This window comes from Colias eurytheme, chromosome 23 (genome assembly GCF_061535395.1).
Source record: "Colias eurytheme isolate Ceu_HAF_F1 chromosome 23, ilColEury1 Martin Lab GWU primary, whole genome shotgun sequence".
In the NCBI taxonomy this organism is placed as follows: domain Eukaryota; kingdom Metazoa; phylum Arthropoda; class Insecta; order Lepidoptera; family Pieridae; genus Colias; species Colias eurytheme.
The window spans coordinates 7,380,614-7,933,010 of record NC_143002.1 but is presented as its reverse complement, the minus strand read 5'-3'; the positions used below and the strand labels follow the sequence as shown (position 1 = coordinate 7,933,010).

Genomic DNA, 552,397 nt, shown 5'->3' with positions numbered 1-552,397 from the left:
GTACCCTTCTGGTACACGAGCTTTTTGGTCACTTGCCAAAGCCATTCAGGGGAACTTTTGTAAATCGTCCTTCCCACCACTAAGCAGAGATAACGATACTTTGGCTCACACCGCTAAAGAGAAAGCCGATACACTGGCTTCCCTCTTTGCGTCGAATTCGACTTTGGACGATGAAGGAAGGGCACCACCTACTATCCCACGCTGCAAGAACACCATGCCTGATGTTAAATTTACCCAACGTGCCGTGCGTAAAGCCCTTTCTTCCCTTGACGTAAACAAGTCGAATGGGCCCGATGGGATCCCTGCTGTTGTTCTTAAAACTTGTGCTCCTGAGTTGGCTCCAGTTTTAACGCGCTTGTTCCGGTGTTCTTATACCTCAAGCAAAGTCCCAGGCTCTTGGAAGACTGCCTTAATACACCCAATACCTAAGAAAGGCTTACGCTCTGACCCAAAGAACTACAGGCCGATTGCTGTTACCTCCTTATTCTCAAAAGTGATGGAATCTATCATCAACTGCCAGATGTTGCGGTACCTAGAAGATCATCAGCTGTTAAGTGACCATCAATACGGATTTCGTCACAGCCGCTCAGCTGGTGATCTTTTAGTTTACCTAACACATCGATGGGCGTCAGCAATTGAGAGTAAGGGGGAAGCCATGGCAGTTAGTTTGGATGTAGCGAAAGCGTTTGACAGGGTGTGGCACAAGGGGCTTCTCTCCAAGTTGCCTTCGTACGGCCTTCCTGAGAGACTTTGTAACTGGATCGCCAGTTTCCTCACAGCGCGAAGCATCAAGGTCGTTGTCGACGGATCATGCTCAGTACCCATGCCTGTGAATGCTGGTGTTCCACAGGGCTGCGTGTTGTCGCCGACGCTATTCCTCTTGCACATCAATGATATGTTGCAAATACGTGATATACATTGTTATGCGGACGATAGCACGGGCGATGCCGCTTATACCGGCGTTGCAAATATCTCTCAGGAGCAAGTGGACCAACACCGGAAAGAACTTGTGTCCAAAATTGAGAAATCTCTCGACGAAATCTCAACATGGGGGCATAATAATTTAGTTGAGTTCAACCCCTCTAAAACACAAGTTTGCGCTTTTACTGCTAAAAAGAAGCCTTTTGTCATCACGCCTAAATTCCAGAACACTCTTCTCAAGGCCACGCCTAGTATCGGAATCCTCGGGGTCGACATTGCGAGCGACGTTCAGTTCAGGGGTCATCTGGAAGATAAGGCTAAATTAGCCTCAAAGAAGCTAGGGGTGCTCGCTAGAGCGAAACAGTACTTCACGCCAGCTCATCGCCTTCAACTTTACAAGGCCCAAGTTAGGCCACATATGGAGTACTGTTCTCACCTCTGGGCTGGAGCACCCCAATACCAGCTACTTCCTTTTGACCGCCTTCAACGTCGAGCCACTCGAATCGTCGACCGACCCGAGCTCACCGATCGGCTGGATCCGCTCGCGCTGCGACGTGACGTTGCATCGCTGTGCGTATTTTACCGTATTTACAATGGGGAGTGTTCTGATGAACTATTTAAATTAATACCCTCCGCGCAATTCCACAACCGCACTGCACGACACAAATTAAAATACCATCCACACCACCTGGATGCATGGCGTTCGTCTACTGTGCGTTTCCGTAGACATTTCCTGCCAAGAACTACGCAGTTGTGGAATAAATTACCAGCTTCAGTGTTTCCTAATTATTACGACATGAGCACCTTCAAGAAGAAAGCCTATTCCTCTCTTAAAAACCAGCAAAAAGCTTGTAGTAGAGTCCCTGACACTGCGAACGCTCATGGGCGGCGACAACCTCGCAGAAGGTGAGTCGTCTGCTCTTTTGCTGGATTTGACATAAAAAAAAAAAAAAAAAAAAAAAAAAAAACTTGCTCTGTGGTTCAGATTTGTTGATGAAATAATATCAATCCTAAAAAGTAAAACCAAAACTTTTTTAAAGTAGGGTGCAGTAATTGTGTTAAAAGATGGCAAAAGTGAAAAGTAAGCGAAACGCTGGATTAGCGGATAGAGTACATGAGAAAAAAGCTGATCCAACTAAGAAAATTAAATCCATTCGAAGTTCACATTAACAGAGAGAAAATTAAAGTTTTGGGTAAAAAATCAAAACATGATCGTGGCTTACCGGGAGTTTCTCGCGCTAAAGCCATCCTAAAGGTAAATTTAGTTACCTAATTGTTTTTATAGAAAGTTAAAAGTACATTGCTGTAATAACGACATGTGTTTTCAATTGAAATAAACTTGCTGATATTAATTATTGTTTGTTCGTTTGAACGCGCTAATCTCGCGAACTACTGGTCCGATTTTAAATTTCAGTTTTAGATAGCCCATTCATCGAAGAAGGCTATAGGCTATATATCATCTCACTTAGAACAACAGGAGCAAGCACTGCGGGTAAAACCGCGCACAGCAGTTAGTATTAATTAAAATTAGGATACTTAGGAAAAAAAAAAAGAAAATGTTAAGAGTAAACAGTATATTTATTTGGTTTATAAATGGCAAAATAGTATATTTAACAACAATAAAAATCTTCTTACTTATCTACTAAATTGCAATATTTGGCAGTTTTTATGGTAAGGCACACTAAGACATCATCATTTTGCATAACTCCCTCCTTTTCTACAAACGTTAAAAACAAGTTTTAAAATATTGAATATAAAACTGCATAATATAAAATATAAATATTATATTGAATAGAAAAAAAACTTGTATTTATAAATGTTATCTTACATTGAAATCAGTCTTAGATAGGACCCTTTTATTGTGCTATAAGTATATTATTTAATCTTTTGAGGTAGTGTGAAATATTGTTGTCATTTAAAACTACATAAGAATACATCACCAACATTTTGTACTCAACAGTTTATCTTAAAAATAGCTACCTACTTTGTTTGTATAACAAAAAAGTATATTTTAAATATATTTGATCATAATATAATATATATAAGATGTAAGAATACTTGCAGAAATGGTGAATCACTACATAGTATAAAACAAAGTCGCTTTCTCTGTCCCTATGTCCCTTTGTATGCTTAAATCTTTAAAACTACGCAACGGATTTTGATGCGGTTTGTTTTTAATAGAAAGAGTGATTCAAGAGGAAGGTTTTAGTATATAATTTATTAGGTTTTAGACAAAGCGGGCGAAGCCGCGGGCGGTAAGCTAGTATAATATATTTTGTTCATATATTTAAAGTAGCATCCTACTTTATTTGATTTACAAAATCAATTACATAATTAAACTATTTTAATTTAATTCATTTGAGAATTTATAAAACTATTGTAAAAAAATCTATCAGTTACAAAATGCTTTCATTGGTTTAATAATAGTATGTATTATTCGACCAAGCCAACTAGACGCTCGGGTGGAATGCGGCCTCCCCGCCCGCTTACCGCCTCAGGTACCGCGTTCGCCTTAGTACGGTTCGCAGCATCGACGCATTCGTACGTTTCGCATCGCTAGTTATTTCTGTACTTTTTATTATTAATCGTTAAAGCTTGTTGTTGACTGTTAAGTTTTTCGTTGTTATTTGTTTAAGTTTTTACTGTGTTGTTATTCATAGACAGCCCTCGAAATGGGGAAAAATAAGACTATTCATAGCGGAGAGCGAACAGTGATATTATTAATATTTTTTTTTTGCTATCCTTACCCGAGACATGGGCGGGTGACGTCACAGTTGAAAAGGGTCTAGTTGGCTTGGTCACGTAGTACATACAATTTTTTTCGATATGGCAAGACTATTATAATAATTATAGACATGTTTATATAATATTGACTTGCAAAATAAATGGTATTTGCAGGTTTTTTAGATTAAAAAATCACAATTATTTCAATACGACGTCCCACTTTTGATTTAAAACTACGACTTTATTAGTATGAAAAAAAATTGGTAAGTACATACTGACTAAATGAAAAAAATATGAAACATAGGAACAAAAAAATTAAGTATATAAATCACCTAATATTTAGCTGCTTAAAACTAATATTACCGAGAAAATGCTTTCATTACATTTACACGTAATTATGTATTTACATAGCTGTTACATTTAATTCACTTTTTTAAAAATAAAAAATAGCTATGCGATATTTTTTACCCGTGCCAAAGTCAAAACTTAAATTCGTGCATTGTAAAAAAAAAAATCTATAAAAGAAATTCGGTATTTCATAGTATAAAAACTACTTTTTTTAATGTATTTAGTACCTAATGGTACATTCTAAGTTTCAAACGTTTTATTATAAATCGATAGATAGCGTCTATCATGATATTGATAATTAATTAAAAATATTTATGTTTTAAATTCCTAAATTAGTGCTTATAGCATAAAACCTAGTCCAGCTAAGGCCCTGCGCAGACGGCACACTTTTTGTGCGATCGAGTCTGCGGCGCACAAAAAGTCTGCATGGCACGCAAAAAGTCGGTCGCGGATTTTTCACAGACTCAACGCACACGACGCACATCTTCGATCATTTTGTCGGCAGAGCTGTAGGGACGTAGACGCTATGGAAATCGTGTAAAGTGTGCGCCGTCTGCGTTAGCGCGCGTTGAAGCAAACGTTCTATTCTTTTCACACACTTTTGTGCGGAGCGGCGCGGTGCGGTCTGCCCGAATTACACGGATTTTTTGTGCGCCGGACTTTTTGCGCGTCGTGTGCGTTACTGCATATAATTTCATAGGTTCTATTTTCACAGACTAAAAAGTGCGTCACGGATAGTCTGTCGTCTGCGCAGGGCCTAATTCACAGTGGCTCGCATCCAAAGCGGACACGACTTTTACGTTACGACTTTACAAAACTGTCAAATTCAAATTTACATTTTTTTTTTTTCGATTGCGATCAAGGCATGGGAATGACAGTAAACTTGGCTGTCAATGACACCTTTTTAAATTTATTTTCTGTTAAAATACACGTACCTTCCGGTTCCGTTTCATTAAAATAGGAAAATATGGTACTTTTATACCAAAGATCATCAAAATAAACTATTTTGTGTGTAACCAAAATGCTATATGTATAACATGTAGGTACTATAATATTATACTTTTAATGTCAAGTTCACATTTAAAAACTTACAAACCACGCCCCTACATATTTACTGTCACACCCACTTCCCCGCTTAATCCAAAAAGTGTGCCTTCAAGTACTTCATCATGCCAAACGTCCTAAAGCGTTTAGTACCAATCACCTTAAACAGGGCGTCATCACATATCGCAAATTGTTTATTATTGGGGTCATATAGATTCTTCTCCTTGACGATGGCCCACACTCGCTTAACAACTTCGTGTCTGGGCATTTGCTCTTGTCCCATGAGTTCAGCGAGGGCCGGTGACAGTTTGCATGCCCGTGTGTACCCCCCGCCCTTGCCTCGCCCGCCGGCAGCAGCCTGTAAATAATAACATGATATACCTAGTAAGAAAAAAACACGCTTTAATTCATTAAGTTTTTTGTGTTGTCTGGGATCCTTGATAAGTTTTAAATATTGTTTGAATTAAATCTGTCCGTTTAATGTGGGTTAAAATCGACTCGTTACTAATGAACTCGTTACAAGAAAACATAATGTCGAGACAATAATATATAATATACTAGCTTAACGCCCGCGGCTTCGCCCGCTTTGTCTAAAACCTAATAAATTATATACTAAAACCTTCCTCTTGAATCACTCTATCTATTAAAAAAAAACCGCATCAAAATCCGTTGCGTAGTTTTAAAGATTTAAGCATACAAAGGGACATAGGGACAGAGAAAGCGACTTTGTTTTATGTTATGTAGTGAAACATACAGATGAAGCTTGTAAATTCGTGTAAAAATACATTAGTACACAAAATTAATAAATGAACTATCAATTCGTTTATCTGTAATTCAAGTATGACATTTTGAGAAATAAATTTTAAAACTCTTTAACCATAATATACATGAAAATAATCTAAATGTATGTGTCGTGGCCATATCGTAGATTTGCTCATTTCATGAATTGGCCAACATAGTTTGATCAGATCGTTAAATCGTCAACGTTTCACGATTTGGTCATCGACATTTGGCCAGATCGTCAACGTTTCACGATTTGGTCATCGACATTTGGCCAGATCGGCCATAAAACATTAAAAAATTCAGAATATTTTAAGAACTTGTTTATTGTCATTTAAGTTAGTGCCGCGGTAGCGCCGGCGAATACCAGAAGCGAATGGTTTTTTCAATAGAAAACAGTTAGATTAGGTTAGGTTATCCTTTAATAAACAACGCATGAGCCGAGCGAGCAAAGCGAGCGTGCCGCGGCAGCGGCCGGCGAGTGCCAGGAGCGAATCGCTTTTTAAAGAAACAAAAATGGTCGCATTTCGTGAAATGGCCATCCACGTTTGGCCAGATCGACGATCTGACCAAATGTGGATGACCAAATCGTGAAACGTTGACGATTTAACGATCTGGCCAAACTAAATTGGCCATTTCATGAAATGAGCAAATCTACGATATGGCCAGGACATATGTACATGTAAAACATAAACTTAAAATGTAATAAAACTAACCTTTTTCTTGCCTTTCTCGACGTCTGAACCCTTCTTCTTCTTGCCTTTCTTGGCTGCTGGCTTCTTCTTTTCCTAAAAATCATTTTAATTGTATAAAATTAAACGTAATTCACTAAAAAATTAATCAATAACTAATCAGCGATGACTTTGAGCTTGCTTTGAGCCATAAGGCCGCCATTTGTACATTATAAATAGTTTTGTTTTAACTTTATTTTATAAGACTGTTGTACATTAAAGAGTAAATAAATGTACAGTAGTTCCTGAGATTAGCGCGTTCAAACAAACATGATCTTCAGCTTTATAAGTAGTATAGATTAAATCATTAAATTATTCAATAATCACCTCTTCCGATTCGCTATCAGCCGAACCGTCCTCTTCATCAGAGGAGTCCAACTCGGGGGCATATCTTTTCGGTGGTCTCATGGGCTCATCAAGTTCGGCCATACTTACCAACTCAGTGGAGACACGTCGTTTGATATATATCATAGTATCCTTAAAACATAAATGGCACGAAAATGTTAATTTTACAGTACGGCCGTTTTAAGATTTTTTAAAAATTGAATGGGTTATATGGAACTAAAAAAATACAAATATAGATTTGTGATCGGATTCTAACGCTGTTTCAGTATCCAGTGGCAAACAATAAAATTATTGATTATTTATTAATGGAGAAGCATTTTAAAAAAATGTCTAGTATTGTGTCGGTTATTAGTTTTCTAGTTATTCAAAACTTTTTGCTTAATGACCTCTAAATTGTTATTTTCCCTACATTGTAATAATAACAAAGAGAGAAATAAAACAATAGAATTACTAAAATAATTTGGAAAATCCAAAAGTGCACGCCTCATAATTTTTTTTTAATAAATATTTATTAATTATTATTTTTGTTTATTTAATAACAATTAAACCACATCGAATCAGACCCTGAAAAATGAAATGAATTCCTGAGCATACTCAAGCGTAAGAGAAAAAAAAAGACTCGATTAGTAAAGTATTTCGGTCGCTATCGTGTTAACAAGAAAAAGGATCCGCACATACAGACACACGGACGTCCAAGACAGAATTTTTTTAACTAGTTTAAATAACAAAAATGACATCAAAAATATCATGAACGTTAAAAATAGTGTTTTTTCTTAATATGTATGTGTATGTTTTATCTTACAAGTGCAATGTATGATACATAAAGACATTTTAAGTTTGAAAAATCAGATGTTTTGCGCGAAGTGACAGTAGTACCCACCTCAACGCTTCGCTTATGAGGCGTGCAATAATAAAGAATTATATTTATTTGGCACATGCTCACAGTTTTCGGTCAAAATTACCACACATATTCATAATTATATTAACAAGTCTGTTTGAATCTAGATAAAAGTATTATCATAAATAACATTAACATTAAAGTAGTAATACCTATACTTACTAATCAGTACAGTTATTAAAGGTATTTCAATTTATCTGCTAAGGTTAAAAGTCTTTTGAAGTAGCAACTGTAAAAGTTACGTAAAAATCAGCGTATTAAAGGTTTAATTATCATGAGTCAGCAAAAATCTTGCTGTAACTTAAAGAATAGTTTTTCACAAAAAAACAGTAAGTAATTATAAAAATATTGTATCAAAATCTTGTAAAAACTTAATTACTTAAAAACCAGCAAAGCCTTTTAGCAATTTAGTCGTTAAGCTTAGTTCTAGAACCGTGAAAAATATTAATAAACAAAATAACAGTAACTTAAAAACATTTTCGCACATAAATCACAAAACAAACTTATCCGCTTTTTTCTCCTTCTAAAATACGTGTTGATGTATTTTTCTTCTCTACCACGTTGATTAGGTAATAAGAGGTAATCTTTATAATAAAAATGAAACGCTAAATTTGTTGATAAGCGCAAATCTCGAGAACAGCAGAACCAATTTTGTTAATTCTTATTTATAATATTACTTGAAGTACGAGGATGGTTCTTATGTGGAAAAAACGTAAACAAGTTCCACGGGCGAAGCCGGAGCGGACCACTAGTAGATAGTATAAAGCTTACCTCATCAGAGTCACTTGAGGTCTCATCATAACTGTATTTGCGTTTCTTTCGCTTCGCCGGTTTTTTGTCTTCTTCACTCTGAAATTTAAGTTTTCATTCATGTGATCTAAATTTTTTAGGTTTTAGATACAGCGAAGGGAAGCCACGGGTGGAAAGCTAGTTAGTTTATAAGGCAAGTTATTATATATTGAACGAAAAAGACAAGAAAATGTACAATAATTGAAACAAGACAAACAGAAAATTAATGACAATTTACAGTAGTAAGTAATTTACAGTAGTAGTAAAATTTGCAGTAGTTAATCAACTTTTTTTATTACTCAACTCTTTTTTATTAGGTTTTAGTAAAGATTTACTTACTTCCTCTGAACCCTCAGATTCAGATTCCTCCGATTCCTTGCCGTTCACATGGTTCATAATAAGTTTATATAAGATCTTCTTTTTTTCAGTCAAGTCTGTACCAAATACCTTCTCCAATTTCTGTATGACCTTCTTAGTTGATATTTTCTTGAGTTTCGGAGTTTGAAGGATTTCTAAAATATTTTTTATAGAATTAGAAATTTACTTAAATAGTTTTCTGTTAATGGTTTTCATTCAGATATCTTTGGAATGTATTGGAAGTTGGAACCAAATCAAATATAAAAGTAATAAAATACCCTAAATTTGGGGAAAATTTAATAGATTGATTGTTATACGTCATATTCCATATGCTCTCAGTTGTGCGCAGAAAAATATTCGAGTCGGTTGTCAGCTGTCAAACCTTTTTTCCCCTATTTATTCACTAACTAGATTTCCGCCCGCGGCTTCGCCCGCGTTTGCAAAGGAAAACCCGCATAGTTCCCGTTCCCGTGGGATTTCCGGGATAAAAACTATCCTATGTGTTAATCCAAGTTACCCTCTATATGTGTGCTAAATTTCATTGTAATCGGTTCAGAAGTTTTTACGTGAAAGAGTAACAAACATCCATACATCCATACATCCTTACAAACTTTCGCCTTTATAATATATATTAGAATATTAGATTAGGACGTGTTGTTCGGTATTAGAGTGCAAAAATGATAGCAGACGAAATAATATCAGCAATAGAGGCATTTCATACCATCGGTAAGTCTTATTTTTATTTATTTTACATATAGGTATGTATTTTATGTTATAACTTTGCTTGTCGTAATTTGTTAACATTGTATACAAATATCTAGTCAAAATGAACCTTAATCCTGAAATTAGTACTATGTAGATTGAACAGCAAACAAGACTTTCTGGAATATTATTGCAATAAACAAACGAATGTCGGTTTAGTGATGGTTGTGGCGCATATCGACAGTATCGATACTTTAGAAAATACAAAGATTATAAATATTAAATTTTATTTTATTTTTCCTTAGCTTTCATTTGTCCAATTTATTTATAGATTTCCCAAAGAGGCTAGTTTAAAAGAGAAATGGATAAATGCAACATGACGAGTTAATTGGATGCCGAACAGCACTAAGCAGTCTAACAAAGGCCACCGATACATCAAACCTACGGCAGTTCCAAGATTTAAAATAATGCATATTTTCTGTTTGTATTTTGTAAATATAGATTAATACTATTCTATTCCGTTTTTTATTTAATAATAATAATATGAAAAAAACGTACTTAGTATGTAGTAATAAACATACTCCAAAATGTGACACATTATACTATACTCATATAATATAAAGAAAAAAAAATGCACAAAAAAATATTTATTTGTGAATTATCGATAACAAGGCTAACATCCCTTAGGGCATAGCATCAGGTTAATATCAAGTTAATATTGTCATTAATGTAGAGTGACACGAATTTCAACCTTATCTCTATGTAGTGAGGCTCAAAGTTATATCTATCGAAAATTAACGCCCTCTGTTGTGGAATAGCTGAATGTTTTCGAATTTGGAATTTCTGAGCAACGAGAAACAAAACAGCTGTGTCTGTGGAGCGCGCTCCAGAGCGCGGTGTCAAAAGTATCGCATCTGTGGAGTCCGCTCCTGGAGATTGATTATACCGTGACGTACCCTCTGACGTATTTTTTACAATTGTTTATCGTAAACTATATATCTTTACTACTCTAATTCAACACAAAATATCAAGAGAAGAACAAGGATGGCATACATTCACATGTTTACATAACAAAAACACTTTGCACAGTCTCGATTACGCGCGCATCGACGAGAAGGTCATTGGGTTTAGTTATCGATTTTAGAAATGTTTTACAAAGGCATAATGTCTTTTATTGTGTTGATCGATTTGTAATTATCATTCAATTGTAGAATATCTATTTTTATTTCAAATAAATGCAACAGAATTCATCCTGTTTCAAGTGCTTTTTTTTGTTGTTTCATTTCTCGTAAAATAAACACTTCCTACGATGCTTCCTACAGTTAAAACTCTTTGTTAGTCAAGTATGTGAACCAAACTATAATATAAGTTAATAACCTAAGCCACTTGGATTGAAGAATAATTAACGGTCCCTATTTTTTGCCCGGCGCTCGGACCGCTCGGAATGGCTAATGTATATTTTGTAAGCCTTGTATTGTAAAAGAATGTAAAGGAATGAATGTTTTTTTTTTATTTAATGTGTTTGTATATTTATTATTGTAAATTCAATAAAACCTTATATGAATAATTATTTATTTATTTATTTTTAACGATTTTTGTACAATGAACTAAAAAAAATTGCTCACCCTGATTTCAAGCTAGAATTGCACGCCTCATAAGCGAAGCGTTGAGGTGGGTACTACTGTCACTTCGCGCAAAACATCTGATTTTTCAAACTTAAAATGTCTTTATGTATCATACATTGCACTTGTAAGATAATACATTCACACACATATTAAGAAAAAACACTATTTTTAACGTTCATGATATTTTTGATGTCATTTTTGTTATTTAAACTAGTTAAAAAACAGTTTAAAAAAGTTCTGTCTTGGACGTCCGTGTGTCTGTATGTGCGGATCCTTTTTCTTGTTAACACGATAGCGACCGAAATACTTTACTAATCGAGTCTTTTTTTTTCTCTTACGCTTGAGTATGCTCAGGAATAGAACCCTTTCATTTTTCAGGGTCTGATTCGATGTGGTTTAATTGTTATTAAATAAACAAAAATAATAATTAATAAATATTTATTAAAAAAAATTATGAGGCGTGCACTTTTGGATTTTCCAAATTATTATTTATTTATTGCAAAGTAATTTATGACTAAGATATTTTTTATATACATATTAGCTTGTTTCATAACGATTCGAACGATATTAGTTATACAAAGTAGCTCCCTACAAAATTTTTGGTCTAAGATGCGAATATAGGTCGACCTTCACCGGCGTGATAATAGAATGAGACCAATTTTATACCTAATAAATGTAGTCTATTAAAAAATCTATTATAAATGGGTGGACTGAAAAAATCCTGGACAGGATATTTTTAGTTAATTATTAAAAAAATATTTTTATTTTTTTAATTGTGCAGTGTTGAGACAATAAACAATTTTGTTATAAAACAGCGCTCATGCTGATATATATTTTTTTTCTATCATCCCATCAAGTGAAAGTAACTGGTACGGACATGCCTGTTTATACCTGCCTACCTAGCAGTTTGTCCAGGTAAATATTAGAAAACCCTATGACTGCACATTCTGTAGGTTTCATACTTCAAGTCTATTATATATTTTTTTATTATCTTGATAAGTACTGCAATTAACCCTTAACTAGAGTCGTGGGTCCAATGGACCCAGGTTGAGTTTTTAAAGTCTCGTTTACTCCACGGCACTTACCGCAGAACCTCCCACTGCTCAGTACCTTCCTATAGTACGCCGGAGCGTATCCTGTGAGACAGACGTGTTCGGCTCGGTACTCCTTAGGTAGGTACTGACCTTTACAGGGGTCCACTGGACCCACGACTATAGATACGTATCTTTTTTATTTTCGTTATTAAATTTATTATTGTATTTTTATTTCGTTTATCGCTATGTAGAATCCCAGAAGTGTATGTGTTGATAACGAAGAGATGTTAGAACAATGGTTAAATGAAGAATTGTTAAGAAATGATGAAGACTCCGATGAAAACTCAACACCTACTCGTATTGCAGAAATTAAATCAGATAATGAGTTTTCCGATGATGATGTAGATTTTGTTGTTAGATAGAAATAAAAGGAAGCGATGTTCATTCTGTTTGCCTGGCAAAAGAGCAAAAACTGTACATTTGTGCACTAAATGCAGGGAGCCCATATGCATGACTTGTGCAAATATAATTTGTAAATCTTGCACGTAATTAGGGATTGCTATTTTTTTATATGTAAGAGTTTTTAGTTTGTTTTTGTTTTTTCTAGGAAGCAACATACTTTTTTTAGTTAGATAAAAAAAAAATGATTCAAAAAAAATAAAAATTTTGTTGAGATTTTTAATTTTTGTAAGACGCCTTTTTGTTGTATAAGAAAACAACGACTGATTTTATAAGTGAAATTATGTTAAGTAAATAAAAGTTCTAATTGTTGATTTTTATAATATATATTCTTCATAAACTAAAATATCATATTTTATTTAAATTTACATAAATAAATGCATAAATAAGTAATTATGACCATTTAAAAATACATGGGTCTAATGGACCCACGACTATACACACGTAACAATTGTTCACGACTCTAGTTAAGGGTTAATTAAAAAAAAATATTTTTTAAAAATTAATTAAAATGTCCTGTCCAGGATTTTTTCAGTCAACCCATCTTTAATAGACTTTTTAATAGACTACATTTATTATAAAATTGGTCTCATTCTATTATCACGCCGGTGAAGGTCGACCTATATTCGGATCTTAGACCATTTAGAGATATCGTCATTTTAATAACTCGCGCCGTTCTCGCGCGGACCACCCAGAATGGCCTCCACAGCCGAAAGGTTAAACTTAGTGATTTTATACTAAAATAAACAGTAACATGGTGCGTTAGGTATTGAAATGCTGAATTTATAACCTAAGTCAGTTATTACTCAAATTAAGCTGTCCAATCAAAGGCATAGTTTAGGTACTTGTAGTGTACTGTATACATAACTATCGGTTTAAATGTGTGGGTTTGGCGACACTGGTTTTCATACTAATTATGACATTATAGCACTTCTATTAATTGTTTTTACTGTTCTGTGGGTAACACTTATTCTATCTGAGACAGAATGCAAACAATATGGCGGCTTCATGAAAATTGACAAAACAATTTGTTGGAAAAGGCAAATATTATAATCTGTATTTTGGTTATTGTATAGTCTGTATGGTATCACTGTAAACTGCAATTGTCTTTGCCTTCCTCTCTGTCTCTGTGGTTCGTGGTGCGCACAATGTAGTTTGTAATAAAGTATAAAAAATAATAAAGATAATTTATAAAGATCCACAAATTGTGTTTAATATACAATTATTTCAACATGGTAGCAGAGCGTGGTTGATAAATTATGAAAAAATATCAACATCACGAGAAGATTATGAAGATACGTAAAAGTACAAGTTACACAAGTAAATTGAATATAAAAGGAAAGGTTGAAAATTGATCAAGATTATTAGAAATATTGAAACAATGGCTAAGCAAGCCCGGATTGAAGATATTACGATACCTATTTTTGATGGTGCAAATTATTCAAGTTGGAAATTGAGGTTAATGACCTTGTTGGAGTATAAGGAATGTCACGAGCCCGCCACGACACGTGTTCCGGTAAAAGATGAAAATGTTATGAAGAAAAAAGATTTAAAAGCAAGGACTATTATAATGAGCACAATTTCAGATCGTCAACTAGAATATATTAGTGAATGTAAAACAGCTTACGAAATTATTAGAAAATTTGACAGGATGTACCTAACCCAGTCTACTGCAATGCAAATGTTATCCAGAGCAAACATAGAAGAAGTAAAGTTGAATAATTATAATACAGTAGAAGATTTTTTTGTCGCTTTTGAAAAAACAATCAACACTTTTAAAGAAGCCGGAGGAAAGATTGATGAAACAGAAAAGTTGAGATATCTTCTCAAAGCGCTCCCACCAAGTTATAGTTATATTGGAGATTTCCTTGATGTAATACCAGAAGAACAAAGGACTGTTGATTATGTGAGGACTAAAATTAAAGAGAAAAATATTACTTCATGCAATTCAGAAGGTAGAAATAATGTGAGTACATTTAATATTAAAACAAAACTTCAATGTTTTATTTGTGGAAAGACTGGCCATTTCAAGAAGGACTGTTGGCAGAGAAAGAATATAAATCAACAACATAAGGAACCAGGCAGATATCAAACACATTACAATCATCGAGGACATTTTAGAGCAACCTACAGAGGTCAAAGCCGAGGCAGAGGTCGAGGTCATGCCAGAGATGACACTTCAAACAATTTTTCACCGCAGTCATGGACAACTCAAGTATTAAACCCGGAAGTAAAACAGGTATATTTTGATAACAATAAGAATAAAGAATGTATGTATAATAATGAAATAAATTTTCTTTTAGATAGTGGATGTACGGATCACATAGTAAATAACGATACATATTTTTATAAATGTGAAGATTTAAAAATTCCAGTCAATGTAAAATTACCAGACGGCAAAATATTAAGTGCGACCAAGGTAGGCGATATTCAAATTTGTTTTGAAAACTTTTATAGTAAACAATATGTAGATTTAAAGAATGTTTATTTTGTAAAAGGTATTAATCAAAATTTGTTGAGTTTTGCTAAAATAACTAAGTCTTCCACAATAGTAGCTAAAGGTGACAATGCAAAAATATATAATCAGTCTCGTGAATTAATAACTGTTGCTCATAAAATTAACAATTTATATTATATGAAAGGTTTTGCATTTAACAACTTGAAAAATGATGTGTATACTCATTCTGTAAAATTGACTTATAAAGAGAAATGGCATAGGGCACTTGGACATGTGAATTTTCAATATTTAAATAAACTAGTTAATGATAAATTAGTTGATGGTTTGCCGGATAGGATTGAAAGTGTAGACATGAAATGTTCAAATTGTATACAAAGTAAAATGGCTAATGTTCCTTTTGAAAATAATAGAACTAAAACTAAAGAGATTTTAGAATTGATTCATACTGATTTAAACGGTCCACATAATACAACTGGTTATGGTGGAGAAAAATATTTCTTGACATTTATTGATGATTATAGCAAGTGTACTAGAATATTTTGTATTAAAAGTAAAGCTGAAACTGCTAATTGTTTTATAGAATTTGTAAACTTAGTAGAAAATAAATTTAACAAAAGAATTAAGAAATTACAGTGTGATAATGGGAAAGAATATTTAAATAAGGATATTATTAATTTTATTAAACAGAAAGGTATAGAGTTATTACCATGTCCACCATATGTTCACGAATTGAACGGAGTAGCTGAAAGATATAATAGATCCGCTATGGATATAGGTAGGTGTTTATTGAGGGAAGCTAATATTCACAGAAGATATTGGCCAGAAGTTATTAAAACGGCAGCTTATTTAAAAAATCGAACTATCGCTAATACTTTAGAAAATAAAACTCCTTATGAGATATTTTTTGGAATAAAACCAGATGTAGAACATTTAAAAATTTATGGAAGTAGAGTTTTTGTAAGAGTTCCTGAAGTTTTAAGAAAAAGTAAATGGGATGATAAAGCTAAATTAGGAATATTAGTGGGGTATAATGAAAATAGCTACAGAGTTCTTTTGAATAATAGGATAGTTAATGCTAGGCATGTTCAGGTAGTCGAAGAAAATACTAAATTAATTTGCTTAGAAAAACAACATGATCAAATAGTTAAAGATAATTATTTAGAATCTGATACAACATTGAATGTTTCAAATAAATTATGTAATACTGAATATGAAAATGATACAAACATAGATGAGAATTATAAAAATACTACGGAACACCTTGTAAACAATGATAATCTTGATGACGATGAGAATAACGAATGTGTAGGAGTAGGAAAACTTAAAAGAAAGCGAATTCCAGTTTCTAGATATGGTAATCCAGTTTCACACTTTATATATGTAAATTATACTGATGCAAATGTACCAAATACTTATGAGGAAGCAATGAGCTCAATTGATCATGAACTATGGCAAAGAGCAATGGACTCTGAAGTAAATAGCTTAAATAAAAACAATACTTGGCAAATTGTTGATAGGCCCAAAGACAAAAAAGTTATTGATGTTAAGTGGATTTTTAAAAAGAAAAGTAATAATGTTTACAAAGCAAGATTAGTTGTAAGAGGATTTCAGCAAAATGATTATATTGAAAATGTTTATTCACCAGTAGGAAGAATGCAAACATTAAAAATTTTATTGTCATACAGTTGTAAAAATAGTTTATTTATTGAACAGATGGATGTTGAGACTGCATTTTTAAATGGTTGTGTTAAGTCAGAAGTATATATAAATCAACCGAAAGGTTTTGTAATAGGAGACAATAAAGTTTGTAAATTGCAAAAAGCCCTCTACGGTCTCAAAGAAAGTCCTAGAGTATGGTATGATTGTTTTGATAGGTTTATAAAAGGATTAGATTTTGTAAGAAGTAACTATGATTATTGTTTATATGTAAACAGAGCGAGCAAAGATCCAATATATATATTACTGTTTGTTGATGATCTTTTAATTTGTTGTAAAAGTAAAAATAAAATTGAAGAAGTAAAAATTAGCTTGATGAAAAGGTTTGCAATGAAAGATTTGGGTAAAATTAAAAGTTATATTGGTATAGATATAGATTATAGTAATGATAGAAATATATTGTCTTTAAATCAAACAAAATATATTGAATCTTTGGCTGCAAAATATAATTTAGAAAATTCTAAGTTATATGATACTCCAATGGAAACTAATTTAAGATTAGAACAAGCTAAGGAAATTGATGAAGGTATTCACTACAGAAATTTAATAGGTGAATTATTGTACATTAGTAACGGCACTAGGCCAGATGTAGCGTATAGTATTAATTATTTGAGTAGGTTTCAGAATTGTTACAGTCAAACACACTATAAATATGCAATAAGAGTATTAAAATATTTGTTAAAGACTAAGGATTTAAAGTTAACATACTATGGAAATGTAGACACTGAAATATTAGATTGTATGGTAGATTCTGACTATGCTGGAGATAATGTAGATCGGAAATCAACGTCAGGTTTTGTTATTAGATTGTTTGGAAACTTAATTTTTTGGAAAACACATAAACAAAATGTGGTTACTAAATGTTCAACTTTTGCAGAGTATATTGCTATGTCAGAGGCAGTGTCAGAAGTACTTTTTATTAGAAACTTGTTAAGTGATTCATTTGATTTAGAATTTTGTAAACCGGTAAAATTGTATGAAGATAATTCAGGTGCGATTGCAATAGCTAAATATGGTAATTTTACAAAAAATTCAAAACACATTGAAGTGCAGTATCATTATATAAATGAGAATTATGAAAGAGGAATTATTGATATTGTTAAAATTGATTCAAAATGTAACTTAGCAGACATGTTAACTAAAAGTCTAGATAAGACAAAATTTTTGAAAAACAGATTAGAATTAAAATTAATTTAGTACAGTTTACATCTAAGTTCAAGTTATAATATTGTATAAGTAAAAGTTCAAGTTCAAGTTATAATAGTGTATAAGTAAAAGTTAATTAGATTATAAATTGGGTGGAGGTATTATATTGTGTTTTTAAGCATTGTAAGTAAAGGTAATATTGTTAAAGAAAATAAAGATTATAAATTTGAGGAGGCGTGTTGGAAAAGGCAAATATTATAATCTGTATTTTGGTTATTGTATAGTCTGTATGGTATCACTGTAAACTGCAATTGTCTTTGCCTTCCTCTCTGTCTCTGTGGTTCGTGGTGCGCACAATGTAGTTTGTAATAAAGTATAAAAAATAATAAAGATAATTTATAAAGATCCACAAATTGTGTTTAATATACAATTATTTCAACACAATTAATTCAATGAAAGAAATTTAGTTTATGAATACAAATACTGTTCAGCCGAAATGTTTCAGATAATAATTGTTCCAATATAAAGTGCGCGTTAATACGCATCAGAAACATTAAATAAAAATTCCGCCATTTCACCGTATCATACGTGGAGCATTGATGTTACAAGCAACGCATTGCATAAAAATAAACCTAAAACCACCAGTAGGCAGACCTAAATAGGATATAAGAAATAAAGGAGCTAGCCGAATAAAATCCGCACTACTATAGTACCTAATAAATAATAATATGTTCCTAGGGCAGGCAGTAATTCGTACAATGAACTAACAGGGGTAACCAACCTTTTTGTAACCTGAGAACATTATTAAAGGGTGAAAGTGAAAGTGAAAATCTTTATTTCAGTAACCTACATTACATAACACTTTGAATTTGACTTGATTGTATCTAACTTACTTTGCAGTAAGCTGTAGGTATGACACAATTTACAACAAAAAAAAATGTTAGACCACTTCTGCTCTTAGGTTCTAACTTCTAAGTGTTTTATAATAAAAATAATACCGTCATATCCTCCAACATTGCCCGCTTTTCACAGTGTTTTGATTATATACAAGAAAAAACAAAATATGGACAGAATTGATGCTGTTATTTGAGTAGGGAATTGAATTTAGAATGAATAGATATACTTGAAATAATCATATTCTTAATAGTTTCTCTAAAAATAAAGAAGAAAGAGGTGGGCGAAATTAGGTGGAAAAGTATACAACTTTGCCCACCTTTAATATTTCAGCCATTTTAAGACTTACGTAGCTGTTTTTAAGAGACAGAGTACAAGACAAGGCAAAGATGCCGAATCTCTTACAAAAAATGATCCAAAATAAGTAGATCTTCATTAAATTGCATGGGCAAAGTTAGGTGTAATTTTCTCACAATCTTCATACAAAAATTTTTAGGGTTTAGGGTTGTCACGAAAAAATCAACTAGGTAAAGGATTAAAAAATTAAATTTAATAAAATATGTAGGAGGGTAACAAGAAATAGGTAGGTACACATGCAATAATATTGCATTCGTACTGTTTCTAGGTATATCTTTAAAATGAAACTTAAATTATGAATATTTATGTAACTATACGTAACTTCTACTAAACATTTAAAAAGTACCTAGGTAGGCATACATACTCGTACAATCCTACCTAGGTACCTAAAAGAAAAAACATGCTGTGTACTTAATTTATACCTAAAAAAAATACCTTGCTACCTATTTGAGAAATCTGTTAAAAATGTGTCAGCCCTAGCACCTCAAAACGGTTGGGCAATGTTGGGATAGGTCACACTACGTTTATTAACCTAACATTGCCCAGCGACAAAACTCCTATAATACTACGTATTTTTGCTTGGAAATAACAAATAACCTCCTCTTTTATTTTCTAGTTTAATAAATAATAAGAAATATTCACGTATTCTAATTGATTCCCAGTGATCAGAGAAAAGTTTTTTTAGAAAAATTTGGCACCACCAAAACACCTCCTTCTTTGTCGACATGTAGCAGCAGACTGATTGACGTTATACATGTGCTATGTAGTCAGTGTTGCGAGAAAAGACTTTAATTTTCTACCAAAAAACAAAACAAGTCTTAAATGTCATGCTACTCCACATAAACACTCGGGAAAGTTAAAATTTCTATTTGGGCAAAGATAGGCTGGAAAGGCAATGTTGGAGGATATGACGGTAATAAATATTTTACTTAGTAACATCTTATGAAATTAGTGAATTATTTACTTTTAGCTTTTAGGTACGTATGTATTACTATTTCAGCATTGTGTTAATTGTTCCAATTTGCTATATTTTAGAATCTACATTTTTTATTAAAATAAAAGCAAATTAATTAATAATACTTGTATATTTATATAATTTGAACATTTGAACATGTCAAAACAAGTTTGTTATCTCTGAAGTCTGAACGACCGCGTCGCTCACCTCTGACCTCACCTTGTACCATGAAAAGCGGTACGCTGCGTAAACGTTATAGTAGTGTATGAAGAGCGATAGATATCGTTTTATTTTGATGATAAAAATTGGCAATGACACGAAGTTATATTTATTATTACTTCGTGTCATTGTACGAATTTCCGCCTGTCCTAGGAATATACTTTAAGTGTAACAACTTTGAGATTACTTGAAATTTGAATTGATTTACTTACTTATAATTTCCTTTTTTAAATCTTCTTTACTAACGTCTGCCATTTTCTTAGAACAAGTATAATCGAAGGAAGTACAAGCCACACAATAATATACCTACGCGCTAGCCGCTAGAATCTAGATGCTACACAGTACACGGCGCGGCGCGCGGTGTCTTCACGAAATTTAACGACATCGCAGTCGTCGAAAATCGAAATTCGGCGGCATTTACTCCACCAATGAAATCGAAGCGCACAAATTCAAATAATGCGTTCTCATTTAAATATCAATAATTCTTTAATTTTAATATTAAATATTTCTCAATAATCATTGAGATAATAATGATTGAAAACTTCTTTTCTAATCAATTATCATAATTCTTTACTTGTTTTGTAAGGTTTAATTCACCGTTATTTAATAAATATCGAAACATCGTAAGTGATCTTTGAACGAATTCTTAATGGAGACGAGTCCGAACTCCGACTTCCGAGTGTCAATTTTGTAGTTGGCATTTGTCAAAACCATGTGTTGATTTGGTTGATATGTTCGGATTTGTTGATTAAAGAATAACCTCAATCCTAAAAAGTAAAACCAAAAATTTATTAACAAGTAGGGTGCAGTAATTGTGTTTAAAGATGGCAAAAGTGAAAAATAAGCGAAACGCTGGATTAGCGGATAGAGTACATAAGAAAAAAGCTGATCCAACTAAGAAAAAGTTAAATCCATTCGAAGTTCACATTAACAGAGAGAAAATTAAAGTTTTGGGTAAAAAATCAAAACATGATCGTGGCTTACCGGGAGTTTCTCGCGCCAAAGCCATCCAAAAGGTAAATTTAGTCACCTAATTGTTTTTATTGAAATTTAAAAGTACATTGCTGTAATAACGACATGTGTTTTCAATTGAAATAAACTTGCTGATATTAACTATCATGTAATTTTATTTAATTTTTCGAGTCTATACCTAATTCAATAAATTTACAAGCAAAATACTATAGTAATAATAAAAATAACGAAACCTAATCCTGATCTTATTTACTTAGCGTAAAGAAACTCTAGGTACCGAAATGAAGTTAATCAACAAAACGAACACATTCATTGACCGTCGTATTGGAGAAAAGAGTATCAACCTATCAGCTGAAGATCGTATGATAGCTAGGTTCGCTGCGGAAAGGGCTAAACAACATACCAAGAAGAGTATTTATAATTTGGCTGATGATGAGGTTTTGACACATAGGTTAGTTATTTTTGCAACTTAACATTCTACCTGGTTTGTATTTATAGTGGAAAATGTATTTTTAATTTTATTCATCAAAGTTGAAAAGTTTTAAACTAAAATCATGTATACCTATAGTACGACATAAAAGAGATGAAATTAATTATTTTGGAACTAATTCGTTTTTCATTACCTGGCAACCCTGAATTGGCAATGTAGCTGTCAAGTTGAATAAAAATTTGTTGTTTTTTTCGTGATGTGGACAATTATTGAGATAAAATTGTTATTTAGAACAAGAAATTTAAATAAAAAAGGAGACATCATGAAGAAGGTTAAACGTAGCGGTGTCCGTGATGTGGTGTATAAAGTTTTTATTCGGTGTTTGTCCGAATTTCAAGCTGGAAATTTATTGACTGATTTGGAAAACGTTTACAAACGTACAGCAGAATATACCGGTGAGATTCCATTTATTTTTGCTCAGTACTACGTAAAATAGAATATTCCATTAGTGACGAGTGTTTAATGTATGTATGTATGGCGATTATTACATTTTCGCAATTTAATTTGAGGTTATTTGTATGTAAACAAAAACTAATTTTTATAGTGCGACCAGCACAATTTGAGTCAAGAAGTTATATCCAATCCAACCAGCCTCAAATAAAGTACCTAGTTTAGATTTTACTACATAGTATAGTGATAACTGTTTTCATACAGCTATCTATCTAATAATCAATCAAACCATAAGAAAAAATCATATTTACTGTATCATATTTACAGATACTGAAGATGCCCCGTACCCTCTTGCCAGTACTTCGAAACAGAGTGATGATCAGTCCTTTGAAGGAGTAGAATATTTAGATTTTGATGAATTATATTAATGTACAAAATTTATCTACAAAAAAAATAAAAATATGTGGTTTTCAAATCGCCTTGTTTTTTTCTACCCGACGGACCCAGAAAGAGGGTAATGTGTTTGAGCTGCATGTATGCTTGTTTGTTTGTATGTTTGATTCTATGTGCGCCTCTGCAGTCTAAGCACTTGACCGATTTTTATAAAATAACTAATTCCAAATACATTTATGTAAAATTTGACCTAGATAGGTCAATTAAAATACTAATGTATTTTTGTCTTAAATTTACACTATTGCTACAATGAAACAATTATAACGGTTTAAATCGCGGTATTTATTTTAGATTATATATATATAGATTTTTGGATTTTTATTCTATAGTATCAAGATCGCTTGCGTCGCAGTATCAGTGTTGCTATATGAGCGACGGTGGCGCCCTCATTTATTTTCATCTCTTTTGTGTCGCACTGTAGTACATTTTATATACAAAAACATGTTATCCCTACATATGTTAGTTAAATTACTACTTATCTTATATATAAAAATGAATCGCAAAATGTGTTGGTAAGCGCATAACGCGAGAACGGCTGAACCGATTTCGATAATTCTTTTTTTATTATATTCCTTGAAGTACTAGGATGGTTTTTATGTAGAGAAAACGTAAACATGTACCACGGGCGAAGCATGGGCGGACCGCTAGTTTACAATATTTTTCTGTAAATACCTGCCAAAGAAAGGGGTAGAACTAAATTTAATTTCTTGTAATTTTTGATTATTTAGTAATTTTGCACTGTAGAACAAGTAGTCTGCATTTATGGTTAGTTTATTTATTACTCTACATTTTTAAATCTATGTTAAATTTGCAGAGGTCAAACGTTAGAACAAATTGAAAAGTTTGATGACCCCAGATCTGATGAGGAAGATGACGAAGATAAACCATTTGGAGGTTTAGACAGTAAGTGTAATAAGGCTGAAAGAGATATAACCAAAGAAATTAAATAAATTTAACTATTATTATACTCAGTTTTATGTGTCTAAGGGACACTATGCGCCATCTATTGAGATAATAAACATCTATCTCAACCAATACGAAACATTATTTCAATGATTACAGTATTGTAACGATGGCACACAACATTTTTTGTTGAATTTGGTTTTATGGCATTGAAATGCTATTAAAAGCTAAATAAATTCATAATTTGTAATATATAATTTCTCTATTCTTTATTAATTTATAAACTTTTTTGTTATTCAATGTTTATCTCATTAATTAATCGTCTAAAAGTAGATTATGTACCTATTAACATTTGAAATAATGTTTTTCAGACGATTTTGTGTCAGAAGGCCATTTTGGTGGAGGCATTCTATCGAAAACAGAATCAAGAGACGGCGCCAAGTCGCACAAAGATTTAATAGAACAACTGATAGCGGAATCCAAGAAGAGAAAAGCAGAGAAACAGAAGGAGAAAGAACAGACCCTGGATTTGACGGAGAAATTGGATAGCGAGTGGAAAGATTTACAACCAGTTGTGTTTAAGAAGATAAAAGAAGACTCGTTGATTGATAAGTTGCTGAGTAAAGCAGATGCCGGACAGGATTACGATAAAATGATGAGAGAGTTGAAGTTTGATAGACGGGGAACTGTGAGTTTGTACTTTATATGTTCATTAGCTTTCCGCCCGCGGCTTCGCCCGCTTTGTCTAAAACCTAATCAATTATATACTAAAACCTTCCTCTTGAATCACTCTATCAATTAAAAACACCGTATCAAAATCCATTGCGTAATTTTAAAGATTTAAGCAAACATAGGGACAGAGAAAGCGACTTTGTTTTATACTATGTAGTGATAGTACTTAAGATCTGTAGATTCATGTCATGAACTGTGATAGGAAGACAGTGAATTTTCACAGATGATGAATTTATGTTGCCGCCATTATAACAAATAATAAAATTAAATAAATAATTGATTTTAAGCAATGGTTGGTACAGTCCTAGATTTTGTTTGTGACCAATATTTTTTTCAGTGTTAGATCTTAAGCTTATTTGTACGCACCACCCAAATTAAACTCGCGCCTGATCAATTTTTCAAATCTGATAATAACATGGCTAATAGAATTAGACAGAAAAAAGTACTATAAAAACCATTTCATAATTTAGTCTTAAATGTTAAAGATGTAGCGACACCTCGCTCTGAATGAAATGTTCGCTAAAGAGCATAATATATGCAACTTTCAAACTCAAACTCAAACATTTATTTATTCAATTAGACTTCTTCGAGAAGCACTTTTGAAACGTCAATACATATTTTTTACATTTACCACCGATTCGGAAAGCAGTATCTATGGAGAAGAACCGACAAGAAACTCCATAGTTGCTCTTTTAAAACATATCAGTATTACAATTTAATTTTACAAAGTATGTAACTGTATATTATCATAATTTCCGACATCATTCATGGGCCTTAACGGCCGGCCAGTCTAGTAGACTGGTCGAGGATCCTCCCTTTTTCGATGGAATTCCATTCCTTCCTCCATAAAAGAAAGAAGTACTCTATCTATTTAGAACACACACACACACAATTAAACTATTTGTGATATGTGTATATGTATGTGTATTATGTATAAACGATTATTTGTTGTATAATATATTATATAAATATTTATATTCGTTCAGGCTATATTGACTGGCAGTCGTGCTCTGTTATTTGAGCCGCAAGTCCTATTACTGGTCCTCACTGAAAACCAGTGTTGCAGAAACACTCTGTAACTTTTGCTGACGTGGGGACCCTTTTGGCATCACACTAACTTTATTTATTTTTTTAATTTTAATTTTATTTTGTACTAGGTTTCCGCCCGCGGCTTCGCCCGCGCTGTCAAAGAAAAACCCGCATAGTTCCCGTTCCCGTGGGATTTCCGGGAATGCGTCATTTTCCCGGGATACAGATTAGCCTATGTCCTTTCTCGGGTATCACAATATCTCCATATCAAATTTCATGAAAATTGGTTCAGTAGTTTAGGCGTGATTGAGTAACAGACAGACAGACAGAGTTACTTTCGCATTTATAATATTAAGTATGGATTTCTTCCTTTTGTTCATTTTTTTATTTAATTGCATTATTTTTGTAAAAATTGGTGCCAAATAAATGAGTTTGAGTTTGAGTTTAATCAATAATTTCAGCCATCCGACGCCTTAAAAAGTACAGAGAAGCAAAAAGAAGAAGAAAGAAAGAAACTAGAAGAGCTTGAGAAGCAGAGACAAGCGCGGATGTTGCCAGAGGATGAGGCTCAGCAGAAACGGATGCAACCAACCGTAAAGCATAGGTTTGTTTTATACAGGGTGTAATCGTTAAGCGTGCACAGGCGGTTGTTCCGTAACTATTACAGATATCAAAAAACTTTAAACTGATATAGAAAGTACTTAACCTAATGAGTAAAATGTCCATAATAAATTTTTTAAAATAAAACGAAAACGAAAAATAAAACAGACTACAAGACGTTAATATTTGGAAATTCTAATACAGTGTGAAATCGATGAAACTATTTTATTTATTGAATAAAAATGCTGGATAAAAAAGTATTTAAATATTTAATGGTATTTACAGGTCAGCTGATGATTTGGATGATAATTTTGAGTTAGACGACGAAAAAGAAATTATGTTGGCTTATGACAAGGATGGGAAACCTTTAGTGCCTGAACATATACTTAAAGATTATAATGGTAAGTTAAATTTATTTCTATACTTAATAATTATATTCTGTGTGTATTGTGTACTAATAATAACAGTTGAAGTTTTTTGTTGTTCATATACAAGTAAAAATCTTAGTTATGTCAACAATATGAAATAATAACTAACTAAGTACATAGTAAATTATCAAGTGAAAGATTGTCCAATTTATATTCTTAAAAAATAATATTTCTTACAGTACCAAAAGCAAGAAATACATTTGATGATGGTGTGTCCGATACATCATCTGAAGATGAAAATGATGAAGATGGTGAAGAAAATGTATCAGATGATGAAGAAAATAAAGTTAATGGTAATGTTAGTGAAAGTGAAGAACAAAGTGGTGAGGAAAATGATGAAGATAAAGAAAACAGTGAAAAAAGTGACAAAGAAGATGAAGAAAGTTCCGATGACGATGAAGAAACAACTATTACACCTATAAAGGAGAACATTAAAAGCATAGAACACAAAGAAGAACTTAATCGTAAAAGAAAAATGTCAAACAGTGATACAGTTACGAAAAAAGCCAAAAGTGATGAGCCACCAGTTGAAATTATTGAAAATCATATAAATGAGAATTATGAGAATCGCAAGAAAGAAAGTACTACTATTATTGGGGATGAGTCGGATGAAAGTGATGAAAAGGAAAAAAGTGATGAAGATAAAAAAAGTGGTAAAAGTGATGTTAAAAGTGATGAAGATGGTGAAAGCGATAATGATGATGATGACGATGATGATGAAAGTGATGGTGATAGTGGTGAAGATGATAAAGGTGAAAAAAGTGACGAGGGTGAAGAAAATTCGGATGATGAAAAATTCGGTTCAGTATTTGAATTGAAGTCGGCGGAAGGTGATAAATTAAGGGTATGTTGATTATATGTTTGGAAATCTTGTTAAATGTGAAAGTATTATTTTTTTAATGAATGAAGCGTAATGTTTCGTTCGGAAACAGTAAACGAATTGATGAATAACTAACAAACAATCCTTTGTTTGCAGGAACTATTAACTGGAAAAACGCCATCACAGCAATCGACAGCCTTACAAAAATTGATAAAAAGTTATGATCCCAGTTTATCAGAAAATAACAAAGAGATCCTCAGTCGACTTTTCGCTCATTTACTTCAATATGTTAACGACTTATTCACAAATCTCAAGGAGGAAGGCGATATAATAAAGGCTTTCCTAATTTTCGACAAACTCGCTCCATATTTCTATGATTTAATACACATAAATAAAGTGTCGACAAAGAAATTCATTGCCGAGTTATTGAAAGAAAAGTACGACGCCTACAAAAAGAATCCCAGGAAAATGCCCGATTTAGACACTTTGATATTTTTCAAATTAATTTCGTTATTATACCCGACATCTGACTTCCGGCATCCGGTCACGACGCCATCTTTAGTTTTCATGACCAACATTTTAGCTGAATGCAGATTCAAAGACGCGTATTCGGTTTCTCGAGGTCTATTTATTGTAGCTTTAATTTTAGAATACACAGTTTTGTCGAAACGATTCGTTCCTACCGCGGTTAACTTTTTAAGAGGCATTTTTTATCTGTGCGCCAATACGTCAGTATTGAATCCCATTCAAGTTGTACCTCCTTTTAGATTACATAAAGATGTCAAAATTTTAAATTTGGATCAGGATTGCGCCAAAATGAACGTCAATGAGAAAATGGCGGCAAAAGATTTGGTCGCACAGGAGATAGACGATAGTTTTAGGATAAAATGTTTGTCGACTTCCATATTAATGCTAAGGGAATTTTTCGATAATTACATAGAAATGGAGGCTTTAAAGGCTATTTTCGAGCCGCATATGCAGTTGTTAGGTCGTATTGATTTAGAAATGTATCCTAAGAAAGTTGCCAGTATTGTAACAAAGGTTTTGCAACACATGAAGGAAACTTTAGAGACAAAGACGTATACACTAATGGCGAAAGAAAAAGTGAGGCCCAAAGCGCTGAGGTTATATGAACCGGATATCCAGGAAGTGTAAGTTTTTTTACTACTTTACAACCGAGGGATTTATTTGATACTAAAATAAAATCGCCTAAATAGTGGCTTTAATTTCAAATGAATAAACAGTTGATTGCCTACATAGCACATTTAAACGTACTATTTATTTTAATTCATACAATATTTAAGTTTTTTTATTCTATTAAATTATTTGAAAGTTGGTAAAAATATTTAAAATTCACAAAATAATAATGTATTTATTCAACAGTTTCACTGGCAGCAAGTCGTCAAAATTATCACGTGAAAACGCAGAAAGGGCTCGATTACAGACTAAATATAAGCGGGAAATGAAAGGAGCACTTAGAGAAATTAGGAGGGATAAGGCGTATATAGCGTCTGTGAAGATACGACAGAAGATTCAGAGGTGAGTTACCTATATATGGGATTAGGTCAGGGGTTTTCAATCTTTTTCAGCTCGCGACGCAGTTTCATGAATGTTTTTGTCACGGCGCCCTACCCACAAAATCTAACTATTTTAAAAGGAAACAGCCGATATAGGTACCTACAACAAAAGAAATTTACTCACGGCGCCCCTCTAACTTTCTACGCCGCGGCGCATAGTTTGGGAATCCCTGGATTAGGTTATAAATATAGGATTTTAAAAAAAATCGTGTTTTAATCGTGATTGGTTTTTGGTGTTTATCATTCGAATATAGAATATTTTTTGTATAAATAGCGCTAGAGTTCCGTGCCGCTACATATGTTTAAAAAAATTAAACGCACACATGATTAGACACATACGGCATACCTTATATACCTATATGATAGTATTTTTTCATTCTTAAACATTAAAATAAAATATTATATATTTATTTTTATTCAAACCAAAAATGAGAAACGCATAAATGCATTAATATTTATAGTTTGTACAAAAATCTATGTAAACCATTGAGGTATTATTACTACGTATAGAGAGGACACCACGAACAAAATCTGTGCGACAATAGCGGCGGTGCGGGGCGCGCGTGGGGCGGCTAGTTAGTCATAGATATAAGCGATGTTTGAGACGCTTGGCTCTAACTCGTGTTACAAATAGTGTAGTACCCTCTCTAGAACGTAGTACATAGTAACTCAATGATGTAAACGTTACATTTTTCGAAATAAATATTAAAAAATTTGAAAAATCAGATGTTTTGCGCGAAGTGACAGCAGTACCCACCTCAACGCTTCGCTTATGAGGCGTGCAATACAAGTGAATCATGATTTTTTGTCTCATTTCAGCGACAACGTAAGGAAAGAGAAGGTGAAACAGATCTACAAAGATGCTGCGATACAACAGGGAGAATTGAATAAATTGAAACGAATGAAATAATGTTTGCAAATATGGATGAGTGAAAATAAAATTATTATTAAAAAATATGTTTTATTTTAACCAGTGTTTGAGAATATTATTCAGCTATTCGTTTGATAGAAGGCATTCTTGGAAACTATAAACAAAAATTCTTTATTGTGCACTAAATGACAAAAAAAGAACCTAACTGTTAGGTTAGCACTCAGTACAAACCTAAACCTAACTGTTAGGTTAGTATTACTACATAGTATAAAGCGATGCCGCGGGCGGTAAGCTAGTATAATATATGCAACCAACACATATTTTAGTATTCCTTGGACTGAGAAATACACCTTCATATAAACAGAAACAGCAAAGCAGATATTACTTAAATGACATAACTAAAGGCCACAGATATTACAATACACGAAAAACATTTTGTGTTATCCCGTTTTTCTATAGTGACATCTATATTCCATTGAAATAATTTAAATTTTCATATGCTGCAAGCGATCTCAACTATCTTTATATGTATAAGACTAGCTGCTCCGCGCGGTTTCACCCCCATGGCTCCACTCCTGTTGGTCTTAGCGTGATGAAATATATATACTATAACCTTCCTCGATAAATGGGCTATCTAACACCGAAAGAATTTTTCAAATCGGACCAGTAGTTCCCGAGATTAGTGCGTTCAAACGAACAAACAAACAAACTCTTCAGCTTTATAATATTAGTATAGATCGGCCGTACACGGACTGCTCGAGCGGTCGGCGTCAACTGCTCGAGCCGTCGGTTGTTGACCGCTCGAGCGGTTGATTTATCTGACTAGTCGAGTCATTGATTTTCAGGGGGAGGGAGCTTGAAGCGGTCGCGACGGCTCGAGCAGTCATGTTTAAATATGTTTACGGCAGTAAATTTATTTATTTTATTTATTTTTATTTATTTCAGATAAATTTAATATCCATATAATTGTTAGTAAAATGGCCTTAAAAAACTATGTTAGTATGTATTATAATTCTATCTAATATTAAAAACAATCTTATATCAATTATCACAAATGCTTGAGACATGGATTTTGACCCAATGTCTCAAGACATTAGTAAATGAATGTCCATAGGTAGTTCACCGCGCGGTCAAGGCATTAATCATTGAAATACAATTCAATGATAAAAAAATCGGTCTGGTTTCATATTTATTAAAAGTAATTAGCAAGAAAAAAAAAACAAATGTTAAGAGTAAATATGTATATTTATTTGGTTTATAATTGGTAAACATTTATATAATGAACATCAATAAAAATCTTCTTATCTACTAAATTGCAGTATTTGGCAGTTTTTATGGTAAGGCACACTAAGACATCATAATAAAGACAGATTTATACATTTTGCAAACTCCGTCCTTTTCTACAAATCGTTAAAAATTAGTTTTAAAATTGAATATAAAACTGCTTATATAAATATATTGAATAGAAAAAAACGTGTAAGTATTTATAAATGTTATCTTACATTGAAATCAGTCTTAGTTAAAACCCTTTTATTGTGCTATAAGTATATTTAATCTTTTGAGGTAAGTATTGTAAAATATTGTTCAACATACTTGTTAGTTAAAAATATATGTGAATACTTCACAAACATTTTGTACTCAACGTTTCATCTTAAAAATAGATACTTTGTTTGTATAACAAAAGTGTATTTTTAAAATGTAATAACATGTAAAAATACTTGCAGAAATGGTGAATATATATTTTTTCATATATTAAGAGTAGCATCCTACTTTATTGGATGATGTTACAAAATCAATTACATAATTAAAATATTTTAATTCATTCGAGAATTGGAAACTAATCTCTTTATGAAAATAAAGAAGAAATTGCCTTGCATTACTTTCGCAAAATCTCAAAATAAATAACAGATTTAAATTTCTTATATAAGATTCAAATAACGAAAAATTAAGTACTGTTACATATTGTTATATAACATGATTCTAAAAATGTATATTTTTAACCCTATTTACCATTTCTGCAACCACTACAAATAAAAGTTACTCTTAAAAAATCAGTCAATCTTTCTTAACAGTTTGCGGTTCGTTTGAATTCAATTTCCAAATGGAATAGTTCAAACATGTGGCGAATGTCAACCAACAGAGATAAGGAGCCATGAGATATAGCGTCTTCTTGTTAACTTTGAAGAAACTTATGGTACAAGCCCCCGCAGCTATGTCGAGAGCAAACATGTGGATTAAGGCCTGAAAATTTTAATTAATAAATAAATGATAATATTTATAATGTGTCAAGCGAAATTTATAGGATAAAATGTCAAAAAAAAATATAAGGAAAATAATGGATGATTTAAAAAGTAATAAAAAGATATATTAAGGGCCAACACAGATATGGCGAAGCGCAGCGCAGCGCATTTTTCGTTGTCAAACTAAATAAATTGTTGTTATTTGATTTTGAATATAGTAGTTTGACAATGACTATTGGACAATAAAATGCCAAAAAGATAAGCAGAAAACAACTTTTCTGTTAATAATTTCAATCAGGATCAAATACAAAAATGTGTACTTTTTTGCAATATGGAACCTCCTATTGGCTATTACGCAAAAATCTGTCTTATACCTAGCTATTTCTGAATCATAAAAGTATTATCTCAAAAACATAAGAGAGTGATATAAGTATAGGTTAATAAAATTACCAATCCAATTTGATGATATTTGAAGAAAACGGGCGACCATGTCCAGTTGAAGATAAGCTGTGTGCCAAACAGACTCAAAGGAATGAGTGAGTCCTCTGCAAGTTAAAAAAATACATCGCTTATACTATTATATCAATAATAAAGCCTAGTATTTAGTAGTTGGCTTTAATGTTTATTTTAGGAAACCAAAAGAAATTATTTTTATTACTAAATTATTTTAGTTTTTTATTTTATTTTATAGTTAAGAATATTATTAACAATATTCCACTTGAGGTGACATGAAATATTTCGATAAAAGCTATTTCATTTGCAATCTGAAGCATGTACTTTGGATCCTAGACAACAGGTAAACATTATAATTTTTTTGTTGCAAATATATATACAAGTACTACCTCTCATATTCGCATTTCGCACACATGGAAATTAGCAAACACATGCTAATTTATTCTAATGTAATTTCATCTATTTTATTCATAAATTACTACTAGTTTTTTAATAGAATTGGTAAATAATTTAAATTTATCAATATAATAACAATGACACACTGGTAGTTCATCATTACATTGCCTACCAAATAAATAAATTTGTAGTTCTATTACAAAGTGAATATGAAATTACCTGTAAAACCACCACAGTCTTCATACACCATGTAAGAAGCATACCCCATGCCAGTGTATAGCGCAGTCCAAGCTGGTCCAAATACCCATTTTGGTGGATTCCATGAGGGTTTGTTCAGATCGTCATACCAGGCCTTGCCTGTTGGGGACCTGACCTGACCGGCCATTGTCAGTGCTCCTAACCACCCTCCCACATTGGGAAGAGCCAAGGCAGCAATTAGTCGCCAATTCACCATTTTAAATTAAATTCTGTAAAAAAAATACTTTATCTCAGACCAATAAAAAATATGAGTTCAATTTACGATATACATATTTCTGTTGCGAAGGGAATCTAAATTTAGAATGTTTCACGATAGTTGAAATGCTTGTAGAGTTGATAAGGAAAAGGACAAGTCAATGATCTTATAAGATTACTGATTAGATTTATCCAATTCTTATTACCTAGTTACTTTTTAGAACTTAAAAGTTTTTTCTTTATTTAAAATGACATCATTGCTAACAAAGCAATAGGTACTTCTTGGAATTCTTCAAAGTTTGATGTTAAATAAACAATCCATACGATCGATAAAATTCTGTAAGTAATTACCTAAGGTTATTACATATTAGTACCTTACCCTGTGTAGGTAACAACAAATGTTAATATTTAGATACACTTATTAATCAAAATCAACTCGGTTTATCCTATTCCTATTAAATAATAAATTCCTTAAAATCTATACCCACCTGCCGCACCGGTGATCTTTAACCACTATAACAATAATTGACTGTGACAAGTGACAACTGAAATTGACAAATGTCTTCATAACACCTTCGTTCCAAATTTCCCTGAAACAAACTCAGAACAAAGAATCCTATGGAACTGCCGTAATTGTTCAATTTGACGCGGAAATAATAATGATATACCCATCTCTTTCTCACAACAGTGGTTTTACCTTAGAAAAAGCATCTACACTCTTTTTATTAGCGCCCTCTTCATTGGCATCGATATCCTTTGCTGCCACGGACGCCATCTTAGTATACGGTTTTGTTTACATGTGAGAAGATGTCATTGTGAAATTTTTATGATTTTCCAGTGTTTTTCGACCATAATCGAGTGTAATAAGTATAATTGAAAATAATAATAGGTACCATGAAGTGTTGTGTGTTATGCCAAAGCAAAAACAGGCCAATCTAACCTTTCAACGGTAAGTGGCTAACATTTTGTTAAATTGTTGCTCATATTAAAGTGTATTTATTATCAAGTGTATAGAAATCTTTTAATCATTTTACATTTAATCATCTTAGTTATTATGAGCTGTAGAAACCCGCAATATTCTCCTTATTTCATTTGCATCGAAAACATAAACATGAGTGCTAGTGTCGAACATCATCGCATAAACACCTTATCGATAAATTATTAATTTGTTTATTAATTACGTGCGAAGTTATATATTGTTGTATATTTTCTCGTTTTAGTTTACCAAGTAACGAATCCCGGCGAAAGGCATGGTTGGAAAAGATTGGCATAGAAAATATCCGGCCAGGAACTAAAAACATTAATGTGTGCTCATTGCACTTTGAAGAGAGCGCATTTAATAAGACTTTAAACATTGTTTGATTGAGAGATGATGCTATCCCAACAGTATTTGCAAAGGTAAATAATTCATCAATCTTTTTATTAAACAACAACTTTGATTGTGTATGCACAAAAAGACCTCAAAACTACTGGTCCAATTTTTTTAATTCTTTCGTTGTTGGAAAGCTACACTTTCCATAAGTATATAATACACTATGTTTGTTCAATAAATTATTTTAATAAAAAAAATACTAAAAGTTTTACAATTTACCAAACATTGAGTCCATGTTTCTGTAGCAATCTATTTATTATTACTTGGGACCATATCTAATGTAACATTTTTATCTCTTTCAGGCAGACCATCCATCTCAATTTGCTTTAATTGACATATCAAATACTACTGATCAACCATCATGCTCAGGTTATCCACATCCACAAGATGCCAAGGATCTTGAATTGGTAAGAGCAGTTCTTGAATAAAACCTATATGAAATAATTCTTGTTTAAAAAAAAGGGAACTTCAATACGTAACTTTTTCATAGTCTTAGTCATACATGCTGAGATTCATGTGTATAATTATGAGAACTGTTATCAATAATTAAAATTTATTTAATGTTTTAGGCTTCAACACTCGAATAATTAAAAAAATAGGAGAAAAAGTGGAGAAACAGAAAAAGAAAATTAAATGTTTAAATGAAGTGGTCCATCAACAAATTTCCACACTGTATATGGCCAAGCTCATTTGCAGCATCTGTGACTACTGTCGCATGTACCTAAACATATATAGTAACCACTATAACTTAAATAAATTATTTTATGAAAAAATTGTGTTTGTTATTTAACTATACTTGCCCTTGACATCTGCTTGAGTCACTCACATGTATTTTAGCCAGCGGCTCTGCTCTTTTTTATTTTCGGACATGCGAACGAAGTCGCGGGTAAAGAATGCTCTTATGATCGAATGGGTTGCTTGGAAGAAAATGCTTGGAGCAATAAAGCCGCCTTTTGACTAAATATGTCCTATTAAGTAAAATTTGTATTTTCTGTTTGTGTGCAATAAAGCTTATAAATAAATAAATAAAGTACCCTATGGATGGCTCCATGGTCAAATAAAACCCGATGTTAAATTTCATCAAAATTGGCTTGTCCGTTTTAGCGTGAAAACGGAATATACATACATACACACTTTCGCATTTATAATATTATAAAACCTATCTTATGTGTTAATTCAAGTTACCCTCAATATGTGTGCTAAATTTCATTGTGATCGGTTCAGTAGTATTAACGTGAAAGAGTAACAAACTTACACATCCATCTTCACAAACTTTCGCATTTATAATATTAGTAGGAAGTATGATAGGATAGGATTAGTGAGGATACATAGGTATATAAAAAAACCCTGTCAATCGCGAAAAAAATCGGCTGTTTCATATAAAACTGCAGAACGAAAATATCAAAATGTATTGATTACACACTACAGCTATCCCTAGTAGGTAGGTACAATTGCAAAATGGTTAATCCGAATCACGAATTACCGAGTAACGATTGCCCGATAGAAGTAGTTATCTTTTTTTATTTTGTTGAAAGAAGTACCTCTTACTAGGTAAGCACCTACTGCATACTTATCATTCAAAAAGACAAAATTCTTATTACCTGAATTACCCATTCTTAACTCTATCATCAATCGATACAATATTATCGACTAGACGAACAAGTGAACGTCCCTAGCCCGCCATGTTTGTACCCCGATTTGTTTACTTAGGTATGCAGGAAAAGTACATGCATATGGCAGTTCCATATGATCGTTGTTCAGAGGAAACAAAGCAGTTTTGCACGCCTCTTAAGCGAAGCGTTGAGGTGGGTACTACTGTCACTTCGCGCAAAACATCTGATTTTTCAAACTTAAAATGTCTTTATGTATCATACATTGCACTTGTAAGATAATACATACACACACATATTAAGAAAAAACACTATTTTTAACGTTCATGATATTTTTGATGTCATTTTTGTTATTTAAACTAGTTAAAAAACAGTTTAAAAAAGTTCTGTCTTGGACGTCCGTGTGTCTGTATGTGCGGATCCTTTTTCTTGTTAACACGATAGCGACCGAAATACTTTACTAATCGAGTCTTTTTTTTTCTCTTACGCTTGAGTATGCTCAGGAATAGAACCCTTTCATTTTTCAGGGTCTGATTCGATGTGGTTTAATTGTTATTAAATAAACAAAAATAATAATTAATAAATATTTATTAAAAAAAAATTATGAGGCGTGCACTTTTGGATTTTCCAAATTATTTTTACCTTCGGTTGTATACGTAGTATATTATTATTAGTCTGTGCCTTCGGCAAACTTGTTGCTCTACAATTGATAGAAGGCTGTTCACATTAAGACTTGAATAAAGTTAATCTGTCCCTATTTCCCTATGTCCCTTTGAATGCTTAAATCTTTAAACCTACGCAACGGATTTTGATGCGGTTTTTTTAATAAATAGAGTGATTCAAGAGGAAGGGTTAGTACATATATAATTTATTAGGTTTTAGACAAAGCGGGTGAAGCCGCGGGCGGTAAGCTAGTAATATTATATTTTACGGCTATATATTATATGAATTATATTTCTAGAAACAAGTTTGTATTCATTGACCTAAATGTTTTAATCAAAGAATTAATCATTAAAAACGATCTAAGTTAACCTAAGTAATTTTATCAGCTAAACAGTCGTGGGGTGAATGGGATACAATGTACAAGAATGTGACAAGGATAGTGTCTGATGTCATGTTGACGATTGATCAGTCATCAGTGATCAGTGTGGATTAACCGACTAAATTGAGAAGGCCCTATTTTGTATTAACCTAGTATGAAATTCAGCTACTCTTATTTTGTATTCGTCTAATAAAGTAATAAGTATACAAATGATTTCATCGCAGTAAAATTTTCCGAATTTTCCCAAGTTTTTTATATAAACAACTGTGAAAATCAGACCGTGAGAATATTTTCTCGGAATCAGACTAATTTCTAATGTAAGTTGGCTTCATGTTTTGTTTTAAGGCTTGTTCTTTCTGTTGTAACTAGTGTAAAATCTAGAAAAGGAGGTAGGTAAACAAAAAATTGCATAATTTAATTGAATAAAATGTAAGATCGGCGTTTGTGCGCGTGACCTATGTACAAATGGTACTTTAAAATTCTAATACTTACATCATCGTTTAAAAATTTGAACTGCTTAGTTTTTGTCTAGGAAGGAAAAGTTCGATACATTTGTATTTCACTGAAGGTATGTGATTGGCTATATAATTAGTGGCGTCATATTATTATCGTAATTTATTCTGATATCTAATTCATTTGACCATTAATCGCTTAATAAGTTATTTATCATTAGTTCTTAGTGAATTTTGATAGTAATAAGTACTCTGTGTATTAATTCTATTTAATAATGGAGGTTCTACAAAGACATATTGAGTATACTAGGTAAAGGATTAGTAATTGATAGTAATTAGTAACATTCTGATCATAAATCACTAATTGTCTAGTCATTATCATAAATGTTGTTATGTTAATTAGATTATTCAATAAATAAAAATTGACACAGATATTGGAATTGATAAATCACATTCAAAATCTCAGTTCCCTTGTTACATATCTATATGTAAATAATATTAATTTTATTCAACCTACTTTTAATTAGGAAATAACCCTGACATTGTAAAACAACCTTCATTTGAAGCCAACAAAGAAACATGTATAATTACATTATTTAAACGCACCTGTAGTAACTATATTGGTCAGTGTTCCTTGAAATTGACGGCTAACCTACAAACTCAAACTCAAACATTTATTTATTCAATTAGACTTCTTCTAGAAGCACTTTTGAAACGTCATTAGGTACATATTTTTAACATTTACCACCGATTCGGAAAGCAGTATCTACGGAGAAGAATCGGCAAGAAATTGCTCTTTTTAATCATGTCAGTTTTACAATAATTTTTCCATTTACATAATAGTAAATTATTGTTTAGATTCTACAGTGAAGACATGGCAAACTGGGCAGCACTAGGCTCCGTAATTCTTCCCAATGTAGGTGGTTGGGCAAACGGCCTGTACTTTGCGGGGCAGATTCGTAAAGACGAGAAAAAGGCGTGGTATGATGACTTGAAGAAGCCATGGTGGAACCCGCCCAAGTGGGTGTTTGGGCCTGCATGGACTACTCTGTACTGCGGCATGGGCTACGCTTCGTATCTAGTGTATGAAGAGTGCGGAGGATTCACGGGTAAGATTTTTTGCTTGGTAATCATGGAGTATAGTAGTAAATTAAATAAATTGATTGAAATAATTTAAGTGTCACAGGTCAAGTGAAACGGGTTTTGCATAATTTTAATGGTGCAAAAAGCATTTACAATTTTCAAGTGATAATTTGATATGAATTTAGATAAAAAAAGTTGATAAATCTTTATAATTGGAATACTAATCTTTAAATATTTTAAATAGATTGTACCTCTAACTGATATTAAAAGAAAAAAAACTAACAAAAAAGTACTTATTGTTTACTTTGACCTCTGTTTATGCAAATTCCACATTACAGTACTACAAACAGTATGTATTTGGTATCTGCTTTATCGAAATATTAATCTATATTATCTGTCTGTTAATAAAATAAAATTATTATATATTTCATGCACTATTTTGTTCTGTCGGGCTTAAGGTAACAGATAAAATGTGTTATATAATGTAGAACAAATAAGTAGATTAGATATAATATAGTTATCAATCATATTTATCATGCAGCTGAGAGTTTAGGTATATTATTGTTGTTCTTAGTATTTTCAATCTTATAATTGAATAAAATGCTTCGAGACAGCATTGTTTATCAAATTTCAAGATTTAGGGAAAAATACTGAATAAAATAATCCCATAGATGTTATGATATTTGTTGAGAATCAAAACAAGCAGTTTGATCAATTAATAAAACAAATCTATTATGTTAAAATCATATGTCATTTATATGTAAATTTTATAACATAGGTATGTGATGATTTCCTACTACATTGATTGTTATAAAATTTACCTGTTTGTTGTTATTATCCTTCATGCTCAATGCTCATTGTTTATATATTATATTCTCAATAACAAAGACTTTATGATTAAGCTCTAATTAGCAGAATTGGTTGAGCCGTTCTTGAGTTTTATGCATAACACATTAAGCGATTCATTTTCATTATAGAACTAGTATTCCGTCCGCGGTTTCGCCCGATTTGTCTAAAACCTAATAAATTATATACTTAAACCTTCCTCTTGAATCAGTCTCTATAAAAAAGGCATCAAAATCCGTTGCATAGTTTTAAATATTTAATCTTAAATAGGGATATTGGGACAGACAAAACCGACTTTGTTTTATACTATGTATTGATTTATATATTTTCAGAAGAAGCAGTGCTCCCCCTGTCCCTGTATGGTGGTCAATTATTGTTGAACTGGGCGTGGACACCTATTTTCTTCGGCATGAAAGATTTTAAATTGGTGAGTATTGTAGCAAGTTTTTTTGGAAATTAATGGTTATTGTAATTTGGAGCAAGATAAAAAAAAGTGTCTATTTATTTTCTTTGTTTATGGAAATCCATCATGTAATTAGTACTTTAGAATGAATGTTTTCGTTCCTTTTGACCATTCACGTTATCACATTTATTACTTAAAAGATGAGTTGATTTTTGCATTTATTAAGTTTTGTCGATGTTGAGTTGAGTCGATGTTTATAATTTACTAGCTGTGCCCCGCGGTTTTACCCGCAGTGCTCCGCTCCTGTTGGTCTTAGCGTGATGATATAATTTAGCCTTCCTCGTAAATCTATCTAACACCGAAAGAATTTTTAAAATCTGATTAGCATTTTCAAACAAACTCTTCAGCTTTATAATATACTAGCTTTCCGCTTGCGGCTTCGCCCGCGTTTTCAAAGAAAAACCCGCATAGTTCCCGTTCCCGTCGGATTTCCTAGATAAAACCTAGCCTATGTTGCTCAGTGAAGGTGCAGCTTTCTAATGGTGAAAGAATTTTTGAAATCGGTCCAGTAGTTTATGTGTGAAAACCATACATACATAATTACAAACCTTTCCTCTTTATAATATTAGTATAGAAATATATTATATTAATTAATTATAGACTGTATAGATTTCATACAAAAGTAACGATGGGTTGATTTTGGCGTTTATACACAGGCGTTCATCGAAATCTGCGTTCTCGGAGGCGCGGCTACAGCCACTACAGTTACCTTCACTCAAGTGAACAAAACAGCTGGCCTGTTAATGTTGCCCTACTTAGCTTGGTTGGCATATGCTAGCTCCCTCAGTTATTACATATGGAGGAACAACCCGAAAACTCCCAAGATCGAGGATGCTAAGGCGCAGTGATTGTGAGTAGACAAAAAAAAAATGAAAAAAAATAATAATTTTTTTTGAAGTGAAACTTTTTACGCGTTGAGAGCAAAATTATAAGGTCACGTCATGGAGTAAGGCGACTTGGTATTTTTCAACCTTGCCAAAAAAATTCCACTTCTATGTGCTCGGCACACACGCTCTTTTTTTTTAGAAAAAATGACAACTGTCAAATAATAAAAATAATCGACTATTGAAATGTCAAACCGAGCTATTAACGATTAATTGAAATTATTTCAATCGCTACAAAATCCTGCCTTATATAGTGGGCAGAGTTTGGCTTCGGACTATTTTTGAACGTGATTCCGTATTGCATATAATATGTAAAATGTAATCAATGAAAGTTGAATAAAAAAATGAATAAACTAATACCACGTGATTTAAACAATATGACTTTGCAATTTAAAATTGTATTATAGTAGTAGATAATAATAATTGTGATCACTTATTTACAACTAGCTGCGCTCCGCGGTTTCACCCGTGTGGCTCCGCTTCTGTTTGTCTTAGCGTGATGATATACTATAGCCTTCCTCGATAAATGGGCTATCAAACACCGAAATAATTTTTCAAATCGGACCAGTATTTCTTGAGATTAGCGCGTTCAAACAAACAAACTCTTCAACTTTATAATATAGAAGAAGAAGATAGTATAGATATAGATTATTTTAGGTATATGTGAGACTACTAATATATTTTATATTTTTCAGATCCAGAAATAAATACACACGCAAGCAGTTTAAGTGTTTATAGGCTAAGAGTCAACAAACACTACATAAAATATAATCACTTTCTGTATCGGGAACAAATTGCTTTCGACTGACTTTATATTACTTTAATCGCACGCAAATCATTTTTTTACAAACGGCCTTTTTAAATGTTTACTTTTTTGCTATAGGTAAAGCCTGTACCTGTCATAAAATGAACACTATTATTTTAAAGAAAGTTGATCGCGCACGGAAGCAATAAATTTGCCTTTTTGTATTAAATAAATCAGTAAGTACGTAAAAATATTGAATTCGAAGTATTAAACATAATATGACATAAGTTGTATTAATGTGAAAAAATAACTATGTAATAATATTTGTGTCTTAAATATTTATTAGCATAAGTTTCAAGTGTTCTTATTCCAATATTGCATTTAAAAGTATTCAGCATCTCTTGGTCTAAGCTTAATTATTTTTGACTCGTTGTTTTGTGAAATTTTATTTTCGAACTAGCTGTTGCCCGCGACTTCGTCCGCGATTACGTCGTTTTTCGTCATTCGTCGTTTAAAAAAAATACGTGACACTTTATTTTTGAATGTTCTTAATTGTCTCTTATAAAAATTAACTACATTAAAATTGAATACTCTGATAAGAAAATCTTAAAATCGGAGGACATCGAAAATCTGAGGAAAACATGAGTGAATTTGATTTAAATTCTACATTACTTAGTAATTCAAATAATAATCTAAATTAAATGTAGATTAACAGTTTGAGCGCATCATTATATAATATGTACCTAAGTATTAAATTACGTTAGTTTACATAGTAATTTTACTAAAAACACGATGACTTTCTTTCGCGCTCGGTACAACAAACTAAGCATGTTTGTGGTACGTGGCCCGCGTCACTCGACCCCCCGTGAGTTCCCCTCCGTTACTATGCGAAAATACATTCGTTGCCCTACTGTAGGAAAAATTGTAATATTTTAAATTCGAGAAATATTGATTTCTTGTATTCGACTATTCGTTGTAGTCGAATACAAAATATATTTGAAGAAACTTAGGTTGGCCTTCAGGCAAAAGGGATCCTATCAAATTATAAACTTGACCTTGTATCTTAAAAGTAAGCATGAAAGGATCCTCTGATAATTGTTGAGCACCAAAGGATCATTTAAAACGCACTACTATAAGAGCGAATATTGTCTAAGAACTGTTTAGATTGCACATGTTCCTCTAAAAGTAGTGATTTCAAAGGTTCTGGTGTATCTTCAAACGAAAGCCGACTCCTTACTCCTCTTTAAAGCATTACAAAAAGAACATACTACGTTAATATCGCCTATACAGAAGATGATCTGTAATCAATTGTGAGGTTATAAGCAAACCCACTTTTATATTTGTCGGACCACACCACCGAACTCGTAGATTGATCTTCTATGTTTACCTCTAAGTCATTAAGACTGTCGAAATCTGTCTACAGTAAGACGGGCCTCTCGTTATTCGTCCGTTTCAAGAGACCAAATAGTTTTAATTCTTAATCTTTCATTAAACAAACTTATTAATCGTAACTACTTGTCTCAAATAATGGTAATATTCGCGTCCCTACTCTAGTCATTGCTTATGCTCATGTTCATCTTCAAGAGATCGAATAATATTATGGTGCACCCTATCATTTGTCAAACGGTCTTCATATTGAGTAAAAGTTTCAGATTATCGAGATAAAATATGCCATTTGCGATCAGCTGTGAGACGTTATACCCTCTCAGTGAAGGTTTCGGTCTCACAGGATAGTATATGCCGTTCGCGGTCAGCTGTGAGCCGCAATTCTCGTTGTGAAGCGGTTTCAGGTTCTCGGCATAACACATGTTGTTTTCGGTCAATAGTAAGCCTCTAACGATCCTTGAGAACTCTTATTTCTCATTTTCTTAGCTTTGCTCGAATTTCGATATAAAGATTTTTTAGGTGGCACTGATGCGAGTGAATAAAAATTAAGTTAAAACGGACTGAGAGTGTTATAATCATCAATCATCATCATCATCAATACATATAATAAAATTGTGGAAAAGCGATGTCTGTACAATGAAAATATGTAGAAAAAAATTAGCAGGTGTTATTATTAAATCGATCTTGAACCCAAAACTGTAGTTAAAAAATTTTTTGTCTGTTTGTCTGTATGTTTGTGCACGCTAATCTCAGAAACGGCTTATCCGATTTAGATGCGATTTTCACTAATGTATTGTGGTAATTTTCATTTAACATTTAGTGTTTAATTCATGTCAATCGGTTCATAAATAAAAAAGTTATGACAATTTATAAGTAATCACGGCGAACATTTGCTAAGGCATTCTATTGTACACTGTACAGTGTACGATAAAACGCAATTTATCTGTTATACGCTACAGTTATTCCTTTACATGTCCAGATGATCATATCAAAATTCCCCAAGGGTTTGGGGGTAAGCTGAGGTAGTAGGGGGGGGGGCGGGGTCAAATTAACATTATGGTTACTTCTAATAGGTAAATTTTCCACATAAAATGTCCTTTAAATTATGTCGTATTATATTTTTAACCCCCGACGCAAAAAGACGGGTGTTATGTGTTTGACTGCTATGTATTTATGTGTGTGTGTGTGTGTCTGTCTATGGCACCGTAGCTGGCTAACAGGTAAACCGAATTAGATGCGGCTTTTTTTTTGTTAGGCAGCATATTTTCCGACGCTGGTTCTTAGATAAATTGTATCAAAATCGGTTCATCCACTTATTATACCTACATAGGGGTAAAAGTGGGAATGAAAAAAATGATATAATAATTTATTTTTAAAGATCGTCGGGAAGTTTATGAAATTATTTATTCCTTTTTCTATACACTTTTCTTCGTCTAAACGGTTTAGTTACGTGCTCCCTCTCTCTCTCTTCAGCCTTTAGTTACGTGCGTGAGACAGGAAACATCTAATTTGGATTTGTTCCTGGATTTGATAAAAATTGAGTATCGATTAAGCTGATCAGTGGCTACACCATACATTATTAAAAACATCCATTTAAGAAAGGAAGGAAATAGAATTTGCTCCTCTCCCCCCCTGGTTCCTAAAAAATAATATGACATAATTTAAAAGAAATTTTACGTAGAATTAGTTTTTTTTGATTTTCGATATTATATACTAATCATAATTTTTAATTACAATATTATGTAGTAACTATTTGGTATAGGTTAGGCATTTCATTTCTTGATTTTCTTTAATAAGTTGGTACGTAAGTTTTTTAGCTCAGTTTAGTAAGAAATTTTAATAACAATTCTTTTAATTATTTATGGTAGTACGTATTTACTCAATAATTGTATGTTAAGTAGTAATTCAGCATGGGCGTAGCCACGGTGGGGCTGGGTGGGGCGCTTACCCTGGCTTTGATCTGGTAGGTACCAATTGTGAAGGGGAGTGGGCGTGGGCGTTGGCGTGGGCCTGGGAGTGGGCGTGGGAGTGGAAGCATGAAAATAAAAACAATTATTGTTGCCCCACCCTGAGCCCATGGTCATAGGTCCCATAGTCACTATTCCACGCGGACGAAGTCGCGGGCACAGCTAGTAGACAAATATAATCAGAAAGCTTTGAACTCCTAAGCTCAACCATAAAAGATAGACATTTATGATGTCGGGAGATATTTTTTATATAATATGGAGAACATTTCTTTCATACTTGATTTCTGTGTAGCTTTAACCCTTAAGGTTGCACACGCGACGAAAGCTTAAAAATGGAGTTACTGCTCTGCTCACGAATATGAAAAATAATTGTACCAAGTTTCGTTTAAATCCGTCGAGTAGTTTTTGTTTCTATAACGGTTATACAGACAGACAGACGGACAAAAATTTTTGGCGTCAATGTCGATCCCTAATCACCTCGTGATAGTTATTTAGGAAATATATTTCATGTACAGAATTGACCTCTACAGATTTAATATAAGTATATAAGTATACATATAATTAGATTCCAATTTCCATGTAACGTTAAATTCGACTATACAATAACTAACAGACAACGCAGGTTACTCTCGTTTCCGTAAGTTGAGGCGGCTACATATTCGGTCCTCATAACTTCACTTTTTGTGAACGAAACGACAGCGCGGTTTAATTCGATGCCAACACTATCAAAAAAAAGGAAATATTTTTAATTGTGAAAAAATATTATGATTTACACTATTAATACTATTTAAACATTAACACAAAATATAAGACTGTTAACATCTATGTATACCATGTTTTTTGGCAAATAAATTAATTTGAATTTGAATTTGAATTTGAGTGTGTAAAAATAAATCCAGCTAGTTTCACATCAAACTTATGTTTTTAATTAGCTATACGACATGAAAATATTATATTAATTACCAAGCAATAATCATACAGGTAAATACTGAACAAAAGTATTAACAGTCAAAGTATATTTTTACTTACAACATGTAAATGATGAAGGAATAATAATTATCAACGAACTAACCTTTTTGTATTATAAAGAATAGATAAAATTCGATCACTAAAGAATGCTGGTTCGAGTCCCGCCTCGTTATCGAATTTTTAAAACACGAAGATTTTTAAAAATGTAACCAATGAACACAATCAATATTAGATTAACTGAAATGGTGTCTAGTTTGACTTAAAATAATAAACATCTACCCTCACTTTTAAAAATGTAGTATATTCACACGAATTATAAGCGCACCTTATAGGGAAGGGAAGATATGGGTTAAAGAGTTAAATAAATAAATAACATAATTATATTTAAATTATTAATTTTTAACATTGTGTTCAGTAGTGTTAACATGTAAATTGATTTGATTTTTACGAAATCTCATAGATGGCGCTGTTTCAAATTTGTATACTAATAAATTCATTAAACTGATTCTCTGCCCAAATTACGTAAATGACATAGTTTTTATTGTGTAAAGCTAGATAATAGCATGGCTTACCCGAAACCAACATTTAAACATGAGTCTTTAGATTGTACGCTGTCGTAATACACGGAATACGTAAGAAAAAAAAAGGTTCACAGCTCCTCCCCCGGAGGTGATAGCATGATAATATGTTTAAAAAAGCCTCACCCGACCTGTTAGTAATATTCATGCAAAATTTGAAGTCAATCTATGCAGTACTTTTCGAGATTAGCCTGGACAAACATACAGACAAACAGACAAACAGACAAACAGACAAACAGACAAACAGACAAAAATTCTAAAAACTATGTTTTTGGCTTCTATATCGATTATAGATCATGGATTATGTATTCTTTTAAAAAAATATTCAATGTACAGTTTTGACTTTCCTACGATTTTATTATATGTATAGATATGTTTATTGTTTATGTTAGATAATAAATACTTATTTAGAATAATTCGTCGTTTTATTTATAAACCTACATCCATACTAATATTATAAATGCGAAAGTAACTCTGTCTGTCTGTCTGTTACTCAATCACGCCTAAACTACTGAACCAATTTGCATGAAATTTGGTATGGAGATATTTTGATACCCGAGAAAGGACATAGGCTACTTTTTATAGCGAGATATGTACCACGGGCGAAGCCGGGGCGGACCGCTAGTTTTAAATAATAATAATAATAAGTTATCATTATTTATTATGATAATAAATGGAGACAACCAAAAACTACTCGAATGATATGGCGTAATTTCGTATGGAAATTATTCCTACTTCGTACCTCTGCTAATATTATTTTATTGTTTTAAAATAGAACTGGGTTTCAAGTCAATATAGATTATTATAATTCGTTAGTAGTAATTTCCTAAATGGCTAATTATCAAATTTAAAACGTTTATTAATTTTTAAAACATACTGATACGATGTGGTATTCCGTAATCCATAAAAGCATTTAATCATACCCTACCGAAATACCTAACTAAAGTAACGAAGGAACTCAAGAAAGTAGAATGTTAAATATAAGTTAAAATTTGAGTTCATGCATGAAACTTAGTCGATTTAACTTGTGAATTATGTTGCTGTAAGTTCTATGTGACAAGTTTAAAAGCTTGATGTTATCTTTAATTAAATATTGATTTAATTGATAATGTGGTTGAAGTTATTTATCTACTTATGACATGTTGTCTTGGGCTTAAGAGTTCAAACTATTCTAGAACAAACATTGATTCTGTTTTTAACCGACTTCAAAAAAAAGGAGGAGGTTATCAATTCGGCCGGTATGTTTTTTTTTTCTTATGTATGTACACCGATTACTCCGTGGTTTCTGAACCGATTTACGTGATTCTTTTTTTGTTCGATGCGGGATGGGGTCGAATTGGTCCCATAAAAATTTTATTCGGATAGGCCCAGTGGTTTTTATTTTATGAGCATTTTTGTCTGTATTTGTAAATGTTGCAAGTGCAAGTTTGAAGTCGGTTGTTTTCAGTATAGTGTGATTTTATCATAAAATATGGTGTTTTATAATTTATTATACTTACTTAGGTAGTTAGTAGAAAAAATATGCCTATTTTACATTTACCAAAATTACTTATTAATTACCTAATTAAGTAGTTACTTAAGTCAATATAAAAAAAATATTTATAATTTTTTTCGTCCATATACGTACCTCCAGATACAGATTATATATAAAAATTTAAACGAACCTTTAAAATGGATGAAAATACTAGACTGATGGCAAACAGACAAATGAAAATGAACGTTAATTTCTGACACTCAAGGCAGGTAATCGATTGTCAAACAAATGAAAACTCTCTGAGACTCATTAAATACTACCGATATCCATTGCATCTTCAGTTGAAAGCTTCACGATTTGTACTTTAATATGGCAGTTTTATAATTTTTTCAATCGACTGCATGAATTATACATATTTAGGGTGCACTCACACACATCAGTCACCGTCACGGCACGTCACCGGACAGGATTAAAAAAAAATATGTATCAATAGTTCTAGTATGACTCTGTTCCCACACGACAGTCGCCGGCACGAAATCTATCAGTGACGTCACCGGTCAGGCACGTCAAATAATCTTTCCATACATGTATCATACTTTTATCCCCACTCACCCGGTGCCGTCACGTCTCAGTTCAGTCAGCGTCGTGCTTCCGTCAATTGCTACATGTTCTCTAGCGTGACACACGTCTAATCACTGACTAACCTGATGTATGTGTTCAATGATTCAGTCAAACCGGCGACGTGACTGACGGACAACATGACGGTGACTGGTGTTTGTGGATACGTACACGAACCGTCACCGATCAGTCATCGGTGACTTGACGGTGACTGATGTGTGTGAGTGCACCCTTAAACTGACAACGAGTAAGTAAAATTATTGAAAACATCATTGATATTATAATTTTAATAACCTTTATGTTTTACCTATACTAAAAATTCAAATTTAAAAAAAAAATGTGTCGATTTAACTACTACCACGTCACATCCAAAAACGATTTGAGTAATAAGTTCATGTTTTGACTCCGAAATTAGATAAACAGTTCATTTGATTAATTTTTCCTTTACCTCAGGAATAGAGATAATATTCAGGAAATAGCCATAAGGCTACTATAAAGTAAGTACCTAAGTGACTTGCAATATATTAACATACCGCTTGCGGTTTGGCTAAACATACTAACAAACACACTACATGATGATATATGTGATGTACCTACTTAAATAACTCGTATCAACGTTGTTCGGGTAAATAACAAATAGTAATTAAAAATAATAACCCCTTAAATCAATAAGTACAATATTTAATATTTTGTTTCATACCATTTAAGCGATAATTAATAAAAAGAAAAACCTCGATCAGAGGCGGGATTCGAACTCACGTTTTTTTGCCTAACTAGCAACGCCTTCCCTCTCAGCCACCAGAATCCAACTCAGCAAACAAAATAAAATAAAAAGTTCAATAGTTTTAGGTCCTTATTATCTACAATAATACATACAAACTGCCTTATACCCAAACTTAACCTCTTTATATTAAAGACTAGCTGCTCCGCGCGGTTTCACCCCCGTGGCTCCACCCCTGTTGGACGTAGCGTGATGATATATAGCCTATAACCTTCCTCGATAAATGGGCTATCTAACACCGAAAGAATTTTTCAAATCGCACCAGTAGTTCCTGAGATTAGCGCGTTCAAACAAACAAACAAACAAACAAACTCTTCAGCTTTATAATATAATATAAAATATAATATTATATTAAAGATAATCTACCTATCTCTTTACAATTATTATAACAGTCCTCTGCGTGATTGACCAAACCCAAAAATTATAACCCGATACCTGAATATACTAATATAATGGGCTGGGCACGTAGCGAGGCTAAAGGACGAGAGATGGACCAGCAGGGTAACAACGTGGAAAGGCCCTATCGGCAAACGTCTCAAAGGCAGACCCTACACAAGGTGGGCAGACGATTTGATAAAAACAGCTGGCACCTGCTGGCCACAAATAGCTCAAGACAGAGATACATGGAATTCTTTAGAGGAGACCTTCACCCTCACTTGAGGAGGGGTTCATGTAAACAACTTTTGCACAAATTTATATACTTACATTATTTAATATTTTTTTTTCCATTACTTTACATGAAATAAAAGGTTTTTATTTTATTTTATATTTATTTATTTATTACCTGAATATACATATAGCGACAAGAAATAATAAATAAGTAATACTAATAATCTATACTAATATTATAAAGAGGAAAGGTTTGTATGTATGTATGTATGTATGTATGGTTTTCACGCATAAACTACTGGGCCGATTTTGATGAAATTTGGCACAGACAATCTTTAGACCCTGAGAAAGAACATAGGCTACCTTTTATTGCGAAATATGTACCACGGGCGAAGCCGGGGCGGACCGCTAGTACATAATATACCTACTTCTATAAGTTAAAATAGTTCCTAATGTGGAAACTTCCTATAATAATAGCACAAGTTGGAAAAGTCTAGATACTCCTATTACAAGGAAAAGTTTTGATTGTATGCTTGCTACATATTGTCAGAAAATAAGGTCTAGGTATATTTCATTGTTATAGAGTTGAGTTGACCACATGTAGGTATAGTAGCTATATCTATAGTAGGTACCTACTTAATAAAATGAAGATAACATTTCAACACCAATACTATTCTTCGTTTTATCTATATCTATAACTAGCGGTCCGCCCCGGCTTCGCCCGTGGTACCTACATGTTTACGTTTTTTTTTCATAAGAACCATCCTCGTACTTCAAGGAATAGATTCCGCAGCGCACGCGATGACTGAATTTTTATTAAGGAATTTTTTACACCTTGGGTTACATTATTGCATTTTTGGTAAGGATCTCTAATTTTTTTGAAAATGCAATATAGCCTATGTTGCTCAGTGAAGATGCAGCTTTCTAATGGTGAAAGAATTTTTGAAATCGGTCCAGTAGTTTATGCGTGAAAACCATACATACATACATACTGTATACATAATTACAAACCTTTCCTCTTTATGATATTAGTATAGATCTAATACATATAATACCTATATTAATTTCCTTTAACGCGTAGAAAAATAAATACCTACCCATATAGTTCCCTTCCCCATGGAAATTCCACGATAAAAAAAATGTAATAATAAAAATAAAAATTTCATTCAAATCGGTTCAAAGGTTTAGGCGTGAAGAAGAGAGAAACAGACAGACCCACACGGTTCCTTTCGCACTTATAATAATATAAGTGGCAAAATATAGGATAATTAATTTTGCAATTATATAGTGTCATAGAAGTAGATATTTATAAGTATTACAACATGATATAGAAAGATCTAGAACAAAAGTATTCTCTAACTCGAAGAATCGTAAAACAAAGTATCGAATTAGAAAGATACTTAAGTAAATTAAAGTTATTAACAGAAAGCTGTAGTAGTGAAATTCTTAGATTGCGTCAGTTATTAGGTTAAGATCCGTAATGGTCGTGATTTCATTTATTAAAATTGATATCCTTTATTAAAATTTATATTCTTTGGCGCAATTTCCCTTTTAGGAGTTTAGATAACTAGAAAATTGGGAATTTGGGTGTTTTCTTGAATTCAGTTTCTATGGGTTGTTTACCAAAATATTCAATCGTTTCTTTTGACCCATCTATTATGAATTACAAGAAAAAATAAAATAAGAAGTACGTAACTACCTTACTGATGATACCTACTGATTATATAATTTATATTTTTATCGTTCACTAGCTGTTGCCCGCGACTTCGTCCGCGATTACGTCGTTTTTCGTCATTCGTCGTTTAAAAAAAATACGTGACACTTTATTTTTGAATGTTCTTAATTGTCTCTTATAAAAATTAACTACATTAAAATTGAATACTCTGATAAGAAAATCTTAAAATCGGAGGACATCGAAAATCTGAGGAAAACATGAGTGAATTTGATTTAAATTCTACATTACTTAGTAATTCAAATAATAATCTAAATTAAATGTAGATTAACAGTTTGAGCGCATCATTATATAATATGTACCTAAGTATTAAATTACGTTAGTTTACATAGTAATTTTACTAAAAACACGATGACTTTCTTTCGCGCTCGGTACAACAAACTAAGCATGTTTGTGGTACGTGGCCCGCGTCACTCGACCCCCCGTGAGTTCCCCTCCGTTACTATGCGAAAATACATTCGTTGCCCTACTGTAGGAAAAATTGTAATATTTTAAATTCGAGAAATATTGATTTCTTGTATTCGACTATTCGTTGTAGTCGAATACAAAATATATTTGAAGAAACTTAGGTTGGCCTTCAGGCAAAAGGGATCCTATCAAATTATAAACTTGACCTTGTATCTTAAAAGTAAGCATGAAAGGATCCTCTGATAATTGTTGAGCACCAAAGGATCATTTAAAACGCACTACTATAAGAGCGAATATTGTCTAAGAACTGTTTAGATTGCACATGTTCCTCTAAAAGTAGTGATTTCAAAGGTTCTGGTGTATCTTCAAACGAAAGCCGACTCCTTACTCCTCTTTAAAGCATTACAAAAAGAACATACTACGTTAATATCGCCTATACAGAAGATGATCTGTAATCAATTGTGAGGTTATAAGCAAACCCACTTTTATATTTGTCGGACCACACCACCGAACTCGTAGATTGATCTTCTATGTTTACCTCTAAGTCATTAAGACTGTCGAAATCTGTCTACAGTAAGACGGGCCTCTCGTTATTCGTCCGTTTCAAGAGACCAAATAGTTTTAATTCTTAATCTTTCATTAAACAAACTTATTAATCGTAACTACTTGTCTCAAATAATGGTAATATTCGCGTCCCTACTCTAGTCATTGCTTATGCTCATGTTCATCTTCAAGAGATCGAATAATATTATGGTGCACCCTATCATTTGTCAAACGGTCTTCATATTGAGTAAAAGTTTCAGATTATCGAGATAAAATATGCCATTTGCGATCAGCTGTGAGACGTTATACCCTCTCAGTGAAGGTTTCGGTCTCACAGGATAGTATATGCCGTTCGCGGTCAGCTGTGAGCCGCAATTCTCGTTGTGAAGCGGTTTCAGGTTCTCGGCATAACACATGTTGTTTTCGGTCAATAGTAAGCCTCTAACGATCCTTGAGAACTCTTATTTCTCATTTTCTTAGCTTTGCTCGAATTTCGATATAAAGATTTTTTAGGTGGCACTGATGCGAGTGAATAAAAATTAAGTTAAAACGGACTGAGAGTGTTATAATCATCAATCATCATCATCATCAATACATATAATAAAATTGTGGAAAAGCGATGTCTGTACAATGAAAATATGTAGAAAAAAATTAGCAGGTGTTATTATTAAATCGATCTTGAACCCAAAACTGTAGTTAAAAAATTTTTTGTCTGTTTGTCTGTATGTTTGTGCACGCTAATCTCAGAAACGGCTTATCCGATTTAGATGCGATTTTCACTAATGTATTGTGGTAATTTTCATTTAACATTTAGTGTTTAATTCATGTCAATCGGTTCATAAATAAAAAAGTTATGACAATTTATAAGTAATCACGGCGAACATTTGCTAAGGCATTCTATTGTACACTGTACAGTGTACGATAAAACGCAATTTATCTGTTATACGCTACAGTTATTCCTTTACATGTCCAGATGATCATATCAAAATTCCCCAAGGGTTTGGGGGTAAGCTGAGGTAGTAGGGGGGGGGGCGGGGTCAAATTAACATTATGGTTACTTCTAATAGGTAAATTTTCCACATAAAATGTCCTTTAAATTATGTCGTATTATATTTTTAACCCCCGACGCAAAAAGACGGGTGTTATGTGTTTGACTGCTATGTATTTATGTGTGTGTGTGTGTGTCTGTCTATGGCACCGTAGCTGGCTAACAGGTAAACCGAATTAGATGCGGCTTTTTTTTTGTTAGGCAGCATATTTTCCGACGCTGGTTCTTAGATAAATTGTATCAAAATCGGTTCATCCACTTATTATACCTACATAGGGGTAAAAGTGGGAATGAAAAAAATGATATAATAATTTATTTTTAAAGATCGTCGGGAAGTTTATGAAATTATTTATTCCTTTTTCTATACACTTTTCTTCGTCTAAACGGTTTAGTTACGTGCTCCCTCTCTCTCTCTTCAGCCTTTAGTTACGTGCGTGAGACAGGAAACATCTAATTTGGATTTGTTCCTGGATTTGATAAAAATTGAGTATCGATTAAGCTGATCAGTGGCTACACCATACATTATTAAAAACATCCATTTAAGAAAGGAAGGAAATAGAATTTGCTCCTCTCCCCCCCTGGTTCCTAAAAAATAATATGACATAATTTAAAAGAAATTTTACGTAGAATTAGTTTTTTTTGATTTTCGATATTATATACTAATCATAATTTTTAATTACAATATTATGTAGTAACTATTTGGTATAGGTTAGGCATTTCATTTCTTGATTTTCTTTAATAAGTTGGTACGTAAGTTTTTTAGCTCAGTTTAGTAAGAAATTTTAATAACAATTCTTTTAATTATTTATGGTAGTACGTATTTACTCAATAATTGTATGTTAAGTAGTAATTCAGCATGGGCGTAGCCACGGTGGGGCTGGGTGGGGCGCTTACCCTGGCTTTGATCTGGTAGGTACCAATTGTGAAGGGGAGTGGGCGTGGGCGTTGGCGTGGGCCTGGGAGTGGGCGTGGGAGTGGAAGCATGAAAATAAAAACAATTATTGTTGCCCCACCCTGAGCCCATGGTCATAGGTCCCATAGTCACTATTCCACGCGGACGAAGTCGCGGGCACAGCTAGTAGACAAATATAATCAGAAAGCTTTGAACTCCTAAGCTCAACCATAAAAGATAGACATTTATGATGTCGGGAGATATTTTTTATATAATATGGAGAACATTTCTTTCATACTTGATTTCTGTGTAGCTTTAACCCTTAAGGTTGCACACGCGACGAAAGCTTAAAAATGGAGTTACTGCTCTGCTCACGAATATGAAAAATAATTGTACCAAGTTTCGTTTAAATCCGTCGAGTAGTTTTTGTTTCTATAACGGTTATACAGACAGACAGACGGACAAAAATTTTTGGCGTCAATGTCGATCCCTAATCACCTCGTGATAGTTATTTAGGAAATATATTTCATGTACAGAATTGACCTCTACAGATTTAATATAAGTATATAAGTATACATATAATTAGATTCCAATTTCCATGTAACGTTAAATTCGACTATACAATAACTAACAGACAACGCAGGTTACTCTCGTTTCCGTAAGTTGAGGCGGCTACATATTCGGTCCTCATAACTTCACTTTTTGTGAACGAAACGACAGCGCGGTTTAATTCGATGCCAACACTATCAAAAAAAAGGAAATATTTTTAATTGTGAAAAAATATTATGATTTACACTATTAATACTATTTAAACATTAACACAAAATATAAGACTGTTAACATCTATGTATACCATGTTTTTTGGCAAATAAATTAATTTGAATTTGAATTTGAATTTGAGTGTGTAAAAATAAATCCAGCTAGTTTCACATCAAACTTATGTTTTTAATTAGCTATACGACATGAAAATATTATATTAATTACCAAGCAATAATCATACAGGTAAATACTGAACAAAAGTATTAACAGTCAAAGTATATTTTTACTTACAACATGTAAATGATGAAGGAATAATAATTATCAACGAACTAACCTTTTTGTATTATAAAGAATAGATAAAATTCGATCACTAAAGAATGCTGGTTCGAGTCCCGCCTCGTTATCGAATTTTTAAAACACGAAGATTTTTAAAAATGTAACCAATGAACACAATCAATATTAGATTAACTGAAATGGTGTCTAGTTTGACTTAAAATAATAAACATCTACCCTCACTTTTAAAAATGTAGTATATTCACACGAATTATAAGCGCACCTTATAGGGAAGGGAAGATATGGGTTAAAGAGTTAAATAAATAAATAACATAATTATATTTAAATTATTAATTTTTAACATTGTGTTCAGTAGTGTTAACATGTAAATTGATTTGATTTTTACGAAATCTCATAGATGGCGCTGTTTCAAATTTGTATACTAATAAATTCATTAAACTGATTCTCTGCCCAAATTACGTAAATGACATAGTTTTTATTGTGTAAAGCTAGATAATAGCATGGCTTACCCGAAACCAACATTTAAACATGAGTCTTTAGATTGTACGCTGTCGTAATACACGGAATACGTAAGAAAAAAAAAGGTTCACAGCTCCTCCCCCGGAGGTGATAGCATGATAATATGTTTAAAAAAGCCTCACCCGACCTGTTAGTAATATTCATGCAAAATTTGAAGTCAATCTATGCAGTACTTTTCGAGATTAGCCTGGACAAACATACAGACAAACAGACAAACAGACAAACAGACAAACAGACAAACAGACAAAAATTCTAAAAACTATGTTTTTGGCTTCTATATCGATTATAGATCATGGATTATGTATTCTTTTAAAAAAATATTCAATGTACAGTTTTGACTTTCCTACGATTTTATTATATGTATAGATATGTTTATTGTTTATGTTAGATAATAAATACTTATTTAGAATAATTCGTCGTTTTATTTATAAACCTACATCCATACTAATATTATAAATGCGAAAGTAACTCTGTCTGTCTGTCTGTTACTCAATCACGCCTAAACTACTGAACCAATTTGCATGAAATTTGGTATGGAGATATTTTGATACCCGAGAAAGGACATAGGCTACTTTTTATAGCGAGATATGTACCACGGGCGAAGCCGGGGCGGACCGCTAGTTTTAAATAATAATAATAATAAGTTATCATTATTTATTATGATAATAAATGGAGACAACCAAAAACTACTCGAATGATATGGCGTAATTTCGTATGGAAATTATTCCTACTTCGTACCTCTGCTAATATTATTTTATTGTTTTAAAATAGAACTGGGTTTCAAGTCAATATAGATTATTATAATTCGTTAGTAGTAATTTCCTAAATGGCTAATTATCAAATTTAAAACGTTTATTAATTTTTAAAACATACTGATACGATGTGGTATTCCGTAATCCATAAAAGCATTTAATCATACCCTACCGAAATACCTAACTAAAGTAACGAAGGAACTCAAGAAAGTAGAATGTTAAATATAAGTTAAAATTTGAGTTCATGCATGAAACTTAGTCGATTTAACTTGTGAATTATGTTGCTGTAAGTTCTATGTGACAAGTTTAAAAGCTTGATGTTATCTTTAATTAAATATTGATTTAATTGATAATGTGGTTGAAGTTATTTATCTACTTATGACATGTTGTCTTGGGCTTAAGAGTTCAAACTATTCTAGAACAAACATTGATTCTGTTTTTAACCGACTTCAAAAAAAAGGAGGAGGTTATCAATTCGGCCGGTATGTTTTTTTTTTCTTATGTATGTACACCGATTACTCCGTGGTTTCTGAACCGATTTACGTGATTCTTTTTTTGTTCGATGCGGGATGGGGTCGAATTGGTCCCATAAAAATTTTATTCGGATAGGCCCAGTGGTTTTTATTTTATGAGCATTTTTGTCTGTATTTGTAAATGTTGCAAGTGCAAGTTTGAAGTCGGTTGTTTTCAGTATAGTGTGATTTTATCATAAAATATGGTGTTTTATAATTTATTATACTTACTTAGGTAGTTAGTAGAAAAAATATGCCTATTTTACATTTACCAAAATTACTTATTAATTACCTAATTAAGTAGTTACTTAAGTCAATATAAAAAAAATATTTATAATTTTTTTCGTCCATATACGTACCTCCAGATACAGATTATATATAAAAATTTAAACGAACCTTTAAAATGGATGAAAATACTAGACTGATGGCAAACAGACAAATGAAAATGAACGTTAATTTCTGACACTCAAGGCAGGTAATCGATTGTCAAACAAATGAAAACTCTCTGAGACTCATTAAATACTACCGATATCCATTGCATCTTCAGTTGAAAGCTTCACGATTTGTACTTTAATATGGCAGTTTTATAATTTTTTCAATCGACTGCATGAATTATACATATTTAGGGTGCACTCACACACATCAGTCACCGTCACGGCACGTCACCGGACAGGATTAAAAAAAAATATGTATCAATAGTTCTAGTATGACTCTGTTCCCACACGACAGTCGCCGGCACGAAATCTATCAGTGACGTCACCGGTCAGGCACGTCAAATAATCTTTCCATACATGTATCATACTTTTATCCCCACTCACCCGGTGCCGTCACGTCTCAGTTCAGTCAGCGTCGTGCTTCCGTCAATTGCTACATGTTCTCTAGCGTGACACACGTCTAATCACTGACTAACCTGATGTATGTGTTCAATGATTCAGTCAAACCGGCGACGTGACTGACGGACAACATGACGGTGACTGGTGTTTGTGGATACGTACACGAACCGTCACCGATCAGTCATCGGTGACTTGACGGTGACTGATGTGTGTGAGTGCACCCTTAAACTGACAACGAGTAAGTAAAATTATTGAAAACATCATTGATATTATAATTTTAATAACCTTTATGTTTTACCTATACTAAAAATTCAAATTTAAAAAAAAAATGTGTCGATTTAACTACTACCACGTCACATCCAAAAACGATTTGAGTAATAAGTTCATGTTTTGACTCCGAAATTAGATAAACAGTTCATTTGATTAATTTTTCCTTTACCTCAGGAATAGAGATAATATTCAGGAAATAGCCATAAGGCTACTATAAAGTAAGTACCTAAGTGACTTGCAATATATTAACATACCGCTTGCGGTTTGGCTAAACATACTAACAAACACACTACATGATGATATATGTGATGTACCTACTTAAATAACTCGTATCAACGTTGTTCGGGTAAATAACAAATAGTAATTAAAAATAATAACCCCTTAAATCAATAAGTACAATATTTAATATTTTGTTTCATACCATTTAAGCGATAATTAATAAAAAGAAAAACCTCGATCAGAGGCGGGATTCGAACTCACGTTTTTTTGCCTAACTAGCAACGCCTTCCCTCTCAGCCACCAGAATCCAACTCAGCAAACAAAATAAAATAAAAAGTTCAATAGTTTTAGGTCCTTATTATCTACAATAATACATACAAACTGCCTTATACCCAAACTTAACCTCTTTATATTAAAGACTAGCTGCTCCGCGCGGTTTCACCCCCGTGGCTCCACCCCTGTTGGACGTAGCGTGATGATATATAGCCTATAACCTTCCTCGATAAATGGGCTATCTAACACCGAAAGAATTTTTCAAATCGCACCAGTAGTTCCTGAGATTAGCTGACAGACTAGACTGACAGATTCTTCGTTCGTGATGGCCCATCACGAACGAAGAATCTGTCAGTCTCAAAAATTTAAAATGGCCGGAATTCAAAATGGCGACCCAATTCCGACGAATAGAGGAAAATATCCATCAATAAACATTAAGCTAATTTAATTATTCGCAAATTACATTTATAACGTTACGCAAAACGAGCCGAGGCCCGAGAGGTCACTTATCATAACATTTTAGGGACGAAAACTTTCGTTCTTACCTAACTCTAAGTGGGTCCTCTGTTTTAAGTGTCTCGGATTGTCTAATATATTTTTTATTGGTTTTTATTAATTCAACATTATGATCGAGCTGTTACAAACGCTTTCGCTCCGGTTGTCAAATTAAATTAACAGATACCTAGTGCTATTAAAAGTACATAATTATCTCTAATCCCAAAAAATAACCCCAGTGCTTTGTAAGAGATATACATACTAGCTATTTCTATGCACATTTATAATATGTAAAACTCAATCTCAAACATTTATTTACTCAACTAGCGACCCGCCCCGGCTTCGCACGGGTGCAATGCTGATACTAAATACACTACAGAAAAATAGTGAACGTTGTATAGGTATAAAATAGGTATAGCGGCCCGCTCCGGCCTCCGGCATCGCACGGGTATAAAATACATAGCCGGGCGGCCGCAAACGCTACGTCCTGCAATTTTTAAATCTGTAATATCTTCGAAAATATTCACTTAAATCATACGGTGTAAAGGGCCATATAGATCTATATTAAATGAACAATGTATCCATGGTATTTAATTGGTTAAGGATTAATGCTGTATTGGTTAAAATCGCTTCGAAAATTAGCCTTTATTTGTCGTAAAAAGTAAATGACAAAAAAAAGTTATTGTGGGTTATCCATAAGAGATAGACATATACCATCGCGGACTTTTCTGTAGACCTTTTCAATGTGTATAATACTTAGTACATTATTTTGATAAAACTCGTAGGGTTCAGCCTGCGTTTGCAATGTAAGCGGAATAAATGTAATTTTTTACGACATCACATTAGAAACCTCAAAAATAACAGTACTTCTCCACTACTTAATGGATCTTATTATACATATAAACCTTCCTCTTGAATCACTCTATCTATTAAAAAAAACCGCATCAAAATCCGTCGCGTAGTTTCAAAGATTTAAGCGTACAAAGGGACATAGGGACATAGGGACATAGGGACAGGGAAAGCGACTTTGTTTTATACTATGTAGTGATTAGACTTCTTCTAGAAGCACTTTTGAATCGTCATAACATATTTTAACATTTACCACCGAAAGCAGTATATAGAAGAACCGGCAAGCTTTTAATAACTCTAAGACAAAAATAATTTAAACATGAAATTAATAAAAGATCCCAAATTATCCAAAATCGCGAACACCCTTTCGACAAGTACCCTCAAAGAAATTAAGATTAAAAAAGTTAGTGCACCGTCATAGTGACAATACATTTTAGGGATTACGAAGCAATTCCTAGTTGACCTAATTGTTAATTAGACGCAGCTGCTCTAAAAACTGTTTATGTTTAGTCTGTAGGTACTTAGTGTACCTGTCTTCATTGGCCACCTGTACCCTACTTTATAAGCTAAAAATGTTAAAAATATGTGCAATAAATTATAACGGCCTGAACGGGTGAGAGCGTAGATTTATACCTACTCTTACAATGTAAGGCAAAATAATAACTTCCAAGTACTTGATAAAGCAAGACAGAAGACTGTTTAGTTATAACTCTTATGCCTTAACAGTAACCAATAATGATTTGCATTATACTGTAAGTATTCAAAAACCTACCTAGTAGTAAATTTATTGACCTATGTTGTTGACTGTACAAGATTTCATGCATTGTCTGCTGTAAAAGTAAATCATTAAACTTGTGTTGCAGTGTATTGTGTTACTGTTTATAAGTATATATATAATAAATTATAATATATAAAAAGTTAATAATATAAGTTTCCAAGCATATTTGTACAGAATATTGTACCGCGAATATTGCACATCCTATTAATAACGCGTAAAAAATGTCATCTTTCGTGGCGCGTTTTAAATCAGTGCTACGTTGCTGACTGTACATAACTTAAAAACTCAGTCCCATTGTACAATCGCGTTCAAAATTAACTCATTCAAGTGACTTGAACTTTAATTATGCGTTTCCAACTATCTGCATAATCCATTCTATCATGTGCCGTGAAATGTCTTATCCAATTGCCGACTTCTTGGCGAACTCGTTTTTCGAGTTAAAGTAATTGGGTGTCTTGTGCACTATTTTATTAATCTTTATTGCTTGGAAGTTACAATTTTAGTGAATTTCTTAGTCGCGCTCGCTCTTGCTTTCGAGGTGTTAACTGCAAAATTAATAGGGTCTTTGTAGCTTAAGTTTTAGAGAGATTATATTCGAAATGTATGTTATTTTATTTATGTTGTAACGTTGTAGTTGTTTATTATGTTTATGTTATAGGATATATCAAATATTTTCAATTGATTATCTATTATTAACGATTCCGAATAAGGTTATTAATGTTAACGTATTGTAGGTACTTACCTACTTACTAGTATTTTACAGCACTTAAAAATCGATTCAGATTTCCATACATTTACAAATCATAAAATTATCCCATAGAACAGAGGATTTTCTTAAAATTAATTCAAAAGTATGTTTAAAAATCCAAGACCATAACGCCAAAGAAGCTCCTACCCTTTAATATAATACGGTAGCTAAAGTTCAGGGCAATTATCATCCTTTCGAGTAAAAACTCGAAAATCAACAAAATAACTTTGAAACGAGTTACCTCCCTTGTCCCGGACTGCCTCAGGGGGTATTTAAATTGGACCATGTATGTGAAGGATCCCAGAAGGTATGTTCATGGAATTTGATTTGCCCCGGATTATTAAAAAACTTCTGACGAGTTGCAAGACAATTGTTTTTGGTTGACAGTTTATGAATTGTTGGCATTTGTTAAAGTTATATTAATAATTATACGTTTGTTATTATTTAAAGGAAGGCCGTTATATATTCTAATGGTCTAATTATTAATTAAAAAAAAATGTTTTTTTTTTTAAATTCATTAAAAATGTCCAGGATTTTCCCAGTCAACCCATTTTTAATACATTTTTTAATACACTAAATTTATTATAAAATTGGTCTCATTCTATTATCACGCCGTTGCATTTCGACTTATTCGGATTTTAGACCATAATATATAAATTAAAAAATGTTATTACATTCTTACATTCTTCTTCTTCGTGTTTAAGTCTGGTTTAACTGTGGACCTGTGTGTCACCAATCTTATTCATCAATGCATAAGCGTAGCATTGGTGGAAACAGTCACATTTTCATAGCATGCAGTAGCACATTTCTGGTGGGAATGCACCCTAGCTATAAGACTTCTTCTTCAGGTATGTATACTAATACAGTAAAACACATATATTAAACTGGAGATATAAATGTAGAAACTACATAGGTATATATATAAAAATGAATCGCAAAATGTGTTGGTAAGCGCATAACTCGAGAACGGCTGAACCGATTTCGATAATTCTTTTTTTATTATATTCCTTGAAGTACGAGGATGGTTTTTACGTAGAGAAAACGTAAATATGTACCACGGGCGAAGCCGGGGCGGACCGCTAGTAGGTATATAAAATACGCCTACAGTCTACACATTGTATTAAAACAGACCACATTACGATTTACTCGTATAACTATGACGAGCTAATCAAACCACTATTTCAATAATCAGAACCATTATCCGCAAATCTAATAAATTCTACAATCTAGGAATAGGTAACACATATTTTGAATTAATCAATACAAGCTAATTACACGGTTGCGGTCGTTACTATATTGGCCATTTGCGCGGGATAAATCGAAACTATTTGCGGTTTTCTTTAAATATTCAATGTACAATATGTTCGGAGAAAAATTGTTTAACATATGTACGTGGTTAATAGTAATTACATGGTAAATAATTCGTTTTAGATATTTTCAGTTCATGTGTTTAATCCATACTAATATTATAAATGCGAAAGTAACTCTGTCTGTCTGTCTGTTACTCAATCACGCCTAAACTACTGAACCAAATTGCATGAAAGGTATGGAGATATTTTGATACCCGAGAAAGGACATAGGCTACCTTTTATTGCGAAATATGTACCACGGGCGAAGCCGGGGCGGACCACTAGTGTGTATATAAAACTTTAACCACAGAATACATAATAGTACTACGCTTTAACTCATATAACTGATTTTTGGTGTGCTTATGAATAGGCATTTTTTGTAATAATGGTATGGGGTATGTTGAAATATCAAATTACATTTATTTTCGCAAGTCCAGCATTTAAAAACACGGAAAGAATTATAGAGCCATGTAGAGACAAAGCTGACATGTACATTGTACAGTGGGCATAAGTCCTTTAAAATACTCCTAGAGGTAGATACTTATTGAGTTATTACAATATACAAGATGAAGGCAATAGCATAACTTACTATCTATCACTACATAGTATAAAACAAAGCCCCTTTGTATGCTTAAATCTTCAAAACTACGCAACGGATTTTGATGCGATTTTTATTAATAGATAGAGTGATTCAAGAGGAAGGTTTTAGTATATAATTTATTAGGTTTTAGATAAAGCGGGCGAAGCCGCGGGCGGAAAGCTAGTCATCTATATTTACTGTCACATATTGAGTATTTTGACCAGATATTTTAGTGCTTTTCATAGATTTCTCTCTCAGGCTTTAAAATGGCGATTTTTATTAACTGTACAAAGATTTACAACAAAATGAACGTACCTGAACTTGATATAAGCCAACCCTGACCTTTATCATCTAATAAATAACTGGACGCGTGTCCACACTACGAAGTACTACAATATATAGCTAGATATATAGAAGATATATAGCTTTAACCTTAATTATGTCGATGGCCGTGAAATAAAAGGTACAGAGGTTAGGTTCCTTTTAGAATGTTCGAGACATTGGGATAAAACGAATTCAAGAATTGGCATTCGTGCAATGTATAAAGCTTGCATTTCCTTTTTGTATTAGGATTGCCTGATAGAGATCGCTAGCTAGCGATAAGCCCGCTATTCTCAAATTTTTAAGTTTTGGTAAGTGCTTTTTTATTATGCAAGAAAGATTTTTCGTTCTTTGTTTCAAAAAGGCAAATATGTAGGAATTGCGAGAATGCATGCAAATATTAGGAAGGTAATTAATAATTATTATATTTAAAAGAGCAATTATGATGCTTCTTGTAGTTGACTCTATGCGTATTATTAAAGTTTATATTGATGCAAAAGATTGAGTTTAAATTATTTATTATATTTAAGGAATAATTTAAATAATAATTTCATAACTTATTTTAGCTAAAATGTGTTTAAGTTGCTAACAAGCTATGTAGCAACTGTATTGTTCTAATGAAATAGCCAACTGCATATTGTTTATGTTTTAACTGTTTTATGTTTCTGTAATCGAATTACAACCCTTATCAATTGTTTTAAGATAGATAATCGCTTGCAATATTATATAGGTTACTATAACGTTCTTTATCATGGAAAAATATTACATTGTTCTTCAATAAGTATTTAATGGTCGATTTATTCTTTGTATCAAAGCAGAGAGCTCTTAAGCATTGAATGGACTAGTGGTTGTAGATAGCATCTCGACTTAAAGAAAGCGGTCGTACGGAAAAATATGTGCATTTTTCCGTTCAATAGATGTTACTAGCGTGAAATATTGTGTTAAACAGTAAAAATGAATTAGTTGAATATAGAGCATATGCGAGATTTTCGATACTTACTAATAAGGATGGATTTTTGGGTTGGTTTATACCGTTTGCGGGTTTGAAAATTATATCAACAGTAGCAAGTTACCTAAATAAAATAAATGTGTTTACAGATCAACGCGGCCGGTTCTGAAGCAACAAGCTAGTATTTAAATTAATACCTAGTACTATCATAATTTTAAAGTATTTTCATAATTAGTTGCTATTAAAAAATTAAACGTCAGCATCAGACGGGGATATTATAACCTGAAATTTCTTCTATGTAACTTCCACCTATGTATAACATTGTACATTACCAAATATCTACAGAAATAGTTTTAAAAAGTTCAATGTCATAAAACAGAATTCAGACACGTACATTTGAATAAGAAGAAATGGAATATTTCTTATTTCCATCGGTTTCTGTTGTAATGTTAATAAGAAATGAGTTATTTTACAACATTTCTGCAACAAGCGCGCCATCTATCAATATTTTTGTAATGTAAATAGCTAAATGGCTGCCTGCGCAAACAAATGGGCGCTAGAGGTAAGCGGAGCGATTTTATGTCATTTATTTAAAAACTAAGCATTTGCATATATATTTTTAAAAGCATGTAAACCCTGTAAAATATTATGCTAATTTAATAGTGTGTATATTGTATAGTTATTTGTAAGAATATATAAGAAAATAACGCAATTCAATTAAACTATTATCACCTACTTCAAATTTGATTAATATTTTGGCAACCTTTGTAAATTTTTATGACATACACAATAAACGTTTTTGTGACAATAATTGTAATAAATTACTAAATTACGAGCAATTAAATTATCAAAACCATTAAAAATTGATTTTTTTTAATCTATTTATCAATCTTTGCTATCCTGATAAATTTGCCTTAAAACATACAACAACATAATACCTATATTACAACAGCTGGTAAAAAAACATTCAGCAGTTATCATTTTCTCCGCTTATCGCTTTCCATATCGCTTCGCTACTCGCTTCGCTCATCACTGGTTTCCTACGGAAGTAGTCGCGCGATGTCTACGGGATATCCGCTTCGCACGACGCTCCCATTAGCTGTGCCAACTTTTGTATTTAACATTATTTGAGCTTTTAAATTCTATGTTAGACCTTGTTCGTATGTAATGGTGGTATGTGAATAATTCTTAGCAGTGTAGATAGATTTTGACGAGGGTGTTATAAGATAAGTGTGTATAGGAATGTACGTAGGTACATATTAAAAAAAAATTGTTTCACGTTTATTTTTAGTTTACTTTTCTTCTTCTTTTGAAGTCAAACTTCTATAGGCGCGTTGAGAGTAAAATTTCAAGGTCGAGTCATGATTATACCGTCACGTCATAGAGTAAGGCGACGATATTGGTATCTTTGAATCTTGCAATAGAAGTTTCGCTTCTGACACGTGTGCTCGGGACACAATATGCTCTTTTTTGTATTGTATACATATATATTGTGGTCTTGTGACACATGTGACATGACATAAATTGTTCTACAATGTGTAAAAATGTTTAATTTGGAAAACAAACTTAACAATTCAAACTTTTAATCGATACGACTATGCTTCTATAAATAACTATAACATAAACTAGATAAATAAAACCATGAGAGCTCAGTTAAGCCTCCGGGAATAAAAATAATCGCGCTAACTGTACGGATATTCGAGCGAATATTTTTGTTGCATCGGTTAAGTTAGCGCATTCGTCAATCAATCTATGACGATATTGTTTTACTCGTATTTTTACATAAATAAAAGGATGGAATTTGGAAATAATTTATAACTTATTAAATATATTTTATTCTACTTCTATTTTATCGTTTCATTTTAATTTATACAGATGCCTAAGATTTTTATGTATATGAGGGCCGATTTTTCAATACTTGGATAAAACTTATCCTCACGTAAACTGACAAATACGGGCAATTAGAATACGTTTTTAAAATGGTAGTTTTATACATTATTCGACGAATAAGTTTTATCCAAGCATTGAAAAATCGGCCCTAAGTAACATTATGAAATTAGTTTTCATTCGATTAAGAAGGCTTTTTCTCATAAACTCTATGTATCTTGACACTAGATAGGATATAGACAGACTGTTTTATCTGAATACAAAATATTTTCAAAGCAAAAAAAAAGAAAAGACTTTAAAGATCTCAAGTTACATATGATTACAAACAGATTTAGTTTTTACTGAGAATCATGAAAAACTGATCGTTAGTTATGTAGACCGCTATTTAAAAACTAAATAAAAAACCACACACGTAAACATAATGGCAACATAAATTAAGTTTAGTTCAAATAATTGACGAACTTTACCTTTTAAACTCAAAAGGAGCGTTCATATATAAACTGGAAGCTAGAACAAAGCAAAGACTTGTTACAATTTGACAAAGCTGCTGCCTTTTAAATCTACACCAGGGGGAATGCGTCATTGTTTTTTTTTTTTATTTTTTTACTTCGCAAACACTGCTAGTTGTTAACTATACTGTTGAAATGTTCCTAAAAGTTTACTTTACAGTCGCCGTTTTGCGTTGTGTAGGTGATTTTAGTTTTTTGTGAAAATGTGTCTGATTGTTACCGTGTGCTTGGTGGAAATGTGTTGCTTTGTAAACGAATTTTCTAAAATGCAATGGTTGGTTTCAGTTTAAACTTTACTTTTTCTTGTCTGAAAACAGGAGGAATAATTGGGTCATGTGAATTGCCAAAATATGAATTATTATATTTCATCTTTTAAAATGAATTTACCATCGATTCGTTAAAAGCGGTTGCGAAATAAAACACACAATTAGCAACAAAATATTTATTTCCAATAAAAACATTACGTATAACAATCAAAATATAGTAGGTAATCATCATTGCTATAAAAAATTAATTGCCCTGTATATCTCACAGAATCTAAAAGTAAATAGTGATTATTCATACATCGCTATATACCGCCTCACCATTTTGAAAAAAAAAACATCCTGTATTACAATCAAAAGCTTTGCCATCTAGTCTAGTAGTCTAATTCTGCATATACCGCCTAGCCAAGATAACCCTACTCTGCGGCACTCGGCATTCCGTCAACTGGTGTACACGGTCACTTCTCTCGAAGGCTGGGTCCTCACATAGGTTCCTGAGGGCGTCTAGTACTTGGGTATCGTTGAACGGTTGTTCTAGGGTATCTGTGACGCGGGAGAGCCAGCGGGCTTCTATGCAACTGTGAGGAAAATTATGTTTAGAAGTAAGAAGGAATGTATTTGTAGTGGTAAATGGTTAAATCTATGCTTAATCGATTCGAAAGTGCTTCTAGAAGAAGTTTAATTTAATAGATAAATGTTTAAATTCAAAATAGAGCAAATATAATATCTAATATTCTAATATATCTAATATATATATTATAAAGGCGAAAGTTTGTAAGGATGTATGGATGTTTGTTACTCTTTCACGTAAAAACTACTGAACCGATTACAATGAAATTTAGCACACATATAGAGGGTAACTTGGATTAACACATAGAATAGTTTTTATCCCGGAAATCTCACGGGAACGGGAACTATGCGGGTTTTCCTTTGCAAACGCGGGCGAAGCCGCGGGCGGAAATCTAGTTATAGCTATATTTGGGCAAATTATTCTATATATCTATAGTAGTAGGATATTAGTATTACACGCTATACTATATCAATTATCAAGTAGTAGGATAATATAATATATTACGCAGGACAAGGGTTAGCTGGAACCAATAAGTTGATGGGGGTCGCAGACCAACAAATCGGGGGTTGGGGGTGGATAGTATAGTTCTTTAGCCGAGAAGCACTTTTGTCACCTCTCTTCGTCATGTGACGTTCCTGTAATAATTGTTTATTTGCTTTTATGTGATGTTTTGATGATTAGGTAATAGTAAATAGGCTGCAAATGGCATTCACATTTAAAACTATTGAAAGAAAATAATTTATAAAAATAAAGACTTCTATTTATTTACAGGAGGTTGTAAAAATTTTATTTGATTTCGAATTTCCTTGTAATTTCATAAATAATTGATTCGTAGTAGAAAGAAAGACATACTATATAAATATAACATTTAAATTTTAAAGAAACGAAAATGCCTAGTTTCACTGCCTTTTTACTTTTTCAAGTGCAAGTTTCATCAAAAACTGTTTAGTAGTTAAATAAAAGAAAGACCTGTTAAATATTTATATACCTTTAGTTACTCGTATGTAACAAATTTATTTTATTGGGGCGTAAAGGAATGTAATTTGAGACGTTAGGTTCCTAATTTGTAGGGCAAGTGGTCAATTAAACCCAATCTCTAAATGTATCGTTTATTCTAATCCTATTATCTTACTTTTTATACATTATTTATTATGATATATATATCATATCATATCCCCTTCAAAATGATCCAATCTTCCTCCCAACCCCCTCCAAGCAATACTACCGAACATCTCCTTATAGAAGTCCAACTTCCTCATTCCAAAATTCTCCTCGGCGTCTTCTATAGTCCTTCTTTGACCAATAACTATTTCTCTTCCTTTGACCTTCTCCTTGATGACCTTACTCCTGAGTATAATCATCTTATTCTCATGGGCGACTTTAATACATGCTTACTTAAGAATGACCACCGAAGTAAGAAATTATACTCTCTCCTAAATTCACATAATCTCCATATACTGCCGCTTAATCCTACACATTTTTCTCCTGGCTGCTCCCCTTCCCTTCTTGATCTCATCATTGTCTCCTCTCCCCTTTCCGTATCCAAACATGGTCAGTGCTCTGCTGATGAATTTTCCTATCACGACCTCATCTTCTTATCCTATAAACTCCGTCCTCCTAAGCTCAAACCTTCATCTATCCTGCTGCGTAATTTTGCCGGTATGGATCACGACCAACTTCGACTTGATGCTTCTGAGTGTGATTGGCAAACAGTTTTTGACGCAGATACAATGGATCTCAAAGTGAACTTATTCAACGATATTATGCTCGCACTGTATGATAAACATGCTCCTTTAAGACCTGTTAGGAAAAAACACACACCTGCTCCGTGGCTGTCTCCAGAAATAAAATCCCTTCTTAGTAAAAAACATCGTGCTAAGACCAAACTGAAGATGGCCAAATCCACTGAGATGCAGGATAAATATAAAACTATACGTAATCGTTGCAACGTATTGTGTAGGGATGCACAAAGACGTCATATTCACAAGTCGGTCGAGAACGGCGACCCTGTTAAAATATGGAAATTTTTAAAATCTCTAGGAGTTGGTAAATCTTCCCATACCTTCCCTTCATGTAACATCAACCTGGATAATTTAAATTCTCACTTTGCTTCTTCATCTTCACTTAACGCCACTGTAAAAATTAACTCTACCCTTAATAATCTTTCTACCGCTTCTACTCCTGATTTTCCTCCGTTTATTTTTAAACAAAGTTCTGTTGATGAAGTTAAGAGGGCTACCCTGTCCATATCGTCGAATGCCATCGGTACTGATCTTATCAGTCGTAATATGATCATTCCTATCCTTGATATCATTATTCCCGTCATTACCCATATCCTAAATTTTTCAATCATCTCCGGAACTTTTCCTAGCTCCTGGAAGGATGCTCACATCATTCCCCTCCCCAAAAAACCTAATCCATCAAACTTATCCGATTTCCGTCCTATTTCCATCCTACCATTTTTGTCCAAAGTACTCGAGCGCCTTATCCATTCCCAGCTTAGCACTTTCCTTAACATTAATAATATCCTTAGTCCTTATCAGTCTGGTTTCCGTCCTGGTCATAGTACGACCACTGCACTTGTTAAAGTTACAGATGACATTCGTTACGGTATGGATAGCAAGCAACTCACAGTTTTAGCACTTCTTGATTTTAGCAATGCCTTCAACATGGTAAATCATGATATTCTGCTGAGTTTGCTTCGTCTCATTAACTTTTCATCGACAGTTCTTGATTGGTTTTCAAGTTACCTGGGCGATCGGCGGCAGCGTGTTTTGTTGGATGAAAAACAGTCAACTTGGTGCGCAGTTTCCGCCGGTGTGCCTCAGGGTGGCGTCTTGTCACCTCTTTTCTTCGCCATTTTCATAAATAATCTCACTTCTCAATTAACTTCTCCCTACCATATGTTTGCTGACGACTTACAAATTTATACCCATTCTACGCTCGATGAACTACCAAATGCTGTTCATTTTATTAACAATGAACTGGCTAAAATTGTCATTTGGTGCGATCAATTCGGCCTTAAGATCAACCCCGCAAAAAGCCAGGTTATTGTAGTTGGTAGTCCTTACCAAATATCTGAGGTTGACTGGGGTATATTGCCTGCTGTACATATTAACGGTGTTATAATACCTTTTAGTAAGCATGTTAAAAACTTAGGTATTCACTTAGATCAAACTTTTTCTTGGTCTCACCAGATTCAAGAACTTGGTCGGAAATTTTACGCCGCGTCTAGTTCTCTACGACGTCTGCGTAACTTCTTACCCATACCGACAAAAATTATGTTAGCACAGTCCCTACTCCTTCCCATTATTGATTACGCTGATGCATGCTTTCCTGATTTAACAGTTGAGCAACTAGACAAACTTGAGCGACTTCAGAATTACGGTATTCGGTTCGTATTTGGTCTCCGTAAATACGACCACGTCTCCTCTTTCCGCAAGAAACTCAAGTGGCTCCCAATTCGTCTTCGCCGGAATGTGCATTATTTGCTTCTCCTGTACCGTATCCTTTTTGACCCTAAGACCCCCTCCTATCTTAAAACGAAATTCAACTTCCTGCATTGTGAAAGCTATTCTCTTCGTTCGGTCGATAGGCTTGTTCTGTCTACTCCTTTTCGTCGCACTCATTACTTTGGTAATTCCTTTACAGTCACTGCTATAAACCTATGGAATGAACTGCCGATAAACATCAGACAAGCCCAATCCCTTGCTTGTTTTAAAAATCTCGTCCGAAATCACTATTTAAATTTGGCTTTTGACTCGGTATAGCATATTTAGCTCATTATATGTATTATAATATGTATATTATTTCTTTAATGACTCCTTGTCCTTTGTCTTTTATTATTTTATATGTATATGTATTCATATGTATGTAAATGTATATATATATATATATATATATAGGTATATATTTTTTTACTTATGTTATGTTTATTTTTGTTTATGTATGTGTTTATTTTATAGTGTTTAGTTTATCTATAATCTTTATTTAATAGTATTTTGTTATCTTTGTATAACATTATTATTTATTTATCTTTGCGTATACTTTCTACCTACCTACCTCCTATTTCTAGTTTATTATTTATCCTTTCTATCAGTTGGTTGCCTGGAAGAGATCACTCTTAAGTGATAAGGCCGCCTTCTGTGCTGTTTTTCTCTTAGAATAAGTTTTGTTTGTATTTTATGTATTTTGGCAGCACAATAAAGAGTATAAATAAATATAAATAAATAAATAAATATTTAGTATTTATAAAAGCAATGTAGACAAGCAAGAGATTTTATGTCAAATTTTAACTCAAGTGTATGTGAGAAGTTTAATTCAGATTTTAGAGACACATAAATAAGTAAATAAATATTTCAGGACAATTTTCCCACACGGCACGATCTGATCCCATACTAAGCTTTCGCTTGTGTTATGGAAACCAAATGGCTGATAAAAATACAAGTAAAATTTTAAATATGTAAATACTTATAAAGATAACATAATGCAATTGTTCCACTTTTATTTACTTTTATTATATAAACTAAAAACGACTGGTTTCGTTAAAAAGGGGACCAATGAATCGTGTCTTTCTTTAAAAAATCTAAATGATAAAATGCTGATCTATCAAGAGGTGACAATACAAAGTATAAATTATATATATGTATTAATGTTTGTAATAAAAATGTATGTAATCACTAACATAGTAGTATGTAATTTGGATATATTCCCGTATCTTCTCAGCAATGAGGCGGAAGGTCAGGTCGAGCTGGTGTAGTGAAGGCTGCTTATCACCAAGGAGGTTCGCGAAGGGTTCCATGCTGCAGTCCAGGGTCCTGCAAAGGATTTATAGTGAAGTAGTTTTTTAGAGATAAGAGATTTAACATGATTAAAAGAGCAACTATGCAGTTTCTTGGCTCTTCTCTATTTGAAACTGTTTTCTGAACTGGTGGTAAATCTATGTTATGAAATGTTAGAGCTCGTGTTTGAGAAAGGAAAGATGTACACGCTAAATTTAGGGAGACTGTTAATTATATTATGGTTATGGCATATAAATGGCATTTTTACTTAGCTTATTCCATTATACAAGAATAACATATATAGATATAAGACATTATTACTTTTTAAACTCTTGAGGTGCTTCTTCTTAAAAGTGGATATTAAAGTTTTAAGGTATCGTATCTCATGAGATAGAAAAAAGATATGACGTGAAGCGGAAGTGAAAAATTATATTACGAAGTTTTATTGTGCTATGTCATCTTAATTATATTAAGGGCTGATTTTTCAATCCTTGGTTAAAACTTATTCGTCGAATAATGTATAAAACTACCATTTTAAAAACGTATTCTAATTGCCCGTATTTGACAGTTTACGTGACATTTTAATATTATCGTGTCTTTATTGGACGGATAAGTTTTATCCAAGCATTGAAAATTCGGCCCTAAATCCTTCAAACCGGCCACATTTGAAATCAAGTTTATATTATTAACAATGGAAAAATAGTTTTTCTGCTACACGTGTTAAAGATGGTAAACTAAGCTCAAAATGTATTCTGGAATGAAAATAGTTTTCAAATAGATTTACTGATTCCGCTGTTGTAAGCCAAGTAACGCCCCTCAGTTGATTTCAAAGGAATTTCAAGTTGATTTATTTCTTGAACGGATTTCAATTATTATTTCGTTTAAAATAAATAAAATTATGTAAGCTTTAATCTATTTAAGCTGTGCAGTTTCTGGTCTATTTAGGTTTGTGTTTTAATTCGTTAATTGTTAAAATTTTAAATAATAACTTTTTTTATCTTGTAAGCTTTATAAGTCATTTAATGCTTAAGTTCTGCAAAAGGCTCATATTACGGTTTAATACCCACCCCCTCACTCAACCTAACAATTCATTAACTCAACCTACCCACTCACTCAAACTACCCACTCACTCAACCTAATCACTCATTCTACCCATCCACACATTCTACCCACTCACTCATTCTACCCACCCACTCACTCTACCCATCCACTCATACTACCCACCCACTCATTCTACCCACTCACTCATTCTACCCACTCACACATTCTACCCACTCACTCACTCTACCCACCCACTCACTCTACCCACCCACTCACTCTACCCATCCACTCATACTACCCACCCACTCATTCTACCCACCCACTCATTCTACCCACTCACACATTCTACCCACTCACTCACTCTACCCACCCATTCACTCTACCCATCCACTCATAGTACCCACCCACTCATTCTACCCTCCCACTCATTCTACCCACCCACTCATTCTAAGCACTCACTCATTCTACCCACTCAATCATTCTACCCACTCACACATTCTACCCACTCACTCATTCTACCCACCCACTCACTCTACCCATCCACTCATACTACCCACCCACTCACTACCCACCCACTCACTACCCACCCACTTACTACCCACCCACTCACTACCCACCCACTCACTACCCACCCACTCACTACCCACCCACTTACTACCCACCCACTCACTGCCCACCCACTCACTGCCCACCCACTCACTGCCCACCCACTCACTGCCCACCCACTCGAACTACCCACTCACTCAGCCTACTCACTCACTCAACCACCCACCCACTCAACCCACCAACTCACCCTACCCACCCACCAATACCGCCCACCCACTCATTCTACCTACCCACCCACCAATACCACCCACCCACTCATTCTATCTACCCACTCATTCTACCCACTCACTTGAACTACCCACTCACTCAACCCACCCACTCACTCAACCTACTCACTCACTCAACCCACCCACTCACTCAACCTACTTACCTACCCACTCACTCAACCTACCCACTTATGCTAAATCCACGTTGTTAGAAGTCTCATATTGACTGCTTACATTGAGCAATTATTACTATTTACTACGTATTAGCTCAATGACCTATTTCATGAAAAATTTCAAACACCGCACGATCTGATCCCATACTAAGCTTTCGGTGTTATGGAGACGGCTGATAAACATGCATATTTACTTAATTTTAAATAAATACTTATATAGATAATTTTTTTTTTTTTTTTTTTTTTTTTTTTATTCTTTATTTTTCAAGGGACTATATAGATAATTAACACGTCTGGGTGTACACAGAGCAAATATCAATGTTCATCACACAATTATATGTTAGAGCGTATTTGTATCACGTAACTAATTTTTAAATTATTTCTTAGACATCTTGACTCGACCAAAGTCGGTACAAGAATGACTCGCAACTGCAAAGTGCAGACGACCGTTATATTATATAGGACGATCAAAACAACTATCGAGTGGGGTGACTGTGTGAGTCAGCGCAGGTGTTATTTGTGTTGTTTTGATCGTTATTTTGAATATGACATGTAATATTATTATTATTTGATAATTAAATGATTATTAATACTTTTATCCATTTAATTATTATTAAAATAAATTATTTTTGACGTGACAACGTCTTAAATTAGGTTGCGACTGGGAGTCACTTATGAAAAAGTGTAACGCTCGGTAACGTTACGATGAGTCACCGAACGAGAGAGAGGCCCGCCGAATGCCTTGCGTCTCTTTCCCACTCAACTATGATCGAGAAAAAGACGTTGTCACGTAAAATCTTCGCCCGTAAAACCGACTTTACAGGCAACCATTTTTTTTACTTTTAAACTATAATTTTATCGTTAAATTAAACGCGCTAACATATACATATATCTATGTTCATCACCCCTGGGTGGGAATCGAATCCACAACCTCTGGCTTGGAAGGCAGGGACCAACCGAGCCAACCGATCAGTCAAAACTCGATAAGTACCTTAAATTTTTTGAAGTCGAAAGCTTTGACCACTAAGCTATTCCCTATGAATCGATAAAAATCACTTAATTCAACATAATTGCAGCTTTGATTGGCACATCATTGCAGCCGTCACCCGGCGTCATCAAGACAACATTACGTGTGTCACTCAGCGCTGACGTCACATCACAACTATTAATTATAACATCTCATTAATTGGATTGAATTATAATTGAATTGTGAACGTGACGGATAGTGTGCGATATGCTATGCCAGGGGGTAAACATGATGTCTTAAAGCAGGATTGTTGTCAGTGTGGGAAAGTGATGAACTTATATAGCGCTGTCATTTTTCCACACTGGAATTAAAACTGCTTTTAGATTTTTATAAGGAATACATTTTTGAGAGCTGTTATTTTTTACGTGATTATTAATAGAAGGTAATTAATAATTTTTGAAAGTATGTTTCCTTTATAATTTTGTGTTATGTTTCTTAACCTTATAGTATACTGCCCCGCGTTATTATATGTACATATTTAGTATTTGAGTTAATATTTAGAGGTTACTAAATGTGTAATTTTTTAAAATATTTTCACATCTCTACATGATTGTGAAATCTGGGGCATCTGTCATATGCGCTTTAATCACTATATAATAAATAATTAATACGGTTACGGATAACAATTAATTTACTTTTTCAATAAAAATTAGCACTTTACCTAAATATTTCACTAACACTATCCATAGTGTTGTTAAGCAATTCTTCTCTTTCCTTGTAAATTCTTCTTTTCTCTTCTGTTTTCATCTTCTGTTCTTCTAATTTATTTCTTAAAACTCGCAGTTTATTTTGCCGCTTTTCTTCCATCATTTCATTCCAGTCTCTTCTGTCCTCTAAATTATAAATATATTGAAAGTTATAATATAAATAAATTAATAATGTGGTAAAAAAGAAGAGAAAAATAATTAAAAATGGTAAGAGCACACTTTAACAACCCTATTGAACATTAAGTAAAAAGTTTTTCTGAAATAAGTATCGTAAACAGTAAAAATCCTACGTATGCTGCACCATCTTTTTTCGTAATAGTCATAATCTGATAGTTCTATGTTCTATCTATCATAGAGCACACTAATCTAGTTACTATTACAAATGAAACAAGACACAAACCAATTTCTCTTCGTAGTCTCTTCAAGTCTCTGCTTAGAACTTCGTTTTCAGCACAGTAGTCCGTCAACAGTGTGTAAATGGAGAAATTCTCTTGTTCCAATCGATTGAATTCATCTATTATTTTATTAATGTTGTCTTCTTTTGCATAGTCCTATATATTAACAATAATATCTTAAATAATTTAGGCAAAAACGTAACGTTCTTTAAAACAAAAATACCTCTTACAAACATTTACATCGAACATAGAGCTACAGCAAGAGCATTCTTTCGTGATCTTGTGAAAACAAAAACTTGTGTTCAGTGTTGTTCAGTATTAGAACATTGCATAGAATCTTTTTGAATGCACTAAGAATAACGAAATAATGCTCTACGCCTGTTTACACTAAAATAATTTGACATAGTGGGGTTAGAATGAGCATTTGCGCATTTGATGTAAATGCACAGTTATTATATATATATATATATATATATATATATATATATATATATATATATTTTTAACATTTCATTTTGCATATTTACATTTTGAAATTTTCATATGTTCTCATATTATATGCTATTCGGGTTGTAGAATATATGAAACAAATGAAAGTTATCAAAATTAGTCGAGACCTTTTATTTATTCCAAAGCCATGTGAATGAAATGTATTTATAATTTAATTGTTAAATAAAAAGTTTAATTTTGACTAGCTTGTGGACGTCATAAATATTGTTCCATATTTACAAATTAATTTATCTGTTAAAAAATTAATCGTTTCGAAATGGACAAAAAGAATTATCTTTTTTAACGTTTATGCGAACGGGGAGATTAAAAAATTAATTTATAGCTTTAATTTCGGAGGGAAGATTCAAATGTGTTGCCATTTTCCACAAAATTGTAGGATCGTATATCTAAATTAACAAAGACAGGGGACACGAAAAACGTATAGATTTTTTTATATAGAAGCTCCTGTTATTAACCCGTTTTGACGTAGTAGAAAGTTAAAGGATTTTTGTACCGGTGTCAAAAATATGAGGGGGCGTCCATAAATTACGTGAGGTGTTATTTCAACTTTTTGACACGTTATTTATGGTCGCCCCATAGATGAGATTTAAATATGTTTTAATTGTTGTACTTTTACTTCTGATAAAAGTTTATTTAGAGAGAACAGAATGCCTTATAACTTTATAAAAGATGTGAAGTCATAGTATCTTATTGGATTTAAAATAGTAGATTACTTATAATATTCGCCCCTTTATTCAAGTCCTTACTTTCAAGAAAATGTCGTATTTATAATTAAAAAATGCATATGAAGCGATATAGTATCCTATGGCATTCAAAATAGGTAGATTACTCATATTATTAAATCCAATTCGTATTTAGTATCAAGATAGGGTCTTCTAATTAAAATGTGCAAAGAAACCTAATTCCCTATTTATTTAAATCTCACCGTTACTTCATTAATGATTTTAACGTGATGGTCAAACTCTTTCTTTATATCTTCTTCTTCTTTTATCTTCTCTGCTATTTCTCTCTCTTCTTGCTTCCTATTGATGCGCATGACTCCCTTTCTGGCGAGAAAGTGGTACAGTTTCATCTCGTGGTCGAACGCTTTTTGTAGATCACGCATTTCCTGAAAATAATAATTATTAATATACATTTTTGCAGAAATGGAGGTGGGCGGGACATATCTGCAGACTAAGTGACAACAGGTGGACCAATAAAATTCTAGAATGGCGTCCTTGGACCGGACGAAGAAAGGCTGGCCGTCAGCCTGATAGATGGGTTGACGACATAGTGAAGATCTTGGGAAGGAAGTGGATGCGGGTGGCGACGAACAGAAAGGAATGGCGTGCACATGAAGAGGCCTATACTCAACTATGGGTTAAACCGGGCTGAAAGAAGAAAAGAAGAAGATACATTTTATGTTTTATATCTTAATCTTAATATTCTATACTAATATTATAAAGCTGAAGAGTTTGTTTGTTTGAATATTCTAAGCATATGTAAAACACAACATTGCAAATAGTAATAACGAGGTGCTAGAATCTCTTCGAAAGGACATATAGAATTAAAATATTTATGATTCAGAATTAAAAAAAGAAATTTAACAAATGACCCAAACAAAGTTTCTTTGTATTACGATGTTTTCTCCGAACATTATTAAGTTTTTTGTAAGCTTTGTGAATGGTAACATATGAAATAAATTTGCATTCTAAAGTACAACATTGTAATGGCTAATAGACAAAGGCTAGTTTAATTATCCTGTTGTAAATTTAACAGCTTTATACATCATTCATGCATTTATAACGTGTAGGAAACAGGTCCGTATTCAGTAATTATAAGACTAGATGGTTATGAAAATTTATTTGAAACTAGCGGTCCGCCCCGGCTTCGCCCGTGGTACATGTTTACGTTTCTACATCTCTACATAAGAACCATCCTCGTACTTCAAGGAATATAATAAAAAAAGAATTATCGAAATCGGTACAGCCGTTCTCGAGTTATGCGCTTACCAACACATTTTGGGATTCATTTTTATATTATAGATTGTGCGTGTATTAAGCTATTGCATACTGCATAGCTTCTATCGCGGGCCTTGAGCGCGGGGACCGAATCCAGAAATTTTGTAACGAAAAACCTCACGCTCCCCACTACGACGGGCGCGGAGGTGTGGCTTGAAGGCATAGCATACAATAGCTTTACCGCGGCAGTCCCCGAGTGCCACACGTCTTTTTTTTCATGTTTTATGATTCTGAAAATTGGTATAGTCCGTAATAACTTTGAAGATTGGTTTTGTTAGGAATCTGGTGTAGAATTTTGATATTTATTTTGTAAGAACTAATATAAACAACAAGCTATGCTGCGCGGTTTCACCTTCGGACAAATTCGCAAAAGCAAGTTTTCTATTGCTTATTCTGTTAGTCTGGTACTTGGTCTGGTATATAAACTTCGTAAAAGTCATTGCCAAATTTAAAAAAAAATCAGTCGTTTTCGCGTGAAAGAGCAACATATATACAAACATTCTTACGAACTTTCGCGTTTATACTATTAGTAGGATTTTAAATAGTTATACGCTGTTCGCTATTGGATAGTAATGCTAATCTTATTCGGCGTTTTAAGTGATTTTCGCTTAATCATAGACACTGTCAAACTACCATTTTTGTCTTATCTAGATGAACGTATATTCACTGGTGTAAAAATGTGTTTCTGTATAAAATACTAGAAGTAGAGAATTTAAGGCAATAAACTCTTAATGGTGTCATCAAAATTGATTGACAATACAGATAAGAATAGTAAATTAACCCACATGAGCGGTAAAATATTTAAAAATTCTTGATTGACTGTGGCACGGGAATTATAAGCTTTAGTTTTAACGACCGTGTTTTAGAAATGTGAAAAAAATGTATTAAAAGTAACTGAAGTGTAACAGACATTCTAAAAAATGCCTAATATAATTTTTAGGTGACTAATTTGACTAAACAGATTTTGTCAGTTTTAAATATTAGTAATTGAAGTATGACACTTATAATTACTATTTGTTTTTTAAGCTTTATATGTGTTTATATCCTAGAAGATAGTTTAATTAATAAAACCACTTAATTAATTATGTTCGTTTACTATTTTTCGAAAACTCTACAATAGAAAATAGCATTAAAAACTTTGCCTTAAATTTAAGTTAATTTTATTTAACTGTTTCATTATAAATTATTCACAAAATTTCCAATCTGTTTATGCAAGTATAATATGGACTAGTTTACGATCATTGGAAAGTGGCTGTTATCAGCTTAACTGTAATAATTTGCTAGCTAAAACCAACAACGTTTTCGCCGCTTTAGTTCATCTGACTTGTTTATTTGCTTAATATTTGTAGCACCCATATTACCAATAACATAAATACAAAGAAAATTTGCTTTTCACATTGTCTTAAATATCTATACTATAATATTATAAAGCTGAAGAGTTTGTTTGTTTGAACGCGCTAATCTCGGGAACTAGTGCTCCGATTTGAAAAATCCTTTCGGTGTTAGATAGCCCATTCATCGAGGAAGGCTAGATATATCATCTTGTTAAGAACAACAGGAGTGGAGCACTGCGGGTAAAACTGCGGAGCACACAAACAAACAAACTCTTCAGCTTTATAATATAAGTATAGATTTCACACCTGGACTTGCACCATCTGATCCAGGTTCCCCTTTTCCTGCACAGACCGCAGCTTGGCACACCACTCGTCACGCTGGTCGTACGCCAGCGTGGAAGACTCGAAGAGGTCTGTTAAGAACTTCTTGCCTTTCTTGAGAGCGTTCAGCATTTTCGACCAGGCTTCGTTGAATATTGCCCTACATAATGTTTATATATTAATTGTAAATTTATATTTTTTGGTTTTGTAAAATATCTTTACTTAGATTGCAAGATTTACTCTATTTACATCTAAAGATTTTCGGTGATACACTAGTGACTAGATAGACAATTCAAAGATATGTTTAATATAGTTAAATATGTTCCAATAACAAGTATGGTAGTGTGTTATTTTTATTGAATTTATTTTTCGTTTGTTTATATTGAAATAAACGTGCATTGGTACGTCAAAATCTATTTAAGCATTAAACCGAATTGTTAGTAATTTTGCTTCAAAGAACAACCTAATCTAAACATCCATGAAAATTTAAATTTACATTTCTAATAATTTAAATATAATTAAGACCATTAAATAGGACATAACTTGGACAATGATGGTTGTTGTAAGCTCACAGAAAAGATACAATTAGTCGACGTTTCGCTTTAATAAAGTTCAAAAAGACTTTTATGGGTCAAGATATTCGTTTTCATAGTAGAATTCCTTGTAATGTAACTAGGTTAAGTGCGAAAAAATTCAACATTGGGTAAATTGACTTAAAAACCTAGATTATATAATTCAAAAAGAGTCTATCGGATTTCTTGATAATTCATCTGGATAAAAACTGCTTGTTTCAGGAAGGATTGTAATTTAAAATAGTTTGGAAAATCCAAAAGTGCACGCCTCATAATTTTTTTAATAATTATTCCCTCAGTCCCGGAATCACAGACACAATAGAAAATCTATTGTGTCGCGGCCCGATCGGGCCGCTCGGTGGTCAATGGGTTATTTATTAATTATTATTTTTGTTTATTTAATAACAATTAAACCACATCGAATCAGACCCTGAAAAATGAAAGGGTTCTATTCCTGAGCATACTCAAGCGTAAGAGAAAAAAAAGACTCGATTAGTAAAGTATTTCGGTCGCTATCGTGTTAACAAGAAAATCCTCCGCACATACACAGACACACGGACGTCCAAGACAGAACTTTTTTAAACTGTTTTTTAACTAGTTTAAATAACAAAAATGACATCAAAAACATCATGAATGTTAAAAATAGTGTTTTTTCTTAATATGTGTGTGTATGTATTATCTTACAAGTGCAATGTATGATACATAAAGACATTTTAAGTTTGAAAAATCAGATGTTTTGCGCGAAGTGACAGTAGTACCCACCTCAACGCTTCGCTTATGAGGCGTGCAAAACAAATTGTGTCGTAATTAAGCTTTGATAAAAGTTTACATGCGGTAAAAATTAGCCTATATCAAACTCTAATGTAACTATCTCTAGACACAAAAATTATTTATGAAATCGCCCCATTGCAACGTGAAAGAAAGACAAAAAGGAAACATACTGTCGCGTTTATAATTTTACGAGGTTTCGGCTTACTAGGTACTTTGCCCGCGTTGCAGTTGTCTAAATCTTAACAAATTACATTCCAAAACCTTGCTCGAGAACCACTCTCTATCTATAAAAAAAAAACCGCATCAAAATCCGAGATTTAAGCATACATAGGGACCACAGTTTACCTGTCATTCAGCATATGTTCGATTTCTTCTCGAATCTTCTTATTTTCACACTGGACTGCATTAAATCTCAACATGGCGGCTTCTAATTTATTTTCCGTTGAAGCTAGTCGGTTCTCACTGAGCAGGCGACGTTCTTCCAACTGTAAAATCTTTGTTTATTAATAAAAATAACACATTTATAGTTTATTCTTTTTCAATTAACTGCTTATAAATATGTACTTATATAATTTTTGACTTCGTATTATGTCAATAAAATACATCATTACACACAATATATGTATAAACAAAGATTTATTTTAGTTTTTATAAATGAATAATTAATTAATTATTATAGACTCATAGCAAAGTGATAGAAGTTTCGCAAAGATATGAAATCCTTATTTTAATTTATTTCTTGCCCACATTACATTATATTTTCACATATTAAAACTTAAAACAGGTTAACACTGCAATAAATGTTGTAGTGCTTTAAATAATTTAAAAACTGCTAACATGTGATTTTTGAAGTGACGCTTGAAAGTAAAATTTCAAGATCGCGTAATAGCAATACCACAAGCAATACCATCACGACATGGTAAGGCGACGATTTTGGTACATTTGAATCTTGCCAAAAAAGTTTCACTCTGACACGTGTGCTTGGCACACACGATCTTTTTCAGCCGATGTCACGAACAACAACTAGTGACATAAAACGATGATATATTGTAATCTCAACTCAAGGGACCGAAACACTCGTCATAAAGGGGAATTATATCCGGTGTAAAGTTTTTGATGGATTAACTTTTATCAATCGATTCTGGTTGTTTCCGAACGTATATGTTCGAATATTTGATACTCTTTGTTCGTTTTATAGCTTGATGTATGGCTTTGAATGCTTTAAGATATATGAGTTTTTTAGTGAAGTTATGAACTGATTATATGTGAGGTTTTAATAATATAATTACCACAGTTATACTAATTTAATTAGAAATGTATATAAAGAATATATGTATGTATTTGTATTATATTATGTAATAATTGATATTTTTCTGTGTGTCGGGATTTAAGTTTTAAAAATTATGCTTTTAAACTCAAAAATCCAGCTCAATCTTGTTGCTAATTAAGAGTATATTTAGGGCCGATTTTTCAATGCTTGGTTAAAACTTATCCGTCCAATAAAGTATTACACGATAATATTAAAATGTCAAGTAAACTGTCAAATACGGGCAATTAGAATACGTTTTTAAAATTGTAGTTTTATACCTTATTCGACCAATAAGTTTTAACCAAGGATTGAAAAATCAGCCCTTAATCGAATTAATCACACCCTTATAAGAAATTGACGAAACAAAAAAATGGAGTATGGACTATAGATAATAAACTACTAGGTACTTTAGTAATAATAATCATAGAGTACATAAATTTCTCTACAATTCTTGATTACAAATTTATTCCCACTGTACAAATCCAAAATTAAAGCTTTGTTGCGACAATCGACTGCGATTGTACTGAATCACGGAATGATAAATCATAGCTCGGTTTTACAGTTGTTTTGCAATTGCTTCACTGTTCCAGCATCGGGTATAAACATTTTAATTACAACGCTCTCTTATGACGCGAGAGTTTTGAGTTCGGGGTTTAACAGCGAGCGAAGCGATAAGCGGAGCGGTAAGCGGAAAGAAAACATACTAAGTATTTCAGTAAATCTTACTATACTGATGTTTATTTTTTTATTTATTTATACTTTATTGTACATATATACCAGACAGTGAATAACAAGATAGGTACCTGGTACAATAATTAAAAAAAGAGATGATGTTTGCTGTTATTTAAATTTATCGGAAAGAAGAGAAAACATAATAAATAATCAGTCAACAAACAATAGTGCTTTAGCAGTATTACTTTAATATGTAATAGATATTACTATATCAGATCTTAAAATCTGAAGGTAAGTGATTTTGAGTTAACATCATAATACGGGCGACGGATAGACAATAATTTTTGAATGTATGATGACATGCACTATTTATTTTTGAATAAAAACTTGAAAGACAATGATCTTGAATAAATATTGGAATCTGTGTACGGGGAACGGTTATCACGCTGTAACGTTATTGCAAATTTATAAAGAAAAGCAGTTGGAAAACTGAGAAAGCACGGTGCAATATTTTTACTGATCAGGCATACAAACAAATGAATTTTTGATTTATGAACGAAGAAACCTTTCTTCGAGCGTAGGTATAGTTTTAAGCTAGATTCCGCGTATGCCATTTATGAAACACCAACCTTACGTTTATTGTATTTTTAGGGTTTCATACTTTATAAAGAGGAATGTTTATGGGGTCGTTTTGTTTGGTTGACAGTTAAGACTTTCTCCTGTTCTGTAATTTCCGTACATTCCAACTGTGCAATTATTTTTTATGTGTTATTTGTTTTATGGTGTTAAGAAACATTGTCTAAGTAATTCAGGTATTCAGTATCGTATTATAAATAAAAAAATAAAAAATACACGGTGTTTGTTCATTAATTGTTGTTGTAATAATATTTTTTCTTTCTTTCAGATATGCACTTTTCAGCTAGAGGTGTTCCCGAACAACTACGATATTGGTGCGTTCAAAAAATGAACAAAAGGCCGGCAAAGTACCTGTATGCTGTACTATTAGTTTTACAAGTGTTTATGGACGCAGTGTGATCACATGATGTTATGCTTGTGTTTAAATGCTGAAGAGTTTGTTTGTTTGAACGTGCTAATCTCGGGAACTACTGGTCCGATTTGAAAAATTCTTTCGGTGTTAGATAGCCCATTTATCAAGGAAGGCTATAGGCTATATATCATTACGCTAAGACCAACAGGAGCGGAGCCACGCGGGTGAAACCTTCGGGGTTTAGCGCAGCTAGTCATTAATATAAGTCTACCTGGCTCTCCTGCCTCTCTTCTTGATAAGACTTCTCAATTTTTATGTAAAGAAATCAGTAAAATAATAATAGTAATATTTTATCTTTTTTATTCCTCAAGCAACTGTCTCACAACCCCAATTGAGAATAAGAAAAAGTTCAAAGTGCCTGCAAAGTTGTCTTGTATTACAGAAAAATAATTTTAGTTTCAAATTCACGTTGGAGGCTGAAACTTTGTGGTTTAATTAAAACCCGCTAATATCTATAGAAATAAATAAGATTGTAGAGGCTGTTTGAAATGCAAAAATGTTAAGTTTTCTTATGTATACATATAGAACAGTTTTAGAAGGTAATGGTTAAAATTTAATATGAAATAATTTCATATTTTTGTTGATTTGTTTTTGGCTTAAAATTAAAGCAATTCGTTAGGTACTATTTGTCTTCGAGAAGGTTTACTTCTAAATTTTACCTAATAAATATATATTTACCTGTCCATTATTGGCGTTTACGATCTTTTTTAACTGTAGCATCCGTTTATTTTTTCTTTGAACCAATTCGTCCATTTGTGACATCATAGTTATTCCCTCTGTAATATTTGTATTGAATTAAATAGGAAATAGGATAGTAGGCAAATGTGAGGCTTTATTTACTAGTTCAAACTATCTTTGTGCCAAATTTCATACAAATCGGTTTAGTGGTTTATGCGTGAAGATGAGACAAACAGAGTTTAATTCGCATTCATAATGTGAACTTACACGATAATTTATCTGTGATGATAATCACTATGATGTATAGAACAGATTCACTTAGAACTCACAAAAATATATAAAGTCATATATGGAAGTCATTTGGCTTACGGTCAGTACTAAAATCAAGATTTTTTCCTTATTTTTAGAAGAAATACCTCTTGCTATATCTCTCTTGTGTTTGATACTAATATTATTTTAAAGCTGAACAGTTTGTTTGATCGCGCTAATCTCAGAAATTACTGGTCCGATTTGAAAAATTCTTTCGGTGTTAGAAAGCCCATTTATCGAGGAAGGCTATAGGCTATATATCATCACGCTTCGACCAAAAACAGCGGAGCCACGTGGGCGAAACCGCGGCGCACAGCTATAGTGTTATATATTTGTAATATTGATATTGGTATTGGTATTATTATATCTTAATTACCGTCACACTCAAATCCAGTCTTTGTGTAGAGCAATAATGATCTTTGTAGCTCGTTCCTCATTCTTTTGGTATTCTTTTTATGGGCACCAGATCTTGCTATCTGTACATACAGACACATGAACTTATATATTTATGAAGATATTATCATCAATCGCAATAAAAAAAGTCTTCTATGCTAAATTTTGTATTGATATTATGACTTTCAGGAGATTCGAAGGATGTTTTAGGCGTAAAAGAAAATACGCGATACAATAACCTCGTGCTTGTAGTTTTTATATAATTTATTGGTAAAATTAACAATCAAAAAAAAAACAAGTATTTACAAAACAAGAGTTTTCGATATTACTAAATGATAGCTCTACATTTCTTATTCCTCGTTATTAATTTCAGATTTAACATACAATGGACTATATGTTATATCTGAAATTAATAACGAGGAATAACATAAAATGACTATATTATAAGAAAAAAAGATGCGAAGTTAGTTAAATATTAGTTTGAACGTAATAAGAATGTACTGCGATTCTACACAGCTACCTAATTGATGTAGGTAGTTGATAACAAAACTACTATAATATCTGAAATTAATAACGAGGAATAACATAAAATGACTATATTATAAGAAAAAAAGATGCGAAGTTAGTTAAATATTAGTTTGAACGTAATAAGAATGTACTGCGATTCTACACAGCTACCTAATTGATGTAGGTAGTTGATAACAAAACGCAGCTAGTCAACGACTATTAGTAAAGTGAAGGTAGTTGGGTCGAACGTCGTATAAACAACGTCTGAGCACCATGGCACGACACTCTATATTGACAACTACTCATCCACAAAAATATTAAATCAAAAGTTACGTCTAACAATGTGTTATATCTGAAATTAATAACGAGGAATAAGAAATTTAGAGCTAGCATGCGTAGCTGTATTGGCTCAGTATCTCTGATCCATATTTATGCATGCATTTTTTTGTAAAATGATTGTTTTTTCTATTAATTGTAACAGTGTTTAATAAAGTTTTCATTATATAATAAAATTTATGTTATTTACTTTCAAATCAGTTCGTATATTGATGTACTCCTTCTTCAGAGTGCGTAGCAGCTGATCCTGTCTCCTGAATTGAGGATGCACTCCCATGTTACGGTTTTGTCTGTCTGCTTGTACCATTCGAAACTGGAAGCATAATAATGTATGGGAGACATGCATAGAGTATCTGGGGGCACGGTAGTGGCCCCGCCAAGACGAGCCAAGCGAGGCGCACGGGCACTACCTACCTTTTCTCGAAGCGCTTCGACGTTTTTTTGAACCCTCATAACTTGGGTTTGGATTATGCTAGATCAACAAAATTTTCGGGATATATTGTCAATAGCGGACTTATTGAACATATTAAGTTTTAATTACATTAGCTTTTATACTTCAGATTTTATTTATTTCTAAAAAACGCTAATTTCGTCACTGACTCACTGATGATCATCAAAATTCTTAATGTATTTCCTAATGTCCTAGAAAGCTGAAATTTTGTATGTAAGCTAGTATTAGCACACAAACAACAAAAAAATTATAAAACTTGTAACTTTCATCCCCCAACCCCTTAAACTAGGGGATGGGAGTTTGTATGAGACCTGTAATTTTAAATTAAATTTTGAGGACGCTAGAGGTCTAATCTAATAATCTAAAACTTGGTTCCCCTAGATATATATATATATGTATAGGTACTCCTTGTTAAAAAAAAAATTTGTTACAAACAACCTACAAAAAGAAATGAAATCCCACCAAAAACATTTTCATGTAAAATGTTGCCAAGACGAGCCCATATGACTCGCACTGTCAAAAAGTTATCAGATCTCATGTAGAGCCAAGCTTCTAACACTACACGCCCTAACTCTACAAGGCCTAACTTCACAAACTCTACACCTTAGTCAAAATATGTGGCTTGGCCGTTCGTTACTACAAGAACTATTGTATAACACAAAAGTAATGAACAGTGAATTAATTTTTCACCTTACGCCGATGTGAATGTAGCGAAATGGCCAAGCCACATATTTTGACTAAGGTGTAGAGTTTGTGAAGTTAGGCCTTGTAGAGTTAGGGCGTGTAGTGTTAGAAGCTTGGCTCTACATGAGATCTGATAACTTTTTGACAGTGCGAGTCATATGGGCTCGTCTTGGCAACATTTTACATGAAAATGTTTTTGGTGGGATATATATATCATATTGTGTACAAGCCGGCGCATTCTTTTTCTTAATCAGAGCGCATTCTAAATTTCAATCTCAATTAGAATTCTGATTAGTTTTGTTTTTGGTCGATTTTTTGTATAAATACGGGAACTGTGTACAAATAAAATCATTACAATCTGAAATGTCTTTGAGTTAACAACCCCTCTACAGTTCTCTACAATTGGTGACCCCGACGGAGCAAAAAGAAAACATGGAAGAAAAAGACGAACAACAATATGAAGAAAAGCACTGCGAGCTGGCCCCCGTCTCCATCCAGTCCAGGCTGCTACCATTTTGGCGCGAAATTTACAAATAAAATTAAATAAATTAATAAATTAAAAAATAAAATAAAATAAAATAAAATTAATAAATTTACAATCTGAAATGTTTTTGAGTTAACAACCCCTCTACAGTTCTCTACAAATGTATAAGCTTCTCAGTATTGTTATAGGTAATTTTGATATGAAATTAAGGCTATATTTTTGTATCATTGGTCATTTTGGTATAAAATAGAAGTAACATATTTTTTCAATAGAAGTGTAGTTATTTTTGCACATGAAAGAGGAATTCTTCTCTATACAGGGTGTAATCGTTAAGTGTGCACAAGCGATTATTCCGTAACTATAACAGATATCAAAAAACTTTAAACTGATATCGAAAGTACTTAACCTAATGAGTAAAATGGCCGTAATGGTTTCAAGTTAATTTTTTAGACATTTCTTGTTTTATTTTTATAAATTTATTATGGCCATTTTACGTACTTTCGATATCAGTATAAAGTTTTTTGATATCTGTAATAGTTAAGGAATAATCGCCTGTGCACACTTAACGATTACACCCTGTATAAAGGTAAGAGAGGTAAGAGTTTGAGTTTATTTTGTTGAATGTTCTAATATCAGGAACCACTGGTTCGATTTGATTTTTTTCTGTTAAATAGTCATTTTATAGCAGAAGGCTCTCGACCAATAGGGAAGGAGTAGTAATGAAAAATGTTGTAAAATGAAATGAAATGGAATGTTATTCGTTTATTTTTATACTAATAATATGAAGAAGCAAAGTAAAGTATCTTTTGTAGGTCAGCTAGTTATTTATGGTCATAAATATGAAATCACCTGTCTCTGAAGACGTAGATGTTCGTCCTCCATTTTCTTTATAACTTCCAAATCGTTACTGTGTTCAGATGTTCCGTCCATTTTTAGTAGAATTTTGTAAAATTGTTACAAATATTTGACTTGTAAATGATTACTTGACCTACTCGATTACTCCTTTTACACAATAATATTATTGTAATTAAGGTTATCAATATTTTAGGTTTTATGAAGTTTTAAATAAATAGTGCAAGTTTGCAACCAGATTAATTATTCTTAATGTTTGGTTGAGTGTTCATTTACATTTGTTTGTGTATCTTTTTTACATAGATAGATATATTATAAACGAATAAAGTACATGCTAGATGCAATTAATCTGTTTTACTATTCACTTTTTGCAATCATTCTAGTTTTTCGCCAAGTAATTTTTGTACCAAATTTCATACAAATCGGTTCAGTGATTGCGGCGTGCAGAACATACAGACACCAGACAAACAGACAGACAGAGTTATTTCCGCATTTATTATATTAGTTAAGATTTGATCCCGGCAGGCACCCCTTGGTTCGAAAAGGTAACGTTTAACGAGATATTGAAATAAATCCCGCTTTAAAACCGTTTTAAGTCGTTCGTCTTAAATTGGCCTATTCATGACAATCTCGTAATAAATGCAATAAACTTTCAATGCATTTCACAAACGCGCTGAGGAGACGATTCAGTCCATTCATAGCATGAACATTTTCATTAGGCTTCAGCGGCCGTCTATCACACCGTGGTGTAATATTGTAATGTGTCTAGAAATCTATTTTTAATAACTTGAGACGGTTGAACTGTATGTGATGATGATGGTGAAAGTAAATGTTAAATAGAGATAAATATTTTTGGTTCAAATTAAACATTTGCTTTTATTTATTACAAATTATGGGGTTTACGCTTCAGCTAAATTTTTTTAATAATATTCATCTTGCCTAAATCAATGATAAAATAAATGTAAAATAAAAAGTTAGACTGAAATTCGAGTAAACAAAAAGAAAATAAGTACATTAATGTTTTGTTAGCTTTAAATATTACACTTGAATATGTTTTATTTGATAATTAGACCATGAAATATTCATGAAATGTAAATCTATAACTGACCGTACCAAAACCGTTTAATACCTTACACAGCTAATAACGTAAAAACTCCGCGGTTAAAAAATTAAAAAACAAAGCTTATGCGTCGTTAGTAAAAGATAAACAGTGTTTTAAAATTACCCACAATTACCTTTTAACCTCATTCCGCACCAAGTAGTACAATTACTGTAATAAAATACACCGACAATTTGCTGTTATAATTGCTGGCTTTCATGTTTAATGAAATTTACACAGCTAATTATGTATTACAATTTTAGCGGGAAAAATTGTATGTTTAATTCGCTCATTAAGACGTTATTGTTTAAGTGAAGTAACGTTCTTAATCTTTGGGAATAAGGTTGATGTTTCAATAAATAATTTAAACGTTAAATTATTTTTCAGTTAGATTAGCATAATGTTCAATATATGATTTTATTAATAAACAAAGTAAAAAATGTCGATTCTTCTTGTTTTGCTTGATTTTTTGGTAAATGCGGATTATTAATTTAGAATTATTTATTCAGCCATTTTACTATAATTTATAAATAGATAAAAATCGTGTTTCATTTGATAAAATAATAAAAATCGCAAACGAATAAATCGTCGCAATTTAGGTTATATTGTATCATTATCGTATTCAATTTTCCCAAAAAGAGGAGTTTTACACTTCCTTATAATGATATTTGTTTACCCTGCGACTTCTATTTACGCACTATTACACCAATTACGCAACGGTGTGAGTGTCAGCCACATTTTTTCCCTCGAAAATGTTCCTCTCAATACTTTCCCGCGTTTTCCTTTGAACAAGTAACGTCGCTGCGAATTTTCTTTTGCAAATTTATGTCACTCTGTGGAACTTAAAGTGAATTTGTTTGGAGTTAGGACTTGCTATGTTCTAGTTTTTTGTCTATTTCGTAATATATTTTTTATAGTATTCTCTGTGGCTATTTGAATATTGTGATGAGTTTCTGTAGTTTAATGGTATTAGTTATTGTTTGCTGTAGTTTTTCACTATAATATTTATTAAGTTTATAGGACATTAAGTTATTAAGTATATTTTTCATTTAAAATGTGTTACGGTGACGAATTAATTAGAATTAAGCTTATTTTTTAAGATTGCGCGTAAATTTCATTAGTTCATTGTATTTTTCCGCTAAGGCTTTCACAAAAACACACTAATAAGTTATAACATCTGCTTTTTGTAAGTAAAAGTCCCGTGTTTTTTGTTGTGCTTTTGGAATTTAGAAAATATTACAATTTTAATAGTAATTGTATACTGTATAGCTACATAATATTATGTAACACACAATTTTGCACGCCTCATAAGCGAAGCGTTGAGATGGGTACTACTGTCACTTCGCGCAAAACATCTGATTTTACAAACTTAAAATGTCTTTATGTATCATACATTGCACTTGTAAGATAATACATACACACACATATTAAGAAAAAACACTATTTTTAACGTTCATGATATTTTTGATGTCATTTTTGTTATTTAAACTAGTTAAAAAACAGTTTAAAAAAGTTCTGTCTTGGACGTCCGTGTGTCTGTATGTGCGGATCCTTTTTCTTGTTAACACGATAGCGACCGAAATACTTTACTAATCGAGTCTTTTTTTTCTCTTACGCTTGAGTATGCTCAGGAATAGAACCCTTTCATTTTTCAGGGTCTGATTCGATGTGGTTTAATTGTTATTAAATAAACAAAAATAATAATTAATAAATATTTATTAAAAAAAAATTATGAGGCGTGCACTTTTGGATTTTCCAAATTATTTCTTATATTAAGTCATATGTTATATTCTTCTCTATATATTTATAGCTATAAACACAACAAAGATATTCTTTATAAAATAATATAAGATATCAACTTCGCTACAGTTCGTGAAAACTTAGGGGAGGTGCAGTGTCAGCGATGTCGGCACAACTTTGTTATCTCACGTCAGTTAAGTTACACATAAGTGACTAACTTGTGCAACTTAGATTATGAATGCAGTGGGTCATGTTAATCGTGTGTCAAGTTGAGATCTGTGATAAGAGTTATTGTTGGATTTTAGTTGGAGGTACATTTATTTTGTGTTATACTCGGATCAGTTAACAAAAATTTAATTGTTTATTTTGGAGCCATTTTACAGGACTTTTTAAATATATGGCTCGGTATATTTGTTCTTTGTATACACCGTTATACAATACAGAAATCTATACTAATATTATAAAGCTGAAGAGTTTGTTTTTTTAACGCGCTAATCTCAGGAACTGCTGGTTTGATTTGAAAAATTATTTTGGTGTTAGATAGCTCATTTATCGAGGAAGGCTATAGGCTATATAAAATCACGCTAAGACCAACAGGAGTGGAGCCACGCGGGTGAAACCGCGATGCGTATTCAACTATAGGTACAATAAGTAAAAATCAGTTGTAAAGTCATTTCATAATAATTTCAAAGCATTGTAACTTTTCCTGTCTCCGAATTACTCTTGATTATGGTATTTACCTCCGTCTTTATGTAACTACTCATGTTAAATATTAATTATTATCAAGTAGGTATGTTTTCCTTGTCTCTCCTACTGCTGGGTGTTGGCAAAAATAATATATAATGTTCACAGTGAAAACACCATAAGGAGACATTTTCATGTATCTTTAGTTAATAAGATCTGTTTTGTTATATATATCTCTGTCTTTGTCTCTGTATGTTTTCCAATAAAGAAAAATAAAAAATAAAATGATTAAAAATGTTCGTTCAAAGTACGCATCAACAACACTTACTAACACCACTTAAACTAATTCCAAAATTTATTATAACTTAACATTACAAACAACTATCAAAGTCAGTCACATTATGCATACATGCTAAAGTTTGTACATTATCATATTTAAAACGGAAACTTAATCAAACGAATTATAATATAAATTAAACTAACACAGCTTCAAAGCTCATCTTGATATTATGTATAAATACTTCGTTAACTAGTGAATATCTATAGTTTGTAACTTACTAGTTGATTGTCCTGGTTTCATCCGGGTTAGAGCAGGACGAACATAAAAAATAGGCTATGGAATTTGGGAATAAAAAAGCCTTCTGATGGATAAATAATTTTGTAATTCGCGATGTAGCTTTTACTCGTAAATATCTGCACTTATAAGAGAAAATATCTATTTATATTGGATAGTCTCAAAAAGTACTGGACCGATTTTAATGATCTTTCCACTCATAGAAAGTCTCAATTATAAGAAGTAACAAGGGCTATATTTTATATCGTTTATATCCTGGGTCTGGTATATAATATAATGTAAGGTAAACGTTTAAAAAACTTGACACATCAGTCTCTATAAATCTATACTACTAATATTATAAAGCTGAAGAGTTTGTTTGTTTGTTTGTTTGGACGCGCTAATCTCGGGAACTACTGGTCCGATTTGAAAAATTATTTCGGTGTTATCGAGGAAGGTTTTAGGCTATATATCATCACGCTAAGACCAACAGGAGTGGGGTCACGTGGGTGAAACCGCGCGGCACAGCTAGTTAGTAATATATTTATACCAATACAACGACAAGAACACTGCAACATTTTCTAATCAAACAGTCGTATGAAAAACCAATTATTACTTTCCCTATAAAAACGTAAATATGCAAATTGTTTTTGACCGCAACTTGTAAAGTTATGTTCTCGGATCTGTAGCAAGAAAGTTAGTTTGTTAGTTTCCAACTACCGTCTTACGTTATTTAACTCATCACAAAGGAATAATTCATAAATACAAATCAGCATTGCTATAAGCCTGTATCTTGGCTTCAAACTTCCTGTATATTTAAAGTTTAAACTAGCTTTCCACCTGCGGCTTCGCCCGCTTTGTCTAAAACCTAATAAATGATATACTAAAACCTTACTCGAGAACCACTCTATCTATAAAAAAAGAGCCTTTGTATGCCGAGCACACGTGTCAGAAGTAAACTTCTTTGGCAATATTCAAACATACAAAAATCGTTGCCCTCCATGACGTGACGCTATTGGCATGACAAGACCTTAAAATTATACTCTCAACACGCCTAAAGGAGTTTCACTTCAAAAACCGTATCAAAATCCGTTGCGTAGTTTTAAAGATTTATAAGCATGCAAAGGGACATAGGGATATAGGGACAGAGAAAGTGACAATTTATACTATGTAGTAAAGCATTCGTGGTTCAGTGGTAAGAGTCGCATTTCAATCAAAAACTTGAATTAACTGTCACCTATTTTCCCCTGCACGTATCACGATGAAAAATCATTTCACAAAGCTACGCTGTAATAAAAATATACTATACATTATATCATCACGATACGTGGAATGAAAACTGTAAGTCGAGACGACGCGCGCGACGGCTGACTGCGGAAATCTATACTGATAAAGCTGAAGAGTTTGTTTGTTTGTTTGAACGCGCTAATCTCGGGAATTGCTGGTCCGATTTGAGAAATTTCGGTGTTAGATAGCCCATTTATCGAGGAAGGCTATAGGCATATATGTCATCTCGCTGAGACCAACAGGAGCGGAGCACTATTTGTAAAACCGCAGAGCACAGCTAGTATATTGATATACAAGTATATATTTAATCTAAAGTCTATAGTTAAAGACTTTAGATTCAATATAATCTTACTTCCCTTTAATAATATAAAAGTATTTTTTTAAGAATGTACGACAGTTTCATGTGTGATATTTTTTCCAGAGTATTTACCAGATTCACACATAATAGTTCCTCTGCGGGTGAAACCGCGCTGCACAGCTAGTTGAAGAACTTATATTTTTATTAATTTATTAGCTTATTAATTTTTTAAGCTATTGCATTGCTTCTATCGTGGCGACCGAATGTAAAAATTCCGTAACGAAAAAACCTAACACCCCCCACTCCAACCGGCACAGCGATGCGATGCTATGCAATAGCTTTACCGCGGCAGTCCTGGAGTGCCACACGTATTTTTTCTTATGTGAATACGAGCTATATCGAAACACTAAAACGGTACGCATAAAGTTTTTTGTTCAATATTTTACGCTAAGCCAAAAAAGTTTGTGAAATACGTGTTCTATGAAAACAATCTATGCTACGCTTTTGTAGGGGCAGCAAAAATGTATAATAGCTGGCTTGTACATAACGATCCCTTTGTATTGGTTTATTGTGTTGTTGTAAAAGTTTAATAGTGTTATCTAATATATTATCTAATATTCTAATATATATATATATAATATTATAAAGGCCAAAGTTTGTAAGGATGTATGGATGTATGGATGTATAGATGTTTGTTACTCTTTCACGTAAAAACTACTGAACCGATTACAATGAAATTTAGCACACATATAGAGGGTAACTTGGACTAACACATAGGATAGTTTTTATCCCGGAAATCCCACGGGAACGGGAACTATGCGGGTTTTCCTTTGCAAACGCGGGCAAAGCCGCGGGCGGAAATCTAGTATTCAATAGTAACTAAACTAATGTATGTACTATGTCTAATAAATGACTTCCTGTTAATTTTTATTTTTTTATTTTTTTATTTATTTATTTATATTTTAGGAGAATCTACAGCTGTATCCTTAAAGATAGTCACATAATATAATACTTACAATAAGCCATTTACAGATTCTCACGGCTAGAATAATGTTAGTATATAACAATTACAAATGTGAGCGATTACGTACACGAATCAAATGCTTAAAAGTTAAAACCAATGCTATTGTAACACTAATCAAATTACATATCAACTTGACCACCAAACTGACGGAAGAACTCATTAGCTAACTGACGCTTAATGGAGTAAGAACTGCTGCAGAATAAGTCAAAGTCGAACTGTTTTGATAGCTTGTTAAAATTATTGCTTACGCGTAGAATAAACGAGTTTTGACGATAGTTAGTGTTGACTGCGGAAGTAAAGATAGGATTATATTTACGAGATAAAATTGAGGGTGTGTATAAAGAAATTTTGGCTAGTAGTTCTGGGCAGTCTATTTTATTGGATGTAATGCCTAAAAGTAATAAAATATCAGAAATCTCCCGGCGATATGTTAGGGGTAGGAAGTGAAATTTGCTGCAGACCTCGTAATAATCCTCAGATTTGTACGGGACGTGTAATCGGTAACATAGGAATTTCAAAAATTTCATCTGTATTCGTTCAATTCTAGTTATATATTTATCGTATCGCGGATTCCATATTGGCGACGCATATTCTAGAATGCTACGTACGTAAGCACAAAACAGAATTTTAAACGTTTTCGCCTTTTTAAAATCTGACGAAATTCTCATTATAAAGCCTAAAGCTTTAGAAGCTTTAGCTAGAATATAATCGATATGTTTATCAAACATGAGTTTTGGGTCATGTATCACTCCTAGATCTCTTATGTCAGGGCTAGTTCCAAGATCTTGATTTTTTATTCGATAGTTGAAACGCAGTGTTTGTTTTTTACGACTAAATGAGACGACTGTGCATTTACCAGGGTTGAGATCTAATTTATTTTGAGTACAATAGTAGTCTAATTTATTAAGGTCATCTTGAAGCATAGCAGCATCAGCAGAAGATTTAATAGTCCTAAATATCTTCATGTCATCAGCAAAGCAAAGAAGATTTGAGTGTGTGAAGCAATTTGGAATATCATTTATAAATACGCAAAACATAAGAGGACCCAAAAGGGAGCCCTGAGGTACTCCACTTGGTATTACCACCCAACTTGATATATAGTTACTTATTACAACTGCTTGAGATCTATTGTTGATATACGAGGAAAACCATCTGAGTAAGTTACCTCTAATGCCCATTATGTATAATTTATGCAAGAGAATCTTGTGATCTATGCGGTCAAAACATTTACTGTAGTCCGTGTAGATTACATCGACCTGATGGCCTGTCTCCATAGCATCAGTAATGTAATCATTCAGAAGCACCAGGTTAGTCACGGTTGATCGACCTTTAAGAAATCCATGCTGATAACTCATGAATGTGTTTTTAAATACTGCATAAACCTGGTCGTATACTATTCTTTCGAAGACTTTGGCTATGATACACAATTTAGATATAGGTCTATAATTATTGACAACTTCCAACTTAGAACCTTTTTTGTGGACAGGTGTAACAAATGCCCTCTTCCACATTGAGGGGAATTCCATAAGAGTAAGTGATTTCTTAAATAAATAGGCTAGTGGAATGGCTATTGAGTCGGCACATTTTATAAGAAACAGTGGACTGATTTCATCAGGACCTGCAGATTTCGAAGGATCTAGTTGGGATAATGCCTTTTTTATCGTATTCAAGTCAATGTTTATCGAACAAAGGTCAAAATTTGATTCAAAATTACTTAATTCCAGTTCAGATACATAATTTGATAAATTTGTGTCAGTTTTGTCTAGGAATGTAGAATAAAAATATTCTGAGAATGCATTACAAATATTGTTTCCGGATGTGAGTAAATTGTTATTGTATTTAATATTGCTAGGTAAGCCTTTAGATTTCGATCTACATTTGAAAAAGGACCAGAAGTATTTAGGATTCTGTTCAATGGAATTTTCAACAGAATTTATATATTTTTGGTAACAGTCATTTTCTACATTCTTAACTCTATCCCTTAAGAGTTTGTATGATTCTAAGCTACTTAGGTTTTTGTAAATCTTGTATTTGCGAAAATGTTTAAATTTTTCTTTAATAATCTTTTTTAAAGCTGGTGAATACCAAATAGGAAACTTATTGTCGACCACGGTTTTGCTTGGGATGTAAGTGTGTATTAGATTATTAACAATCGAATAAAAATAATTCACACATTCTTCAATGGAATGAGTCCTGTCAAACTCTTGTGACCAATTAATTTTAAACAATTCTGCATTTATTCCCTCGTAATCCCCTTTGTTGTATAATATTTTCTTCCTAGTATTCGATTTTAAATACGATATGTGAACAAATTCTACATCAATTATGAGTGCTTTATGGTAAGGGTCGATCGGTAAAAGCGGACGGACACATTCATACACAACAATAGAATCGTTCGATAACACTAAGTCGAGTATTCGGTTGCTAGCGTTATGTATGAATTTGTACTGCTGCAAACCGTGAGTGTATAATTCGTCAATAAACAAACATTCATCACCATTCGAATAGTTTGAAGGAAGAAGTAGACCTTCAGAATTTAAATTCCAGGATATATTACTCATGTTAAAGTCGCCCGCAATAATTATTTTATCCGAGGGGTGATTGAGAATTATATTATTTAGTGCTTCTAGAAAGTTATGCAATTGTTGAGAAAATGATCTGCCTAAGTTTTGTTTACAAAGATATAATACACATATGTGAATATTAATAAGTTCGTTATGATATTTAACACGTATAGTCAACCAGAGGTCTTCGGCAGATGATTGAAATTGCTCCTGTGACGTCACGATTAATTCCTTTCGGGTTGCGACAAGCACGCCCCCTCCCCGAGATTGTCCTGTCGCCTCATAATTCCGATCCCTACGCCACACTACATAACGATCATCAAAAAATTCCGAGTCCGATATACCATCCACAAGCCATGTCTCCGTTAACAGTATAATATCATACGAGGTTAAACATAAATTACGAAAAAATAATAAGGACTTTGTCCTTAATCCTCTAACGTTTTGATAGTAAATTGATAATTTTGTATTTTCATTAGCCATTTCGTTTTGATACAATCAATAAACGTTTAGATGTCACGTTATAATCGAATAGAACCATTAACGATTTAACCTTACGTACGTACGTATATTTGCAAGTTATAATAATTATTAGAATGATAGTTACTAGAACGTATAAAAGTAAGATAATTGATAGACTTGTGTCAAATACAACACGATGTTCCAAACGCTGCATTATCACATTCAAACCACTATTAAATAAGTACTTATAATATATATCATTTCTACAAAATAATGTTTCTAACATTTTAACCGAGATTAAATCAAAATAGTATTTAATAAAATATAGCGATTCCATAAGTTTATTAATAATATTCACGAGAGCTTGAGTGCGTATTAAAACCATTAGAACGTTAACGACATTAATTCTAATCATATAAGTGCGACAGAGAAAAGTGCAAATACTAAATTGCACGAGTTTGTACGGAATAGCAATAATCGGTAAAGAATAAGTATTCGGAGCATCTTTGCAACAAGCGACACAAAAGAAAAATACATCCACCCGCATTAGTAGAGAATAAACCGGTTCGACTACGGTTGAGGCATGGCTACAAAACACTTGGTATTTTGAACGAAAATTATAACATTTTAAAATAAATTGAAAACATAATATAGACAAATTTAAGCGTGATAATATTAATTGTTCGACTTTGATTTTATAAAATAAGCATTTGAATCGTTCACAATTTAGTTGTTTAACAAGAAAGAATGATACGGAATGGATACATATTATGACAATTTGTTTAAATCTGACTTTTTGGTAATTATTATAACAGGAGATAAATTATTTTTACGTACATGTATTTTACCGAATTTGACCCAGACGTAATCGTAGTGCTTATCCTTGGCAGTTAATTTGCAGCTATTCAGTAGGTTCTTCATTTCAGGGCTTAAATGGTCATTCACAAAGATGCGATTGTTAGAGTCTCCATATCCGATATCACGAGCTAGCAATTCCTTCGATGCTCGAGCCGCAGCAACAAAATCCTCCTTAACGTATCTGTTCAGGAAACTAATTATGATGGGTTTATCTTTTGTCTTCTGAGACGGAACACGATATAGGTAGTTGATGTGTTCCTTTTTAATACTGAAGCTAACTTTCTGACAGATATTGTCCACAACAGAATATAGGTTTTCATTTTTCTTTATAGGAACGCCCTTGATCTCGACATTATTTAATCTTGATCTTGTGTCGTTAGCTGCCAACTGAGCCTTTAGACAGGATACCTCCTGGTCAAGACTGGAGATTTTGTGATCAAGGCTTTCGAGTTCAACCAATCTAGCGTCCATAGTTGATATTTTATTTGCAAAATCATCAATCTTGCCACCTAAAAATTCGCAGCTTGATTTGATCTCACATAGCTCTTTTTTCAATTCATTCAACCCATTTAGTAGACTTGGCATTCCGGTGAGTTTGTTTTTCACATCTCGCAATTCTTTCATTATAGACTCGAGGGATATAGTGTCTGATGCTGGGGGTTGGTTTATATTTGATGAGTTCTTGCAATTGGTACACCTCCAGGCAGCTCGTCTCTCCACACCCAGTTTTCTCCAACCTTGTTCCGTTATTTGTGCACAGCCAAAATCGAAGTGTTTGTTGCATATGCAACATTGCACTCCTTCTTTAAATGTTGAATTGCATAACGCACACTCCATTGTTAATACTTGGATTAGAGAAAAGGTTTTGCACACCTGATAGAACGGGGCAACTACACTGACGTGTGTTTTGTATCGCGTCTCACAGATGACTGATAATCTAACAATGTTTCCTAGATAAAATGATCATGTTTAATTTAAAAATAAAAGTAAATAAATAAACACTCGAATGTAAAAATGTATACACAATAGGTACACATACATCTGTGTTTCTTAATCTTTGACATAAAAACAGCTGATTGGTTAAGGTACCTACAAAGATATTTTTTTAGTAAAAAGGTAAATTAATCTTGACATATAGAGTACGTTACTTATAGATTTTTTGTGCATGAAAACATGTATATCTATTAGGGTGGAGTGATAATGTATGAAAGAATTTTTTTTTGTTTTTTTCAAACGGCATAGCGACAGAAAGGTGCCTTTTAATGAGTGAATTCAGCATACAAAATATTGTTTACCTGTCTTGATGTTTTGAGGTGCCCCAACCCAATTGAAAATTAGAAAAATATGATTTTTTCGCAAACTTTGGTTTATTTTTTAATCACAGTATTTTTATGGCCGTCAAGTCTATTATATAACAAACTTCTTTGTGATACACTAAATAATAGCCTGATTAGTTGTTTTAACGTATTTCATTAATGAAAATGATATTATAGAGGTATGAAAATATCAGAAATAAGTAATTATTTAGTACTAGCTGCGCTCGCGGTTGCCTCGCGCTTTCACCCGCGTGGATCCGCTCCTGTTAATCTAAGCGTAATGATATGTAACCTATAGCCTTCCTCGATAAATGGGCTATCTAACACCGAAAGAACTTTTCAAATCGGACCAGTAGTTCTTGAGATTAACGCGTTCAAACAAACAATATCTTCAGCTTTATAATATTAGTATAGATTATAATATTAGTATAGATAACGCTGTTTTTTTTTACAAAATTAGGCATTAGCAGTCGTGATACTGATGATCTTGCCATTATAAAATCATTTTGTTTACTTTTTCAGCAAACTGCACTTGAAGCTTATGTCACCAATTTGATAATATGCTTTACGGCCTGGGCAAGGCATAGAAAATCTTTGATATTCTGAAACGTAGTCAAACCGCTTTTCACGATGTCTTTTAAGGTTTCTTCAGATAAATTAGAAGACAGAGGCTCAGTTTTCTTACATTCTTGCCACATAGTTAAGTCGGTATAATCTTTTGAGCAAGTACAAGAGAGTTAAAAAAAATGGCATTTGCAACTTCAAATATCAAATAACCTTTGGTACTGAGTGACAAAATACTTCAGTTATCTTTTCTTGTTCTTTTTTGTTAGTTTGTCGGTCTTGATAAGGTTTTAATAAGCGTCTATATTCATCGAATATGGTGTGTCGAATAAGTTGTAGTACTCTATTAAAGCTAATAGTGGGAAGCGATGCTTTTCGCCACACATCAAACATTTCCGTAGCTAATCTTTCGGATAAATCATGAATTTTGTTATTTTATCAGGTTTAAATTCATATCTAATAAATAAGTAATAGTTTCTTAGCATCAGTACAAGTTGGTAATTGAGACACTGGGTACTTCTCTGGCAAACAAAATACAGGACAACATGTCGTTTGTCGTATTTTGACTTGCAACACTTTACTGTAACAAAGCCAAATTATAGATAGAACTCACATCAAAAATATTAAATTATGATCTTAATTGTATTTACGTGTAAAATGTTATTAAGAAATATTACTAACATTAGTGTTATTTCCTTAACGAATCAACGTTTCCTACAATAAGAGTCGGCGCAAACGGGCCACCGACCAGAGCCACTGGTAGCCAGCGATAGCCACTTTTTTATATATTGAAATATTATGTATTCTGTGTCTTCCTGTTGGCAACCAACAAGATAACATAGAATCTGATTTAGCGTTAATTTGTCAAAATTAAACTTTACTGATTTTCGACTAAATTTTTTGAATTTCTGAAAGTTCATGATGTTGGGGGCACCTCTAAATGTATCATCTGCAAAGTATAATTTTGCATGTGTATTTATGAGCAATAATGACATCTTTTTACAGGTATGCCGAAACGAAAATGAAAAAAATATTTTTCACTCCACCCTAATATCTATTTTGTTTTTTAGTTAATATTATATACCCGAAGAGAAACCCAGCTTAATCAGCCAAGTAAATAAATAAATAAATAAATATTTCAGGACAATTTTCACACACGGCACAATCCGATCCCATACTAAGCTCTCGCTTGTTTTATGGAAACCAGATGGCTGATAAACATACATATAATTTTTTTAAATAAATACTTATATAGATAATTAACACCCAGACACAGAGCAAACATCTATGTTCATCACACAAATATTTGCCCCGGGTGGGAATCGAACCCACGACTTCTGGCTTGGAAGGCAGGGCCACTACCTACCAAGCCAACCGGTCAGTCAAAAGTAAAGTTACTTCAAGCTTTTATATATGAATTCTTTTCAATTAATTTAAAGGGACTATAACATTTACGGAACATTAGTGGAATAAATTAGATGGAAGATTAACATTTAACATCCTAAACTACGTAAACAACTTTATATTGTAAATAAATATGCCTTATCATCAGAGGAGCGAGTAAGTATCACAGCTTCCTGGGTTTAAACTCTCTGGTTAACTTTCGTGTATGTACCTGCAGCATCATTCTGTAAATGAATGTTACCATTAATTAGTTTAATTTTCCAAAAAAATGGTTGCCTGTAAAGTCGGTTTTACGGGCGAAGATTTTACGTGACAACGTCTTTTTCTCGATCATAGTTGAGTGGGAGAGAGACGCAAGGCATTCGGCGGGCCTCTCTCTCGTTCGGTGACTCATCGTAACGTTACCGAGCGTTACACTTTTTCATAAGTGACTCCCAGTCGCAACCTATTTAAGACGTTGTCACGTCAAAATATCAAAGTACTGAAATATAGGAAATTTTATATTCATTAAATAAAAGACGTGTGGCACTCGGGGACTGCCGCGGTAAAGCTATTGCATAGCATGCCTTCGAGCCACACCTCCGAGCCCGTCGGAGTGGGGAGCGTGAGGTTTTTTCGTTACGGAATTTCTCGATTCGGTCCCCGCGCTCAAGGCCCGCGATAGAAGCTATGCAATAGCTTAAAAACCTTTCATACAATATAATAAATGCAAATAATACAATAGTAAATTCGTTTTAATAATTTTTTGCTAACCTTACTTGTTTTCGCCTCATAAGTTTGACGGATGTTTATTTTATATTATTTATGTCGACAAAAACACACTTATAACACTTTTAAACCAGTCTAACCCATTTTAAGTTTTTCAAAGCACAGCTGTATGTTTAAAAGCTTTTTCATTGCTTATTTTCTCGTTATATTTGATAGAATATATAATTATTTTTATTAATATAAGATAAAAAAATGTTATATGGATAATAGTAAATAATAAATAGGTACATACTAAAAATTGTTATTTACTATATCTCACATAATCCTACTAATATTATAAATGCGAAAGTTTTTGAGGATGGATGTATAATATGTATGTGTAGGTGTGTACATGTTTGTTGCTCTTTCACGAAAAAACTACTGAACCAATTACAATGGAATTTAGCACACATAACTTGAATTAACACATATTATGGGTTTTATCTCGGAAATCCCACGAGAACGGGAACTATGCGGGTTTTTCTTTGAAATCGCGGGAGAAGCCGCGGGCGGAAAGCTAGTATATTATAATCACTCAAATAAAATACAACGAAATACGGATACAATATATTTCCGGAATTTTCGGAATACATTTCTATAACTTTTATTATTAATATGCGAAATTACCATGGGTTTTGCGCGGCAGTAGCAATATACATTTAATATTTTGCCGGATATTATATGTAATAACTTTTGTTTTAGAAATTAATATGCAATATTACTCAAAGGCTTTGTGGATATCTATACTAATATTATAAAGCTGAAGAGTTTGTTTGTTTGAAAGCGCTAATCTCAGGAACTACTGGTCCGATTAGAAAAATTATTTCGGTGTTAAAACCAATTTATCGAAGAAGGCTAATATCATCACGCTAAAACCAACAGAAGCGGAGCAATGCGGGTAAATCCGCGGGGCACAGCTTTTGTAAAAAAATGTATGCTAAAATATTTTATTTATCCGTACGAAAAAAGAATATCAATAGCTAATGCATAAATCCATACCAATATTATAAATGCGAAAGTAACTCTGTCTGTCTGTTACTCAACCACGCCTTAACTACTGAACCAATTTGCATGAAATTTGGTATAGAGATATTTTGATACCCGAGAAAGGACATAGGATAGGTTTTATCCCGGAAATCCTACGGGAACAGGTTTTTCTTTGAAAACGTGGGCGAAGCCGCGGGCGGAAAGCTAGTACTAAATAAACTATAGATATACATTATATCAAGTATTCTAAAATTTTCTAGTAAAAATCTAAAAATTCACGTTCAAATAATTCAGAATTTAACAGAGGAAATAGTTAAACCTGATGCTATGATATAGAGCTATCTCTATATAGAAGAGCTATAATAGACTGCGCTCGCTATGAAGAAAAATCAAATTAGAAAAACTAAAGTTAAAATCGGATTTTGAATCAGTTTAAAAATAGATGTGTGATAGATTTGACTGAGTAGTCTAAAAATTGTATGAATACATATGTAGTTGTTTAAAAAATCTGACTAATAACAACATATTTATCGATCTTATTTTTTATCGATAATTGAATTTAAAATTATTATGTTAAACATAATAAAAAACAAATTGATATCTTTTGATAGAGTCAAAAGAAGAGAACAAGAAGGTTGTATTTGTTATAAACATATAATACAAAAGGTCTTTGACGGGCTTTTCTCAGGCAAATAACTAAGTATAGAAAAAGTTACTACTTAGGTTACTGTTATTTACACAGTTTCCCTTTAAAAATTCTTTAGCGCACAAAGTCACTTTCTCGAAAGCTTATAAATAATATTAACAAACTATAAATCATAAAAGAAAGCGTAGAGCCATAATTTTGTAAAAACTCGTAGCATCACATCGACTTTGATTATGCAAAGTATAATATATTATCGTAGCTGTGTGCTACGAAGTAATGGAACAGGTTCTCTTGACACGATCGGCTACGACAACTTTGTAGAGCCAACGTAGCCGCATCTGCTACGAGACACCGACCCTCGCTCTACAATGGCTACGACATATTTGTAGAGTCATTTTTGAAATTGAGTAAATTAATTTATGGGCTTAAATCTTTGTAAAGAAGGGAAAATTTATTGTATATTCGTGTGTTTGTAACGGAAAATTTAAAGAACTTTAGAATTTTTTGTTTTATAAATTCATTTATATTTTAATATCAGTGTAGTTGCTTAGTTGATTTGGATTAATAATACTGGATTAACCGTAGAGCACACCTAATTTAAATGCAGTCACTAATTAAATAAGTTCTAATTTTTAAATACATAAATTATAACTTATTAGATATTAAATTTTTATTGAAATACCTTCTTGATGTCGTAATAAGAAACCGCTTTAATAAGGTTTGAATATAAATTGATGGCTAGATTTCCACAACATTATGGTTTAATATAAAAAAAAATATTAGTTAACGTTAAAGTTAGACTGACTACGAGAAATTATTAAAGTTTTAAATGTTAAATATACTTCAGTAAAACCCTTTTTGTTATCTACAATTTTGTTATCTTTCACACAAAAAACTACTGCAGTATTTAGGCTGAAAGTTCGTATGCAAATAGATACAGAAATAACATGTAGGCAGTTTTTGTTACAGCGTGCGTAGGGAAAACCACATGTGAAACTAAAAACTATATTATACTAGCGGTCCGCGCGGCTTCGCCCGTGGTACCTACATGTTTAAACTATCCTATCTCTCAAGTTGGATCGAACTGCACATGGTGTGCGAATTTTATTATAATCAGTTAAGTGGTTTAGGAGTCCATTAAGGATAAACATTGTGACACGAGATCTATATATATTGAGATTATACATGGAGATATATCCTACTAATATTATAAAAGAAACAGTTTGTGAGGATGGATGTTTGTTCTCTTTCACGCAAATACTACTGAACCGATTACAATGAAATTTAATAAGTAGGTATGTAGTTGAAGACCCAGAATAAGACATCCTTTTTGTCCCGGAAATCCCACAGGAACGGAAACTATGCGGATTTTTCTTTGAAAACGCAGGCGAAGTCGCGGGTGGAAATCTAGTTTTAAATATATTATTCAAACCTTATTCTATCACTTAAAATATTTATTTAGAAATAACATTGAATGAGGCTATGTTTGATGAAGCAGATTTGGCTCTTGTAACTCTAGATTCGCATTTATGTAATTTAATAGTATTTCTTATTGAAAATAACTATTTTGTGTGCTGATAATTGATAGAGCGATCTAAATTCCAGATTAATTCCTCACATCTAATTTAATCTATATATATAAAACTCAAAGGTGACTGATATAGTGATCTATCAACGCACAGCCCAAACCACTGGACGTATCGGGCTGAAATTTGGCATGCAGGTAGATGTTAAGACGTAGGCATCCGCTAAGAAAGCATTTCCCGAAATTCTTGCGGGAACGGGGAAAAACGGGGATGCACGTACAAAGTCGTGGGCGGAAGCTAGTTGTTATTATAAAAATCTATACAAAACTCTATCTAAATATAAAAGTTATGTTTTGTGTTCTTTGAATAGTTAGAACTAGTAAATACTGTGTATTATACCACTCTGTACCATCCTTACCACTCAGCTGATCTGCCCTCTATCAAAACAAACGAAAAATCCTCGTAACTTAACTCTAGTTCTATCCCACATCTTATTTATACACATAATAGTGTTTATACCAAATTGCCAAAACTAAAACAACTAATAGACCATTAAGAACGGCAAGAAGAAATAAAAAACAACATATGCAACGTGCAAGCTTAATTCGTCACGTCGATTGGCGGTAAGTTTTCGTCGCCGGGACGGGGGTGGGGGGAGGGGTCCACGCAGGCGCCATTTCCCGCCATTTTCTCGGGAGCGGGTTGCTTGGTGCGAAAATCTCCTGAATTGTGTGGAAATCGGGATGTAGAGACTTTTGTGAAGAAATTATTGCGAGTACAGTTGCAACATTATTAATTTATTATATTGACTTTGTTTGCGAACAACGTAATTTGTGGATGCTTAGCTATTTTCATGTATCAGGAGTATAATAAAAAATGAGACGAAATAAAATAGAGCATAAAAATGTAGAGTCGTATCAGTAACTCTCTACAGCACTTCATTAGATCACTTTTGGATGTGTCACTTTATATTAATATTTAATTAACATTTAAAAGCTGTAGAACTTTTAGAACAGTAGAAAGAACTGTAGAACAGCCAACTCAATTCACAGTTATCACAAAGCTCTACATTCGTAGCACTAGTAGAGTTGATCTCGCTAACAAAACAAATTAATATCCCCGATTTCCACAGAAATGGTAATTTTTTCTCAGAACAGGGTGTTCCCGTTTTTGCGAGAGCAACTTGGACGTCCCGTAGTCGAGCTAGTATCATCTTTGCCGCCGCCCGGGACGCACGGCACACGCGCGCGCCGATCTATCGTCATTTTAAATATTCAAAATAAAATCACATAATACATCGTGATATTAAGTGGATATGCTTGTGGTGATATTCAGTGCCAATGTGTGCTTTGTGTTCGAGTGACAAAAATCGTAAGTACATGCTTGCTACGGAATGTGATTGATGAATTTTTGCAGTTTTGTCCAAATGGTTATAAATAACGTTGTTATTTGGATCCACTTGGGATTGGAGAATTACAAATCAGGGTTTTTGTAGGTAGTTCTATGGGAGAGAGATTATAAGGGACACATATAACCTCTGTGTCCGCAGTCGTTAAATAAACAGGACTTAATATAACTCTTCATTTGAATCGACGTCTGTTTTGTGAGCTTAGGATGGGATATGAATTTTTATTGTGCTTTAAAGTGTATAATATATAGGGTTTAGTGATAATATGTGGATGTTTGGTTTATCATCAATTTTACAAATGATTTAAAAAAATACTCAGTTTTATTTTCATAGTATCTATAATTATACTACAAATAAATATTAGGCCGAATAGTTTTACAATATGTAATCATTTAAATTAAAATGAAAATTCCGATGAATTTAAAAACCCTCAAATCAAATTTCATATGAAATTTTTTTGTATACGTATTTTTGAAAAAAAAAACGGTATAATTTTCTCACTCATATTTTGTGCGACTCTAGCTTTAAATTCTCGCATAGATGCTTCATATTTTATTGCCCTATTCTTACAGATTTACTTTAACATTGCTCTACGTTTAAAATATATTATTTTATTATTATATATTATTTTCTGGCCAGAAATTTAAGGCATTCCTTTGTCCTTTACAGAGATAAGTTACGCATCAAATAATACGTTGCGTTATAATGAAGCTTTTGTTTTCTTTTTATAACTGAAAAAATAGTACAAAAGTATTAATTTTCCGAAAAATAGAATACTTAAGTGTAATATAACTTAAGAATTAATTTTCGAGCTTATTTATTAGGAGTATTTGATATTATATTATAGTTATAAATAATACTTTAAATAAGGATGTATATCAAACTTGAAATATGAAGCGACCACTTCAAACTCAAACTCAAACATTCATTTATTCAATTAGACTACTATTTAGTAGCACTTTCGAATCGTCATTACATAGTTTTTTAACATTTACCACCGATTCGGAAAGCAGTATCTATGGAGAAGAATCGGCAAGAAACTCCATAGTTGCTCTTTTAAATAATGTCAATAAATTTACATAATGTGTAACTTATATCTACCTAACTACATAATATGCCAAAGAACTGTCCTGTGGTTTTTACGCGACAACCCTCCATGGGTCTTTATCGTCCATATATTCCTGAATACTGTAGTACGCTCTCTGAACTAGTACATTTTTTATGTAAGTTTTAAATTTAGAACTACTAAACTCTTTAATATTGTGAGGAATTCTATTGTATAAGCGTATACCTTGACCCATAAATGAATTTTTAACTTTAGCTAATCGGAAAAATGGCATTTCAATTCTATTCTTGTTCCTTGTGCCATAATCGTGTCTATCTCCTACTCTTGTGTGTAAGTCAGAGCTTTTGTGTACATGCAAAATATTATTAAATATATACTGTGATGGTACAGTAAGGATACCAGTATTCTTAAAATGATCTCTTAGTGAGTCCCGAGCACGTAAATTATATATAGAGCGAATGGCTCTTTTCTGTAAGATAAATATAGTTTCTATATCTGCAGCCCTGCCCCACAGTAGAATTCCATAGGACATAATGCTATGAAAGTAGCTGAAATAAACCAATCTAGCCGTATCTTCATCGGTGAGATGCCTTATTTTTCGGACTGCATATGCAGCAGAACTGAGCTTACCTGCAGCGGTGTTGACATGGGCTCCCCACTGTAGTTTCTCGTCCAATGTTAACCCTAGAAATACAGTAGACTCAGTAGGATGCAATACCTCCCCGTTCAAGGTAATATCTCTGTTCAACTTTTTTACATTAGGAAGTAAAAATTCAACACAAGTGGTTTTTTTGGCATTTAATAATAAATTATTGGCAGTAAACCATTCAGATATGTGTAAAAGAGCACTGTTCACTTCGTCAACATTTGGGTCATGCCTATCCACATTAAAAATTAATGAGGTATCATCTGCAAACAGAACTATTTCACACCTATCCTGCAAATAATAGGGAAGATCATTGATATATACCAAGAACAAGAAGGGACCTAAAATTGACCCCTGTGGAACACCAATGTTAATTGACGCACCGCTAGAACGTTCTCCATTAACAACTACAGTCTGTATCCTATCATGCAGGTATGACGCTATGAGGTTCTGGGCTTTTCCTTTAATTCCATAGTGATTAAGTTTACGTAACAAAGTACAATGTTCAACGCAGTCAAATGCCTTGGAGAGGTCACAAAAAATCCCTAGAGCATTTTTTGAGTTTTCCCATGCCTTATATATATGTGTTAGAAGTGCAACTCCAGCATCTGTGGTTGAGCGCCCCTTTGTGAAACCAAACTGTTTGGTGTGCAGTAAATTATTAGATGCAAAATGACTACTCAATTGGTTTAATATTAACTTCTCGAATACCTTTCTTAATGTTGGTAAAATAGAGATAGGTCTATAATTGTTACAGTCTTCTTGATCGCCCTTCTTAAATAAAGGTATAACTTTACTAAGCTTTAGTAAATTAGGAAATGTACCATAGTCACAACACTTATTAAATATGGAAGCTAAATTTTTCGCAATATTTTCTATTATATTATTAACTAAATTTACGGACATTCCCCAAAGATCACAAGTATTTTTAAGATTAAGCGTCTTAAAGGCAGTAACAATATCATTAGCAGTTACGTGTCGTAATTCAAATAATGTACTGCACTCCGCAACATGGTCCCTCAAAAAGGTCTCTGCAAGTGCTGAAGACGAATTTAAACTATTAGTAATAGTAGCAGGGACACTACTGAAGAATTCTTCAAAAGCAAGCGCAACATCAGCACTTTTGTCAATAACCCTGTCATTATTTACAAGTTTTATGGTATTACTTGATTTGCTTTTACCCATTTCACCATTAATAATTGACCAAACTGTTTTAACTTTATTATCAGAGTCGCGTATTTTTTCTTTGATATACTTTACTTAGTAATATTACACCAATTTGTAGTGAAGATAAAAACGTAGGATAAGACTGCTCAATAAAACATTTCTGAAAATGTCTTGAGATATCTTATATCACATATTTTTACCTCAAAATAATTTTTATTTATTAATATAAAATTCTTATTTTTTGTAAGTATTTACGTTGTAGTTATTTGAACAATTTTCGACATCATCCATGAAAAAAAGGAGTTTTATTATTATTACAATAACTAATTTGTCATTCCCTAACCCTTAAATTAAAAATATATTTACCTTTATCATTTCATTAAATTCCTATTTTTTTAATTTAAAACAACCATCAATTTAGAAAATAATCAATCATGATTTCTACAAAACACCATTCCTTCTGCGAAAAAAATATTTATTTTATGTGTCATGAAACGTTTTTAATCGTGATATTTAAATTTACTACCATCAAGTATATAAATAAATGTCAACCAGGTGGTTAATGTTATAAATAGGAAATTTATTTTTGTCTTTAGATTAATTAATTCCATATTTTATTTATTCTGGGTCAACCCGGGCGAAGACGGGAAAAATGACTTGTTATATAATCCATACTAATATTATAAATGCGAAAGTAACTCTGTCTGTCTGTCTGTTACTCAATCACGCCTTAACTACTGAACCAATTTGCATGAAATTTGGTATAGAGATATTTTGAAACCCGAGAAAGGACATAGGATAGGTTTTATCCCGGAAATCTAAAAATCTAATAAATTTATTGAAAACACGGGCGAAGCCGCGGGCGGAAAGCTAGTAATTTATAAATAACTAGTGTTGTTCATGATTCCTACATTGTAACACGTTCTACAAATCGGTTCATTAGTTCTTGCGTGATTGAGAAACAAACAAACGTTTACAAATTAATAATTCTATTTTTAGTAAAGGAAGTTACGATTTAGTAGAATTACGAAGACTTTACTAGAATATTAAGTGATATAAAACGCATAATTTTCAAACAGGAATGGTTTTAATTATAGTCCGGGATACATCGCCCATTTTTGCAAGTGATTACTATCAAGCTAATTTTTCGAGAGTAGCTTTATTTTGATGAGATGCCCAATAATTTCATGTACGAAACTCTCGATTGTGGTAGCTTACAGAGGTAACAAGGATAAAAATTTTTGATTTGACGGTTCTCAAATATTTATTACGCAATTTGTAGGACAATATGTCTGTTGAATTACTTAAGTATTAAATAAGTGAAAATAAAAAAATCAGCTGGTTAGTAATCATTTATGATGACTTCGTTATCGATACACATTGGAAAGGGGGACTCTTCGATCAAACCATAGATTTTGTAGGACAAATATTTTTTCGAATAATTTAGATCATTATCTTGAGATTGAACAAAAAAAAACATTCAGTTAGTAATTAATATTTGAGAACCATCAAATCAAAATATTTTATCCTTGTTTCCTCTGGTAGCTACCACAATCGAGAGTTTTGTACATGAAATTATTGGGCATCTCATCAAAATAAAGCTACTCACGAAAAATTAGCTTGATAGTAATCACTTGCAAAAATGGGCGATGTATCCCGGACTATTATTTGATGACATTATTTTTAACAAAAGAAATATAATAACATTGAAATCGTAATTTAAAGATTATGTTAAATCTAATAAAATTTCAGCTTAATTCTTCAAGTCTTTTCAATTTATTGTATTTAAATCTGACGCAATTGGTTAAACTTTTTTTTGTATATTTTTAAAAATAAAATACGCAATTTAATTGTGATAAATAATAAAATCGTGTGAGCAAAAGGAGGCCGATGTCTCAACTCTGAACCATAAAAGGCATGTAATTACATACTTAACCATAATATTCTCCATAAAAATATATGGCATTTTAATATGACGTTCCCTTGTAAGTTGTACGTGCTGAATCGGAATTTTATTCAGTTTTTAATCATTTTAAGATATAGGTTATGTTATTTGATTTTGAAACAATGCTGATAGTAAGATAAGACATGTAGTTAAGGAATGAAGTAATTTTCATTGTATTTAGAAACTTCTTTCTTTTTATATTTAGTAGCTGCACTTCGCGGTTTCACCCGCGTAGCTCCGCCTTCCTCGATAAATGGCTTATCTAGCAACGAAATTTTTTTTCAAATCGGACCAGTAGTTCCCGAGATTAGCATGTTCAAACTAACAAACAAACTCTTCAGCTTTGTAACATTAGTACAGATTAACATACTGTTTTTATTTTAAGTACAATTTTGCTCTATATTTTCTTTACTCCTAACTTCGATAATTCTGCAATGTTTCATTAGTATTATTTGAAAAAGTTTTGAATGTCGAAGTACAGATGTATGTTTTTTGAAGAAAAATATAGTCTTAGTAGCTTTGGAAAAAACATTGAAATAAAACACATAATTAAATGTAAGTACGTAAAGTTTCTTGTTCGAATGTTCGAAAGAAAGTAACGAGGCAAAGTGCAGTGACTCTTGGAGTAGGAAGTTATAAATTGACTTACAATACAGTCGGTCGAAGCGTTTGTAACAATCTATACTAATATTATAAAGCTGTAGAGTTTTTTTGTTTGTTTGAACGCGCTAATCTCAGGAACTACTGATCCGATTTGAAAAATTATTTTGGTGTTAGATAGCCCATTTATCGAGGAAGCTTATAGGCTATATATCATCACGCTAAGACCAACAGGAGCGGAGAAATGCGAGTAAAACCGCGCGGCACAGCTAGTAGTTGATATGTCGTAAATAAAGAATATGGGGGAACGCGATTTATTTAGTATATTTTTTATTAATATTTTAAGTAAGTAATTTTAATAAAGTATGTAATTATTTAGGCTATATGTCATCACGCTAAGAACAACAGGAGCGGAGCAATGCGAGTGAAACCGCGCGGCGCAGTTAGTAGTTGATATATGTATCGTAAATAAAGAATATGGGGGTACCCGATTTATTTAGCATATTTTTTATTAATATTTTAAGTAAGTAATTTTAATAATGTATGTAAATTTGAACACGCTTCCTGTAGTATTTCAATATAAGATGCTCTATTTATTAATATTTTAAGTAAGTAATTTTAATAAAGTATATAAATTTGAACACGCTTCCTGTAGTATTTCAATATAAGATGCTCTTTTAAAATCATGTCAATACCATTATAATTATAATACGAGTATTATAATAAGACTATCTAAAACGTGAAGGATTCCGCATTCCAAAACTAGTCACAAATAACGATAAATATCTCACCTCGTTATACCATCAAACATATAATATATATCCCCCCATATTGACCTTTCAACGCATTAAATTTATATTACGGGCGAAACATTCATTAGTTTAAATCAATCAGATCAATTACCTGAAATAGATGTCGATAATTATCACTAGATGATCAATCTATCGAGTTTTATATTATCTATATTTCTAAATATAAGCGTATGAAGGAAAATTTAATTACGACTGATATATTATTTTCCTGCCTGATTTTACGCGAGTAGATTAGAAAATTAAGACTTATCTGATTAAAGGCGAAATATTTAATGTATGAATCGCGTTTAAAATCCGTTAAATTTTTTTTATTTCTAACTGACTTATATATCAACACGTAGCCCAAATTACGTATCCACTATCCAACTATAAGATTATAAGGTTTAAATATTATAGTATAGTATTGTCTATACTATCTATACCTACTTAAAATTATAAAGCTGAAGAGTTTGTTTGTTTGAACGCGCTTATCTCAAGAACTACTGGTCCGATTTTAAAAATTCTTTCGGTGTTGGATAGCCCATTAATGGAGGAAGGCTATAGACTTTATATCATTACGCTAAGACCAACAGAAGCGGAGCCACGCGGGTGAAACCGCGGAGCGCAGCTAGTATTTCATTAATACATCGCGTTTAAAATCCATTAAAAAGTTTTTCATTTTTCCTGACTTCTATATCAACGCGTAGCCCAAATTAGGGATTACCTATAGGATTAGTATTAAATATTTTTATATACTACCTATACTACCTATAGTATTATCTTGTCTGTGTAGTATTATATTATCCGAGAAGGATGAGCATTAAGAAAGAATTTCTCGAAATTTGAGGCGGGAAATCGAGCTCGTATATTTTAAAAGAATTTTCTTTTTCTCGTAGCAAAACAGTAATGTTTTCGCCTGGTTCTTGGAACGACTAAAAAGGGAAGGAAAGGAAAGAAAAGAAATATATCAAGACCTGGCGAATAGTTTTTGAGATTTTTCTATATAATGCGAGTTTAATAAACTGATAGCGGATATAAATCCGGGTAAAATTTATGGAAATTCTGTGTTTCATAGGATGAAATATGTGTTAATTGCTAGGTGTATATAGGTTTTTTACTTCAACATATATCATTACTAGTGGTCCGCCCCAGCTTCGCCCGTGGTACATATTTCGCAATAAAAGGTAGCCTATGTCCTTTCTCGGGTATCAAAATATCTCCATACAAAATTTCATGCAAATTGGTTCAGTAGTTTAGGCGTAATTGAGTAACAGACAGACAGAGTTACTTTCGCATTTATAATATTAGTATTATAATAGGTATCATTAATAGACAATAGACATACATATTTTAAATATATGATTTTACGTAACAGTGATTTTATAGGAAGCATAATTAAATATTTCTTTGATGGAGTATGAGTTTGGTATCCTGAGAGAGGATATGGGCAAATATCAACAAAGAACCAGCTTAAAAGAGGGGATAAATGTTTGAGTGTGATTGTCTGTGACCTAATTTCTACATAGTCATTAGTCTTGTCATATGTCTTGTTTCATTCATGATTTGCCTTGCTATATTTTATTACCTTGGTAACAGGTTAAAAATAGTCTACCTATATCACGAATTGAATTAGCTAATCTATACATATAATGCTAATCCAGACTAGGTATATCTCAGTGTTGAAAGAAACAATCATACCTTTTTTTTCATTTATATAATAGTTGAAGGATTAATATATAATATTTATCTGCACCAAAAAGAGCAATTAAGATAATATGTATTCGTGAAACTGTTTCAGAAAAACTTTTTCACATATCACAACCACAGTACTCACATTTTAAAATTTAATTAAATGATTATTCCTAACATCTAGCCTTATCTATGTCTAGTAATTCTAGACAGACAGATTACGACCTGAACCAGGCTTCCAATTTTAACCTTAAAAGCGCCGAGCAAAATAAAACGGCGCGAAATACGAGACCGTTTAGAAAATGCAAATACCACGTTCTAAATAAAACTTAATAGCCATTGAAATAAAGGCCAATATTGCTTTTTCAAATTGACACATTACATATGTATCTACACGGGAATTAGCAGTTCGCACTTCCAATTTGAATGTGCAAATATTCGAGCCTTGGAGCCAAATATTTAAGGATTGTCAATAATGTTTTGTAATGAATGTTTCCTATTTTCACCTGATATGGACAAAAGGAAGATTGAAACGCAACCCACGTTTTTAGCCTATGTTTGAAGATGATAATTACGAAATGACTCATGATAATTGGATAGATTTTCCGTTTCATTGATATGTCATGTCACAAATTTAATATGGTGCCCTTTAGGACATTTCATACATTCTTGAAGTTAAAAAAATGTTGTCAAAAACCTTTCGTCCTATGTATGGTCCTATGCTAAGGTTTTTATTCATAGAATTCATAAATAACAATTATTTTTTTATTTAAAAAGTAACAAAAAAAGATCACCGTCTTCCTTTCTCAATGCAAACCGTTTCAATTAAATTTAATAATAAATTAACATTAATTTAGTGCATGAATCAAGTATTGAATCCGTTAATAATTTCTAACAGAGATAGTCTAAGCTCTATATAAAATTTTCTCAATCTAGAGTCGAATCCCAAACCTTTCCACGTACCTATAAACCAGTAAACAAAACACACTAACTCAAACTCAAACTATTCTACAAAAATACCAAAAATAGACATTAATCTTATATATAAAAATGAATCGCAAAATGTGTTGGTAAGCGTACTCGAGAACGGCTGAACCGATTTCGATAATTCTTTTTTTATTATATTCCTTGAAGTACGAGGATGGTTCTTATGTAGAGAAAACGTAAACATGTACCACGGGCGAAGCCGGGGCGGACCGCTAGTACCTAATATAGATTATACAAAGTCTATAAATAAAGTTAAATACGGGTTAAATGAAACACACTGGAGTCTAAACAAAAGTTTATTTAGCATATAAATAATTCTTCTTAAATGCTTTGCGAGTTCTCACAGAAAACTTCTGTTTTCAATATAAATACACAGGGAGTTAACACATTTATTATAATTATAATTATAATTAAGTATAATATATTATAAAGGCGAAAGTTTGTAAGGATGTATGGATGTATGGATGTATGGATGTTTGTTACTCTTTCACGTAAAAACTACTGAACCGATTACAATGAAATTTAGCACACATATAGAGGGTAACTTGGATTAACACATCTAGGATAGTTTTTATCCCGGAAATCCCACGGAAACGGGAACTATGCGGGTTTTCCTTTGCAAACGCGGGCGAAGCCGCGGGCGGAAATCTAGTTTATTATAATAGCATTTTCTTGTGTAGGTAATTCCCTGCGATTATTAAATTCAGCTTTATAAGACTAAGATGGATTTACGGTTGAATAATACGATGAATCTGGCATTTAAATACAGTATTGTGTTTAATTTTTATTTATGAATGTTAAATAGAAATGAACTTTAATATTTATTGGTAAAATATTTTTGTTTTTCTTCTTTAAAATTCTTTAGGCGCGTTGAGAGTAAAATTTAAGGTCGCGTCATGGCAATATCATCACGTCATGGAGTAAGGCGACGATTTTGGTATTTTTGAATCTTGCCAGACACGTTTCACTTCTGACACGAGTGCTCGGCACACACGCTCTTTTTTATTTTTTGTTATATACGAGCACAATACTAGTTTAATAGTTAATAAATTTTTCAATGTTGCGTGTGTTCTCGACAACTTATTCACGTGATTTAGCACTCTATACACTCTGTTCAAATATTGTAAATCTACCCATCAAAACGCTGTCTACAACGACGTTGCTTAACCATCTTATCTGAACCGATACAAACCTCAAGGGGATTTCGTGTTTCCATTATTTATTCACGTTTTCTCAACAAACTGGATTAAACGGTATTTCCTGTTTAATTCTCTATTGCTATAGATCGGTAAATATTTTGACATAAATACTACTGAGTGAAGTTAGGTGCGAATCAGGTTATACCAAATATTAGGGCGTATGTCAATCTAATCGATAAACAATATGCTACTCTGTTTATAATAGCGTACGGTAGGTTATTGATTGAATTTAAATTCGAGTTAATACGCATTTTTGGATTGGAACAATTAGTTAAGGATGCCAATGTTGAGTGAGATTGGAGATTAAGATGGGATTAGGATAGTAGATGGGTGGGATATCCTTAATCCTTTTATCCCATCTTATGGTATGAAACCTCATGGCTGAAATATCGTTAAAACCTCTACGAGATTAAATTGAGTGGTTGCCTCGTTAGGGTTTTGCTAATTATATAATAGTTTAAATAAAACATACATTTTTAATATTAAATAAACATTTTATGTTTTTATATAACTAAGCTTATAACTGGAAAGTTATTGATTTTCCGTTTTGAATGATAATATTATTATGTTGTACATAGAACATAACATACATGATACTTACTAAGAAGAAAGTGTTTTTTATCAGTTTCGTTTCAGAATAGCTAATTTATTTCGTAAACAAATTTAAATTTGTACAATAAATTAACCTACAAACGTTATGATTATTTTATATCAAGCTAAATAGCAATATTTCACCATTCTACATTGATACGGGGAACAGAGAAATGCCAAACAAAGGATTGGAAACGCTGCAAAAGTTTCAAATGCAAATGAACTCGGAACTTTTCGTTCGAAACAAACGCGGACAGATGTGTGTAGTCCCTCGTTACCACACAAAGACTGCGCAACGCAAGAAAGTTGTTTTCTATGGTTCTTCAATGTGTGTACGCTGTCCAAGATAATGTATACTGTAGAATCTACAGTACAACTTTAGATGTAACATCTACATCTAAAGTTTCTGTTTTTTTTTCGACTAATCTTATATATAAAATTCTCGTGTCACAATGTTAGTCTGCATACTCCTCCGAAACGGGTGGACCGATTCTCATGAAATTTTCTGTGCATATCGGGTAAGTCTGAGAATCGGCCAACATCTATTTTTCATATGTACCACGGGCGAAGCCGGGGCGGACCGCTAGTAATATATAACAGTTTCGACATACAATCTATTACGGTTTTTGCTTTTAAGCAATAAGGCCGCCTTTTAGTATGTAGATATGTGCCTTTGTGTTTTTTCTTAATTATTGTTTCGTTTTTCTATGTCTGGTATATATGTACAATAAATTATCAAATAAATAAATATATTATTGTAAGTTTAAAAAAAGCAGTGCTCTATGCAAAAATATATAAAATTTTAGGTAATGTTACACGGGTAAGTATCGAATGCTATAGAATTCGGAAATACTAGCTGGAACTAAATGCGAATGTATGTATGTTGTCCCTCGTTTTCAAACAAAGACTCGACGTGAATAGAAGAAAGTTTGCACGGTGCTTTCTATGGTTTTGAATGGGTATAAAATTGATTTTATTGCTTTTGAATAAAATGAATTTTGCACAGGAGTTTTGGCAGGAGCTTAAAATTTAACTAATTCAATTCAAATAATATTTCGTATACGAAAGACGAAGTATATTTTATTTTCCAGTATATATACTGGAAAATAAATAAACACGCAAAGTCTTACATATATAAGTTTATAGTGACTGAAATACTGAATTTTTCTCAATGCAAGTGAAATATTACAAAAGCACGAATGAATATTAAACCGAAATATAAAAAGTACGTCAAGCGTGCGCCTACTTTTTCCCTGTCATTGTATATCAAAGACGAAAATTATTTTTTTAATACGGGTCTTTTTAAATAATTACGGATAGATATGTTTCAAACAATGCGGTTAGATGTGTCGAGTCCCCGAACGAACGTAAGTGCAAATTACAGGAGAGGGAAGGAGTAATTCTATCCTAGAATTCCTAGGATTCCTAGAACGTTGTTAGCTCTTTGTGGCAATACTATTGGGAACTGAAATAGGAATGTATTATTGGACGAAATAATTGGAAACTAACCAATAACTTTATAGAGATAATAATCTTCTGCTTTGTATAGAATATAGAGAATTGGTTTAGTTCGATTGTTGATTTCTGCAATATTTTCTTAAGATTTCAAAATAACAGTTAATATTCAGTACAATCTATTAGTTAGCATTTATATGTAGATATTTTATTTTGATGTTACTGTATTGTGGTGCTAAATAAACTCTTCTTTCTTCTTTTTATTTATTTAATTAGTAATTTTTTGTAATTTCCCCTTGATCCGATCATTAAGATATTTTCCGATAAATACGTGGGAAAATAATGAATATTCCAAATCGTTATAGGTATTTTATTTAAAGAAAAATATTGGATAAAACTCTTATTGCAAGCATAAAGAATTTCCGTAACAAAACTGAAAGAACGGTCGACAAATTGAAATCCTACATTTTCCCTCCTTAACCGTGACCCGAAAATTCTTTTTTTAAACTTTAAATAATTCTAAATTTAAAACCTCCGTCTACCTAAAAATTCTTTCTTCGAAGCAACGGTTTGCTAATTCTTTTTTCAAACGCTTCGCTATTCTGTTTTTTAAAATTGCGACTTGGTAATTCTTTTTTCAAAAGAGTGATGAATGCTCTTTTTGTAATGCAGATGTCTCTTTTCAAATTATGAAATCTTTAACACTGCAGTACGAATAAATAGTGTTTTATTTTGCCACTATCCATATATTTTGCTATCTATCAAGGTTTACTATTAAAATTCTTCCATATATTGAAATCTATAGTTTGGTATTATTTACCTATTTTTACTTAGTGTGCCTACTTTTAAATATAAATAAAAGAAAGTCGTGTTAGTTGCACTAATTATATCTTTCAATGTTTTTTATTAGTAAAATTCGTCTCTACTGGGATTATTAGATAATAACTAAAAAAAAAAAAAATGTCAAACCATGAAATAGACCCAGGCGGAGCCAGGGCGAATATTTTTAAACATTCCATCTATCGATACGTAATTTTTATTTAATAGGTACTAGCTGCGCTCCGCGTTTTTTCCGCAGTGCTACGCTACCACAACGCTACTGTTGGTCTTAGCGAGATGATAATAATATTAGCACAGTATTACAATATTATTTCCTATGGTAATACTGTGATATTACTTATTAGCCTATAGCCTGAACCAGTAGTTCCTGAGATTAGCGCGTTCAAACAAACAAACTCTTCAGCTTCATAATATTAAGTATAGGTACGATAGTAAAGCGGAACGCATTTATAAATTAAATTAACATTTCCTTAATTATATCGTAAGGTGAACTTCCTAAGGCTGTAATTATTTATCGTTATCGTGTCGTACCCGGATACGTCCCGTATCGTCTCCGGTTATCACGACATTCTCTGACGCATTTTGTATTTTTGTTAGATAAATATTATTTTGCGGTGTGGTATTTTTAATGTGATAATATATTATTATGATAATTAAAAATGTGTCAAACCGTGCGTTGTTTAGTTATAGGTAACTAGCTTTCCGCCCGCGGCTTCGCCCGGGTTTTCAAAGAAAAACCCGTTCCCGTAGGATTTCCGGGATAAAACCTATCCTATGTCCTTTCTCGGGTATTAAAATATCTCTATACCAAATTTCATGCAAATTGGTTCAGTAGTTAAGGCGTGATTGAGTAACAGACAGACAGACAGAGTTACTTTCGCATTTATAATATTAAGTATGGATTGTAATAAAATTAAATAATATTTATTCATTTAAATATTTAAGAATTTTCATATTATAATAACTAGCCCGTGACTTCTTCTGCATTATAATATATTATGTATCTAATAAATAAGTAGAATCAATTCTCTATCAAATGTCCGTAGCTGCTACTTACGTACAAAAATTGGTAGAGCTGTTTGGTACAATACTAGAAAGACGGATAAACATTTTCATAATTGTAAATTTTAGGCGTCGAATTATCTGAAACTGCAATATATACGTTACATCTGTATTCAGAAGGCAGTTGAATGTTATTTATTAGTGAAAAATAGGTCACGAATTCCGATACTGTAGTAGTCTAGGTTTCATAGACTTAGTATTTAGTGTAAAATTTTTAACTAGATGGCGTTGCAAGATATGTCTGAAATAAGTTCTTTATTTACTATGTTTCTGAATAAGTATTTTTAGAAATTAAACCCTTACAATATTTGCTACCTATTTATATTGTATTAGCTTTCCGCCCGCGGCTTTGCCCGCGTTTTTAAGCAAAACCCGCACAGTTGCCGTTCCCGTGGGATTTCCGGGATAACACCTATCTTTGTGTTAATCAAACTCACCCTCTATATGTGTGATACATTTCATTGTAATCGGTTCACTAGTATTTGCGTGAAAGAGTAACAATCATACATACATATCTACACACATCCTCACAAACTTTCGCATTTATAATATTAGTAGAATAGGATAGGATTATTCGATTTAGTAGGTACCTTTAAAATAGTCGAAAAAATAAATGTTTGAATTCGAACATTTTTTATCTGTTTATTTAGTTTCAGAACTGTAATAAAAGAAAGCTTATCAACGGCAAATTAGAATCACATTAAAACCAATGTTTGCGTGTAACGAATTATCTATGTTAAATGTTTGGGCGAAGTTTTTATTTTTCTTTTCGAGGTTTTTCTTAATCGAGAAAAACTATGAACTGATATTGGGGTTGTTTCAGTTTTTATTGGTGGTGTAGAGTTGATTTATTAGTAGGTAATTCGTCTCAATAATGGTTTTTGTTTAGTGGTTAGTGTCTAGCTTTGTGTCTGTGAGGAATGCGTGTTCAATCCAGGTTGAAATTAAGGATGAGAAAATCATAAACTTGCATATAGCATTGTTTTTAGTGCATATTTTTACAGTTGAAATGATTTTTAATATGTATTTTTAGTTTAATTATTAAATAAATTTATTAATTTAATTTAATTGTATAATTGATGAAAAATGAGCTTATTAGTCATAAACTATATTTTTAATAAGCAAGCGTGCATCGATTTTATTCGTCTATTGAAACTCTGTTATCTTGATGAAAACATATGATAATTTATTGATGTATACAGTGTGTCCGGACATGACATACCGATATTTGAAGGGGCTATTCTCCAGGTATTTTTATCGACAATTCAACCCCTCTACAGTCCCCTACCTCACCCCCCTCAAAATGGCAAACCTATCAATTCGGATAGTGAATTTATGAAAATTGTAATAACTTCGAAAGTGAGTGTCACTAAATACTAAATTTGGTTTTATTTGAACAATAACAAGTTATTCTAGGGACCACTAAACAAATTTAATTGATAAGAGTGATGAAACATACTTTAAAAAATTCGAATGCCATTTTGAGGGGGGTGAGGTAGGGGACTGTAGAGGGGTTGAATTGTCGATAAAAATACCTGGAGAATAGCCCCTTCAAATATCGATATGTCATGTCCGGACACACTGTATTTAAATTGTTAATGTGTTCATTACAAACAGAAGTACATACAATCTATAGAAAAGGACCATATTAATTGTATTGTGATAGTCATCAATATTGATTCACTATATTTATACACAATTTTTTATTTTGTATTCTGGATTAATTAATGTATAATATCTTATGTATGTGTATGTATAAATGTGCATTTACATCAAACGAGCGAATGCTTATACTAACCGCACTATGTCAAATTCTTTTAGTGTGAATAGGCGTAGAGTTGTAGCGAGGCGTAGCGTTCGAAAAGATTCTACGCAATGTTCTAATCTATATACATATAATAAATCTGTAGAAGGGTCAATTCTGTACATTGAAAATATTGAAAAAATAATTTGGAAAATCCAAAAGTGCACGCCTCATAATTTTTTTTTAATAAATATTTATTAATTATTATTTTTGTTTATTTAATTACAATTAAACCACATCGAATCAGACCCTGAAAAATGAAAGGGTTCTATTCCTGAGCATACTCAAGCGTAAGAGAAAAAAAAAGACTCGATTAGTAAAGTATTTCGGTCGCTATCGTGTTAACAAGAAAAAGGATCCGCACATACAGACACACGGACGTCCAAGACAGAACTTTTTTAAACTGTTTTTTAACTAGTTTAAATAACAAAAATGACATCAAAAATATCATGAACGTTAAAAATAGTGTTTTTTCTTAATATGTGTGTGTATGTATTATCTTACAAGTGCAATGTATGATACATAAAGACATTTTAAGTTTGAAAAATCAGATGTTTTGCGCGAAGTGACAGTAGTACCCACCTCAACGCTTCGCTTATGAGGCCTGCAATAAATAGCAGGGGGTGTTACTGGATCGATACCAAACCCAAATATGTGATTAAAAAAATTTTTGTCTGTCTGTCTGTCTGTCTGTCTGTATGTGAAGACATCACGTGAAAAGTAACGGTTCGATTTCGATGAAACTTGGTATAATTATACCTTATTATCCTAGGCGTAAAATAGGATACTTTTTATCCTGAAAAAATACGAAGAAAAAAAATAATCTTAATTTTTCAGTTTTATCCATAGACGTTGTTCTGTAGAACAGCGAACACACGTTGGGTATTATTATAGGCCTAGCCGTATTTGGGTCCAATAGATATTTATAAGATGTTATTGTGAGAGTTACTCAAAATGGAGAAATAAACCATCCACGCGAAGACCGACATCCGCGCGGACGGAGTCGCGGGCGGAAGCTAGTACTGAATAACACTGAATGCGAGTTTTTGTTTAGACTAAAGATTACGAAATAATTCTCTTACTCTAGCTCTAGCTCTATGTCCGTTTGATGCAAATGCACCGTTATAGAAACTATAAAAACTGACTATAAATGTTTTTAGTCAATAAACAATAAATATCGGGATTTACCTTTTTATATTAAACTAGCGGTCCGCCCCGGCTTCGCCCGTGGTACATGTTTACGTTTTCTCTACATAAGAACCATCCTCGTACTTCAAGGAATATAATAAAAAAAGAATTATTGAAATCGGTTCAGCCGTTCTCGAGTTATGCGCTTACCAACACATTTTGCGATTCATTTTTATATATAGGAAAGATGAATGTTTAAAATATGTAAAGAGCACACCTTTAATATTAATAAACCATTTGTTGAAATGTAATGAAGTAGGCAGTGACAAATTATCAAAATTTAACCATTTTTTGTGGAGCAACGTAACAAACTTCGACCCTTGTAACACCCAACTTGTTAAACTTTAGGGATATGTGAAGGATTTTAGTGATGTGCGCAGATTTTATCGATACATACTACCTTTTAACTTTATAATAGCAAATAGGGAATGAAATTTGTGTTGGAATAAATTTTCAGTGAAGCATTGTGTTGTTTTTGGATCAGTACCGTATTTTATTAGGTTAATATTTTTATTTATTTAACGGTAAACTTTATTTAATAAGAGCAAACTGACAAACAGGTACCAATAAGCTGCTTTGTACCCACGTTTTTGATTAAAATGTTAGATCGAATATCGTTCTACAATGTAACTTACCATTAATAATGATAATTAAACAAATTATCGATAATAAATTCATCGACACCACACATCACTAGCTGTGTACGTTACATAACGTTACCCAGTACTTTGTCCCAATTACCTGTAATAACTTCGATGTTTCAACTTAGGTAATACACGTAATATTAATGTTCTATAATTTACCCCGTTTTAATGTTTTCGCTGATTATTAACTCGGTTATTTTAGCAACAAGTTTGTATCATTTACAAATGAATACTGTTAAAAAATGGTTGCCTGTAAAGTCGGTTTTACGGGCGAAGATTTTACGTGACAACGTCTTTTTCTCGATCATAGTTGAGTGGGAGAGAGACGCAAGGCATTCGGCGGGCCTCTCTCTCGTTCGGTGACTCATCGTAACGTTACCGAGCGTTACACTTTTTCATAAGTGACTCCCAGTCGCAACCTAATTTAAGACGTTGTCACGTCAAAATAATTGTTGAAATGGATAACTGTTTTGTATTCTTGTAACGACATGTTATATGTAGTGTATATTTATAGTATACCTACTAGCTTTCCGCCCGCGGCTTCACCCGCGTTTTTAAACAAAAACTCGCATAGTTCCCGTGGGATTTCCGGGATAAAACCTATCCTATGTGCAAATCCAAAATACCCTCTATATGTGTGCTAAATTTCATTATAATCGGATTGGTATTTGCGTGAAAAAGTATCAAACATCCTCACAAACTTTCGTATTTATAATATTAGTAGGATAGGATAGGATTTGTTTAGTACTTTTGATTAAAATAATTATTCGTAAGAAAGAGAAGAATTACTTTTACATCTACATGAAATGTGTTACATATAAGGATTTGATGATTTTGGTAAATAAACTCAATATTTTTTATATTTTGTTTATTAAAAAAGGTTCATCAACATAGAGCAGGTTCCAAGGAGATGTTCGTTTGCAAAAATAGCGGACCTAAATCTGACTTCTGATATTATATTGTATAGATCCCAGACATCCTATAGACAGATGTTGCCAACCAGTTTTGTGCTTTCTGTGACAAAAGCTATATTTTTATTTTTATTCCCATCTGGATCGTGTTAATGATAATCCTGAATATTTTTCATACGTCTTGTAAGTTTCGCCGATCACCCATCAACACACTGACCGCGCCATCCGTCGCTTAACCTGTAAAACATATACCGTTAATTGTAAACGCTTCAAGAAGACGGTAAATCTTCTTAAGTTCAGAAATCCCTGTGGATAGATAAAAGCGAGAATATTGAAGGATTTCCGAACGGTTTAACTTGTTTACAAGTTTATGAATTCCTGTACGCGTAATAAATTATAAAGATAAGTTTATATTGAGTGTATGAAAATTTTGATTTTGTGTTTTATTGACTAAATTAGTGAATAAATATTTAGTTCATATTATTTATTAAAGTACCCGGGTATATTTTTAAACGTTTTTATCTAAGTGTGAGCGTTATTTTCCTGTGTAAAAGTTTCAGAACGAGTCGCCATTTTTGGAAACCATTCGTATGTCTGTAAATTTTTTTTAATGTTAAAAATTTGTGAATAATTTCCTTATTTATTATTGAAATATATCACAATTTAAATGAATGAAACTATGATTACGTTCCATTTTTTTAATCTTTCCTTTACGTACATTTTCAGAAGTTTCTTTGTACATGTGACATGGCACCATTTTAAAAAGTTGTTTGTGAAATCATCCGGATATATTTTGCAAGTTAATATGTGTTTTATGCGTTATCTTTACAGAAAGATTAAAAAAAATACTGGTATTTAACCACCCGGATATATTTTTCGACACCTGTTTTATGCGTGTATCTATATCTACATCTTGACATAAAAAATACGAGTTGGCCATTTTGAAAAATACCCGGTTAAAATCACCCGGTTATATTTTTCAACGTCCACACAGTGAACTGTAGTCATTAGTAAAGATGTGGCGGTATCTCATGCACTTAGTCTAATCCAGATTTATTTGGCCCACGGTCATTCATTTTGACCGTAAGGGCTTTATCCACTGATGGGATCGGCTAATGCGATAAATGGCTTTGTAACCGCTTGAGATGTTGGGTAATATGTTTTGAGTGGAGTTTATTGTAGCTTTTTTGTTGACTATTCTATTATTTAGAGTTGGAGACTTCTAGTGAACACATAAATGAATCAAAGACAGTCTGCGGCTAATATTACAGATATTTTAAACGCTGGGAATGAACTGAACTGTTGACAAGGTTTTATACAAGCTTTTTCGTCTATTTAATCAAATGGCAAAAATTGAAACGTTTAAATTCATTTTTTTATGTATAAGTCGGCGTCTTGCGCGTCAACGTACAGAAAGCGATAATTGGCGCCGTCCATGAACAACTATATTGTGGTTGCGTTGCTGGCATTTGGATGATGACGTTCATTATAAGGATTCAGAGGCTGCATACAGAATTTCATTACATAATTAAATCTAAATAAACAAGAAACAACAGTCAACAGCTAATACAGTGTAGAGAATAGATAGATTTACCTCTACGTACGATCTTACACGACAAAAATTTCATGAATTCGAAACAAAAAAATAGAACTTATGTTGTGGTATTTCTGTGTGATAGTACTATAACAATCCCTGTTACTATCCTATAATCTACTTTAAAGCTTCACATAGCATAGGTTTTATTTGTGTGTGTGGTAGTACTATACCGAAACCAGCAACTATTCTAAGAATATAGCATTCACATCGCATAATAAATCTATCTATTACTATGAGTTTACAGCAATCAAATTTCATAGCTTCGCATAGTATAGCACACACTGGTGTACACTAACCCGTATGACCGGTGACCCGGGCAACAGGGCTCATTATTCTGTATCGTTATATTTAAGCCGGGTAAGACTCAGTCGGATCTGGATTTTTGCGACGTTTTGTTCAAATCAGCCGATCGTTTGAAGGTATTTAAAATGATTCGGATTGTAAGGTTTATTTATTGAAAGAATCGTTGTTTATGTGGCATTGTTATGCGAAATACGGGTAATCTGTTCTTAAGTATAATTATTGGTATGATGTGTCCATCTTTATTTATATGGAGTATACTCTACACTGTACAGATTCATAAAGTCCTTTAGGATCCTAATTTCATGGGAATGCTCTACAGCCTAGTTATTCTTTGTTATGTTTTTTATTGTGAAGTCGTGAAGTGAGATATATAATGATTGCGTATTACATGTACGAAGCGTACAATTATTGTAACAATTTTAAATTGCTACAATAGTCAATTCGAAATAAAACATACAAGTTATGGTTAGTAAGAAGTTCTCAACTTAAAGAAGGTCTCTTAAAAGTAAAATTTCTAACGGAATAAGACGGAGTAAGACGAAAAATTTTCGTTCATGAAAATATTACATGTGTACTTTAATATAAATTTTTGATAGCATGTCAATCTGAGAAGAAATGAACTAGCAGAAAAAATAAATAACACTTGCTTTTTTTTATTGAAAACTAAACGAAAATTCGTTTATATAATATGCTATCCTTATTTTCAAAATAGGTCCAATTTTTGAAGTGAAACTTCTTTAGGCGCGTTGAGAGTATTTCAAGGTCGCGTCATGGCAATACCGTCACGTCAATCTTGCCAAAGAAGTTTCACTTCTGACACGTGTCGGCACACACTTTTTTGTGAAAATAACTCAATCATATTCAATTCATTTAGTTAGTACATTGTTCATTAGGGCTTACAGAATCACCTAGGTATTAGCTAAGATGTACTTGTAAACAGGTTTAGCATAACGCTAATGTTTAGAATATTATATATGTAGAACATTCTGGAATCTTATATATAAAATTCTCGTGTCACAATGTTAGTCTGCATACTCCTCCGAAACGGGTGGACCGATTCTCATGAAATTTTCTGTGCATATCGGGTAAGTCTGAGAATCGGCCAACATCTATTTTTCATATGTACCACGGGCGAAGCCGGGGCGGACCGCTAGTATTAAGACGATACACAAAAAAAAAATCCACTGCTTGGCGGGCGGAGTCTAATAGCTTGCTATCGCGAACGCGGGTGTGCGCGAAGTCATTCTTGCATACTCGCCGCGCTGCCGCTGGCCGACTCGGGACAAACATGTATGGAGTCGTCATACAGTTATAATATTGTTATACATATATTTAATTGTTGATTTATTGGTTTTATTTTCTTAGACATTATTAATAATTATTATTATTTCGTAATGTTTACTTTATTACAAAATAATACAGGTTATAAATAATCTTTAAACTAACAAAAAATATTGTTACTCTGAAAAAATGAAATGGTACTCAATAACGCGGACTACTGAATTGATTTAGATAGAATTTGATGCTGACGTAGATATTACATCATGCCCAGAAATGAAAGGTAAGTACTACTTCTGAAAGAAGTTATAAACCCTAATTCTTCTCAGTCAAAGTCAAGAGTGGAAGATATCACTAATACAGTAAAACTGATGCGAAACTTTGGATGTTAATTTGTATATTTTTTTGTTAGTTGTTACTTAATCACACCAATACATTACCAATTTTGATAAAATATAGCTAATTGCCTGGATTTACACATAGGATACTTTTTATCCGAACTGAACACTTCTGTGGGATAAAACAGGATTCACGATATAACCTAATTCCACGCGGGCAAAGCCGCGGTCGGAATGATATTTTTTTAAATAAAAAAATTGTTTAAAAAAAAACACAAAATATATTGACGCATGTATTTATTTTTTGCACTCTATTATAATAATTCTAATTATTCATTACAAATAATCAAAATAAAATAGCCAGAACAAAGTTAGGCCCTGGTAGGGTAGGTAGGCAGGTACAGCAATGTGCGGCGAACACTGGCTTATTTATACCAATAATAATGTATTATAAACATTAAATTAAGTTTACTTTCTAACAACAAAAATACATAATATTAGCTAATGTGAAAACGAATCAACCATTCATCCCACAACAATGAAATGTGCACACAAATATTCATCCAAATCGGTTCATGTGATTAGGAGGAGTGACTGCAGCGCCATCTTCCGGGCCCAATTGTGTTTCCTGATCACCCAGGAACTCAATTTAATATACTTACACAAAATTTTTCGAAATGAAAACTCACATTACTATGTAAATATGAATATAAACCTGTTTTAGTACTAAGCAATTTCCCGCACAGGTGTAGTAAGTATAAATGAAATAAATATCAACATCAAATTCTTTATACAACATACTTATCTACCACCTAATAAGAAATGTACTTAATTCTTGAAATTTTTCCGTATTTTTTTAAATATAATACTACTCCAATGAGCTCCTGTTCCATATTACGTCCGCCATACTTCCACTAAGTTCACCATGATTTTTTATTTCTTTGCACTTTGTTGCTTTTTGTTAAAAATGGAATCATGCGATAAAACCTGTAGAGCGTTGATAACATACATTTTTGACTGAATAAAGGTACTTACGAAGGAGTGGGTTCACATTGTGAACAACCAGTGGGTTTATTTTCCTTCTGGATTCCGGATTTCTGAAAAGATTATCTATGCTATAAATGAAAAAATCTTACACATTCGTTATGTACTTAAAACAGGGGTACATATCAAACATCGTCTATAATACAATTATCATCAAATTTAAAATAAAACCAACTTACTTCATTAATTTGTTCCAGTTGTAAGCATTCTTTTTCCTCCAACCTTTATGTTTCTTCTTCTTATTTTCTTTATTGTCCCCATTTGTCTCATTTTGTCTTATCGTGTTGTCACCCTTTTTTACGATTGCGCGAGCGACACAAGTTCCCCGTGTGACGGCCGTAGCGGGAATGACTCGTGCAGCGATCGGGGTAGGAAGGTACAGGGCGGCTCTCGCTATATTGGCTGGTCGCGCGCTAATTTCAAGTATTTCTTGTTTATTTCAAAACCATCGCATATTTCAAAATTCTAACACGGTAGACGTATAGGTTGTATATTTTATAGTTAATATCCAAAAAGTCGTAACTTTACGTTTGTTATTTTGAAGATGCCAGAGATTAAAAAAAAATAACAATGAGAATGTTGTATTTTTTTTCTATCGAGAAAATATCATGGAATCATGTTTCTAAAACGGTAGACGTATTGTGTTACTATTGAACTTTCTTGTGAAGAATTTTCATCACGACAACTTTAATAATATAAAAATTACGAAGGTTTAAAAAGGGCCGTAAATGTTAGAAAAATTAATTCATCACCTTAATATAATATTTAGCGGTATTAGTTCGAGTGGTTTCAACGTTATACTCCTCAGATGCAGAATATCTCGATTGCAGATAATCTTCGTATTAATATACAAGATGTATGCCCTGGTTCGTGTGTTGAACTGTTATAATAAGTAGAATTGGTGAATAATTTAAAATCGTATAAGATAGAAAAAAAAATAGAAATAATAGAGATAGAAATAAAAGTAGTAGGTAGTTTCGTGTAAAAAATTGTAAGTATATTATTTACTAGCTGCTCCGCGCGGTTTCACCCCCGTGGCTCCACTCCTGTTGGTCGTAGCGTGATGATAGTCTCTAGCCTTCCTCGATAAATGAGCTATCTAAGACCGAAAGAATTTTTCAAATCGGACCAGTAGTCCCCGAGATTAGCGCGTTCAAACAAACCAACAAACAAACAAACAAACAAACTCTTCAGCTTTATAATATTAGTATAGATTTCTAGCGTAACTAGTATTTTCGTCCTAAAGGGCTTGCTTTGAAAAGGCAAAATAAATTTTCAGCAAAACAACTGTATTAAAAAATTTGTTATCCTTTACTCCTGTTAAGTTATATACTCCTGACAGAGTCTATCTTCTCTATCTATAAAAAACCGGCCAAGTGCGAGTCGGACTCGCGCATGAATGGTTCCGTACTATTAATATTTTTTTCTTTTAATTTTTAGTATTTGTTATTATAGCGGCAACGGAAATACATCATTAGTGAAAATTTCAGCTTTCTAGATATAGCCTGGAAACAGACAGACAACGAAGTCTTAATAATAGGGTCCTATTTTACCCTTTAGTTACGGAACCCTAAAAATTGAGTTAACATTTTCTCCACATCCATAAAGACAACCGCTAATGACGTATCAAACTATACAAACAGACAATCCTACTGATAAAATTAGCGTAGATTTACAGATTTACAGGCCTGTTTAATAACAGAGACACGAAAAACCCTCATCGTCTACAAGAGCACTTATAAATTGGAAACAAAGCCGCCGTTATGCAAAAATAGACCGCCTCTGCAAATGTTAAATAATTTATTTTGAATACTGAATGACCATTGGCTTTTAGATATTAAGAACAGTAATTACTTAAGCAGAATATGCTTGTTTGTGATCTGGTTGAAGCTGGAACGAGTGAGCTGTTTGGGAATTCATATTTTTTGTAATTTTTCGTAGTGCTTGAAGTGAGGGTTTTTTGAAGTGAATCTTTCGGCGCGTTGACAGTAATATTTAATGATCGCGTCATGGCAATACCGTCACGTTATAGAGTAAGGCGACGATTTTGATATCTTTGAAGCTTGTCAAAAATGTTTCACTTCTGACACCACGCTCTTTTTAAATTTATGTTTTAAAAGTAGGTAAAGTGTGTACATATTTACAATTATGACATACTAGTGGTCCGCCCCGGCCTCGCCCGTGGTACATATTTCGCAATAAAAGGTAGCCTATGTCCTTTCTCGGGTATCAAAATATCTCCATAACAAATTTCATGCAAATTGGTTCAGTAGTTTAGGCGTGATTGAGTAACAGACAGACAGACAGAGTTACTTTCGCATTTATAATATTAGTATTATTTTATTATTATTAGGATTTATAATTGAGAGAGTATCTATTTATCTCTATCTTTAAGGAATGTCGTGTTAGTTGTACCACTTATAACTCAAGAATGGCTGAACATTGGTTCATGTGATTTGTATCCGATTGTATAATGTATTATTATAAAATTAATAAAAAAATATATAAATTATAAATGTATTAGATATAGATGGTATTCGTATAATAATTTTATCTTATTAAATATCAGTCTGTTTCCTTCTAAGTATATATTTATTTATGTATATTATATAATATGTAATTGGTATGTATATCCGTTTATTTTATATATATGTATATGTATAGTATATGTGATATTGTATATGGACTTGTATTATTTAAGGTAGATATATATGTATTCTTAGTATGTATTATTATTTTTTGTTTTCTTGCTATTAATTATTCTTTTTCTGTTCTCGTCCCGCCAATTAGTGATCATTTTGCTTGTTTACCTTTTACCGTGGTTGCCCGGAAGAGATCACTATTAAGTGATAAGGCCGCCTCTTTCTATGTGTAAGTAGTTCTAAGGCTTCTGTACAACTGTTCTGTACAACTATTAAAGAGTTAAATAAAATAAAATAAATAATCAAACACTTTACTAGGTGATACTGGACAGATGTTTACTATAATTAATACCTGCTCTGCGAAATTTCTAGAACATTTATCATAATTAGACAAAATAGTAGTTATTACAACTATTTTACATCTGTTAATAGGCCACATATCGTCACTCTAAATTCAAAATGGCGGACGATTGCTCTTATAACCCTATAGAGGCTTTTATTATATTACTATCTGACTCAGCAAACGTTGTTCTGTTATGACACCCTTGCCATTTAGGGGTTATAAAAAATAGTTTATGACCTATTCTTAGACTTAGCGAATATATACGAAAAACTTAATAAAAATCGGTCAAGCCGTTTCAATGGAGTTTGTTAACATACACCTTGACACGAGATTCAATATTTAACTATTTCAGCCCGCGGCTTCGCCCGCGTTTAAAAACAAAACTCGTATAGTAACCGTTCCTGTGGAATTTCCGGGATAAAAAGTAGCCTATCTTTTATTCTGGGTGTTCACCTGCATACCAAATTTCATTGTAATCGGTTCAGTAGTATTTGCGGGAAAAAGTAACAAAAATCCATCCATTGCATCGTCACAAACTTTCGCACTTATAATATTAGTAGGATAGATGTCGAAAATATTTAACTATAAGTATTTAAAATTATGTACAGTTTCAGTATCTGTAGGTACATCACTACATAGAAACAAAGTCGCTTTCTCTGTCCCTATGTCTATTTTGTTGCTTAAATCTTTAAAACTACGCAACAGTTTTTGATGCGGTTTTTTTAATAGATAGAGTGAAATAAGAGGAAGGTTTTAATATATAATTTATTAGGTAAATATAAAAACAAAATGATAAACAAATACCTACTTAATAATTGGCATTATCTTACGATGCATTTATTCCCGCGATAAATCGGGAATGAAATAAATCATTGCAACTTTTACGGAGGGATCAGTTTTTTCTAATTATAAAACTCCTAGCAAAAGTTTTAATAATGTCGCAATCTTCTCTGTAATTATAACAACTTCTACGTAGGTTCTAGCACTTTCCTAATTAAAATTGTTTTAGGGAATTGAAAATGATTAAAAATAATAATCGCGGACTTGAGTTTTTATTATTTGTGTGTGGGTTTTTGAGGGTTAATAATTTAAAAGTTAGGGGTATTTTTAGCTCGTTTTTTACGTTGTTGCAGTCCTGTGGACTTGTGGTTTTATTATTATCTTCATAAATACGAAGGTAAAAGATAAATTTTACTTTTATATTTTGTATGTTTGTGCGTTATGTTTGTAACTGCTAAGCTTCTCAAGAGTTTGAAAGAGCAGTATTAAGTTCTTATCTATGATGAAAATTAAAACCATTATATGTTTTCCGTCTAATCTCCGAAACGGTAGAACACATTTTTCAAGATGTGTATTAGTTTAGCACACATTTATTAATCTAAACTATTGAACCCATATCGATGAATTTTGTACACTTAGAGGACATAGCCTACACTTGTTGTTAAAAAATACTTTATTAGATATGTAAAATAGTAAAGAAAATATTTCTACTTCGCAATAACGTGAAGTCAAGGAGAGCCGCAAGCCATAACTAGTTTACAAATAAATTGTTTACACGTGCCAACACTAATTTAAGGTAATTAAGATTAATAAACAATATGTTACTTTAATGGAATACCACTAATTGTTCTAGTGTTTTCTACACGCGTAGCACTTTCATTGTTTCAAAGTAAAATAACTTTAAATAAAATTAATACTTTTAGTGTGAAAGTTTATTAAGATAGATGTATATTTATTAGGTGTGTTGTATCTTGTTGAAATTCTATGTAGATATTATTATATTAAAACGAAATAACACATATTAATCAACATAACACATAGTCTAGAGCCGAAAATCTATAATATAAAAATGAATCCCAAAATGTGTTGGTAAGCGCATAACTTGAGAACGGCTGAACCGATTTCGATAATTCTTTTTTTATTATATTGAAGTACGAGGATGGTTCTTATGTAGAGAAAACGTAAATATGTGCCACGGGCGAAGCCGGGGCGGACCGCTAGTAGTACATAAATATCTTGAGTATAAAATGATTTTTCGAGCATGTGTTCCTGTCATCATAGCTCTGAAATAGTTGAACCGATTAAAGTATTATTTTAATTGATTGTTAATTTAAAATTACTTGTCTTGCTACAGACATAGATCTCAGGCATCACGTACAGTGAAATAATTGAAACTGGTCCATTAGTTACTGAGATGAGCGCGTTCAAACATACTCTTTTGATTTATATTATAAGAATAGATAATCCTTCACACACGAATAACTTTCACACTCTTATCAGGAATTTTTGAAATAAATATTACCTGTTTTATTACAAATTTGTCGATTCCATCTTTTCCTCCACCTGATAATCTAAAAATGAAAAAAGGGAATCACGATTTAAAATAATATTTGACGTCATAAATGCTACAAAGCCACTAGAGACAAAGGAAAGAAAATAAAAGATATATTTTTAATCATTTGAGAGTTTTCTCGACTTTTAAGTAATTAATTAAATGATCTACATATATTCAATGTCTATGCTAAGTCAACTTTGAATGAAGAAGATATGAAAAATAAGACAAAGGGACGGGACAGGGAGGTATTGAGAAGAAAAAGGTAGGTATTTAAATCGCAAAGTATAGGAAGGTATGTTTTTTTATTATGACTAATTGTTTGATTTGATCGCTACGGCAAAGAGAAAGGTGCGTGTTCGAATTCAGCTCTACGATTAATTTTTTCAAATATTTTTATGTAAAATTATAAAATTTCCATTTAATATTTTGATTAAAATTCCATTTATTTGCTTTATTAAATAAAATTAGTTGGCTGTTACTGCAAAATTATCCCCAGATTTAAGCTAAGTATAATTTTGAACTCATGACATTTGTCATGAGAGATGTTATGTTTTAAGTCTAATTTTTAACACTATTCTCTTACAATTAAAACAAAGTTTCTTTTCTACAGAATCCGTCCCTGTAACAAAAACTTCCGAGCCATTCTTTCTTCGAGCGAATTTCAATTGGAATCAGTACACTGGCGGAAGACCAGTAATTAATAAAAAAGTTTTATCTTCACTTGTTTGCGATCTCGGAATTCAACGTTAAATGGATTTAAATTTGGATTCTGTTTACTTTAGTTATTGGACGATGTTACAGTCATTTTGTTATATTATATTAAATTGAACGTCTTTTCAATTTTGTAGGATTAAGAGAAATAAGAAGAATTGGAATCTGAAATATCAATGTAGATTCTTCATGAGATAGAATATTATGGTTATTTATTGTCATTGAATTTTTTCTTAATTGTCTTATTTCTGGCAATGGTAATGGTATATTTCTACCATTTTATATTAGAAAAATAAATATCAACATTAAGTATTGTTAGCGTTACCTACTATTAAGAATTCTGTGGTATTGTTCTAAAATCTCAAATACACTGTTCTTTCAAAAATAATATTTCCTAAATAATTGTCCTAATATTAGGCAATAAAAATATTGTTTATTGAATTAGGTATTATGAAAAATATTTTTCAGAAAATGACCATTATAGCCCATGTAAAAATGGCCAAAAAAGTGAATTTCACACAACCAATAGGTTATAAATTAAAACCTGTAATAAACCCGTCATAAACGAGTTCCCGATAAATGAAGCTAATAAAATAAGTCAAACATTTATTGGAAAAAAACTGATTTTTCCACAAAATGGAGCTTGATAGCATTTATTTTGCTGATGTTTGGTAATCAAGGTTTTTCAGAAATCATGTTTATTGCAATATTTTTATTAATTTACTAGTGGTCCGCCCCGGCTTCGCCCGTGGTACCTACATGTTTGAACTATCCTATCTCTCAAGTTGGATCGAACTGCACATGGTGTGCAAATTTTATTATAATCGGTTAAGTGGTTTAGGAGTCCATTGAGGACAAACATTGTGACACGAGATTTATATATATTAAGATTTAGTTTGCGTACTCAATTTAGAACACACTCATCGAAATTTAAATTAAACTGGAGGTATACATTTACTCTATAGATATATACTCTATATAAAGAGAGATATTTTTGTATGTTTGTATAAATTAAAATGAAAAAGCGGGACTAAGTTTTTAAATCGTTGTTTAATAATTATTTCACTATTAACGCTTAAAGTACATAACTTTAACATTATTACTTAGTAATACAGGCTTGAGGCTACATTTTTGGCTTATATTAGGTAATCTAAGTGAAACTCTATCTTAGAAAAAAGTGTTTTATACACACCAAATACAATTTAATATAACAATATTTAAAAGGAAGCTACGTGTAGGCTAAAATATTTCGTGTCAAATTCCAATACCTTTTAGGACAAGAAAGTATACATATTTCAAACTCAAACTAAAACATTTATTTATTCAAACATATTTCTTTTAGAAGCACTTTTGAATCGTCATTACATAGTTTTACCATTTACCACCGGTTCGGAAAGCAGTTCTTAGAAAAAGAGCCGGTTTAAAAATTTTAAAGAAATGTAAAAATTTAAGCTTTCTAAAGAACAAGATAATTCGTCACGGTATTTGTGAACCCCGAAATCGAACAATGGATTTTTCCAAAAGCATGGGAGAATTGCAATCCAAATAATATGTCACCCGCTCACAAAAGATGATGGATATCTGAGGTTTTTCCTATTATTATTCGAAAACTCGTATTATTGTGACGTCTGGGATAAAAGGAGGATTTCATTATTGAGGAAAGTAAGGGATTTGTGTTTTTTTATGGAGCAATTAAAGCAATTGTGACAGTTATTGATTTTTGTGTTCCTACTGCTGTTAATACTATTATGCTGTTAATAATATTCAAGAGGAGAGTGCACAGGTACATTCTAGGGAAGCGCGCTCCATCTTAGGCCACATCTTAGCTTACCATCAGGCGAGATCGTGGTCAAGCGCTTCCCTATTGAAGCGTAAAAAAAAAAATACGTGTCTTTCTTGCGTTTTTTAAATTATAGTGACGATATTTCTTTGAAGGTAATTATTATAATTGGTAACAACATAATGTAGAGGATATATTATCCAAATCGAAATTTGCAATGTTTCCTAGATTCATAAAAGAAAATGTTTTTTTTTTAGAATCTTTAATTTCTAAATGGTCATAATAATAGGTAGAGTGCGTTTCACGAAAGAGTTCCCCTGCCGTTATGTTGGCATACCTGACTGTCAAAAACGAAAATATTTTTTTTTAATCAAAAATGACAGAGAAAATATTCTCCTTTCTTCCTAGCCTTATCCCGTATCTTACGGGGTAGGCTGCCTAGAAAGGAGAATATTTTCTCTGTCATTTTTGATTAAAAAAAAATATTTTCGTTTTTGACAGTCAGGTAAGCCAACATAACGGCAGAGGAACTCTTTCGTGAAACGCACTCTAATACTCGACTCGCGTAAAATCAAACACAATGATATACCTACTAAAAATGTTAATGTAAGTTCGGCTCTATAGTATATTGTGTTAGTAGAATGGTACCAATAGGACACAAGCTTATAACTACATTTATACAAATTTAAAAATTGGTTTTATGTATTTATCATATCTGTATATAAAACGTGTTTTTATTTCTTTCTTTATTAAATTTTCTTTATGTTAACAATAATGTTCGACTATTACTCTAAAATTCAATGCGTATACAAAATGTATACTTTTAAAATTGTGATATAAATAATATAAGATAAAGTTCCTTATAGCTCTTCTAGTTTATGAGAAAATTGCTCTAGGATAGGATTGCGACGCATGAGCGGGTTCACACTGTTTTGCTGACCGTACATAATATCGTAATATGTTCTTATGGTACAATGGTTAATAACCGCATGGGTTACGGGTTCAATCTGAGTAATAAAATTCAATCATCTTTAGAGATGTAGTTTTAGAATTAATAAAAGTAAAAGGCCATTATTATACTCAAAAATTAAATAAATAGCAATATTTTTGTTAAAACTATTTATAACATTATTATAGTATAGGTAATTAACAAAAATATCAAACTATTTCGTAGAACATAGTTAAAGCTTCGAAAAAGAGCGAGTGTGCCGAGTACACGTGTCAGAAGTACGTCCTTTGGCAGGATTCAAAGATACCAAAATCGTCAGCTTACTCCATGACGTGACGGTATTGCCATGACGCGACCTTGAGATTTTACTCTCAACGCGCCTAAAGAAGTTTCACTTCAAAACAGTATTTTATTTCTTGGATTCAAAGAAAAAGCAGTCTATGCCTACTTTTAAAATAATTACTGTTAAAATAACACTCAATAGTTCTTTGAAACCAAAAACTATTTTTACAGAAAGCAAAAATACGAAAAACAACATTTATCCAGTAACGACATAGGTCGAAACCAGCATACAATATTTCAAAGGACTATGTATGTATGTACCATTGTATATACGGAATGAATGAACTGCCGACGATGGGACCGGCGAAGCGAGACGACCGCCCGCACAAATTGACTTTTGTCGTTAAATACAATACTATCTATTTTTAAAAACAGTTAATTGAACTTAGCAGGTTTTAACGTATTATATTTTTACTTATATACATTTATTTAATACTAGCAGTCCGCCCCGGCTTCGCCCGTGGTACATATTTACGTTTTCTCTACATAAAAACCATCCTCGTACTTCAAGGAATATTATTAAAAAAAGAATTATCGAAATCGGTTCAGCCGTTCACACGTGATGCCGTGACAACGAGAAACGGGTTTCATATATATATATATATAGATTTACGTACGATTGTATCGAATTATTATTAATTACTAACTGAAAGCAGTGATTTGTCAGAGTTAAATATAAATGTCGTAATAAAATAAACTATCGGTAGTTAAAGTTACATAAGAATCAGTCGAGTCGTTGCAGATAATTTAGTCGCGACAAACAGACGGACAGTAAAATCTACTAAATCTTAGTAGTGAAAAAAGCTCTAGGTTAAAAAGGTTCTATGTCATGTATACTTTGTATTCTTTATTTCTTCCCATTCAAGTTATAAAGAAAGGCAGGAAAATAACACAGAACTTGGTGGTATCGGATGATATTGCTACAATAAACATTATCTCATTTTCAAAAGAAAAACACTAAACACAAATAAAATCGATACAGATACAAGCTTTAAAAATCATCACATCGTGTGTATTCAATAAATCTTTACTGTAACGTCAGCATAAAAGGACCCTATTTCAATAAAAAGGGGGTTTATGTTGCGCTGAGTAAGGTCTGCAACAAAAGAAATAAGTGACGTTTGTTGTACGCGTCCCGCTTTGTGGAGATTTTTATCTAATGAATCGTGTTTTTGGGGTCCCCTGTAGAATACGTTCAGCGCGGCTTTTATTTTTGACGTCAAAGTACGGTGTGCAAAAAATTGTTTTTTGGTTGGAGTGTCAACAAATTATTGAGCAAATGTAGTAGTCAATTTGAACAAGAATCAGAATTAAAATTAAAAGGATAATCAGGTAAATAAAACATGGCAGAGATTTTTGTTATGTTGTTCAAAATAAAATCTGTAATAATGAATCATATTTTGATATAAGCATTCATGTTTATCATGTACATTGTACAAACTAAAAGGGAACATACAATCTATTCACTAAGGCAAATCCATACTAATATTATAAATGCGAAAGTAACTGTCTGTCTGTCTGTTACTCAATCACGCCTTAACTACTGAACCAATTTGCATGAAATTTGGTATAGAGATATTTTGATACCCGGGAAAGGACATAAGCTACTTTTTATCCCGGAAAAATAGGATAGGTTTTATCCCGGAAATCCCACGGGAACGGGAACTATGCGGGTTTTTCTTTGACTGCGCGGGCGAAGCTGCGGGTGGAAAGCTAGTTTATTATATTATAGCGTATTAAATATTGTTATAGTTTCCTTCCTAGAAGCCTTGTGAGATTAATTATTAGGATTACTTCAATTAACATATCACTACATAGTATAAAACAAAGTCGCTTTCTCTGTCCGTATGTCCAATACTTAAATATTTAAAACTACGCAACGGATTTTGATGCGGTTTTTTTAATAGATAGAAGAATGTTTTAGTATATAGTGTATTAGGTTTTAGATAGAGCGGGCGAAGCCGCGGGCAGAAAACTAGTAATAATATATACAGCAGCTCGTTAAGCTGAATCGGAAATCTGTTATTACACGCTTTATTATTACACGCTTTATATTAGCTTCACCTGTATGTTTGTATGTTTGTAACCGACTTCTTTGGGCGCGATTTTGACCCACTTTAAACGGCCAGATTTTGTTCAAACTTTTTAGATTTATTGAGGACCGATGACAATACACTAATTTGATAAAAAAATTCTATTTTTTAGTTCGGTTTTCTATAAAAAGCGTGTTTTTTAGTTTTTTTTAACTATTATTATTTATATTATTTTATTTAATAAGTTAAAGTAAATGCGTAAATAAAATACGATATGATTAAAATTTTCATTTCATATCTGAGTGCATAATTTACTCGCATTTAATATTTAAAATGATAATAAATATTACCGTTAAATGGAAAATAAGAAATGCATTTTAGAATTGAGAAAATACGTTTTTGAGAATGTTTTAAAATATTATTAATGTCTGGTAAAAAGGTAAATTGCTCTGCTAAGAGATTCCAGTTTATAAGAGGAAGAATATTTCTAACCAGAGGCGGCTCGCCCTAAGGAGCGCTGGTGCAGTGAACTCCCATAAATAATTATAATAAAATCATACTCCTTAATTTAATTATTAACATTAATTATTACTATTTAAAATCAATCGTAATCTTTAAAACTACTGTTAATACCAATGAATATATCCATCATTCCATCATCCCATACACCTGTATAATACCTACTGTATTATGTAACGCGCGAAGCGGTGCGCTCACGATTGCGCTCCAATGAAAAAAGATTTAGTACATTTCCTAATACGAAATCCAATAGGAGTGAAAGAGAGGGTTTTGCCAGAGCCCTGCGCGTGAAACAAAAGATTTTCTATGGAAAAGTAGCAAAATTCGGTGCGCCGCACCCGCAAACGTTGCCGGTTCGTTTTTACCGCCCGGCAGGACAGCGATTGCGACGTTGCCAGTTGCTACGTCTATAATATAAACAAACACTCGACTCTCGAGTCAACTTCAATGCACGCGCGCGATTCATGCAATTTTCTAATTAAAATTATAAAATATGTGTTGAAATAGCCTGTACTTATCAGTATTACTTGTGAGTGTTAAAATGAACAATAATTATAATGTGGCGTTCATTAAAAAGTGTGATAAAACGTTACAAATTCGGCTTGAATGTAAAGCTAAGGGACCGCCACGGCCTGAACTCGATCTTACGCAAAAATGTACGACAAAAACGAAAACATATACGCGTGTGTTTAAATCTGAACAATATGTAAAAAAAACCGTGGTTGTGTGGTTGTGATGAAAGCAACAACAGATATTTACGAATGTCTTGTCGCTTTAAGTTATAGATATTTTTGCACACCAAAAAGAAAGACGTATGTAGGTATTTCCTTTATAAGTAATTTTTTTGATAAATGTACTGCTTTACACCATGTATTTTCAGTGTTTTATTTCAAGTGAACACCCATAAAATTTTGTCACGAGCCGCCTCTGTTTCTAACAACAAGATATTGTAAGACTGACTGATTTGAAGAAAGATGTTAAAGTGGCTAAGTATTTAATTCACGTAGTCACGTAGTCACTTATATCAATGGTAATCCCTACTTAATATTATAAATGCGAAAGTAACTCTGTCTGACTGTCTGTTACGCTTTACCTCTCAACCGATTTTAATGAAATTTGGCACTGACAATCTTTAGATCCTGAGAAATAACATAGGTTACCTTTTATTGCGAAATATGTACCACGGGCGAAGCCGGGGCGGACCGCTAGTTTCTTATAAAAAGATATACTTCTTCTCTTATATATAAAAATGAATCGAAAAATGTGTTGGTAAGCGCATAACTCGAGAACGGCTGAACCGATTTCGATAATTCTTTTTTTATTATATTCCTTGAAGTACGAGGATGGTTCTTATGTAGAGAAAACGTAAACATGTACCACGGGCGAAGCCGGGGCGGACCGCTAGTATTATTATAAAAATAAAAATCCTACTGTAAATTTTACTATTAATTACTTATTATGAGGCCATTTTTTCAAATATTTATGTATCCAATGTCACACAATACTTAGACGAATCGATTGATCAATTACCGTACCTAAAATACTACAAGCTATTTAGGCTCTAGGACGTACCAACGAAATATACATACATACACTCGAAAAACATAACCTTCCTGTCGCAGTCGGGTAAACTTACTAACAAGCAGGGGAACATAGAACTTGTCTTATAAATAAATGATACAGTGCAGGGCAGGGACAAGCTTACCCTGCGAATTTCTACCATAGCAGATTTATGGCTCCCGAAAACCCGTATGTCAAAATATTCATTCATTTCGTGTGCAATATACTGTAGAATTGTAGACCTTTATGTTTCGGCCATTTTATTGGAGGGATCCTGTAGTAAATACGTCTGGTACATGATTATGTATGGACTATGGTCCTATGGATGGATGTAATGGATTCAAATAGATGCTTCTAGATCGTTCTGGAACTTTTTGTATTGTTTTTCAAAGTTGATAAGAATGCATTTAAAGATAGACAATATTAATGCAACTACGACAACATACTAGCAACATATTGATTTATTCGATACTAATAATTTTAACAATATAGCAGATTGTAATACGCTCATTAAAATTATTGCTTGTATTCATAATAATTATTGATTACTATACGTATAATTAATAGTTTCCGGCAGTTCTACGCTTATGGCAAATTATTATGGTTTTATTTCTCTTAAACTTTTTCTATTTTTCATCTATGGTAACGTTAACATTTTCTGAGTTAAAATGATTAAATTGAATTGCAAAATCATACAAAAGGCGATTAATTAATCAAATCTTACTCCGACTCAATCAAATAGTACTTAATCGATCAAGAGAAATTTGGCAACGGCTGCACGTTAAAGAGCAAAGCAAAATGGAGTTAACTTCTCAAGCAAAAGTAAACGAGACTATTATTTATATAATAACACTAGCTTCCGCCCACGACTTTGTTCGTGCATCCCCGTTTTTCCCAGTTCCCGCAAGAATTTCGGGAAATCCTTTCTTAGCGGATGCCTACGTCCTAACATCTACCTGCATGCCAAATTTCAGCCCGATACGTCCAGTGGTTTGGGCAGTGCGTTGATAGATCACTATATCAGTCACCTTTGAGTTTTATATATTATATAGATTAATTGATATATTTTATCTTTATAGTAAGAAGAGAGTTGAATAAATATCGGTAGAAAAACGTTTTATATATTCTTCTATAATATCCAATTTTATTAACATTTTTTTCTTAAGCTTAAGAATAGCTTAAGAACCTTGTGCCTTAAAAAATTCAGAATTGGAGCCGTTCTCGAGTTTTACGATTATTAAACAAATTTTTCATGTTGTTTTATTTATATTAATTAAGATAAATATTTATTTAAATTACCTTTCATATTTACTGCCGATTCCAAATCTTGCATTTGTCTTCCGTTACCTAATTTTATTAAAAACATCCGTCTCTTTTGTTTTACAGTCGTTAGAGCAGGATAAACTTCAAACAGAATATAAGGACATTCAAAATAGCGAATAATAATTGTACTCCTTTATGTCAAAGGCTTGACAAAATGGGATCATTATTGTTAAATGCCCTTCGATAGAGTTTTTCGTTGTTTAATGATTTCTATGATATTTTTCAGGCAAATATTCTATTATTATGAATGAAGGATAAAAATAAAAGAAATTTTATTATTAAGTTATGCTTCATACAATTTATATTGTAAATATATGTATTTGTAAGCTATTAGATCAGAAAAAGTGTGTTTTTAGATTAATTTTTTTTGTTGTATTGTAGACTGTAGTTCATAGTAAGGTATATACTCAAGCAATTGCTATTTCAGAGTGAGCTAAGATATTAAATTAGTAATGAAAAACAATAAGCAATCCGGTCATTAATAATAATATCACCACACTAGCTGCGCCCCGCGGTTTGGCTGTGTGGCTCCGCTCCTGTTGGTCTTAGCGTGAAGATATATAGCCTATAGCATTCCTCGATAAATGGGCTATCTAACATCGAGAGAATTTTTCAAATCGGACCAGAAGTTCCTGATATTAGCGTGTTCAAACAAACAAACAAACAAACTCTTCAGCTTTATAATAATATTAGTATAGATGAAAATGGATAGCATTATGCAATCAGTATCTCGCATACCATTAATTTTATTTACTCCTCCAATAAAATAGGCAATATTAAAACAACTCAATTGTTCTACTAATATAATAGAGAAATATAAACCCTATTCCAATAGCATTAATGACCATAATGACGCTTTGCATCAATCAACCCTTCACAATCGGGTTTTATTTAAATAGTTTTGTTTGAAATCTCAACTTCTTAAGTGGACATTCTTCAGCCACACGGACAGACGGAGACAAATCGTTGTAAGAAATGGCCGTTTATTTTGGCGTCGAATTAATGCTCTCTAACGGTGCATTCACATTAAACGAGCGAAAGCTCTAACCCCACTATGTCAAATTATCTTATGCCGGCTACTCACGTATCTGCCGCAGGGGCAATATTGGAATTGCACCCTTAATTGGCTCCTTAATTGTGATGTGTATAGGCGAGCAGGGGCAATTTAGAAAACAACCGAGATTGTTCAAATATTGCCCCTGCACGTGAATAACCGGCTTAAGTGTAAACAGGCGTAGAACATTCTTCCGTTGTTCTAAGTGCGTTCGAAAAGATTCTATGCAATGTTCTAATACTGAACAACGCTGAATACGAGTTTTCGTTACACTAAAAGATCACGAAAGAATGCTCTAGCTCTAGCTCTATGTTCGTTTGATGTTAATGCGCCGTTAGCCTTATCGGTGACGTCAACTTCGCTATAGTTTTAAAGCATTGTTCCAAAGTTAACCTTTCTGGAGTTGAAGGAAGAAATAGCGAGTGCAGTTTGTAATGGATTGTTGAAAGCTATTTAAATATTTTAATCTTTTATAAGGTGAAGTCACGTTGACTTTGAATGGTAAGTACTGTTATTCTTCAAGTTGTAACTGTTGGAAATCAAAGTTCGGAATATTTCAGATTAATGGTAAATAAATGTAGTTCGGAATATCTATTTGGAAAATATACCACCTAGATCATTTGTATTTTAATAATCTATCATACTACACAGTTACGAGTAGGCTATCCCATTGTACCTATATTCTTTAATTATATTTTATAAATTCTAATTTTATTTCCAAAATTTTATTTACTAAATATTTCGCTTTTTTACCGCTTGGTTGCCTGGCAGAGATCACTGCTTAGTGATAAGGCCGCCGATTGTACTACATCTTTCTTGTACCATATTTTATTTTTATTGTTTCCTATTTTTAAGTGATTGTATTACAATAAAGTGTAATAAATAATAAATAAATAAATAAATTCTTTTGGTTCGTTCGTTCGTTCGTTTCAGCCGTGGGACGTCCACTGCTTAACAAAGGCCTCCCTCAAGGATTTCCAGTACGACCGGTCACCAGTCCGGACCGGTTATATTCTTTTAAATAATTCTAATTATGCTCTCAATGCAACTTACTAAAATTATTTTTTTTTTATTATTTCAACTCTTATAAAGCGTTTACATCATGCATTAGATCAGTTAATATACCAATTCTATAAAATGCCGATTTTTCGTAATCCAAAAATACTCATGTCAAAATAAAAAAGTGTATTTTTTCATTATATTGCTTGCTACTTGTCCAACCCACATCATTATAACGGTCAACCGGTAGTGTATATTCCAATATAATAGAAATTTCAATTTAGATCACCGTTGATAGCATAATAGGTATTGTTGGAAACACAATGCTCATATAATTCGGATATTATCTGAGGTGTGAGGGAGTTAAGACGTAATTATTCATGATACAAGTTAATTAATTTATGTAATACGGTCACTGTTATTGGTAGCACTTGACATGTATCGGTAATAGATTTTATATTAGTTACGCTGCTATGAAAGGAAGATTTACTCTATTTTATCGCTTATTCGAAATATGGTCAGGCAAATCTATACCAATACTAGCGATCCGCCCCGGCTTCGCCCGTGGTACATATTTACGTTTTCTCTACATAAGAACCATCCTCGTACTTCAAGGAATATAATAAAAAAAGAATTATCGAAATCGGTTCAGCCGTTCTCGAGTTATGCGCTTACCAACACATTTTGCGATTCATTTTTATATTATAGATTATAAAGGTGAAGAGTTTGTTTGTTGTTTGAACGCGCTAATCTCGGGAACTACTGGTTCGATTTGAAAAATTCTTTCGGTGTTAGAAGTCTTTCGGTCTTCCTTTATCGAGGAAGGCTATAGGCTATATATCATCTCGTTTAGATCTCGTGTATATCAATATAATTATCAATAATGTTATCAACTTTTTATTATAATTATTCTGAAAAAACCTTAAAACAGATCACTTCACGTGAAATTATCTGTAAATATAAACTGCTCGTTCCTTGCTTCAACTATACAGTAAACGACGTTAATCACATCACAAACTAATAAATCAAGATCATTGATACATTCATCTAATAGACCATAAACCCTAACAGAACCAAAGTGAACAACATAGTTACCGTAAAAACAAAGGATACATTGCAATCAACAAGCGCTCATAAATCACGTTCAGGCAATGCAAACATGCTGACAGTCTGGCCATCTATCTGCAAACAAATTGCCTGCCGGATTTGCCAGGACACATGACATTATGACCATTTGTATTTAAAACTAGCAGCTTAACAACTTCGTCGAAAGGTAGTAATATCTTCTGCAAGTAAAGGAAGAAATAGGACCATTAAAATCGATAAGGTTGTTCTTAGCATGACCACAAAGGATTAAATCGGCTCATAAAAACACGACTGTTATCTAACAGAATTTAATTTGATAAGCAGACATGCTCATAGTCTAGACAGGCAAACAAATCGCCTGCCGGATTAGCAAGGACACATGAAATTATGACCATTTGTATTTAAAAGTAGCAAACGGCACGACTTGGTCAAAGATAAATAAAATGGCACTACACGTTGGTGGAAGAAAATAACTATAGAAAGTTATACGAAGCATGCTGCATGACCTCAAAGGACCATTACGATTCAGAGTGGTTCAGCCCCCCTAGACAAGTGGCTTTCTATTAGCGTAAAGTTCAATAGAATAGATTATGAATGTATGAGATTGACGTAATCAATCGTCGTCGTCGTCGTAATCAAACGTCAATCTCATACATTCATAATCTATTCTATTGACCTTTACGCTAATAGAAAGCCACTTGTCTAGGGGGGCAGATGTGCTAAACATGACCTTGATGTAAGACTGACATAGTTTAACTGGCAGAAAAAATGTTGAAAGGGTTATAAACGCTCCATTAATCTATATTAAATCGATAACAAAACAAAAAGGCATAACTTAAAAATAGGTAGAAACATTTAAATCAACTATAATATGCAGTAAATAATTATGCCTAGCATCAGAATCACAAAAAAAAGCTTGCTCAAATAAAGAAACTTTCAATGTTTCCAATTAATCAAATATCGTATTATAATGTCACTTTTAATCCATACTATAATATTATAAAATAATGCGAAAGTAACTCTGTCTGTCTGTTACTCAATCACGCCTAAACTACTGAACCAATTTGCATGAAATTTGGTATGGAGATATTTTGATACCCGAGAAAGGACATAGGCTACCTTTTATTGCGAAATATGTATCACGGGCGAAGCCGGGGCGGACCTCTAGTTTAACATAAAAGTAACTAAAATAGCGCACTATCACAGATTAGAGAATAGTTACTATCATATAATAAATTATTCAGTTAAATTCATCGCCTTTAAAACTAAATTGGCGGTTAAGAATTTTTGGCGCGAAGTCGTTGAATAAAATTGAAATGGAAGAGCGGAACGACGCCAAAGAAATCTATCGGAAATTATAAATGAACGGGAGCGATGTCTTTTCGATTTCATTTTTAAAATACAATAAAGGAGATTCGTTACCTTTTCACCGGGAAATTATTTTGTTGTAAAATTTTCTGCTTATACATTCACTAGCTTTCCGTCCAGGCTTCGCCCGCTTTGTCTATGATCTAATAAATTATACACTAAAACCTTCTCCGAGAATCACTCTATCTATTAAAAAAAACCGCATCAAAATCCGTTGCGTAGTTTTAAAGATTTAAGCATACATAGGGATACAGGGACAGAGAAAGCGACTTTGTTAGTAGGTAATGTGCTTAGACGTTTGTTAGAGGTATATTAAAGGTTGAACTAAACTACGTCACTAGTCACAAACTATGCGTGTGTGATCTTTACTCCGCTAAGTAAAATTAAGTTATTTGCCGGGGGTATTTACCGTCGACAATAGTTCGTGTAAGTTTGTTCAGATAATGTATTCAAATGTATGCTAGGTAAATACACACGCGCGCTTGTTTACCTAACGCAATGAAATATTAAATAATTAGCTGTGCCCCGCGGTTTTACCCGCAGTGCTCCGCTTCTGTTGGTCTTAGCGTGATGATATATAACCTATAGCATTCCTCGATAAATGGGCTATCTAACACTGAAAGAATTTTCAAATCGGACCCGTAGTTCCCGCGATTAGCGCGTTCAAACAAACAAACTCTTCAGCTTTATAATATTAGTATAGATATATGTATATTCGTGTTACGTATTGTAGTAGATGTTAAGCCTTGCTATAGCTCCATTAGGAATACACACAGGTACCGCTTTTCATATAAATTACGGTTAAATTATGAAGTAGGTGTTCGACAAGGTGCTGTATACGGACTCGTAGTGTTCATATTTTATATTAATGGTCTCAGAAGACTGTTTAATTAAATTAAACGCTTGGTGTGTTTAATAATATAATTGGTGAGATTAAACATAAGTTTATATTTAGGTAATGTATGAGTAAGTTCTGACGATGTTTTTTTAAGAAAAATAATCAAACGGAGCTTAAACCAAAACAGTATATTATAATAAGCCAGTAGGTAAAAGCATACACGAAATGATCATGAAAAATTTGGTATTTATTTACCTATAGGAAATTTAATTACTGTCATAAACAATATTAGAAGACTTTCATAAATACGCTATTAATTATTTAATGTATTTGCCCAAACATTTATCTACAGCACACAAAGCTAATAACGATAAATCATAAATAATCAGCAGATTCATTAATATGGCTCACTGTCGTGCGGATCCCTAAAAATACTTCACTACTCAAATGATAAAGTGAATGCTCTCTCTTTGCCATTACAGCGTCTTTCATTCAACTTATTGACAGTTTTGAGCTTGTTAAACTCTTAATAAACGATGTGAACAGTGACAGCTGACATTGAGCACTGTATTCCGAACGAATTATGGATCGAATGGTTTTGATACTTGGAATGTGCGTTTGATGTTTGTGATTTTATCGTATGGATGAGTGTTTAGTGTTGATACTTTATTAATTTATATACAATACTGAAATGTTTGTAAATACGGGTCATGAATCTATATTGTTTTGAGATTTATCAATGAATTCAAATAAATTAATTAAAATGATTTCTAGCAACGGGAAATCCAATATCATCGCCACAGTCGACAGTAGACCATATAAAATATGTATGGTACGTAATACAAAAATAGCAAATCATAGTAATATAGACCCTGAATTCGGATAGATTCCCTACGGAAAAAATCACAATCAGTTGAGTACCTAAACATTACTGTTGTCGAGGAAATTGTGTTATACTAAGCTGATATATAAGTATAAGTAACGAGTAGGAAGTGAAACTTTTAGAAGATTGTCCATCAAACAATGTCAAATCTTCTGGCCTCTTCTATGTAGAAACTGTTTTAAGAATCGGTATATTAAATTACTGCTGTGCTGTGCTGTGAGCTGTGCCCCGTGGTTTTACCCACCTCGCTCCGCTCCTGTTGGTCTTAGCGTGATGATATATAACCTATAACCTTCCTCGATAAAAAGACTATCTAATACTGGAAAAATTTCGCCGTAATGGCGGCAAACATCGACGATCATTTGTTGGGCCAACGCTGCCCATTGTGAAGAGGGTTCATAGAACAGAAGCCAAATAAGGCGTACTAAACGTTTGACCTTGATGGCAAAAATGTCGAATTTGTCCCTATACTGCATTTGGCTCGGGCCCAACTGACAATCTACAAGTCTCAAGTTTGAATTCCGAGGTATTAGCTCCAGTTATGTTGTGACGACATTTACTAGTTACAACGTTTTCGTCTTTTATTGTTTTATTTAGTTCGTGGAAAGTGCTATAATTCTTGGAATTGGGTGTGTAAAAATATGCCTAAAAGTTAATATGCAGTCAAATTGTGGGTATATTTTTACCCATATTTTGAATATAATACCCATAATTTAATATTTATGTAAAAAAATGTTGTATGGTTTTATGAAACCACGGTAAAAGTGAAACTGTTCGAACGGTTCCGACTTCCGAACACTGCTTTATACCTACTCGGCAGCCGACCGTCACGCGACATGCGCTACACAGACCAAAAAGTTTGAGACGATGTAATAAAAGTTTCACTTTAAAAGTATGTTTAGGATGTAATAATCGCTACAATGTTATTATTGTGAAAAATGTGGCTTATTTTTCGGAAATATTCTTGAAATTTATGATACGATACAGTGTGTATTCGACAACGACAACAAAGATGTGTTTGAAAGTTTTCGTCTTTAAAGATTTCACCAATTAGGACACGAGTTCAATTCCCGCCAAGAATGCATCTAATTCTACCTTTACCATTTAAAAATAGTCTAGGAAATATCACATATAATATTAGCAGCATTAAATTGCGCAAACTATTCTTGGCGCACAGACAGTCTATAGTCGTTTATCGCTCATTTCATCATAATTAACACTTATCAGCTTGGTTTGGCTGCAACTTTGTGTGGCCTCAGTTGGTTATAATGGTCCAGTTAGCCGCAAATAGACTTTGTATTAAGTGCTTAATACACCGAGGAGTTTGCGACCTAACTTTAATCAGAGATCTAATTGCAATCTGTTACTGAAATAGGTGAAATACTGGCCGAAATGCTCCTCAAATACTGGCTGAAATACTTCTTCGTTTGTGTGCATGTAGGGAGTCACTATGCTGTCTTAGAGCAGTATTAATTCTAGTGCGGAAAAATGATAGAGCTATAGCTGTATGAAGCTAAAAGACAGGTCTTTACCTATATAATATATATTATAGTAATAGGTCTTTAGGCGCTAGAAGACCTATATATAGGTCTTCTAGTGCCACTATTTCCGACACTGGAAATAATACTGCTTTAAAACATCATGGTATCTCCCCTGTTTAATTATTATGGAACCAACAGCCCTGAATTCCCTTCAGGTTGGAATAAATCGTTAGCGCAACCGATTAAAGTAGACCTCCAGTTATCACACGAGTGAATATGTGTAAGAGGTCAATCTTTATTTTTAGAGCAGCATTTCTAGATATTTACAAATTTGACATTACGGTTACTTTTTGAGGAATAGTCTAATATGCACCGTAATGAGTTACAGCTATATTTTTACTTTAAAAAGGTCATTAACATTAAATAAATTACGATTCCCAGTGATGGACTGCTGTCCTTAGACACTGTACCCGTACCTTAGGTACGGGAATAAGAAATTTTCAATAGACATTTAACAATACAATCAGATCTTAATGAAACTTTTATTATGTACTAGCGGTCCGCCCCGGCTTCGCCCGTGGAACATGTTTACGTTTTCTTGACATAAGAACCAACCTCGTACTTCAAGGAATATAATAAAAAAAGAATTATCGAAATCGGTTCAGCCGTTCTCGAGTTATGCGCTTACCAACACATTTTGCGATTCATTTTTATATATAAGACTAGCGGTCCGCCCCGGCTTCGCCCGTGGTACACGTTTACGTTTTCTCTACATAAAAACCATCCTCGTACTTCAAGGAATATAATAAAAAAAGAATTATCGAAATCGGTTCAGCCGTTCTCGAGTTATGCGCTTACCAACACATTTTGCGATTCATTTTTATATATAAGAAGATGATAAGTTTATGAGAGTTAAGAAAGCATAAGCGTTTTGATCAATAAAATAATGCTTTATACAAGCCATAGTATCTAAAGACATTATTTATCGCGCGTGTTTTACTGACCATAAACCGTTCCGCCCTTAACCAGAAATCTGGCCATGTAATCTTAATTCTTAATTGGGAACACTGATTCTCATCAGCATACTCTAGTACCTAAATCGAGCTTATAGAATAATTATTTATTAACAAAAAAAAATCAGCTTCAACTCAAATTGCTAACACAAATTTTAAATGGAATCATCCGGAAAGTTATCAAATAAAAAATCATCAAAATCGGTTCACCAGTCGAAAACTCTGATCTTTTCAACCGACTTAAAAAAAGACTTCCTTCTTTCTCAATTCGTTATTTTTTCGATCCCATTTAATTTTTTTCCAGTTTTGACCAGTTTTTTAAGTTTTGCTTAAAAATAATTATTGTGCGGTTGAAAAACTTTAATGAAAAATTAGCAACAACCAAAGCGATGGTACAATAACTCAACGGATTAAGGAATTACTCGGCCTCCAGGTGAATCCGTCTAATTACACTGTACCTGGTATTCGCGGAAAATCAAATATTTAACCCCTTATAAATTACTCCCCGGAGGTGCTCCGCGTTATAAATTGCTTACAATTCCAGGGTATATTTCTTTGTTTTAGCAACTTGAAAATTTTGTTGGTTGCTGGTGCAGTAAATGTGATCTAGGAGAGGTTTCCTTGATCACTGTTTTGTTTGAAAGGTAAGTTATAATATACTAGTGGTCCGCCCCGGCTTCGCCCGTGGTACATTTTTCGCAATAAAAGGTAGCATGTCCTTTCTCGGGTATCAAAATATCTCCATACCAAATTTCGTGCAAATTGGTTCAGTAGTTTAGGCGTGATTGAGTAACAGACAGACAGACAGAGTTACTTTCGCATTTATAATATTAGTATGGATTGGATATTCTGATAAAGTACTCTAGAACTATAGACAACCACGAGACATTCTACTATTGTTATAAATGCGGAAGTTTAAAAGTGTACGAAACTGTTGATGAAAATTGGCATACATTTGTAATTTCAACATTTCCCAAAGTTTATTGACACGTAATAAACATTATCTAAAAATATTAAGAACTAGCGGTCCGCCCCGGCTTCGCCCGTGGTACATGTTTACGTTTTCTCTACATAAGAACCATCCTCGTACTTCAAGGAATATATTAAAAAAAGAATTATCGAAATCGGTTCAGCCGTTCTCGAGTTATGCGCTTACCAACACATTTTGCGATTCATTTTTATATATAAGAAGATAAGACTAGCTGTGCCGCTCCTGTTGGTCTTAGCGTCATGATATTATATAGACACCGAAAGAATCTTTCAAATCGGACCAGTAGTACCTGAGATTAGGGCGTTCACACAAACAAACCCTTCAGCTTTATAATATTAGTATAGATTAGCAAAAAAATGGTTCAAGATGGGAGAAGTGAGTACAGAGTATTTCACAATCAGATATAATTCAATTTACTAGCTGTGCCCCGTATTGTTTCGCTCCTATTGGTCTCAGCGTGATGATTATAGCCTGTAGCCTTCCTCGATAAATGAGCTATCTAACACAAATTTTTCAAATCGGACCAGTAATTCCTGAGATTAGCGCGTTAAAACAAACAAACTCTTCAGCTTTATAATATTAGTATAGAATAGCTTATAGTATAAGCGTAAGTGTAGTAATGCTAAACTACTTGAAATCATTAGAAAAACCATTTAGTTTTAATGTTTTAATTTACAGGGAATTGCGATAGACACCTGAGCATCAAAGTGGACTCCAATTAGCGTATTATTGAATGAAGGAATTAACTAGAGGCTTTTAATTTTTCTGAAGCACTTGATAGGCTTCAAATATAAACTTGAGTTTATGAGGGATATGAAGGGTTTAATTTTAAGCCTTATTTACCATGCTGCTGTCTTTTTACTGTATGTAAATTTCATTTATAACCGACTTTTCCAAAAATTGCGGATTCTCTTTTTTGTTATGACGTAATTTAGTCGAGATTAATTAGTGTCGATATTAAGCACTTTTTTTTCGGAAAAATACTTTTAACAAATCATTTATCCAACCATTCAAACAGTATTGAAAAATTTGTAATTTTTTGTAATTAAAAAGCACTCTTGGCGTACCTGCAGATCAATATTGATCATTAAAAACAGAACTTACATTGACAGCGACAATTAGCCAGCCTTTTAAATTGACTAGAGCGGATAATTACAGCGCTGAACATAACAAAACGGAAAGACACACACACATATGTAATCCCATACATCCTTAAAAAGCTCACGCAACATGCAATTAATTCTCGCTCCTATTACCTACGTGAAAAGGTTCAAATTATGCCTGCTCCAATACTCTCTTGACATAACTATTATTATCAAGTGGGGTGGTGACGTCATATATTGTCCTATTGAGTTTCCTAGTGTTGTAATTAACCGCAGTGTTTGCATAAATCAACATTACTTCTTTATCACCGCTATGTTCAATAGTTAATCCTCATCCTTGATATATTATTGTGATATTGTAAATAGGTACGATAGTGTGTTTGTTTCTTTGTTTGTCAAACACAAACATTTAATCAATTAGACTTTTTCTAAAAGCACCTTTGAGTACTATATGATAGATTTACCATTTACGACCGGTTCGGAAAGCAGTTTCTACAGATAAGGCCTTTCTTCTAGACTAGAGATAATTAGGAAGACAGAGAGTGACATAGGCTTTTTAAAAAACATCTTACTCCCATAGTGTAAACAGGCGTAGAGCAGTCCTTCGTTGTTCTTAGCGCGTTCGAAAAGATTCTATGCAATGTTCTAATACTGAACAACACTGAATTAACACTAAAAGATCACGAAATAATGTTCTTGCTCTAGCTCTAGCTCTATGTTCGTTTGATGTTAATGCACCGTAATACAAATACAGTGTCGAGTATCATAATATGTAATATGACTGATAGGTCGTTTTTATCAAATCTTCTTGACAAATCGGATTAATAGAACTAGTTAATACCTTTCCTAAACATAAATAAATACGTAACACATTAAGTTTAAACTTTGATTTAACGTCTTATACTAAATACTAGCAAACCTGGCGAACTCCGTTTCGCCACCAGAGACAACTTTGCTATAAACCCATGGAGCCCGAGACCTTTCCAACGAATGCAAAACCGTGGAAATCGGTTCGTGCGTTCTGGAGTTATAGGAGAAGGAAGGAGACTTATTTTTATATAGGAGACTAGCGGTCCGCCCCGGCTTCGCCCGTGGTACATGTTTACGTTTTCTCTACATAAGAACCATCCTCGTACTTCAATGAATATAATAAAAAAAGAATTATCGAAATCGGTCCACCCGTTCTCGAGTTATGCGCTTACCAACACATTTTGCGATTCATTTTTATATATAAGAAGATATAGAGCCTGGTTAGTCCTTTCAATTGATCTTCTTCGTATTGTAGTATAAATTATTGTTTAATGTAAACATTTAAGTACATTAAAATTTACAACATTTCGTAACTACTCACGATTTCAAATTTAAATGTTAAAACAATATTATGACAAGAGAAAATTACACAAGCACGGATTAAATATAATTGCTTCAATTAATATTATATTGTTTGTTTGTAATGTCAATTAATGTCGTGTTTATAGTAAAATCCATCAAAATGTGTTTAGCCCTAAATTATTTGCGTAATTCATTGTGTTGAGGAAAATCTATTAAATCGGTAATTCTTAGTTACATCGCTTCGCGTCCCAGTAGGCCAGTGGAAATTAACATTAAATTCGCAAAGCACGATGTAGATTTGAATTTTTGGTATGTTGTTTGGATCAGTTAGGGTGATGTAAATCCCAATTTGCAACTTCGAAAAAGTTGTGCTCGCTGCGCACCACGTGATAAACTGCGACAATTTTGGACTTTTTTCACTTTTTGCTCTAAAAGTCATAAACTATGCGTTTCCGACAAGTATGATTCAGTACATAAATTAAGGTTATTAAATTTGCAACAATTTAAGCCTAACCGCAGCTCTCTAAACCTTATAACGACTAAGCTGTGGCCATTCGAAGATGGTTCATTTTTCCCGAAATATTGAAATTTTTAGTTTTGCTCCCGTTTGAAGCAAAATATTGGCAAAAACCGCTCGTTCTATAAGAAGTTCGTATAATAAAGTTGTAGTGCATTTAATTTTCTTTCATAAGAGCATAGAACAAAGTCTGTGAGACAAATATTTCACACACAATATCTGAAAAACAAAAAGAAGGTAGAAATAGATTTTTAAAGAATTGAAACTGAGAGCATATAAAATCATAAAAAGAATAATACTTTTTCATTTGCAGGAAAGGTAATAAACAAAATTAAAAAAATTTGGGAAAGTAGGAAAAAGATTATACGCAAATAATAAACTGCGAAAATTTTGGACTTTTTTCACTTTTTGCTCTAAAAGTCATAAACTATGCGTTTCCGACAAGTATGATTCAGTACATAAATTAAGGTTATTAAATTTGCAACAATTTAAGCCTAACCGCAGCTCTCTAAACCTTATAACGACTAAACTGTGGCCATTCGAAGATGGTTCATTTTTCCCGAAATATTGAAATTTTTAGTTTTGCTCCCGTTTGAAGCAAAATATTGGCAAAAACCGCTCGTTCTATGAGAAGGTCGTATAATAAAGTTGTAGTGCATTTGATTTTCTTTCATTAGAGCATAGAACAAAGTCTGTGAGACAAATAGTTCACTCACAATATCTGAAAAACAAAAAGAAGGTAGAAATAGATTTTTAAAGAATTGAAACTGAGGGCATATAAAATCATAAAAAGGATAATACTTTTTCATTTGCAGTATAGGTAATTAACAAAATTATAAAGCTAATTAAATTTGCAACAATTTAACCAAACCTCAGCTCTCTAAACCTTATAACAACTAAGCTGTGGCCTTTCAAAGATAGTCAGTTTTTCCCGAAAATTTCAAATTTTTAGTTTTGCTCCCGTTTGAACCAAAATATTGGCAAAAACCGCTCGTTCTATGAGAAAGTCGTATAATAAAGTTGTAGTGCATTTAATTTTCTTTCATTAGAGCATAGAACAAAGTCTGTGAGACAAATAGTTCACTCACAATATCTGAAAAACAAAAAGAAGGTAGAAATAGATTTTTAAAGAATTGAAACTGAGGGCATATAAAATCATAAAAAGAATAATACTTTTTCATTTGCAGGATAGGTAATTAACAAAATTAAATTTTCTACAACTTTATTTTATGACCTTCTCATAGAACGAGCGGTTTTGCCAATATTTTGGTGCAAACGGGAGCAAAACTAAAAATTTGAAAATTTCGGGAAAAACTGACTATCTTTGAAAGGCCACAGCTTAGTTGTTATAAGGTTTAGAGAGCTGCGGTTAGGCTTAAATTGTTGCAAATTTAATTATCTTTGTAATTTTGTTAATTACCTATCCTGCAAATGAAAAAGTATTATCCTTTTTATGATTTTATATGCCCTCAGTTTCAATTCTTTAAAAATCTATTTCTACCTTCTTTTTGTTTTTCAGATATTGTGAGTGAACTATTTGTCTCACAGACTTTGTTCTTTGCTCTTATGAAAGAAAATTAAATGCACTACAACTTTATTATACGAACTTCTCATAGAACGAGCGGTTTTTGCCAATATTTTGCTTCAAACGGGAGCAAAACTAAAAATTTCAATATTTCGGGAAAAATGAACCATCTTCGAATGGCCACAGTTTAGTCGTTATAAGGTTTAGAGAGCTGCGGTTAGGCTTAAATTGTTACAAATTTAATAACCTTAATTTATGTACTGAATCATACTTGTCGGAAACGCATAGTTTATGACTTTTAGAGCAAAAAGTGAAAAAAGTCCAAAATTTTCGCAGTTTATCACGTGGTGCGCAGCGAGCACAAATTTTTCGAAGTTGCAAATTGGGATTTACATCACCCTAACTGATCCAAACAACATACCAAAAATTCAAATCTACATCGTGCTTTGCGAATTTAGGGTTTTTTAGTGTCGATTTCTACTGGCCTACAGATGATTATTACAGTATTAGATTTAGGAATAAGTTATCCGCTTTTCTCTATTAAGAATTTCTTTGTTTTTGTTTTCACTTTACGTAGAAATATCTTTATCTTATTTCTAAATAAATTAAGTATATTATATTTTTTATTGTGTTCTTTATTTAATCTATACTTAATATTATAAAGCTGAAGAGTTTGTTTGTTTGAACGCGCTAATCTCAGGAACTACTGGTCCGATTTGAAAAGTTATTTAGGTGTTAGATAGCCCATTTATCTAGGAAGGCTATAGGCTATATGCTATCACGCTAAGACCAACAGGAGCGGAGAACTGCGGGTAAAACCGCAGGGCACAGCTAGTTAATGTATAATTTTCGATTATCTATAACATGCTCTTCTATTCACAACACTGCCAGCCCTGTAAAAAAAACTCCATCAAATTGTAGTTCAAAATGATCATAAAACGAGAATTTAATACCTGCGGAACCCTAAAGTGCCCAAGCGACAAGCGGAGACAAAGGAAATGAGAATTTTCTCAAAACAACTGTTTCAGCATTTTACTATTATAAGACGTTAAGATTGCGACTTACATATACTTTCATAGTAATGAAGGTACATACATACATTCATCACACACTAATCCGGCCAATTTTTTCGCATCTGTACGCGCTGTAGGGTTGTCACAATGTATTTGTAAAGCTTTTTTTATTATATTAACGAGAAACTGTAATGCTCATGTGTTTTATCCTTGTCATGATTAATTAGGACGATGTGGATTTATTACCGATGTTTTTATATAACCTAATTATGTTCATATTATTTTTAAATTACCAATTGTTATATAACGTAAATTTATTCCTTACCATTAACATGTTCATCAGATATTGTCCTAATTAAGCTATTGTATAGCTTCTATCGCGGGCCTTGAGCGCGGGGATTGAATCGAGAAATTCCGTAACGAAAAAACCTCACGCTCCCCACTCCGACGGGCACGGAGGTGTGGCTTGAAGGCATGCTATGCAATAGCTTTACCGCGGCAGTCCCCGAGTGCCACACGTCTTTTTTTATTTAGCACGTTATATTTGAATGTCTATTTAGGTTTCAAATAATTAAGTCTGCAGTGCTTACAAATTTATCTTCATACGTATGAGAACACAATTTTAATCATAATTGATAAAGATTAATATTATCAGACTTTTTAATAGTTTTGACAGCCCTATAAGTACAATCGCGTGAGATCCCACGGTATTTTATAATTGTTACCATATCTCAAGATCAACACGTACGCCCTGTTCTTTGGATTAGGGATAATGCTGTTACGATTTATCCCTAAAATATCCATATACAGGATAAAATTGTATACGATTTTAGTTGTTTTACAACAAAAATCTCGTATTTTTAATGGTCTGCTATTAAGTGTTATGTGTGATCGTTTACAAGAGCTATATTGACATGAGTGTTTTGTATTTTAGGATTTATTGACTACGAAACGATAACGAGGCTTATCTATATGTGGTTAACATATTTGTGTATATTTATATATGTGTTATATTTGTGTTTATTTCATCAGGTTTTAATGCATAAGCTCTGATGTAAATGAGTGCTAAAAGACACAATTTATTTCAAAATATTTATAGGCGACTAGCTTTCCGCCCGCGGCTTCGCCTACTTTGTCTAAAACCTAATAAATTATATATTACTAAAATCTTCCTCTTGAATCACTCTATCTATTACAAAAAACTGCATCAAAATCCGTTGCGTAGGTTTAAACATTTAAGCATACATAGGGACATAGGGACAGAAAAAGCGACTTTGTTTTATACTATGTAGTGATATTTTGTAACAGTCTATTTCCCTTAAATGTCTGATTTTTTTTTACTTTATTGCACATCGATTTAAAATAGTTTGCGAACATATTATATAGATGTAAGCCCAGAAGGTGCGTCTACATTTTTAAGCACTACAAATATAATCTCAGCACACATCAAACGAATCCCTTAGTCTGAAAAAACTTATAGTTTGTAGGTATCGCGTGAAATCTTGCGATATTTCACTGGACGTGACATATTTTTGTCGTATCTTGTTTATACTCTACCCTTGATTATTGTATAACTTCGGTAACCTTTATTCGACGCAATTTGTCTGAATGTTTTCGATTGGCGATGCGAGTAATGAATTCAATCAATAGTTTCTTGTTATTGGTATGAAGTATTAAGTACTGGTACATTATAGTTGAATAGTTAGAGTATTTAGTAGGTAGGTAGTAAGGAGTAGTAGTTATATTATAGTTAGTAGAAAATATTATAGTTGAGTAGTAGGTAGTAAGCGTAGAACACAGAGATTCGTTAAGGATACACCAATATATATGTTGATCAGTGTTTAAAATGCATTCCAATAAAGTAGAGACATAGAGCGGAATTAATTTTTTAAAGTGATAGACTACAGGCCCATGTTGAAAAAATTATGGGTCATTTGACCCACCACCTGACCTATCTATAATGATATAAGAGCATAAAATAATAAGATTCAGCACTATGACGTCACTTGTAAGCTGTCCACCTGAGTGCAGATGAGAATTCGAAGGTTCAGGTAGAGATTTTCTCCCCTTGTCTCCATGATTTTTGTACGGCGTTGCGGAATAATTGATTAAAAGTAGTATAGAAATAGTATGACACAGATGCCGTACAAAATCAAATGACCAAATTTACCCCGGCAACTGTCGAAAAATAAAAATAAATTCCGACTTTGTGGACCACCATTTTTGTACGGCATCTGTGTCATACTATTTCTATACTGCTTTTAAGCCATTATTCCGCAACGCCGTACAAAAATCATGGAGACAAGGGGAGAAAATCTCTACCTGAACCTTCGAATTCTCATCTGCACTCAGGTGGACAGCTTACAAGTGACGTCATAGTGCTGAATCTTATTATTTTATGCTCTTATATCATTATAGATAGGTCAGGTGGTGGGTCAAATGACCCATAATTTTTTCAACATGGGCCTGTAGTCTATGACACTTTTAGGCGCGTTGAGAGTTAAATTTCAAGGTCGTGTCATGGCAATACTGTCACGTCATGGAGTAAGGCTACGATTTTGGTTTTGAATCTTGCCAAAGAAGTTTCACTTCTTACGCGTGTGCTCGGCACACACGCACTTATTTATTGATCTCTTGTCTTGTCTGTATATAAGTCGTAATTTATACTATTATATATCTCTATTCATACTTTTTTAAATATTGCGCCAATTAATAGCCGCACCCACTCGTTTTTAAACTGCCTATAAAACAAAGAGGAACATACTTTTGCATACGTGTTAAAAACAGATAATAACCTCTTTAGTTTCGTGTAACAAGCAAGTTTGAAAAACATTGTTTGTATTCATTAAAGTTGGAAGCCCGCCAGTTTGACGACAACCGTCGGATCACTAAAGTACTATCTACATAGTAGCAAGCATGACATGCATTTGACTGACCGATTGGTTTGTAGTGAAGTGTCTTGTGCCTTCAAAGCTAGACGTCGTGGGTTCGATTCCCACCCAGGGTTATTTGAGTGATGAACATCGATGTTTGCTGTGTTTCTGGGTGTTAATTATTATCGACAGATACTTATATATATTTAAAATTAAATATTTATTTATTATTATGTAATATTTATTTACTATTATTATTCGACGTGAATTGTCATATAGCATGATTGACCAAAAAACCTAATCATGTATTTATATATTATGACTAGGCGGTAATGCAAATAGGACATGCGTTATGGCTGTCACGCATGAATGATTGAAATAAATGAATACAAACTACGTGCTGGTAGCTACCTAGATTGATGAAGAAAATAGCAATTTTCTATCCTAAAAGTATGACTGACATGCATGCATGATCAATTACGTCTTCGCAATGTGCATGTCATGCAAAAGCTAAGAGTATTCAGTATTCACGTAGGTTGGACGTGAACTGTATAAAAATGCTGTCAATTTTTTGTCACTCATGCAGTATGACAATTCACGTAAATGCATGTCATGCTTGCATTACTGTCGGGGGACTGCTTTATAAATACATACATGCTTTGAGATTGTTCTGATGATGGGAGAGATTTGTGGTTTGTTCTTTTTATGATAAAAGTTAGGCAGTGAGATATTCAGGATAGGATGAAAGAGATATTGCGTTATGACTCAGAATTTGGTGTCAGGATTTCATTAGAATAACTTATGTGTCTCTATTTAGCGATAAAACCTTAAAAAGGAGAGATAATTTGATAGGAGGGTTCGATTATTAAAAGAAATGGACATGTCTTAATTTCTTTAATATTATTTTAAATTCGATTTAATCTATGTTTAATTAAAATAAATTTAAAAATAACTCGAACTGTGATTCGATCTGAGAGCATAGATTTAGTAGATGTTACAGAAAAATAAATATGGGATGACTAATATTCGGTATAGAAAGATAATATCTTTATTTTTACGATAAAAGTGATATAACATGTAATTTTATTTGCTCTCAAAATATTAGTGTAGCGGTAATATTTGTACGATGTCGGTTTTATGACATTTGTTACATGATCTCTAGTAGTTATGTGATAAACTATAAGCAAACCTATCATATACTAGCTGCGCTCCGAGGTTTCACCCGCATGGCTTCGCTCCTGTTTATCTTAGCGTGATGATATGTAGCCTTATAGCCTTCCTCGATGAATGGGCTATCTTACACCGAAAGAACCTTCAAATCGGGCTAGTAGTTCCTGAGATTAGCGCGTTTGAATAAACAAACTCTTCGGGTCTATAATATTAGAGATAAATTACCTACTACATTTTTCATGTATTAAAGTTGCATTAAAATCAGATGAAAATAAAATTCTCAATATTATTTCTGTAATATCAATACATTAGCGAGAAAATCTCATTATTTCACTGTTCGAAATGTTACAATTTCGAATTCGTGAATAATTTTCACAAACGAATCAAATGAACCTTCAAAAGATTCCAGTTATCTCGTGAAGTAATTAATAATCAGGAATCTGCCAAAATGAATGATAGTTATCCGTCAATTTTATAGTTTGTGTTGTGATTCGTCGTTTTCAGATATCGATTTGATTGCCAAATTTTTGTAGACTTTTGAATAATTAGTAATTATAATGAGTGTTCAAGCACTTTTTTGCGTTTTAAAATTGTATTTACCTAATTATTTATTAGTTTAATTATTTGTGGAGAAAAAATATAATGGGAGTCAAGGGATTTTGAATTTAATATACACATAATGTGTGTACCTATCTGTGTATCTGTGTATCATTGGATAAATGGAGATCAATTTATAAATTGATTTTTATTCGAGGTGTTATCAATAATGATCAGGTTAGAAAAAAATAATGATATTAGGTCTAGTTAAAGCGAAAGAAACAATAAATACAACATAGTTAATATTACAAGTAAGAATTAACATAGAAATGTAGAAGATATTACGTCATTCATTTAAAATGAAGATAGAAATGAGCATATTCAAAGAATGAAAATGCAGCCATCTTTAAATATTATGTATCTTGTATTGTTAATGCTTATTTATAAGTTCTTATAAATGTTTTACAGCTATACATTTAATGACTAGATAAGTAGATAGCTATTGAGCTAGGTCGTGTATTTAGTCATGGTTTATGAGAAAATATGTAGAAGATATACAGTATACACATTACACATATTAAAGGGAACGATTAATTACTATGCTTCACGTATCTTTGTATGGAGTTACGTTTTTATAGGAGTAGGTATTATGTATTTAAAAGACGGTCTTATGAAAGAGATTGTTGGAAGGGAAAGAAATGGAATTGCTGCGTTTTTTATAAATACAACACAGATACCATATTTTTAAGGTCGATGATTTTACAAAGGGCTTGAATATTCTAAATTACAGTCTAATCCAAATCCTGTTAATCCGTCTTACCTCTGAAATGCCTGAAACGAATTTGATGTGATTTGCACCATTAACACTTTTTATTTGAAACTCGCTCCTCGCCCTGGCTTCGTCTACCTTTGTAACTTAATGGAATAAATGTTGCTCTCTATTTGAGAAAGTATTTTCAAAATCAGTTACCTAGTTTTTGAGTTTATCCATTACAAACTACGACAATTCTCAAACCAAATGAAAAAGGTATTTGTTTAAACTTATCTAGATAATTTTAAGTTTTGCGCAAATTTTGTCGTGAATTAATTAACGGGTTTATTTATTAACTCTATAATACAAATTAAATTGATCTTCAATAAAGTCAATTCAATTGAAATGTACTGAAATTAAAATATTTGCGTATGTGTTTTATCACTTATTGTGAACTAGACTTCCGCCCGCGGCTTCGCCCGCGTTTTCAAAGGAAAACCCGCATAGTTCCCGTTCCCGTGGGATTTCCGGGATAAAACCTATCCTATGTGTTAATCCAAGTTACCCTCTATATGTGTGCTAAATTTCATTGTAATCGGTTCAGTAGTTTTTACGTGAAAGAGTAACAAACATCCATACATCCATACATCCATACAAACTTTCGCCTTTATAATAGTATTAAGATTAAATGAATACAACATTATAATCAGCTTTAATTGGCCGATTTATATGCTTATTAAACTCATTAATATATTTGTTTTGTCTTTTATATAATTATCATTAATGGTGAATGAAAATTATTTAATAGGATTCAGTATTTAATTATATTTATATTATATTTAATAAAAATAAAATTTTAAATTGTTGTAAAAAAGAGCGTGTGGGCCGAGCACACGAGTCAGAAGTGAAACTTCTTTATGAGCTTATTTTTCAAAAAATAATTTACTAAGTATATGCAACTTTACAGAAATACGTCGAATCACGCGTGGAAAGAAAAAGATGGCGCGTAACGGAAAAATGTCACGCGTAACGAAAAAATGTTACACTAAATTTTTTTCCAACCCCAATAAAGAAGTTTCACTTTAATATTTAGTTTCGACTCGATCGATTTCAACTTTGTACCTATATTTATCGATGCCAAAACAATAATTTCATTATCTTCTTATCCTAAAAAAAAATAATTGGTTAAATAAGCTTCTATCTATACTGTATTATTATTATTTTAAACTAGCGGTCCGCCCCGGCTTCGCCCGTGGTACATATTTACGTTTTCTCTACATAAAAACCATCCTCGTACTTCAAGGAATATAATAAAAAAAGAATTATCGAAATCGGTTCTGCCGTTCTCGAGTTATACGCTTACCAACACATTTTGCGATTCATTTAAAAAAAGAAGATAAATAAACGACGTACTGTACATTGTTGTAACAACGAACAAGGCTATACTGACATAAATTATCTACCCTGTCCGTACCCTAGTGCAAAATCGTGTTTGACCATCCGTGCACAGTTTTAGCATACAAATAATCCCCGTTTTATTTGCTTAAAGACCCGTGAAAACTTAAAATAGACGCGTCAATAATCGACGAAGGGTTGAATAGCAATTAGTTATTTTGATTGGCGGTTTGGTTATTAATCTGATGTTTAAATAAACAAATATAAATTAAACTAGTTGTTTGATTTGTTAAATGAAATGGGTTTTTGATACCAGTGAAATAGGCATTTATTGACCGGCTGTGCTCCGCGGTTTTACCCGCAGTGCTCCGCTTCTGTTGGTCTTAACGTGAAGATATAATATAGCCTATAGCCTTCCACAAAAAATGGTCAATCTAACACCGAAAGAATTTTTCTAATCGGACCAGCGAGTAGTTCCCGAGGCTCTATTTTTCAAAAGTAAACTTAACGAACGTGTATTAAAATGAAAATTACATATTTTGATTGATTTAAGCTACTTCATGGCAAGAACCAATGTAATCAGCTTGTTACTTTTCAATCTAAAATGATCATTATCACTTCTACACATAAGAACTATAGCCATAATCTCCAATACGAAAATTCCATTATATTCCCAAATTTCCCATATCAGGAAAAACTAAAAAGGGACCACGTTTATCTGCAAAACATAGCTGACGATAGAATAAGCTTTCGATATTATTTTATTGGACGTGGACTAACAAAAACTATTGTTTCACGCACACATGGATCAAGCGTATACGTGTGTATCTGATAATATATACGTGTACACGCGCGTGTGTGTATCACTACATAGTATAAAACAAAGTCGCTTTCTCTGTCACTATGTCCTTTTCTATGCTTAAATCTTTTAGGCTACGCAACGGATTTTGATGCGTTTTTAATAGATAGAGTGATTCAAGAGGAAGGCTTTAGTATAGTATAATTAATTAGGTTTTAGACAAAGCTGGCGAAGCCGCGGGCGGTAAGCTAGTTTGACTTATACGTTTACACGCGCGTGCGTGTGTACCTTTTTGATATATACCTGTGTACGAGTATACGTGCGTGAGTGTGTGTGAATTTCTTCCATATTGGTTTGGTGAAATGTGCTTTTGATTGTATGTTCTTTTGATATTTTGGTTCCGGAAGTCGGAAACGAACCGATTTTTGAAAGTTTCTTTGAGTTGTGATGAAAATTGAATGATTGTAGGAGACACCAGTACTAGGAGTGTTTCATTCACAAATTGGAAAACTAAAAACTAAGCAATACCAGCACAAAAACTAATTTGAGAAAAATGCAAAGAAATTTTTGAAAAATCCTAGCACTGCAGAAATAAATGTGAGAAAATACTTCATTGTAGCCTGTAGGTACACCGTAAATACAATTAAAACATAAACAGAAACAATAGTCTTAAAAATATAATGGCAATCTTTCGATTGCTTTTCATGCAAAAACTCTTTGAATCTCTATTAAATTTAACACAGTAATATATTATAATGGATTATCACAAAGCGGGAAACTAATATTCGTATAAATGGGATCTTAAAGGACATCGTCTCGGACAGCTTGTAAATCTCTGAACCCTTTATAGTAATTAATAAGAGATTGATAGATTGCTTCAAACAATGCTGTTCTTGCCTTATCTCGATGGCGATTTATTTTATTTATTCGTTAAATGAATTACAATATAACGAAAAGAAACAATATTACACCAGGATTATGTATCATAAGCGGCCTTGTACAATTGGCGGCCTTATCACTATGCAGTGATCTCTGCCAGGCAACCATTGTAGGTAAAATAAAGAAATATGTATGTGAAAACTTTCATTGTTACTTATGTGATGCGGAGGGAATTCTTATATATAGGAAACGTTATTTTAAGAAACATGCGGGACTTAGATATATTTTCTGTTCCGTTCTTGGAATGCGAAATCCATGAAGGTTTTTAGTAATAAATATTGGTTGTATGTGTTTTTTCAGAAACTTCTTAGAAATAAGAAATTTTAATATTCCCTTTACGTACGATAGAAAGATCCTATATGCCCATACTTGATAAAGGTATGTAGTCTATAGTAATGATAGTAACATAATGTACTGAGCAAGTTATTACTAACAAGTGGACCTATTTTATGTAAAGAGTCGATATTCAAAGCTATTTTATTTTACGCCCTTCCAAATTTCCACCAAAGCACTTGCAAGGAAAACAATTGAAGATATTAGTGTTTAGGCGTGGTGCTGACAATTTTACATTATGCTGGCCATACACCATACTTCCTATCGTCCATTCGGCATGACGCTACCGATTGGATCAGTTAGAACTGACCATGTGTGGGAGTGGATTGGCATTATTTGGCATGATAGTTATACTTGACGGAACAATCGAATTTCGATTCTTTTGGCTTGATCATGGCGATTGGATCATGTCGATTGGACCGTGTATTGCGATATGCGATCGTCACTTCAGTCTGGTCAATTTTCTGGTCATTTTTCGTCCCAGCTGAAGCATAGGCGCTTCGCTCGCTTGGTCGATAAATATGAAAGTATATGGATGTTTAGATGTCAACGGTTACGGATTTGAATAAGATTTGTTTGGGAGATAGATGAAGTACCAGATTACTTAACACATTGGGTACTTCTCATTAAATAGGTACATATATATAACAACAATCTTCCCGGCATATAATCCTTTTTTTGTTTCATTTTTACGAATAACGCCCAAAACGGCTAAAACATCGTCGTCTGTCACCGGTGATGCCATGGCTTCAACTGAACGTTGCTGCCGATTGGACAATTCAAACGTTGTGTGTGTGGTCTCTATGGACAAACTGCAGATTGGATCAAGCTGCAGCGTCATACCGATTGGACGATAGAATTTAGAAAGTATGGTGTATGGCCAGCATTAGGTGGCCAGCCTATTCCATCGCTTACTCTATCATACAAAATAATATATTTTATAATTAAAAGTCTTATAAATTTTATCTCTCCAAAAAGAATACGCTTCAAGTGCAATAAAACAAATGTAATATGTATATAATGAATTTTTTCATTATAATTCTGCCGTGTAAAGTCTACATCGTTAATCTTTGCCCTTCCCATAAAAGTATACAAAGCCAATCACACATCCCAGAGCGGGTATTAGGCAGAACATTAAAGGCGACATATCTGTATTCTTTGAGAGCCTCCCAGAGGGATCGGGGCCTCTCGTTATGGCCCCGTTACTCTGAATTATACGCTTCGATTCTTTTTGTGTTTTATGTATTTTGTGGGATGTGTTAATTTTGATTTCTTGGAAGGATGTTTTTGGCGTATTTTACTCATGACATTACAAACACTATACCAAATAAATAAAACCTAAACATTCGGGAGTAAGTAATGCATATCTAAATATATATAACTCAAAGGTGACTAACTGACTGACATAGTGATAGCTATCAACGCACAGCCCAAACTTCTGCACTGATCGGGCTGAAATTTGGCATGAAGGTAAATGTTAGGACGAAGGCCTCCGCTAAGAAAGGATTTTGATCAATCCCCAAGGGGATAAAATAGGGGATGAAATTTTGTACCACGAAAATTTATCTTTTCCACGCAAGCGAAGCTGCGGGCAACAGCTTTGTAACATATAACTAGAAGTGAAGGAATTTTCAAAATTAATTACCTATGCAAGCAGTTTTTGAATTTAAATCATTCTAAACAAAAATATTTCCTATTTGCAGCATACACTGTAAAAATGCCAAATATTCTTTACGTAAAACATCGTTCAATATACAAAGAATGCGAAGGAAATTTGGTATTTACAAAACGTACTATCGCAGTACTTTAGATAAATAATAGCTGTGATACATTATAGTGATATTTTTTATTGCCTTACCATTATCTAGGCACATTTCAATTATTTATAGTCTATCTAGCTAGATTCAATATACTTACGGCCTTACAGTAGGTATATGTGAATAGATTCTAAATATATATTTAGAATGAGGAAACAGGAATTTTATGTTTGTTATTACAATGTAGGGAAAAATCGACTGATTTTAAAAATAGTTTAACTATTAGGCCGATGCCAAGAAGAGGTTTGTTAAGTACAGAAAATGCTTTTATAAATGTCCATCACACACGACAAAACCTATCAAAACGGCTGAACAAATTTTGATAATATTCAGTACTCAGAGCATATTGGCTGTATTCGTTTGGTTCAATCACAATCTTTCTGATTGTTTAAAGTTTGGCAATGGTAGTTTGTGTACTACCTTCTAAATACGCTCCCTACTATCCCAATGAAGGTGAAACCAGGGAATTTATCTAGTTAATAAATTATCCAAAAACAGTATTTACCTACGTATCACTTTATATCCTTGTTCCGTGTAATTATCACATTTAATCGTATGTAACGTATTAATAACGATTTCAAAGGCTTTTGTTCCTCGTTGTTATTGTTACTAATGAGTTGTTACGGGAGGAAATTAATTTGGGGCCCCACATAATGTATGGGATTTGTAACCCTTTGTTTTGTGACCCCATAATTTTAAAACATTACGCGTGCATTTATCTTTAGTAATATATGTATGAGGTTAAGATGTGTTGTATGTATGTTTGTGAACAGATGTGTGTGTGAACATGTATGTTTGATAAAACTAGAGAGCTTTTGTAATAGAATCACTACATAGTATAAAATAAAGTCGCTTTCTCTGTCCCTATCTCACTTTGTATGATTAAATTTTTAAAACTACGCAACAGATTTTGATGTGTTTTTTTAATAGATAGAGTGATTCAAGAGGAAGGTTTTAGTATATAATTTATTAGGTTTTAGACAAAGCGGGCGAAGCCGCGGGCGGTAAGCTAGTGATACTTAAAATAAAGAAAAATGCTTCTAATTAAAAAAAGTACTATATTATGTACTCTACATATTTACATGGAGTTTCTCTATTTCAATTCCTGAACACTTTTTTACAAGAAAAAATAGCAAGATATTTAATTGGACATCTTCCAGAAGCACTTTTGAATCGTCATAACATAGTTTTACCATTTACCATAGCCATTTTGTTTCTCATTATAAATTGTGAAGCTAACCCGACATTTTTATATACTTAAAGTCTGCATTAATTACCATTCGTCGTACAATATGTCTGCGATACAAACTGTCCAAAAAGTGTCAATTAAAGAGCGATGATGATTTAATTCCCCAGGGCCCTTAATCTCAATCCGGCCCTTTCCCTTGTATCCTAATTATGTTCCCCCCCCTAGCGGATGTTACGGGCGAGAATTTAAACGATCGTGCCTCTAATACAAATTGGGCTTATATTTAATCACAAAGAAATTATCCTTTGGAAATTCGGTGAAAGTTTTGTTCAATCCTTTCGTTAACAACGTTAATGAACGCTGCGTTTCGCTTAATTTTTGTATTGTTTTACAATTTGAAAGTAATAATAATATTGATGTACTTTCGTGAAATTTAATAGTTGATTACGGAAAAAATAGAAATGATTTGATAAATTAGAATTAATTCGACTCATGTATTAGATAACATCCGAAACGGCTTGACCGATTCTCATGAAATTTTGTGTGCATATCAGAATCGGACTACATCATTTTTTTACACTCCTACGTTACAATAAGAGTACCTTATTAATTATTATTAGGATGTGTATTTTGATGTTTTTATCAAAGAAAATTTTTTATGTATTTAAAAATCGTCGTCGAAAGTTTTCAATAATTATAAATGTTATATCCAGAGGCTTCTAATGAAGTTTCTACTTATGATACCTTGACCTTAATGATATCTGAATGACAATAATTACATTTTTTATTCCAATGTTTTATTCTTTTTACGGTGTCAGTGATCTTGTTGCCAACACCATAATTATAAGGAACTAGCTGCGCTCCGCGGTTTCACCCGCGTGGCTCCACTCCTGTTGGTTTTAGTGTGATGATATATAGCCTATAGCCTTCCTCGATGTATGGGCTATTTAACACCGAAAGAATTTTTCAAATCGGACCAGTAGTTCCTGAGATTAGCGCGATCAATCAAACAAACAAACAAAATCTTCAGCTTTATAATATTAGTATAGATAATATAATAATATGTACTTACTTACTACTTACAACAGCCGTGTTCCGCCCGACTTCGCCCGTGGTACGTTGATAGCCTCAAGGATCACGTTCCTCCATACGAAACTTTTTAATTATAAAAAATCGGTTCAGTAAGTAGTACCTGAGATAAGCGCGTTCAAACACACAAACTCTTCAGCCTTATAATATAAGTATATTATGTACAATGTCATTGTTTCCAAAGAAGGAAAAGATCGTAATAAATCCGGGATATCCAAGAACAAAAAGTTCGAATCAATGTGACAGCTGCCAATAGGAACTTGACTGTTGATTACTTTAAGGAATCGAACCTTAACCTTAGGCTGTAATCCTATTCTATTCTTTATATAAATATATCTCTTTTGCTGGACCGATTTTAGTGAATAAATAAAAATAAAATGTTTTGTGTCGGTTGATTCAAGCATGGTTTAACAATTCGAATTCGAACAAAGGCACGGCCGAAAACTAGTCATTATAATTATCTAATCTCATTCAATCCCGTATAACGACTATGTCGTCTCCTGTGACTAAAGATAACCTAAGTCTAGATGCCTAAAGTCCTAAGTTTTTTAAAAATTATATTCCTAAGTAGATAATTTAACTGCGCCTCAATTTAAAAATTTATCCCTCACTTTTTTATGAACTCGTAAACTTTTGTGGGACACGATAGTGTTGGACTTAACTATCGATAAAGCGTGAATTATTTTTTGCGAACTTACTTTTGTATAAATTTACGTTTAAACGAACTGAATTTGTATAAATTTAAGTTGATTCCGAAAAGATTGTGGCAAATATATGGTAAATCTCTAAGAAAAGACAAAAAGTTAAATTTAAATGAAAAAGTCACAATTTAACAAAAATATTAATTTTCTCCTTGATCCATAGATTACATAAAAGTAAAAACGATGTCAAGTACAATAATAGAAATATGTATTTATTAAATTAAAATTAATATTTAAATAAATAAAATATAATTTAATGCAATGCATGGTACATACAAAGATATTTAGATTAAAATTATAGAACATTCATGTTTTTACTATATAACATACAATTAGTTATAATCACCTTTAATATTACTATAACAATCAACAAATCTATTCCACACAATCACACATTCCGCCTAATTACAATCGGACAATACAATTTTCCCTTGATCGAGCAAAACAACGATGCTTTTGGCAATTAAACCGCCTTAGTGATGTTCAGTCAACACTTATTGAAAAGGTAAGGACCGTGAAAGTAGCTCTCAGCTCGATAAGTGGGTTGTTTTCATCCCGACCGACGACAGACTTATAATTCACGCTTGGTATGATATTTTTATTGTCCTTCTATTATTATCAGCTTCTGGAAAGGGAACTAGAAAAATATAGGAGTAGGAGTGCTTAAGGGCTTTTGACTATGATACTCTGAAATCGTTTATTAACGTTTAAACTTTAAGAAAGCGTGGAGATTTGAGACTAGACAGTGCGTGAAATATTTAAATAGATTTTTAAATACATCTATTGAAAAATCTATTTAAATATTCCACGTTTAATAAAACACATTTAAATATTACATGCGTTAGTCACATAGCTTTAAAGCTCTAATCGAAGGAAAATATATTGAAGAAACCTCTGCAGTGGAAAAAAATTGTGCTTATTAAAAAAGTTATGATTTAATCATTTCCTTAATCTCTTTAGTAGTTTTTGAGATTATCGATTGCAAACATTCAAATATAATAAATATATGTTTAAAATGAGTAAATGAATGAAGAAGTTTATAATATTCGATAGTAAATATAATTATGTAGATTTTAATTTACATATTTTATTTATATCGATTAAGCTTAAAATTTGTGTAATAGATGGCCTACATGTCAATTAGTCACACATAAAAGATCATAACGTTACAGCACCGGCATGTGCGATTGTGGCTTGAATTGTCTAATCGATAACTACCCTCACGCAGTTAATACTCGAGGTGATTAGCTTTGATTCGGTATCAAATGACTGCCGATTATCTGGTTATGTAGAATCGCATTTCTATTACGATAAGCCTGTTTTGATTTGAATTTGGTGCTTTATTTATAACGATGTATTAAACTTTGAAATGTTAGGCGTAATAATACAATTTGAGAAGATTTGTGTACTACGAGTTGCAAAAACTATCAATGGTTATTAAAGTATAATATGTTACAGCTAAGTTACTTTTATCCTTATGTTCATTATATAACTTTAATAAATGAATTAGACTTAATGAAAAAAATATATATACGATACATTTTTCACTGCCTCAATTCGGTTTAAAGAACTATATTTATCTCATAAACAAGAAAAATACTATATGATCTTTTACACATAATATGATAAATAACAATTTTTCAGTTAGTAAACACGTTAAGTTATAATTAAAAATAATTTAATAAAGATATACAAAAAACTATCGACAAAACATCGAACATCACTAGACGTAACTTTGTAAATAATATGGAAGTGCCTCCTCGGGAAATTCAAGGCTAGAAAGTTTTTAACAACATATGCACATAAACCACCTTAATACCAAACTGTACACGTCGTTTTACGCCGTAGCCATAAAGAAATAAATGCCATATTCGCCTGAAAACATTACAGCGTAAGAACGCTACTGGTGGCTCTATGTACGTTATATTTTGATTTATAAGGCAATTATAGCGTATGAAAAAAGTTGGTTTCGCGGAAAATAAGATAGAAAGTGTAAGGACATAATTTTTTATTATGTAACCTATTAATAAATTGCTTATTTTATCTCTGAGGTACAATATACTTTTATGTTTCAAAGAATTACGGTTGTTATGTATTTAAACTTATGAAATCTCGGAATATGTGAAAATTGGAATTAATATTAAAAAAATCTGGTATATGCATTTTATTTATTTATTTTTGGATACTATTGTATATATTATAAATAACTACATACAATACAAATAACATATTATTTTAAAAATTTGACACACCCGCGTTATGTTCATATCGCGATGAAAATTCGACAAATTGAAACCAAAACAATATTTTTACAATCGCGGTAGGTACGTGAAAGGATACAATACATACCAAACACTGTCTATTTATTTATATACAAATTATTATACACTAGAGGTCCGCCCCGGCTTCGCCCGTGGTACATATTTCGCAATAAAAGCCTATGTCCTTTTTCGGGTATCAAAATATCTCCATACCAAAGGAGAATGGGCAAATTGGGCCTGAAACTTGGGCTAAGATCAATACACACGAAATATTGTTTTGTGCTAGATTATTACACATACCTTACGAAAAAAATAAAATAAAAAAATAAATCAACCGGGTTCTTGTACAGTCAAGGCAAAAAGTTTTATACATTTGGCTATTATTTTGCGCACAATAACGGTGTTTTTAATTCGAGTGAAGTAAATATAAATCTAAATGTCACTGGAGTGACTGAGTTTAACCACAAAGAACGTCTAACTACGTTGAATTATAATAAACACGGTATAGGTACCTGTTACAAAACATAATATTAGTGTATTTCGGTTATTAGAAGGCTTAAGATTAGTACGTATTTGTAAGTGAAAGTGAATTGGAGTAACATAAAGATATTATCATTGTCTTATAACAGTTATTTACTGCAAAAAATATTATACACAAAGAAATAAAACTTGATGTGACTGTACAAAAACCCGGTTGATTATTTTTTTATATATATTTTTCCCGTTATCTATGTGTTATGATCTATTATAAAAGCAATATCTCATGTGTATTGGTCCAACTCAAGGGTTCAGGCCCAACTTCCATAGTAAAATGCCCATTCTCCTTTCATGCAAATTGGTTCAGTAGTTTAGGCGTGATTGAGTAACTGACAGACAGACAGAGTTACTTTCGCATTTATAATATTAGTATGGATGACGAACAGAACCCAAGAATTTAAATAAAACATACTGTTTTGTTTTATATTTCCTCGCTTCGGACAGTAAAGCCTTACCTAGTATACATATAAAGTATCACATTATGTGTGGCTACATAATATATAAGGTTCATCATCAATCCTACATCAGAGGGAGCAGGTGGCTAATCTAACGACACTATTGTTTCCCAATCTCGGGGTAGACAAAAATACATTTTCAGTTTTGTCGGTTTACCCTCACTTGAAATGAGATTTGGTACGAATGTGTTTTTGTATTGGATTCTGTGTGGGTATTTAATTGGATAGTGGAGTAAACGGATTTTTAGTGTTTAGCGTTTTATGATAATAATAGTTATTTAAGATTTCTTCTTTAAGATTTCACTCTCATGAAGTTTATTTTTCGGCTTCGCACGTATGCTCTTCACTGACATAAAGTTAATTTTGTTTAAAGTAGCTTATATTGTGTACTAAAGTCTAGTATGTATTTGTTTTTAGGGCCGATTTTTCAATGCTTGGATAAAACTTATCCGTCCAATAAAGTATTACACGATAATATTAAAATGTCAGGTAAACTGTTACATACGGGCAATTAGAATACGTTTTTAAAATGGTAGTTTTATACATTATTCGACGAATAAGTTTTAACCAAGGATTGAAAAATCAGCCCTTAATTGAATTAGCGGTTTAGATGTGATAGCAAAAAACAAACGAAGTTATTTCACATTTACATTAGTAGAGATGATCACATTTACATTAGTACACTAGTAAAATATTTTTAGCTTTACCTGTATGTTTTGACCCACTTTAAACGGACAGATTTAATTCGAACTATGTACACTTATCAAGGATTGGTAACAATATGTACCATTTTTTCATGACCTTAAGCGTGTTTTCTTTCCAAACGAATTAGGTAGCAATTTTTAAACCTCGATTGTTTTAAATTTACATATTCTGTAAGTATTTAATTCAAAATCGGGTATATCTAGGCTTTCAAAGGCTTCCGTGTTGTGTTATTTAATTGACTAAAGTTCGGAAATTTACTCTAGTAGGTACCCTATAAGCACTAACATGCTGAATTTGATAGCGATTGTTGAACGGATAAATTTCGTGTTTTAGCTTAATTATTTAATAGCTAGTTATAACTAGTTATTGCTTGCGAGTTTGTCCGTGATATGTGAGCATTTATGTGGATAAAAAATATTTTATTGTCCAAAGTTACTGTTATTATAATAATTATTAACCGAAACAAACAGACGGATATAATTTTTTATTAATAATTGTTATACCTATCCATTTAATTCAAATAAGTGCTTATAAATAAAGAAGTGCAATTTTCTTATTTTGATTTTCATCTTTTAAAATTGATAGGCACCTATAAAATATGAGCGGGAATTAAACCATTCGCCTTTCTCTGGTAATGCTTTAAACCAACCACGTAAATGATGAAAAACACAACACCCTGTGTTAAAGAGAATCTAAAAAGCTAGCTAACCGACACAATTGTGCCATAATAAAATTATTCAAACTGAACTCCCGAAAGCATCCCAGCGTTTGTAAATAATTAGATTTTCACACTCAAAGAATTAGCAATTATAATGAGTCGAAGTTTCGATCAATTGTATCTCATTTTCAGGATTACATTGATGGGTTTGAAAGAACGTTGGATTTAATTTGCCTAACGGAGCAGTATTGGAGATTAAAATGTCGTAATTTACGAAGTTTTTGTAACGGACAGTTTTTTTTGGTGGAGGGATTTTGGACTTAGAGTGATTGAACGGTTTTGATGTAGCTATGGGAATGGGATGGAATTGTTTAGTATATTCCTGCTTAATTTATTTTTAACTAGCGGTTTGATGGATTGAAAGGAAAAATAATTTGGGTTATGCCACCAAGGATAATGTCACTGTTTACTGGTGAAAGAATTTTTGAAATTGATTAAGTAGCGTCGATTTTTCTTATATTTATATACCTTATAGTATTATGTATCTATAATATCTATTATGTCAATTTTATCTATGTAACTAAATATACATAGCTACAATATAGTTAATTTAAACTAGTGAAACGATTTTGATAGATTTTAGTGACAAGATAGATTGGACCATAGAGCATACTTTCAAAAAGGTAATAGTGAAAAACTTTGAAATAAAACGTATTTTCATACTGATAGTCTATCGCAGATACCATTGGGATTTTCGCGACAAAAGTTGTAAGCCAAGTTTTTATAAATTCAAGTAAATAATAATAAAAATAAAAATAAAATAATACTAGTCATCACTGTATATTATAAAACAAAATCCTTCCCGTCTGTCTGCCTCTTCACGATAAACTCAAAAACGATTGCATCGATTTTCGTTCAGCTTTCACCAATGGATAGTGTGGTTCTCGAGGAAGGTATAAAATTGGTTAAGTTTTAGGTAATGCGGGCGAAGCCGCGGGCAGAAAGCTACTTTTATATAAAACTTACTTATCAAAATATCACGTACTTTTTCTTGTATAACAACTATTTAATATAAAACTTCGCTAGCACAGGCGAAGTCACACGCTAAACCTAGTCTTTTGCTCTATATTTCTACTCTCTTGGCAGTTATTTGTCTTAGCTCTGCGGCGGACAGAGCGGTCACCAGATGAATAACATGTACAGATGTTATTTATTAACTGCACGATTGATTTATCAAATTTGCTGTTTGTTTGTTGTTTTTGTTCATTTGTTTTGTAAGATAAATTTTGAATTGGCTGCTTTTTGTTAATGCATTTGTTTCTGTAAAATGTTATAAAACATTATGACGTTGTAGGATTTCAGTTATACTTCTTATCTCTATATAACCTGTTTTGTATACATTACATTCTTTTGACAGATATTTTTTTTTACTTTCATAGAAAAATCCACTTTTTTGTATGAAAATCAAAGTTTTTCTCTTCTCTTTGTATGAAAATCTTTGATTTGTAAAAGTATTATGTGAAATAAATGATTTATTTATTTAATATAAAAGCGTGCAAGAAATGTGTTAATTATACAATACATTATAAAAATCTAGTGGGTAACAAAATAAAACTAAAATATTTTAAAATATTTATTCATATAAAATCAATATCACGCTATCTTGCTTATATCTTCATATTATTGTTGTACATTTTTCACTAGTCTTCCTTTTAGAGGTCCCTCCGTAACCTGAAATATTAAATTCAATGAGGCTTTCTTTTCTCTGTATTGTCTACATATAATTAACTCTACATAACTTCTGTATACTAATATACTAAAAATCCTAGCAAAACGTGAGATTGAGTGGCAACGGCTTATTTCAAAGGAATGCAAATTAACTCGCGTTGGCTTTGAGAACTTTCAAAATACTGCATTCTGGGACTTTGTAGATAGCTTATATGAACTAAAATCTAGATATTTTGGACCTAGATGTAGAAAATAGTTGCGCTTCCTACTAAACTTGGAATGCTTATGCGTGTGAGAGTATCTTAATATATATAAATCTCGTGTCACAATGTTTGTCCTCAATGGACTCCTAAACCACTAAACCGATTATAATAAAATTCGCACACCATGTGCAGTTCGATCCAACTTGAGAGATAGGATAGGTTTTATCCCGGAAATCCCAGGGGAAAGGGAACTATGCGGGGTTTTCTCTGAAAACGCGGGCGAAGCCGCGGGTGGAAAGCTAGTATTTTTATATTTTCTTGATCCTTATATTATTGGATTATTATTTGAAATATAAAATTATCGTATAAGGACCTTTTGGAATAGTAGGTAATTGACAAAACTCTATTGAATATCATCAATATAGAAAACAATACACCGGGTTAAAATAAATTAAATTATTTGGCTATGCAATATGCATCTATTATTATTTCTCCAAAAATACATAAAAATCAATCATTACGCAAAACTAGGGTACTCATACGCATAAGAACAAATAGAAAATATATACACTTTCAGCATAAAAATACTTCAATCACAATCAAAGTTCTCTGATTGAATTCGTATAGAAACTTATATATGAGTGTTACGAACTCCGAATTCGCGTCAAATACTATTTACTACGATTTTGTTCCAGTTCTCATTCAGTGACAAAACTTCTGATAAATCACAATTTATTAGAGTCCCTAATTCTTTGCCAAATTGCAGTATCATAGCTTATTTTTGACTAAATATTCCAAAAAAGTAGGTTCTTTGTAGCGTTATTATATACAGTTGTAATTGTGGTTGTAATTATTGACATGAAATGAAATTAAACAATAAAACAGTCATTTATACATTATTTTATTAAAAACAAATTAACAATAATTATTATAATGAATACAACGATCGCTTAAATATAATTTATGTTATAGTATAAATGGGCTATCTAACACCGAAATAATTTTTCAAATCGGACCAGTAGTTCCCGAGATTAGCGTGTTCAGAGATATGTCACATTCTATCAGATTTTTTCGTCGACATGAAACTAATTAGTTATGGATTAGTTAGGAGCTGACTAACTATGTAAATCTCAAAAGGATTTTTCCCCATTTTTATTACATTTTTCATGGAGGCCCCGCTCTTATTAGTCAGAGCATGATATTATTATATGAGCTTATTGCCTTCCTCGTTAACTAGACTATTTAACTTGAAAATATTTTACAATACAAACTTGCAGTTATAAAAATTAGTTCTCCTTGCATATTACTAGTTGTACCCCGCTGTTTTACTCGTATTATGGCGCTCCTATTGATCTTAGCGTGATGATATATAGCTTATTGACTTTTTCGATAGATGGGCTATCTAATACTGAAAGAATTGTTCAAATTCGATCACTATTTCCTGATATTAGTGCCTTCAATCAGTTCTTTAGCTCACATTATTTCAATTAGATATAAATAGGTATAATGTTACTATAACATTAAATAGTTCAAGATTAATGTTACTAACCAAAATGAGCCTTTATCAACTACTAGCGGTCCGCCCCGGCTTCGCCCGTGGTACCTAGGTACATGTTTTCATAAGAACCATCCTCGTACTTCAAGGAATAGATTCCGCAGCGCACGCGATGACAGAATTTTTATTAAGGAATTTTTTACACCTTGGGTTACATTATTGCATTTTTGGTAAGGATCTCTATTTTTTTTTGAAAATGCAATATAGCCTATGTTGCTCAGTGAAGATGCAGCTTTCTAATGGTGAAAGAATTTTTGAAATCGGTCCATTAGTTTATGCGTGAAAACCATACATACATACATAATTACAAACCTTTCCTCTTTATAATATTAGTATAGATATAGATAGTATAGATAAAGAAATAATTATATCTCGAATAAAAGAATGAATTATTTCAATATATTAACGCTATAATAAGTCGCTGATTATTATTGATTATCTATAACACACTAGCCAAACTAATCCCCAACTAATTATACAAGGGGGAAGAGAAAAGTTTTCACTAATCGAACTACAAAACAACATAAATTGATTTGGTGTAATTAAGCTAACGTCGTATGCGCCAGTATTGCCAGCTGATTGCGAAACTTCGGGATTAATGCCTGTTTCTTGTAAGTGATGAGCTATAGATATATTTATATATTTATATATTTATATCTGTGACTATCTTTAGATATTTGTAATATCTTTCCTGTGGGGTTGGTATTTAAGGAATTAAATTGATTGTTTTGGATTTAGATGAAAATATGCTTATTTATATTTTATAATTTGAGTATTTATTTACAGGACAGTTATTTATTTACAGTAATTTATTTTAGGGCTGATTTTTCAATCCTTGGTTAAAACTTATTCATCGAATAACGTATTAAACTACCATTTCAAAAATATATTATATTTTTCCGTATTTGACAGTACACAGGTAACATTTTAAAATGTTCGTGTAATACTTTATTGGACAGATAAATTTTAACCAAAGATTGAAAAATCGGCCCTTAATCCAATCTTTAATTTATAAAGTTTCATAGCATACGTTTCTTTATTGATCGTCTGCTCAATTTATCAGATATTACTTTTGGGATTTTATTTTCTTAATTTTTATAACATTTACAAAAAATTTAAATGAAAGAGACAAAACATTAAATAAACAAATAGAAAATCAGTTTAATTATAGTAAATGGTAACCTTTAGATCTACATTTTAAATAATTTATATCTGCATTTACCAACCAACAAAAAGTGTAACTAAAATTCTCTCTCTCTTTGATCTAAATTATTCATCTAAATCTAATTTTTAGTTAAAGCTTAGCTCAAAGTGGAACGATAGCACTAACTCTAGATTACATAGCCTAAAGCGGAGCTATAATTCCATTACGGGCTTCTGATAAGCATTTACCGAACCAATCGCAAGTTGCCGAGCTCTAATAGATGCCTAATTAGTGACATTTCTCTATACTATATTCCCTCTTTGTTAAACGAATTTAAATCTTAAAGTGTAGGTATTAGGTCCATAATGAATAGATTAATAAGTAAGAGTAGGTAAGCATAAAAAAGGTCAGTTGAAAAACGCTTCTAAACGAAGTCTAGTGAAATACATAAATGTTAGAGTTTGAAAATAAAAATAGATATTTTATATTCAACTGCTTTCCGAATCGGTGGCAAATGTTAAAATTAACTTCTAGAAGAAGTCTAATTGAAAATATAAATGTTTGAGTTAGATTTTGAATTCAACGTATTTTCATAGTTTTAAATTATGAAAATATAAAAAATGAGTCAACATAAAAGTAAGGGTATTGCAATATTTAGAAGCTTTTTCTAAAATTCCATTCTTTACAATGTAATACAATTTATTACTAGAAAAAAGTACCAGCAAAAGTTACGTAGCATTGAATAAATAAATGGCGTAGCTACTACAGCCTACGCCATTTGCTACGCATTTTATTAAATGTTTCGTAGACCGCGTAGCTTACCTAACTTTGGAGCTTTTTGATATAGTAGTTTTCTTTTTTTCTCTCTTTTAATTCTAGGCCTTGTATTTTATAAATAATATACTAATTATCTATATGTAAGTTTTTATTTAAAATTATATATGCATGTTTATTTGGTCTCCATAAAACAAGCGAAAGCTCGGTATGGGATCAGATCGAGCCGTGTGTGAAAAATGTCTGAAATATTTATTTTATTTATTTATAAATAATAACAGGGTGTGTCTGATTTGTTCCTTGGTGTAGAAAAGAAAAGATACAGTTTGTCTGATCATTCATTTGTAAATAATCGATTAGTGAAACACATTTGAAATGCATCTCATCCTTCAAAGGATTAGAAACCTTAACAATCCGGCCATAAATACTATTATTCTATAGATATATTCCTTCAATATAATAAAATATACATCCTACTTATATTATAAAAGCGAAAGTTTGTAAGGATGGATGCATGTGAATGTGGATGTATGTTTGTTACTCATTCACGTAAATACTACTGAACCGATTACAATGAAATTTAGCATACATATAACTTGGATTAACACATAGGATAGATTTTACCCCGGAAATCCTACGAGAACAGGAATTATGCATGTTTTTTTGAAAACGCGGACGAAACCGCGGGCGGAAAGTTAATCGATTATAATAGATACAGTAGCATACATTTAAATGTCATACGATTCAACATAATTGAATTTGAATACGTAATTATCTAATCCCAGTAAATTGATTTGTCTCTGTTAATTAATAATGTCGCTACTAGAAGATTCAAGCTAATAGACCTTGTATATATTCACTAGCTGTGCTCCGTGGTTTCACCCGCAGTGCTCCGCTCCTATTGGTCTTAGCGAGATGATTATATAGCATATATATATAGCCTTCGTTGATAAATGGACTATCTAACACCGAAAGAATTTTTCAAATTGGACCAGTAGTTCCTGAGATTAGCGCGTTCAAACAAACAAACTTTTCAGCTTTATAATATTAGTATAGATTATTCTAGAAGACTAAATAATAAATGGCTCTACCAATTCTTTTATTACAGGTCTCATCTTATAAATCTTACATGAATATTTAAAATAGAATCTTTTTAATTTTCAAGTGGATTTTCTGTAAATTTTGATGAACATTTTTTAGGAAAAATACATGGTAACAAAAGTAGGTATTAAGAAAGTTTTTCTTCGTGGAAATAATTCCATTATACGAATATCTTAAAGTTATATCTGGAGTAAGATACTTTATTAATTACGAATTATTCGTAAACAACGGATCAGAATTTCTATGTGATCTTTAGTAAGTTATAGATAAACAATAATTAACTATCAAAACAGGTACCCAGTTTAAGTTAAATATAATTTACAAACAATATCAAAACAATTGTTTAATTCGCTTCTAATCCCAAACAACAACGAACGAAAACTCCTGACGGGTCAACAACAAATCAAACATCATTATTGACTGCCCCATGCTCTATGGGGCAAGCCAGGGGCAACTTATTCGACCCATTCCAGGGGCAAATTATTCGGCCCATTCCTGGGGCAACTTATTCGACCCATACCAGGGGCAACTAATTCGGCCCATAACAGGGGAAAATTATTCGGTCCATTCTAGGGGCAAATTATTCAAGTGCTGTCCCTGAGTTTGACAGTTAACTGTAATGACACTCGACCTTGCTGGATACAATACGGAATTATATTTCTGTTCATTTGTTTGTGTACGAGTTTGGAGCGTTTTTTATAGGGAGCGGGTCGGAAAGTTTTACGCCGTTAGTACACATACGCATTCGCGTGCGGCAGCGAATCTCTGCGAAACTACTGCGTAGCTAAATATCTACGGAACGTTAGCACTTACACAGCAATGTTTTCGCAACTTATTCGCAATGCGTCTGTGTAATGGCCATTTCGCAGTTCCTTGCGAAACAATACTGACAAGGACGCAACTATTTCATCTATCTATGTGCTAGAGTGAGACAGCATATGCGAAATCCTGCCACACTACTGACAGATTTTTTGTTGTTTCGCTGCCGCACGCGAATGCGTCGGTGTACTAACGCCGTTAGATGTTATAATATAATGTAGAAGTAGATATAGTCTGTGTGATGTGTATATGTATTTTATGTATCTATGTTTATGGTTCTATTTAACTGTCCGTATCATCGTAATTTGAAGTAAATATGTATGACTAGATTTCCGCCCGCAGCTACGCCCGCGTTTTCAAAATAAAACCCGCATAGTTCCCGTTCCTGTGGGATTTCCGGGATAAAAAGTAGCCTATGTCTTATTCTGGGTCTTCAGCTATCTGCGTAGCAAATTTTATTGTAATCGGCTTTGACTTTCGCTATTTTCCGACGAGTTCGACTAACGCCCACGCGACTAAGCCGCCGGTACCAGCGTTCACACCATCATTTTTCTTTTTGTCATTGCGTACTAAGAACCCTGTAGAACCGCCATCCTGTTACAAATGACTCGAAATTTTGTGTCAGTATCTCCCGGTCTATTATGTCAATCTTACAACAACGATTCACGAAGTTTGGTTCATATTGAGTTTTAGTAACATTTTCTGTTTATTCTGAATTGGATATAATATGAAGATAATATTGTCTCTTGGTTATTAAGCCCTGATAAAACAAAATATAATATTAAGAGCCCCCGCAGACCACAGACTTTTTATCGGCCGATAGTTTAGTCGGGTTGGCCTGCTAGTACGCACACCGAGCCAACTAAACAGTTCAGTCGGTTATGAGTGCGCAAACTATCCAACAGTCTGCCGACTATTTGCTAGTTTCTAACCAACTGTTGAAAAGAGTGGTCACACCGCACAATGAAAATTAATAAAACATTGTATAGAATTGTTATTATTGCTCTCATACACCGGAGGAGGAAAATTAAAAAGAGAGCCCGAGAGTATTGGGTGCATCCTATCTTTAGTGATAGATTAAAATGGAAAATTTTACACTATGCATTCCAAATTACTCCATTACCCGAAAAAATTTTCGCCTTTTATCGAATGAGCATAACTAGCTTCAACCAACTTGTCAAATACAGAGTACCTACTCTTTTAAGTCTTTCTTATAAAGTGGAGGGCGTTTTTCGACTTCCTCGATCAAAGTTACGATCGAAAATTCCGAAATAAGCGACTGAGAATTGAGCGACGCCATTTTACAAAACATGCGCGGCCGACCATTCGCTGTCAAAGCTCGGAGCGAACTGAACTATTGGCCTAGTCGGCCGACTAAAAAATCGTCGTGTTTGCGCGTGTGGTAGGGAGCCAATACTGATTATACAGTCGGCCGATAGTTTGCCGACAGTATAGTTTGAATTGAATCGGGAAGCCCATCAAACTTGTTTATCGGCCGATACCTAATCGTCATAGTGTGCGCATTTGCTTATATCTGCGTACTGATTAAGAGCCCGACCAAACTATCTGCCGATAAAAAGTCTGTGGTCTGCGGGGGCTCTAAACCTCTATAAGTATATACCTTGTACTAGCGCACAGGCTCGTCCGTCCGTATCAAATTGACTGACTGATCGGAAGGAATTCTCTTATAAGAGCCAATCCCAACTATTCCTTAGAGCCCCCGCAGACCACAGACTTTTTATCGGCAGATAGTTTGGTCGGGCTCTTAATCAGTACGCAGATATAAGCAAATGCGCACACTATGACGATTAGGTATCGGCCGATAAACAAGTTTGATGGGCTTCCCGATTCAATTCAAACTATACTGTCGGCAAACTATCGGCCGACTGTATAATCAGTATTGGCTCCCTACCACACGCGCAAACACGACGATTTTTTAGTCGGCCGACTAGGCCAATAGTTCAGTTCGCTCCGAGCTTTGACAGCGAATGGTCGGCCGCGCATGTTTTGTAAAATGGCGTCGCTCAATTCTCAGTCGCTTATTTCGGAATTTTCGATCGTAACTTTGATCGAGGAAGTCGAAAAACGCCCTCCACTTTATAAGAAAGACTTAAAAGAGTAGGTACTCTGTATTTGACAAGTTGGTTGAAGCTAGTTATGCTCATTCGATAAAAGGCGAAAATTTTTTCGGGTAATGGAGTAATTTGGAATGCATAGTGTAAAATTTTCCATTTTAATCTATCACTAAAGATAGGATGCACCCAATACTCTCGGGCTCTCTTTTTAATTTTCCTCCTCCGGTGTATGAGAGCAATAATAACAATTCTATACAATGTTTTATTAATTTTCATTGTGCGGTGTGACCACTCTTTTCAACAGTTGGTTAGAAACTAGCAAATAGTCGGCAGACTGTTGGATAGTTTGCGCACTCATAACCGACTGAACTGTTTAGTTGGCTCGGTGTGCGTACTAGCAGGCCAACCCGACTAAACTATCGGCCGATAAAAAGTCTGTGGTCTGCGGGGGCTCTAAAGTTATATTGTATGTTGCTTGTAATTGCTACAAATATATACCTACGTGTAAGAGCTGAAATAGTTCAGATTTACGAAAGTAGCTTTATTGTTTGTTAAACTTACATTTAGACTATTGATTAGTGAAATAATTATCAAAATCAATTTAGTTGTTTATAAGTTTATCCGTTACAAACACGCAATTATAATAAGCACTGATCTCTTTACATTATGTTGTTACCCCAAGTGTGTTGTTAGGTGTAACTTTTACTTTTACTATATACACACTATGTGCTTGTTACAATCCTAATTCTTAACATATAAGTAAAACGTTAATCTACCTACGTGACTATACTGATAATACGTACAAATATATAGTCGCTACAAAGATTATTAGATTCATTCAGGTATATACGTATGTATGTATTTATTATGTAGTTATAGTATATAAATATATTATTCTGATTCATGCACTTTTATTCATTATGCTCCACCATGATTAATTTAACTATTTTCCTCGTCTTTTCTGGGTTGCCTGGTAGAGATCGCTGCCAGCGATAAGGCCGCCTACTGTACATTGATTAATTTATTGTTAAGTTTATACAATGTATCATATTTGGTGTACAATAAAGTGTTTTTCATTCATTCATTCATTCATTCATTCATTCATTCATTATTAGATTCATTTTAATAGTAAACGTTTACCGTAAAAACTGTATTGCCGAGACTAAAATGAATTCATATTCATAAATAGTTATACTCATATCCTAGTAATCTCATTTTTGTCATATTTTAACGGTAGACATGAAAATGCAAGTAGAGATTTTCTACACAGTCATTTAGGAAGAAATAACATAATGTTCGTTAGTCATAAATTTCAACAGACTTATACTCGCTTTCAATATTTTAATTTTATTTCCTCCTATCATCTATTCTTGGTGTAAAAAATGATAGCGAGTTCCTTGCTACCTGTCTTGTAATAATAGGGTTGCCTACTAATATTTGAAAGCACAGAGAATTCATTTTTTAATTTAAACAGAAGAATAACATTTATATACCTAGAGAGAAATCAATATATCACAGAAAAGTTCATACAAAACTGGCAGTATACATAATATTATGTTTATAAGCCAGAACTTGTGCAAGGAATATAAAAACTTTTGTTTCTCTTTTCTGTTATTTTATATGTGAATGTCCTTTTTCTTTTATAGCAAAATATTTCGTGCCGGTAATGTAAAAGTGAACTAAGTTGCAGGCGGTAGCTAATGCAATAACTTAAGCTTACTAAGTTACGGTGTTATTGCAAACTTTTGTATCTTTAAGTTAAGATTATGTTGTTTACAAAAAAAAAACTTTTCACTTTGCATGCTTACCCATACCTGAATAATTTATATTATATGTATATTTAAGCCTGAGATAAAAGCTAGCATATAGCATAGCATAGCTTTTATCTCAGTAGTTGAGTATTCCGTAACGAAAAAACCTAACACTCCCCACTCCAACCGGCACAGCGGTGCGATGCTATGCAATAGCTTTACCGCGCAGTCCTCGAGTGCCACGTATTTTTACACGCTTTATATTAGCTTCACCTGTATGTTTGTTTGTTTGTAACCGACTTCTTTGGGCGCGATTTTGACCCACTTTAAACGGCCAGATTTCCTTCAAACTTTGTAGATTTATTGAGGACCGATGACAATACACTAATTTGATAAAATTTTCTATTTTATAGTTCGGTTTTCTATAAAAAGCGTGTTTTTTAGTTTTTTTTAACTATTATTATTTTATCAATATTGTGTTAAAGCTTGTTAAAAGGTAAAAATTTTGCTCTAGCTAAAACTGAGAGTATTGATTGTATGGAACGTAAAAATTAAATGAGAAATTGTAGATTAATATCATAATATCATGAATACATATAATAAAATTGTAGAAAAGTGATGTCTGTACAATGAAAATATGTAAAAAAAAATAGCAGGTGTTATCGTTTCCGAACCCAAAACTGTAGTTAACAAATTTTTTGTCTGTGTGTTTGTGCACGCTAATCTCAGAAACGGCTGATCCGATTAAGATGCGAGTTTCACTACTATATTGTGGTAACCTTCATGTTTATTTATTGTCAATCGGTTCATAAATAAAAAAGTTATGACTTATGACCATTTAAGGAAGCACGGCGAACATTTGCTAAGGCATTCTACTATTATTATTGTACCTATACTGTACGATAAAATACACGAATAACTTTACCATGTAAGTTATACGATACAGTTATTCCGGATGATAATATCGAAAGAACTCAAGGGGGGATTTGGTTGGTCACAAATAGTTCTAGGTAAATTGAGCTTTTCATGTTATTTGAGCTTTTTATTGAATTGAGCTTTCCATATGATTTGAGCTTTTTGTTTAATTGAGCTTTCCATGTGATTCGAGCTTTTGTTAAAATAAGCTTTCCATGTGATATGAGCTTTTTGTTTAATTGAGCTTTCCATATGATTTGATCTTTTTGTTAAATTGAGCTTTACATATGATATGAGCTTTTTGTTTAATTTAGCTTTCCATGTGATTCGAGCTTTTGTTAAAATAAGCTTTCCATGTGATATGAGCTTTTTGTTTAATTGAGCTTTCCATGTGATTCGAGCTTTTGTTAAAATAAGCTTTCCATGTGATATGAGCTTTTTGTTTAATTGAGCTTTCCATGTGATTCGAGCTTTTTGTTAAAATAAGCTTTCCATGTGATTCGAGCTTTTTGTTAAATTGAGCTTTCCATGTGATTTGAGCTTTTTGTTTAATCGAGCTTTCCATGTGATTCGAGCTTTTTGAAAATTTGAGCTTTCCATGTGATTTGAGGTTTTTATTTAATCGAGCTTTCCTTGTGATTCGAGTTTTTTGTTAAATTGAGCTTTCCATGTGATTTGAGCTTTTTGTTTAATTGAGCTTTCCATGTGATTTGAGCTTTTTTTTAATCGAGCTTTCCATGTGATTCGAGCTTTTTGTAAAATTGAGCTTTCCATGTCATTTGAGCTTTTTGTTTAATTGAGCTTTCCATGTGATTCGAGCTTTTTGTAAATTGAGCTTTCCATGTGATTTGAGCTTTTTGTTTAATTGAGCTTTCCATGTGATTCGAGCTTGTTGTTTAATTGAGCTTTCCATGTGATTCGAGCTTTTTGTAAATTGAGCTTTCCATGTGATTTGAGCTTTTTGTTTAATCGAGCTATCCATGTGATTCGAACATTTTGTTAAAAAGGTACATCAAAATATCCTTGTGTCAGCCCTACCGAATGGTCCCTTTTAAAGGGCATTATTAAAAATGATTAGTATTCTGTAGAAACTCAATATAGAACGATCGGCAGAGATTGAACCCTCGAGCGAAATTATGAAATTTTATGGAAGTAGTTAATTGGCAAAGATTGATTTGATCTTTCTCTTGGAGTAAATTAATAAATTCGTTTTCTTTCGTGTTTTAAAGTTTTGGCGTTATATTTAGTTTGTGTTATGCTATCGATACTAATAGTATGAAGTTGTAGAGTTTGAATGTTTAAATGCGCTAATATCAAGAATTACTAGACTAATTTCTAAAATTATTTCGTCGTTGGATTTGTTTGTAATCCCTGAGTGCTATAGGCTACGTATTATATGTTTGATTATAACTGACTGTTATAACACAACAGTCTGGGTCAAAAAATTCACCTACATCTGTCCAACCGTTCTAGCATAATTAAGAAACAATCACCCACCAATCCACTTAGATAAAGATAAAGTGAATTAGATGATAGACCATTTTCTAATGGTTATTACTTATTATACCGCCTGTTGTGCCCTTCTGTGGTGCACAATAAAGAATTTTTGTTTATTTGTATTATGTTTTTCATTTTACACACATTCTAAATCCTAGAATGGCGTCCTTGGACCGGTCAAAGAAAAGTTGGCCGTCAGCCTACTAGATGGGTTGACGACATAGTGAAGATCTTGGGAAGGAAGTGGATGCGAGTGGCGACGAACCGAAAGGAATGGCGTGTACATGAAGAGGCCTATACCCAACTTTGGGTTACACCGGGCTGAAAAAGAAAGAGAAGATTATGTTTTTTACTGAAACTGCAGAAATATTGTAGCAGGGTACAATAAATAGACATTCTTAATAAGTTTCGGGCGAATAAAACCGCGAGCTTAAACTAGTATAATATAACATAGCACAAATATGTAAATGGTTAATTACTTCAAGCGGGTAGCGTTTTAACTACAAATGAAACTACTTAAAAAATTATATCTTAACTAAAATTTGTGGCAACCCTAGCTTAGTTAAAATGTGTGTAAATTTTACAGAATTGCGGGTAGTTTTAATGTTTGCGGTGTTTAAATGAGATGCATTGTCGTTATGTGGTTGCTCACTTCAGTCTGTTCGTGAAATATATGAAAACGTTTATTGTGTTGTTAAGGAAATTTTACGTTTAGTCTTTTATTAAACGAATGTTGTTTAGTATATAGTTTCAAAAGGATGTTTTTGTTTGTTTGTTTGTAGCAAATAAACGAAGGCAGTGGAGGTTTTTTGTAAATTATTTCACTAGTAAAAAGCTATATTGTATCTAAGGGACATGCGTTTTAGTTGTTTTTGAAGTGAAACTTTTATTACATCGTCTCAAACTGTTTGGTCTGTGTAGCGCATGTCGCGTGTATCGCGGCTGCCGAGTAGGTATACCTACTCGGCAGCCGACCGTCACGCGACATGCGCTACGCAAAGCAGTGTTCGGAACCGTTCGAACAGTTTCACTTTTACCGTGGTTTCATAAAACCACACAACATTTTTTGTTTTAGTGGTAGGGAGCTAATGTAAGAAGAAGAGTAATATTGGTTAAAAGTTTCAATTTCAGTCAATAATTAAGAATCACTTCATAACCATTTTCGATGATCCAGTTCGTAAGATTTCAAACAAACTATGAACTAGTTTTCTCTGTAGTTTATTTTCATCATTCGTAATATAGGTATTTCAAAAGCGCTTTCACTTTCTAATCCACTTTCTAATAATGCCTCTTTTATCTTCATATACACTACATTTTCCTACATCGCTATTTACAACTAAAGCGCGTCACACACGGTGAAGATACTATAATCAGGTATCAGCGTTCTGACCATCATTTTTCTTTTTTTCATTGCGTACATTAAGACATTAAGACCCCTGTAGAACCGCCATCCTGTTACAAATGACCCGAAACACTGACACAAAATTTCGGGTCATTTGTAACAGGATGGCGGTTAACAGATAAGTTAAAAACTATAGCAGGAAGTTATAATGCATACAAAATCTTGGAAATAATCTCATGTTAAAATTCGATTAGTGTCTGTGTTAGAGGAATCGATAGGCAGAGAATAATTTTAGTGCGAGCGGATGAAATGTAGTTGGCGCCTCGACATGATGAGATTTGGGACCAGGGATGAAGGTTCTTGTGGATATGGCATTAATTTAGTTTAACTAAAAAAGTGGAGGGAACTTTTTTTAAGTGAGTTTTTATGAGTCATATTTGAAATTGAACATGTTTTAGGAATCGTTCAGCTGATTGTCTTACTCTAATAAATAAAATACTGGTAACGTCTTATTAAGAGGTTTTGCTCCCGGGAGATATTTAATTAAAGATAATTGATTGGGAATTGCATACTATCTTTTGCTCTACATATATTTATATTGATTAACTAGCGGTCCGCCCCGGCTTCGCCCGTGGTACATATTTACGTTTTCTCTACATAAAAACCATCCTCGTACTTCAAGGAATATAATAAAAAAAGAATTATCGAAATCGGTTCAGCCGTTCTCGAGTTATGCGCTTACCAACACATTTTGCGATTCATTTTTATATATAAGAGAAGATAATTTGTTGAACAAGAAATAATATGCGAGATAGTAAGTGTGCGGCAATTTCTACAAAAATTCTCGTAATTTACATTTCTTTATTTTCACATTAGCCTTTTTTCTCTTTAGTTTATATTATTTACAAACATATTTATTTTAGTTTGCCTATAATTTACACTAAACTACTATACAATTTATCTACATAAAATAAGTCACATATCCATTTTAATTTTTAATTTCACATCCAAAACCAGGATAAGCGATGTCTCTCCGGCGCCATCTTTTCGTGCTTAATAACGGAGGCGTTTATTTGGCCAATATGGATTATGGAGTAATACTGAACTCTGCTGTATGGGACCAATACATTATTTATAACCGCTTTAAATCAGGATTTAATCCACTGAACTATATTAGCCAGGTCTGGGGTTAATCGGGGTAAAAAACTTGGTGATGTTTATGACGATCTTACGAATTGCTGCACCGATTTAAATGAGTTTTGCTTTTTGATAAACTCTAGTTTCAAATCATTATCATCAGAGAATTTATTCCCACTGCTGGGATACAGGCCTCATATTTACCACGATGGCCAAGTGCAAGTTATAAGTTTCAACTATTAAATATAGTATTCTATGCAATAAAATAATGAGGTAGCAAATCAGGATGAAAATAGTAAAAATAAACAGTTAGACAATAATTTAAAGTTTTAAACATATAAAGCAAATCTTAATACTATTATAAAGGCGAAAGTTTGTAAGGATGTATGGATGTATGGATGTTTGTTACTCTTTCACGTAAAAACTACTGAACCGATTACAATGAAATTTAGCACACATATAGAGGGTAACTTGGATTAACACATAGGATAGGTTTTATCCCGGAAATCCCACGGGAACGGGAACAATGCGGGTTTTCCTTTGAAAACGCGGGCGAAGCCGCGGGCGGAAATCTAGTTTGAAATAGTTATTTTATTAGTAAGATATTGCGCGCATAGTTTCGGTTTTACAATGCTTGCAGTAAAAGTGAAGCGACTGCATACTTCATAATATAGGTTAACTTTTGATTGAAACTATATCTTATTCCATAAAACTTTATTTTCCAGGAGATGAAATCTTTTATTTCGCTAGTAAAACTCGCGAAATAAATACTTGGTTTCATAAAGAAAATAGTTAAATGTTATATTTTAACATCTGAATCGTAAAAACCGGCCAAGTGCGAGTCGGACTCGCGCACGAAGGGTTCCGTACTATGGGGACCCATAATTAGTATTTGTTGTTATATCGGCAACGAAAATACATAATTTGTGAAAATTTCAGTTTTCTAGCTATCACGGCTTATGAGATTCAGCCTGGAGAGAGACAGACATACAAGGAAGTGTCAGTAATAGGGTTCCGTTTTACCCTTTCGGTACGGAACCCTAAAAATGAATTACTCCAGGAGTAAATTCTTTGATTTAGTAAATTCATCTCTGTAAAAGGTGCCTGATAAGTTTTTAATTAAAGCTTCGGGGATATTAGAGAATGAAAGACCCTTTATTACAGTGAGTTAGGATTTTGTAATTATAGATGTTTTCAGGATTTGTTAATGTTGATAGGTTTTTCGACATTATTAATTATGAAGAAAAATATGATGATGATAATATTATGAAGATCATGATTTTAATATTCCAGGAGGTTTTTGGTATTCAATAGACCAGAATTAAAGGAAACAGTCAATTAATTACAATCAGAAGCATGATATTTGTGTAGATTATTATCTACACAAATATTATAAAGCTGTAGAATTTGTTTGTTCGCTTACTCATACTGAACCAAGTCTGATTAGAAAAAATATTTCAGGCTATTTATCAGCTCGCTAAGACCAATAGGAGCGGAGCAATGCGGGTAAAACCGTGTGGCACAGTTATATTACATTACGTATATTGATATTATTGATACATAATAATATATTGAACTTAATTCGTAGTAAATTATCTCTAGAATTACAGAAAGCTCTTTATTTAACCAGTTAAAAACTTAAATATTTATACGTAACGTTATGTAGGCTTTTTATTTAGTGTCCGACCGAAACTGGTTTCCAGGCCGAAACCGAAACCGAAACCGAATGTTCGGCCGTGGCTTCAGTTTCGGCCGAAACCGAAACCGAAACCGAAACTCACGTGGTCAAGTATGAAATTTCTAAAAATACTGAACTTTGGTGCATTTTACCTATTATTTTGCCTTAATCAGGGCATGAAATGAAAACACAGTATATTAAATTTGTTGTAATCATTTATTTAAAATATAAAATAAAAAATAATATATTTAAAATATGAAAAATGAAAAATGAAAAATTTCTTTATTAGTTTCAAAAAATGTTACATAATATAGTTATATATGCTGCATTGAACCCCACACTAGGATCCCCTGTGTTGTGAGGCTCAATCTCTTTCATCGTATTACATAAAAAATATTTCAAACTTTACTTGCCATTTTAAGTATTAAGTGTGTGTATATATGCGTGTGTGTATGCGTGCGTGTATATGTGTGTGTGTATGTGTTGATGTTGTATGAGTGTTTATTTTAATAGTAAGTTTATATTTTAATCAAGATATTATGCTAACGAGAGTTTCAGTTTCTAAGTAGTCTAGATTAAATAGCCAATTTGTAACATATTTTTTACAGCGGAACTTGGTCATAGGAAAGATATTTAGTTTTTTGTTCATTATGGAGTATAAGTAAGGTCCCATGAATATAAACGCCTTGCTACCGAAAGACATATTACAGCAATGTTTCCTCCATACAGGATTTCTTCGAGTGCGCTCGTTCGTTATAATTGTGTTTGGAGCTATTTTATGAAATTTTAGTGTTACTGCTAGTATGTATAGCTGACGCACCGTTAGTAAACCAGCCTCTTGATACAATTCTTTGGTTGGATATCTTAAATTCTTTTTAAAGATGATTTTAAGAATTGCTCTTTGCGCGCGCTCAACTTTTATAAGATGACATTTTTTTGCGGAACCCCAAGAAATGAGACAGTAGTTTAAGATAGATTGGCAAAGAGCAAAATAAGTCATTTTGATCATTTTGATATCTGCAATTAGTCTTAGTTTTCTAAAAATGTAGGTTAATTTTCTCACACGTGTCTTTACTAAATCAGTTTGTATATTCCAGGTAAGGTGTCTGTCAATAATCACACCTAGATACTTTATATAGGTAACATTTTCCAGAGCAGTACATTTGCAGTTGGTAGTGTTATTTTGACATCTATGTATTGTTAGGGAAAATTCTTTCGGGGCATTGGTCCTATTGCTTATGTTAAAATTCATAAGTTTGGTTTTACCTATATTGAGGCTAAGCAGGTTGTTGTGGAGCCAGTTGGCAACAGATTGCATTCCGGTTTCTGCAGCGCTATACACTTCCCTCCAAGACCTGCCGTGGAAAATCACCGCGGTATCGTCTGCGTAAGCAAAAATCCGTGCCTGGTTGAGTTTGAGTGAACAGAGTCCATTAACATAGAGAAGAAAGAGCGTAGGACTTAAGACACTGCCCTGGGGAACTCCGTATCTTATTGCAGCGGGAGAGCTATGGTATTCACCCAGGCAAACTCTTTGTTCTCGGTTGGATAGGTATGACGAGAACCAGTCGAGTGCAGTACCCCTAATGCCAAACAACTCCAACTTTCGCAGCAGAATGGATCTGGACACCGTGTCAAAAGCTTTGGCAAGATCAAGGAAGACGCCCACACATTTCTCCCCGCCGTCGAGTCTCATAGTTATGAAATCCACCAGATTTGTGACGGCGTCCTCCGTTGACCTGCCATTACGAAATCCATACTGATTTGTTGAAAGCATTTCATTTTGTTCCAGGTATTTAAGCAGTCTTTTGTTTATTAGCTTTTCCATTATTTTTGAAACTATTGTTAACAGTGATATAGGTCGGAAATTCGCTAAAGTAGAAGTATCTCCACCTTTGTGTATTGGGCAAACATTTGCTAATTTCATATGAGAGGGAACTATACCAGTGGAAATGCTAAGATTGCAAATGTGTGTAATGGGTGCAGAAAGATCGGATTTAGCAAGTTTGATAACACGGCAATTTATTCCGTCCCATCCGGGAGCGGAGTCATTCTTCAAATTTGAAATTATGTCACTCACTTCTAACTCATTAGTAGGATTTATAAAAAATGACTTATCAGGATTTGTGTGTGATTCATCTAAAGTGGCAGCTAATTGAACTAATTCAGTCTCCGTTTTATTGATTTGCTTCATCGTTTCTTTAGCTAGTTGTTCACCAATATTTACGAAATAATCATTAACTTTGTTCAGGGCCCGAGTAGGATTTTGGTCAGCGCTGAAAATGTCAAAATTAGACGATGTTTTATTGTTTAACTTACAGATATATTTAATTGCATCCCAAGTCTTTTTACTGCTACCTTCAGATTTTTCTAAAAGTCCCTTCTCATATGCGTTCTTTAAGTTTTGTATAGTATTATTGCAATAGTTTCGGTAGTCTTTATAGCGTTTTTGAATAATAGGATTGTCTCTGTTTTCTTTTTTCCTTGCTTCTATGTGCAGTCTATCTCTTTTGCGAATGCATTTTAAGAGGTTAAAGGATATCCAGGGTTTTTTAATGCTTTTAGAATTTTTAATAGGTACTTTAAGGGAGTGGTTTTGAATGATATTACTTACTTTTCCTGTAAATTCTTCTAAGGCTTTTGAGGGGTCATTGCAATTAAAGAGTCTGGTCCAATCTATAGTTTTTACATCACTTGTTACACTGTTATAGTCAATTTTTATTTTGTATTTGGGCCCTTTGGTATAAAATCAGTCATCCAAATCAAATCAGTAATTATTACTGTTACTTTAAATACTAAGTTTTGGTATTTTGAGATCTTTCTCTTTATTAAAGAGTCTTTAATAGGTACTTTGGATTGGTATTTGTACTTAGAAGAATAATCAGTCTCTTTTATAAAAATAATAATTATTAATTACTATTACACCCAGTTCCAATCTCAACATAGATAATCAAAAATTGTTTCCACCAGCGTGGGTCAACTAACGCTTTGACAGCGTCCGTCACAGCGTTGCCGAGGAAAACGAAGTTAGGCGAGCGTGAACGTGTGTGAACTAAGTTCACTGAACTTGCGAAATAAGTTTCGGTTTCGGCAAAAGTTTCGGCCGATTTTGGCCGAAACCGAAACTGCGGCCGAAACTTGATTTTTGGCCGAAACTCGGCCGAAACCGAAACCGAAACCGAAAGTTCGGTCGGACACTATTTTTATTATATTTAAATTCAAGTCAAGTAGATAGATAAAGAATTAATATTAATACAAATAGCTTTGTAGTCATAAATTATTCTCACTTATTTTTTCTGTGATGTTATAAAATAAAAAATTCAGCAGTAACGTCAAAGGCTGGGATCAAAGGGAAATATTTAGACGAAAGGCTGAATCTTGATATCTTGTAGGATTTAGTCTGAGACAAATTGCCTAGGTATGGTTTATGTAGGGTGAAGTTTTCGTATGAAATGTAGGGAGAGAATTAGGTAGGTTTTAAGTGTAAAGGTACTGTGAAATTATGTTAGTAATGTGAGGTAATTTGAAAGCTTTTTAATGTTTTAAATGTACTTCTTATAATATCTTAGAATCGGCATTTATTTAGTATTGGCTGGTATTATATAAGTTTATTTAAAAATTTAGTGATAAGAGATCAAAGTTAGAGCAGATATTAAAATTGAATTAATTCGTATGAAATAACTAATTAATAATTTGGTTCATAGTTTAATGATAATTAACAAAATTTAAATAATAACACGCTTTTCATTTTCCCTTCATATTTATTTTCAAATCACAATTCCACTAAGGGCTGATTTTTCAATCCTTGGTTAATATTTATTCGTCGAATAACGTATTAAACTACCATTTCATAAGAGTATTCTAATTACCCGTCTTTGACAGTTTACGGGTGACATTTTAATATTATCGTGTAATACTTTATTGGGCGGATAAGTTTTATCCAAGCATTGAAAAATCGGCCCTAATTGGCGCAGAAAAACATCATGAAGAAAAAAAGTATTTTCAAGAAAAGAAAAGTTCGATGACATAATATAACCTTATCTGATTATAATTATAATATAGTTATGCTTATTAAAGACTTGTACAGGATACAGAAGGCTGATCACCTATTTGTCCCTAAGAAAATCAGTTAAACAGATGTATGCATAATGCATCATGCTTACCCCACGGGGACACGGGACTTCACACATTACAAACTTGTTTGAAAAACATGAATCAAATAACATACATTAAATATGAATGTATCCTATAAAATACATTCCCACCAAACATGGAGCTATAAAAATACATTGAAACGATAACAAACACAATTGATACAATGTGCTTACTTATCCGAGTGAGATATGTCGTCATTTCATTGTTTTTATTGTTTTCAAATATTTTGATATGGCCGTGAAAATTTAATTCACGTATTTTTACACAATATTTTATAGAATACTAGACTTCCGCCCGCGGCTTCGCCCGCGTTTTCAAAGGAAAACCCGCATAGTTCCCGTTCCCGTGGGATTTCCGGGATAAAACCTATCCTATGTGTTAATCCAAGTTACCCTCTATACGTGTGCCAAATTTAATTGTAATTGGTTCAGTAGTTTTTACGTGAAAGAGTAACAAACATCCATACAAACTTTCGCTTTTATAATAGTATTAAGAAGTAGATGCTTTGCTTCTTTGAAACGAATAATCACAAACATTAACCGATTTTGAAAATTTATTCATCGATATAGAGCGGTATATAGCATATATTATTTTTATTTTTATTTTATCCATTTTGAGAAATTACGAAAATAATACATAATTGTATGTTGTACATTTTTTAAAAAGAACACAATTTCCATAGATTCCACTACAAAGCGTACCTACTAAGTGGTAAAGCGAATCACAGAGAATCTGAATACTAATATTTACTCTGAATCAAACAATTAAAATATAAACAAAATTGCGTTAAAAAGTTAGTGAAATAAACAAAAAAGCAATGTTTTGTGACTTGAAAAGAAATAAAAGGATTAGTCATTTCTACTTGACGCTTGAAAAACTTCAAATTAAAGATGCGTTTTCATTGGGTCACAATCGAGCGACATGAGCTGCAAATTCATTACACACGGCTACGACGTGAGAAGAGTGAAAAATGATAAGTTGTTCTCTTTTTCTTCTTCTTCAATATTCTTCGAAGCAGACACTCATCGTCTCTTTTCCTTAACTTTCATCTAAAAAAATACCAAACAATAATGCAACTATAAAAATAACTACGCTTATTACTACTAATTACACGACGCAAGAACTAATTTTATATAGCTGTTAGAGATGGCTGAAAATGTTTTTATTATTTGTACACGCAATTCGCAACGAAACAAAAAATATAAAATACGAAGAATCGAATGTTGCGCGAAAACGCGAGTGCAACCGGGCGCATAGCTACTCTATATACTATTGCCAAGATATATATTTACATTATCATAAATTGTTGGGGTGTATATGTTTAACCTAAATATTATACATGAATTTTTATATAGTAACATTTGAATTGGCACAACTAAACTAATCCCGAAGAGGAAGGATAACAATATTATGTCTCTATATTAATAAAAATGTTGTTTGAATGTATGTGATGAAGATTATTTTAATCAAAGCATTTCTGTCTTTAAATCTATTATTTACTTTGTTTTATCTATTCATATAATAAAAAGTCAAATAACGTAAAAAGTGCAAAGTAACAACACAATTATTTCGATTAACATAATATTTAATAAAAACACAGTATTTAAAAAGTATACACCGTGTTATGTGAAATCAGCCGTTTCATTAAAAGCCTAGTCTCTTTATATACTTTTATGTTATTACGCCGTTTAATAAAAGTAAATTTAATATAATAATGACTGCATTATGACGTTTAACTACGCCGAAAATGTAGACGCAGCTTAAAACATTTTTATAACCCAATTACTTGCCAACTCAACCAAGAGAAAAAAGAAAGATACTATCTTTTATTCATATGCATGTCTATTGAAATAATAAATGTGACATCTTTTAAAATTCTTTCATGCAACCTTATTAGAATGAAAGAAAAGAAAGAAGAAAGAATGATTATAGTTTTGAGAAGCATAACTACAAAGTTGTGACTTTTCTGTGTAAATTTTTCCGTAACGATGGTACCTAATTGTTATTATAATAATTGATTAATAACCTTATGGTTAAATAATGTAAAAGTTGAAAAGAAACTAACAACAACAACAGTATTTAAAAATCACATTTATAATAAACAATCAGATTTAAGAATAAGATTTTCCAAGCAAGAAAAAGCTGTATAAATTAAATCAGTTAATGCTCTTTTAAAGTATTTACATTCTTTTTAAAGCAAAGAATATTAATGTGAATCTTAATCTTAATACTATTATAAAGGCGAAAGTTTGTATGGATGTATGGATGTTTGTTACTCTTTCACGTAAAAACTACTGAACCGATTACAATGAAATTTAGCACACATATAGAGGGTAACTTGGATTAACACATAGGATAGGTTTTATCCCGGAAATCCCACGGGAACGGGAACTATGCGGGTTTTCCTTTGAAAACGCGGGCGAAGCCGCGGGCGGAAATCTAGTACATTATAAATATTCATTCTTACTTTTAAACGTGTTTTATTTCAGTATCAAAAGTTTAATAAGTAGGATATAATATCTCAGTCATTATTCTAAAAAGATTTTTTGTTTATTTGTTACGATTTTTCTCAAAAACGTCTGGATAGATTTTAAAAGTGGTCTAATGATTAAAAAACTACTAAAAAAACGGGTACAGTATAGGCTAGAAAAACAAATGTTTTTAAAATATGGATACAGTGTTTTTTTAATATCATCACAGACTAATAATAATAATATACTACGTATACAAATATCATTGATATTCAATACTGTAGGATATTGCGATTTAGTAAATATTTCTTTCGGATTAAAATTAGCATTTCTTTTTAATGAAAAACATTAAAATTCAATAGACATTTTCAAAGATAAATTCGTACCCAAAGAAACAATAAAAAGCAATTTCCGGCATTTATATCTTCGCGAAATCCAAATTTAGACTTGAATAGTTTGTATATTGTTTAAAATATTAAATGATATTTATTTAATCTAAAGGGGTATTCAAAATGAATTCCATTGAAAGGATCTATTGAGGATATTATTTACAAAGAAACCTTTGAATTTTTTTTCAAAATGTTAAAAAAAGTTTTCAGTATTTATACCTAATAATTATTATTTCCATAAAGAACCTCACTTGTATATGAAACGAATACATATTATATTATTACAATTCTAAATATTAATTGTAATTATTTTTTCATCGACTATAAAAATCAAGGCCCAATTCATTAGGATTTGCTTCCAATAGTAAATTGGTTTTGGTAAGATTTTTATTGAGAAGTACATAGGAGAGCTTTTGAAATTATTTTTTATTCAATTTCACAAAAAGCGAGTGTGACACAAATTTGCATTATATTTTTATTAAAATATTATAATAATTGTTCGTTATTACCACAGGTTATTACTTACTTGTTTATAAAATACTAGAGGCCCGCCCCGGCTTCGCCCGTGGTACATAATATTTCGCAATAAAAGGTAGCCTATGTTCTTTCTCGGGTATCAAAATATATCTATACCAAATTTCATGCAAATTGGTTCAGTAGTTAAGGCGTGATTGAGTAACAGACAGACAGACAGAGTTACTTTCGCATTTATAATATTAGTATGGATTTAATTTCACAAAAAGCGAGTGTGACACAAATTTTCATTATATTTTTATTAAAATATTATATCTATTAATTGTTCGTTATTACTTATTTGTTTATAAAATATTCACATATTATTTATGTGCTCAGCAAACTAATAAGTTTTTATAGCAGTAATAATATATGTATTTATATACTTTACACCTTTATTTACCTTCATTTCATTTGACTGACCGGTTGGCTTGGTTGGTAGTGACCCTGCCTTCCAAGCCAGAGGTCGTGGGTTCGATCCCCACCCGGGGCAAATATTTGTGTGATGAACATAGATGTTTGCTCTGTGTCTGGGTGTTAATTATCTTTATAAGTATTTATTTAAAATTATATATGTATGTTTATCAGCCATCTGGTTTCCATAACACAAGCGAAAGCTTAGTATGGGATCAGATCGTGCCGTGTGTGAAAATTGTCCTGAAATATTTATTTATTTATTTATTTCTCTACGACTATTTAAATTAATTTTCAGTAGATCTAATGCTTAAAGTTAGTTGGGTATAAAACAATATACAATATTTTTTTATGTTTTGTTTTAAAACAAAACGAACGAACTTTATAAACAAAGGATATCATTATTATGTTTTATTTAATTGAATTTATTTCGTTTAATTAAAGATGTGTGTTTACATACAATCTACACACACACACACATTCTTACACATTTACCACGTTTACCACTGTTCGCCCGTGTTACATATTTCGCAATAAAAGGTAGCCTATGCTCTTTCTCAGGGTCTAAAGATTATCTGTGCCAAATTTCATCAAAATCGGTCCAGTAGTTTATGAGCCTATTCATTACAATCAAACAAACAAACAAAGTTTTCCTCTTTATAATATTAGTGTAGATTAGTGTAGATAGCATCTGTGCTATAACTAAATAACGTAACGAAATAAAAACGTTCTCTAGCAATTAAAAGGTACCCTTCATCAATTTCCTGTAAGGCGACAGGACAATTTTCTCAAGCCATCCATTTCCAGTCACAGTCGAGCTGTCAGACGGGAAAAGCAAGTACTTTTGCGGCGGTATGCTAGTTCAATTATAAGCCACCTGTTTACTAGTGTTGCACGACGTAGTCCAGTCGATGGAAAAATAAATAAATAATAAATAAATATTTATAGGACATTATTACACAAATCGACCTAGTCCCACAGTAAGCTCAATTAAGGCTTGTGTTGTGGGTACTAGGCGACGATAAACATAATATTTAATAAATACATAAATAGATAATAACACCCAGACCCAAGAACAAATAATTGAGTTCATCACACAAATATTTGCCCTGACCGGGGATCGAACCCGGGACCGTCGGCTCAGTAGGCAGTTACTTTACCACTGCGCCAACCGCGTCGTCAAAATAGTAATATTATCGTAGTACCTATTATTCGTTGTAATATTATTGCAAATGTGTGGTATTTTATCAATGTACGCAACTAAGTCGATAGACTATAGAGTCTAGTCGTCGATGTAGGATGATACAATATTGATAAAATTAGCGTTACACTCGAGTTAGTGGAAAGACTACAGGGGAGGTCGATGGAGGATGTAATATTATTCCAATATTTATCAAATACTCGCTGCTTAATAATGTTGTGTTACTCGACTTAGTCGATAGACTACAGGGGAGCTTAATCGATGGAGGATGTAATACAATTGGTACATCGAAAATTAATTTGCTAATTATATCGTTTGGTTTTGACGATTGATCTAATTTTATTAGTTAATCTGATTGCAATTATTATACAATTTAAAAATTAAAGTAAGTGTTTCAATGTATTATTCTTAAATGAATAGCTGTTAAAAAGTAACATTATATTCTCAGTATAATATTATATGAGTTGTAATAATTATAGAGTACTAGAGGTCCGCCCCGGCTTCGCCCGTGGTACATATTATTTCGCAATAAAAGGTAGACTATGTCCTTTCTCGATTATCAAAATATCTCCATACCAAATTTCATGAAAATTGGTTCAGTAGCTTAGGCGTGATTGAGTAACAGACAGACAGACAGGGTTACTTTCGCATTTATAATATTAGTATGGATGTAGAGTCAGTCAGACGTATATTATTTAGTAGCTGTGTTCCGTATTTCTCCACTCCTATATATAATTGATATACTTTAGAGCGTGTTGATATACTTTTATCCTGTAGCTATATATATTCCTCGATAAATGGGCCATCTAACACCGAAAAAATTTTTCAAATCGGACCTGTAGTTCCTGAGATTAGCGCGTTCAAACAAACAAACTCTTCAGCTTTATAATATTAAGAATAGATTTATCACCTTCAAAATAAGGCCAATGTGACGTGTGTGATCTCATATGATTGAAATAAAACACATATACATATCTGCAAAAGTATTAATCGGATTACTTCCATTAACAGATTTACTTGAACCCAAGGAAAGAGAAAGCTTTTAACAGAATTGGTTCAGCAGTTTAAAAGATAAACCAAAAGGTTGTGTGGATTGATATTTAAGTAATTTTTATGTTACTGTCTGTTTATAATCTTAATCTTATCTTAATATCTTAATATACTATTATAAAGGCGAAAGTTTGTAAGGATGAATGGATGTATGGATGTATGGATGTATGGATGTATGGATGTTTGTTACTCTTTCACGTAAAAACTACTGAACCGATTACAATGAAATTTAGCACACATATAGAGGGTAACTTGGATTAACACATAGGATAGGTTTTATCCCGGAAATCCCACGGGAACGGGAACTATGCGGGTTTTCCTTTGAAAACGCGGGCGAAGCCGCGGGCGGAAATCTAGTTTAATTATTATTAAACTAATTAATCTTTTAAGGTATTTCTATTGAAATACCTTAAAAGATTAATTCTTTTGTGGTATTAACCTTCCTCTTGAATAACTCTATCTAATGAAAAAACTCGCATCAAAATCATTTAAGTAGTTTTAAAGGCATACATATTATGGACAGACAGCGGGAATAAACTTTGTTATATTCTACTAGCCTCCCGCGGATTGTCCAAACTCCATCAAAAACTCCATCAAACTATGTTAGGTAATTTTAAAGATCTAAGCATACAGACGGCGGAAAGCGACTTTGTTTTATAGTCAGTGATAACCATGACGTCTCAAAACAGTACTAAATCCAGTAGGTATGCAAAAATGACAGAGCTATATAGGTCGTATAGCGCCATCACTTTCGCACCCTGGAAATAATACTGATATAAGACATCATGGTTACAACCCTGTCAAACATGTTAAACCCTAACGAGACAGTCATTTTCATAATGTCGCGGTATGATCATGCCTTAAATATGGTAACTTTTATACGCTTGTGTGCAAACTTTGTATAACAGTAGTTTAATATTTTACATGAAACTAAACAAACTGTGAGATTATCAGCTGCTGGCTCATATTTTTAAACTTTTTTTTTCATGTAAACTTTTACAAGTACCTGTCAATGCTACGGCTAGAACCAACATTAAAATTTTTTCAGTGTTAGATGGCCCATTTATCGAGGAATATATATAGCTACAGGATAAAAGTATATCAACACGCACTAAAGTATATCAATTATATATAGGAGTGGAGAAATACGGAACACAGCTACTAAATAATATACTCTATAATTATTATAACTCATATAATATTTAAAGAACAAGAATAATATTTTTATGTCGTAATTATTGTTATTTAAAATATTAACGAGTTTATTATGAAGTTAGCATTGCAGAGTAGTAACAAAAAAGAGATATAATTCTGGTATCTCTGTTATCTTTTATATTCCACTAGCTGTGCCCCGCAGTTTTACCTGCTGTGCTCCGCTCCTGTTGGTCTTAGCGTGATGATAGCCTTCCTCATTTCTCCGCCTTCCTCGATAAATGGGCTATTAATCCAGGCTATCTAAAGTACTAATACACAATTTAATTATCCTGTTATATCGTGTTCACGAACACAGACATTATCCGCATTATCGAATTCATAAATTCCAAACTTCTCTTGCCGCGAAATCTTGTGACGTCATCGCTTGCCAAGACCTACGTTCAGACTTTCAATAAACCCAGCCGTGTGACGTTAGGAAATTGAGTTGGTAAATATTAAAAGAATCGTATGGAATTCACAACTAGTTACCGAAATGTGGGCTTCAGTTTAAACTTTAATCTCAACCGGTTCAGTGTTATGAGATTGAATATTTGCGTATTTATGAAAGCTTTGGTCTTTAGGGACGAATTTTATACGATTTCTAGGTGTTCACCAATTCTATTAAAGGAAGGTGTTTAAGCTCCTTATTCTATCCCATTATATGTTTAGATTTTCAGAAGAAAATCCTTCGAACTTACGTCATATAATATAATGCGTTTTGAGTTTCTTGCCGGTTCTTCTCAATAGATACTGCTTTCCGAATCGGTGGTAAAAGTCAAAAATATGTTATGACTATTCAAAAGTGCTTCTAGAAGAAGTCTAATTGAGTTTGAGTTTAAATGAAAATACGTAATTCTGTGCGTATTTTTTTGCAAATTTAAATATTAAAATAGAAACTAATCAAGAAATATATAGTATAAAGAGAATTTTTATATCCTTGTCAAGCCTATCTAGATACTGGACTATATGTACCTACTTATTAAAGTATTTTAAACTTTGTAATTGCCTCAAGTTTATAACAACTGTTTACAAAGGATGTATCGAAAATAGATTTGGCTTCATAAACATAAATAATAATTTGGAAAATCCAAAAGTGCACGCCTCATAATTTTTTTTTAATAAATATTTATTAATTATTATTTTTGTTTATTTAATAACAATTAAACCACATCGAATCAGACCCTGAAAAATGAAAGGGTTCTATTCCTGAGCATACTCAAGCGTAAGAGAAAAAAAAAGACTCGATTAGTAAAGTATTTCGGTCGCTATCGTGTTAACAAGAAAAAGGATCCGCACATACAGACACACGGACGTCCAAGACAGAACTTTTTTAAACTGTTTTTTAACTAGTTTAAATAACAAAAATGACATCAAAAATATCATGAACGTTAAAAATAGTGTTTTTTCTTAATATGTGTGTGTATGTATTATCTTACAAGTGCAATGTATGATACATAAAGACATTTTAAGTTTGAAAAATCAGATGTTTTGCGCGAAGTGACAGTAGTACCCACCTCAACGCTTCGCTTATGAGGCGTGCAATAAGTTGATGGTAATAATGAATAATTAATTTAAGGTATACAGGATATATCTTGATCTATATTTTATACTAGGTTTCCGCCCGTGGCTTTGCCTGCGTTTTCAAAGAAAATCCCGCAAAGTTGCCCTTCCCGTGGGTTTTCCAGGATAAAACCTATCCTATGTGTTAATCCAAGTTACCCTCTATACATCTCTATAATATCTCTCTGTATGTGTATTCATTGCAATTGGTTCAGTAGTATTTGCGTGAAAGCGTAACAAACATACATACACAATACACATACATCTATCCTCACAAACTTTCGCATTTATAATACATATTATAGTAGGACTTAAGTAAGTAAGTATATGTATATGTTACCGACAATTTGTATAATCTGGTATTCTCTATGCAATACCTACAACGCAATTTAAAAGTACCTAATTATCAGACCTTTATAACTAAATAAAAATATTAGCAAACATTAATATTTATTTCACAAAATCGCTCTGCCTCTGAACCTGTAACTATCTCAGAAAGAGAGCCTTCCTTAAAATGTTCAAATTTGATAAATACGCAAACCAAACGCAAACATAAGTTTTTTAGTCAATAAGTATCTATATGTATAAGTTATTTATATTAATTTAGTATAATATTTTCATCTACCGGGTTCATATTATAATAGTACTAATAATGTGTCAAGATGTGAGATAAAACCCGTATTCACAATCATTGCTGATATTCACAACCATTGTGTTCGATAACATTCAATCGGTTATTAATTACATATTTATTTGATATATTTTGTTATTTAGAAATAACAGGAATTATAATTTTATTATAAAATTGAATATTTTTTTATTTATAACTAGCTGTGTTCCGCGGTTTCACCTGCAGTGCTCCGCTCCTGTTGGTTTTAACGTAATATATAGCTTAAAAGCCTTCCTCAATAAATGGCCTATCTAACACCGAAAGAATTTTTCAAATCGGACCAGTAGTTCCTGATTCGTTCAAACAAACAAACTCTTCAGCTTTATAATATTAAGTATAGATTTCACTTTTCACGCAAACCGTGCATAATGCATTGATGATAGTTGCTTGGTAGAGCTCCTATGTACTAAACAACAGAATAGACAATTTATGTTCTTAATACACGAATACTGGATATAATTCTTCTACGAATGGGTTATGGATATGCATTTCACATCTGATCGATTTTATTTATGCACAAGTAGGTAATGTGACTTCTATCACAGAATAATAAATCTGGGGGCACGGTAGTGCCCCCGCCAAGACGAGCCAAGCGAGGCGCACGGGCACTACCTACCTTTTCTCGAAGCGCTTCGACGTTTTTTTGAACCCTCATAACTTGGGTTTGGATTATGCTAGATCAATAAAATTTTCGGGATATATTGTCAATAGCGGACTTATTGAACATATTAAGTTTTAATTACATTAGCTTTTATACTTCAGATTTTATTTATATCTAAAAAACGCTAATTTCGTCACTGACTCACTGATGATCATCAAAATTCTTAAGGTATTTCCTAATGTCCTAGAAAGCTGAAATTTTGTATGTAAGCTATAATTAGCTCACAAACAACAAAAAAATTATAAAACTTGTAACTTTCATCCCCCAACCCCTTAAACTAGGGGATGAGAGTTTGTATGAGACCTGTAATTTTAAATTAAATTTTGATGACGCTAGAGGTCTAATCTAATAATCTAAAACTTGGTTCCCCTAGATATATACAATGTATACTCCTTGTTAAAAAAAATTGTTACAAACAACCTACAAAAAGAAATGAAATCCCACTAAAAACATTTTCATGTAAAATGTTGCCAAGACGAGCCCATATGACTCGCACTGTCAAAAAGTTATCAGATCTCATGTAGAGCCAAGCTTCTAACACTACACGCCCTAACTCTACAAGGTCTAATTTCACAAACTCTACACCTTAGTCAAAATATGTGGCTTGGCCGTTCGTTACTACAAGAACTATTGTATAACACAAAAGTAATGAACAGTGAATTAATTTTTCACCTTACGCCGATGTGAATGTAGCGAAATGGCCAAGCCACATATTTTGACTAAGGTGTAGAGTTTGTGAAATTAGACCTTGTAGAGTTAGGGCGTGTAGTGTTAGAAGCTTGGCTCTACATGAGATCTGATAACTTTTTGACAGTGCGAGTCATATGGGCTCGTCTTGGCAACATTTTACATGAAAATGTTTTTAGTGGGATAAATATTTCAGGACAATTTTCACACACGGCACGATCTGATCCCATACTAAGCTTTCGCTTGTGTTATGGAAACCAGATGGCTGATAAACATACATATATAATTTTAAATAAATACTTATATAAGTAGATAATATATCTTCTATGATAATAGAACGAGATTTTTATGAACTTCCACAGATAAACGATAAACATAGTCTTTACGGATATTAAAAATAAGGACTAGAATATTGGTGAAGACCTTTTAATTATTTTTATTAAAAATGCCTTAGAAATTATTGCCATTTTTTATTGCTACACAGTTCAACTAAATAATGTTTCATAGACATTTGCCTGAAAATTACCTATTTGAATTTTTAAACTGAATGTTTATACAATATATAAGACAATATATATTACAAAACATTTAACTAAATTATATTTTTGTTTTAATAATTTTTGGTCACAGACATATTATCTTAACTCAAAACTCAAATTTTCAGTAAGACTTCTTCTAGAAGCACCTTTGAATCGTCATCACATAGTTTTACCATTTACCGCCGGTTAACCCATTTACCTTAAATAACAAAGAAACAAACTCCCAACAAGCCTCCCTTATATTTATCACTATCATTAAAAGTTACATTGAAAATTAGCGAGCAATTACCGAGTCACAGACGAAGTGAAAACAAAACTAATTCTAGTTAGCTGCCAAATATCAGGTGGTTGAAATCCACTGGTTTCAACATTTTCTGTCGTTTTGGCTTTGTGGTGACTGGTGGGACATTTAAATAAATAAATATTTCAGGACAATTTTCACACACGGCACGATCTGATCCCATACTAAGCTTTCGCGTGAGTTATGGAAACCAGGTGGCTGATAAACATACATATATAATTTTAAATAAATACTCTTAAAGATAATTAACACCCAGATACAGAGCAAACATCTATGTTCATCACACAAATATTTGCTCCGGGTGGGAATCGAACCCACGACCTCTGGCTTGGAAGGCAGGGCCACTACAAACTAAGCCAACCGGTCAGTCGAATTAATTCAATGTTGTCTTTTAATTAATACAATCTCAATAACAAACTTAATATTTTTGAATTGAAATTTCGGTGCATTGAGAGTAAAATTTCAAGGTTTCGTCATGGCCACACCGTCACGTCATGGAGTAAGGCGACGATTTTGGTATCCTTGAATCTTGCCAAAGAAGTTTCACTTCTGACACGTGTGCTCGCTCATACTTTTTATTTATTAAAACATTTGTTCTAAACAATAATTCTTTGTATTTTATTCATCATCTACCTTAGGTAGCCTGAAAGAAATCGCTGATTAGCTATAAGGTCACCTTTTGTATTTTACGTCCAATCTGTTTATCAATATATTTAATGTATTTTAATGGTTAATGGTATGGTAGTTACATTAAGAGTGAAATAAATAAATAAACAGTATTTTTTAAATGCCTATTTTACCATATAATAATTAGATTAAAATTTCCAATAAGAAACTGGATACTCTGTTAATAGACTACAGGCTCATGTTGAAAAAGTTATGGGTCATTTGAACCACCAGGTGACGCGTATTTCCAAACTATACATAGCCAGAACGCAACCATAGGAAACTGCTCGTGTATACTTTGTAATGCTGTTTTTAAGTTTGTTATTACAATATATACACGAATTTTGCGTACTGATCGTGTATACTTTGTAACGCGGATGCTTGCTTCTTCGTTCCAAACTATACACGATCAGTACGCAAAATATGTATAACTAGGTAAATATAGCTAAGCACCACTTACGCTTGAGCGAAATAATAAATATATCTATAGGCAATCAAAGACTTGTAGGTACAGCTATATCTATCTACTTTTATTCTTCTTGATTGATTCAGTAAAATATGGAATAAAAATATTATTAGGTAAGCTTAGAAAAATAAATAGGTAACAGATATAAGGGTTACCTATGGGTTAGGTTAGGTTCGTGTTTTTTTTTAACTACAAAAAAATAGGAGCCCCGCGAAGCGGGGCTCCGTCGCCCCGCAACCATCTTCTTCTGGACTTATTAGATTCTTACATTTTAGCACTATTGTCAATTGTAAGTCGTGCAGTATAGTCGGGAACGAAGACACAAGCATCCTCGATACACAAAATATACGATCAGTACGCAACATTATATTATACACAATACACATACATTTTAATGATAAATTTCAAAACAGCAATACAATAATATAAACGCGAGCAATGGAAAGACGCCGCGCTTACTCCGAAACATACACGATTAGTCCGCATGCGTACTGGCACTGTATATTTTGGAACGCTATTCTTACTTACTTCACTACAAAGTATACGCGAGTATTTGCGTACTGCTGTTGTATAGATTGGAAGAACTTTGTAAAAAAGTTATTTCCAAACTATACGTGATTAGTTTCACACCGTTGCGTACTGGCCTTGTATAGTTTGGAAAGACGCCCAGGTGACCTATCTAGAACGATATAAGAGCATAAAATAATAAGATTCAGCACTATGCCGTCACTTGTAAGCTGTCCACCTGAGTGCAGATGAGAATTCGAAAGTACAGGTAGAGATTTTTTCCCCTTGTCTCCATGATTTTTGTACGGCATTGCGGAATAGACAGGTATAATTGCGGAATAATAGATAGGTCACCTGGTGGTTCAAATGACCCATATTTTTTTCAACATGGGCCTGGACTACAGGCCCATGTTGAAAACTTTTATAGACTCTATAAAAGTCATTTAGCCCATACTATTTAATAACATTTAAATTCATTGGCTGCCTCGCATTGCTTCGCGAGTACATTTCAATATTACGAATTGCTTTATGATTAAAAGTGGAAAATGATTGAGAAAAAATCTTAACTTGTTGTTAAACACTGAGTCAAATAAATAAAATACATTTATCGGCAATATATCTCAGCACTATGCAATTTTGTATAATGGTTTATTATTTATCAATAGGTACTCAATTATTACAAATAGGTATGTACCTTTTACAACTACGATATTTATAACTTTATCGACAAGATCGCAGCACTATCAATACGAGTAGAATATATTTTATCAATATCATAATTTTACGTTAAAGTTACTTACAATTTTACTTAAAACAAAATCTTATCATTTTATCGACAATACAACTCTATTAAATCACACAAAATAGTTATTAATTTAAACTACACAGCAATACATCATTTATAATTTTATCGATAAAATATCAATATTTACTATGTATATCTGTCACAATGAACTGAAAACTACACAACACTACTCAATCTAGCAAAAGAAAAGAATACGATAATACCTACAAAATCATACAATTTATCGACAAGATCCCAGCCCTATTGAATCGAGGGCTGTCGCTCAAGCAATTAATTAGTCAACAGGCCACCGAGTGCCCCTTTCAGATTTACTCATCGATTCGTGTAGATCTAGTTTTTCCTCCACCTAGGCCTACATTATAGCTCTGGTCATGGACCCGTTGTTTGTGATGTGAATAATAAATATTAGAAAGAAGTGGTTAATATTTTGGTCTTGAGAGACGTTCTTTCAAAATGTACTATAGTAGATAATAGGTATTCTGTACTATTCTATTAAAAAAAATATAAGAAGTTACTTTAATACGATGTATCTTTTATGGTAGATATAGATAATAAATTAATAAAGATAATCTTATCATGTTTGTTGGACTCGATTTTGTATAGGGACATAGACTACACAAAGTATCAATTGAGATTTTCAAATATTGTATGATTGAAACTGCGCAACGTAGCTAATCTATAATTTTACATATATTTAAAATTTATCATTTCGACTTTATTTTTACTGAAAAATTTCGTTGAATTCCAACATTCCTTCCCAATGCAGTTCACTTCGAAGCCGAGCAATTTGCAAATTGCAGTTTTTCTAGATATTTTCGTTTTCGTTTCGATAGCTCTATATTTAGCATTATTTTTTATTAAAATTAGGCTTACCTACGTAAGTATATTAATCAATTAAGTTTTTTTTTTAAATTTATAATCTAATCAATAATTAATATGCGCAAAAAAAACATCTAGAAGCTACTTATTCAAAAGTTATTTTTGATATTCAATTGAGAAATATTCTTTTTAAACGATTTATTGTAAGTAATTAATTTTTTAATTTATAATTTAATCAATAATTAATATGCGCAAAAAAAAAAAAAACATCTAGAAGCTACTTATTCAAAAGTTATTTTTGATATTCAATTGAGAAATATTCTTTTTAAACGATTTATTGTAAGTAATTAAATTATTCATTAAACATTAAGAAGTATAATGTAACTATTGAAGTTAAAAATATGTATATATACCTACATCTATAGTAATTCTATAGAGCGATGTAGCATCAAGATTAAAGACCTTCCATTCAATAAAAAAGAGCGTGTGGGCTGAGCACACGTGTCAGAAGTAAAACTTCTTTAGCAAGTTTCGAAGATACCAAAATCGTCGCTTTATTCCATGACGTGACGGTATTGTCATGACGCAATCTTGAAGTTTTCCTCTCAATGCGCCTAAAGAAGTTTCACTTCAAAAAAAAATGTGTGCGTGTAATAGTATACACACGTAAGGAGTGAAACTTCTTTATGACCTTATTTTTCAAAAAATAATTTACTATATATGCAACTTTACAGAAATACATCGGTCGAATCACGCGTGGTAGGGATAAGAAAAAGATGGCGCGTAACGGAAAAATGTCACGCGTAACGAAAAAATGTCACTAATTTTTTTTCCAACCCCGATAAAGAAGTTTCACTTCAAAAATCGTAGCCTTGTAACTTACAATATAAAAATAAAACGTCGGTTTTCGTTTTTAATCAATCTCTACTAAAATTCAGTGATGTATAAATTTAGGAGCATTCGTGTCACCTTATCAAGAAAATTACGAAGACCGTTGATTAAAAATCTTTAAATATTTCGCTTTGTAACAAGAACTTTTTTTTACTTTGTTATAGAGGTGAGATTAAACTGTACTTTGCAGAGATATTTTGAATGAAGCATGCTTTTGGATTGTGAAATACAGAATGTGATAAAAAGAAAATAGGTCGACGCAATCGCAGTTAAAAGAAACATAAGTTAAAACTATATGCAATGTACATATATAGTTTTCGTCTCTGTCTATCCTACTAATATTATAAATGCAATTTGTGAGTATGTAACATGTTGATGTTTGTTACTCTTTCACGCAAATACTGAACCGATTACAATGAAATTTGGCACACATATAGAGGGTAACTTGGATTAACACATAAGAAGGTTTCATCCTCGAAATCTCACGTGAACTATAGTACTAAAGTAATTTTTATGGAACTTATCTTATAAGTTACTAGAGGTCCGCCCCGGCTTCGCCCGTGGTACATATTTCGCAATAAAAGGTAGCCTATGTCCTTTCTCAGGTATCAAAATATCTCCATACCAAATTTCATGCAAATTGGTTCAGTAGTTCAGGCGTGATTGAGTAACAGACAGACAGACAGAGTAACTTTCGCATTTATAATATTAGTATGGATAATAAATGTAGCATAGTAAAAGAAGAAACATACTCCAAGAAATAGTTTTCGGAGCCTTGTTTTGAAAGTTCTGATGGATTGTTTTGAAATTCACATTTTTTATCTCCCGTTATTGATTGAAGGAAAACGGAAAATTTATCTAAGAAATATAATTCCAAAATGTTCTTTACAACATCTTGTTCTAAGCTAAGAAAATGAATAGGTTCTAACTAGTCGCTGAAATAAATTAAACATTACTTGTTTTAATGAGAACGCCGAGGCCTTTTTGATATAGGGAATTATATTTTGTAAAACTATACCTGACTTCTTAAATAATCTTAATATATAAATCTCGTGTCACAATGTTTGTCCTCAATGGACTCCTAAACCACTTAACCGATTATGATAAAATTCGCACACCATGTGCAGTTCGATCCAACTTGAGAGATAGGATAGTTTAAACATGTAGGTAACACGGGCGAAGCCGGGGCGGACCGCTAGTCACGTAATAAATATTTATTTATTAAACTGATATCAGTTTAAATATAACTGAGTTTGTAATATTATTATCAATTTTGTCCCATAGACACAAATAAATAATTATAGAGTCGTGTAAATTATAGGTTTACAGCATCAAATTTTAATTTATAAGTGCTTCGACAATTTAAATAACATTTAAAAATATGACTGAGACTACAAACTAAACAAATACTCAAATAATTATGCATTAGATCTGCAAACTTACTGAAGGATACAACTACAACTTTTAAAATATTTGCTCAACTTTCATTATTATTTCTCTACATTTAATGTTTGAAATATTCGCATTTAAATTCACATAAACATGTGCCACGACTATAATTTGAAGATAATCATATGGAAGATAAATATGAGCCATTACAATTTCCTTCGATTGACCATAATTTTCTTGTTCCAGGTACAATAGGGCTGTCGAGAAGTGCAATCCACCGTAACACCGACCCATGACTCAGCACTAACTCATTGCCCATCACACTCAACAATGACAGTCACGTAAACATGTGACACACACCACCAAAATGTTTGCGAAAACAGACAGATTTTGGGATCGTAGAAAGCAAAGAAATTCACGATGATGCCGCGATACCAGTTCTTCGATTCGATCAAATAAACGCTCACGCGATATCACATTAGTTAAGTACCGAAAAGCAATATTAGTTTAGTGTAAATAAGTGTATATAAGTGGACGCAATATTTCGATGTCTAGTTTAAATAAATCCGTTCCTATAGGCAATACGTTATCGGGGGCCAAACGAGTCTAGCTAGATACTGTGGTAGCAAGATGCTTGGCAATAGCACGTTGAAGACAATGAGTTGGAATGCCACAAATTCAAGCTATCTTATACCGAGTTATTTGAGTTCAGAGGAATTTTTCGCTTTGCAAAACGGATCCGACTTGAATTCGACGATCAATGATACGATAAGTCAGTTTGTGTTGAAGGGTTGGTACCCGAGCGGGTATTCGCCGGCGCACATAATAATAGCTTCGGTGGTTGTGACGGTGCTGATGATCATGGTGGTGGTTGGGAACATGCTGGTTATTATAGCTATAGTAACAGAGAAGGCGTTGAAGAACATACAGAACTGGTTCATAGCATCGCTAGCGGTGTCGGACTTCTTCCTAGGTTTAGTGATAATGCCGTTTTCTCTCGCGAATGAGTTAATGGGTTATTGGATATTTGGATTCTGGTGGTGTGAGATACATTCGGCGATGGATGTGTTGTTGTGTACCGCGTCGATCATGAACTTGTGTCTCATATCGCTGGACCGATACTGGAGTATAACGCAGGTGAGACTAGATCTAAAGTACTTAGAGATAATTTGGAAAATCCAAAAGTGCACGCCTCATAATTTTTTTTAATAAATATTTATTAATTATTATTTTTGTTTATTTAATAACAATTAAACCACATCGAATCAGACCCTGAATAATGAAAGGGTTCTATTCCTGAGCATACTCAAGCGTAAGAGAAAAAAAAAGACTCGATTAGTAAAGTATTTCGGTCGCTATCGTGTTAACAAGAAAAAGGATCCGCACATACAGACACACGGACGTCCAAGACAGAACTTTTTTAAACTGTTTTTTAACTAGTTTAAATAACAAAAATGACATCAAAAATATCATGAACGTTAAAAATAGTGTTTTTTCTTAATATGTGTGTGTATGTATTATCTTACAAGTGCAATGTATGATACATAAAGACATTTTAAGTTTGAAAAATCAGATGTTTTGCGCGAAGTGACAGTAGTACCCACCTCAACGCTTCGCTTATGAGGCGTGCAATAGACATATTTAATTTGGTAGCAGAACAAGAATAGAGCAGGAAAATGTAGTTACTTAAAACACGAACATATTATGAAGTAAGAATAGTCCTTACATCAGTTATAAGGTAGATATAAGTTACAGAGAAAGTATAAGTGTAGTTGAAACGATGTTTTTTATGATAGCTCGTACTATCTATGAATTTGTGTTTTTATCTTTTTTGTCCTTTTTTCATTGAGAGAGGTATAATGTATATAAACTTAGATTAGTTAGCGATAACTAGGAGAACAAGGAAGTGAATTAATATTCTTAGTTGGTACTAGAAATATTATAAACAGATGTAAAATTGTAAATGAAAAAAATATGATGGAATATAAAAATGATTTTTGCGTAGCAAAACTAAATCTGTGTACTCTTTTAATATCACAGCTTTCATGAAATTTTTAAATAGATATGCATCGTTTTCTAAAGTCTTGAAGTAAATTCATAATCTCTCTGTATTGTAAAGATTTTTAATAAAACTCGTAATAAATTTAAAAGCACAAACTTTACAACCGCTTGGCGGAAGCGTAATGTATCTTGGTCGGAAAATATATGCACATTTTGCGGAGAAAAAAATATTTTAATTTGAGGAAAGCTTAATTATTTTTACGTTTTATAACATACTTTTAACGTAGGTTTAACCAATACTCAGACTTTTTGAATGTTTTCAAATGTTCTGTTTATCTTCTTCTTCTTATATATAAAAATGAATCGCAAAATGTGTTGGTAAGCGCATAACTCGAGAACGGCTGAACCGATTTCGATAATTCTTTTTTTATTATATTCCTTGAAGTACGAGGATGTTTTTTATGTAGAGAAAACGTAAATATGTACCACGGGCGAAGCCGGGGCGGACCGCTAGTTATTTATATTAATGGATTCGTGTATTGCAACTTCGTCTACTCTGCAAAGGACTTTTTCCATTTTACAACATGTTTCATTGCTGTTTCACTTCTTTGGCTTGAAAATATATTTTGTATTGGACAAAATAAAATTAGATATTTAATTTATAGCATTCAAATCAAAAAATAAATGAGAAATTTTAAGGAATATACAAAATCCCGCCTCTTGATCGATTTTTTTCTATCCTACTCACCAACTTTCGCATTTATAAAAATGATGTATGTGTATGTGTGTATGTTTGTTACTCTTTCACGCAAATACTACAGAACCGATTACAATGAAATTTATCACAAATATAGAGGGTAACTTGAATTAACATATTGGATAGATTTTATCCCGGAATTCCCACGGGAACTAAGCGGATTTTTCTTTGAAAACGCAGGTGAAGCCGCGGACGGAAAGCTAGTTCTAAAATTTCTCAAAATAAAATTTTCAATTCGTCTCAGTCGTTCCTGAGTTCAGCGCGTTCAAACTCATGTTCATAACCACACTAAACGTGATTGTGACACGGAATAACCACAAAAACATGCTCAACGTACACCGTTGTGTATTATCGAAAATTGTACGTAATTTAAAATTACCGAAGTCTACGAGCGTTGAATAATGTAGGGAGTACTGCAATTTCCGCTGTACGTACGCGATACTTTACCGGTATTTCATGTTTTCCCAAACATGTTTTGTGAAAAAGGTAAATCTATACTAATATTATAAAGCTGAAGAGTTTTTTGAACGCGCTTGTATCAGGAACTATTGGGCCGATTTGAAAAATTCTTTCAGTGTTAGATAGCCCATTTATCGATTAAGGCTGTAGGCTATAATATTACCATGCTAAGACCTACAGAAGCGGAGCAATGCGGGTAAAACCGCGGCACAGCTTGTCTACAATAGGTATTTACGTTATAAATATTTTGTACACAATTTACAATTAGTGATACGCGCTTGCATGGGATTAATCTTAGTTGTGAAGTAATGCATTAATGATTAAATAATGACCTCTTATTAGTTCATAAGAGGCACTTACTGCTGAAATTTACTACAGAGATAAAGCCTAGATTAGAAAATAGACTTCTCTCTTCTATTCGCTAGCAAGTAACTCTTATTTTAATAAAACTAGTTTTTAGTAATATAAATTATCTCTTATTTGAAAATAGAAGTTATTTTCCACTCTATCAAAAACAATAGTTTGTTACACACATGTTTTCGTAAACAAAGCCGTGTGCGGAAAGCTAGTAATGACTATTATAGTTTCTAAAGTCTATAATTTCGAAATACACGCCCTAAAACGCAAAGTACTCTATATATACCAGTTTAAAGCGGTATAACATAGATCTAATATTCGCTAGATAGAGCAAGGGATTAAAATAATATTTAGAAAAGTGGGATTGTACCCTAATAATAACGTAAACTCTATGTTTTAGTACGCTATTGTAACCATATAATAATTATGATAGATCTTATTATTTATATCTTCAATATTAAACTAAAAAGATATTTAATTCACATAATATTGTAAATTAGGCAAATATACAAGTCGATTTTTTACATAAAACCAATTGGGTTGTTGAGGAAGTGATTATGAGGAAGAGGAGGAGGAAGAGGAATTTTCAAACGCAAATTTAGGGGATGCGGATGAGGAAGAGGATATTTTTTTGAGGAAGAGGAAGCGGATGAGGAAGCGGAAGAGGAAGCGGATGAGGATGAGGATGATAGGAAATTATAATCGAAATTAAAAAACAAAAACTATTAAAATTAAAAATTAAAACAAAAGCCATTCTCCTGTCTGTACATATTGATGTGGGTTAGGGGGAGGTTAGCTCGCCCGATCGCGAATTTACAAAGCCTCTAGGTACTACTATTTGAGTCACAAGCCGGACTCAGATGAGCTTTTGTTTATGCATATTACTCGAAAAAACCTAATCTATCTCAGTGCCAGAAGCGACATTAGGCGATTTCCACAAAAAAAAAACTAACTGGTAGATATTATGTAAGCTTAAACGACTTTCGATTCATCATTTTGATATCTTTGGTAAAATATGTTTCTTCTGAGTATGAGAGAAAATGTTATATTATTATGTTTAGAGATAAGTGTTAGGCGCAGATAGGTATAAATATGGCGGTAAGACTCTACTCTTGTTCGTTAGTAGAGTCCGACTCGTAACTCAAATACATACATATATTAGTTTAAATAGGCTTTGTAAATTCGCCGCCCGATCGGATCAGCATCCTCATAAATTTCCTCTAAATTTTGAGGAAGCGATAGCGGAAGAGGATTTTTTTATTTTCATTTTTGAGGATGCGGTAGCGGTAGAGGAACCCAAATTATTGCGGAACTTCCGCATTATGAGGAAGCGGAAGAGGAATCCTCAACAACCCTAATTAAACCAATCATATTTAAGGTTTATCTAACAGGTTTAGCAAACGTCCAAATATTATAAACAAAAAACTAGTAAAAGATGTAGTAGTAGAAGTTTAACATGTTTTTTTTTCTAATAAGTAACGTTTAAAGTACAAAGATCATTTATTGCTTGTGATTTTGAAAATACTTACATTTGTATAATTCTTTCAAATATTTTTTTTAACCACATCTAGTGAAATATAATCTGTGTTGCCTCGGACCGGACTTGAAATAAGCCAGATTTAGTGTACTTTGATTTTCCGGCGGTATTGAATATGGCAACCGGAGGCTTTAATACGAATATGAAGATCTTCAAATGAAGATTATGTCTGATTTATTTGAGCATGGAGTTAACGATTTCTTGTATGTAGATACGATATTTATTTATTTGTTTGTTTATTGATTATATATATTATATAGATAGTGCTTTCCGAGTCGGTGGTAAATGTTAAAAATATGTAATGACGATTCATAAGTGCTTCTAGAAGAAATCTAATTGAATAAATAAATGTTTGAGTTTGAGATTTGTCTATAGATACGATATTTATTTATTTATTGAGAGCCATAATATGCCAATATTTTTGTGTATTTAGTTTGTTGCTGAAATTGTTTTATACTGTGTTAAATATGTTTTATTAAGCATACCTTAAGGTATACTTATTTACATATTCGTGGGTGTTGAAACCCTAATAACTAATTATTTTAATGATAATTAATAATTCATGTTTTAAATCTTTAGAAAGAAAACATGAATGATGAAATATTCTGCTAAAAGTTAAATATTTGCTTGGATTTATGATGTTAAACTTTTTCGATTTCAATCAATGATTATATGCTACTAAGATAATATAATGTTCTAATAATAATAAAACAACGTTTCATTAATATGAGGCTTTGTTGAATGGTATAAACCGATTTCAAATATTACCTGTATGTTTTATTTATACTCCTAAACCGATTGTGATACAACTGCACTGACGTTTTCAGTAAATTAAGCAATTTCTTTTACTTGGATAACATCCAAATCTTTTCATACGAAATTCTAAACTAACATTAAACCTTTTCCTTTAAAAAATTCTCATAAAAACCTTACCTGCTTTTGTGCAGTCGGTAAAAATAGATTAATAATCAATTGGTTCAGCTTTATTTTTTCGATAGGGAATCGAATTAAATTCTTCTATTGTGTGTTCGTGAATGAATGAATATTGCAGTAACACAGGTCAATGAACGTTTAGAATTTAATAACGTTTTGTTATTTTATTCGATTAATCTTTGGTTTTCAATTTATTGGAAACAAAGTTTATTTTTATATCGTTTTAATATAACTGTGTGGTTTGTGTATTAAAATAGCGTGTTTTTAAGATCAAGGATGTTATTAATTTATAGTATGTGCATGCATAGTTTGTGTGGCATTCACAGTAACTCACAAATGTATAATATTACTATAACTTTTCGCTTGCAGCTTTGCCGGTATAGTTAAAGAAAACCACGCAGAAATCCCGTTCCCGTGAGATTGTCATGATAAACTATAATATATGTTAATTCAAGTTGCCCTTTTATATGTGTGCCAAAAACGATAATCGGTTCAGCAGTTCGCGTGAAGGAGTAACAAACAAACAAACAATTTGAAGTGTTTAAACAGTTTTATTATTGCATGACAAGACAATGGATCAAATAAGCATTCTTGATTGCTAACTTCTAACACAAGTAAATAGTTATTTCAAAGACGCAGATTAATAATATTGCCACAGATAATATAGGACTATACTAGAGATTTCCTACACCAGTATTCAAGCTTGGTGAAATGCACCGAAAATCCATATAAGCTCTTCAAACTGCATTCTTAGAAGGAATTGAAGCTAGGAATTGAGCTCGAGGCCGCTACCGTGTTTGCGTCTAAATATTTATCGACTGGAAATTGAGACTTCTTATAGTAGTATTACTTCCAGTGTGGGAATGTGATGGCGCTACACGATCTATAGCGCTGTCTTTTTTCCACACTGGAAGTAATACTGTTTTAAGATGATACGGGAGCTGGATGCGTGGATACATTGGTTTTTATTGTCTCATAGGAATGGCGTTTGGGATGATATGGCTTGGTAATGTTACATTGTGAATAGTTTTGAAATGTATATAGAGTAACTAGGTGTATTGCATTTTCACATCTTTACAATTTTATATGTTGCAAATGAAGTGTTAATATTCAGTTTATTATACAAGTTATAAATTATTTAAATACTTACTTTCTCCCATATAAAAAGTACATGTTTTTCGTTCTTTTAGTCTTATAAATTTACGCGATAGTTTATAAAAATGTAAATATGTTAATCTGTAACGCGAAAACCACTGAATTGCTTTTGATTCTAGTTCTTTAGTTTATGCCAGAATAATACATAACCTAATGAAATACTTGCTTTTGCTTGCAGGTTTGCCCGTAGATGAAACTGCTCATCACATCTTACTAGTATATTTAATAACTAAAACTAGCCCTGCGGTTTTACCGGCATTGCTCTTCTACTATTGTTATCAGCGTGATGATATACAGTGTGTAGCATTCCTCGATAAATGAGCTATCTAACACCGAAAGAATTTTTCAAATCGGACCAGTAGTTCCTGAGATTATCGCATTCAAACAAACAAACAAACTCTTCAGCTTTATAATATTCTTATAGATATAATCGATCTACATACTAAAATTCCATCCAAGTCAGTTTTTCCAAGAAGTTCATATCTTCACATCTACCGAATATTCTGATATATAATATAGAATGATCGTTCCATTAGAATACGAACGGTTTCAACCAATTTGAATATCCTTTCGAATAGTTGATATCTGAATTATTTCTCCTCCAAACATATCATTGGTATCAAATAGTAACATGTAGGCAACCTACTTCTTTCTATAATATAAAAATGCATCGTAAAATGTGTTGGTATGTTGTTGGTATTTATATGTTGGTACTCGAGAATGGCTGAACCGATTTCGTTAATTATTTTTTTATAATATTCCGTAAAGTAGGTACGAGGATGGTTTTTATGGAGAGAAAACGTAAACTTGTACCACGAGCGAAGCCGGGGAGGATCGCTAATAGGTATATTATAAATTCGAGAATTTGTATGTTTGTTTGTTACACCTTCACGCAAAAGCTACTGAACCGATTTCCATGAAATTTGGCACACACATAGTCTAACTTGAATTAACACAATAAAGAATAGTTGTTATCCTAAAAATTCCATGGGAACGGGAACTATGCGGGATTTCCTTTGACTACGCGGGAGAAGCTGCGGGCGAAAAGCTAGTTTCTTTATACTTATGGTGAATTCTGTCCTACGTCTTGAGTGTCTCAAGGGACGCGGCCTGTTTTAGGGTTCCGTGGGGAATCGTGAAGTTCTGCTTGAAATGTTTTAGCCTTGGATTGTATGAATAATTAAAGGGAGTGAATGTGAGGAAATAATTATGAAGATGTAGTAAGATTTCTTGATTTGAAAAGAAAAAAGTAAATGTAACTCGAGGAATACTTAATTTATAGTTATGAATGTTGGAAAATTAGATTGGGAATGAAAATAAATGCGTTTGTTATGTTTATTTGACTACCTACCAACTTTTTCAGCTATTGTAAAATTTGTTGTAACTTGAAATAAATATATATTTTGGATAAATTAATTGTGTTTTTTATTACTTCAATTATAACAAATCTTTTAACATAATTTAGACCACGGTTTCTATAGAGACCTGCTAACTGCGCAGGAAATTTTAGTACATACTTCGTCATAATATATCACTATTTGCAAACTATTTGTATAAATAACTAATAACACAGGGACATCATTTTATCAACCTTTAAAAAATTTAACATAATTCAATAGGTACATGAGGTAGAGAATCATAAAAAATTATGAAGTCTATTATAATATATTAGTCATAGTTTAACAATCTAATACAGAACCAAATCAAAAACAGATAGCTATATTTGACCAAATATATAGCACATGTTTTTGAATTATACATAAAGGTTCGAACCCAGGCGCGTAATAAGCGTGAAATGAAGATCGTTTCCAAATTATTCAGTTCTTTTTACATTATTTATATGTTTGTATCACGTAAAAGTAATGTGATTGACGTGTGTTGAAAAGTTTTCAATGTTAATATTTGTGTTGTAAAATTATTATTTGTTTTATTCAGTTTGGTTTGATGCTTGTACACTTTAGTTAGTAACGGTGTGATTTTGACGCTGGATTTTGATAACGAATTTAAATAACAACATTATTGAAGTGAAAACTTCTTTAGTGGCGTTGAGCACTTTTTCTGTAATGGGTATAAAATCTTAAACTCGTGTCAGGACACGTGACCTGCCCCCCTAGACAAGTGGCTTTCTATTAGCGTAACGTTTAATAGAATAGATTATGAATGTATGAGATTGACGTAATCAATCGTCGTCATCGTCGTAATCAAACGTCAATCTCATACATTCATAATCTATTCTATTGAACTTTACGCTAATAGAAAGCCACTTGTCTAGGGGGGCAGATCGAAAAAGCGTAAGACGGATGGATATCAAACATGCTCAACGTTAATAATCAAGTTTTCACTTCTGCCGGCACACCCGGAGTGCAACCCGTCTTTTTTTATCTCTGTATTAAATTATTACTTTCTTTAAAATACCTTTCAAATAAGTTTCTAGTCGAAAGTCTATTCTGAAAGAATAAATATTTCATAAGATGTAAGTGTACAAAAAGCTGTAATAAAGCGAATGTATGTAAAAAAATGTTTGAGTTTTATACTGTACTAGCGGTCCGCCCCGGCTTCGCCCGTGGTACATATTTACATTTTCTCTACATAAAAACCATCCTCGTACTTCAAGGAATATAATAAAAAAAGAATTATCGAAATCGGTTCAGCCGTTCTCGAGTTATGCGCTTACCAACACATTTTGCGATTCATTTTTATATATAAAGATTAAAGCATTGAGATATACATATATGGAGACGACACCGCCTACATCACTTATGTTCCGCTCAACATACGCCACATGACGTATGTTGAGCGGTTTTTTTTAATGGTTTTAAAGTGAAACGCATCAAATATGCCTTCGTGTGTGTTACGATATTGCACAAATAATACAAATAATACGGAAAAGTGCAAAGGAATAACTTTCATCGGTAAGTACCTAACTAGATAATAATTTTTTAAACTTAGAGCAAAAAAATGGCGCACAGATTTTGTTCGTGGTGTCTCCTCCATACGTAGTAATATTATCTCAATGGATTAAAGTAAAATATTTACCCATATCGAATTGAATTTTAATTTCCAAACTGTAAACAGCGTGTGCCGAAATGACCAAAAAACCATTAAATCGACGCAGGCATAGATTAAACTAAAGGAAATTTTAGTGAACGTCTGATTTATATTGTAAAATTGCCTAAACACAGTTCATTAATAAAACCCTCAGGGAGCCGATATAAATTGAATTAATATTCTAACTGCGATCCCTCGTAATGGAAGCTGGGTCATACTGACCCATTTAACTTGTAAGGTACAATTTATCTTGATAACAATTTTCAATTTTTACTTTTCTCTCCGACGCGAGGCCGTGATTCCTTGTTTGTGTGACGACGCCTTATGATGCTACGTTTTTACTTGTTTCTCTAAAAGGTTCGTGATTTATTAAGTATTTTTTTCTGTTTAGTAAATTGTACTGGAACGAAAAGATTTATATTTGGACAGATTTGCGAAGGAATGAGATATTGTAGTTACGTGTTTTTGGATTAAGGAAAATTTAACACAAATTGTAACTTAACAATAATGTAGGGTGGATGTACCACTAGTTGACCATTTAAGCGGTTTTATCTTTAGCTATATATAAAAAACGGGTTATTTGTTTTACGTTCAATGTTATTTTTGGGACACAGATAATTGAATACTCACTGTAACTATTGTTCTTAATATCAATTTGATAACCTTCAAAGGTTTTATGAAAACTACTCTGAAAGTTATTTCTGCTAAAAACACCATTACTTGACCACTGATCACCAATATCTGACCATCATTACTCTAAAAGTTGACCATTTTCAAAATGGACAAAATGTCCTTCTTCGAACATTAGTTTTGTTTAATAAATAAATATATTATTTAATAAATAAAGATAGGTTGATGAAATCAAACCACTTGGTCACGGAAATCAAGTGGACAACTCAAGGTTAATAATATTCTCGGCCCCGAAACCTGACCAACTAAATTCGGTATAAAAATCTTACGGTGGTCAGCTTTTGGAAATATGCAACATAAAGACTTAACTACGGCTTACCTATATGGTTTGTTAAATTAGGTAGGTATAAGCACAAACCAAAGCAAGTCTTTCTTAGCAAAATATAAAGAACCAAGAGCTGACCATACTGGTCAACAATAGGCGAAAAATTGTTTTCGTTGCTCCAAAAGATAACCAGGCCGCTAAAAATCATGAAAAACTGTTCATGCCAAAAATGAAGCCGAAAGTCTATAACATAATGGTTCAACATTATGCCTATAACAAGACATATAAAGAGTAATCGATTGCATTCAAGATAAATTAAGATTTCCCAATCAACTCCCGATAAAAAACTCTTAGTAAAAAAATGTGATTACTTACGGGGCACCTACTTAATTACATCTTCGTGTTGAAAAAATGTCAATATTTCTGACCAATGGCAGCAAGGTTTGTTTTTATTTTATAGATGATGTTGCTTTATAGGAAAAACAATAAACTATCATCTGGGGCTGCCGTATTTTCTTAATTGGCGCGTATATTTGAATTTCGGTCATGTATTGGCGCTTGGTCAGCTAGTGGTACATTGACCCTACATAGCTTTCTACTTGCCAAATTATTATCAGTAACATATTTTGAGATTCCAACATAAAAATAAAATTAGCTACAGTACATAAAATCTTTTCAATTTATAACAATAAAGTTGAACGGTAATGTCGTAGACAATAGAATACAAAATATAGACATTGTTTAATTCTAGAGTCTAGAGCATAATTTTCTTTCACTAAACTTCTCAGCTCATCTTTGCGAAGTCGGTTAACGACGCCTGTCACACCCAAGGGTCATATATTATTCGTATATTGCTGGAACTGCGAAAAGAATTCCCTCCGCCTATTAATCAGACGGTCTAGTTACTGGCACCTGTGGATGCCATCCATCATTGGTTGGTCAGAAATAATTCGGTTCAGAACTATATCTATCTTATATATATAAATAAAAGAAAGCGGTGTTAGTTAGAGCACGAGAACAGCGGAGCGGATTTTAATGAGTTTTTGTTCGTTGAATGATCGCTAGCTGTAAGTATTTTGATAAATATCTACATTTCCGGGTCTAAATTACCTGAAAACAATATATAAAAAACATTAACTACAATCAAACTTACCGACATACCCCCCTACACACGTTATAGTTAGCTCATCCCCTTTTTGACCGCTGCAGCGCTGCTAACGTCACTTGCCCCCTACTATCAATAAAAAAAAACAAAAACATTAAAAGAACAATAAATCAATCTATCCACTTAACCGCTTTTACCAAAAAACATTAACTACAATCATACTTACACGCCATACCCATAATACGTTATAATTAGCCCATCCAGTTCTCAAACGCTACCACCGTTGCTTTCCCCCAACTATCGATAAAAATAACAAAAACATTTAAAATTATAATCAAGCTATTTACTTACCTTACATTAATTATAATTAAACTTACATACCATATATTATTATCATATCACAGGATTCACAGGCTATATGTTATCATTAGCCCATCCACATCTCAACCGCGGCCACCGTCGCTTGCCCACACTTATCGATCGGCTCAGTGTCACAGCCGTTTGACGCTGATCCCATAAGACTTGTTCCATTTCTGTTCAGAGATGTTTTGACCTAATCTTGAGTAGTTGATGTTAGAGGAACTTCTACGAGTAATTTTTGGGTAAAAAACTAAGGTATATTTTTGACAACATCTCGATGTGAATTAGTAAAAATCAAATACTTTTATTTAATTTTATTAGGAGAGAATACAACGAAATGAATATAAACTCAAACTCAAACATTTATATTTATTCAATTAGACTTCTTCTAGAAGCACTTTCGAATCGTCATTACATATTTTAACATTTACCACCGATTCGGAAAGCAGTATCTACGGAGAAGAACCGACAAGAATCTTCATAGTTGCTCTTTTAAATCATGTCAGTACAGTAAAAATGTACCTAATCAATCACAATAATCTTTGAAAAAATGAAATGAATAATCGTTTATTTACACACACATTATAAATAGTTATACAAATAATCTTTATATTAATAATTCATTATTTTTAAAGTAAACACTAAGCATGGTACCTATAGACTATAAAAAGATGTTAGCCGTCATTAACAGCAGAATAATATTGTTCAGATTAAAAAAAAATCCTATTAGAGTAAAAAGCAACAACAGCAAGATTCTGTTCAAAAAAATATTTAAAAAATCCATACTCCCACATTTAAATATTTTATGATAATATTTGTATAAAGATAACATAAAAGCATTTACACGAACAGATTATACAACGGAAAACGTGCCTACTCATTACATAATGAAAATTAAAAATCCTTTAAAAACCCTTGCTAAGGGCGCTTGTGCACTACAAGGAATTTTACTGTCCGGCATTCCGATTTTTTACGGTCCGGTGTGGCATGAAAAAACCGATGAATTGCTTGTGCACCTGTCCGTCTTTACTCGGATCAGTGCGGTACAGTTCAAGGAAGTATGGCCGTATAATGCTATCACAAATGATTGTTTTCGCATTTTACAAGAAACGAGTAAAAATATAGAAGGTGAAATATTATATTACTTCGTTATAATAAAAAGTAAAGTTCCGTAAGAGATTTAAAATGCGTGTTTCACTTATTTATTTTAATCGGTGACGAGGAGCTAAATCTATTCCCACTTGAACTTTAACTTACCAACACTTACTTAGATAATAATTATAGGTCAATGCTTGGTCAATGTATATAAAATAACAATACCGACTTCTCAAATCTCATTGCCAGCTAAAAGAAAGTAAAACAAGAGCTTGCTTTCAATTGGCATATGTAATAAAAGAGTAAAATCCAAGCAAGTGGGCACTCGAAAACAATAATTATACCTACCTACAGCGACTCGTAAACTCAAAAAACCATCCGGAATAGGGAAAAGTAAAATGTCGGACAGTAAAATTACGTAGGTGCACAAGCTAGTATTTAGATTAATGGCGTGCCATACCGGACCGTAAAAAATCGGAATGCCGGACCGTAAAATTCCTTGTAGTGGACAAACGCCCCCCATCAAACGTTACAAAAAAATGTGTGCGTGTACTATAATTGTACACACGTAAGAAGTGAAACTTCTTTATGACCTTATTTTTCAAAAAATAATTTACTATAATATTATGCAACTTTACAGAAATACGTCGAATCACGCGTGGTAGGGATAAGAAAAAGATGGCGCGTAACGGAAAAATGTCACGCGTATCAAAAAAATGTTACACTAATTTTTTTTCCAACCCCGATAAAGAAGTTTCACTTCAAAAATACGTGTGGCACTCGAGGACTGCCGCGGTAAAGCTATTGCATAGCATCGCATCGCTGTGCCGGTATGAGTGGGGGGTGTTAGGTTTTTTCGTTACGGAATTTTTACATTCTGTAGCCGCGCTCAAAGACTGAGATATAAGCTATGCAATAGCTTAAAAACCCAAACAAAAAGAAAACAACAGTGAAACATTTTTAAAGAATAGAAAAAAATCTATAGGCAATCAGTCTTGGGTTCGAATTCTGTACCGAGGAACTTTCTATAATTTAAAAACTTGTTATTTATAAACCATTTAAATGCTATAAACATTTAATTAAAATCATACCCGCAGATAACAATCCCATTTTTCCCTATCACCAAAACAGAATGTCACATGCAGCAAATACTATATCTAAAATGATAAGACTTTGCTGCTGACGCGCTATGTTATTTAGTACTGAATGTTGATGGAATTATCGCAACAATGAAGCTCAGTTCACGACATGTACAGATGTCGTTACCATTTGCTCGTTCGAGTTTCAATCGAGTTCGAGCTCTATCCGTATCGTAAAGTTGAATTGAAAGAATAATATTCTTTCTTTCTTTCTAAAGTTGAATTGCTTTACTTTGATAGCTTTTTGTGAAAGTATAAATAAAATGTAGTGTAAAAGAATTTGGAAGGTGATGTTAAAGTATAATTGGATTTTAAAACGCAGAATTAAACTATCATATTTAATAAATTTATTCGCATTTAAATGTTATGTGTATTGTATGTATGTGATTATTGCAGTGTTTGCTCTCGTTTTGTGATAAAAACCTATTTTATACTAAAAGCTTTAGAGAATTTTCATGAAAATATCAAGAAAGTGACAATTCTTATTCTATATGCTAAGTGCACATTATGCTATCTCTACGTCATAAAATTTAACTGGTGTGAGATGCATTCACTTTTGTGAGTTTCAAAGATATTTCTATATAAATATGTTTACCTATTTTAAAAATAAAATACCATACATGAACATAGTATGATAATAATTAATAACGTATCAAACTCAATGTTGTCTACATTTTAGCATAGCTCTATACAAATATTTCAACGAATATTAAACATATTCATAAATTACACTAATAATTTCTAACTATTCAAGCTATTACTTGCTGAATGAATCGACTGATTCACCTAACCATACATTGATATCTAATCATGTGCACATTTGACATTCCCAAAAACTGACAAAGGAATGAATAGTTCCTATTGAAATGTCGATAAGCGTTCGTAATTTCCGATCGAGAACATCTAGTAACTTAAGGGCGTTCTAACTCCAAAATTCAACACGCATTGTTCAAATGCATCGCTTCAGTTGCGAATTTGAAATTAATGAAATGTTCAAATACGAATGTAACGGTTGACTGGATAGTGCTTCAAATCCGCTAATATTGAAAATAATTGAAATGGCCAGTTAACGCGATGATTGATTGTGATAAAATATTTGTGTTGCTAATTTGATATCAAATCAAATCAAAGATATGTAAGGCTCTTGTCACATAGTTTGGAAATAAGGCTGGTAGTAGGGTAGGGATTTTTTTTATTAAGTGCTATACGTATAGTAATCTTTTGGACGTACTTACAAATTAATGCGTGGCTTATATAATAGATTTTGTAAGAGGAAACTTCATAACAATTATTGGAAATAAAAATCAACTCTACATTCAAAGAATTATATATAAATAATTATTTAGTTTTATCTATATTTATGTTGTTATTTATTCAAATATGAAATACAAATTTCTTGAAAACTAACAAATGTTTTACCTTTCAAATTTTTTATAAAGGTTTCCTGTACTTACATAATTACATAAAGAAAAGTAACTCATAAATCAGTTGTAGATAACCTGTCTAGAGGAGTCCAAATAATAAATGGTGATTAATGCTATCTCAAATTACTTTACGAGATATTCTTTGAATAACTAATTTTAGACGTTTTATTACCTAATTTATGTTTAGCGTCATTAACATTAAAATTATCTTTTATAGCTGATGATAATGTCCAATGCGAATCAATTCATTTACCTACAGACAACAATCTTAATAATGTTTAAATAATAAATTTACCTACAATTTAGTAGGTGTGGAAGCTATCTTAATAATTGCATATTATACTATATTAATAATTGCATATTTTAGTTCATTTAACTTTCTCTGCTGAATGTTACATAGATAGACAATAGATATTATATACAGGGTGTCCCACTATCAGTATCTAAGCGCGAAGGGATTTGTAGTTTTGCATACACTGATTACGTAAAAAATACTTCAACAACAAAATTACGTCAATATTATGCAAAATTTTTCCTTAAAATCCATGTGTTTTTCTGTAACTTCGTGCAGCCGGCATATATACCTACCGCTTCGCTAATGTGAGCATTTTGTCTATGAAAACATAATTTTAAACGATAGCTCACATGCGGGTGGAAAAGTTAGGCGGGTTGATTGTTAGGATGTACACAAAGAGTTCTAACAATTCATCTATTTGAAAAAAAATGCGTCTTTAATTTTTTAAGTATTTTTTACGTACTCAGCGTATGCAAAACTATAACCTCTTTTGAGCTTAGTATACCAACGGTGGGACACCCTGTATAGTACCTATCCATAATTTAATTGTTTTCAAACATTTTCCTTGCGAAGTCATCCCTTTCTTCATTCTTCAAAATTATTCCGTTTTCTTAAATAGTACATTATTTCTTTTTGCACGATTATTATAAAGCATACATAATAATAAGTAAAGCTAGAGGCTAGCAGTGTTTGCTGTTCATATCTGATACGTCTTGTACATGATATCTTTTAAGGGGTAAGTTCTCTTACAGATAAATTTGATATATTTTAGTGTACAAGCCAAGTATGTGACATGCTTGTTTGAGTGATCACTGTCGAGGTTTAGAAGCAAGTTAGTGGCAGGGGCATCTTGTTGACTGTTTATTTTTCTCTCAGACTACATAACACCAATAGTTTTTAGCAAGAATTTCTAGAAATATGTTAGAAGGTAAAGTAAATTGAATAAATTGATAACATAATATTCAATTTGTTACTAACTATATTATGTTAAAATTTATATTAAAACTGTGCTTAATTATGGAGATAAATAATATTATAAGCACTTGAAATACGTTATTAATTGTGAAATAATAGACAGACAGACACCAATGTTTTTAAGTGTAATCTTAATCTTAATACTAATAAAGGCGAAAGTTTGTATGGATGTATGGATGTTTGTTACTCTTTCACGTAAAAACTACTGAACCGATTACAATGAAATTTAGCACACATATAGAGGGTACCTTGGATTAACACATAGGATAGGTTTTATCCCGGAAATCCCACGGGAACAGGAACTATGCGGGTTTTCCTTTGAAAACGCGGGCGAAGCCGCGGGCGGAAATCTAGTGTATTATATATTTTAGGAATATTATTCAATGTATTTTAATTCTGGTGTTATACTTAGATATTTGATCCACAGTAGCTTAAAATAATAATCTAGAACCGATAAACGTTGATTTTGTAAACAGTTCATTAAAAGCGCTTAATTTAGTGAATGTTTTGGAAACTCTGTTGTTTATGGTTTTACAAATCGGTTTGTAATGCACGGTATGCTAACAAATATCTTAATATAGAATTTCACAAATAAAATAAGTTTTAGGTAGAAGAAATATCCATTCTGTATAGTAATAGAAGAAAATAAGAGAAAGTATTACGTGAAGCACAAAAAAACAGAATATTATGATTTCCAAAACTTATTTTTGATATCCTAGAAAATAAAAGTGCAAATACCGTGTAAAGGGAATCATCAGAGAAGAACATAGAGCTAGAGCAAGAGCATTCTTTCGCGATCTTTTAGTGTAAACAAAAACTCGTATTCAGTGTTATTCAGTATTCAAACATTGCATAGAATCTTTTCGAACGCATAAAGAACAACGAAAGACTGCTCTACGCCTGTTTACACTAAAATAATTTGATATAGTGGGGTAAGACTAAGCATACGCTCTATTGGTGTAAAATGCACCCTATGAAAATGATCACCGACATCATTTTATACATACCTATGTCAGGAATATCTCAAACTTCTCACTGATTGTAGTGTTTAATGTGTACCCCAATCAACGTGAAGTTGCAGCGGCCATTTGCATTTCAAATCGTACGAACTTCACAGTGTAGTTAGTGACTACCAACTTCGTCAGCTATTGTAAACTTTGTTGTAATTTGAAATAAATAATTTGGATGATTTAAATGTGTTTTTATTATTTCTTTTATTAAGAAATCTTTTAACCTAATTAAGAATACGGTTTCCATAGAGACTTGCGCTACTAACTGCGTAGGAGATTTTAGTACATACCTATTCAGTATTAAGGATATATTATGTAATACATTAATACGAGTAGGTATATGCAAAACAATTACCAACAATTACCACTGTTTGTAGAAATAACTTATAATAACAATTTCAGAATATTTTCAAACTTTATTATACCAACTTTTAGATTCTTGTTAATTTTTCATATTATTTCTTAACTTAAACCAAATTTTATACATTTTTGAGCATTAGATCTGTTACTATTTCTAGTTACGAAACAAGGAATTTGGTCTAAATACTCAATAGCAATCCGCAATCAAAGATACAGTACAGTCAATCCTTGATCAAATGCACCAAAGGTTTTGTCGGCCATATTTGCCAAGGCTTCTCTTTCAAGCCGATTTACTGAAGTGACACTGAGTTTACACTCAAACTCAAACATTTATTTAATCCATTTGACTTCTTCTAGAAGCACTTTTGAATCGTCATAATAAAATGTTACCATTTACCACCGATTTGGAAACAGTTAAGAAGAATCGGCAAGAAACTCCATACATGCTAGTTTTTTTATTTATACCATTTTACTAGCTTTCCGCCCGCGGATTCGCCCGATCTCTCTAAAACCTAATTAATTATAATATACACACCGGCACAATTAGCGGAACAGAGTTTGAGAGACTTTTTTCCATCGTTCGTCGAGGCGCACAGATTCTAGGCATCGCCACATGGTTGACGTTCCATGTACCCGGACAAAGCGGTTCGGATCGTCATTCTTTATTCGAACCGCTAGGGACTGGAACATGCTTCCGGAATCTGTGTTCCCCGACGAGTACAATTTGGAGGTCTTCAAGAGGAGAGTGAACAGGTACATTTTAGGGAAGCGCGCTCCATCTTAGGCCTCATCTCAGCTTACCATCAGGCGAGATTGTGGCCAAGCGCTCCCCTATTGTACAATAAAAAAAAAAAAAAAAAAAAAAACAGAAAAAAAAGTGAGACTATGTGATAATAACGCATATATTTGACGAAAATGTAATTAGAAACAAAATAACAAATTGATTAACATCTTTTAACGACGACTTTGAAAAGTTTTCGTTATTTTTTATTGAAAAATAAAGAAATTTGAAATAAGTGAAATTTTTAGATGATTATGAACCATCACAAAAAATAAAAAAAGTAAGCATTAAAACGATTTAACAATAAAATTAAAGCAAAATTAATAACGAGTGTTTCCCCCTCTTGCTCTGATTACAGTTTCCATTCGTCTGGGCATGCTACAGATTATGTTATCGATGATTTCTTGAGGCAACCGCTCCCACTCCTCAAGTACCTAATGCGTTTCCAAGATCATTCAGATTGTTGAGGGGTGGCATTCTGGATTTAACCCTTCTTTTTATCGAGTCCCAGACATGCTCTATCGGATTCATATTGGGGGAATTTGCTGGCCACTGCATCACGTGGCTCAGATATGCCTGTACCGATTGTGCACTACGAGCACGAGCATTATCTTGCATTAGAATAAAGTCGTCGCCAATAAATGGGGCAAATGGTACAACATGTTCTTCTAAAATGTCTCTGATGTATCGATCTGCTGTCATGGTCCATCCTGTGACTAACACTAACTCCGCGCGAGCTCCCAAACATATCCCTCCCCAAACCATAATCGAGCCGCCACCATAAGCCACTGTGTGTTCAAAATTAGACTGTATGTGGAGTTCTCCTTTGCGTCTCCATATTCGCTATCTCCCATCGATCTATTTTAAAAGACCTCTGCACTCATCAGTAAAGAGAACCTACTGCCATTCGTTCAAATCCAAGACGATGTTCTCGCGCATCGGTTTCTGTTCCGCTAATTGTGCCGGTGTGTGTATAATATAAGAGAGCCACTCTATCAATTAAAAAACCGCATCAAATTCAGTTGCGTAGTTTTAAAGATTTAAGCATACATATAGGGACATAGGGACAGCTTTGTTTTATACTACGTAGTGATAATCTTATATATAAAAATGAATCGCAAAATGTGTTGGTAAGCGCATAACTCGAGAACGGCTGAACCGATTTCGATAATTCTTTTTTTATTATATTCCTTGAAGTACGAGGATGGTTTTTATGTAGAGAAAACGTAAATATGTACCACGGGCGAAGCCGGGGCGGACCGCTAGTATAGTATATAATATTATATCCCTTTATCAAGTCAATTGTTTTATCTGTATTTATATCCATGAGTGAATATTGACTGAGTATTTTATTAGATTAGTGGAAACAGTTCTATTTATGTTTGTTTGATTGACGCAAATGATGGAAATAAATCTTTTATAGCGACATTGTTAACGTTGTTCTGCTAGGACACCCTTATATTTACATTTTAAATTTATTATATTTACATTTATTACTACTTAAATAAACGGTATAGGTATAAAAATAGTAAACATTCTGATAAATATGCAGATAGATACATAAATATTAAGCTGTTGACATACTGTCTTTTATTTGCTGTAAGAAAGAAAGAAAGAAGAAAGAAAATACATTTATTTGTTCCGTTCATATAAATACAGATTTTTATAACAATAAAATAGTTAAAATTAACAGATAAACAGTGCTTTGAGAATCTAGCGCAGTGGTCCGCCCCGGCTTCGCCCGTGGTACATGTTTACGTTTTCTCTCCATACCTATGAACCATCCTCGTACTTCAAGGAATTATAAAATAAGAATGATCGAAATCGGTTCAACTGTTCTCGAGATTTACGCTTAGCAACAAATTTAACGTTTTATTTTTATACTATAGATCAACAATACAACTATCATATTATAATTATGTATAATACAATCATACCTTAGGGGCATAGGATTATCAAATAACTAGCTGTGCCTCGCGGTTTTACCCGCAGTGCTCCGCTCCTGTTGGTCTTACCGTGATGAAATATACCTAGCCTTCCTCAATAAATGGGCTATCTAACATAGAAATAATTTTTCAAATCGGACCAGTAGATCCTGAGATTAGCGCGTTCAAACAAACAAACAAACTCTTCAACTTTATAATATTAGTATAGATATATAGGTACACATAATATATTCCTAATATGTGTGCTACATAAATATGATATGCTTTCTGTACTTATGCTATCATTTAATTATTGAATTTAGGGCAGATTTTTCAATCCTTGGTTAAAACTTATTCGTCGAATAATGTATAAAACTACCATTTTAAAAAAGTATTCTAATTGCCCGTATTTGACAGTTTACATGACATTTTAATATTATCGTGTAATACTTTATTGGACGGATAAGTTTTATCCAAGCATTGAAAAATCGGCCCTTAATGAATAAGTTTAATTGTGACATAATCTATCCGAATTTTAAAGCTGAAGTGTTAAAATAATATTACCTTAAAGTTATGCTAACAGTTGAATTCACGAAAAAGCCTCTAAATTAGAGCACCTAGATCTACACACGTCTGATATTTATCGAGTCTAGACGAAGCAATAAATTAGGATTTAAACCAATCCATTCCGAATGATTGAAATACGTTTAATTTATTTGAAGCACCAATAAAGATATAAACTTCATTGATATCAATCATTTATAAATTTACGAATTTATTACAAACTCTATGATTGATTTTACAAGAGGCATATATTTTGATATTCAATACCTACTATTTACGGATTTTGAGGACAATTAATTTTATCATTAGAAAGAGGAACATTATTTAATATATGATGTATAATAGTGAAACTTCTTTATCGGGGTTGGAAAAAAATTTAGTGTAACATTTTTTCGTTACGCGTGACTTTTTTCCGTTACGCGCCATCTTTTTCTTATCCCTACCACGCGTGATTCGACGTATTTCTGTAAAGTTGCCTATAGTAAATTATTTTTTCAAAAATAAGGTCATAAAGAAGTTTCACTTCTTACGTGTGTACACTAGTACACGCACACATTTTTTTTGTTATGTGGGTTTAACATAATAATACATAACAAACAATAATATTCAAATAATATTATGCATCTTAAAAATGTACAATAATACAATATCCTTTATATTTTAACACACGCACATACAGAAGAGAAAAACGCGTTTGAAAAAAATTCACTTCCAAAAAATTTATTATTGTAATAAAGTTATAAATTACTACTAAGCAATAGGCGTAATCCTTTTGAATTTATTAATTTACTAGAGGTCCGCTCCGGCTTCGCCCGTGGTACATATTTCGCGATAAAAGGTAGCCTATGTCCTTTCTCGCGTATCAAAATATCTCCATACCAAATTTCATGCAAATTGGTTCAGTAGTTTAGGCGTGATTGAGTAACAGACAGACAGACAGAGTTACTTTCGCATTTATAATATTAGTATGGATGACTTTTCTAAACTTGCCCTTAACCTTTCAGCGGTCGCACCCTTGAGCCGAACACAAGCAGTCGCGCGCGGTCTGTGATTCCGCAAATTTAAGTGTCTCGTTTGGGAAAACAAATGAATATTTCGACTTATTGTATAGCACATGATTAAAAAGAGGTCTTAAACATGTGAAATAAAATAAAAACAACTTAATTACTCATTATTTCTTTTATTTGTACTTAATAGAACAAAGGTCTATAAAAACTCAAAATTTTTGACTCTGGGTGGAAATCACCGTTTAGGCCAGTGGAAATTAACATTAAATTCGCAAAGCACGATGTAGATCTGAATTTTTGGTATGTTGTTTGGATCAGTTAGGGTGATGTAAATCCCAATTTGCAACTTCGAAAAAGTTGTGCTCGCTGCGCACCACGTGATAAACTGCGAAAATTTTGGACTTTTTTCACTTTTTGCTCTATAAGTCATAAACTATGCGTTTCCGACAAGTATCATTCAGTACATAAATTAAGGTTATTAAATTTGCAACAATTTAAGCCTAATTACAGCTCTCTAAACCGTATAACGACTAAACTGTGGCCATTCGAAGATGGTTCATTTTTCCCGAAATATTGAAATTTTTAGTTTTGCTCCCGTTTGAAGCAAAATATTGGCAAAAACCGCTCGTTCTATGAGAAGTTCGTATAATAAAGTTGTAGTGCATTTAATTTTCTTTCATTAGAGCATAGAACAAAGTCTGTGAGACAAATAGTTCACACACAATATCTGAAAAACAAAAAGAAGGTAGAAATATATTTTTAAAGAATTGAAATTGAGAGCATATACTCATAAAAAGGATAATACTTTTTCATTTGCAGGATAGGTAATTAACAAAATTACAAAATTTGGGAAAGTAGGAAAGAAGATTATACGCAAATAATAAACTGCGAAAATTTTGGACTTTTTTCACTTTTTGCTCTAAAAGTCATAAACTATGCGTTTCCGACAAGTATCATTCAGTATCATAAATTAAGGTTATTAAATTTGCAACAATTTAAGCCTAATTACAGCTCTCTAAACCGTATAACGACTAAACTGTGGCCATTCGAAGATGGTTCATTTTTCCCGAAATATTGAAATTTTTAGTTTTGCTCCCGTTTGAAGCAAAATATTGGCAAAAACCGCTCGTTCTATGAGAAGTTCGTATAATAAAGTTGTAGTGCATTTAATTTTCTTTCATTAGAGCATAGAACAAAGTCTGTGAGACAAATAGTTCACTCACAATATCTGAAAAACAAAAAGAAGGTAGAAATAGATTTTTAAAGAATTGAAACTGAGGGCATATAAAATCATAAAAAGGATAATACTTTTTCATTTGCAGGATAGATAATTAACAAAATTACAAAGCTAATTAAATTTGCAACAATTTAAGCCTAACCGCAGCTCTCTAAACCTTATAACAACTAAGCTGTGGCCTTTCAAAGATAGTCAGTTTTTCCCGAAAATTTCAAATTTTTAGTTTTGCTCCCGTTTGAACCAAAATATTGGCAAAAACCGCTCGTTCTATGAGAAGGTCGTATAATAAAGTTGTAGTGCATTTAATTTTCTTTCATTAGAGCATAGAACAAAGTCTGTGAGACAAATAGTTCACTCACAATATCTGAAAAACAAAAAGAAGGTAGAAATAGATTTTTAAAGAATTGAAACTGAGGGCATATAAAATCATAAAAAGGATAATACTTTTTCATTTGCAGGATAGGTAAAAACTAAAAAACAAAATCACAAAATTTGGGAAAGTAGGAAAAAAGATTATACGCAAATTAAATGTTTAACTAAGAAGCTGCACTCCGGGAGCTGCCGGAGGGAGTGGTTGCTGAACTAAATAAAACCGGCCTGTCGTGGCAAGAAGTCAAAGCAAGAGCCCAAAATCGACGTGACTGGAAAAAGTTTACTGAGGCCCTATGCTCCTCGAGGAGTTAAAGGGACAATCATCAAGAAGCTGCACTCGCCAAAGTGATTCTGGGGGTGTGTTTTGACAGTTCTGATGTCAGGTTTGTATTCGCCTTTGATTTGATCAATGAGTTCATTCAAGGAAAACTGGCATTCTTCCCTGTTATTAGAAAGATAGGAATATATGCACTCCGGGACATTTTTGGGTTCTGAGGATTTCTTCTCTCGCACGCTGAATGGAAGACTGTAAAACTTCTTTTGGCATAACTTATGGTAAAAATTTGAAATTTTCGGGAAAAACTGACTATCTTTGAAAGGCCACAGCTTAGTTGTTATAAGGTTTAGAGAGCTGCGGTTAGGCTTAAATTGTTGCAAATTTAATTAGCTTTGTAATTTTGTTAATTATCTATCCTGCAAATGAAAAAGTATTATCCTTTTTATGATTTTATATGCCCTCAGTTTCAATTCTTTAAAAATCTATTTCTACCTTCTTTTTGTTTTTCAGATATTGTGAGTGAACTATTTGTCTCACAGACTTTGTTCTATGCTCTAATGAAAGAAAATTAAATGCACTACAACTTTATTATACGACCTTCTCATAGAACGAGCGGTTTTTGCCAATATTTTGCTTCAAACGGGAGCAAAACTAAAAATTTCAATATTTCGGGAAAAATGAACCATCTTCGAATGGCCACAGTTTAGTCGTTATACGGTTTAGAGAGCTGTAATTAGGCTTAAATTGTTGCAAATTTAATAACCTTAATTTATGTACTGAATGATACTTGTCGGAAACGCATAGTTTATGACTTTTAGAGCAAAAAGTGAAAAAAGTCCAAAATTTTCGCAGTTTATCACGTGGTGCGCAGCGAGCACAACTTTTTCGAAGTTGCAAATTGGGATTTACATCACCCTAACTGATCCAAACAACATACCAAAAATTCAGATCTACATCGTGCTTTGCGAATTTAGGGTTTTTTAGTGTCGATTTCTACTGGCCTAGTTATAAATCAACATTAAACAAAACAAAATGAAATTTTCTTTTTTACAATTAACAACTTATAAACTTGACTATAATTATCTTAGAAATAAATCACATTCATCATCAATTGGCACTGTGTAATAGGAACTCTAAAATGACATCTATTTTTGAGATCATTTTACGTTTTGTTCTAGAATAATCTAAATTATAATAAAATGAAATAAAGAAAAAATACCTAAAAACTACTAATTTTTGTTTAGAATAACTATAATAAACTATTCGTCATTAGTGTCCATAATATCTACTGGAAATGAACATTCTCGGCATATAACAATCACATGTTCTAGACACATGTGTTTTCCACATTTGAAACAACTATACTTTGTTTTGCGGTTCTTTTTCCTATCGCAATAGTAACAACGACCTGCGACACGTAAAACTTGGTTTGAAGACGATCCTCCTTGGTCATTTTCAGAAATATTTATATCGGATTCGGTTTAATTGCATTGGATTGTTCTGGAACACAATCGGTCGCGCGCGGAATCTGAGACCGCAAACACAAATAAGAAAGCACGTGTACATGCGACGAATGTCACAGGGCTACTGAGAGGTGCTACCTCACCCCCTCGAAGGTATCACGGAAGCGCAAGCGTCTATTGTTTACAGTTTCAGTATATTGACTAAAACAAGTTCGTTGCGGACTCAGAGACCGCGCGCGACCGCTGGAAGGTTAAAAATAGCGCCAATAGTAAATCACGTATGAAATCACTGTATAGTCTTCATCTGCCCACACAAACAAGAAAACAAATACAATCTAAAAGATTGAATTATTCAATAAGCGAGTCACTCGTTCGCTCGGTCAATCATTCAGTGAACAAGCATACAACGTCAACATTGGTCTTGTAATCATTTATTCAATCCAAAGCGGTTTGCTAATTTCTACCGGCAGCTAGGTTAGTACGGTTTATTGAAATAATTATGGAATAACCCGCTTCTTGTCGCTTTATTCGTATACCTCTAGATATTACTAGTTTCTTCTGTATTTGTTACTAGCTGTGCCCCGTGGTTTCACCCGCATTGCTCCGCTCCTGTTGGTCTTACGGTGATGATATATAGCCTATAACCTTCCTCGATAAATGGGCTATCTAATACCGAAAGAATTTTTCAAATCGGACCAGTAGTTCCTGAGATTAGCGCGTTCAAACAAACAATCAAACTCTTCAGCTTTATAATATTAGTATAGATTGAAAGAAAAACATAATGTCATGTATATACCGTTTCGATACAACTTTATAAAGTGAAATATGATTATTTAATATTTATGTACGCTGTATTGTAAAATAATTGCAGCGTTGAATTGAATAGTGTGTAAGACTCGGTGTTGGCCCTGTGTTCACCTGATTTTTAGTGCCTTATAATGAATTGAAAAAGAACATGTGTGTTAAATTGACAATCTTTAACCTACAATAATAAATCTAAATCTCCGTAAAATATGAATCTTTATATATGAATCTTTTCGTAAAATATATATCAAGAAATCAAGAAAAATACTTACGATATCTACTAAATGTGAATACGGAAAAACCGTGCAGTAGGTAACCTGAACTGCCTGTGAGCGAAGCTGAGAAAATATTATTTTACAATAATTCATTTTAAAATAAATTTTATTTGAAATTTAATAAAACAAACAGTACAAATAACCCAGTGTGTTATCAACTTTATGAACTCACGAGAACATCACGACTCATCAAGAATAATAAACAGTTGTTAATTTTTAATTCTTATTACAATATTGTCATAACTTTTACTGCTGTCTTGAAGACGAGCAACAATAATATTATTTGAGTCTTAATAAATAGCTGTTGTATGTGGTTTCGTATATATTTCTCTTTACTACATTATATTATTATCTACTTTATTTAACACAGAAAATAAAACAAGTGGGCTCGACCTCGCTAAGTGGCGGGTGGCTTCACCCACGGACATTCCTCCCTGCAGCAGCTAGCAGATCGCCCGCGATACCACGCGGGCTCGATCGCACTGCAGCAGGACACCTCCCGGACACGACACCTCGGACCATTAGGTCCCACCCAGTGCCCCGCCTGTAGTTGCAGGCGGCGTTGCCACCACTGAAAGGGGCCGTCGCCCCGAACAGTTACCCCGAGGCCTGTGAAGGCCTGCGTGGAAGACCCCGCGATTAACTGGGAAAGATACGTTTACCGTGTTACATAAGCTGCTCTACCGCATATACCTATATATAAGTGATCTTTACCAGGCAAACTTGTAAGTTTCGCGTTGTAACGGGAACGGTCGCGGAAGAATTCCAACCAATACCCGCGGCCCCATCATTAAAGCGGCTCGACTAAACACAGTGGGGTTTTAGTCGGTAAGAATCCGACATAACCCACGGCTCCTTCCCCGGGAGCCCCTGATCTTTGGAAGATTTCCCCACTTAAAAAAAGGCAACCTTACACATACATAGTTAATATTTTTATTAAATTGTTAATTTTTATTAACTAAAAGTGGTTTTGTCACATATGTGTTAAAAGGAATGAATTTTATTTGGCTCCACTTTTTAGCTTCTTTTTATCTTGAAATTTTGAATTTACATGTATTGTTTAGTTTGAATTGTATTGTCTTATTCTAATTGTATTGCGTGCTAATCGTGTTTATTTTGTGGAGTCAAATAAATGATCTTTCTTTATTTCAAAAAGACTGATCTCGATTCATAACGTTTACTTATTTTTCTCATATTATCAAGTCATTCTTTACTATTATAGAAATACCGAATACATCCAACATTCATCCAAATACCTAAACATCTTGACATACGCTTCACAACATTAATTTCATGCAAGCTATCTTCTATCAAGATTCAGAAGCCAGTCGGCTTAGCTTATTGACTAAGCGTATGACTTAGATGTATGGATTATGTATGTATGTGTTGGTATTTGTATGTAGATTTTGTATGGATGGATGGTGTTTATAAATGTATGGATGAAAATGATGAATGTAAATGATAGTGTTGAAAAATGATTGGAAGAAAATATATAAACAACAAATACAAGTAAGGAAAACAGCAAAGGTTGGCCTCATCGCTAGGTAGCTATCTCTAACAGACATGATATTCTTAATGTATGTAAGAAAAGTTATGTGTATGTTTGTAGGGAGCGTAGTTTTCACAGTACAAGAATGTTTAGGATAAAATAAAAATCTTGGGATATTAATTTAGTTGCCCATGACACCTTCCAAACTGCTGAACCGATTTGAGTGAGACTTTTTCAATCGAAACTTTTTTTGGTCGACGCGGTTTCTTAAACAAATATTAAAAGAAAAATTTTCCTCTAGGCTCTACATTTTATTAGAGTATCTGTTATATCTCTTTTCTTTTATATCTTTTTTTTGAAGTATTATCCGAGATAATTTTAAACCGAATAAAACCGGGTCGACTACCTAGTTATATTATTTTACTGGACATATTAGTAGCTTTTATAATAAAATCCCAAAAGATAAATTATTAAATATCGTAAATTTCTCCACTCAAGCCGAACTAAAAACTCCATAGTCCCGTCAATATTAATTAAAACTTTTGTACTCAAAAGTAAATTTAACTTATACTTAAATGTGAGATTAAGTACGGACGGATGTCAAAAGCTTTGTCGAATATTTGAAAGGATTATCAATTATTAAAAATCGAATCATTTTCGGTGAGTCTGAATTATTGGATTTAGTTTGTTAGATAACTTTGGAGGGCTTTCTTAATTATACAGAGAAAAGTATGTAATGTAATTAATAACTAATAATTTTGGAAATTAAGGGCTTTTACGCTTCTAAATCATGATATTCTCTCTAAGTTATATAGTCCATTGAATAAAAAGTTCTAGAGTGCGTGAGTTAGTAACGTAAGATGTTTCTTCGGAAACATGTCAAGAGTCCCTAGGTAATAAACATACTAAAACCCCGGGCCACTAGGAGGAGCCCCGGAGTGGGGGGAGGGGGAAAATGGGTCCATTTTTTCATTTTTCGCTTAAATCTCAAAAACGGTACATGTTAGAGAAAAACTTTCAAGGAAAAGTTGAAAGGCCATAAAATTATCTACAAGTTGTACCTGAATCATTTTTTCCTATATCCTACCGTTTCTGAGTTATACGCAGTAAAACATGATTTTGGCTCAAACAATTTCCACATCAATCGATCAAAAAATATTTCTTTCTTCCAAAAAACTCAAAAGTGCAACTTGTGACCGGTACTGATAGATTGCTCTTAATTAGGTCTATAATTGGTAAAATAAACACATTCCTCCATGGAAGCCTTTAGGAGGAATCGATTGTCAAAATATTATATTATGGTAGTTTGAGTTACTGAACTTGATCTTTTTATTTTTTTCTTCCAAAAAACTCAAAAGTGCAACTTGTGACTGGTACTGTTAGATTGCTCTTAATTAGGTCTATAATTGGTAAAATAAACACATTCCTCCATGGAAGCCTTTAGGAGGAATCGATTGTCAAAATACTATATTAGGGTAGTTTGAGTTACTGAACTTGATCTTTTTATTTTTTTCTTCCAAAAAACTCAAAAGTGCAACTTGTGACCGGTACAGATAGATTGCTCATAATTAGGTCTATCATTGATAAAAATACTAGATTCCACCATGGAGGCGTTTACGGGGAATTGAATTTTATTAGGGTAGATACGATACTTGAACTTTTTATTTTTTTTCTTCCAAAAAAACTCAAAAGTGCAACTTGTGACCGGTACAGATAGATTGCTCATAATTGGGTCTATCATTGATAAAAATACCAGATTCCAACACGGAGGCGTTTACGGGGAATTGAATTTTATTAGGGTAGTTACGATACTTGAACTTTTTATTTTTTTTCTCCAAAAAAACTCAAAAGTGCAACTTGTGACCGATACTGATAGATTGCTCTTAATTAGGTCTATAATTAGTAAAATAAACACATTCCTCCATGGAAGCCTTTAGGAGGAATCGATTTTCAAAATACTATATTAGGGTAGTTTGAGTTACTGAACTTGATCTTTTTATTTTTTTCTTCCAAAAAACTCAAAAGTGCAACTTGTGACTGGTACTGTTAGATTGCTCTTAATTAGGTCTATAATTAGTAAAATAAACACATTCCTCCATGGAAGCCTTTAGGAGGAATCGATTGTCAAAATACTATATTAGGGTAGTTTGAGTTACTGAACTTGATCTTTTTATTTTTTTCTTCCAAAAAACTCAAAAGTGCAACTTGTGACCGGTACAGATAGATTGCTCATAATTAGGTCTATCATTGATAAAAATACTAGATTCCACCATGGAGGCGTTTACGGGGAATTGAATTTTATTAGGGTAGATACGATACTTGAACTTTTTATTTTTTTTCTTCCAAAAAAACTCAAAAGTGCAACTTGTGACCGGTACCGATAGATTGCTCATAATTAGATCTATCATTGATAAAAAAACCAGATTCCACCATGGAGGCCTTTAGGAGGTATTGAATTTTATTAGGGTAGTTACGATACATGAACTTTTTAACTAACTACCCTAATAAAATTCAATTCCCCGTAAACGCCTTCATGGTGGAATCTGGTATTTTTATCAATGATAGACCTAATTATGAGCAATCTATCTGTACCGGTCACAAGTTGCACTTTTGAGTTTTTTGGAAGAAAAAAATAAAAAGATCAAGTTCAGTAACTCAAACTGCCCTAATATAATATTTTGACAATCGATTCCTCCTAAAGGCTTCCATGGAGGAATGTGTTTATTTTACCAATTATAGACCTAATTAAGAGCAATCTATCAGTACTGGTCACAAGTTGCACATTTGAGTTTTTTGGAAGAAAGAAATATTTTTTGATCGATTGATGTTGAAATTGTTTGAGCCAAAATCATGTTTTACTGCGTATAACTCAGAAACGGTAGGATATAGGAAAAAATGATTCAGGTACAACTTGTAGATAATTTTATGGCCTTTCAATTTTTCCTTGAAAGTTTTTCTCTAACATGTACCGTTTTTGAGATTTAAGCGAAAAATGAAAAAATGGACCCATTTCCCCCCTCCCCCCACTCCGGGGCTCCTCCTAGTGGCCCGGGGTTTTAGTATGTTTATTACCTAGGGACTCTTGACATGTTTCCGAAGAAACATCTTACGTTACTAACTCATGCACTCTAGACCCCCCTTGGAGGGACTCATTCAATGGACTAATATTGCTGTAAGCAGCAATTCTCTAGCTGCTTTTGCGTTATTCTGATACATAAACTACATCATTGCAAAACATCATCAAACCCGTTCAGTGGTTTCCACGTGATAGAGTAACAAACATACATAGATAGTACTTTCGTAGTTTGCCAATCTTTCCGTCCGTGTGTCACATTTTATTGCAACCATGTATGCAATAGTTTCGCAAAGCAAGCTTTCATCTATCTTACTTGTTTCACTTTAGTTTAAGTTTAACGGACTAAGTTAGAATGAAGCTATGTTGAATTTTAACTTGAACGTGCAGATGGAAAATTTGGAATCGTCAATCTGCGATCGTTTTAAGTTATACCTATTTATGTAGTTGAACCGCTCTTTGTGGTTTATTTTTAATTTAAGTTTTTATATTATTACTTGAATTAGTTCTTAAGTTATTCATAAATGGTGTATTTCTGGTTTATTTAGATAAAATAGATCCTATATTGATTAGGTTTTGATCTATATGTAAACTGGAAAAATATAAATAATAGTTTAATCTATACTAATATTATAAATCTGAAGAGTTTGTTTGTTTGTTTGAACGTGCTAATCGCAAAAAGAATTATTCTTGAAAAATTATTTCGGTGTTAGATAGCCCATTTATCGAGGAAGGCTATAGGCTATATATCATCACGCTAAGACCAACAGGAGCGGAGCAAACTGGGTGATTCCGCGGGGCACAGCTAGCAAAGAAAATTAACGCGAAAATAATAAGTATTCATATTTATTAAAACAAAATAATGGACATTAATTAATATAGATTGTTTGTGTGTTTATAGTTATTAGCAAAATTAAATTATCTTCTAAATTTTTCCGTTAATTTCTATTTCTCTTCGCTCTATTGTTCGTTCATTAGTATGCGACATAATCGTGTTAATTCTGTAAACTGTATCTGTCTCATTCTAGCAAGAACAATTTAATATAACCGTCTCGCTCTGACACAATCAGTGGAATAACTAAGTCAATAAGAGAAGTTTAAAGTTTTTATTGAATTATGTAAATTGTTTATTTAGATATTCGCGATTCATTGAGCAACTATAATATGGAGTTTCATGCCGGTTCTTCTCCATAGATACTGCTTTCCGAATCGGTGGTAAATGTTAAAAATATGTAATGACGATTCGAAAGTGCTTCTAAAAGAAGTCCATTTGAATAAATATATGTTTGAGTTTGAGATTTGTAACAAATGACTATAACTCGCTCTGACTTCGATTTGTCTGTCTGTATTTCGTCAATCAGTTAAATTTATTTTAAATACTTTCGTAAAGAAACTACTATTTTCCATCGGTACCTGTAAATCATATTATAAAAAAAAATTGGTTGTCTGTAAAGTCGGTTTACTGACGATAGTAGAACGTGACAACGTCCGATTGTGCTTCTTTGTCGCTCGTTCCGCGCTCTCGCTTGCACTTCAAGCCTTAAATGGAACGCCTCAGAGCGAGGTAACGCCGCATGAGTCATGCTTTTTCGTGCATCCGGCTCTTTCGAATTATAAGACGTTGTCACGTCAAAAAGAAATATTAACGCAAGGTTTTGTCATTCATAAGTTTTATAAAAATGCAAAATTGTATTGTGTATAATAATCAAGACACACAAACATTCTAAATTAAATGGGATATTTAATACATTAAAGATATTTATGTAGGATTCTCAAATCCCATGGGATTGATGGGTTAGATAGGATAGCCGTTAAAACCGATATATCAGACATATAGCAGATTAAATATATTATCTTTGGCTCGAATCACATGTAAGACTAGACGTATATCTGTGTTGTTATGCTATCCTGGTACATTGTATGTTTATATGTATGAATACTTATGTGTGAAAGTGTATGTATGTCTGTCTGTTACTTATTAGTTTGCTGATCGAGTTTAAAAGCAACATACGGAAAATTATTTAATTGAAAAAGGTATCTAATGTAGGTAATTAATTAAAATATTGTACAAAAATAAATAAGGCACAACCTTCAGTACTCTATTATATTGTTACTTATAATATGCTGGACTCACATTTCCCTTTCCTTCTTGATTTTTCTTTTGTCCCGAAAGAGCCATTATTTTCAGTTAGGTACAAATACTTTTACAGACTACCAAATAAATACTTACTTACGAAAATGACACAAAAAGTGTTGAATTTTAGTTTGCACCTAAACCACATCCTAAACTTATAATCGTTTCTAAATTCCCACTCAAGGGTACGCGCAGACAGAGAGCGTTCTGCGTTCCGCGTTCTGCGTTCTGCGTTCCGCGTTCTTTGTAATGTGAAGGATCTATAGCGCCGGGGCACACAGAACGCAGTTAGACCGCGGCGGTCATTCGGAACGCTTGCGTTCTTGCGTTCTCTGTACAGAATTACAAAGAACTCGCGTTCTCGCTATGGCTGGTCCGTCTTCTCCAATTGGTATCTTGTTTTTCTATTTCAGATTTGACAGAGTCATGTAACTCATTGAAGCTATTTATTGACATTCGAAAATAAATATAAAATCTCTCTTCATCTTGAAGCAGCTCAGGGATAAGAATACTAAATTCTCCCATATCATCTCGTTTCGTGTTGATAGGGTGTACCCAACATTTTCTACTTTTTTTTGACTCCTCTAGACTCCACAAAAGCAAGGCTTCATCTTCGGAAGATGAACTTTCGAGAGACATGTTTCACGTGCGGAGAGTCGCGAAATAGAACGCAAATGTCTTGAACGTGCTCCTGTGTGCGCTAGAACGCAGAACGCAGAACTGACGAACGCAGAACGCAGAACGCGGAACGCAGAACGCTGTATGTCTGCGCGTAGCCCAAAGGTCTCGACTTACTTGAAAGAAAGTCACTCGATACAGAAAGCAAACATCAATTTTGAAATATGAGTACTATTATGAATGGATGCTATTGTAATTTGAAGCTTAATATTATGTAATACGGTTCATTATTGAATGGTAATGCTTTGATTTTTGAAGGCTGTATTTGCACCGACGCGTAATAATTATTAACTTTCGTTTAGTAATTTAATAAAAATGAAATTCTCATCGGAATGGATTTAAATTGATATTTACTATATTATATACTAGATTTCCGCCCGCGGCTTCGCCCGCGTTTTCAAAGGAAAACCCGCATAGTTCCCGTTCCCGTGGGATTTCCGGGATAAAAACTATCCTATGTGTTAATCCAAGTTACCCTCTATATGTGTGCTAAATTTCATTGTAATCGGTTCAGTAGTTTTTACGTGAAAGAGTAACAAACATCCATACATCCATACATCCATACATCCATACATCCATACATCCATACATCCTTACAAACTTTCGCCTTTATAATATGTATTAGATTTCTCGGTGATTTGGACAATTTAGAGCATGAGAGACTAATATAATACAATTATCTATGATCTGAAAAAATGTACAGCTGCTTTCGTATCATCTAATTTTTATTTGTTTTTTTTATGCGAATGATAGATAATAAATAATGAATGAGATCCGTGTACAATCCAAAATATCAAATATAAAAAATATGTTCTAAGAAGATAATATACATTACGAACAATTCAAATATTATGCAATTTTATGTTCCAAGTGTTAGTGTTAATTTGGTAACACTGCGGTGTAACAGGCGGCCTTTTGAAGTGCACCTTCAAACCAGAGGCGCTCGTATCATCAAATTAGTGAATCAAATCTGTCGCTCGCTGAGAACACACTCAAAAATAACACAGCATTATGTAGCATTTGAACAATCGATTCGGAATCAAATTCTTAGGCAGAATTTGATAACCTTTGATGAAAATCTGTTAGTTCGTAGCATCGTAGCTCCTAAATGCATGAAACGATTAATGTGCTTTTCGATTGTATTTTATTGAAGCCTTGTTTGTTTTTATGAAGCTTTTGTGTACCTATACATAATCACATTTTTTAAAACAACTCTTTTATAGAATAAATTATACCTACTTTTTTTATAACATAACTAGCGGTCCGCCCCGGCTTCGCCCGTGGTACATATGAAAAATAGATGTTGGCCGATTCTCAGACTTACCCGATATGCACAGAAAATTTCATGAGAATCGGTCCACCCGTTTCGGAGGAGTATGCAGACTAACATTGTGACACGAGAATTTTATATATAAGAGATACGATAAAAACGCAAATAATAGAAGTTTGATGGGGCGTTAATAAATGCTACAACAGAGTCATTCACAAAATGAACATAATTCTGTATAATCTGTGCATAAAAAAAAGAAACAAAAGCTCGCAACACAAAACCTCGACGCAACAACGTCACAATATTTCGTTTGAAGAAAAATATCGGAGCGTATCATCGTGTTAACTCACACTTTACAACTAAATAAAGTTCCGTTCACATTGGATTTCCGAAGTAGAATTCAATATGACATATCAGCGTTGCAAGTTGCGATAAGACCGTGTGAAATCAGCTTTAGCCCCTACTATGTGTTGTCGATATAGTTTTAAAAAAGGTTTTTCATATGAATGGAATTGTGCATTGTTTTGTTGTGCTGTGCGATCAATGGCCTAGTGTGAAGTGTCAGATAGGTCTCATATTTTAAGTTAATAAAAACATTTTAATCTTCAGTAGCCAGATATACTTTTTATAATCTGCTGAACGTTAATTCTTTAAATACTGTTGTGATGCTTATAATGTTAGTAGGTAATTCATGTGTTAAATTAAATATTTTAGAAAATTCCTACTAGACTATAATATAAAATACAGTTTATAACTACTTGAAAATTTGTTATTTAATTCAATTATAATTTTAAAGAAAGAATATTATAGAGGGGATAAAATTAATCTTTTAATTAAGTCTGGATTACATTCAAGTTTGTAACTGTAATAACTTAAAATATAGTTAATGATAATAATATAATCAGTGTTTACAATAGGGAACTCCTAGTCGGATTAATATAATCCATACTAATATTATAAATGCGAAAGTAACTCTGTCTGTCTGTCTGTTACTCAATCACGCCTAAACTAATGAACCAATTTTCATGAAATTTGGTATGGAGATATTTTGATACCCGAGAAAGGACATAGGCTACTTTTTACCCCGGGAAATAGGATAAGTTTTATCCCGAAAATCCCACGGGAACGGGAACTATGCGGGTTTTTCTTTGACTGCGCGGGCGAAGCCGCGGGCGGAAAGCTAGTATACAATATAATCTCGATAGGTGTTTACACCAATAATCTGAATCATCCACTGAATTCTGTTATGAATAATTGTGATTTTAGTGTTAGTTATGTTTATAAGTACCGATTATCTTTTACATGAAAGCTCGTGAGAATGAAAGAATGTTTGATCTTTCAAATAACATAGCGTATCAAATCTGTCTGTAATTTGGTAAAGATATACTACTTAGTACCTTTTTCTTACAAAACACATCTATATTAGTTGTTAATTTGGAATACATGATGAGATTAAAATAACCTCTCATATAAGTCCCACAAATCGGTCCTATAGTTAGATCGAGTTAGCTTCGAGTTCGAGAACATATAGTACATATTATGTTTAGCACGAAGCATGCATGAGAGCCTTGCACTCCGTTAATACCCAAGGCACAAGCTCCAGAAATTCGATAACTCACTTAAGAATTATTATGCAAATTCACTAGAAGTTTCGGTGGCACGAAAAATATGATTATTATAAGCTACTTATAACTTCGAGCGTAATTCTGTGACAACATTTAGGAGTCGAGTCATCTTAGTTGGGGTAAAGAAAATATCTGTGCTTTTGGTAGATGGTAGAACGGTGTTTTTAGTTAAATGAATTTGTTTATGTTTTCTACTTAGGAATTGTAAGTATGGCTTGATAGATTATAGACCATTGAATGAAATTAGCATATAATTATATTTTACTAGCTGTGCTCCGCGGTTTTACCCGCAGTGCTCCGCTCCTGTTGGTCTTAGCGAGATGATATATAGCCTATAGCCTTCCTGGATAGCACCTATCACCGAAATAATTTTTTAAATCGGACCAGTAGTTCCGGAGATTAGCGCGTTCAAACAAACAAACAAGCATACAAACGTTAAACGTAGGTATAGATTATCAAAATCGAGATAGATAGATGAAGAAGAAGAATCCATACTATAATTTTAAATGCGAAAGTAACTCTGTCTGTCTGTTACTCAATCACGCCTTAACTACTAAACCAATTTGCATGAAATTTGGTATAGAGATATTTTGATACCCGAGAAAGGACATAGGATAGGTTTTATCCCGGAAATCCTACGGGAACGGGTTTTTCTTTGAAAACGCGGGCGAAGCCGCGGGCGGAAAGCTAGTAGGCTATATATTATCATCACGCTAAGACCAACAGGAGCAGAGCAATGCGGGTGAAACCGCGGGGAACAGCTAGTATCTCAATAAAGGAACCAATATCAGCAGATTTTATTATGTGGCGATTTAAATATTTTCATGTTTTCACAGTGGACTCTATCAAATTGGAACTTGCTTCCGTTTTTATTTGCGTTTAGAAGTCTGGTTAAATTATTATTATTATTTTGAGTTTAAAAACGAAAAAAATATAATTCTGCAATTACAAGTGCACTTCCTTTCTGAACAAGAATCTTCTGAATCTGAATTCTGAACAAAAATAATTTTGGCTTCTCGTAATATTTTTAAAGTATTTTCAATTTATTCTTGGTAACTGACTGAAAATTCATGATTTTGGAAAAATATGGTAATAATAAAAGAATCAAATTCAATATTTTTGTTTGTCGTTCTTGACTTATATATCGAGACATTGTTTATTTTTTAGGTTAAGTATGACGTGGTCTGTTTAATGAGAAATGACCGTTTTGCTGACAGTCACTACCTCCAAAGTAAAATTTTATATCGTATCAGCTAATCTAGTAAATACTAAATAGAGGTAATATTAGGTACGTAATAAAAAACCGCAAATATCATCATCATCATCATCATCATTCCAGCCTTTCAGGACGTCCACTGCAGGACATAGGCCTTTTTTTTTTTTTTTTTTTTATAGTGGAGAATGCATTTAGGCATACCCAGGGCACTCGGGGGAAGAGCCCTGGGTTATGTCGGACTCACCCTGCTGAGTGCAGGGTCCTACCGACTAAACTCCACTGTGTTCCGCCGTGCCGCTTTATTGACGGGGCCGCGGGTATTCGGTAGAACCGCGTCCGCAGACCCGTCAGCGGCAGCCTGTCTCCAGGCCCAACGCGAATGTGGCGGGAGGCCGCCAGGTCTACCTTCCTGGGGGGGCGGCGTGAGTGGAACACTTCTCACGCCGCCTCTCCGCACCGGATGATGGATTATATCCCCGTTCCATCATCCGGTGCCCATCATCAGGGAGGCAGGTCGCGACCGTGTAAAGCGGCCGCGACACGGCGACGACGCCCAATAGGACGACGACGCCGAATCGGATCCGCGGAAGGGTTTCTCTCGCGGACCCGCTCTGCCTCCTCCTTCTGCGACATCACATACTCGCAGAATGTGATAGCCGCGGACCACGATCTGTCGCCGCCAACCATTTCGCGAACTATGGAAGGCAGGGAGAGATCAGGGCCGACGACTGCGACCAGGCGAGCACGGGGCTCTGACCACGCGGGGCACACGGCGAGAGTATGGTCTGCCGTGTCCTCCGGACAGTCGCACCAATGACAAGCCATTTGCGGCTCCCGTCTGGCGACTTTGCACAGGTACCGCCCGAAACAGCCGTGTCCGGACAGTACCTGTGTCAGGCGGAAGGTGATGGCCCCATGCCGCCTGTCGCACCACTCACGTAGGACCGGTCGGATTGCTTCGACCGTCCTTACTCCTGCGCTGGGCTCTTCGAGCCGTCGTTTCCACTCACTGAATCGCCGCTCGAGAGCATCAGCCCTCCATTGCTGGACCTGCTCCAGATATGGGTTGATCCCGTGCGATCTGGACGCGGCGACGCGGCGATAGACGTCCGCCAGCATTTCGGCGTCCAGGTCCCACGGGGGCGTCCCCGCCATTACGCACGCGGCCTCGAAGGATACCGTGCGATATGCCCTCACGATTCTGAGCGCCATGACCCGCTGCGGTCTACGCAATAGGGGTCTGGTACGGACACTCAAAGAGTCAGCCCAAATGGGCGCACCATAGAGGGCCATGGAGCGAATGACGCCGGTGTAAAGACGACGGCACGCGCCCCCAGCCCCCCTAAGATTCGGGAGCAGACTTCCAAGTGCCCCGGCCACCCCAACAAGCCGGGGGGCGAGGCGACGGAAGTGTTCCACGAATGTCCAGCTGCTGTCCAACACGATGCCCAGATAGCGCAACGTGGAACCAACGCTGATGGACGCACCGCCCACCTGAATGGCTGATCCAGCAGCCTGCGCCCTTCGACGGCCACGAAACAAAATCGCCTCTGACTTGTCCAGGGCCACCTCTAGACCAAGTCTTCTAATCCGGCGCACAACTTCTGCAACACCAGCGGTCGCAAGGAGGGCCGCGTCCCTATACGAGGCCCCACGCGCAGTCACCAGGGTGTCATCCGCATAGCAAAGCACGCTTACACCCGGGAGATAAGTGGCGCGCAGGACCCAGTCGTAACCGATGTTCCACAGGAGAGGCCCAAGAACCGAGCCCTGTGGAACACCGCACGACATTTCCTTTTCCATCCATCCACGGCGTGTGGGGTACGCCACAGCCCTCTCTGATAGGTAGGACTGCAGCAATCGCACCATGTACTCGGGCACGTTGTGATAGCGGAGCGCCTCAATTACGCAACTCCATGGTAGCGAGTTAAAAGCGTTGGCGATGTCAAGAGACACCGCCAAAAGCACTCCACCTTCATCAGCCACATTGTCTGCGAGGTCACGCAGCGCAGCGATCGCATCAATGGTGGACCGTCCCCGGCGAAATCCAAACTGGTTTTCGCTCAGGTCCGGCCCCACTCCCTCCAGGTGGTCGATGAGGCGAGCTGCGAAAACGCGCTCAAAGAGCTTGCTCACCTCATCGAGCAGCACGATCGGCCTGTAAGCCGAGGGCGAATCGCGCGGGCGTCCGTCCTTCTGCAACAGGACCAAATTCCCGGTCTTCCACCTCCGGGGAAATTGGCCCTGTTGGAGGCATTCTGTGAAGAGCTGTTCCACCCTGGGTCCAAGTGACTCTAGCGCCAGTACCCAAGCCCGCCCTGGGATACCATCAGGGCCGGGAGCGGTCTTTTTTGCTTTGAGCCGCTCCACCGCCACTGCGAGCTCGTCACGCGTGACCACAGGGACATTTCCATCAGCATACTCCTCCTGCACAGTCATTGTGGATGCCATCGGTGGGGGAGAATGTCTTCCCCGATTCGGAAACAGGGACGTCACCACCTGCTCCAGAAATCGAGGCTCCAGAGTTTGAGATAGGGGCGGGGCCCAAGGGCGAAGCTTTTGCCTCACCCTCTTGTAAGGCCGACCCCAGGGTTCGTGGTTCAAATCCTCGAGCATCTCCTCCCATGCGCGAGTTTTTGCTGTGCCTATCGCGTCCTGGAGAGTCACGATACAGTCTCTGTAGACGGCGTATAACCGCGCCTCCTCCTCTTCGTCACGCCGTCTACGGCGTCTATGCCTGGTGTACGCCCGCCTCGCAGCTACGCAAGAAGCGCGTAGCTGGGAGATATCGGCGGACCACCAGTACATTTGTCGCCTTCGCGGGACTGACCGCACTCTCCGCATGCTCGCGTCGCATATTTGCGCCATTGCGTTGGCAAGCCAAGTGGCCTCCTCCTCCACATCAACATCGTCACCCTGCGGCGTCGGGAGCCAGGCTTGCACTATGGCAGCTTCAATGAGAAGCTCCTTATCAAGGCTTCCAAGCGCCCAGCGCGGATGGCGCTCACCAGTCGGGAATCGACTGTTAGCCGTCGAGGGCGTGGAGACGCTGAACCGGATGTAGCGGTGATCCGAAAGCGTCTCCACGTCCACCAGAACCCTCCAGTCTTGAATACAGCGAGCGAGAGGGGGGCTCGCGAAGGTGACATCTACAATAGAGCCACCCCTCTGTCGCACGCATGTCAGCTCTGTTCCGCGGTTAATAAGAGTTAACCCAGAGGCGACCGCCCAGTCTGCAAGCAGAGTACCGCGCACGTCACCTGCCCGGCAACCCCAAGACACGGACTTGGCGTTGAAGTCCCCGGCCAGAAGAACAGGCAGTGGCTGCGCGAGATCGATCATATCTCTCAACACGACGAGGAACTCCTCGAAATCAGCGAGACAGCGATTTGGCGAGAAATACACCCCCACGACGGTGTATCCGTTAATTACCGCTGATACGCAGCCCCGTCGCCTGACCACTTGCTCTATTTGAGTACCGCCTTGTGCAACTAGTGTCACCAAGCTATCTAGATCACCCGCCCAGTTATCCCAGGCGGGGACATTGTACGGCTCAGACACAATCGCCACATCAATCTCCCACTCTGCCAGGCTTTGGAGTAAAAGATCCTGGGACCTAGCACAGTGGTTGATATTGGCCTGTAGGAAACGCAGTGGGGCCATTACTGCGTTTCCATTGCTGCCTCCGTTTGCGGCACCTCAGGTACCAGAGCGGAGCGTGATGGAGCCCGAGCACCGTCTTGCTTCCGCATTCCGCCTTTTTTTGGCTTGGGGGCCTTACAGGCTAAACTTCCAAGCCGATGTTCTGCTGGTCGCTTTGCTTCTGCACAAAGGGCGCAGTGATTTCGCAAGATTTCCAAAACGACCGATCACCAGCGGCCTGAATTCCATCGGCTCCCCGCCACTTTACCGCAAATATAAGGAATTGTAATCTTAATAAATTTAAATGGAGGATTACTTCATTTCTGAAACAAAAATGCTTCTATACGGTGAATGAATTTCTGACATGTAAGATGAACGAGGACTTGGCTTAGGCTTAAATATTGACTTTTGTAAAAATTTATAATAGTTACTATAATTTTGTAATGGGATCTAGTGTTGTGTAATATAAAATTGTTTATTGTAATTTATAATATATTTGCATGCACAATTACGAGCCAGAATGTTTAAGAGTCTATGCAATATGTACCTACCTAATATCTTTGTAAATCTACATTCTGCAAATAAAGAAAATTGAATTTGAATATAAAGTATTGAAATTCGACAACAGAATCACCCACACTACTATCAACAAAGAACATTCGACGATATTCCAGTCTAATCACATAGTTCGCGCCACTCCTTGCGATTCCATAGAAGAAACAAAACGCTAGAAAATATTACAGTCAATACGAGAATATCTCGTTAAATTTGATATCTGTCGTGTTGTATTTACGCCTGTCTTAACCTTTTGTATTGGGATCAGTATTCATAATGTTCTATGGAACGGGAAGGAATATTGCTGTATTCTTCTTTTTGATTCGCTGGGCGTTTAACTGCTGTCAAGAAACTATATTGCGTTCGTAACTTCTATAATAACTTCTATCTTATATATAAAATTCTCGTGTCACAATGTTAGTCTGCATACTCCTCCGAAACGGGTGGACCGATTCTCATGAAATTTTCTGTGCATATCGGGTAAGTCTGAGAATCGGCCAACATCTATTTTTCATATGTACCACGGGCGAAGCCGGGGCGGGCCGCTAGTAATATATAATTTAACAGGAATTTTTAATGTAAATAAAAATTAAGTACTAAACGACTATAATATTCAGCTCATATTATAGACTCGTTTTGGAGATCTCGAGCAAAAATTTACTGTATATCTGTACTAATATTATGAAGCTGAAGAGTTTGTTTGTTTGAACGCGCTAATCTCAGGAACTAATGGTATGATTTAGAAAAATTCTTTCGGTGTTGGATAGCCCATTTATTGAGGAAGGCTATATAGGCTATATATCATCACGCTAAGATCAACAGGAGCGGAGCTATTTGGGTGAAACCGCGGAGCACAGCTAGTAAACAATAGTAAGCTTAAACAAGGTCATGCGATTAATAGGGCAGACTAGCTAAATAATTTGGAAAATCCAAAAGTGCACGCCTCTTAATTTTTTTTTAATAAATATTTATTAATTATTATTTTTGTTTATTTAATAACAATTAAACCACATCGAATCAGACCCTGAAAAATGAAAGGGTTCTATTCCTGAGCATACTCAAGCGTAAGAGAAAAAAAAAGACTCGATTAGTAAAGTATTTCGGTCGCTATCGTGTTAACAAGAAAAAGGATCCGCACATACAGACACACGGACGTCCAAGACAGAACTTTTTTAAACTGTTTTTTAACTAGTTTAAATAACAAAAATGACATCAAAAATATCATGAACGTTAAAAATAGTGTTTTTTCTTAATATGTGTGTGTATGTATTATCTTACAAGTGCAATGTATGATACATAAAGACATTTTAAGTTTGAAAAATCAGATGTTATGCGCGAAGTGACAGTAGCACAGAATACATAATAGTAGCTAAACGCTACAGAACGGACACTCTCCGCCTCCCGCCAAAATTAAACTTACCTCACCCCCGCGCGATCAGACATAAAATGGGCCATATTTTTCTGCAAGGACGATACGCAACGAAGATTGACAACATTAATCAAATTGACTTAAAGTAATTTTATTATTTTGGATTTGTGATTATCGTTTTTCGTAGAAAATAGTTAGATATTGTGCTGTTTACGGATGTATTTCATCAGAAAAACGCGAATTTTTTTTTACGCTAGTCACAAATGTGCCAACCATAAAGCGTTCACACACACATTTGCAGTCTCTACAGTGTGACTGTCAAAACTATCACTTTGTATGGAGTGTCCGGGGTGTGACAGTAGTACCCACCTCAACGCTTCGCTTATGAGGCGTGCAATATAGTCTATATATTTCGCCCAGTCGAGCCAGAATAACTGATCAATAGTAATTATAGGATTACCATCATTACGCTTATTTAGTGTCCAAATTACAATTACCAAGGCATGTTCGTAATGTGTGACATAATTAAAATAATTGCATGTCGGTACTAGCTTTTTCGTTCGCGGTTTTTTTTTTCCAAAAAATACAATAAAGATCTGTTAATAAATGCAACATGTTTGATTATATTTATCAATCAATAAATAGGTAAGTAGTAATAGGTATATATCTCTTCCGTTTACTGAATAACTGACTGACGGACAACACAGTGACACAGCCGAAACTACTGAGCGTAGAGTTGTATTTCTTTGGGAATGTAGGGAGTGTGAGATTTTTGAAAATTCGATTTTTTAGATGGTAAAATAGGTGTCACAAATTTGTGTGGTTAGTTACTTCTATGTACAAATGAAGGCCGAAAATTGCAACTGATTTGTACAACTGATTTGACAAATGATTTGATCCCGGAAATCCCATGGGAACGGGGACTAAATAGTTCTAAAAAAAGATGTGTGGCACTCGGGGACTGCCGCGGTAAAGCTATTGCATAGCATGCCTTCAAGCCACACCTCCAAGCCCGTCGGAGTGGGGAGCGTGAGGTTTTTTCGTTACGGAATTTCTCGATTCGGTCCCCGCGCTCAAGGCCCGCGATAGAAGCTATGCAATAGCTTAATATATTAATTGCTAATCAATCTTATGACGATTTTAAAGTCTAGAAGAGGTGTTACTGAATATAATGATTTCCAACCATTGAGTTACTATGTACTACGAACTAGAGAGGACATCGCTACTACACTATTTGTAACACAAGTTAGAGTCAATCGTCTCAAACCATTTTTTTATTGATAAGTTTATTCATATTTTTTAATAAGATAAACAATATTTATTTAGTAATAAGAGGCAGAATATCAACAAAGTGTATGACTCACTAGCCGCCCCGCGCCGCCGCGCTTGTCACACAGATTTTGTTCATGGTGTCCTCTCTATACGTAGTAATAATATTATCTCAATGCTTCTAACTTGGTAAAATCGTAGTATCAGAGCTGTTAGTTTGGCAAACTTAACTTTCCTCTCTCGGTGATAAAATTTACTTTAGAACTTATAGAATTATTCTGCAACACCTGCTTGGGATTTTTATATTTCCCGCTATAGTTCTCAAGGTTTATGTTTGTGAAATGTTTTAAACATAGATACTATGTCGGGTAAAGTTTTGTATCATCTTTTGAGATTCTCTTTTATGATTTTGTGAAATATTTTAACGTGCAACGAAAACTAGAGGTGTAAAATGTGTGCTTGTAGCATGGTAGCTCCGGAATGGGTATTCATATTTGAATGCGGTAATTTGGCTTTGTTTGGTGGAATTAAGAGCATACTATGTAAAAAAAAAAACGTTTAATAATAATTAGATCTTATTCCAAAGAGATTTCAGAATCTACTATATTTAGTTAAGTGTAAAGATTAAACCTTGATTTACACAGGACAGTTCTTTGGCATATTATGATAATATATTATGATATTACATATGTAATTTGTAAAATTGTAAATCTGACATGATTAAAAAGAGCAACTATGGAGTTTCTTGCCGATTCTTCTCCGTAGATACTGCTTTCCGAATCGGTGGTAAATGTTAAAAATATGCACTTAATGACGTTTCAAAAGTGCTTCTAGAAGAAGTCTAATTGAATAAATAAATGTTTGAGTTTGAGTTTGAGTTTGATTTAGTTTCAATACTAGTTATCTCTTCAAGTTCTTTTCATTTAAAAATTTTATTTAATTTCTTAAATTTAATGTATTATGGGAAGTTGGTATCCGATTCACACTTTACAATGATTTTCTTCGTTCAACACAAAAAGTCATCAATTCCAATCAAGTCTTCCGCAGAAATTCTCTTTAGAAAACGAAATTATTCTAAAAAGTCTTCAATATTTCACCATTATAACAGATGAAGTACTATAAAAATAGTCATTTCTCGCCGTTACCATTCCATCAATTAAATATAATGGATCGAGCTTAAACAAAATGGAACCTGTAATGAGAGCGCCATAAAAACTATCAAAGTTAAATGTTTTATCGAAAAAGGTATTTCAACTCAAAATAGTTAAAAATTTCTGGACTTTATTATATTCTAAACGTTCGCGTATGTGCGACTTGACCCAGTATTAAAATGTTTATTGAAATCGATGCCGAAGTTCCTGAGATTAGCTCAAACAAACAAACTCTTCAGCTACAGATTGTATTGTATAGATCAAGAATAGCTTAGTTTTGATTGGTGATGTAATTTTTAAAATCGGTCTCGTATTTTCGAAGTTTATTTCGTACCAACAAAATACCATAAAAGAAATAAATAAATAAAATGCGTTTTAAATTCAATTTAAAATCCAATCAATTATTGCATTATTGCAAAATGTATTGGACATTTTTACATACATATTCGCATAAGGTTGCGAATATGTATGTAAAAATGTATTGCAATACAATCATATTATATTTAAATTACGTCATATTATCACAATTCAATTTTACAATAATCAGATTACAAAAATAACAATAATGATAATATACAATTAACATCTTTATTACGCTTTATTACGGACACATACAATAACTATGACTCTAGTGCAAAATCAATTTTAAAGACAGTAAATCGAGCAAGTCAAAAGCGCTTGTTATATACGTAATCAACGAGTGACTTCGAACTATTTCGTCAAATACTGAAAGCACAGTATCAACGTCAGAAAGCTATTTAGCCGAGTGGCAACTAACATGTCTGTGTGAAGTGAAATTAAACGACATAGGGCTATAAATCTATGTATGTTTTAAAATTTAGACGATGGTTGAAAGTAGGTAATTTCGTTTATGGTTGGAAATTAAATCGTATAATAAAAAAAACGCTGTTTTGTTAAACTTAAATGTATTACTAGCTGCAGCCGCGGTTGCACTTGCATGGCTCCGCTCCTGTTGGTCTTAGAGTGATGATAGGTATATTATTAGCCTATAGCCTTCCTCGATAAATGGGCTATCTAATCTTCTTATATATAAAAATGAATCGCAAAATGTGTTGGTAAGCGCATAACTCGAGAACGGCTGAACCGATTTCGATAATTCTTTTTTTATTATATTCCTTGAAGTACGAGGATGGTTCTTGAGAGAAAACGTAAATATTATGTACCACGGGCGAAGCCGGGGCGGAACGCTAGTATCCTATATATTTCTCGCAGGAACTTCTGAGATAAGCGCGTTCAAACAAACAAACAAACTCTTCAACTTTATATTTTTGCATGTTTGGTTGAACGTACTAATCTCGGTAACTTCTAATACGAATTGAAAAATGTATTCATGCTGAAATAGTCCGTAGTTATCGAGGAAGGCTATATAGGCCAGTGGAAATTAACATTAAATTCGCAAAGCACGATGTAGATTTGAATTTTTGGTATGTTGTTTGGATCAGTTAGGGTGATGTAAATCCCAATTTGCAACTTCGAAAAAGTTGTGCTCGCTGCGCACCACGTGATAAACTGCGAAAATTTTGGACTTTTTTCACTTTTTGCTCTAAAAGTCATAAACTATGCGTTTCTGACAAGTATCATTCAGTACATAAATTAAGGTTATTAAATTTGCAACAATTTAAGCCAAACCGCAGCTCTCTAAACCTTATAACAACTAAGCTGTGGCCTTTCAAAGATAATCAGTTTTTCCCGAAATATTGAAATTTTTAGTTTTGCTCCCGTTTGAAGCAAAATATTGGCAAAAACCGCTCGTTCTATGAGAAGGTCGTATAATAAAGTTGTAGTGCATTTAATTTTCTTTCATTAGAGCATAGAACAAAGTCTGTGAGACAAATAGTTCACTCACAATATCTGAAAAACAAAAAGAAGGTAGAAATAGATTTTTAAAGAATTGAAACTGAGGGCATATAAAATCATAAAAAGGATAATACTTTTTCATTTGCAGGATAGGTAATTAACAAAATTAAATTTTCTACAACTTTATTTTATGACCTTCTCATAGAACGAGCGGTTTTGCCAATATTTTGGTTCAAACGGGAGCAAAACTAAAAATTTGAAAATTTCGGGAAAAACTGACTATCTTTGAAAGGCCACAGCTTAGTTGTTATAAGGTTTAGAGAGCTGCGGTTAGGCTTAAATTGTTGCAAATTTAATTATCTTTGTAATTTTGTTAATTACTTATCCTGCAAATGAAAAAGTATTATCCTTTTTATGATTTTATATGCCCTCAGTTTCAATTCTTTAAAAATCTATTTCTACCTTCTTTTTGTTTTTCAGATATTGTGAGTGAACTATTTGTCTCACAGACTTTGTTCTATGCTCTTATGAAAGAAAATTAAATGCACTACAACTTTATTATACGAACTTCTCATAGAACGAGCGGTTTTTGCCAATATTTTGCTTCAAACGGGAGCAAAACTAAAAATTTCAATATTTCGGGAAAAATGAACCATCTTCGAATGGCCACAGTTTAGTCGTTATAAGGTTTAGAGAGCTGCGGTTAGGCTTAAATTGTTGCAAATTTAATAAACTTAATTTATGTACTGAATCATACTTGTCGGAAACGCATAGTTTATGACTTTTAGAGCAAAAAGTGAAAAAAGTCCAAAATTTTCGCAGTTTATCACGTGGTGCGCAGCGAGCACAACTTTTTCGAAGTTGCAAATTGGGATTTACATCACCCTAACTGATCCAAACAACATACCAAAAATTCAAATCTACATCGTGCTTTGCGAATTTAGGGTTTTTTAGTGTCGATTTCTACTGGCCTAATAATATTATAAAATATTGCTAAATTCCTTGCTATATGTAATAACTGATAACACAATTTTTAGTAATTCTTCTATACATTTTGATTCCTCTCTGTTCATTAGTCAATAATAACAGGAAGTTTTTCTTTATTACATTATCATTATTGTTATTTTTACACGCACACAAAAACATCACCCATTGCTATCGAACCACAAAAATAGAAAAACAAAATCAACGTGTATTCCATTTTAGAAATAACCGATAAAATAAAGATACATAAGTACAGATCCAGCAAACAAAGCATGCAATAAAAAATAAAGAATAAGGCTTAGCATACACGGATGCAAACCGATAGAGGCGACAATTAAAAAAAGCTGAGTTCGCACTATCTTTTTCAAATAGATGTTCTCAATTTGTTAAGGAACGAAAATGCGGGATTCGCCTGGGAAATCTACGTGTGAGACTTGGAAGTGTTTTATAAGGTTTTATTCTTACACATATCCACTATATTCTTTACTTGTTTGTGGAATTTTCAATTGGAGCCGGTTAGATTCGGTTTCGTGCTCAAATTTAAATTGTGTTTGTTATTCGAATTACGGGCTTCGCTTTTTAGTTGTGTTGCCGGTTGTGTTTTGTTTCGATGACAAATTGAGTATCGATACATGGAATGTTTTTAAGGATTTATATTTACAATGCTTTAATTGATGATTGTTGTGTCTTATTATTCGTTTGTTTATTAATGATCCGATAAAAAAGCTTTAGTTTTTAGTTCCTAAATATAATATACTTACCTGCTTTTATCGACAAACATTGATAAATTTTTCTTATAAAAACGGTCACTGACGATTCTGGAGGAAGTTATCAGATTCTAAAATACATGTTATGTATAAACGAAACGTTATTATATTTGTTGATAAATTACAACCCTTAAAAAGTGTACAAAGTTTGAATAAATTTGTGCGCTCAAGTAGGTCAAAATCGAGTCTAAGGAGTCGAAAAATACATTTGAAGCCAACATAAACCTGTTAATGAGACCAAATGACTACAATTTCCTATCAAAAACTACTCCGTTGTCTTTGGTAATGTCGGTAAAAAAAATGATGTTATGCCCCATACCCCACTAGGGGCACGAGACTTAACATGAAAAGCGAAATAAATTGCGTATTATTTATCTTGTGTTTATATTTATTCCCTGTTGCGTATTTTGTGTCAAAACATAACAAAGTTGTAATTTAATAAATAACGTTTCGTTTGATGGATGGGATGCTCCGATTTATTAGCGAAAAAATAAAAATAAATTGCCTCTGGATCGCTCAAGGTTTTATTAACGTAGGTATAGGTTTCTTTGTAGGCTTTTATATAACGTACTAGCTTTCCGCCCGCGGCTTTGCCCGCATTTTCACAGAAAAAAACCCGCATAGTTCCCGTTCCCGTGGGATTTCCGGTATAAAACCTATCCAAGTTACCCTCTATATGTGTGCTAAATTTCATTGTAATCGGTTCAGTAGTATCTGCGTGAAACAGTTACAGTACATACACATACATCCATCCTCACAAACTTTCGCATTTATAATATTAGGTAGGAAGTAGGATGTATGTATTTGTATAGTCAATATAACAATAGTGGCTGAGTGGTGGCTCTTGATTTGAAGTAAAAAGTAGAATCTTCTAGAGAAAATGAGCAGTATTCCAAAATAAATTTAATTTAATTGCGCATTTTCTCTGGCTATATCTAAATTTATAATTTATTCTTATCAACATACCTATTATATTACTTGACTGCGACCACTGTCGCAGTTACAGAACTATATCAAGATATAGTTCTGTAACTGCGACAGAAGAAGGGTATATCGTTTTCTAGTGTATGTATAAATATGTATATTTCTGTCGCGCACCCGGAAAACTTAATAAGTAAACTGATTGATTTTAATATTGTAAATGCGAAAGTAACTCTGTCTGTCTGTCTGTTACTCAATCACGCCCTAACTACTGAACCAATTTGCATGAAATTTGGTATAGAGATATTTTGATACTCGAGAAAGGACATAGGATAGGTTTTATCCCTGAAATCCTACAGGAACGGGTTTTTCTTTGAAAACGCGGGCGAAGCCGCGGGCGGAAAGCTAGTTTATATATATATATATCTACTTTTTTATTAATAAATATATATCTAATGTAGCTGAATTGGGTTGATAAATAAGATACTATACATTAATTACGTAGCTTCCTTTGTAACTGATAATTTTGTTGAGATCTTCAAATCAGGCAAACAAAAACTCGAAGCTGTTCAGTTGATTATGTTATCAACTGTACCTACATATTATAGTTTTCTATAGTTTCTATAGCCACGCCTAAAGCACTTTAATATGGGGGTTTATTACGTCATCGTATAGAATAGTTACTGTTTAACCGAATTTGTCCAATCTGGCATACTAATAAATTCAATTGTTCATATGACGAAATACGTTATTATTGTATTATTATATAAGTAGGTTATTCTAGGGCACGTATAAAATTAAACGGTTACAATGTAATATGCTTACTATAAATTTAACGGCCCATTCCACGGGATTGCAGTTAAATCTGATTTACGGGTGCTTGGTGTTTCACATCATTATATTATCAATAAAGATTACTGCGGGTTGAGTGGTGACTCTTATATTAAACTAGCGACTCGCCCGCGGCTTTGCTTTGTCTAAACCCACATTAAATGATATACAAAACCCTCGGGAATCACTCTATCTATTAAAAAGAGCAAAGCATTATATTCCTATTTATCTATTAGGTAATATATTTTAAATGACGTACCTATTTATTATGTACGACTGACCGGTTAGCATAGTTGGTAGTGGCCCTGCCTTCTGAGCCAGAGGTCGTGGGTTCGATGCCAGGGCAAAAATTTGTGTGATGAATATACATAGATATTTGCTCTGTGTTAATTATCTATATAAGTATTTATTTAAAATTATATATACAGTATGTTTATCAGCCATAACACAAGCGAAAGCTTAGTATGGGATCAGATCGTGCCGTGTGTGAAAATTGTCCTGAAATATTTATTTGTTTATTTTATTTAAATGCGAAAGAATCCTAGCCGGGTTCTTCCTGAATAAACTACTGAACTGATTGGAATGAAATTTGGCACACAGATAGTTTGAGGCCTGTGAAAGGTCACAGGATAGGTTTTATCCCGGAAATTCCACAGGACCTGGGACTCTGTGAAACTATGTAAACCTTTGATCCTCTTCAGAATATTTTAAGCAGTTCTTGGAATACTCTTTGCAAACAATATACCTAGTAGCATTAATGAATGTGTAATAATTATAATGTAACAATATACATATATTGTTATATGCAGTGTAATTTTTGTAGTATATGTATACCTAATACGAGTATATTTGTACTATGTAGTATCTATGTACATTGTGTTATGTATTTTACGTAGCATGTAGGCATTTTTTATATCATTATTTTTTTTTCGTCTTTAAGATAGTTTTAAAGATACGATCGTCGCCTTCCATGACGTGACGGTATTGCCATGACGCGACCTTGAAATTTTACTCAAAACGCGCGTTTAGAAGTTTCACTTATAAAATAATAAAAAAATAAAAACACTTATTTCCAAACCATTGTCTCCTCCATACATAGATAAACAATATTAAGAACCTCCAAAAAACGGCTCAGCGTTTATTTACGATCGACTTACACAAACAGTTTATATTCACAGTAACGTACAGCAATAAATATCATCTCACTTTATTGCCAATACTCTGCAGTAAAACGAACCATCAAAATACTGACACGTGTGAGTGCAATCCTAATGTATTTTGAGATATTTCGTACTATATTTTAGTAGTACCATATCTATGGAACGCAGCAACTAAACCGGGGTGGCTCAGTGGTGAGGACCTCGGAGTTCAAATCGATAAGTCGAGTTCGAGACGAGGCAAGCGCACAGGAAATAATATATGTATTTGTTTCAATTTATCTGCGCATGTTTATATCATCACCTCTACTTGCACAGTGAAGGCAAACATCGTGAGGAAAAAATTAAAATGAAAATATAATACGTAGTGATTATACTAGCTGCTCGTCCTTGCCTGAGTTCGGATAAAAATATATGCTATGTTACACATAATGTGGTGAAATAATTTTTGAAATCAAACCCGTAATTTTGAGTGGAATGGAAACACACTAACTATCAAAATCATTGCCACGGTAAGACGAAGGGAGCATTTCATTGCAAAATCGAAATAAAAATTATACATCTATACTAATATTATAAAGCTGAAGAGTTTGTTTGTTTGAACGCGCTAATCTCGGGAACTACTGGTCCGATTTGAAAAATTCTTTCGGTGTTAGATAGCCCATTTATCGACGAAAGCTTAAGGCTATTATCACGATAAGACCAACAGGACCGGAGCCACGTGGGTGAAACCGCGCGGCACAGCTAGTTATTTGATAATTATATTTATGTAAGAGAATTGTACAGTTAAAAAGTAATAGCGCTATTCGTCTACAGCTACATAATTAATATTTTCGTTTTGGGTGATATTTATAACAGGCTAGCGGTCCGCCCCGGCTTCGCCCGTGGTGCCTACATGTTTAAACTATCCTATCTCTCAAGTTGGATCGAACTGCACATGGTGTGCGAATTTTATTATAATCGGTTAAGTGGTTTAGGAGTCCATTGAGGACAAACATTGTGACACGAGATTTATATACATATATTAAGATATAGGTTGGTTTATAATCCAACAATAATTATGACAAATTCCATAAATTCCACGATCTTGTAACCAACTTACACTTGTTTACAATAAATAGATTTTCTTATTCCACAAAACTGGATAGTTGAAACTACAACACAGCAGAATCCAAACGATTTTACTGGCTCAGTGTAGCCAGATAAAGTTCCTTGAATATTTAAATTCGTTTTACGATCAGGCAACACTCCGCTCTGTCACAAAATATCCGTTTTATTGCAATTTTATATACAATCGTAAATTCAGTTATTTAAATTTAAAATTGTTAAATTGAAATTTAATGAATAAAGTGACATCACTGTTCAAATAAAAAAAGAGTGGAGAACTTAGTACATAATGAGGAAACACGGGAATCTTATCTACCTATACTAATACTAACTGAAAGCGTTTTGTTTGTCTGAACGTTCTAATCTCAGGAACTACTGGTCCCATTTGAAAAATTTTTCGATGTTAGTTAGCCCATTTATCGAGGAAGGATGTATATTATCACACTAAACAACAGGAGCAATGCGGGTAATACCATAAAAATGTAGTTCAACATTATTATGATAATATGTTAATATAACGTTTTATGTACATTTCATGAACTATTTTATTAAGAAAATAACATACATATTTCAATACATATTAAAACACATTTATAACAAGAAAACATTACACAGCAAGCATAACTTCAAGCAATACGTAAATTCGAGAACCTATAATAAATCATAGAAACAATTCTGATATCACCGAATATTCTCTCCAAGGATACTAATTTCTCCCAACCCTTTATCCTATTAAAGTGGAGATATTTGTAGTACATTCGTAATTTATAACCCCTATTATTTGAATGTATTTCAAGGTAAATGTCGAGTCTGGACCTTTGGTACTTAAGCCTTTGTTAGATAGAAAGCGAACTAGAGCCTGTCAAAGAAAAAGTAGTATACGAGGAATTTAGGTTTTGGATGACACTGTCACACGCAGGTGTGAAATAAGGTGCCGACGCAGTTGTTTCAGATAATTTATATAAAAAGCCGTTTAGCTGATCTTCTTAATTTTAGCAAACTTTACATTATTTTCTTCAGATATTGACTTTACATTATATTCTTCAGTAGATAAACGATGAAGTTATAATTGCGTGATTTTAAATCTATATAGGTAGTTTGAGTTATTGAAATCGGATAATAGAAGAACCAAACAACACACTCAACGATATTTCATCAAATGACGTTTTACAAGATGGCATTAGTTCCGAATTCCGCCGCACGCTGAAAGTTCCGTTTCCGTGGTAAATGGTAAAACTATGTCATCATGATTCAAAAATGCTTCTAGTAGACGTCTAATGAATAAACGTGTTTAGAGAAAAATATTCTCAATACATTGACTTCGGATCACTGTGGCCAGAAAGTAGTTTTTGAATGGGATTGCATACCTACATTTAAAAGGATTAATGTTAGGCCTATAACTAAAAAAGGCATTAATAAATTTAGGAATAATATTAATAAAAACCTGCCCGTACTAAATGATCAATCCTATCCTAATAGTCCTTGTGAAATGTTTAAAAATCTTTTTAATTTAGTACATAAAGAATTTGAAAAAATATTTAAAGTTAAATCTTTAAATATTACCAAGGATTTACCATTTAGTAAATGGGCGACAGCTAGTATACATAGGTGCAGGAACATTCTTTATGAATTATATGGTATGAAGCAATATAATAAAGACCCATCTTTTCTTAGTTATGTTAGAAATTACTCAAAAAATTTTAAAAAAGTTTGTTTCACTGCAAAGCGTTTGTATATCAAAGAAAAAATACGCGACTCTGATAATAAAGTTAAAACAGTTTGGTCAATTATTAATGGTGAAATGGGTAAAAGCAAATCAAGTAATACCATAAAACTTGTAAATAATGACAGGGTTATAGACAAAAGTGCTGATGTTGCGCTTGCTTTTGAAGAATTCTTCAGTAGTGTCCCTGCTACTATTACTAATAGTTTAAATTCGTCTTCAGCACTTGCAGAGACCTTTTTGAGGGACCATGTTGCGGAGTGCAGTACATTATTTGAATTACGACACGTAACTGCTAATGATATTGTTACTGCCTTTAAGACGCTTAATCTTAAAAATACTTGTGATCTTTGGGGAATGTCCGTAAATTTAGTTAATAATATAATAGAAAATATTGCGAAAAATTTAGCTTCCATATTTAATAAGTGTTGTGACTATGGTACATTTCCTAATTTACTAAAGCTTAGTAAAGTTATACCTTTATTTAAGAAGGGCGATCAAGAAGACTGTAACAATTATAGACCTATCTCTATTTTACCAACATTAAGTAAGGTATTCGAGAAGTTAATATTAAACCAATTGAGTAGTCATTTTGCAAATAATAATTTACTGCACACCAAACAGTTTGGTTTCACAAAGGGGCGCTCAACCACAGATGCTGGAGTTGCACTTCTAACACATATATATAAGGCATGGGAAAACTCAAAAAATGCTCTAGGGATATTTTGTGACCTCTCCAAGGCATTTGACTGCGTTGAACATTGTACTTTGTTACGTAAACTTAATCACTATGGAATTAAAGGAAAAGCCCAGAACCTCATAGCGTCATACCTGCATGATAGGATACAGACTGTAGTTGTTAATGGAGAACGTTCTAGCGGTGCGTCAATTAACATTGGTGTTCCACAGGGGTCAATTTTAGGTCCCTTCTTGTTCTTGGTATATATCAATGATCTTCCCTATTATTTGCAGGATAGGTGTGAAATAGTTCTGTTTGCAGATGATACCTCATTAATTTTTAATGTGGATAGGCATGACCCAAATGTTGACGAAGTGAACAGTGCTCTTTTACACATATCTGAATGGTTTACTGCCAATAATTTATTATTAAATGCCAAAAAAACCACTTGTGTTGAATTTTTACTTCCTAATGTAAAAAAGTTGAACAGAGATATTACCTTGAACGGGGAGGTATTGCATCCTACTGAGTCTACTGTATTTCTAGGGTTAACATTGGACGAGAAACTACAGTGGGGAGCCCATGTCAACACCGCTGCAGGTAAGCTCAGTTCTGCTGCATATGCAGTCCGAAAAATAAGGCATCTCACCGATGAAGATACGGCCAGATTGGTTTATTTCAGCTACTTTCATAGCATTATGTCCTATGGAATTCTACTGTGGGGCAGGGCTGCAGATATAGAAACTATATTTATCTTACAGAAAAGAGCCATTCGCTCTATATATAATTTACGTGCTCGGGACTCACTAAGAGATCATTTTAAGAATACTGGTATCCTTACTGTACCATCACAGTATATATTTAATAATATTTTGCATGTACACAAAAGCTCTGACTTACACACAAGAGTAGGAGATAGACACGATTATGGCACAAGGAACAAGAATAGAATTGAAATGCCATTTTTCCGATTAGCTAAAGTTAAAAATTCATTTATGGGTCAAGGTATACGCTTATACAATAGAATTCCTCATAATATTAAAGAGTTTAGTAGTACTAAATTTAAAACTTACATAAAAAATGTACTAGTTCAAAGAGCGTACTACAGTATTCAGGAATATATGGACGATAAAGACCCATGGAGGGTTGTCGCGTAAAAACCACAGGACAGTTCTTTGGCATATTATGTAGTTAGGTAGATATAAGTTACATATTATGTAAATTTATTGACATTATTTAAAAGAGCAACTATGGAGTTTCTTGCCGATTCTTCTCCATAGATACTGCTTTCCGAATCGGTGGTAAATGTTAAAATACTATGTAATGACGATTCGAAAGTGCTACTAAATAGTAGTCTAATTGAATAAATGAATGTTTGAGTTTGAGTTTGAGTTTGAATAAATGTTTAAGTATGAGTTTTGAGTTTACTATACTAGTAGTACAATACAATTCGCCGTCATAGCGCGGGGCTCAGGTTAGCGCTCTGACGCGATAAGAACGCGTTCTATCTAACAAAGCCCTTAATTCCTAATGAAAATAAATGTTAGTAGAGTTTTCACGGGACGGATAGTCTAGAATTGAAATAATTAGAACTTGAACTATAGAATCTAGGCAACTTAGGTATTGATATACAACCGCCGAGGGGGTCGCGGAAGAATTCTAACAAATACCCGCGGCCCCATCATTAAAGCGGCTCGACGGTACACAGTGGGGTTTTAGTCGGTAAGAATCCGACATAACCCACGGCTCCTTCCACGGGGGCCGTGGGTATCTTTGGAAGATTTCCCCACTATAAAAAAAAGGTATTGATATACATGTTCTTATCAATATTATTAGAAATCTAAGTTTCATAATATTCAATAACCTGGGAATATTTTTCATTATCACTCTTACTAATATAATGTATAGTATTATAAAGTTTCATCCAAATCGTTCAAGTAGTTTTTCATTCATTTTTTAATTCAGAGCATTCCTTCGTTGTTCTTAGTGCGTTCGAAAAGATTCTATGCAATGTTCTGATTCTGAACAACACCGAACACGAGTTTTCGTTTACACTAAAAGATCACGAAAGAAAGCTCTTGCTCTAGCTCTAGCTCTATGTTCGTTTGTTGTAAATGCACCGAAAAACGTACAATCATGTATGTACAATGTACAATGTACAATCATGTATGAGATAGTATTATGTAATCTTATATATAAAATTCTCGTGTCACAATGTTAGTCTGCATACTCCTCCGAAACGGGTGGACCGATTCTCATGAAATTTTCTGTGCATATCGGGTAAGTCTGAGAATCGGCCAACATCTATTTTTCATATGTACCACGGGCGAAGCCGGGGCGGACCGCTAGTTTAAATATAATATTATGATTGTATTGCAGAACCTGCATAAGGTTACTAATATGTAAAAATGTATTGGTAAGCAATAAATTATTTGAATTTGAATTTGAATCATCCATCCTCACAAATTTTCGCATTTGTAGACAAGGGCATGCACCATTTTGATATATTTATTTCGTGAAACAACGTACACATAACACAACACAGAATAAGTAAAAAAATGGAAGAAATGTATTTCATTTACACGTTTAAAACACCAAGGATCAAAATTCGCAACTCTAACAACCTATATTTCAAATCACGTATCGAGATGAAAGATTCAACAAATCTGCATTGTTATATGAAAACAACGATAAATGCATCAACGCTATACGTGGAGGGAAATAAATAAATAAATAAAATAAAATTGTTTTATTTCAGGAAATATCCCTTCCCGCAAGTTACAAATTACAATGTGATAGAATATCTATGTACAAGAAGATTGAGACTGTAATGCATGTAAATATAGAATTTCTATAAATAAAAAGTAAAATGAAAACGGGAAAGTTTGTAAAGTCTGTTACTCTTTCATGCATGGGTGGATTTGTGAAATTAGATCCAGCATAATATTATTGTTTTCATTGTCTTTAATTTTTTCCTTAAAAACGATACATTAAAATATAAAAGATACTAAACTGTAGATATATTTAACCTTTTTCAATACCAATAGCCGCATAGAAGATATAAGAAGCTAATAAAAAAATAATACGATTAGATTAATTAAGATTTACACGATCGTGTTTCAAACGGAAAAATGGGATTTCCTTTTTTTCTATTTCTAAATTTTTTCCGGTTTTATTTACTTGAATAATTTTTTGAAAGTGACAGTCTTAATCTACATTAAATTATCTATAAAATATTAGGAGATTACGTGAATAAAACGTATTAATTAAAAAGTTGCGGAACCATTTTGTTATAATCGTAGAGCACTCTCTAATGCTTCGCAGAGACAATATGAAAAATTAATAAGAAAACATACATATCCTATAACACAAATTTGTCCACAGGCGGTCGACTACCTCAAGAAGCGGACGCCAGCGCGGGCGGCGCTCATGATCGCAGCGGTGTGGCTGATGAGCGCGCTCGTGTGTATACCGCCCTTGTTGGGCTGGCGGGTGAGCAGGCCGCCGGAGCAGTTCCCACAATGCAAGGTATGTTTAGAATTACAAACAATTTCAAAAAAGAGGGATTTTTTTTGGAGTGAAACTTCTTTAGGCGCGTTGACAGTAAAATTTCAAGGTCGCGTCATGGCAATACCGTCACGTCGATGAATACGATGACGATATTGAATCTTTGAATCTTACTAAAACATTGTACGCTTACATTGATTCCACAATGCAAGGAACTTTTGTGTAAAATTTTTTAAACAAAACATCCCTACTAATAATATAATGCGAAAGTAACTTTGTCTGTCTGTCTGTTACGCTTTCCCGCTTAAACTTCTCAACCGATTTTGATGAAATTTGGCACAGACAACACTTTAGACCATGAGAAAGAACATAGGCTACCTTTTATGGCGAAAAAAACACCACGCGGGCGAAGCTGCGGGCGGAAGCTAGTATATTTAATAAACCTAACTTACTAGTTTAAGAACGTCAAGATTTTAAAATATTTAATACATATGAATAGTTAATATAACATTATGAATAGTTTATAGTAAGTACAATCGAAGTTTATTCAATGACACATTCAAGTTTTTGCATTAATTACAGTATACGACAAGTCGTATCGCGTTATCGTATCGCAGTCGTATCCTATAAACAATCCAATTATAAGGTAATTTGCGCACTCTAGATTATTCGTAGATTAACTTGAGGCTAATTGTTATTTTCCTTTTTATGTTCATTTGTAATTTAGTTGTTTTCGCTAGTTCTGAGAGCAAGTTAAATTTGTGAGTCATTAACTTTGTAGTTTCATTATTTATCGTTATTGTTTAATGTCAGTTTCAGTATTGCGTCATTATGTTTAATTAATTTTTAACAAGCTTATACGAATGATATTATCTTATAAACAAGTGAATCGATTTTGATGAAACTTGCGCTGGATTACCTATTATTAAACAAAAATATATTACATATATGAAATTTCGTTTACGTGGTTATAACTATATATATAATAATATATTAAAATCGTAGTAGGTACCTTTTTAAGCCCAGATTGTCATTACAATTGGTTCTTAATTTCTTGCGTCTTTTTTTAATGTGGTAATTTGTATTAACCTATTCTAGCTACACTTTGATACTTTTGGTTCAAGGCTAACAGTGAAATTAAATCCATACTAATATTATAAATGCGAAAGTAACTCTGTCTGTCTGTCTGTTACTCAATCACGCCTGAACTACTGAACCAATTTGCATGAAATTTGGTATGGAGATATTTTGATACCCGAGAAAGGACATAGGCTACTTTTTATCCCGGGAAAATGACGCAATCCCGGAAATCCCACGGGAACGGGAACTATGCGGGTTTTTCTTTGACTGCGCGGGCGAAGCCGCGGGCGGAAACCTAGTTTTTAATAAAATTTGATTAAGTTTGCACAACTGAAGTTACTTTTAATTGATAATTATCAATTACTTGGCCTCTGAATTTTATTTACATTTGATTTGAAATTCTCTTTTATATTCCCAAATCTTCCTTTTAATTAAAAGAGTATAATAAATTATTACAACTAATTAATTTCGGCTCAAATCTCTATTTTACATTGGAATTAAATCCTTTCTTTTTTACTATTTAAGTATTTAATTATTTAGTTGTTTACATTTATAATTAACTAGCGGTCCGCCCCGGCTTCGCCCGTGGTACATATTTACGTTTTCTCTACATAAAAACCATCCTCGTAGTTCAAGGAATATAATAAAAAAATAATTATCGAAATCGGTTGAGCCGTTCTCGAGTTATGCGCTTACCAACACATTTTGCGATTCATTTTTATATATAAGAAGATGTTTGATAATTGATCATCATCATCATCACTATCAGCCCATGTTTGACCACTGCTGGACATAGGCCTCAGTCGATAATAATAATATTGTCGATTGATAATTGATAAAAAAAATGTGTGCGTGTACTAGTGTACACACGCAAGAAGTGAAACTTCTTTATGACCTTATTTTTCAAAAAATAATTTACTACAGGTAAATTATTTTGGAGAAATTTTTGCGTTTGTAGTAGTGTATGGTCAGCAAATAAAATAAAACAACATTTTATTTTTAGTTTTTATTTTATACAGGGTTACTTGTAAAACACCAGCAACCTCGCAGGACAAGATAGCTAAGATCATAAGTAACAACATTTGTTCTACGACTTTTGGCATAACGCAATAAATTATTTTTAAATCATTTTTTAAACTTTTATTGTACTCTCCTTACATTTGTAAGTCTATGTTCTATTAATTATCGGATGGACGACGCGACGCCCCCTTCCCCCTCTCGTTCGCTTTTTGTTTACGTAATTTTTGGGAGGCGTAGAGTTTATAATATTCAGACGGAAAATTAAATGAATATTTATTTTTGTATGAAAATAAAATCTAACAAATTATCAAAAGTCGAAATGTTGTTACTTATGATGTTAGCTATCTTGTCCTGCGAGGTTGCCGGTGTTTTACAAGTAACCCTGTATATATAAGGGATTTTAAATTAAACTATATGTGTTTCTCCTCTGAAAAAGATGAGACTTTATTTTAATATTTGCACATTTAACATACATATGTATAACTTTTACATTAACAATGTTACTAAAATGAAAAATTTACTAACCTGAAAAAGAAACGACATTTTAAGTTTAATTCTTTAGTTTGAGAAGTCAAAGGCTTGCCTCGACCATGTTTTAACACTGGAGCCATATTGAATTAACAATATAAAGTTACAACACTTACACACAAATTAAACACTAGTTATGGCCCTGCCTTTATACAAAACTGCTGAATACGCCGTTCGCACGGGAATAGAATGTGGATGCGATTTCCCTTAGCATCCAAGCTTACGTCTTTATAATTATTAAACTGTATAAATTCATTCTTTAACTCCGGTCTGCATCGTGCAGACATGGGTGTAAAAGTCTCATTTTAGCTATTAAATGTAGTTTTTAAGTACATCTGAGTTTTCATTTGGGGCCTCCGGCTGCGGGACATGTAATTCACTTCAACAAATATTATAACAATAATAACAAATAATAACAACAATCAACAAATACAAAATTTATCAATTAAACTACGTACATAATAATTATAATTTTTGAATGAAATGTGCTTTATGTTCTAACGGTACCAAACGACTGCACGTGGCACCTGCGGACAGCGTAAACTGGTTTATTCTGGTTTTGTGCGTGTTTCCACTTTCCACTATCAAGTGACGATTTATTTATTTGTTTTGTTTCGTAATTATTATGGTCAAATATTAATTATGAAACAAATTATTATGGACACGATATTTTATTGTTTCACGGTAGTCGCCTTGTCGTTTGCTCAAGGACGTAAAATTGAATGATATATTTTTTTTTATATAGTCAAAACCATTTTCTTTCAAATAAAAACTTGTTTTTATTGAAAACAAATTGTTGCTAGTAATAAGTATAAAATTAAATAGTAATGTTAGGATATCGAAACATTTTTGTATAGGCCAGAACGATATAGTGGAAACGCGCTCTAAGATCTGAGTAATATACACACCACTACATATGCAAAAATTTCTCCAAGCTAATTTACCTGTATATATTATGCAACTTTACAGAAATACGTCGAATCACGCGTGGTAGGGATAAGAAAAAGATGGCGCGTAACGGAAAAATGTCACGCGTAACGAAAAAATGTTACACTAAATATTTTTTTTCCAAGCCCGATAAAGAAGTTTCACTACAATAAAAAATAAATAAGTATAGAACTACAAATACCAATAGATCAAGAGCCCACGACGGCCAGACATTCCTTTCTTTAATAAAGTTGAAAGTTTCTCTGTATATGTCTCCGATACAGATAAGAACGACTAGCGATTATCAAGTCTGGGTTGTGGTTACTTTGGCAGGAAACAGGTAGTAAGGGTGTATAAAATTGTACCTAACTTTCATTATAGTTTAAAAGCTAAATTTTATATACCTATGTTACTTGGGGACCTATAAAAAGATGTTACCTTAAGAGCCAGACAGTTTTGATGGTTCTTACATCTAGCCAGATACATTTAAAAAATAACTAACATATCATCAAATTCACATAACTAACACAAACCGTAACAAATATGAAATAACCCACTAAAAACATTAGTTAACTATAATTATTAAAAAAATAAAAGTATAATATATAAGTAATAAAGTTATTACTTATCTTTTACGAGGACTTATGATGATGGACTTTCACGTATCCCGATGACTTTTTTATTGTGTCATCGAGATACGTGAAATTCCATCAACATAAGTCCCCGTAAAAGATATACTTAACTTTATTACTTATATATTATACTATTATTTTTTTAATAATTATAGTTAACCAATGCTTTAGTGGGTTATTTCATATTTGTTACGCTTTTAGGTAGTTATGTGAATTTGATGATATGTTAGTATTTTTTTAAATGTGTCTGGCTAGATGTAAGAACCATGAAAACTGTCTGGCTCTTAAGGTAACATCTTTTTATAGGTCCCCAAGTAACATATATAAAATTTAGCTTTTAAACTATAATGAAAGTTAGGTACAATTTTATACACCCTTAGTAACTATTTCCTGCCAAAGTAACCACATCCCAGACTTGATAATCGCTAGTCGTTCTTATCTATATCGAAGACATATACAGAGAAACTTTCAACTTTATTAAAGAAAGGAATGTCTGGCCGTCGTGGGCTCTTGATCTACAATGAATGTATGACATAGAATATTATCTTAAAACGAAAAATGAAGACATTTAGCGATAATCCATAGTAATATTATAAATGCGAAAGTAACTCTGTCTGTCTGTCTGTTACTCAATCACGCCTAAAATACTGAACCAATTTGCATGAAATTTGGTATGGAGATATTTTGATACCCGAGAAAGGACATAGGCTACCTTTTATTGCGAAATAATATGTACCACGGGCGAAGCCGGGGCGGACCTCTAGTTTAAAAATAATTTAATTTTTAGCCATAATGTATCAACCAGAACTGTAAGCTTGATTTTGTAACAAATATTTGTAACTTTACTATAATTGTGTAGATTTGTAGATGTAAATATTAAAAAAACTTTGAAGTTACAGATTGATCGAAAAAACGACAGCGCAGCGACATGGCAGCGACAATGACAAATTCAAAATATTTTTTTTAACTTTTAAATTGCGTAGCTACGAGTATAAGAATATTAGTTAAAAAATACTAAACACTTTGAACTTCACGAAATATCATAAATAAAAGGTCATGCACAGTGACGTATGAAGCTTTCTCGTTGGAACTCAAAAAATTTCCAAACAAAGTATTTTTATTCGTTCGTAAACTTGGCGGTTATGCTCTAGTTAGCGAAATGCGAATTGGGTTGAATTAAATTTACCCAACCGTGCAAACAGGGGTAGTGTTTTTGAAAATAATTGTTTTGATTTTACGCGAGTATTAAAACTTGTCGCGCAAGCTAATAATTTTTAATCTATTGATAAGTATATATAATTAAAGACATTCAATTCCAAAACTGATAAGACATATAGGCATTATGTAATTATAAGACATAAATACTACAGTACCTTTCAAGAATGTCACATTCACCCATCAAAAAAACAGCCCCCCTAGACAAGTGGCTTTCTATTAGCGTAAAGTTCAATAGAATAGATTATGAATTGATTACGACGATTGATTACGTCAATCTCATTATACATTCATAATCTATTCTATTGAACTTTACGCTAATAGAAAGCCACTTGTCTAGGGGGGCTGATCACCTTATGCGTTGCTTAACCGCCTACCAGCAAACCATAGTATACTTATTACAGCTTCTAATCATTCTCCTTACACTATCTGTATTTTTGCTTTTAACGCGATTACAAAAATATCCCTTAACGTAATCATCTACTAGTTATACGATTTATTTTCCACAATATATAACAACCAATCTAACGTATTACCTTATTAAATTACCTCGAACATCTCGCATCCATCTCGGGTGACAAAAATTCTGAATTTGGCCAATTCCCTGTAGCCCGTAACGAGTGTCTTACTGTCAATCAATCAACGGAATAACACCATTTATCACGGCTTGTCAAATCATATCTGAACAATGCCTTCAATTTTATATCGTTCCAGTGACGTAGTTGTACAGGGGCTAGGTGGGGCCCCAGGGCACTCGAACCTGCGGGGCCCTGGAGACCCAGCAGAAACTTTGACTATAACTTTCGAAAATTTCTCCCATTTTCAAAATATATGACAGATAGCGACCTAATAAATATAAAACATTTATTTGTTTCATTTGTTGTTATATTTTGGGAAAAATTTGTCAATTAACACATTGATTAAGATAAAATTGTATACATTGTTATATGTATAGCTAGTCATGCGTTTTTCTAGGCCCTATTTTGTTACTTCTCATAGGGCCCTTAATTTCTTAGATACGCCACTGTTCGTTCATATTTTGATGCATGTTGTAACAATAATGTACCTTACATTTTATATGACTCAGCGGTTTTTACTTGCCAGTTTGAGATGAACGTGCAAAATTGAAATTGGTTTTTAAATTAATAAGTGCGGAAGTTTGAAGGAATCTGTCCTCCTTGTGTGTTTCCTAATTGAACTAGAACTAGAATGTTTTTGAACCATTGGTAAGGTTATGAATGTAATTTTATCTCAATACAAGAACATTTAACAACATTAAAGTTGTAAAATTTAAGATTTTCTATATTTTTTTTTCAGGTTTAACGCGAAATTCAATGTTCTCGATGGGGAAAACTGTAGACTGTATTCACGCCCAAGTAATTGAGCCCCTTAAATTCACATGAAAATCGTATTTAGTGAGTTTCAATACGAAGAAAACCTTCAAAACAAGACTTTCTTGATCGGTCTTATAAAATATTAAACTTGGGCATATAAATGTCTTTCTATATCAAAACACATAAACGATACAAATACCATACATCGCTCCGTAAAAGCGAATATTTGATCTCCGAGCAATCAAAACATGCCGCTTGATCGTTTGTTAAGCTTATAAGCACACAACCCATTAAATATGATGCCATAAAACTGTCATACAGTCTGTAAATCCAGCTAACTACGCTCTTTGTATTTGTACAGAATTGTAAGAACGTAATATCGTATATATACAGGGTGTTCCAAGTCCCACTATTGGTATACTAAGCACGAAGGGACTTGTAGTTTTGCATACACTGATCACGTAAAAAATACTTAAATAACAAATTTACGTCAAAAATTGTTTGCTAAATTTTTCCTGAAAATCCATGTTTTCTTCTCTAGCTTCGCGCTGCCGTCATATACCTACCGCTTCTCTAATGTGAGCATTTTGTCTATGAAAACATAATTTTAAACGATAGCTCACGTGCTGGTGGCAAAAATGGGCGGGTTGCTTTTTAGGGGTGTACACATAAGAGTTTTAAGAATTCATCTGTTTGAAAAAAAAATGCGTCTGGAATTTTTTAAGTATGTTTAACGTACTCAGCGTATGTAAAACTATAACCTCCTTTGAGCATAGTATATCCCACTGTGGGAGTGGGACACCCTGTATAATGTAGTGATGTATATAGCTTTTCGCCCGCAGCTTCGCCCGCGTAAAAGGAAAACCCGCATAGTTTCTGTTCGCGTGGAATTTTCGGGATAAAAATGTAATCCTGTTAAATATTATATACCCTATGTTTTAAGTTACCCTCTATGTGTGTGCCATATTTTACGAAAACCGGTTCAGCAGTTTTTGCGTGAAGGAGGAACAAACAGACATACAAAGTTTCGCATTTACAATATTAATAGGATAGTCACTACATAGTATAAAACAAAGTCGCTGTCGCTGTCTGGCGGTCCCTATGTATGAACTACGCAACAAATTTTCACGAGGTTTGTTAGTATAGCATTTGTTTCATTTTTTATAAAGCGAGCAAAGCTGCGAAAGAATAGCTAGTACATAATATTATACAAAGGATATACAGAAAGGATAGTAGAGGCCAGTATTATGTATCGGTCGATAAACCAAAATTATATTTATAAGCGTCCCCGGATTGAACCGGGATAAACCCTTTGTGTTTATGCCAGAAATGTAGAAGTTTTTTAACGGAAAAGATCAATGATGTCCTGGCTGGTTGGATGTTACAAATAATAATAGTGTTTATCCGCTTAGACCGGGTCGGATAAAGTGGGATAAAAATATAGCCTGTGTCACTTAAGAATATAATAATATTATATTCTTGAGTGACACATATATTATATTATTATGTATTGGCTTGTTATTATTTATGTTCAGTTAAAAAAATAATAAAAAAATCATCATTTTTGTTATTTCAGTTGATAGGTACCTACTTACATCAGAAATCGATGCAGTATCTACCAAATTTTTGATATCGCGTTCATTTTATCATCTAAAACGATTTTCTGTAAAATGCTACCTAATATAAAGCTCAGTAAGTTATTTTCTAAATTTGGGGCATCAACTTAATGCTATATAAAAGATCAATCACACCAACAAATATACAAAAATCCAAACCGATGATCAATTATAATCCGACCCATTTAAAAATCCCTACCCATAATCTAATCTTACCAACCTAACATGCATCTTATATTATGTCATTGTCATGAACAAGTCTTCGTTTACGTCATTTCACATCAAAGTGAAATGAATTCTTAATAATTTGAGGATAATGATGTCGTTAGGGTGTATTAATGTGAAATACATGGGTTACAGTAATACATTTTCAGGGGAATATGCTATAGTGTTTTTGCGTTTTAGATGTGCTTTATGTATGTAATGTAAGTATTTGGGATTAGGAAGCTTTATTTATGTGAATCTCTTTGGTAACTATGTCTTGGAGATTTAGAAATAATTAGATACATATTAGATTAAAAATGCAATTATAACGAACGTAAAACTGTGTTCAAATCACGGGTTATTTGATAATTTCAGTATCTTAAAGTATTTTACACGACAACAAGATATAAAAAAGACATGTGGCACTCGGGGACTGCCGCGGTAAAGCTATTGCATGCTATGCCTTCAAGCCACACCTTCGCGCCCGTCGGAGTGGGGAGCGTGAGGTTTTTTCGTTACGGAATTTCTCGATTTGGTCCCCGCGCTCAAGGCCCGCGATAGAAGCTATGCAATAGCTTAAAATTCAGTTAGGCGGACTAACATAATAAATACAACCAAATCCTCAATCAAAAGAATATCACGTTATAATTTTAATGTATTTACAGAAATAATTTAAAACAAACGTGTATGAAAATATCTTCAAACCTTTCAAATAAATAATAACGCTTCCAAATCACCTCTTTCGAACTCTCAACCAAATTTCTTCAATTCTGTTAAAACATTTTATACAAATTTGTCTCAAGTCGCAAGGAATAAATGGGTCGTTATAGGCAGATCAGGCTACAATCTTATAGCAGTATTACTTCCAGTGTGGGAAAGGGATGGCGCTAGACGAAAAATATAGCGCTGTCCTTTTTCCACACTGGAAATAATACTGCTTTAAGATATAGATATCGTGGTACAGGGGCTAACATTAAAATTTCCAAATGCCGTAAGCTCAGATTTCCATGTATTTATAAATAGCTTGTATATAAATGTGGCTATGATTGTGAGGGAATTGATATGCCGATTTTCTGTAAGTCGTTTAGGAATTACATTCACAGATTGGTTTTTCTGTTTTCATAATATCTTTACTAATATTATAAAAGGTGAAAGGTTGGTTGTTGTTTGCTCTGTTGGATCGTATTTGAAAAACAGTGAAATAATTATTCAAATATGATCCAATGCCCATTTATTGAGGAAGACTACTACAGCCTACAGGCTATAATAATATATCATCACGATAAGACCAATTATTGTTTTTTTTTCATACTATTTGGGTAACTTGAAGTACACTAGTTGAAATAAATTAAATATAATATGTTTTCGTTTTTCTAGAATATAAAATTCTATGCTTTCGGCATTCCACTCAACTACATCTATCGTCAAACTAAGCAAAGCTTTAATTAAATGGACAGACAGACAGACAGATTAACTTTTAGCTAGTATTTTCTTTTACAATCACTTCATACTTCTATTAAAAACTTACCTTTCTTTTTCACAAGCTCCTCCTATACAGGTTTTAAGGATGGGTAGCCATTTTTATTCACAAAGGCCTATCAACGGAATGACAGTCGAATAACGCAATTTTATCAAGCAGTTTCAATTGATGTTCTTTATCTTTACTGATCGTGGATTTATTGTGGATCAATTATTCAATTGTTTGCTGTAGGGCGTCTGTTTTATGCTTTTACACTATGTAGGTATATGTATAGAAATGTTATGTAGCTGAAGATTTTTTTGACGATAATTCAAAAACAAATGGGATGATTGAACTAAAATATTCATATTAGTCCGATTTTTCAATCCTTGGTTAAAATTTATCCGTCCAATAAAGTATTACACGAACATTTTAAATGTCACCTGTAATAGCTGTCAAATACGGACAATTAGAATACATTTTTGAAATGGTAGTTTAATACGTTATTCGATGAATAAGTCTTATTCAAACTTAGTTTTAACCAACGATTGCAAAATCAGCCCTAAACCATATACATATAATGTTTTATCTGTTAAATAAACTCCGGTGAATTTTTCGTTGTCAAGGTTAATTATTGAAAGTAATAATTATTTTATAGACCGTATTTTAATACTTAGAAATAGGATTTATGTAGGTACTTATGATAACAAATATGTAATTCAAATTTAGCGCAATCTCGCAATTATGTCTCTACATTACAATATACAAGAATCTATCTCCTATATAGGTAGTTTACTAATATATACTCTAAGACTATATTAGATACTATTAATAATTAAAATGTCCTCTGAAATAATGTAAATGACATTGTTCTATATGAATTTATCGCGAATTAGTAAGTAGCAGAATTCAGGACTTCTATCTCTACAGTACTCAGATATATAATGCATAGAGTTTTTGATCATTTAAATGAAACCCGTCCGAATTTTTGCGCTCGCAAGGTAGATTCACTGGCAGTGACGTCACCCGCTTATCCCGGGCACGGCCGGGGCATACCACTCGCATTCCACATTTTATTACGACACTATGCAAGTTATGAGTTACTAGCTGTTAATATTTTAAATAAGCAGAAGAGGCCAGCTTTTCCTTTTATGATGTTTTTTCTTAAAACTTTTTATATCTCAGGTTGCCTGGAAGATATCGCTTCTTAGCGATAAGGAGCGTGTTCCCCCTGATCACGCTAGCTGCAAATAGTGCGTCGTTTTAATAATATGAATAAATTGCGATTAAAATCCGTTACAGTCTCTCATTTCTAAATGAATAACATTCTCGTAAAATAAAACACAAGAAAATACTATTACCTACATAAGTTTTATAGTTCGCTCATAGTAGATAGAGTAATTTCTAATTACAGCATTCAAACATAAACATTAATACGTATATAAGTACATCATAATTAATAATGGTCTTTAACGTTTATAAAATCAAAATAAAGGAGATTGTATTATAGTGTATACATTTTCCTAATTACTAATATTATAAAGCTGAAGCGTTTGTTTGTTTGCACGCGCTAATCTCGGGAACTACCAGTCCGATTTGAGAAATTCATTCGGTGTTAGATAGCCCATCTATCGAGGAAGGCTCTAGGCTATATATAATCTCGCTAAGACCAACAGGAGCTGAGCACTGCGGGTAAAACTGCGGAGCACAGCTAGTTTGATTTGTTTTGTTCATACAATTCCCGTAAGTCAATATTTTGCCAACAAGCTCACATTATCATGACACAATACATGTTTTAATTAATGGCGATATTATAGACATAACGAGAATAGGATAATAAATATTTAGAAATTATCTCACTAGAGTGGTCAGGGGCTTGATACTGGAACACAAAAAAAACACACTGTACAAATTAAAGTTTTACAATAGAACTTGCACATCACTACACATAAATGGTCCATTGAAAAGTTACATTTGGGGTCGCATTTTTTAGAGGACGCAATTTTATTTTTTTGATGTGTAGGGGGGGTCAGTGTGAAGCTATCACCAAGTTTGTGGGGTCGCCACCCTTGTCCCACGGCCGCCATCTTGAAAATAGCGGTTGAAATGGTTTTTATGATATATCTCTTAAACTATTTATCTGATAATAAAACAATAGTAACATTATTCGTTGCAAATTTAATTCTCTACAACTTAGGTTCAGTAACTTTTTGTCGTAGAACTATAAACAAAAAAGTTATAAGCGAAAATGTTCAGAAATTAGAGATGTTTATATTTTTCAATAAAACTTTTTTTTTATAAGTTTACGAAGAAATTTTATCAGACCATTTTTGTAGATTGTTTTTCGTAGAACAACTTTTATTTACAACATTTTTTCATTAAGTAAATAGCTAAGGTTTTACAGCCATCCGAAGTGAGTACTATTTTAAGTACTCTTTACTATACAGAATACGATATATTATGTGTGTACTAATAATAATTTGTCACCAGTAATTATTTTATTTTTGTTATAATAATATTTTTAATAATTAATTTTACAGTATTATTAATAATTAATTATTGAATCTTTTCCCCACAACCCAGGAGGTAGAGTCTGGAAGTGCGTTTTTTTTTACGTCGAAAAGCAGGGCTGAAATGTTCTGCAGTGTGCTTCCATTGTTGTGGAGTCTGGGAAAAGAGCCAATAGCCAATTTATTATGTATAGTTACTACTGAAAAATAGTACTCACTTCTGAGCGCTGTAAAACCTTAGCTATTGACGTAATGAAAAAATGTTGTATATAAAAGTTGTTCCTCGAAAAACAATCTACAAAAATAGTCTTATATCATTTCTTCGTAAAATGATAAAAAAAAGTTTTATTGAAAAATATGAATAGCTCTAATTTCTGAACATTTTCGCTTATAACTTTTTTATTTATAGTTCTACGACAAAAAATTACTGAATCAAAGTTGTAGAGAATTTAATTTGCAACAAATAATGTAAAGATTGTTTTATTATCAGATAAATAGTTTAAGAGATATATCGTTAAAACCATTTCAACCGCTATTTTCAAGATGGCGGCCATGGGACAAGGGTGGCAACCCCACAAACTTGGTTTTAGCTTCACACTGACCCCCCCTACACATCAAAAAAATAAAATTGCGTCCTCTAAAAAACTCAAGGTCAGGCCTAAAAAATGTAACATTTCAATGGATCAAAAAGGAATCTACAAAATCTGGGGGCACGGCAGTGCCCCCGCCAAGTCGAGCAAAAAAAAAGCGGCACGGCCGTACCATCCTTTTCTCGAAGCAATTCGGGCCTTTTTCGACCCCCTATAATTCGGTTGTGGATAAAGCAAGAAACCTGAATCTTCAGTAACTAATCCGGCATTGTATAAACACGGAATATTTAAAATTTCAGTCAATTTGAACCAGTAGTTTAAGAATGACAACTTGTTAAAGTTTCTAAATTTTGTCACTCACTGACTCACCGATCATCAAAAGTCCAAGGCACTTCTAGCAGACTTAGAAGCTTCATATTTGGAATACATATAGAGTTTAGTGTCTTAATCATGGGAAATTTTAAATATTTTGTAATTTCGGTCCAGTTTTCCAAATACACCAACTGCATCAATAACTTTGTAATCCCATATAAATATATGGGATTACAAAGTTATTTATGCAGTTGGTGGTTGGTGGTGGTTATAAATTTAATAGGTGTAGATAGGTACCTACCATATGAGGCAAGGGAGGGGGTATAGGGTGGGTAAGGGTGTGTTTAGCCCATGAAACTGAACAACATTATTACTTGTAAAATGGTCGACGTAATGAAAAACACATGATTGGACATGTCTTGAAGTACGAAAGTCTAATAAAACAATATATTATAATTTAAATCTGTTATATATAAATTGTTGGCGCGACTAGCCTCCTTACAGACAGACTGGCCTCTATTTTACTCTATGACTGACAAGCAAAATATACGCCAAAATGACAGAACAATGAAATGTGAATGCCTTCGAGCGAGCGGCAGCCGCACGCATACGTGCGAGCGCCCTCATGCTGTTCGGATGTGCCTCGAAACCTAACCTATAAGTTTGCGATTTTCATTTATAATTTCGATTGATAAATTACATTTACGACTAAAAGGCTCGCTCATTAGTTAACTGATATTATTTGCTTACGATTGGGATGTTGTTTGGTTAATTTTAAGGAACTTACATAAATACCTTAGTCTTCAAATATAATTACTTAATAGTGTCGGTCGAAATAACGAGACCAAAGTTACGTTTAAGTATTAATTGTATTCTTACATCTTGCATATCTACCAGTACTAGTAGTCGCAATGGATTCGGAAATACTGTATGTGAATGACCATCCATGCCCACACCGGATTGTCCGTATACCTGGTGATGGTTCGTGTCTATTTCATTCTTTGTCATTCTCTAAGTAGATGGTATCAAAAAGAAAGGCTCTACAAAAAGAAGTGAGATCCCATCAAAAACATCCTGTAAAAAACCCAAGTCTCACAGCTCAGTCTTTCTACCGTCAAAAGTTGTGAGATCCATGTAATACCAAGTCGGTTAATCTATTTAGTGTCTACTTGAAGGACCTTCTGTCTTAAGTTATTACATAAGTTATTATCATGCCAATATTAAAAATATTTAAGGTTTTAAACAAATAGATCGACTTGGACATCGCATGAAAACAAAATGAATATTACAATATTATATTAGATTCTTTAGTCTCTCGCGCCTCACGCGATTGAAACTCTCGTTCCTGTTGGTCGCTGGCCCGTCGTGCTGTGTAGTATGATACATACTAATAATCAAATCAAGCGATGTCCAAGTCGATCTATTTGTTTAAAACCTTAAATATTTTTAATATTGGCATGATAATAACTTATGTAATAACTTAAGACAGAAGGTCCTTCAAGTAGACACTAAATAGATTAACCGACTTGGTATTACATGGATCTCACAACTTTTGACGGTAGAAAGACTGAGCTGTGAGACTTGGGTTTTTTACAGGATGTTTTTGATGGGATTGCAGTAGTTTTGACGTTTCTCCATATATTGACAAGAACAACGAAAGAAAGGAAACCAATTCTATTCAACAGATTAATGCACACGAAATTATTGAACTAATACCTCCTAGTACCAACTAATAATATAATTTAAACATTATAGAAAAGTAGATAATGTGTTCGTCTAGATTACGGCAAGTGTGTTATAACTTATAAGTATTGACGACATGTGGTATATGTAGTGTAGTAAATAATTTTGCTTTGCTTTTTACCCCTATATCTGTGTTACTGTGTTAAAATAAATGGTTTTATTTGTACACTACACATCCCAAATATACATAGATCTATCATCGTCTAAATGGTACATCAGACTTAATCCTCTACTATTACAGTTTACAGTTCTAAATATTACAATGTCTATATTCTATAATTACAATATAATTAGAAATCTACAAATATAATTTAGAAATCACCAAATCGCTTACAACTTGTACCACACACAAACTTAAATATAAGGCATTGTATTCACGTGCCGACGGGGTCTAATATTCAGTGATCCGATGGTTGCACCCGGTCGCCGGTTCCATTCCCGGTTGAAGCATTTGCATTTTATAATACATTGCTGGGATCTGGGCTGCATAGTGGAAAGTGCAGTGGCTTATGAGCTTTAGATATTTTATCTAGCGGTTTTTAGGGTTCCGTAGCGAAAGGTTGAAACGTTTTTAGGGTTCTGGAAAGGGTATGCTTTAGAGTGTTTGTCTGGTAACTATTTACTATGTTTAAGTGCTGTTATTTCGTATGTTGTATAATGTTCTATGTATTGCAATATTTTATTGTTATAGACCGTCATATTATTGTTTAATTCATAGGAAAATAGGTTAATGATTTTAGATTTGAATTTGTATATTTTAGAAGTCATAGACATGCATCTAATTATTATTGCTAAAAAAATAAAATAAAAAAAAATAAAAAAAATAAAATAACATTTATTTGCCAAAAACATGGTACAGAGAGGTGTGAAGAGATAATTGTTCAGCATGTTTCGCTTTGTATAAAGCATGCAAATATATGCGTAAAACAGATAGGTACTAGATCTAATACACTACACATGCATATTATACAATCGATTTAGCAATTATCATTTAAGGTCAAAAAATTCTTTTAGGCTATAAAAACAATTAATAATCAGCCATTTCTTTAACTTATTTTTAAACACATTCAATGTCTGGTTTCTTATGCATTTAGGAACATGGTTAAATATTTTTATAAGCATAATAGGTCCACTTTTAGAGAAAAGCTATGTATATGTGCTGTTATTTTAATTCAGAAATTATTAATAATTATTAATAATTCAGCTATTAATAATTGTTCTACGCTAATTAAAAACATGAATTATTTATAACGATGGATGTTTATTATTCTATCACGTATAAAAAGTATGTCAGATCTGTATGATATTTATTTTTTTTATTTTATTTTATTTATTTGGTCAACCAACATTTGTTTACAATGATTCTTAAATATAAATTTTACATAACATATAGTTCTTGCGATAAAGTAACAAATAATTAGAGGTTGACACAGCATGCGCCAATTATACAGAGTTAGTTCTTAAAAGTAGGATACTTGTTATTGTTAGTATTATTAAAAGAATAAGAATTATTTAATTATGGTGATGACAACAATTTAAGGTTTTAATTTAATTTTTGTATATCCTTCACTATAGAACGGAGCTTGTTGGGTGTATGGAAGAAGATGTCGATTTTATCACTGTATTTATTTACAATTTTGGATAGCCTGGGTAGTGGCGAGTTGGCCCCGGAGACGGATTTGCGGAGAGGAGGAGCTAATGGGGTTATTTTGCAGCGGGGATATCTAGCTGGGACACGAATGTTGAATCTTGTTAGCAATTGGGAACAGTCTATTTTATTGTTCAAAAGTTTAGATACGAAAAGTAAATCAATAATGTCTCTTCGATCTTCGAGTGAGTTCATATTAAAGTTAGAGAGTCGGTCTTTATAAGAGTTTAGTTTTTTCTTTGGTGATTTACAACTGTATAGCAAATGCCACAAAAATCTCTTCTGAATGCGTTCGAGCCGTAAAATATGTGTGGCGTAGTGTGGTCTCCAGACAGTAGAGCAATATTCTAGTATACTGCGCACGAGGCTGTTATACAATGTGACTTTAGTTTTATAGTTTTTAAATCCTTTAGAATTTCTCATAATAAAGCCTAGCATTTTAGAAGCACGAGTAGTAATGTTATCTATGTGTTGTATGTATGTTAGTTTGCTATCTATAAGTACACCCAAATCACGGACTAACTTTTTTTCTAGAATTTTATGGTCCCCTATACTATAGTTGTAATTTATTGATTTTAATTTCCTAGTAAACCTTATGAAGTAGCATTTACTTGCGTTGATCTCCATATCGTTTTGTTGGCACCAACCAACAAAACTATTTAGGTCGGTTTGTAATTTAAACGCATCTTCAATATTTTCAATCACTCTACTGAACTTAATGTCATCGGCATACATAAAGCTGTTTGAGTATTTGAAGCATGAGGGTGCATCGTTAATGAACACATTAAAGAGGATTGGACTTAAGTGGGATCCCTGAGGTACACCTGACGTGATATAGCGAGGCAACGAGCTGTAGCCATTGAGAACTACAAAAAATGTACGGTCACTAAGGTATGACTCAAACCATTTGAGGAAAGCATGAGATACTCCATATCCGCTCAGTTTACTGAGTAGAATATGATGAGAAACGCGATCAAATGCTTTACTCAGGTCGGTGTAGATGGCGTCAATCTGCTTATTGGAGTCGAGGGCCTCAGCTATATCTTCGTTGAAGTCAACTAGATTTGTCACGGTGGATCTACCTTGGACGAATCCATGCTGCCTACAAGTCATAAATTTTTTAAAGTGTTCATTGAGATGAGGACATATAAGAGATTCAAAAATCTTGGCAAAGATTGGAAGAAGTGAAATGGGCCTATAGTTTTTTACAAGATTGACATCAGTTCATATTTGACACAGAGAGTGTTTTAATATAGATTAGCATATAGGCTACTATATTTTGGTTTAATGGCATTAAAATGCTTTACAAATTGGTTTATTGGTTGAGATGGTTGTTAATCATCTCGATAGATGGCGCGCGGTGTGTCCCTTAGACACATGAAACTGAAAGAATAGAATGGATTCGATTGCTCTGGAGTGGCGCGAGTGGCTGGGTTGGTCGGGCATCTGCCCCGGAGTGGCACGAAGAGATGCGGGTTCAAGTCCCGCCTCGTGATCGAATTTTTTCTATTCTTTATAAATTTGTATATAGGCTACTATTTAATCAGGTACTACGCGATTGAAGCCGCAGAATCCAAATAGTATAAGATAAGAATAATTAGTATACCTAACTAGAGTAATATTTCGAACTTTATCATAAACGCTATGTATGTAGATTTTACCGTTATTCTGCTCTTAAAATAACATAGAGCAGTTATTCTTATTTAAAATTCTAACAATATATGTATGTTTATGTATATATATAATAAACATTATACAAGCTATATTGCTGGATCTTGATGTTTAATCCAGCTTGATAAAGCTGACCTGCAGCTTAGATGCTTGATTGAAGGTATTAAGTTCAACCGTTTCTTGGCTTACCTTTGGTAAGTATTAGTGTACACTGTACAATGTTTCTTGGAAATCCTGCGCTCAGTGTAGAATATTCCTTAGTTTTCGCATTTATTATTAGGTTCATATTTTAGTACACAATGTATTCTAGCTTTTATATATTCTTATATAAGAAACGTGTGTACAGATGATTATTTCTCAAACACGCAAAACTTTCGAACGGATAAATATTTAAGAATTTTTCACGAGATTTATTCTTTAAAAGTCCGTTAAAAGTCTTCAATTTCTAAATGTATATCTAATACCTACTAGCGTAATTTTTTTTTTTTTTATTGTTGATAGGGAAGCGCTTGACCACAATCTCGCCTGATGTTAAGCTGAGATGTGGTCTAAGATGGAACGTGCTTCCCTAGAAGGTACCTGTTCACTCTACGCTTGAAGACCCCCATATTGTACTCGTCGGGGAACACAGACTCAGGAAGCATGTTCCAATTAAATACAAGAAAATACTATTTCGAACGATATTTTGAAGAATTTTGATTGGGTATTGTCAGCGGGTGATAATGCAGGGCGCACCTAGTAAATAACGGAATAAGACATTATTCTGCATTCCCTTCATTTTCCTTTTTTTTTGTTTATTTTTTATTGTTTTACCTGTTTTCCTAATGTATTGCATGTTTGTTTTATAAGAAATGCTGTTAGTTTGTATGCTTTTATTTTAATAACACAATTTTTGTTGTATCAACTCGTGTGACATTTGTGGCTACAACAGGCTATGGCTGAAAAACAGCGGTGAAAGCACTGGCCTTTTAGTCATTGCTTCCACCGTATGCTGAGTCCATAGCCTTTTCGTAGTAAACTATTATATTTCTTGTGTATTTTTTTTTTTGTTTATATGTTTGATTTTTACTGCGAATAAATTCTTATTCTATTCTATTCTAAATATATAGGTACCTATAAAGACAATTTAATTCCATTTATTCGTCACCAGAAAGCGAATAACGTAATTATGACGTCATAAAACCGAAAACGTAATAAGCATAAAATCGATCGCATTACGACACGACTTTCAGCATGGCACGACTTATCGTTAAACCCGTCACTACGTATGAATAAGCTCAATGATAACAACACGACACGATTTATCGTTAACCCCACGATATCACCACACGACACGACATACCGCTAACTCAACGTACGACACGACTTATCGTTTACTTCAACGATATTGCCCCATCGCGCCGTTATAGACAGTAGGTATTCGGCGAAATCTCCAATATCGTATTCATTTCGGTGTAATGAGGCGCAATCGAACAATAAAGCTAGCCATTTTACAAGTAACGTCTGAAGGATCGCTCTTAGGAAATTAAATCTCTCCCCGGGACCTTACATTTTAATGTGTCACCCTGTTACACCGAAGCGTATTTATTTATTTAAAATTTTATTAATTATTGATCTAGTTCAATGCAAATAGACGTTAAAGTTTTATAGAAAAAGCTTCTGCCTAGTTAGTATTTTTTTTAAGTCAGTGAAAGAGATATTATCTATACTAATATTATAAAGCTGAAGAGTTTGTTTGTTTGTTTGTTTGTTTGAACGTGCTAATCTTGGGAACTACTGGTCCGATTTAAAAAATTATTTCGGTTTTAGATAGCTCATTTATCGAGGAAGGTTATAGGCTATATATCATCACGCTACGACCAACAGGAGTGGAGCCACGGGGGTGAAACCGCGCGGAGCAGCTAGTGTTAAATATATCACGGACTGAAAGTAAATATTGAATATTGTTTAATTATAAATACACAATATACTTGAAAAGCACAGTGTAAAAAGGTTATTCTGGTTTGATTATACTTGTTAACAAGAAGTTGCGCGGTGTCCAGGATACGTATAATATAAATTCAAGGCGTGAGTTCTGAATCTTGCCTAACGATAATATTTTAATTCACCGTAGCACTAAAATTGTTACACAAGCCATAAGAGAAAAACGCTAGTTATAATCCATCTTAAACTGCCATCCATCTTATTCAAAATTCAAATTGAATCTTTTGTCGTTTTATCAAAATAAATACAGTCCAGTCGAAAACATTCATGCGAACGAAATCGTCTCAATATAAACTACACTTCACTTCTCTTAAAACTTGAAAACATTCTACGTTATTTCAAGACGTTCCCCTCTTATATTCTTGGCAATAAAATTTAAAAGATACCATTTACATAACTTTCGGTCTAATAGGCGGCCATTTAAAATGTATTCCCGTAGACATCGCGAACCGTTCCTATTAAATGATGTGAGAAAAATTATGTCGCCGTCCCTTTTCTTTACGTGTGATTCTGGTATTTTTGTCCCTTTCACTCTCTAGTTAGTGGTATATTCGTACGTTATAGGTTAATTTTACGCTTAAATATATTATGCTTGATCGTAAATAGTCCTAAAAGGTATTTTTTACAAAGAATGAGAATCATAAAAGAGTACTTGTGCGTATTATAAGAATTATTTCAAAACACGTACATTTTGATAGATAGAGATTCCTAACTGTTTCAAAGGTTTCACGTACCTATATTAGGATAGCTTTTTATTTGTTTCTATGTTTCAGGATCGAAATTTACGAAGAATAAATGGGTGGACGCCGGTTTACAGGCAGTAGGTATTAAGACTTAAAAGTATGTTTTTAATAATTTTCATACCTACCCATTGTTAAAATTTAATGCATAGGTACCTAATTTATATTTAATAGTAGAGTTTACGACCCAAAAAGACACGTATTACAACGTTACAATTACCTTTCAATAGATATACATATTTTTTTAATTACCTGCAGCAATTCGAAACTTCACATTCTCGAAAAATGTTTGCGGAAACGAAAATCTTACTATGATGGAATAACAATAATTTACTTTTAATATAATAGGTAATCACTTAAAAATAACATTAAAACATACACAACCGATTTCAAAAATACATTTTACATCCCCAAAAATGAACAAAATCGAACGTTATTCCTTCGTATTATTTTCTTAGCAATTTGTTTCGACAAGATTTATAGTTCTCCAGTTAATATTGCTTCAATAGAAAATATACAGTTTCTGTATTGCATTGTTGTGTTATGTTATTTATAAGCAATCTGTTTCTATTCATAAATACGAAAATTGGAGTGTTTCTGTGATTTGAAAAGTGTATCAAGAATTGTGTCTGTAGTTATTTTTTTTAAAGGCACCCGCCATCACAGGGTGTTCGCGCAAGGGCGGATCCAGCTTTAGTGCCAGGGGGGGGTCACATAGACGTGGTCAATTTTCAAAAGCTATATTTTGGTAATTTAATTGATACGTAGATTTAAAAAAAAATGGTCAAGTGCGAGTCGGATTGGCGAACCAAGAGTTCCGTACAAACATTTTTATATGTTTTAATATTAAATTTATGCTTTCTGCGATTTTTCTTTTTGATCTGTGCTATAAAACGTAAGTTTCTATTAAATAAAGATTAAATATCAAGATTCTGTATTCACGGGAAGTACCCTGTAGGTTTTGATTCCTGGCAACACTTGCGAATGTTGATAAGCATGAAATGTATGTTTTAGCAATTTTTCCTCCATCTGTGCTGACATTGCTTTTAACCAAATTTCAGAACTCTGTGTTCACAGGAAGTAGTACAATACCTATAGATTTCGATTCCCTTGCGATAATGTCGAAATTTGCGATAATTTACGGCATAAATGGCTGTATCTTTTGATTGCGTTGGCTTATAAGTTTGATTTTTTCACAGCTATAAGGAACCGTAGATTTGAGTATTCGGTATTAATTTCAGATTGATACCTCCACGCTATCCTGAGAAAAAGGGTCTTCACAGGCAGAAAAACTTGAAAAATTGTATATTTTTTGCAATTATTCCTGTATCTGTACTATAAGATGTTGCTTCGTACCGAATTTCAAGATTCTGAGTTTACGGAAAGTACCCTGTAGGTTTTGAGTTTTGATACCCTTGCGAATGTCGAAATTTGCGAAATTTTTCGGCATTTACGGCTGTATCTTCTGATTCGTTGACATAGAAGTTTGATTTTATTATAGCATAAAGGTATTTTAGACTTGAGTTTTTGGTATGAATATCAAGTTAATAAATGTCAGCGTTCATGAGTAACAGGGTTGTAAGTTAAATTTTTTTTTAATATTTTTTTATATTATAATCTAAGGAAAAATTCATGCTTTTCGCAATTAGTAAACAAAGTCGTTATCTCTGTCCCTATGTCCCTATGTATGATTAAATCTTTAAAACTACGCAACGAATTTCGAGGCAGTTTTTTTTAAAGATAGAGTGATTCAAGAGAAATAGTATATAATTTATAAGGTTTTAGAGAAAGCGGGCGAAGCCGCGGGCGGTAAGCTAGTCTGCGATATAAGACGTTTGATTGTACTAAATTTCATGACTCTGTATACTCGGGAACTACCCTGTAGGTTTTGATTTCTTAGGGAGTGTCGAAAAATTTCAGCAATTACAGTTGCATCTTTTGATTGCGTTGGCTAAAACGTTTGAATTTTTCACAGCATCAAGGGACCTAGACCGTAGGATTTCGACATTAGCAAGGGAATCAATACCTGCAGGGAGCACCCTGTCCCGTAAACACTGCAGTCTTGAAATTGAATAAAAAGTATCGTGTTAGCACAGATGTAGTAATAACTGCGAAAACCCTAATTATTAATGTTAATTAAATTAAATAAAAAAAAAAAATTTAAACTTACAATCCCTTTACTCATGAACGTCTACATGTATTTAATTGATATTCACATCAGAACTCATAATAACTTAAATCTGTTATTTAATTCAAATTATATGTCAACGCAATCTGAAGAAAAAGCAATTAGAGCCGTATAATATTCTGTAATTCGCAACTACTTGCAAGGGAATCATCAATCAAAACCTACAAGGTACTTCCCGTGAACACAGTCTTGAAATTTGGTTAAAAGCAACGACTTAAGCACTTACAAGCACAGATAAAGAAAAAAATCCTTTAAACAAAATTGTAAGATCTTATCTTAATACTTATTATAAAGGCGAAAGTTTGTAAGTATGGATGTATGGATTCTTAATACTACATATTATAAAGGCGAAAGTTTGTTAGTATGGATGTATGGATGTATGGATGTTTGTTACTCTTTCACGTAAAAACTACTGAACCGATTACAATGAAATTTAGCACACATATAGAGGGTAACTTGGATTAACACATAGGATAGGTTTTATCCCGGAAATCCCACGGGAACGGGAACTATGCGGGTTTTCCTTTGAAAACGCGGGCGAAGCTGCGGGCGGAAATACAACATAAGTACAACATAATGAAAAAATATGTTTGCTCGGAGTCCTCGGTGCGCGAGTCCGACGCGCACTTGGCCGATTTTTTGTTGTAATATGACTGTATTTTATAGTTTTCATTTGAAAAAAAAAATTGCTATTTTATGTCTTATCCACGAACTGGGATATTTCGATATTTGAGGTTTTGTGTGAAAAGTGTAACAGCAAAAGTTGTAGAAAAAAAATTAATTACATACAACTTTACCATTACACTTTATTCCGCAGTTACAGTTTTTTTAATCGAAAACCTGTTATTTGTCCTTAAATTACGACCACAGGTCGACCCTAATAAACTTTTTCTATAATTTTTGTTATATTCTCTTCCGTTACCGTTTGTAATTGATTTCATTGTTCTATATTACTTTTATGTCTCAAAATTCAATAAAAACATCATATTGAACAGTATTAATTTGATAATTTAAAAAAGTTAATATTAAATTAGTGGTCCACTTAGGTCGTGGACCTAGCCCAGGGGGGGGTCATGACCCCGTGACCCCCCCCCCTGGATCCGCGCTTGTGTTCGCGCCACCTCTGGAATATTGTCCAGAGACATTATAATTACATTTTTTTTTTATTTTTACCTAGTAAGGCGACGATTTTGGTATGCTTTCTTTCTTACCAAAGAAGTTTCACTTCTGACACGTGTGCTCGGCACACACGCTCTTTTTTTAATCGACCGTCTACATCTATTATTATTTCAATTAAATGTTGTATAGGAGGTAGTATTTCATAACAGAATCTATTTTTAACGTATTTATAAAACTTAGTTGTTTTGCTAATAATTATTTAACCCCGAAGCAGTATTTATTCTTTGATCTTATAAGTTACAACATTACAATAAAATATGTATACACATTTTTAAACCAAAAATGCTTAGTTTTTAACAGACATAACTCCCAACCACAGACATGTATATTTAAGTAGACAACGCAAGTACCGTGATCTGTATGAAAACCAAGCGTGTCATATTTTTTGTACTGACCTTGACGCGTTATGACGTCACGAGCGCTTTTTAGTGATGTTAATTTCATTTTACGCTAAATCGATTAGGCCGCCACTCGCGCGGCGATTCTAGTATCGTCCTATCCCATCGAAGTAAATCGAAAGAAATCAGATCAAACTAGATCTATGTCTAAGAGGTAGTCAAATAAATGAATCGTAATCGATTACTAAATCGATTCAAGACAGAAAAATGATAATTACCATAGACAGAGGGATGATAAAATAAAGTTATAAACCTTTTAATATTCTAACAAGTACACTAATGTGTTTTAGCTTTTTCTTACATATGCCCATTGAGTTACCATGTACTACGTACTAGAGAGGCCATCGAAAGAAAGTAATGAAACTGTCAATCAATCAATCTTTATGTCCCGTTGCATCGATCCATTTTCCTTTTATGTTCGGGTTACTTGGAAAACTGAAAAAACAAACATAGTCTAAGCAATAAGGAGTTTTTTTAAAAAACTCCCAAGATGACACTTTAACTAATGGCGTCCATGTCATAATATTTATTTTTAGTACCTTTGTATTAAAATACTTAAAAGTTCTAGGTCAAGTCGTATTAAATGACAAAAAAAATCTATGCCTTTTTTTCTGAAAAATTGCTCCTACAAATTATCATTTTTCTGTTCGATTATAAAATCGATTAGAATCGAGAACTGTTGCATCAAATGAACATCACTAACCACAAAATTGGACAGAAAAATGAGAACAGAAAAATGAGAAGACGCTATTCATTGCTTGTTATCATACGACGCGATCTTTACCGTGCCAAGTAAAAGCCGCAATGTATTCCGAATCATTTCGTATGATTTGGTATCCGTGTTTGTCACGATCGTTTTCCACAGATATTCTTTATTTGATTTTAAAATAAATAGTGCATATTCTGATTAGAAAATTACTTACCGGTGGAAGGAAACATCTCTGCTAACTCGGCCACTCACAGCTGTGGAGTTTCTACAGTTTATAACGGCGCAATTCGGCATTTTACTTTATTCAGCTTCACGTCTTTCCTTGGCGAACTGCAAGCGCGGACTGAGTGTAGGCCAGCGTCAAGTAAGTTTCAATAACATAGTTTGGACACGGGAAGTACATACACTCGCTTAGTCTATCTTGATACATGTCCGTGCTCCCAACCTATGACTGTCAGATGAAATCTCGAATCTCCGTGGTCAGTACGAATTAACATATTTATTAAATTTCAAATTATTTTGTTTGATTTTTGAACGATTCCCAGAAGGTAGATATTTTTTTTCTTTTTGTGACATTAATTACGTAGCTTTGTGTTTGATAAAAGGCAAAATTCAAAGGTTACTTTGTATTTTAACGTTAATATGTGTGTAATAAATATTTAAAAATATGTTAAAATCGTAGCTCTATTTCACTGTTTTATTATGCGACAGTCCGATGAAAATTTATTCCATGTATGTACAAGTTAAATTTATTAGGTTTTAGACAAAGCGGGCGAAGCCACGGGCGGTAAGCTAGTCTTCAATAAATTTAATTTCGACCAGTTGTTCTTGAGATTTGCGCGTTCAAACTCTTCAGCTTAAATTATTACTCAACAGTATACTGTAAGTATGTTATTGTGTACATCGGAAATAGCTGATGCGTTTCCGATGCGGAAATGCGACATCCGACAGTCAGTGAGTCGACGGAATAATTAAAATGAATTAATAATGCAGGAATGATAAATGAATACGGCTGTATGAAGTTGGTTTATATTGGAGTGTCTGTTAATGTTGATTGCAATTTTGGAGTTAATCTTTGACTGTTTTTAACTTTTTAATAAGAATGGAGTTAAAATCCTCCTTTAATAATTTTTGACGATTTTAATCCATTGCGGTTTTACCCGCAGTGCTCCGCTCCCGTTGGTCTTAGCGAGATGATATATAATAGCCTGTAGCCTTCCTGCATAAATGGGCTATCTAACACCAAAATAATTTTTCAAAACGGACCAGTAGTTCCCGAGATTAGCGCGTTCAAACAAACAAACTCTTCAGCTTTATAATAGTATTAAGTATAGATAATATTCGAGAGGCTATAGATTCAATTATAGCAGATGAAGAAAGAAAGTAAGGTTATTCTAATTAGCAGGTTAGCCTTATAAAAAAAAGTGAAAGTGAAGTCCCGTGTCCCCGTAGTGGGGTAAGGGGCAGATGCATTATTCATACATCTGTTTCACTGATCGATTTTCTTTAGGGACAAGTAGGTGATCAGCCTTCTGTGTCCTGCCAGACCGAGACATTTTTTTTTTCTTCGTCTCCACCGGGAATCGAACCCAGGACCCCTCGGTTCTACGCTCAAGCGCCAACCACTGTACCAAGGAGGTGGTCAGGTTAGCCTTATAAATCAATACAAATAACTGCCTACTAGATTCATTTCCCAGTCAAAGCTTACTAGGTACAAAGACGACAGTTGTCGATGAAACAGGATTTTTGATGAGAAGTTATATTAAGTGATTAAACATTTAAACACTACTTCTTTTCATCCCTTTTATTTAGGTGATTTTAATTCTAAGTAGGTACTTGCTTAGATAATATACATTCAAGATCTATCTATACACAAAATTGCATCCAAATCTCTACAGTAGTTACGTATAAACAAACAATAATTCACAGTTCTGTTGCACATCGGAAAGCGATGAACAATATCCGTTTAACGTAAATGGTTCATATCCGACTGTTTAGTGTGTGAATTGTGAAGTATGACCGTTTTGTACTACTATTGAAAATTTTAATATTTACTTTTATAGCATTCAAATATTAATTATCTCTACTAATATTATAAAGCTGAAGAGTTTGTTTGTTTGAACACGCTAATCTCAGGAACTATTTATCCGATTTGAAAAATTATTTCGTTGTGTTAGATAGCCCATTTATCGAGGAAGGCTATAGGCTATATTAATTATATCATCACGCTAAGACCAACAGGAGCGGAGCAATGCGGGAGAAACCGCGGGGAATAGGAACTTATTTTTGCCTTCAAAACTTAGTACGATTACAACTCTTTATTGTAAGTAGCGTTGTTATTCAAATGCTATTATCTATTCTTAAAAATACTATCATAATATTAATAAGCGATTTTTAAATAAAACGTTCTGTTGTTAAAATCTTTGTATTTGCGATTATGCATTTTGTAAGTTTGATTATTCGTTTATTAATTTCTGTGTTTATGTATTTATTTAGGTACATCGTACAGACGTCAGAAAAACTATAACTACAGACAATTCGATACAATTCGCATAAATTATGATGGCCGTGTACGCCGTCCGTGCGCTGTTTGGCTCAAATATGTGATTTTTCAAACCAGATTGTCCATCAACCACTTATCTTACAAACATATGAATTACTAATAATTTTAGGAAATTTTATTGTCTATGTAGTTAGTTAAGAGTTTTTTTCAATTAATACAGTATTTGTGAATACCATCAAGATAACTGAGCCGATGATTACTTGATTTCACTTTTAGTGTCAATTTCGAAGCTAAAAATATCTGAAATTGCTGACAGATCTAACACACAATTATTTTTAACTAACTGCAAAAATCCTTATTAAAATAGTTAGTTAAAAGATTTTTTTATTTTGGACTCCTAACTTACGAAATTAAAATCCGAACAATGTGAATTTTTTTAGAAATTATAGTCGACAAAATGATTATTTTCACCAAGATATTTGACTTTATTGAATATAATTTATACATATTGCAATAAAAGAATGTCTAACTTATAAGATAAAATTTAAAAAATCAACTAAGGTACCTCTATTATTTTTCTACAAATTTTTTTAAAGTACTATAAAACACTGCGCGCGACCCGATTGGCGATTAAAATCAGTCGGCAGCGAGCCTTTCCAGAGAGAGGACATGTTGCTCGGCGCTCTCCTGCGGACCTATGCTGTTCATAGTAAAAGGATAGCACAAGCCGCGATCTATCGTAATAGATCGCGGAGATTTTGACTTGCGTTAAATTGAATATGCGCTCAACTGCATAAAAAAATAGAAGAATTACAAACTAAAAATAATGCATTTTGATTTTGATAAGGTGAGCGTTAAAAGAACGATTTACGGAAATTCGTTCATGTTTTAAATTAATTTTGAAAAACTCTGTTTTGAAATATAAACCATGAAAATTACTTTCGCAAAATTGCAGGCTCAAATTATAGACTTAAGTTACGAATATTTTAAGTACCTAAAATATCTGTACAATCAAAACTGATTTTTTAACATCGAATTTATCACCGAACAAACACTGTTAATTTTTAGAAATAATTCATTATATTTTGTTTTTTTCCTGAAATTCATATATTTTGAAACATTTCATGAAATTTTATTAATACGAACTGTCGAGCCGAATTTTATTTTTACTTAATAGATTATTTGCTTTAATTTTTCCTGTTTAATAAGTGCATAATATTTAATTAAATATCTAAGATAATATAATGCCCCCTTTTATAATTAGATAGTTTTATAAGAAATAACTTGTTTAAGAAAATAAAACATAAAATTATTTTTTAGAAATTTAGCAAAGGTACTCAAACTTTTTATTCCAAAAATAATTAAATATTTCCCTAATATTAAAATTATTTTTCATTTTATTTTTTATTTCTAATCGATTCTTTAAATATGTATAAATGAATAATAACATAGAAGGATGTGGAATATAGTGATGCAACATTATGAGATTCCTCCCATTTAAAATAAAACGCTTTGTTATATTCAAAAATAAAATTATATTTCGCGAAAAAAATACATTTCAATCTCAATCTTCATCATTTTTAAATATTAGCATAGAAGTACTAAAATAAATATTATTCCAAGAAACAACTCTCATTGTAATCGTATGACAGCGCGGCGGCCATTTTGAATTCGCGCTCGCTGTATCGTAGCTCCAACTTCTTCCAATAGATGGCACCACTGGAGAAAACAGTTTTTCTACTACACGCTTATATTATTCTCTCTGCAAACCCATATAATAATTTGAGACCGTGCCGCACTGTTAACACGCTTTTACGATCAGTAAAGGTCGTGGGTTCGATTCCTATGTATTTTTGAAGTGAATTACGTACTTAACCGTACCTGTTCACTCTTTAAAGATTCATCTACCTAATATCAAGGTATTATAAAGACCAACAGTACAATATTCCTATTTTCCTAAATACTTATAAACTATAAGCTATTAATAAATATTACTCCTAATTTCCTTCAAAAACTCCTAATAATTTTTGACATTTTCCTAGGACGTCAAACAAACTGCACTAAACAGAAAACGGATTGAATTCATATTTCCACAACATACAATATTACTTCAATATTCGTGAACTTTATTCAAAATAAAATTTCCAAGATGGCGTCAAAGTAAGACGCTCAGTTATTGTGTTGTGAACATTTCAGCTAGGAAATATTTTATCTTTCCAAATCGCGTTTAGTCTAACCCAAAGCTATTTTATAGATTGTGTGTTATTAATTACTAAATTAGTATAATATTTTATCTTAAATTTTAGATATCTTTATTTATTTTAAAAACTTGATTGTGCTCCCAACATAACAAAAATAGGTACAATACAAAACTTATACATAGTTATACTTAGAATATTATTATTTTTATTTTACTATGTTACATACAGTAAAAATATTTTTATTTTCAAAAATTTTGAGAACCTTTTCCAAAAACATAAATATTTGCATATTTTTTTTATTTTTAATTTTTAAAGTTGGCACTTGATTTTAATTTGGACTTCATCAGATAGTTTGAGTTACTTTTAAACTAGGTCTATACCTACTATACCTACCTAAAATGATGTTTGAACTGGCGGTTAAAAATTATTATTTATTTTTTGTTGAAAATTGAATAAAATTTAGTGTATACTTAACTAGAAAAGGGTAGGCGTATTGTATAAAACATGAATGAAAGTATCTATCTATACTGAACCCATGCTTTGCCCGGGCTTGTGTTTAAACAAGGTATAGGTATATTTTATGTATTTAATAATTTATATAAAAATAAAACATTATTTTTTTCATGCTTCTTTCTTCTCTGAATATGTAGATGTAGTTTCTCAAGATTCTTCTTTGTTACCTGAAACAAAGTGGTTACATCAAAATAAGTACATACTTATTAGTTCATACATGAAAATACACTGAAGAGCAACTCTGAAATAAAGACATAAATGTTGCAAAAGTTTCAACATTTGCAACATTGTAACAAATTTGCAACACTGTTCCCGTCAGGACAAATAGCTAAAAGTTTGGAGCGAAGATCTTTTAGTACTCCATCTAGCTTTGGTTTTGGTCCAGAATCTAGACTATAAAAAGTGGGAGTTTCTTATATTATCTGTGGAAGTGTTTTCCAACCCAGTGCGTGTTATGATGATTCTTATTGCTTTAGAAGTCTGGTAAATAAGAATTTGAGATATATGTTGTAACGGAATGAACAAAGAAAGTTTGTAGTGTATGGATACCTATGTTAAAGATATCAATCCAAAATGTACGTAGTTATGTTCATTATTTAAAAAGGATACGAAATTTAATTCAATTTAAAAAAATAAAATAAATCTTTATTTCACCTTTAGGATATACAATATTGATTATGACGAGGCTCTGGCTCTCATGCTAGGCATAGCCTGTGTTAAGAAAGCCAGAATTTAAGCTATTACAAAAATTATTACAACCAATTATAATTAACTAGCGACCCGCCCCGGCTTCGCACGGGTGCAATGCTGATACTAAATACACTACAGAAAAACTGAACGTTGTATATAAAAACATAGCGGCCCGCTCCGGCTTCGCACGGGTATAAAATAGATAGCCGGGCGGCCGGCCGGTACCGCCGCAAACGCTACGTCCCGCAATATTTAAATCTGTAATATCTTCGAAAATATTCACTTAAATCATACGGTGTAAAGCGCCATATAGATCTATATTAAATGAACAATGTATTCAAGGTATTTAATTCGATAAGGATTAATGCTGTATTGGTTAAAATCGCTTCGAAAATTAGCCATTATTTGTCGTAAAAAGTAAATGACAAAAAAACGTTATTGTGGGTTATCCATAAGAGATAGACATATACTATCGCGGACTTTTCTGTAGACCTTTTCAATGTGTATAATACTTAGTACATTATTTTGATAAAACTCGTAGGGTTCAGCCTGCGTTTGCAATGTAAGCGGAAAAAATGTAATTTTTTACGACATCACATTAGAAACCTCAAAAATAACAGTACTTCTCCACTATTTAATCGATGTAATTATACATATAAACCTTCCCCTTGAATCACTCTATCTATTAAAAAAAACCGCATCAAAATCCGTTGCGTAGTTTCAAAGATTTAAGCGTACAAAGGGACATAGGGACATAGGGACAGGGAAATTGACTTTGTTTTATACTATGTAGTGATAGTGATTACCAATATGAGTAAGATTTTATCATTATTTTTTAAATATAAAAAGATAATTTAAGTAAATACTTTTCAAACATTAGCAAGACAATGCTTCGCAAATCGTACATGGCATACATACTGCAAGCTGTATTACGCTAAAAAGGTTAAATAAGGGTGATGTTTTTCCTAATTTCGCAGTAAATCTATGGACAAAGTCGCTGGCTAGTGTCCAAGGTCGTTTTGAGGTAAACAAGCGGGAATTTTATGAGATATATATACTAGCTTTAGCCTGTGGTTCGCCTTACTTTGTACATGGTTAAATAATATAATATATTATTTTCTTATTTGCGGATGTCCAAATTTGGTAGAACGCCTCCTTGGTACAGTGGTTGACGCGTGAGCGTAGCACCGAGGGGTCCTGGGTTCGATTCCCGGTGGAGACGAAGAAAAAAAATGTCTCGATCTGGTAGGACACAGGAGGCTGATCACCTACCCAAGAAAATCGATCAGTGAAACAGATGTATAATGCATCTGCCCCTTACCCCACGTGGGACTTCACACACTTTTTAAATTTGGTCGAATTATTGTGTCTATTAGTGACTTTAGTGTTTAATATCCATAAATATAATCGTCTTCATATTATTTAAAAAGATCCAGCTTATAATAATTTATTCAGTGTGCAATCGTTTTATTAAAAAATCTACGAAAAAGGTCTGAAGCGGTTTCAAGATTAATCGACATAAACATTCGTCATGCATTGTTACGTTTTAGAAGCTGTTATCTAAATAATTCATTTTTAGATGTTCCTAGTACCAAACTAAGTGAATTAGTTTAGTACCCACTGGTAACATCTTAATCGTACATTAATTTTAAAACATAAATGGACAAATAAATTTATTTCATTTCATTTCATTTTTCATTTCATTTAATTTCATTTCCTACTCTAATCTATACTTAATAAAATAAAGCTGAAGAGTTTGTTTGAACGCGCTAATCTCAGGAACTAGGTACTGGTCCGATTTGAAACATTATTTTAGTGTAAGACTAAGATAGCCCATTTATCGAGGAAGGATAAGACCAACAGAAGCGGAGAACTGAAGAAGACCAACTGACCAACAGAAGCGGAGAAGGGTAAAACCGCAGGGCACAGCTAGTTATTAATAAAATTTGAATCCTAAATTGTTCATTAAAAACCTTTGAAATTATTCTTTTCACCTCTCGAGTCTCGATAGGTTATAAGATATTATTCTGGCAACAATATAAGTCTTTGAAACGAAAACTCTAACAATACCTTTTATAAAATTCATCGCCATTATATTTTTTAACAAAACGCTCTGAGTGATGATAATTTATAATGACGTATTATGTTATTATATTATGCATAATAAGGAATGGGCTCAATGGTTAAGCTTCCAGCTTAAGTAAATAATCGAGGATTTAAATTCAATTGATATTTTGAAGTGAAACTTCTTGCGCATTGAGAGTAAAATTTCAAGGTCACGTCGTGGCAATACCGTCACGTCATGGGGTAAGGCGACGATTTTGATATTATTATCTTGTCAAAGCAGTTTCACTTCTTACACGTGAGCTCGGCACTCACACTTTTTTTTTAATTATCTGCTCACTAGCTTTCCACTTTTATAGCCTTCCTCGGCTAGGTAACACCGAAATAATTTTTCAAATCGGACCAGTAGTTCCCGAGATTAGCGCGTTCAAACAAACAAACAAACTCTTCAGCTTTATAATATTAGTATAGATTAGAAGGTACTAATAATAGAATATAAAACCAAAGTTCAATATAAACTAGAATAAAGTTTGGTAAACATTTAAAAGTCGTTACGCCAACGCTGTTTATTTTAAGCTTTTTCTAATAAAAACTAGCTTCAACTGCTTTTTAATTTATTATTTTTAGGGTTCCTTACCTCAAAAGGAAAAAACGGAACCCTTATAGGATCACTTTGTTGTCCGTCTGCCTGTCTGTCTGTCTATCAAAACCATTTTCCTCAGAAACGCGTGAAAGTATCAAGCTTAAAGTACAGATAAATGAAAAATTTCTAAAACATACATTTTAGAGTTACAACACAATAATTTGTACAGCGCCCTCAGTGCACGAGTCCGACTCGCACTTGGCCGGTTTTTATTTGAACTTTTTAAAGCTAAAAAAAACTGCAAATGTCGAGTAGGATCAATATAATCATTTTATATCAATGGGTTTTTTTCGTCAAATTAATTTGCTTCTATTCTTCTCGTATCAAAAGACTAAGTATTTTCTTTTGAGCCTCAAAGGGCGTTGAAACCTTTGCAACTTGGAAATATTAATATGTTTGAATTAATCAGTTTTTGTAATTCTTTTCACATTTTATTTTTAAAGTAAACAATATTATTCTGATATGGATGAAGGAGTTTGTTTTCATATAGTTTGCTTAAACATATACATTAAACATAATGCAATGCATCTTATCAAAATAATTTTCCTACTTTTATAATGAATTTCCTTAAATTTAAATGTTTTGCCCATAGTTTAGTCACAAACATTTATTTATTCAATTAGACTTCTTCTAGAAGCACTTTTGAATCGTCATAACATAGTTTTACCATTTACCTACCACCGATTCGAAAAGCAGTTTTTAATAAATTGCCTCTTATTTTTTGTTTACCTACTTCTTTTTAGTTTAAGTTTTAATATTGTTTTTTTTTTCTAAGTGTGCATTGTAAATAAATGTCTTTCTTTTTTCTTTCAAGTACATATAGAATAATGAATAAACCTCCACTTTCTAAATCGGTTAAATAAAAATCAAAGTTGCGTACATAAGTAAGTAAGTAAGTATACAAAGTAAAGCCTTAACGGTAGGTTAACCACGTTTCAACTTTACGACGCATTATGGGTCATTAATTGTTGAGTTAATCGCATAATATCATAAATGTAGTTAATTTATGGAGATAATGTCGTATGAATATTCTAAATATGTATTGTTTGTTTGTTCGTTGTACGCTTCAATAGCTGAATAATGAATTATGTTAAATTATGAAAAATGGCGAAACGGATAGACTAATTTTGATGTATCATCTTAGTGGATGAATCCTTCCTACTAATATTATAAATGCGAAAGTTTGTGAGGATGTGTGTGTGTTTGTTACTCTTTCAGGCAAATACTACTAAACCGATTACAATGGAATTTAGCACACATATTGATGGTAACTTGGATTAACACATAGTATAGGTTTTATCCCGGAAATCCCACGGGAACGGGAACTATGCGGGCTTTTCTTTGAAAACGCGGGCGAAGCCGCGGGTGGAAACCTAGTTAATAATATTTGTTTGGTTGTGTACCTATAATATGGGAAAATATATTATCTATTTTCTGTAACAAAAATCTGTAACTTTACAAGTTATTTGTAAGAAACGATAACAAAGTTATTCTCATAGGAATAAGGCCTCCCCCACATTGGGCGTTGGCCGAGCGTACGCGTTTTCTGAGCGTGCTGCCGGCGTCGGCGCGGCGCGGACGTCGCGTCAGCGCACCGTCTGCGGAGCGCGCGCCCCGCGTTGTCCAGCGCCGCGCGGGCGCTGCGTGAACGCCGCGCAGACGCCGCGCTTACGTCGCGTTCCACGGGCGACGACCCTAGCGGGCGACGACGGGGGCAATGAGTGCGAGGGGCACGGCGCGGGCGGCAGAGTGCTTAGACGCGACGTCGGCGCGGCGCTTGCATGGCGTTCGATGACGCGACGCCCGCGCCCCACAGACGGTGCGCTGACGCGACGTCCGCGCCGCGCCGACGCCGGCAGCACGCTCATAAAACGCGTACGCTCGGCCAACGCCCAATGTGGGGGAGGCCTTAAACTTTGTGAACTCGGTATCTCAACATAGTATATTAACGCCTGAGGCAGTATAGTTGCAAGCGCTTGGTGTCAAAACCTTGCATAGTTACCTAGCTTTGATAGTGTGTTATTTACGTATATACCTACGTTATATAGATATACAATGCGAGTTTATTAATTATGTATTTAGATATGAAAGACTGTGTTAAAATCGTCGGGCTAAATAATAATATGAATAAATCACATTGAATTAATATATTCAAAATTGCGTTTAAAATTAGTTAAAAGTCTTACATTTCTAGATTGTTGTTTATTTGAAGAAATTAAATTCAAATTAAAATTATTTATATGTTGGATGGTCCATTTATCAATGAAGACTATATCTGTATTACATCACACCACGACCATTAGAAGCGTATAGAGCTACAGTAAAAATGTAAAAAAAATCACAAAATTTTTTCCTGTTTTGTGTTAGATTATTAACCCGCCATTGGTGACGTGAATTTGACTTACATCGTTGATGACCCCGGTCTCACGCACCAGGGTTTTTGACTACGAGTTTATCTGTAATTTACGGTTCATGCTAATTTTCATTGGGATAGATATAAAATTTGATCTTTTATTGTCAATAAAACATAGGTATTTAATAAATCAAATCTCTTTTATTAGCATAAGACAACATCTTTGAAATAACTAAAATTGTCAAGTATTTTAACAAAGTTTTTTTAAAACTCAAGAATAAAGCATCATCTTAATTATTTAACAGTAAAATTAGGCTTAGTCAGTCTTATGACACTGAAAACATAAAATGAAGTAACATAAATGGTAATACTTCGACCAAAAAAAAAATATACAATACTAAAATCACTCATCTTCAACAGCCAAACAACTAGAGCAAGTTATTGGTACTACGTGCGATCTGGTTCGAAATTATCTGGTTCGAAGTCACTTCCAGATTCACTTTCCGATGACGTTTGTAATATGTCCTCATCAGATACTGCTTCTTGCAAGAGAGCCTCCAGACGACACTGATTACTTTCGTAAGACATGCTGAAACAGTGTTCACAATTTGAACAAAAAACACGGAATTTCTTGTAAAATATCGATCAAATCTAGCAAAACGCTTACTAATAATAGAATTATATGATTAAACTATAAATTACAACAACAGCTTTATCAAAATAAGTAAAATAAAAAAAATACACAAAAATATTTGACTTACTTAGTTGGTGACGCCGGTCTCACGCACCGGGTTGGGGCCAAAACTCAGTAACGTGCGCCCGCGTCGCTGTCGTGGGGTAGGGGTAGGGTAGGGGGCGCGAAATTAGGCAGCTACTCGAAACCACAGTGCAATTCGATAAACGGTGACAAAAATATTTGGGTTTCTTTAACTGCCCGGTCTCACAGACATATGAGGTCACCAATGGCGGGTTAAGATTTATATTTTTGTAATTGGTGGCAAATAAAACACTTTCTATTTCTATTTCTATTTCTATTTCAAAATAATATTTTTGAGAACTTTCGTTTCGTTGCATACACGGTACGGTTATATATATTAAAACTTTACTTTCCTCTCATCATTCATTAATACGGGTGCGGCCATTCTATTATAAAACTGAAGAGTTTGTTTGTTTGAACGCGCAAATCTCAAGAACTACTAGTCCGATTTGAAAAATTATTTCGTTGAAAAATAGCCCATTTATCGTGGAAGGCTATAATATATCATCACACTAAGACCAACAGGAGCAGAGCAATGCGGGTAAAACCACGGGGCACAGCTAGTTTAAAAATATATGCCTTAAAAATTTAATACTTACAAAATGAAAGCGCTCAGAGCCAAAACCGTTATAGACTACAAGCCCGCATAGGACAAAAATATGGGTCAAATGAACCACCAGAGGACATATCTAGAACGATAGCAGAGCAAAAAATAATAAGATTCATCACTATGCCGTCACTTGTAAGCTGTCCAACTGAGTGCAGATGAGAATTGAAAAGTACAGGTAGACTCGGTAAATTTTGGTCATATATTTGTGTACGGCATTCTTAACCATCGATAGATCCATTAAAAATAATAAGAAACCGCTTAGTGCCGTACAAAAATGGTGGTCCACCAAGTCGGAATTTTTATTTAATTTCCGAGAGTTACCGGGGGTAAATTTGGTCATTTGACCATGTACGGCATCTGTGTCATACTATTGCTATACTGCTTTTAATCCATTATTCCGCAACGCCGTACAAAAATCATGGGGATAAGGGGAAAAAATCGAGAGTTGCAATCCCCTCTCTTTCCCCACTCCAGGGGGTCATTTGACTACGTACGGCTTCGGTTCCAAAACATTATCTAGCACTCAAAAGTACTATTAAAAGCAATGCCGTCAAAAAATAATTGTTCTTTTAAATGTATACCAATAATCATCTTAATTTCATCGAATTCTTAATATAAAGAGCTGTAAGGTCATTTGACCCTGTACGGGAACTTTTTTTTTAACATGATATTGTAAAATTCAATTGTTGTATAGTATTGCCGTTCAAAAGAAACCGTTCTAAAAAAGTTATAGAGAAATGCAAAACCAGAAATTTTGTTAAAGTTTAAACATCGTAGATTAATGAAATATAATAGTTTTCTACACTTTATCCGTTGTTTTAAATAGTATTAACATAGATAAATTAGGAAAAAACGATGCCGTACATTTTTGTGCAGACCACATCTTTTAGGCTGATGAAAGCGACGAAAGCTACAATTTTAAGGGTGCTTTATGGCCATTTGATACAGTACGGCATTAACATATTTTTACCCAACTACGGCAAAGCAAAAGGAGGGTTATGGTTGTTTACAGGTCATGTATGTATGTTCATCTATTCCCTTGTAACTTCTAAACTACTTATCAGAATTCGACAAATGACATATCATTAGAAGCGTCTGAATTGTTCACTGGATAACCGACTAGCTAGCTAAAGGCTATATGGGGTTTCACAAAATCTAATGTGGCGCCCTCTAGCGGACAAAACATACAGAGTAAAAAAATAAAGTTAAGATAAATATGCAGTGTTTGGCATCATTTGAAAGCGCTTTACTTGTACATTTTGAATATGTATATATTACTAGCATTTGCTTGTGACTTTACCTGTATTCATGGACTGATTGCATATAATTCACATCTTTTCGTTCATAGCTTTTTTATTAGTTCATCAATTTAACGGAGTCCATTCCACCTGACTGTCAATTTCCAAGGTGATAATTAACCACCTCGAGCTTCTTAATATTAATGTATATTTATATTTTATTATAAAAATATAAAGCAAACATTTCGTTATATGGATTTTTTTCTTTTTCAGATTTTTCCCCTTTGAACCAACGAAAATGTACGGCACATGAAAAAATATTATCTATGCATAAAATACTTTAAAAATAAATTTATTTCGTGTTGTGTCAAATGACCCCCTGGAGTGGGGAAAGAGAGGGGATTACAACTCTCGATTTTTTCCCCTTGTCCCCATGATTTTTGTACGGCGTTGCGGAATAATGGATTAAAAGCAGTATAGCAATAGTATGACACAGATGCCGTACATGGTCAAATGACCAAATTTACCCCCGGTAACTCTCGGAAATTAAATAAAAATTCCGACTTGGTGGACCACCATTTTTGTACGGCACTAAGCGGTTTCTTATTATTTTTAATGGATCTATCGATGGTTAAGAATGCCGTACAAAAATATATGACCAAAATTTACCGAGTCTACCTGTACTTTTCAATTCTCATCTGCACTCAGTTGGACAGCTTACAAGTGACGGCATAGTGATGAATCTTATTATTTTTTGCTCTGCTATCGTTCTAGATATGTCCCCTGGTGGTTCATTTGACCCATATTTTTGTCCTATGCGGGCTTGTAGTCTATTAGAATATAGTTTGTAGCCTGCAGGTAGGTACATGTTTACCCTTTAAAAATCCAACACACCGCTCGACTTACGCAAAACAAAACAACGAAAATACTAAATATTCAAGCAAAAAGGTAAGAAGCAAATATCCGAAAAGGTTCAAACATTCGTACCGTGTTTGTTTTCAATAAACGATATCGGAACAAATAAAATTATTCATAAACTACACATACAATATGCCTTCGGGTTAACGTTGGAGCGATCAATCACACATATTTATATATATTACTCACTGTGCAAAAACTCTACGTGTTTTCATATCTCATGTCTGAAAATACAGGAAATTTATGTTTTTTTACTTCGCTTGTAGTACGTCAAGTAATGTAGACTACAGGCCCATGTTGAAAAAATGATGAGTCATTTGAACCACCAGGTGACCTATCTAGAACGATACAAGAGCATACAATAATAAGATTCAGCACTATGCCGTCACTTGTAAGCTGTCCACCTGAGTGCAGATGAGAATTCGAAAGTACAGGTAGAGATTTTTTCCCCTTGTCTCCTTGATTTTTGTACGGCGTTGCGGAATAATGGATTAAAAGCAGTATAGAAATAGTATGATCCCACCAAAAACATTTTCATCACCATTTCGCTACTTTTGTGTTATACAATAGTTCTTGTAGTAACGAACGGCCAAGCCACATATTTTGACTAAGGTGTAGAGTTTGTGAAGTTAGGCCTTGTAGAGTTAGGGCGTGTAGTGTTAGAAGCTTGGCTCTACATGAGATCTGATAACTTTTTGACAGTGCGAGTCATATGGGCTCGTCTTGGCAACATTTTACATGAAAATGTTTTTGTAAGTTGTTTGTAACAATTTTTTTTTTAACAAGGAGTACCTATACATAATTATATATATCTAGGGGAACCAAGTTTTAGATTATTAGATTAGACCTCTAGCGTCATCAAAATTTAATTTAAAATTACAGGTCTCATACAAACTCCCATCCCCTAGTTTAAGGGGTTGGGGGATGAAAGTTACAAGTTTTATAATTTTTTTGTTGTTTGTGTGCTAATACTAGCTTACATACAAAATTTCAGCTTTCTAGGACATTAGGAAATACCTTAAGAATTTTGATGATCATCAGTGAGTCAGTGACGAAATTAGCGTTTTTTAGATATAAATAAAATCTGAAGTATAAAAGCTAATGTAATTAAAACTTATATATATCCCGAAAATTTTGTTGATTTAGCATAATCCAAACCCAAGTTATGAGGGTTCAAAAAAACGTCGAAGCGCTTCGAGAAAAGGTAGGTAGTGCCCGTGCGCTTCGCTTGGCTCGTCTTGGCGGGGGGGGGGGCACTACCGTGCCCCCAGACACAGATGCCGTACAAAACCAAATGACCAAATTTACCCCGGCAATTGTCGGAAAATAAAAATAAATTCCGACTTTGTGGACCACCATTTTTGTACGGTATATTTAGTTTAAACTTTTTCAAATGCTTTTACAACAGAAATAAAGGTCACTTATTGATTTGATACTTTTTTCAGTTAGGCAAAGGTATTAATAGTTGGTTACAATACCATATGTACGCATAAAGAACAGATAATTATGATTATTCATGATAAAATTAACTCAGCTGAATGGAAAATGGAAACTTAACGTGACCTTAAAAAAGTACCTAGTCTCAATAGTAATAAGCAATAGTGTAAATGGTTATATTTTTACACCTAACATATAGGTATAATTATTATAACATAGTAGATAGGTACATATTATACCCACTATTCGATTTATTATTAAACAAAACAATTCACCATGATAAGTATAAGAAAAATACATAACATAATATCACATATTGCGTAAGGCTGACATCGCAATTCTCGAATACCAAGTCATTTCAACATATTGCTATAGAACTAACTAACTTTTTCACGCGATTTTGGTTGCTATTCTACTGAGCCTTCTATAAATATTATAATGTTCAAAATATCACGTTTGAATTCCGCTAAAAAGTCTTCCAAATTTATAATACGTGAGTAAAATCAACAATTAGGTATTATTAGTCTATACATCTATACATATAATAAAATCGTAGGAAAGTCAAAACTGTACATTGAATATTTTTTTAAAAGAATACATATTCCATGATCTATAATCGATATAGAAGCCAAAAATATAGTTTTTAGAATTTTTGTCTGTTTGTCTGTTTGTCTGTTTGTCTGTTTGTCTGTTTGTCTGTTTGTCTGTATGTTTGACCGAGCTAATCTCGAAAAGTACTGCATAGATTTACTTCAAATTTTGCATGAATATTCCTTAGAGGTCGGGTGAGGATAGTTTATACATATTATCATGATATCACCTTCGGGGGAGGAGCTGTGAACCTTTATTTTTCTTACCTATTCTGTGTACTACGACAGCGTACAATCTAAAGACTCATGTTTAAATGTTGGTTTCGAGTAAGCCATGCTATTATCTAGCTTTACAAAATAAAAACTATGTCATTTACGTAATTTGGGCAGAGAAACAGTTAAATGAATCTTAGCAGTATAAGACAAATTTGAAACAGCGCCATCTATGAAGTGTTATAAAAATCAAACACACGTTAACTATTGGAAATTAATAATCAAATGACGCATATATAAATGTTGTTTGACAATATCTAGATTGACACTATAAAAATTATGCCATTTAAGTAACTTGGGAAGAGAAACATAGTTTAAAGAATGTAAGTTGTATAATGTTAATTTTGTAACAGCGCCATCTATGAGATTTCGTAAAAATCAAATCAATTTACATGTTAACACTACTGAACACAATGTTAAAAATTAATAATTTAAATATAACTAGCTGTTGCCCGCGACTTCGTCCGCGATTCGGTCGTTTTTCGTCATTCGTCGTTTAAAAAAAATACGTGACACTTTATTTTTGAATGTTCTTAATTGTCTCTTATAAAATTTAACTACATTAAAATTGAATACTCTGATAAGAAAATCTTAAAATCATCGAAAATCATAGACATCGAATATCTGAGGAAAACATGAATGAATGTGATTTAAATTCTACATTTCTTAGTAATTAAAATAATAATCTAAATTAAATGTAGATTAACAGTTTGAGCGCACCATTATAGAATATGTACCTAAGTAATAAATTACGTTAGTTTACATAGTAACTTTACTAAAAACACGATGACTTTCTTTCGCGCTCGGTACCACAAACTAAGCATGTTTGTGGTACGTGGCCCGCGTCACTTTACCCCCCACGAGTTCCCCTCCGTTGCTATGCGAAAATACATTCGTCGCCCTACTGTAGGAAAAATTGTAATACTGTGGCCTGGGCGTTATAACACGCTCAGGGAATTCCTGAGTGCTGATAGACTTCCGTCTATCGGCATTTATACCAATTTTATATTAATATCACCATCTTGAGGAAAAGCTTCTAATGTCGATTTAAAACGCATATATACGGATTAACCTGATGAATTAACATGTTCTAAAATTGTGAAATGAGTTCAGTTTTAAATTCGAGAAATATTGATTTCTTGTATTCGATTATTCGTCGTAGTCGAATACAAAATATATTTAAAGAAACTTAGGTTGGCCTTCAGGCAAAAGGGATCCTATCAAATGATAAACTTGACCTTGTATCTTAAAAGTAAGAATGAAAGGAGCATCTGATAATTGTTGAGCACCAAAGGATCATTTAAAACGCAATACTATAAGAGCTAATATTGTCTAAGAACTGTTTAGATTGCACATGTTCCTCTAAAACTTAAAAGTAGTGATTTCAAAGGTTCCGGCGTATCTTCAAACGAAAGCCGACTCCTTACTCCACTTTAAAGCATTACAAAAAGAACATACTACGTTAATATCGCCTATACAGAAGATGATCTGTAGGTAATCAATTGTGAGGTTATAAGCAAACCCACTTTTATATTTGTCGGACCACACCACCGAATTTGTAGATTGATCTTCTATGTTTACCTCTAAGTCATTAAGACTATGTCGAAATCTGTCTGCAGTAAGACGGGCCTCTCGCTATTCGTCCGTTTCAAGAGACCAATAGTTTCAATTCTTAATCTTTCATTAAACAAACTTATTAATCGTTCTTGTCTCAAATAATGGTAATATTCGCGTCCCTACTCTAGTCATTGCTTATGCTCATGTTCATCTTCGAGAGATCGAATAATATTATGGTGCACCCTATTATTTGTCAAACGGTCTTCATATTGAGTAAAAGTTTCAGATTCTCGAGATAAAATATGACGATCGTGATCAGCTGTGAGACGTAATTCCCTCTCAGTGAGGGTTTCGGTCTCACGGGATAGTACAATATGCCATTTGCGATCAGCTGTGAGACGTTATACCCTCTCAGTGAAGGTTTCGGTCTCACAGGATAGTACATGCCGTTCGCGGTCAGCTGTGAGCCGCAATTCTCGTTGTGAAGCGGTTTCAGGTTCGGCATAACACATGTTGTTTTCGGTCAATAGTAAGCCTCTTATCTCTAACGATCCTTGAGAACTCTTATTTCTCATTTTCTTAACTTTGCTCGAATTTCGATATAAAGATTTTTTAGGTGGCTCTGATGCGGGTGAATAAAAATTAAGTTAAAGCCTGATTCCCACGACATGTTTGCTTCACAAATCCGACCGCGCCACACCACACCACATGCCATGGGAATCGGCGCGCTTGTCGCTCGCCAGTGCTTGCCATACGCACACATGCCGTGGGAACGCTCAGTTCAAATCGCGACGGATGGCGACAAGCGCTTGTCGTCTGCCAATGCTTGTGAAGCAATACATATAATAAAATTGTGGAAAAGTGATGTCTGTACAATTAAAATATGTAGAAAAAAATTAGCAGGTGTTATTATTATCGAGAAATCGAGAGAAACCATTTTTTTCTCTTAAAAGCTCCCCCCCCTCCCACTTCCCGAACTCCGATTGACCGTAATTTATTTTTCCTTACATTTTTATCATATCCTTTTCTAATGGGTTTCATCCTACTGCGATTTTTTTTTGTTTCAAAAATTATCTACCCTGGTGTAAGTATAGGTAAATTTTCCACATAAAATGTCCTTTAAATTATGTCGTATTATATTTTTAACCCCCGACGCAAAAAGACTGGTGTTATGTGTTTGACCGCTATGTATTTCTGTGTGTGTGTGTGTGTGTGTCTGTCTATGGCACCGTAGCTGGCTAACAGGTAAACCGAATTAGATGCGGTTTTTTTTTGTTAGGCAGAATATTTTCCGACGCTGGTTCTTAGATAAAGTGTATCAAAATTGGTTCATCCACTTATTATACCTACATAGGGGTAAAAGTGGGAATGAAAAAAATGAAAGTTATAATTTATTTTTAAAGATCGTCGGGAAGTTTATGAAATTATTTATTCCTTTTTCTATACACTTTTCTTCGTCTAAACGGTTTAGTTACGTGCTCTCTCTCTCTTCAGCCTTTAGTTACGTGCGTGAGACAGGAAAGATCTAATTTGGATTTGTTGCTGGATTTGATAAAAACTGAGTATCGATTAAGCTGATCAGTGGCTACACCATAGATTATTAAAAACATCCGTTTAAGAAAGGAAGGAAATAGAATTTGCTCCTCTCCCCCCCCTGGTTCCTAAAAAATAATATGACATAATTTAAAAGAAATTTTACGTAGACGTACACGTACGTAGAATTAGTTAGGCATTTCTTTTTTGATTTTCGATATTATATACTAATCATAATTTTTAATTACATTATGTAGTAACTATTTGGTATAGGTTAGGCATTTCATTTCTTGATTTTCTTTAATAATTTGGTACGTAAGTTTTTTAGCTCAGTTTAGTAATAAATTTTAATAACAATTCTTTTAATTATTTATGGTAAAGTCCGGTCGCGGAGCAGGAAGAATTTCGTACATTAACCTGTCACTGTCACTCCCTTGTAAAAATAATGTGTCTTGCTCGCACAGGTGCAATGACCGCCGTCCTTAGGGATTGTAAACCTTTAACCTGAGAGCGTAAGGTTTGTGTTTGCTTGATTGGTGTCAGGTGTTCAATTATGATTTTGTGAATTCAAAATTTATAAGAATAAACCTCAAACTCTTTATGTCCAATCAAAATCCGCCTAAGTCGAAATCGCGTGTTAGAATAACGTATTTCTGTAATATTGTACCTACATAGTAAATTATTTTTTGAAAAATAAGGTCATAAAGAAGTTTCACTTCTTATGTGTGTACACGCACACTTTTTTTTATATAATATATCGTTGTTATTGAAAAAGTTAAAATGTAACTAACTAATAAGTATTGTAAATGAATAGAGGACATTTATTTAATAAATTAGTAAAAAACATTTTCTCCTCCAAATATTTCATGTAAACTGCACTTCATTCAAAAATGTTTGTGACCACTGTCAGTAGGTAAAGAGGTCATTGTACGAAATTCTTTCTGCTTCGCGACCGGACTTTAGTACGTATTTACTCAATAATTGTATCTTAAGTAGTAATTCAGCATGGGCGTAGCCACGGTGGGGCTGGGTGGGGCGCTTACCCTGACTTTGATCTGGTAGGTACTAATTGTGAAGGGGAGTGGGCGTGGGCGTGGGATTGGGACTGAACGTGGCATATGGCGTGGGAGTGCGAGTGGGCGCGGGAGTGGGAGCATGAAAATAAAAATGATTTTTTATTGTTGCCCCACCCTGAGCCCATGGTCATAGGTCCCATAGTCACTATTCCACGCGAAAGAAGTCGCGGGGACAGCTAGTAGACAAATATAATCAGAAAGCTTTGAACTCCTAAGCTCAACCATAAAAGATAGACATTTATGATGTCGGGAGATATTTTTTATATAATATGGAGAACATTTCTTTCATACTTGATTTCTGTGTAGCTTTAACCATTAAGATACACGCATTAAGAACGCACACGCGACGAAAGCTTAAAAATGGAGTTGCTGCTCTGCTCACGAATATGAAAAATAATAGTTATTTAAGAAATATATTTCATGTGCAGAATTGACCTCTACAGATTTAATATAAGTAGGTATACATATATTTAGATTCCAATTTCCATGTAACGTTAAATTCGACTATACAATAACTAACAGACAACGCAGGTTACTCTCGTTTCCGTAAGTTGAGGCGGTTACATATTCGGTCCTAATAACATGACTTTTTGTGAACGAAACGACAGCGCGGTTTAATTCGATGGCAACACCATCAGAAAAAAGGAAATATTTTTAACTTTGAAAAAATATTATGATTTACACTATTATTAATACTATTTTAACATTAACACAAAATATAAGACTGTGAGTGTGTAAAAATAAATCCAGCTAGTTTCACATCACACTTATGTTTATAATTAGGTATACGACATGAAAATATATTAATTACCAAGCAATAATCATATAGATAAATACTGAACAAAAGTATTAACAGTCAAAGTATATTATTTTTTACTAACAACATGTAAATGATGAAGGAATAATAATTATCAACGAACTAACCTTTTTGTATTAGAGTCCCGCCTCGTGATCGAATTATTAAAACACGAAGATTTTTAAAAATGTAACCAATGAACACAATCAATATTAGATTAACTGTAATGGTGTCTAGTTTGACTTAAAATAATATACATCTACCCTCACTTTTAAAAATGTAGTATATTCACACGAATTATAAGCGCACCTTATAGGGAAGGGAAGATTTATTATGGGTTAAAGAGTTAAATAAATAACTAACATAATTATATTTAAATTATTAATTTTTAACATTGTGTTCAGTAGTGTTAACATGTAAATTGATTTGATTTTTACGAAATCTCATAGATGGCGCTGAATCAAATTTGTCTTTATAGTACTAAGATTCATTAAACAGTTTCTCTGCCCAAATTACGTAAATGACGTAGTTTTTATAGTGTAAAGCTAGATAATAGCATGGCTTACTCAAAAACAACATTTAAACATGAGTCTTTAGATTGTACGCTGTCGTAGTACACGGAATACGTAAGAAAAGTAAAGGTTCACAGCTCCTCCCCCGGAGGTGATAGCATGATTATATGTTTAAAAAAACCTCACTCGACCTGTTAGTAATATTCATGCAAAATTTGAAGTCAATCTATGCAGTACTTTTCGAGATTAGCTCGGACAAACATACAGACAAACAGACAAACAGACAAACAGACAAACAGACAAAAATTCTAAAAACTATATTTTTGGCTTCTATATCGATTATAGATCATGGAATATGTATTCTTTTAAAAAAATATTCAATGTACAGTTTTGACTTTCCTACGATTTTATTATATGTATAGATTATGTTATTTATTTATTTAACTCTTTAACCCATATCTTCCCTTCCCTATAAGGTATATTTCGTGTAAATAATAAATATACTACATTTTTTTAAAGTGAGGGTAGATGTTTATTATTTTAAGTAAAACTAGACACCATTAACTACAGTTAATCTAATATTGATTGTGTTCATTGGTTACAATTTTAAAAATATTCGTGTTTTATAAAAATTTACTAGCTTACCGCCCGCGGGTTCGTCCGCTTTGTCTAAAACCTAATAAATTATATACTAAAACCTTCCTCTTGAATCAGTCTATCTATTAAAAAAACCGCATCAAAATCCGTTGCGAAGTTAAAGATTTAAGCATACAAAGGGACATAGGGACAGAGAAAGCGACTTTTTTTTATACTATGTAGTGATATTTATAAAACAATTGAATGCCATAAAACCAAAAATATCAAATGCAATCTTCGTGTTTTGTGAATTTTCACCATCATGCGTTCCCACAAAAGGTAAGTTGTTACTTATAGGTATTTATTTTTTATAATGATAGCAATTCATGAATTCTTTTATTATTTTGAGGTGCATTGGGAACAGTAGTTTTTGATAAAATTTTATTTGTAAGTAGCTTTTTTTATAGATTTACAGTTAACTTTTGATTCTTTTATTTACAGATTCAATGCTCATAAAATTATATCGCCTTTGGTAGACGATTTCTGCTGATATTTTTACAACACCACTTGAAAATTGATGATTTGATGATAAAGATAGTAGCAGCGAGGATTAAGTGGAAATTAGTAATCATCCGCTTCGTCAATTTTTGACTGAAGTTAATGTCAAACGTCCAATGGTTCAATCATTGGAAGTATCTCGGGAAATTTTGGAGGATATTTTTCAGGAAGGAGAGGAGGGGCATCCGACGACTACGTTTTAGTACCGAAAAAAATGTTATTCCAAATGAAACGTAAATTTTGCACTCACAACTGTACAAGTAATGTTTTTATTTTGACTTTGCGGTTATCTGATTATAATATTTATCGTTATGGCTATCGAGGTACCGACCGTACTGGGATCAGAGTACATGATATACTACAGTTCATCATCCAGGATTGCTAAGAGCATTTTCACACTGAAAAAGATGTTTTCTTTGAATCGTAGTTGCTTCATTTATTTATTTTTAATCATTTTACATAATATGTTTTATATTTTATAATTAATATATCATTTTCATTATTTAAGTAGATAGATAAAATAAATTATGTAACGGTTTTATAAGAAAACACAGTATATTTATTAGGCGACGGTGATTTCTTCCAGGCAAAAGATATTCATCAGCTCAATAAAATTGAATAGTATGTTGTTAGTTATTCTTTAGATTCACAATTGTATGAGCATTTCCGCATGCAAGTTGTATCGTAGTTTAGATATATCATAGTTTTGACATATTAAAGTTTCAACAAAACCCTCAAATTTTTGAGTAGAGTTGAGCAAGATAATTTGAAAAATGTGCCGTGTTAAGTATTATAGATAAGGTTAGTTCGTTGGTAATTATTATTTCTTCTTCATTTACATGTTGTTAGTAAAAATAAACTTTGACTAACAGTCAAAGTAGTCAAAGTATATTTTAACTAATACTACTTAATATCTATTATACTTATGTTCAGTATTTATCTGTATTATTATTGCTTGACAATTAAATATTTTCATGTCGTATACCAAATTATAAACATAAGTTTGATGTGTAATTAGCTGTATTTATTTTTACACACTCACAGACTTATATTTTATGTTAAAACAGTGTTAATAGTGTAAATCATAATATTTTTTCACAATTAAAAATAATCCTTTTTTCTGATGGTGTTGGCATTGAATTAAACCGCGCTGTCATTTCGTTCCAAAAAGTGATGTTATGAGGAGCATATTCGGTCCTCATATCATAAAAAATCTGTGCGAAAACAATAAACACGTGTGAGGCCCTCACGGCAGATCGGGGCGGTCTGACGCGAAGTGGGGACAGCGTTGTCACTGTATCGCTCTTGCCACGCTGTTCAACAGACTTATTCGATAGTTCAGTTTTGTATTAAGACCGCTGTGACAACCAACCCGTGAGACAACCAAACCCGGTCTCCCCTACTATCCCGTGAGACCGAAACCTTCACTGAGAGGGTATGGCGTCTCACAGCTGATCGCAAACGGCATATTGTACTATCCCGTGAGACCGAAACCCTCACTGAGAGGGAATTACGTCTCACTACTGATCACGACAGTCATATTTTATCTCGAGAATCTGAAACTTTACTCAATATGAAGACCGTTTGACAAATGATAGGGTGCATCATAATATTATTCGATCTCTTGAAGATGAACATGAGCATAAGCAATGACTAGAGTAGGGACGCGAATATTACAATTATATGAGACAAGAACGATTAATAAGTTTGTTTAATGAAAGATTAAGAATTGAAACTATTCGGTCTCTGGAAACGGACGAATAGCGAGAGGCCCGTCTTACTGCAGACAGATTTCGACATAGTCTTAATGACTTAGATTAGAGGTAAACATAGAAGATCAATCTACGAATTCGGTGGTGGGGTCCGACAAATATAAAAGTGGGTTTGCTTAAAACCTCACAATTGATTACAGATCATCTTCTGTATAGGCGATATTAACGTAGTATGTTATTTTTGTAATGCTTTAAAGTGGAGTAAGGAGTCGGCTTTCGTTTGAAGATACACCGGAACCTTTGAAATCACTACTTTTAGAGGAACATGTGCAATCTAAACAGTTCTTAGACAATATTCGCTCTTATAGTAGTGCGTTTCAAATGATCCTTTGGTGCTCAACAATTATCAGAAGGTCCTTTCATGCTTACTTTTAAGATACAAAGTCAAGTTTACCATTTGATAGGATCCCTTTTGCCTGAAGGCCAACCTAAGTTTCTTTAAATATATTTTGTATTCGACTACAACGAATAGTCTAATACAAGAATTATCAATATTTCTCGAATTTAAAACTGAACTCATTTCACAATTTTAGAACATGTTTCATCAGGTTAATTCGTATGTATGCAGTTTTAAATCGACATTAGAAGCTTTTCCTCAAGATGGTGATATTAATATAAAATTGTTATAAATGCCGATAGACGGACGTCTATCGGCACTCAGGAACTTCCTGGGCGTGTTATAACGCCCAGGCCACAGTATTACAATTTTTTCTGCAGCAGGGCGACGAATGTATTTTCGCATAGCAACGGAGGGGAACTCGCGGGGGGTCAAGTGACGCGGGCCACGTACCATTAACATGCTTAGTTTGTGGTACCGAGCGCGAAAGAAAGTCATCGTGTTTTTGTTTTGTTACTATGTAAACTAACGTAATTTAATACTTAGGTACACATTCTATAACGGTGCGCTCAAACTGTTAATCTACATTTAATTTAGATTATTATTTGAAATACTAATTAACGTAGAATTTAAATCACATTCATTCATGTTTTCCTCAGATTTTCGATTTCCTCCGATTTTAAGATTTTCTTATCAGTGTTCAATTTTAATTTAGTTAAATTTTATAAGAGACAATTAAGAACATTCAAAAATAAAGTGTCACGTATTTTTTTAAACGACGAATGACGAAAAACGACCTAATCGCGGACGAAGTCGCGGGCAACAGCTAGTTATTACTATATTTATTGATTTTTTTACTTATGTAATTGTTGTAATAGATACATGTTTTTTTGCGTAAAAACTAATCAATGGATTTTGATGAAACTTGGCAGTGTTGTAACTTACCTATGTACCAGAATAACACATAAGCTAGATAATACAAACAAAGTTGTGCCCTTTGCCTGAATAAAACTTTGAACATATTATCCCGATTACAATACAAGCTTTACCCGAATACCACGTGAGTAAAGCCGCGAATTTCAGCTAGTTAATATTTAAAAGGTCAATTCTCGATGAATGGGCGCATCAATGCATCATATTATAGTCTATTTTTATTTTTGATCCCTCTGTGGAATGTTCATTGACTTTTTATTATATTAATAGAAACCAATGAAATGTTATTTGCGGATGCATATTTTTAGTATTAACGTGAATTTATTTTATTTATATTCATTTTTAATACTTTGAATTACGTTGAAATAGAAAAGATAAAAATATATATAAAGCGTTATATTTCACTGTAAGTAACCATAATCTGCTTACATTTTTGTACGAATGAATAGAATTGTAATATCTCTTCGTAATTTAGTTCCTTATTTTTATATTCGAATTAGAAATCATTTCGCGATATTTATCCAAATTATTGACTTAAGTAACATAATAGTAGGTATGAATTTTAATCTTAACAAATATTAATGGAAGATTAACAACTATTCTTATATTATAGTCTATGTAGATATCCAATATTCGTTTGGGACGAAATGGCCAAGTGTAAAAATGTTTGTATTAAGTTTAGTATTCAGGGCGTAGGGTCATTCTACCTTCGAGTTATAGCTATGAATGATAGAGCCATGTTTACTTGGGCGAGTGTACTGGAAATATATTTTACTAGCCACCAGCTTACCAATTTCTACTGTCCAAAGATTTTTTGTAGTGTTACTGTCTTCAGGCGCGTTCAGCAGTAATTGATAGGAGAACATAATATGACATTTTACTGCTATCAACAGTCTCTTCGATGGCCCTCTTTTCCTACTTTTTACGACAATTTATGACATTTTTATTTCATGCTCCGTTTCTATTGTTCGTAGCGGCTTTAAATTTAGTTTCAAATAAATGTAATAAACGTCTCTGTAAACAATTATTACAAATTATATTCTTCTTCCGACTTCAACGGCGATATAAAAGAGTTCTACGTTTTGTGAGACGAAAAAAAAAAAAGATTTTATGTATTTATCGCACTAGTTATAATGTGCTCATATTGGCTCAACTTAGTTACAACAGCTAGAATAATCATTTGGATTGGAATGTGACAGTAAGCCAGTAAGTGTAAAGGCAGCAAATGCCACAATATCAGCAGGTAATGATTTGTAACGATCTCCCAACGTTGGAACGGATGTATTAAAAGTATCGGTTTTTCCATACTAATAAATAAACGGTGACAATAACTATGTATGCTATACTTTTTAAAAGCTACAAAAATTTATCGATCAGATATATAAAAAAGATAATTAAATAAATTTGGATAATCAATAACTTCAGTTATAGGTTATGTACCTATTCTTTGCAAGTTGCATAGCTACTAATTTTATGAATTCGAATGCAACTCTGTAATGCTATCACTCTTAAAGCACTGAAGCCATTTTGATGAAATTGAAAAAAAGATAGAGTTTCTTCTCCATAGATATTGCTTTCCGAATATGTTATAAATATGTTATGACGATTCAAAAGTGCTTCTAGAAGAAGTCTAATTGAATAAATAAATGTTTGAGTTTGATAAGTTTAATATTAGAAAAGACCGAGGCATAATTTTTTTCAAGAAAACAAAACCGAATGCATGTAAAAGGGGGATGAAATGGCGCGATGACGTCACGATTTATGCTGGTTATTTTAGTTTTTTCTTCACAATATGTATGTTTATGTAATTCGTAAAGATTAAGATATTACCATATTCTTTCCATAATATAGGGTTTTAATTAAATTTTCCTCAACTGTTATCTAAAAGCTTATATGGAAGTGATCTGTGATATTATATTATGTATATATATTGGCGCCTTCCCAAAACATCGACTACCCTCCCGCAATGCGTAATCTCGCGATTTCCTTATATGTCTCTAGCATATTTATTAATGTTTTATATGACTCGGCCATGGCATTATATTTGCTTTATTTTTTGTAATAAAAATATTGGTATAAAAAACTGTCTCTGATAAAAAAAACAGTATCTGAAGACCGCAGTACAACCAGTTGTTCTATATCTAATATATGAAATTCTCGTGTCATGATGTTAGTTACTATATACCTACTCATCCAAAACGGCTTGACCGATTTTTATGAAATTTTGTTGTTAGGGTAGGTCTAAGAATCCGCAAACATCTATTTTTCATACTTACGGGAACTTACGGGAAGTTTTAAGATTAATGTTTGCTGGGACGGATAGCAAATATATAAATTCATAGATAACATGGCTATGGTATGGCTGCCAACCCTAAAAACCCAACGATTATCAACATGTTAATGGTTTTTAATGCAAAACATAATACAACGGAATGAACGTAATAGCTTGTGACGTAAATTTCTATACAATAGACCATTATACGAAAGGGATTATTCATTCGACGGGCAGAAGATTAATTCCATCAAAGTTTATTTTGGGCCTTTGTTCACGCTAAGAATTACCGATGTTAAATAAGTCGCTGTCCAAGCTGTTTTCAGCTTAATGCTGGTGGGGGTAGAGGGGCGATAAGGTCGATTATCGCGTGTGTTGTGCATGATTTTTGTTGGTATTTAGGGGTTTTGGTATCATCAGTCATTATTCTTAATACAGGGTCAAAAAGGGCCTACTAGTGGTAATCGATATATTAAAAGATAGAATAATGTATGTTAATCTTCTTATATATAAAAATGAATCGCAAAATGTGTTGGTAAGCGCATAACTCGAGAACGGCTGAACCGATTTCGATAATTCTTTTTTTATTATATTCCTTGAAGTACGAGGATGGTTTTTATGTAGAGAAAACGTAAACATGTACCACGGGCGAAGCCGGGGCGGACCGCTAGTCATTTATAAAACAATATATTCACTCTATAATCTATATATTCGCCTCTTAACCGATTTAAAACATGGTTTATTCAAATACTTACTATTTATCCTGGCGTTTCGAACACTTTAAAGAGAGCGTGGTCACCAGCAATGATTTATATTGATTTAAAGTAGAGAGAGGATTTTGAATATTTTAAGACACAATAAAATCAGCCCAGTAGTTCCTGAATTACTACATTCATGCAAACAAACTGTTCATCTTTATTATTAATAAACATCAATATACAATATTTAACTATCATATTCCGTTTGGTTATGACAAAAATGTAACGAAAATGTTTCCCATATGCAGATACGTTGTTGACAGGTGGCAGGCGAGCCGCGGTGTTATGGTATATTTTTGTTGACGTTGAAAATACTGTTCTGATTTTACAAATGACTATTTGATGTCGAATTTTTACATATTAACTGGCTGAACTAGCAATTATCCCAACACTAGCTGTGCTCCGCGGTTTTACCCGCAGTGCTCCGCTCCTATTGGTCTTAGCGAGATGATATATAGCCTTCCTCGGTAAATGGGCTATATATCACCGAAAGAATTTTTCACATCGGACCAGTAGTTCCCGAGATTAGCGCGTTCAAACAAACAAACAAACAAACTCTTCAGCTTTATAATATTAGTTATAGATTAGGTACCGTTAACATTTATGACTATGTATAAAATGTAGTTTACAACCTACCAATTTTTTTAATCAAAACTTAATCTAGTCTCTTCATAGTAGGTAATACAAATAAGATAAATAAGGTCTTCCCTTCACATTATTTTATAAATATGTAGTAACGAATCGACTCCAAAATACTTGAATATTGTGGTTCAAACTGAGGTAAAAAACTATCCTATCTTTTAATTTGGTTCTAAATGGCAAATGCTATACAAAAAATAAATACCCACGAAATAATATGGAATACAACGAAATAAAATGATTAAATGGCTTCCGTATTTTAAAGCTTATCCAAACAAACTTCCCACATGATATTTTTAAAATAATATAATAATACAAACAAACAAAAATACTTTATTGTGCACCAATAAATAAAAATTACAAAAGTAAACATATAAAATAAAAAGACACAGTTGAGCACAACAGGCGGTCTTATCGCTAAGACAGCGATCTCTTCCAGACAACCTGGTGGTCAAGGATAATAATATATCAATTTGTCAAGTGAACTGGCACTTTATTTATCAATATTCATCCAATCAAATATGCGTTTGTCGTGTTTCATATTATTTGACATGGCAATTGTTATTCCCGTTCGCGAGGGATAGCTTTGCAATAATTAATTTCGAGTGTTATTGAATTTTATTACAACTAGCTATCCCACCGGGTTTTACTTCTGTTCGAGTCGGAATCTATACTAATATTATAAAGCTGAAGAGTTTGTTAGTTTAAACGCGCTAATCTCAGGAACTACTCGTCCCATTTGAAAAATTCTTTCAGTGTTAGATAGCCCATTTATCGAGGAAGGCTATAAGCTATATATCATCATGATAAAACCAACAGGAGCGGAGTAATGCGGGTAAAACCGCGGGACGCAGGTAGTTTGTAATGTAAACTAATGATTTCTAAAAAGACATAGGTACAATATTTTTTTATGTGTTTTCATAGCATTGGCGCAAATGTAACCACTTAAACTTTTTATTTCCTGAAAATTTTCATGACAAGAACATATTATTTGCTTAAATACTTTAAACCCGTTACAGAGTTAGGTTTTAAAATTTTATATGTTTGTAGTAATCTTCCGAAGTACTTAAATACGATAATGATAATTCTTTCTCTAACTACACAACATCTACAGCTCTTTTTATCGAGGGACAACCGGGTGTAATCCAGGGCAAGGTATTAATAAAATATGTTGCCAGTTTCAAAGATATATTTTTAATTAACATAAACGAAGCCTTCTACTATCACAATTATACTATATATTATATGGAAGAAGCCACAACCTTTCTGTTAGGAAATGTATACACAACTGAAGCGATTTCAAAACAATACATCCGAGCTAAAGCCGAAGGAATTACAGTTGCAATTTATATATGTCGTGTACACTACACTTAATCAACTTAAGTGACTTCTCGTAACTTGAGAAATAACTTTAATTTTGATTAGAAAACTTCGCTATTGTTTGGATTTATTAAAGAGCTGGTGATTAACGGTTCGTAAAAATGATTAAGGGCTAAGTTAGTGCTAAGTTATGCTTAAGTTAATCTATGTTTGTTCCGAGAAGTCATTAAGAGAAATTAATTGGTAGAAAAAGTTCAATTAAAGTTATAGAAAATATTACTGTAATTAAATAAAGGCTATCTACGTAATAAAAAAGCATGTGTGTCGAGCACACGTGTCAGAAGTGAAACTACCTTGGCAAGACTCAAAGATACCAAAATCGTCGCCTTACTCCGTGACGTGACGGTATTGCCATGACGCAACCTTGATATTTTACTCTCAACGCGCGAAATTTTTTATAATTTTAATGTTTAGTTTTTGAACTAGTATATTGGTTGAAATTCTGTGTTTTATAAATAGTTATTCTGTAAAATATCAATTATTTTCACCGAAAATAAATAGAAGCCTTCTCGACAGCTATAACTTTAATATCAGAACAAACCCTTAAAATATAATGTGCTTTTAAAATATTTTACTCACGAATTTAGCATAAAAAAGCGAAATTCATTGTGAAGGAATATAAAACTTCTGCCGTTTTGACAATTTTTCGGACCACATTTAAACTTTTACTTTGCCCTTTTTTAAATATTTCAACAAAATGTTTATAATACTGTAACCTTTGTATTTTGTAAGACCCTATTTTAATATATACTAGTTGTGCACCTCGGCTTCGCATGTTGTACGCTGTCGAAGGTTGATCGTACCAATTCAGAACCCTTCGTGGGAGCATGTTCAATTCTTTGCTGAAGATCATCACAATATGATCATAGTTTACGATTATTTATAGAACATACAAAAAAAATCCATTGTCAGATTACCTTTATAGATTGTGAGACCTGAAAGAATTTAACAAACAAATCCAATCCTTTTACAGTATTGGTATTAGTGAGATATTATTTTTTATACATCTTATATATAAAATTCTCGTGTCACAATGTTAGTCTGCATACTCCTCCGAAACGGGTGGACCGATTCTCATGAAATTTTCTGTGCATATCGGGTAAGTCTGAGAATCGGCCAACATCTATTTTTCATATGTACCACGGGCGAAGCCGGGGCGGACCGCTAGTATATTTATATTAATATTAACGTTTTAATTATTAGGACACAACTTTAATAGTGGAGATATGTTATAACAAATCTCTAAAACTCTGTTTGTCTATACTGATTTTAATAAAATTTTGAATGGAAATTGACTAAAACTAGGCTACATTTTGTTGAGAAAACTTTATGCTAGCGAATTAAGAGATGGTACGTCTGTCAATTGTCACACAGGTGAAGCTACGCGAAACTAGTAGGTATTATAAAATTTCCTCTATTTTAAATCGCTTTATATTTATAGAACAGCAATACAAAAAATCGTCTTCAAATAAACACAGTCTATTAATCTCTTCCACGTACATACATATAATATTTTTTTATAAATATTCCCCAGAAATATTAAATACATTCGTAACAAAATAAAATGTCACATTTATCAAGAGTCGGTGTGACATTTTACACAAATTAATGGTGACTGGATACGATTCAGAAAACCCGACTTTTAAATGTTAAGGACAATGATGGGTAAATGCTACTACATCTGTGACTGATAAGTAAATATATGTTTGTCCCGGCTTCGCCTGGATTGACCCGGATTGGAATATAATTTAAACTATAGTTCTCACAAGATATGTCTAAAGGTAAAATATTTTTTAAATCGGTCACGGTAATATAATAAAAAAATTAGGGCAAAGAAAATTACAACAATTAATAGTGAGACCAAACGTAAACTTTATTTTTTCTTTTTTTCTACTCTATTATAATATACATATTATTGTTTAAGAATTGTCCGTAAGTACAACAAATATATAGGTAATTTTATATCTTATTTATAGTGTCCGACCGAAACTGGTTTCCAGGCCGAAACCGAAACCGAAACCGAATGTTCGGCCGTGGCTTCAGTTTCGGCCGAAACCGAAACCGAAACTCACGAGGTCAAGTATGAAATTTCTAAAAATACTGAACTTTGGTGCAACCTATTATTTTGCCTTAATTAGGGCATGAAATGAAAACATAGTATATTAAATTTGTTGTAATCATTTATTTAATATAAAATAAAAAAATAATATTTTTCAAATATTAATAATAACAATTTTAATTTTTATTATTTTTTCTGTTACTTTAAATACTTAAGTTTTGGTATTTTGAGATCTTTCTCTTTATTAAAGAGTCTTTAATACTTTGGATTGGTATTTGTACTTAGAAGACTTTAGAAGAATAATCAGTCTCTTTTAGGTACCTCTTATATAAAAATAATAATTATTAATTACTATTACACCCAGTTCCAATCTCAACATAGATAATCAATAATTGTTTCCACCAGCGTGGGTCAACCAACGCTTTGACAGCGTCCGTCAAAGCGTTGCCGAGGAAAACGAAGTTAGGCGAGCGTGAACGTGTGTGAACTAAGTTCACTGAACTTGCGAAATAAGTTTCGGTTTCGGCAAAAGTTTCGGCCGATTTTGGCCGAAACCGAAACTGCGGCCGAAACTTGATTTTTGGCCGAAACTCGGCCGAAACCGAAACCGAAACCGAAAGTTCGGTCGGACACTACAGTTATTTATATCGATGAAAACTTCAATTTAAAATAAATATATGCACCTTCCACCATCTTTAAATCAACAACGATACAGGTGTGCTCACCGAATACGATCCTAATTATAAACCCTTCGGGATTAAAGAATTTCATACGATTCCTAAACGTTTTTGCTGTAATATATCACTACATAGTATAAAACAAAGTCGCTTTCTCTGTCCCTATGCCCCTATGTATGCTTAAATCTTTAAAACTACGCAACGGATTTTGATGCGGTTTTTTTAAATAGATAAGAGTGATTCAAGAGGAAGGTTTTAGTATATAATTTATTATGTTTTAGACAAAGCGGGCGAAGCCGCGGGCGGAAAGCTAGTTATTATATAATCTGTGGTGATAGTAACTATACGAATGTGCTCTCTCTATTTAATCATCGTGAATGTAAGAAAATTTAATTTATTTGTTACTCGAAAATAATTATTAATTATTTATGAATAACATATCTATATTAATACTAGCGGTCCGCCCCGGCTTCGCCCGTGGTACCTACATGTTTAAACTATCCTATCTCTCAAGTTGGATCGAACTGTACTTGGTGTGCGAATTTTATTATAATCGGTTAAGTGGTTTAGGAGTCCATTGAGGACAAACATTGTGACACGAGATTTATAGGTATATATTAAGATTATAAAGAGGAAAGGTTTGTAATTATGTATGTATGGTTTTCACGCATAAACTACTGGACTGATTTTGATGAAATTTGGCAGAGATAATCTTTAGACCCTGAGAAAGAACATAGGGTACCTTTTATTGCGAAATATGTACCACGGGCGAAGCCGGGGCGGACCGCTAGTTACTTATAAACGTCTACCACAAGCTTCTAGGTTATTTATAAAAATGTTGCGTTTTATTTTTGAATTATCGCTATTCTAATATTTATTCAGTAGGTTCCTATTTGTTTTTTTTTTTTTTAATTCAAATTATCTTTATTTTATTTATTTATTTATTTATTTAACACTTTATTAGTTGTACAATCAGGAAAACCTTAAAATTACTTACAGCTAAAAAACAGAGTACAACTAACTTGGCGGCCTTATCACTACGTAGTGATCTCTTCCAGGCAACCACGGTAAAAGGTAACGAGCAAAAAGGTACGCGGGACGAGAACAGGAAAAAAATAAAATAATAATAATAATAGCAAGAAAAACCAAGAAAAAGAAGAGTTTTTTATCATACAAACATGTGTCTACATAAATTTATACATATATCTAAATATATATAATATCATATACTTACATACATGTACAAAGATAATAAATATAAATCTACATAGACGCATACATAAATAAAGTAAATAGGTATACATACAAATTATATATGTACAATGTGTATGTGTTTAATTAACATTCAAACGTATTATATTTATTAGATACTTCATCATATAAATCCAATCTCGCATTTCCTATAAAAGGAATTTTCATCTGCGTGTACACTGACACCATTGCTGATTTTCTATTCAAGTGAAACTTATTGGAAATCTAATGCCTCCCTTGTCATGTCTGTTAAATTAAATTTGTTTAAGTGTTTAACCGAGTTGAGAAAAAGAGGCCTGTAGAGTACGGGTTGGTATATTTTTGTTGGCGCAAAATAAATTGATATATTACACTAGCGGTCCGCCCCGGCTTCGCCCGTGGTACATATTTCGCAATAAAAGGTAGCCTATGTTCTTTCTCAAGGTCTAAAGATTATCTGTGCCAAATTTCATCAAAATCGGTCCAGTAGTTTATGCGTGAAAACTATACATACATACATACATACAAACCTTTCCTCTTATAATATTATTATAGATAATATTATGAGGTTTTTATTGGAAATTGCGTTAGTACTTAGTTAGCTTACCTTCTTTAACCGATTTCTAAAAAGGAGGAAGCTCTATATTATTATATGCACTATAGGTATATAATATATTTTTATTATTGTAGGTAATACCTACTTATGTATTGCCTAACAACATACCAATGCTATTTTTAGTAGTGTTAATAACAATTTTATTCTTTCTGCCTTTAAAAAATGCTTTCTTTTCAAAAGAGTTTTCAGATCAGTACTTCCCAAGATTACCCTCTACAAACATACAAATACAAACTTTACCATCACAATATTACTAAGAATACGCGAAAAAACACATATGATTAATTACTGACTTTTATTACTAACACCTACCGTGTCCCATCTCTCAAGACTGGTTTCTTCTGAGTTCCCTTGACATAATGATTGATACACTCGCTAAGTATACGTATATAAATGCAAGAATATGTTTTTCGTATTTCCTTATAAATTATATGTAATCATACTATATTATATTATGTATTTATATTTAATATTATAATTGCAAAGTAACTATCTGTCTGTCGGTTTATAATATGTATATCTGTCTCTTCTTCGCGCTTAAATAATTGAACCGATTTGGATGAAATTTTGTATGAAAATACTAAATAGTTATAGAATTCGTTAGTAGTAAGAAGGTCGGGAAATAAAAGTAAAAAGTATATATTATAGGTTTTCTTTGACTACGCGGCCGGGCGAATCCGCAAATAAATATGGCTTTATTAATTATTCCATAAGATATATTGAGGTATTATTATAGAGAAGACACCATGAACAAAATCTGTGCAACAAGCGCGGCGGCACGGGGCGGCTAGTGAGTCATACACTTTGTAGATATTCTGCCTCTTATTACTTATAAATTAAAACCAATCAATGTAACAAATAAATATTGTTTATCTGATTAAAAAAAATATGAATAAAATAATTTGGAAAATCCAAAAGTGCACGCCTCATAATTTTTTTTAATAAATATTTATTAATTATTATTTTTGTTTATTTAATAACAATTGAACCACATCGAATCAGACCCTGAAAAATGAAAGGGTTCTAATCCTGAGCATACTCAAGCGTAAGAGAAAAAAAAGACTCGATTAGTAAAGTATTTCGGTCGCTATCGTGTTAACAAGAAAAAGGATCCGCACATACAGACACACGGACGTCCAAGACAGAACTTTTTTAAACTGTTTTTTAACTAGTTTAAATAACAAAAATGACATCAAAAATATCATGAACGTTAAAAATAGTGTTTTTTCTTAATATGTGTGTGTATGTATTATCTTACAAGTGCAATGTATGATACATAAAGACATTTTAAGTTTGAAAAATCAGATGTTTTGCGCGAAGTGACAGTAGTACCCACCTCAACGCTTCGCTTATGAGGCGTGCAATTATCAATTAAAACCAATCAATGTAACAAAAACAAAATGGTTTGAGACGATTGACTCTAACTCGTGTTACAAATAGTTTAATAGCGATGCCCTCTCTAGTACGCAGTACATGGTAACTCAATGATAAGATACAGTTTTAATTACATTTTGAGTGTACTATTAGAAAAAATTAGATTCTAGTTAATTTTCTATAAGGACCCCGTTGGGTAGAAGCTACACTTAACAATGCTATAATAAAAACTCTCTTTAAATACGAACACATAAATCATTTCAATCTTATCTTCTCTTCTTATATATAAAATTCTCGTGTCACAATGTTAGTCTGCATACTCCTCCGAAACGGGTGGACCGATTCTCATGAAATTTTCTGTGCATATCGGGTAAGTCTGAGAATCGGCCAACATCTATTTTTCATATGTACCACGGGCGAAGCCGGGGCGGACCGCTAGTTTCAATATAAATATGTAATTACTAATTACCACGTGTCCTTGCAAATTCCACACACATTTCAAACCACATACGTATGCCAACTTCGAAATTATTCTCACACTGAATTTCACTAAAACGGCATTCGCATAAATTCAAATAATTTTCGTTTCGTCATAAAATATTATTTTAGTAAAACTAGAACATATTTTGTTCAGGGCTGGATTAGTGAGCGCGTTAATGTTGCAAGCTTTGGGGATTTTGTTTTTTAGATATTATTATGGTTATTATTTTGTATTTACAGTGTTTCTAATACGACCGAGTTAATATAAATATGTATAAGCGATGTAAGCGATGGCTCATACAAAATAATAAGGAGCCTGTAAACAAATGAAATATATAGAGATACATAAAGATAATTATTATGTATGTCGCCATATATGATATAGTGATATGGTATTAGTAGGGTTGGTAGGTATTTTGTTTATGCTATACGAAAAGGAGATGTTAAAAATGAGAGACTAAAATTATTTGACAAATATCAAAAGCCACTTGAGTTTGTAAATAGCCTTATGTATTATGTTTCAAAAACAGATAACCACGACATAACAAACATTAGCTAAAGCCTTTCATGCCTCTAATTTGAAGCACTGTTTTTTAATTCAATTGCTATTTAAAAATGTATTGCAAAATAAAATAAATCTCTCATTTGTTGCCCTACCCGGGCCTCTCAAGACCAAATCCGTCCCTGTCCCACGAAACAAGTAAATCTATTTGTAAGCTGTATTTGTGTTTCGCGTCATTCATTCCTGTATGTTCATTAATCTCAGCTGGAGTGTGACGCAACACGTCAGATGTAAATTAAACGATATTTTGTACTAAGTGTATGTCTGCGAAGTTCTTTGGAAAGTTGAGATTTGTTCCCATTAAAGCGCGTCACACACGGTGAAGATACTATAATATTTTATCTTAAGATACTGTTATTTTTTATATTACAGTATCTTAACGCATCCGGTATCAGCGATCGGACCATCATTTTTCTTTTTGTCATTGCGTACTAAGACTCCTGTAGAACCGCCATCCTGTTACAAATGACCCACAAAATTTCGCGTCATTTGTAACAGGATGGCGGTTCTACTGTAATATAAAATATAACAGTATCTTAAGATAAAATATTATAGTATCTTCACCGTGTGCGACGACGCGCTTTAAAGTAATAGTAGATAATTGTACCTATATGGTTAGGATTTTTGCGTTGATTTCGTAGTGGTATACTTTCTGTATATACATAATATAATCTTGGTATACGTTCGTTGTAGGTATTTAAAAATTATTCGACAACTAGCTGTTGCCCGCAGCTTCACCTGCGTGGAAAAGACGAATCCATGGTAAAAACTTTCATTGTTATTGACGTTGATATATTTTATGTCTCATCAATTTAAATTAAAAGGAACTTTTAGGAACGAAATGCAAAAAAACACGTTATTAAATTAATAACATAGTTAATAAGCTAAATTTAAGTTTGAAGGGTCCACTTCTATTATATTTTTATACATATTTCTTAAATAAACCTTTATAAATAACAAAAAAGTTCTTATAATTTTAATTAATAAGAAACCTCCTCCGTAATACAACCGAAAAAATGCATGAATTCGGAAATTAAATTTAGAAACGTGAGGTATTTTTTAAATTTAAAACCTGACTTGGGTTTAGAATTTTTGTTTATAATAAATCCGTTTTGCTACGGAAATAAAAATTTAAATCGCAAAGAAAGTTGAGGTTTTCGTGGGCACGCGAGAATTCACACCTTGGTCTCTTATTAAATATAATATTATGTTTTTAGTTTTCCTGTTGCGAAGTTTCATACAATTCTTGGTATTTAGTTTAAGCGTTTAGGGTGTATAAGTTTAAGTGGATATGGACTGGGTATTTAATTTATTTTCTACTTTTAATATAATACCACAGATAATACTTGTATACGTAGTAATAATATTATTATTAGTCTGTGATAATACTATACTACTTTTAAGTTTTCTATGTCTATCTATATGAAGATAATCTATAACGTTATTTCTTTTTTTTTACTTTGATACCTTTTTATAATAATTGTTTCAAATACTAATATGAATTTTTATATTTTCAGGTAATCTTCGATTTTATACTACGTAAGTTGCCAACATTTGATATTTATTATGGGATAGTTTCATTGATCCTGTTCTATCTTATCTTTTACATTAAAGTAAGAAATTATTTGATACGTCAAAATGTGTTAAATAGGTAAAGTACTTTTTTTATAAAAAGCAAGCGGTATTTGGAATACATAAATAATTTGGAACTAGCATTTCATAACACGCGTGTAAGTTCTCGAAGCTTCTAGATGGATTATACGTTCTATTACTTATTCCAACACATTCTCCACGCTCCATAAAGTGAGAATTTTAGAGCGGTTCTTAATTTACATTTGCATTCGTAATATTTCAGTCATAATGTATCTGAAAATCAGTGCTGTGACGTCATTAATGCGTTATAAATCTTGTCTATATTCTTTGCATTGTTTTTTTTTAAGTGAAACTTCTTAGCGCGTTGAGAGTAATATTTCAAAGTCGCGTCATAGCAATACCTTTCATGGAGTAAGGCGACAATTTTAGTATATTTGAATTTTGAATCTTGCAAAAGAAGTTTCACTTCGGACACGTGTGCTCGGCACATACACCCTTTTTGTTTTTTTGTTTTTCTTAGTTATGTCTACGTCATGCCTATCCTATGTTTTTTTTTTGTTAATTTTTGTTTTTTTTTCTCGGTTTTGTGTGACGGCAACGGGTAATGCATCGAGTCTGCGTATCAAATCTCAAGCATTTATATATTCTACAAGACTTCGTGAATCACTCTAGCGCATATATTTAGCACAGTCAAAGAATTGTGCACAGACGTTGAAACTTTACATTTACTTTAAGAATTATTTATTCCTTTTATTTTTGAACTTGCATCGTTAAAGACAGTTATTGTTATTAATATTTAGTTATAAATAAAGTCTTTTATTATCGATATTCGAGTTTTATTTTGCAGGTATTTACCTAAAATAATTGGATAAGAGAGCAAAAAACATCTTCAAAACTAAAGAATAAAGTATTCACAATTATTATCACAATTGATTATTAAATAAGAAATTCCTTATCAATAATTTTCCTGAAAAACTTTAATAAAATATTTTTGAAAAAAAACCTAAACAAAAATAGCTAATGCAAATTGCATACGCTCTCCAGTACACTTGAGCGTGCATTAATATACGGGATGAGCGGAGCGTTTTTGCGTACCAACCAACCGCGTGCGACCATGCGGTATGTGGTGCAAGCATGAGCGGTAGCGATTTACTATATTTTTAGTAAAATATCGCAAGTTTTTGATTGAACCCTGTTATTGGTAAAACTATCATTTACCTAAAAATATAGCATATTAAATATAAATAATATTCTATCAGAGCACTTAAAATAAATTTATACTAATATTATAAAGCTGAAGAGTTTGTTTGAACGCGCTAATCTCAGGGACTACTGGTCCGATTTGAAAAATTCTTTCAGTGTTAGATAGCCCATTTTTTGTGGAAGGCTATAGGTTATTTATCATCACGTTAAGACCAACAGGAGCGGAACACTGCGGGTAAAACCATGCGGCACAGCTAGTTAAAATTAATTTATTTAAATACTCGCGGCATCACACGCCTGGTGGCAGGAATGTCCTATGGCAATGAAAAGTTTCACCGGTTTAAAATGACATATATTCTCTAGCCTCCTAACTTCCCAATTTTCTAGACATAAAAATCATACCATGAAATTGCTCTATTACATGAAAAAAATATACAAATAAACGAACAAACCTTTTCGCAGTAATATTACAGACACACCAAACATTCTTTAACCTTTGTTATCACGAAAAGTACTTCTATCAACAGTTTTACTATCAATAGATTACAATCAAACAAGAGCTCTTTCTCATAATATCACGTGTTTTTAAGTAATTCAATAAACTCTTTTAATTCTTACTTAGTTATAAAGTTTCTACTATGTACAGTTTTATTGGAGAGTTAATAGGCGGGTTCCATAGAGTAAGCCAGCACATGTCATTTTCCTCCGCCGAGCCACGTCCACATTGGTCGAGCTTGTTCGCGCAGTAATTGCTTCATGATGTTGCATTATCTATACTAATATTATAAAGCTGAAGAGTTGTTTGTTTGAACGCGCTAATCTCAGGAACTATTGGTCCGATTTATAAAATTATTTCGGTGTTAAATAGCCCATTTATCGAGGAAGGCTATAGGCATCACGCTGATACCATCAAGAGCGGAGCAACGCGGGTAATACCGCGGGGCACAGCTAGTAAATAAATAAAATTAATAAAAATACTATTCTCCTATAACTTAACCCACACACACACGGAAATTAATTATATTTCCCAAGAGTAAGTAATTAGTTATTTGCGAAACGCACGGTCTAGACTTCGCTATAGCCTGACGTCTGCCTAGATAACTTAATTAATTGTTTCCTTACCGCTATAAAAAAAATTACAATAGATTAATTATTGTTGTATACGTTAATGGCATCTAACAATGTTAGTGAACTTAGCAGATCATTTTTAGCAGATAAAAAAAAATGTGAGTTCTTATCGCGTGCAGTTGAGTTCTACAGTTCCTGATACTTTTTAGAAATAGTTCTGGCGTTTTTACCTTAAAAAACGACATTTGAAAAAATTTATCTGCCAACTTCCCGTAGCAGATCATTTTTAGCAGATCAAAATGCCGTAGCATCATGCCGTAGCATCATGCCGTAGCTTCATGCCGTAGCATCATGCCGTAGCATCATGCCGTAGCATCACGCCGTAGCATTACGCCGTAGCATCACGCCGTAGCATCATGCCGTAGCATCACGTCGTAGCATCACGCCGTAGTATCATGCCGTAGCATCATGCCGTAGCATCATGCCGTAGCATCATGCCGTAGCATCATGCCGAAGCATCACGCCGTAGCATTACGCCGTAGCATCACGCCGTAGCATCACGCCGTAGCATCACGCCGTAGCATCACGCCGTAGCATCATGCCGTAGCATCATGCCGTAGCATCACGCCGTAGCATCATGCCGTAGCATCACATCGTAGCATCACACCGTAGCATCACGGCGTAGCATCACAGCGTAGCATCACGCCTTAACACATGCCGTAGCATTACGCCGTAGCATCACGCCGTAGCATCACAGCGTAGCATCACGCCGTAGCATCACGTCGTAGCATCACGTCGTAGCATCACGTCGTAGCATTACGTCTTAGCATCACGTTACGCCGGGTCCAGGTCGGGTTTTTTCAAATGTCGTTTGTTAAGGTAAAAACGCCAAAACTATTTCTAAAAAGTATCAGGAACTGTAGAACTCAACTGCACGCGATAAGAACTCACATTTTTTTTGATCTGCTAAAAATGATCTGCTAAGTTCACTATAGTCCTTTCCACCTAAGATGATTTCTGTGACACATCGATTTTTGACACGTGTATAAGAGATGTCTTTACTGAAATCATATCAATTGTTTCCGTTAATCGATAATATTTTATATGGAAATGAAATCGATTTGAATAAAGTACCAAAATTAGTTTTTTTGGCATTTCGCCAACAATTAACTAAGGAGACTTAGCAAACAACAGCAACAAAAAGTCAACAATAACAATTAATAACAATAACAGAATACCACGTAAAGTATCAATATAAAAATGCAACTTGTATACACGGCTGACGCACTCGTACAGACGATTGACTCGATTGACAAACGATCACAAGATGGGCGCCGATTATATGATTTTCCAACTCTATGATTTTTCAACGATCCATTTCATGTACACGAATTGCGTAGGTATTATATTTTTGTGTTATTTTATTTTATTTTTAATTATATTAAACTAAACAATACTGTTTTTGATTTATAAGCTTAAGATGTTTCATTTTTATATTTTTGGTAATAATGCCGCCATAAAATAAAAATAATTTGGAAAATCCAAAAGTGCACGCCTCATAATTTTTTTTTAATAAATATTTATTAATTATTATTTTTGTTTATTTAATAACAATTAAACCACATCGAATCAGACCCTGAAAAATGAAAGGGTTCTATTCCTGAGCATACTCAAGCGTAAGAGAAAAAAAAAGACTCGATTAGTAAAGTATTTCGGTCGCTATCGTGTTAACAAGAAAAAGGATCCGCACATACAGACACACGGACGTCCAAGACAGAACTTTTTTAAACTGTTTTTTAACTAGTTTAAATAACAAAAATGACATCAAAAATATCATGAACGTTAAAAATAGTGTTTTTTCTTAATATGTGTGTGTATGTATTATCTTACAAGTGCAAATTACAATACATAAAGACATTTTAAGTTTGAAAAATCAGATGTTTTGCGCGAAGTGACAGTAGTACCCACCTCAACGCTTCGCTTATGAGGCGTGCAATATTATGCACTAAAATTATTTTGGCGTTTTAAACATAAAATACGTATATCGGAACACGATGAAGTGTCACAGGAATCATCCTAAGTGAAAAGGACTATAACATCATATAACAATTATTATTGTTAATAAATGTTATATTTTTTAAACATTAGTACACTAGTATTACATATAATATAATATGTGTAATAAAAAAAATAAAACTTGCTTGATTGAAAAATACATGCTTTCTATAAAACTAACTGTGCGCTCCGGCTCCGTCCGGGTTGAAAGATAAAAAGTCAATTTAAAATTCTGCTAGTGAATTATTTTTAAATTAGCACTGTTTTGCAGCCTTCGTGAAATATGCAGATATAATCGAAGATACAGTACCTACCCATGAACTATAATATCAACAAATTACTAATTATTTACATCATAATATTATTATACAACTAGCTGTTGCCCGCAGCTTCGCTTGCGCCTAAAAGATAAATTTTCATGGTATAAGTTTTCATCCCCTATTTTACCCCTTTAGGGGATGAATTTTCTAAAATCCTTCCCCTAAAGGGGACGCCTACGTTATGACATCTACCTGCATGCCAAATTTCAGCCCGATACGTCCAGTGGTTTGGGCTGTGCGTTGATAGATCACTATATCAGTCACCTTTGAGTTTTATATATTATATAGATAGATATATTTAACATATTTCGTGTTCACCGCCTTAAAGCCACAGAGTATCAGAGTTCTCTTCTCTTAACTTAAATTTACAATATCTTTTGAATCTGTTAGCAAATTGTTTGTTCTGTGACCTTTCTAGGGAAATGGCATGAATTATGCTTAGGGATTTAGGCACGAGAAGCGGAACTTTTTGAAATCAAGGAAATGTGTGAAGAATTGAATTCGTAAGCGAATAAGAATTTAAAATTTCTGTTGCGGGAATGTGGAAGTTATTTGCTGTATATTTTTATGTAATACAATTTTAAAATGAGTTGTGCGCATTTTATTTTACCTTGTCGTGTCTGGCCAGAGTTTCAGCGGCTCTAAAAGTGGTTGAAGCCGCGAATGGAAAGTGAGTTTAAAATAATTGGTAAAAAGATATAATTTTATTGTTTTTTATGTGTATTTTTTCCTTTATGTAACATTGCACTTATAAACTGCAATAATAGGAAAAATATTAATAAATAACGCAGAAATATGTCATTTTTCCATCTAGACATGTCTAGCAAGCTACGTAGTTGATCAGTGGAAGGGCGCGTTCCCACTTTGTCGTGACGATAGATTATCGTGTCGTTTTAAATGTCGTGGCTTATATATTTAAATGGAGGTCATATAGAACATACACGACATTTTTCGATTTTTGCACAAAAGTCGCTAAATGATAAAAAAGAGCACTCGTGTCAGAAGTGAAACTTCTTTGGGAAGATTCAAGGATACCAAAATCGTCGCCTTACTACATGACGTGTCAGTAATAACATGACGCGACCTTGAAATTTTACTCTCAACGCGCTTAAAGAAGTTTCGCTTTAAAAATTGACGACAAATAATCGTTAAAACGAGAACAGATAGAGTTAACAGTCGTCCAACGATAAATTAATCGTAACGACATAGTGTGAACGTGAACGAATACATTAGTGCAGTCTGTCCTATACCCCGTGGGACAGGGGAAGTAATTAAATGCGGAAGCACGTGTATTTTTATCTTATTTTACGGATTTGAGTTATTTCTCGTAAAGTTTTTTTCGGTTCCTAAGCTTTTTTTGTTTAGCTTTCATATTTTGATGCGCCAAATAATAATAAAAGGTTTCTTTCGCGCATATAAAGATTCTAAATACATATTTTTATTGTTTATAAGTATTATATTTTTTTATCTTTTTATTTGTTGTGCGAATAAATTCATATTCTATTCTATATTTAAACATCGAAGTTAGTGTTTTTTTGATATATTTCGAACTTAAAAAATAAAATGAATCGTTAAAACCGACTTTAGATTGAATATGAAATGTTATTTTCATTTTAAATCATTAAGCTCGATGTTTGCGGATTCACACAACTCAAACACTTAACACTTTATAACAAGCGTGCAATTAATATTATATTGTGACTCAATTTTAAATACAAATTTCACATCCTGCTAATATTATAATGGAGAAAGTATGTAAGGATGGATGTTTGTTACTCTTTACTACTGAACCGATCACAACGAAATTTGGTATGCAGGTAGCTGAAGACTCAGAATAAGACAAAAGCAAACGTATTGAGGTTTTTCATTGAAAACGCGGGCGATGCCTCTGGTGGAGCAATATAAGTTTTACGCTCGCGACTTCGCCTGCGTTGTCTAAAACTTGAGAACCAATCTATCAAGCGGTGAAAATAGAATGTAAATCCGTACATTAGGGTTTGAGTTTATTGCAAACAGATAAACGGACAGAAGTGGTGGAGGACTGTATACATTACTGTACCCGATATTATTGAATATCTAACACTGTCATTACTACGTAGTATAAACGAATATCGCTTTATCTGACCCTATATCCCTATGTATGCTTAAATCATTAAAACTACGCTACGGATTTTGATGCGGCTTTTTGAATGGATAGAGTGATTCAAGATAAATATACACGGCCAAAGCCGCTGGCCGAATGCTAGTTAAACGTAAAACACGACTGATATGAAAAGCCCTTGCACTTGTAAATAACAAGAAAAAAGTTGTGAAACTCCAGAACATTCTAGAAGGCTCTCCAAACAAAGTAACTAAAACTATTGCCAGCAAAACCAGAGGTCTTGGAAGCTCACACTGTCATTACTTGCGCAAAGAAACACTTAATAATTAAAATATTCCAACGAAACTCGGCGGCCATTAGTGGAATGTAAATTTGTGCATAATGGTCGGATTATACCTCCATGGAATAACAGTTTTGTAACGTTGGATTGTCTTGGGTTAAGCTCTAATAATAGCTTTAACTTTGAGACTGTAATGAACTAGGTTACGTCTTTAAATAAAGGGCTTTACATAGCGTTAATGTTATTAAGTAACTTTTATGAAACGTATTGAGGAGAACAGTAACGGAATAACACAGATTTTGAAGTCATCTATACTAATATTATAAATCTGAAGAGTTTGTTTGTTTGTTTGTCTGTTTGTTTGAACGCTCTAATCTCGGGAACTACTGGTCCGATTTGAAAAATTCTTTCAGTGTTAGATAATAGATAGCTCATTTATCGAGGAAGGCTATAGGCTATATATCATCACGCTACGACCAACAGCTGAGTCGAGCCACGGGGGTGAAACCACGTGGAGCAGCTAGTATAGGGTAAGACATAAAAGCTACCTTTCAAAAAAAATAACATATGTTTTATGCAATTTAGTTGTTCTATTTTCGTGAATGTAAACTGTGGCATTGTGATACAATTATTGCAGTATACAAATTGAGTGCGTTTTTTAACTCAAAATGTTGTTTAGCAATTAGAAACTTTTAAAACAAGAGCGTTTATTTTACATACTGTATCGTTCTTTCAGATGCTCTGTGTCTGTCTGAGTTTCTACTTGGCCATGCTTGTTCGCTTCGATTACGTCATTTTAATAAAATTAATAAACTTTTATTACAAAAGTCAAATAAGCTTCGAAAATAAGTCAACTTTCTGTAACAATTGTAATAATTGAAGCATAATAGGAAACTTTTTAGCGAGGTGCAAAGTGCAAACTAAGCTTGGAGTTGTAAATCAATAGGTTTAGGTAATAGTTAAGTTTGGAAGAACGCTATTTCCCTTTTCGTGTCAAAACCTAAAAAGGCGGATTTCATACCCAAAAATACCTTTCCCTTGCTATTTTCCTGTATCAATTACATCTCAGGAACACATTAAACCACAGATTAGATTTAATTGTCCCCAGTACCTACCTCATTAGAGTCGAGTTCAATCAGCACTTGCTAAATGGCTGAGAACAAATCGGTATTTCATTAGATTTTCCATTGGGTTTTATCATTTTTTTAATTAAGATCCTGCTGACTGGTCTATTAGGATCTTTGGGTCATTTACACAGATATATTAAGGACAATTAGGTTTTGCTTTTAGTAGGATTTACAGCACTATGCGTGAATAATTATTCTATAGCCGTTTATATTATTATGATACATAAATGGCATCTAAATTAAGTTAAAAAATATTTTTTTGTTTCTTTACATTTTTAATCATAAACTGCACGACCTTTAGAAATTCTTTGACCATTAGAAAGCTACATCGTTACCGAGCAAAATGATGTATGATATATTTTATTTTTATTCTCATGCCAGAATGTTATAGGCCAAGAGATGTTATAGGCCAGTATTATAGGCCAAGAGACTATAATTATATTTTTAACGTAGGTAAGTCACCCGTTCGGAATAAACGCTAATAAATAATAAAACATTTTGAATACAAACTTCCGTATATAAATGGAAATATTTGAAGTTATAAATTGCAGTAAACGGGACTATTTCACTCAATGATGTAAAGTGGAGTTACAAGATTATACCAAACTCCGAGACTTGATAATCGACTTGAGAGTTTTCTTTGAAATTCTCTTTTTGTATGAATGTTTCTCACTTGTTTGTTATATGTTGAAACGTTATTTAAAGGTATGAAATAAGAAAAAACAATTTAACGCAACAATCGAACTGTAGGAACTGTTAATCGAACATCTCTACATAGTATAAAACAAAGTCGCTTTCTCTGTTCCTATGTATCTTAAATCTTTAAAACTGCGCAACGGATTGTAATGCAGTTTTATTAATAGATAGAGTGATTCAAGAGGCAGGTTTTAGCCGTGGTCGGAAAGCTAGTCTTTACTGTAAGAAATAATTGTTTGTAATTTGTAATTTCACATCGAACTGCTAGACTGATTAAAATAAATTTCTACAAAAAGATAGAAGGAAATGAATCAAAATTAAAAGTATCTTATAAACTACAGATTTTTTTACTAACTTCAAAAAGGAAGGAAGTTCCTGTATGTTTATGGAGGAATTCCAATCTTCCAAAAAAATGTAATTCATGCACACAAAAATTATTCTTTTTATTTTTAAGCATATCCCCCTATTTACCAGATCAATTCAAACCATTATTGCTTATTATTTGTAACAAAAACATTTTTATGTTCGTTCAAGCACATATCACAAAGTGATGTCAGAAGCATGTTGCCAATTATAAGGCTGTGTTCAGTATCGACTCATTAGAAATTGGCCTTATTAGTGAGGAGCGATGTCGATAGTTTGAAATAAATATGTGATTGGATATAAAGATTTATTTGTCCAATTGAATACGATGGATGAGTAATTGAGTAAAGAGTTTGGGTTTTAGTATTATTGTTTTAAGATATTTTTTATTCTAGATTTCGAGGAATAAATGTATTGATGACCGGATTATTTTGGTAATTCCTTGCGTAATAGAGAAAAACAAACAAATACGCTTTGTATTACATAAACAGGTTTTACAATTACTATATCCAGTTAGAATAATTAAATTATAGACATTTGCTACAAATTGGTATATTAAAACTTTATAAAACTGAATCTACAATATGTGAACAAAGTTATTCGTCATGGCTAGTGTCGTCATTAAAACCTAGCCTCAGCTAGTGATGTGAAATAGTTGTCGATAAATTTAGTTTTATTTTAAAATTTAAATTTGTAAGTAATTAATCTATATGGATACCACGTTTATTTTTAGTAATAAAGCATTTCTACACTTAAGTAATTTTTAGAAAAATATTATAAATAATTATACATTACATTTACGAAAGAATATTTGTAGACCTATATGATAAGCGACATAACGTCAATTAAAGTGCCTTTATCCCTTGTACGAACGACGTCTCATTAGGGCCGGAATTACGTATTAAGTTACGACTAGTGATGTCTAATGTCGATAATTATGGGATAAGCTATAATTGGTTTGTTTTTTTACACATTTTTGAAAAGCTTCAATTTATAGTTCATTTAATTCTATCAAGAACGCCAGATTTGTTTTTATGTCCTTTGGATTTCAAGATTATAATAAATGATGACAAATAATTTAAGTAAGTATATAGATAGCATTAAACTACATATTTTTAATTTCATGTACATATTTATAAAATTATCAAGAATACCACTGCATGATTTTTAAACATAATTCAATTACATAATTACGTGTTAACCAAGTTTTCCTATTCAAAAGGTCTAAACCTTTGCAACACATTGGGAGAGCGTTAATTGCGTTTTTCGTGGAAAACAATACTGTATCCGGTCTGTCGTGAATCAGCATGTATTATAATTGCTTTTGTTACTTTTCTTAACAGCTGGATATGGGCTAATGAGCTGATGTTATAGCCGGGATAATATTAGGGAAACGTATGAAAATTAAGTACCAACAATTATTACATTATTTCAAACTATGTAGTAATTACGTTAGGACGTATGAACGGATACTCTCTTGGAAAATAATGTACCTAGGTAATATTAATATTTATATGAAAAGTTACACATAGTATAAAAATTTGCAAGAATTAAAATTCTTTGGATTTAAAAGTCAAATACAGAAAAGTCTTATAAAAATTACTTATAACAATAACAGTGCAGGTAGGTACCTATAATTTAAAAGTTTTAATAAATAAATTAAATATAATATTATATGAATCGAGCTGTCAATTGAACGTTCTGAATACGTCATGCTTGCGATATTATCAATTATAAAATAAAACATTTCACCAATTTTAACCACAACCATTTTATCGATAACACAATTCTATCGATAAACACAGTACAGCCCTAACTGATTACTATCGTATATTTCATCGACAAATCCGGCTTATTCAAGCGTCATATAAAATCATTATTCGATAGTAAATACCTATAATTCATAACACGTCGAATAATGGTCGTTTTTCTATTATTTTCTATTATGTACGGGATTCTTTTCATTTTGAACAATAACGTGGTATACAGTGGAGCCAGCGTTTGTCATTATGTTGAATATTATATGGAATAAGGAGCCTTTTCAGCATTTATAGTTATAGGTTATAGTTTGTAAACAATGGGACATTTTTTAATTGAGAATTTATAATTTTGAAAGACAATTAGTGTGAGCGAGGGGTATGCATATACAATTTTAGGGAAGCAATAATTCAAGTCATTGACCATTGTCATTGACCAGTTATTTTATTTCTTTAATTAAATGTTATAAGGTTTTACTCGTACCGTAAATATTACAATATTGAACAATATACAATAATTCGTAAATTCATGACACACTAAAATAAAGAACAACATATACCTATGAAGAAATTTATTTAATTGAATATTCATTGCTATTTATAAAATAATGTGGCAAAAGCGTGAATTTTCTTCGTGGATCGATTTTCCTTTATGTATTTACCTATTTATAGAACTTATATTAGTACTCTCCATTTTTTTTAAGATACTTTATTAACACTAATCCTAAGATATTCTACTTCTTTTATATTAACTACGCAAGCTGAACCTAGGTCATTTAACGACAGCAATCAATCCAACATTAAATGATACCAAGTTTAATGTAAACCACGTATCTAATCGCAGTTTAATCGATAATTCAGTAACTAAAGTTTATCGAATTATTCGACTGGTTGCAAATAGTTAGGATTTCGCTAAATAGTTGGTTATTGATTTGGCTTAGCGGATGAGCTGGGTTTCGGATTTAGACACGTAATGCCTTTGTGATTTTAGACGTGTAGGTTTTTAATCTAAATATTAATGGATTGATCGATATATTTTATGATTTTTTTTGTTACGTTCCAATATTAGTTATAGGTATATATATTTTTAGATAAGGTAATCTATATCTTATATATATATAAAACTCAAAGGTGACTGATATAGTGATCTATCAACGCACAGCCCAAACCACTGGACGTATCGGGCTGAAATTTGGCATGCAGGTAGATGTTAGGACATAGGCATCCGCTAAGAAAGGATTTCCCAAAATTCTTGCGGGAACGGGGAAATACGGGGATGCACGTACAAAGTCGTGGGCGGAAGCTAGTAATAGATATATACATATTACAGAATAAATTAAAATAGATATTAATGTTTGTACTTATGGAAAATATTTTCTTTATTACAATATAACTTAGTTAAGTATTGCGTGTGTGCTTTGATGCTCTAAAACACAATGAACATTATATTGTGTGAAAAAATAAACAATAAAAGCGGATTTAGTGACACCAAAAAATATACAACATATTTTTCAAAATTGCATTTATAATAAAATAAACCTCGTTTTAGATATATAGATATACCGTAGAACCTTCTAGTCTACGATACAAAGATACGCTCCTGGCAGGTGTACAGTCTTGACAAATTACACCCGCCACGTCAAGTTTCACGCTGAGGTGTTTATTTTTGAGAAATTATTCCCGTCTTGTGATATATTGTTTGACATATTGTTAAATTCGTTTAAATTTTACGGTTAAAATAAATTAATTACCTGCTGTTGTTTTCAGGGATTGATAAAAAATAGAGTGGATGATTCAAATAAACCCTTCTGAAAGCATAAAAAAAATTGGTTGTTTGTAAAGTAGGTTTACGATCGAGATGTTTACGTGATAACATAATGCAGTGGCAGCGCTCGAGATGAGACGGGAGATCGGTCCGTCTCTCTCTCGTTATACCTGCGATCGCGCTCGTGAGGTTTTGGTGTGACACAAGTTTCTGAACATGTCACCCGACTAAAACGATTTTAAAAACGTTATCACGTTAAAAACAATGACTACGACATTATAGACAACAGGCCCATGTTGAAAAAGTTATGGATCATTTGAACCACCAGGTGACATATCTAGAACGATATAAGAGCATAAAATAATAAGATTCAGCACTATGCCGTCACTTGTATGCTGTCCAACTGAGTGCAGATGAGAATTCCAAAGTACAATATTTAAAATTAAATTAAATTTTAAACAACATAATATTATAATACTTAGGAAACATGTAGTACCTTTTTTATAGTAGGTATTCCACCTACGAACGAATGTACTTCCCATCTAAATACTACAATCTTAAAATAAACAAAAATAGCGATACTTCACATTTTGAAATAAACCTCTTTCACAACATTAAGAGTAAATAAACATCAATAATGCCGCATCCATCAAGCGACGCTTCGCACCTTCAAGTGAAATTAGCATAGGCAGCCGAATTTTCACTCGCAAAGTCGTTAAAGACGAAATAACGCAAACAAACTCGCATTAATATTCCATTGACAGCGAAATTTTAATAATGTACAATATTATTGCCGGTTAGCGACGTGGAGTTACGAAAACTTCATCAATTTGATATGCTCAATTTCTTTTTAATAGACTTTTATGAGGTCTATGGTGTGGGGTTTATGGTTTTACTTTCGAATGGACTATGTCATATTTTTTCATCACACTGATTTGATACAGGAAGGAGTAACATTTTTTTAAAGGATTTAAAATATGATTAATTTATTCTATATTATTTAACGTGACGCTTTGAATAATCAGTAAGTTAAGATTCCGTAACGAAATAGACAGACGTAATCTATTAAGTTTCAAAGTATCTAGACTAGCCACAAAACAATTTAAAACCAAAAAATTAAACGATAAAAAATCTAAATTGAACCATTTTTACTCCAAAAATCGAATCCCATACTACATCACTTTACATTTTTATCCTTGCCATTCTTTCTACCACCTACCATTGTCATTTAATAAGCCTGTTACCTTTTGCCCAGGTTGCCTGGAAGAGATCACTTCTAAGTGATAAGGCCGCCTAATAAACTATACTGTTTTTTTTTTGTTCTGTATATTAGCAATAAGTTTTCTATGTATAGTTTTATTGAAGAGTAAATAAATAAATATCACTTGTTAGTTAGCTATAAACAACTAACATTGCTAAACTTGCGCTAGAACAAAGGATAGAAACTTCGAGAATTTCGCTCATTAAGGCGCTACCCGGCAATTTCGACTATGTTCAACCTCTATAAAGTCTGGTACAACATAAAGCACAATACCGAAAAAAATATATAAAATAGGATGGTCTTTGATCTTTAATTGCTCGCGAGGACTTTTTTCCAAAGTTAATAGATTTCTAGAAAAAAAATGTGCCGTGGTCATCGATTTTTCCGCAAATACTCTATAAACTTCGTAACCTGCTGACTTAGAGCTCTGAAAATTTTATGTTTAATAAATTATCAGTTACACAACAGTCCCTGACGAGGATTTTTTGTTTCACTGATTGGTATCTTTTTAAATACAAAATGCGAGGAAAAAAGAAGGTGCAGCGGGAGAGGTTTGAGATCCGTCAAGTATGGTCAAGGTTATTAGCGCATGTATAAGCCTTAACGAATGTTCGGGAATTCCGCTGGTGATTATATAAGTTTTTTATTAAAGGCCCTGTGTATGCATTTCACATTCATTTTCGAGGCACAGAGGTTACAAATTACAATATACAAAAGAGCGTGTGTCCCCAGCACACGTGGCTGAAGTGAAACTGCTTTGCCAAGATTCAAAGTCTCAAAAAAATCGTCTCCTTATTCCATGACGTGACGGTAATGCCATGACGCGACCTTGAAATTTGTCTCTAAACGGGCCTTAAGAACGCGCCTTACCGAAATTAAAAATAAATACAAAATTTAACGCTTGGTTGCTAGTCCTATGGTAAAAGTCTGTTTTTCGGGTTATTTATTTATCATAAAAAATAATATGAGATGTATTTTATAACTACAAATTACAATATTATTTTTAGAATTATCACCAATGTGCCAAAAATCTGCGTGAAATTGGTTTGACGTTCACATACCTACATAAAATACTGTAATACGCACGTATGTAAATTTTGTGTATATTATACACCCTACTCTCTAGAAACCCATTACTAAAACCAAACCAAAACAAAGCCAGGAAACATAACTACTTAATAGTTATAGATAAAGCGTTCACTGAATACTAATTAATAAGAAATAATTGCAATACTTTAGCTAACTTAAATTGCTTAAAGCAAACTTAGAACTAAATAAGACCGCTAAGCTACTCCATCACTATGCAACAGTTCGATAACAGATATGTGTTAAGCGGAGCTAAGTGCAACTTGGCTTAAGTTATAAGCGACTTAATTAATATGCTGATTCAATTAAGTACCGGTAGTTGTAGCGCAAGTTTAGTGAAGATGACATGCTATTTTAATCTATAGTGTATACTAACATTATAAAGCTGAAGAGTTTGTTTGTTTGAACGCGCTAATCTCGGGAACTACTGGTCCGATTTGAAAAATGCTTTCGGTGTTAGATATTCTATTTATCGGGGAAGGCTAAGACTATATATCATCACGCTTAGACCAACAGAAGCGGAGCCACGCGGTTTAAACCGCGCCTCACAGCTAGTAGAAAATACAGTGATAATCCAGGTGCATGCTTCATTTAACTTACTGAAGGCTTACAATAAAAATGAATTTAAAAGTCTAACATTCTTATGTTCAAAAGTTTAAAAGTTTGTTTGATAGAGCTAATTTCAGGAACAACTGGTTCGAATTGAAAAATTAATTGAGGAAAGTTAAATTTATAGTTATATAAAGGTAGAAAGATATTGCATAAATGACCAATAGAAACGAAGCAGCAATGAATCATGCAAAATAAAAAAATAATCCCAGTGAAATTGCATTAATGCTTCTAGTTTTTTTTACCGTATGTAAAAAGCAGATTAAAGTGTGTAAAAATTGCGATTTTTTAAGCATTTTAATATAAGTATAAAATCGCTACCGCTCATACCATACACCACTCACACAGTGTAACCATGGCACACACAGTATTTGTGTTTACTTACCGTCTACGTGCTTATTTACTCGATAGCTTTTCAACAATTTGTTTCAAAACTTTAACATAACTTACTGCTTATTGCTAACTTGACGTGCTTAGTGTTAGTTACTCTAAATGTAGAATGTAATTAACATTTTAGAGCTGGAAAACTTTAGAAACATTGGTTTAAAATGAATTTGTGTGGATATTTTAGAAATGTTGCACCCGTAAAATGAGTTTGGACTTTGGAATAGTCTAATTTCTATCAAAATATTAATAAAATATTCATTTCATTGACTGCCTTAGCCCTGTTATTTATTAATTCTATGCATTTTATCAAAACTTTAATAATATGCTGACGGTGGTAATTTAAACTTCCATTCGAAAAACTTACCTGCGTTCTCCTCCACGTATTGCAATAAAACATAATACTTAGGAATCCTTTCTTAGGATTCCTTCAGCTACCAACCTTGACCCAATTTGCGTCCAAAAACCGCAAATTTATTGCGTCCCAAAATCTTTTAACTCCACACATCGAAACACGAACATATTACATAGCCAGCCCCGTCTGACCCCGCCGCTGTTATTCACAGTTAATTTATTTGTGTCAAGCCGCTCGGATTTGGACACATTTTATTTATTACGTCCATTTTACTTATATTAAATTAAAATTATAAATGTTGGTGTTAAAATTTAACTTCATACAACGTCATAGCAAGATGTTTGACGCTATTTCAATCTCTACGACGTTCGTAGCACATTAAATTTAAATCGTCTACATACAAACGTTTAGAAACCTTGAATCAGATAATATTATTTTGAAATAATATTATATTAAGGTGCCTTTAAAGTTTAAACTATGTAGGTATTATTAGAAAATTAGAGTAACGTTATACCTAGGAAGGAACTTGACGAGATTACGATTAGGTACCTTAGATTTACGTGAGAATACACTCACTGTTTTATAAATAAAATGTGTTAGTACTTTTTATACATATACGGTCTATTGAATTATAGTTTAAACTATAGAGAATTTATTTCGCTTCGTATGCAAACTATATAGACCGGGAGATACTGACACAAAATTTCGAGTCATTTGTAACAGGATGGCGGTTCTACAGGGTTCTTAGTACGCAATGACAAAAAGAAAAATGATGGTGTGAACGCTGGTACCGGCGGCTTAGTCGCGTGGGCGTTAGTCGAACTCGTCGGAAAATAGCGAAAGTCAAACGATTTGTATCAGTATGGCACTTATTTTTCTTGGAAGTTTGAGGATCAAAGAATATAAATACAAAATTTCAAAGATCTAGGTGTTGGAAATCTTCACTTATATAAATTAATACTAAATTAATTTTTCAAGTATGACAGCACTTTTTCCCCCTACTAGAAGTATGGCAAATATAATAATGGTCACATTTTATCAAATACTCTCCAAAAATCCAAATGCAATACTGGTACAAAAAGTTTGGCGAAATAAATTTTTTTTGCAGATTTTCGGCGGTATGGCGACCATTTGGAATCGTCCGAAAAGTATGGCATGGCGATTTTCGTAAATGGCTGCACGACGATGGTTACCTGTGCAAAAGTTAGCCTGGTACAAATGGTTGAATAATTGTTTTATTTAAATCAACATATTCGCGTCGGTATGGCGGGCTGTAAGTCACACTGGAAAAGTATGGCATGACACTACCGCCTACTTCTTTTTTATGGGCTATCGGTAAATACTAAAATTTTTGTGTTACAAATCGTTTGACTTTCGCTATTTTTCCGACGAGTTCGGCTAACGCCCACGCGACTAAACCACCGATACCAGCGATCACACCATCATTTTTCTTTTTATCATTGCGTACTAAGACCCCTGTAGAACCGCCATCCTGTTACAAATGACTCGAAATTTTGTGTCAGTATCTCCCGGTCTAATATTACAAGCTAATAATACCAAATAACAAAATACATTTACGTACAATGTACCAAAGGCTATTCAAAGAGAATTATTGTAATACCAACATAATATGCAAACCCGTGCAAAATTACATACTTCAAAATTTAATAACTATGACTAAAATTCATAAAAGCAGTATTGATTAACAATAAGTTGTCTCGCTTCGATGCACCGACCGATGAGCCGGAAAATATAGCTGTCCTTTTTTATCGCTTGTCACTTTATTGTTTAAAAATGGCTCGCGCTCTTTTTGGCTTTTTTCCCGCGCTTTAGAATCTTTTTTTTTAATTTTGTTGACAGTTTTAATAGCTGAATTGGCAGAGGTGTTATGTTGGAAAATGAAAATAATTTTGAACGGTATTTATGGTAGGTAATATTTTTTATGCCTTATGTTTTGAAATGGCAAATTTTCGAATTAAATTTTCTGCAACTTACTCCGATTACGTACTTAATACCTATTTAAACATTTTTAAGTTCGGATTATTTTCACGACTTCACACACGTGTATGTGTGTGTGAACTGTGAAGGATGCAGTATTGAAGTATTGAACAATATTTTGTTCGTAGTATTTAATATTTATGTATAACTAACGAATGTTTATTATTATTTACTTCTGTTATTTTAGTACATTAGAACTTATACCTTCTTTCTTATTAGATAATAAATAACCGATCCCTTGACTCCACTGCATTTCGAAGACAAGTTATTTTCACCTTTTCTGCCTTTATCAAAAAATTAAAACATACATTAAAATATGAACATAATCGCATACCAATAAAAAAGTAAATATATAAAATACAAAAAAACTATGCTCCAGGTGAGGCTCGAACTCACAACCCCGGCATCGCTCACGGCCACTGCCTTATAAGTACCGTGCGCTAACCAATTGCGCCACTGGAGCGACGCGCGGGGAATCGAAATTATAATACGTATTTGGATGTACTTCTTTTGCTTCTGAAATTATGCCCGCGTCGGTTATTTTTACTTTTTTTCGTCACATTTTATTTTAAACAGTACATTATTTCATATCATTTTTTAATTAAAAACATAAATACCCATTAAAAAGACGTGTGGCACTCGGGGACTGCCGCGGTAAAGCTATATTGCATGCTATGCCTTCAAGCCACACCTCCGCGCCCGTCGGAGTGGGGAGCGTGGGGTTTTTTCGTTACGGAATTTCTCGATTCGGTCCCCGCGCACAAGGCCCGCGATAGAAGCTATGCAATAGCTTAAAAATATTTTCAATTAATATGTAAAAACATACAGTTCATTAATTAAAATTATTGTAATTAATGAAGCAAATAATAATTAATTAAGTACAACAACGCAAAAAGTCATTAACCTAATAAAAGCGATTCGATTGAAACCTAATTTCATTAAATTATTTATTTTAAGGAAAATTTTGCCTTTATAAGTTTATAAATTTAATATTAATTATTTTTCCCGGTACTGTAATTAAATTAAAATTAATCGTTACTTTTATTTTCTTCCAGCAAGCAATCTACGTACGTATATTATAAAGCTGAAGAGTTTGTTTGTTTGTTTGAACGCGCTAATCTCAGGAACTACTGGTCCGATTTGAAAAATTCTTTCGGTCAGATAGCTCATTCATCGAGGAAGGCTAATGGCCATATATCATCACGCTAAGACCAACAGGAGCGGCGACACGCGGGTGAAACCACAGAGCGCAGCTACAGAGCCTAGTATTGAATATAGGTATATCCGACTATCCCAGAAAGAGGGTTATGTTTTTCGAGTTGATTTTTACCACATATCGCGTAGAATTAAGTGTAAGAGATGTAATTATTTCTTAATAGTCACTGTAAAACTGAACGTTTTTTCATTATCAAAATAGCAAAAAAAAAATATTTGCATTCCCATTATATTATCGCAGCATCCGTTAAAAAGTCTTTAAGTTCTAAATATATACCTAATACTCGCGTAAAATCATAGACTAGAAAATACTATACGATAATACCAAAACACTACTATAAAAATTCATATAACGATTACAATATGGAACTCTTCAAGAGAAGACTGAACGGGTACTCTATCTATAGGGAAGCGCGCTCCATCTTAGGCCACATCTCAGCTTACCATCAGGCGAGATCGTGGTCAAGCGCTTCCATAGGGAAGCGCTTGTACAATAAAAAAAATGTAATAGTACAAGTCATTATATAGGTCACTTATCAATTTTATCATAACGTGTAATTGTTAACTACTATTTGATAAAATTTGATGACGTCATTCTTATCACTATTGACTAAGCACAGATTTTAATACCAATTATATTACTTATTATATTTTGAAACATTAGAACAGCTTTAACGAGATATTATAAGAATTTTATTTAATTTATTAATCACTAGATAACACTATCGAAACCGAAAGATACAGCTAGTATGTTAAAGAAGAAGAAACTAACTTCGCCGGTCCCCCCTAGACAAGTGGCTTTCTATTAGCGTAAAGTTAAATAGAATAGATTATGAATGTATGAGATTGACGTTTGCTTACGACGACGACGACGACGATTGATTACGTCAATCTCATACATTCATAATCTATTCTATTAAACTTTACGCTAATAGAAAGCCACTTGTCTAGGGGGGCTGGTCTATTTAAATATTCCGTCTTTTGCGTATACAATTAATAATCTGTGCTCATACTGGCATATGGCTTTTTTTTCCATATTCCAGGGAAACGTGGCTATAACGAATTCTCAACTCAAAATTAATATGTAACCATATGAAACTTTAATTTCAAGATTGCAGCTTCCAAATATTTACTGTAATTACATGACACCCACATGATGTAGCTAGAAATACATTTTACATTTTAAATTTCCTGACACACCACGTCGCCCGCGTTTTTGCATTACGGCTGCCATCTTGTCATTTTCGCGCTTAAATTTGAAAATAGAATTCACATGGAAGTTTTTTTTTCCTTCATGGCAAGAAGATTTTTAAACTTTTATTGTTACGGTTTTATTGAACTGCAATATGAGAATGCTAAGTTAAAATATTTTCATGTTAATAGGTTCCATTATTTTTATTAGTTTTTAAATAATAATGCCGGTCGGCATTATCATTTAAAATTCACATCAAGGATTCACAGCTTCATGATATGTTCCGTTTAGCTTAACTGTCAGTTAGTATGATGTATGAAAATTTACGTCAAAAGTGTCAGATAGCTTGTTAGACACATTATCAGCAAGCGGTGAAACCACAGATCACAGAAACTAAAGGGAGATATGGTTAGGGGGCGGGGCCGGTGTCGCAGCAATATGTACAAAAAGAGAACAAGCTGTAGCGGTACTGTATACGTACGTCACTTACAATCTAGTGTGCGAACGAATAGTCGCTCTCATATTTTTGTGTGATGACACGCACACAACGCGAAGTATTGTTTTGATTTTGTTTACTGCAGTAAGAACCATTTTTCTTTAATCTCATAAAAAACCTTTGTATAAAGATTATCCCATTTGCTTTTATTAGATATTCTAGACTGATAATACAAACTAAAATAAACATTAATGTTAAATGTCGTTCGTTTATCTAGTGCCTACTCATTTAATAACGTCTATCAGATCGTCAAAATATTATCAGTTATAACTCAATTTTAACATTTCAATTTGCTGTGATAATAATATGAAAACTATTTTCTTATGAAATTCAGAATTGGAGTAGTGTTTTCAGGGCTTTTGCCTGTATGTTATGTCTTTTACTGTCATTACTAAGTACCTACCTAGAGGTATTTGAATTAGCAATTATTGTGGTCAGTTCATTAATAACTAGTTGTTGTAAAATACGCTCTAATTAATTAAATCAATATTTCAGGACAATTTTCACACACGGCACGATCTGATACCATACTAAGCTTTCGCTTGTGTTATGGAAACCAGATGGCTGATAAACATACATACAATATATAATTTTAAACAAATACTTATATACGTATAGATAATAAACACCCAGACACAGAGCAAACATCTATGTTCATCACACAAATATTTGTCCCGGGTGGGAATCGAACCCACGACCTCTGGCTTGGAAGGCAGGGCCACTACCAACCAAGCCAACCGGTCAGTCATCTATCATGAAACTTTAGTTAGGTACCTAGTACATAAACTTACAACAGCAACCCTAATCAATCTACCCCATGTGCAAAATATTTTTTCTCGTACCTATTTTTAACCTTAAAATATGTATCGAAGTAAGAACATATTTTTATTATAGCCACTTAATCAGCTTAATTCCCAAACGAAAACACAATACGTTTCTACGTTACTAAAAGCATCCCTCATTCGGACATCACTCTATATTTTTGCAAGCAAAGCCTCCACTATAAATTATACCGAGTCATTAATCGTATTGCGATCAACCCATTAGACCCTTGTACACCTTAGGGTCTAAGACATTGACTTATTTGCTGTCAAATCTTCTGGGCTTAACGTGACATCGGGTTGTGACTCGGATAATTATTGCAGTTAAATAAGATAGTTGCAATGTCTATTTCTTTATTAATCGTTATTTATTTAAAATAACGATATTATACGAATTATATTTCATCGCTTCATTCTTCAGATATTATTTACTATGTAGTTCCCTTTTTCAATGCTAGCAACCACGCACGCCTTTAGATTTTTTTTTTTTTTTTTTATTGAGGGTATTACGACCTGACAAGTATTAGCTCGCTTTGAACGATATTCATTCCTTTTTCGTGCGCCGCAACATACGGACGTCTCAAATAAGTGCAAGTTTCGTCATGTTGAAGAGAAATTCGAAGGAGAAAATTGATTATAGTATGAAGATTAGGAAGTTAAAGAAACATAAAACCTATAATATCATCTTCGGAATCCGAAGATGACACAAGTAAGTACTTTGGAGTTTTAAAGTGTATTTCGATCTGTAATACGACGAATGAAAGTTTCTTATAACTTACGAAATTGAAGCGTTAAAAAATATTCAAATATTTTTCGTTTATACCGGGAGGTTGTCCGAGATGGCATCACAAAGGTAATTTAATAGCTCATGATTTCTAGAAGTAAAATAATATGTATTTACATATTACTTTATGCCGGGAGGATGTCCGCGATGGCATCACAAAGGTTATGTAATTTTTTACTTTAGAGTACATACTTAAGTATTATTAATGTATTGAAATACATATTTATACCGGGAGGATGTTCGAGATAGCATCACAAAGGTAATTTAATAGTTCATGACTTCTAGAAGTGAAATAATATTTACATATTATTCAATTTATGCCGGGAGGATGTCCGCGATGGCATCACAAAGGTTAGGTAATTTTTTACTTTCGAGTACATACTTAAATATCATTAATGTATTGATATACATATTTATACCGGGAGGATGTTCGAGATAGCATCACGAAGGTTAAAATCGAAAAATTTTAATAGAATAAAAAATAAAAATAAAAGCCGGGAGGTATCCGCGATGATATCACAATGGTATTTTTATTGGAAAATTATAAATCTTTATTGGTACATATATAATTAGTAATTACTTGTTTAATAATTACCAGCTTACCAGGAGGCTATTCGAGATAATAGCACGATGGTTTGTTAGTTGAATATCAACTTATGTTAAAAAATAAAATAACCCTAAATCATAATTTTATAAGTACCCTCGATAACAAAATTTTTGTTACCGGATCCAGATATCCTAGAAACGGTCCACCGACAAATTCTTTGCCGGGAATTATGTACAATACGACGGATCCAGCTGCGCTTCAAGCAAATGAACCAGTAACGGTTGATACCACGGCCCCTCAATCGGAGCCTGTCGACTTAGAACCTGATATCTTAGCAGCATTGGGCGAAGCTAATGATGTGATTCCAGAATATGGTGAAAAAATTCACGAAAGTCTCGCCAAAATATGGTTGCCGATCCTTAAGAAAGTTTTCTAAAAACTTATTAGATTCCCGAAAATTGCGTATTACTCCAGGCTCCTACGTAAATTTCGGAGATTCAGGCTGCTACCCCTGAATCCGTTAAATTCTGGGATAAGAAAATGGCTAATTTGCATTGGCAATAATCGGGGGCCGTTATAACAGGCGTTAATAATAACCCCCTATTTACGTAGTAATAACTTGCGTAGTAAGAAATATAAGATGGAGGCCAATGAGTTTATAAGTGTTTAATATGTCGCATATTCTCGGACCTCCATCATCGACAAACGGAATCAAGAAAAAAGTTTATTAGGCCTTGTTTAGTCAAAACTTTTTTGCAAGTTGTCGATCATTCTGAAAGGGATAATACATTGTTTGGAGACAATTTATCGGATAAAATAAAAGCTTCGAAGGTTATTACACCAAAACCTTCTAGTTCACATGCTGATACAGCACACACATCTCGCAATAGTTTCCAGGGAAACTGGCAGACACCTTCTCGCTTTCAGTCAAACAGGGGGGGGGCGAGGAGGTTACAAGAGGGACATACAAAGACCAATCCCCTCTTAGTAGCCAAAGATGACCAGCTCTAGCTAAAATTGTGCACCAAAATAACAATAAAGATTTACGTTATTTTACGATTGTTGGCGTAAAATTAATAATAATACAACCGTTCTTAAATGGGTTAAGGACGGTGTGGATTTACCATTTTTTTCAAAATTCAGTGCGTACTTAATTTTGGTCGGGGCAAAATAAAGCTGACATGCCTGTGGCAATAAATAACCTTATAGACTTGGGAGATATTCATGTTGGTAACCCAGTAAAGGGCAAATATATTATCTCAAATATATTTTTAGCACATAAATCTAACGGCTTTAAAAAATTCATAAGTACTTGATCTTGATAAATTTATATCTAAAATGTCACTTTAAAAATCGAAGATCATAGGACGGCGTCGAAACTTATTCCCGAAAATGGTTTCATGGGCTACAATAGACCTTAAAGAAGCTTACCTTTTTAATGCCAATTGAGCCGGCATTTCGCAAATTTTTCATTAAATCAAAGGTAATGGCGTAACTTAAAGAGTTTAAAGCTATGCCCTATGGTCTTTCTATTGCGCTAAGAGTGTTTACTAAACTAATGAAGGAAGTTATAGCATTCTTAAGCCGAGGTTTTAAGTCTGTCATTTACCTCGACGATATTTTATGTACAGGTAAAAATTATACAGAATGCCTAAATAATTTAAAAGAGACAATAAAACTATTATCTTGTCTAGGCTTTATAATCAATATTGAAAAAACTTCATTAGTTCCAAGTCAAAAATGTAAATTCCTTGGATTTATATATGATTCATGTAACCTAACTTTCTTTGCCTGATGATAAACGTAATAACATTGCACATTTAATTAATAAATTTTCAAAATTACCTATTTGCACAATCCGAGAATTCGTGTCGTTAGTGTCTTTATACTAATAAGATATTAGAACGTCAAAAATAATTATTTTTAAATCAACATAACAATAATTATGATTCCAAAGTTCAGTTATCAAGTTATAATCTGGGTGAATTAAATTGGTGGTCACAACATATATAAAACAAATTTTATGAGACCTCCAAAATTTACATTAGAGATTTTTTCAAATGCCTCAAGGACAGGTTGGGGTGACTTTTGCAATAATAAACGAGTGCATGGTTCATGGAAAGAATGTGAAAAAATCTATCTCATAAATTATTTAGAGCTGCCTTTTTAACTTTAAAAACATTCGCAATCACCTATGCTAATTGTGCAATATTATTACGAATTGATAACAAAACTGCAGTTAGTAACATAAATAAAATGGGTGGCATACAATTTCTCCACCTTAACAAACTAACAAAGTAACTGTGGCAATGATGCGAGCATCGAAATATATGGTGGTTCGCGTCTTATATTAATAGTAAAGATAACGTCGACACTGACACAGAGCCAAGAAGAATAAATCCGGATATCGAATGGAGTTTATGCAATCAAACATATCAAAAAATTTGGAAGAGCATTAGGTACAATGCTAAATGCAGAAAGTAAGTGTCGTGGCATCTCGACCCTGATGCGTCACGTGTCAACGCATTCACCATAAATTAGAATAATATAAATTTTTACGCATTTCCCCATTTACTTTTATTTTGAGATGTTTACAAAAAATAGTTAATGATGAAGCGTGTGGGATACAATTTCTTCCGTGGTGGCCTTCGCTGCCATGGTTCCCTCTCGTCAGAGAACTAATATCATCAAACATTATATATTTGAAAACAGATACGAATCTAACGCATTCTCATCCCAGTCACCTGTCGCGCCCACTGCACTCACATCTTACGCTGGCTGCAGCGAGGCTCTCCGTGAAGCCTTCCTACGGAGATACATCCCATCGGAAGCTATCGAACTAATGTTGGCATCGCTTTCGAGTAACACTAAGAAGCAATATAAGTCCATGATATAACGTAACATATCAATTATGGTGGCAGTTTTGTCTAAATTGGAATATTTCCAATTTTGAGAGTACAGTAGCGGCTGTCATATCATTTATAACAGAAGAGTTAAAGGGGCTTTGTATGGTACTTTAAACTCACACGTCTGCCTATCTTTAATATTAGGAAATAATATCGGGTCAGATGAATGCCTAAATACAATTATTCTTGGGACCCACAATTAGTTTTGAACCATATCTCAAGCTGGTTTCCTAATAGAAACGTAAATTTGGAACAATTGAATAAAAAATTAGTAATTTTATTAGCGCTGTGTACAGCACAGCGAGTGCAGACGTTATCTCTTATATTATATATTAATAATATTTATTTCTCAGGCAGTGGAGCTAAATTTTTTCATTATAGACCTCGTAAAAACTTCGGCTCCAGGTAGAGATCAACCTTTTCTTATACTTCCATATTTCAAACAAAATATAAGTATTTTCCCCGCTACTGCACTGTCTGATTATATGTATGTCACAAAACATTTTAGGAAGGATGAGGAAAATAGATTATTACTTACTTTTACAAAACCGAATAAACCTGCCACAACTCAAACATTAAGTTGTTGGATCAAAAATGTGTTATCGAAGAGTAGTGTCAACATTTCAATATTTAATTTACATTTCACATAGCACAAGACACGCTTCAACTTCTGCTGCCTCTGCTAGTGGTGTATAATATACGTAAAACTGCTGGTTGGACAAAACATTCCAAAACCTTTGCCTAAACTTAATGTATTTAATGAGAACGAATTTGCATAATCGATTTTACAGAAATAGTATTTAATTATACGTATATTTTCGTTAATTTATAAAACAAAATTAATAATATTGATGTTTACGTTTTATTCTAAACTTGCACCCAAAATGGTTCTTACAAAACTTTTATCTCTTAACATCTACATAGTAAATAATATCTGAAGAATGAAGCGATGAAATATAATATATGATCAAACGAACTTCAGAGTGAAGTTCGATCATTATTATATGAATCGCTTCATTCGAAGATATTAACACCCACCACACCCTAACCCAAAGTTTTGTAAGATTACAGACTCTAAAAATAATGAATATCGTTCAAAGCGAGCTAATACTTGTCAGGTCGTAATACCCTCAATAAAAAAAAAAAAAAAAAATCTAAAGGCGTGCGTGGTTGCTAGCATTGAAAAAGGGAACTACATAGTAAATAATATCTTCGAATGAAGCGATTCATATAATAATGATCGAACTTCACTCTGAAGTTCGTTTGATCATATAATATAATTCGATATTTTTTTTATATATAATTTTTTCTTACTTTGTAACAAAGCTCGGATAAATTAGATTCTCATCTTGTGAGGATTATTTATATAACATATTATATGAAACGCGATGTATAAACTTATATAAACCGTATATTTTTCAAATAAATTACGTCTTACATTCTAATAAATACTATTATTTTTATACTACGTTTAAACTTTCTACACTTTCTATAATCCTTTTCCAATGACCAGTCTGCTAAAGTTCTAGAACAATCTAGTTTTCGAGAGTCACGTACCTACTTAAAGACATAACTTCTAATATCGCATGAAAAAATATATCAACGTAGATACGTGCGTTCCTTTATTCACCTTGATAAAGATTCTATTTTTATTGACTTTTTTAATATTATCCAGATATTAATTAGGGGTGCATCCGATACCGATACCGATATAGGTTCGATACCGATATAGTCTTCGGGTTAGCCGATATTTCGGTATCGACGATATTTTTATAAGAGTATCGGTATCGATATCGTATCGGCGAAAAGGCGTATCGATGCATCCCTAATATTAATACATTTTTATTGTATAAGTATATTTAATATTTAAATCCTTTGTTGCAAATTCTTCAATAAATAAATAAGGAGAATATTTGATCTGTGGTTTAAAATGGTGAAGCTAAAGGAATATGTTTCAACATTTCTGATCGATGTTCTCCTATTGGTGCAGCGTGCTGCGTGATGTCTCAATAAATGAACTTTCACAGCAATAATTTTTCAACTCAAACAACTGTAGTTGCTGAGATAAGCGCGTTGAGCAAATAAAGAAAAATTTCAGCTTTTTTTATACACAATTTTTACACAATCCGACATACTAACGATACAAATAAAATTAACAAAAGCCAAATTAACGTGTGAAATGCATAATGAAGAAACTCTTGTTGGACATCGACCTATTTGAAAAAGGTAATAGTGGTAAAGCTACAGTTACATACTAAATGTTTTTGTATGTAGCACGAGTGGGCAGTAGCTTGTCCGGGGTAGTACCACTATCTCACGTAAAACCTGCGTAAAGCATTCCTTTGCGTTTCGCAAGAGTAAGTGAGATTGCCGGATGCCCATCCCCTTCGCCCTTAACTAATATGACAGCGGTACTTAATAGAAAACTACCCCAGGAGGGTACTAGCATATGTCATTCTAGAGAATCCCTCCCTGAGCTCACTAGCTCAGGCTGCCCCACGTATTCTGGGGGGGGCAAGTTACCGCGCTTTTTTTCTGCCAGGGGTAAAAAAAGTAAAGCAACCCCTTCCACAACACTATCAGTAGATTTCTGCAACATAAGGGGGTTGAATTCAAACCTCGATGCTGTACACCACCATCTGGAGACAGCTAAGCCGGCCTTACTTTTTTTAACGGAGACTCAGATATCTTCTCCTGCTGATACATCCTATCTTAATTACCCGGGCTATGTTCTGGAGCATTCATTTGTTCCTCGCGCCGGAATATGCGTATACGCTAGAGAAGATATCTGTTGTCGCCGCCTAGGCAACCTTGAAGGTCCTGCTCTATCCCTGCTATGGCTACGTGTGGACTGCGATAACCATCCCCGCATCTACGCATGTCTATATAGGTCACACAGCGGAAATACCGAAACTGACCGACTCATTGAGCATCTCCAAACTTCGATCGATACGTTGCTTCAAAGGATCCCATCGGTCGAGTTAGTGGTTCTTGGCGACTTCAACGCACATCACGCTGATTGGCTACGCTCTCGCACTACCGATCATGCAGGACGGTCTTTTCATGATTTCGCCTTGGCCTACGATCTCACGCAACTGGTACATTCACCTACGAGAGTACCAGATATAGAAGACCACACACCATCTTTGTTGGATCTCTTTTTAACATCCTCCCCCGACAACTACGAAATCAGCGTCGTCGCTCCTCTTGGTTCTTCCGACCACTGCCTTATTCGGTGTTCAGTGCCTTTAACACGTCAATCGCAATCTCGGTGTCGTCCAGCCAGCAGCCGACGTGTCTGGCACTATAGGTCGGCGGACTGGGATGGCATGCGAACGTTTTTTTCTTCATATCCATGGAGACAAGTTTGCTTCGCGGATGAAGACCCTGATGCCCGCGCCGACTCCGTCGCTGATGTGGTGCTACAGGGCATGGAGCTCTTCATTCCTAGCTCTGTGGTACCCGTCGGGGGGAAGTCTCAACCCTGGTTTGGGCAATCTTGTAGAGAGGCTTCTCGAATGAAACAAGATTGTTATCAAGCTTGGACAGAAGCGCGAGCTACACAGGATTCCGACGTCAAGCATCTTAAAAAGATGTACAACTCTGCCTCCAGATCATTTAAGAAGGAAATATCAGAAGCGAAGTCAGAGTTTATTAATAGAATTGGTAAGAAGTTGACTCACTACCCTTCGGGCACACGTGCATTCTGGTCTCTTGCCAAGGCTATCCAAGGGAACTTTTGTCGATCGTCGTTTCCACCACTGCGCAGGTCTGATGATTCCCTGGCCCATACTGCAAAAGAAAAAGCCGATACTCTGGCAACTCTTTTTGCATCGAATTCGACGTTAGATGATGAAGGGAAAGTACCACCTACCATATTATGCTGCAACAGCACGATGCGTGAAGTAAAATTCACGCAATCTGCAGTTTGTAAAGTCCTTCTCTCTCTTGACACTCACAAGTCGAATGGGCCTGACGGCATTCCGGCAATCGTGCTTAAGACTTGCGCTCCAGAGTTGGCTCCGGTATTGACGCGCCTGTTTCGATACTCTTACGCCACCGGTATAGTCCCTAGCTCATGGAAGACCTCTTTGGTACATCCGATCCCTAAGAAAGGCACACGCTCCGACCCATCAAACTACAGACCAATCGCAGTCACCTCCTTATTCTCCAAAGTGATGGAGTCCATCATTAACAGTCAGCTCTTACGTTATCTAGAGGATCGCCAGTTGTTAAACGACCACCAGTACGGCTTCCGTCATGGTCGCTCGGCTGGTGATCTTCTTGCATACCTGACTCACCGACGGGCAAAGGCTGTCGAGAGTAAGGGGGAAGCGCTGGCTGTAAGTTTAGATGTAGCGAAGGCCTTTGATCGGGTGTGGCACAAGGGGCTTCTTTCCAAACTTCCATCATATGGTCTGCCCCAGAGATTGTGCAATTGGGTAGCCAGTTTTCTAAAGGCACGTAGCATTAAAGTCGTTGTCGACGGATATTGCTCCAAACCCAAGCCTATTAATTCTGGTGTCCCACAAGGCTGTGTATTATCCCCTACGCTGTTTCTTCTGCATTTCAATGACATGTTGCAAATATGCAGCGTTCATTGTTATGCGGATGACAGTACTGGTGATACCTACTACGCAGGCCAAGCAAAGACCACTCTGGAGCAGACTAAACTGTATCGAAGCAACCTCGTGTCTGACATTGAGACCACCCTAGAGAAAATCTCGACTTGGGGCCAATCAAATTTAGTTGATTTCAATCCGGCCAAGACACAGGTTTGCGCGTTTACCGCCAAGAAAAGTCCTTTTGACGTATCCATTAATTTTCAGAACACCCCTATCACAGTAAAACCTAGCATCGGAATCCTTGGAGTCGAAGTTACGTCTGATGTCCAGTTTCGCGGTTTTTTGGAGGACAAAGCTAAAGTAGCTTCGAAAAAACTAGGGGTGCTCGCCAGGGCAAGACGGTACTTCACGCCTGCTCATCGCCTGCAATTATACAAGGCACAAGTCAGGCCCCACATGGAGTACTGCTCTCACCTCTGGGCCGGAGCGCCCCAATACCAGCTCCTACCATTGGACCGCGTTCAGCGACGAGCCGTCCGCATTATTGACGACCCTGAGCTTTCCGATTCGCTGGATCCACTTTCACTGCGGAGAGATGTTGCATCTCTATGCGTGTTCTACCGGATCTATAACGGGGTCTGTTCTGAGGAACTTTTTGAACTCATTCCAGCTGCTGAGTTTCATAATCGCACTTCTCGCCACAAATTAAAGTTCCACCCCCACCACCTGGATGCATGGCGGTCTACCACAGTGCGCTTTTCACGACACTTTTTACCGAGAACGACGACCTTGTGGAACGATTTACCATCCTCAGTGTTCCCAAACAGATTCGACGCAGAGACCTTTAAGAAAAGGGCATATTTATACCTTAAAGGCCGGCATCACATTCGCGGTGGCCCTAACATCGCGAATGCTTATGGGCGGCGGGCATCACTTTCCATCAGGTGACCCGCCAGCTCGAGTGCCTGCTTAAGCTATAAAAAAAAAAAAAAAAAAAAAAAAGGTGACAAATATCGTGAGTCACGTGACGGGGACGACACGCGATCGTTGGGTAATTAACTTGATTGCAATTTTAGCTTATGAGTTATTTTTACAAGACCAATTATAAATATTGTTTACGTGCGTCGTGCATACAAAATAGTAAACTTTAATGTGATTATCGTATTTAAAAATTACTTCTAGCTACTCGTCCCGTTGCCTCGTAGATATTTTTTTTTAATTTCCCTAATCCAGGCAGAGGTAAATTGAAACGAACGCATTTAAAAGATTAAGTTTGCACGTTGGAATGTATATTGTATATTATTATTACACGCTTTATATTAGCTTCACCTGTATGTTTATAAGTTTGTAACCGACTTCTTTGGGCGCGATTTTGACCCACTTTAAACGGCCAGATTTCGTTCAAACTTTGTAGATTTATTTAGGACCGATGACAATACACTAATTTGATAAAATAAATAATAGTTAAAAAAGAATAAAAAACACGCGTTTTATAGAAAACCGAACTAAAAGCGTGTTTTTTAGTTTTTTTAAACTATTATTATCTCTAAGATACTTAATTACGCTAAAGTTACTGTTTAAAATTTGATATCGAGATATTTTTTTTAGTTCCTTTACTATTATTTTGATGCAAAATAAAGTTTGTTGTTGTTTAAATTTTTAAAGTCTGGTTTAACACGTGCATTTTTTTCAAAATGGATGAACCCGCACACAACGAAATTTAGTATAGCTGAAGACCCAGAATAAAATATAGGCTACTTTTTATCCTGGAAGTCCCACAGCAACGGGAAGAATGCGGGTTTTTCTTGGAAAACGCGGGCGAAACCGCCGACGGAAATCTAGTTTAACAATATTCTCAACATTGCAAATTACCAAACTACATTTAGTTAACTGTATGTATTGTAGTTACGAATGTCATACAAAAGTTGTTTAACCATTGTTTTAGATGTGTTTTATCGCGTTTCCAATTAGTAGTTAAACATTGGTTTAACAACGGTTTAACAATGGTTTAACAACTGTTATAATTTACCTGCGTAAAGTTATTTTTAACTGTGAAGTTAAATCCGAAGGTTATATTCGTTTTATAATTATGTGATTTTATTCAGTAGTTTATTGCAATGTAGAGTGTTTATGAAACATTAATTATATCGAAATTACAGATTATTTTATTTATTTTCACAGAGATCAAATATTAATAATTAATGAAACCTATCCTATGTGTTAATCCAAGTTACCCTCTATATGTGTGCTAAATTTCATTGTAATCGGTTCAGTAGTATTTGCGTGAAAGAGTAACAAACACACACACACATCCTCACAAACTTTCGCATTTATAATATTAGTAGGATTAGCACGTATTAGTAAAGTAGTAGGTTTTTTAAGAAGTAATTTGGCGCCAAAATCCGCCATTTTATTAATCACTAGCGACCCGCCCCGGCTTCGCACGGGTGCAATGCTGATACTAAATACACTACAGAAAAACTGTGAACGTTGTATATAAAAACATAGCGGCCCGCTCCGGCTTCGCACTGGTATAAAATAGATAGCCGGGCGGCCGGCCGGTACCGCCGCCGCAAACGCTACGTCCCGCAATTTTTAAATCTGTAATATCTTCGAAAATATTCACTTAAATCATACGGTGTAGAGGGCCATATAGATCTATATTAAATGAACAATGTATTCAAGGTATTTAATTGGTTAAGGATTAATGATGTATTGGTTAAAATCGCATCGAAAATTAGCCATTATTTGTCGTAAAAAGTAAATGACAAAAAAAAGTTATTGTGGGTTATCCATAAGAGATAGACATATACCATCGCGGACTTTTCTTTAGACCTTTTCAATGTGTATAATACTTAGAACATTATTTTGATAAAACTCGTAGGGTTCAGCCTGCGTTTGCAATGTAAGCGGATAAAAATGTAATTTTTTACGACATCACATTAGAAACGTCAAAAATAACAGTACTTCCCCACTATTTAATGGATGTTATTATACATATAAACCTTCCTCTTGAATCACTCTAACTATTAAAAAAAACCGCATCAAAATCCGTTGCGTAATTTCAAAGATTTAAGCGTACAAAGGGACATAGGGACATAAGGACATAGGGACAGGGAAAGCGACTTTGTTTTATACTATGTAGTGAAGTGAAACGTTAAATTTCAAACATATTTTAATACACTCGAGTAACATAACCCTACTTTTAGATTAGTCGAGTAGACGGACATAATATGATTTTTGTTCCATTTTGCGTTAATACAAAAAAGGATAAAATATCTAATTGGTCAAAGGATATTTATTTAAATCTTGTTTAGTCTCTTGGAAATGAGTTTTCCGTGTGATATAATATTTCGTAGTTTAATCATGTGACATAATCTTGTTTTAAGGTGATTGCTACGATCTGTTCCCAGCCAATGTCCCGCTAGATGGCGCTGAATTCTACATTTCTAGTTTATTTGAGTTTTTGCGTAATTGGAAAACCTTAAAGTCGTAGGAATAGTCATGGCGGTTACTGAATATTATATTTTATTGAAATATGTCATATCATTGCCTTAAAATCCACCCAATTCGGTAAAAAAATGCATTATAACATCTGTCATTGCATATAGGGTCGTTTACACACACAGACGTATACAAAAATGATAAAGATTTAAGTCTAGATGGCGTGAATGTAAAACAAGTTTTCCATTTTTCTGTATGGGTAGACAAAACTTCAAAACGCCACCTGCTACGGTTTATATTATGAACGATTAGCTTTCCGCCCGCATTTAAAAAAAAAAAAGCCGCATAGTTCCCGTTCCCGTGGGATTTCCTGGATAAAACCTATTCAATGTGTCAAGTTACGTTCTATATGTGTGCTAAATTTCATTGTTATCGGTTCAGTAGTATTTGCGTGAAACACACACATGATACACATCCTCACAAACTTTCGCATTAGTAGGAAGTAGGATTGTTATAAAAATAAAAGTTATATTTGTTGGCGTAAACTATTTTGTTGTAATTTTGGGAAATAAATAATGTCAAAATTGATTACAATAAAACGCAGTTTTATTTTATTACATTACACTATTGTTTTTTTTATCAAAACATGTATTTGAAGTAGCATATACCTATGATATAATATTATGCTGATCCAAGCATTTTCACTCAAAACTAATATCACTAATGATTTGTAAAAGTAAATTATTTCAATATACATTTCATAACCAACAAGTAAGAATAATAATTATTCATACAACAACAAATCTAAAACACTATTTACTATGGAAAAAAACCAGGAAGGTGAAAAAGATATTTACGATTTCGACGCACTCGACTTTTAGTAAAATATAGTAGGTAAAAATTAAACAATGGTAATGTAAATTCTAAACAAACTACTACCAAAATACAATTAGAACAAAAATCATTTGACTTGTTTATTTCACCCAGAGGCCAGAGGCGGCTCGTGACAAAATTGTATAGGTGTTCACTTGAAATAAAACAACGAAAATACAATAGCGTTAGCGGGATGATTTATTACAAAAAAATGAGCACCACATTTTATAAATGTCTATAACACTAAAAATTACAAAGTACAGGCTATTTCAAAACGAATTCAATGATTATCAATAATTAGTAAATCACCGAATTTGCATTCGCGAGCGTAGGTATCCATAGTGTTTGTCACTGACGGTCACTGACCTCTATAACTTATAGTTATAGAGGTCAGTGGTGTTTGTTGTGTAAACATGTATGTATTTGAGTAGTTAGTAGCATATTATATTCTGAATTTCTGATCCATGCCTATTCACTCAAAACTAATAACACTAATGATTTGTAACAGTAAATTATTTCAATAGGTAGGTATTTGAACATTTCCCAACAAGACGTAAGAATAATTCGTAGGTATACAAGATACAATAACAAATCTAATACACTATTTATTATTTTATTATTTACTAGCGGTCCGCCCCGGCTTCGCCCGTGGTACATGTTTACGTTTTCTCTACATAAGAACCATCCTCGTACTTCAAGGAATATAATAAAAAAAGAATTATCGAAATCGGTTCAGCCGTTCTCGAGTTATGCGCTTACCAACACATTTTGCGATTCATTTTTATATTATAAGACTAGCGGTCCGCCCCGGCTTCGCCCGTGGTACATAATTACGTTTTCTCTACATAAGAACCATCCTCGTACTTCAAGGAATATAATAAAAAAAGAATTATCGAAATCGGTTCAGCCGTTCTCGTGTTATGCGCTTACCAACACATTTTGCGATTCATTTTTATATATAAGACTAGCGGTCCGCCCCGGCTTCGCCCGTGGTACATGTTTACGTTTTCTCTACATAAGAACCATCCTCGTACTTCAAGGAATATAATAAAAAAAGAATTATCGAAATCGGTTCAGCCGTTCTCGAGTTATGCGCTTACCAACACATTTTGCGATTCATTTTTATATATAAGATTATGTGAAAATAACCAGGAAGGTGAAAAACATATTTACGAAAACATAGTACCTAACATATGGCTGTCGCTACAATAATTATATTTCAATTTTATCTTTTTATACCTAGTAGAACTGGCCGACGAATAAAAAAAATCATATTAGAATAAATTTACGGAACAAAAAAAGGATTGTAACTGAATTAGGTAGGTAATTAGGTTTGTTTCTGGGCGCACCGTTTTCGACGACGCGACGCGCGACGTCGAAAACGGTATAGGTATAGGTACCTACTTTGCTAAAACAAACTAATAAAATTGTGTGTCTGTCTGAAAATTCGGAAAAGCATATTTTGCAAGTTTGTGATTACTTTGATAGTTTACCGATTTATAATAATTGTAATTGTAATTGTATAATAAGTATATCATTTGCAATGTGGTGAAATTTCATAAAAATCACGGGCCAATTTTTTGTTTTGAATCTCACTGAAAATACATATATTACTAATTGCGTTATTAGAATAATTAATTACTATACCCACGATCAATTATTACAATTTACAATATAGTCTCAAATGCATACTAGAGAAATATTGCAATTTGAATCAATTAAAATGCATAGCATACAAAAATAATTTGGAAAATCCAAAAGTGCACGCCTCATAATTTTTTTTTAATAAATATTTTTGTTTATTTAATAACAATTAAACCACATCGAATCAGACCCTGAAAAATGAAAGGGTTCTATTCCTGAGCATACTCAAGCGTAAGAGAAAAAAAAAGACTCGATTAGTAAAGTATTTCGGTCGCTATCGTGTTAACAAGAAAAAGGATCCGCACATACAGACACACGGACGTCCAAGACGGAACTTTTTTAAACTGTTTTTTAACTAGTTTAAATAACAAAAATGACATCAAAAATATCATGAACGTTAAAAATAGTGTTTTTTCTTAATATGTGTGTGTATGTATTATCTTACAAGTGCAATGTATGATACATAAAGACATTTTAAGTTTGAAAAATCAGATGTTTTGCGCGAAGCGACAGTAGTACCCACCTCAACGCTTCGCTTATGAGGCGTGCAATAAATTCACAACACAAGAAATTCCGCGCGCAAATCATAGCGCGTGTCAATGAAATCAAGAATGTAATTTTATATCAAGCCGACGACGACGCCGAACTAAAGTACCTACAGTACCATTTACCTTCAGTGTACTATACAGTTTACACTTTACAGACCTACGACGGACGAACAATAATGAGTAATAAATTGTTTACAAAAAAAAACATAGTTTCTAAGGTCATTAGTTTTATTTTATTTTATTGTTATTTTCTTTGAACGATTGGAAATGAAATTACTCAATTTTTACACAGAACTTTGATTTATTAGAATTATGCTCATTATGTATAAGATAACGAACGCGAATGCACGACATCTAGCGCGTCAATGTCTAAACATCGCCTTTCGTTTAGACATTGACGCGCTAGATCTGTAATAAGTATATAGTCTATGCGCTAGATGTCGTGCTTTATGTCGTGTTTCGCTTGGCAAAAGTCACGCACACTACTGTAGAAGTGTCAAATTTTGCCGGTATTTCACTGTTGTTTTTCTAAGTAAATAATGTAAGTTATTGATTAAAAAGGTCGAACGCGGACACATTTCATTGTAGAGAAGTGATAAAATGATTAGTTTTAAAGAAATAGTGTCTGTGTTAAGTGTTTAGACGTCATCAAAAATGTATGGAGGGACGGGCGGAACATCAACCTTAATATATTTTGTTAATTATTTAATCAAGTGATATTATTAATTTATAAGGGTGATGTATATAACATTTTTTGATATTTCTCGTTTGATTTTTTAAAATTTACTATGGCCATTTTACTCATTAGGTTAAGTACTTTCGATATCAGTTTTATTTTTTTTTGATATCTCTAATAGTTACGGAATAATCGCCTGTGCACACTGAACGATTACACCCTGTATAGAATATAGATACATAGGATTTTAATTAAAAAAAAAAACAAGTTTACATAAAAAAACACCTGAAAACATTTCCTATGAAAGTAAAAAGCTTCAAAGCAACAAAAAACCTGAATTGTTAATGTTAGTCCAAGCTCGAGAGTTTAAAAGAAAACTATTAAAACTGCGAACCCTCTTAGTTAGAATTCTTTTACTAACGAGTATGTACGCATGTGGACTGCTTTTTAACCGACGCCGCTAAAGAAAGTTATGTTTTTCAAGTGTTTGATTATTTGACGTTAGTTAAAGGTTGTTTTTTTTATGTAACCTCAGTTTAACTTTTATCTTACTTGGATTAAAAGCAATCTATTAGTAGGTACCTACTTCATAATAATATAATTACTTATATATTGTATAATTCAAATTATCTATATCTATATAAATATTTTAAAGCTGAAGTGTTTGTTTGTTTGTTTGAACGCGCTAATCTCGGGAACTACTGGTCCGATTTGAAAAATTCTTTCGGTGTTAGATAGCCCATTTATCGAGGAAGGCCATCACGTTAAGACCAACAGGAGCGGATCACTGCGAGTAAAACCGTGGAGCACAGCTAGTCCTACATAAGTAAGAATCAACAAAAGGTAACACACACGTACAAAAACCTAAAAAATACAGTAAAAATACAGTCAAATTGAAAACCTACGCTTTATTGAAGACTATTTACTACTTTACAATTTACATACATATTATATGATACAGTTGAAAAAATTCAGCACGCCTCCGCGAACCTACATCAGTGTTAAATTATTTTATTCCTTTTCAAGCAAAATAGCATGCAATAGAGTTCGGATACTCGTCACGTATGCTTACTGAAAGGCCTTTGATGCCATTCAAATCGAAAGAGTTCAATCAAAAAAGCTGTATCAGTTTCCATCCTAACGCGAACAAGTCCCTCTTAGAACCTTTACTGAATTTCAATGAATTTATTTTTATGTTCAATTGGAAAATTATCTCTTTAGGGCTTTAGGGACATAAGCTATGCAACCCTTCTAATGTTAACATAGTTTATATCATCACTACATAGTATAAAACAAAGTCACTTTCTCTGTCCCTATGTCCCTATGCATGCTTAAATCTTTAAAACTACGCAACGGATTTTGATGCGGTTTTTTTTAATAGAAAGAGTGATTCAAGAGGAAGGTTTTAGTATATAATTTATTATGTCTTAGACAAAGCTAGCTTATTATAAATCAATTAAACAATAACGAGTGGGATTGTGAAATAATTTTGACACTGAAATTGTAAAAGCGAATAGAAAGATTTTCTTTAGGCGCGTTGAGAGTAAAATTTAGAGGTCGCCATGGCAATACCGTCACATCATGGAGTATAACGACGATTTTAGTATATTTGAATCTTGCCAAAGTAGTTTCACTTCTGACACCTGCGTCCTGCATGTTAGTGAATGTCGTTTGTGAAGGTAAAAACGCCAGAACTATTTCTAAAAAGCATCAGGAACTGTAGAACTCAACTGCACGCGATAAGAACTCACATTTTTTTTTTTGATCTGCTAAAAATGATCTGCTACGGGAAGTTGGCAGATCATTTTTTCAAATGTGGTTTTTAAGGTAAAAACGCCAGAACAATTCTAAAAAGTATCAGGAACTGTAGAACTCAACTGCACGCGATAAGAACTCACATTTTTTTTTGATCTGCTAAAAATGATCTGATAAAAATGATCTAAGTTCACTAACATGCGTCCTGCACGCTCTTTTTTGTATATTTTTTTCGTAAGAAACAAATAATCTTTTTTTTCGCCTTTACATTACCCAAATTCCCTGTACGGTATTCACCTACCGAATACCCAGTAGGTATATAAATATAATTCCGAACCTTATCTAACAAAAACTATGGTAATATTATACAAATGTATGGAATTTTTAGCATTCGCCTTATCGGAGAGGGAACTGATCGATTTCTATGTTTTATTAAATGAATATTTATGCTTTGGGAATCTATTGGAATTTGTGTTTCTTGTAAAAATATACGTTTTCGCTTCTTCGAAATGATAAAGAAAAAATCATGCTGACTAAAGTGTTACTGAATATGTAAAATATTATGTAACGTTGATTGTATTAGAACATAATATAATCACTACATAGTATAAAACAAAGTCGCTTTCTCTGTCCCTATGTCCATATGTATGCTTAAATCTACGGATTTTGATGCGGTTTTTTGTAATAGATAGAGTGATTCAAGAGGAAGGTTTTAGTATATAATTAACTAGATTTCCGCCCGCGGCTTCGCCCGCGTTTTCAAAGGAAAACCCGCATAGTTCCGGTTCCCGTGGGATTTCCGGGATAAAACCTATCCTATGTGTTAATCCAAGTTACCCTCTATATGTGTGCTAAATTTCATTGTAATCGGTTCAGTAGTTTTTACGTGAAAGAGGTTACTCTTTCGTTACGTTAAACATCCATACATCCATACATCCATACATCCTTACAAACTTTCGCCTTTATAATATAATATTAGATTAGGTTTTAGACAAAGCGGGCGAAGACGCGGGCGGTACCCAATCTAGTGCAGCAATATAATGTTTTTATTGTATTGTATATTACAGGCCTCCTAAGGTAATGTATATTTCTATTTGTTTACAAAACCATATATTTTAAACTTACTTGAGTTTAAAATTTAGTTTTTAATGTCAAATCAGTCAAGCAATTTAATGACAATGAAAAACCTCTTGAGCTCGGCTAGTTAATTGCTCCGAGCTCTTGAGTTTTAGAAAAAAAACCTCATTTGACAGTTATACCACAGACTTATAATAATACTACGTATACAAGTTATGCTAACTGTCAAATTTGTTAAACTTAAAAACATCTTCAACTTTGTCTTTTCGGACGAATTTTTTTGCTAACAAAATTTAAAGTTATCTGAAAACTTTTAGTTCCTATTATTCTTACATTATCTAAACCAAACTTACATTTATCAGAACTCGGAATCACATAATGTGCTTAAGCATAAATTATCATAAATTGTATTTTTAAACGTACAATCCTATTTAAGTCATACAAAGAATTATTATAAGACTAGCAGATCGCTCTGACTCCACCGGTTTTTTTTCTTTTCAACAGTTATTTTCCTAAACGTAAACATTAAATAAACGTTTTCTTTCTTTATTAAAACCAAGCTTTTCTTTGTATTTTGTAATTATTATTTGTTGTGACGTCTTGATTATTTCAATCATTCTTAATTTTGAAGTGAATTTTCTTTAGGCGCTTTGATAGTAAAATTCGCGTCATGGCAATACCATCACGTCATGAAGGCGACGATTTTGGTATTTTTGAAACTTGCCAAAGAAGTTCCACTTCGAACACGTGTGCTCGGCACACACGCTTTTTCATCAAGTATTTGAAACAATTATAATACTTATATAAAAACAACAATGACAATTTTACGGATGTGTGCAAATAATTCACATTATTTTTACAGTCGGTTAAATATCTGTTATCAACATAGACTAAGAAAGGTTAAAGCTGTAGGTTATATACAGCTCTCAAGACCCTAACAATAAAAACCACAATGCCTGCCTTCTAGTACTTATAACTCCCTTTTTTTTATTACTTTACCAACTTACAAAAAAGAGGATCAATTCAATGCGTATTTATTTAATAAGATTAACAAATTTCTTCACTTCATAGGTAGTATAAAGCAAAGTCGCTTTCTATATCCCTATGTATGCTTAAATGTTTAAAAACTACGCAACGGATTTTGATGCGGTTATTTAATAGATAGAGTGATTCAAGAGGAAGGTTGAAATACATAATTTATTAGGTTAATAGCTTATCGCCCGCGGCTTCGCCCGCGTTTTCAAAGAAAAACACGCATAGTTCCCGTTCCCGTGGGATTTCCGGGATAAAACCTATCCTATGTGTTAATTCAAGTTACCCTCTATATGTGTGCTAAATTTCATTGTAATCGGTTCAGTAGTATTTGCGAGAAAGAGTAACAAACACACACATACACAACCTCACAAACTTTCGCATTTATAATACATGTAATATACTAATACATGTATTAGTAGGAGTAGGATAGGATACGATAGACAAAGCGGGCGAAGCCGCGGACGGAAAGCTAGTACATATTATCATAAATGCGAAAGTTTGTGAGGAGGGTTTTATGTATGTTTGTTACTCCTTCACGGTGAAACTACTGAACGTATTTGGATTAAACTTTTCAATAATATAGGTTACTAGCGGCCCGCCCCGGCTTCGCCCGTGGTACATATGAAAAATAGATGTTGGCCGATTCTCAGATTTACCCGATATAATATGCACAGAAAATTTCATGAGAATCGGTCCACCCGTTTCGGAGGAGTATGCAGACTAACATTGTGACACGAGAATTTTATATATAAGATATTAATGATGGAAATTATATTCCACATTTTTAAGTGAAGCTAGAAACCTAATTAGTTTAAAAAAACTAGACCTCTGACTAACTATTAAGCTAATGGACTAATAAATTTACCTCGAAGGAATGTCCGAATAAAATATTCAGTACTATTTTCAAGTTAAACGTATATTGATTAAAATGGTTGATTTTATAATGTATATAATATATTAAACAATTAATTTAAAAATAATCCTATATTGTGCATTATAATAATCTTGTTTGATTTAATTAATTGATTTTTATCGCAATTTGTAGAAAAATGAAAACACCTCTAAAATATCTAATTTAGGTATGTATTTTCTTGTTACAGGTGAAACGGAAAGACTCGTAGTTCTAAGGTATTAAAGAACTAGCTGCTCCGCGCGGTTTCACCCCCGTGGCTTCACTCCTGTTGGTCGTAGCGTGATGATATATAGCCTATAGCCTTCCTCGATAAATGAGCTATCTAACGCCGAAAGGATTTTTTCAAATCGGACCAGTAGTTCTCGAGATTAGCGCGTTCAAACAAACAAACAAACTCTTCAGCTTTATAATATTAGTATATAGATAGGGTAAATTATGAAAATTAAATGAAATTAATACACTCATTCTTTTAATTTTCGATAATAGTTATAAAATGTAATAAAACCAATTTTCTAACCTACCTCTTGTATTCCGAAGTTTACAATAAATTTGGAAGCATGCATTTGAATACTAGGTATGTATCATTACGTAACAAAGAAGACAGCAATTAATTCATTAGTATTATCATTATTCCTTACATTATATACTTATGTGTTTGTTTGTCTTTCTCTTACGTTGTTACAGAAGGATTTTTTGCTATGTTTTGTGGAGATAGTGTGGAGTGACATAGGTTACTATTTTATTGCGATGAAAGATCCCATTCCGATGGGAATTTTCTTTTCAAAGCCGTAAAACTAGTATACATTTTATACTATAGCCACTATAGGTAATGTTTTTAAATAAACATACCTACACATAGAAGTTATAACATAGTACTTACCACAGATTATTGAAGAGATACAACAATTAGACGCTTTTTATTTTGGGTATCATTTAAGCTATCACCAATTTAATTAGTTTTGTGTTTCTTAAATAATAGGGTTTGTCCTCAAAATAGTAGATCTGTCACCAAAATGTAGTCACCAAACAATGCAAAATCAGTTCCACAATAAATCACCTAAAATCCTGAGAAATAAGGTCTAGTACCAAATAAATGTTTTTGTGTGTATTAAAATAGGTGTGTCCTAATAAGTATTTAAGCAAACTAATTTAAAGAGATCACCAATAAATCATATTATGTTACTAGAAAATTGCATTAAGTTCAAATAAAAAATTAGGGTTGTCATCATCGTTTCAACCAAAAGATTCTGCTACTTAACTAGACTCCCAAGCTTCTAATTAATTTCCGCTGGTAGTATAAATTATATTTAAATAAAATTTTAAGCAGAGTAGTAAATAAAACAATTAAAGTTAAAAAAATCAATATTTATTCTTAAAAATAATAACCACTGAATATTAATCAGCTCTGGTTTAATAGCTGGCTTATGGCTAGCATAATTGTAGATAGAACACTTAATTAAAGTTAAAATAATCAATTTTTAAAGCGCGCCAATTTGTCTCCGCCCCTTTGATCATTTTTTCATTAAAATTATAAATTGATGTATTAAATTGCTAACGAATAATATTAATTTAATATCTGAACGAAATAAAATGTTACTACTGTATTGGTGACAAAATATCAAATAAAAAGGAGTCGCAGTCAGGGATCGATAATCGATTTATTTGGTGACAGATCTTCCATTCTGAGCACAGAGCTATTATTTAAGTAACAAAACTGTTATTATAAGAACGAAGTTTATATTCATGTAATGCAATACAATTTTATTGGTTATCGATCTCTTATTTTACACATATATTAACATTAATTTGATAATTCATACCTGGGAACAATTTTTGTTTATCTGAGAACGAAAATATTTCGTGGTGATAGATCTATTTATTAGGTGATACAACTTGATGACAAATATAAATTTTGGTGATAGAAAATATAGTTCCCTTTTATTTTTAACTGTGTAACGAACCAACTCAAAAACTACACCCATAACCCACCAATAAAAAGCCATATTTTCTCTTTTTGTCAAGACGATAGTTCAATACAAACACAGACACAGTATAAACATAGCAGCTTACCGAATCCATAATACACAAACACAGTCAAGACTATTTGCCGAGTTGGACCAAATAAACATTGTTTCACCAAAATATGTTATTGGGAACCTTTCTTTGATACTCTAATGGGGCTGGATTACTGTTTATCCGTTTTTTTATTGATTTCTCGTGTGTTATTTGCTTGTACGCTATTATATGAATGGTGGACAAATAAATTGTTCAAAAACTTATGTCAAGTCGATGTATAGTATTATGCTGCATACATTTATGTATGATTCGACTTCTTATTATTATCTCTTTTAAATAAAAGTGCTTATATGTGTGCTGTTATTAATTGCGTTAATTTGCATTATTTATGTTTATGCTTTTGAGTGAAACTTTTTTAAGCGCGTTGAGAGTAAAATTTCAAGGTCGCGTCATGGCAATACTGTCACGGCATAGAATAAGGCGACGATTTTGGTATCTTTGAATCTTGTTAAAGAAGTTTCACTACTGACACGTGTGCTCGGCTCATACGCTCTTTTTTATAATACCTATCTATGAAAATATTTTAAAGTAGATAGTTATTGGAGTGTGCGATGCAATTCCTATTGTGTAAGATTAAATATTTTCACTTATAAAACAGTACAAATTGTATCAAATCGGTTCCTGACTTCATAAACTACAGATAACAACATAAAATCACTTCAAGTATCTTTTATTGCACCGGACTACATCACGTAGTTTAAAATAACTATTAAAACCCGTTCAATTTCAACCGTTAAATGCTCAATTGATTTTTATTACAACGATATCAATTGACAGGTGTTAGATTGGCTACCTGTAGGTTTGGACAGTCGCCAGAATTTAAGATCAGATTTTAACAGAGTTCTGCTGTATCGTGATGCTTCAGTGTTCCCATAATAGGTAATTTAATTCAATAGAGTTATGAATCATTCAAAATCATATAGTTTTCAATGGCAATTTCATTGAAAATCTGTTTTAAAATCAAAATGCCTAAGGCACACGCATGCATCAAACAAACGAATGCATCATTTAATCGGATGCATCACGGATCGGATGCATTACGTAATCGGATGCATCCGATTGCGTGAGGTAATTTAATTCAAGTGAGTAATGCATAATGCAAAATAACGTAGTTTGCAATGACCTTTTCAATAAAAATCTGCTTCAAAAACAGAATGTATCACACAAACGAATGCATCACACAATGGTATCCACTCTATGGGTAAAAACAGAATGAAAATCGGTGCAGTAGTTTTTGAGTTGGCGAATAGATAGATAGACACAACGTAGAACTTTGTTTCATAATATAAACCTATTATGTAGAATTCACTCTTGTTTTTATACAACAAAGTCGTAAATAAAAGGCTAGTTTTCAGTAAAAACATAAATGTTTTATGTGACAGCTAAATCAAGAAAAAGGAGCGGGTAATTTCTATGATGGCGGGTTGTCCCTTTTATTTGACACTTATGAAAGTCAAATTTCATTCCTATTCACAGAGACAGCGTCTAACTATGCGTAAAATAATTTTTATTAAAACCTTCATGATGATTTATGAAACGACAGCAAAATCTCTTTGAAGTAATAGTGTAGTGTGGTGTAGGTCAGACAGTTAGGTATTTTTTCAATACTCCTCACAGTATTTTTTTAAATAGTTACTGATTTTTTTAACTAGAAACGTTATCTTATTATTTTAACCAAATATTTAAAAATGCTTTCGCTACAAATATAAACTTTAAACAATAAAAAAAATTCGATCACGAGGCGGGATTCGAACTGCTTGAATCCCGCCTCGTGATCGAATATTTTCTGGTCTTTAATATTTATTCAATTTTCATTTATAAGATGAAAACTCACTCTTACTTGGTTCAAAAGTCGTAAGATATAAAAACATATACACCAACTAGAGCAAACCACCCAACCGAATTTTCCTAATTTCCACTAAAGAAATCAAAATTCCAACTTAAAAATACAACGTTTTCAAATAAAGCTTGTGGTACACGATCCAGATTAACCGGCCACAATAGCCTCGATTTACTGTAAAAACTAAAAAAAAAACGTAAAAATTCAATCCAAGACGAGATCGCATTGCAGTCTGAGCTAAGGGGATACAATCTTTGAGGGTAAGCTGTTACGTCTGTACACAGCTTTATAATAGTGATGTACCTGTAGTCGATACGAATATTGTTACCGTATACTTTATTAACCGATAAAAAAAACAAATAGTAATGCCGTATAATTTATTTATATTATAAAACAAATGGTAGAGAAATAATATGATTTGAAATATGATTATTATTTTTTATGCTATTTTGAGGATAGCATTTTATACAGATTCTCAAAGGTTTTCAAAAATGCAATAGATTTTTTAAAATATTGTAACGCGGAAATATGTCAACGGTTATCCCGTCACATGCATTCTATTAATATTTGAAAATTTCACGCCTGGATATCGAAAACAAATACAATAAAAAATTTGAAATTCCGTCAAAGAATGTTCTATACTGGAATAGTGGAACATAAGGCCCTTTAACAAGAATTAATATGATGAAGAGACGTTTGTTTTACATTTTGAAACACACATAAATTGTTTAGAATTAATTTGAGGCAAAGAAACATTTAACAAGGAGACGTAGCAATAATATTTCCTACTTACTACCCCTCTATGTGGATATTTATATTACTCGAAATCGATATCCGGATCGAAATTGTCGCATCCCTACAAAACTCAACTTTAAAATACGCCGTAAGCAGATTTTTGTTCAAACTTTAATGACATTTAAATCCTTCCTGAAAAGAAAGTGTATTTTAAAATATTTCAACAATATTTTCATCTCATCCGTAGTACATAATTATGATGATAAATGCAAAAATGACTCTATATTTTTGTATGTCTATTACATTTTTGTAGTTGTAGATTTCTATTAAGTATAAGGTAAGTCGAATGTTTTTTGATATAAAAACAAACCTCGAAACATAAAAGAAATAAAAATATGTACCTATGTTGTGGAAATTTATTAGATAATATATATTCAAAACATACTAATACCGTAATGACAAATTACATGTGGATAAGTTTATTTTTTAAGATCTTTATGTTCATTTGGACATGAACCGATTTTGATGGAATATTATATTATTATAATCAAAAATTTATAAATTACCTGGAATAACGCATAGGCCTTTTAGCTTGAACCAACGAGTCAAGCCCGAATCAAAAAAAACATCCATGAATTTTTTACGAAAAAAGAAATCAAAACTAGGAAATACGCAAACATTTTTGAAGAATATTAAATTGCCCTTTTGAACTATCGCGACCTATTTTATTTCAACTATATTTTGTCGGAAAAAGAATAATTCAGGCCAGTGGTAGATTCATGAAAAAAATTGACTATTCATAAGCGCTTGTAAATGTCTACATGAATAATAAATCTTTAGAATTTCAAGCTTTGGTTTTATTTATATGCTATTTATGAAAATGTGTATTTGTTACGCGATCTACACAACGGTTGAATGGAAGAGGATGGTATTTTCCATTTGGATAGATTATGGTCCAACATGTAAGATTGTAATACATATAGAACTAGCTGGAACCCACGGCATTACTCGAATAAATAGCCTGTATTGGTCCAGACTCTAACTCTATACCAAAAGAACTATACCTGACTGTACCAAGTGAAATGTACCTGACTAAGAAGTGCTACTCAACATTCATAAAGATCCGAATTTCACGGTTATAACTTGATTAGGATAAAATGTAGGACTTTTATAAGCTAACAGTCATTTAAGTCCACCATATAAGTATGAACTTATAAGCTTAGAACGAAGATCAGTGTTATAAGGTAAAAAAAGAAATCGGTATAAATTGTTTAAATTGTTTAAATTGTTATTATCATCATAATGATGAATCAGTTCATTTTTTTACATTCACTTTTCACTTTTATTTATTTAACTAACTGCGCTCCGCGGTTTCATTCGCGTGGCTCCGCTCCTGTTGGTCTTAGCGTGATTATATATCTATAGCCTTTCTCGATGAATGAGCTATCTAACACCGAAATAATTTTTCAAATCGGACCAGCAGTTCCCGAGATTAGCGCGTTCAAAACATCTTCAGCTTTATAATATTAAGTATAGATAATATAAAGCAAATTATATTTGAAGTCACGTAGGAAACTAAATTGTAATTTATTGTACCTGAAAGACAAAAGAAAGTCTAAAAGAAAAAAGCTCAGTCTCAAAAGCAAGAAACTACAAGAAAATTTTAAACTACTTATCATTTAACTTATTTAACATTTACTTTTATTCTTGTTTTTCCGAGAAAAGCCTCCGCGAACCTTTTCCAGAAGTTTCTTTGAATGGCCTTTCTTCAGACGTTTACATTTAAACATGTAATATGAAGTTAGTTAAATTTATGAAAAAATATGAAACACGATTACTATTAAATAAAATTCTTCTAATATTATCAGTGAGATTTTTATTTAATACTAGCTTTCCGCCCGCGGCTTCGCCCGCTTTGTCTAAAACATAATCATCATCACTACATAGTATAAAACAAAGTCGCTTTCCCTGTCCCTATGTCCCTATGTCCCTATGTCCCTTTGTACGCTTAAATCTTTGAAACTACGCAACGGATCTTGATGCGGTTTTTTTTAATAGATAGAGTGATTCAAGAGGAAGGTTTATATGTATAATAACATTCATTAAAAAGTGGAGAAGTACTGTTATTTTGGAGGTTTCTAATGTCATGTCGTAAAAAATTACATTTTTTCAGCTTACATTGCAAACGCAGGCTGAACCCTTACGAGTTTTATCAAAATAATGTACTAAGTATTATACACATATTGAAAAGGTCTGCAGAAAAGTCCGCGATGGTATATGTCTATCTCTTATGGATAACCACAATAATTTTTTTTTTGTCATTTACTTTTTACGAGAAATAATGGCTAATTTTCGATGCGATTTTAACCAATATAGCATTAATCCTTAACCAATTAAATACCTTGAATACATTGTTCATTTAATATAGATCTATATGGCCCTTTACACCGTATGATTTAAGTGAATATTTTCGAAGATATTACAGATTTAAAAATTGCGGGACGAAGCGTTTGCGGCGGTAGCGGCCGGCCCCCCGGCTATCTATTTTATACCCGTGCGAAGCCGGAGCGGCCCGCTATGTTTTTATATCCAACATTCACAGTTTTTCTATAGTGTATTTAGTATCAGCATTGCACCCGTGCGAAGCCGGGGCGGGTCGCTAGTAAATTATATACTAAAACCTTCCTCTTGAATCACTCTATATATTAAAAAAACCGCATCAAAATCCGTTGCGTAGTTTTAAAGATTTAAGCATACATAGGGACAGAGAAAGCGACTTTGTTTTATACTATGTAGTGATCTACAGATTTATCTACTATATAAACTAAATTAAATTTACACTTACAGCTACCATTACATTAAATTATTAGATCATTTATTAAAATTATACGAATCATAAAGCATACAAAAGCATCGAACAACAAAAACTATTCTATACCATACGTGAAATAAAATAGAACACTAATATCACAAAATATTTGTCCCCAAATATTATGTCACTCCAATTTATTCGGGAAAATTTCAAATACTGGCAACAACAGCGTATCACGCGGCATGTTACTGGAATTTTAAACAGTGTGTCATAACAGACCGCATGAGTGCATGAATAAAATCCAGTGTTGCCAACTTTCCTCGGCGATTTGCCAAGTGACCCGTCAAACTTTTTTCCCCGCAAAATCTTTTACTGTTGCACCACTGATTTAAGTAAAACGATTCTGTTTGCTGAGCAAACGATTGCCTTATGTATTGGATAGGGAATTTTAATAAATGTATTCAATGGGCTCTACATTTTTTATTGTATACTAGCCCGCGTTTTCAATGTAAGCTGAAAAAATGTAATTAAACTTTATTAAACTTTATTAAACTTTTTTTTTTTATTTACGACATCACATTAGAAACCTCAAAAATAACAGTACTTCTCCACTATTTAATGGATGTTATTATACATATAAACCTTCCTCTTGAATCACTCTATCTATTAAAAAAAAACCGCATCAAAATCCGTTGCGTATTTTCAAAGATTTAAGCGTACAAAGGGACATAGGGACATAGGGACAGAGAAAGCGACTTTGTTTTATACTATGTAGTGATAGTGATAGTGAAGCTACATTATTCTAGTAATTTACGAGCTAACAAAACAGAATTGCGTACAAGACTTTAAACCTGGTTTTAATCACAAATAAGAATCTACTTTTTCATTCTCTACGTATTATTTCATCTTCTAAAATATGATATCAGTGGACAAGGTCCAACATTTTTTTTCTTTGCAGCTAAATAATAATAATTCATTTATTCATTAAAATATCATTGCATGCATTGGTCCACTTATTAGTAACAATATTCTTATATCTATGTTACTACTTCTAGTAACAATACCAAAATTATTACATGATTTAATTGCGCTTCATGTCAATATTATTATACTTATTAAATTATAAATTATATTAATTTTTCGAAAGATAAAATATTTATAATATATAAGGTTGATAAGACAGGTTACGGCCTATCGCAGACACCATTCCTCTCTATTTATGTTATACTTTCTGTCAGTGGCGTGCCTAGGGTGTAAGGACTGGGCAAGCCCAAATTTTTCAAAATGTTTGATGGGTACCCTTTTCATTAATAAGATACCTACCTAGGTATACTGTGTAATTATGTTCGTTATAAAACTTATAAAAAAACGTGAACATATTACCTACATACCGAATCAAATCTTTTAAATTTTCACGCGCGCCCGCAAACAGTTGAGTCAAACGTTTATTATTAAAATCGATAAATTATATAAAACTGTATGACATTATATTATTAATAAAATTGTACAGATCATTTATATTCTAATTCAAAACGCCAATCTTTCTGAAGGAAAGATTTTATAACATCGGAATTATAGAAAGTAGGTGTTTGTTTTAGAATTCAATTACCTAACAGCTACTTTTCTATGGCAATTATTGATACCTAATACAGAAAGGCGTTCTTGGCCAAATAAATACTTATACGTATTTCTTAATAATTAATACGTACATACCTATGAATACGATTTAACGATGAGAAAGCACGCTCCGTGGAAGATCTACTACCTATTTACTAGCAGGAATCGTAACTACCAAAATATGTGCAAGTTTGAACAGCTGGGGAAAGGCTTCTTCTAAGCAATTCTCATTCATGAAATCGTTCGTAAACATTACAATTAAAATTTCGTTTATTAATGTACTAGTTTCGGTAATGCACAAATCGGGAGTTGGTTTTGATGAAGAAATTAATTGTTTTTCAGTAAAGTTTAATGATTTTACCTTTCCCCCGCTGAGCACAAAGCAAACCACCACAATTTACAACACAATCTGCTGTCGCGACACTTATTTTACAACAAAATTCGAAAAACTTAACCTAAATTACACCGGTATATTCACCCGCTCAAACAAACTATAATTTAACAATAATATTCACGACGTTCGTTCGCGCAATCGTAACTATCTTCACACTGTTAAAGCCTGGCATTTTTTCCCTTAGAAATTGCTATAGAGTTCTATAGCTAGGTATGTATCTACTCCGACGAAATTTCATACGTTAGAAGAGATGAGCGCAAAGCCCGGTAAAAGCCCACGCGTGCAAGCGAGACACCGCACTGTTTATAATCCATCCAATTTAGGTTGTAACGTCCAAATAAAAGGTACGACCTTATTCCGATAGGAAGAAGGATGAAATTAAAAAGTTTACTCGAATTCGTCATTATTTTATGGTAGGCGTATTATTTATACATATATTATATTGTAGGTGAGTTTTCATTGAATTCGGAGCAGATTATGAATTGCTCATTGCGCGCGAATATTCAAACGTGAATATAGGTATTTTTCTGTCTCGTAGCGAATTTCTAAGGCAAGCCGGGCTTTTCGGCTTGTATGAACGTACCGCCACTGCTTTCTGTAACTGTAGTTATAAGTTTTTGAGAAAAATAAATGATTTATTTATTTATTTTATTTTTTATTTATTTCACTTTCATACTTCTAAGCTTGTAAACTATCTTAAAAGCTAGAATTCCATAAACGGCCACCCATAATCTCAAAACGCAATTTAAAAATCTCAACTATGTTTAGCATTTAATCCAAATAACATGACCCACATTAAATAACATAGGTACAAAGGCGTGAATTCCTTTCTGAGGGAACTGAGGGAATGAACGGTTTATTTTTTATTTATATACCGCTTGTTTTACTCTTAGAAGCGTTTAATTGTTCTTTGTGTTGAATTATAATGCTCTGTTAAATTCCTTAATGGTTGTTTCATTAGTAGGTGTAAGAATTCTCTTGTGTGACGTCATAATTATATGGTATGCTATTTTTTTAATAATTTAACGCGTATAGAAAAAGAAAATCATCACGTTTACCAGCCTGTTTGTTTTAATAAACTTATTTTATAAAAGAAGCCGTTATTTATTTATTTATGTCAATGTGTCTTTTTTATACTTGTGGGTTTACGTTTAAAAACCCACTAGTATAAAAAAGCTTGTAATTATCTATCTATTCTGTTATAAAAATTATTTAATATATTATAATTATTTCATTAATTAAAGCTACATTATTCCTGAGTGAACTTTAAAATAAAAGAAAACTAAAAAAGAGCACGATAAAAATGTAATGAATAAATTATAAGAAGGTGTGGTCACAGGCCATTGTTGGAGTTAATTTAGTAAAATGCTGAATTATAAATGTAGACTAGACTTTTTAAGATGGCTATACACAACACGCTTAAAATACAGCAGTAGACAATTTACTTTTGACGTTTAGAGGATTCTTTGAGATTCATTATTGCGACAAAGAGTCATATTGTGTTAATATCATTATCATATGCTTAAATTAAAAAATATATATTTTAGGTACTTACATTACATTAATACAATAAATTGATATCAATATAAGCAAAATTAAATAAATTAACATTAAAAATTACAAAAAAATTAACATTTCACCATTTTAATTATTTTTCCATCCGATAATAAAATTATGACTATTATTACTATATTTCATAGATGATCGAACTCGCGGGCAGAAGTAAGTTCACATACAAGCCAGAAATTATAAACGTTACTAAAACGCGCGTGCCTGCCTCGTGTGTAAACAGCCTAATTCCATGTTTTACGAACATTTCCCAGTCTCAGGTGCGGATGCTTTATAAATGAGCGGCGACACTTTTGCATAATAAAGCTTACATTATTTCATATTCATATTAGACTTGCATTTATTTTCTATTACAAAGGAATTCGTTTTTGCGTAGCGTTTGTCGCGAAAAAGGATTTTAAGCTAATCAGGATTATTTTTTGTTCCCTTTTTTTCAAAATTAAGGCGTGAAATGATACATTTTAGACGATATTTTGAAGCACCCACTTTAAAACATTACAATATACATAATTATTATAGAATATAGATATAATTTTTTGTTTCCAAAGACTTTGGTTTCGTATTTTCGAAAAAAAACTGCAAGCATAACCTAGGTTGATTGAAAATGTCCGTAGCCCGAAATGGGCTTAAACAATAAACGACAGAGCTACAGGTGGCGCTGGCGGCGATCCAACTAGAACATTCTATCTGTACGTGGACAAACATACAAATGTTTCAAAATAAATGAAGATTTTAAATATTGTGAGGTTATGAACCTGTGTTGGTAAAATCGTAGACGCTTATAAGTTACTTTAGTGATCGAGATTACCTATTCCATATTTTATTCCAGTTGTGAAATAAAAATAGGTTATTATCATGAAATAAAAACTGTATGCATATAAATGGATATTATACTATCCATTTTTATGCAGCAGCATGAACTATAAAGATTATAAATCTAAAAAATGACATGATGCAAATAATTTTTACTGCTCTTTCACGCATAAACAAATTTTAGAAGGTATTGCACAGAATACACTTTATGTTTTTATCATGTTTGATAATAACATGACTTGTAAATGAGAGCCGAGAGGCTGAAGAATTGTAATAAAACCACATGAACTTTAAAAATATAATTGATGCTTAAAAAGGAGTTATATTTTTTTCAGTTGCTAATTATTATCTGTCTATAACAAAGTTTAGTATGTGCATCAATTATTAAAATCTTATCAATAGCTTATACGAGAAAATAAAGCAAAATATATCTAATGTTGATGAACATCATCACTACATAGTATAAAACAAAGTCGCTTTTTCTGTCCCTATGTCCCTATGTATGCTTAAATCTTTAAAACTACGCAACGGATTTTGATCCAGTTTTTTTTAGACAGGTTTTAGACAAAGCGGGCGAAGCCGCGGGCGGAAAGCTAGTTATTTATACATCAAAGCTCTTCGTCATACAATCAAGTAAATAAACCTTTAAATAATGCACAAAATAATAATCTAAAAGCGATACATTTTCATACAAATACTCGACAGTTAAACCATACAACGCTTGTGTAATTGTCCTTTTAAAGAATGTTACAATTTTATATTAAAGTAAAGATCCACTAAAACGAAATAAGAAAAGGAGTTTTGGAAAATCCCCCGACAGTGGGTGAGCACATATGAGGGACGTACTTGTATAAATTTGAGGCCCTGTTGGGGCCCTTAATTAATAATTGTTTTGAAAAGTTTAATAATGTTACAATGAAAGAAAATTATTGTAACTAAGAGATTTAAAATATTTTTATTAGTTAATAAAATAGAAAAAGCATATCTTCATTACAAGTTACATTATTGTCGGATTACGTACCTCTATACACTTATTCACAGTTCTTGAAGAAAATTTTATAACATTACTTTTGAATTAATTTTCGTAAACAACAAAAATAACAATAATATCTTTAAAAAAACGTTATTAACAAAAACAATACCAAATTAAAATTTCTCACAAAAGATGGGGCCCCATAAGGCCCGATCTGTTCTTACCCGATGTACATAATCGGCTCAATTCTGAAGCTTAGCGAAGTCGATAAAATATGTGCTTTATTACGCGGATGGTTTCTGCGGTATCGGAATTTCTTCGTAAATAAAAATACGGCTAGAGCTCTTGTTATGATAACAAACTTCCAAGTATTATTTGCTTTTATTGGAATTTTTATATTTTACAATGTTCCCGTTGTTCTTTACAATATTTTAACCTAACTTAATATGACGTTCTTGTAATGAAAACTAATTGAATTTTAAAGGAAAGAAGCCAGTGTTCTCTTATTATTTTACACGTAAAATAGAGAGGTGTAAAAAGAGAGAGGTGTTCTTGAATTTGTTTTTAATATACTTCCGCTACTATTTTACCATCATTTACAATTTCAGGTAACTTTATCTTGACAGCGCACAGACATGTATCTTAAAATCTCACCACATGAAACTGAATTAGGAACTAAATATTATAATCTTCAGCCCGTTATCCAATTGACCAGCTATCACACCCCAGAGGCTCGTTCGTGATGATATACCGCGTCTATCCGTAGCGCGGGCCAATTTATTTCACTTTTATCCAACTGTATAATTCTATTAGATAAATTTATGGTGGCCAAGTTCGACGGCGAATAAATTTTAGTCCCTCCTAGTGACCCCTGAAGCGGGTTGTGTTTTAACTGACAATGGAGTTTGGGGTTTATATTCAAAAGGGAGCATAGCAATTTGAATTCAGGTGCAGAGAGGTTAACAGGATCTTAACTTTTTTTTAATATTTAGTTTTTTTTATAATTTATTGTGTTTTAAAATATAATTAATGTTGTAAAAAGCTAAAAGAAACATCAGAAGAATGGTGGTCAATATTATCTGACTTGATTAAATTATTCGTTAAAAATGGAGCTTATACAGGGTGTCACGGATATGCTATCGTATGCCTAATGGAGCATATAGTGTTTAACCTTCTGATGCTGTAAAAAATATTTATAAAATCCGGTCGTGCAGGAAAAATTATCTCAAAACTTTTCAATAAACTTCGTGTTCGTAACCCTAACTACGCGGATCACACTCGTGAGCGTTATACATAAGCGTTATAGTTTGATTTATTTAAAAAAAGTGTATGTTAACTTATGTCATTTAATACAAAAGACAGAGCTATAGGTAATAACGTCTATAAATTTTAGAAATTTTTCAAAAATGTCATCCTATTTCAACCAACGCTTTTACCGTGCAAAATGCTATAATATGGCACGAAAAGACATCCACTTAGCAATTTGCGCTATTTGCATTGCTCACAATGGAATACTTCTTGCACCGTATTGTTAAGTCAATTTTGATAACGCTTTCAAAGGAGCGCTTTTCTTCGTTACTCTGCTTATTTAGGGAGCGCTTATCACCTAAATGCACGGTATTTTTTGTTTTTGTTGAAAGAAGGTGAGTAAAGCTTTGATAATAATTAATGTAAACATTAGCTGATAGTTACATTAGTTATCGCTGCAGGATAGCTATAAACCAATTTTACTTTTGTCATTCAGTAGAAATCTATTACAATCAAACCCACAATATATATTTACTTAACAAACCTTCAGTATTATTATTTTATGGCAGCAACCAATTTTCTAAAAAAACATTTTAAGACGACGATTACACAATACAAACATACATCGATAATCTTACTTCTAATAATTGAAACGATGAAATTTTAAGCTATTGCATAGCTTCTATCGCGGGCCTTGAGCGCGGGGACTGAATCGAGAAATTCCGTAACGAAAAAACCTCACGCTCCCCACTCCGACGGGCACGGAGGTGTGGCTTAAAGGCATGCAATAGCTTTACCGCGGCAGTCCCCGAGTGCCACACGTCTTTTTAGGGTTCCGTAGCCAAAATGGCAAAAACGGAACCCTTATAGTTTCGTCATGTCCGTCTGTCCGTCTGTCCGTCTGTCCGTCTGTCACAGCCGATTTACTCGGAAACTATAAGTACTACAGTGATGAAATTTGATGGGAATATGTGTTGTATGAACCGCTACAAAAATATGACACTAAATAGTAAAAAAAAGAATTGGGGGTGGGGCCCCCCATACATGTAACTGAGGGATGAAATTTTTTTTTTCGATGTACATACCCGTGTGGGGTATCAATGGAAAGGTCTTTTAAAATGATATAAAGTTTTCTAAAAAACATTTTTCTTAAAGTGAACGGTTTTTGAGATATCAGCTCTCAAAGTCGTAAAAAGTATGTCCCCCCCCCTCTATTTTTATAACTACGGGGTATAAAATTCTAAAAAAAATAGAGGTGATGCATGCTAATTAACTCTTTCAACGATTTTTGGTTTGATCAAAGTATCTCTTATAGTTTTTGAGATAGGTTGATTTAACTGTAATTTATTATATTTGCTGCTACGGAACCCTTTGTGCGCGAGCCCGACTCGCACTTGGCCGGTTTTATTTTAATGTATATACAATCAAAACCCCAGATTAGTTTCAAAAAGTTAATCACAACCTCCGCATTATGCAAAGCTCGCACAGCTCCCAAGTTTAATACCAAACATAAACCCTAATTCCAGACTAGCATTGGCTAGTCTAGATAGGATCAGACAACAATAACAGGAGATGCATTCACATTACACGCTGACGTCTTGCTAAGTTTAACGAATAAAGTTCCATCTCCGTGGAGAATTAGTCTCTTCCGAAGCGCTTGGTGGTGCGAGTGTTGGAAAACAGCGATGCAATTTTAGTGGGATTAAGTGAAATTTTGTTGGATATTAGTTAGGTTTTGCAGTGAATTTGTTTATAATGTAGAGTAAGCTCTAGTAATAATTATAGTTTAATTAAAAACTTTTGATATAATTGTATAATAATCAAAAGTATTTCTAGAATAGAAACATGGAGCAGATGTTTGAAATTTTAGTTGAAATATTGCTATATTGTAAACTATTTAACAATCTTTTATTTAACTCGCTTGAATTTAAAATTGATAATTAAGCCTTATGCTTGTAGAATGTATCAGATGGAAGAAAAATAAGCAATATCATAAAAATTTAAAAGTAACATAAATACTCCTAATTAATTAATATCGCAAATACTTATACCTTGTCCCCACACTTCTATAACCCCGTATTTTCTCAGTTATGAAAGGTAACTTTTGTTATACCGAGAATCCTTTCAAACGACACGTACATTGTCAAGAAAAGACACGACCAGCTTATATTAGCTTCAACGGAATGTTCGGGGCCTCTGGGGCCCCTGAATATTAATTAGGGCCTTTTGATTCCCAATTGAAATAATTATTAGGGTTATAACAGAGGGATGTATGAATTATATCTATGCTTACATAAAATATTCATCTATATACTTCTATACTTAATATTATAAAGCTGAAGAGTTTGTTTGTTTGTTTGAACTCGCTAATCTCATAAACTACTGATCCGATTTGAAAAATCTTTTGGTATTAGATAGCCCATTTATCAAGGAAGGATTATATTATAGGTTATACTAGTGGTCCGCCCCGGCTTCGCCCGTGGTACCTACATGTTTAAACTATACTATCTCTCAAGTTGGATCGAACTGCACATGGTGTGCGAATTTTATTGTAATCGGTTAAGTGGTTTAGGAGTCCATTGAGGACAAACATTGTGACACGAGATTTATATATATTAAGATTATATTATCATAACGCTAAGACCAAATGCGGGTAAATCCGCGGGGGACTGCTAGTGTAGTATAACGAGGCAAAATTTTTTTGTTTGAAAGCGGTTTCTCCAAGTTAATTAAAGTAGATTTTAAAATTGTATTTACAGGTTCCTTCATCTAAAGAACGCACTTAATCCTAACACGTGTAAAATAGCTCGTTTAATGTGTATTGAATAAATAATCTTTAGAAGTATTTTCACCGTATTTGCCATAAAAAAGACTTGATTTTGTACAGAGGGCTCATTACCTCGGAGTCTATACCAATATTATAAAGAGGAAACATTTGTATGTCAGTATGTTTATGATAATAAATTGGCTCAATATGGACGGATTTGGGTAAAACTTAACAGTAATATAGTTTAAACATTAAAATAACATATTTTGAGCTACAGAAATACTTGATTTTGCCCGCAGATTCGTCTTCTCAGTTGAAAATCCTGAAAAACTTTTTACTTCAATAAACAGCAACATAGACTCTATCCAATTGTACTTATCTTTACTTATAATAATCATCTGAAATCGAAATACCAAAGGTACAAACTAAATAAGAGATAGCGAAATGCCACCTCCGTACTTCTGAATTCTTTACTAGGTCAAGGTGCACCTCGTGCTTTTATCATAAAATTCCTGAGCTAACGTGGAGCTTCGAAACTTTTGTAAAATGGATAGTTGAAAAAGATTTAATAAATGTATAATACTGTTTGAAAACCTGGAGATAAATGTCAGGGTTTAGAGTGTTTTATTCCTCGAGGAATAAAGGTTTTATAAGTTTTTAGTTACCTGTTTCTGTGTTGAAATTCAGCTCTTGTATGGATCTACCACTTTGAGTGCAGTTTCAAGGATTAAAAGTTGAAAATAGACTATTAAAAAGATAATGGTATAGGAATGCTATAGAAACTTAAGATAATACTAGGGGTTCGCCCCGGCTTCGCCCGTGGTACCTACATGTTTAAACTATCTTATCTCTCAAGTTGGATCGAACTGCACATGGTGTGCGAATTTTATTATAATCGGTTAAGTGGTTTAGGAGTCCTTAAAGGACAAACATTGTGACACGAGATTTATATATATTAAGATAAACATGATTTGAATAATGCATATAAATGCATAAAACGATACGAACATTAATGTCGATCAGAGCTGAACTGTATTTCGGACTTTTTACAGATTTTAGAATACAAAGTAATTCAACAAGTATTTTACTAAATGCAAATGTCTGTCTGTTACCTACTCTTTGTTGATGATACCGAATTTGATGATATTTGAAATCAAAATAGCTTAAACAATCGACTCTACAAAGCAACTCATAAAGGATTGGAAATTTTTCCTCGTAGTTTTGTCCGCGGGTAAAACCACGGATCACAACTATATCACTATTCGCAATCTGTTGATAGCTTCGAATGTTGTTTGATACAAAGACTCTATTGTGTTATATTATCAAATCAAAGCATATTATCTAATATCTAATATATATTATAAAGGCGAAAGTTTGTAAGGATGTATGGATGTATGGATGTTTGTTACTCTTTCACGTAAAAACTACTGAACCGATTACAATGAAATTTAGCACACATATAGAGGGTAACTTGGATTAACACGTAGGATAGTTTTTATCCCGGAAATCCCACGGGAACGGGAACTATGCGGGTTTTCCTTTGCAAACGCGGGCGAAGCCGCGGGCGGAAATCTAGTATTTCAATATTTCTACTTTACATAATGGAATTACCCTATAACCCTCTTTGAATATTTATAATAAAAGTGTAAGCCTCAAATACAGAGAATACTTTTACATTTGTAAGGCCTCTCTCTATATTCGATGTTTTATAAATGAAGCAGAGACGCAGTTCGAATTTAGTATAAACTAGCTTTGAACGCGGGTTTACTTGTTATAAATATACTTAATATACAGATTATAATGTAGTTCACATTATATTCTATACTAGCTGTGCGCCCGCGGCTTCGCTCGCGTTGAGTAAAAAGCTTTCTTGAGAACCACGCTATCCGTTTGTAGAAACAGGATGAATTCGGATTTTAGGATGATTTTGTGTTTATTGTAAACAGACAAACGGACGCGGTAGATGAATTTGCTTTATAATATGTAGATATGTAGAGATTGCATAAAATTTTATACTTAAGCTTAGAATAGCTTTACCGGTGGTATTTCTTTATTTTTAGCGCTTTTAAACGACATACTAGTTGAATAGATAATTATTAAATGTTTTAGTGCGGTTACAATCTACATTTTTAATTACTATAACTTACATAAAACGAGTAATATTATTTTATATCGCATTTATTTATTTATTTATCATCATCTAGGTATATATCTATATTACTGATTAAATAGTATTTATTTTAATATCCTTCAATAAAGAAATAATTGTTTTTCATCGAACTCAATATTGCCTAAAATTGAGGCGTTATTAATATTTAGATTTTCCCCTTGTTGAGGAAAAATATCAAAATATCAACAATCAAACCAAATTAATAAGAATTTCCTAGAATATTAACATAAATATTGTTTATTTATTGATAAAACGCAATAACAGAATACAACATAAACATTCAATCATAAATAATAAATATAACTAAATAAAAGATAAACAATGAAACTGTATTTAATTTTTTTTATGAAATTTTTAAGTTATTACTTTATCCAAGTACTTATATATTTTATATTATTTAACACAAATAAAAATTACACCTCGTCTTTCATAGTATATTTTTTATGTTGCATTGAATCATCATCAGTCCATACGTTCCCACTGCTGGGACACGGGCCTCCTATAAGGCCCATAATCCATAACCCAAGGGTTGGTGAATGTCAAATGTCGTCGAACAGTTGATTCTTCGGCAATAACTAATATTATAAAGCTGTAGAGTTTGATAGTTAGCTTAAACGCGCTAATCTGAAGAACCTCGGGTCTGATTTGAAACATTATTTCACTGATAAATAGTCAATTTATCGAGGAAGGCTATATAATATCATCACGCTAAGGCAGAAGCGGAGCAATGCGGGTAAAACGCGCTATATAAAAAGTAGGTAAAAACTTGCATTTATTAATACCGCAATATACATAATATATAAATATAATATAAGCTTTCTGAAACAAACCAACAAATTGCATGCCTTAGGCTGAACGCAACCCCTCACATGTTATAATGGCCCCTTCATACGGAACCTAACCGTGCGACCCTAATGACGTCATTGAGATTTAGCTCACTGTTACAGCGTGTGTATGCCTCTATATTAGTATACATATTTTATATATCTAAGTATGAAAATTTACTTGTTAATTAAAAATACAAATTGTGCCTGATACTTTTATTTATATTTATTAGTATCTATAGGCTTGCAGCAAAATTATACCTTAAAAACGCTTAAAATAGTGTATGCAAGTTATAGCTATAGGTATTACAGCGGAGAGATTCTGCAAGGAAATTATTATAGTCTGTATAATCATATACAATTAAGTATGCTATTTTTTACCTCGTTACCAATAACAATACACTATAAATTATGTACCTAGTACAGATCCTACTTATTCTAACGATTCCAAACAATAATCCCAGATCCCAGTAATACATACCAATGCGATGAAACATTCGGCAAATATGCATTGAATTACGCATGATATTTTGAATAAGAATGTTACGAACTACATAAATATAGTACTGGTTCATATATCTAAATAATTAATATATAAAATATTATTATACAAAAATAACTCTATATTATATAATATTTATAATCGCGATACGCGGAGGGAACACTCCGTAACATTATAATATCAATAATTACATTTATATAATATAACTAGCTTTCCACCCGCAGCTTCGCCCGCGCAGTTAAAGAAAAACCCGCATAGTTCCCGTTCCCGTGGGATTTCCGGGATAAAACCTATCCTATTTCCCGGGGTAAAAAGTAGCCTATGTCCTTTCTCGGGTATCAAAATATCTCTATACCAAATTTCATGCAAATTGGTTCAGTAGTTAAGGCGTGATTGAGTAACAGACAGACAGACAGAGTTACTTTCGCATTTATAATATTAGTATGGATAAAACACAGGCACATATCTACAAATGTTTAATTACCACTTACACTAAATTATACTTCTTTCATTACGAAACAAAACCATGTTACATAAACTCCAACGTATTATTACTACTTAAAAACTATCTCGCCTATTTTCTTTAAGTGCCTTTTATTAAGAAAGTTTCTTTTCTTCAATACGAAGCAGTCTTAATGTAGATGTTCTGTAATAATCACGATGTAAGCTCTTAGACTTGTTTTTGTCTCAAAGATCATCATTAGCAGAAATGAATCTACAGCCTACGGCTACATGTATAGAAAATACTGAATTCTTAGCTATAATATTTGAAATACTGACTCTAATAAATATTGTTATCTTAGGGCCGATTTTTCAATGCTTGGATAAAACTTATTCGTCGAATAATGTATAAAACTACCATTTAAAAACGTATTCTAATTGCCCGTATTTGACAGTTTACGGGACATTTTAATATTATCGTGTAATACTTTATTGGACGGATAAGTTTTATCCAAGCATTGAAAAATCGGCCCTTAAAGAAGTAGATGCAATATTCTAAAGATAAATAGTTTATTTGTTTGATTGAATACATCTATATCAGGAATTTCAATATCTGTACCTATCTTATATTTTGGAAATAAAGTTATTGTTTATAATTATTAATTACTGGTCCCAACTGAAATATCATTTTTGTTTAATTATAATCTACGAAAACAGATGGTATAGATCAGGATGCGACTGTTAAAATTAGAAGACTGCAGCATTACGGTTAATTGTATTTAATTCTAAGTGTATAATAATATGGTAGCGTAAAATTTAACACAAGAAAATACCAGTAAATAAATGAACTTTAGATGTATTTTGACATTGGCTTTAATTTAGAATTTGATGAGATTTATATACTCAGTATATTGTCTGGGTATGATCGCCAGCGATATTTACAAAAACCAATATAAATAAATTATCCTTTAAAATCTCTAATATTCTGACAGCATATGAATAAAACATGAATATTGGATTTATCCGTTTATCAAATGCCAACATGATGTATCGAGTTAACTTGAAGGGATCAAAGATGACCTCAATACATGTTCGTCACTCAAACCGAACTCGAATTTGAGTGACAAATTATACGCTTCTTAGAACATGATAAAAAAGTATTATTACCCTTAACTCGTGTGGTATTTGAGTGAAAAGTAACTCTAGGTATATGGAGTTTCTTGCCGGTTCTTCTCCATAGATACTGCTTTCCGAATCGGTGGTAAATATTACAAATATGTTATGACGTACAAAAGTGCTTCTAGAAGAAGTCTAATTGAATAAAAAGATGTTTGAGTTTATATGCTTATCCAGATAATATTTGTAATACTACCTGATTCACGCAACCTCGTCTGCTCCTAAAAGGAATATTTTACCCACTTTTGCAACAATTTTCATTGCTGCTGTTGTAAGACCTACCATCTTTAATGAATAAACTATTCGAAACACAAATGATTTTTAAATTCGAACTATAATATAGGTATAAACTAAAACGTTCTTCAATCAATTATCTTAATTCAAATTAAATATGTATTGTCTTATTTTTAATTTCACATGTGCCCCAAAGCTTTTCAAATTTTAACATGATAATATGATTCGCCTCGATTAAGAGATGGATCTTTCTAGACGACTTTTATTAGAATATTTTGACCTCCATTGTTTAAATGTGCCCTTTTTAATGGCGAAGAAATTATATTAATATTAAATTAAATTTCCTACATGCATTGTCCGTTCGGGTCTTTATTTACATTTTATGGAAATTTGTGAATTTACATTATTATTATTATTATTATATCAGCCTGTCGTGTCCCAATGCTGGGCAAAGGCCTCTCCAAGTCGCTTCCACGAATCGCGGTCTTGTCCTAATGAGAACCAGTCATTTTTAAATTGGTGAAGTTCATCTCGCCATCTCTTCTTCGGCCTGCCGCGACGTCTTCTATGTGTTCCTGGGCTCCACAAAGTGGTTATCTTGGCCCACAGTTCGTCCGGCATGCGACTTATGTGCCCTGCCCAACTCCATTTCAACGCAGCGGCTTTTTGCGCTACATCGGCAATTTTAGTTTTGGAGCGCAGCTCGGTGTTTCGAACACGATCTGTTAATTTAACACCCAGTATACTTCGCTCCATTGCCCTTTGACAGACCTTCAGTTTGGACTTTTGTTCCTTTGTCAGCGACCAAGTTTGCGCACCATAAGTCAAGATAGGAAGAATACACATGTCCATAAGCTTTCTTTTGATGTTGATAGGGAGATCTCCTTTAAAAAATTCCTTCATGGACCAAAAACTCCTCCAAGCATTTTCTATTCGCCTTGTAATTTCGCGATCTTGTCTTGCCTGGAAGGAGAGTACTTGTCCGAGATATATGTATTCTTGGACATATTGTATATCTTCGTTATCGATGGTCATTCTGATCTTGGTGGTATTGGTCATGATTTTGGTCTTGGTCCTGTTCATTTTTAGTCCAACCTCAAGGCTGACGTTGCTTAGGTCTTGTAGCATTTCTTGTAGTTCGCGAGCTGAAGAAGAGAATAGAACCACATCATCAGCAAAGCGCAAGTTGGTTAATTTTGCTCCACCGACAGCAATGCCCCGTTCCATCCAACCAATCGTAAGTTTTCTAAATATATATTCCAAGGTACTATTGAATAATTTAGGAGATAATGGGTCGCCCTGTTTAACACCCCTTTGGATTTGAAATTTTGGTCCAATTGTTTGCAATTTTATTGAAGCTGTGCTGTTGTTATATACATTTTTGAGTAAATTAATATATGTAGAACCTATATTTTGAGTTTGAAGGGCGTCGAATATTGAATTATGTGTTATACTATCAAACGCTTTAGAGTAATCTACAAAGGCCATGTACAATGAGATGTTATTTTCTTGACATTTTTCAATAATTTGATTGATTGTATGAAGGTGATCGGTGGTGGAGAGTCCTGCGCGAAATCCAGCTTGTTCGGGTGGTTGTTCGTCGTCGAGTTGCTTTGCAATACGGTTATTGATAACCTTGATGAACATTTTATACAAGTGAGATACTAGGCTTATTGGTCTATAGTTGTTGACGTCAGATTTATCTCCTTTTTTATGTAAAAGAATAATATTTGAATGACAGAACTGTTCAGGGATATTACCGGTTTTTAAAATTGAATTAAACAAATTGCATATATGTGGTAGTAATTGGTGTTTGGCTATTTTTAGCATTTCCGTACTAATCCCATCCTCTCCAGGCACTCTATTATTTTTCATTGTTTGTAGTACTGTGTTAACTTCAAAAGCTGTGATCGGTGGTATATCATCAGAACAAATATAGTTAATTGGTGATGTGATGTTTTCAAATGAAATGCTATTTTGGGAATATAGAGATTTGTAGTAATCCGTGCATATGTCCATTATTTTTTCTCTATTGCGTTGTTTGACTCCATTTTGGTCTTTTAAACAAGTTATCCAATTTTTGGATTGTGAAATTCCGTATTTAGCTGTTTTTAAAGATCGGGTGTTCTCAATGGCTGACATTATTAAACTGTTATTGTATCGTCTAATATCCTTTCTAATACTTCGTTTCACTTTCTTGTCTATGGTTTTAAACTCTGCACTGTTCTTATTGGTACTTAATCTTTCATTTAATAAATTTTTTGTGTAATTTGATAATTTGCGTTTATTCGAAGGAACTTGTTTGATTAATTTACATGCATTCTTTAAACTATTTTCTATATTACTGTATTGTTCCTGAACATTTTCACTCGACATATTCAGTGCACTAAAACTATTTTCTAATTGTATGCAAAAGTCATCCTTGTTATTAATTAGGGTTTCTTTATCCAGTCTTTTAATTCTGTTGCTAAATGTTTTTTGTCGCTGAATTTTTGTGTTTAATTTCAATGATGCTCTAATTGGTCTGTGATCTGATTTAAATTTAATTCTATTTAAAACTTGTATATTATTGACAATAGTTTGTTCTGAAATCAATATGTAGTCTATTTCGTTTTTAGTTTCTGTATTAGGTGAGATCCAAGTCCATCTGCGGGAAGATTTCTTATAAAAGAAGCTATTGCTAATGAAGAGATTTTGAGCCCATGCAAACTGAATAAGCCGTGTGCCTCTATCATTTCTTAAACCTAATCCGTGGGGTCCTAAGAATTGTGTATTATCGGTGGGTAGTCGTGTACCTAACTTGGCATTGAAATCACCTAGCACGACATTCCATGTTGCTCTGTGACTATCCAGAGCTTGATTTAATAAGTCATAGAAGTCTTCTATCTCATCGTCTGTATGACTTGATGTAGGAGCGTATATTTGTATTACAGTTAGAGAATATTTATCCGAAACTTTAAATTTAAGAAGAGCTATTCGGTCTGAATATGACACAAATTCCAATATATTGTTTTTCCACTTTTTGTTCACTAAAAATCCTACTCCATATAAGCTTGTTAATTTATGTTAATTTATATATATCATATATCATATTGTGTATTATATATCATATTGTTAATTTATGAGCCGTTTTGGTTCAGTGGTTATATAATCTATTTTTTCTTTTTATTTTTCTAGATTGAAATAAAAAATATCTACTAATTCATATTTACATAAGACCGTGGTTTCATGTTGTGTTATCTATTATAAAAAAAGGTTGTGTAGGTAATTTTGTATGTTGGTACTATAAAATATAACTGAAAGATCAAAGAACGTATAGGTAAAATCATTCTTAGGAATATTAGCCGATTTAAAAAGTTAGATTATAAATGCATCCTGAATAACTTAAGCTCTTTTAAGCTTTTATGAGATACTAGAGGTCCGCCCCGGCTTCGCCCGTGGTACATATTTCGCAATAAAAAGTAGCCTATGTCCTTTCTCGGGTATCAAAATATCTCATACCAAATTTCATACAAATTGGTTCAGTAGCTTAGGCGTGATTGAGTAACAGACAGACAGACAGAGTTACTTTCGCATTTATAATATTAGTATGGATTATTATCTTATAATATCTGAGCCGTATCCGGGGCAACATGTATGTATCTAAAATTGTAAATTAATGTACGGAGTCTCGTTTACAGAGGAACCCTAAAAGCCCAGACGCACCCTTTATACCTAAATATCGTTCCAACACTCTGTTAACGGGTATTTGCTTTTAACAAAAAATAAAACGCCATTTTGCAGTTGAATAATAATTTCAGTCCTCCATTAAATGTGTGGATCCTGTAAAATAGTTTTAATTTTTGTGCTTTCAAAGTTTATACTTTTAGAGGTGCATTTATGTTATGAGTCTTATGATTATGATTATTGTTTATTATAGAGTAAATATTTGTAAACTAGCGGTCCACCCGGCTTCGCCCGTGGTACATGTTCACGTTTTATCTCCATAAGAACCATCCTCGTACTTCAAGGAATATTGTAAAAAAAATAATTAATTAACAAAATCGGTTCGGCCGTTCTCGAGATATGCACTTACCAAAACATTTTTTATTATTTATCTACACTAATATTATAAAGAGGAAAACTTTGTTTGTCTGTAATGAATAGGCTCATAAACTACTGGACCGATTTTGATGAAATTTGGCACATATAATATTTAGACCCTGAGAAAGAACATAGGCTACCTTTTATTGCGAAATATGTACCACGGGCGAAGCCGGGGCGGACCGCTAGTAGATAATATTGTGAGTTAGGTAGGTACATACTAGAAGATGCAATCTTCAAGTAGGTATGTACCTAACTTACAATATTACGTTAATCTACAAATTAAAAGTTTTTAGTCAGGAATCAGGATTGTGTGAATTTGTTTAAGTGTATTATACTGCGTGTGTGTGTGTGCACTGTGCGTGTGTGACCTATCGTTTTCATAAAATGGGACTAAAAACAAAGTTAATTTGACTATAATATTCTGCAATTGTGTTGAAATAATTTATTAAATCATTGCCAGAGGGCTTCTCTGCTTTTGAAATAATATTAGTTAATGGGCTGTTTTCATAGGCTATTCATAAATATAATTATGATAATATTAGATTTATTTCAGGTCTAATAATTCATTAAATATGTTACTGGAAGATATTGCATGTTTTGCCCAAAAAACGATTGAATTTTCATTGATTGAAAATTCGATCACAAGACGGAATATTCATTTAAAAGGCTATTAAAACATTTATAAAGCACTAGAGGTCCGCCCCGGCTTCGCCCGTGGTACATATTTCGCAATAAAAGGTAGCCTATGTCCTTTCTCGGGTATCAAAATATCTCTATACCAAATTTCATGCAAATTGGTTCAGCAGTTAAGGCGTGATTGAGTAACAGACAGACAGACAGAGTTACTTTCGCATTTATAATATTAGTATGGATTTGAATGATAAAAAAAAATGTTGTGTGGTTTTATAAAAACCACGGTAAAAGTGAAACTTAGGCACAAAATTATCGTATTTGTACGATAATTATCGTACGGTTCGACCGTCACGCGACATGCGCTACACAGACCAAAAAGTTTGAGACGGTGTAATAAAAGTTTCACTTTAAAACCTAAATATCAAATTTAATAGATGATGTTAGGCTGCACATAAAAGAGCGTGTGTACCGAGCACACATGTCAGAAGTGAAACTTCTTTACCAAGATTAAAAGATACCAAAATCATCGCCTTACTCCATGACGTGACGGTATTGCCATGAACACCTTGAAATTTTACTCTCAACGCGCCTAAAGAAGTTTCACTTAAAAATGTGCATAAATCGTTAAATAAAATAAATAATTTTTAATCCATTCTCCCCGTACCGGAGACCGTGATTACATCGAAATTATGTCGAGTCACGAATTCAATTCTATCAGATAAGAGAAAGAAAACAGATACTTTGGAAACCTTTTTATTTTTTATTAGACAGCACCGTTTAGGTTTACTCATTAATTTATCGATTACTTTATTTATTGGCGAACTTTTTAATTTGCTTTTCGTTTATATTTAGATAAAATTACATGACAGTTTTATATGGATAATCTGAATTCTTATATCAAGTTACTTTACTATATCTATTCTCTCATAATGTACTACTTAGCGGTCCGCCCCGGCTTCGCCCGTGGTACCTACATGTTTAAACTATCCTATCTCTCAAGTTGGATCGAACTGCACATGGTGTGCGAATTTTATTATAATCGGTTAAGTGGTTTAGGAGTCCATTGAGGACAAACATTGTGACACGAGATTTGTATATATGTTAAGATTAGCTTATCAAAGATAATATTATGCTGAATATTTTTCACATAAATAATAAATTATGTAATCTATTAACTTACATTCTAGTCTTCATCTATATACCTATATGAAAATGAAACCCGTTTTCCTGGTCACGGCATCACGCGTGAACGGGTGGACCGATAATAATTCTTTTTTATAACATTCCTTGAAGTACGAGGATGGTTGTTATGGAAAGAAAACATAAACATGCACCACGGGCGAAGCCGGGGCGGACCGCTAGTATTATATAAATAACTAGAGGTCCGCCCCGGCTTCGCCCGTGGTACATATTTCGCAATAAAAGGTAGCCTATGTACTTTCTCGGGTATCAAAAATATCTCCATACCAAATTTCATGCAAATTGGTTCAGTAGTTTAGGCGTGATTGAGTAACAGACAGACAGACAGAGTTACTTTCGCATTTATAATATTAGTATGGATTAAACATAAGAACCATAATGCCCTCATCAAGTCCTTGCATTCAAAGCATATGAAGCGTGAAACTACAATAAATCGTCCATAGCTCTGGGTGCTAAGCCTTCATGTAATCTCTAAAGCAATTATCTTACAAATGCCTACAATTGTAAACCTAAACCTCTAGAAATGCAGCCTAAGCTTTAGTGGATTGTAGGAAGCTTGTTACTAGCTATTGTTCAAAAATTTTCTTCAATTGGAAGATCGAAAAATAATAATATATAAATTGTCGTGTCGCGGTGTTTTAAGAACCTCCGATTTCCGAAACGGTTGACCGATTCTAATGAAATTTTGTGTGCATATTGACCGACCAGTTGGCTAGGTTGGTAGTGGCCCTGCTTTCCAAGCCAGAGGTCAATCAATGTATAAATAAGAAATATTTCAAAACCAAATGATTCGCTTATGTAGTTCATGATACAGTTTCTTCGTATTTATTTACAACTAGCGGTCCGCCCCGGCTTCGCCCGTGGAACATATTTACGTTTTCTCTACATAAAAACCATCCTCGGACTTCAAGGAATATAATAAAAAAAGAAAATTATCGAAATCGGTTCAGCCGTTCTCGAGTTATGCGCTTACCAACACATTTTGCGATTCATTTTTATATTATAGACTAGCGGCCCGCCCCGGCTTCGCCCGTGGTACATATGAAAAATAGATGTTGGCCGATTCTCAGACTTACCCGATATGCACAGAAAATTTCATGAGAATCGGTCCACCCGTTTCGGAGGAGTATGCAGACTAACATAGTGACACGAGAATCTATACTAATATTATAAAGCTGAAGAGTTTGTTTGTTTGTTTGTTTGAACGCACTAATCTCGGGAACTACTGGTCCGATTTGAAAAATTCTTTCGGTGTTAGATAGCCCATTTATCGAGGAAGGTTATAGGCTATATTTCATCACGCTACGGGCAACAGGAGTGGAGCCACGGGGGTGAAACCGCGCGGAGCAGCTAGTTTTAGATATTACGCGTTTAGCTACTATTATGTATTCTGTGATATTTCATTGTTATATTCCAGGTAAATGACTTATTATTAGTAGAATTGCCCCCACATTTTTATTTTAACGACTTTCCTGCACAATACACGTATCGCAATGAGACTTACATCCGTAGATACGTAAACAAGGAAACAACGTTACATGTATCAAAGCGATTCCTGTGAAAACTATTTACTTAATGATCCGAGTACGTATGAGATGAAGACATTAACCAGGCCGGCAACCGGGAAGAATACGTACGATTTTCGGGGTTTTATTCGCAAATAATACAACTGACAAAAAAAACTGCAATTAATTATTTTATTTATTATTTATTATGAGCCATGGCTGTCCCACTGCTGAGCAAAGGCCTCTCTTCCCTCAATCCATTTCTCCCTATTTTGAGCAATTTTGCTCCAATCCGCTAAAAAAATCAAGCTCGTCCCGCCATCTTGTCCTGGGCCTGCCACGCAGCCTTTTGTCCTTGTTGGGGATCCACAAAGTGGTAATTTTCGCCCACAACTCCTCCGACATTCGGCAAATATTGTTGTTGTATTGTTGCATTAATTATTGACAATTAATTGTAAATTGTAATAATGTAAATATAAAAAATAAATAATACAATCCAAATAGCAAACAAAAACTGTCATGCCTTATTCTCTGTACGGTTCAAATTTTTAAAAAGTACCTAACCAAATTTTTCACGAGATTTTCATTCCAAAAATTTCATCGATGCCTTGGTTTAACCTTAAAAGTGTGACAGAGACATAAAATATAATACCTACATTCGTCTATCATTGTAAACAAAACACAATATGCTCATTAAAGTTCCTAAGTACTACTATACCATCATAAGCTTTCATTATATGTTATATGTTTGCGAAACAGTGTCGCTTTAACATTATAACTGAATTTATTAAGAATATTATGCTGAATACCTGAATTTCAACAGCGAATAGTTAAAACATCCGTTTGAATTTGGTAAAATGGTGATGAGCGGAGCGAGAGCGTTTTTATAAAATTACTTATTATAATATATACTAATATTATAAAGAGGAAAAGTTTGTAAGTATGTATGTATGTATGTATGTATGGTTTTCACGCATAAACTACTGGACCGATTTCAAAAATTCTTTCACCATTAGAAAGCTGCATCTTTACTGAGCAACATAGGCTATATTGCATTTTCAAAAAAATTAGAGATCCTTACCCAAAAATGCAATAATGTAACCCAAGGTGTAAAAAATTCCTCAATAAAACTTCTGTCATCGCGTGCGCTGCGGAATCTATTGAAGATAGAACAAAAAAATGTTCTACGGTATTATAGAATGGATCAATATCTACAAGAAAGTCCGCGATACCATATGTCCATCTTCAGTAGTTATGTTACTACAACAACTTTTTTACGTTTTCAAAGTAAATAGAAGTGCCGACAGTAATCAAACCATGTTATCCATACACATATATTAATCCTTATCTCATTAAATGATGTTTTATTATAGACTGTTTCAATACCAGCAAAATACTTTTTAAATGAAAAGAATTGGATATTCCATTCAAAAGATATAACGAATTTTTAAAAGTGTCAATCTACAGAAAATAGTAGGTATACTGTTCGAGCAGGCCGTAGTGCGGGGGTCACGGAGGAATTCTACCAATATGCGTCTTGACGGAACACAGTGGGGTTTTGGTCGGTAGGAATCCGACATAACCCAGAGGCCGTGGGTATCTATGAAAGATTTCCCCACTAAAAAAAAAAGAAGGCCGTAGTGCGGGACGGGGTAAAGGTGATTTTCATGTGATTAAAAATTAAACCTATAGTCCGACCTATAGTAGACTTTTCACTGTAACGATATCGCTATCTATGCGGGTGAAACCGCAGGGCATTGCTAGTAATATATATAGCAATTAATTTAGTTCACAATGGTAATAATTATGATAAATACATAATAATCAGAATTTGAGCTTATTTTGTACAATAACTAAATGCTCTTATATTTATAGATTTATTACAAAGAGCTTACTTTTAAATGTAATGTTTGGATTTTGAAGAAGTTTAAAAAAAATATCCATTAAACTTAAAATGATGTCCCTTGATGATTCCATTCTACATAGACCGCACCAGGTTTTATTTTCTTCATAAAATTCTATTCTAGGATAAATTTTATAGAATAAGATACCTCTTTTTCTCGACAGAAGTTTATTTCTATTATGTGCTTCGTAAACCATTGAATAAATGCTTTATTTTTATTTATAAAGAAAAATGTTAAACTACTAAGTATTAGGTAAGAAAATTTATCCAACATATCTAACATAATACCTACAATAATACCTAAAATCGCTATACACACCGTATAACCCTACCCTTATAACAGCAGACACAGCAAAAACACTGTTTGTGAAATATGAATTACCATTAACGTGGCTTTTAGCTGAACGGGGACGAAATATTCAGCGTTCGGACTATGAATAGATATAACCTACTAGATTTCCGCCCGCGGCTTCGCTCGCGTTTGCAAAGGAAAACCCGCATAGTTCCCGTTCCCGTGGGATTTCCGGGATAAAAACTATCCTATGTGTTAATCCAAGTTACCCTCTATATGTGTGCTAAATTTCATTGTAATCGGTTCAGTAGTTTTTACATGAAAGAGTAACAAACATCCATACATCCATATTCCATACATCCATACATCCTTACAAACTTTCGCCTTTATAATATATAACCTAATAACCTAATAACCTATAACCTATAACCTATATAACCTATACTGATGATATTTCATACCAGTAAATGTTTTAATGGCAATGTATTGCTAAAAACAATTAAGAGGCCGTATCGATTTTAGAGTGATCTTGACTTGTTTCTGTAAAACTTTAGGAGCTCGTTTAAAAAAAACTAAATTAGTAACAATGTGTTATAATATCTTAAATTAAAGATTTATTCAATATCTAAAAAGTGTCCGAGACAATTTATTGATTTTCATTGTCCAGTTTGTTTAATAGCCAATAACCTGAGGCGTGTTGAGATTTAACCTGACAGGAGTTTGAAAAAAATAGTTCAGAAAGTAACGCGGAAAATAATAAAATCTAAAGAAAAGAACTTCGGGCGGAAATATTTTGTTAGATAGCCGTTGTTTTTCTAGGAACTAAGTGTTCACATAAATCATAAGCATATACAAAAATATGTTTATCTGTTGGTCTATAATTCATAATAATACATACATACGGAAGTACATTATATAGGCTGTGTTATCGCTTGTTACGAAAGTTCAAAAAGAGAAAATATGGAACAGAATAATAATCTAGGAAACTAAAGAATAATCTATCATATTATCATAAACACGACAGTTTCAAAGAAAGTATCGATATTAAGGTATAAACCGACAAAAAACATTGTAATGAAAACAAAGCATATTAAAAAAGCTTCGTTACCGTTCCATAAAAATCCATAACCCCTCAATTAATTACATCAAAAATACGAATGCTTCAGAAATATGTAAATAATCTATACTTATATTATAAAGCTGAAGAGTTTGTTTGTTTGAACGCGCTAATCTCAGGAAATACTGGTCCAATTTGAATTTTTTTTTCGATGTTATATAGCCTATTTATCGAGGAAAGCTATAGGCTATATATCATCACCCTAAGAGCGTATACGCACTATGCGGGTAGCCGCATTGCGGGTAGCCGTCCGGCTGACCGCAAGCACAATTATGTACGTAATATTCATTTCTATGCGCACTGCGATGCGGCTACCGCAGACCGCACAGTGCGCATAGAAATGAATATTCCGTACATAATTGTGTTTGCGGTCAGCCGGACGGCTACCCGCAATGCGGCTACCCGCATAGTGCGTATACGCTCTATGACCAACGGGAGCGGAGCACTGCGGGTAACACCGCAGGGCACAGCTAGTTATTAATAAAATTTAAGAACCGTAATGGTAAAAAACAACTGTAAGCATAATTCCCGAAAAATAGCAACGATCAATTAAAATCGGTAACAAAACAAAGAAATATATCAAATTTAACAATGTTTACGTTTACGTTTCATTTTATTGGAAATCTCTTTTTGCGAATCGGTAAAAAAGTGATGTTTTTAAAATTGTATCCACGTAACAAGCTGCGTATAATTGAAAGGTAAATTAACAACGATTTTCGGTTTTATTTTACCGATTCATTTCTATAGTATCATACATATTCAGGGATCAACACTTTCCGATTCAGGTTTTTAAATTTGGAATATTTCTCTGCAAATAATTTTTATTTAAACTGTATTCTTTATTGAGGGTTCTTGAAAAAAGATGTGTAGGTAGTTAGGGAAGTCTAACATTAAGAAGTTAGATAAACAGTATTAGAATGGGGATTTTTTAATTTATAGATTATAGAACTTAAAACATAATATGTAATGATAGTATTCATGCAAAAGATGATAATAACAATCGAAATATCTAAGTAACAAGAGGTTTCATTAATAAAAATAAAAAGCCAAACACAATATAAAATTTATTATTTAATTTAACATATTTACCATGCGTCTTCAGCTATGCAACCTATATTACTTTCAATAAGTTTAAAAATACGTTTCTTATCTGATAGTATGAATTTATTATCTCTATCAAAAGCTATTCCGTGTAAATTCTTCATTTCCAACACTCTCACCAATTCTTTAGTATCTCTTTTATACATATACAAGCCTGTAGTACATGATATATATACATTGCCATCAATATCTTCAGTTATTTGCTTCACAGTTATATATTCAGTAATTGCGTGTATAGATTTATTGTCATTATTATAATTGTATAATCCACTTTTGTTAGCGAAAATAATATCATTGTTACTACTTATATGGAAGTAATCTATCTCTGTGTTTTCAAACTCTCTTACTTTTGCGAATTTATCATCAATTTCCATGTATAACTTTTGATCTGGATAGCTTATATAAAAAAGGTTCCTTCTGTGAAACAGTCCCCATATATTTACGCCTTTTTCTTTGTAAAAATCGGCAATTTTCGTAACCATATTGAACTTGTAGATACCGTCACTCCCCCCTAAGTATATTTCATCGTTCTTTTGATCTACAGCCACAGAACATCCATCAACTATACCAGCGATAACAGAATAATCTTTTGTGTCTAGATCATAATAAGCAAGTTGGAAATCAACATCGGCATATGTTTCCAGAACAATAAAAGGGAAGATCAGAGTGTTTGTGTGTTTGTGTACGTGAAGGTGGTACGGGGTTCCAATGTGACTCCAGAGAATTTCTTTAGAGTACCATTTGTCACCGATTTTGATACGATTACACTCCTTGTTTGGGAGACTCGTTGATAGTGGTAGAAATAGCAGGATTGTATAGAATATCGGCGGCATTACTGTAAACAAATGTAAAAGTTGTAATATAAACAATAGGTAAAGAGAAAGTGTTACAATGGTTCTAAAAAATGGACGCTTAAAATATAAAAGACTCGAATAAGAGTATTTAAATTAACATACAGTTACAATATTAATTGAATAGTTGGTAATCGTTAGTTTAGTTGCATTTTTAGCAAACTTTTATATTAACTGAAATTACTAATAGCAGCCTTGTTTCAATTAATAAATTATTATTTTTGCGACAAAAAGAACAGATAAGAAGTACAAGCATAAGATGTCTAACGGGTTTTTTAATTGCATTTAGTAGATTTTAATCTCAATCACATATAATTTTCCATTGACTTAAAAACCATATGCAGTGCACATAAAATCAGAGCTTTAACAAAAGCAATACATAAATTAAACCATTAACAGAGGGCAACACCGTGAAATTACTTACCTGCGTCATTTACCAATTGCCGATGTTTAATTAAAATAATAGCAATTTAAAATTTATAAATTACAAACACATGATTCAGTTCGGAAGCGTTCAGTTGCAGTGAGACAATTAACGTCGTTTGTCGATGAAATAATACATTGTGTTAACTGTTAATAAATATTTTGATCTGGTAACATAACAATCAGACGTGGTATTTTGATAATGGAATGGATTTATGACGTCATAATCGTTCAATTGATGCTTGTTGATTTAGTTGATTATGTGTGAAGTATTTTGAAATGATTAGACAATTTGAATATGTGATGGGTACAAATGTTATCGTAGTAAATAAAGCACAAGAACCACTTTATTAATAGACAATATTAAGCATGCAAAACTCTGACTCAAAACTACAATAACACTTAACAACTAATATCATTCACAAGTAGAAAGAATTCCGTTTGTTAAAAAAAATAGTTGTCTGTAAAGTCGGTTTACTGACGATAGTTGAACGTGACAACGTCCGATTGTGCTTCTTTGTCGCTCGTTCCGCGCTCTCGCTTGCACTTCAAGCCTTACATGGAACGCCTCAGAGCGAGGTAACGCCGCATGAGTCATTTTTTCGTGCGTGCAGCCGGCTCTATCGAATTATAAGACGTTGTCACGTCAAAAAATATTTTAACAGGTGATTAAAAATCTGATCAACAACATACCACGTATCAGAATATTGAGGAAAATGCAATACCAATATCACATTTGGATGACAATGTTGAACACTAACAAACCTAGTCAACGATATAACCACGTAATAGATCCAACGCATCTCTGTACTCTTCATCAGAATGAACAAAGCAAATTTCACTCTTATTACTGGGGCGTAAGGCATATATTGCACGTTCATCTGAGTAGATTACATTATCCTTTTCATCGAATGTCATTCCAAAAGCCTTGTTAATATCAGCTATCTTTTTAATTCTATTATAAGGCTTATCTTCAAGGTATACTCCATCTGCACCACAGAAATACACATCACCGTAACTATCATCTATTATTTGTCTAACAGCAACTTCATCATCGATCATCACAATATATTTACTCATTTTCTCAACTTTGTACAATGCTGTTTTGTTAGATAGATACACTTCACCCTTTTTCGATATAAAGAAATTGTCAATTTCAATGTTCATTGCTTCTGCGACTTGCATGAATCTCTCATTCTGGTAAACGTACAGTTTCTGCGTCGGATATTCTATGTAATAGAAGTTTTTCTGGATGAACAATCCCCAGATTGATTTGCCCTCTTCGGCAAAGAATTCTGCAGATTTCTTAAGGAAGTTGTACTTGAATATACCGTTGTGCCCGCCGAAATATATGTCGTCGTTACCTTCGTCGTAGGCTATTGCGTAACCTCCAGCTACTCCCATGATTTCTTGACACGGTGCGTTCTTTTCGTAGATCTGGCAGGCCATGATGACGAAGTCGACATCCGTGCCCCTCTGTATGGTTTGACTGAAGAACAGAGTGCCAGTAAACCTGTGCATGACCAGGTTGTTGGGTCTTCCCAAGTTCTTCAATAGAATATGTTGATCATGGTACACATCATGGAAGATTAGACCGTCGCAAATCGTTTGCTCGTTTCTAGCATCGTTCCTCGCCACGGCCGCGAGTAGCAGCAGTAGCAATAACATTTTATGTCATTTAATTTACTTTTATATCGTTATATAAGGCTGCGAACAGAAGTTTTTCGTCGGAATCCCCGTTTATATTTCGAGAGGAAATTACAATGGCCGAAATCCGTTTACGCTCCCCTGTTTTGCGTCACATTTCTTCATTTGTACTGGAATAAAAATGTAAAAAGTTATTCTTTACAATGTTTTATTTTTTCAACTTTATATTTTTTTTTTTTAGGTTTCGTTACGAGTATTTTTTGCAAGAAATTTATATGATTCAATTATGTCTAATGAGCTTTTCGTTTCAAAGAATACAATGAAAATAAATAGCTTTTGAATTATAAACGATATTTACATTTTATCAAATACTAGCTGTTGCCCGCGACTTCGTCCGCGATTAGGTCGTTTTTCGTCATTCGTCGTTTAAAAAAAATACGTGACACTTTATTTTTGAATGTTCTTAATTATTGTCTCTTATAAAATTTAACTACTTACATTAAAATTGAACACTCTGATAAGAAAATCTTAAAATCTGAAGAAAACATGAATGAATGTGATTTAAATTCTACATTACTTAGTATCAAAATATAATAATCTAAATTAAATGTAGATTAACAGTTTGAGCACACCATTATATGTAGAATATGTACTTAAGTATTAAATTACGTTAGTTAACATAGTAACTTTACTAAAAACACGATGACTTTCTTTCGCGCTCGGTACCACAAACTAAGCATGTTTGTGGTAAGTGGCTCGCGTGACGCGTCACTTGACCCCCCGCGAGTTCCCCTCCGTTGCTATGCGAAAATACATTCGTTGCTCTATTTTAGGAAAAATTTGTAATACTGTGGCCTGGGCGTTATAACACGTCCAGGGAGTTCCTGAGTGCCGATATCACCATCTTGAGGAAAAGCTTCTAATGTCGATTTAAAACTGCATACATACGAATTAACCTGTTCTAAAATTGTGAAATGAGTTCAGTTTTAAATTTGAGAAATATTGATTTCTTGTATTCCACTATTCGTTGTAGTCGAATACAAAATATATTTAAACAAACTTAGGTTGGCCTACAGGCAAAAGGGATCCTATCAAATGGTAAACTTGACCTTGTATCTTAAAAGTAAGTATGAACGGACCTTCTGATAATTATTGAGCACCAAATGTATGCACCAGTATGTTCCACTAAAAGTAGTGATTTCAAAGGTTCCGGTGTATCTTCAAATGAAAGCCGACTCCTTACTACACTTTAAAGCATTACAAAAAGAACATACTACGCCTTTACAGAAGATGATCTGTAATCAATTGTGAGGTTATAAGCAAACCCACTTTTATATTTGTCAGACCACACCACCGAATTCGTAGATTGTTTACCTCAAGTCATTAAGACTATGACGAAATCTGTCTGCAGTAAGACGGCCCTCTCGCTATTCGTCCGTTTCCAGAGACCGAATAGTTTCAATTCTTAATCTTTCATTAAACAAACTTATTAATCGTTCTTGTCTCATATAATTGTAATATTCGCGTCCCTACTCTAGTCATTGCTTATACTCATGTTCATCTTCAAGAGATCGAATAATATTATGATGCACCCTATCATTTGTCAAACGGTCTTCATATTGAGTAAAGTTTCAGATTCTCGAGATAAAATATGACTGTCGTGATCAGTAGTGAGACGTAATTCCCTCTCAGTGAGGGTTTCGGTCTCACGGGATAGTACAATATGCCGTTTGCGATCAGCTGTAGTGAGACGTCATACCCTCTCATTGAAGGTTTCGGTCTCACGGGATAGTAGGGGAGACCGGGTTTGGTTGTCTCACGGGTTGGTTGTCACAGCGGTCTTAACACAAAACTGAACTATCGAATAAGTCTGTTGAACAGCGTGGCAAGAGCGATACAGTGACAACGCTGTCCCCACTTCGCGTCAGACCGCCCCGATCTGCCGTGAGGGCCTCACACGTGTTTATTGTTTTCACACAGATTTTTTATGATATGAGGACCGAATATGCTCCTCATAACATCACTTTTTGTGAACGAAACGACAGCGCGGTTTAATTTAATGCCAACACCATTAGAAAAAAGGATTATTATTAATTGTGAAAAAATATCATGATTTACACTATTAACACTCTTTTAACATAAAATATAAGTCTGTGAGTGTGTAAAAATAAATCCAGCTAATTACACATCAAACTTATGTTTATAATTAGGTATACGACATGAAAATATATTAATTACCAAGCAATAATAATACAGATAAACAGTGGTGGCTCAGTGGTGAGACCGACATGTCGAAGAATTAAAAAGTTCGATGACATGTGTCACCCGCCAACACGCACTTGGCCAGCGTGGTGGATTATGGCCTGTACCCTCATAGGAGGCCCGTGTCCCAGCAGTGGGAACGTATATGGGCTGATGATGATGAATAATACAGATAAATACTGAACATAAGTAGGTATAATAGATATTAAGTAGTATGTATTAGTTAAAATATACTTTGACTGTTAGTCAAAGTTTATTTTTACTAACAACATGTAAATGAAGAAGAAATAATAATTACCAACGAACTAACCTTTTCTATAATACTTAACACGGCACATTTTTCAAATTATTTTGCTCAACCCTGCTCAAAAATTTGAGGGTTTTGTTGGAACTTTAATATGTCAAAACTATGATATATCTAACTACGATACAACTTGCTTGCGGAAATGCTCATTACAATAATTGTGAATCTAAAGAATAACTAACAACATACTATTCAATTTTATTGAGCTGATGAATATCTTTTGCCTGGAAGAAATCACCATCGCCTAATAAATATACTGTGTTTTCTTATAAAACCGTTACATAATTTATTTTATCTACTTAAATAATGAAAATGATATTATATTTATAAAATATAAAACATATTATGTAAAATGATTAAAAATAAATAAATGAAGCAACTACGATTCAAAGAAAACATCTTTTTCAGTGTTAAAATGCTCTTAGCAATCCTGGATGATGAACTGTATCATGTACTCTGATCCCAGTACGGTCGGTACCTCGATAGCCATAACGATAAATATTATAATCAGATAACCGCAAAGTCAAAATAAAAACATTACTTGTACAGTTGTGAGTGCAAAATTTACGTTTCATTTGGAATAACATTTTTTTCGGTACTAAAACGTAGTCGTTTGATATGTGGTTGGCTGCCCCTCCTCTCCTTCCTGAAAAATATCCTCCAAAATTTCCCGAGATACTTCCAATGATTGAACCATTGGACGTTGGACATTAACTTCAGTCAAAAATTGACGAAGCGGATGATTACTAATTTCCACTTAATCCTCGCTGCTACTATCTTTACCATCAAATCATCAATTTTCAAGTGGTGTTGTAAAAAATCAGCAGAAATCGTCTTCCAAAGGCGATATAATTTTATGAGCATTGAATCTGTAAATAACAAAATCGAAAGTTAACTGTAAATCTATAAAAAAGCTACTTACAAATAAAATTTTATCAAAAACTAATGTTCCCAATGCACCTCAAAATAATAAAAGAATTCATCATTTTATTATTTCATTCTAAAAGTGTAATTTAATATCTACCAACAAAAAACATGAATTGCTATCATTATAAAAAATAAATACCTATAAGTAACAACTTACTTTTTGTGGGAACGCATGATGGTGAAAATTCACAAAACACGAAGATTGCATTTGATATTTTTGGTTTTATGGCATTCAATTGCTTTATAAATATCACATAGTATAAAAAAAGTCGCTTTCTCTGTCCCTATGTCCCTTTGTATGATTAAATCTTTAAAACTTCGCAACGGATTTTGATGCGGTTTTTTTAATAGATAGACTGATTCAAGAGGAAGGTTTTAGTATATAATTTATTAGGTTTTAGACAAAGCGGACGAACCTGCGGGCGGTAAGCTAGTAAATTTATAAAATACGAAGATTTTTAAAATTGTAACTAATGAACGCAATCAATATTAGATTAACTGTAGATAATGGTGTCTAGTTTTACTTAAAATAATAAACATCTACCCTCACTTTAAAAAAATGTAGTATATTTATTATTTACACGAAATATACCTTATAGGGAAGGGAAGATATGGGCTAAAGAGTTAAATAAATAACATAATTATATTTAAATTATTAATTTCCAACTGTGTATTCAGTAGTGTTAACATCTAAATTGATTTGATTTTTACGAAATCTCATAGATGGCGCTGTTACAAAATTAACATTATACAACTCACATTCTTTAAACTATGTTTCTCTTCCCAAGTTACTTAAATGGCATAATTTTTATAGTGTCAATCTAGATATTGTCAAACAACATTTATATATGCGTCATTTGATTATTTATTAATTTCCAATAGTTAACGTGTGTTTGATTTTTCTAACACTTCATAGATGGCGCTGTTTCAAATTTGTCTTTATACTGCTAAGATTAATTTAACTGTTTCTCTGCCAAAATTACATAAATGACGTAGTTTTTATAGTGTAAAGCTAGATAATAGCGTGGCTTACTCAAAAACAACATTTAAACATGAGTCTTTAGATTGTACGCTGTCGTAGTACACGGAATACGTAAAAAAAATAAAGGTTCACAGCTCCTCCCCCGGAGGTGATAGCATGATAATATGTTTAAAAAAGCCTCACCCGACCTGTTAGTAATATTCATGCAAAATTTGAAGTCAATCTATGCAGTACTTTTCGAGATTTGCCTGGACAAACATACAGACAAACAGACAAACAGACAAACAGACAAACAGACAAAAATTCTAAAAACTATGTTTTTGGCTTCTATATCGATTATAGATTACGGCCCAAGTATTCTTTTAAAAAAATATTCAATGTACAGTTTTGACTTTCCTACGATTTTATTATATGTATAGATTGCTCGATAATGATGTGGTCGAAAATATATATTAAAAATTGTTTTATTTCGATGTTAGGGAGACTATGTTAAATTCTTTATTTATATATACATATATGTATTATTATATTTATCTTAAATAAAAGTTAACATTATATTATGACTTACATATTTAAAAAAAAACTATTTTTATGTCATTCACACACATCTTAAAATATATATTATAATATGTACACTTTATTACCATTCCAATATTATTACACAGTTCATTTTTACGCACAAATATATATAAATAAAATTATATTGCAATACGATAAACTATTTGCTCGTGAAACCGATGAATGTGAGTACAATTGTTATAAATTATAACAAAAATAAACAAATATATGTTTATAAACAATTATAATTCAACTTGCTATTATATGATTGGAAATAGAGGTTCTGCAGGAAATATAAAACGTTTTTTTACTAGTTTGCTGGCAGAAATAGTTTATGAGAAAGCTGCTTGTATGACGTTCTGTCATCTAGATACTAAAGCAAAAGAGTTTGTTTATTTGAACGCGCTTATCTCAGAAACTACTAGTCCTAATAAAAAAAAATTGTAATAATACAATGCTTCGACCAATAGGAGTGTAGCTTCCTCAAATAGGGCAAAAGAAGTTGTTTGGTTCATCCAAGAATATGAGATATTACTTATAAATTTAACAAATAAAGGTTAATTAAAGAAAAAATGTATCTTGTTATCGTATATAATATCTAAACATTTATAAAAACAATCCTCCATAAGTTTTAAAATAAATCTCTCAACAGACCTTTTAAAATTAATGGCTAAAATTTACTAGTTGTTAAGGGTAAGTAATTGCTAAGTAAACTAAGTTTATAATAGTTCAAACTTATATCCATTGAAAGTTTACGTCCCAAAGTTTTATCACTTGTGTCGTAAATAACTAAGTACTTAATAACTTAAAAACTTAATCTCTGATATGATTTTTATTTCTATTACCCTTAAAATAAAATAAAAACTTGAAGTAAAGGAAAAGTGAATTCTATGCTTTACAAGATTCAAAGATACCAAAATCGTCGCCTTAATCTATGACGTGACGGTATTGCCATGACGCGACCTTGAAATTTTATTCTCGATGCGCCTAAAGATGTTTCACTCCAAAAACGTTAATTGCTTCACTATAATATTTTTCCTAATATAAAAATGTAGGTATAAAAAAAAACAAATTGTAAACTAGGCTAATGCATATAAAGGCATGCGAGAAAATATTTGTTATTTATTTACTGCTTGTGCGAAACAGCATAGCACTTTAGTGATAAGCGAAGCGGAAATATATAAAGATGGCGCATTTTTTCTTATAATCATTCATTTCATTCTTTCATAAAGTGTACTGAGATATTATATAAAAAGCTTCATTTTCACGTTATACAATAACATATGGAAGTTTTATTTATGTATATAATATGTAGTCATAAGTAACACCTTTCGTCCCAACTCGAAGCCTTTATTATAAAGGGGGCACTGAAAAACAGCGCTGCCAATGTTCCTGGACGTTGCAGCATATGCTGAGCTGCCTCCTTTTTGTCAGGGTCGTATGACACACCTTAATAAATGTAGTTATCATTCTATTTTTTTGTACGTGTTTTTCATGTTATTAAATTAAGTATTTGCTTCTTTTATTGTAACTATTTCTTATTGCGATGTTTTCTTATTTTACTTGTACGGTTTTATGTTTTATGTCTATGTATGTGTGTGTTGTGCTGTCTCTGATAAATAAATGTTTCTTTCTTTCTTTCTTTCTTTCTTATAGAAGAAAAACAACTGAAGAAGAATAGCTCTATCTATGTAGGAATTATTAACAATGTTATGTTGATTCTGCATAAACAAAATATATATTTACTTTGTTGAAATTCACTAATTATATGATTATAAATGATCGTAGCAAATCTATCAACTGTATTGTAAATGTTTTAATATTAGTTTATTAATAATTTTATGGAAACAAAATGCTATAATGAATATATGGTAATTGATTGCATAATATTATAACCCATTATTTAAATCAAAACGATTATATTAAGTTATTTATTAAACGACATACTTTACCAAATTAGATGTTTACTTTTTGCGATAGTGTAACGACACTAAAACAGTTTTGTTGAATACATTAATATAATAAACTAGCGGTCCGCCCTCGCTTCGCCCGTGGTACATATTTACGTTTTCTCTACATTAGAACCATCATCGTACTTCAAGGAATATAATAAAAAAAGAATTATCGAAATCGGTCCACCCGTTCGCGCGTGATGCCGTGACCAAGGAAAATGGGTTTCATTTTTTATATTATATATAGATAAAAAGCTATATTACACCAAAAGCCTAAGGTAAAAGATTAAGGTTTCAAATAAAGTAAATACTAAGACTAAGAGATATAAAAAATTGAGTTGTTGAGCTTGCTTGTTGAAAATGTTTAGCTTTAAATTTGAGATTACACCTCTATCCGCTCCGCTTATAACTCCTATAAACATAGCCTTATCGTAAAAAAAACGAAAAGAAACAAACGCGAACACTTGCAGCTATTAAAAATATTAATTCTAAAATAGCCTGGAATACCGTGTTCAGTAATTAGCTAGAAACTGTAATTATTTATGTTTCTCACTATGTGTATGCAATTTATCGAATAAATAGTCCACATTTTATATTTGTCATGAACCTAACCTTTGTGGATTTATAAATAAAACACTCCATGTTTTTTGTGCACGCAAATGCAAAAGAATATATTTTATTGCATAAAAATTAAAAAGAATGTAAAAATGTATAGTAACTAGCTAGAAGCCGCGATTGCATTCGCGTAGTAAATTGCTAAAAGCATAATGACACAGTCCAGTTAAAAATGTTTCTCAGTAAAAAATTACGTCGTAATCTGATCTGTATTTGCGTGATTAGACAGTCATGGTTTAAAAAGTAGAATGTAAAAACATTAGCTGAAGTAGATTCATTGCTGTTTCATTTAATTACCATGAATAAAAAGTAAGCAGTTATATTTTTGTTGCTGATAGAAATGACACCTTTTATCTCAGAATTTTAGCATTAAAATTAGTTGCATAACATTAGCATGTTGGTGATGGGAACCCATAAGATTGTCCCTCTTAAATGCGCTCAACGCAGCTTAAAAGGATTTCGTATCAAAAAGAATATTTAGCACGGACAAACTCATCAGATTAATCCCAACTAAAAACACTTAAGACTCATCCCATTTGCCGTTCCAAAGAAACAACGACTGAACTCTTTATCTAACCATCTTAAATATAACTAAAAATAAATGTCTTCAAACTTCTTTGTTACTGTAAAGCGAATGGTATTGAATTATGTTGAAAAAATAATTAATGAAGCTTAATGTGAAATTATTTATGAGCTGTTTAATATGTTATGAGCAGGCGTTGTCTATGGAGTGAAATTGAATCGAATTTAATTGAAATGTAATTTGGGAATTAAAGTTTTTGGGTAGATACTATATTAATTGTTAATCACATTTTGTAACGTTATAATATGTATATTATGTATAATATGCATGTTCCGTTTTGGGGCAAGGGGTATCTATATTTAATACTAGAGGTCCGCCCCGGCTTCGCCCGTGGTACATATTATTATTTCGCAATAAAAGGTAGCCTATGTCCTTTCTCGGGTATCAAAATATCTCCATACCAAATTTCATGCAAATTGGTTCAGTAGTTTAGGCGTGATTAAGTAACAGACAGACAGACAGAGTTACTTTCGCATTTATAATATAAGTATGGATAATTATAACTGATACTAAATAATCGGTTTATAAATGAAATATACCCCTACTTATAGATTCATAATCATAGTTTTATGACTAAAGTCTAAGGTACCGAAGGAATTTATGAAATTTGGCATTTGTTGTGTTAAAGCATAAGCTCTATAAAAATTTAAGATCTTATGATTGACCTATCATCTATAGAAATACATACTTACTACCTTGAGCGCTGTATATTCCACAGAACATATTATAAAGAGATGTATATCCATAGCTACAGATGAAACAGCGGACACAGCGGACAGATAAACCTAAAAAATCGCCGCGCAAATTCAATTACAGAACTATCACAAAACATTCTAGAACATTCTGGAACATTCGAGAAATCACCGTATCCGTTACCGAACTTAATGTATCACGGAACAAATAACCTTTCCGTCCACTTAAAGCCATAAGGGAAGCAAACAAGTCGACTCGTAAAGCGATGGAAATTTTCTCATAATGTCCCTTCAGACCTTTTTGTTGGCCTCTTGTGTAAAATGGACTGAATTTTCGCGCGTGTCACTGGAACGTTAGATCGGCTAGATACGACTAGGTTTAGAAGTATTGATTATTATTTATAATTAATTCTACATCAGATACGTGTATCTTTTCTATTCATATTTAATTTTGAAATACTCGATAATGAATTAAGCAGGGACAACACTAATTGTAACATACAAGTCAATAACTGCGTTAAAAACAACCGACTTCAAACTTGCACTTGCAACATTTACAAATAAGACATAAATGCTCATAAAATAAAAACTACAGGGCCTATCCGAATAAAATTTTTATGGGACCAATTCGACACCATCCCGCATCGAACAAAAAAAGAATCACGTAAATCGGTTCAGAAACCACGGAGTAATCGGTGTACATACATTAAAAAAAAAAAAAAACATACCGGCCGAATTGATAACCTCCTCCTTTTTTTGAAGTCGGTTAATTATGTAAGGCGATTAATACTAACAAAAATTGAAAAGAAAATAAAGGTTGGTGAAATAAAAAGCTTTCTTATTTACTTTATTCACCTCACCCGACGTTTAATAAGAAATTAAAATTGTGCTTGCTTTGAAGCTCTCTATCACCATTGATAAATTAACGGCTAAAATAATTTATTACCTACGGCTGTAGAGCCTCAGGTGATGATGATGAAAATAATAAATACATGTATTCAAGTATAATCTTCTTATCTTATATATAAAAATGAATCGCAAAATGTGTTGGTAAGCGCATAACTCGAGAACGGCTGAACCGATTTCGATAATTCTTTTTTTATTATATTCCTTGAAGTACGAGGATGGTTCTTATGTAGAGAAAACGTAAACATGTACCACGGGCGAAGTCGGGGCGGACCGCTAGTATGTATATAAAAATGAATCGCAAAATGTGTTGGTAAGCGCATAACTCGAGAACGGCTGAACCGATTTCTATAATTCTTTTTTTATTATATTCCTTGAAGTACGAGGATGGTTCTTATGTAGAGAAAACGTAAACATGTACCACGGGCGAAGCCGGGGCGGACCGCTAGTGTTAAATAAAATTTAATGAAAATGCAGTCCATAATAAAACACAACAGCTCCCAAGTCGAAAATATTTCAAAGCTCCTCCAACAAATGCACCTACAAAAACACAGCACGTTTCAAAACTAAACACTTTCCATTTATGACGCATCCTGTATCTCTACATCCATGAACAAACGTTTTGTCACGGGCGTAGGGTCGGAAAAAAGCTGCGAATGAATGCGAACGCCTGTCATTTGTTAGGAAATATCTGACCTTACGCCTTCTAGCTCCGAATATTTTTAGCCTATTGTAGTTTCTAGACACGCTAGGCTTTGAAAGCCTGACAGTAACACTATTGATATTGTCTTTAGCTAACTTCCGTTTAATGTTATTTTAGTATCCAAACAAAGATATATAGAAGACTAGTGGTCCGCCCCGGCTTCGCCCGTGGTACATATTTACGTTTTCTCTACATAAAAACCATCCTCGTACTTCAAGGAATATAATAAAAAAAGAATTATCGAAATCGGTTCAGCCGTTCTCGAGTTATGCGCTTACCAACACATTTTGCGATTCATTTTTATATATAAGACTAGCGGTCCGCCCCGGCTTCGCCCGTGGTACATGTTTACGTTTTCTCTACATAAAAACCATCCTTGTACTTCAAGGAATATAATAAAAAAAGAATTATCGAAATCGGTTCAGCCGTTCTCGAGTTATGCGCTTACCAACACATTTTGCGATTCATTTTTATATATAAGACTAGCTGGTGCGTTGTGCGCGGGCTGCAAGCAGCCCGCGAGCCCTTTTGCCCCTGGGTTGAAGCAATAGGGCAGTCATTTGAAAATGCATTCGAGTTTTCTGTCCATTTGTTACATCTGCTAACAGCGAGTCATCTACAGTCAGTCGGTAATGCTTATAAATTCCCCATTCAAGTATTTTCCACTCCGGAAGGCTGTCCACCTTCGAGGGAGCGTGGTGCGGAAGCATCCCAGGGCAGAAATATTCAGTCATTTGAAAATGCATTAAAATTCCCCGTCAATTTGTTATTATCTGCTAACAGCGATTCCACAGTCAATAGGAAGTGCTTATAAATTTCCTATTCAAATATTTTCTATTCCGGGGGGCTGTCCACCTTCGAGGGTGCGTGGTGCGCGAGCTGCAAGCAGCTCGCGGCTCATCCAAGGGCAGAAATCTTCAGTCATTTGAAAATGCATTCGAATTTCCTGTCCATTTGTTACATCTGGTAACAGCGATTCTACAGTCTAGACCGGGAGATACTGACACAAAATTTCGAGTCATTTGTAACAGGATGGCGGTTCTACAGGGGTCTTAGTACGCAATGACAAAAAGAAAAACGATGGCGTGAACGCTGGTACCGGCGGCTTAGTCGCGTGGGCGTTAGTCGAACTCGTCGGAAAATAGCGAAAGTCAAACGATTTGTAACAGTATGGCACTTATTTTTCCTGTAAGTTTGAGGATCAACAAATATAAATACAAAATTTCAAAGATCTAAGTGTTGGAAATCCTCACTTATATAAATTAATAATAAATTAAGTTTTCAAGTGTAACAGCACTTTTTCCCCCTACTAGAAGTATGGCAAATATAATAATGGTCACATTTTATCAAATACTCTCCAAAAATCCAAATGCAATACTGGTACAAAAAGTTTGGCGAAATAAAATTTTTTTGCAGATTTTCGGCGGTATGGCGACCATTTGGAATCGTCCGAAAAGTATGGCATGGTGATTTTCGTAAATGGCTGCACGACGATAGTTACCTGTGCTAAAGTTAGCCTGGTACAAATGGTTGAATGATTGTTTTATTTAAATCAACACATTCGCGTCGGTATGGCGGGCTGTAAGTCACACCGGAAAAGTATGGCATGACACTACCACCTACTACTTTTTTATGGGCTATCGGTAAATTCTAAAATTTTTGTGTTACAAATCGTTTGACTTTCGCTATTTTTCCGACGAGTTCGACAAACGCCCACGCGACTAAGACACCGGTACCAGCGTTCACACCATCATTTTTCTTTTTGTCATTGCGTACTAAGACCACTGTAGAACCGCCATCCTTGTTACAAATGACTCGAAATTTTGTGTCAGTATCTCCCGGTCTATCAGTCGAAACTGCTTATAAATTACTTATTCAAATATTGGTTAAATTTTTGAAACGTGATCCCGAATTTCATTTATTTGAGGTGTCTTATCAATAGCGGTGACTTTTCATAATAAACTGTTCAAGACAATAAATGTGTGAAGATGTATAAAACATATTGAAAACTTCAAGTCTTTTTAGTAGCGTCGTTCAAAATCAAATTCATTATGCTTTCGGCACTAAAAATATCTAAATGCAAGGCCATAGGACTACTACAGTCAAAGGGTGTATCGAATAAGATATCGTTACACTATAAAAATAACTACTTTAGAAAAACCGACTTCAAAAACGGAAAAGTAAAAAATAATTAATTACTACATAATATTATTTAGTTGTGTTATTCACTATAATATAGGTTTGAAGTCGGTGCCAAGCACTAAGCACTTATTAAACTACGCTATTTTTTGATACAAGAACTACGATTATTTCGATACAAGAACTACCTACTTGCAATTCAATTACATTATTCGCAACATTGGCTATTTTCGATATAAAAACTACACTACTCTTGGTGTAAGTCCTACGCTTATAAATCATCTCATTCACTCAATAAATGTGTGAAGATGTGTATATTATTACGTATTGAAAACTTCATTAGTAGCTTCGTTTAAAATCAAATTCAGTATGCTTTCGGCACTAAAAATAAGAACCTACTTTTCCGTTTTTGAAGTCGGTTTTTTTGATGTAGTCTTAATAGTTTTAAACCTACGTAGTTTTTTTGTTTGACTGGGAATCGCTCTAAAGTCGCTTCTGTTCAAGAGTTTACTTAACACGCTCGTCGCTTCGCTCCTCGCTACTTCTTTGAGTATTTACGCCGGCCACTGACGTGACTTGCTCGCTTCGCTCGCTTGGCTAGTGCGGTAGTTCAAAAGTTAACCTAACTGGCTCGTCGCTTCGCTCCTCGCTACTACTTTGGATATTTACGCCGGCCGCTGACGTGACTTGCTCGCTTCGCTCGCTTGGCTAGTGCGGTAGTTCAAAAGTAACCTAACTCGCTCGTCGCTTCGCTCCTCGCTACTTCTTTGAATATTTACGCCGGCCGCTGACGTGACTTGCTCGCTTCGCTCGCTTGGCTAGTGCGGTAGTTCAAAAGTTAATCTAACTCGCTCGTCACTTCGCTCCTCGCTACTTCTTTGAATATTTACGCCGGCCGCTGACGTGACTTGCTCGCTTCGCTTGCTTGGCTAGTGCGGTAGTTCAAAAGTTAACCTAACTCGCTCGTCGCTTCGCTCCTCGCTACCTATTTGAATATTGAAGCCAGCCGCTGCCGTGATTCGCTCGCTTCGCTCGCTTGGCTCGTGCGGTAGTTCAAAAGTTAATAAATATTTTCTACTCCGGGAGGCTGTCGACCTTCGAGGTTGCGCGGTGCGCGGGCAGCAAGCAGCCCGCAGCGCCGTCTTTTGCCGTTGCTATTCAATTACCCTTCCTACTATGGAAATTTCCATAGAAAATTTTCGAAAAAAAAAATTTCGCTTTTTACCAAAAATTTTTATATACCTGGAAGCGGACCAGGTTTTGCAGCATTTTTTGCTTGGGCGACCCCGACCTACCTGCCACCGGTTCAGAGAGCCGTTGAATTTCGTGATGTATGGAAAATGGAAACCGAGGGTCGGAGAGAAATTCTGAGTATGCAGTTTTGTAAATATGGCCGATAAGAGCACAAAAGTCAATTTTTAGACCCATCGTAAAGTAACCGGCGCCACCATCTTGCTTTGAAAAATTGGCCATTTTTGAAAAAAAAAATGGCGTCCAATTTGAAATTTCTCCATTGCCCTGGTAGCGCCCCATCTTTCTGATCATTTTTTAGTTCTACACCCCCCACCTATCTCGCGCCGTTTCGGAGAGCCGTCGAATTTCGCGTTGTATGAAACTCGGAAACCAGCGATGGAAATTCAATTATGAGTATCCCACCTTAATGTGTGGCTTGATTAAAGCCTCTGTGCCAAGTTTCAGCGCGATTGGCCCAGCGATGGCCGTTTTAGAATTTGTATGGCGGCGGCCATTTTTTCCGCCATTTTGAATTTTTTTCACTATCTGTGGTAATTGCTCGAAGTCTACTACAAGTTTAGTTCGAGCACCCCAGATGTAGCTGCTACCGTTTGCGCGGGCCGTTGACCGTCTCCGCGGGCTGTGAGAAAGTTCAAAATTTCGGATTTTTCTGGATATCCTGGGAGCTGGGCGAGTATGAATGCATCATTGGTTTGTTTCTCCGTTGCGCCACCTCGTCTAAATTTACGTTTTTATGTTTGCGCCAAAAATGGAAAAATTCCAAAATCGAGCATCCCACTATGGCTCCCTGGTAGTGTCCCAGGGAGGTGATCATTTTTAGTTCCGACACCCCCCACCCAACTCGCACCGTTTCCGCGGGCCGTTGGGTTTTACGTTGTATGGAAGTTGGAAACGGGGGCCCGGAGCCACTCGAACGGGGCACCGATCGATTCGCCGGCTCGCACAGAGCACGTGTGCCAAATTTGAGACGTAAGGATTCATAAACGGCGATTTTGGCAAAGTACGGCGGCCATCTTGTTTTCGCGAAAATCCCCATTTTTCTACCCCCCCTGGTAATCGCCACCAGTTCCGAGCATTTTTTGTTCAGACACCCCCCTCCAGGTACCACCGTTTTTGCGCACCTCCAGGGGTCCACTCGGTTTTCGAAGATGATCGAGATCGCTATATTTTTCCTCTGGTCACTCGGCGCACCTCTACACAATCACATAATTATCCCCCCCACTTTCCCCGTAGTTTCCGAGAAAAGCGATGTCAATCAGTCAGTCAGTGAGTGGTAGTGTAGCTTTATATATATATGATTAATGTATTTACTGAACTAGACTTATTTTAGAAACTTATAAATATTACGTATTACCTAAAATTGACTGCTGGCTAGGAAAGAAAATTTTACAGAGATGATGATCAATCAATACTCTATCGGTTTAAATCGCAAAGAGGTTGATTTCAAATATTAGGTAGTTATTTTATATACCAAAGAAGCTAATTTACACGTATAATGAAAACTAAAAAGAAATGTGTAATACACAAAACGAACTTTAATAATTAATTTGTTCTAAAGCGTATTAATCGTTCATTTAGCATCATCACATTAAAATGTTAATTATTTTTACGTAATTATATATTTAAACCTTCATTCTCTGTACTAAAAAACATTTTATATGACTAGATAACAGAGCGGTGTAGCAAAGAGGTGGATTGTAAATTCAGTTTGCATAATCTGTGCCTTTGTAGCAGAGATAATAAATTATGAACCAACTCGTTGAGTTGAGCTTAAACGGTTTTACGGGAATGCAAGTGTGACGTCATGAATAACAAGTATTCTTTAGCAGGATCCCGTACTGATAAGCTGAAAGTGAGGATGGATTACATCCACATACAGTGTAGAATAAAATAACCTCATTTGATTGATATTACTCGTATACGTATACGACCACAGACATTTGATACATGTCTGTGTATACGACAGTGAAGTCCCTTGTATAGGGCAAATGAATTATTATTGATGTGAAATCTATAGGCGCACGGAAAAATGATTTCTGGCGTGGCGATGATGGTATATATGTACAATGTACATATGTATATACATATGCAATCTGTTCTTTTCTGCATATTATTACTTTTACAAAACAATGTCGATGTTTCACATTTGCCATGCGGCAAAACGTGTGCCGTCTACGGCTCACATTTTGTTTATAAAATTGTTTCGTTGATCGATCTCTTTACGGACAAGTAGCCTTCGATGTTCAGCCAGATCTATACATTTTTTAGATAGTCCAGAAGCGCGAATGTTCGCAAAAAAAAGTTCAAAGTATTCGTAGCGTCATATGGGAATTTAAATAGCGACCCCTGTCGGGCATAAAAGGAATTAATTTTTTAGATGTAATAATGACGCCATTCTTTCTACAAAAGTATATTTCCCCTTAGACATACGAATCCAGTATTTTAAAACCCTCTTCCTCTTAGTTTATGTACCCACATAAAGGAAACGCACAAAACACATAAACATTGGAACGCGTCTTAAAATTAATAATACGTGTGTTACGTTACTCTTACTTGAATCTACGGGTAGAAAGAGTCCGTATTTCTGCGTTACAAGCACACATTTGTGAAATAAATTGTTATAGGTGGCTAGGGATGTGCTGTGTTGTCGATAAAATTGCGATTTATTCTCGCCGATTTTATGTATTGTCGCTAAACCTGCGATTTATTCGTGTCATTCTATTGTGTCGATCATCACCTTTTTCCAATTGGATGCAAAATTATAATATTGAACTAGATTTCTTTGTATCATTTTTTGCCTTAAATATTGTTTAAACATCAGATACATATTTTTGTGTGAATTCTTGTTTCATTTCACTCACTATTAATCATAAAAGTGTTTTCTTTCTTTCTTCCAGAACTAACAAGAAAAATATGATACGATAAATATTTTTATATATGTTGCCGGCCAAACCCGATTTCAGGACAAACTAGTTTTGCCTAGGCTAAACTAGTTCGTCCTATACACGATCGGATGAACTGGTATAGCCTAGGCCAAACTAGTTCATCCTAAGACCAATAGGATAAATCAGTTCAGGCTAGGCCTTTTTTTTGCGCGTCGACGGAGCCCCGCTTTGCGGGGCTCCTATTTCTGTGTAGTTTTTTTTTAAGAAACCTAACCTAACCTAACCTAACGGCTAACCTAACCTAAACCTAACGTATTTATTTTAGGATAAACTAGTATGGCCTAGCCTGAACTGATTTATCCTATTGGTCTTAGGATGAACTAGTTTGGCCTAGGCAAAACTAGTTTGTCCTGAAATCGGGTTTGGCCGGTAACATATACATAACCACAACTTCGTTCTGTCAAAAAATTTGATCCGTTTACTTCTAAATACTATACATCGATGTATGATATTGTGATGTAAATCTTAACCGAATCAAATAATCAACACTGAAAATTTTATAAATAAAATTATAGCTAATAAATATTATCGATAAGTACAGGCACATCACTAAATCCTAAAAGCAAAAAGGTTAGCCTTGTGTAACGTGATGCATGGCACCAATTTTTAACACTCACTTAACCTAATGTGGTTTTAAGATATAGAAATTTTTAGACTTTATTTTGTTCAATACATAATTCTGTATGTAATTCGTTCAATATCATTACATAGTAAAAAACAAAGTCGCTTATCTCTGTCCCTGTATGCTTAAATATTTAAAACTACGCAACGGATATCGATGCAGTTTTTTTTATAGATAGAGTGATTCAAGAGGAAGGTTTTAGAATATCTTATATATAAAATTCTCGTGTCACAATGTTAGTCTGCATACTCCTCCGAAACGGGTGGACCGATTCTCATGAAATTTTCTGTGCATATCGGGTAAGTCGGAGAATCGGCCAACATCTATTTTTCATATGTACCACGGGTGAAGCCGGGGCGGACCGCTAGTAATCTATAGATTCATTAGATTTTAGTCAAAGCGGGCGAAGCCGCGGGCGGAAAGCTAGTTTATATTATATATACATTTATACAAGCTATGCCTATAGTTCTTAACCCTATGACTACGCGAATGGAAAACCAGTATTGATATAATATTATCTCTGACTCTACATACTAATACTAAATAATATATCAAAAAAAAAACGACCAAAATACAATGCCCATTTATTTCACATCAGGTTTATAAGCAATCATATACAATTTAATAAAGGCCCCTTCACAATTAAATAACGGTATCAGGAAACGGTATTCCGCATACCGAAACGGTAACCTCGTTACGTTATCGAAGACATTTGCTCAGATAATACGCGGCTTCGATAAATCTAATAAGGACGGATCAAGTACATTTAGTTAAGCTTCTGGCAATAAAGAAAAGGGACCTTTATTTATAGTGAAAATAGGTAAAAATAGGTACTTATAAATTAAAATATACGAGCAAACTGAACTTATTTAAGAGAAATGTCGAATTTTTTAGTAAAACATTTGGTGACATTTAGTGACATATCACACTAGCGGATTGCGAGCGGTTTCAAAGCGGAGCGGGTGCGCAACGAATACGTTGCGGGCGCGCAACGAACACGCCGCGGTTGCGCAGCGAATTCGTTGCGGACGCGTCATTTTGTATACTCTCGCACAAAAGCCAGCCCTTCCGCCTTGCCTAACTTCCATTCAATATTTCCATCGTTTCTGTAGCACTCAATTTTTTAACCGTACTGTGGAAATGCACTTACTTAACAGTTAACTAAAGATGTAATAACAACTGGAGTTGTTAAAAAAAGGTGCTATAAAATTGAATTACTAGGACTTTTAGAATGTACCATACATTCCAAAAGTATGTAACGACTGACCAGTATAATCTCTCCCATAGCAACGTATGTTATAAAGAGATTTTGTGAACCTAATTATGAGCAAAGTGATAGTGAGTTGCTGGTTGCTTGATAAAATTTTCTATTCACTGCTATTTATCTAATAATAAGATAGCCCTGTTTTAGTTAAGGAGCTTTAACATTTATTTCACTAATGAACTTTCTTAATGAGCAATTAAGTTATCTGATTGCATTTCGACCAAGATTTAATAGATAAAACAATACCCTAAACATTAACATGTTATGAAACTCGTAAAAAATAATGATCTCATAATTATTATACTATCACAAGTTATAAGTAACAACCAGCACGGATTCCATTTTGTTAATGAGTGTACATGACTGCGACGTAAACGTTGCGCATCTGCCACGCGTCCGCAACGAATTCGCTGCGCAACCGCAACGTATTCGTTGCGCACCCGCTCCGCTTTGAAACCGCTCGCAATCCGCTAGTGTGATATGTCACTTATGGAGCTTATAATCGTTTTGAAATCAAGAAACTAGAATGAAAAAATACAATAACAAATATTGATCCGTTTGGAAGATAACTACATAGATCTGCTGCTACATACCTAGTTACATAACACATACATTGATTATTTTAAACCTATCTCGTTTACAACAGTTTTGAAAACACACCAGTTTTCTAAAAAAACTCAACTTCTTAAAATACATTAACAACATTCATTGTTCAGAATAAATCAAAGACCTTCAATCTTGTAGTCCTATTAATATTATAAAGGCGAAAGTTTGTAAGGATGTATGGATGTATGGATGTATGGATGTTTGTTACTCTTTCACGTAAAAACTACTGAACCGATTACAATGAAATTTAGCACACATATAGAGGGTAACTTGGATTAACACATAGGATAGGTTTTATCCCGGAAATTCCACGGGAACGGGAACTATGCGGGTTTTCCTTTGGAAACGCGGGCGAAGCCGCGGGCGGAAATCTAGTTTATTATGTTAGTAATATATAACGCAGATATTTTTAATACAAAAGATGGTAAACTTTCTTCCAAAACATTGCACAGAAAATTGTGTTTCTTATGCGTTAAAATTTAAGCCAATTAAAAACAGTTGCACTGGTGCTTTTCATTCTAATCGAAAAATAACAAAGTTCATTCTCCGGGGATTACGAGCGACTGCCTAATATGAAAATTGTTTTTCAATTAGTAACCGCGGTTTAGAGTTCTGGATGTGACAATATAATAATTAATGGTATGTTTTGTTTATTCCGATAATTAGTTTAAATTTTAAATGAATTTTCGTATAAATTGATGTTTTTGAATTTTAATGAAACGTTTAATTTTACACTATAAATATAATAAACAGATCCAATATATTTTTTCATATTTTTACGATCCGATATATTTTTCATTTATTAACAAGTAGGTAATACGACAATCTAAACAAATCCGATAATAATAACCATTATTTTTCAAAGGCAAAATAAAATAAACATAAAAAATATAATATAACAGAATAAAACAAAAGCAAAAATCCCAAAAAATAAAATAACCGTGTCAAACTCGAATGAAAGTATAAAAAAATATTGATATGACACTCAAATATTGATTGCCATTTGGTTGGGTGCGTGGAAAATAAAAGAGCTTAAAAGAATAGAGCAGCTTGTTATAGCAATACCTAGCGAACTAGACTGTTGTGAAAATTGCAACTACAGGAAACATTTCATAAAATTGTAAGAAATATTGTTGTTTCGGTACAGTTTTATTTTATTTAGGAAATGTGTTGTATATTATTTGTTGGTTTCGTGTTTTCTGGGAGAATAATAGAATAATTAATAAGTAAGGAAGTAAGTAGAGTTTAGAGAATAGTAGAGAATTAGGTTTTTATTCTTTCATGACTAGAATAGGTCCGTAAAATATGTATTTACATAAATTGTCTAGAAATGAGTTTTATCTTCGTCTCTCTGTTCATTTTATTCCATACACTTATTTTTTATTGCAATATGTATCCATATTTCTCATGTTTAATAAATTAGGATAACAAAATAATAGAATTAAAATAGTAGTTCTACCATCCAGTAACTATACATCAACGTAATGGCGGCACTTTGTTAAAATTAAATTTTATCTGTTGACATTCAATTTACTACATTATGGCGGTTTGTGTGAATTCATTTTTGCTAGAAATTCGTTGGAACTATTATTTCGATTTTTTTTCACAATAAACTATCGTTTAAAAATTCAGATAGAAAGTTCTTAGAATAATTAATTTTTGTTTTATTTTAGAATAATGATATTTACGATATTTATATATTTTTGGTATTTGGTTATATGGGTACAATCTATGTAAGATACATATTAGTTATTTATGTAACAAACATAATGATCAAATTTTTATATTTTTTATTTATAAGATAAATACCTAAAGCCTTTTAGGGATTTACCTAATAAATATTATGTACTAGATTTACGCCCGCGGCTTCGCCCGCGTTTGCAAAGGAAAACCCGCATAGTTCCCGTTCCCGTGGGATTTCCGGGATAAAATCTATCCTATGTGTTAATCCAAGTTACCCTCTATATGTGTGCTAAATTTCATTGTAATCGGTTCAGTAGTTTTTACGTGAAAGAGTAACAAACATCCATACATCCATACATCCTTACAAACTTTCGCCTTTATAATATTATATATATATATATATATATATATATATATATATATATATATATATATATATATATATATATATATATATATATTAGATATTAGATATTAGATAATAACGATTTTCACTATCATTAAATTAGAAGGTATGCTAGCAGTAAACGCAATTTGCATTTAAACTACCTATATAAAATTCCCGATATTATTAATGGAAGACTCATTGACTATTTAAAATTTATATTTTATTTATTAATTTATTCAGCTATCAAAGTCCAAAATACATACAAACGATTTACAGTAACAGAAAGCACATAAAACATACCACAAACCGTGGCCAAAAATGACAAACATAAAAGTGGACATAACTAAACCGAGTTTATTCGCGTATAAACCTTCGAGATGTTTCTATCGGATTAACAATTCTCTTTTCTTTGTTACGTTTTCAGTGGATAAAAAACGTGCGTTAGGGTGGTGGTGCACTGGGACATTTTTGAATTAATTATAGAGCAATAGCTGTTTAGTGAAACATGGCCTGATTTCGTTTGTAAATTATTGTATTGTATTGTATCAGCCTGTCGTGTCCCAATGCTGAGCAAAGGTCTCTCCAAGTCGCTTCCATGAATCGCGGTCTTGTCCTAATGATAACCAGTCAGTGTGTAGTGTTGTAAATTAACAATAAAATTATTTCTTTACTTCATATCGAAATTCTATAGTGGTCTTGGTTGCAATAATAAGAAGCTGTTATAAATGAATTATCAAATTTTTAACTAAAAGTAGACTTCAAGGGATGCTGAGCCAGTTGTCGTCGCAACAATAGGTACTCTTACTTCAATCATATATCTGTGTTATTCGGTAATCGGTGCGTACAAGTTGTGTTTAGTTTGAATGTATAAATGGCCTATATTCATATGGTAATACGATCAACATGAACAAACCAAGAACTGAACTAAAATATATACGTATACATGTATATAAAACTCAAAGGTGACTGATATAGTGATCTATCAACTCGCAGCCCAAACCACTGGACGTATCGGGCTGAAATTTGGCATGCAGGTAGATGTTAGGACGTAGGCATCCGCTAAGAAAGGATTTCCCGAAATTCTTGCGGGAACGGGGAAAAACGGGGATGCACGTACAAAGTCGTGGGCGGAACCTAGTTTGTGTATAAAAATAAACAATACAATTCATATTATATCCAACAACATTTTACTTTACTTATACTGCAATGTTTGTGGCATGGCATTACTTCAACAAAACTGTCATCTGACATAATAAAAAAATTCCACACATGAAAACTTTTTCTAAAACCCATTGTACCTCAATCTTTATCTCTCATAGAATTCAGGTCAACCAAATAAGACTGGACAGATAAACCACGATAAACTTAAGGACTTCGCATAAAACTATATTATGCAGTCGACTGGCTACCAACTAAATAAAGCCACTCGAATGAAGCGAAATTAAAAATGAAATAACTAGGAATAGCGGGAGTTTAGATTTAATTATCTTTTAGTTTTTCTTTGATTACGTTGATTGGTGAAGTGGATTCATTTAATTTGCGTTTTAGACAGGGTTGCCACTCTAGTGTAGTTTTGTGTGGGAGTTTTAAATAGTTCTAACTATAATGTTTTTTAAACAATATGAAGCTACAATTGCAGATTTATTTTAAAACGTTACTACGTTATATTTAACCACATAATTATTACCTATACAACTAAGAACTTAATTACGTGTATAAATAAATAATTTTCAAATTATTAATGTTTACTTATTAAAATTGAAATAAAAAATACTAAATGTTCAATAATACTTCACAAAATTCGCACATAATCTAAAGCAGCGCGGTTAAAACGTTTTTCATCGCATTCCTTAATTTACTTAAACGAAAAACTCTGAAAGTGACAACCCTATTCATCCTCACAACCCGTATCAAATTTTACACAAAAGTTGAAAAGAAATAAATACCCGTGTATCTTTCGAGGACCTTTTAGTCCATATTACTTGAATTTAGGTCCTGTTACTTACCTGTACTAATATTTCAAGTTATGTAAGTTATAAAGGGTTAAGTTTTACGATTATTAACAGCTTATTTTTGCATGGTAAGTTATCACTTTTAGTAGGGAATGTTTATAGTTTCATCAATTATTTGTATGATATTTGTAACGAGTTAAAAACGCATTATTTTATAATTTCATCTACTTATATAAAAAATCAGATTATAATCGGTCAAGCCGTTTCGGATAAAATTGGTAAACAGCATTTTGTTAATTTGAATGAATGAATGAATAAGCAAGCATTTTGATCATTTTTATAGGACGCCAAAAAATTAAACGCTATAATCCTACTATAATAATATAAATGTGAAAGTTTGTGAGGATGTGTGTGTGTGTTTATTACTCTTTCACGCAAATACTACTGAACCGATTACAATGAAATTAAGCACATATATAGATGGTAACTTGGATTAACACATAGGATAGGTTTTATCCCGGAAATCTCACGGGAACGGGAACTAAGGGGGGTTATTCTTTGATACGGGGGCGTACCCGGGGGGAAAGCTAGTATTTCATAAATAAGCGCTTATAAATAAGATCATTTCTGTAGATAGTACAATCCCGATGCATTTAGGTGTTAAATTTACTGCAATCGACTGCACACTATAAATATAAAAATGGACTCGCCAACTAAATTAAAAATACGAATTAGGTACGTAAATATCTTGAAAGGAGCTTCTACAAGAAATTTAATTAACGCTTTTTTATTTAAGTTCGACTATCTCAGGTTAAACTCACTTTTACCCGATGAAGAATTTATTTGCAGTTGCAAATGAGATTAGAGGAATGCAAATATGTTTAATTTTATTTTCGTAATACATATAATTATCTACATATTAATCCTTGGATAAAATTTATCCGTCCAATAAAGTATTACACGAACATTTAAAAATGTCACAAATACGGACAATTAGAATACATTTTTGAAATTCGATGAATAAGTTTTAACCAAGGATTGAAAAATCAGCCCTTAGTAAAATATTTTAATTATTGTCACAGAATACATAATATGTAGTAGCTAAACGCTACAGAACGGACACTCTCCGCCTCCCGCCAAAATTAAACACTTACCTCACCCCGCACGATCAGTCTAAAAATGGTCCATATTTTTCCACAGGGACGATACGCAACGAAGATTGACAACATTAATCAAATTGACTTAAAGTAATTTTATTATTTTGGATTTGTGATTATCGTTTTTTGTAGAAAATGGTTAGATATTGTGCTGTTTACGAATGTATTTCATCAGAAAAACGCGAAATTTTTTTTACGCTAGTCAAAAATGTGCCAACCATAAAGCGTTAACACACACATTTGCAGTCTCTACAGTGTGACTGTCAAAACGATAATTTTGTATGAAGTGTCCGGGGTGTGTTATTGTTATAAATAATAAAATATGATACCTATGCAATTACAATTAATTATTTGCAACTTCAAGGTGTTGAGAACATACATAATACCGCTTTTTGTAAAAATACATAGGTTTTCATATTTTATGATTTCAAATAATTTTCGTAGTTAATACCATAAATTTTATTAAAACGCTGATTATTTTACCAATACATAATTATTAAGAAATTCACAACTAGAGCAACGTTTTTGTGTTGATTTATAAACATTTATACTTAAAGGAAAATAAAATCAACGAAAAAATACTCTACCTAAAAGCACTATTCAATGAATAGTCGAAAACTGCTAATTGCCTTAAACATAATGTTAATTGAGCTCTTGTATCGGACTTTATTGATTTATGATGGAAATTAAAAAACCTGTTTCCATTTTGTATCTTTATGGGGGATAATACTGAAATTCAATATTGATGTTTTTTATTCGCGTGAGGGAGCAGATGTAATTCAAAAGTTTTTGATTGATTATATGAGTTTGACAGTCATGTACATGATGTTATTAAAAATATTTCCTGATAAATGAGCACCATCATTTATTGATTATTATATATTACTAGCGGTCCGCCCCGGCTTCGCCCGTGGTACATATGAAAAATAGATGTTGGCCGATTCTCAGACTTACCCGATATGCACAGGAAATTTCATGAGAATCGGTCCACCCGTTTCGGAGGAGTATGCAGACTAACATTGTGACACGAGAATTTTATATTAGGTATATATTATTAAAATAATATTAGGTGTGTAAAGCTATTTTAAACAATTCAGATTGCAGTAACTAATCAGTAATTTATTTTATTTAAAATTATATTATAATTAAAATTAATAGTATTTGTTTAATTAATAGTAGTGTTTGTTTGTTTATATCTCTACATAAGTAAGTTTCTGTCCGGTTTTCGCGTAGACTGAAAGAAATTGAAAAACCTCTTAGTTTTTGGCATAGAACATAGCATACAGTTGATATAAATGATAATATTATGCAACCAATTATATAAACAATTTAATTTTCATACAATACGGAAACGTGGTTGTTTACATTATAAAATTATGTGTTAGTGTTTAATAAAGTAAAACTATTACTAGTTGATAATTGATTAATAATAATTATTATACTATAAATTTAATAAAATTAAAATTATCAATATAACAGTAAAACAGATAATATACTACTTATTGATTAATAATAATTATTATTTATTATATTATAAATTTAATAAAATAAAAATTATCAATTTAACAGTTATTAAGAATATGTATAATTGATAATTGATAAGTATAAATTAAATTCAACTTTGTATTATAAGCACTATCATAGTCAAAGGACTAAGACAGCGCATCAAAAAATATCAAAAACTACTGAACCGATTTGCCGTGCCACACTCCCTTCGTTGTATATACGGTATTCGTAAAACATTTCGATAGCGCCTTCTAGGATACCGTCAGCGACATCTAGTACAAGCAACGGAACTAATTCTGTTCCATGCAATGCTCTTTTGCTATGACTTTAGAGCTAATTTTTCAATCCTTGGTTAAAACTTATTCGTCGAATAATGTATAAAACTACCATTTTTAAAACGTATTCTAATTGCCCGTATTTGACAGTTTACGTGACATTTTAATATTATCGTGTAATACTTTATATTTTGACGTATAAGTTTTATCCAAGCATTGAAAAATCGGCCCTTAATAATTTATTAGTTGTTTTATAATATACGCAATTCGTTATATTGTAAATCATTTAATATTTTGATTTTGTTTTTTATTAGGGAAAAATTTATAACGATTTTATCTGATTTTAAATGAGTTTCATACTAAAATGTGTTTCTTTTTCACAATTGCTTTGGATCGTTATACATTTTATACATTATTTTAATGTCTTCGTGGTACGCTAATTCAAATGTTTAATATTTTAATAATTAATAATTTCATTGTTTTGAAATAGAAAAATAATATGATTTCGACTACGTAGCGTAATTCAAAGAGCCGCGTCGACTCTTGTAACTACACAAACTCTACATAAATTATTATGATTGTTTTTTTATTTTTTATTTATTATTATTTTTTCAAATAGTGTTCGTGTGTGAAACGAAGTTCGCGCGTCATTTACTGATTAAATATACTCTTGTTATCTGTGCTTGCAAAACGTATAGCTCGCGCTTTACTTTTTTCTTGTATTCACTCACCTGTTCCTTGTATAGTTACTATACTCTTTGTTCACCTGTTCAATATGGCTGTCGATACTTGATTGTGAAACAATATACGATGTGATTAAGTCTGCGTTTTAATTCTCTGCCCAACAAAATATAGCTGTGCCGAACCCACAATATCAAGTATTTCTAATTTATAATTCATAATTCATAATTCTTTATTTACGTTAAACATGGTATTTTTACATGTTGCATTTTTACTTAAAATAGGTACAACATGTTTAGCCGTCATTTAAAAACAGCATGCAAATTTTATAATTATAATATCTAATACAAACTTTCGCATTTATATGTAGTAGAACAATTACTTTAATTTATTTAAATACCATACTATTGTCGGATTTATTAACGACGTTGTTTTATGTATAATAATATTGTGAGACTTCGAGTTCGAGTTAGATATATGTAGAAAAAAAATTAAGCCAATAGCTCTGCTTCATTTTAAAAAATTTCGTTCATAAAACATACGTAGTATTTTATTATTAGTCTGTGATAAAACTACTAATCCGGTCGAAACCACATTCGTTAACTAGTAAACAATAAAACTTTAATCTTGGTTCCGTCTCTAGGGGAGACTTGGCTTATTACACGGTCGGAATAACAAGCAAAAAGTATACCATTTGCAAACACACACTTGACCGTCCAATTATCGAAACGGTCATTAAAGAACTGACGTCCACAGATAATGAAGACTAGATAGAGCAGATGCACAAATTTTGATAAAACTTATCTATTTCTGGCAATGAAAGAAACTAACAATGGATTAAAAAATATATATGTTGGCCTTGAATTGTGTACTGATTATACCTGAAATTTCTAATAAGTATTAAATCGCATTTTTATCATTTAACTTGAAAAATTACGTACCTACTACTACTTTTGTTAACCTAAATATAACTACACATTTCATTCTTATTTCATTTCATTTCATTAATTTTATCGTTTTGCAATGTTTCTGATTCAATTATTGCTAATAATTTATAACATACTTCAGCCCGTGGCTTCGTGTGATACATGAATTTATAATTTCACTGAGAACAGATCAACCGTTTTTGCGTATAAGAGCAGCAAATAATCAAACTCATGAACATTTGCCTTTATACTATATTATGTACTTATCTTATAACTAGCTGTGCCCTGCGGTTTTACCCGCAGTGTTCCACTCCTGTTGGTCTTAGCGTGATGATATATATAGCCAATAGCCTTCCTCGATAAATGGGCTATCTAACACCGAAAGAATTTTTCAAATCGGACCATTAATAAAAACCAAAAATAATCCTGAGATTAGCGTATTCAAACAAACAAATAAACTCTTCAGCTTTACAATATTATAAGTATAAGTATAGATCTACTTATCTTATCTAGTCTAATACACACAAACCTGCTCTATCCAGTTAAAATTGAGGTCTGTTAGCCCTAACATTTCCTACCAGGTACGGTCCCCCCTAGGGCCTAACAAAGATTGCTTCAATCTAGCTAGTACCCCCGGGACTGACTTTAATTTCGACCACACTGACTTAATGAGTTATATCGCGGTTGTGATTAACATATAAATACTTAATTACTTAAACTTAGCGTCATGGGAACGAATGTTAAGTGTGTATCGGCAAATTTAATATGGGATGTTGGCTTGGGAATTATGTGTGTTGATTGAATAGTTTATGACTGAGTGAGTGTAGGTAAGTACTGTTAAGTTTAAGTTGTTTATGAAGTTGGGTATGTTTTGTAAACTGAAAAATAGATCCCACCAAAAACATTTTCATGTAAAATGTTGCCAAGACGAGCCCATATGACTCGCACTGTCAAAAAGTTATCAGATCTCATGTAGAGCCAAGCTTCTAACACTACACGCCCTAACTCTACAAGGCCTAACTTCACAAACTCTACACCTTAGTCAAAATATGTGGCTTGGCCATTTCGCTACATTCACATCGGCGTAAGGTGAAAAATTAATTCACTGTTCATTACTTTTGTGTTATACAATAGTTCTTGTAGTAACGAACGGCCAAGCCACATATTTTGACTAAGGTGTAGAGTTTGTGAAGTTAGGCCTTGTAGAGTTAGGGCGTGTAGTGTTAGAAGCTTGGCTCTACATGAGATCTGATAACTTTTTGACAGTGCGAGTCATATGGGCTCGTCTTGGCAACATTTTACATGAAAATGTTTTTGGTGGGATTTCATTTCTTTTTGTAAGTTGTTTGTAACAATTTTTTTTTAAAGTGAAACTTTTATTACATCGTCTCAAACTTTTTGGTCTGTGTAGCGCATGTCGCGTACGTATCGCGGCTGCCGAGTTGGTATCTACTCGGCAGCCGACCGTCACGCGACATGCGCTACACAAAGCAGTATTCGGAACCGTTCGAACAGTTTCACTTTTACCGTGGTTTCATAAAATCACACAACATTTTTTTTATTTTTAGCTACTGTGTGGACGTAAGAGGCAGGAGACGTTCGCAACACTTGTATTCATTCATATTTATATGATCTGATCGGAAGTATATGTCTCAATATATGTCGATTAAATTTTTAATTTTTTTTTAACAAGGAGTACCTATACATATATATATCTAGGGGAACCAAGTTTAAAATTATTAGATTAGACCTCTAGCGTCATCAAAATTTAATTTAAAATTACAGGTCTCATACAAACTCCCATCCCCTAGTTTAAGGGGTTGGGGGATGAAAGTTACAAGTTTTATAATTTTTTTGTTGTTTGTGTGCTAATACTAGCTAACTTACAAAATTTCAGCTTTCTAGGACATTAGGAAATACCTTAAGAATTTTGATGATCATCAGTGAGTCAGTGACGAAATTAGCGTTTTTTAGATATAAATAAAATCTGAAGTATAAAAGCTAATGTAATTAAAACTTAATATGTTCAATAAGTCCGCTATTGACAATATATCCCGAAAATTTTGTTGATCTAGCATAATCCAAACCCAAGTTATGAGGGTTCAAAAAAACGTCGAAGCGCTTCGAGAAAAGGTAGGTAGTGCCCGTGCGCGTAGTCGCTTGGCTCGTCTTGGCGGGGGCACTACCGTGCCCCCAGATGCGGGCCGAAATTATGAATTACCGAAATTATTAATTATTATTATTATATAAAATTATACTGTTACAAAGATTACTAACTATGTATTACCAGAAAAAAGAACATATAAAACTCATAAAGCGATCGTTCAATAACACATAGACAAATAATAAGCTGATAAAGACTTCGTATTGGCAAAAAGCAAAATATCTTCTTCTCTTATATATAAAAATGAATCGCAGAATGTGTTGGTAAGCGCATAACTCGAGAACGGCTGAACCGATTTCGATAATTATTGCACGCCTCTTAAGCGAAGCGTTGAGGTGGGTACTACTGTCACTTCGCGCAAAACATCTGATTTTTCAAACTTAAAATGTCTTTATGTATCATACATTGCACTTGTAAGATAATACATACACACACATATTAAGAAAAAACACTATTTTTAACGTTCATGATATTTTTGATGTCATTTTTGTTATTTAAACTAGTTAAAAAACAGTTTAAAAAAGTTCTGTCTTGGACGTCCGTGTGTCTGTATGTGCGGATCCTTTTTCTTGTTAACACGATAGCGACCGAAATACTTTACTAATCGTGTCTTTTTTTGCACGCCTCTTAAGCGAAGCGTTGAGGTGGGTACTACTGTCACTTCGCGCAAAACATCTGATTTTTCAAACTTAAAATGTCTTTATGTATCATACATTGCACTTGTAAGATAATACATACACACACATATTAAGAAAAAACACTATTTTTAACGTTCATGATATTTTTGATGTCATTTTTGTTATTTAAACTAGTTAAAAAACAGTTTAAAAAAGTTCTGTCTTGGACGTCCGTGTGTCTGTATGTGCGGATCCTTTTTCTTGTTAACACGATAGCGACCGAAATACTTTACTAATCGTGTCTTTTTTTTTCTCTTACGCTTGAGTATGCTCAGGAATAGAACCCTTTCATTTTTCAGGGTCTGATTCGATGTGGTTTAATTGTTATTAAATAAACAAAAATAATAATTAATAAATATTTATTAAAAAAAAAATTATGAGGCGTGCACTTTTGGATTTTCCAAATTATTTTTTTATTATATTCCTTGAAGTACGAGGATGGTTCTTATGTAGAGAAAACGTAAATATGTAGATACCACGGGCGAAGCCGGGGCGGACCGCTAGTTCAGTTAAATAATGTTTAAAGAATACTTTGGTGAAGGAAAACTTAAAGATAGATGCGGGCCGCAATTATGAATTACCATATAAAATTGTACTGTTACAAAGATTACAAACTATGTATTGCCAGAAAAAAAAACAAAACTCATAAAGCGATGCGTTCAATAACATAGACAAATAATAAGCTGATATAGACTTCGTATTGGCAAAAAACAGAATATCTATAACAAAGATGTCAAACAAAGCTCGTTCATCAATTTGGCGAATCCAAAATAATCGTAAATAACTCGAATTTCATACAAATACGTCACGTAAACACTGATTAATTATATAAAAGCATTCGCAAACGATTCGCACGTGCTTACAGTGTATTACGCAGAAAAATGCTCCTAATGACAGTGCTTTTTCACACAAAACATGTCAAGGTTTTTTGTTCTTCAACCCTATTACGGGATAATGTGCGTTTTTGAGTTACTGTATGTGTGGGGACGGCGGGGGACGCGAGGCTCTGGGGCCCCGTTTTATTTGACAGCTGTCGATTGTTTTTGAAGCCCCTGACTCTGTCAGCTTAACTCTTGTAGTGGATATTCTTCCATTGTTTTGTTATTATTTAGTGTGTCTTTAGTTTATAATTTCTATTCTGTATTCAATGATATTTAATAACTGTACGAAATTGTGATATAAATTGAATAATAAAATCATATCATGTATATTGCATTAATATGATAAACGATCATAATCATATGCTCAAGGAGAAGTTGCAAATGTACTTGTGCGAATTTTGAATAAAATGTTCTTTCTTTAATGTTTAAGCAACGAAACCATGTTAATAGTCGGTATCTACAAAATGCAGAGCTAAATTTGATTACGTATACTAGGGCCCCAAACCTACACGATTCGCTCCTGTGCCTCCAACGTCATTCACAGAGCAATTTCGAGTGCTCCAGAGGTCACGTTTTCACTTACTGCCCTGCGTTTGGATCATTGACGTAATGGGAAAATCCATACAAAAATTTCACGAACACACGTTCAAAGGAAAACCGACTCTATATGATAGTACCTGGGTCGAAAACGCAATGACCACACCCCTGTTTTGTGTAGCTGTGATCAAGGACCATTCCATTTGCAGTACATGTCTTCCCTCCATTCAGTCTTAATAAAACTTATAGAAATATTTGCGATATCATTGAGAAATATTTTCCACGCTCCAAGAAAATTAAGTTAAGCCAATCCCGTTGTTAGCTTGATTGTGTGTGTGTGTGTTTGTGTGTGTGTGAGTTGTGTTGAACTATCAGAACTTCGGTTTATATAATTGCATTTGCGGACCGCGGTTTATTAGGAAATTCTTTGTTTGTATATTTAAGTGTACATATAGTCGCGTGTTTTCTTTTGTTCAATCGTTATTTCTGTACTAATAATATTGTTACAGAGGCGAAGAGAGTGTTTTTAAAAGCGTTAATCTCAGAAACTGCTGGACCGATTTCAAATAAAATCTTCCACATTTAAATAGATGCAAAACACAATATTTTAATTAATAACTTTCACTGAAGCTGTGTTTAGTTGAAACAAACAATGATGTTTCTCTTTTTTGTTTATTTCGTAAGCAAATACGTTATCAATTATTATATATACTTAATTATCACTACATAGTATAAAACAAAGTCGCTTTCCCTGTCCCTATGTCCCTATGTCCCTATGTCCCTTTGTACACTTAAATCTTTGAAACTACGCAACGGATTTTGATGCGGTTTTTTTTAATAGATAGAGTGATTCAAGAGGAAGGTTTATATGTATAATAAGATCCATTAAGTAGTGGAGAAGTACTGTTATTTTTGAGGTTTCTAATGTGATGTCGTAAAAAATTACATTTATTCCGCTTACATTGCAAACGCAGGCTGAACCCTACGAGTTTTATCAAAATAATGTACTAAGTATTATACACATTGAAAAGGTCTACAGAAAAGTCCGCGATGGTATATGTCTATCTCTTATGGATAACCCACAATAACTTTTTTTGTCATTTACTTTTTACGACAAATAATGGCTAATTTTCGAAGCGATTTTAACCAATACAGCATTAATCCTTAACCAATTAAATACCATGGATACATTGTTCATTTAATATAGATCTATATGGCCCTTTACACCGTATGATTTAAGTGAATATTTTCGAAGATATTACAGATTTAAAAATTGCAGGACGTAGCGTTTGCGGCCGCCCGGCTATGTATTTTATACCCGTGCGATGCCGGAGGCCGGAGCGGGCCGCTATATTTTTATACCTATACAACGTTCACAATTTTTCTGTAGTGTATTTAGTATCAGCATTGCACCCGTGCGAAGCCGGGGCGGGTCGCTAGTATATTAATAAATGTGATGATTACATTATTTGTAATATATATTCATTCATAATTCCTGATAAAACTACAGGCAATGGCTATATTATGTAGGTTTTTGAATATATAGATATTCAAAAACCTAGATCCATGGCCATTATCACACAAATCGTTGCTTAGCAACAATCAGTATGTCCAAATCTCAGTCCGAATTAAAAGAATTTTGTAATATAATGAAAATCCAACTTCCCAAGTACATAGAAAAAGCGATCGTACAGACCGGATCCGAAACAAAGGCTCTATTTACACAGAGTACTTGGATTCCGTTTAATTGAAATTTTTCAAATATACCCTCCGATTTTAAGATTCCTTCACAAGAGGTTGAGTCCATTGATTTTCCCTTGATTTTTCATTACAGTGACTTGAAGATGTCTGGCTATGTTAATTATGTTATTTGGTATATTGAAATAAATCGCATTTTAGTAATACTAGCTAATATTATGACAAATTAATATAAATAGCTGACGAATTTTAATCAAATCTGTGTTGTAATATGAATACCAAGTGAATACCTAAGCTTAGAAAAAATAAATGCTCGTTTTATATTAGGTAATATGAGTGGAAAAGCATAATTATAACTAAAAATCTTGTGTAAAAAAAGTATCTTTGAACCAAGTTTCATGCAAATCGATCCATAAACATAGAAGATATTGTGCTGTGACAGACTAGGACGGACGGACTGAACGATCTTATAAGGGTTCCTTCCCCCCTAGTCAAGTGGCTTTCTGTTAGCGTAGCGTTCAATAGAATAGACTACGAATGTATGAGATTGACGTAAGCTTTAGATAAACGTATCTACAGGTTACGTCAATCTCATACATTCGTAGTCTATTCTATTGAACGCTACGCTAACAGAAAGCCACTTGACTAGGGGGGCTTGTCGGACTACGGAACCCTAATAATGTTATAAAATAGATTATATCTTTACATTTGCAAAAATATTATAAGCTTCGATCGAATAAATTACATGTCGTACATATCCCAACACTCTCAAAAAATGAACACAGTTTACATACATAACACATGCTCATAATCTCAATTTAACCAAAAAGTAAACGATATCGCATGCAAATTGCAAAAGCTAGTTAAACCTCTGTCACGGCAGGGGTCACTTAACTTTCCTCCCGCGGGTCGACACCCGAATAACTTAACATTTAACCACGGTTTAACTTCGCAACTTGTTATATTAGTTAAATCACACGTCATGTGACATTTCACAACTACGTGACGATAGCTGTTATAATTGCGTTATCATTTCGCGCCTAAAAACTTTTCCTAAACGAGAGATTAGTCGAATGTCTCTAAGAATTAAATCAAAATCGTTAGTATATTTTTCTATTAGCGCGGCTTCGCTATCGAAATAAAACGGAATCCCTAAAGAAATTATGTTTTACCGCGGTAAAAAGTAGCCTATGTATCTTCATTAATAATATTTCAGTTACAATAAACATAAAATTGCTCCGTTGCGACATGAAATAAAGACACTTTCAAATTTATAAAATTTTTATAAAATATTATAATTAGCACAGAATATAATACTATACTATAGTAATATTAGTAAGTGTTCGCCAGAGAGCCAAAGACTTCCTTTTTAATAAACCAAGCTGACCAATGCAGTTTATAAGATGTCACACACGTTGTTAAAATTATAATTTCTAGTGCTGGTTTAAAAGGATTACTAATTTACTTTTTTTTAAACCAGCTCCTAAAGAATTAAAGAAACAAGTCAAAATCGCTACGGGGCCTCTTTAGTCTTTATTTTTTTTAAAGAAACACACAATTCACTAGTTCCACTTTTATTTCGATTTTTATTACGTAAAATCGTAACTATATAATGCAGTTCTATCAAGAGGGACCATACAAAGTATAAATTATACTTATTTGTAGTTTTTATGGAATAATTTAATACAGAAAGTAAATTAATTACTGCGTTCGCATTGCAACTAATACATCTAGATCAATGTTATATTGAATCACGTTCGTAACAGAATTCGATATTTCATATTGAGTCTTCTGTCTTGATACGTGTATTGTTTTAGAATTATTTGAAATATAACTAGTGTTTAGTTGTATTTCAGTTAACAATATCAATGAAGTTGGTTAAAAATGGTAACATTTTAGAAGTTCTAAAGGATGGAGGATCAAGCTCATATATCAAATATGGTTCGACAATTGCGCTATGTATGGCAATTTAAATTAAATTATTTAATTTAATCTTTAACTTACCGTATACTGAAAACTCTTGTTACAACTTACTACATCATGGAAACTTTTATGTGTATATAATGGAATTCGTATTGTTTTATTTTCAAATAGGCAACACAGGTATACACGCATAACAGACTTCAACCCCATTAAAAATATATACAGAACATTGTCCGACCTACACTTTTGACATTTAATACACCTCTCTAACACTTATTAATTCTTCTCTTCTTTCCCAGGTGTCAGACGACATCGGTTACGTGATCTACTCAGCCCTCGGCAGCTTCTACATCCCGTCCTGCATCATGGTGTTTGTGTATATTCGGATATACTTCGCTGCGAAGGCGAGGGCCAGGAGGGGCATTCGGAAGAACCCACGGCCGAGAGCTGTAAGTATGAATAAAAAAATAAAATATTAATAAAGTGAAGGCGCAATTAGTAGCGATAAATTATCAATTTTTGTTGAAGAATTACAAATTCTAAACCATTCACTTGTGAATTAGTAAAAGCAATTGGACAGAATTATTCCTAACGATACATTCAACCAACTTATAAAAACTGAGCTTTAGGTTATATGTAGTTAAATGTAGTCCTCTAAATAACTAAGTAATTGTACTCATTTATTATTTAGTATCGAAATTGCAGATAGAATAAAAACAAGCCTAAAACATTAATATTCTCTAACGTGGACTGGATATTTACAACCATTCCTATGTTTATTATGTTTGTAAAATATTCACGAAATAAATGTATTTTATGGATAGTATTGAACTAATCGATAATCGAACACAGTAAAAATGTGTGCGTGTACTAGTGTACACACGTAAGAAGTGAAACTTCTTTATGAACTTATTTTTCAAAAAATAATTTACTATAATATGCAACTTTACAGAAATACGTCGAATCACGCGTGGTAGGGATAAGAAAAAGATGGCGCGTAACGGAAAAATGTCACGCGTAACGAAAAAATGTTACACTAAATTTTTTTCACTTCAAAAAAAACCTTAATCGATTATAAACCGCTTAAGAAATTATTGCGTCTTCATTTAAGGTATAGCTCTTCATCTTCTGAAGTAGTTATTTATTTCTACTCTTTTGTAGGCCGGTCTCTGAATTTAGAATTGGTTTGAGCTTAGGTATATCATATTATACATACCAGAAAATATGAGATTTAGAGCATTGTTTAAGACGTCCTAAACGACAAATACTCAATTCAGAAACCTTATGTATCTTATATTTTATATTATGTATGTTTATAATAAATGTATTTTCTAAATAACAATATTGTTTCAGAACGAACAGCAGACGAGTTTTTCAAGCGCGCCGAAGGGGACTCGCCCTATGCCTTCATCATCTTTATCTATGCCAACAGGAGTAGATGCTAGTAATTCTAATAATAATAGGTACATTATTTACATATTATTATATTTATTTATATTTATTCATGTAAATTTTATTTATATTTATTATCTGTGCATGTGGTGGTAGCATTTTTTTGAAGAATTGGCAAGAAACTCGATAATTATTCCATAATCCATTTTAAGTTACTCTGTCATAAATAAAAACATACATAAGATTTATAACACTTTTACGAGTATGTACGAGTGTAAAAAAGAAATACAAGTAAATTACGCAACGCGTCTCGTAAATATGAACATTACATTAATGTATTTTTTTTATCTGAAATACTTCTTTATATTAATGTAATTTTAGTAGGCTTACCTTTTGCCCCGGTCGTCTTGAAGAGATCACTTCTAAACGATTTGGCCGCCTAATTATCTATACTGTATTTTTCTTTGTATACATTCTTATACATTTGTAAGTTTCCCATGTTTAGTTTTATTACGAGTAATAAATACACAAATTAATTAGTTTATTAATGATCGGCATAACAGTTATACTGTGGCATCTTTATAATCTGATACCTACGATTTTCAAACAACCACACATGTAAATATATCACAAACTTTACAGGGAAAGCCAAATATCAACAATAGAAACACAACAAGTGCCGATACCCGTCGTTACTTGTGACTTCGCGTCTGACATATCAACGAGCGAGGCGGGCGACGCGCCACAGCCTGACGATAGGAAAGACACGTTGAAGGTACTGGATTATTTTTGATTATTTACTTGCAGATTTTTTACACTGTGGCATTACTAGTTGATATTATGTTGTTTATGGTCACAAAAGTATTGTCAAATAGGTACTTGGAATGGTAGGACTTCGGAGGAAGATATCTTTGGGAGATTATATGTTAAAGAAGATATCATTGAATTAAGCTTCTACTCTACCGCTATTTTAATTTTGATTGCTTATAGCATAGGTATTTCTATAGTTTATGTAAACCACAAAAGCAAGAATGCAACAAAATTAGCAGGTAGGTAACAAACACTGCTAACAAAATATTCATGCTAGTAAACAAAATATTCATGTTATTCTCTTCCTGAAGGAAGAGAATAACATGAATATTTTGTGCATCTCAAAAAATACGTTTCAAATAAAAAATTAACCACATCTCCTTTTTCATCACGTACATAAAGATAGCTATATATTTTTACACAATAATCACCATCATTAGAAAAGATATTATAAAACTCCATTCAATTCAATCCAAATCCAAGTTAAAAGCTCTCAAAATAACACTCTCAAACAGGCAATTCATTATGAAACTGCAGCGAAATTCTCACCTAAAACAAATTAACAATTTTCAAACGTATCTAGTTTGGAATCTCTCCAATATTACATACGCTCTAATACAGTAGTTATATCACGTAGATATTGAAGATATATTTTAAATTATTTGACGTAAAAGTTAGTGTTGCCATCTGAAAATATTCCCATTTTTATAATCTGTAGCGGTTTATTTTATTGCACTTTTTTGGTGGAAATTATTCGACAGATAAGAGTAATTATCAATATATTATCTTATTTCTAGGAAGTTTTTATTTGAAAACTTAATATGGCGTAAAATAAATGTTAACTGGGAAAAAAGGGTTGTAATATACACCGTATTTTATATTTTCGCACGTGTAAATGACTGAAATTTCGTTGAATTAATTTATTTTCCGAACTGTTTCGCAATAAAATTGCTTTTAAAAGTAATATTTAAGTTTATAAAATAAATGTATTTAAATACTCGAAATGTATTTTAAAGTATAGTAATTAAATATTGCATAGGTAATCGATATTTTTATATCCATATTTAGTTTAAAAGATGAACCTTCGTTGTCCTTTCAGATAAATTTTAACTATTTAGTAATTTGTGCCAAAACAACTTTTGTGCCTCTGTTTTTAACGCTTAAGTAAAACCAGAAGACTTCAGATAAATACTTGATATCTGACCCGACATTTAATTACAAAGATACGACATACAATTCAGGATGTACGCAATTGTCGACGTCATCAAAAATTCAAAATGGCGGGCGCTACGTGACAGCTGATAACTTTTTGCCGACATGCATAACAAATTAAAGGGGCTTGTGAATAGAATAATAAAACATGCAATATACTCGGATTTCACGTGAATATCGTATAATAGGGCTACAATTGATTCCGTTATCCCTTGGGTTCAGTTTTTATTAATTTTGAAGCGGTTGCAGAATATATTTGCGCTAACATTTACTATCAGAAATACTTCTGAATATTGTTTTTGCTCTTTCAAAAGGCCTTTAAAAATGTTTCTTGTTTTATCAATAGTCAATGGAAGCATTTTAAAAAGAGACTTTGAGCATAATATCTAAAGATTTAACAACGTATAAATGAATATAAAATGGATAGGCTTCGTGCATGCACAGTTGACAGATATATACTACGTACATACAGTTAGGAAACTAAGCCCCCCCCATGAAATTATGACGTATAGCTATAGGGCTGTTACTTTTTGATATTTAACCGACTTGAAAAATAACGGAGAAGGTTATCAATTCGGCCTGTATATTTCTGTTTGCTTTTTTTCACAGTTGATTTTGTGGTAATTTGGAGATTAAAACCCGTTAAAATACAAAAATGGTGTAGCCTAAATATGAATTTACAAGAAGAAACAATCCGAATTAATACAGCTTGTAAAAGTAAATACGTTTTTATCAGTGCTATATTTCGAAATCTTGTTTTGTTATGGACGCCGAAGGCCTAAATAATACCTAATGTACCTAAATTATTTATAATGCTTGATATTTGTATTATACATATATTCAATAATTATTTTAAACCAGAATTTACAATACTTGTATGTAGGTATACCTACTAAATTATTTTTAAAACGATAAATTAAATTAAATTAAAAACACAAAATATGCAAAAATAAATTAAAATTATTATTATACGAGCATAGAACCTCTACCTTTTTGTTTTAGGAAGAAAAAGAAAATAGTTTGACAGGCTTAGTGCTTGACAAAGTGGAGACGCCACGTATCGATAAAAATACAATAATTATAATATCCTATCCAATTATAATTCCCTAATATTTACGTAATTATGCACATAAATTTAAACAAGATTTTTTTAAGGTTTCCTTTTTTTATATTTTCGTGCTCTTCTAGATTGCGTAAAAAATAGATGCGATCTTTAAACAGACTGGACTCCTAATAGGTACTATTTGTAGCTATCATTTTGATAGAAAATATGTCAACATAATATAAAACTCATACTGCCATATCTATAGAAATTAAAAAATAGTCTCTTTTTAACTTGTAGTCAGATATGGTATTTACAAATATATTTATTGAAAGGGCTACAAACTGAAACAATCGATATTTATTTAATGTGAATTGACATCACTTTAAACTTTTTTCCATACTATATTCAAAATCTGTGGATGTGTCACCCGCTACTATCGATCCCCCTTAATACCCTTGTAAACACGCTTGATGGGGGGGGAGCCATTTCGAACATTTTGTATGAAGTTTCCTTACTGTATGTATCTGTATATTGTGGTGCATGGCTCTGTTGACTTTCACAAAAAGATCGACGTCAAACGTTTTAACTATATTTTGACAGTAACAAAATCGACTCTAAAAGTTCGCTAGCCGTTACTGAAATCCTTTTTTTTGTCCTACTATTTTGCAATAGTCGGTATATTTATATAGATATAAAGGTATTTTCATATAAAAATAGCGTAGTTATGGAATAAAACAGACACCTAATATAATGTAAATTACTATTTCTTATTCAAATAATGTTTATGATTTAATTCCTTCTATTCGTACAGGAATGGCAAGAATTTTCACCTTAAATCTCTACCTATTCTTTCCATTTTACCAGACGAAAGTAATACCCTTAACACTTTGTTTGAAAATAAACCTCAACCACACAAAGCAGCGCACTCGTTTAAATTCCTTCACATAAAACATACAAAACGAATCAGCCACTTAAAAAATAGATTTCAACTGAATTCAGCTTGTATCCTTTCCTTATTTGCTGTAGAGTACTTGAAAGCGATAATTCAATTCTTTTTTTCAGCGGAATCCATTAAGGTTGGAAGTGCAATTTGTCTATGCGCGCCGTTTTAAAAGCTTTACTCGTTGAAAGCTTAAAAAAGCTTAATCTAAAGGAAACGCCAACTGCTGTTGAAAATAATGGACGTTTGGGTATTTTTTACAGATCCCAGTCATCGTTAGCGCGCCTAACAAAATACTGAAATCAGAAATGTTCACCACAATTATATACCTATACCTACTTAATTTTTTTCCGCAAATGATATGCTACCAATTTTAAGATTACGTACTAATATTTCAGCTTTTTAAATGTATAATAATAAAATACTAACACTGAGCATTTTTCAGGTAACAACATGTGCGCAAGTCACAAGAAATCCTCTCGCCGCGTGTGCCTATAGACATTCCTCGCTATCCGTAAACGGGGAACTGCAGCTACAGTCCCAGAGGTGTCGAGCCCCAAGTATGGCGATAGACACTGACATGGTGTCAGAGCTTGAACCTTCCTCATCAGACTCCGGTGTGGCCACGCGCTGCGCCGTCGTCAAACCTCTCAAACTACGGATATGTCAACCCATATTCGGCAAAAAGTCGGAGAGAAAAGCGGAAAAACAACCATCTAAATCAGAATTAGAACCAGCACTGCCTAAGCAGCATAAACCCAGAGACCCAGAAAGGGAAAAGAGGAGATTAGCGAGAAAGAAAGAGAAACGAGCGACGTTAATCCTCGGTTTGATTATGGGCAGTTTTATAGCGTGCTGGCTGCCATTCTTTTTCCTGTACATTCTGAAAGCCGCGTGTAGACGTTGTGTTATACCGGGCAGTGCGTTCGCTATCGCCTTCTGGTTAGGTTACATGAATTCGGTACTAAATCCGGTCATTTACACGATCTTCAACAAGGATTTCCGAAGAGCGTTCAGACGGATACTGTTCAAGTGATGTTTGGCTTACCTGTGCTGCTACAGATGTGTCGCCAACAGGATTCTGTTGGCACAACAACGGGCAGTACCAGGTCTTTACAATATGCGTTGATCGGATTATATACTATATGTTCTATAGCCTCTGGGAAGACACACAGAATCTTTCGATCCCGACTGATATTATGTTTTGGAGTAAAAATAGCAATACTAAATGATATAGCTTTTTGTATGGACAACAATTTGTATATTGGAAATCTCAATAGTTTTCATAATCACTTGATAATCTGCCGTGTTGGTTTTTCTTACTTATGATATCTGTGTAGCATCTCAGAGGGAATTTAGTTGAATTATTAATATCTGCTGTGGAATTGTTTAGGAATTGATATTTTATTCACGTTATAACAGCATGTTGCAATATTTATTTCATGGAATAAAGTGGACATAGAATTTGTACTACGAGAGATATTCAGAGAGCGCTTGCATATAAAATAAATTCAATTCGAGCCCGCGCCAATCAAAAAAGAAAATCATCGATGACAGCTGTTCGCATGTCATCCTACTTGCACATAATATGCGACAGGTGTCATGCTGTCTCGCTCGCACTTACAGACGTGATGATTATAGTCTGTCCACTATAAGAATTGCTTTTTGACAGCTCGACGGGTGATACCAGAAGTGATGTTCAAAAGATTATCGATTGTGATACCATTTCAATTATAAATTCAAAATATTAACATAAATCGAATCAGGTACGTAAATAATAATTACAACGTAAACGTACTAATAAGATATGTAATAATAATACCACATATCTATGCATTGTATGTTAAAACTAAACTAAACTAATATTTTATTTTTTATTGGTTTCTATCTTACAATTTGGTTGTCTTTACGTTTAAAATATATAATATAATAGAAGAGTTTTTCTGTATCGGATATATTTTACAGAGTATTTCTATCGATTATTATAATCTATCGACCCATCATTGAATAATTCTGTGTAGACATCACTAAGTGGGCGGAACCTGTCCATGAAGAACGATATTTATTTGTATGACATTTTAACATAGACAATACAATCCTTCATAGGCGTGCAGCTGTCAAAAAGCAAATAATATAATGGACAAAGTATATTTTATGGCGCGGGTTGTAAAAGAAAATTAGACGTAAAAATTTAAATTACTCGAATCATATTGTACAATATTATTAGTAAAATTAAAAAAATATTAAATATTCATTATAAAATAGGCGATTACCACATCATTCTGCATATTATTAAATAACATTTAGTTAATAAATACATATACAGGGTGTCCCACTATTGGTATATTAAGCGCGAAAGGACTTGTAGTTTTACATGTATACACTGATCACGTAAAAAATACTTAAACAACAAAATTACGTCAAAAATTTTTTGCTAAATTTTTCCTGAAAATCCATGTTTTCTTCTCTGACTTCGCGCAGCCGGCATATACCGCTTCTCTAATATGAGCATTTTGTCTATAAAAACATAATCTTAAACGATAGCTCACGTGCTGGTGGCAAAGTTGGGCGGGTTGCTTGTTATGGGTGTACACATAGAGTTTAAGAATTCATCTATTTGAAAAAAAATGTGTCTGGAATTTTATAAGTATTTTTTACGTACTCAGCGTATGCAAAACTATGACCTCCTTTGAGCTTAGTATACCAACAGTGGGACACCCTGTATACATTATTACCATAAACTATTTATTGTAAAAAAACTATATTTAAACTAAAATGATATATTTACAGATTCCTATAAACTAATTATTGTCTACATCAGTTTGTTTTATTTATTATTTAGTTTTAAGAATCTTTAAGAATGTTATTAGCTTTTCGATTATTATGTTTTTTGTTTGTAAAAAAGACAATTTTTATTTGTTATAAACATTTTTAAAATAGCTGATTCTATTTGTTATATAAAGAATAACTAAATACTATGGGTAGATAAATTTATAGAAAATATGTATGGTATTCATTCGCTGATTATTTATTAATATAATATGTATAAATAAATATTATATTTATTAGTTCAACCTGAAGTTACTATTAAAATTACCAATTTCTTTTTGTATAGTATCTCTATATATTTCGTAGGTTCGTTAGGTAGTTTCGTTTAAATACTAAAATTTAATAAGATCAAAATATTGTAAAGACGACTTGTCAAATACTGTATTTTGTGAGATTTTTCCAGCGTCTTTTTCTTTTTTAGAACAGAAAAAATGTAGAGTATCCAGTGTGTTCATATTTCTTGTATTAAAATATGGCGTTGAAAAAACTCACAAAAATAGTGTCCCATTAATGACTGTGCCTCCGTGCCTATCCAATGCACTTAAAAATATGCACCTTACTTATTTTAAGTGAAAACTTACATGCTGATTTGCTTATTACTTAACACACACTCATTTATCAACGATATTTTTATATCTTTTCCATGACAACCCATCAAAATCGGTTCAATGATTTAGCAGTTCAAGTATAACAGATAAATAAAATTGTATCTTTTCACTGTTATACTCATATGGGTAGGTAATATAAATAAGTTCGTTTTAACAATTGAAATAAAATAACCTTCTCGTTCCATATATTTATGACCAAATAAATATTAGACATACTTATAATGTAAAAGATGCTAATAAACAAATCAGCGAGTAAGCAATAAGCATTACCTTATTAATTTAGACTTACGAAAACGGGCTGGCCATGCGTGGGTGTTTGTGTAAAAATAAACAAAATCGTAATTAATTTATAAATTATGAGTAAATAAGAGCCCTCTCCCTTCGTTAATCTTGGGGATTTCATGAACCATAATATGCCAACAAGAATAGTGTCATTTTTCCATAATAATTAATTGATGACACTAGAATTTTGCGTGTGTGTATGTATGAGTGAGTTAAACACTCATGTATGCGCTTATGTATGTGTGCGTGTTGATTTGTCCTTATAAGATTTAATTGTGTTTTATAGACAAGAGAAGGATGTAAAACAAGATAATTGTACAAAGTTCCCAGCCCGTTTTCGTATTTAAATAGAAATATATATTTTCTTGTCAGCGCTGGTCGCAAAAAATTTCGTGATTTACTTAGCATAAGATAGATATAATCTTGTAATAATACCAAAATGAACACCAAATTCTTTGTAAATTTTCTAATCTTATGAATAGTATAAATTCAATATATCTAAAGTATACGCCTAGTAAATTAATTAATCGCATCTGTATATAGCTTATTAACAACTATTTTGCTTTACATTAGACAATTTTAAACGGTTTTCGTTCATTGAACCTACCTATGACTGAATGTAGCTATACGTATTCCTTCTGTAAATAAATATAACTATTGTTAATTAAAAAAAAAATATAATAATTAGTGAAAAAACAACGACAATTTAATTCTAAATTAACAAATAGATTCTTATAGCTATATTCTATAATAATTATAAATGAAAATTACAAAATGTTAGTTACCATTGTTAAAATTTCTAGTAAGTATAGTGTACTGACGAAAAAGCAATAGCAATCGTTTATGTTTTGTTTCAATAAATTTTTCATATTGTCTTCCAAGGTATGTGTGATCTGATATAATGTCATTCCTTAAGTTAATGAACACCAATAAACGTTTGTATCGCACGTAAGTATATATTTTAGTGTGTATTAATCATAATTAAGATTCGAAACAGATTGTCTGGGATGGCATAATAATGCAACGAGCCCATGCTTTTTATGTCAATCCCACATAAATATATCGGAATAAATGTCTAATTCATCATGTCATGATGTCACCCCTTTTCTTAATAGCATAAAGTTTTTAAAAATGAAAGGTCGGCAAGATTTATTATTGGCTTGCCTTTTATTTGATACGATCCATACAAAGCAGCCTGGATATCTGTACACAAAACTATTATGGCGTAAGGATACTAAAAGGGGTGAAATAAGAAGTGGAACTCAAGATTTATCCATCCCCCAACATAAAACTACCGCCTTTCGTGGGTCATTTAAATATAATGCGACGAAATGTTGGAACAACATACCACCTCCAATAAAAAAACTCAAGTGCAAATCCAACTTTCGTCGCACTTACAAATCACTACTGCTCAAATTACAATCATCATAATTTTATTTCCTCTGACTATACGTATCCAAACTTATAAATTAACACATTATACATACATACATACCTACCTATATACCTACATATAAATACTGATTTTACTTGACCAAATATATCTATTCTACTGCTTATATATTATTATTATTACACATTTATTATTTATTTACATTCATAATTAATTATTCTATTTTTATTATACTTATATATACCTACTTGATTGGAGGCGCAAACTATTCATCTGGGTATCTGGCAGAATTATCAGCGTTGTGGAGCTTGCTCCCACAACACTATGCTGAGCCAGGGCCTAATTGCAGCCAGCGCGCAACACAGATACTTAATACATTCGTGTACTTTTTTAACTATAAGTGTAACTAATAACTGTAAGTGTTGTAAATTCCTTACAATTTTGTGTTATTTTATGTCTGTTTTCCTTTTTTTTGTATTGTGTATTATTATGTATGTTCTGTTGGTTGCAATAAATCTTTTGTATTATTATTATTATTATTAATTCATTTGGACATTGTTTCCGAATAGCGAACGCAATAATTGAAACCCTTATTTATATCAAGTTTTAAATTATACAGGTTTTGTACAGTTCTAAATTATATACTTCTTATAGCGTAAATAGCGAATTTTGAGACACTACATTAAAGTTTACTAGATACCCCTATAGTATATTCCTTAATAATTAGAAAATGTTCAATAAAATTGTTCTAAATCTTAAATTACTATTTATAATAATAATGTTACGCTATGAAATAATTTGTTGATTATATTTTAATCTTGCGTCTGTGTTATGTTTAAAATTCTTTTAAAGTGTAATTAATATACGATTAATTCCCACAAATGTAAATGAAAAGATTATACGAAGTACCAATATACAATTTTAATCTTTATTCTATCGTTTTATTTTAACACTAACTGACCTGACCTTTAAACATTACTATCGAATAACGATATCTATACTAAGCATAAATTTAATACAATAGACCCTTATAAATATAAGGATTAGCAACATAATATATCACTGAAACTAAACTAATCAATAAATACAATCATTTCACCCAAAGACACAAACTAGCCATTGAAATTACACATTAGAAATGAGAAACTTGATATTTGTACAAGAATATTTAGCGGTCCAATTACTCACACAGTTAATGCCAATTTCACAATGGGCAGCGTTGGCCCAACAAATAATCGTCAATGTTTGCCGCTAGTAAGGCGTTTATGAATAAACATCTAAATAGAAATAGAAATAGAAAGCATTTTATTTGCCACCATGTAACTCTTAGTAATATAATACACAAAACAGAAAAAAAAAGATAGCAATGGAGGCAAAAAGGACTCCCCGTCAGCAAAGCAGCAACCATTATTTAAAATGCATTGCTGCACTGATTTTCAGAGGAGACCACGTGACTGTACAGATGCAACGACGTTTTTTAAAACATGGCACTGAAGAAAGATTGGCTCTACAATGACATTTAGGCCCTCTACACTATCGTGATTGCCTCTGCTCGCCCAACGATGACCATTGTGAAGAGGGCCCATAATACACAAAATAAATAAGCTTTAATATAAGCATTGATACAAATCAATACTAATCACAATCAATTCTGCCAATATTCCCCTTACTCTACAACAAACCACAAAACTGAACCAACAGGCCCAAATTACTTTGAAGAAACTACAGAACTTCAAAACATGTATATATATAAATACAAGTACATTACATGCGAACATTGAAATCTATTTTTCAATTACTGGTGCAAGTTGCGGGGACTATTTCCCTTGTGGGGATCGCTACAACTGTTTGGACACACGGGCTTGGAAAACGATTTGTATTAATTTATATACATATTTAATTTACAGTCTAAAAAATTACAAAACCGATAATAATAACAAAAAAATATTGCACTAATAGTGGTATCAGACCACTATTAGTGCAATATTTGGCTAAAAGTAATTTCGAATATTAAAAAACTGAAGAAATTTATTTGATCGCGCTTTTCTCAAGAACTACAGGTTTGAATAGAAGATTTTTGTGTTAGATTTATAAAGAAAAACTATATAACACCACGTTACGAGTTTACGACCAATAGGAGCATATCAACAATGAAAAATATTGCAAAAATTGACAAAATATTCCTTTTTAGAGTAAACGTAGCATGAATCAGTTCGTAGTACATAAATACATATGTACATACATGATATTATGTTCAACTATATTATATTGTTAATTTGCTCCAGCAAATGTATATATCTTACTTTTACTGCTGCAATAATATCTTAGTTGTCTCGTAAGTATTTCAGAGCGTTCATATACCGAGATGATACACCGTTGTTTTCGTATAACAATGCAGATTTGTCGAATGTAGGTATATTTCACTATTGCATTGTGCATTCAAATACAGGTGAGAGTTTCATAGTAACACGTACAGATAAGATTCCTTATTGTGATTTTCTACCACCAGACGTTAATCCATACTAATATTATAAATGCGAAAGTAACTCTGTCTGTCTGTCTGTCTGTCTGTTACTCAATCACGCCTAAACTACAGAACCAATTTGCATGAAATTTGGTATGGAGATATTTTGATACCCGAGAAAGGACATAGGCTACCTTTTAATGCGAAATATGTACCACGGGCGAAGCCGGGGCGGACCTCTAGTAACTTAATAATATTCGCTCGTGTTGGTAATCAATTATTATAAGCAGATCATACCAATATTTTTTTTATTATTCACACAAGTAGGCAAGAGAGACAGTAATAAAAATGTTCTCCATTTAATTATTACATCGACGATCATGTTATATCTAAAATCCAATAATTTATAGATATAAAAAACGCTACTTTAAAAACAAAACAACACAATTAAGCGCATACATACGCAATGTACATGATGAATATAATGTGCAACTTTTGCATTAAATTGTAATAAAACATAACAATACAAAGAACACTCATACAACTTACCTCTATCGTAGACCACGAATGTAGACCAGCAAACCATTCCTATTACAATCGTAGATAACCGTTCATGTTTTCAATATTTAAATAAGTCAAGGAAATATAAATATTTTATTTTTATTCTTAATACTCCCGAACCGTGTGTCCACTAGACCTATCTATAGCCCATTGTGAAACTTACAAGAAACTAGCTCCATATCGATTGGAGATTCTGACGACGTTATTGTACGAATGCTTTTGTTTGTGTGTTCGTGTTTACCCTGAAACTTCATGAGCGGTTACTGGAACTATTTTGAATTAAGGCTCTATTTGTTAACCGATTTCCAGAGGTTCTGATAGGTCTGTATGTGATAGGAATTGTGGAATATTCACAATTAGGACTTTGAAATAATGTTCAAATTGTTACAAGGACGTTTGTAATGGGTATTTGTATTGCGTATGGTTGTAATACTTTTTATTCAGTCGTATATACCTACTAGCGGATCGCCCCGGCTTCGCCCGTGGTACCTACATGTTTACGTTTTTTTTTCATAAAAACTATCCTATCTCTCAAGTTGGATCGAACTGCACATGGTGTGCGAATTTTATTATAATCGGTTAGGAGTCCATTGAGGACAAACATTGTGACACGAGATTTATATATATTAAGATTTAAACTACAGGAACGACTCACGAGACATGCCATTTTTGAAAAGGGTTTGGTACTTTAAAATATTTCGACGTTGTAATAATTATAGAACATTACTAGCGGTCCGCCCCGGCTTCGCCCGTGGTACATATGAAAAATAGATGTTGGCCGATTCTCAGACTTACCCGATATGCACAGAAAATTTCATGAGAATCGGTCCACCCGTTTCGGAGGAGTATGCAGACTAACATTGTGACACGAGAATTTTATATATAAGATTTTAATGTTATAATGACTTATTGAACTTGTACTTTGTAGAATATTGGGCAAATAAGTTTCACATCTATTTCACTGATCGATTTTGGAGTAGATAAGTGCCTTTAATCAGCCCTCTACGCTCTGACGATCTTTGCTTAACTTACTGCTATCAAGTTATTGTTAAGGAATGCACTTTGCAATTGCTTCATCCGGAGTACAAGACAACTTCTTGTTAACAAAATTATTTAATAAAATCACTCAACCCTGGATACTATCAGAGTGTTTCGATCTATAATAGTGATAAACCACCAACGTGATAGTAAGTTAGTTGGCAACGAGCTATCCAGTCAATAGCTAAAAAATCTCAGAAAACCTGTACAAAACTTGACACTGATAGAATCCGTCCTCGAGATCGAGAGTAGCCAATCAAGAAGAGAAAGTCAGTCACACACGCATTGAATCAAAAAGTTATAATTATTTATCTAATATATATTATAAAGGCGAAAGTTTGTAAGGATGTATGGATGTTTGTTACTCTTTCACGTAAAAACTACTGAACCGATTACAATGAAATTTAGCACACATATAGAGGGTAACTTGGATTAACACATAGGATAGTTTTTATCCCGGAAATCCCACGGGAACGGGAACTATGCGGGTTTTCCTTTGCAAACGCGGGCGAAGCCGCGGGCGGAAATCTAGTTATTTATAGTTTAAAAAAACTAAAACAAACGCGCTTATACTCAGGAAATTATTGTATCGTCACCGACTTTTGATAAGTATACAAAAGTTTGAATTAAATCTGACCGTTTAAAGTGGGTCAAAATCGAGTCTAGAGTAGTCAGTTGACATACAATAATGGGTGAAGCTAATAAAAGCGTGTTAATAAGAAGTCAGTCAGTCGTCAGTCAGTAAATACATTAAACACACCAGGGTACAGGTACATACAAACTAAGTATTCTTTACACGCGTTCATTAATATCACACATATGAAAGACTGAGTTACATTACAGAATTGATTGCCTCCGAGAGGCGCGAAACAATTCCGTGTTATTAACATAACTTTCCCAATGAAAATATATTATTCCCAACGGTACGTTGGATAATTTAATTTTCATATTTTCGCTAAGTTCGGATTAATTTCCTTAACTTATTTTTATGGCTCGGTTCTGCAGTGCGCGGCATATTTTCCGATAGAGTTTGTTCTGAACTTATTCATACCTTTTCGTGTTTTTAATGAAGTGGCGAAATAGCTGGTTAAAGGTGGATTTGAAGCAAAGGGTTGTAGGTTTGATTAATTAAAATATGAGATCATAAAGGATTTGATGATATGTATAAATAATATTTATGTTTCATAGTATAATCTTTAACAATTGATAATATTTCCTTGTACCTTGAAAGTTGAAACATTTTATACCGATTCGGAATAACCTCTGACAATCGGACAATTCGGAAAACCTTGTGTATTAGATGATTAACCTTATATTAAGATATCTACATTAGAATTTTATATTTTTGGTTTAATGGCATTCAAATGCTTTATAAATATAAATTTATCACAACTACAGCGATGTTACTTAACATCTACATTTTCATTCATTAAATGAAGAAAAACGTTTTTGATCTAATAACAATTTTAACAAGATGTAGAATTAATTGTAGTAAGAAGCACTTATTATTTAATATTTACCATCAATTCTAAATTCCTCTTCTTCCAAATTACACTACCTCAGATTTTCCTAGCTCTATCTCTTAAGATCAATGATTTAATGAATATTTCCTGAAACTAGATCATTATAAATTGCATTGAAACGTCACGCTCAAGCTGTGTAAGGTATTCATTGCTTTTAAAATTCTGGGAAAATCGTTGGCCTTTCAGTTATATATCTAGGTTATGAAAAATCACTACATTGTATAAAACAAAGTCGCTTTCTCTGTCCCTATGTCCCTATGTATGCTTAAATTTTTAAAACTACGCAACGGATTTTGATGTGGTTTTTTTTATAGATAGAGTGATTCAAGAGGAAGGATTTAGTATATAATTATGTTTTAGACAAAGCGGGCGAAGCCGCGGGCGGAATGCTAGTAGTTTATAAACCAAAAATGGACTTAGAATATCAGATCGAAAAGGATTTTATTACACGAAGTGGGAAAAATTGTCATTATAACATAAAAATAAATAATATTTATTTTCTGTCTGAGTTGTTTTATGTGGCTGAAACGAAGTCCTTCCTGAAATGGTAAAATGTGTCAATATATTTTCTTAGACTAAGAAGTACCTAGTTCAAGGAAGAAAACATATATTTAGCACTTGATAATGTCCTAATAACTTCAAAATATTTTCTTACCATAAAATACAGTCAGAATTTTTATATTCGAACCTTATTCCTGATATTATAAACACATTCAACACAAACAAACTATTTATAATATTAGTATCCTATTCAACTTACAAAAGTAACTTATTCTTTTCTAAATTACCTGTCCCTTCCAGTACTCTATATCATTCTAGACATCAAAGATGACGTAGCACTCGTGCACAATGTTCCCATTCAGGGAGCACGCTCCGGCGGCGCGTTTATGAACTTTTTAATTTAAATTTTGGCACTTCATTTCGCCCGTTTGAGTTCTAACGCGCCACTGATCTATGTGACTGGATGTGACATGTGATTAGATTTTGTTTGTTTGAGTTTCATGTTATCTGGGTTCTTGTATTCAGTTCGTGTTAGTTTTATTCCCTCGATTATATAATATATTCCTGAATTATGCATATAACGTTATTAATTATGCAAATAATATGTATGTTTTTAAATATTAATAGGTACCAATAGACTTAAAGTCTGGGTTTAGATCTAGGTTAGAAAATATAACTATACCGTTGCTAAATTCGTTTATTCCGTTACATATTGACTATGTTACTTTTCCATGTATTGTCTTATCTATATTCTGTAATCTTTGTTTTCTTTTATTCAGGTCTCTTTGCTCGCTCGTAGGCTACATCATCCTCATCTTCATAGTTGACGATGAAACATTGACACCATTTTAAACCTGTAACAAATAAACTATGCTAATCTATATCTATATTATATATAAAACTCAAAGGTGACTGATATAGTGATCTATCAACGCACAGCCCAAACCACTGGACGTATCGGGCTGAAATTTGACATGCAGGTAGATGTCATAACGTAGGCGTCCCCTAAGAAAGGATTTTAGAAAATTCATCCCCCAAGGGGATCAAATAGGGGATGAAAGTTTGTACCATGAAAATTTATCTTTTCCACACAGGCGAAGCTGCGGGCAACAGCTAGTAATATAATAAAGCTGAAGAGTTTGTTTGTTTTTTTGTTTGAACGCGCTAATCTCAGGAACTACTGGTCTAAAGGCTACTATAGGGTATAATATATTATCATCACGCTAAGACCAACAGGAGTGGAGCCACGCGGGTGAAACCGCGAAGTTAATTATTATTAGTTAATTATTATTAGAATTAATTTAATATTCTGTTTCAAAACTTGATTTTTTTGTAACTTCACTTGTTGTAACCGTTTGTAATGCGCATACAACAAATCATGTGTGTCATATTATTTATAAAAATTGTAGTAGTAAACTAAGCATTGAAACTAGTTAATACAAAACTAAAAAATAAAAAAAAAATATTAACTACACACTCATTTTGTGAATTATTAGACTCGTCTCCGCACCGCATACTAGAAAATCTTAATTACAACATTGAAAAAAATCTTGAATCAAATAATTTAAAAAACCTATTTTTATACCTTACCTTTAACACACAAGGGTAAGCAAGATAGGCAGGGTAATAAAACGGATGGGTAACAGCATAATTGTGGCACACAGACACAGAAACACATTCAATTTTATTTGTTTTTTGTTGTTGTTTTAAATTGAATTATTTTTATCACATTTTTGTAAGTACTGATCGATCAATGTCACGCTTGACAGAAGTTTAAGAAAAGTAGAATAAAAAGAATATCAAGAATTATAAAAAATACAAACAATTAACTAGGTTACGCGAAAAATTCTTATTTCTAAAGTCCCGTTCCTATTGGGGAATCTAAAAAAAGGATCAAGAGGCTATGTTATCTACTTTTCACGTAAAAATTAAAATTGAAAGCATCTTAACAAAATACTTTCAAGAATATTTATTCTTCTCGACTCAGAAGAAGCGGAAAACATTGCTAGTTTTAAAAAAATGTGTGCGTGTACTAGTGTACACACGTTAGAAGTGAAACTTCTTAATGACCTTATTTTTCAAAAAATAATTTACTATATATATGCAAATTTACAGAAATACGTCGAATCACGCGTGGTAGGTATAAGAAAAAGATGGCGCGTAACGAAAAAATGTTACACTAAATTTTTTTCCAACCCCGATAAAGAAGTTTCACTTCAATAAATGATTATCCAAAACCAGTAGCAAAAGTAGCCACGCATAAAAATAAGTTTTACGTTATAGTTCAACATTTTATAACAACCATAATACATGTAAATAGAAGCGATAAATCCAGTAAACCAGCCCGCGATATTATTATTTACAATTAGCCCGTATTGAAGTTAACGCGAATTCACTTAAGCATTAAGTTAGGAGTCAACTTCAACGGAAGTTAATAACTCGACAAATCAGAGCTTCAAGTTTTAATTAATTTAATATCACGATATTATTGCCGCGGTATTTAACGATTAATTCTGTACTGAATAATGCGGTATTAAGATTTCTGAACGTTTGTTAGAAAATAATGTTGGTATTGAGTGGGATTTCTGAACGTTTGTTAGAAAATAATGTTGGTATTGAGTGGGATTTCTGAACGTTCAGAATATGAATGATGAATTTGTGTCTGCTATTGAAATTGAGTTTCAATTTGGTTACGCAATTTGTTGAACAATTATTAGAGTAATTTAGGAATAAATACACAATGCGAGTAGGTACTTTATACCTAAGTTTATACATTTTAGTCCGGGATCCATCGCCCATTTTTGCAAGTGATTACTATCAAGCTAATTTTTCGTGAGTAGCTTTATTTTGATGAGACGCCCCATAATTTCATGTACGAAACTCTCGATTGTGGTAGCTTACAGAGGTAACAAGGATAAAAATTTTTGATTTGACGGTTCTCAAATATTTATTACGCAATTTGTAGGACAATATGTCTGTTGAATTATATAAGTATTAAATAAGTGAAAATAAAAAAAATCAGCTAGTTAGTAATCATTTATGATGACATCGTTATCGATACACATTGGAAACTTTGATCAAACCATGGATTTTGTAGGACAAATATTTTTTCGAAAAATTTAGATAATTATTATCTTCAGATTGAACAAAAAAAACATTCAGTTAGTAATTAATATTTGAGTCCTTGTTTCCTCTGTTAGCTACCACAATCGAGAGTTTCGTACATGAAATTATTGGGCGTCTCATCAAAATAAAGCTACTCACGAAAAATTAGCTTGATAGTAATCACTTGCAAAAATGGGCGATGGATCCCGGACTTAATATTTATTATTTTTTTTAATATTTGCTGTTTTATTTTATTAAACGAACGCAGTACCTATAATAATAATTGTAAACATGTTTTCTGCATTGTTCATATTACACATAGGTTACTGAAAAAATCAATTAAGTACACTTTTCGGCACAATATAAAAAAGAAAACTTTAGATTGCACAATATTTTTTCCTAAGAAAGTGAAAAAATGTTTCCATTAAAATATAATGCAAACCCCAAAAGATTTAAGATTTTATTAACAAAAGTCTACACGCAAATCATTTCTGTCCGCTATGGGCACTTCCTCGTCTCTATGGTAAATACGCTATATTTTAATGAGCTTATATTGTTATATTTTTCTTCAATATAAAGCAGCCCTAAACTTTGGTAACATAAACACTTTTAACGGATTAAAATCATGATTTATTCAGACGCGTTTGACAAATAATATTATAGCCGCAGAAGTCACGATTAATTAACTTTTTCATATTAATTGATAAAAATGGAAGAAAAATGTTATTTTTTTAAATCAAATGTACAAGCTTTCAAAACAAAACTCGCATAAAAACAACCACAAAAATTCTTTCTTTATTAAATTAAAAAACCCACAGTACGCAGTTGAAAAGACTGAAATTGACGTATATTAAACTATTGCAAAGTTGTACTTGTCAAATTTTGGCGCTATTCACTACAGACTGTGCCAAAGTTAATTTTGAACGAAACTTTTGGATTTCATTTCGCTTTGGGTCCGTTTTCATCATAAAAACTAGGTCGTGTTTACTTAGAACGTTCCTGATATACTCTTTATTATTATAAAATTTTAGTGTTACGAGGCAGTACATCATTTATTGGTATTTCTATTGTATACACTAGCTGACTAGCTGTGCCCGCGGTTTTACCCGCATTCCTCCGCTCCAATTGATCTTAGCGTGATATAGACCTAAGCCTATAGCCTTCCTCGATTAATGGACTATCTAACAGTCAAATAATTTTCAAATCGGACCCGTGGTTCCTGAGATTAGCGCGTTCAAGCAAACCAACTCTTCAGCTTTATAATATTAACTAGCTCTGCCTCGCGGTTTCACCCACATTTCTCCGCTCCTATTGATCTCAGCATGATGATATATAGCTCATAGTCTTCCTCGATAAATGGACTATCTAACAATAAAATAATTTTTCAAATCGAACCCGTGGTTCCTGAGATTATCGCGTTCAAACAAACCAACTCTTCAGCTTTATAATATTCGTAAGTATAGATATAGGTACTAAGATCCGAACAGATAACTAATCCCAAACTTATCTATAATAATATTATAGCCATAGTGGTAAAGTTTCTAACTCTGTATGTGTGGAGGTGAACTTTGGAAGTAGATCCGATCAGGAAAATTATTTCACTAACACTATTCAGGAGTGGCATAAGGTATTTTTTATCACGGACGAAGCCGGGTCAAGAGGCTAGTCAGTATTTTTTTTTCATTTTGAAGATATTAAAAGCGATTTTACAAAAAGGCAAAACAATAAATAGCAATCAAATAAATGATCTTTCTTTCTTTCTTTCTTTCAATCATTTTAATAATATCAAGTTTAATTCATCCTCTTTATTTATTTTTTCTTCTCTTGCTGTCTTTTGACATTTGGCGTCTTCATTTTGTATCTATATAACATAGCGATTGATCATCAAAATTTTACAAAGTTTCTACAAAACTTTTGTAATTAAATAATTACTAAAAATATTAAATATTTCGTATTAGGTACCTCAAAATTTTTCACATGTGTTGTTTATTACCATTACTAGTAAGTCCGTTTGTGTCTTGTATACCATGTTTTGATTGTTGTATGGACTATATTTTGTCAGACGAAGAACCGGGAAAATCGGATTGTTATATACCAGAAAAGAAAAGAACAAACAGCACGCAATAAAGATTTCTGTGGTAGTTTGAAATAGAGTCTAGAATCGGAACTCATTTGAACTGTGAATGAGGAATAATCTCGTCTAAATTTCATCATAAGAAATAAACATTGTATTTTTAATACATCTGAACAATATTTACTTTTCTACACTTAACTAAGCGTAAAAAAAATACAAGAGCGAAGAAAAAAAGCAATTTAATTCAAATAAAATGATAGTGTAATTCCAGCACAAAATAAATTAAAGATCTAAATTTAAATTGAAACCTAAAAATCTAGAAAATAGAGAATTTAATTTGAACATAAAAAGCAAAGAAGCATTGAGAGATTTAAAAGAATTGTACTACCAAGTAAAGAGAATTAGCATATGATTGATGATTGTCCAAACATTTAAAGATTTAAAAAAGGTAATTGCACCAAGTAAGAAAGATAATTAGCATATTATTGATTGATAGTATCCTAAAAAAGGTTATTATAAAATACAAATGTGTCTAAGTCCGTGTGTAATAATGAGCTGTCCGTTTTTAATGAGTATATTTGTCGGTTGTCTGCCGTTGTTTTGTCCTGGCGTTTTAAACTGCTGCTATGTGGAAGATGATGGTGCACCACCTTATGAAAAACGAGTGTAAATAAAGTGTGTTTGACTTTCTATTTTTCGTTTTATTGTATTACTAGTGGTCCGCCCTGGCTTCGCCCGTGGTACCTACATGTTTAAACTATCCTATCTCTCAAGTTGGATCGAACTGCACATGGTGTGCGTAACAGTGCGAATTTTATTATAATCGGTTGAGTGGTTTAGGAGTCCATTGAGGACAAACATTGTGACACGAGATTTATATACATATGTATATATTAAGATTATGTACCAAATTTTTATAAGTACCATAAGATGCAGGTAGATTTTTATACTATGACGATGATTTTTATACTAGAAACTTTTTTATTTACGTCCTTGCATGTCCTTACTCTTCATTTGAATGTACATAGTTGATTTTGTGTACCACTGATTGGGAATTGCTCTTTTTGTCAAAATGTATTGAACATTTTTATCAGCACTTAAACCAGTTTTTTACACATTTGAAATATCAATTCTTGATCCTCGTAACGTTTAAGTTACAAGGAATATCAATCTTGATATTATTATTTTTAAATGAACAACCAGTTGTCTTATAATAAACTAGCGGTCCGCCCCGGCTTCGCCCGTGGTACATATTTCGCAATAAAAGGTAGCCTATCTTATTCTTTCTCAGTGTCTAAAGATTATCTGTGCCAAATTTCATCAATCGGTCCAGAAGTTTATGCGTGAAAACCATACATACATACATACAAACCTTTCCTCTTTAGAATAGTATAGATAGTATAGATAAAAATATTCCTCCTACAGCTTTACAACAAATAGAGTTAAATTCTTATAACCCTTAGCGTGTTTTCGACACTAATTCGTACCCACTTTAGGTTCTACACGTGACAACTCTTTCAAACTTAAAGTTACATCGTAAACGTAGCAGTTATGTTCTAGGTGCTAAAGTTTTATAGCTCAAGCAGAAGTGTTGTGGATTAGATGATACTTTTATAACGTTACTTTATAAATTCTTTGTGATAGTGGGATAAGCATTTACTAGAATGTTGCTAATGTATTTTTGTTTCTAAGGAAAGCAATTGATTAAAAATAACCTTTAGGATGCATAATCGCATGCCTTTGCGAATAGCTTCAAAAATCTAACCTTGGAAAGTTCATGCTATCTTTTCATGCTTTCAATGCATTCAATAATGTTTATCACCATCACCTTATCTTTACTTTTATATACAAAAGAATAATCAGGTTTCAGTAATGCAATTTATAACAAAATGAAAATGCATTCTAACTATTTACTGAGTATAAAAGACGTAATTTATCTCATTACAACGATCTTGAGCAACCTTTTCACGCAAGCTCATAAAACATTCAAATACCCGCATACAATACGCCTACGTATTCTAAATCCAATTACGATTTAAACTTTAAACACAATTCAAAAAGCAAATAACATATGCCCTTTGAAAGCAGTATCTTTAATAGTTCATCTGGTTATACACTCGCTTTGTATCAAAGAGAATCCTTATAACCTACAAGAACAGACTGCACAAATATTGCTCTTTAAAATTTTACAATGCATTCTGTTCGTTTATGCTTCAGGTAAATTGCATATCCGTGTGTATAGAATAATATTTTATTCTTATATTCAATACACGGCACACCACGCTGAGATTGCCAGATGTATTATGGAAAAGATTGCCATGTACAAAAATTGATGTGAGCATGTTATAGATTGCACTGTTTCTGGAAAAATATTACGTGTACATAGTAGAATAATAGATAGTAAATAGCATCATTTATAAAGTGTCACTTGAAATAGTGTATTTGAGAAACTGAATTTTACTGAAGAGGTAGAAAATAGACTATGTAAACTAAAGGCCCATGTTGAAAAAGTTATGGGTCATTTGAACCACCAGGTGACCTATCTAGAACGATATTTAAGAGCATAAAATAATAAGATTCAGCACTATGCCGTCACTTGTAAGGTGTCCAACTGACTGCAGATGAGAATTCCAAAGTACAGGTAGAGATTTTTTCTCCTTATCTCCATGATTTTTGTACGGCGTTGCGGAATAATGGATTAAAAGCAGTATAGAAATAGTATGACACCAGTAATTGTATTCTCTTTGTATGACACAGATGCCGTACCTTTGTAAGTACCGTTGTAAGTATACGATGTATATAAACACGCATGCATGTTAATTACATTTCACACATTGAAATCTTTTTAGCATCGCTATTTCTTTCAGTAATAAACAATAATTTCATTAAAATCCGGTAAATTATGTAATGAAATCGGTTCATTAATTTTTATTTAATAGAGCTATAAACATTACATTCATACAATCTTTTGAGAATTCAATAAGGATTAATTATAATATATTATATATATTTTATTACTTATATTATTTTATTATATTATATTATAATTTTATTATATTATATATATATATTTCAATTCTACATAAATAAATAAATATTTCAGGACAATTTTCACACACGATCACGGCACGATCTGATCCCATACTAAGCTTTTCGCTTGTGTTATGGAAACCAGATGGCTGATAAACATAATATATAATTTTAATATAGATAATTAACTAATTAATAGGTAGTTAATACATTTTCTTTACCCTAATGATGACATAGATAAATACCAGTTATAGCATATTTAGTACCTACAACATGAATACTAGTTGAAATTCCATGTACACTAAAGTGGTCCAACACAACACTAAGCAAATGTTTGCATTGACTAAGTTAACCTGCTTGTAAATCTATGCACGAACATTACTTACTAAAAGCAAAGGCAAGAAGACATAGCCACTATTGTGAAGACAAACGTCTAGGAAGGGAAACCATGGAATTTAAAATGTTTTTCATAACTACCTTCATCTATGAAAATATATGAAGGTAGTCTAAAAAAATATTTCAAACAGTGAATCCTACTTATTTTAAATGCAAAAGTTTGTATGTTTTTTATGTTACTCCTTCACACAAAAACTGCCGACCCGATTTTCATGAAATTTGGCACACACATAACTTATATACATAGGTTACTGGGATTAACATGTCAGAAGAGTTTTTATCCCGAAAATCCCACGGGAACGGAAACTATGCGTGTTTTCCTTTGACTACACAAGCGAAGCTGCGGGCGAAAAGTTAGTGTAGTCATAAAAGCTAATTGAATCACGGGAAGAAAGTATGTTACATTGTTATGAAAATACAAGTAAACTTCTATTTATTTACTTACTAGCATTCCGCACGCGGTTTCGCCCGCTTTCTCTAAAACCTTATAAATTATAGGTATACAAATATACTAAACCTTCCTCTTGAATCACTCTCTATTAAAAAAACCGTATCAAAATCCGTTGCGTCGTTTTAAAGGGGCAGAGAAAGTGACTTTGTTTTATACTATGTAGTGATTTATTGGTACTGCATATATCCAATAAAATAAAATAGGATACATACATGTAAATAAATATGCATAAGGAGATCCATAGAACGCTTATTCGAAACATTGGATATCTCTACGCTCACCCTATCCATTGTACCATGAATACAATCGTAACGTATTACATATTTGTAAAGTCGAACGCAGTCAAATATTTTTAATACTTTTGTAACTCACTCGTGATTCAGGGAACAGTCTGCATTCCTATTTTCATATAGAATTTTACAAAATCAATATAAGATATTATGTGTTCTTAACAAAAATCCGCAGCCAATCTGAACAAGCATTCGTTTTCTTTTCATAATTCGTAGTGAAGAATCATGCAAAGAACTGAAATTTTTACGCTTAATTCTTTTGACAATGTTGGTTAAAAATTCCAAAACGCATCAACAAAGAAGGCAACACAACTAGTCCATTACTGTAACTACAAATTCAATTTGTAGATATTAAACTTTAGCTCTGTCCAAACTACAAAAACTGCAGCACAAAGTGTTTAACAGAATCTACTAGACCTTATTTAAACTTTCATAAAACTTTTCCCGCGGTTTCTTAGCAAGGATATAAGCAGTAATGGGGTGTTCAGTGGAGAATTTTCAACGTAACTGCGGAGGTAATAAAAATAAGCAATTTGTGTACGGAGAACATTCTCGTCCTGCCAAGACTCTTGCTTTGTGGATTTTAATTCATAACACTGATTTTATGACGGTAAGTAAAAAGGACTTTCTAAAAATACGAAGCAACGAATTAAAGAAAGTAGGAACGCATTTATATTATATCTACAATTCATAATTGACGAATTTTTGAATCGGTTCTAGATGTTAAAAATATGTAATAACAATTTAATAGTGCTTCTAGAAGAAGTCTAATTGAATAAATTAATTTCAGAGTTTGAGTTTATTTCAAAAATTACTTACCTACTTGATAAATTTCGATTTACATATTTTTTTGTTTTTCTGTATCGGGTTCCAGCAATTTGATACATTCTTGATTTTTTGAAGTGAAAACTTCTTTAGCGGCGTTGGGTATAAAATCTTAAACTCGCGTCAGGACACGTGACCTGATCGAAAAAGCGTAAGACGGGCACTCCCGGAGTGCAACCCGTCTTTTTTTATTATTATACGAAAGCTCAAGAAAAGATACGCTTTAAATACTTGCTTCTTCATCTTAAAATTATACTTAAAACCAAGTATATCGAAGAGAGAGTCCTTAAAAAGAAAATTTAAACTGAAATGCAGTTGGTAATAAAAGAAACGATACATTACCGTCACAGACTAGTTAACTATGTAGATAAATACTTGTAGCTACTGTATTATTCTTTAAATAACTGTTCTGTCTAATCTGTGAAAATATATTTTACTTAAGGAAAACCGTGGTCCGTGGTGCTTTAACATTTATATATAAATTAGTGTAATTTATTGAAAATGTGATCCTCTTACTGTAGTATCTATTTTAACCTGGTGTTTTAATAACTATGTCCCCGTATTAGTTATTTGTAGTGAAAATTATATTATCAAGATAACTGTTATTAAGATTTTTATGACAATGACATCTAAATAAAATGTTATGAACTCAAAAACTACTCGATGATTCTTAAAATTATTTTACCATTCGAAAGCTAGATCTTAACTAAGCGATTTTTAAACATAACTGCATAATATTAATATTATCACAGACTAATAATAATATACTACGTATACAAATATTATGTGGTAACTAAGATTCCCAAGATCTAACTTTCAAATAAATTTTCCGAAGCGATGACAAATGGATAAATGGTAGAGTTCTAAAACATAAAACATTTCTCTTTGAAACATTAGCTTCGTATTATTTAATACTTATGTGAATTTATAACCTCCAGTTTTACAGTAAAATACTAAGGTAAAATAAAAGGGATGAGTTACATTTTCATAGAATTATCTTTTATTTTTTTCTTCTTTGTAATCATTTAAGGTTTAGGTACCGTAAAATATGCAATGCCCTTATAATACTTTGGAATTTATCTATAAGCATAGTATTAAAAGCAACATAATGCGAAATTGTAATGAATAAAACTTTGCAGACGTAACAAAACTTTCTAGATGTGTTATTATTTTACTTTATGCCTAAACAATGAACTGAAAGGCCGTTTAGTTCATTAAACGGGTTTGAAAGAAACCCTTTGTGAAGTATTATGATTTTTGTTTCAGTCTCTATAACATAGATATAATACACTGGTTCATTATTATTAAAATTATTGTTCTAAAACTTAAAATTTCGGGTATAATGAATTTAAAAAATATAATTGTAACTACACGCTTTTTGAAAATTTAGAATAAAAAAGAAAGTAGGTACCTACGTACCTAATATGACTTCATGTAGTTATACCTATAGAGTTCACAATAATCCATTTTTGTTAAAACCTCATAATATGTCTAAAAGGTCTTGTAAAAGCAACAAAGAAACAACTAAACGACGATGTTATCAACAAAAATAAATTTTTATACAAAAGTTTCATTTCGAATATCTTTCGCGATAAAACTCCCGTACCTACTGTCCTTTGTTTAAAAACACCAATTTTGATTAATTTATGTTTCAAAGTATCTTGAGAATTAGACTTAAAGTAATTGTTCTTTTAGTTTTACAATACTCGTATTTTAAAGGAAGATAAAAATCTCCTCTCGGAAGCGTCGTTGACCTCTTAATTTTCTCAATACATTATACAGTTATCACGGTTTTATTATAATATCTATATAATATACATTTAGGTAACAACTGATAACCATGACATTCCTTTACTAAGACATACATTAATCTAGTTAAAAAAAACAGTGAGAAAGTATCTATATGTATATTCTTAGGTACCGGTAAGTACCTATTTGAAGTCAGTTAAGAAAAGAGCCATTTTAAAAATTTTACTCATTGCATTAAGTACGATCTTATATTTTTTATTATTGAATTCTTAAAAAACTACCTACATACACAACAAACGGTACATAGTACATACATACCACGGTATGTACTACATACCGTCTTTATAATTCATTCGCAATTTTTACCCAAACTCTATTACCTACTGTCATGGACTATTATTAAACTAGTAACTAGTATCCTAAATTTGATTTAAAATTTTTAAACATCGTCAGCCGTTTTTGGTCCATTTCATCAACTAATATAACATGAGATTAGAGTTTATTGAAGTCACATAAAACTAGGGTTGCCACCGAATTCATTTTTTTAAGAATGCAGAATGCAATATTATCAAAGTTTGGAATAGTAACTTAGTACTTAGTTACTTAACTTAGTTTTACTTAGTAATTAGTAAGAAAATAAAAACACCATCGTAACAATCGAATATATAGCGTAGGTACCTACTTATATTAAATTATTAAGGCTTTTATTAAACATCCATTATCAATCATATCAAATAAATAATTAATGAAAATGTTCGTGTGTGCACTTTGTTTCAATTAGCGTGTAGGTACATAGTAATTACTTATTACATTGAAAAGTCTATCGTATTTTATTCGTAGTTTTGCCAAATTAGTAAAAAGCGACAACCCTTCGTAAAAGTGACGATCCAAACTAGTTTTAAATTACTAGTAATATTTTAGAGTTATGATCAATAAAAATCGATGAAGTGCAAATTGCTTCCATGCCATTTTTAAATGGAACGAGGAGCATTGATACTACAAACTTAAAAGCTAAAATCCTGAAAAAATTTAGGTATGTAGCTTCAAAAAATATTTAGGTAGGTAGTTACTAGTTATTACGTACATACGGACATATTATATTAAATTGGTATTTTTTACTGTTATTTAAATAAGTAGGTAGGTACCGATCGATCGGTGGTAAATGGTATAAATTCAAAAGTGCTTCTAGAAGAAGTCTAATTGAATAAATAAATATTTGAGTTTGAGTCGAGTTTTAGTTACACAGTTAAATTGCCCACTGTAGTTTATAAAATAAATAATAGAGTTTAATTCTTTGAAATTGATGATACCGATTAGTTAAATATGTAATACGATACAGTGCCATCTGTTATCCGATAGCGGAAACTAACAAACTAAAGTTACCTTTGCATATTACTAGATGGCGCTGTAAAAGTTGGTTGAATCAACAATAAATAAGAAAACCCAATAAAAATACCTTTTATTATAACGCCAGTCTAGTTTTTTAATAATAAGAATATGATATTTCAATCAATATTTTATGAACCTACTTAGTTATATTTTATTACATCATCTGTACAATATTTATATATCTATCAAACTTATGTCAATTGGAAATTGGAATTTGCCATTTGGAACGTCAAGACAAATCTCAAATATCATTTCGCTGGCGTTGAGCTAGCATTTATTAGAGATAAAGTTAATAAATACTATAAAAAATGGACTCAATAAGAGAAAAAGCGTTTCAGGATTACCGTAAGAAGCTCATGGAGCACAAAGAAGTTGAATCCAGGCTCAAAGACAGTAAGTATTCCTAATTTAATTTTCGATTTCTGCCGAATCATCCAACTTTTTTGTTCATAGATTTTGTTTACACCTAAGTTTTTATTGATAAATTATTAAAATACTTCACTATTTTCGGCTATTTATGAGAGTAGGGTTTAATTATATTTTATATTTCATAATTATGAATTTGATTATTTTTAGTGAGAGAACAGCTGAAGGACCTTACAAAACAGTACGATAAGAGTGAAAATGATTTAAAAGCTTTACAAAGTGTTGGTCAGATTGTTGGCGAAGTTTTGAAACAGCTTACTGAAGAGAAATGTAAGTATATCCACATCAATTTAAACATGACAATACCAACAAAGGGATAGTTTCTAACACTTTATCTTTCAAAGGTGTGATTTCTGTTTGTTAGTCATCATCTATAACTCTTAAGGCACAAACTCGCATTTAACTTTGACATTATTAAGTATTTTCTATATATTTACCATGAAGTTAATACAAATACATATAAAACTTTTGCATAATAAGCCCTTTCTGGTTATCTTTTCATATCACATTATGAAATTTATTAATAATACTTTATATAAGAACAATATTTCTTCAACAAGCATTATAAATTACTATTATTTAAATATTCTTCTGTAACTTTACAGTCATAGTAAAAGCAACAAACGGTCCACGATATGTAGTTGGCTGCAGGCGTCAACTCGACAAGAACAAGCTTAAGGGTGGTACAAGAGTTGCCTTGGATATGACCACATTGACCATCATGAGACATTTACCAAGAGAGGTTAGTGCTTTATAGTTAACTAGCGGTCCGCCCCGGCTTCGCCCGTGGTACATATTTCGCAATAAAAGGTAGCCTATGTTCTTTCTCAGGGTCTAAAGATTGTCTGTGCCAAATTTCATTAAAATCGGTTGAGAGGTTTATGCGTGAAAATCATACATACTTACATAATTACAAACCTTTCCTCTTTATATAATATATTAGTATAGATAAGTAGTACACTTATGTCTTTTATGTTGAGGAATATGTATTTTGAATTTTATAAGAAAATTGTTTTTAATGTGCTCAGTGTTATTACATCTATTTTTGCTGTTATTACTTTAGAAAATTCTAGAAAACTATAAGTTTAGTTATTTTCTTTCTTCCATTTCTCATAAATTTTAAATTTAATTTTTCTTTGTGTTTCTTTGGATAAAAATGATATATTATAGACATAATTTTCATAACAATACTCAAATATTGTTAACAAAAGCAATAGATACCCCGAACACATGATTTTTTGAACTACCCTCTTTATCCTTAACTTGCTTAAACTACAGTGAACAGTTGATAAATTTATAGGTTGAAATTAAATGTTTCGTTAATTTGAAGAAAAAGATTTTATTTATTTATTTATTTATTTATAGATGCACCAACAGTAACTCAATTTGTAACATTATATAAGTAATCGTACATAAAGTCTTAATCTAAATTGGCTACTAATTATAGGTACATACAGCATTACTTGAGAATTGGATTGAATTTAGTATTTAATGTAAATAATTATACACAGAAAAAAAATGTCAGATATAGAGCAATGTGAAAACAATATTGTCAATAATAACTATAGGAATTCAAAACATTTTCACAGGAATTCAATAACATTGTCCATAGTGTGCGTCCACACTGAATGCGCGGTGGCGGTGGCCTAGGCGGGCGCGACGAGCGGGCGCTCGCGGTGGCCACACCGACGCGCGAGCTCAAGTAGCGGTTCGACGTTTTTCGGGTGTTGCAAACTTTGGACGATTTGCTATTTTTACTGGACAGTCCGATTTTGAGATGAGATCATTATAGAAGTTGTACACGAAATAAATAAAACAGAGGAATAACGGGTGAATTTTATATGAAGAATTGAGATTATACCCTACAAAATTACTGTGGTGTATATAAGTGTTTTAGATTGAATCGCACTTATAAATAAAGAAGTTTCACTTCAACAATTAAGTATTTACCGCTATTTTACGAAAAACAATAAAGGATATAATATAAGAAGTCGAGCGACAAGACCGAACTGGTTTGATACCCCCGCCGTCCGCGCATTGGGTCGCTTGCTGACTAGGCCCGTAGTGTGGCCAGAACGCGCGGATAGGAGAGTTTGAAAACTACGCGCGCTGGCTCGCTCATTACCGTCGCACTAGGCTTCCGCCTTAGTCATTTCAATGTGGACGCAAAGGCGCTTTTCATACGTTTGATATTTCGCGCCCGCCGTCGCAACCGCGCTAGGCTCGCAGTGTGGACCTGCACATAGACTAATTAAATTTGTTTTATATTAATTGTTAATACATTTATTTTATGTAGCACCTAGCCCATATTCATAAGAAATAATATGTTATTGACAGGTTGATCCTCTAGTATACAATATGAGCCATGAAGACCCAGGAGACGTCACTTACTCGGCCATCGGAGGTCTTCAAGAGCAGATCAGACAATTGAGAGAGGTATGGTTTTGACGTGACAACGTCTTATAATTGATAGAGCCGGCTGCACGCACGAAAAAAACATGACTCATGCGGCGTTACCTCGCTCTGAGGCGTTCCATGTAAGGCTTGAAGTGCGAGCGAGAGCGCGGAACGAGCGACAAAGAAGCACAATCGGACGTTGTCACGTTCAACTATCGTCAGTAAACCGACTTTACAGACAACCAATTTTTTTTTTATTTTGAAAATGTATTGATTATAATAATTATTAGGAATATACTTCGAAATATTAATGTCAATGCAGGTGTGATACCAATCAAGTAACAGCTTATTACGCTTGTTATAAAAATTCACACATTTTATAAATTAGTATTATGTTACCTCTTTCAATTTTATAGTAATAATATATTTTTTATAAAGTAGTTTTTTTTACCTTTATTGTAATAGAGAGTTTGTCAAAACAATTTGTTTTAAAATTATTATCAAACTAAATTTACAAAAAAAATAGCACTTACCATTAGCTACTTTACCCAGCTTTACCTGTGTTACAAGAATTTTTACAAGTAGTAAATTGAATCAAACAAACAGTAGCGTCTTTCCTTCATATAATATTGGAAAAATCTTTCCTATCTACAATAGACTTTTATATTATTACTAATTCTCGTTCTATTATTACTAATATAACATTTCGACATTTTAAGGTGATTGAACTACCTCTAATGAACCCGGAACTCTTTGTGCGGGTTGGTATCACTCCGCCCAAGGGCTGTTTGCTATACGGGCCTCCGGGCACAGGCAAGACTTTGCTAGCTAGGGCTGTCGCTTCACAGTTGGACGCTAACTTCTTGAAGGTAATTTGTTTATTTTTTTTTTTTTTTTTTTTTTTTTTTTTTTTTATTAAATAAGGTTGCTAATTAAAATAGCACCTTATACAAATTACAATCTAGCCTACAAGACTAATAAGTAATTTTATGTTAACCTAAATTTCTAAATAACTTATTCTAAGAGAGTGTCCATTGTCACTTGCTTAGTGTCTGTTAAGGGGAAGTAAGTCACTTTGCTCGTGTGCTTTGGTATACAGATAATTGTCACTGTTCACTTTTCACTTATCACTACACTAACTCAAAAGGTTTAGTCCTTTTTAGTCTTCGCACTAGGTCCGTGGTATCAAGGAGCTGGATAGCCTCAACATTCACGTGATGATGAAGTCGATGTTGATGAGCTTCTGCATGTTTTTGAACAATTTTGTCCACGGTGTCCACTTTTAGGTCACGGTGGAGGTCACCATTACGGATGTACCAGGGGGCATTTACAATGTCTCTCAGTACTTTATTTTGGAAACGTTGTATTATGTTAATGTTGCTTTTTTTGGTACAGCCCCACAGCTGAATACCATACGTCCATACTGGCATGAGGACTTATTTGTATATGAGAAGCTTATTATGTATCGACAACTGGGAGTATCTTCCAAGAAGCCAATACAATTTCTTATAGCGCAAGCCTAATTCTTCTCGCTTCTTCTTGACGTGAGCCTTCCAGCGTAGCTTAGCGTCAAGCGTCATACCAAGGTATTTCGCCGTGTTAGCATAAGGTATTTGTTGGCCATTAAGGAGTATCGGGACAATCTGTGTTCTTTTGTTTGTAAAATTTATGTGAACGGATTTTGATTCGTTCAATCTTATCCGCCATTTCCGAGTCCATTCATAGACCTGGTTCACAGCTTCTTGGACTTTATCTCCTGCTTCCTGGTAAGTGATGCCTGTGGCCATGATAGCAGTGTCGTCAGCAAATGTTGCAGTAATGTTTTTTTCTAATACTGGGATGTCACACGTGTACAAAAGGTATAGGATGGGACCTAAAACACTTCCTTGTGGCACACCAGCTCGTATTTCCTTGAGGTCCGAGAAGGCATCGTCTTGTCGAACTCTAAAGACTCGATTGGTTATATACGATTCTAAGATATCTGAAATTTGTTTTGGTAGCATTGTTCTTATTTTATGAATGAGACCTTTGTGCCAAACCTTATCAAAAGCCTGTGCGACATCTAAAAACACTGCTGAACAGACTTTCTTTTCTTCAAACGCTTTTTCGATGACATTTGTTAATCTGTGAACTTGATCTATTGTGGAGTGTTTCTTTCTAAATCCAAATTGGTGTTCTGGAATTATTTTCTTCTCATCAAGTATTGGCATGATCCGTTTAAGTAACAGTTTTTCAAAAAGTTTTGATACTATTGGTAGCAACGAGATCGGTCGATATGATGTTACATCGTTTGGCGGTTTTCCTGGCTTTAATATCATAATAACTTCAGCAACTTTCCACAAATTAGGCACATATTTCAACCTAAATGCAGCGTTAAAGAGTGTTGTTAATTTGATTATAGCTTTGCGAGGCAAATTATGCATTATTTCGCCTGTGATTAAGTCAAACCCCGGAGATTTTTTTGGGTTAATACTAAACTTAATTTCGTTGGAGATTTCTTTGGGTGTTACAGACTTTATTTGTAATTCTTCATTAAGGTTTTGATCTTCAGGTAGTTCATTTGCGTCATCATCATATGGCTTAAAGATATTTTCCAGATGTTGCGCAAATCTTTTAGCTTTTTGTTCATTGTGGATAGCCCATTTTCCATTTTCTTCCTTAATTGGTGGAATATGCAGAACGGGTCTATTCATATGTTTCGTAGCTTTCCAGAGTGAGTAGTCTGTGCAGCGATCGTTAGTCAGTTTTTTGAGATATGACGTCATATTAGCGTCATTTAGTTTTTGTATCTCTCTTTGTAGCTGTTTTGTGAGATTATTTAGTAGCTTTTTATCACCAGGAAAACGAGTTTGGTGCCACCGGTTTCTCTGTTTTCTCTTTTCACGTAAAAGTTCGATAATGTTCTTCGGGTAGACTGCTCCCCTGTGACAAGGGTGACTATCTGGTGTGTTTCTCCATGCTGCTTGTTGTATGTCTACCATAAATTTTTCGACTTCAATGTCAAGTTGTTCTGGATTTTTTAATGGTATATTAAGTTTTATATGTGTGTCCAAGTCGATTCTAAAACTGTTCCAGTCTGTTTTCTTATTTACTAATCTTAGGTTATTATTCTTATTTATAATAATATTTATACATAATTTAAGAATTATGGGCGAGTGGTCTGAACTCATATCGTTCATACTCTTTATATCTAAATAGTTAGATGATATATTTTTATATATAAAGAAATCCAATAGGTCGGGTATTTTGTTTGGATCTGTAGGCCAATAGGTTGGTATGCCCGTAGATGCAAAGTTACAGTTCATATATTTCATGGCACTTAGAAGTTCTTTGCCTTTAGGTGTAATCAACCTGGAGCCCCAATGGGTATGTTTGGCGTTAAAGTCACCACCAACAATAAATCTGTCGCCAAAACTCTTGAGAAGGCTAACGTATTTCTCTTTATTAAAAGATTCTCTCGGTGGGAAATACAAGGCTGATATAGATACAGGACCACGTTTGGTTTCAACGCATACTGTTACGGCCTGTACTTCTTGTTCTTCGATTTTACTTATTTCATAGTGCTTCAACTTTTCTTTTATTATCACTGCACTTCCACCTCTAGCTGTATTATTTGGGTGAAGTGCAAGATATACTTTGTAACCTTTAAATTTAATGTATGATTGTTTGGTGAAGTGTGTTTCCGATACTAAGCACACGTCAATATTTTCTATTTCAAGGACAATTTGTAATTCATTGTGGTGTTTAAGAAGCCCATTGGCATTCCATTCCATTATGCTAAGTATTTGAGTCATTTTTTGGCAGTAGATGTAGCATTTCTATTGCTACTTTCCAGTTTCCTTAGTCTCTCGTCAAATGTGGACATAAGGCTTAAAATTTGGTTGAGTTTTCCTTCAACGCTGTCTTTCATTTGGTTGCTTCCTTTCGTCTGGTTACCACTCGCGATTTGTGCAAAAGTGATGTGCTTACTTACTTGCCTGCTTTCTTTCACAGCTGGAACCACTTTTGTATCTGCTGTTTTCCGCTGATTTGGGATATTTAGTTTTTTTGTCGCTTTATTTATTAATTTGTTTATTGAATAATTATTATTGACGACTGGCCGGTTGGCTTGGTTGGTAGTGGCCCTGCCTTCAAAGCCAGAGGTCGTGGGTTCGATTCCCACCCGGGGCAAATATTTGTGTGATGAACGTAGATGTTTGCTCTGTGTCTGGGTGTTAATTATCTATATAAGTATTTATTTCAAATTATATATGTATGTTTATCAGCCATCTGGTTTCCATAACACAAGCGAAAGCTTAGTATGGGATCAGATCGTGCCGTGTGTGAAAATTGTCCCGAAATATTTATTTATTTATTTTATTATTAAAAAATAATGTTTGAACATTTTTATTAAAGCTATACTTAAGGCCGTGTACGCGGTCCGTGCGCTGTTTGGCTCAAATATGTGATTTTTCAAACCAGATTGTCCATCAACCACTTATCTTACAAACATATGAATTACTAATAATTTTAGGAAATTTTATTGTCTATGTAGTTAGTTAAGAGTTTTTTTCAATTAATACAGTATTTCTGAATACCATCAAGATAACTGAGCCGATGATTACTTGATTTCACTTTTAGTGTCAATTTCGAAGCTAAAAATATCTGAAATTGCTGACAGATCTAACACACAATTATTTTTAACTAACTGCAAAAATCCTTATTCAAATAGTTAGTTAAAAGATTTTTTTATTTTGGACTCCTAACTTACGAAATTAAAATCCGAACAATGTGAATTTTTTTAGAAATTATAGTCGACAAAATGATTATTTTCACCAAGATATTTGACTTTATTGAATATAATTTATACATATTGCAATAAAAGAATGTCTTACTTATAAGATAAAATTTAAAAAATCAACTAAGGTACCTCTATTATTTTTCTACAATTTTTTTTAAAGTACTATAAAACACTGCGCGCGACCCGATTAAAATCAGTCGGCAGCGAGCCTTTCCAGAGAGAGGACATGTTGCTCGGCGCTCTCCTGTGGACCTATGCTGTTCATAGTAAAAGGATAGCGCAAGCCGCGATCTATCGTAATAGATCGCGGAGTTTTTGACTTGCGTTAAATAGAATATGCGCTCTTAACAAGAATTTTGGTGTCTGTTGTTTTTTCATTGAAGGAGCGTTTTCAGTCTTTCAGAGTGATATTATGTCAAATGTGAAAGCTTAGTACTTGTATATTATTAGAAAAATTTACAACTAGCTGTTGCCCGCAGCTTCGCTCTCGTCGCAAAAATAATTAACATTTTGTTAATATTGCGCGATATACCCAGAATAAGGAATTAATAAATTTCCATTTAAATATCTACACTGTAAAAAAACCTATATTATTGTCATAAACCGTTCTATGAGAATTGCGATATGAAATATGGACAAACACACTTTCGCGTTTATCCATACTAATATTATAAATGCGAAAGTAACTCCGTCTGTCTATCTGTTACTCAATCACGCCTGAACTACTGAACCAATTTTCATGAAATTTGGTATGGAGATATTTTGATACCCGAGAAAGGACATAGGCTACTTTTTATCGGGAAAATGACGCAATCCCGGAAATCCCACGGGAACGGGAACTATGCGGGTTTTTCTTTGAATGCGCGGGCGAAGCCGCGGCCGGAAACGTATTATTATATAATTATAATAAGGAGATCATATGACGACAGAAAAACGTTTTTATAATTTTATATAATCAATTATTTTTAATTTTTATTCCAGGTGGTATCATCAGCCATTGTTGACAAGTACATCGGAGAATCGGCCAGACTGATTCGTGAAATGTTCAACTACGCTCGCGATCACCAGCCTTGTATCATTTTCATGGATGAAATCGATGCTATTGGTATGTTTGGTTTTAAATATAATCAGATGGCATAGAGTCTGGTCAGCCAAAGCTGAACCCAGTGTTTTTTGTAGCGGCCACACTATGGAATGTCATCATGGCGTTTCTGCGTAGTTAGTTGTCAGTTTTGTTGAAAACGGTTCAAATCATTTACTTTAATAAATAATGATTTAAAATCCTGCTGTGTTGTGTACCTAATGTACCTATATACTATGATCACCTTTATGAATATCAAAAGTATCAAAATGTTTTTTTCCTACTAAAGCCGAAGTTACCAGGTCCTTATTTTTTAAATTTGCCGCCCTTTACTGGATTCAGCTTTGGCTGGCCAGACTATATGATAAGTGTGTATTGAAATAGAAATCAAGGGAAAATATGTTAATAATTTATTTCATCTCAATTTCTTGGTCTGCTTTTTTATATTTCTTGCCGTTGCCATTTCTGTAAAAAACTACAAATTTAGTGAAGTATTGACGTCGTGTTTGATTTTGCGCGATTATTATAATTTTAAATATTAAACACTTGTACTGAATCTTAAATTTATAAAAAGCAATTTCTATGGGTCCCGGTTATGTTATAATTAATAATAATCATTCACACTAGAAAAGATACTTATTATTTAATGCAAGAAATATTATATTTTGACTAGCTGTGCCCCGAGGTTTCACCCGCATTGCTCCGCTCCTGTTGGTCTTAGCGTGATAATAGATAGCCCATTCATCTTCCTCGATGAATGTGCTATCTAACACCGAAAGAATTTTTCAAATCGGACCAGTAGTTCCTGAGATTAGCGTGTTCAAGCAAACAAACTTCAGCTTTATAAAATTAGTATAAGTATACATTACGTATTTTTATAATAAGTTATATTTGAACTATAAACTACTAGTGGTCCGCCCCGGCTTCGCCCGTGGTACCTACATGTTTAAACTATCCTATCTATCAAGTTGGATCGAACTGCACATGGTGTGCGAATTTTATTATAATCGGTTAAGTGGTTTAGGAGTCCATTGAGGACAAACATTGTGACACGAGATTTATTTATATTAAGATTAAAAACTTAATCTCTATCCTTTATTTGCAGGTGGCCGTCGTTTCTCCGAAGGCACAAGCGCAGACAGAGAGATCCAACGCACCCTCATGGAGTTACTCAACCAAATGGACGGTTTCGATTCACTCGGTCAAGTGAAAATCATAATGGCCACCAACCGACCAGATACATTGGACCCGGCTCTGCTCAGACCGGGCAGGTTGGACAGGAAAATCGAGATTCCGCTGCCCAATGAACAGGCCAGGTTAGATTTAATACGTTTTAATTATTATTAATAAGTAAAAGCAATAGCCGTATCGGTCAATTAAGGAAAGCTGGCATGTTCACAGTACTCACACTTATGCAATTTCACTTACAGTATGTTCAAAAATAAATGCGACTCTAGTTTCATTTTAGACTTGAATTGTAAAATGGGTGCGTTGTAGATAAATATATGCAAATATAATTACCTACATACTTATGAAAGCTCTCATAATTTACCTGTAAAATTATAATTTAAAAGTAACTCAATTGATTAAGTTAATTACTTATTCTAATAACTAGCTTCCGCCCGCGACTCCGTCCGCGCGGATGTCGGTCTTCGCGTGGATGGTTTATTTATTCTCCATTTTGAGTAACTCTGACAATGATATCTTATAAATATCTATTGGACCCAAATACGGCTAGGCCTATAATAATACGCAACGTGTGTTCGCGGTTCTACAGAACAACGTCTATGGATAAAACTGAAAAATTAAGATTAATTTTTTTTCTACGTATTTTTCCAGGATAAAAAGTATCCTATTTTACGCCCCGGATAATAAGGTATAATTATACCAAGTTTCATCGAAATCGAACCGTTAGTTTTCACGTGATGTCTTCACATACAGACAGACAGACAGACAGACAGACAAAAAAATTTTTAATCACATATTTGGGTTTGGTATCGATCCAGTAACACCCCCTGCTATTTATTTTTTCAATATTTTCAATGTACAGAATTGACCCTTCTACAGATTTATTATATGTATTCTAATAATAATCAATTGGATAAAAGTATTATTAATCATTCAATTATCAAATAATAATTAAATTTCAGGTCATAAAAACAATACAAATAACACGTGCGCTTACTCCCAACACACGGATGGTTGTTTTTGATAATGATTTAAATAACGGGCGTTTTTTTAATAATGTGATAACTCTGATTATTAATTAGTAATTTGATTTTGAAAAAAAAAAATGCCGATTTTAGTCAAAATTTATATTTTTCTAACAAGATCCTTATCATTGAAATTTCCACCTTAGTGAGAAAAATTGACATTTCTAATGAAAATGAACAAAAAATTAAATGATTTTATTAAATACTGTAAAATAGTCTATAATTCTTCCATTTACTGTATCACAAAATTCTTCATAGATTTTTAGATATTCGTACTACACCAATTACATCACCCTGTATTTATAAACAATTGCAAAATATGACACATACATAGGCCGGGAGATACTGACACAAAATTTCGGGTCATTTGTAACAGAATGGCGGTTCTACATAGGTCTTATTACGCAATGACTAAAAGAAAAATGATGGTCAGAACTCAGAACGCTGGTACCGGTGGACTAGTCGCGTGGGCGTTAGTCGAACTCGTCGGATAAATAGCGAAAGTCAAACGATTTGTAACACAAAAATTTTAGAATTCACCGATAGCCCATAAAAAAGATGTAGGCGGTAGTGTCATGCCATACTTTTCCGGTGTAACTTACAGCCCCCCATACCGACGCGATGCGTTGATTAAAAAAAAAAACAATTCAAACATTTGTACCAGGCTAACTTTTGCACAGGTAATCATCATCGTGCAGACATTTACGAAAATCGCCATGCTATACTTTTCGGACGATTCCAAATGGCCACCATACCGCCGAAAATCTGCAAAAAAAAATTTTTTTCGCCAAACAATTTGTACCAGTATTGCATTTGGATTTTTGGAGAGTATTTGATAAAATGTGACCATTATTATATTTGCCATACTTCTAGTAGGGGGAAAAAATAGTGCCATACTGCTACAAATCGTTCAAACTACGAATAAAATCTTACAATAAGAAAAAAATCTTATACACATTCGCCACCTCCCACAGGTATGGCATTATCACACTTCTATTTATAATCATTCAGGAGTTGTTGAAAAAAAAATGTAGGGTGGTACAAATCGTTTGGCGAGAAAAAAAATTCAAAAATTTGCAGGTTTTCCGCGGTATGGCGACCATTTGGAATCGTCCGAAAAGTATGGCATGGCGATTTTAGTAAATGGCTGCACGACGATGGTTACCTGTGCAAAAGTGAGCCCGGTACAAATGGTTGAATTGTTTTTTTTAAATAACTAAATCAAATCATCAATAAATCAACGCATTCACGTCGGTATGGCGGACCGTAAGTCACATCGTAAAAGTATGGCATGACACTACCGCCTACATCTTTTTTAAGGGCTATCGGTAAATTCTAAAATTTTTGTGTTACAAATCATTGGACTTTCGCTATTTATCCGACGAGTGTGACTAACGCCCACGCGACTAGTCCGCCGGTACCAGCGTTCTGACCATCATTTTTCTTTTTGTCATTGCGTACTAAGACCCCTCTAGACCGCCATCCTGTTACAAATGACCCGAAATTTTGTGTCAGTATCTCCCGGCCTAACATGTGCAATGTGTAAATGTGTTGACGTTCCAGCTCTTCTTAATATACCTATAACTTTGTAGGGTACCCCTTTTTTAGGAAAATTCCATGACTTCCTTTTAGTTTTAACTTTATATGTATAGAGAAGGAGTACAAAATGGCATGTAATAATCATTAAAAATTATACACAAAAACACATTTAATTATTGAAATACTTTTTTCAATTAAATCTTAAGTTGAAAGTACTTTTTTCAAGAAATTTCGCGGACAGAAGATTATAAAATTAAACACTTGTACGTTATTATTATATAAAGATCTCTGTAATCTCATCCGAATCGGTTCCGCATTTTTTGCGTAAAGGAGTAACAAACAAATTTGCATTACCTTCACCCTTTTTTGTATTAATAAATTATTATTTCTATTACAGGTTGGAAATCCTGAAAATCCACGCGGCACCAATAGCCAAGCACGGTGAGATGGACTACGAGGCGGTTGTCAAACTGTCGGACACTTTTAATGGCGCCGATTTAAGGAATGTCTGCACGGAGGCCGGCCTGTTCGCTATTAGAGCCGAGAGGGAGTATATTATGCAGGTATGGCGGAAATAAAACAAAATGGGTACTTACAACCTTTTAATTGGTGATTGAAAAAAAGTGGGTTATGGAAAAAAATGTGTGCGTGTACTAGTGTACGTACACACGTAAGTGAAACTTCTTTAAGTGACCTTATTTTTTCAAAAAATAATTTACTCTATGCAACTTTACAGAAATACGTCGAATCACGCGTGGTAGGGATAAGAAAAAGATGGCGCGTAACGAAAAAATGTTACACTAAATTTTTTTCCAACCCAGATAAAGAAGTTTCACTTCAATAAAACACAAAATGGCGGATCATTTTTACATAATATTTTGTAGTATGATCAATTATGCTTTTCATAATCTGAAGAGTTTGTTTGTTTGAACGTGCTAATCTCGGGAACTACTGGTCCGATTTGAAATATTCTTTCGGTGTTAGATAGCCCATTCATCGAGGAAGGCTATAGGCTATATTCATCACGCTAAGACCAACAGGAGCGGAGCACTGCGGGTAAAACCGCGGGGCACAGCTAGTTTATTATACATATATCTACACTAATATTATAAAGAGGAAAACTTTGTTTGTTTGTTTGATTGTAATGAATAGGCTCATAAACTACTGGACCGATTTTAAAAATTCTTTCACCATGCGAAAGCTACATTATCCACGAGTAATACAGGCTAAATTCCCCTACATAGAACATCTACATTTAGAGGCAGTTTTAGGTATCGAGCCTCAAAATGTTGGAACAACTAACCGCCGCCTATTCGTTCACAACAAAGCTTATCTTCTTTTAAAAAAAAATTAAAGTCATATCTTCTCGATTTTCAAAAACGTCAACAAGAAAAAATTTAGCATCCCCAATAATGTTCCTCTGTGTTTATTTATTATTTAAATATTTATTATTTATCCAATAATCTCGTTACTTATGTGTAAATATTATTTATTTCCTAAGTATAAGTATATATTATAATTTATAATATTAAAATTAATAATGATAGTATTTTAAAGTATATGTATATTATCATAATATTAAAATAGATATATATATATATTTTTATTTTTTAATAACATTACGCAGTTTTGAGCAAAACATACATCCGCTGTCAGCAAGGCATTCTAAGGCAACCACTGAAAATCAGTGTATCGCACTGAGTGGCAGGCCTTTTGTGGCAAACATAGATTTAAGTTAGATTTAAGTTTCTTGTTTTATTTTATTTGTATCTTCTATGTATCCACAATAAACATATTTCATTTCATTTCATATATATCATCATGCTAAGACCAACAGGAGCGGAGTAATGCGGGTGAAACCGCGCGGCACAGCTAGTAACTAATAATATTCACTTAAAATAAAAATCGAGACTTTTCTAATTATTTTTACACAAAAATGAAATACTTACCTATAATATTTTTTCCCATTTTCAGGAGGATCTCATGAAGGCAGTGCGTAAAGTGGCCGACAATAAGAAACTCGAAAGCAAGCTGGATTACAAGCCTGTTTAAATATTGATTTTATTTTATACACTACAATTTAATACGATTATACTTTCTATGTAATAAATACTTACTAGGCTAATTTTTGTTTTATTTTTTACCCGTTCTTACTTCTTTGTATTGTATTCAAATGAAAACAATAACGAAAATTTAAAATTCGCATATTAAATACCTAGTCAATTAGTTATTCAATCATATTATGAAATTATATTTATAGTTATCGTATAATAATTATAACTTATTATATAGATATGGATTGACACATAGGTGCAGAATTAAATTTGAAAACTTACAAAATTCGTCAAATTATTACCTACATCAAAAGATAATTTTCATTCATTATATATAACACAAATTAATATTGCAAACAGAAGTTAGAACTTAGAAGCAATAACAAACATGAGTAAGGGTGCACTCACACACATCAGTCACCGTCAAGTCACCGATGACTGATCGGTGACGGTTTGTGTACGTATCCACAAACACCAGTCACCGTCATGTTGTCCGTCAGTCACGTCGCCGGCTTGACTGAATCATTGAACACATACATCAGGTTAGTCAGTGATTAGACGTGTGTCACGCTAGAGAACATGTAGCAATTGACGGTAGCACGACGCTGACTGAACTGAGACGTGACGGCACCGGGTGAGTGGGGATAAAAGTATGGTACATGTATGGAAAGATTATTTGACGTGCCTGACCGGTGACGTCACTGATAGATTTCGTGCCGGAGACTGTCGTGTGGGAACAGAGTCATACTAGAACTATTGATACATATTTTTTTTTAATCCTGTCCGGTGACGTGCCGTGACGGTGACTGATGTGTGTGAGTGCACCCTTAAGGTTAGGGAAAATATAAGTTGCATCTTTTGACATTTATATAGTTCTATATAGAAGTCATAATTATAACACTAACCGCTCATATTTCATTGGTTAAAGCTATTGTTAACGTTAAATAACTGTCAGAAGCGTCAAAAACAAAATGAGATGTCATTTGACTTGAGACTTCGATAAATTTAACTATGCTCAAAATACGCTGGTGCAACCTATTTCGCAGTCATTGTAAGTCACCGTTACTGTTATTGTTAAATTTTAGATTTTTAAAGAGAGAATAGAATATATATAACTAGATTTAGCTACTATGTATTAAGTATTCTGTGCTATAACTAAAATATGGTGCAACCAAGCCTTAGTTATTATCTCAGTATTTTATTTTAATAATTTATTAATTTCTATGCTTAAATCACTACATAGTATAAAACAAAGTCACTTTCTCTGTCCCTATGTCCCTTTGTATGCTTAAATCTTTCAAACTACGCAACGAATTTTGATGCGGTTTTTTTTAATAGATAGAGTGATTCAAGAGGAAGGTTTTAGTATATAATTTATTAGGTTTAAGTCAAAGCGGGCGAAGCCGTGGGCAGTAAGCTATTATAAAATAAAAATCACGCTCATAAATTGTTTGAAGCATAACCACGCATTCTCGCCTTTGCGTCTATACAAATGAGCTTAATACTTTAAACATTAGTGTGCTTTTCCACCAATAATGTGCGAGGACGTGTAGCGAGGAATGCGTTTGTAAATAACCAATACATCGACCACACCAATAGTATCGCTTCAAACTAGATGAAGTGATATGATTGGTTTTTACAAACATATTCCTCGCTACACGTCCTCGCACATTATTGGTGGAAAAGCACACTAATGTTTAAAGTATTAAGCTCATTTGTATAGACGCAAAGGCGAGAATGCGTGGTTATGCTTCAAACAATTTATGAGCGTGATTTTTATTTTATACTAGCTTATTGCAGCACATTATTGGTTGATAAGCACCCTTACTGCCATGAAATTTGCACCGCACGCATAACATACCAACTAACTTAGACTAATAAGGTTGATTTTGCTTTATCCTTTCTTTTTTTCGACTACAATAATCTTACAAATACACTTGACTTTTTTTTGAGTTTGCTTTTGTATAGGATTGTGTATCAACACAGCTATCAAGTTGATATTAAATGATTGAAGTACAATCCCTGATACGATATTGTTTTATAAAAAGAAGGCTAGAAAAAAACTATGCCATTACATTTTATACATTTTGTCTGGAATTACATAGTATGAATCGAAGTCGCTTCCGCTGTCTGTCTGTCACTATGTATGCTTAAATCTTTAAAACTACGTAACTAAGTAACATATTTTGATACGGATTTTCTTTTATAGATAGAGTGGTTGTCGAGGAAGGTTTTAGTACCGGTGGAAGGGAGTAATCATTATAAAAGAAAAAACAAATTTATTTTAAACCATTTATTAAAATCAACATTGAATACTGTTAAAATCTCAAAATACAATATAAATACCTACATTGATACAATTTATCTATTTTATAAAACTAGGTAAAGTCCCGTTTTTCCTTGCCTTCGCTACATTCTCGTAATAACAAGAAAAATCCACATAACCTTTAATTCTCTTGTCTTTTTCGTATGGTCTATTCGGATAAATATCAGACGACGATTCGATAGATCGATTTGTATCAACAATCGAATCATTCGTTTCGCACTCATTTGTACCGGACGAGTACAATTCCGAATCGATTTCATTCAACAGCGTATTCGATTTCGATTGCACAATCGGATTGAATCTGACAGATGCGTTTTGTTTTTGACAGCTGTCATTTTGTGGTATTGGCGGGAGGAAGTTGAAATTGCGAATTAGTAAGGTTATGTGTGTGTTTGCTTTGGGAGTTAGATTATTTTTAACACAATAAGAAAGGAATTCGTCTTCAATTTCCTCGAGAACGGCTTGACTGACGCGCGTGAAATCTGATTGTTTGCGGAAGTTTTCTACGATTTTCTGCGCGAGTTGTTTGTTTGTTTCTTCGCTACTTCCCTTCACTTCTTGGATGCGTTTGTAAACACCAGCGCTGACTAGAACTAGGAACCTGAAAGAGATAAACGTAACATGAATAGGAGATCTGATAAAATAAATTTCAAACTTATTGAAATTTTTAACTTTCAAGCATTTATAAAAATTTAAAGGACTAAAATTTATATTGTAGAAAAAATAATTCTTATCTCAAAAACATGGTATCAAACCATTGACGTACAGCGTACTTTAAACAATCAGACCCACAATAACTTAAAAATTTTCAAAAAATATCTGAAATATTCATTGAAATTATTACTTTATCTCTTGGCAGTAAAGTTCAAAGTGTTTCATTGTCATTAGAAAACTCTGCCTAATAAACGCAAATGCAGAGTTTTGCTTAGGATATTTTTTCAGCGTGATTGTAGTCCTAGTTGTTAATGATACGGCAATGTATTGGACATAAAATAATAGTCTATGCCTATTCCCTATACAAGACTGGCAATGCAAATGATTTTTCGCCACATTTAAATTTTGTGAAGCATGACTGAAGCTTCAAGTCATTCAAAAAACAGTTATGTTTAGTTTAAATTTTATTCTATTTTACTCTTATCCAAAATAAAACAAAACGTAACATAACCTTACCTGCAAGACTCATCCAATGCTATAGGACCATGTATCTCTGGTAAAGCCACCACTGGCTCAGTGGCCGCTGCACCAATACTTGGAAAAGCCTTGTAAAGTCCTTTCACTAGGTAGTTCCCAAGGCATCTAGTGCCTGTTTGATTGCCTAGGTATTGCACTGAAAAAAATGGTATAGGATATCAACATTGGCCATTTACGTCTATTTCAGACGATTATCGTAGGGGGCCGTTCATAAAATACGTCACACTAAAATTAACGTTTTATGACCCCCTCCTCCCCGGTTGTCACGCTGTGTCACACTTTCTGTGACCCCCCCTGCAAATATATCGTCACAAAAACTAAGACCCCTCCCCCCTAAACATAATAAATTATGATTGATAACAAATTTTGATATTAGAAAATTTATTGCACGCCTCATAAGCGAAGCGTTGAGGTGGGTACTACTGTCACTTCGCGCAAAACATCTGATTTTTCAAACTTAAAATGTCTTTATGTATCATACATTGCACTTGTAAGATAATACATACACACACATATTAAGAAAAAACACTATTTTTAACGTTCATGATATTTTTGATGTCATTTTTGTTATTTAAACTAGTTAAAAAACAGTTTAAAAAAGTTCTGTCTTGGACGTCCGTGTGTCTGTATGTGCGGATCCTTTTTCTTGTTAACACGATAGCGACCGAAATACTTTACTAATCGAGTCTTTTTTTTTCTCTTACGCTTGAGTATGCTCAGGAATAGAACCCTTTCATTTTTCAGGGTCTGATTCGATGTGGTTTAATTGTTATTAAATAAACAAAAATAATAATAATAAATATTTATTAAAAAAAAATTATGAGGCGTGCACTTTTGGATTTTCCAAATTATTTTTTTATTTTTGTAATAAAATTTAAATATTAGCGCTCATGTTGAAAAAATAAATATGTCAAGTTACAATTTATTGTAATAAATATATATACATTTAAATATCTGTATATTTACTAATACGAAATAAATGACTTCTATTATTACAAAATTGAAAAAAAAAGTCGAGAGAACGAATAAAATCAGTAAAAATTTTTAATGAACGGCGAACGTCACGCTGCCGTAGACCCCCTGTCCCCCTTTGTCACAATATCTTGTCACACTCGCGAACACCCCTCCCCCCCCCTTTTTATGCGAACGTATTTTATGAACGGCCCCTAGTCAGTAAGGAGTCTCTATAGGAGGTATAGGATAAGCACTAATAAATATGAAAGTTTGAATATTTTACAATGTAATTTTAAAATTATTTAATTATAAACATTTAAAAATGCTTACTCTTGATAACCACTTAATATTTTTTATTACTATAGATGTAGATTAGAAAAATATTAAGAAACAGAAAAATTCTGATCATGTTACGAGATTTGATTCGACCCGAATAAAAACTTTCAAACATTTTAAAAACATAGGATTCAACGCACCATTCCTCAACTTATTAACATCCAATCCCAGTTGTGAAAGCCTCAACAATTCATCTTCATTGTTCAAACTATGATCCATAGTGAGTTGCACAACTCGCAACACAGAGTTATCATCAGTCCTGCACAATAGAGCCCTCGTTTCTCCTACATTGGCTACAAATAGCTTGTTATTGTGAACTAGAGCTAATACTACGGTTGCACCTCCGGAAAGGTGTTGATCGATTTCCTTTAGACGGTGTAGTATGTTGTCGCAGTTTTGGGAAATCTGGAAGGCGAAAGGAATAATTTTCATACAACATTATCTTATTTAAGTCACCTCATCTGATTAAAGTCTTGCGACTGAATGCAGATCTCAATAAAAAAAAGACGGTTTGCACTCCGGGAGTGCTGGCAGAAGTGAAAACTTGATTATTAATGTTGAGCATGTTTGATATCCATCCGTCTTAAGCTTTTTCGATCAGGTCACGTGTCCTAACGCGAGTTTAAGATTTTATACCCATTACAGAAAAAGTGCTCAAAGCCGCTAAAGAAGTTTTCACTTCAAAAAACATACATGACATACAAATTTTTGTATCTATGAATATTATTAAATTTATTTTGAGAGTAAAATTTTAATGTTGTGCATGGCAATACCGTCACGTCATGGAGTGGCGACGATTTAGGGTTTTGGAATCTAAGAAAAAGTTTCACTTCTGACACGTGTGCTCGGCACACACATTATCTTTAACAGATACAGCACTTTTTAATTGCAACATTGCTCATTTACTGTGATTACTTCAAATCTTCAGCATTTAATGAAATACACAAATAAGACTAACCTGTGTTTCGTTAAGAGTCTGCAATCTGTATTGCAAGCTTGTGCGTTCTGCTATCATTCCGTCGTAGTTCTCGATGTACGCTTTCTCCACTGATATGAATGCATTTCTGCAAAGAGATATGAATGAAGAATGGAATGTAATAGAATATTTGATTAAGAATAAGTTTGAATGATTTAGGGCCGATTTTTCAATTGTTGGTTAAAATTTATCCGACCAATAAAGTATTGAACATTTTAAAATGTCACCTGTATACTGTCAAATACGGACAAATATAATAAATTTTTGAAATGGTAGTTTAATATGTTATTCAATGAATAAGTTTTAACCAAGGATTGAAAAATCAGCCCTTACAGGTATAAATTTATCACAAGTAATTTAATTATTTATTAATTTGTAATTTAACATGATGGTATGCTTTTTATTAGGGATGTAACGATACATGATTTTGCCGATACGATACCGATACCGATATTTGTAGTAATGTATCGGCGATACCGATACCGATACCGATATCGATGGCTTGGTAGAAAAATAAATAGTGAATTATGCATAAAAAGTTACCAACATTTAACAGAGACAACTGTTAATCGTATTCTTTTAAATAAAAATGCCAAATCAAAAAACAACAAAACCATTTATTTTAGTAGGTATTATTATTTTACGAAGTCAGTTAAACTTTAAGTAATACACATACAATCAGTACCTAATAAAAGTTTACTATTCTGCCGTCCTTTAACTAGAAAGCTGTTAAGCCCACGAAGTGAGTTTCGACTAAATGGCAAAAAACACGGAAATCGTTATTTCTTAAAAATTATGACACTTACAATAATTATTGTGAGATACATCGATCGACATTTAATTATATTATATATAAATATTAGTTTTTACCCAGAAACTGTTATAATTTATTTTTAAATTCACTTTTTCTCGTTTAGTTCAGCACTAGATTTCCGCCCGCGGCTTCGCCCGCGTTTGCAAAGGAAAACCCGCATAGTTCCCGTTCCCGTGGGATTTCCGGGATAAAAACTATCCTATGTGTTAATCCAAGTTACCCTCTATATGTGTGCTAAATTTCATTGTAATCGGTTCAGTAGTTTTTACGTGAAAGAGTAACAAACATCCATACATCCAAACATCCATACATCCATACATCCATACATCCTTACAAACACATACATCCTTATAATCTGAAAATTTTAACTATTTACTGGACAAGACGGCCGTTCACATACCATAGCGACTTTTTAGCTAAGTAATTTAGTATTTTTATTTTCATTTTGTGATTTTTTTTTATTTATTAATAAAATGCTTACCTAAAACGTCGTTAAGCTACTATAACTACTTTTAAGCTATGACTTTCGTTTTAATTTAAATTTCAAAAACTTTATAATCAGCGTTTAAGGGCTTTTGGATGCTTTTGTACTATGATTCTATATAGTTGTACTAAATTTTAATCTTACTAATGTTAAAAATTTGCTGCTGTCTGAGGCTTTGCTCTCGGGAATCACATCCTCTAGGTCAACCAATGGAAAGGAAAAGGATCAAAAGCTTTTAGGTTTAAGTATTAAGGATTTAAACACTATCTAAATTAATGGTTTTAGCGTCTTATTGTGAGTAAATATGTAGTTTTAAAAATTAAATAGTACAGACTGTCTTTCTTCTCTTTCTCGGTTACAGTGACAAATCAGAGTCTAAACAGAGAAGTACGATTGAAAGTTTGCACTGTCGTAACCATTACCTACCAAATTTTCGTAACTTTGACTTGTTATATTTTCCGTAATTTAGCTGCTAGATTGTTTAAAACTTAGTAAACCTGATCAGAAACAATACGTCTTGTAAAATCAAAAACAATCGGTACTCTGCTTGGGAGCGACATTATTTCATCATCACTCTCATCCCCAAAACTGATGCATCACCAGAATCGGATAACTGCCTTTTAGCTAAAAAATGAGGGTTAGCTGCTTTGTAGCTAAGCAAAAAAGTGTTATTAGAATTTTTCCTAAATAAAATTACTTAACTAAAAAAGCGTTAAGGGCGAGTAACTGCAAATAAGTTAAGGATTTCCATTGGAATCGTTATATGAAAGCATATCATAAAGCAGTTATAGTCCTTTTGCGTCCCTATAGTCAAGTATAATCTGATAGCGTACTTTTAGTCAAGTAAAAAGCTAAAAAATAATTATTAAATCTGGCGGTTAAGGTACTTTAAAGGAAATTTAGCGAAGTAGTGTTGGTTAGACGCTTTCAAGTTATGGAATCGCTGAAAATTGTGTTACTTAACGGCTTACAATATTTTCATATATTTATAACTATTAATGATTCTTAGACAGAAAGATAGAGAATTCTGAACTCTATCACCCTACATTTAAAACTGAAAATTGACCATTTGAGGGTTAACGGCTTTTTAGTTAAAGGACGGCAGTATTGGTAGAGTTTTTTCAGAAAACAAAGTGCGCACGCGCGGGCGGCCTCCCGCATCGTTCATTGGGCGCGGATTTTTTGAATTATTTGATATCAAAAAAATTGGTTGTTTGTAAAGTAGGTTTACGATCGAGATGTTTACGTGATAACATAATGCAGTGGCAGCGCTCGAGATGAAACGGGAGATCGGTCCGTCTCTCTCTCGCTATACCTGCGATCGCGCTCGTGAGGTTTTGGTGTGACACAAGTTTATGAACATGTCACCCGACTAAAACGATTTTAAAAACGTTATCACGTTAAAAATTAAAAAAATTCTAAATTATTTATTTCTTTCCTTTACATAAACAAATTTGTGATTGGAACACTCCTAGTAAGCAAATAAAATGCTTGTGTCAGGAGGTTCCGCTCTTCCTTAACACTATTACAGAAACAGAAATAAAACAATATGAATGAATACAATGCAAAAACATAAAAGAAAAGTAAGAATTTAATAAAAAAAATATCGGTATCGGTTGATTTATTATCGGCGATACCGATATATCGGCTTGCCGATATATCGGCCGATATATCGGTATCTGTATCGGTATCGTTACATCCCTACTTTTTATGCTAGTTTTCGGCAACTTTGCAGTCTGCAGATTTAAACAAAATAAGTCCTGTTCAATCTGATATATTTTTTGGTTTTAAGCCGAAAGACAATATCACAATCAAACTTTTTTCTATTCTTTAAAAAAATATTTATAAGTCATGTTGTGTATATAAATATTAAATATGCATAGATTTTAAAGTGAAACTTTTATTACATCGTCTCAAACTTTTTGGTCTGTGTAGCGCATGTCGCGTGACGGTCGGCTGCCGAGTAGGTATAAAGCGGTGTTCGGAAAGTTTCACTTTTACCGTGGTTTCATAAAACCACACAACATTTTTATTTTCTACTAATACCTTAGTCTTTCCCTAATCTCTTCATCAGTATTATTAATAGATGGAGGTGGAAGAAGTAGTTCTGCAGCCATTCTCTGCATGATAAACCTTGCAGCTTCCAATCCATTGTGCGGCTCGAACACACCATATAGACACCTGTAATCATTATAATATTTACATTCTATGTTATTTTGTATGCTATAATTAGCGTAATATTATAGCGTACAAATGTAGTTCTTCAATTTTTCTATAAAAATGTATGTACATGCACTTTTGTTAGCTCTTACTGATGATAAACAAGTATAACATTCATAGGTGTTCATATTTAAAATAACATCTATTTGAAATGTGTATTTCTAGGTTATTTATGATTATATCTTAAGCTTCTTGCGTCAATATGAAGGTGGAAGAAAGTAATAATAGTTTACTTACGAATTATCCTCTGTTTGACAATAAAAACACAGGTAGTCGTCGGTAGAACTAGCATTGCTGAGTTGAGAGAAATACGACGCTACACACGCATTTCTGCATTTTGGCAAATCGTCCGTCCACGGCCTGGCAATCATTTTGGAAACCTTCTGGATTTCGCTTATTTTTGGAACGTAAACATACTATAAATACTTCTTTTCGTGAAATCAATTCATTTTGAAGACGTTTTGAAGTAAGCTACAGCTGAATTTGACATTTCATATTTGACAATTGAAACAGATAACCAAAATAATATTCAAAAATTAAAACATAAAACTTTATATACTACTTGCTCTGTGACATAGTACCTATTAAAATTATAAACAGACGTTCGAACTGGTGCGACCGGACCACCGTACTCGTGCGGTGCGATCGACTCGCCACACGACCGCACCGCACCTAGGGTTGCCAGTATTTGATTTAAGGGTTAACAGCATTAAAAATACGAGTTTTAGTTATTTTTTACGGGAGATAATTATAACAGCAATGTTAAATAGAGAAAATTTATTTTTGGCATTTATATTTGCTGTTGGAAGAAACAGCTTTTAATAGCTCTTCATTTTCTAAAGCGAATGTATAAAAATCTTTGCACGATAATTTAAAATTACAATTAATTTGCAGCTTCGCCTTTACAGTTTCAATATTCAATCGGTTTCGGCTATCCGTCCAGGCATTGCCGCACAAAGAAAATATTCTTTGTTTAAAAATTACGATTAAATTTACGATTTTAAAAAAAACATTTAAAATATTGGAATTTTCGCGGCCGACTGAGCTAAATAAATTCGTATAAAAAAAATAGATACACTATCGACTAGATAATTTATTACGTTGCTAATATATGAAGTGATTAAAGGCGCAAATTATCCCTTTTTGAAATTTTCGATATTGTCGATAGAGGCGAAAGTATTGTAATTTTTACTGATTTTCGTTTTTATTTTTTTATATTATATGCAGGCGTTAGTAGAAGCTCTGTTTAGTACAAAAGAAACCTTGAACTGAGTTCTACATGTGACAAAAATACCACATTCTAGCCACGAAGTTAATACGAGATATAGATTTTCAAAGAATGTCAGGGTTGTCCCTAGTAAATAAAATTATATATATCATACTATCTATTACCAAGTTTTTGTTTATGTTTTAGTCGTTAGTTATAGTCGATATTTCAATATATTATTATATGTAGATAAAAGGTTAATTTATTACAATCTTTATATGTAATAAATTAACTGAACAAAAAAAATATCTTAGATTTATAAGACAATTCAATAATATCAAATTAATACAAATTAATCTCCTTTTTTTGTGAATATTTCGAGCATTGATCATAGTAATCTCATTAAAAGTCAAACCGAATTCTTTGAAAATCTATTTCTCGTAATAAATTCGTGGTTAGAATGTTGTATTTTTTCACATGTAGACCTCAGTTCAAGGCTTCTTTTGGTACAAGTACAAGTTACAACCATTGAAAAGAAGAAAACGAAGAGAAAAGAATGGGCAAAATTATATTTAAAAGACAGGGATTCATTCAGACATATGCAGTCATATATCATAAATCTTTGTAGAGTTCTAAAATTTATATTATTAATCTTTTTTCAGTATTAGCCACGTCATCCGACGCCATCGCCATTGATAACGATCGACCGACGTCCGTTTTGTTTGGCGGTAGAACTGTGACTAAAGCTGTAATAAGTATATGGTCTATGACTAATGCGCTGTCCGGTGCGATCGCCCGTCCACACGCGCGAATTTGGTACGGTCCGCACCAAGTTCGGATGAAAAAACCATCGAACCAACCGTACCGTCAATAATAATAATTATGTCCGGCGGACCACTGTACACATGATCGAATATGGTCCGGAGCGCACCAAGGTCACGGTGCGGTCCGTACCAAATTCGAACGTCTGTTTATAACTTACGTTTTTCTTGCTCTATTCAAACTTTTATGTAGTTAATCTAATTTATTGTACCTGTTATGATTTATTTAACTAAATAGAATGTTTGAGTACATAATGTACGAAAATGTGGATTGTATTATTGTAATTTAATATTATTACTTTCTTTTCTGGCCATATGCCAACTATACAAACGATAATCGAACATTCAAAAGTTTCTTAAGGCGTAAGGCGCGCTTCCATCTGCAAGAAATGTCCTACAGTCCATCTGACAGCAGCTTGCAAGTCCAAGGCCGCGTTTCCACCTGCAAGTAGAAGTGTGGCCTTAGGGCGTATTCAGAAAGAAAGCTTGAAACTTATAAGCGCTTATCAGCGCTGGTAACCCGCGCAGGAAAATATATGAACATGCGCCGATCAGCGCTTATCGGCGCATGTTCATATATTTTCCTGCGCGGGTTACCACTTACCAGCGCTGATAAGCGCTTATAAGTTTTAAGCTTTCTTTCTGAATACGCCCTTACACAGAAGTCGTGGCATGGAAAGATTAATATGAACAGATTTTCATGTTTATCAGCATGAAATGTATAAATAACCATCACTAACTATCGCTTAAAACCACGAACAATTTTTGTGGTTTCCTATTTCCACATTAGCTTCCCTGAGGGATACTGATAAAATTTGTAAAAACTAGCATATTTTGAAATAATTTACTTCCGTAAGTATCTGTTTCGTGTAAAAATAACAGATTTTGTATAATATGTGAAAAGGTTTAAAAGATGGTTATTGGTATACCACTATCCTTGTTCAAAGAGTAGGTTTAACCTATCCTTTGAGATTAGATAGTAAGAATAATTTTTTAATACAACTACATAATAAGTATATTAGAGTTGCTCGCAAAATATTTAAGTATATAAAGATAAGATGGTCGAATTCACGAGATTCTTTTAAAAACCCACCCAAGCATAGGTACCTAGGTATATATTTTAATATTTTCAACTAAAAAATATTATAAAAAGTCATGGTCTAGAACTTTATGGTCATAGTTTGTAATCTTGTCGATTCAGTTGGTAAATTACCGAATCAATCGATTTTTCGCTAGCTCTAATCTTTTGAAACGCGTTGTATGTAGGCGAGTGTGAAGTGACCTTTTTAGGTCAAGATCACACTCGAGTTTTGCTTTTGTTTTATTGAATGACATTTTTAAATGCAGCTGTAGGGATTTAGCTGTTTTCTTATTTTAAAAAAGTAATAAGTATGTAAAAAATTTGTATGTGAAATAGGTACATAGGTGTATAGTGTAATAAATTTGGAACTTATTAAAAATATTAATTGAATTGATTGAAACACAAATTGTGCATAGTAGAATATTTTTCTTATTTTTAACAAGTATTACATAGACACTTCTACAAATAAGAAAATTTATAATGTAAATATATTCTTATAATATTCAGGGCCGATTTTTCAATGCTTGGATAAAACTTATTCGTCGAATAATGTATAAAACTACCATTTTAAAAACGTATTCTAATTGCCCGTATTTGACAGTTTACGTGACATTTTAATATTATCGTTTAATACTTTATTGGACGGATAAGTTTTATCCAAGCATTGAAAAATCGGCCCTCAAAGAAATAAAACACATAATTCAGGATTAAAGTTTATGTCACATACACACATAACAAAAACTCCAATCGTTTTCCACATTTTACAATTTTTATCTTTTATACAATATTGGCTCTGTAAACTAAAGAGCTTGATTCTAAGTTGAAAGCAAGACCAGATTTAACATTTAAACTTTTATCATATTATTATGATGTACACATACATCTCTATAGTGATTTAAAATAAATCTTTATATGTACTCGATATTGCCAATATTAACAGTTTTTACAACACTTATTCATATATGAAATGAGATTTGACTTTGTAACTGAAACATAGTGCAAGGCAAAGCTTAAACGGGTTGGCTGGAGGCTTCCAAAGACATGAGTTCAACCGTCCACAAGGCACCGTCACCGTCGAAAAATACAAATTGAGGTTAATCAAACGTTTATTAACATAACATAAATTTGAGACACACCTCATAGGCTTTGGAAACCCTAGCATTCATTCACTTCTGGTGAGCAATTAAGAACTAATGTCAGTGGATTTAATCGGTCTTCTTGTCTGCAGCTTTGGTTTCTGACTCTGGCTTTTTCTCTTCCTTCTTTTCCTCCTCCTTCTTGTCTTTCTCCTCAGAAACTACTTCCTTAGCTTCTTGTTTCGAAGCCTCATCAAAATTACCGACTAGGTTAGGTACTTCGTCATCCTCATCAATGGGTTTAGGGGCGGCCACACTCGATGCTATCCTCTTTAGACGGTTGAGCCCGTCGGGGCCGAGCTGGCTCAAGATACCGGGCAGCATCTCAGCAATTTGCTTGTTTTCTCCATGGCCAGTGATGGCGAATGTGTTCGCCGCGAGTGATGCCTGTGCTTTAGGGTTATTGAAATGAATCACAGTGTCGTCATCTTTTATCATGTTAACCTCCTCGATACCTGGGATGGTGTTTACGGACAGTTTCTTCAATGATGATTGTAATTTTTTGTCATCTGTAGCGGCAGTCGCATGGACAACCTTCTTCTTACGCCTTGGAGTCCCCTTACCGCCTATGCGGACTTGTGACTGCAGTTTCTTTAGCTTTTCGGTGTTCATTTTGATATTTTAACACGTGTGACGTGTAAATAGAAGCGCGGCACACTTTTTATTATGTTTATATTCAAATTCTATACGCGAACACTTAAGTTTTCCATGTAACTTGATCGTACGCACGTGTTTTGAACACCGGTTAGTTACAAAGGGAAAATGGTGGATTTGCGACTAGTAATTTCTGATTTCCGTCATTTTTTTCAGTTGGCAGCACTGCGAAAATGTACGTTCCTGTATTTTCAATAAAATTTTATTTTATAAAATATTAAAAGATTAAGATTATTAAAGTAAATAAATTGTTATTATATAAATATATTTTCAAACTATATATTACAAATAATATGAAATATTTTTTGCAATAAATGAGACGTAATTATTCAGTCTTCACCTTGACAAACTAGATGGCGCTTTATTAAATAAGAGTAGCGCCATCTGTTGGGGATTTGCTCCTTTAGTTTCTACAATTGACCGATAGATGTCTACATCAACACCGCATTAGATAAAAATATATTTAAAGTCGTACTGTATACTTTAATTTACAAAGATAATATGCGGGAATTATTAAATTTGAATCGGATGTAACTTACATCAGTTGCATAAAACTTTAGAGAATAACTTATAACTTAAGAGAATAACAGCTAACTAATAAGCAATGTTAGGTAGGTACCATTGGTAGGTACTAGCATCCAGTTTCCAGTTTCCACCTTCGTGAGAAAATTAAAATTTTCAATGAAAACAAAGAAAAGCATGAAATGTTTTATAAAGATTTTAAAATAAGCTAATAATTCTTTCATTTACAATATCACAAAATTCTTCATAGATTTTTAGATATATTTGATGCCATGTTTGATGCAATAATTATGTTCGCAGGCAAAATATATGTAACTAATTTTCCTTCTACTTACCTATATTGTTTTTTATGAGCCTAGTAGTTTTAAAATATGACAATAAATAAAAAGGTTACAATTTATGATCACACAGTTTTATTTTAAGTTTGGGCAAAAGAAATTAATAAAATTATTAGTTGCCTCAAATGTGACATTTCTTCAGCCTAGGTAGGTACTACTTTGAACTTCCAGCTCCAATTCGCCATATCCTGTATCACTCTCATATAGACTCCTCAATATCATAATATATAAATGTGTTCCTACGTGACGTGAAAGAACGACATACCTACTTACAAACAAACATACCTACTTAATTTATATTTAATAATAGTATCTAAGGAAGCTGGAAGTGAGGATAATAAGGATGCATAGCATTTCATATTATAGGCATATATTATACTAGCAATGCCCTGCGGTTTCACCCGCATAGATAGCGATATCGTTACAGTGAAAAGTCTACTATAGGTCGGACTATAGGTTTAATTTTTAATCACATGAAAATCACCTTTACCCCGTCCCGCACTACGGCCTTTTTTTTGTTTTAGTGGGGAAATCTTTCATAGATACCCTCGGCCTCCGGGGGAGGGGCCGTGGGTTTTGTCGGATTCCTACCGACCAAAACCCCACTGTGTTCCGTCAAGACGCATATTAGTAGAATTCCTCCGTGACCCCCGCACTACGGCCTGCAGGAACAGTATACCTACTATTTTCTGTAGATTGACACTTTAAAAAATTCGTTATATCTTTTGAATGGAATATCCAATTCTTTTCATTTAAAAAGTTTTTTGCTGGTATTGAAACAGTCTATAGTAAAACATCATTTAATGGGATAAGGATTAATATACAGGGTGTCCCAAAAAGTAGTGATGAACGGAAGCTGGGAGGTAGAGGACCTAAAGGGCTATCCGAATCACCCCCATGTATGTTATGCGATTTTTCGTATTTTCGGAGTTATGACGTTTTTTTCAATTTTTCACCTATCGCCGAGTACGGTGATATTTTCACTCATGGTGACGTCAATTATTGCGGAAGGTGCTTGATTTTTTTTGTGTGCTAAGCTGAAAGATAGGCCAATTCAGTATGGTAACATTTACTATCGTTAGATCTTTGAATGGAATAAAAAAAAGAATTAAAATGCCAAGAAAGATAAAATTACCCAGTATGTTCTCCACTTCAAGGGCCCGTAAAAAAATAAAATCACATAAAAAAAGTTTTCCATTTGGCTTTTAAAAACTTGCTCTATCTATCAGGTAGCTACCCTGAAAATTTCATTTTATTATTCAGAAGGCTTCAATCGAAAAATTGAAATCTAAATGAGGTAAGTGCAAAAATTGAATTAACATGATGATTAATAAAAACAAATTAAAACCAATAACAAGGTGTTTAATTACCAGAAATTTTTAAAATGACCCCGCTATTGCTGAGTGCAAGTGCGACATCACCGTAAAAAGTTGTCTTTTAAATGCCCTTTTATCATTTTTAATGGTTTCTTCTGCTACTATGAATTTCCAGGTTATTTCGTTCAAATTGTGGCAGTCTCTCGTCTTTGTAGTATCCCCACGGAAAAAAATCAATAGGGTTTATGTCCGGGGACCGTCGAGGCCAGGCTAAAGGGCAAAGATACCCTGAAAGATGGATTGGTCGTTGCAGCCTGCGCATGCGCTGGTGACGCCTGCCTTAAAGCCTGGCCTGCACGGTCCCTCGACCTAAACCCCATTGATTTGTTTCAATGGGGATACTAAAAAGACCTCGGCTACTTGAGAGAATGCTACAATTTGGACGAAATAACCCGGAAATTTATAGTAGCAGAAGAAACCATTAAAAATGATAAAAGGGCATTCAGACATTTAAAAGACAACTTTTTACGGTGATGTCGCACTTGCATTGAGCAACAGCGGGGTTATTTTAAAAATTTCTGGTAATTAAACACCTATTTATGGGTTTTAATTTGGTTTTAATGATCATCATGTTAATAAAATTTTTGCACTTACCACATTTAGATTTCAATTTTTCGATTGAAGCCTTCTGAATAATAAAATGAAATTTTTAGGGTAGCTACCTGATAGATAGAGCGAGTTTTTAAAAGCCAAATGGAAAACTTTTTTTATGTGATTTTATTTTTTTATGGGCCCTTGAAGTTGTGAACATACTGGGTAATTTTATCTTTCTTGGCATTTAATTCTTTTTTTATTCCATTCGAAGATCTAACGATAGTAAATGTTACCATACTGAATTGGCCTATCTTTCAGCTTACCACACAAAAAAAAATCAAGCATCTAGCGCAATAAGTCACGTCACCATAAATAAAAATCTCATCGTACTCAGCGATAGATGAAAAATTGAAAAAAATGTCATAACTCCGAAAATACGAAAAATCGCATAACATACATGGGGGTGATTCGGATAGCTCTCTAGGTCCTCTACCTCCCAGCTTCCGTTCATCACTACTTTTTGGGACACCCTGTATGTGTATGGATAACATGGTTTGATTACTGTCGGCACTTCTATTTACTTTGAAAACGTAAAAAAGTTGTTGTAGTAACTTAACTACTGAAGATGGACATATGGTATCGCGGACTTTCTTGTAGATATTGATTCATTCTATAATACCGTAGAACATTTTTTTGTTCTATCTTCAATAGATTCCGCAGCGCACGCGATGACAGAAGTTTTATTGAGGATTTTTTTACACCTTGGGTTACATTATTGCATTTTTGGTAAGGATCTCTAATTTTTTTGAAAATGCAATATAGCCTATGTTGCTCAGTAAAGATGCAGCTTTCTAATGGTGAAAGAATTTTTGAAATCGGTCCAGTAGTTTATGCGTGAAAACCATACATACATACATACATACTTACATACATACTTACAAACTTTTCCTCTTTATAATATTAGTATATAAATGTGTTCCTACGTGACGTGAAAGAACGACATACCTACTTACAAACAAACATACCTACTTAATTTATATTTAATAATAGTATCTAAGGAAGCTGGAAGTGAGGATAATAAGGATGCATAGCATTTCATATTATAGGCATATATTATATATGTATAGGTAAGTAGTTGATAAATTAATCAATTTTTTTTTTGAATTTAGTGTTTGCATCGGAAACTCGTTTGCAAGTAGATTTTAAACTATGCTCTTGTGCAGTCTAGTTTCATTTTCCTTCGGTTATGTTTGGGCTCCTACGCAGCGTAAACCCACAAAATCGAATACAAACATCTAGAATCGATCATAACACAATTATTGATTGAACATAAATCATGAATTATTAACAAAATTCCAAGAAGATACACAGTAATAAAGAAAATATACGTCACTCGGCATCCCATAAATATTTATCTACATTTACTAAATGTACTACAAAATGGCGGGATGTTAAGCTGTCAACACAACATCTTCGCGCCATCAGCGTACAATATGACAGCTATTAATAATTTCCGAACGCGTCGATACATCCCAAACTATTACTGAATGTTTCGCTAAAACGTTTTTGAACGTTGTTCGCGCACTTACTGATTGTGTTGACAGAAGTAACATCGTCAACAGAAGTTTGAAATTAAGTTTAATTTTGCTATAAGCTTTTGATATGACTCTACGTCTATTCTCTACCATAATATGTGATATTATTATGGTGTTATTTGTAATGTTTTTTCTTCTTAAAGCAGTTGTACTTAAAAGTCACTGCAGAAGAATTCAATACCCATAATTCCTGAGTATTTCGTATGCTAGATTTGTATAGGTATATAGATTTGTAGGACAGGATATTATGACAATTATTTGTCATTTGTCATTTTTTTATTCCTATTTGATATTTAGATAGACGATTTTAATTGAAGCCTCGTTAATTCAAATACAGACAGACATACCGTACCTACTAATTTGCGTATTTACAGCTATGTGTATTGTGTACCTATGATTTCATTATCATATCACTATCATCACTCCTAATGGCCCTAATGCGCTTAGCAAAATGTTCAACTGATGTTAGCTTAGCTCTCCGTAATTTTTCATTAATGTTTTTTTCACACAACTGTACAAACGTGAATAATAAACTAATGCACTTAAATTTAGGCCACGTTACGTGTTTATGAGTTTTTTATAATCATATTTATGTCGATTTGCCATCTGTAAGTAATTTTCAGTTTATTTGAGCAATGATTTGATGTACTGCTAAAACTGTAAACCTCTTACGTTAAGTGCTCTGAACAAATTATTCAAATACGTAAGTAGGTGTTTTAGTGGTTGTTACAAATCATAATGTATAATTTTGTTACAGGTAGCTTTATGGAATTACCTACTTTAGTTTTTCATAAATTAGTGTTTGTAAGGTATAAGAAATGTACCTTAATTCCAAAATTTAGAATAAGTTATAAGTACTTACCTATTATCTAATAGTAAAGTCAAAATGAATAATTAAACAACAAAAAAAAGTAATACCTAAACACATCCAGCAAATTACCTACGCAGAAATAAAGATAATGTGGCACAATCGAGGTTCATTTTTTAAGCATCATCTGGAACCAAACAGATAACTTGTATTGCATCTGTTGTCAAAATAACTTAATAGGAAACAATTAACAAACGTTTCCGAACGAAGTTTTAAAATAGTCCAACAAAAAATGTTCCCGCGCAGCGTGACAATCGTTGACGCTTTTTTTAGAATTTCCCGAGATCTAATTAATCAGAACCATTTTGGTTTCAGTCTGTCGTTTAAACAATTAGTATGCATCGTTATCATCCTGTCGTGGTGTTAAATAAACAACGTTATAAATACTTATATTTCCATAAAACGACATTTTCAAACAAGGGACTTTTAATGTCCATATTAACTTCTCGAAATGTGACGATAATTTAACTTTAAAAATGTTTTATGAAATTATCCGTATAAATCAAGCAAGAATGAGCTATCATAATTCTAACAAATTAATGTCCACCATTTAAGGTAAGCATGACGCATCGGACAACATAAGACATTTAAGTATCACATTACAAGTTCTTAAATCCTTTCTAATCTCCACTTTTTGCTTTTAAAACGCGTTTAAAGATTATTGGATGACATAATTTAAAATACACACGTTTCTAAGATTTTAAACTCATTAGTTATCTAAACAGGGTGGATTAAGTGGATTTCTGAACGACCACCCAATCGCGCGCGAACTTTGACAGATGTCAGATTTGGCGGCTTTTTAGATATTGATTTTTTTGGATATTTATCTTTTTTTTGTTTGGTAATGTATTCCATATGTACGTTATCGTTAATTTGATGCTCTGATTTAAATAGAATTCATAAGCTGCATCGTCTGGGATTATTTTCTGTAGATATGTTCATTGCGATAGTATAAAATCGCGTAGGTAGGCTTTGGTTTGTTGTTCATTATAGTAATAAACTTACAATTTTGACAAACATATTGTCACATTGTAAAAGATTTCAATTTTCAACAAAGGGTTTAAAAAATACAACGAAGCATATACCTACGTTTTCGCGGGTAGGCGCACAAAAAGGCGTAACGTTTTTCTAAAGAACTCTATTAATTTTATATAGTATTTCTGATTATTTTCAATGTTTTTGTACATATTTGTGTGTTAATACAGTGCCTTTACCTACCAGTATAATAATTCCAACTTTAGAACACTATATAATATCACTGGTTCTTCTTTCACATTTTCACTGTTTCAACTATACTACTGCACTATGGAATCTGTCCAACAAACCATGATGGAGATGACAGCTTCTTTCAATAAACGAATGGCTGAGTTTCAGCATGATCTGCAAACTCTTCATAATGTTAACTCGCAACCTGCTTCAAGTAGTCCAACTTCTAAATTGGCTGCTGAATTTAATACCTTTCAGTCATTCGTACTATCTTCCCTTAAAGCCTTACATGATCAAATCACATTACTCTCTAACCAGTACAATAATTTGGAGATGAGGAGTCGCAGGAAAATATTACTGATACATGGCATTCCGGAGGCTTCCAAAGAAATTCCTTTGAACTTGGTGACTAGTATTGTGAATCAACATTTGAAGGTTCCTGGATTTAAAGAGGATGCCATTTCACGCTGCCATCGCTTGGGGTTTTCAAGGAAGGATAAGCCCAGACCCATAGTTGTCAAATTTAAAGACTTGACAATGAGAAACAGTATTTGGTTTTCAAAGACGGAGCTAAAAGGAAGTGGTTACACTATTTCAGAATTTCTTATCAAAGAAAGGCACAACATTTTTGTGGCTGCTAGATTGCGTTTTGGAATAACAAATTGTTGGACCAAAGATGGATGCATTATTGTGAAAGCTGACGATGGTTCCAAACACAAGGTCACTTTGATGTCTGATCTTGAAAACATCTCTAAATCCTCCCCCAGCGCTGCTGCTGCTGCACCAACTTTACCCAAGGACGGCAAACAGTTAGAGAATGTGAGGCCAAAACGATTTGGCAGAGTTAAGTGATCATATTTCCATATATTCATTCTTGTAATTATTTAATTTCAATAGTTTTCTATACTTTTTCTTCAAAACTCTAAATCATGTTAATGTTGTGCTCAATATCTATCGCTCTTGTTGTTCAACTAATGTTTCCTGGTCTATTTTACATTTAGTTTTAAACCTCCTTGTGTACTCTTGTTTTTTTTTTTTTACTTTGAATAAGGACTTCAATGAAATATCAAACAATTATTTTAGTGTTTACCCGCTTGCTTTATTATTATTTTGATTTAAATGTCAGTCTGTCTACTGTCAGTTGTCATTTATTTACTGTCAATTCTCAATACTGTTTGACGTTTGATGAAGTTTTACTTGTTGTCATAGATTCTTGCACTTTTACCATATATAGTTGTAATTATTATAAAATCATTATATGTGTTTGTTTGATCCTCTGTTAATATCTGGTGGTAAAGGATATGTACGATTTTTAACTTTTTATACAAGATATTTTCATTTTTTTTTTCTATACTTAAAAATATATATATACATTTTATTTTATTTTTTGTATTTATTTATTATATATACATATATATAATATTATATTTTAAATTAGTAAATATTTATTTTATTATATTTAATATATATTGTATATTAATATGTCTCTGAATATTAGTGCAGCCGATAGTGATTCTTTTATCTCTGTGTGTTCTGATAGGTCCTCAGGTGATGACAGTTTCCATAGCATCTCTTCTCCTTCTTCCTTGGATATTCCTTCCCTTTTCTGTAATGAACAAAAAAACTTTAATGTCGTTCACATTAATGCTCAGAGTATTCCGGCACACTATCCTGAATTTCTTGCATCGTTTGATGTTAATTCACTCCATGCTATATTAATCTCCGAAACCTGGTTAAAGCCTTGTTTACCTTCTGTAGCTTACAATCTCCCAGGTTTTGAGTTAATACGTAACGACCGCGTTGGAAGGCCGGGTGGAGGGGTAGCAATTTATTTACGAAATCATATTCCTTTTTCTATTGTTAGTTGTTCTCCCCAACCCCCGCCTTCTGATGCGGCCGAGCATCTTCTTGTTGAAGTCACCTTATCTAACGCCAAAATTCTTTTAGGAGTTTTTTATTCGCCTAACCTTCGTGTTGATTTCTTTTCTTCTTTTGACTGTACTCTTGACTCTTTTTCTCCTCTCTATAAACATGTAATTTTTATGGGTGACTTCAACACTTGCCTTCTCAAAAATGACCATCGAAGTAGAAAGTTGATATCCGTTGTTGATTCATATAACCTTAACATCCTTCCTCTTCAAGCTACCCACTCCCTTCCTAACTGTTCACCTTCTCTCCTTGATCTCATCATAGTTTCCTCTCCTGAGCATGTTGCTAAGCATGGTCAATGCCCTGGTTCCTTGTTCTCCTATCATGACCTCATTTTCCTCTCTTATTCAGTGAAACCACCCAAAACTAAACCTAAAATTGTCATGCAACGCAATTTTGGTAAAATCGATCATGATCGACTGCGTGAAGATGCTCTCAAGATTGATTGGTCGGTTGTTTACGCTGAAAATTCCATTAACGATAAGGTGGCTCTCTTCAACTCTTTACTACTGAACTTATTTGATATTCATGCTCCAATACGTCCAGTCAAGTTGAAGCAGCTTCCTGCTCCTTGGATGACGGCTGAACTTAAATCGTTGTTAAAAAAAAAGGCTCGTGCTAAGGCAAAATTAAACTCCACAGACTCGGATACTAATCGTGAAAAATTTCAGAAAATTCGAAATCGCTGCAACACATTATGTAGGGATGCACAACGACGTCACATATCCCAATCTGTCGAAAACGGCGACCCCTCTAAAGTGTGGAAATTCCTAAAAACTCTTGGTATTGGCAAGAAAACGCAAAAATCTTTTCCATCATCAGTTAATATTGATGATCTAAATTCTCATTTCTCTAGTCCTTTTTTGGACTTTGACGCTAACTCTAAATCCCGTACATTAAATTACCTTAACTCCTTACCTTCTCCTGATATTCCTCCGTTTGTTTTGCGTCAGTTTACCGATTGTGGTGTTGAGAAGAGTATAATGTCAATCACCTCTAAGGTGGTTGGAAGTGACTGTATTGGTCGGAACATGATCATTCCCATCCTTCCTATCATTATCCCGATTATAACTCATATTTTAAATTTTTCCATCTCCTCTGGCCAATTTCCTGATAATTGGAAAAATGCTCACATTTTTCCTCTTCCTAAGAATCCTAAACCATCTGCCCTTTCAGACTTCCGTCCTATTGCTATTCTACCCTTCCTGTCTAAAGTTTTAGAACGCTTAGTACAAGAGCAACTAAGTCGCTTCCTCAATACTCACGATCTCCTCAATCCTTTTCAATCTGGCTTCCGACCAGGTCACAGCACAACTACTGCTCTTATCAAAATCACAGACGACATTCGCCGGGGGTTTGACAACAAGCAGCTAACATTACTTTCTCTACTTGACTTTAGCAACGCATTTAACACCGTCGATCATGATGTTTTGTTAGCAATGCTACGCTCTCTCAACATATCTCCAACGGTTATTGACTGGTTTCATAGTTACTTGTTTGGACGTCGGCAGCGTGTCATGGTTGAAGACTTGTCTTCTTCTTGGTGTAACGTAAATGCTGGCGTTCCGCAAGGTGGCGTGTTGTCTCCTCTCTTATTTTCAATTTTTATTAACTCTATTTCCAGTAATATTAATTCTCCCTATCATATGTATGCAGACGATTTCCAATTATATTCGCACGCCTCTTTATCTGAACTACCGAACGAGATTTTTCGCTTAAATACTGAGCTAGCTGCCATCGTTAAATGGAGTAAAGACCATGGTTTAAAAATCAATCCTGAAAAAACCAAGGTTATTGTTTTGGGAAGTAGGCAGCTCACAAGTCGTATTAACTGGGAAGATCTACCTAGTGTTACGGTAGACGGCACGATGATTCCCTTCAGTAAAAAGGTGAAAAGTCTTGGTTTGCACTTGGACGAAAACCTATCCTGGTGTGATCAAATTAAGGAAGTGCAGAAAAAAGTATATGCCTCTGCTTCTTCTCTTCGTCGGTTGCGCAACTTCCTTCCGACTTCTACCAAAATTGCGTTGTCACAATCCCTTTTACTCCCTTTCCTGGATTATGCCGACTCCTGTTATCCCGATCTTCACGAATATCAACTGGACGCTCTCGAAAGGCTGCAAAACTTTTGCATCAGATTCATCTTCGGCTTACGCAAGTTCGATCATGTTTCTGATTTTCGCAAAAGACTTCACTGGCTCCCTATTCGTCTTCGCCGGAATACTCACATCCTTCAACTCCTGTACTCTATCCTGTTTGACCCGAAAACTCCTATCTACCTTAAGAATCAGTTCCAATATTTACATTCCAATAGTTCCCTTTCCCTCCGTTCTTCTGATCTCCTTCTCCTATCCACCCCTATTCACCATTCCAATTTTTTTAACTCATCCTATACCGTCCTAGCAATTCGACTGTGGAACTCTCTCCCTGAGACTATCAGACGCGCCAAATCACCGCATATGTTCAAAGCACTTGTCAAAGAGCACTTTTTTTCCACTATTTAGTTACCTTTTTTATCTTATGTATATGTATGTATTTATATGATTTTGTATTTGTATTGTATATACAATGTTTAATATTATGTATAGTATGTTATATTTTATGTATTGGCATATTTATGTATCTTATATATATATAATTGTATTTATTATTATTTTTATTATTATTTTTTAAGTATTGATGTAGTATGTATGTAATATTGATATTATTGAGTTTTGTATACATTGTTATTTATATAATATTTTCGATAGTTTTTGATTTTGTTTTCTTATCCTTGATTTTATTTATTCTTTTTTTTTCTTTTTGATTGCGCCTTCGCGTTTAACCAGCATCGTACATGTCCTTTGTTTTTATGGTTGCCTGGAAGAGATTGCTTTAAGCAATAAGGCCGCCAATTGTGCACTTACCATATTCATGTTCTCTATGTTAAATTATATATGTTTTTTATTACTGGTATTGTACAATAAAGTGTAAAAATAAAAAAATAAATAAATAAAATACCTAGTGTAAGTTTGTATAAATGTAAACGATTTCGCAGCCGATAGATTGTGATTGAATTTTGCTTCGTTTTTCTCTTTTATTTTATTTGAACGGCTGAACAAATAGAACCCCTGTATATTGGATCGCTTTCGGGTTTTATACTGTTACTGTAAATGTATTTTGTTCGATAAATAAATATAAATAAAGTGCTTTTATTTGTCACAGATATAACTAGTTATATTGAAAATATTGGGTGTATAAATAGAGACTGATAAGTGAAAACACATATTGAAATGTATTCACTGATTTCGAAATAATACCTAAACTTAGGTAGGTACTTTTTTGCTATTTAAGTTTGTTTTCCTATTCAGGTATTTTAAATACTTAACTAGTTCACTTCTTAGAAAATATTGTCTGTGCAATATAAGACGATAAAAATATCTTATATTATCTATCTATCTTATGTTTATGTAAATGTTATAGAAATAACATCTTTACCCCATAATTTTAAAGCAACATTATTTCAGTAAACAAAATATCCTTAAACCAACGCCAAATTTTATTGAAAGAGCTTTTTTATTTGTTTCCTTTTTCAAGTGCATTTTCTTTTATAGCCTGCGGACATATTGAATAGAATTGGCGGCAAAGTTATTCTCTCTATGGCTCTATGGAGATTATCCTTTTGGGGTTGCCATTGCGTTGCGAAATTACATTTTTTATTTTATTTACATTGAACCCTTGCTAAAATATTGTGAAAAACATTTACGGATATGTTTAAACGTAATCTGTATTATCATTTATCTCATAGGTGTATGTATAAGTACAGTGAAACTTGGTTAAGTGGGACCTGGATAAGTGAGAAACCTCCATAACTGGAACTCATGCTGAGGTCCCAACACTTTGGCACTGAATTACCTCTGTTAGTGGGACGAGGAAAACCTCTATATCTGGGATTTGTTCTTTCGATTTATCATCATAGTTACCTCTATAACTGAGACAGCGAGTAAATTTTATATGCATAAACCTCTGTAACTGAGATAACATTGTTTATTTACTCATTCTTATTCAACCCACAAATTCCACACGTAATTCCAAGTACGTAAGTACAAATTTTGAGCTTCAATTACCTTCAGTTTTAGTTTCGCTTTACTATCATACAGATGTTTATTTGAAAAATGTCAAAACGAAAGCTACAATCGTTATCACCCCTCTGTAAATGAGACAGATATTTATTTATACCTGTATATCTGAGACACTGGGTAAGTGGAATACCTCTATAAGTGAAACGGCATTGCAGGTCCCTTGATGTCTCACTTAACCAGGTTTCACTGTATATAATAAAATAAATAATACGAGTAGGTACCTACGTAAGTTACCTATCTCAATAGAAAAGGGCTACGTAATAAATATAATATTTTAGAATAAAGCTAGTAACATCATAATTACTAATTATTGTAGGTACCTACTTATGATTTTGTTGAATTAATTACCTATAGCTTTATCAGGTTTTTCCACATGAAAAGATCACACTTGAACTTCTACACCAAGTGATAATAAATACAATGACATAATCTTTAAAACCAATACAATTTTACCGCCACAAATAGATTCGCGGCAAAATAAAGTTTCGTCGTTTTAGGATTTATACGCGGCAGAATTGGTTTTCGCTCAATAAAGCGTGATTGGAAGTGTTCTGTTACATGTTGTTACATGTAACGTATATATCGTAGTGTCGGGTTGCCTGTTGACGTTAAAATTAAATGGAGCGGACCACTGGGAGCAGTAGGAACGAATCAGTTTTTATGTTCATTTTTGACAGACGTTATGGCGGCAATGTTTTGAGGTTATGACGTTTGTTATCTGTCAAATTATTCAAGTGTTTTGTTTGATAGCGTTATTGTTGTTTTTTTGTATGCAATTAAATTACTTATGAATAAAAAGTATGGTTTTTGAACGCCTTTTATTTGATAAATCTACCCCAAAACCTTTTTATAAAAACATTTCTATGCACTTATAAAGAATTCAGGAACTCAGGCTTTTTTTTAGTTTATTTATTGACATGACATTATTCACATTCCTGAAATTGCCCTCATTTTATTATCCCCGGATTTAAATAATAAAAAGGCGAATTAGTCCACTCATTCTATATTTTTTTTTATAGATAATGTCAACAAAACGCGAATAAATTAATAAAAAGTATTCCTTCCATATTGCGACACTCACACTACACCAGCTTGTACACGAAGGGTGTTCAACCAATGAAAAGATCGCGATCTAAGTGTGCGTGTGATCTATAGGGTGTGGTTAAGGGTTCAGTTATACGCAATTATAGTTTAATTGTATTATTATGTAATTGTGTTAAGGGTGGCACTTTTGAAATATTTTTTTATAAGCATAGAGATTATTTTTTAATATTTTAATTTGGATAGTATATTCTACATAAACAGTTTATATAGGTACCCCGTGTACCTACTGGTCACATTCTTTTTTAAAAAAAAAGTAGAAGTTGTTCAAACATAATAATCTATAAGTAGGTATGATAAATTCGGGTTAGGATTTCGGCTACGAAATCGTATGAAACTTTTACATCTGAATCTGATAGTTAAAGAGAAGAGTAGGTATGTAGGACTAGGTACAAACCTCTATTAATCTATAGTCTATACTAGGGCATGCACCCGGGTTTACCCGGTTCCGAAAAACCCGGGTAAACCCGGGTTTTTTGATGATCTTGAGAACCGGGTCTGAATAGTATGAAACCCGGTTCTCCCGGTTCCGACCAAAATATTAAAATATAAAGTATTATTTATATTTTGCTGCATTATTTTAACAAATTTATTCTATCTGGCAACGTCAGACTCACGTGCATCGCGAATTTTCGTGCCACGCCTCAAACGTGGCTCTGATTGGTTGTCTAACCTTAGATGCTATAAGTTTCCTACGGGTGTATTACCAAAAAAAAATTAGGCTTCGAAAATGACAAATTAGGCTACTGAAATATTTGTATTAGATTTGTCGTGAATTTAAAAAGCTGTTGATTTTACTGTTTCATATAATGATCCAGTCATGTTTTTGTTTTTGGTATCAAGCTGAAATTTATATCGAATACGTCTTCGGTCCCTTGATGCTGTGAAAAAGTCAAACTCACAAGCCAACGCATCAAAAGATACAGCCGTAAATGCTGAAAATTTTCACAAATTTCGACATTCGCATGGGACTCAAAACCTACAGGTACAGTACTTCACATGAACACAGAGCCTTTAAATTTGGTAAAAGTAACGTCTTATAACACAGATAAAGGAAAAATTGCTAGAAACATAAATTTTAAAGTTACAACATTATAAAAAAATAGGTTTGTTCGGAGCCCTCGGAGCGCGAGTCCGAATCGCACTTGGCCGGTTTTTTGCTTTACAGTTTGCAGTTAATGAATAAGGTTTAAGTTTATATGTGATATTATGATAACAAGGTACTTTTATAAGACTGATAAATAAAGAGAAGTATTGAAATTTTGTTTCTTTATTAATTTAATAAAATAAGACATAAGCCGCGTAAAATAAAAGGCCCATCAGGTACTTTTACAGTTACTTTTGTTTAATTTCGTATTTTTTTCCGAGGTATTATAAAAGAACCGGGTAACCCGGTTCTACCCGGTTCTGAGCTCGATTTGGAACCGGGTTTCAGAAACTTGGAACCGGACTCGGTTCTGCATGCCCTAGTCTATACTAATATTATAAAGCTGAAGAGTTTGTTTGTTTGAACGCGTTAATCTCAGGAACTACTTGTCCGATTTGAAAAATTCTTTCGGTGTTAGATAGCCCATTTATCGAGGAAGGCTATAGGTTATATATCATCAAGCTAAGACCAACAAAAGCGGAGCAATGCGGGTGAAACCGCGCTGCACAACTAATACAGGGTGTCCAGCAGCAGATTTCAATGTTTGAACGCTTCTAGTTTTAAAACGCGACGTGCGAGGGGGACGCGGGGGGTGTCATTCAGCGCGTGAGTTCTGCGGATTTTTTAGTCGCCATGGAGCAGTGGAGCGGAGAGCATCGCGCTTATGCTATTGAGGCATACTTTTCGGGTGATTTCGCTGGCAAAAACACGCCGTCGGTTTAATTACCATTATCAAATTCATCGTTTAAGAGATGGACCTTCGATAAATTTGATACAGTCGTGGCTAGCAAGGTTTAGGGCTACAGGTTCAGTCATTAATAACCCTAGGCCGGGACCAGCACCATCAGTATCCACGATAGAAAACATTAAACTTGTTATGAATTCTGTAATTGAAAATCCTCGTTTATCACTTCGCACACGTTCGTCGATATTGGGAATTCCTAAATCGTTTTTCAGGTCATTATGTGAAAAAAGGTTAAGCTCCATCCATACTAAATTCAGATTATTCAAGATTTGCTACGGCTCATACTGCTAATGTGTCAATGAATTCAGTGCGGCAGTTATTTCCTGAAAAGCACATATCCCGAAACGGCACCATCCCGTGGCCACCCAGGTCACCAGACCTAAGTCCATATGACTTTTTCTTGTAGGGCTATCTAAAAACTGTGGTTTACCAATCAAATCCAACAACCATAAGACAACTGAAGGAAAATATCCGGGCTGAAATAAACAGAATTCCCAGTTCCCTTTGCAAACAAGTTTTTCTCAACATGTGGAATAGATTGAGGAGTGTGTGAGAGTAGAAGGGCGGCATTTGGAAAATGTAATTTTCAGGAGATAAAATCCGCACTTGTCTTCTTTTGACTTTAATAAAAATATTTTGTTTAGAAATAATACTTCTTTTTTTACAAGCCCTCAAACATTGAAATCTGCCACTGGACACCCTGTATAATATGTATATCTCTATTATTTTATCGTTCTCTTTCTACGATTTTCCACCCGCGTTCCTATGAAATCACGAAGAAACATATATTCGACAAATCTGCATTGTGATACGAATCAACGACATTATGTACCTAGTCTGTAGATAGGTACGTGAAAACAACCCTATGCATTTTAATATATTAAAAGATAGATAGGTACAGGAAAATATGTTATAGCTCTATATTTTCATGTACACTAAGTACCTATGTTTCGTTAGACCTTTGCTGATGTAACTAGAGAATCCAATCCCGCATCAAAATCGCGATCCCGCAAGCCTGCGGGATTAAGATCATCAATCCCGCGGATCCCGCGGGATTTGCGGGATTGATTTTAATTATTATTATTTTTGTTTCATGTAATTTAAAGAAAGAAAATACACGCAAATATTTTTAATTATTCTTATCAACATGAATCGAAGTTATCACTTATATTATAAATTAAATATAATGATGTTTAAGACAATACAATATTCACAATATTTCACGTTTCATATTAAGATTTTTATTTGAAATAGAACATATTATTCATTGGTTTTAGAGGCATTTAACATCAGTTTTTTTTTGAAAATACTTTAAAAAAAATAAGCTGATTGAAAGAAAGAAATGATAAAGTATCTAACGTTTCATCTTTTAGATTTGATCTTATCTTGTTGCATAAATAGCCAGCGGCGGAAAAAGCACGCTCGTCTTCCACACTTGTAGGCGGAATTGACTTTACATAAGTATAAACAGCTTCCAAATACTTCCCCCAGACGCAAATTCTTTGACACTTGACCGCGCGCAAAGGTATAAATCCCCGTGCGCCGTAGGGGAATCCCCAGTCATAGAGTACTGGAACTGACATTGATTACGTTCCGTTCCGTCCGATAATAGTTCCGATCATCGTCTGAGACTATTTTTCTTACTTTTTTTCAATCCCGCGAACGTGCGGGATCCCGCATGAGTAATCCCGCATTTTTGATCCCGCAAAAAAGGTGCGGGATCCCGCATTAGCGGGATCCCGCGTTTGCGGGATTGGATTCCCTAGATGTAACCTATTTGTTTAATTTATTGAATAAAATGTATCTGTTTAATTAGTTGATAAATATTAGATATATTATATTTATATCATTCATTAAAAAGTCGTATGTAGGTTTGTATAAAAAAGTGAAAGTGACAGCTGTGTAAAAAATATACAATAAACAATAGACGATTTCTATATAACAAGTGAGTAAATCCCTATTTTGTACAGATTTGACAAGTCTAAAAATAAAATTTTCCTAACCATATGCAAATTCCTTCCTCTTAAGCTCATCCGAGAGAAAATCAATAGCAGGATGCGAGACAGAGACGGTAATAGTCTCATAACAGGAGTGAAAGCAAGACAGCCTATCCCTAACTTGATGTCGGAAAATTAGTCTATAAAAGTATTAAGATGTGTTCAAACGAAACTGAGCTTTGCTACATTTTATTAAAGTTCGTTTTTCTATAAAAGTGAAGTGTAACATTATTTTCTTTACAACGTTGCTCGATGTACGTTTTGAACCTAAATTGCTTTACATAGAGTTGATTTTGCATTGAACAATGATTATCTAGTAATTTGCAGTGATTTAATGATAAATGCGACCACTCAGTTTTATGCTTTTATTAGGAGCTTGCAATTAGATGAGATTACTGTAACAATTAAAGGTAATCCTTGTAATAATATTATAGTTTTTATGGATTATCATTTTTAGGGTTCCGTAGCCAAAATGGCAAAAACGGAACCCTTATAGTTTCGTCATGTCCGTCTGTCCGTCTGTCCGTCTGTCCGTCTGTCACAGCCGATTTACTCGGAAACTATAAGTACTACAGTGATGAAATTTGATGGGAATATGTGTTGTATGAACCGCTACAAAAATATGACACTAAATAGTAAAAAAAAGAATTGGGGGTGGGGCCCCCCATACATGTAACTGAGGGATGAAATTTTTTTTTTCGATGTACATACCCGTGTGGGGTATCAATGGAAAGGTCTTTTAAAATGATATAAAGTTTTCTAAAAAACATTTTTCTTAAAGTGAACGGTTTTTGAGATATCAGCTCTCAAAGTCGTAAAAAGTATGTCCCCCCCCCTCTATTTTTATAACTACGGGGTATAAAATTCTAAAAAAAATAGAGGTGATGCATGCTAATTAACTCTTTCAACGATTTTTGGTTTGATCAAAGTATCTCTTATAGTTTTTGAGATAGGTTGATTTAACTGTAATTTATTATATTTGCTGCTACGGAACCCTTTGTGCGCGAGCCCGACTCGCACTTGGCCGGTTTTTTATACATGATATCAGAAATTGTTGTTTAATATACCTATAGAAAATAGAATGATATTTCAATTTATTGTATTGGAATTTAGATTCAATATCTGTTTTACGCATAATACATTTGCATGCTTTATACAAAGCGAAACATGATGAACAATTAGGTACCTATACCTATCTCTTCACACCTCTCTGTACCATGTTTTTGGCAAATAAATATTATTTTATTTTATTTTTTATTTGAATGTGTTTGGTTAGAAATACTGGATTACTTTTTGATAGCAGTTAGAACTTAGAACCTAAAGTGGAATTAAGACATAGGTAGTATATGTAGGTACTATCTAGTTATATTATAGTTAAGCGACTATGCAAAAACGTTTCTTTTTAAGAAAAATGTGAAAAGACAATTGTTGTAAAAATAATATTCTTATTTCTTACATTAATAAGAGACTATCTGCCGGCATATAAAGCTTACCTAGACTAGACCATACGTGATAGGTACGTTTTTGAAAAAAACTAAGGACTAAGTTTCAGGATTTATTTCATGACCATAAATTTTCAGTAGGTACCTACCTATAATGATTTCAGGATATTATATTGTTTTCATACATAAATATGACCTTATCTAGAAGAATAACGAAAACTTTAAATTCCAACCAGAATTTATTACCAGAGGGTAACATTTACGAACAACCAACCACAGAGGGCTTTTATTCGGTATACCAACCTAATCGAATTACAGCAGTTAAAGAATAAAGATTGTATAGTGGTACCCATTATTTCGATTATGTGGGCAGATACAATCACACCATTTAAGGGTAATTGCTTAGGGTAACTCTAATAGGGTGGGAAATTGGATTTAGAGTATTCTGATTCAATGTTACACGATTTAGTCATTAAAATGTGGAATTGCTCAATAAATGAACATCCTGGGTAAGTGGGATATTAATCACTTGAAATTAGGTTGGTAGTTCGGTTTTAGGTGGAATGCTCAGTATGTACTTAGATTGTATCTACTTTTAATAGTTTTACAATAGTCAATCATATACACAATACCTACACGAAAGAAGTCTTGTAAGGACAGACGGACAGACGGACAGTCGTCTTCAATTTTAACAATATACATACAACAAAATTAGTTTATAAGTTTTTGCTGGATTGTAAATGTAAATAATACTTATAAAATTTTACAAACACAATTTATATTTTTTTTTATACCTACTTAGTATATTTACATACTTATACAAAAATATCAACTTCAATTACACCGCTCAACATAATATTTTATATTATGTCAACCTTAGATGTCAACATATTATACTAGCTGAAGTCTACAGCTTCACTCGCGTAGTAACTACCCGGCTAAAATTATATCACTCTAGAAAATTTCATACAAATCCGATCAGCTCATTTGCGTGAAAGAGGAACAAACATATTCACAGACCATCGCGTTTTAATATAATGCTAATATCATACCAAATACGGTTCGGTTTTTCAACAATAAACAATGAAATGTATTGATTGTTATTGTTATAATGCATCTGAGTCGTCAATCAAAACAACGCGACGTACAAATTCTCATATCGTTAACGAAACGAGAAACACGCGGGTTTTCATAATGATATTGTGATATACGGGAACTTAGTTTGAGCGGGAATGCTTTGCTATGAAAACGCATGAAAAATTGGGGTTGTAAGTTGAATATATAATATGTTTGTATGCCGTTTCTTGACGAAAACAAGTATTTTATGAATAAGTTTCGCAACAAACAGACCTTTGTTGCTTTACCTATAGTTTTTAAATAGAATATAGGTACATTTGAGTGGGAATATTTGAAAATCTTGTTTGATGATGTTCATATTTAAATAATGGTTTCATCTCGTATTGGAACTTCGTTAGTGGAAAGTTCGCTTTCTGTTTCCTTCAGTTATGTTCTTGAATTTTAATTTAAAATTAAATGTTTGATTTAAGTAGGTACTTGAAAAATAAATTATTTAATTTTTGTAGAAGAGCTAAGTACTTACTTATAAATTTAGTTTATTTATTCAGGACAATTTCAGGACAATACGGCACGTATACGGCACGATCTGATCCCATACTAAGCTTTCGCTTGTGTTATGGAAAAGAAATGAAATTAAAACAAGAATTCAAAATTTTCCAGTTTATTAAAATTAAAATTCTAAATAAATTTCAGTAAAAATACAAAAAGCGTCGATAAATAAAACTAACTATGATCTGTATGTTTTCAGAACACGCTCGCAGCATCCCCGCACAAGCATGGCTATCGATATATTTGACTCGCAAATATCGACATTTTGTAGCCAACACTAACTTATCGCGATGAATATCGATGAAAAACACGCGTTTTAGTTGGTAAAGCTCTATCTACAATGGAGCTTTATCTTCGTAATAATGTATGAGTTTGTAGTTAAGTAACTTTTTTTAAATACTGAATAGAATTAGAATTTTTTCAGTGTGTTCAGTGATATAAGGATTTTTTTAGGTTAACCAGAGCAAAGCCAGCATGAACAGCTTTATCAGCAGCAGTTCTTTATATTTGAATTGTCTCAACTCTCAAGTTTGTATCATCATTTGAATCTTTCCTATTACCTAACCTTCGTTCTAGTTGTTAAGAAAGTGGGTGGATTATATGTGGCTTCAGGGAAGGGATCATAATTTTGCTACTAAAAAGTTTTACATGAAAAAATACTTTTCATATTAAACTTTTTTCTTTTTCTAGAATTCTTATACATATTTTTTCGGCGTGCTTACACCAAACCATATCTAGGCGATGGATTTGAGTTTTAAAGGTAGGTTTTACGTTAATATCACTGCAGACTGCTCTTCCTTTAAATAAGTTGGATTTTAAAGAGATACCTACGTGTAAACTTAACTTAAGAATATTATTCGTCCCTATAAGAACAGGTTGGGGACAATCGGCTGTCCAGTTTGATTGACGCAGCGCTGTTAATACAAATAAACAACGCGCCATTTTTGTTATTCCTTCATAGTTCGCGCTTTTGTGTCGTCTATAGGTATAGACCAAGGTATAGACTATAGAGAAACGTCAAACCTTATTAAGCCGGTTTTTGACACTTGACAGGTGGAGAATTAAAAAAAAGAATATACATAATACATATTTGCAAATATTTCCTCGTTCCATTAACTTTTGATTAGGTTTTGGAATATGTGTGGACAGATGTGCATTTTTTTGTCGATGAGTCAAATTGCTAGTGTCTTGGACGCTGAGAGCCCTGATAGACTTTTACCACATTTTCACATATTATTATATTTTCATACATTTTTTTTTATTTAAACTGACGAATAAGCTAAGGAAAACAAAACTACAGCTTATTACTTGAATGTAGGTACTTATACTTTTGCTTAAAAAGCTTTTTAATAGATTTGAGGAACTGTTAAAAAATAATATATTACTTATAAGATTTTTCTAAAACGCGCATACATAATAGTTACATACTTATATTTTGACTATTTTTATTTTAATACCATAAGAACCAATTGCTACGATAAAAATATTTTGCACTATCACGCCTACATAATCTAATAGTTCATAACCATAATTTGAAGGGTGTAAAAATTACATCACGTTACCCCATCACTTGTAAACGGTCCCCGGGGTCCCATATCCCATAATCCCATCATGTTACGGGTTCCCCAATTACTAGACGCCATGTACATTTATTGGTTGTTTATTGTGATTGACATAGCGATTTGAGGTTAGTTAGGCAATCTATCTAGTAAATATAATTTTTCTTGATTTGATAATGCTTGCTGTAAAATTTTTGTAAACAACTTGAAATTGTAAAGAATTTAACCGTTCCATTCAAAACTGCTATAATTAAAGGAATGAATGTTAAAGCTTAAACTAGAGCTTTTCATCTTTTCAGTTTATAAATCCTTTGTTTTCTGTGTCTTATATCTTTACTAATTATATTTTTACCACCGATGTAGGATGTAGTCGTATCTAAAAGTTATTCCAGAGGTTGATGAAAAAATTGTAACAAGTCCTTCGTGAGTTTTAGCAGGAGAAATTATAGCAAACTTTGGTATACATTTTAGTTGGTCAGACACACGGCACACCGCTATACATAGATCCTTATTTATTACCCGCATCATTTGCGTAGCTAGTAAAAATACTGGCACATCCTACACTAAAAGAACATTGCAAAATCTGCACTCTTTTACTTATTTCCACTTATTCGTAAACAGTTTCAAACATCGATACCGTTATCCCGGATTCACCATACAATAGGTACAAATGAAAAACTCCAGGCGTGAATCGATCCATTAGTTTTTTCTGGACCGAGTATTATGTTGTCAGTGTAACGGTCCCCGAATTTCATTGGTACCATTTTTGTTTTAACGCGTTTTAGATGTCGCCTTTTTGTAGTCGCCGTAATTGTGTTTATAGCGATATTTAGTATAAGGGTGTTTTTCAAGGAAAGAGTTCCTATAGGAACGTTACGAAGTTATATCCGTTGTTTATAAAAACCTACTCTGGAAGACTCTCAGACAGAATAAATAATACTATGTATTATATTGTCAGTGCTATGACCACATGAAGCAGTTAATTATTATCTACTACTATTTGAACAAACACTACCTACGTAACTTATTGTTTGATGTAGAATGAATAAGATATTCCAAGTCATATAGACTAATAGTGTACTAGTGTATGTTTCATCTATTTTATACAGTAGAATTATGATTATAATTATAATAACTGGTCAACCAATAAAAAAGTAATCATGTTTTAAGTTTATAAATTTTGCAATTGTATTTATGCCTGTACAGCTAATAAACTAAAAAAAGGCATATATAACAACAAAAATCTACTACATACTAGGTACTAATACTAACTATTAATATAAAATATTAAATCATTCTATGTAACTACTATATTACCATTTTAAATCCTCAATTCAAATTAAGAACTTAAAGGGTAAGAAAAAGGTTGTACATGTCACGTAGCAAGGATATTTAATAAATGACATTATAAATTAAACATAGAACCAAATAATTTAGGAGTCACTTCGGGGTAGCGCAAAAAGTGCCTACATTGGACGTATAGGCCATAGGGTAGTATAGCGGTAGAGACAGAGGATATTTATGGAGTAATATTTTTATGGCTTTTTTATAAGAAACTAGAGGTCCGCCCCGGCTTCGTCCGTGGTACATATTTCGCAATAAAAGGTATCCTATGTCCTTTCTCGGGTATCAAAATATCTCCATACCAAATTTCATGCAAATTGGTTCAGTAGTTTAGGCGTGATTGAGTAACAGACAGACAGACAGAGTTACTTTCGCATTTATAATATAGGATGGTAATACTGTGATATTAGTATGGATTTAAGACTGTTAAGTTTATAATTATATGAAAAGTTGCTGACTATGTGATTTTCTGTGTAATGTTATTTTGCTTAATTTCATTGAATTTATATAAAATGACTTCTTATGTTCCATCAAGTATTGAGAGAAATATAAAGGATGACATTATAATAAATGTATAGGAATTTGAAATTGCAGTGCAGCCGTCGGAAGACTAGTTCTTATTTTATAAGAATTTCATAATTAATCTTAACTCTCCTGTTGAAAGCTCTTTTATAATAAAGCTTAACATTTAGACACATATGTTAAATACCCAATTATTTTCTATGCATAACGTAACGATTATTTCATAATAAGTTCATACACTCCAACACACATAACTCCCTATTGCCTGTTTTTATTCAAGCAGTTTCACTACTTATTTCCGCCGTGTGGCAACCCTACGTTCCCTCTACGATATAACTCATCTACGGCCACAATAAATTGCCTGTGACGTCTGCGGTGGGATATTTTGAACAATCCGCGGTATAATTTTACAAATGTCCTGCGACCATTACGTGCAGTTTCACAGGTTTTTCGCGACGCCCGACGCATCCGTGAGCGGGCGGTGTGCGTCTTTTGTGTGTGAGCGGTGTGAGGGATGAGCGGAGGCGGGAGCGGGAGCGGGGGTAATAAGCTGTAGGGTTGCGTGGTACATTTTGTGTGGTACAGGAAACTAGCGTGGGAGATGGAGTATGAGAGGTATAGGATACAAGTAGAAAGCGCTTACTTGGTAGCAGTGTTTGAGCGGCAGATTGTGCGTGTGTACAAAGATACGTGATAGAAAGTGCGGATGTTTAAATGTAACAGGGTACTTAAATACTCAATATAGAGTTAGATAATAGACAATATATCTCCTTTAAGAGAAATAATAGAGCGGAAGAGAGGGTGGATATTCAGGTATAATATTATGTTCCCCTGTTATATGTATAATACTTATCTAATATATTATTATAATACGTTTTTTACCAAAAAAAAATTTCATTCATGCTTGTAAATCGTAATATTATGCACAACAAACGAAATCTAATCCACTAAAAAATACTTGCCCATATCTCATAACTTAGGCCATACCCCAAGATATGTATTTATTTATGAATACCGCGTTGTGTCGCCACGGACGCCTTTTTACCGTCTCGTATAATGACGCGCAGATTTGTTCTGAATCGACGATGTGCTGCCGGTATCTGATTTGTTGTGATTCCATTTGTTTCGAATAAAACAACGTTAGAATAGGTTGCCGTTTAACTAACTATATATTAGTATAAAACAAGGTGTCAGTTAGTATGAAAACTAAATTGTTGTTAAACTATACTAGTAAATATGTGTATAACATGTAAGAGCACATAACGATGAAAAGAAAACGTATTAATATATAGGTATATTTAATTTATAATTACTTCTCAATTTGGATAAAGCCTTGCCGAGTGACCAGTATTCCTTCTATATAGAATATGTGTACAATTTATAGAGCTTTTGAGCTCCTCCTCGCTCCAGAGGCTGTATGCAAAAATATAAGCTTTTTTGGCTATAGATTGGAAGAAGCGAACTTCCACTTTGTGACAATTTCTTTTCTAGAAAACGACCGAATATCCTATCTTAAAATTTACAACTAATAACTGACTCTAGCTGTAGATACACATTATATAATATAGTACCTGTTTTTAAATTCCAAACACAATGCTCATTTGATCGAGGTTCTTATGTATTTTTTTTATAATGTCTTATTGGAAAAATTATACTGCAAGAATTTCTGTGCACTTCAAAAGCTCATATCCTCCATGAGAAAGATCTAACAAGTGAATGTCTTAATAAAAACGCTACAAATCACTAAAAAATTCCGATCAAATTATAAAAATTAACACCACGCTGACCACAAATATCCAAAGAACCCACGTTATTTAAATATCTCACATAATACGTGATTAATCTTATGAAAATACACAAAAAGTTAAAATTTACTGCACCCGTCAGAAGGCACCACATTTGGGTGTTTAACAAAACATTACAAAAGGTATGGTTTTTTATTAATTTTCTATCGAAGCCTTGTTATAGAAGATATGTGAGTAATATTCAAAGATGTATCGGTTAATAACGCTGGCTATAAGGCTTGGTGTGTACTGGAAGCTTTTCGTTTTCTTGGTTTTTTATTACGTGATTTATTATGATGTAAAGCAAACTTGATTGTGATAGTTCTCATGCAATTTGAAAACAAAGTATGTAAGTTATAAAATATCATTAGGTATCATCGCGATGCATTAGATTAAGCACAATAACAATTCAATTCTAGAGTGAAACAAATTCGAAATTACATAGGTATGGATATTTTCCATAAAGTTATGTTCCTGTTCAATGAGGACGTTTTTTTCTATACCTACCCATTATACTTTTTTTCGATATTTACTTTCGACAAGATAATATATTTTGATGAACATTATAAAAGCTTCTTTTCTTACTTAATACACAAAATATACCAGTAACACCAAAATCTACCCCTATGACCTATTAAGACGTATTATCTATTACTAGTGAGGGGGGGCGCGAGGGGGGCTAGTGATCTGTACTACAGGTCTTTCATAGACCTATTTCAGACACTAGTCCTTCACAACGAAAATGCTACATACTTAGGTACATATTTAGTTCGTTTGTAATAGTTTTAAGTTGTGAAGGCAAATAAATGAACTTTTTATTTTATTTATTTATTTTTTTACTAGTTATTATATTATCTGTGCTATTCATTTCCATTAATATAAACGCCCAGTGTGCCCCAAGCCCAATGATGTTATCACATTCTCAGAAGGACATGTGCCGACTAATAAACTAATTGGCCGCTATGCTTGCGTCTCACTAAATTTATTTTATTTTATTTCACAACCGTAACGAATTCGATTGGATCACGTCTCAATTAATTTGTATCGAATATATTACTTTAATTAACCAGCATTAATTAATGGTAATGAGCGAGTAATGTATTTGTATTTATTAGATGGTTATCGTTTGTAATAGATTTATATATGTATGTTATATATTATATATTTGTACTTTTTGAAGTAAAACTTCTTTAGGCGCGACTAGGGAGTAACTCAGATTTTTTTCTGACGGAAGTAACGCTTACTATAGTCTGTGTAGTTTCCGCCATTTAAAAATAATAATTCTGATTGGTTGTAAGTAAATGTCATATACTACACGCTTCTTGACTTATACGCCAGCTAGTGGCAAATATCATAATCAATTAGGATTATTTATTTTCAAATTTTCAAACGGATCAATTGTGAATAGCAAAGTGAATGAAAAATTCAACAGTTTTAATTTAAACATTATTTTAAATTGCAAATTTTTTTGAAAATCTCTAAATATACTTGTTTATTTATTACTTTTAAAATAAAAATAAACATGTTGCGGATTATAATCAATCTATTTTAAATATTGCTGAAGACAAAGTAGTATCCATAGCAACAGATATGTATATAGGTTGTCATTCAGTTGAAAAAGAAGCATATGTACGCCAACAATTTCATAAAATGTTAGTTATTGATACAGGAGGATCGCCTTATGAAATCATATTAGTTCTTAACAAATTTTACATTATTACAACCAATATTGATGTATCTGATGGCTTAGCCAACGGTTGTGTTGGAAAGTTAGTGTATATTGAACGTGATGACAGTGATAACATCATACGCTTATGGCTTGAGTTTCCTGGTAAGATAGGAGAGAAAATTAGGAAAAAAGCTGCCCATCATATTCAAACTCTAAACATTAGTAGAACAGCAGTCCCAATTTTATGAAGATCGTCATCTGTACCAATGAATAGAAATAAGACAATATTTGCAAAGAGAAATCACTTTCCATTAGTATCTGCTTGTGCGCTTACAATACATAAGTCTCAAGGTGGTACTTTTGATCAAATCGTTTATGAATACAATAAAAGTCACAGTCAGCAGCTGTTATATGTAGCATTATCACGAGTAACTGATATAAATGGATTGTTCATTGTCTCAAACACCGATGACAACAAATTTTATCATGGAAGAAAGCGTCCAGGGGGAATAGTTGATTTACAGTGTGAATTTGAAAGACTTTCAAATTCTCGCCTAATAACACAACAAGAAGAATTATACTATAACCTTGTAAATGAGAGTAACATTACACTATTTTCCTTCAACTGCCAAAGTTTACGTGCTCATGTTTCTGATCTGAATGATAAAGTATTAAAAAGGTCCACATTGCTGTTATTTTCCGAAACTTGGATGAAAAATGACGAACAAATTCTTATTGAAAATTTTTATTGCGTTACCCAATACAAACGACCCAACTCAACTGCTGGTGGAGTAGCTGTATATCATTCATCTACAGATACACTGAACAATGTAACACCAATTCAAAATATTTCACCAACTATATTATCACAAATTTCCGATGAGGTTTCACAAATTGGTGACATCGCCTTGGTTCGATGTGTTAATACGAATGACCAACCTGTGATTATCGTTGTTATTTATATTTCTACAAATACTAGCCTGACAAATATCATAAAATTTATTCATCAGCAATTACTTCACTTCATAATTGAAGGTTCTCGACTTTCATCATGAATTACCGATGATTCTAACTGGAGATTTTAATGTTAATTTTCGCTCTCAGGAATCTCAGCCGTTATTGATTTTTTAGAAGAAAAATTTGATTTATCTATGAATACTTCTCGACTTCATTCAACAACGCGTTTCGGTACAACGATAGATGCTGTATTTTCAAGAAAAGTAGCAAATTTAGAGAGTAAAATTTATGTTTCACATTATAGTTACCACAAACCTATAATTTCGTACGTAAGAAATTATGATGACATTCAATTACCTGTTTCGAATGAATAATATTAATATAACATTTAAATAATCTTTGTAAAGCACATGAATAATAAATATAATTAAATTATAATATAATATTTATTTATTTAAGTTAATATTTAATCATTTCAGTGATATATGTCGTCAACGCCAAAGAAGTTTTACTTCAATCGCGCGTAAAGGTTACACGCACACACTTTTTTTTTTAAATTTCAAGTGACAAGTGACAAGTTAATTTTCCTGTTTTTAATTGCGTATCATTCTTAAAAAGTAATAAATTAATTTATTTTTTTATTCGGTTTGATCGATTATTCACATTCCAAGGAAGTTAAAAATAACCGAGTAGGTACAGTTAACAATTGAGGTTATTTAGTATATTTTATACCATTTTAACATTCTTCGAGTCATTTGACTATCAGTTTTATATTATTTTTTTGTTTAACCGCAACAATTAGCAAATGTCACCTCGTAAAATCGAATCTTGTACCTCCCGTATTCCAAACCGAACCACTGAGCCTACAATAAATTATGTATGCCCAATATGTTTATCTTCATTGACATCACACTTCTGAGAACTTAAATAGATTATGGCCGACCGCTGTGTGTCATTATAACATTTAAATAACGATAAATATCTTATAAATATACGATGTCATTAATTTGAAACACAATGCTTTGTATGTTTCACGGGTAAACTGTTGAATATGGTTGATGGGTTTTGGATAAATAGTAGTTTAGTTACATTTTAGGATAGGTTTTTTAGAATGTAACAAATTTTTGAAATGAGTCTTATCGGCAAGGTAAAATTTTATGCGAGAGAAACCGCGGGGTAAGTATAGTTTATTTGAAGGTGATTAGATGGTTATAATAGGTAGTGTACTTCTTCGTTTTAACAAGAGTACCTATATACCTACCTACTGAAAAGGGATTAGTATGCGAGGACAGATTCTGACAGCAACAAAAAGAAAGAGGGTTCAATCACTGAAGGCTGAATAACTATATATAGACACACCGATCAATGAAACAGACATACATACCTCATAAGCCATGAGATAAATACCTTTCTTCCATTAAAAGCTTTTTCATATCAGTCTTCTACTGGTACTAAAGGCCTAACGTAAATAACAGAAACGGATAAAACGCATAAGTTTCAAATCAAAACTACACACGCAAAAACAGACTAGAAATACATCTGTTCCATACTCCAATAGGAACAAAGTTGCATTCCACAAATTCTGAAGTGTATCCCGCGGTACCCCAAATTGAGAAATATATGTCTTTTAACTAATTACACTCAAATTCATTAACCGTGTGCGCCAACCGATGTATTTAGATAAGATAATATAATTTGTTAAGAGACGCTCGTAAAACGGACCTCATTTTATCTTAACAGTGATTACGAATTATTTATTACAACGTTATGTATGTAACTTGAGATACGTTTAGCTTTTAAACGTGTTAAGTGTCAAATGTGTAAATTTATTGATAACTAGCCTTCCGCACGCGGCTTCGCCAGCATGTTTAAAGAAAAACCCGCATAGTTCCTGTTCCCGGGATTAAACCTATTGTCGGGATAAAACCTATCCTATATGTTAATCCAAGTTATCCTCTATATGTATGCTAAATTTCATTGTAATCGGTTCAGTAGTATTTGCGTTGCGTGAAAGAGTAACAAACACACACATACATCCATCCTCACAAACTTTCGCAACTACAATATACATACGTATATTAGTAGGTAGGGTAGGATTATTGGCATTGGTTTGGTTACTGGGAAATAGTCAAATAGACTGCTCTAGTAGGTATCAAAATCCAGTATTATGATTGCAACGGTTTATGAGCATTTGGACTGTCGAGCCAATATATGAATTTATGTATTTGATTTTGACCATTGATATTAAAATTATCCATGGTTTGTTGACATTGATGTAAAACATTGTACGCAAATAATTTATACAACAACCTGTTCAAAGTAGGAAATAAAAAAATAAAAAAACATTAATTTTTATACTCTAAAGTCTAACCTGTAGAGTAGAGAGTATCTACTCTAAATGCGAAAACAAACATGACCTATCTACAGAAATCAGACATAAACCATAAAGCAAAACATTTTTTGCTCCAAACTCGAACCTCTCGAAACCGCATAGCGCGCGATAATTTCGGCAAATCATTCCGAACCGATAAATCCGAACCGATAATGATCATTATATCGCTAATGATGTAATGATTAACGACACGTATCGCGCTCGTAATGATTGCTAATGATTCGTTTGTTTAAACGGTCACTCTTACACGGTTTGCTGAGGGTTTAGGGATCCTTGGTTTAAAAGTTTATTAGAAAACTAGCTACGTTCCGTGGTTTTACCCGCAGTGCTCAGCTCCTGTTGGTCTTCGCGTGATGATATATAGCCTATAGCCTTCCTCGATAAATGGGCTATGTAACACCGAATAAAATGTTCAAATCGGACCAGTAGTTCCTGAGATTAGTGTGTTCAAACAAACAAACAAACTCTCCAGCTTCATAAAATTAGTATAAATGTTACCTGTAAAATATTATTTCAACTTTCATTTCTCTTTCTTTCATTGTTATGCTAAAGCTACGAATATTTTATCTAGTCTGTAAAATTTCTAAGAGAGACCGCCTTTGAGAGTTATTCGGTTACATTTATCCTGATGTATAATTCTCAAGTCCTTAAATTCTACGGGACCCTTTTAAAATATTGGAAGTGATTCACATAGCACGATGACTTGCGTATTAAGGTAAATATATAGTGGCAGTAATGATTTATTGTTTGACAATGAGCCTGGTAGCAGACGCCACCTTGCATTCTTCAGATTTTTTACTTATCCGTAGATATATTTGTTATGAAAACTTATCGAAGCTAATGACTTAGAAGTTTCATCCACATATATCTATCTATAACTACAGATAATATAATATTAAACTAGCTATAACTTAAATTGACACCGACAAAACACTGCATGTTCAGGTGAAGATGTTAAC

At 33.1% G+C, this 552,397-nt stretch overlaps 11 protein-coding genes, 1 long non-coding RNA gene and 1 other non-coding gene across 16 annotated transcripts; 6 read left to right on the top strand and 7 right to left on the bottom strand.

The window, feature by feature from the left end:
* Positions 1–3,739: 3,739 nt before the first annotated feature.
* Positions 3,740–20,876, bottom strand: LOC149898408 (uncharacterized). Its single transcript, XM_090115612.1, has 7 exons — positions 20,715–20,876; positions 8,920–9,092; positions 8,563–8,640; positions 6,876–7,025; positions 6,534–6,605; positions 4,751–5,395; positions 3,740–4,355 (listed from the first exon to the last, which is right to left on the bottom strand). Exons 1-6 carry the CDS (start codon positions 20,755–20,757, stop codon positions 5,129–5,131), a joined length of 783 nt encoding a protein of 260 aa, XP_089971738.1. The 5' UTR covers positions 20,758–20,876; the 3' UTR covers positions 3,740–4,355; positions 4,751–5,128.
* A 317-nt stretch (positions 20,877–21,193) lies between these two features.
* Positions 21,194–29,849, top strand: l(3)07882 (Nucleolar protein 14 homolog l(3)07882). Its single transcript, XM_090115606.1, has 10 exons — positions 21,194–21,518; positions 21,732–21,925; positions 23,622–23,710; positions 24,082–24,398; positions 25,933–26,075; positions 26,357–26,472; positions 26,679–27,343; positions 27,476–28,470; positions 28,703–28,858; positions 29,716–29,849. The coding sequence occupies exons 1-10, from the start codon at positions 21,327–21,329 to the stop codon at positions 29,804–29,806; spliced, it is 2,958 nt and encodes a 985-aa protein (XP_089971732.1). The 5' UTR covers positions 21,194–21,326; the 3' UTR covers positions 29,807–29,849.
* Positions 29,850–30,993: 1,144 nt separating this feature from the next.
* LOC149898406 (translocator protein-like) lies at positions 30,994–33,820 on the bottom strand. Its single transcript, XM_090115435.1, has 4 exons — positions 33,798–33,820; positions 33,076–33,323; positions 32,458–32,552; positions 30,994–32,008 (listed from the first exon to the last, which is right to left on the bottom strand). Exons 2-4 carry the CDS (start codon positions 33,308–33,310, stop codon positions 31,823–31,825), a joined length of 516 nt encoding a protein of 171 aa, XP_089971561.1. The 5' UTR covers positions 33,311–33,323; positions 33,798–33,820; the 3' UTR covers positions 30,994–31,822.
* Positions 33,821–34,219: 399 nt separating this feature from the next.
* Positions 34,220–36,449, top strand: LOC149898405 (uncharacterized). Of its 2 annotated transcripts, XR_016458080.1 has the most exons (4): positions 34,220–34,258; positions 34,530–34,707; positions 34,984–35,088; positions 35,251–36,449. It is a non-coding gene; the product is annotated as an uncharacterized LOC149898405 (long non-coding RNA). The 2 variants fall into 2 exon arrangements; XR_016458079.1 differs by lacking the exon at positions 34,220–34,258 and having other exon boundaries at positions 34,311–34,707.
* Positions 36,450–37,528: 1,079 nt separating this feature from the next.
* Positions 37,529–41,951, top strand: LOC149898404 (translocator protein-like). 3 transcript variants are annotated; one of them, XM_090115509.1, is made up of 5 exons: positions 37,529–37,650; positions 38,644–38,894; positions 40,047–40,141; positions 40,834–41,027; positions 41,757–41,951. In XM_090115509.1, exons 2-4 carry the CDS (start codon positions 38,660–38,662, stop codon positions 41,023–41,025), a joined length of 522 nt encoding a protein of 173 aa, XP_089971635.1. In that variant the 5' UTR covers positions 37,529–37,650; positions 38,644–38,659; the 3' UTR covers positions 41,026–41,027; positions 41,757–41,951. The 3 variants fall into 3 exon arrangements, with proteins under 3 accessions (XP_089971635.1, XP_089971636.1, XP_089971634.1); XM_090115510.1 differs by having other exon boundaries at positions 37,541–37,722; XM_090115508.1 differs by lacking the exon at positions 37,529–37,650 and adding an exon at positions 37,917–38,095.
* Positions 41,952–68,352: 26,401 nt separating this feature from the next.
* On the bottom strand, positions 68,353–90,786 carry LOC149898403 (coiled-coil domain-containing protein 63-like). Its single transcript, XM_090115253.1, has 12 exons — positions 90,706–90,786; positions 88,428–88,550; positions 87,378–87,477; positions 86,693–86,790; positions 83,331–83,470; positions 81,628–81,802; positions 78,913–79,095; positions 77,483–77,633; positions 77,037–77,208; positions 73,226–73,358; positions 69,046–69,176; positions 68,353–68,548 (listed from the first exon to the last, which is right to left on the bottom strand). Exons 1-12 carry the CDS (start codon positions 90,784–90,786, stop codon positions 68,353–68,355), a joined length of 1,683 nt encoding a protein of 560 aa, XP_089971379.1.
* Positions 90,787–109,694: 18,908 nt separating this feature from the next.
* Positions 109,695–469,099, top strand: Octalpha2R (alpha2-adrenergic-like octopamine receptor). Its single transcript, XM_090115609.1, has 7 exons — positions 109,695–109,838; positions 220,283–221,173; positions 280,549–280,692; positions 462,367–462,516; positions 463,421–463,530; positions 464,102–464,234; positions 467,912–469,099. Exons 2-7 carry the CDS (start codon positions 220,667–220,669, stop codon positions 468,500–468,502), a joined length of 1,635 nt encoding a protein of 544 aa, XP_089971735.1. The 5' UTR covers positions 109,695–109,838; positions 220,283–220,666; the 3' UTR covers positions 468,503–469,099.
* On the bottom strand, positions 365,237–365,328 carry TRNAI-UAU (transfer RNA isoleucine (anticodon UAU)). The gene is given in 2 exon segments: positions 365,237–365,272; positions 365,291–365,328. It is a non-coding gene; the product is annotated as a tRNA-Ile (tRNA).
* LOC149898401 (ommochrome-binding protein-like) lies at positions 425,424–426,326 on the bottom strand. Its single transcript, XM_090115515.1, has one exon. It carries the CDS (start codon positions 426,324–426,326, stop codon positions 425,424–425,426), a length of 903 nt encoding a protein of 300 aa, XP_089971641.1.
* Positions 469,100–492,199: 23,100 nt separating the features above from the next.
* Positions 492,200–506,535, top strand: Rpt4 (Regulatory particle triple-A ATPase 4). The gene is made up of 9 exons (XM_090115350.1): positions 492,200–492,367; positions 492,551–492,670; positions 493,006–493,142; positions 494,738–494,836; positions 495,517–495,666; positions 500,559–500,682; positions 501,764–501,974; positions 504,808–504,973; positions 506,385–506,535. Exons 1-9 carry the CDS (start codon positions 492,283–492,285, stop codon positions 506,460–506,462), a joined length of 1,170 nt encoding a protein of 389 aa, XP_089971476.1. The 5' UTR covers positions 492,200–492,282; the 3' UTR covers positions 506,463–506,535.
* Positions 506,536–508,742: 2,207 nt separating this feature from the next.
* LOC149898398 (TGF-beta-activated kinase 1 and MAP3K7-binding protein 1-like) lies at positions 508,743–516,215 on the bottom strand. Its single transcript, XM_090115561.1, has 6 exons — positions 516,003–516,215; positions 515,592–515,726; positions 512,230–512,335; positions 511,412–511,676; positions 509,961–510,117; positions 508,743–509,391 (listed from the first exon to the last, which is right to left on the bottom strand). Exons 1-6 carry the CDS (start codon positions 516,134–516,136, stop codon positions 508,830–508,832), a joined length of 1,359 nt encoding a protein of 452 aa, XP_089971687.1. The 5' UTR covers positions 516,137–516,215; the 3' UTR covers positions 508,743–508,829.
* A 3,359-nt stretch (positions 516,216–519,574) lies between these two features.
* On the bottom strand, positions 519,575–520,783 carry bic (bicaudal). The gene has a single exon (XM_090115501.1). It carries the CDS (start codon positions 520,620–520,622, stop codon positions 520,080–520,082), a length of 543 nt encoding a protein of 180 aa, XP_089971627.1. The 5' UTR covers positions 520,623–520,783; the 3' UTR covers positions 519,575–520,079.
* Positions 520,784–527,202: 6,419 nt separating this feature from the next.
* Positions 527,203–527,955, top strand: LOC149898396 (uncharacterized). Its single transcript, XM_090115252.1, has one exon. It carries the CDS (start codon positions 527,203–527,205, stop codon positions 527,953–527,955), a length of 753 nt encoding a protein of 250 aa, XP_089971378.1.
* The last annotated feature ends 24,442 nt before the right edge of the window (positions 527,956–552,397 follow it).

What these genes read in the sequence shown, in the direction of transcription:
- LOC149898396 (XM_090115252.1), top strand. Translation starts at nt 527,203, where the DNA reads ATGGAATCTGTCCAACAAACCATGATGGAGATGACAGCTTCTTTCAAT.
- LOC149898406 (XM_090115435.1), bottom strand. Translation starts at nt 33,310, where the DNA reads ATGGTGAATTGGCGACTAATTGCTGCCTTGGCTCTTCCCAATGTGGGA. An exon ending in AGACTGTGGTGGTTTTACAG is followed by an intron (nt 32,553 to 33,075) that starts GTAATTTCATAT and finishes TTTAACTTGCAG; the next exon opens with AGGACTCACTCATTCCTTTG. An exon ending in AATATCATCAAATTGGATTG is followed by an intron (nt 32,009 to 32,457) that starts GTAATTTTATTA and finishes TAAAATTTTCAG; the next exon opens with GCCTTAATCCACATGTTTGC.
- LOC149898398 (XM_090115561.1), bottom strand. Translation starts at nt 516,136, where the DNA reads ATGATTGCCAGGCCGTGGACGGACGATTTGCCAAAATGCAGAAATGCG. An exon ending in TGTCAAACAGAGGATAATTC is followed by an intron (nt 515,727 to 516,002) that starts GTAAGTAAACTA and finishes TAATGATTACAG; the next exon opens with GTGTCTATATGGTGTGTTCG. An exon ending in GAGATTAGGGAAAGACTAAG is followed by an intron (nt 512,336 to 515,591) that starts GTATTAGTAGAA and finishes ATCTCTTTGCAG; the next exon opens with AAATGCATTCATATCAGTGG.
- LOC149898403 (XM_090115253.1), bottom strand. Translation starts at nt 90,786, where the DNA reads ATGGACGGAACATCTGAACACAGTAACGATTTGGAAGTTATAAAGAAA. An exon ending in GACTGGATTTGAGTGTGACG is followed by an intron (nt 86,791 to 87,377) that starts GTAATTAAGATA and finishes CAAATATTACAG; the next exon opens with AGGGAATAACTATGATGTCA. An exon ending in AGTGTTAGTGAAATATTTAG is followed by an intron (nt 73,359 to 77,036) that starts GTAAAGTGCTAA and finishes AATCCTTTGCAG; the next exon opens with GACCCTGGACTGCAGCATGG.
- Rpt4 (XM_090115350.1), top strand. Translation starts at nt 492,283, where the DNA reads ATGGACTCAATAAGAGAAAAAGCGTTTCAGGATTACCGTAAGAAGCTC. An exon ending in ACAGCTTACTGAAGAGAAAT is followed by an intron (nt 492,671 to 493,005) that starts GTAAGTATATCC and finishes GTAACTTTACAG; the next exon opens with TCATAGTAAAAGCAACAAAC. An exon ending in AGATCAGACAATTGAGAGAG is followed by an intron (nt 494,837 to 495,516) that starts GTATGGTTTTGA and finishes CGACATTTTAAG; the next exon opens with GTGATTGAACTACCTCTAAT.
- Octalpha2R (XM_090115609.1), top strand. Translation starts at nt 220,667, where the DNA reads ATGCTTGGCAATAGCACGTTGAAGACAATGAGTTGGAATGCCACAAAT. An exon ending in GATACTGGAGTATAACGCAG is followed by an intron (nt 221,174 to 280,548) that starts GTGAGACTAGAT and finishes ATTTGTCCACAG; the next exon opens with GCGGTCGACTACCTCAAGAA. An exon ending in ATAGGAAAGACACGTTGAAG is followed by an intron (nt 464,235 to 467,911) that starts GTACTGGATTAT and finishes AGCATTTTTCAG; the next exon opens with GTAACAACATGTGCGCAAGT.
- LOC149898408 (XM_090115612.1), bottom strand. Translation starts at nt 20,757, where the DNA reads ATGGCAGACGTTAGTAAAGAAGATTTAAAAAAGGAAATTATAA. An exon ending in TTTAAAAAAGGAAATTATAA is followed by an intron (nt 9,093 to 20,714) that starts GTAAGTAAATCA and finishes AAAATATTTTAG; the next exon opens with AAATCCTTCAAACTCCGAAA. An exon ending in AATCTGAGGGTTCAGAGGAA is followed by an intron (nt 8,641 to 8,919) that starts GTAAGTAAATCT and finishes CTTAAATTTCAG; the next exon opens with AGTGAAGAAGACAAAAAACC.
- LOC149898404 (XM_090115508.1), top strand. Translation starts at nt 38,061, where the DNA reads ATGGAGGTTCTACAAAGACATATTGAGTATACTAG. An exon ending in AGAGTGCGGAGGATTCACGG is followed by an intron (nt 38,895 to 40,046) that starts GTAAGATTTTTT and finishes ATATATTTTCAG; the next exon opens with AAGAAGCAGTGCTCCCCCTG. An exon ending in GCATGAAAGATTTTAAATTG is followed by an intron (nt 40,142 to 40,833) that starts GTGAGTATTGTA and finishes GTTTATACACAG; the next exon opens with GCGTTCATCGAAATCTGCGT.
- bic (XM_090115501.1), bottom strand. Translation starts at nt 520,622, where the DNA reads ATGAACACCGAAAAGCTAAAGAAACTGCAGTCACAAGTCCGCATAGGC.
- LOC149898401 (XM_090115515.1), bottom strand. Translation starts at nt 426,326, where the DNA reads ATGTTATTGCTACTGCTGCTACTCGCGGCCGTGGCGAGGAACGATGCT.